The sequence below is a fragment of the Kogia breviceps genome, chromosome 4, assembly GCF_026419965.1.
Source record: "Kogia breviceps isolate mKogBre1 chromosome 4, mKogBre1 haplotype 1, whole genome shotgun sequence".
In the NCBI taxonomy this organism is placed as follows: Eukaryota; Metazoa; Chordata; class Mammalia; order Artiodactyla; family Physeteridae; genus Kogia; species Kogia breviceps.
Genome location: NC_081313.1, coordinates 180,286,243 through 180,833,169, shown reverse-complemented (window position 1 = coordinate 180,833,169; position 546,927 = coordinate 180,286,243). Strand labels below are relative to the sequence as shown.

Sequence of the window (546,927 nt, the reverse complement as noted above, 5' to 3'; positions counted from 1 at the left end):
GGTCTGACGTCAGTGCCCCCGCCCACCGGCTCCCCTCGCCGCCGCCTCCCGCCGCCTCCCGCCGCCTCGCTCTCCGCCCGACCCGGCCCCTTTCAGCGCCAGGCAGGCCGGAGTGGGCCAGACTCCGGGCTTCTGGGGTCCCCCGCCTCTGTCTCCGCCGTGCCCCCTGGGGACTGGTCGTACCCGGGGACAATGGGCGGGGGTCGAGGACAGACTCTGCCGAGGTGGGACTGGGGACCTCGTCTCTGGGTCTCTGATTCCCTGTCTCTCCCGAGGGTCGTGAAGGTTACTTTCCTACCTGGCACCCATGAGTCCGTCTTTAGGGAGTGCGCAGGAGTGTGGCTGAGCGGGGGTCTGTGACCGTGCTCCCCCCAACCCACACAGACCCCCCCGGAGGTGGGCCCTCTGCTCGCTCACCTCCCTCTATCTCAGCACAGGTAGGGAGTCACAGCCCCCCACAAAGGTCTCTCTGGAGCGAGTGTGCCGAAAGGGGGTCCTCAGGCTGGGTCACGGCCTGTGCCTCCCAAGTGTCTGGATCTGCCCCCACGTGTGGGCACCTGGGCCTCAGTTTCCCCAGCTGTACAATGGAGCGCCTGGCCTCAGGGGTGCCCAAGGCACCTCCCACTTCCAGGTCCTTCTAGTTTCCTTCATCTCCAGCGTGGGAGCAGCTTGGGGGTGACTCTTAAAGAACCCCTCTCCCCCTCCAGAGCAGGCAGGCGGAAGACATATCCTCCCAGCTTCCCACAAAGCCCCTGGTCCAGCTCCACGCTCTCCCTGGGGTTTCTCTTTTAGGGGGGGAGCAAGGGTGCTCCTTTTCCTCACCACGTGGAGACAGGTGAGGCCCAGGGATCCCTGGGAACTGGGATAAATGAGGGGGCCTCCCACACTGAGAGAGACCCGCCCCCAAGATGAGCCCTCCATTGGAATAAGATGCAGATCAGGGAGGGGAGTCTGGAGTGGCCAAGCCAGACCCCAAGGGGTGTCCCCATCTGAAGGCCAGAGTGTGGGGTGAGGAGGGACTCCGTAAAGCGGCCCCACCCCTTCTTCCTTCCCCATACATCTGCCCCAGGGGGTAACCTTTGCCTTTTCCAGAATGGGGAGGGGTTAGGGTAGAGCTAGTAAGCCCTCTGCTAGGGTACCCCAGGAACCCCCACCTCGAGGGGAGGACCAGGGCTCTAATCTGCGGGCGGAGGGAGGGGAAGACCCTATCAGCGAGCTATGTCCCCCCCCCACTGCAAACCATTGGGGCAGCCCCTCCCTCACCACCTTCAACAGTATTCCCGCCCCTGTAGACGCGGCTACGCATTGGAGGTTTGATTCTCTGAACTGCCACTGGGCTTGGACCCTGTGCCAGGGCCCTTTCTGTGTCTGTTTCCCCTTCTCTGACGGGGAGGAGGGTGCCTTCCTGCCTGCCCCAGCTGAGAGCCTGGCGCACATGTGTGTTTTCCATCATAGCGGGAGAGGGAGGTGGGGGGGTCTCTGAGTGCGAGGGAGTTGGGGAACCAGGGTGACCTGACCTCCAGCTTTGGAGGATCAGACAGTAGAAAGGCCTGAGCCAAGTCCTGGGGTGGGATAGGGCTAAAAGGGACCCCTCTTAGCGCCTTGCGCTCAGGACTCAGCATTTAGTGGCTGCCTAATCTTTACCAGGCACACGCACTCTTCACCGAGCCCCAAGGGGAAGTTGCGTCGCTGCTTTGCTTCTGCCTCAGGCCCAAGGTAGATTGTGGCAGCGATCATTCTGATATTCTTCCCAAGGGCCAACGCTGCCCCCAGGTCCGGGTCCATGAACTTTTCAATTCAGGATTTATATATGATTTCAGTTTATATATCAGTACCCCCATCTTCCAGGTAGGAAAACAGAGGTGGCAGAGATGGGCAGGTCTGGACAAGTGAATATCCCCCTCCCCATGCAGATTCCAAGTCTGGGAGGTTGGGTTCTGGCTGTGCGGGGCTCCAGCCCCCCGCCCCCGCATCTCACTAGCCAACAATCACAGATAATTAAAAATAATCGTGGGATCTAAAAATCAATCAGCCTTCATAAAATGATCGCATCCCAGGCCCAACAGGCGCAGATCGGGCGGGTGCGGGGAGTCTCTATGGGTGGGAAAGCTAAGGTGGAAGGAAGTACCCCCAAAGTCAGCCAAGGGGTGCTCTGTGGGGGTCAGGACCATGCAGCCTTTTACCTCCATCTTTATATAAATAGTTCCTTCAGCTTGATTATCACTTGCATTTTTATAACAAGCATGTGTGCCTTTTCTAACGGGGAAAGCGTCCATTTTGAAAGAGCTTTGAGATGAAGGGGGCCCCTCCCCTCTGCCGCCTCAGGACACCCTGAGCACCTCCACTCGGCAGGGGATGCCTGGCCGGGGAACCAGGCTCATCCAGGTGCGTGCAGCCCTGCACCCCTTTTAGGCTGGACATTCAGACACCCACAGGGACAGGGATCCCGCTCCCGCAGAGGCTATGGTCCCCCTGGGAGACTGAGCGAAAATTTGCCACCCTCCAGAGAGTGAGTGGAGAGCCCCCGGAGCTCCAGAACCGGCTTCCCCCACCAGTGGCCTTTTAGTAATTAGTAAAATAGAATTGAGCTGACCACGGACGGGCCGGTGGCTCAGGCCCTGATCGATCTTGGGTCATTAGGCAAATTGCGGCAGGGGGAAGGGTGGACTGGAGGGGGGCAGGGCGACCCGCATCCTCGCCCCTGCCCCGACCTTGGCCACGTGGCGGAAGCTCTCTGGCCTCAGTATCCCGTCCAGAAAAATCGGAGTTTGACGCTTGGCGCCTGCGTCTGCGCCCGGGGGTGCCTCGGCCCATGCTGGGCTGCCTCTGTCAATGCCCACCCTCTCTGTGCACAGCCGGGCCTGGGACAAGCCGGGAAGCGCAAACCCGCATCCCCCTAACCCGGAGGCTTGCAGCGTCCAGCAAGCGGCAGGGAGGCTTGGCCGGAGCTCGGGCCTACTCCCCGCTCCGGGGGGCCCAGCCATCGCCTCTGGTTCAACACCCCCAATCCGCCCCAACTCGAATCAGTGCCGTCCACCTACTGTCTTCTTGGACAGGCAGCATTCCTTGTTGTTTTGGCTCCAGATCGCAGCCAAAAATATGGGGTGGTGGTGGTGGTGGTGGTGTTATTCTCAAAGTTTTCCCTTTCCGGGCCTCCGTTAGGCCCCTGCACGGTTCGCGGCTGATTCTGTGATTCGATTTGTCGCCCACGGAAATGAAACTCACCAGCCGCTGCGCACCTTCCTTTTTTTTTTTTTTTAGAGCGAGGTTTTAATAAATAGTGGCGATTAATGTCCCCCTCCAGTCCCGCCCAGCCCGAGATGCGTGTCTGCCCCAGGTACAGTCCCCCAAACCTGCAGACGCCCCAACTCCTGGCCGGCTCGCACTTGGCTGGGCCCACGTGCTCCGCCCGACTCCTGCGCCTTCGTTCGGGCGGGGTCGGAGGACTTTATTTAGATTGGGGGTGTGGGGGGAGGGCGCTAGACTTTTCCTGCCTAGCCGGGGGTCCCGGCCCGGCTGCGCTCGCGGCGCCGGCAGGTTCCACTCTCGGACGTTGGGTGTGCGGACACCCCAGCGCCGAACCTGGGGCGCCACGACGTTGGGGTTTCGCCGCTGGCGGGCAGAACGTGCGAGCTTCCTGCCCGCGGTCGCGGGGCGCCCGGTCGCGCTGGCCCGCGGGGTGGAGGCTCCCGCGGGCGTGTCGGCGACAGCTGCGCCCGATCGATCCCCGCGCCCGCCCTGGCTCCGTTGCCCGCGCCACGCCGCGCGGCTCCATCGAATCCTCATCGCTCCTGGGCCGAGCCGCCCGCCGCGCTCTCCGCACACACAGCGCGCGTGTTGGCGCCCGGGCACCGGAAACCGGGAGCCCGCGGCCGGCGGGGGGGTTCCCTGGAGCCCCGCGTCCTCGTCCCCCTCCCCCAGCAGCTCGGCCTCCGCGGGCCCGGGAGTTCCAGGCGCAGATAGCGGAGAGAATTCCAGCCCCACCACTACGACTCCGGGTGGGTGGTCGCGGCCAGGCCCGGGCTGGAGCGCGGGGCGCCCGGATTGCGGAGCTTGGGCCCGCACCTCCTGCCAGGTCTGCAAAGTGACGCGCAGGGGCGAGGGGACCCCGGGGCTCCGGAGGTCTGCTCGCTCTCCTCCCGCCCCTCCGCCTGCCGCCGGGGATCGCGTGCTGGTCCCGGAGCCGGGCTGGGGGCCTGGAGCCTAGGACGCCGACCTTGTAAATACGGAGAGGCCGAGTTGGAGGCGCAGCCAGAAGGGGCCGGGGACACGAAGACGCCCCCCTGAGGCCCGAACCCCTGGTCTCTCGGCTCCTTCGCGATCACAACCCGTCGCCCCCCCCCCTCCACTCCCGCCCCCTGCTAGTGAGGAAACTTCGACCTTGTTCCGCGGTGTGCAGTCGGGGAAATTGAGGCCAGGCGGGGCGCGGGCTGCGGCCTCCCGGAGGATGGGAGCGGGGAGCGCCCCGCCACCCAACTCCGCTGACCGCGCGGCCCGGGCATCGCAGGCCGCTGACTTCCCCGGCGCAACGAAACCCGCTTCTGGCGCCCGCTCCGGAGGGGCCGGGCCACCCCCACGGCCGAGCTCCGGCCCCGACAGTGGAGCGAGTCCCCCCACCCCTGGGCGGTCCTGAGCGTCCTCTGGCCCTTCCCGGAAGGGACGTTCCTTGGACAAGTAAAGATGTAAATATATATATATATTTAATCCACAACGCTTTCTTCCTTGCAGAAAGGCGGCCCGCGGATCCTGGAGCTGGAGGTGGGACGGGGCGCGGTGGATGGGTTCGGGGAGGCCCCAGGCCGGGTGATCCCGGCCGGACCGCAGCGGGGCTGACCCTGGGGTACCTCCAGGAGCTACCTTGGCCCGCGTCGCAGCGCGGGCTCTGCTGAGCCCGCGCCCGCCAGCTTCGACCCCCGGGAGGGTCCTGCCCTGGATTCCCAGAGCCCAGGACGAGACGGCAGAGGCGGGGGAGGGCAGCACAGGCCTGGGAGAGCGCCCACTTTCCCGATACGGAGACGGAGGCCCAGCGGGGACGGAGGACTCCGCCCCTCCCACTCGGGGAGGGTCCGACGCCCCGCCCCGGTGGGTTACCCTCCGCGGCATCCGGCAGGGGAGCCTCGCCCTGGCCTGGCGCCCCATTAATGCGCCATTTATCTGAACACACCCATGCCCTTTCCGCTGGGCCAGGAAGGGGGAGGGGAGGCACAGGAGGCTTCCCGGCCCCGTCCCCAAGGCTGACCGCCCCCTACCTCCTAGCTGCCCTCTAGGTCTGTCTCTTTTGCTTGCACCCCTGGGGGCTGAGGGGATCTAGGAGACTTGTCTGAGGGACACTGAGAAGTTGAGAACGGGGTCTGGGTGTGAGCCCCGCCAGGCGGAATCTACACGTCAAGGACGGAGGAACGGAGCTGCACAGTTCAGCTGATTTAACAAACCCCTCTGCGCAGTCCCCACCCCAGAGCTGAGGCTGCAGCCTCCGCCCTCCAGGTGTAGCTCCTCTACTTGGGGAGGGGGAGACAAAGACTACACAGTCACTCATGCCCCTGAGGGCAGGACGTGGGGGGGGGGAGGGAGCAAACTTCCTGGAGGGGAGGACCTCTAGGCTGGGTTTTGTAGGACGTGCAGGAGTTTGAGTCGGTAGGTGAGTCCAGGGATGAAAAGACCCCGTCTAACTTGGGACAGAAGGGGATGGAGCAGGGGTAGGAGGCTGGCGTTAGCTCGCAGGCCTTCATCAAGGAAATATTTGTTAAATGAGTCAGTGAGATAAAACTGGGACCTGACAGGAGTGGGTGGGGGTCAAAGCCAGGCCTTGAATGCCAGGCTAAGTGGGGCTGGGTTTTCTCTCCTGGGCTGGGACGCCAGCAGGAGGGGCTCCCAGTGGCCTCTAGAACAACTCCCTCCAGCCCCAGTCTGTACAAAGAAGCGTCCTCATGGATGTGGTGGGGGCTGAATGACTCCACCTCCCCCCAGGGTGGTGACAGTGGAGGAGGGAGAGCTGTTTGTTCCCGAGCCCGGCAGGTGAGTCACCGAGGTGTGCGGGAAAGAAGCAGTTTTCTCCTTCCTTCTATCAGCTGCCGCCTTCTTCCTCCCTCCCCAGGTGTGAGCGTGAGGGGGTTCCCTGAACCCTGGTGGGTCATGTGCCCAGCAGAACCCGGTTCTACCTGCCTGCCCTCCCCCACCCCCAGCAATGCCTGCTGTGCACTTGGGGAGGTGAGACTCTTGGGGGAGCAACGTTAATCATTCCCATTTTTCAGATGAGGAAACTGAGGCACTGGGAGGTTCTGGGATTTGCCTCAGACCCCCAGCCGGTGAGCCTCCCGACCCCAGGCCTGAGTCCCAGTGTGCGCCCAGTTTGCATGTGTTGTGGACACATCGGTGTGTCCAGCTGGGGATAGAGTTGGTCTCGGCGGCAATGCTGAAGTCCCAGCCGAATCTGTGGGGCACGGGGTCCAGCTACACAGAATATCCCTGCCTGGGGTCCTTCCCTTCAACCCAGCGCTTCGGATAGTCCCAGGGATTGGGGGGGCGTGATGACGCGGAGACTGAGAGGGACACTCCAGCCTGCACTTTCGGGGCGTCCCCTATTCAGGGCCTGTGAACCAGCAGCCGAGCCATGGGGGCTAAAGTTTGGAGGGGCTCCTGCATCCTCCCCCATGACTCCCACCCAGCCAGATAATCATTAAAGGAACTGGGGAAAGGTAGGGTCAACTGGGCTCCTCCAGAAAAGTCCCCTGCAGTCCCGCTCGAACTCTCTCCAGCTTGACTTTTGGGGAGCCCCGGGAGTGGGGAGAGCAGAGCCTGGCCCAGACGCCCCAACACAGAGGGACTGAGAGGGTCTGCCAGGAAGGAGGGGGGGTCTTGATGCCCCCCTCCTTCCCTCCCCCACTTCTCTCCTCCCCTTCCCCACCCTTCCCTCTCTCCACTCCCCTCCCCTCTGGTGCTAACAGCTGTAACTGCTGGTTAACCCACTTCCTTAACCAGCACCCTGGCCCCCAGCAGTCCCTGCCTGCTCCCTGTGTAATTGCCTCTGTAATAAATCCCCTACTTTGGCTGGGTAGAGACCCAGCTTCCTCCTCTTCACTTAAGATACACACATACACACACACACACACACACACACACACACACACACACACACATGCACGCACACACAACATAACATTTCTATTATTATCGAACTCGACTCCCTGTGCATCGGGAGGGAAGAAGCCAGGCTTCCCCTGGCTGTGTCTCCCAGGGGAACTTGGGGGGAGAACCCCTCCCGCCCCCTCCTTCCCTGCCCTCCACATAGAGGGAAGGTAGACGGGAGGGCAAGGGCCCTGGTGGAGTGAGAAATCAGGATATGCTCCCATCAGGAGGGTCCCCGGGTGGGCTGCTAGGCCGGGGGTGGGGCGGGGGGTCCTCAGGACCATAGCAGTGGCAGGAGGCGGAGGGGTTGGGGAGGGCCGAGGGTCATCTGGTCGACCCTTTGCTTGTTTTCTGGGTGAGGAAACAGGCGGAACCCAGGCTCCTGCCTCCCAGAACGGTGGGCATCTCTCGGCTGCCCCGGCAAAGCCCTCTGAAGGTCCCAGAAGCATAGTGGGGGACAGGGTGCAGGAGGACGACCTATGTCCAGCCAGCTAAGTGCTGCCATGGCTGATTCGACCCCTCTAAGGGGCGGCCCATTTCACAGATAGGAAGACTGAGCCTTGTGCTGGCTGCTCGGTGGAGCCACTGACCCCAGCCCCCTGGGGCGCCAATCCCCTGTGGGTGCCTCTTTGGCTCAGGGTCCTTGGTACCAGGGCTTCATCCCCCCCCAAAGTCAAGGGTGAGTTCTGAATGGGAACCCCAGTGCCCCCTTACCCACCTCACGGACCCTCTCAGCACCCCAGCGTGCTCACCTGTGGAATGGACACGAGACATACACAGTGCAAACCCGAGGGCACCTGGGTGATGCCCAGGAGACGCTTGTGCAGGTGCAGCCACCGAGCTGTGTCTCTGAGGGAGAGCGAACCTGGTGGGGGTCACAGGGTCCCTGAAGCAGGGCCAGGAGGACAGAGCCTGGCATTGATCTGCACGTTGATCCTGGGAAGAGGCAGGAGAGAAGGGCGAGGGGCGGGCAGAGGCGAGGGAGGCTCCTCCTTTCCCCTGCAGGCCCCTAAGGAGCCCGGCCACACTTCACAGGAGGCTCCAGGGAGGCAGTGCCAGGCGCATGGTGGTGGATTCAGGCGCCTCTGGTTAGCCAGCCCTGGTTTTGTGTGTTGGTTCTGGAAGTCCCAGTGTGCCTCTGTGTACCAAGCCCCTGGTTTTCTGTTCCTTGTACCTTCCCAGGGCTATTTTTTCCCCCAGTTCCTCTGAATGGGGCAGAAATGACTGGGCAGGGGCAGGGCTGGGGCCCTGGATTCAGCATCCTTGGGCATCATTGAGGTGTGGGCCTCAGCTCGCCTCCTGCCCCCATCCCGGCAGGTGGGCAAGGCCCGGGGGGTCACTCCCCTTTTATGAGTGAGCAGACAGGCCCCAGCTCCCCACCTACCTTGACAATTACAGACTTGGGGTGTGAACTCAGGCCCCCAATGATGGACTCTGGGTAACACACCCAATTCATTGTGCCTTGGTTTCCGCATCTGTAAAATGGGGACCACGTTGAAATACTGTGAGTTGATTCAAGGGAAGTGCAGAGCCTTTGTTCTAATGAAAGTGGCTGGATGCATACTCAGGCCTGTGTTTAGAACCCGGGGCTGCACAAAATTGCACGGAGGCAGCTCTGGAAGAGGGGACTGGAGGGTCTGAGGACCACACCCTGAGAGACCCCACTGTGATCCCATCTTGTCCTGCTCTGTCTGCTCTCCGCCCAGTGTGTGGGCTGCCCTGCCTCTTACCTGCTGTCTCTCTCCCAGGCCTGGGCATCCCCTGAAGGCACAAACAGGATTTGGTGCCCTGGTGTCCCCATCGCCCCGCTCAGGCCAGGGGCGCTCAGGAGGGACGGACACCTGCCCAGAAGGTCCATTCAAGTGTGCTTCAGCAGCAGGCTGGGGCCCGTGCAGTCCCTGAGGACAGCTAAACACATGGTGTGAGCGAGCATCCTGCCTCAGCCCTGGGCCTCTCATCTTCCTTTTGCGGGGGGGCTCTGGGAGGGGCATGGGGCCGGGCCTTTGTCCGGGGGTTCGAGGGGGGGGGGGTCCCCAGCAGGCTGGTGCAGGGACTTCACGTTGCTTGCTGGAGCAACTGTTTCCCTGAAGCAGCGCTTTCCGTCCTGCCCACAGATCGATGTGTGGGTGGAGGCGCGTTTGCAGATTATTTATGCTGGGCAGCCCCGCAGTCCAGCTGTGAGTTCAGGATCGGGGAGGAGGTGATGGCTGGGCAGCCTTCCTGCTGGTTCAACCCTCTCGAGGTTGCTTTGCAGATCAGTCTCTGTACGTGTTTTCATTGAAGGTCCGTGATGGGTGCCTATAGCCCAAGATCTCAAACCCAATCTCCTGGAATTGAGCCCAGCTTCTCATCCGGATTCTCTATGCCGCTTCTTAGCTGGTGTCCTTGGGCCGGTTCTCACACCTGCTCTGAGCAATATTTCCCTCATCTGCAAGAGGGGGTTTTACTGAGGATGAAATGAGAGAACTGATGCAAAGCCCTTAGAACAGTGCTCATCTGCTGAGCAGATGGGAACTGCTGTCCTTATCAGCCTGTTTTGGGTCCAGAAAGTTGGGACGGAAGAGGTTGCAGAGAGATAAGGCAGCCAGAGAAAATAAATTAGAAATGAGGTCGAGAGAAGCTGTAGCTGGAAGAGAAGTTAGTCCATAAAACCCACAGCAGGTGGTTCTAAACCCAACAGGTGGGCCACAGTATTGGCTCTGAGCTCCCCAGCAGGCAATGCGAAAAGAGAAACACTGGCCGGTATGTTCATACTTATGGCCATGCATGCTTTTGTGGCCGTTGCTAAGCCTGATCCTGGATGTGTGCATGTGAGTGTGTGCCCGAGCAGGGTGTGCTCAGCAGAAATTTAATGGCCACGGGACCTGCACCCACAGGTGTTGCATCCTGTATAACCCCCTCCCCTTGAGTGTGGGCTTGCATACCACCAGTGGAATATGGCAAACGTGATGGGTGTCCACCCGTAATTACACTGTGTTATATAAGACCCTATCCCAGCAGAGAGTCTCCTGCCGGCCTTGAAGAGGTGAGAGGTACCATATTGTGAGGGGTCCCTGGAGGGGAGCACGTGTTGGGAAACAGCTGGCACACTCATTACTGAAAGCCAGACAAAAAAACCCAACAACCCAGACTTCAGTCCTACAACCACAAGGATTGAATTCTGTCAACATCCACGTGAGCCTGGAGAAGGAACTTGAACTCTAGAAAAGAACTCAGCCTGGCTGATACCTTGACTGTGGCCCGTGGGACCAGAGCAGAGGACCCAGTGCCCTGACTCCTGACCCACAGAGCCTGGCAGATCGTAGATGTGTGTTGTTCCAAGCTGGTAAATTTGCGATGCTTTGTTATGCAGCAGTAGCTAACTAATACATGGTGTGACGTGCTCTTGCTTTCCCCATTTTGATCGGGCATCAGCTCAGGGGAGGATTCCTGCTCCTTAATCAGTCACGCACCTGACCATCATTGGCACTCACATTTATTGAGCACCTACTGTGTTCCAGGCTCTGCACTGAGTATTTGATCTGGGTCATCTTGTTTCGTCCCTTCTCCTGTCACAGGAAATCGGGATGCTCACCGTGCTCGTTTTCCCTGCGGGGAAGCTGACACCTGAAGGTTGAGGTGAGCCCCCCCCCCCAGAGCACGCAGACTGTAAGCCGGACCTTGAGGGTGTCTGGCCCCAGGGCCCCCCCTTTGCCTGTCCCTGGAGGTATGGCCCTTGTCTGGATCTCACCAATCACTGGCGCTTCCCCTGGCGCGGTGGCCTTCAGAAAGAGGATCCCCTGCTGAATCAGTGCCCCAGAGGTGGGGGGCTGGCTGGCTGGGCATCAGGGAGCCTTCCATGGGACTGTGAAACATACTTATGTTTCAGAACCACTGAGAGCAGGTTCTGGTGCCTTGGGGTCCTGCACAGGCTGCTCCCTCTGGAGGACGTCTGAGCACCTCACTGCCCCTCTTCCCAGAGGCTGCTCCTCCTGGCTCATCAGGGCTCAGCTTGTGTCACCGCCCTAAGGAAGTCCCTGACCCCTCCCTGTTTTACAGTCTCACACACCTATGTGTCTCTCACAGCGGTCTTGTCACAAGTTGTAATGATATCGTTTTTCCTGGAACATTTGGGTTAGTACCTTTCTCTCCCACCAGACTGTGAACTCCAAAAGGGCAGGGGTCAGGGGCTGCCTGGTGATGGCTGTGGCTCCAGTACCCTGCCTGGTGCATAATAAGTGCCTAGTAACCAGCTGACGTACAAGTGAGTGAGTGAACGGAGGGATGGGTGGATGGATGGATGGATGAACAAATGAATGGACCTCCCTACCTTCCTGCTTCTTTTTTTTTTAAATTAATTAATTTATTTGTTTATTTTTGGCTGTGTTGGGTCTTCGTTGCTGTGCGAGGGCTCTCTCTAGCTGCGGCGAGCGGGGGCCACTCTCCATCGCGGTGCGCGGGCCTCTCACTATCGCGGCCTCTCTCGTTGCGGAGCACAGGCTCCGGACGCGCGGGCTCAGTAGTTGTGGCTCACGGGCTTGGTTGCTCCGCGGCACGTGGGATCCTCCCAGACCAGGGCTCCATCCCGCGTCCCCTGCTTTGGCAGGCGGACCCTCAACCACTGCGCCGCCAGGGAAGCCCCCTTCCTGCTTCTTGATCGTCATGAGAAGAAGGCAGGCATATTTCAAACAACCCGAAGATGTATCTCAGCCTGGAGCTGCTGGAAACACCAGCTCCCCTGGCAGGGCACATCGTCCCACCTTGGGGCGGGTGGGCATCTGGCTTTGTGCAGGCAGAGGTGGGGGGCTTGAGGCGGGTAGGGGGCTGCGATCTAAACCCACCTGGCAGCAATCAAAACACCCCTGCCCCACTCCCAGCCATCTCTGCAGACAGCCGGGCCTCCACAGCCAAACGCGGGTCTGCTAATGGGGTGCTGCAGCAGTGTGTGTGTGTGTAGGGGGGATTGCAGCCTCTGCAGCAACCAGGATGGAAAAGCCCTCTCAACACACAAAAGCAGGAAAGGTACATTAAAACCATTATCAATATTTTGCCTGGAAAAAATACAAAAAGCATTTTCTTCTCTGAAAAATTAATAACCTGCAAGACGGGGAGGCTGGGTTTGATGTCTGGCTAGTGGGGATAAGGTGAGGCTTTGGTCCCCGCAGTGGGTGCCTGGGCCCCTCTGAGCAGACCTCCTCAGCCCCCACCTGCTCCTAGTCCTGGTCGAGGCCCCAGAGGGTCCCTCAGTTCACCCCCATTCTCCCCTCTGGGGCGGGGGGCATCCTCCTCATCTGAGTTCCTCCCAACCCTCCCCAAGTGAGCCATGATCTCTCACCTGTGTTTCTGCTTGTTCCTCTGCTCACTCTAGGAAACTCCTACTCTACCTGCAGAGCCCAGTCCCAATGCCCCCACTCTATACAACTTCCCCACGCCTCCCAGATAGAACCTTCACTGCCCTTGCCCAGCTGCCTGACTCACTCCAGCACCCTCACTTCCCCCCTCCAGGGACTCCTGAACCCTGGGGCTCGCACTCTGGCCCACCCAGTGCCCCCTGCCCATCTCCCCATCAGCCTGGGGGCTTCCTGAGATCCAGACCAGAGCTGACCCTCCGGGACTTTGGCATCTCCCAGCGCAGTGGATCAGTGTCTGGACAATGAACAGGGCTCATTTGGGGAGGTGGCAGTTCTCCCACACCTCTTCCCTCCCTGCCTCCCCCTTCCCATTCACCCTTAGGCCCGGAGAGAAGATTCTGGAACCTGGCTGTGGAGGAGGGGCAGAGCCACACTCTCTTCAGGTCTCAGTTTCCCTGTTTTTGAACAAGGGGTTTGAGTCAGATTTGAAATTTTGGAATCATTTATTTACTCAGTCACTCTGGCGTTGACATCTGCTGCCTCCCATCCCCCCACCACCACCCCCCACCACCACCAGGGCGAGGCATTTTTCTCATCTTATTGGGGACACTGAGGCCCAAGGAGGTGCTGGGAGGTGTCTCTCAGAGGTCCTACGTTCTGACGAATGAGGTCCCCTCCCATCGAGAGAGGACTGGGGAGCTGTTCTTGGTGCTGAAGCTAGAACCGGAGGTCTTCAGTCTGGGGAGAGGGCTTCCCCCACCAACCTGGCCAGCTGAGTTCCCTCTCCTGCCACAGCGTTCAGACCCCATGTCCCCCCTCCCCAGGCAGGCTGGACGAGCCCAGTCCAGTCACATCGGGGTGTCCGCCCTCCAGTTTGCTGCCATCACATCCTGAGGGGGCTCCCTCTAGCCCTGCACCCTGTCTGGTCCCTCCCTGCTCTGTATCTCCGGCGCCCCACCCAATCTTACCCGGCCCCTCATGTTAGCCCCACAGGGCTGGGAGTACCAGAGTCCAGCTCTGCCTCCCTCTCTGTTGAGCAAATGGACAATTGAGGGTGGTGGCATCTGGACACTGCTGGGTGATCCCACTCAGTCCCCGGTCCCTCTAGGTACCCCCAGCCTCCCAGCTCCCAAAGCAGGGCTGCAGGAATCCAGAGCCTGACTCGGGTGGTCCTGGAGGACTTCCTGGGGGAGGTGACCCCACCAGAATCTGGACAGATGGGAAGTAGGAATGGTTCTCCTTCCACCACCACCCTCAACCCTTGAGCTGAGCTTGAAAGCCTGGGAGGGGGCAGCATCTCATCCTCCTGGAGGGGAGAGAACGGAGCTCATTAGGGGAGGGGATCAGACACGCAGCTTTGGCTGGGCGGGGGAGGCGCTGACAAGAGGGAATATTTTATCGAGGTGGCTGCAATCTCTCTTCCAAGGCCAGCGGCCCCTCAGATATTGAGTATCCCTGTCGATGCCGCTAGCTGTAAGTGGAGGAAAAAAATCGCTTAATGGGCTGCTTGAGCCTCATCAGGTGGGTGGGTGCCGGGTGGCGGTGGACCCTTAAAGGGGCCTCTGTCCCCCCCACCCTCGGGCTTGCGGGGGCTCATGGAGGAGGGCGCTCCTGATGGCTGCTAATAACCCTTCAAACAGTGATCCCATTTGCTGAGTTCCTGCTACAAGAGTCTGTGGAGTCTCCATTTATTTTAATCTTATAGTCGCTCAAAGGATCTTTACTGCACCTACTGTGCGCTAGGACTGGACGGGGCGCAGGGGGAGCAGGGGAGTTCAGTCTGGGGATGACAGACCTTAAAGCCTGACCCAGACTGAGGGGGGCTGAGAAGGGGGCCGGGGGCTGGACAGGCAGCGTGGGGGCTCCCCAAGAAAAGGACGTTTGCCTTGAGAGCTGTAAGTGGAGCAGGAGTTAATTAAGTGAAGTGGGAACAGCATATGCAAAGGCCTGGTGGCAGGAGGAGGGCGAGCTTGGCAGCCTCTGTGTCCTGTATCTGTATGAGCCCCACACATAGATGTGCCCCCGTTGCTCTGCTCAAATTTGAGCATCTCTTCTCACTGTTTAGTACCTAGCTTTTTTAAAAAAATTAATAATAGACTCTGCTTTTTAGAATAGTTTCAGATTCACAGGAAAAGTGAACAGTGTGTAGGAAATTCCTATATACACCCACACCCCCCACACACACACAGCGTCCTCTATTATTACCATCGGTGTGGTACAGGAGCTACAATTAATGAACTGACCTCAATACATTACAAGTGATTGTTATAGGTTGAATTTTGTCCCTTGCAAAAGGCACTGAAGTTCACCTGTGAATGTGACCTTATTTAATAATCGGGTCTTTGCAGAAGATCAAGTTAAGGTAGGCATTGGGGTGGGTCAAATCCAACGTGACTGGTGTCCTTATAAGAAGGGAACATTTGGACACAGAAACACACACACAGGGAAAAGGCCATGTGAAGATGAAGGCCGAGATCGGGGTGGTGCTTCTATAAGCCAAGGTCACCAAGGATCACCAGCGATCCCCAGAAACAGGAGAGAGGTCTGGGACAGATGCTTCCCCAAGCCCTCAGAAGGAACCGGCCCTGCCCATGCCCTGATCTTGGACTTCCGGCCTCTGGAGCTGGGAGGGAATCATTTCTGTTGTTTAAGCCACTCAGTCTGAGGTCCCTTGTTATGGGACATTAGGGTCCATAACTTACATTAAGGCTCACTCTTTGTGTTGTAAGTTCTATGGGCTTTCATGACATAATACTGTTCACCCAGCATTACAGCGTTATACAGAATGGTTTTGTAGCCCTAAAAACCCTCGGGGCCCCACCCATTCATCCCTCTCCCCCCAGTCTCCGCACCACTGATCCTACTCTCATCTCCAGAGTCCTGCCTTTTCTAGAATGTCCCAGAGTTGGAAGCACAGTGTGTAGCCTTTTCAGACTGGCTTCTTCCTCTCGGTCATGTGCATTTAAGTTCCTGCGTGTCTTTCTATGCGCGGCTTGTTAGCTTTCTTTTTTTTTTTTTTTTTTCTGCGGTACGCGGGCCTCTCAGTGCTGTGGCCTCTCCCGTTGCGGAGCACAGGCTCCGGACGCGCAGGCTCAGCGGCCACGGCTCACGGGCCCAGCCGCTCCGGACGCGCAGGCGCAGCGGCCACGGCTCACGGGCCCAGCCGCTCCGGGCGCGCAGGCGCAGCGGCCACGGCTCACGGGCCCAGCCGCTCCGGACGCGCAGGCGCAGCGGCCATGGCTCACGGGCCCAGCCGCTCCGCTGCATGTGGGATCCTCCCGGACCGGGGCACGAACCCGTGTCCCCTGCATCGGCAGGCGGACTCTCAACCACTGCGCCACCAGGGAAGCCCAGCTTTCTTCTTAGTGTGGAGTAACATTGCATCTTCTGGACTATCCGTCCACCTAGTAGAGGACATCTCGGTTACTTCCGGGTTTGGGCAGGTAGGAATAAAGCTGCCGTCAACACCCCTGTGCAGGTTTTTGTGCGGACGTAAGTTGCTGGCTCCTTTGGGGCCACTAGCCTTTGCACTGAATACATCTTAGGAATATTCAGTGCCGCTGCCTGGGTGGCACTCGCCTTTGGAACAGCCGTGCGGTGCTCGGAGCTGCTGGCGCTCCGTAACTGATTTCAAGAGCAGCTTATCCCTGGCTTTTAGGCTGTTTCCAGATTTCTGCTGGAACAATGAATGCCTCTAGGAACATACTCTTATGTAAATATTGCCCCACTGTGCATGCCCCCATGGGATGGGGTACATTTCTAGCAGCAAGAACACAGGCCAGGGGAATTCATTTACTATTTATGGAGGACCTACTGTGTGCTTGGTATGGTTTTAAGGGGCTCGGGACCCAGGGAGGAAGGGGACAGATAAAAGTTCTTGTCTTCACCAAACTCGCATTTTCAATTTGGCTTTTAATTTTTTGTTAGATGTTGGCACATCATCTTCTGGAAAGATCCACTCACATGGACCCAATCACCGCAAGCGTTTAATTGTGAGTAATTGTTTGTGCGTGTGAGGGGCCTGTGAGAGGGTCCTGGTGTCCCCTGTCCTCCTGGGCTGATGGAGATGGAGGTGGGGGGCTCCTAGTCCGGGTCCCTCAAGGGGCAGGAGTAGCCAATAAGCAAACACGCCAATCACTCAATCAGTCGAATCAGGTTAATAAAGCTGCCAGATGGAGAGATGGCGGAAATCCATGCACCCGGCCAGGTCCGATAGGGAAAGTGTTCCAGGACAGCTGACACCCAGCAGGGCCGGTGCTTGGGCGGAGTGGGGGGACCTCTTGTCTGGGCCTCAGTTTCCCCATCCATCAAGAGGGTTTCCACGGCCGCCCTTGGCACAGTGGGCCGGCACCTACAGTCCAGGCCGCTGTTCTTATCTCCGGGTGTCGTACTCTCGTCCGGTCGTCCTGTCCTGGGCTCTGGGGACTGAGGACCGAGCCATGCTTTGGACGCGGGCCCCTGCCCTCAGACAGCGCCCAGGGGAGGAGAACGTTTATGGAATGAATGCATCTCAGCGTATTGTCCCGAGTGGGGCATCTGAGGCTCGTGAGAGAATGAGCAGGTCAGCGGTGAAGAGGTAGGGACCCGTGTCCCTGAGGCAGGAACGGCAGGAGAGAAGGCAGGGAGGCCCGGCAGGGGCAGAGCGGTCTCGGGAAGCTGGGAGCTGAGTTTGCAGGAGTGAGGAAGGCAGGAGGGGCGGAGGCTCAGACACACAGCCTCACGCGCTCACGCATGTGCACCAACGAGGCACGTGGTCCCAAGCACACGCACGCCTATCTAACCTGTAACCACTCACACACGGGCACGCGCAGTTCTCACACACATCCTCCCACACACTCACAGGCACACACACAGATACACGCACGCATGCATCCACACCACACACACGTACCAACTCACCCTCGCACACCCGTGCACGCACACTAAGAATACACGGCCGGGTGCACAGACCAGCCTCTGCCCGCTCCCTCTCCCCGCCCCCTCACACAGGGCACACGCATACACACACTCACACCCGTTCCATCCACACGCTCACATGTACCCACATTTGCACACTCATGCACACGCATTCAGGACTGCCTTGGAACCACTCACACGTCACAGACCCAAGCAGCCATTGTCAAAATTGCTCAGCCTGTGATAAAATCCAGCTTTTTCATCTTGCACACGAATTGGCCAGCCTCTCCCTCCCCCGCCCCACTCAATAACCAGGTTAAAATAAAAATGGAATTCCAGCATCTGCTTTCAAAAATAACCCCCCACACTCCACCGGTCAATGCAAGCTTCCTCAGCTGCTAAGAATTAGAAACGCAAAGGCCAGGGAAGGAGACGGGGTGCAGTATAATGCGAAAAATAAAATAAAACAAATGCAAAACCCGGGGAGGCTGGCGGCTTTGGAAAGCGTGTCTGTACTGTGCACAGAAGCCAGGGAGGAGGCCTGAGCAGAATGGCTGCAGCTGATTTTAGGTGGGTGAGCCTGTGGCCAATGGTTGTGTCCTCTTCTGTTCCTTTTAAAGTGGTTATAGAACTGAATTTAGAGTTTCTACCTTTGCAAAACCACGCTGATCTATGGATGTGTGTGTGTGGGGGGATTAATTGAGATCATTTAAATAAATCTCTCAGCACTGGACTTGGTATAGGATGCATATTAAAACTATTCTGTAGGGCTTCCCTGGTGGCGCAGTGGTTGAGAGTCCGCCTGCCGATGCAGGGGACACGGGTTCGTGCCCCGGTCCGGGAAGATCCCACATGCCGCGGATCGGCTGAGCCTGCGCGTCCGGAGCCTGTGCTCCGCAACGGGAGAGGCCACAACAGTGAGAGGCCCGCGTACCGCAAAAAAAAAAAAAAAAACCAACAACAACTATTATGTACATTCAATTTTTTTAGCAATCACATATTTGCATCAAATAATTCATTCTTTTTCTCACCCTCAAAGAAATATTTTTTGCCCCATGCCAAGAACCCTACCATTTTATTATAAACAGCATCTTTAGTTTTACAAAACAGCTTCCTTTGACAAAATCCAATTGTTCATTTTAATAAACCCAATTGACTGTTGGGCGCTTTGGGATTTTTTTTTAACTGGAAGGTTTAGGGCAGCACACATACGCCCACCCCCTTCAAAATAACCAGTGTCTTTTCTGAAGTCTGTACCCTTGAATCTGGGCCTCCGTGAACTTCTGTGAAAGGGGGGTGCCCTTTAAACAGGAAGATCCTACAGCATCCCCGAGCCCTTAATTTCAACATTATATTATAGTTTAAATCATTGTCCTTCCTTACAGGGGCAGCCAGTGTGTAGGAGGACCCAGTGAGCACTGGATAAATGTTTCTATCTCCTTTGGTCGTGTGTGGGGGGGGTTGGTGACTAGTGGTTATACAGATGTGGCAGAAAGAATCCAAAGCCCCTGAGCCACACTTTCTGGGTGGCAGGCCCACCTTCATCCTATGACCTGTGAATCACGCAAGCCACTGTGCTCTTACGAGTCTTGTTTTTCCCAGCAAGGGAATGGGGCCAGCCGCCAGTCCAGGGAGATGGCCAGGTAGGGTTCGCAGATGCAGCCCCGTGCATGCTGGGGCCAGGGGAGAGCTGGGGAGGGGTCCTCGCCATGCCTCTTCACCCCCTACCCTGGCTATTCAGTCGCCCCCACCTCAGGAAGCCGTGCGTCCCCGAGATAAGACACGGGTCAATAAACTTTTTTCCAAGACGGGCCGGGTTGCTCCATCCTCCCCAGGCCCCTTTCCCGCCTGCATCTCCCTCCCCAGGCCGGGAAAGGTCAGACGGGAGGCGGCATCGACCCTCGCCCGGAGCCAGGCCCTTGGCCACGCCGCGGCCGCGCTGACCAACTGACCACGCGCAGCCGGGGAGCCCCGCGCGCCGCCGGCCAATGGGAGCGCGCCGAGCTGCTGTTGCTGGGCAACGCGGACCGGGAGGAGGGGCGGGCCGACGCGCGATGGATCCGAGGCGGCCACGATCAATCCGGCACCCGTGCGCATGCGCGGCCCGCGGCCGGGAGGGACGCTGCAGCCGGCGCCCAGTGGTCATCGATCGCCGTGGCCCGAGGCTCTTAATAAGCTCGGAAAAGGGCTTAAGGGGGGGTGGTGCCCCGCCATCCGCCACCTCCTCCCCTCCTGCTCCTTTCAATAATAATAACAACAACAACAACAGCAGCAGCAGCTCACGTTCATCCAGCGCTGGACCATCCACTTATAATCTCCCAGCGTCCCAGCCAAAGGGGCCAGTTGGTGCCCAGTTTCATCCCGGAGGTGCACGCAGGGGCAACCCCAGGGCAGCATCCTGTCCCCACCACCCACCGGCTGAGTGGCCTGGGGAAGGTGGGCTCCGGCCTCAGGGTTCTCACCTGTACCGTGGGGTAAAGTAGTACCTCCCCGGTTGGGGCCTGCGAGGTGTCCCATTAAGATCTTTGTTTCTAAGTTGGCATCAACCATGTTTTGTTCTCAGATGGGGACCCCGAGACCCAGAGAGGAAAAGTCACTGGCTGGGAGACTGCACCTGTTACAGATCCAGGGCGGTCCCCACTCCTCCCCCTCGCTTGTTTCTGCCTCAGATACATCTTTTTTTTTTTTTTTTTTTTTTTGCGGTACACGGGCCTCTCACTGTTGTGGCCTCTCCCGTTGCGGAGCACAGGCTCCGGACGCACAGGCTCAGCGGCCACGGCTCACGGGCCCGGCCGCTCCGCGGCACGTGGGATCTTCCCGGACCGGGGCACGAACCCGCGTCCCCTGCATCGGCAGGCGGACTCTCAACCACTGCGCCACCAGGGAAGACCCAGATTCATCTTTTTCACAATATTTATTGAGCATTGACCGAGAGCTAGACTTCACTAAGTGCTTTGCACGTGCAAGAGTACAGGTTCTTCAAAATCCTGTGCATTGGGTAATGTATCCCCATTTTACAGATGGGGAAACAAGAAAAATGAGGCAAGCATGTCTGGAGGATCGAGGTCCTTCCCTCCTTCTAAGATCAAGGTGTCACAGGGCCGTGCTCCCTCCTAAAGCTCTAGGGGAGGATCCTTCCTGCCTCTTCCAGCAGCTGGCGGTTGTCAGCCATCCTGACGTCCCTTGGCTGGTAGCCACATCACTGCAGACTCTGCCTCTGTTGTCACATGGCCATCTTCTCTCTGTGTCTCTGTGTGTCTCTCCTCTTTTCATGAGGACACCGGTCACTGGATTTAAGGGTCACCCTAATTCAGGATGACCTCATCTTAGCTAATTACAGCTGCAAAGATTGTATTTCCAAATTTCCAAATAAGTCCACATTCTGAGGTTGCGGGTGGACATGACTTCTGGAGGACATTATTTGATTCACTGGGTGGGCATGGAGGGAGGCAGATATGGTGGTGGCCTTCTGCATGGTCTCAGGACATTGTTCCATACAACTGGCTCTGGGCTAGGATTCCAGGGAAATGCTGACAGAGGCCCGAGGCTTTACCAAAATGGGCTCATGTGACCTCCGGCTGTCATGTGGCCGGTGTCTTTCACTTTATCACAAGGGTATCTTTCCATGTCATTAAAATCTCTCCTCCTCCATCACCTCTAATACCCACCCAGCATTATCCCCAAGGAGGAGACATCTCTTTATCGATCCCCTTCCCTTGGGAAGCAAGGCTAGTCCCAGCACATGTTCTTTTTTAAAAAAAAAAAAAAATTATTTATTTATTATTTTTGGCTGCATTGGGTCTTCGTTGCTGTGGACGGGCTTTCTCTAGTTGCGGCAAGAGGGGGGCTACTCTTCGTTGCGGCGCGTGGGCTTCTCATTGCGGTGGCTTTTCTTTGTTGTGGAGCACGGGCTCTAGGCGCGTGGACTTCAGTGGTTGTGGCTCGAGGGCTCTAGAGCGCAGGCTCAGTAGTTGTGGCGCACGGGCTTAGCTGCTCCGCGGCATGTGGGATCTTCCCGGACCTGGGTTCGAACCCGTGTCCCCTACACTGGCAGGCGGATGCTTAACCACTGCGCCACCAGGGAAGCCCCCCAGCACATGTTCTTTTGGCAAACAGCAAAATGGCACAGGGTGAGTAGAACTTGATGAAATCAGTTGGGGGTGAGAACATGGAAAATAAAGCCCCCCCCCCACTGTCGCATGTCTGAAACTGGATAAAAAGCATTTAAAGTTTGTTACCCCACCTCAGGGGTGGGGAGGGGAGGCAGTATCACCAAAACATAGACAGATGCCCAGAGATAGGAATGAGCAGCGCTCATGGTATATTTTTCTTTGTAGTTGAGGTGAAATTCATGTAACATAAAACTGACCCTTTTAAAGTGTACAATTCAGTGGTGATTAGTACATACACAGTGTTGTGCGATCATTACTACTCTGTAGCTCTGAAACATTTTCATCACCCCCAAATAAAACCCTGTCCCCAATAGCCATCACCCCCGCCACCATCCACTCCTCCATCACCCCTCCCCCAGCCCCTGGCAACCACTAATCCACTTTCTGCCTCTGAATTTCCCTATTGTGGACATTTCATGTACATGGAGTCACACACTATGTGGCCCTTTGTGTCTGGTTTCTTTCTCTGAGCTTCATGATTTCAGGGTTCATCCGTGTTATAGTGTGTGTCAGCGCTTTGTCCCTTTTCTTTAAGAAGGTTTAAAAATTGTGGTAAAATATACATAACAAAATTTACCACTTTAACCATTTTAAGTGCAGAGTTCAGTGGCATTAAGCACATTTACATTGTTGTTCAACCATCCCCACCATCCGTCTCCAGAAATCTTTTCGTCTTGTAAAACTGAAACCGGCCCCGTGAAACACGGACCCCCCAGCCCCTCCCCCAGCCCCCGGCCCCCACCATCTACTTCCTGTCTCTGTGGATCTGACTCTCCAGGGACCTCCTGTGAGCAGAATTAGACAGTATTTGTCTTTTTGTGTCTGGCTTACTTCATCGAGCAACATGTCCTCAAGGTTTATCCATGTTGTAGAGAGTGTCAGTGCTTCTCTCTTATTATGGCTGAGTGGTACATAACAATTCCATTGTATGGAGGGACCAGATTTTGTTTATCTGTCATCCGTTGATGAACAGCAAACCTTTGGGTTATGGTGAATAATGCCGCTGTGAACATGAGTGTACCTTGGTGACTTTTGACCTCATTAACTTCCATGTGGCAAGTCCTGGGGCAGCACACAGACCCCATATGGGGCCAAGCATCCTCCATCCAACCCCACATGGGCCTCAAGACCCCAATTGAAGGGAATATACCAGAAGGGGTCCTGGACAGAGCCCCAGGTACGGCACAGGACCCACCTGAGTTTGAATCCCAGCTGTGTGACTTTGGGCAAGACAGTTTCCTGATTTGGGCCTCAGTTTCCTTGTCTGTAAACTGGGGGCAGCGAGCTCATTTCTTTCAAAAGCACAGTGCCTCTGTATGCAGAGCAGATCTTCAGTGGACTTCAGTTGCTGTTATGATGATGATTTTGAAATGATTGTTGAGTATCCTCATGGCTGCTAGACCCTCAGAAGCTGACAGAGGCCCCCCTCTCCTGCCTCTTCCTCCCCCCGCCCCAGGCATCCCCAGCCCTTAAACAACATGTGAATGCTGGACTTATTTCTGATTTATTCTGGGCCCCCAAAGAAATACATTTTCGTCAATTATTAATCATCGAGGTGTGAGAGATACACAGGAATGAAATTAACTGCCTGACCTTTGAGGAGAAGGACGCAGGGGTGGGGAGAGGGCAGCCCCTGTTCCAGCAGAGGTCAGATGGGGGTCCTGGAGTGGGGCTGAGACTCCAGGGTGGTTGAGGGGGGAGTCATGGAAGAGACCAGAAAGGGGGGGGGGTCCGGTGAAAGGAGTGGGGGAAGGGAAGCCCCTTCACTTGTCTCTTCTCTTTTTTTCTCTTTTCTGTTTCCCTCTTGGGAACCGGTCAGGTGGGGTCACACTGGGGGTGGGTTGGGGACTGGGTTCAAAGGCAAGAGGGAGCTGAGGGGGGTAGGACCCCCCCCCCGGTGGGTCAGGTTCTTCCCTGACTTTGGGAGGAAGGTTCTGGCTTTGTGTCCCCAAAGCCCCCACGCCAGTGTCTGCTACAAATGCCCCCCAGCACCCCCTCAATCATGGCTGGGGGACACAGAATCAGACACCGCCCAAAGGAGGCCCCGGGGCGGGGCTTGGAGGACGAGGAGGGGTTTAGTAGGTGCACTGGGTGGGGACAGAACTCCTAGCAGGAGGACAAAGTCCGGGTGGATGAGAGCACGAGTGACAGCAGCTGGGCAGCTCTAGCACCGCTGGCTGGCTGGCTGGCGTGTGGCTAGACGTGCAGTGCGACATGTCACAGACTGCTGTCCAGCTAAGGTGCCTGGAGCAGCGTCGGGGAACTATGGGAGGGCTTAGAGCAGGGGAGGGCCCAGTTCAGAGCTGGCCTTGAAAGGTCTCTGGGGCAGCCAGTGTGAGGTTAGGGCAGGAAGTGATAAGCAGTATGCCCTGGGGGTGGGCCAGGACCGAGGCATAGCTTTGGGGGGAAAGTTGCTGAGCCACTTGTCACTCCATATCCTCCAGAGGCTCTCTTTTACCTCCGGGATTAAAAGCTAAAGCTGCCACAGACACCGTGCACCCTCCTTCCAAAGACAGGTCCCAGTCGCTTGTCCTGAACGCCCCATGTGGCGTCCAGCCTCCAAGCCTTTGCACATGCTGTTCCCTCTGCCTGAAACCCTTCCCCCCAGCTGAGAAGGAGAGGAGAAGCACCCCAAAGATGGGAGGAAATGCAGAAGCCATAGACAGCAAGTAAGTCAGGAATTCTCGTTGGGATACGGGTTACCACGCGCATTTTACAGAGGCAACAACTGAGGCCCAGAGAGGTTTAGAAACGCACTAAGGTCACACAGCCTGGCAGTGGACGAGCCAGGTTTTCTGTCTTAATTTCATGTCACCCACAACAGCCGGGGAAGGATTTGGGGGTCTGCACGTGCACCGGGGGATGCTCTCCCCAGGCCCGGGGTGGGTGGGGGCGGGCGCGTGGGGCGTCTGCGGTGGGAGACCGGTCTGCTGGCCCGGTCCCTGCCCCCAGCCCACTGCGGCGGCCGCGCCGATCAGCAGAGAGCGATCGATGGCGTATTGAGCACTTTTCAAGCTTCGGTGATTTTCGTGGATTCAGTGTAAACCACAGCCCGGGCCCCCGCTCCCATCGACCTCGGGCGGAGGCGCCCCTCCCCACGATCGGCCGCTGACAGCTCCCGCTGCACCCCAGCACCCCGCGCAGGGCCGCCCCCTCTCCTCCAGCCATCGGCCCGGAGAAGGTGGGGGCTGGAGGGCACAGACGGAGCAAGGGAAGGGGGGAGGTGCAGTGTGCACAGAGCCGGGGCCGGGGGGGTGGGGGGCGGCCTGGAAGGTGGGGGGCGGGGCGGGGCCAGCTCGGTGTCAGGGGGTCCCTCGGGAAGGAGGGCGGGCTGGAAGAGCAGAGGCTGGTCTCAGGCTTCCCACCTCTGCGAGCATCTCTCCTTGTCTGGAATCCTGCTCCTCCCCTCCCAGGCCTGGCCCTGCTGCCAGCTCCAAGTCCAGTGGCTACTTCTGCTTGCTGCGACACTTTGCCGGAAGCCTCCCCTTCCCCCCGACCCCCCATGCCATCCTGTTCTGAGAATCCCCTGCTGCTCCTGAGCCAGCAGGAGCTTTCCTCTCACGGCACCTGCACAGGGACAGTAAATACTTGGGAAGAGAGTAGCCGGTGCAGAATAGTCCCACGTAAGCACCTTTGTTCACCCACCCACGTGCCCACCCATCCACCCATTCAGCAGCATTGCCCATAGGGGTATTCATTCATCCAGCCGCCTGCCGGTCGGTTCACCCACCCCACCCACCCACCCGCCTTTTCACCAAGACACTCGTCCAGTATCCACCCACCCATTCATCCATCCACCCTCCAATCCACCCATCCATCCACTAGTGATCCACACATCTATCCCACCCATTCACCCATCCACTTTATTCTTCTATCCACCCATCCATCCATCTGTCCGCCAAGCCACTCACCTGCCTACCCCACCCTCCCACCCATCCACTGATTCATTCACCCTTCCATCCACCTGTCCATCCACCCACCCACCTATTTATCAATTCACCCATTCATTCATCCACCACAGGCGTTTACCGTGGTCCCTTCTGGGCCACGGTGATGCTGCCCTGTGGAGATAAAGGAGAGTCTGAGCTGGCCCCCGCCCCATGAGTTCCCAGACCAAGGACATTTTGCCCTCATGTAACAACCAGGTTCAGCCCAGACCAAGGCTGACACTCACTGCCCCCACCCTGGCTGCCCTCTCTCTTTGGACTCCGCCTGCAGGGTCACTCAGCGGGTCTTTATTGAAACACGGCAGGGAAAAAGCTGGTGAGGCCCCTCACGGAGCTTCTGTTCTAATGGGGGAGACCGGGGAGGGGGAAACAGCAACGAAGCCAAGAAACTAGAGTCATTTGCTGCAAGACTGATTTCCAAGCTCTCTGTTCCTGGCTGGATTGGCAGGTGAGGGCAGGTGCTTGCCTCCCTCCTCTTCACCCAGGCCTGGGGGATGCAGAGCCAGGGTACCACGGGCCCCGGACCCAGGGCGGCCTCAGGAGAGGGGAGCAGCCGCTGGAAGGAGGGATGGGGGGGCCGCCGTGTCACAGCAAAAGAAGGAGATGGCGACTCTGAAATCCCCCTTCATAATTAATAAATGAAGAATATGGTTGTTAATCGATGCAGCTGTGAAGAGGGAATCGATTCCAGCCTCTCGCTATTTTATGTGTGTGTGTGTGTGTGTGTGTGTGTGTGTGTGCGCCGCTTAGATTTTTACACCTCATTTAGAACAAGGCTTCCCTGGGGAACTCTTAAAACCAAAAGATATTTGCAAGACTCCAGTGGGGCAGTGGGCAAAGGGGGGCTGGGCTGGGAGAGCTGGGGGGCAGGGGGGCTAGGAGGCAAGTAGCAGCAGGCAGGGTGGGAGAGGAAGTCAAGGAAATACTCTTCATCAAAGTTGCCGAATCACTGTGTCTTCCCTCGAAGCACTCATTTGAATATCTGATTAAGGATCAATTACTGTGGGTATTGGGAAAGGTCATTGGGAGAATTCGCAGGAGGCCATGGGGGAAATTCGTAGGTAGAAAAATAAATCCCGTTATTATTTCTTATGACACAAACCCCGCATGTCTGTGGCGGCAAAAATGTATTAAAATGAGGGTCATCATCACCTACAACCAAAAATATCCATCCCACCGTTCCAGAGAGAGACCTTTCAAGATTTCTCCCATACAGACGTGTACATTTGTGGAAAATAATTGTACATAAATATTAAAGAAGGTTGCAAAAATGGCTTCATACATTGTCTGTGACCTGCACTAAAAGATTAGCAGCTCTTTCTGATTCAAAAAGTAATATGTCGCCAGGGTCAGAAATAATTAGAAAATATTGAAAAGAACGGAGAAAATCTAATCATTGGTAATTTCATGCCTTAGAACTGAAACAGCAGTTCTCTCCCTTAAAAAAAAAATTCTCAGGTTTCGGCACCAAAAAAAAAAAAAAAAAAAAAAGTTTTTTCGTATTTTGGAATAATTTTAGACATACAGAAAAGTTGCAAAGATAAGGCAGGGAACCCCACCCCAGCCCCTACCCTCATGGAAACATCTCGTCACTGATGTGTATGTGTTACGACCGAGAAATTAACACATTTATATCTTATAGACTTGATCTGGATTTCACCAGGGTTTTCGTAATATCCTTTTTCTGTTCCAGAATCCCATGCAGTATTTCATATCACATTTAGACCTCTCTTATTTTGATCCGTAGTAGTTCAGGCTTTTTTTCATGCAGATATGCTTAGGGATATGAATACACCCATTTTTATAAACAGGGAATCAAAATGTTGTTTTTCAGTCTTTCTTCCCGCTTAATGTGATATTGAGAATACTTTTAGGCCAGTAGATATCCATCTTTTCTACAATTTTTGCTAACAATATTGTGCTTGCTGGCATAACTGAGTTTCTTTCCTTTTCCTCTTTTTAAAGACTGAGATGAAATTCACATACCATAAAAGAAAGCATTTTAAAGTAGGCAATTCAATGGTTTCTAGCATATTCAGAGTCGTGCAACCAACTTCACTATCAAATTCCAGAAGGGAAACCCCATCCCTATGAGCAGTCACTCCCCCAGCCCCTGACAACCACGAACCCACCCTGTGTCTGTGCATCTGCCTGTTCTGGACGTTTCCCATCAGTGGAATCACACCCTGTGTGTCCTTCTGTGTCTGGCTTCTCTCGCTGAGCGTCGTGTTCTCAAGATCTGTCCACGCTGTAGCGAGTGTCAGGGCTTCACCCCTTTTCAGGGCGGAGTGATATTCCCGTGTGTGGAGGGACCACATTGTTTATCCCTCATCCACGGATGGGTATTTGGGCCGTTTCTACCTTTTAGCAGTTGTGAGTCATTCTGCTGAGAACACAGGTGGTCACATATTTGTTCGAACACCTGTTTTCAGTTCTTTGGGGTACATCCCGAGGAGTGGAATTGCTGAGTCATACGGTGATTCTATGGTTAAATTTTTTAAACTATTTATTTATTTAGGTTGTGCTGGGTCTTAGTTGCGGCAGGCGGGCTCCTTAGTTGTGGCATGCAAACCCTTAGTTGCGGCATGCATGTGGGATCTAGTTCCCTGACCAGGGATCGAACCCAGGCCCCCTGCATTGGGAGCGTGGAGTCTTAACCACTGTGCCACCAGGGAATTCCTTATGGTTAACCTACTGACTACCCAATTTTATTAAATCAGCCACCTCTCATTTGAGGCTTTATAATAATGTTCTCTTGTTAAGAGCGATCCTGTGATGAATATCTGTATCACATCTTCTCTGATGGTTTCACAAGTTAAAGGATAGTCATTTGAAAAGAAGTCTTCTCAGAATTGTCACCGAATTATCTCATTGAAAGGCTGCCCACATTTACTTTCACCAGAGGACAGGAGACACCCACATCTGTTCCAGTGGTGGGTATCATTATTTATTTTTAGTGTTGCTGCTCTAATATGGAGGACATAGCATCTTATTTAATCATCTTATCTCATTTTGGCCATTTGTCACTGCTTCTGTGAATTGCTTGTTCTGATGTTTTGCCCATTTTCCATTGGGGGCACCTAAGTTTTTTCTTAGGTTGTAAGATCTCTTTACAGATTGAAGACACGAACGTTGCCATTCATGTTTTCGTATTTTTCTAGGTTTGTTATCAGCTTTCTATTTTTGCTTCCGGTGTTTTATTTTTCACATAGCCCAATATCTCTCTTTATACTTTCTGCCTTTGGTTTCTTTTTTTTTTTTTTTTTGCGGTATGCGGGCCTCTCACTGCTGCGGCCTCTCCCGTTGCGGAGCACAGGCTCCGGGCGCACAAGCTCAGCGGCCATGGCTCACGGGCCCAGCCGCTCCGCGGCACATGGGATCTTCCCGGACCGGGGCACGAACCCGCGTCCCCTGAATCGGCAGGCGGACTCCCAACCACCGCGCCACCAGGGAAGCCCCTGCCTTTGGTTTCTTGCTAAGGAAGTCTTCCTCTCCCCCAAATGATATACATCTGACTATCCTCGGGCTGTTCTTTGTCCTTCCGCTACGTCTGTGCTTTCATTACTTATGTTTAGAAATTTATTCCACCTGGGATTTATTTATCTCCATTTTACTGTCTCCCACAGCTTGTCACCAAAGAATTCAAACAATACAGAAGTGCATTCAGTAAGAATTCAACCCATCCTTATTGGCTGCCTACTAGATGCCAAGTCCTCTTCTAAGTTCTCTTCTCATCATGCACCACATTTAATCCTCAGAGGAGCCCTGCGGGGGGTGGGTTCACCGTTTGACAGATGCGGAAACGGAGGACGGCGGGCTTGTGGTCAACTAGGTGGTCTGCGCGGGGCTGCCTATCAGTCCATGTGTCCCCCCACTCCTCAGATAACAGGTGGGGGGCACGTGTGTGACTTCACACAAACAGGAGCCTAGTACACACATTGCTTTCACATCTTGCCTTGTTCCCTTTGTAACAGAGGCCAGGCAGCTTTCCACGTTCATACACATGTACTGCAGTGGTTCCATACTGTTCCCCGTGTGCTTGTGTGCCCTGTTGAGAGTATACTCATTCTGTTTTCTTTAATTGAAGTATACTTGATTTACAATATTCTGTTAATTTATTTCTGCTGTGCAGCAAAGTGATTCAGTTATACACGTTCCTTTTTTTTTTGGCCGTGCTGCACAGCTTGTGGGATCTTACTTCCCCAACCAGGGATCGAACCAGGGCCCTCGGCAGTGAAAGCACTGAGTCCTCACCACTGAACCACCAGGGAATTCCCTCTATACATTCTTTTTCATATTCTTTCCATGATGGTTTATCACAGGATGTTGAATATAGTTCCCTGTGCTCTACAGTAGGACCTTGCTGTTTATCCAGCCTACATGTACTTGTTTGCATCTGCTAAGCCCAGCCTCCCACTCCACCCCTCCCCCCACCCCCCTCCCCCTTGGCAACCACAAGTCTGTTCTCCATGTCTGTGAGTCTGTTTCTGTTTCATGGATATGTTCATTTGTGTCATATTTTAGATTCCACATGTAAGTGATATCATATGGTATTTGTCTTTGTCTGACTTACTTCACTTAGTATGATTATCTCTAGTTGTATCTATGTTGCTGCAAATGGCATTATTTCATCCTTTTTTATGGCTGAGTAATATTCCATTGTATAGGACTTCCCTGGTGGTGCAGTGGTTAAGAATCTGCCTGCCAATCCAGGGGACACAGGTTCGATCCCTGGTCCAGGAAGATCCCACGTGCCACAGAGCAACAGAGCCGCGAGCCGCAACTACTGAAGCCCGCACGCCTAGAGCCCATGCTCTGCAACAAGAGAAGCCACCGCAGTGAGAAGCCCGCGCACGGCGACAAGGAGTAGCCCCTGCTCGCCGCAACTAGAGAAAGCCCGTGCACAGCAACGAAGACCCAACACAGCCAAAAATGAAAAATGAAAAAAAATCCCATTGTGTATATGTACCACATCTTCTTTATCCATTCATCAAACAACACTCTTTATTAGACTTGCCCCAATTTCTCAGTGTGCATGCTCCATGCCTGTCCTGAAGAGATGCTAATTAGTGCAGTCTGTATCAGTCATCATGTGCCATCATGATGCTCCATAACAAATACCTCCCTTACCTGGGTGGGACAGTATAGCGAAATATGTAACAGTGTATCACTCGTGAGATTGGGGTTGTCACCTGCTGATCCGGTCTGGGGCTGGCTGGCTGTTGGCTGATCCAGGTGGGATAGTCTGGACAGCCGGGGTGACCCCCCCCTCCTCTTCCCACTCCTGGGACCTGAATGTAGCCTGGTGTGGCAGACACACCCTAGTCGGCCCCCAGTGAGTTACGGCCTACTATAGTTCCCTCCCCTTGAATGCAGCCCTTACCCATCCCTTGCTTCTAACATACAGAATATGGTGAAGGCAGAAGGATTTTGCAGATGTAATGAAGGGTCCCACTCAGCTGGCTTGAGTTACTGAAAAGGGAATTCACCCTGGGTGGGCCTGACCTAATCAGGTGAGCTGGATGGAAAGAGGACCGAGATCTTCCCTCCATCAGAGGTTTCAAGCAGCTGAGATCCTCTCCCTGGGTTGCTGACTTTGGAGAAGCAAATTGCCGCGTATCCTACAGCTGCCACGTATCGTATTCTACCAACAAGCACATGAGCTTGGAAGGGGTCCCTGAGCTGCAGAAAGGAGCATAGCTCAGGTGACAGCTCAGCGGCAGCTTTGTGAGACCCGGTTGCCGTGCGCCCCAACTTCTAAGCCACAGAAATTGTGAGCTCAAAAATGGGTGTTGGGGGCTTCCCTGGTGGCGCAGTGGTTGAGAATCCGCCTGCTGATGCAGGGGACGCGGGTTCGGGCCCCGGTCCGGGAAGATCCCACATGCCGCGGAGCGGGGGTCATTGTTTACACACCAATGGGTAACATACGTCTGAGCACGGAGAAGACATCGTTAAGGTGATTTCAGATCTCTGCTTGGGTTGCAGTTGCTAACACCCCACTGGGCCACTGCAAGTCACAGGGCTGAACCCAGGGGCGGGATATTTCCCCTCCCCCACCCCTGCAAAGTTCTCACTCAAGAAGGACTGAAGATTTGGTGCCAGATTGCTGCAGACATTGAGATTATTTCCAATTTTAAAAGACAAGTCAAAGAATGCTGCAGCGAATATCTTACAACTGTCTCTACAGCTGTGAGAGATTGTATTTATTTATTTATTTTTGACTGCTCAAGTTTTCTCTAGTTGCGGCGAGCGGGGGCTGCTCTTCTTTGCAGTACGCGGGCTTCTCATTGCAGTGGCCTCCCCTGTTGCGGAGCACGGGCTCTAGGCTCACGGGCTTCAGTAGTTGTGGCACGCAGGCTCAGCAGCTGTGGCTTGCTGGCTCTAGAGCGCAGGCTCAGTAGTTGTGGCACACGGGCTTAGTTGCTCCGCGGCGTGTGGGATCCTCCCGGACCAGGGCTCGAACCCACTTCCCCTGCATTGCCTGGCGGATTCTTAACCACTGCGCCACCAGAGAAGTCCTGCCGTAACTTTCTAATTGTCGTCATTTCACAATACCTTTCAGTTTCTTTCAGAAACAAGTAGTTCCGTGCCCCCAGCTACTCTGCTCTTAAAATCCTGGCGACTCACAAATGTGTATTCTGCCATATGAACTTCAGAATAATTTTATTCAGTTCTCCTTCACCCCGTGGAAAGAAATCTGATTGGAATTTTGATTGGTATTGAAATAAAATTGTATGGATGAATATGGAGGAAACCGACATTTTTACATTCTTGGGTTTTTTCCCTCAGCAGCTGGAGCATCTCTTCCTTTATTCCATGTTGTTCGTCCTTCAATAGTTTTGTATTTTTTTTAAGTCTTATGTGTGTCTGAAGTAGCTGTGCTTTTTTTCCCCTAAAGCCTTTTGAGTTTTTGCTCTCTATCTTACCGTGAATGGATCCTTTTTTCCCAGTCTATGTTCTCACGGGTTGTTACCAGTCTGTGGAAAGCTACTGTTGGTTCTGCGTATTTACATTGTAATTATCGTTAACACCTCGATGGCTCCTTATAAACTCTCTTGGGGTTTCTGCAATCCAATGACACCATCCCAAAATAGCAATGAGTGATTTCGTTTCCTATTTCAGCTGTACCCTGATTTAACAGCCCCCGTGGGCATTGGTTCAAGTGTTACCACCCCTTCCATTATTAACGAGGGCTATTTTGTTATCCTGCCTTATGGAGCTGGCTAGCACTTCCACGGTGGAGTCAACCCACCCTGGCGATGTTGACGAATTATCTTCCATTGCAGGGATTTACTAGAAAGCTTTGTGGAAAACAGAAGGGGGCACGAGCCCATCAGAAGGACCTCGCCATCCCATTCAGCCCTCACTCTTTTTTTTTTTTTTTAAGTGGTATGTGGGCCTCTCACTGCTGTGGCCTCTCCCGTTGCGGGGCACAGGCTCCGGACGCGCAGGCGCAGCGGCCACGGCTCACGGGCCCAGCCGCTCCGGACGCGCAGGCGCAGCGGCCACGGCTCACGGGCCCAGCCGCTTGGCGGCATGTGGGATCTTCCCGGACCGGGGCACGAAGCCGTGCCCCGGGATCGTGGCACTCTCAACCACTGAGCCACCAGGGTAGCCCCAGCCCTCACTCTTGAGGTGCAGGCTTCTGAAATTTGGGGCTACCTAGTACAGGTCCCGGGCTTCAGAACGGACCTCATGCCCAGCTCCGTGTTCCCAAGACACATGTGGGTCCCCAGTGAAAAAACTAGAATGCGCTATTGGGAACCTCTCTCTCGGAGACTTCTGTGAAGATTTCATGTGGTTAACACCAATGCCAATGCCGGCAGACCTGTCCATTTCTTCATCACGTTAAAGGTAGCCTCCTTTTCCGGTTTTGCCTAGAACCTCTGGCAAATGTTTGTGGCATCTCCTGACGAGCCCTTGGTTCATTTCCTCCGATCTATTAAGACGGTGAAGTCTATTTTTATTTGAATAGATTTTCTAACACTGACTAGCTTCTGCCATCCTGGAATCAGCTTTAATTGATGACGGTGGGGTGTTTTTCTTCCAATATCTCTGGATTCACCTGGATGAGATGAATTTTTTTTTAATTTATTTTGTCCTTTTGCAGTTTTAATGGGTGGAGGTGGTCTGCAGATTTCTTTTTCATTTTATCTTTGGCAGGTTTAATATTGGGGTCTGCTGATATTGTTAAGATCATATGAATTTCCTGGGCAGCCGTAACAAAGTACCACAAATGGGGTGACTTAATATGACAGAAATGTATTCCCTCACTGCCTGGGGACCAGAAATCCGAGGTCAAAGTGTCGTCAGGGCTGGTTGCTTCTGGAAGTATCTGAGAGAGAGTCTGTTCCTTGTCCTTCTGCAAGCTTCTGGGGCCTCTGGTAATCCTTGGCATCCCTTGGGTTTGGTAGTGTAATTCAGCTCTCTGCCTTTGTCTTCACATGCACTTCTTATCAAATTGGATTTAGGGCCCATCCTACCCCCAGTATGACCTCATTTTCAACTAATTACATCTGCAAAGACCCTATTTCCAAATAAGGTGACATTCTGAGGTTCCGAGTGGACATGAACGGGGAGGGGACACGGGACACTAGCTCCCTCGCTGAGGGGTGTTTCTCATTTTCCCAGGCTTTGGGATAGTTAAATGGAATCACGTTTACTTCTCCTTTCTTTAACCCCGAGGGAAATTACCTGTGAAACCATCTCCGACAGGCACCATCTCTTTTTTTGTTTGTTTGTTTCATATGTTTACAAATTGAGGTGAAATCCACACAGCACAATTAGCCGTTGTACAGTGTACAGTTCGGTGGCATTTAGTGCATTCACGATGCGGGCAACCATTGGCTCTCTCTCGTTTCAAAACCAGTGTACTATGCTACTCACAGGCCAGTTCACTTTTTGCCAGCAAAGGTGTGGAGGTTTTTCCCTACACCAAGCAACTGTGAGACACCAGCTGAATGCCCTAAATTTAACTCAGTTCTTTTTTTTTTTTTTAATAGTTAAACTTTTTTTTTTTTTTTTTTTTTTTTGCGGTACGCGGGCCTCTCACTGCTGTGGCCTCTCCCATTGCGGAGCACAGGCTTCGGACGCGCAGGCGCAGCGGCCACGGCTCACGGGCCCAGCCGCTCCGGACGCGCAGGCGCAGCGGCCACGGCTCACGGGCCCAGCCGCTCCGGACGCGCAGGCGCAGCGGCCATGGCTCACGGGCCCAGGCGCTCCGCGGCACGTGGGATCCTCCCAGACCGGGGCACGAACCCGCGTCCCCTGCATCAGCAGGCGGACTCTCAACCACTGCGCCACCAGGGAAGCCCAATATCTGAACTTTTATTTTTATTTTTAAAAATTTTTTGACCACAGCTTGAGGCTTGTGGGATCTTAGTTTCCTGACCAGGGATTGAACCCCAGCCCTCGGCAGTGAGAGCACGGAGTCCTAACCACTGGACCGCCAGGGAAGTCTCTTAACTCAGTTCTGACACCATCTACCTGAAGACCGCGTCAGATCCTACAGGTAAGGGCTCAGTCCCACAGGACTGCCCCCACTTCAGATGGCAATGGAAAAATCCGGGCTGTCACCTGTGTTATAAACCCAAGGGTCCCATGACCCCCTCCTCAGCTTTGATTAGTTTCCTAGAGCAGCTTCCAGAACTCAGGAAGCCAGTTTACGTACTAGACCACCTGTTTCTTATAAAAGGATACGACTCAGGAACAGCCACATGAAAGAGATGCATAGAATAAGGTATGTCAGAAGGGCTCGGAGCTTCCATGCTCCAGGGACCATCCTCGTGGGAGCCCCCCCGCCGTGTGTTCAATAACCCGGAAATTGTCCAAACCCCGTTCTTTTGGGTTTTCCGGAGGCTTCATTGTTGCATGATTGATTAAATCATTGGCTGTTGGTGATGGTGAACTCACACTCCAGGCCCTGCCCCCTCTCCAGAGGTGGGGGGGGGGTGGAGCTGAAAGTTCCCATCCTTTAATCACTGGTTCCCTGTCCTTGGGGACAGTCCAAAAGCCACCTCATTAACATAAACTCAGGCTAGTGGAAAGGGGTTTACTGTGACTCACACAAGACCCCTCTATTTCTCTTGTCACTTAGGAAATTCCAGCATTTTACGAGCTCTGTATCAGGAACAGGGACAAAGACCAAATAAATATTTATTATTATTAATTTCAATATCACAGCACCGCAGTGGAAAACCCCTACCTCATTAGCATCGCCGCCGCCCCCTCCCCCAGCCCCTGACAACCAGGAACCCGCTCTCTGTGTCTGTGGATCGGCCTGTTCTGGACGTTTCCCATCAGTGGAATCACACCCTGTGTGGCCTTCTGCGTCTGGCTTCTCTCACTGAGCGTCGTGTTCTCGGGGTCCGTCCACATGTTATCGAGTGTCAGGGCTTCTCTCCTTTTCACGGCTGAGTGACGCTCCCGTGTGTGGAGGGACCGCGTGGTGTTTATCTGTCGTCTGTCCATGGGCACTCGGGCTGTTCCAGTTTGGGCTGCTGTAAACTTTCATGAACAAGTATTTGTTTGAACATCTTTTTTCAAGTATTTTGGGTAAAGACCCATGGCTTCACCTTAGGGCAAAGCTCTCTCATGTTTTTCTTTTTGTTCTGCTGCTTTTGGGGTCAATTTAGGTAATTTATGTTTTTCCAAGAAAAACATCCATTTCGTCTCAGTTTTCACATTAGCATAGAATCCTCTATCGTTTTATCTTTGTGCATCTAAACGTCCTCGGTATTTATGGTTTCATAGCCTGTCTTTCATTCCTAATTCTCATTTGTGTTTCTTCTCTCTCTCTTTTTTTTTTTTTGCGGTACGCGGGCCTCTCACTGTTGTGGCCTCTCCCGTTGCGGGGCACAGGCTCCGGACGCGCAGGCGCAGCGGCCACGGCCTACGGGCCCAGCTGCTCCGGACGCGCAGGCGCAGCGGCCACGGCCCACGGGCCCAGCCGCTCCGGACACGCAGGCGCAGCGGCCACGGCCTACGGGCCCAGCCGCTCCGCGGCATGTGGGATCCTCCCGGACCGGGACACGAACCCGTGTCCCCTGCATCGGCAGGCGGACTCTCAACCACTGCGCCACCAGGGAAGTCCCCCCAGGGAAGCCCCCCCCCCCTTTCTTGATTCCACCAGCAGGTTTATCTATTTGAGAGTGTTTTCCTTTTTTTCAGAGAAGCAGCCGTGGGATTTATTTATTAATTCTGCTGTGTTTCTCTTTTCTATCTTGTTAATTTTGGCTTTTATCTTTATTAATTTGTTCCTCCGCTTCCATTAGCTCTGTTCTGGGGTTGTTGTCTTCTTGAGATGCTGACTTTATTTATATTCACTGTTTTTTCCTTTAGCCGTAAAAGCGTTTAAGGCAATGCATTTGTGCCTGGCCATCACCCGTAGATTTTGGGGAGAAGAGTTTCGTTATCATAATTTTACACTGGAATTGTTTGGATCCGAGAATTAGTTCTTTTCAAGACTTTGGTATTTATTTCTAATTTTATTCATTGTGGTTGATAAACATTGCCAGCGTTCTCCCCACCCTTAGGAATGGATCGGGATTTCTCTGGGGCTCAGTAGGTGGCTGGCTTTTGATCCATGGGTCTTGGAAAGAATTCTGTCCTCTGTCCCAGGAGAGTTTGACGTGTCTTTTAGCTCGATCTCATTATGTAAGCCATACGGATCCTTGTCAGTCTTATTTTTCTGTGTATTCCTTTCGACAAGTACTAGGAGAGATGGGTTAAAACCTATTATGAGGCATCTACCCCCCCTTTTTTTTTTTTTTTTTTTTTTGCGGTATGCGGGCCTCTCACTGTTGTGGCCTCTCCCGCTGCGGAGCACAGGCTCCGGACGCGCAGGCCCAGCGGCCATGGCTCACGGGCTTAGTTGCTCCGCGGCATGTGGGATCTTCCCGGACCAGGGCACGAACCCGTGTCTCCTGCATCGGCAGGCGGATTCTCAACCACTGCGCCACCAGGGAAGCCCCCCCCCCTTTTTTTTAAACTGTATTTCTAACACTGTTTCCTTCATGTGACAGCTTTGTGTCTTTAGTATCCTTGGGCACATTTAAGTTCCTGACAGTTGTCTTTCCATGTTTCCTGTATTCTTTTTTTTTTTTTTTTTTTTTTTTGCGGTACGCGGGCCTCTCACTGTTGTGGCCTCTCCCGTTGCGGAGCACAGGCTCCGGACGCACAGGCTCAGCGGCCATGGCTCACGGGCTTAGTTGCTCCGCGGCACGTGGGATCTTCCCGGACCAGGGCACGAACCCGCGTCTCCTGCATGGGCAGGCGGATTCTCAACCACTGCGCCACCAGGGAAGCCCCCTGTATTCTTAACAATTGTGAACGGCCCTCCTTCCCCGGTCCAGTTTTTTATCGTGAAGTCACTTTTGTCTGATGTCTGAATCGTGGCCGCTTCTGCCTTTCTGGTCTTCATTTGCCGGGTGTAACTTTATCCCTACTTTTGCTTTTTTAAAAAATATACATTATTTTTTAGAGCAATTTTAGGTTCACTGCAAAATGAAACAGAAAATATGAGATTTGCTCTGTATCCCAGCCCTACAGACACACACACACACACAGCCTCCCTCCACATCAACATCCTACATGGACACATCATTATCACCCCAAGTCCTTAGACTGCATTAAGTTTCACTCTCGGGGTTGTATATTCTATGGTGTATATATATATATATATATATATATATATATATATATATATATATATATATATATATATATAAATGTACTTATTTATTTTTGGCTGCGTTGGGTCTTCGTTGCTTCGTGCGGGCTTTCTGTAGTTGCGGCGAGCAGGGGCTACTCTTCGCTGAGGTGCGCGGGCTTCTCATTGCGGTGGCTTCTCTTGTTGCGAAGCATGGGCTCTAGGCACGCGGGCTTCAGCAGTTGTGGCTCACAGGCTCTAGAGCGCCATCTCAGTAGTTGTGGCGCACGGACTTAGTTGCTCTGCGGCATGTGGGATCTTCCCGGACCAGGGCTCAAACCCGTGTCCCCTGTTGTTGAGAGGAGGATTCTTAACCACGGCGCCACCAAGGAAGTCCCGATTCCATGGTTTTTAATTGTTCCAACAATTACTGCTTGTGGTTTCTTTTATGATAGCCATCTTGATTCTTATCCGTATTTTTAATCATCCTTAGGTGAAGGCAGATCTGAGACGGCTACCATTTGCTAGAAAATAGTGTTCATGTCTTCTCGCTGAGTCTCCTGACTGCTGGTCCATCCTCCCTGTAGTAGAGGCGTGAGACCTCCCATCTCCTGCTGGTGGGGGTATAAGGTGGTCCCACCACATAGAAGTCCGGCCATATCTCTTTATCCCTTGTCTCAGCAATTCTTCTCTTGAGTGAATGCCCCAGACAGATGAGGGCTCATGTCCACAAAAACAGACTTGTTGGAGCTCATTCATAACAGATTTTGTTCATGAGAGCCCCAAACTGGACATAATCCAGATGTCCATCAAACCCAAATATCCACAGTAGAAGGGATAAATAAATGTGGGGCACTCATACAGTGGAAGGCCACGGAGCAAGGGAAAAGTGTACATGGATGCACCTCTCAGATGTGTTAAGTCAAAGAAGCCAGTCACGAAAGAACACACGTCTGCTTCCATTTATATGCATTTCGAGAACAGGTGAAACTGATTCTTGGTGATGGAGGCCAGGGTAGTGATGACTTCCAGGGGATCTAGACTGCCTGGGGGCACGACAGAGCGTCCTGGGGGTGGAGACGCTGTAGCTCTTCATTGGCATGAAGGTTACATAGGTGTATCTATATGTAAAGATGCATCTAGCTGTCAACAACAAAATCCTCTCTGGTGATTCTAAACCGAACGTCGGCATGGCTGCCATTCAGCCCCACGCTGGGGAAAGGAGGAGGAGACTGGGGGAGGGTGTCAGTAGTCACGTTGTTTTCTCTGGATATGTTAGTGAGCTCCTGTCTTGGCTTTCTGTTCAACCCAACAACTTAAACAGTCCCTTCAGGCATGGCTGTATCCAGCTTCTGACCAGATCTAGGGAACTGCTTTGTCTCTGCATGGGGACACCTGCCTGTGTTTAGCAGAATAACAGCCCTACAAAGACGTCCCCAGCCTGGTCCTGGGACCTGTGGACTTGTCACCTCACGGGGCAGAGGGGACTTTGCAGGCAGAGTTAAGTTAAGGCCCCCGAGACGGAGATGAGCCTGGATTCCCCGGGGGCCCCAGCGTCATCACAGGGTCCTTATAAGAGGGAGGCGGGAGGGTCAGAGGCAGAGAGAGACGGGAGAGGCTGCGCCGCTGGCTGTGAGGGTGCAGGAGGGGCCGTGAGCCAGGGACGCGGCGCCTCTAGAAGCTGGAAAAGGCGGGAACCTGATGCTGCCCTGGAGCCTCCGGAAGGACCCGCCCTGCCCACGCCTGCATTTAGCCCCGTGAGGCCTCTGACCTCCAGGGCTGTGTTGTTTTTAAGCCACTATCTTGGTGGCAATTTGTTATACCAGGAATGGGAAACTACAACCCCCTGATGGAGGGAGGTCTCCCACGCACGGGGGGAGGAGAGTCTGGCTGTCACTGGAAGCCAAGGCAGGGAGAAGCTTTGTTAGCTGCAAACACTGAGCCCATACGCTCTCCCATCGGGCAGCCCTCAGTGGCCGTGAACTGTATCCAGGCCCACTGAGGGGTCCCTGTCGGCCCTGGACGGTGCCTTCAGCTCCTCCCCAACTACCGTCACAGGGGAAACAGGCTCCTGGCTGTGCCTCCACCCTGTTCTGTAGGTCCAGGCGTGTCCTGGGCAGTGGGCTGGGTGCAGGAGGCCAGGGGAGGGGGCGTTTGACTTTGCAGACTAGACGGGGAAGGAGGGGCTGAGTGGCTACGGGGCGGGGAGCCAGGGGCTGCGGGGGCTACAGGCCGGCCGGCGGCATCCATCTCCCAGGCCAGTCAGCGCTGCCCAGCAGATCCATGCGGGTCAATGCAAAATTAATTAGAGTAATCAACTCGGCCGCGGCACCGAGAGCACCCGCACGGGTTTCGGCCACTAATTGGTGGGAGCTGACAGTGTGTCCCCTGTGTCTTCAAGGCATTAACACTCCTCTCCCCACCGTAGATTAATTACCTTTTTGCATCTTGCACCTTGTTCGTTGCTCCTGGACCGGCCCTTCCTGAGGAGGAGGAACGGGGGTGGTGTGAGAGGGGGCCGCGTAGCAGATTCTGGGCCCCCTCGTGTCCCCCCAAGAACGTGGACAGAGACTGAGACCCAGAGGGCAGCAGATGACTGCATCCAAGCCTGGAAGTGCAGCCCCCGTGAGCCAGCCAGGCCTTGGAAGGGGTGGCCTGCAGCCCTGTTGGGTGTGGGAATCACAGGGACAATTGTCCACATATCCGTCTGTCCAGCTGTCCATCCATCCATTCATCTATTAATCATCAATCACCCCTCATCCATCCGTAGACCCATAGATTTATCCATCATCCGTCATTCACCCGTCCTTCCATCTGTCCATGCCTCAATCCACCCAACCATTTGCTGACATATTGACGTGAGCACTTACTGACATACCTAGTCTGCCTATGTATTCACTTACCCATCGTGGCTTCATTCATTCATTCATTCATCCAGCCGTCCTCCTGTCACTTAGGCATTCATCCGTTCCACTGGCCACCCCTCAACTCCCTCCCCCATCCCATCAAAAGGTAACACTTAATTGCTTGCTTACCCTGTGCCAGGCCTTGTTCTTCTAAGACCTTCACCTGTTTGCTCTCATCTACCCTCCACCAGCCCTTCCATCCTTCGAGCCGTCTGTCCCTCCACCTGTGTCCCCGTCCATTTGTCTGTCTCCCCATCTTCCGGTCAACACTTACCTGGCCCCTCACGGCAGGGGTGACTCATAGCTGGGAAGGGACCCTCAGTCCTCCGCCAGGGGAAGGGACGAGCCTCAAAGGCTGCGGAGGCGGAATCTGAGTGACGGGAGGGGGGTGTGGGGAGAAAAGGCGGACATTGCAACCGGGAAGGAGTCCTCGGCCCTGGGCTGGGGAGGCAGCTCTGCTCTCAGGGGACAATGCTGCCAGCAGTGAATTTTAACTCACAAGCACGTTTACTGTATTATGTGCAGTGGCAAACAATATTTTCAGCCGCAGCAAACAGAACGGAGCAAAAAGACTGCTATCTCAGTCCCCCTCCCCAGGGACGTGCGTTATGTGGGGTCCGGGGTCTCCTTCCAGGCACAGGCTGGGCTTGTGCAAGCATGTGTGTCATCCACCCACGTCTCTTTTGACGCCCTCCGACCTCGCGACTGTCCCTGGACCACTGGTGCACGCGAGCACTTAGAGACGTGCAGAGTTCGAGGGCCAGTCGGGTTTAGTCTGGTGCTTGGCAACAGCCCACCGTGTTGCAGTGGGCAAAAACCACAGTGAGGAAATTCCCAGAAGAGGAAACACAAATAACCAATGACATGAAAAACCGGAGTTCGTGAATTAAAACCGCAACGTTCCGACCTGGTAGAATTCCTTTTACACAAGGAGCGGTGCGTTTGTTAAAACGCATCAAACTACAGACTAAGATCTGTGCATTTCACTGTGTGTAAATTTTACCCTGTTTTTATCCCATTTAGAAACGTTTTTTGTCTTGTGGTAAAATCTACATAACATAGACATTTACCGTCTACACCAGCTTAAGCGCACAGCGCAGTGGCTTTAAGCACAGTCACCCTGTCGTGCAGCCATCCCCACCGTCCATCTCCAGAACTTTCTCATCTTCCCGAACTGAAGCTCTGTCCCCTTGAAACCCTGACTCCCCAGCCCCCGGCCCCCACCATCTACTTCCTGTCTCTGTGGATCCAGCTCCTCTAGGGACCTCCTGTGAGTGGAGTCAGACAGTATTTGCCCTTCTGTGTCTGGCTTCTCTCACTGAGCATCGTGTCCTCAAGGTCCATCCACATTGCAGCCGGTGCCAGAATCTCCTTCCTTTTTAAGGCCGAATCATATTCCACCGTGTGGATGGATGGACCACGTGGTGTCTATCCGCCATCCGTCAGTGGACCCTTGGGTTGTTTCCACCTATGGTGGCTGTGAATCGTGCTGTTGTAAATATTCGTGCATGTGTACTTGTTTCAACACCTCTTTCTTTTTTCTTTTCCTTTTTTTTTTTTTTTTTTCAACACCTCTTTCCAATTCTTTTGGGTGCATATCTAGAAGTGGAATTGCTGGATTGTATACCTCGATGTTTCAAAGGTTAAAAAATGCCAACTTCCCTGGCTGGCATGGATGATAGCAGATGTACGTGCTGGTCCACGACTAAAGGGTGTGTACTTTGTAAAGGTGCTTTGGAGGTAATTTGAGAAAGTGTTATCATCAAAGCCTTAATATTTGTCTCACGGTCTCTGACAAGCAAGTCCTTGACGCTGAGGTTGTCCTGAAGGAAACTCCACGGAGGGTCCAAGTGCTCGTGTTCAGGGGTCCTCTCGGCTGTCCTGTCTCCAACAGAACGAAATTGGAAACGACCTAAGTGTCCAAAAGAAGACAGTCTGTTCAGTAAACGATGACGTATCTATGTCCGGGCGTTGAAAGTGATGACTTGCTGAGTATTTATTTGGGAAAGTGTTCACATTATACTCTTGTGAATTGACAAGAGTGGAGTGTTTTGGATAAACCTACAGACAGAAAGAAAAGATTCCCGTGGATAGGAAAAAGAGTGAAAGGCCACACACAAATGTTTCAGAGCAGATATTGCAATAGTAGTGGTCTGGGGCGCCTGAAACCAAGTAGCACAAAGTGGGTGGTTTAAAGCAACAGAATTTATTCTCTCCTAGCTCTGGAGGCCAGACTCTGAAATCCAGGTGTTGGCGGGCTCGTTCCTTTTGAAGGTTCCACGGGAGAAACCATCCCAGGCTTCTCTCCCCAGCTTCTGGCGTTGCCGGCAATCCTTGGGTTGTGGCCCCATCACTCCAACCTCTGCCCCCTTCTTCACATCACCTTATTCCTTGTGTGTTTCTCTGTCTTTTCCTTCCACCCTAAAACCAGAATGATTTCGCATCTCAAGACCCTTAACTCATTACATCTGCAAAGACCCTATTTCCAAAGAAGGCCCCATCCCGAGGTTCCGGTGGACATGAATTTGGCGGGGGGGATGCTATATTCAACCTATGACAGATGGACTGGGTAATTTTTCTTCGATTTTCTCTGCTTTTATCAGGATTTTTTAACTGTCTATAAGGTTAACAAATTACTTTTGTAATGTGAATAAAGCTCACATTATTTTAATATATGAAACTATATCACAGGGAGTTCCCTGGTGGTCTAGCGGTTAGGATTCGGCACTTTCACTGCCAAGACCCAGGTTCAATCCCTGGTCTGGAACTGAAACCCCGCAAGCCACACAACGCAGCCCGAAAAAGAAAAAACCAAAAAGGGAGGGAGGGAGGGAGGGAGAGAGAGAGAGAGGGAGGGGGAGGGGGAGAGAAGGAAAGAAGGAAAGGAAAGAAAAACTATATCACAGATTTGATCTTCTATTTAAACAGAGCTGAGGAATGGATTGTGACTTTTCTGGGCAAATTGAGATCCAGATGAAGATCGGTTTTCTGGCATGCAGCGATGGCTGGGGTTTGTAGTGTTTTTGGTCCCACCATTAAGTAGCCCCCAAGTATGGAACATAATTTGTTGACTTTGGGTCTACACTGTTTGCCTCTCCCCTCACTGTCACTTCTCAGCACATTCAGGTCCCTCTCCCCTTGAACTTGCAGCCTAGAAACAAGAACTTGAACTTTGTCACGTTTGTGTGTAGCCTAAGAGTCACTAGGACCTGAGTGAGTCTCTCTCCTTTGAATAAAGGCGCCTGTGTGTTCATGTTGGGATGTGCTGGGCCCTGAGTTTGTGTGTCTGGAGACTCTTAGCAGGTCCTTCCCCACTTTGGTCTCCTGTGTCACATCTGACCTCCGTCTCCTACCATTTCGGGCCTGGCCAGTGTGAAGCAATAAGGAGCCAGCGAGTGTCTTGGCAGGAGAGTGGTACCATCAAGTTGGCATTTCTGTCCCTCCAGCTGCTGTGACCAGAAGGGTGTCGGTAGGCAGGAACTGCTGGCCAGGGCACATGTGGGGCCTCCATCCACCAGTTGTGGAGAGATTGACACCCCCCCCCAACTCTGCTGGCCTGCATGCAGGCCAGGGCTTCTGAGGCAGGGAGAAAGCTCTGTCCTTCAGACCACCCCAGGAATGCATGCTACTGGAGGGCTTCTTTCTTTATTCCTGTGTCTATGTAAGGATGTGTTATCCTGCTGGCCTGGTGGAGTCCAAACTGACAGAGACAGACAGACAGACAGACAGGGAGGGAGACAGACAGACAGAAACAGAGACAGTGTGAGCTGCTGCTGTGTCTCTAGGTTCTTTTCTGTCCTCCACCCACTGCCCCTTCTCTCTCTCTGTTTCTGTCTCTCTGTCTCTGGATTCCCGCAGACCACTGCCCCTCCCGTACCGGGAGTTTACGAAATGGCTTCAGCGGGATGCTGGCCAAGTGTCCACCCAGAGGCCTGGGTGGTCTTGCTTCATCCTGTCCAGCTGGGAAGAGAAAGTGGACACCTGGGACCACCAGCCTGGTGTCCACACGTGGGCAGCCCAGCCGGGGAGCCCTGGGAGAGCCAGCTGCCCGGCACCCTCCACCCCTTTGACTCTGGCTTCCTGAGGGTCCCTGCTGTCCTGGAGGCACCACCAATGGCCCAGGGTGACCTCTCCAACACGGCCAGGCCGCCGGGCACAAAAGACAAGGCCAGAGGGTCCACCACACACACAAATGTTCACACAGGTCCACACACATCCGCACAGACCACACCGACGTCCACATTGGAGCACACGCTGCCCGGACATCTACACAGGCCGCTGGCAGACACACAGAGATACTGATGCAGAACATTGCTCTCACACGGCCGTGTGCACAGGTGCACAGCCAGACAGGCGTATGTCCGCGGGCACACATGCACATGCGCACCCGCGCCGTCCGTTCCCCGAGCCCAGCCCCTCGCGCCCCTCCCGCTTCGATCTGGGCTGCTCGAGGCTCCTGGAAACACTGAGAGGCCATCGATCCGCAGGCTCCAGCCTTGGGAGGGATGCACGGCCTGGCCAGGGTGGAGGCTCGCGGAGGTCCGGCCGCACTCTCCCCGGGGAGCTCCTTCGGGGGGCCTCTGTGTGACCCCAGGCGACCCCGCCCCCGCCCCCACCTCCGGGGTGGGGGTGTCTAGGTCCCACAGTAGGTGTTTAATAAATGCTCCATTTGGGCGGGGGTGGGGGTGGGGGAGAGTTCGGGAAGTCAGCCAGGCCCTGGGCCGTGAGAGGGGCTCCCGCAGGCTCCGGAGCAGAGCCTGCCTCCCCCTCCCCCTAGAGTCGCCGATAAAATCACGAGGCCCGGTTACACGTGAGTTCAGCAAAATAATGACTATTTAGTGCAAGTGGGTTCCGAGTGCGGGTGAGGTTGCTCGTCCTCTCGTACTGGTGGCGCCTGCGGGGGTCCAGCCCCCATCCACGTAAGCCCCGCCCCCACCCCAGTGAGTGGGGAGCTAGGCTTCCAAGCCCCTGTGGTCGCCTGCAGCCGGGACAGATGTGCAGACCGGAGGAAGTGCTAAAACTTGCGCTTGCACTAGAGATGTATGTGCTGCTTCTCTGAAATTCGAATCTCACCCGGCCTCCTGTGTTTTTCTTCCCTCTGGCTGAGATGCTGGCTGAGAGCACTTCCCAGATCAAGATACTTTTATAGGAGGAGAAACTGAGGCTGGGAGGCTGGGGGTGGGGCATACCCCAGGTCACAGCCTCAGCAGAGGGATGCTGGATTTATTTGAATGACATGGAGACAATGGTGGGGGGAGGGGCAGAGAGGCCTTGAGACCCACAGCCTAAGGGGCAGGGACGGAGCTGGATAAGCGCAGCCCTGTGGGGCCCGGGCCAGGCCAGAAGGAGGATTCCAATCTGGGAAATTCATGGGGAGGAGCAGTCAAGGAGGGCTGCCTGGAGGAGAAGGCATAGGAGCTGGGGATGGAAAGAAGTTGGAGTTGACCACCGGTGGGTAGGGCCTGCAGGCTTGGTCAGCCCCAGCTGCACAATGGAATGCAGACCAGGGCAGCCGCGGCAGCCCAGTGGCCAGCGTAGGATCTTCCCATTGGAAATCTCATGGCTTTCGTGATGGAAACTTGTTCAAACTTGAACACTCTGCTGACAAAGGACATTCAACCAGGGCCTGGGTGGGGGCCCCAGGTCCACAGGGAGGTGAGGCTGATGTGGTCCCATCCTGGGCTGGGGGCTTTTGGGGGAGATCTCAGGTCCTAGTTTGGATTCTGAGAGGGAGAAAGAGAGAGAGAGAGGTACAGAGGACAGAGATTGAGAGACAGGGACAGAGGGAGAGACAGAGAGACACTGAGAGGGACAGAGACAGAGAGAGACAGAGAAATGGAGATTAAAAGAGAGACAGAGACCCACAAAGACTGACTGGAGAAGCAGAGGCCAACAAGAAAGGAGAGAGAAAGAGATGCAAAGACACAGAAGACAAAGAAACACAGAGACGTGAAGACAGACAGAGACAGAGACCCGCAAACACGAGAGCTGCAGAGCAGGGCCCGAGACCCTGATGTCTGGCCGCAGAGGGGCCAATCGTGCCTGCACATCTGACCCCAGCCCGCCTCTCCCCCCACCAGCACCTCCCAATTAGAAGAGAGAAGTCCCCAGTCTGTCTGCCTCGCTGGTTATTGATCTGCCTTCGTGGCTGCAGCTGGGAGCAGGTGGGGCTCCGGGGGGCAGCCTGGATGCCAGCCTCCCTCCATATATCAGTATCGTTATGATTCACAAGGAGCACCCCCTAGACTGAGGGGCTCAGGCCAGACACCCCCAATACCAGTGGGCAGGCGGGCAGAGGGCCAAAGGGGAACCCACCTCCTCTCTGTCCCGTAGGAAGAAAGAACCCCAAGATCCATGGCCCCCCTACCCCGAGCCACTGGGCTGCTTCAGGTGGCCATTTCAGCCTCTCTGATCACCTGAGGGGGGTCCATAGGACCCCTTCCTGCCCAGATTCCAGGGACACAGGGACCCAGGACCTCCTGCAGATAGCCTCTTTGTTCTGGAAAGGGAGAGTCTCCTCCTTCTGGACCCTCCCCAGTGGTCTCCACGTGGCTCAGCGGATCCAAGCTCAGGCCTCGGAGCCAGGCACGACCAGATCTGACCCCGGGTCGCATGGGGCTGGGCCAGCCCGGGTGTCCACGCCGGTCCAGTGGGGCAGCGTCCTGGCCACGTGGGATGCAGCGACAGCAGCACCAGAATCCTACTGCAGCTACTGGCAGGCAAGGACCTTGGCCCAGGCTGGCTCCTGTGCCCGGTCTCCATTCCTGGGGGGCAGGGCTGAGGACGCTGGGGCCAGACCACAGCCCATGCTCTACGCCCTGCCTCGCTTGCTCCCCGAGGCCCGGGGCCCTCCGTCCACAGGCTCCAGTCTCCACCGGCACGGTGCCATCAACCACACGGCTCTCTGGAACTTTCTCCTGCTTCTTAAACGTGGTGCTGGGAGCAGGCAAGCTCCCCCAGTCTGCGAGTGGTGGGGCCTAACCTGGGGCTTTCGTGACCTCCTGGTGATGGGTGGCAGTCCCACCCGCCCCTCCCCGGCAGCCGGGTCCAGCCCATCTCTCCGGGGGTCCCTGGCTCCTAGCAAGCCCTGAGCGCCTCTGTGGACACCGCCCCACCCCTGTGGAAGGCAGGCTCTGCCAGCATCCAGCGGGAAGTTCATGCACTTGACACGGAAGGAGGGCGTCTAACACACGCAGGGGACGGGCCCGATCGGCAAGGAGGCGACCGACCCAGTGACCACCGAGCTTCCGTCAACCGATACTGCGTGTGGGGCCCACACCAAGAGGATGGCCGGCCACCGGCCCAAAAAGGGGTCAGGACCAGGGCCTCCCTGGCGGGGGTAGGGTTCGCGCCACCCAGGCAGCCCCGGGGTCACGGGACTCAGCTCCAAGCCATCCAAAAGGGCTTCTTAGACAGTCTCGTCGTCCTAGCCAACTCTCCTCTTCATTAATGTGTAAAAATCATTAGGCACGGGTCCCGAGACCCCGATCGATCGTAAACCGGCAGGTCCCTGGGGGCCTGCGCCCGGCCCGCGAATGGCACCCGTCCGGAGGCTCGCCCGCAGCCCCCCGCGCCCCCGCCCCGCCCGGCCCGGCCCTGCGCTCCGAGCCTCTTCGCGATCGATTTTATGAAAGCGGTTAGGGGTTCGCAGTGTTTCCGCCAGCGCTTTTATGCCCCTGTTTAAAAATTCTTAATTAAGCAGGTTTTTTCTGTTTACACTTGAACTAATTACACTTTTAAAACCAACAATAAAACATTAGGCCCAGGCTATTAAGGGCTTCGGCGGAGGCCTGCGATGTGGCCCTTCCGAGCAATTCAGGAACTGGGTCCTTCCGCGGCAGATAGGGGTGCCCGGCGGCAGGCGGGTGCCCGGCTTCGCTCAAGAGGGTCCCTGAGTCTTATCCGCCTTCCTGGAGGGTGGGGTGGGGGACAGCAGGCAGCCGCCCGGGCCTGGCTTCCGCCCGCCCCGGCGCTTGATGGAGCTATTGATCGCCCGGCCCTCCCCACGGCCCATCCTTCCGGGCATATCCCCGGAGCACCAGGGCCTGTGCCAGGCGGGGCCCGGGGAGCGCAGGAGGCCGCAGGGGCCCAGGCGGGGTGCTCGGGGCCGGGCCAGCGGGGGCCGTGGGGGCCAGCTCAGCACCCGAGCTGGGGGCCTGTACGGGGCACCATCGGGGACAATGGACATTTTCTGTAGGACCAGGGCTCCCTGTTCTGTGTGGGGTGAAGCCCCCATGCCTCTGGCCATCATCTGAAGTTCTGCCCGAGCTGCACCCAGCCCCCCGGGCCAGCCTTGCCCCCCCACCGCGTGGGCACCTCTCCCCGGGTCACTTGTACTGATGCCACATACTCCAGACAAGCCCTAGAGAGTGGCTCACGGGCTTCCTCGTAGGGGAACCTTTCTGGACTCTGCAGCTCCCCCTGGACCAGCCGGGTGGCCACCAGAAAAGCTTCCATACCTGATGTCTGCCTTGCCTGCAGTGCAGTTCCGGACCCTCGGGGTTCCCGGCTGTGGGACCTTCTTCTGTCCCCATGCGTCACCAGGTGACCTCCAGCAACACAGGGGCCACTCTGAAGATAGCCAGCAGGGCCCTGGGGGCCCACTGGGGGCCTTAGCCCAAGCCCACCAGGCCCCGTGGAAGGTTCCAGGCCCATGGGCCACTGCAGTCCTCTCCTGAGAGCCCCTCTCCATTGCCCCAGGCCCCCAACTTGGCCAACTTCACTGCCCTCAGGGCCCTTCCGCCTCCCCCATCGGTGAAGACCCTGCAAGCCACCTGTCTCCCAGCTAGAGACGCTGTCCACTGGCCCTCGTCCGGCCCCCACAGTCAGTCCTTCCAACAATCTCCATCCTGCGTTCTGAGTCTCCCTGGAAGGGGCTGCCTGTGCAGCCTCCCCGTGGCCTCAACTCCTCCTGGGCCTCCACCTCTGCTCTCACTCCTTTGGACCAGGCTGCACAGGGCCAGAGGGTAAATAAGTTCAGCTTTCTGGGCCAGATGGTCTTTGTGAGGACGGCTCAGCCCTACCCTTGTTGTGAAAGCACCGTAGGTGATGTAGAAGTCAGTGGGCGTAGCTGTGTGCCGATAAAACTTTATTGATAAAAACAGGCCAAGGGCCACATTTGGCCCTCAGGCCATAGTTTGCTAACTTTTGATCTAGACCACCCCCAACACTGACCTCAGGGGGCTCTTTCTCACTCCCAGACCCGGTGCATACCTCCCCTGAGCTAAATCTTTTCTCTGCCTCTTCATTGGTGGGGGACAAAAGTCCCACTCTCCTGGCTTGGCTTGGAAGGCTCTTCAGGGCTTTGGCCTAGCCTGCCATCACTGCTGCCTTTTACAGCCATGCTTTCTCTCTCACTGATGCTGTTTCCTCTGTCATCCACGTTTATCACCAGGCAAACTCCTACTCATCCCTCAAAGCCCCAGCTCCAATGCCCCCTCTTCTGTGAATCCTCACCTGGGTCCCAAGCATGGCTTTTGACCATACCTTCTCCCCTGCTCCACCCCCACCCCAGCCCTTGCCACCTGGGCTTAAAAATATCTGTGTCCATCCCTGTCTCCTCCCAATCCCAAGGATTCTTCCAAACCACATCTTGGCCATGGGAGTACTTTACCCAAGCCAGCCAATTGTGTAGTATCTCCTCCCGCTGGTTGTGCTAATTGGTCTAGAAATAGGCATGTGACCCCCACTGGCCAATAAAAGTCCTTCCCTGGGGTTTTTCAGTCGGTGGCAGCAAGGAGGAATCCTTCCCTCCCTTGCTGAGAAAACAGAAGGCTGTGTGCTTGGCACCATGGGGACCCTTGCAGAGCAGCTGGGCTGGGAGAATGAATTGGGCCCCTCTTTTATGCGGACGACTTGAAATCAATTACCATCACCACCAACACGTAGTAGGTGTTTCATAGACATAGCAAATGCATAACCACAGCTCCCCTTTCCTCCCCAATCTCCTACTAATTTCCTCCACAGCTCATATCACCATCTTGTCTACCTTACATTCAAAATATTCATTTATTCCTTGAGCGTCTCTCCCACTAGAATGCCTGTCTATTCACAGCTGTCTCCAGACCCCAGGGTGCAAGAACCCAGGCATAACGGGTGGGGCTTTGCTGCAAAATGAAAATGCAAGACCGTCTGTTCCGAGAGCAAGAAATGATGCATCGTTCAAGGTGCTAAAATGCAAAGCTTTTTCCTTTCTCCCTCGGTGTGTGTCTCTCCACTTGTCATGGTTTCTTAACACTTGCGAGTCCGTGTCTTTCTAAGTAAAGAAAAATGAAAAGTTTGAATGATCAGCAGGAACAGTACCACCTGTTTTGGGCAATTCAGGTCGTGCGTGCAGATACAAGATCGCGTACCTCGTATGTGCAGCATCACCAAAAACACAGTTTGGATTTTGTAGCTTGCGCCTGCATAAGTGTTTTGTTCTCATCAGAACAGATGAAACGCAGCCCCAAACCTGGGTGTTTTCATTTCGCTTCTGGACATGTGAACGTTCTGCCTGTGCCGTGGACGCTGGTGGTGCAAAGAGGGCAGCAGGAACGCGGGGGCTCTCATTTTGTGCGTGGGTCCTGAGCTCACATCCTGCTCTGTGGTCCCAGTGGCTGTCGCTTACCAAACACGAGGTCAGAGATCAAATGATCAAGAATCTCAAGAGGGCGGCAGCAGAGTGTTAAGCCAAGTGTAGAACCCTTGGCGACTACACAGGTCACCCGTCTGCAAAGCCAGCCCCGCTAGAGAGGCCTGGTGCACAGCAGGTGCTCAATAAACGCTTGTTGCGCGAGTGATGGAAGTTGGAGATCATCTAATCCCAAGGGCACAAACAGTTTCCGCAGCCTCAGAGACTATGAATGGTGTCCCGGCTGCAAGGTAGGATCGGGATGAAGGAGGTTGACTGGGGGGCGGGGGGCTGTGTCCTCTGTGATGATCTGAATAGTGGCCCCCAAAGGCATCCATCCCTAATCCCCGGGCCCTGAGGATGTGTCACCTCATGAGGCAGAAGGGACTTTGCAGGTGGGATTAAGTTGAGGCCCCTGAGACGGGGGTGACCCTGGATTCCCCGGGGGCCCCAGCGTCATCACAGGGTCCTTCTAAGAAGGAGGCGGGAGGGTCAGAGGCAGAGAGAGACGGGAGAGGCCGCGCTGCTGGCTGTGAGGATGCAGGAGGGGCCGCGAGCCAGGGATGCGGCGCCTCTAGAAGCTGGAAAAGGCGGTAACCGCTGCCCCCCTGGAGCCTCCGGAAGGACCCGCCGTGCCCACGCCTGCATTTAGCCCCGTGAGACCCACGTCCGAGTTCTGAACTTGAGGACTGAGAGAGAATGAACACGTGGTTTAAAGCCCTAAGTTTGTGGAGTTTGTTACAGCAGCAACAGGAAGCTCATACAGCCCCAACCTGCATTGTTTCATCGGTCTGAACCGCTAGTCTTCTGCAAATTGGTTCTTTGAAAAAAGCGGTTCTGCCACCGCAGATGCCACTTTGCCACTGCAAAGACTTGAAGCCCCGGTCTGACCCCATCCGTCAACCAGTCAGACAGGGAAACTGAGGCGCAGGGGGGAGCAGGGAGTCTGAACGATGGTCTGGCTGAGCTGGGCTGAGCATTCACCTCCTCAAACCTCTTGGTTTCACACCCCCACTTTCTCAGGTGCACATTCAAGAGCTTTAATGGGGCAGCCTCTGTGGAAAACAGTTTGGTGGCTCCTCAAAAAGATAAACATAGAATTATCACATGACCCAGCAATTCCACTCCCATGTGTGCACCCAGAAGAATTGAAAGCAGGGACTCAAATAGACATTTGCACACCCGTGCTCACAGCAGCGTGATTCAGAACAGCCAAAAGGTGGAAGCAACCCAAATGTCCACCAACAGATGACGGATACACAAATGTGGTCCCTCCACACACAGGAGCATCACTCAGCCATGAAAAGGAGAAAAGCCCTGACACTCGCTACCATGTGGACGGACCCTGAGAACACGACGCTCAGCGAGAGAAGCCAGACACAGAAGGACACACAATGTCTGACTCCATGGATGGGAAACGTCCAGAACAGGCAGATCCACAGACAGAGAGTCGGTTCCTGGTTATCAGGGGCTGGGGAGGGGGTGGGAGTAACTGCTGATGGGGATGGGGCCTCTTTTTGGGGTGATGGAATGTTCTGGAACTAGAGGTGATGTTTGCTCACAGTTGTGAATGTGCTGAAAATCGCTGAATTGTTCACTGTAAAATAGTTAGCTTTACATGAAGTCAATTTTACCTCTATTTTTAAAAATTCAGAGTTTGGGCTTCCCTGGTGGCGCAGCGGTTGAGAGTCCGCCTGCCGATGCAGGGGACACTGGTTTGTGCCCCGGTCCGGGAGGATCCCACGTGCCGCGGAGTGGCTGGGCCCGTGAGCCGTGGCCGCTGCGCCTGCGCGTCCGGAGCGGCTGGGCCCGTGAGCCGTGGCCGCTGCGCCTGCGCGTCCGGAGCGGCTGGGCCCGTGAGCCGTGGCCAATGAGCCTGCGCGTCCGGAGCCTGTGCTCCGCAACCGGAGAGGCCACAGCAGTGAGAGGCCCGCGTACCGCAAAAAACAAACAAACAAACAAACAATTCAGGGTTGCAACCTGAGGCTGCTGCTGCCCATGCCGATCGCTGCCCTGGGGGTGGGACCGCGAGGCCACAGGGCGACCGTGTAACTTCCGAGGCATCCAGGGAAGAGGCCCCGGCGGCTGCCCCACCCCACAGCCCCTCCCACGATGCCCTAGGACTCCAGTTCCTCCACCTCCAAAACTTCTCATTTTTTTTCCTGTCTGCGTTTTAAAGCCGTTCTGATGGATGTGAAACCTTTGCTATTTGTAGCAGAAATTGCAGGCTGGGGGCTTCGACCCTTCCAACTCCCACCCACCAGGCTCCAGCTCCTGGGAGAACTGGCTGGGTTTCAGGCAGGGGTGGGGTGGGGTGGGGAGACTGGGGGCGTGAGGTTCCGCTCTGGGTGCAGCCAGATGAGGGGATGTTCCTGCTGTTCTCCTCAGTGTCTCCTCCCCAGCACTGGGGCTGGGGGCCTCCCTGCATCTCAGCACCCCTGGGTGGGACCCCAGCGCGGCTGGTCAGCCTGAAGTGCGCGGCAGCCGTTCCCAGCCTGACACCAGGGTGGCCCCACCGCCCCAGTGCCGCCAATCACGACATGCCCTGGGCTGAGTCTACTTCCTGGGCGAGGGGACCCAGAGATGTCCCACTGTGGAGGGCTCCTTGTGTCCAGCATGGCCTTGGACCAGGGCGGCCGGGGAGCCGTCAGGGAGCCGTCAGGGAGGTGAGGCTGCAGGTCAGCGTGTCACCCCGTCCCCAGTGTGGGGAGGGGACAGTGGGCCGGCAGGGCTGAAGCAGCCCCCAAATCTATGCTGAGTGGGTGTGAATTCTGGGCTCAAGGGGTTGTCAGCCCAAAGCCGCAAGTGGACCCCAGTCAGGGCAGGGAAGGGAGGCCGTCAGCTCAGAACCAGGAGGGACGTGGGGGACGGGCCTGGTGGGCCCAGGGCCTGGAGGGGAAGGATGGGGGCCCCCGGGGGACAGGCAGGAGGTGGGAGACACTGGCCTGGGTGGGGGGCTGTAGCTGGAGGGGGAAGATGGGGGGCGGCCGGGGGCAGGGGTACTGTCAGGGGCTGGTGTCTGCGGTGGTCCAAGCCCCCTGCCCGCGGCTGCCACGTCGTCTCTTGCTCAGCCGTCTTCCTGCGGGCGGGGGGAGCGTTTCTGAGAAGGAGTCCCTCAGGGTCTTGGGGTTTCTCAGAACTGTCTCCACCTCTTCTCAGAACTACCTCCTCCAGACCCATCCCCGGGCCCCAGCCTGACGCACATCAAACTACCACCTGCGGGCTCTGGGGAGGGGGTGAGCTCCCTGTCCCTCAGGGGGGTGGAAGCGGTCAGAGAGGGGGGTGGGCTCAGACAAGGGCATGCCGGTCGGTGCAGCCATTTCAGAGCTGGGAAAACTGAGGCTCAAAGACACGCAGACCTACTGCAGGCTGTTCCCGGGAGTTTAGAGAGATGCCGGGGCCCCTAAGGGGAAGAGGCAGCCCCTCCCTCCTCACCCCTCCCTGCCTGCCTGCCTGCCTTCCCACGTCAAGGCTCTGGGGACACACTCAGGTCAGGGGGCCTCCCCTGCAGGAGGTGAAGTTCTAACGAGGGTGGAGCTCATTTTACGCGGGTAACCTCATCTCTGGCACCCAGTCTGCGGCTCCAAGATCAGAAGTCTTCCTCAAGGCACAAACCACCCCCATTTTACAGATGGAGAGACTGAGGCTCAGAGAGCCCAGTGGCTGGCCCAAGGCCCCCAGTGGGCCAGTGGGACTGGCTGCTCTGGGAGTCTGCACAGGACCCCACTCAGCTGCTCCCTGACCATCATTTTCTAAAGTCGTCGTTTTTCTCTAACCACCAGCATCCTTCCCGCCAGGTCCAGAGAGGAAGGTCAGTTGGCCCGGGCAGCCCCTCTCAGCCGCCCTGGGCAGATATGATTATTGTTGTCGTCGTTGTTATTCGCCTGGAGCTCAACCAGACCCAGGTGGGGAATCTGAAGCCTGGAGGAGGCTCCCTACCCTGACCTCTCAGGCTGGGGAGTTGTATACCGTCTCCCCATGGCAGAGCTCGTAGAGCTCTGTAGAGCTCAACACACAACTGCCCCTGCCTGCAGACCCCTATTAGCAACCTCTTTCCCGTCCACAGGAAGCCCCATTGCACAGATGGGTAAACTGAGGCCAGCCAGGTGGGGGAGCCGCCCGCCTGGGTGGCTGTTTGATGCTGGCCCAGGAGCAGTTTGCTTCCAGACCTGGCCGAGCTCACAACAGCAGCCAGATGCTGCCGGCACACATGCGGGGCTGGGACTCCAGCTCAGCGGCTGGGCCTGAAATATGTTTATGAATAATCATTCCAGGCAGCCCTGAGCCATCAGGATCGAAGCCTTCTGTCTGGGTTCAGGCAGCTGTGAAGGTGGGGGTGGGGACACATTACCACCTGTGCCTCTCCCCAGGCCGATGGAGGGGTCCTCCCTGATTTTCCAACCCCTTCCCCTTAAAATTGGACCCTAGGGACTTCCCTGGTGGTCCAGTGGTTAAGACTCCGAGCTTCCAATACAGGGGGTGTCTATTCGATCCCTGGTCAGGGAACTAAGATCCCACACGCCTGGCAGCAAGACCAAAAAAAAAAAAAAAAATTGAATCTGAATCTGGCCACTTCTCTCCACCTCTGTACCCCCCGTCCATGACGCCCCTGGTTTCCTGCCTGGACGTTGATCCCCCACCTCCTCTTTCCTTCCCTCCTGCCTGGGACAGCCTCCATCGGGAACCAGAAGGGATTTCCAAAAGACAATTGCATTGTTGCCTGCCCCCCACCTTCTGGAAGCCCCCCATGGCTCCCTCCCTTCTCAGTAAAATCCACATCCCCGACCACCCCACCCACTTTTCCAACCCCGGGTTTGGGGCTCTTCCACTCCCCGTCCTTCAGTCTGCCTGCCTCAGGGCCTTTGCATATGCAGATCAGATCCGGGTCTTCTTGTCACCTAGGCAGCTCCTTCTCCTTACTCAAAGTCCTCTCCTTGGGGAGACTTCCCTGCCCCCCAAGCAGAGCCTCCTATACCCCTTCGGCTCCACCCCCCACCCCCATCCCTCCCTCGCATCCCACTCTGCCCCACAGCCCTGGAAGCAGTCCGTGTCCAGTTCTGTCTGCCACCAGCCTCCGGGACCTCGAGACAGAGACCTCTCTGGTCTCAATTTAATCCAAATTCTTCCCGGGTGGCGGAATATTTGCTACCTGAGCCCTCAAAGAGGGGAGACCTTGCCTGACTCACCTAGGCCCGGGCCACGCCCCATATTGACCACGCCCACACATAAATTCAGCACACTGGCCACCACCCCCATGCAAGCCGCCCCTCCAGAGCTCTGCTCCTGACCAAATGCCCCATCCCATTTCCCTCCCCGCGACTCCAGAATGGTTCCAGGTTTGGGGGCTTTCGAGAGCCCCTTCATACCTCCCCCAGTCTCCACCCCTTCCTGGTGGCATCAATTTGCCCCCAGCCACCCCTCCCCCTCAGCCCTTTCTCCTCCAGGTCTCAGCCCAATGCCCCCACCTCCAGGAAGCCCTCCCTGAATCTTTCACGGTTTTCTAATTAGACCTTCATTTGTTTGTCTCTACCACAGAACAAGGTCACTTCCAATGTCCTCACTGCAGTGTTCCCCGTGCCCAGACCGGGGGGGTTAGTGCTTAGGAGGTATTCACAATATCTTTGTGTAAACATGCAGGAATGAGGGGTCTCAGTCCCCACTTGAAGGGCTCCTGAAGACCCCTGCCTGGCCCGTTGGCCTTGGGAGGGCAAAGGTCTGCCAGGCTGGGCTTGTCTGGAGAGGTGTCCTGGGAGCTGCCTGCACCCTTCTTGCCCTAGGATCCCCCCACCATGTTCGAGCCCGCTGACTCCTGAAGACTTGGGGTGCCCTCTTCCCTGGCAGAGTTTGGGGTGCAGGGCCTCCTGGGGGGTTCTCCACCCCTCCTGGCTCCTGCTCTGATACAGCAGGTGCAGAGTCAAAGCCACAGTGACCACCCCCAAAGTCCCAGCCCTCAGAGCAGGAGGCGCCTTGGGATGTGGTTAAACTACATCCTGGAGCTCGATACCCAGTTCACATGACCTCTTCTGCCCCCAGCTGACACATTCAGAAACGGGTGCTTTGTAGCCCTTTGCCAGGATTAAATGAAGTGATACTTTGGGACTTCCCTGGCAGTTCAGTCTTTAAGACTGTGCACTTCCACTGCAGGGGGCACACGGTTCCATCCCTGGTTGGGGAACTAAGATCCCGCATGCTGTGCGGTGCGGCCAAAAAATTAATAAAATAAAATAAAATATTAAGTAATACTTAGCTCCAGGCTGGTCCCATGACCCGCTGGGGGATTGTGATGTTATTACCTTACTCCTTCCTCAGAAGGCTCCTTGCCAACCTCCTTGCCAACCTGAGCAACGCCCCACTTCACAGATGTGGAAACTGAGGCCCAGAGAGGGGCTGCCCCTGCCCAGTCTCCGCTGGCCGCCGGGCCTGGTTGGAGAAGATAAAGCCGTGAGCCGTGATCAGCCAGAGCGACGTGACGGATGAGCCGGAGAAATCCTCACCGCCGTCCAGCTGCCCCTTGATCGGGCGCTCCAGCCTCCTTGGCCGGCCACGGTTAATTTATGTGGGACAGGAGAACACTAATTAAGTCTGTTTAAGAGGAAGTTAACTTTAATGCCCTGGCCACCCGCCTTGCGCACCGTGAGAGCTGCCGGGAGTTTCCGCAGGCGCCGGGGAGACCCCAGACGTGGACCAGCGGTGCCGAGTCTGGAAGGGAACCGGCACTGGCCTGCCACATACCACCCGGCCGCTGAGACCAGGCTCCCGGCCCTGAGAGATTCAGCTGTTCCAGCTGTGCACAAAGGCATGGGAGGCCCTCCTGGGTCGCACAGTAGAAGCCTCAGGCTGGCCTGGGAGGCTAGCCCTGCTGTCAGGATGTGATTTAAGCAAGACCGCCGCCACTGCCAGCCAACTCCAGCCTTGGTGTGCTGGCACCTCTGAGCATGAGGACGAAGGCTGGTACACAGTAGGTGCTCAATTAATCCTCCATTCTCAGTGGGGCTTCTCGCTGCCACTTGCACCCAGTGTTGAGTTATACATCTGGGAGGCACAGAAACTAACAACAGTTGTAAAGCAACTATACTCCAATAAGAATTAATTTTAAAAAATAAGAAAAAAAAATAAACAAATCTGGGAGGCAGATCGGGGCCCCAGCCCTCCCCTCCTTGAGCCCCCACCCCCGTGCCCTCCTGCAAGAGCACAGAGTCCTCAATGGACCCTGGAACCTTGGCCTCGGTCTGACCCTCCCCTTCTCGCTGCAGCCGGGCAGGATTTCTAAGGAAAGGACGCCCTTTCACACCTCTGAGCCTTTGCAAGCTCTGGTCCCTCTGCCAGGAATTCTCTTCCCTCTTCACTCAGAAAATACCCACTTTCGCATCCTTCAAGCCCTCCCCCAGGCCCGGCCCTCAGCCCCTCTCTGACCCCCTGCCGCATCCCTGGATCTCTCTCTCTCTGACCCCACCCTGAACTCCAGGGGGTTGGAAATGTCTGTGCCCAGCTCTGTCTCCACTCCATCTGGACTCACCAGCTGGGGTTCCAGGTCACCCAGGGAACAGAGAGGTGCACCTGGGGGCACGAGTGAATGAATGAACAACTGGCAAACTCTCACAACAACCCTGCAGCGAGAGATTATTGTTGTCACTGTTGTGATTCGTGCCTGCTGGGCAGACCTGCTGCATTTGTGGAGCCTCAGTTTCCCCATCTGTAAAATGGGCACTGCAGCACTCAGAGGCTGGACCAGAACCAGGACGAGAGGCCACAGCTGGGAGGGCTGAAGGCACTGCCAGCTGGCCTCCCCAGGGCCCCTTGGACGTGCCCACTGAGGGAACCAGCTGAAATTTCACACAGTCCCGGGCTGAGGGGGCCGGAGCTCAGCCTTCAGAGTGAACAGCAGACAGAGGGGGGACTGTGGGTACCAAGGCAAGGAGGGTGTGGGCCTCGAGACCCTGGGCCCGGGGCCGTGACCCTGTGGGCAGTGGGGAGCCCTGGCAGGTTGTAGAGCAGGAGAGGGCCCTGGTTGGATGACTTCCCTGGTGGTCCAGTGGTTCGGACTCGGCACTTTCACTGCCGAGGGCCCAGTTCGATCCCTGGTCAAACCTTGGGATCGAACAAGCCATGCGGCCAGAAAAAGAAAAGAAAAGAAAGAAGTGTCTTGGGTGGGAGAGATGGAGACCAGGAGTCTGAATCCTGGCTTTGACATTTGCCTGCGTGTAACCCAGCCACTCAGTGCCTGAGTGTCCCCTCTGGACAATGGGGACAATAATTGTGTCCATGACAGACTTGGGTCCTGCTGGCCAAAGAAGTCAGCAAGGGTCTTGGGAGAAGAGGAGGGAACAAAATTGGCCCCAGGCCAGCAGGGACCTAGACATTCCTCAGGGGAGAGGCGCCCACCTCCCTCCGTAGATGCTTTGCCTCCCTGAAGGAGAATAAAGCAGCAAACCCTGAAAATCTCAGAATCCTGACCTCCTGAAATGCCCAAATCTCCACGTCCCAGAACTCGGAGATCCCGGAATCCCAGCATATGGGATGAGCGGTACCACTGGTGCCCTGGAGTTTGTGTCCCTTTACACCTTCCAACCCTCATTCCTGTGTCTTTGTCATCTCCGTGCAGATTTCAATTTGTACCTTATATTTAGAATTTTTTAAAATAAAAACGTATTTCATTTATTTTACTTTGATGTACCTTTTTTTTTTTTTTTTTTTTTTTTTTTTTTTTTTTTGCGGTACGCGGGCCTCTCACTGCTGTGGCCTCTCCCGTTGCGGAGCACAGGCTCCGGACGCGCAGGCGCAGCGGCCATGGCTCACGGGCCCAGCCTCTCCGGATGCGCAGGCGCAGCGGCCACGGCGCACGGGCCCAGCCGCTCCAGATGCGCATGCGCAGCGGCCACGGCTCACGGGCCCAGCCACTCCGCGGCATGTGGGATCCTCCCGGACCGGGGCACGAACCCGTGTCCCCTGCATCGGCAGGCGGACTCTCAACCACTGCGCCACCAGGGAAGCCCTGGTGTACCTATTTTTGTTCATATTTTTAAAAAATTTATTAGTAACCCATTTCAGTGGAAATTTGATGGAAAAGAGCTTTCACTTATTTCAATAACAAACGGAGCAATGAAGAATTGCAGGTATAATATCTATGGGGACTTCCCTGGTGGCTCAGTGGTTAAGAATCTGCCTGCCGATGCAGGGGACACGGGTTCAATCCCTGGTCCGGGAAGATCCCACATGCCTCAGAGCAACGAAGCCCATGTGCCACTACTGCACCTGCGCTCTAGAGCCCATGAGCCACAGCTACTGAAGCCCGCGCACCTAGAGCCCGCGCTCCGCAACAAAAGAAGCCACCGCGATGAGAAGCCCGTGCACCACAGCAAAGAATAGCCCCCGCTCGCCGCAACTAGAGAAAGCCCGCGTGCAGCAACAAAGACCCAGCACAGCTAAAAAAGTAAATAAATTTATTTTTTAAAAATTTTAAAAATAACATCTATGGATAGTCAGTAGTAGTGAAAATATTAAAACAATGTATAAGCATTCAAGTCGTAACAAAGTTTAAGCTCAGATCCTCAGTAAACCACAGAAGCAGATGGGGCAGTGATGTGACTAGTTTAGTCTCTGTGGCGTCCATAGGCTCATTTATTAAATGAATGGTTTAAATCTATCTTGATTTAGATTTTTTTTTTTTTTAATGGCAGAATCTGGGGACTTCCCTGGCTGCCCAATGGTTAGGGCTCCACGCTCTCACTGCCGAGGGCCCGGGTTCGATCCCTGGTCGGGGAACTAAGATATCATAAGCTGCACGGCGCAGCCAGAAAAAAAAAAAAAAAAAAAAAAAAGGCAGAATCTGGAGCAAGGAGGTGGGGAGAGCTTCACGATGTGTATTTTCTGTTCCTGGACCTCAGAAACTCCAGTCATGGGTTCCCCAAAAGCTGAGCCGAAGACCAGGGCTGAGTGAGGGTGATTATCCAGGGGCCCACCCAGGAAGGATCTTGAAGGACACACCCCAGAATGGTCACTGTCAAGGACAAATGACAGGCACTCATCCATCAGGTCATGGAGGGATATTGCCCCTCCCCTCCAGTCCCTCCGGAAGCACATAGGAGGCCTCAGTCTCGCCGGGAACAGGCAGCTGCAGCTATGCTGAAATTACAGGGGCCATGGGGCCAAGACGCCAGCCCCCAAAGTGTCTGCTGTTGGGGGGGCATTTGCTGAGTGTCACCCACATTCTGGGACAGAAGGGGTCCCTTCCCTCAGTGAGGTGAGGCTGGCAGGGAAAACAGAGGACAAACAGGTTAAAAAAAAAATCACCGGGACAGAGTCCCAGGTGTCAGAGACGTGAAGGAGGCCCCTTGGGGTGGGGAAGGTCAGGGAGGTCAGCAGAGACAGATGAGTTTGGATTTTCTCCACAGGGCACTGGGGAGCCATAGATGGCTCTTGCACAGAGGAGGGATGTGATCTGATTTTTGTTCTTGAATGTTCCCCTGACAAGTCCAAGTCCGCCAGCAGGCAGGGAGTCTGGGAAGCATGCACCAGGCAGAGGGCACAGCGTGCATAAGGAGAAAACCAAGCTTGAGCGGTTTAGCCCGTGGCCAGCTGGCGGGGCTGGTGTCTGCCTTCCAGAAGCAAGGCAGCGGGAAGAGGGCTGCTGAGCGGTGGAGCGTCCAGAGGGGTCAGTCTGAGTTCTCCCCACCCTCCCCGATCGCTCCGGGGCCTCCAGGCAGCTCACCTCCTGCTCCAGCCTCAGTCTCCCCGTAGGCCCAAGAGCGTTGGTGTAACCCCGACCTGCTGGGTTGTTTCACCCGGACGTTGGCTCCTGGTGCCCTGGGGACCCCCAGACCTGGGCCTGAGCCCCTTGTCTGCAACCTTGGCCCTGCCGCCCACTGGCGTCCCCTCTCAGGCAACGTCTTCATTACGGAGCCGAGTTGTTTAAATAAATGAATTAATATTGACGAACCATCAGTGACCTAATAAATGATTAGTTAAGGCACACATACATCACGCCGCGGGGACGCCGGGAGCCCTTAATTACTGCTTCGGAGGGACCTGCAGGGCCACGGCCGCTGCCCTGCACCCCTTCCCGGCCCTGGGCCCCTCCCCGGTCACCCTGCTCCTCTCCGGGTCTCGGGGGCTGGGCAGGAAGGCAAACCTGGCCCGTCGCTCCATCCCTGCCCTAGCTCAGGTGTCCACGTGGCCTTGGAGCAGCCTCGACCCAGCCTCCCCGCCCGCCCCCAACGTCCCTTCCCTCCCAGCGGCCAGGAGGCCTGGTTAAAAGCACGACTCCTTCCTCATCCACCCATCACTCTAATGCCTCCTGTGGCTCCTCAGCGGGCTCAGAAAAAGACCCCACACCTCACCATGGCCCACAGAACCTCCTGCATCTCGCTCTTCCCTCCGCCTGGAAGGCTGTCTCCCCTCTGGGCCCAGGCCATCCTGCTCGCCTCAGCCTGCAGCCCCTCGGGGTGGATCTAGACGGAACTATGGGGTGGGTATGCTCCAAAACCAGGCCTGGAGGCAGCAAAGGGGACGGAGGCCCAGCACTCGGGGCATCGGCCCTCCTCTGGCACCCTTGTCCTGGCCGCTGCCTCAGTTTCCCTAGCAGGATGTGAGGGGAGGTCCCTGCGGGAGGGGGTCAGATCTGAAAGGCTGCTGGGTTCATTCCTTCTCTCCTCTCCCTCCACCCAGTGTCCGCTCACCACGGGCGCCCGGCCCTTGGGGGGCCCCAGGCTCAGGGACAGAGCCCAAAACAGACTCTCCCATCCTGCGTGAAGGTGAGGGCTGAGCCGGGGGGAACGGATGGGGCCCTGCGTGTCTCCTCTCAACTGCCTGGAGACCCAGCCCTTTGGGGGTCTACAGTGCGGTAACATTGTCCAGAGAGGGCGGGGGCCCTGCCAAGGCCACACAGCCCAGTGGCCTCGGACTCTGCTCTGGGAGGGGCGGGGGCATCCGTGGAGCTTCTCAAGTTTTCGTGGCCCTGAGCTCCTGGGCCAGCCTCTCCCGCCTCCCCCACGAGGCTCTTGATGGCTGGGGGCTCGGGGCTGGGGCACCCAGCAAGGCCACGGCCAGTGGCTTCTGCGAGGAGGTGAGCCAGAGCTAAGAGGTGGGGAGACATGTGACTGCAGCAGAGCCCAGAGACAGAGATGGAGAGAGAGGGGTGGAGAGAGACAGAGAGATAGGGAGAGACAGAGGGACAGGGAGAGACAGAGGGTTGCAGAGAGACGGAGGGCTATGAAAGGGCACCCGGCGGGCCCCTGGGGGAGCCCTGTGCTGGGGTGTGCAGGGGAGACTCTGGGAGGACATGGGTGGATCCTTCCTCCCCAGCCCTCCCCGTTGCCCGGCCCCCAGACAGCCCCTCCCACGGTCACCTCTGGGCCTTCACGGTGCATCTATTAAGCTCCTGCTGGGTGTAGGGCCCTTCTGGCTGGCTGGTCTGGGATCGCCTGTGGGCGTGCTCCCCTCCCGGGACCTCCCTCTACTCAGACCCCTCCTCCAATGGCCAGGCCCCTTCCCTGTGTGCCTTCCCTGGTGAAGCTCTCAAGGTCACACTGTGTGGTTTTGGCCCAAACCTGGCTTGTCCCCACTTTTGTCTAAACTGCCTCCCTGGCTCTGGGCCTCAGTTTCCCCACATTCAGAACCTCAGAAATACACCATCAAGCCCCTTTCCTCAGAGATCGCCTGAGGGTCAGGCAGAGATGCATCTGGGTTTAGAACTCATCTTCTGGGCTCTGCAATAAAGCCCCTCCACCTCCCTGACCCTGTTTCCTCCTTTGTAGACCAGATGGGTCATATTTCCTGCCTCACAGGGCTGTTGAGGGGATGAAGGCGGTAGCTGGAGCGTACAGTCTGCACTCAGTAAATGTTGGGAATGATCGGATGATAGAGGTTTGCAGGATGATGAGGCTGGGAGGGTAAACAAGAGGCGACATCCAGCCTAAGCCTTTTGGATTTAATTTACTGCTATTACCACTACTGCTAAGTACTATTGTTTAGCCAATCAACAAACGTTCACTGTAGGAGCATTTGGAACTGGGCTTCAGAGCGCCTCCGGGGAGAGCGTGGGGGGATGTAGGAATCAGCTCGCGCTGCACACCCTGCAGGTGTGCTCACTTGAGGGCCGGCAGGGTCGCGCATGCGCACACGGTAGGTGGTCAAGGAAGTCCGCCTGTGCTCTGGCGTGCCCTTGCCACCCACTCCCCAACCCGAGGAGGAGTGTGAGCCAAGCGGGTCCTGCACGCTGCCTGCGCGGCCCCGTCCACGCGCGTGGGCAGGCCTCGAGTGGGTGAAGTTTTCTCCCCAAGCTTCAGAAGTTGGTGGAGGGGGCGCCCCAGCCCCACACAGGCGCGGAGGCCCGTGAGTCCTCCCCACTCGACACCTCCTCCGCCCACAATGGGGGGTAAGTCTGCCTTCAGTGCCGCCCACCAAGCTCAAGCACCAACCAGAGGCCTTTGCTGGTGCAGGACGGGGTAGGGTTGGTGGAAGGGCTTGTCCCCCAAACCGGTCCCTTCCCGACCCTTTCCAAGTGACCCACCGGGGAGGCGCCCCAGGAATGAGGCGGGGCCTGCGCGTTCTGGCTCAGCCCCTCGGGCTTGCGAGAGCTCAGGCCTCGGTTTCTCCACGTGTAAAATGCGATCATGGGCTCCCCCAACCCACACCAAATGTTGCAGTGATCAGAGAGGACGCGTATAAAGCCTTCGCAGTGGATGGTAATAATACCATTTGATTATGTTTTTGTATATAGTGACTATTGAATTCACTCTCCCCGCACATGAGGCGCTCAATATATGTGGCTGGACAACGGCCCACCCCTCTGTGCGCCCCAGTTTCCAAACTCACAAGATGGGGGCACCGGCTATCCACCCCTTCATCCCTCCCGAGAGGACAGGGCCTCCCGCACCCGGGAAGCGCCCAGCGTCCGGGCCCCGAGACCCAGCCCCAGTGCCCTTCGGGGAGCCGTTTACAAGAAGCCTGCAGTCCCGGCACGGACCCCGCCAGGCTGCTGTTCCCAGCCCATATAATCTAATCGTGTTTCCAAGGTTGCGATCGATAACCCGAGGCCGCGCCAAAACGAGGCTCTTAAAGGGCCAGCGGCCCCGCCCGGCAAGCAGGGAGGGGGTCCCCAGCTGCCCCCCAGTATCTGCCGCAGGGTGGGAAGGCCCTGGGTAAAGAAAGGCTTTTGCGTCAGCACAGCGCGTTGCGGGCCCCCACCCCCAGGCTGTGTGTTCCTGGGCCAGCAACCTGACCTCTCTGAGCTGGAGGTGCATCCTCTGGAAAAGGGGGCCCGGCAGGCCCACTGCAAACCGCCTCCACATCTGTACCTCCCCGATGGGGAAAGTGAGGCTGAGGTATCTTCTGTACTCTGCTGCGCCCCCAGCCACAGTGTCCCCACTCAGCGCCCCCCAAGGTCCCCCAAGGCTCCCTTGGCCCTCCCCCCCCCCCCGCGGGCCAGGGTTACCTGTCTCAGGATCTATACAAACGCACTTAGCGATCAATGTCCTCACAGGCCGGGCTCATCGACCTGCCACCGGGCCCCCTGTGGCCCCAACCCCTCTGCACTGCTCTGCGGAGCTGTGCCCCCCCACAGCTGAGGAAGGGAGAGAGCCAATTCCTCCTGGTGTGTTTGGGGACCTTCCCCTGACCGGAAAGGGAAAAACCTAAAGGCCCCTGGGGGTAAACTCTTCCGAAGCAGTGATGGAAGGATATTCTAGAAGCAGTGATTATGGAATAGTCTAGCAGCGGTGACAGTGGAATCTTCTAGAAGTGGTGATAGGGAATATTCTAGAAGCAGTAATGGTGGCCTGCGGCAGCAGTAATGGAATATTCTAGAAGCAGTGATGGTGGAATAATATAGAAGCGGTGACAGTGGAATCTTCTAGAAGTGGTGATAGGGAATATTCTAGAAGCAGTAATGGTGGCCTGCGGCAGCAGTAATGGAATATTCTAGAAGCAGTGATGGTGGAATAATATAGAAGCGGTGACAGTGGAATCTTCCAGAAGTGGTGATGGCAGCCGGCTCAGGAGCTGGAATGTGGACTTGCCTGGCGTGCTGTGGACACAGCCCAGGTTTCCAGGGCCAGCTCTGACCAACGCCCGGCCAGGCGGCCTTGTTGTCAGCCGTAAATTGGGATGAGGAGCAGGCTGTCCTCCTGGTCCTCACATGTCGTGAGTGCTCGGAAGAACAGGCCTGGACCTGACTTGGAGTCAGTGTGCACCCAGGGCTTGCTTCATCTCTGATCCTGCTGATCCTACCCCCAGGGACCCTCCCTCCCCCTCCACACCTTGCCACCCCCATCCTGGCTGAGGGACCCCTGTCCTAACCCTGCAGCATCCCCCCACCCCGCACTCCAGGCCTGACCCCACTTCCTTGTCACCGTCCAGGTCCAGGATCGGGGCTGCCGGGGTGAGAGGAGATTGATGGAGCCCCTGACCCCACGGCCACCGTTGCCAAGGAGATGGCCCCTGGGGGCTGGGCGGGGGTGGCCAGGCCGGGGGTGACAGAGGGACAGAGAGAGGGAGGAGAGGGAGGTGGGGATAGAGGGAGGGGACAGACAGACAGAGGGAAGGACAGAGGCACGGAGGGAGGGGCGCACATCAGAGCCTCCCGGGGAGCATGTCAGCTCTACCAACAGCTGAGGGGTGGCCCGGGAACCGGCATTCACCCTCCCTGTAGCCCACCTTTGATGCACCACTGATGGCCTTCTGTGTGCACACTGGGCTTAGACCACCCGGGGTCAGCCTGCCTCCATGGTGGCCTCTCATCCGTGCACGCCCAGGAGACCAGGTGAGGCATCCTAGAAGAGGGGCCACTGGCACAGGGCCCCACAGGATGAATAGGAGTTTGAGGGGTGGAGAGGGAACAGTAAGGAAGAGTGGTGTGAGTGGAGAGGAAGGGGTGGGAGGCTGCGGTATCAGGCAGGCTCCATGATGGCGGCACTTCTCCGAGGCTCGCGGAATGTGGCTGGTTGTCAGAGCCGGGCATAGATTTCCCATAATCATGGGGACTGCTGGGCGTGTCCTTCAGACAGTCGGGCCTCTGAGCTGTTTCTCAGGTAGGTGCCCATGGGGTGCCGGACATGAGGGGCGACTTCACAGAGCACAGGTCATCATGGGGGAGAGGCAACAGCCGACACCGAGACCTGGGCAACAAAGGAAAGAAATGGGGTGGGGGACCTTGTGGGGGCCAGTGCTGGCCAGAGGTGACGCCAAGCAGGGGACATGCCAGCAGAGTCCTGGGGAGGTCTGGGCCAAAGGCCACAGCAAAGGCCCAGATGTCCGCTCGGCCAGAAGCTCCCTGTGCAGGAGCTGGGAGTTTGGAGCAGGTGACATGGAGCCTGTGGCCACCGATGGGAGGAGATTGAGGGTAGGCCATAGAGAGAGCAGGCACGGAGCAGCATGGGCGCCAGGACCCCAGGGAGGACGGGCCCACGGTGGTCAGGCAGCTGAATTGGTAGGAGGGGGTCCTGCTGGAACCGGGGTCTCCGAGGGGGGAGCCCGAGTGTGGGCTGTGGCTTTGAGTGAGCACAGGTGTGTACACAGATATACACATGAGCATGCCGGAGCACACATGCGTGTGCCCCATCACAGTGCACATGTGTGAACACGCAATAAACATGCCAGAATATGTGGACTTGTGTTTGCCAGGACATGCGCATCTGCGGATATGCCAGGCAGCACGTGGAGACTTACACGTGTGACCATGCAGGAGGGCGGGCAGACAGATCATGGCACAAAGGAAACGTGGACGTCTGGGCACGGCCAGCACGTGTGCACACGCATGAACAAACATAAACACGCCTCACGAGTGCAAACACAAATGTGCGTGCATGTGCACGGACACGCCAGGGCACACGTACACATGTGAACACAACTGAGCACTCTATACCCAAACGAGCTGTTGCAGCCCGTGTGGGCACACACGTCAACGCAGACACGCCAGCGTGCAAGCAGGACCGAGCGCCTGAGCACAGCTGAGAGCTGCGTACACGCGAGCACAGCGTACTCACACGTGCGAGGACCCGCCCGGGCACAAGTGGACTTACCCGCGCGAGTCGCAGCGCCGCGAGCACTCATAACCCAGGGGCACAGGGCACACTCGTGCGCAGATGGTGGCCGCTCACAGCAGGCGCCCCGCGGGTTTCTGGGCGGCGGGCGCCCCCTAGTGGACAACGGCCGCGGCCTGGGCCCGGCAGCGCGTTTGTCCCGGGTAGCGCAGAGGAGGGTCCGGACCGGGAGACCCCAGCGCCACCGGGTCAGGCCGGGAGTCAGCGTGGGCGTAAAGTGGTCAGATTAGGGTGAGAATGGGACGGGAAGGTTTGGAGAGGCAGGGCGGGAGGGGTCTGGACAGGGTCAGGACGGGGCAGCCGGGTCGGGCCCCCATTTCTTTTCTCACCAATGAAGCCTCTCCATCCCGCGCATTGGCGCCCGCGCGCCCGGGGCCGGGGAGTCTGGCCCGGCTCGGTATCCCCGCACCCGGGGGCTTCCCGGGGTCCCCCAGCGCGCGGTGGTCTCCATAGGGTGAGGGTTCCGAAGACGGAGGAAAACCGACAGCCTCACCTCGGGGCGCCACCAGGTGGCAGCACGCGCCTAAGTGCTCACCTCGGGCCTGAACCCCAGGACCCCGAGTCCCCAGGGTCCAGCCCCCGCCCCCGCGGCCCCTGGGAGGGGAGCGGTCTGGGAGGACCCTGTGTGACCCCGAGCACGCGGCCTCGCCGCTCTGTGCCTCGGTTTCCCAGCTTCGCGTTGGGGACCTGGAGGTGACAGGGCTGGACACATGCATGGGCAGGGTGGCTCAGAGGACCGCTGAAGAGGTGACCTTGCAGGGAAAGGAGGAGCACACCCGGCGCGGGGAGTGGGGGACTGCATGTGCTAAGACCCCGAGGTGGGCAGGTGGGAGCTGGAAGGCGTCCTGAGCCTGGTTTCAGAGAGCCTGGGGCCAACCGTGGGGCGCACCGCACCCACCACGGGGGCTGCGGAGAGTGGGGGTGGGGGCGGGGCTTCTGGCCTGACCGCAGGAAGTGGGGATGACTGTTGGATCCAGGGTCTATGAGAGAATCCACGGGTTTTAAGGCAGTCTGATCCTAAATTCTTAACTTTCCCATTATGGGATGCTCAGGATGGACCCCTGGGGGACATGGTCCCTATGACCCGAGGGTCAGGGATCCTGTCCCCAAAGACCCAGGCCCCAAGGCCCAGTGAGGAATGCCCCTTCCTCAACCCTCAGCAGTTCCAGAGTTTCTGCACCTTTAACATAATGCGGCAAAATTAGCAGCTCTGCCTGCATTAATATGCAAAAATGCAAATCAGGGGTGATTAAGCCACAGCCCCCAGAGGATATTTCTGCCTTGATGGATTCTATTGTCAGGGAGGTGCTGCTGGCAGAGGTGGGGTGATGTGGCCTGGGTGGTAAGGGTCCTAGGGTGGAGGGTCACCCAGCTCCCTGCCCCCACAGTGTCCTCCTTGCTGCTTGTACACCCTGGGGGGCCGGGAGGAGGGTACGGACACAGTGGGCAGGGGCACCCAGCTCAGCTTGCTGTGTGACCTGGGGGTTGGGACCCAGGAACTTGGCTGAGGGTGGCCCCAGGCCTCAGGGCTTTTGCACAGGCTGGGGCCCCCCACCAGGATCACTCCTGGCCTCTGTATCCTCTCCCCGGGGCCCTCTCGGGCCACCCAGCTTGGACCCCCGGCAGGTTCAGTTGCCTATAAAGTGGCTCCTTGGTGACTGTTTCTTCCCAGGCTGGCTGTGACCCACCCCCACCACCACCCCGTGCCCTGGCCCAGAGAGGGTGCCCACAAACACTCTACAGGTGGGAGACTTGCTCAGGGCCCCCCCAGCCCATGAGAGGCGTGTCCCAGGCTCCCCATCTGGGGAGGGATAGAGACCACAGTGAGGGTACAGAGGCCCGGGGTGTCCTTCAGTTCATGGAGTCATGCAGGCGGGTCGAAGTGAAGGGGGGATTCTAATGCCCTGAAAGGGGGCCAGCCCCGCCCCCAGCCCCGACGGAGGAGGCAGAGAGCGAGAGAGGAGAGACAGAGACAGAGATAAAGAAACAGAGACCCAGAGAGACAGAGGGGGACAGGCAGAGAGAGTGATAAAGAGAAACAGAGACCAAAAGAGAGAGAGAGACACCGAGAGACAGTCCCCGTGCAGCCCCTCCCTGCAGAGCCCCAAGTTGGCGTAGGGCCAGCCGCCAGCTGCTGCCTTCCCCTCCCCCTCCCGCCCTCCCTCCTGCACTCTGGGTGGGGGTTGGGCTCCAGGAGCCCCAGCTGCCACCGCCACACAAGCAGGCCCGTTAGGCGCCCCACCAGCTGCCTCAGGACCCCGCAGCCCCCTGAGCCGGAGGAAATGCCTTTGCCTGGGCGGGGGCTTCTAAGTTCCTCTCTCTGCCTGACCTCAGGCCTCTCCCTCTGAGCCTTAGTTTTGTCACCTGTGAAATGGGGACCACCGTCCTCCCCGGCCTCTCCACTCAGTGGGTGCCCACCCTGTGCCAGGCCCAGGCCTGGGGGCTGCCCTGCAGGAACTGGGGTGGGGGCACTAAGCAAGCAAATCAGACAGTCCTGGGCATTGGTGGGGCGAGGGGCGAGGGGCGAGGGAACAAGCCAGCATAATAGGCTGGAGAGTGAGGGAGAGAGGTGTTCCCGGCCAAGGAGCCAGCCGTGCAAGGGCCCTGAGGTCAGAATGAGGTGTGGTGTCCAAGGAACAGGGAGGAGGAAGCCAGTGTCCCTGCAGGAGCTGGAGGGAGGCCAGGTCAGAGCGCACACAGTCGGTGCTTCTGCCCCCAGTTTGCTCCTTCTCCGGATCCCCCCCACCACACTCAGGCCTGCCGGTACCCCAGCCCTGGCTGGGCGGTATCTTTGTCCCACCTGACACAGTCAGGCCCCAGGCGGGGAAGGAATTAGGAGCTGGTGGGCGAATTTCTCGTTCTTCTCTGCGCCCATTCTGCAGAGCTTATAAGTGAGGCACAGAGAAGTCACGGGCCGCCTGGGGCCAGCTGGGGGTGGGAGGAAGCCAAGGAGCAGTGAGGGGCCAGGCTCCACCCAGACAGCAGGGTGATGGGGAGGCCAAGCCAGAGAAACCAAGAACTGGATGGTTCCGTGGGTTTGAGGGAGGACCTCCACTCTCCAGGCTCCGTGCAACGGGGTAAACTGAGACAGGGACCTTCAGAGGGGATGCTCCGTCGCCCCGCATTACCCAGTTCCTCTGGGCAGTGCTTGGGGCCGTCCCTGCCCTCGGGGAAGGGGCCCCCCCTCCGCACTCCCCTAGCACCTGCCCGGAGACCAGGCAGCCCAGCCTCGCCCCTGATGGGTGGCATGCTCACCAGTCTGCTTTACCTGGTGAGAACTCGGGCCCCAAGTAGGGAAGTACCCCACGCTGGACTCTCTCCTCAGTGCTCCCTGTACTTGACTCAGTCTCAGTGTCACCCTTTGTGGGGGGGCCTCCCCGGGGCACCTCCCCAGGTTTCCCCTCCAAGGATCCCGGGGCAGCTGGAAGCCTGCTCCTTCCAGGGAATGCCCAGTGAGCCTGGTCTCCGAGGGGGTCAGGGATCCCCCAAGTGGAAACCCACCCCACCCCATCCCATGGCTCTTCAGAGAACCAACTTCAGCCATGAGTTGAAAATTAAACTTTCTTTTAAGTTAAAAACTACCAGAACACACACACTCACGCAGAAGTACAATCCAACCTCTCAGCTCATCCCACCTCTTGAATATAAATATAAAGTAAGAACTGAAAGTCACCCCTCCACCCCGCACCCAGAGGAACCGCGGAACCCTTGGGGCATTTCCTCCGCCTGTATTTCTTCAATACACACTTTTTTGCGTTGCAAAAAACTTTACTCTCAAAATGGCACCATGGGTCTTGAACTTGTATTTTGTCTGAACAGTCCACCTCGGGTGTCCTTCTGGCTCAGGACAGGTGTGCACACCCCCTCTGCTGTCAGGCAGGATGGTTTTCCTTGTTCAGTCACGTTGGAATTTTCTCACGCTCTAATGAACACCCTCATTTTTATTAGATTCCTGAGTGTTAGGGCTGGAATTGGAAGGGGAGGGAGATCAAAGGGATTCAGAGCTTCTGTGTTTTAATAAGCACTCCCCAGGGCGCCCCCACAACTACCTTCACCATTGCAGGATGTGACCAATCTTTTACTGTTCTGCCAACTATCAGGACAAAAGGTGGTTTCTTCTTTGCGTATTTGTTTACACTTTTTTCAGTCATGAGTGACTAAGCTTCTTTTTCTCTGTCTCTCCAGTGGCTATTTGTGTGTCTTCATGTGTGAACGAATTGTTCCTTTCTTTGCCCAGTTTTCTGTTTGGTTGTTTTCTTATTGATTTGTAGGAACTCTTTGTTTATGAAGGACCCAAATCCTTATTCTGTTACCGTGTGGAAAATATTTTCTCCCCAGATGTCCCACCTCATCTAACCTCATCTGTCGGTCTGTTACAACTCAGAAGCCTATTTATGGAGTCATATTTGAAGATGTTTGTCCCTTTATAGCTCTGGCTTTTGTAACGTTTCCACACCCAAAGAAGGCAAGGAGGTGTGGGGAGATGGGAGGCCAGCCTTTTCAGAGTTTCCTCCAATCCTGGGAGCACAGGGAGCTCAGCTGAGTCAACAGATCCCGCCCCACACATGCTCCCTGCTGGCTGCACAGGACAAGTAGGGGCCAGGTGGAAAGGTTGCAGGAGATGCTGGGCAGAAAAACTGCATCATGTTGATGGGTGACCCCATTGACTTGCCCCTTGTAAACACCTACCCAGGGACCCTGCCCTCAGATGGTCCTGAGCATGGAGCCCTGCTAAGTTCACTGCCTGGTCAGGTGGCTTTGGTCACGTGGCTGCATTCCTCTGGGCCTCAGTTTTACCACGTACAACACGGGCGCCGTACGGTCACTGCCTCACAGGGCTGAGGTGAGATTCAGTGAGATGATACCTGCAGGGAAAGTGCCACTGAGCAGTTCCTGGGGCCCAGAGATGACCCAGTCCAGCCCTACCCAGGGTCATACAGCCAAGACTTGGGGTGGGGTGGGGGTGGGACTTGAACCTGAACCTGTTGGCGAGCAGGGCTGAGGGGCTGGGAGGAGTCCTCACACTCTGGGTCCTCCCCTGGACACCCACCTGTCTGGCCCCAAACCCGTCCCTAGGAACCAGGAGCCCTGCTGGACCTCGGCTGCCTCACTGCCACCCTCCAGGCCTCCGCAGCACCTGGGATGCCCCATGCCTCGTGGAGTGACAGTGAGCAAGGAAGCTTAGGCCCCCACGTGGGGGCCCTTAATCTGGCACGAGTGACGGGGTGACAGAAACGGCAAAAAGACGGACGAATGTTGACAGGAGTTAAAAGACAGGCAGGGCCTGCCTGGCCTGCCCTGAGGGCCGGGGAGGCTTCCTGGAGGAGGTGGCATCCAAGCTGAGGGCCGAAGGATGAGGAGGAGAGAGCCAGGCACAGCGAGAGGAAGGGTGACCCGGGAGGAGGGCACAGCCAGGACAAAGGCCTGGAAACTCACGGGGGTGCTGGGGAGGGGCAGGCAAGGGGTCCCAGCTCCAGACAGGGTGGCCGGGACCGGGGTTGGTGCCAGGGCTCTCCAGGGCCCTCCATGCACACCAGGGAACAGCTTTGATCCCCCAGGCCACACCCGGCCCTGGCCCCAGCTGTGCCCTCTTCCTGATCACCCTTCCTCAACCTTTCAGGCTCAGCTCCCGTGTCCCCAAGGGAAACCACGTTGCCCTCCCGGCTTTCCCCAGCTCCTTTGAGTAAAACCCACACCCCTTAGCGTGGCAAGGTGCTGGCGGCCAGGACGCCCCCCTGTCCCTGGAAGGCACCAGGGAACAGGTGAAGGAGCTTGGGCAGACAGGTGAACCAGGTGTAGGAGGCTGGCCTACCTTAGGCGGGGGCCAGAGCCTTAGTTTGCCCATCTGAACAATGGGTGGTTCCTGCCACATGAAGCTCAGGGGAGCTGCGGGTCTCTGGGGAGAAGGATGTCGCCCCAGGGTGCCCTGGGTATCCAGGAGCACCCCCATGCCGCTGCAGGCAGAAGTCAGTGGGGCCACCCTGTGTGTAGGGGGACGCGGGTAGCAGAAATCAGGCCGGGCTCCCCGTCCCCTGCCCCTGTCGCACCCCCCCAAGCCCCGCCCCGCCCCAGAACTGGGCCGAACAATGCCTGGGGGCCCGGTCCAGGGGGAGGCACCCAGTGTTGACACAGGCCGCCCCGGAATGTGGTGGGACAGGCCCCCAGGGCCCCTGAGTCGGGAGCTGTGGGCACCGGGCCAGGAGGAAGCAGGGCAGCCCTCGACAGGTGGCACCAGCCCCCCGGGGCGGATGGACACAGGGCACGGGGAGGGGGCAGGTCGGGGGCCCGGGTGGGAGAGGCTCAGTGCTCTCGGGCCTGGGCCAGGGCCAGGGGCTCAGCTCGGTCTCAGGGTCTGGTCCAGGGTAGGGGCTCAGAGCAGAATTGGGGCTCAGCTTGGGACGGCGCTCATTCATTCATTCATTCAGCCCCTCGTGGCCAAGCCCGGGCTCTGTCCCCTGGGGCTCTGTCCCCTGGGGCCTTGGCAGGACCGGGACGTGGGCTTCCTGTGCCCCGTTCATCTCTGTCTCCGGCCCTGAGACGGCCCTGCTCGGAGGAGGGCACCACTATTAAGGCACTGAATTCCCAGGCCTCACACCCAGCGCCCACAGGCGGCTGCCTCCTCACCCCCACCCCAGGCAAGCCTTCTGTTACCCCTCAAGCGTACCCCCAGCCCACCCAGCTCACCACCCCACGGCCAGTCCCTCTCTCCCCTAAGGATCATCCCTCCTCCTCCCCTTTGGACCTGCAGCCTCCAAATGGCGCCACTGGGACCACTTCTCTCTCCTGCTCAGACCCCACGGGGCTCCATAGGGACCCCACCCTGGAGACCCAGCGCCCCTGACTTTCACCCCTCTTCCCTCCAATTGTCTGGGCTCCAGCCTCATGGGTTCCTGAAGTCACCTGTGCAGCCCCCCCACCTCCAGTGCGCCCTATTCTTCACCACTGATATCACTCATCCTTCTGGCCACATCCAAGTGTCGCTGCCCCAGGGAACCCACCGCCGCGGAGAAGGGCAAGTTTAGAGCCCCTCCTCATGCCCCAACAATGGGGGAGACGAGGCTGGGGGCTCCAGGCACCCACCCCGCCCAGCCCTCCTGGCCCTCTGGCTCCCTAGGACAAGCTCGGGTGAAAGGACGGGGTCCCCTCCTTATGCCCACGGCTGTGAGCGTCAGGAAAGGCAGGCTTGGGGACTGGCCAGCGGTGCTGCTTCATTGCCCACTTTATGCCCGCCACGGCCGGCACCTCCTCCCTCCTCTGCAGAGGGTAAGAAGCCCCCCACCCTGTATCCAGCGAGAGCCCATGGCCCCAGACCCGAGCAGCAGGCCCTGCAGAGACCTCCCTCCCAGAAGCCAGGGAGAATGAATGAATGAATGAATGAATGAGCCCCGATGATGTCTGGGGTGGGGGTCATGGGGAGCACGGACAAATCGGGGCCAGGCCCCTCCACGGGGGTAGCCCACCAGGCCCCCAGCTCCAGAGGCAGTGCCGCCCCCTGCTTCCCTCAGGACCATGAACCTAGGTTTGTATGTGGGGTCTGGCTTGACTGATAAGGGCCCCTCCCTTCCTCCCGGGCTTCAGAAAAGCAGGGAGGGGCTGGGTGGGGGTGGGCTTGTTCACAGCCCAGGAGAAGGCGCCCACCCTGGAGACAAATAAGCACAATGTCAGGAGGGTGGTCCCCAAGTCCTAAGTCCAACAGATTTCTCTCCGTGGTCAACCGTGGCCTGCACAACTACTGTCTTCTGGAAGTTTCCACCACCATCCCCATGTTCTGTCCCCAGCTGCCCCACTCACTGGTGGGAATCTGTCCTTGGCATGAGTTTGCTCAACCAGGAATGGGGTCCTCCTCCTCTGGGTCCCCAACCCGGGGCAGCACACAGTAGGTTTGGCTTGGGGGGAGGGAAGGCAGCCCCAGGTGGGGAGGCAGGTCCCTGGCTCCAGCCTGCCTGCCCGGCTGGCACCCAAAGGAGAACAAAGGCCGCAGTCAGGAGGGGGGGGGGCGGGCTGTGGCTGGCCTCGAGGGGCCCCTGGCACCAGCTGCTGGCTGCCTGTCCCCGTGCCAGGGCCCTGTAGGGCGCACCCAGGCCTCGGGGCTGGGCAGAGCTTGTGGCCGAGTGGGGCCCCCAAGGGCTGCTCCTCCCGGTGACTCAGCCCCAAGCCGGGTCTCCCCAGGGAAGACAGTGGTGGCCTGTGGGTGCCGGGAGGGCCTTCTGGCAGGTGTGAGCCCCAGCGGGTGGACTGGGCCCCGGGGAGGAGATCTCTGAACCTCATTTTCCTCATCTGTACAATGGGTTTAATCACTCAGGCGTGAGGACCTGACGGCCAAACATATGGATGGAAAGAGCACATTTGGGACTAAAGCGGGGAGCCTTTTAAAAAATTTTATTTATTTATTTATTTGTTTTTGGCTGTGCTGGGAATTTGTTGCTGCGCACGGGCTTTCTCTAATTGCGGCGAGCGGGGGCTACTCTTTGTTGCGGTGCACGGGCTCTAGGCGCGTGGGCTTCAGTAGTTGTGGCACGCGGGCTCAGTAGTTGTGGCTCTCGGGGTCTAGAGCGCAGGCTCGGTAGTTGTGGCGCACAGGCTTAGTTGCTCCGCGGCATGTGGGATCTTCCTGGCCCAGGGATCGAACCCGTGTCCCCTGCATTGGCAGGCGGATTCTTAACCACTGCATCACCAGGGAAGCCCTGGTGGGGAAGCCCTGGTGGGGAAGCCCTGGGGGGGAAGCCTTTGATGGCTCAGCTTGCCTTGGAGGATAGGGACTGGACAGGTCACAGTCACCAGTGTGCGCCAATGTCGAGCCCCAAGCCTGGCACACCATCAGTGCTCAGTATTTGCATGGCCTATGAATGGATCATTCCCCTGCTTCAGTGGGTGTGTCAACTCCAGGAACACTGGCCCCATGCAGGTTAGAACCTTAGCATCGTCGGAGGAGAGGGTGCTGGCCAGACCTGAGTGAGGCTGGGGTCCCGGAGGGGCCTCAGCCCCAGCCTGGTCCTTGAGAAACCCCTCAGGCTAGGAGGAAGCCAGAGCAGACCATGGATTTGTGCGGTCATGGTTGGTCCAGGGAAAGGCTGTGGGCTGAGGGGACCCTCACTTTGGAGACCTAGGTCTTAGAGTGGGGAGAGGCCGCAGGATGAAGGCACATGTCCTCAGCACCTACTCTGTGCCCATCAGTACACGCTTCCATTTTCCTGATGGGGAAACTGAGGCCCAGAGAGTGGCAAGAACTTGGCTGAGGTCACAGTGATGCTGGGAGGGATGAGGGATTTGAACCCCGACCCCAAGACCCTCAGTCCCCTCCCCAGACCTGTGGCACATGGCAGCACTCTGGCCCAGAAGGGGTCAGGGTGAAGGTCAGCCCAGTTCGGATGTAGCAGGAAGAGACTTTATTAGGAGCCCCCTGAGCTCCCCACCTGCCCCTGGGGTCTTCTCCACCCCAGAGGACCCCCACTTTTCTTCCTTCCTTTCAGCCCTGCTCCCTGGACCGAGGGCTGCCCTGCACTGTGGGAACTCAGGGCTCCAGATGGGGTGGAAGAGCCTTCCAGGCAGAGGGCACAGCCAGGGCAACGGCCTGGAGATGAGAATGAGCATGGCAGGTTCTGGAAGGAACAGTGAGGAGGAGGAGGCCGCTGAGGCCAGAGCCCAGTGGGCCAGGGGTACCGTGGCCTCTTCCCAGCCTGGAAGGGAGTGTAGCTTTCTCTCTGTGGACACGGGGGGCCACGAAAGATTGTGTTATTTTTCATTTATGCTGATTATTATTTTTATTCTGTAGGGTCTACATTTTCCAAAAGCTGAAGAGCCCCTGGCTGTGTGTGGGGTGGGGGGGGGCCTTGGGATCTAAGTGGACTCTCAGACCACTGAGAGTGAGAAGGCCTGGTCCGGCCTTAGTACAGCCCAAACTCGGGTCCAAACCCCATTTTACAGATGAGTAAACTGAGTCTCAGGCAGGCAAAGGCAACCAGCAAGTCAGAAGCACAGAGCGGGTTACACGCGGGGCTCTCTGACCCTAAAACTGAGCTGGCATCGGTGGCCCTGCAGGTAAGATTAGTCTGATTCGTTCCCGGGGGTGTGTGTGGGGGTTCTGGAACGCTCACCACACCCAGCACCGGGGTTCAGCATTAGGAACTCAGATACGACCGAGCCAAAACGGCCGTGCGGGCGGCCACGCAAACCTGAGAATAAAACTGCAAGCCCCACCTCCTACCGCTTCTCGCGGCCTCTAGCTCAGAGAGTCCTGCCTCTTCCTTCGCTGGGACGAGCGAAGGGGGCGGGGAGGAGGCGGGGCCTAGTTACGAAAGGCCTAGGGCCCCCGCCAATCAGGCTTTCGCACTCTCCGATTGGCCCCGGTCGCTCTGCCTTATCTTTCCATCTCACGGTCCCACTCGCTTGCGTCAGGCTGTGCACTGAGACCACGTGCGCCTCCGCGCTGGAAGATAGTCCTTGCCCTCGACCCCCGCCGTTGGCCGACGGACCCCCGGCGCGCCCGCTCCAGGCTCCGGACTCCGTTGGACCTCAGCCGCGTTCAGCGGAAGAGTGGGGGCGAGCGGCGACGGCCGGGCGAGCGGGCAACGGCGGAGGGATCCGCGGACGGCGGCGGGGCGGGGCGCGCGCGGGGCGGGGCCTGGCAGGGGCGGGAGGCGGGGCGCGGCGCGGGGTTGGGGGCGGAACATGTCTCCCGCCGCAGGAAGATGAGGCAGCGGCGGCGGCCGCGGGCGTAGCGGGCCGAACCGAGCCCAACGACGCGGCCGGCGGGCACCGCGGGCTCCTGGCACGCCGCCTCCGCCAGCGCCCCGGCCACGTAGGGCCCGCGGGGCGGACACGCGGGGACCCGGGCCACGCGCCGCCGCCCACGCGCGCCCTTCGGGGCCGCGACGCCCCTTTGTCCGGGGGGGCCGTTCATGCCGCCGACCCCCGCGCGCTGCGGGCTGGGCCACGCCGAGCAGGTGAGCGCGCCGGGACCGTCCGCCGCTTGGTGCCCGGTAGGCCGGGCCTCCCCGCGCGGCGCCGGGACGCGGGGACCCGGGGACGCGGGGCGGGGGCGGGCCGGGCGGGGGGCGGCGCGGCCGGAGTCATTGTTCTCCAACTTTGCGCGCTGGAGGGGGCCGGCGACGTGGAGGGCGCGCTCGGGCCCGCGCGCCCCCGCTGGCCGGCACTTCGGGAAAGTTTGCGGAGCCGGGCGGGGGCGCGGGGGGCGCCGCGGGGCCGCCCAACTTCTCGGCGGGGCAGCGGTGCGGAGGCCGCGAGCGCTTCTTCCCCCGGGGGCCCGGCCGGCGGCGGAGTTTGGAGGGGAGCGAGTGAGGGAGAGGGAGCGTCCTTTTGTCTGCGGGGAAGGTGCGCCGCGCGCCTGCGGGGTCGGGCCGGGGGCCGGGCCGGGGGCCACATCTGTTCCGCGCTCCGCAGGCACGGGCGGCGGCTTCGGGGCTAGCAGCGCGGTGGCGGCGGCTGCGCCCCGAGCTTCAAAGGGTTCCCGGGCCGCGCCGCCCGCACCGGCTGCGGGGGGGTGGGGTGGGGATTGGTTTCTCGGGCCTCCTCCCACCCCTCCCCCCCAGAGGAAGACGTTCCTGCTTCTCTTCTCCCAGAGTGGCTTCACACATCCTTCGAGTCCGCTTTGAGCCCCCAAAAGTTCTCGTGACACCCTAGAAGTGTTTCAGCTCTTTTAGAGAAGCTTGTTTAGCCCCCCCGGGTTTGCCTTAAAATCGGTTTCAGTCACCCCACAAAAAAGTGCGGTTTCGTACTCTTCAAAAAAAAGTCAGTTTCGCACGCTTTCCAAAAAAGAAAAAAGCTTCGCGGGGGAGGGGGTGCGCTGGGGCATCCGTTTCACACTCGTTTCCAGTTGGCAAACAAAGCGGGGGTTTCTCCGCTTCTGAGATCGGGTCTCCCTCGATCTCGGAACCCCCTTCCCCTCGCGGACCCCGCCCGCACCTGGGGCCCGGGGAAGAGAAGCTGGAGGGACTTCACTGTCTGACTGTGGGACGGAGACCTGCCTTCCTCTCTTTTCTGGGTGTGGGATGGGGCCCGGCAGGTGGAACCCCCCCCCATGCTAGAATGGAGCTCCTCGGGACCATGCGGGGTGGGGGGAAACCTTGGTCTTGGGACACCCCCCCCTCCCCCCAGGGCAAGGGATGTTTTCAAAGTTGCTTAAGAATAATTCCCGGATACATCGTGACAATAAAACAATCTAGGGTGGTTGTTTTTTTTTTTTTTTTTTTTCCAGAATTTGGTTGTTTTTTATGGGGGGAGGAGGAGGTTCAGTGTAGTGGGAAGCTTTGTGGGTAGGTCCCTGCGCGGGGCGTCCCCCCTATTTAGTTGTGGAGCAGGAAGGGGGTTTCGCAGTCTTGTGGATTTCTTTTGCTTTGAATTTGGGGGTGATCGGGCCCTTCAACTTGCTCTGACAGCTGCTGGTGGGGGGGGGTCACCAAATTTCCCTTGGGGCGGGGCCGCGTCGCCCCTCCGCCTTCCCGGGGGTGGGGCCAGTGGAAAGCCTGAGGGTGGGTGGAAATGGGAGAGGTGGTGGGGAGAGGGAGGGGCGGGTTCTGGCCAAGCTGGGAAGGGACCACTCCACCCCGCATCCAGTTTAAAATTTGCAACTTGATTCCTTGGTGGTCGCAGAGGGAGTTCAGAGAATGTACTTTGCGCTCCCCCCACCATTGTTCAAACTCCCTGAGGACTCTGGGTAGGGGTCTCTAGGGGCCCCAGTCCCTGAATTCTGGCTGCCCCACCCCCATGCCTCAGGGTCTGGAAGGGACGCAGCCTGGGAAGACCCAGATCCAGAGCAGTTAGAGGGGCTCTTAAACAGCTCTCCCTCATCTGCTCACCTCGGCCACTGTCACTCATATCTCTTCTCCTCTCCACCCCTCACCTCTCCTTGCACCCGTTGCGGGCACCCTGCAGCGCTGTCCCTAGGCCTGAGGAGCCCACCCCGGCCCCTGGCTCCCCAGTTGCTGCTGGAGAATGAACCAGCCACAGAGGATGGCGCCCGTGGGCACGGACAAGGAGCTCAGTGACCTCCTGGACTTCAGCATGGTGAGTGGCCCTCCCCGTCCCCCCCGCATGCCCAGCTGTCCACACGCCTGCGCCCCCCGGACGACGGGAAAGAAGCTTGTGCCAAGAACTGCCAGCATCTGGATCTCAAGCTCCTATGGGTTAAAGAGCCCCAGGTGGGGCTGGGGGAATTGGGGCGCCCTCGGATGGATGGGTTGACGCCCCCGCGGCAGGGTGCAGCTTTGGGGCCCTTGTCGGCTTCCAGAGGCACCCGTTGTCACCCAGCTGTTTCCCCAGGCACAGAGTGGGTCCAACCCACCACTTTGCAGATGGGGAAGCTGAGGTCCAGAGTGAGGGAGGGACTGCACAGGGCCTTCAGCTTTTCCTTGGGGGAGGCTCGGCCGTGAGGCCCCAGCTTGGCTCTGGGCATGCAGTGACCTTGCCTTGGGACCTGTGAAACTGTGTGATCGGGGTTATTCATGCCATCGTGGGTGCAAAAGATGGGGGGTGCCCAAAGTCTAGGTGCTCTCTGTGGGGACCTTCTGTGAATGATGAGAGGCCACAGGCAGTGGACGTGTGATTTCACAGTTGTTTACTGACACGAGAGCCAGTGCCGTGGGTCTACGGGGTGGGGGGACGGGGATGTCCTCACACTTCCCAGGCGGTGTGCTCTACCCGACACAGCCCGTTCCCCGGCCAGGCCGATAGAGGTTCAGAGAGGGTACTGCCTTCCAGAGGTCACACGGCTCAGACGGGCCCAGGGAGGCTGGGAGCTGGACCGTCACTTGGAGGACGGGGGGCCTTGGTTTGCCCGTCTGTGCAATGGGCCACCTGTGTCGGGGGGAGGGAGGGTGGTCTGCGTTTCCTCACAAACCCAGGAGCTGTGTGTGGACTCCATAAATCCTGCCCCCACCCCTCCCCCAAGGAGCACTATTTTGGTTTGAAATGGGTTCAGGGAGGATGCTTTCGGTCTTGAATTTAATCCTCTGCCGGTATGAGGCCCAGGCCACTGAAGACTGTAGAAACAGAAGTCCCCAAACTGAAACGACATCAGCCGCCTTGCGGAAAAACACAGCCCACGGGACAGAGCGGCCGCGGCTCCGGAAGGGCCATGCCGGTATTTTTAAGCCCCGTTTTATTTTTGCGTCCCAGCTGAGGAATCAGGGGTGCTGTTCAGTTGTTTTTTTGTTAAACTGACAAGTCACAGACCACTGGGCTGGAACAGGCCAGCTTGGGGGTCAGGGGAGGGGGTGGCACAGGTTCTGATCTCACCCCCCGCGCCCCCCCCCACAGCCTCAACCACTTGCCCACCACCCCCTGCTGCCCAGGGGGTCCAGACTCCCCCACCCCCCAGCTCAGACCCATTTCACAGATGAGGAAAGGGAAGCTGAGCGTGTGAGGTGCCCAGTGTGTGTCCTCTGGGAAAACCCACAACTGGGTTTTGGTCGAACTCCTTGTTCCCGTGAGGAGAGAGGCCCCAAGGCAGCCCCCATCGCAGGAGGCTCACACCCTTTTCTTCCCACCTGCCCTGGAGACACTGAGTTAATTTGTTTTTTTGAAACAGATTTTATTCGACTGAAAAGATTTTGAAGGGAAAGCGCTTCCTTGGGGCAGGTCCGTGTAAAGTAAATGAGGCAACTGTCAGTTCAATGCCAGGAAAAAGGGCTCATTTTAGCTGTTAAAATTGCACCTCTGCCCCAGCCCTGAGCTTCGCCTGTTAGTCTGGTGGCTCTGAGGGTGTGTGGGTCTGAGGTGGTCCCTGGGTCTGAAGACAGCCCTGAAGGGCGAGGGGCCAGGGAGGGTGCTGTGGGCTTGCCTGGTGGCCCGACCGTGCTCCTCTGAGCTGTGTGCGTGCAGAGGCCCCTACATGCCCACGATGCCCACGTGCGTTTGGGTTTCACAACAGCCCACACGGTGCGAGCCCTGCTTCGTTTCACAGAAGGGAATACTGAGGCTCCGAGGGGGTGCGGGGGCCTGGCTGGGCTGAACACAAACCCTCAGTGCCCGCAGGACACAGCCCAGGCCCCCTCCCCCTCCCCGCCCCCCTCCTGCGGCAAGTGCCACGTCAGCGGCCTCTGGCACCCTGGAGGGCGAAACAGAAACAGAATTGAGCACCACCCCCCTCTCTCTCCTTAGGCTCCTGATCCCCAGGCCTGCCCCTCCCCAAGCGCAAGCCTCAGTGTTCCCAGCAGGAAAGGGGCCCGCCTTGAGGCCAGGGCCCTGGGTGCAGTGAGCGCAGCCCCGCCCCCGGAGGGGACAGCAGACCCCGTGAGAACCTGAGTCCAGCCTGGGTGCACACTTGCCCCGAGTCTCGCCCTGTCAGCTCAGCCCGTGGCCTCAGTTTCCCCTTCTGGAGAACAGGGTGTGGGGGCAGGACCCCGTTTCCCGGGTTGCTCCCAGGGCTTGTGATGCTTCCCCGAGTCACGCCCGAACGCACACGCCCACGTCCTGCTTGTCAGCCCTCAGCCGCTCCCCACAGAGCTTTAATGCTGTTTGCAGCCTCTCCGAATTGCTTGGTCCCCAAAAGAACCTCGGAAACTCAGACCGCCGGGGCAGGGCCGGGCCATGGTTTGTTTCTTCTGCAGCACGAGGGTTTGTTGATGTTGGGTTTTCCCAGTTAATGCTGCTAAGCTGTTTAATCTTGAGGGACTTAACGCTGTGGGTTTGGGTGAGCGAGTGGGGGGGGGGGGGGCGTGGCAATGCACCCGCACTCGGTGCCCGCCCACCCGGGAGAACTGCCCTGTCCTTGGCCGGGAAGGCTGCAGCTCTGAGCACGGAGCCCGGCTCGTGGGGGCCCCCCACTCCCCATCCTGGTGGCGGAGCCTGGCTGTCTTCCCTACACTCCCACCACTCGGGGTCAGGGGCCCGTGGGGAGGTGGATGCCGGGCCCCTAGGGTGAAGGTCAGGGGTCCTCGCCTGGGACACGGGTGGGACACGCGATCCATCTGGGAGTGTAAATGATCTCATTTTCTAAAAACTGGAAAGTGAAGCAAACTTTGTGTCACTTCTAAGCAGATACATTGTATCGAGTGCCTTTGTGTTATTTCATCCCCAGTAAAACAAATACAGAGGTATGCCCTGGAGGGGCACCAGGGAGCGGCTTCTGGCTGGGGGGGGGGTGCCTTGGGGCGCCTCGGGCCTCCTAGGGGACAGGACCCGGGCAGAGCTGTGACCCTGGGCTGTGCCCCCCACTCACCCCCACTTTCTCCCCACAGATGTTCCCCCTGCCGGTGGCCAATGGGAAGAGCCGGCCCACCTCCCTGGCGGGGGCCCAGTTCGGAAGCTCAGGTAGGGCCCTGCTGGCTGCTTGGGGGCTTCTCGTTTGCTTGAGGAGGTCACCGGTGTGGGGGGCGGGCGACCGCGGGGCGGGGCTGGCTCCCGGGCGCAGCCTCTGCAGCGGGCACTAAGGGGAGAGGTGTTTGGGGCAGCGCTCAGGCCCGCCAGGTGGAGCGGGGTGGGGGGCCTGAGGCGGAGGTCCAGGCGCCCGTGTGGGCGTCCGGTGGGGCGATGGTGAGCCTGAGGGAACCCCAGGAAGCGGCTGCCGGTCGTGGCTGTGTGACTTGCCTTGGGGCTAAGGGCGGGAGCCCCGTGGTCAGCGCGGTGTCACCGTCCACCCTGCCCCGAGAGCCTGGCCCGTGGTTCGGGTGTGGGGGACTCTGTGTGACTCACCAGGGCCCGCGTGAGCTGGGTGCTTGAGCCTCCAGGGTCTCCTTGGCCCTAGCGGGGTTCTGGGTCTCCAGTCCATCTCCAGGGAGGGAACCTGAGGCCCAGGAGGGGTGTGATATGGAACCCCAGCTTTCTCCACATCCTGCTAGGCTCCTGGCTCTTTTCATTCAAGTATGTATTAGGTGCTTGTCGTTGACAAGACCTGGCACTAGTGTGATCACCTGGCCTGGTTTGTTCGAGGTCTGGGGGCGGGGGTGTTCCTGGGATCTGGGACGTTGAACGTTCCAACTGGGGTCATCGCAGGCACACCTGGATGAGCTGGTCACCCTGCGTGGTACTGAGTGCAGAGGACATGGCCCAGGGAGGACGGATGGCATGGCCTCAAGGAGCACAGAGCAGGGGTCAGGCTGCAGAGTGGCGGGCAGGGCAGTAGGGGCCGTCTCCATGGAGACGTTTGGACGTTTGAGTAGAGGCCCGGGGGCACAAAGGCCCTGGGGCAGCACCACGCCTGGCGAGTTGGAGGAATGGTGAGGAGGCCTGTGTGGATGGAGGAGAGTGAGGGAGGAGGGGAGGGCAGGCCGTGCAGGGCCTTGTGGACTCGGGCTTTTGAGAGGAGCCATGTGCACCGGGGGGAGCCCGCTCTGGCTGTCGGGAGGATGTGGGACCTCCTGGGAAGGCCAGAGCTCTGCACGGACTTCCGTGTCTTTTGGGGTTCTTGGCATGGGGGCCGTGTTCCCCCACGTCTCTGGGGTCCAGGACGGAAGGGTCTGTCTCCTCCAGATTCCATCAGGGTGTCCGGAGGGTTCTGGCTGGAGGAGGAGGGCGTTTCAAGGGTGGTTTGTACCCCCCCCCCCCGCAAAAGGGGGGACATGGCGCTGCTGACCCCACTGCCCCTCGCTGGCCTTCCTCTCCGCCTGGGGAAGTGGCCTCAGGACTGGCCGGAGTCCTCCCTGAAGTGTGGAAACCCCCACAGGCCACCCTGCCTCCCCATTCCCACAACAGCCCTGGGGGCGGTGCTGCTCCCCTGCCTCCGGCAGAGGGTCAGGCCCCGGCGGGCTTTGTGGGGGTGGTGGCACAGTCCCTCCCTCATCTTCCCCCAGGTCCCGCCCTGCTCTCTTCTGTTGTCCAGTGTCCACTTGGGGCCAGGAGCCCCCAAGGAAGGGGCCCCTCCAGGACACCCCATGCCTGGCCCAGTCTGAGTGAGACAGACCCCTGTGAATTTTGCAGGTTTATTTTGTGTGGTTTCGGCAGCTGTAGCCCGCTCAAGGGCCCTGCCCTGGCCACTTCAGGTGGGGAGGGTCTGGCCTTGTCCCACTGCACATTGGGCTGAGTTTTCTTCCCCACGAGGGTTGTGGTGGGGTTGGTCCAGCCCAGGAGGCCTCCAGTTCTGGACACAGAGCTGGGGACCCCTTTTCCCAATTCATTTGAGCAGGTAGTGCTGTCTGGGGCAGGGGAGGGGGCCTGGGCCCGGGAGCCCCAAGACCTGAGCTTAGGGGTCCCTTCCTTGCTGCCACTTCAGGCACAAGGCAGGCCGTGTCACCTGACACAGGTGGTGTGACTGCAAGCCTGTTTCCTAGTCTGTAAAACAGGAGTCTCCCCAGGGCAGACGGTTCAGTGAGGCCTCGGGCGTGAAAGCGCCTTTTCAACTGAGGCGTGGGGCCCGTCTCGGTGTCTGCCTTGGGGGGGTGCAGGGGGTCACGGCTCCAGACCCTGGAGCCACAGGAACTGAGACTGGTCCCTTTGGGGGCCTCTCCCAGCTCTGAGCACATTTCCCTACTCCCTCCCTGGTGGAGCTGCAGACTCCAGAGCTGGAGACTCCAGGAGAAGGTGGGGGGGGGGGGGGTGGAAAGGTTGGTGGTCCAACAGCGGGATAGGGCCTGGGGAAGTCAGCCCCTTTCTGAGCCTCAGCTTTTTTCATCCGCAAGATGGGGCACCGAGCTCCAGACAGGCAGTGTCGCTTTAAGGGGACAAGAGTTTCTGAATGCTAGTAGGTCACGCCAGCCACATTCTCCCCTTCACCCTCCTCGCGTGTCTTGGCTTAGTGTCTCTCTACTTAGAATTCCTTTGAGTCAGCTTGCTTCTTTTAGATTCACTTCGAAAGGGCATTTCACGTTAGAAGAGGAGCAGCCCGGGCCAGTGGGGACGGGTCTCCGAGGAGGGGTCTTCGAAGGTCTCGGGAAGAGGAGCTGAGCATGTGCGGGCTGCTTGCGCCATCTCTGTTTAAAGACTCTGTCAGGGAGGCGCTGAGGCCAGAGGATTTCTCCTCGTCATCTAGATAGAGCAGAAGACTGCGGGATGGGGGTAATGTTTCCACGCTCTCCTTTTGGGAAACCCCAAGGCACAGATCTCTCAGTGGCAGCACGTCCTCTGCCACAACCTACAGGGTCCGAGGCCCCACGCGTTACGGGGAAACGCCTGCTGACACCGGAGGAGACGTCTTCCCTGTTTTCCTGTCTCGCAACTTTCCTGGTCTGTGTGACTCTAAAGGTGACGTGCCCTTGGGTACAAACCTAACAGGTAGGCAAGGCGGCATCTACGCTGGCTCAGCACAGGTGTGCAGTTACGGCCTCAGAGTAAGTTCCCGGCTAGAACTGCCCGCCGCGGACATGCGTCCACGGTAAGAATGTCCCTCTGGCATCCCGGCGCTGGCTCTTTCCAGCCTCCTCCAGATGCACCGTTTCGATGGGCATTTGCACGTCCATCGTGGGCAATTATCTTTCCAAAAGCAGATTGGCCAGATGAGTTATTTTCTGATGAATTTCTGATCACTTTTCTTGGATTTAGTGAACTTTTTATTTTGAAATAGTGATATATTCACAGAAGTTGCAAAGAAATGTGCTGGGCGGCCCCGCACGCCCCTCCCCAGCCTCCCCAGCTGTCAGTCCTGCAAGTCCCTCACATGACACCAAATCGGGAGGCTGACCTTGGTACGATCTGCAAGAGTTTGTGTGGCTATTGTCGTTTATTCACGAGCTCTGCATGCACACGTTTGTGTGCGTGTAGTTCTGCTTGGTTTCTACCCCGTGTGTAGTGCCGTGAAGCCACCACCGTGGTCTGTTCAGAACCTCCCGCCTGCTGCCACTCGTCACCCACCACCCCTCACCCTGGCGACCCCTGATTTACTCTTCTCCGTCTTCACAACTTTGTCGTGTCGAGAATGTTACATACCTGGAACCATACAGCGTGGAATCTTCTGAGATTGGCTTTCTCTACTGAGCACGGTTCCTTGGAAACCCCTCCAAGTTGTTGTCTGGATCAATAGCTTGTTCCTTTTTATTGCTGCCTGGTGAACTTTTCAATAACGGCAACAGTAACACTTATCGACGAAAACTTATGTCGACATTTGTTAAGCGCTGTACGCCAGGCACTGAGCCTGGATTGTTTATTCTGAGTCCTCAGTCCTCACAGGTTGGCGAAATAAGTGCGATTGTCATCCCCATTTTACTTAAGATGAAGCTGAAATTCAGAGTTTATTAACCATCCCAGCTAGCCACCCAGTGTTGTCTCCCTATAGTGTCTTGTACTCCTGCACTATGCTGCACTTACTGATTTGTAAGAGCTTTACATAGAGGAAGGATGTCAGTCTTTTGTGATCTGCAGCCTTTTTCCCAAGTTTTCATTCATAACTGTTGACGATGGAGAATCTTCATCTGCCTCCGTGCTTTACAGGATTCAGTTTTATGTTGTCAGGTCTTCTATGTTGTTCTAGCTTTGGTGCCATTTCTGCAGAATCCTTGAGAATTAGATGACACAGTCCACTGTGCATTGCAGATACGACAGTCATGAATGTGCCTGTTCCTCATTCCATCAAGTTGAGGAATATACGGGAAAAGATGCTGGAGGGCAGAAAAGCATGCCTTTGCACTTCTTGACAGAGCAAAAAAGTGAAAAATAAGTGGGAGGTAGAGAACCTCAACAGTGAAGTGATCAAGGTTGAGCTTATGCAGCAGTTCCTGGCCAAGGGCACACATCCAGCTCACCCGTGGGACTGCTCAGAACACACACCCCTGGGCCCTGGACTCAGAGACACTGATAAAAAGCCTGGGGTAGGGCCTGTAAGAGCTTCCAGGCAACTCTGAGGGGCACCTCCAGTTAGAAGCACTTCCCTTTAAAGACCATGCCTTGTAAAAGAGATCATACCGTTCTTATAAAAATTAATTACATACTGTGCAAAGAAAAACGCTGTAACGTAAAAAAAGTGACCAAAGTATAAACCATATTCTTTGAGAACAATGTGGTAAAATTGGAAATGAAAGACCAGAACCCGTAGAAATAAGTAAAAAGCTTAATGACTTGGAAATAACAAAACTCCTTTTTGTTTACTTCTTGGGTTAAAGAGGAAATTAAAACAGGCTAGACAGAAATCAATAATCTAAACACACTGAAACTACAAGGTGCCGCTAAAGCTGTATTTAGGGAAGAATCATAGCCTTTGACAGTCTTCAGGGACAATGAAAAGAAATGGAGTAAGCATTTAATTTAGGAAGTTCTAGGACAACGGAATAAACTCAAGAAAACCTTTCTTGGTGGTTTGAAATGCCCTAAAGCATTTCCTAAATTGCCATTTACCCGTGAGTTTTTGTCTCATCTTTTTACCTTCCTGTTACTACTTTAGTACTACCCGGTGTCAGTTACTGTAGCTTTTTAGAATTATTATTAAATTTTTCTTTCTCTTTTCTTTTATTTATTTGGCTGCGCGGGGTCTTAGTTGCAGCGTGTGGGATCTTTGTTGCCACATGTGGGATCTTTAGTTGTGGTGTGCGGGATCTTCAGTTGTGGCATGTGGGATCTTTAGTTGCAGCATGCAGAATCTTTAGTTGTGGCATGTGGGATATAGTTCCCTCACCAGAGATCAGACCCCGGGCCCCCTGAATTGGGAGTGTGGAGTCTTAGCCACTGGACCACCAGGGAAGTCCCTAGTTACTTTAGCTTTGTGGTGTTTTTATAATCTTCAATTGTTGTTTTTCAGGCCCCCCCCCCACCTACCCCATATTCAGACATGCTGATTCTTTTTCATGATCTTTAGAATAACTGTTATGTCTCTACCTACATCCTTCTAAAACAAACAAACCTACCTGTTGGGATTTTGATGTTATGTTAAATTCATAGGTAAGTTTTGGAAGAACTGTTTGTGTTTATAGTATTGCATTTTCAGTTTGTAAGAACTTGGTGTCTTCTCTCTTAAGTTCTGACCTTTAATATTAAGTTTTTAAGATAAACTTTGAAAATGAAAGCATAAGGCACATAGCCATTTTATAGCTTGCTTTCTTAATTTGCTCACATACTTTTGCAGTGAGGGTTGTTTCTAGGTGTTTTAGGATTTTCCATGCTGTGGTTTGGGGACCTTTTTTACCATATTTTCTACCTGGTTGCCTCCTGACATCCCCTAATTATTTGCATTCTTCCCTTGGCTTGGTTTTCCAGGTAAATCATCCTCAGGCCTCTTCCATCCTGGTGTGGAGGCCATGTGCCTTTTCACATCAGCAAGTGTTTCTAGAACCACATTGGGTGTGTGCTGTTTGGCTTGTTGTCAGCAGGACTGGGCCTGATCCTGGCTGTCAATTCGAGATAGATCTCTCTGACCGTCTGTGTTTATCATGTTCAGGGCGTTTCCTTCTGGTCCTATGTGACCACCCACGCAAGTGATTGGCATCACTGTGGTGTGTTGGGTGTCTCAGGACAGCCCCTGGTGTCCTCCTTCCCCACGTCCTGACGCTGTCCATTAATGGTTTTTCTCACCCTGATGCTCCCTGAATTTTGGGTTTGGTCCATATCCTTGTTTAGCTGCCAGACCAGACCTGCCAGCATCCGTTTTGCATTTTGCCTGTGTTCCCATGTCGTGTGGCACTGAGGCTTCTTGTGGCTCCCTGCCATGTTTCTGCCCCAGTTTCTCTGGAACAGTCTCCAGCAAACGGGGCCCCCCCCCATTCTCTGGGCACTGGGGAGCAGACCCGCCACCCTGTTTGCATGTGACACTTTCCCCAACTGCTTTACTTCTGCTGCGGCGATTGGCCTGTTGCGATTTTGTCCACTCCTCTTGTCGGCTCTAGCATTTTGTTAGGGGGAAGAAAATCATCCATTTTCAGGCACGTTTAAAAATGATTTATGTTGCATTCTTTTTTTTTTTTTTTTAAATTATTTATTTATTATTTTTGGCTGTGTCGGGTCTTCGTTTCTGTGCGAGGGCTTTCTCTGGTTGTGGCGAGCGGGGGCCACTCTTCATCGCGGTGCGCGGGCCTCTCACTGTTGTGGCCTCTCTTGTTGCGGAGCACAGGCTCCAGACGCGCAGGCTCAGTAGCTGTGGCTCACGGGCCTAGTTGCTCCGCGGCATGTGGGACCTTCCCAGACCAGGGCTCGAACTCGTGTACCCTGCATTAGCAGGCAGATTCTCAACCACTGTGCCACCAGGGAAGCCCTATGTTGCATTCTTTAATAACATATGAATCCATGTCTCAGTCCTGAATCTACTTATTCTTTTTGTTCTCTTGTCCTGGACCCCGCTGTCTCATGTCTGTATTATTGACTCTTTTCCCAAGGAATCTGCTTCATTGACGAATCGATGTTTATCAAGTAACTGCTTTTCTCTTCACTACTTTTATTTAATTTAATTAATTTATCCATTTTTTTGCTGTGCCGTGTGGCTGTGGTATCCTAGTTCTCCAGCCAGGGATCGAACCCGGGCCCCGGCAGTGAGAGCGTGGAGTCCTAACCGCTGGATTGCCAGGGAATTCCCCACTACTGTTTTAATTCCTCCCGTTTTTTTAGTTTTTCTCTTCTTTTTTCTCTTTTGACTTTTGAGTAGAAAAGGCCCATTTGTTTATCTCTGTTCTCTTGCTCAGTAATCATGTTTGAGGGTTATAAATTTCCCTCCGAGGACCACTTTGGCCATACCCCGTTGGTTTCAATAATGTGTATTTTCGTTATTATTTTTTTTTTAATAGATTCTTGGTAATAACTTTTAAAGCACGTTTCTCTTTGAGTCAGGTTCTTCAGAGATTTCCAGTCTCCAGGTTGGCCGTGGAGTGTTTATTCCTCGATTGGCTAATTTCTAGGTCGCCGATGCAGAAGTCACCGTGGCTTGGGCTGTGCTGCTGTTGGGGAGATGCAGGGCGTTCCTACTTCTGAAACGGTGGGGTGGGGGGCTGCGTTTGTCCTTATTCCTGAGGGCTTGAGGGATTCTTTGACACGGAGCTGTGAGGTCTTTGTCTCCTGCCCATTGCGTTTAGACTTGTAATTTGTTCAATGTCAAGGATCCAGGGCGGTGGAATGTTCTCTGTGGGTCCAGCCCACTGTTGACAAAAACCCACCCTCTATTCCAAGTGAGAGCTTGCGCCTTGAATTCAGACATTTTTGTGAATGTGACGGCCCCTCCTTTTCACTTCATTGCTGGTATAGCTGTGTGCATCGGATTGTCTTCCTGAGTCACTCGTTCCAGAACTGTTTTCTGTAGGTGCTGTGTTCTCAGCTTTCAAAAAAATTGAGTCTGCATCTGTCTTATACTTTCCATGCTCTTATTTTGGGTTTTCCCGTCTTTATCCGTTTTCCTTGCAGTCATGTCTGGTGTCTTTTCTTGGGTTGGGTTTGGAAGGCTGTGCTGCTCGTGGTTCTGATGGTTTTAGGGAATGTGCTGAAGCCTCCCGTGTCTGGCTCCTTCCGCCCCCAGAAGTGAGGTCACATCTTGTTGTACTGCAGGAACGGGTTCTTCCCCAACCCTCCCGTTGGGTATAAATACGGTGCCACACTTTAGAAATGTTGTTTCTCTTTGTTCGCAATGCTTGTATCCAGCGGAGAAACGCGCGTCTTTATTGTATTCATTCTCCCACTTAGGAGGCTTCAGCCTCCTCATCTGGGAAGTGAGGTTGGTGGCTGCAGTTGAAGGGTTCAGTGGGATAAACCGCAGGAAGCGCCTGGAGCAGCGCGGCACCTGCAGGCTCTGGTGCCCGTGCTCGGCATGGCGTGGAAATTCCGCTTAGTTTAACTTAAACGCGTGGCCCAGATGTGCACAGCCTCCCTGCACCATCGCGTCCTCCAGACTCATGGGGTGTGCGCTGGGACTCCCCTCCCTTGGGGATGTTCTCCAGGGAGGGGTGCGGCTCTGGACGTACACCTGGCGCCTGCCTCTTGTGAGGGGCCGTGGGTGGGGGGTGGACTTCCCGGGCACTCGCCGTCCTTCCCTCAGCTCCAGCCCTGTGGGTTGTGTCATCGTGCGCGTGTTTTTCCGGGTTTTTCTCCAACTCCAGGTTTGGCTGTTTTTCCTGTTCCTCCCGGGATGCCGTCTCAGGTGTCTGGGCTCGTGTTAGGCCCTCGTGTCCGTGGTCTCAGAATCCCCCCTTCCCCGGTGTTTGGGGGCGTCTCCAGAACCCACCCTTCTGTTTCGATCACCTCTTCTGCATTGTCACTTCTGTCTCGTCGCCTCTGATGCTGCTTTTAAAATCTCTTGTGAACTGGCAGCAAAAACTTCTTAGTTTTTCCTGCTTTCGCTCTCCCTCTCTCCCCGAAGCCTCATCTTCCTTTTATCTGCCTCCTGTTCCAGGGCGCCCACAAGCTCTGCAGTTTCCTGGAGGGTGCCTGGTGGTGGTCTTAGATATGCTCCCCTTTCCTGGGATAAACCCTAAATCTGTGAATGTCCGTCTTCGGTGTTCCTCGTGTGTTTTGCCCTGGGCCTGTTTCTTGCAGGGAGGTCCCAGCTGGGGCTCTGAGCTCATACTTGGCTGAGCGGTGGGGTGGGCGAGATCCTCCCATCCTCGCCTCGAGACCGAGACCGAAGCAGGATGGGGTCTTTCTGCTGTTGCTTTGGTCACGAATCTGAAATTCACAGGAGGGAGGGGGCAGGACAGGTTCTGCAGCTGGGGGACCCCGTTTCTCTGAATTACCATGCATCTGTGGGCCCCCCACCTGAGGACCAGCTCCACCCACTGGGGAAGCCTCTGGGGTTGGGGGGCTGCTGCTCCAGGGGTTCGGGAGAGGTTGGGTTGGAGCCAAGCCCTCGTTTGGGGGACCAGCTGCTCTTGGAAATGGTGGGCTGTGCCCTCCACTCACTTCCTCTCCAGCCTCAGATCCGCTTGCTTGGGCGCAGCTCCAGGTCCCGTCTCCCCACCCCCACCGGCAAGGCCTGTGAGCCGCTCCGGCACTTTCCTCCAGCCCCTTGGAACCTGCTCCCTCTGGCGGGAGCTCCCTGGCACCCTGGAGTTCCTACCAACTTTTGAAATTCTGAAGGCCAGAAACAAGCGTTGTGGCTTGTGAACAGGGAGGGGCAAATGAAAAGGAGGGCGCATATAAGCGATGAGAGGGTCTGGGTCTGGGTTTCGGGCGTATCGTGCATCTCCCCGCAGCTTTCCTTCAAGTCTGAAGTGATGTAAGAGTTCAGAAGTTGCCCCAAACATCACAGAAGGAGAGGCGAGGGCCCCACTGGCCCATGCAGGGAGGCCCCGCCCCACTTGAGGAAGGACTTTCTCTTGACTCACACCTGTGTTGGTCTTGCCCCTCGTGAGACCTCAGGTGCTGCTGAACAGGCCACCATCCCGTTTGTTTCTCGGGGATTTTAATTCTAAGGGTAAAAAACCAGAAGGGGGAGCTGACAGCGGCAGGAAGGAAACACTTACGTGAGGACCGGCAGGCGGCTGCCCTTAGGTGCTGTTAATTTTTTTTTCAGATGTGATCACGGTGCATGGTGGTTCTTTTTATTGTTGTTGCTATTTTCAGTCTTTACTTGGGGGGCCGCACGTCCAGCACAGCAGCCGCTTAGCCACACAGAGTCATGTAATCGTGCGTTAATTAACATCTCGCCGAGTGGGGAGCTCTCTCCGCCAGTCCCGGAGTAGCTGCGTGTGACCGCAGGGGGATGGCACCGCCAGAGGACGTTGTGATTGGTTAGATAGGCATCAGAGCAGTGAAGAGGCCAAAACCAGATATTTGTCGAGGTTGTTTGGGGGCCAGCCGCGTCCAGGCAACGCCGGGGACGGGGCCAGCAAGGCGGCCTCCCTGACGGGGCATGAAGGATCAGCGGGTGTGGGGACCAGTGGGGCAGAGCTTGGGTCGGGGTTGGGGGTCTGCTCACTTGTTGGGGGGCAGGGAGGAGTGAGCTGGGGGCGAGGGGCGGTCAGGGAGGGGTCTGGTCTTTACCCTGAGAGCAGTGGGGAGCCATGGGAGAGGCTAGAGGGGGGGAAGAGAGGCAGGTTTTGCTTCCGGAAGCTCCATCAGGCTGCTTGGGGTGGAGTGTGGGCAGGGGACCTGGGTTGTGGGGGACACTGCTGTATGGATGGGGCTTGACCCAGGGGACACAGGGCCGAGGCAGGCCCTGATCTGAGGCCACGGGGTGGGGGTGGGGAGTGGAGTGAGGGAAGGGGAGAGGACGGCTCACGGGATTTAGCCCGGGCACCCGGGTGAGGGGGTGCTTACAGAGCTGGGGCTGCAGGACGAAGCCCCCGCCGACCGTGTCTGTGCGACAGGTGTGCGGTGGGGACGGTGCAGGGCCCTGCCTAGGCCCCGTGACGGCGTCCTCCCCACACTCCAGGTACCGAAGTCTGCTAGTCTGGCTGCTTGATACGGAGGGACTGGCTCATGGAACCTTCACCGTGCCTGGGTCAGCAGACCTTCCCTGTAAAGGGCCAGACGGTTTCTATCGCAACCGATCTCTGCGTTGTAACCAACGCTGCTGTACACAGGGAACAAACGTCCGTGGCCATGCGCCAATAAAACTTTACTGACAAGAGCAGGCAAGGGCCACACAGTTGGCACACCTGCCCTGGAGGAATCAGCCGGGACGGAGGCCACTCAGAGGGGCCCCTGCCCCCCCCGTGTCATCCAGCCAAGGGGGTGTCTGGCTGGGGCCTGGGCTGGGCGGGTCCAGCTGTGCCACACTGGTCATTCTGGTGGCAGCCCTCACGGTGGGCGGTTCTGTCACCCGGGCTGACTCGGATCAGATCTGAGACTCCGAGGGGCGCGCGGCGCCCCTGGGCACGCCCGGCCCTCTGCGGGGTCCGTCTCCACCTCTTCCTGGGGACGGGGCCAGGTCTGAGCAGAGAGATGACCTTTCCGGGGGCTGCCCTGCCACCGCTTCACCTCAAGCACTTTAAAAAGGAAAAATTATACTGGGGCAGCAGCGTCTTATTCTATTAGTACATTTTAGTTAGAACGCGAACGAGAGGTGTTGTGAATATTCATGATTATTGGGTTATTTAAAATGCATAATTAACCAGCGGGGGGTTAATAACTATTACTGGCAGCGGCGGGGAGGCTGGGTGAGGGGGTTTTACCAGAAAGGGCAGAGCAGGGCCGAAGCTTGCGGGGCCCAAGTTGGAGGGCTCCCTGGGTGTTGGCCCCAGGAGCGCCTGTCACCCTGCCAGCCCTCGGGGGGTGGGAAGGCCTGGCTTTGGCCTTGGACCTGGCCTCCTGCTCTTGCTCAAGGGTCCTGGCGACTCCGGGGCCTGTGGTGGATGCCCACGGGGGTGGGGGACCCAGAGCTGGACGAGCTCGCGGGCGGGCCCCGGAGCGCGAGGGAATGACGCGTAAGTGGCTGTGGAGGGAAACTGGGGCTCGGGCGCCGGCCCTTCGCCCAGGGCCACCCCCCTTCACCAGCTGCTCTTGTCCCCAGAGCCCAAGTGGGGACTCGGGGCCTTGGGGTGCAGACACCCCAAACCTGGCAGCAAATGTTAGGTGGATTTGTGGAGACTGTGGGAGCTCCGTCTGACCCCCTACCCGCCAAGGCAGCCCCCAGCTCCCCATTGTAATCTCGTTGGAAATTTTTGATTGGAAAACAGAATCTCACCGAGGTATATGAATATTTATCAGACTGGGAGATTAATATGCATAGTTATGCAAATCAGACAGCAATTAAACACCAACTCTCCAGGGGAATGATTAACTCAAAGGCACCAAAAGAGAAGGATGCAATTTGAAAGAAGTTTCTGGTACAGATGTGCAGAGGAGGGCGGGGTGAAGGACTCCGGCTGGGGTGTTCGGGATGTCCGGCACGTGGGGTCGGGGGTGGGGTGTGGGGTGCGTCCCCTGGCACTGGTGGCAGGGCTGGGCACGGCCTCTCCGGCCCAGCCTGGTCTGGGCAGCTTTGACTCAGACTCGTACGTAGACACCCCCAGCCCTGCAGAGTAAGGCGTGTTTGTGGCCACATCTGCAGAGGAGGGAGACGGAGGCACAGGTGGGAGGGGCCCGGGGACAGCTCCCGTTCTGCTTGTCCAGGCCCTGAGCCCCGTGGCCCCCATGGGCTCCGATGGATGGTGTTGGAGCCCACCCGCCAGGGAAGGGTGCAGGCCCGTGTGCCTGCCTGCCTGCTGGGAAGATCTGGGTCCTGGGCTGGGCCGCTGGGCGAGTGTTGAGGGAGATAAGGGCCCTGCCCTGCCCACCCTCCATCCAAGGTCCTTGTCCCCACGGTGGCTAACCCTGCCACACCTCGGGCCCCGCCTGTCTTACGGGATTGGATTTCGCCTTCCCTGCCCGCCAGCCTGCGTCTGGCAGCTGCCACTGTTACTTCAACAAAGGGACGGCCCCGCCTCTCAAACTGGCAGAGATGGGAAGGGAGAGGCTCCCACTCTCGGGAAGAGAGACCATCCCTCGTCCCCATTCCCTGACGCCTTCGTGAGCCTGGGCCAGAGAGAGGCGCTTGGGCCTGGGGAGGGAAGCCCAGAGTGCGAGTGAAGGCTCTGTCCAGGGTGGGCTGGGGGCTGGACGGGTGGGAAGAAGTTTGCCAGCAGCTGGTGGAATCGTTTCTTGCGCCGTGGACCCGGAGTTCTGCTTGGTGCCGGTGTGTCCGGGGCGCTTGCCGCTGGCAGTGGTGTCACCGCGCGCAGTGCTAGGGTGGGTGCACCTGGGACGGGCTCCAGCGCCAGGCTGGGTCGGGAGGGGCATGGAAAGCTTCCCAGGTCGAGTGAGGGCTCCCTGAGGCAATGTGGCTGGCGTGGAGCGGCCGGGGGCCGGGCCCCTAACCCTGCGTTCCTGCCCTGCAGGTCTCGAGGACCGGCCCAGTTCGGGCTCGTGGGGCGCCGGCGAGCAGAACAGTTCCTCCTTCGACCCCAGCCGGGTGAGGAGCCTGTGGAGGCCTGAGACCCTGGGGTGGAGGTGGGGGGGCGGAGGAGAACCCCGCCTGGCCTGCAGGGGCTCTGGGCTCGGGCACGGGGTCGTGCCTCCTGACCCGGAGGCATCCCCGAGCCCCCCTCATCCCTGCCCGTCCCCCCCCACAGACCTACGGTGACGGCGCCCACTTCAGTGAGTCCCACGGCACCCTCGCTTCGTCCACATTCCTGGGACCCGGGCTCGGAGGTGAGTGTCCGCGTGGTCCCCGCCCCCACCCCTGTGCCCGTTCGGTCCTCGAGCACCCGGGCTTCCGGACGGCCACGCAGAGCGGAGGACACAGGTGGGGACCAGCCAGGTGCCCGCCGGGAAGTGAACTCCGGAGTCCCGACAACCTGGGGAGGCCGAGTCCGAGGCCGGCCCCCTCGCCTGCTCTCCCCTGAGCACCGGCCTCCTGACCGTGAGAACCAGGCTCGGGACCCGGACGCGGGCCCCCTCCCCAGCCCGTTACCCGACCTGCAGGGATGGGGGCTCTCACAGAGCCTTCTGCGTAGCCAGTGGTGAGGACTCGGCCGGCTCCCCAGGCCTGAAGGCCCACCCCCGTCTCGTGGGTGAGCAGGCTGAGGCTCAGCGAGAAGGGACCCGGCCTCTGGGAGCCTCAGGCCCTGGCTGGGTGTCCGAGCGCCGGCCTTGCTGAGCCTGGGCCCTCCCTGTTCTGAGGGAATGTCGGCATGACTGCAAAGCTGGCATCTCTGGGGGCTGAAGGGGGCTAAGGGGTGGGTCAGCTCCTGCCTCAGGGCCTGGGCTGCGCACTCCCTGTGTTCCTGAGACCCGAGGCCCTTGCACTCGACGGCCAGGTGAGGTAGCCTCCTTTGGCGCCGTCCCCAGTGGTTCCCAGGCCAAGGGGCGTGGCGGCGGGGTCGGTGGCTGCTGGGGAAGGTGGGTGGACTCTGGTTGCCAGGCCTAACCAACCAGTGGGGCAGCCAAGGCCGGAGGGCCTGGGGTCCAGCCCTTGTGGGCTGGCGCGTGGAAGGAGTCGGACGGGCGAGCGTGGCCCGGGCGCGGTCCTAGGCAGGGCGGGGGGAGCACAGCGTCCGGCACCCACTGTGTCTGGCGGGGGGGGGGTCTCTGTGCATCTCCCAGACCGGGCGGTGAGGGCTGGCCGGGTGCCCCGGGGTGGCCTCTGCACCTGCCGTGACACCGGTTCCCCTCTGCTGTCCCTTCCTCCGGCTTCTTCCCAGCACGGGCGGTTTCCACGGCCGGGCCTGGTCAGCAGGGCCCAGAGCCCGGCTGTGTCACACACCCACCACACGCCTCAGTGGCCGAGGAGCTCAGAGGAGGGAGCAGGGAGCCCAGGCCAGGCCAGCAAGACAGCGAGGAGGCGCAGTTTCGGCCTCCCTGGTCCCTGGTTTTCTTGCCCGTGGACCAGGGCTGGCGATAGCCGTGGTGGGGCAGTGGGCGGAGAGTGCCAGGCCCAGGGGGCGAGGGTCACTCTGTTCCCGTGCGGCCCCCAACCTGGTCCAGCTCCTCAATGAGACCTGGTGATTCTGTTCTTGGTGTCTGTCCTCCTCCCCACTCTCGTACCCTGATGCCTGGGCCCGGTGCATGGCTTGGGCACCTGCTGTACCCCCACAGGGCTCGTGGTCCTCGCAGGTCCCCTCCCAGAACCTCTGCTTTCTCTCCTTGCCTCCCTCGGCCTTCCTTTCAGGACGCCCCTGCTTGGTGCCTGCCGTGCGCAGGGTCAAACCACAGCAGCCCCACCCTGCAGTGGGGAGCCCAGAGCCCTGGCTGGGCCGGCCAGCTTTGCTTCCCACGGCCACCCTGGGAAGGGAGGGAGGAGTGCACCCTCTGGACTGGGGGCGAGTCCCCTCTGGTCTCCAGGCTGCGGTTTGTTCATCCCTAAATGGGCCCCGTGTCGCCTGCCCTGAGCTTGAGCTGGTGGGCGTGGCCTGTGGGGCATTTGCTGTGTTGGTAGGAGCGTGGTCCTTCTCCCTGCCCCCTAAACAGCGTTTGCTCCAAGAGTCCACTTGAAGTTGTCCTTTTAAAATCAAGGGGAGGGCTTCCCTGGTGGCGCAGTGGTTGCGAGTCCGCCTGCCGATGCAGGGGACACTGGTTCGTGCCCCGGGAAGATCCCACGTGCCGCGGAGCGGCTGGGCCCGTGAGCCATGGCCGCTGAGCCTGCGCGTCCAGAGCCTGTGCTCCGCAACGGGAGAGGCCGCGACGGTGAGAGGCCCTCAAAAAAAATAAAAATAATAAAATAAAATAAAATAAAATCAAGGGGAGAGCGAATTCCCCGGTGGTCCAGTGGTTAGGACTCGGCACTTTCACGGCCGAGGGCACAGGCCTGATCCCTAGTTGAGGAACTGAGGTCCCACAAGCTGCGCAGCATGGCCAAAAAATAAGTAAAAATATTCAAAAAGTAAATGGATAAAGGGGAGACTTCCTCCCCCTCCCGGTTTGAGAATAAATCAAATGAGTCAGTCAAGCGTTCTGACTCCTTGTTCACAGTAAGGCTGGTCAAGGTCCACGCTCAGCCAGGATAGGTGCCCAGCTGAAGCCAGGAACAAACTGCAGTTGTTCAGGTAGTGATGGATCCAGGGACCTGCTTCAGGCGAGGCTGGATCCAGGTGTTTGTGTAGCTGCAGGAGTCTGTTCACACCAGCTGCTCTCTCTGTGCAGGCTGTCCCCCCACAGCTCAGTCTTGCCCACCCACACAGAGGAAGGGCTCCTTCGCACCAAGTGGCTTGAATCGGCGTCCCCAGGGCTGTCACATGCTTGTCCGTGAGCTGACCCTGTCCAGGAGCTGGGGAAGGAGCCCAGGGCCTGGGTGCTGAAACTTGCCAGATAGCAGGGACCTCGACCTGTCCCCTGGGAACCCAGTACCCTGGGGAGTTGACACCCCACGACCTTGAGCAGAGGAAACCAAAGCTCGAGAAGGGTGGGGGTGGGGAGCCAGGCCGCTGCTGTCCCACTTTGGGGATGGGGCAGGTGGGGGCCCTGGCGGGTTTGCAGGATCCTCTGCAGGTCATCCGGGGATAGCGTCTGGCTAGAACCCCACTTGTCCCTCGGCTCCTCGGCCCTCCATGGGGAGACCAGTGTCCCGCCACGGTTTTCAGTGTGGTGCGCTCGTGGAGCACCTGCTGTTGCTGTACGCAGGCATGTGCCGGCCTCTGGGTGATCCTCCTTCCTTTTCCCCAGGCAAGGGCAGCGAGCGGGGCGCATACACCCCCTTCGGGAGAGACGCGGGGGTCGGCAGCCTGACTCAGGTGAGGCTGCGTCTGCAGGGTGGGCGGGGGAGCGCGTGGGTCCCGTCAGCCCCCAGGGGCCCTTGGAGCTTGGAGAGCCCCTGCCTCCAGACTAGGGGGCAGCACAGGTGGTTAGGGGCTGGGGGGTACCCAGTGGGGGCCACAGTCACCGCTTGACTTCTCTCCCCACCTTGTATTCCCTAGTTTTAATTTGAAACAAATTCGTCCCAATTGCCTCCTGATCTGTGAAGGCTCAGCCAAGTGCTGGTCGCTCTCCAGCCGCTGCTGAAACAGGACCGGGCCCTGGGCCAGGCCGGGTGGGTTGTCGATGGGGAAAGGGGAGGCTGGGGTCCAGCCTGTGGGGCCCTGTGCACAGGTGAAGGGGTTCCAGGAGAGACCTGCACCCCCACCTGCCCCCAGTGGCAGACAGGGAGAACGAGGCCAGCCAGGCAGACGAGGCCTGACCCTCTCTCTGTGCCCCCGGCCTTGTGGTCCAGCCTCGGCACAGTCCCCGGCCCAGGTGAGATCGTCACCTGTGGCCACCCCACTGGGACGCTGACGGGCCGGTTGCCTGGCACAGTGGTCCCTTGTGGCCTCCTGTCCTGGTCCCCGCTTGGCTCTCTCTCCCACCCCATGCCCGAGGGCTTTATTCCCTGCCCCTGCCTGCAGTCCTGGGACCTCAGGGTGCGTGCAGCTAGGCCCCGCTGCGGGCAGCGCCACCTGTGTGCACACTGGGCCTCAGCCAGGTCGCAGCCACTGAGTGCCCGCGGGGCCCCAGGTCGTCGGCCAGGGGCAGAGCTTGCATGGCCCCATCTGTCCCTGCGACGCCCCTGAGCCATGGAACGTCTGACTTGCCCATTTCACGGACAGGAAAGCCGAGGCTGCAGCACTGCACCTCGAACCCCAGTCACCGTCCATTTCCTGGGAAGAGAGTCTATTTCAAACTCATGTCTGCGAGATTAAACCGTTTACCTTAGGCGGGGCATACGTACGAAGTAAAACACACAGATTTCCTTGACACCTGAAACATAGTTGTGCCCGTTTAGTGCTCAGGCAGCGACACATTTTCAAGCTTGACAGTGTTTCTCTCCCCGTCTTTTTCCTTCATGAAAATGACAGTCGGTAGTGTCTTAGAGAAACGCCACCAGTGTCAGCAGGGAGCAGGGAGGGACCTATGCCCCAGGTCACTGTCACCCCAGGACCCTGCCATTGGCCTGGGCCCTTGCTCTTGCCTTTGTTGTTTTAAGCCAGAATGGCCTGGGGGCTGGGCAGGGGACCGCCTGCTGACCCTCCCCCTCCCTCAGGCCAGCTTCCTGCCCAGTGAGCTGGCCCTCAGCAGCCCGGGGCCGCTGTCCCCCTCGGGCGTCAAAGGCGGGCCCCACTATTACTCCTACTCCAGTCACCCTCGGCGGAGAGCGGCGGATGGCGGCCTGGGTGAGTGGGGCGGTGGCGGGGCGGCGGGGACAGCGGTCCCCGGGGGTCCTGGCGGTCGGTGGCGGTCGCGTCCTTTGAGGTCGGGCAGCGCTGAATTGGCGCAGCGAGGGTCCCACAGCCCTCGGTCGCTTCTCTGGCCATACACACCCTGCGCACCGTGCGGTTCTGTCGAAAGACGCTTCGTTTAGCGAGGTTGCTTTGATTCAGTGATGGTAAAGTCGCCCGCGCAGAAGTACACAGGTGCCAACGCGGGCCCACAGCGAGCGGGACCAGGACCCCGGCTTCCCATCAGGGCCGCGCTGGAGCCAGAAGGCTGGCGGCACCCGGCAACCGTGGAGGCACCCAAGCCAGGGTTGGGGCTTAGCAGTTCGGCGAGGGGGGAGCCTGCAGGTCCGGGACTCGGCGACCGGGCGGCTGCCGGGAGCCGGGGCTCGCAGAGCAGGCACCGACTCCTGTGTCCATGAACCCTGCGACCCGGCTCCCGGCACCCACCCGCCCCCTGAGTTCTCCACATGGGCCCGAGGCTGGTTTAGGTCATTCTCTTAGTAGGGGAGCTTGGGGGTCTCTTCTCTGAGCTGCAGGGTGGGGCCGTCTCCCACCCCCTAGTGACAGGAATGTCCAAGCGGGAAGGGCCCCCTGCACCCCTCCCGGTGGTGAGGGTGGGAACGTGGCCGGGGTGCTCACTCCTCTTGTCCCAACAGACACGCAGCCCAAGAAAGTCCGGAAGGTGCCACCGGGTCTCCCATCCTCGGTGAGTTGTGGGACAAACGGGCCCCCACAGGCCGAGCGCCTCTCGTGACCCCCTCCCGAGGGTGGGCTGGCCCTGCGTGGGGTCTGATGAAAGCCCCGTGGGCTCAGCTGGACTTCTCCCCTGAGGCCCCAGCCCTGACGTAGTTGGGAAATCCTTCCTTGGGTCTAGCCTGGGTCCCTCCTGCCTTAAGAGAAGGTGGTTTCCTCTGGCCGAGGCGCCTCAGAAAGGGTGTGAACGGGGTCCTGGAAGCGGGAGCAGGCGGGTGTCCTGGTGGCCAGTTAGAGGGTTTCCCGCCCCGTCCACCCTGCTTGGAGCTGCCCTCTGCCCCTGCCCCGATGCCTGGTGGCTGGCGGGCTGCCAGGCCCAGCAGATGGGGCCGAGCCGTCAGCGGCTCCCAGCACCGTGCTCCCGAGACTTAATCACGTTGGGAGAGAAAAGGCAATTTGCTGGACCCTGGCTCGGCCACCACCCTCTCTGCTTGCCTTCTGTGCTGAGCCCCGGAGGCTGAATCTGGCCCGTACCAGGCCGCAGGCCCAGAGGCTGTTTTAAGACTCAGCTCGAGATGTCACATCCTGGAACATCAGAGCTGAGAGGCCCCTGAGCCCATTTTGTCCTACCGTCTCTGGGCACTTGCACCCCGCTTTCTGCTCCAGTGCCGGGGCAGACGTGGCCAGTTGACCCCAGCGCTTTCCTGCAGTGCCCGGTCCATCAGGGTCAGCGCTGATCCTTGAAAGCCTTTGTTGTCTCGCTGCTCTGGGGCAGAATATTCCCCCGGGGCCCTGCCTCTGAGGCCCCCAGGTCTTGTGTGATCAAGGTTGGAGTTAAGGCAGGTTCCAGTGCTGGGGGTGGCGCAGCTGGGCTCTGCTGGGTCAATAGGAGTTTACTGGATTAAGGAGGGAAAAGGCCGTCCGGGCTGGGGGTCCGGTCTGCAGAGGCCTCAGGCGCAAGGCTGGGACTATGGGGAGGGCAGGAGGTGGGGGTGGAGAAGGGACAGCAGAGAGGTGCGGTTTTAGAGGGAAGGTTTGGAAAAGCACAGGGAAGTGGGGCTGTGGGGGTGGACCACCATCCAGGTGGAGGGGGAGCTGCGGTGGGGGCTGGCCGGTCCCCACCCCGCCCGGCCCCTCCTGCCTGACTACGCCCGCTGGCCCAGCACAGGTGTACCCACCCGGCTCAGGTGATGACTACAGCAGGGACACGGCCACCTACCCGCCCACCAAGATGCCCAGCGGCACCTACCCCGCCTCCTTCTACGTGGCAGGTACTTGAGGGCTCGCCCCGCGTTGCCGGGGGTGGGACCCGGGCTTCCTCTGCCTGCACACCTCACCGTTCCCCTCTCCGCAGACGGCAGCCTGCACCCCTCGGCTGAGCTCTGGAGCCCCCCAGGCCAGGTGGGCTTCGGGCCCATGCTGGGCGGGGGCTCATCCCCCCTGCCCCTCCCAGCAGGTGGCGGCAGCTCCGTGGGCGGCAGTGGCAGCGGTGGGTTTGGCGGCCTGCACCAGCACGAGCGCATGGTAGGCCCCGCGGGGTGGCCCTGGCCAGGGCGGGGGGGAGGTGTGTGGGCGGTGCCCGTCTGACCCCTCCTGCCCCATCCCCCGCACGCAGGGCTACCAGCTGCACGGAGCAGAGGTGAACGGCGGGCTCCCGGCTGTGTCCACCTTTTCCTCGGCCCCCACGGGCGCCTACAGCAGCGTCTCCAGCCACACGCCCCCTGTCAGCGGGGCTGACAGCCTCCTGGGTACGGCCCCCTCTGCCCACACCCCCAGTGGGCTCAGGATCCAGCCCTGGGTATCATAACTGACTGCATGCCCCTCGCCTGGCTCGGGCTCCTCGGGCCCAAGTAGGTCCCACCGTTCATTTGGGGAAACTGAGGTGCAGCGAGGGGGCTGCTCACCCTGAGCCCCGCAGCCTGCCTGTCCCCGGAGCACTGTGGAGGCACGTGGTGAGGCGTCAGGAGACGCCCGACTGAGACCGGGGCTGCCCACGGCCAGGCTGCGGCATCCGTGCAGGCAGCTGCGTGCAGAAGGGAGCTCCCCGTCGGCCGGGGCGAGTAAGCCCGGCCCAGGTACTGGGGCTGCTGCATCCCAGACGCTGGGCCTCACCTCTCTCCACTCATAGGCTCCCGTGGAACCACGGCCGGCAGCTCTGGGGACGCCCTTGGGAAGGCGCTGGCCTCGGTGAGACTCGGCACGTGGTGGGTGGCTGGGTCGGTGACCAGGGAGGCTGACTCCTGACCGGCCACGTGGTGGCCCTTTTTCTCTCCCTGTCCCCGTCACAGATCTACTCCCCAGACCAGTCAAGCAATAACTTCTCATCCAGCCCCTCCACCCCCGTGGGTTCCCCACAGGGCCTGGCAGGTCTGTGCAGCGCGCTGGGGGAGGGGAGCTGACTGTCGCCCTGGGTGGGCGGGGTGCTGGACAGACCACATGCCTCACAGCTCACGCTCCCATGGCCGTCGAGGAGGGCTCCCTAGAGGATGGGGGGGGGGGGGCTTCCAAGCCAATGCTCCTAGGTCACAACAGAGGCAAAGGTCGGGAGGCGTGACGTGGCAGGCCGTGCATTGTGAGCATGAGGGGCAGGTGGGATCCGGCGGAGGTCTGGGATGCCCAAGAGGCAGAGCAGCCGGCCCGAGACCCCTGCCTGGGCTCCGGGACGTGGGCATGTTGGCGTCTATTCACCCCAGAAGCTGTTAGGCACCTACTGTATGCCTCATGTTCAGCTTTGCCAAGGGGGCCGGGTCCCGTCCCTAAGAGGGTGCACCCGGGGCTCAGCCAGGGGCCGTGGAGAAGTAAGGGCCACAGGTCTCCGGAGGGCGCACAGGCCCGCACGGTGCCTCTGGGGCTCCAGTGGGGCAGGACTGGGAGGAGCCATCTGCCCCGTGGGTTGCAGTTGGAGAAACTGAGGCTTAAAGATGTGACCTGCCCACTGGGTTTACACCCCAGCCTGGCAGAGCTGTCGGGCCAGCTGGGCTGAGATTCAGATGTGGGGCCCTTCTTAGACTGCCCTGTGGGCGTGGGAGCCCCTGTGTGGCCAGTCTGGGCATCACAGCCGCAGACTCCCAGCCCAGCCTTTCTTCTTCCCTGGGTCAGGCGGCACAGACACACCCCCCACCCCCCACCCCCTCACACGCATCTGCCCCTTCCAGGGACGTCACAGTGGCCTCGAGCAGGAGCCCCCGGTGCCTTATCGCCCAGCTATGATGGGGGTCTCCACGGCCTGGTGAGTGTCCTGGGGGCCGCGGAGGGTGCACCCTCATGGGAGCGCGGGGAGCAGAGCTGCTTGTGAACACACAGGGACACCCGTTTGGAGTAGGGGGCAGCTTCGCATGTCTGCCACGGCCACAAAGCCACATCCTGTAAGAGGTCTCAGGTGTTGTGGAAACAGCAGAATGTGTGACAGGACAGGTGCCCCTTGACCAAGTTAAACTTCTCAGCTAATTTGTTGGGAACAGGGTCCAAAGCTGGCGGGTGGCCATGGCCTGAGGCCCGCAACGGGCAACTAGGCTGTCGGTAGCTAGCTGTATGGGGTCCCGGCGGCCCAGGCCCCTCACCCCTGTCCACCCCACAGCAGAGCAAGATGGAGGACCACCTGGACGAGGCCATCCACGTTCTCCGCAGCCATGCCGTGGGCACAGCGGGGGACGCGCACGGGCTGCTGCCCGGCCACGGGGCGCTGGCCTCGGGCTTTGCTGGCGCTGTCGTGCCATTGGGAGGGCGGCACGCTGGCCTGGTGAGTGCTGGGCGAGGGCAGTCTGGGGGGTGGGCCGGGGCCAGGCCAGCACTGATGAGCCCCCTCGTCCATAGGTGGGCGGCAGCCACTCGGAGGACGGCCTCTCCAGTAGCGGCGGCCTCGTGCACAACCACGTGGCCCTCCCCGACCTCTCCCGGCCACCTGACTCCTACAGCGGTAAGTCCCCATGACATCTCCTGTGCAGGGGTGGCTGCACCCCAGGGTGGCCGGTGCCGTGGGCCCACCAGTGGGCGTCACTCCTTCTTGGAGCCACATTCCTCCTCTGGAAAATGGGGACTGAGAACCACCCACCGTCCTTCCTGGCGGCCTGTGGGCTATCCTTGCTGGCGGCCTGTGGGCTAGGCGCTGTCCACCCCCATCTCCAGTTGAGGAAACTGAGGTCCAAGGTAACCTAACTGGGCCCTGCTGCTTCTGGGGTGGGTTGCTACCTCCCTCTCTGTTCACCCGATCAATTGGGAGAGTCCCAAAGGGCATATGTTTTGCGTCCATCGTGCGTCTGGCACTTTTCTCGGCACCAGGGAACAAAACAGATCGGGCAGAGAAAGGGGGTGACTTGTGTGGAAACTGGAAGGTGAAGGGAGCGTGTCAGGATGAATGCTGGGGAGAAAGGGGTGTGGGGCGGCTGCGCGCGTGCAAAGGCCCTGGGGCAGAGCTGTTCCTTGTGTGTTGGAGGAACATCGAGGAGGCCCATGTGTCTGGAGCAGAGTAAGCGAGGAGGAGAGAGGGAGGAGGGCAGGGACAGGAAGGGACGGGGGAGGGGACGGGGCAGGTCGTGCAGGGCCTGGGGGAGGACTTAAGCTTTTACCCTAGGGAGGTGAGGGCCCTGGAGGGCTGTGGGTAGAAGAGGGGCGGGGCCTTGCTCGGGTGCTCATAGATGCCCTCTAGTGGCTGCTGCCGGAAGGACAGACTTCGGTTGGAAGTGGGAAACAGGGCAGAGGGGACTGCTGGTCCAGGAGGAGTGGTGTGGGTGGATGCTGTGGACCGGCCTGTGAGGGGCCAAAGAGGGGCAGTGGTGGGCAATTTCCAGGTGCTTTGAAGGATTTGCAGATGTGGGGGAGGAGGTACAGTTCCGGTCTGTAGGTGATGTCTCAGGGTCCTTGGCACACGGTGGAGTTGATGGTGGGGAACCTGGGCAGGCCCCCGGTCCTGGGCAGATGAGGGGGGGCAGGCACGGAGGGGCCTGGGGGAGGGTGCACTATGCTGGATGGATGCTGGTTGAGGGCCCCGTCAGGGCAAGTGGGGCGGCGTTGGTGGAGTTCTGGGTTGTTAACTGTCCAGTGTAGAGGGGGGCGAAGTCACTTGGCATGAGGTTATCCACAGAAGGGGTAACGGTGGCAGGCTTGCACATGCCCACTGGGGTTTGGGGCCCTGGGTCTCACAGGGACCTGTCCCAGCGTCGCTTAATGCTGACCCTGCAACAGCCGGTGAGACGAAGGCCTAAAGAGGATCCAGGACTCCACCCACCCTGCCCCCACAACCTGGTGAACACTACGGTGTACCGCGTGCTGTGCGCATTAGACAGCAAGGCCCCCTGAACCCGCCACACCACCCTCACGCCTGCCTCGGGACCTGCAGCCCCAGAACCAGCCTGGCTCTTGACTTGCGCCTCCCGGTGTCTAGATGTCATCACTCCACACCCGGGTGGCGTCTGGGGACATCTGTGGCTGTTGTTACAGGCAGCAGTGCCGAGGGAGCCCCTGAGCAGGTCTCTTAAGCACTGTCCCCGTCCTGCGGTTCAGCTGCGGGAGAGCCCGGGCCGGTCCCTCGGCCACGTGGCGGTTTCAAGCAGCTGTGTGCCCTTGGCCGCGGGTCTCTTTATGTGGCCTCTGGGGGTTTGGTGAGTCGTCGTTGTCCTGAATGACTTTACCGCCGCCCGACTGCTCGCTCAGCCGCCACACAAGGACCAGCCCTGGCCTCACGGGACACTAGGTCCCGCCCCACCCTGGGCCCAGGCGTGGGCGCTTTCCCGAACCTTCCGCGAGCATCGTGTCTCCTGGCGGCGGGTGTGATTCTGGGTTGGAGGGTTGCTGGGCACACACATGCCCGCCTTTTCCAGATAAGGTGGGAAGTGTTTTCCAAAGCAGTCACACCCAGAAACGATACTCAAGACCCGCAGCGTTTCCGCATTTCCTGATGTCGCAGATTGCAGGCTCCCGGGGGCCCTCCCTGCTCCCCTCGGGCCTCTCCATCCCGTCTGCACTGACTTGTAGCAGTTCTTTGGGATCGTGGGGACCTGCCCTTTGTTGGCTTGTACGTGACAGCGTCTTCTGTCCGGTGGCGCAGCCGCTTATTTTCTTGGTGATGAGAAGTTCTCAATTTTGATATATTCAGGTGTATCGATTTCTATTTCTTTTGAGGGCAGCTCCTTAACGTTTTAGGGAACAGTTTTTCGCCCCTGAGTGGCCACGACATTTCGGTGCACTTTCTCCCGAAGGCCTTTCGGTCTGTGGGGTCTGGAACGGGTGCCCGCGTGTGGCGTGAGGCCGGTGTCCCGCTCTCGGTGGGCTTCTGGGTGGCTTGCCGTTGCGAACGGAGGCCCCTGACTCCGGCCCGTTGCAGATCTTGGGCGCGGCGCCGCCCCGGGGCCCGGTGACATCAAGCGGGAGGAGCAGGAGGACGAAGAGAACGTGGCGGCCGACACCGCTGAGGACGAGAAGAAGGACCTCAAGGCCCCGCGCGCCCGGACCAGGTGCCGCCCTCCCCCACCCCCACAGGCCGGCTGCGCATGCTTGCGGGGGCCCCTCAAGGTACCCGTGCACAGGCACGGGGCGCCGGCTCCCGTTGCCCGGCCCCGCCTCACTGTCTCCCTCTGGCCCCTGGCCCCGTAGCCCGGACGAGGACGAGGACGACCTTCTCCCCCCAGAGCAGAAGGCTGAGCGGGAGAAGGAGCGCCGGGTGGCCAATAACGCGCGGGAGCGGCTGCGGGTCCGAGACATCAATGAGGCTTTTAAGGAGCTGGGGCGCATGTGCCAGCTGCACCTCAACAGTGAGAAGCCCCAGACCAAACTGCTCATCCTGCACCAGGCCGTGTCGGTCATCCTGAACCTGGAGCAGCAGGTGCGAGGTCAGTGGGGGCGCCGCTCCCCTCCCCCACTGCTGCCCTCGCTCTCCCCTGCTCCCTTCCTGGAGCCCACCTCCCCTGCGTGACATCCCCTGCTGCGACCTTCCTTCCTCCCCCTGTGACCTTTTCCCTGCAGTGACCTCCCCCTGCTGACTTTCCGCCTCCTACAGTGACCAGCCTCCCTTCAGTGACTGTTCCCATTTCCCTGCTGTGACTGTCCACCCCCCCACCCCCCATGACCATCCTCCTCTGCAGTGACCGTTCCCTCCTCACCGTGGGCCCTCTGCCTGGCCAGGCCCCATTGCTGCCTCTAGTGGGGTTTTTGGCTGTGCTGCGTTAGCAGGCGGGATCCTAGTTCCCCAACCAGGGGTTGAACCCGCACCCCTTGTAGTAGAAGCGGGGGGAGTCTTAACCACTGAACCGCCAGGGAAGTCCCATCCCCTTGTCCCCTCTGAAGTGAGAGGAACACACTCTGGACTCCTAGCCCCATAGCCCTGGGCACTTGGGCACAGAACTGTGTCCTCAGACCCGAAAGACCCCACCTGCCCAGCCCTTCTTTCTGAGGAGGCCCAGAGCCCGGCTGGCAGGGACTCGTGCCCCCTGGCTCCCAGAGACTGTCACTGTCACTCTTTCTGAGCAGACACTGTGTGGGGTGCCTGAGCCCATCGGTCTCCACCTGCAGGTGGGGTTCACTCTCCATCCCCAAGGCTGAGTGAGGGTCAGGGAGGCTGTGTGACTCCCTCCAGCTGATTCCTTAACGACCCCCACCCCACCCCACCCGCCCCGTTAACCCTTTCTCTCCTGCAGCGCTGTCGCTTGGACTGGAGCTAGGGCCCTGGCCTGCCGCCCACTGTCCCCTGAGCTCTGGGGTTTCCGCGTCCCCACGGCGGCGTGGGCATCACGCCGCGTCCGCCCGCCTTTCTGCTCTCTGCCCCCCGTGCTCCCCTACCCTGGCCGCCCACCTCCTCACTCCCACCGGCTGCCCTCCTTACCTCGCACTTGCGCCCGAGCGCTGAAACGGCAGGGCTGCGACCCGGGCCTTTCCTCCCCCACGGCCCCCGTCGGGACTTGAGGGAAGAAAGGGGCCCCGAGGCCTGTCAGTTTGGTCTGCACGCTTGTCCTGAGCTCCACAAGCTCCGGCCGCCGCCGCCCGCGAGGGTCGCTCAGGCCCGAGGGCAGGGTGGGGGGGCAGGACGGGCTCCCAGGGAAACAGGCAGATGGAGAGGTTGCTCGTGCAGAGCCCCGCAGTGCTCCACTGGCGGGCCTGAGCTGGGGTGTGGACCCCATGGTCAGCTCTCTGAGCTCCTATTCCAGACTCGTTGGGGGGACTCAACACTGTGCCCGCTGCCCAGCGGTTACAGCACAAATGCCAGGCCTCGGGCCTGCGGGCAGGGCTCAGGGTGGCCACTCCAGGCCCAGCTCTAAGGAAGCCAGGGTCCAACGTGGGGCAGGTGCAGTCTTGTGGCGCCCAGGCATGAGGGGTCTCCAGGCTGTGAGCTGGTTTGCTTCTGTGGACTCAGTGTCCTGAGCTCTGGGAGCCCCGGAGGCCCAGCTCTCCTTCACCCAGCAAGCAGCTGCTCTGAACGGGGAAGGTCGTCATCCCGCGGGGGGCGGAGGGGGGGCGCGGGGGCCTCCCTGCTTCCTGGGCACAGCGAGCGGGCGGGGTCAAGGGCCCGGCTCCTGGCAGATGCGCGGGTGGGGGTCAAGGCCCCGCCTCCTGCCAGGCCCACGGCATGCGCACTCGCAGCCAGCGGGTGCCCTCCCGCTCGGGACTAACGGGGCCCCGGTGCTGTGACCCAGCAGTACGGAGGAGGTGCTGTCCCTGGAGGAGAAAGACCTGAGGGACCGGGAGAGGCGCATGGCCAATAACGCGCGGGAGCGGGTGCGCGTGCGGGACATTAACGAGGCCTTCCGGGAGCTGGGGCGCATGTGCCAGCTGCACCTCAAGTCGGACAAGGCGCAGACCAAGCTGCTCATCCTGCAGCAGGCCGTGCAGGTCATCCTGGGCCTGGAGCAGCAGGTGCGAGGTAGGCGCCCGGGCCGGCCCCGCCCCGCCCTCCTGCCCACCGGGGACCTGAGCCGCCGGCGCCCTCCGACGCTCTGGCCTTCTCCGGGACGGGGACAGGTCGAGAGACGGAGCAGCCCTGCGGGGCCCCCCCCGCCGTGTTCTTCCTCCCCTGGGGACCCTCTCCCACAGTGCTCTCCCCCTCCCCCCAGAGCGTAACCTGAACCCCAAAGCGGCCTGCTTGAAGCGGCGAGAAGAGGAGAAGGTGTCGGGCGCGGTCGGAGACGCTCATCAGATGGTGCTGCCGGCCGCGCACCCCGGCCTGGGCGACGCCCACAACCCCGCCGGGCACATGTAACGGCAGCGCCGCCCAGACGGGCGAGCCCACCTTGCTCCAACCTGGGACGGTCACGCCAGGCGCCTGGTCCCCACCCCACGCAGCGCAGCCCGTGGTCAGTCTCTAGCCAACAGCGCCCCGGGGGCTCCGGAGGCCAACATCACCGCCAGGTCTCTGCCCTGATGGATCCTGAAACTGCGTCTCAGCCCTGCTGCCCAGGCCTGGGCGGCAAGGAGCATTGTTTTTGTTTTTGGTTATATACACGTTGTCAGACAAGAAAGAAAATGAATGCCTTAAGTATAAAACGTGAAGACTCAAACACACCGTTCACAGGAGGGAAATGCTGTGCGGAGCCAGCTTGGTCGGCAGCCACCAACCAGCAACTTGTGCCTACGCCTGGGAGGGTTTTTTGTTTTTTGTTTTTTTTTTTTTAAGAAAATAAAAGGAACCTTAGTTATGAGAAGATTTTTTTTTTTTTTAAATAATGTAGAAGAAAATTAGTAAGACTGATGCCTTTGGTCTTTTTTTTTTTTTTAGCTTTTTTTGCGTATGTTTTATAAGCAACAAATTTTTTTGTATCAAAGTTCTCGTGTCTCTTGCTATTTTTGCTGCTGTTTCTAGAAGTGAGCATTGCATTTCATGATCAACAAGGTTATTAAAAATTGTATTAAGAAGACCCCAGGACTTCCCTGGTGGTCCGGTGGTTAAGACTCCAAGCTCCCAATGCAGGGGGCACGGGTTCAATCCCTAGTTGGGGAGCTAAGATCCCGCGTGCCACGTGGCGTGGCCAAAAGACTTTAAAAAGACCCCGTGTAAACTTGAGGTTCCCCCCCCCAGCCCTGGGAGCCACTGGACCAGGGGTGGCAGGTGCTGCCCAGTTCAGGTTCTAGCGTGGGGGGCTTGCTCTTGTGGTTTGCTCCCTGTGAGGTAGTGGGTGGGCCCTTGCCTGGTGGGGGCCTCCCCTGCCCGGCCTGCTCCCCTCCCTGAGGAAGGGGGGGACACCCTGCTGGGGCACCTCCAAGGAGGCAGGGACGCTCCCCTGTCACACAGCCGAGGTTCCTCCCTGCAAGCAGCTCTGGTCCCCCAGGCCCCTGCCAGCCCCACATCCCTCCAGGCCCTGGGACCTCTCTCAGATGGGACTTTGTGAGGACCAGCATTCCTGGGTCCGGGACCTGCATTGTTGAGCATGGTGCTGGGGGGCCTCCCTGAACACCCCATCCTTCATTCTCTGAACTCTGGCACAGAGGCCCCCTGCTCCCCAAGTGGCCGTCCTCGTGTGGACTGGGGAAGTTACAGGATCGCCCTGCCCAGAAAGGGCCCCAGGCTGTGTGTCAGGGTTGACGCCCCACTGCAAACCAGAAGGGTGAGCCGCCCTCAGGCCCTGGGCGCCAGCTCCCAGGCCTCCCCAAATAGCCCTCTCTCCCGTGTGGTCAGGGGAACCCACTTGGCCTGTGCCGTCCCAGGTTTAAACGAAGTCCAGGGTGGTTGGTCACCTTACGTGTCACCTGGGCACGGGCTTATGCCGGCTGGGGTTTCACCTGCCCTCCCTTTACCCCCTGCAGAGAGGCCTTACATACCCCCAGGCTGGCTGCATGCACCCCACCCTACCAGCACCGCAGCTGTCTCCCCCAAAACCCCATCCTCGCTCCCCGGAGCACCGGGGCAGCCTGACGCCTCAAGACTGGAACTCCCCACGGCTGGGGGCCGGGTGCCCCACGGGAAGCTTGAGGGAACCCCAAGGCCAGCACGAGCGGGACATCCCAGCTTGGGCCCGGGGCCACCTCCAGGTCCCTGGGGTCTGCCCCTGAGACCGATCATGGGACTCTCCTTGGTGACTCCCCTGGTCTGTGGGTCTTGTCTCTCTTTGGGGAACCTGCCTCAGTTTCCCTCTGCCTCGGGCCTAACCCACAGACCCAGATGGGCAGGGGCCGAGGACCCTCTGTGGCCCCCCGAGGCCCGCAAACTTCTGAACTGTGTATTACATATATAATTTAAGTTTTATATATTTTATATATATATAATGAGATTAACCCAGCACGGGAAAAAGTAGCCTTGGGGGAGGGGAAGAACCACAATTACGGGGAAAATTGTGCTCTGAGTGCCTCAGGATAACTGATTTTTTTAAAAACAAAAATTTTTTAAGTAGAATAATTTTATATAAGTGTCAACACAGCTGGCTGAATTCTTTGGGATTCTTGATAACGATCCTCTTTAAAGTCGATTTGGAGACCTGTACATAACAGCACTGTAGCAATAAATGTGACATTTTATGACAATGCTCTGCTGTCCCTGGATCTTTCAGCTGCTGTGTGCTTACAGATGAAAAGAGGGTTTGGGAGGGTGGTGCCCCTGGCGTCGGTGTCAGCGTAGGCGCTCACTAGATGGCCTGAGTACATTCCACCAAGGATGGCCCAGGGGATTGTGGGCTCACCTGCACCGCACGTCTCCTGGACAGCTAAAACAACAGCTAAAACAGCTCGGCGGGCGGGCGGCTTGGGAACCACAGGAATCTTTCTCACACATTCCAGAGGCCAGATGTCCCAGGTCCAGGTGTGGTAGGGCCGCGTTCCCTCCTGACAACCCCCACCCCACGAGAGTCCTTCCTGCCTCTTCCAGCTTCTGGGGGCCCCAGGTGTGCCTCGGGTTGCAGCCGCATCACCCTGATCTCCACCTCCATCTTCAGGTGGCCTCTCCCCGTGTCTTGTGTCCAGGCGTCCCTCCTACACACACACCTGTCATTGCCCTAGGGCCGCAAAATCTCTAGCATGACCTCATCTTAACCAATCACATCTGCAAAGACCTTATTTCCAAATAAGGTCCCGTTCACAGGCTGTAGCAGGGGTGGGGGGCGGTCAAGACTTGAACATGTCCTCTTGGGAGGACACAGTTCAGCCCTCAACACGGGTTCGATGGGATGGTGGTGAGCAAGGCCGCAGACACTGGGAAAGGTGGCCACAGTGATTCCTTGTTCTAGAAGCAAAGTTCCTCGGGCAAAGCCAGGGGCCTGCACTTGGAATAAGGGCTCCCGGGATGTGGAAGCTGACTGGCTCCTGGTGGAAGGCCACTCCCTGAGTTTGTATGTATGTATGTATGTATGTATGTATATATTTATTTATTTTAACACCTTTATTGGATCCCAATGCAGGGGGCCCAGGTTCTATCCCTGGTTAGGGAACTAGATCCCTCATGCCGCAACCAAGACCTGGCGCGGCCAAATAAATAAATATTTTTTAAAAAAACATAAATATTAAAAAATAAATAATGTAATACACCAAAACCCACTGAATGATGCACATTGAATGGGTGAGTTGTATGGTGTGTGGATTATATCTCAATAAAGGTGTCTAAAAATACCTTAAAGGTGCCAAAATCCTTATCCGGGGAGACGTTGCCTCTCTGTCCCAGCAGGGGTCGGCTCCATGGAAATTTCTGGGAGGAGCATCTGCTTGACTCAGGTCAGAGAAATCTGGTGGCAGGGGGTTGGGCACAGGGAACCTGGGGTGGTGGATGTGTGTGTGGCTTGACAGCGCCAGTGGTGTCGCAGGTGTGTTCCTGAGTCCAAGCCTTTCAAAGCCTGCGGCTCCCCATCTGCTGGATGCCCACCGGGCCCTCCAGGGCTGACAGAGAACCCGCAGAGCCTGGTCCTGGAGCAGCCCTGATACCTGCAGGCCAGGGAGGGAAGGGACATGCCTGACTGAGACAGACGGTGCCGGGCTGCAGCAGGGTGATGGGAGCCACAAAAGAAAGGCCCACGTCCTGACCTGTGAAGGACACCCTATTTTGAAAAAGGGTCTTTGCAGATGTAATCAAGTTAAGGATCTCAAGATCATCCTGGATTAGGGTGACCCCAAATCAATGACAAGTGTCCTTACAAGAGACAGAACACAAGAGACACAGAGGAGAAGCCACGTGACAACAGAGGCATGCAGCAACAAGCCAAGGGATGCGGGGGGGTGGGGGTGGCAGGGGCCAGAAGCTGGAAGAGGCAGAAAGGACCCTCCCTGGAGCCTCTGGGGGGACCACAGCCCTGTGACACCTTGATGTCAGACATATGGTCTCCAGAACTGGAAGAGGATAAACCCCTGTTGCTTTAAGCCACCCAGCTTGTGGTCATTTGTCACGCAGCCACGGGAAATTAATAGCATCTGTGCCCTTTTTTAAAACGGCAAAACATCCAAATGCAACAGGGACTCCTCATACCTTGCTGCTGGGAACACAAACGGATACAAGGACTTTGGAAAAGACTTCGGCGGTGCACCTGAAACTAACATGTTACACGTCAATTACACCTCAACAATAATAAAAGCGTTTGGCAGTTTCTTCTACAGTTAAACATAAGCCTCCCCTACAAGTCAGCCAGCAGCCAGTCCACCCCAGTCATCCACCCACGAGACCCAAACACACACGTCCACACAAAGACCTGGATGCAACTGCTCACTGCAGATTCCTTTCCCATCGCCAAAACGTGGAAACAACCCAAATGTCCTTCAGCAGGTCAGTGGGTAAACACAAGCGTCCACCCACTCCATGGACCACGACTCAGCAGTAAAAAGACTGAACCGCTGACAGAAACAATGGCTTGTTTGATTCAAAACAGCTACGCTGCGTGGACAAAGCCAGACACCAAAGAGAACATACTCTATGATTCTTGGTAGAAAAGTCTAGAAAATGCAGACTAATTCACAGTAGCGTGGTTGTAGGGGCTGGAGGGGGAAGTGGGTGGGGTCCCAAAGGGGCAGGAGGAAACTTCCAGGGGACGAGGGGGAGGTGTTCATTATCTCCACAGTGTGATGGTTTCATGGGTGTGCACATACGTTGAAATACCAAGTTGTATGTTTTAAAATGCGTGCATTTTTGTAGGTCAAGTATACATCAGTAAAGTTGTAAAAACTGTAAAAGAAAAGAATCCAACAGATGAACGGATAAACACCATGTGGTCCCTCCGCACACGGGAGCATCACTCCGCCCTGAAAAGGGGTGAAGCCCTGACACTCGCTGCCACGTGGACGGACCCTGAGAACACGATGCTCAGTGAGAGAAGCCAGACACAGAAGGACACACAGTGTGGGACTCCATTGATGGGAAACGTCCAGAACAAGCAGATGCACAGACAGAGAGTGAATTCCTGGTTGTCAAGGGCTGGGAAGGGGGTGGGGGGTGGGGTGACTGCTGATGAGGACGGGGCTTCTATTGGGGTGATGGAATGTTCTGGAATTAGATGGAGGTGGTGGTCGCACAACCTTGGGAATGTACTAAAGACCACTGAGTTCTACACTTTACAAAGGTTAATTGTATGTTATGTGAATTTCACATTGACGGAAACAAGAAAAATCGTTCCGTTTCCTGAGGGCCAGATAGGCATCCTGCATGGAACCCAGGAGGCCAGGGCAGAGGGCCAGCAGGGTGCGAGGGAGGCCAACCGTTCTTGCTTATTCACCATCTCTTCTGGTCACAGAATCCTGGTATTCTCTTTTGGGGATCCTCCTCCAATCTCAGCCCACATCCTCAAATGAGAGCGGCCAACGCTGCCCTGTTTCCACAGCACGTGAATGAGAACCAGCTTAGGGGCATTTTCTGTGATTATTGGGAAAGAGGTGCCATCTTCCTGCAAGGGTTGCTGGAATGTCAATCAAGAGTTTCTGGGTGCCTCTGCTCAGAGTTCACCACAGAGTAAGGGCAACACAGAGGAAAGAAGAGCCGAGAGATAGAACGTTCATAATGACATTGCTAGACTCCTGGATGCAGCAGTGCCTGAAGCCATCTAACATGCCACATAACTTCCTTCTGTTCTCTTAAGCCAGTTTTTGTTCTTCGTTTATCACTTGAAACGAAAAGCATTCTGCCTCGTGAGCTGAAGTGCATTAAGCAGAAGAAGCGATGCGGCAGAGCTTCAGAAACTGCTGGATCCAGGACCTGCAGCCCCAAGGCCTCTATGCCCACCTCTGCTCATCTTTTCACGCAGGTCTATTCTCTGTCTCATGATTTCTAATCTCTATCTCAGATTCTACAATCTCCAGGGTGGCCCCTACATCCCACTTTTTTTTTTTTTTTTTTTTTTTTTTGCGGTACGCGGGCCTCTCACTGTTGTGGCCTCTCCCGGTGCGGAGCACAGGCTCCGGACGCGCAGGCGCAGCGGCCATGGCTCACGGGCCCAGCCGCTCCGCGGCATGTGGGATCCTCCCAGACCGGGGCACGAACGTGTCTCCTGCATCGGCAGGCGGACTCTCAACCACTGCGCCACCAGGGAAGCCCAATCCCACTTTTTAAGTTTCCATCGAGGACAGAGACTTAATTCAGGTCCTCTCTGATCCCAAGCTCAAAAATCCCAGGGCAACTGGAAAGGCGGAGAAGCAATGTCCAACTCAACAGCAACGAGCACCCCTCCTGCCCAGACCGTGGTCTCCAACCAACCCCCTGGTTGGAGGCCAGAGCTAGGTGAGAACTTGCAGCCCTCTGGGAACCGCAGTCTTGGAGGGTGCCGAGGGGCCGACCCCAGCAGGATAGGCTGGGCTGGGCAGACAAACCCCACGGTGTCCAGTCCGCATCTCCAAGCCTGCATTCGACGCTGGGACCCCGGAGGCGGTGAAAGGAAAAGGCGAGCCCGAGCGAGCCTGGGGCGGCGGAAAGAAGAGGGAAGAGGACCCACCTGTCCTGGGTCCATCAGCTAACAGGTGTCATCCTTAATGTTGACAGCGAGAGGAACCAGGCCTCCCTCTGCTGCCGGAATGAGGAATCACTCCCAATCGAAACGTGCAAACCATTTCCCACCGAGCCTCCGAGCAACAGACAACAAAATGCCAGCAAACCGAGTCTCGGGGAAGCGCTGTCATCTGGCCAAGGTCCCACACACAGCGAGTCCAGTGACAACGCCTAATTCCTCCAAAAGGGAGTTCAAATCCCACCCTTCCCCTCTGTGCGACTCTGGGCTTAATGCTACCCCGTCTGGCCTATTTCTTTAACTGTAAATAAAGTTCAGGCACGTAATAAGGTCACAAACTCACCAGTTAAATGTCGCGGGCCACACTTAGTCGCTGGACGTTGCGCAGCTTGGGGCCACTCTGACCGCCAGAGCGGAGAAACAGACCCCGCGTCCCCACGTCACGTGGTCATAAAGCCCCGCCTCCCGGGCCCTCCCACTCTAGTCAGTTTTCTTCAGACCCTCCCCGGAAGTGAGTGCAAATATCTTCCGAGTCTGCGCGCGCAGCGGCGGCGGTCCCCGATCTCGCGCGGTCAGCCCACCCGGGATTGGCCGGGCAGGGCGGGGCCTCCCTGCGGGCCTGCGCGCTGCGGCGGCCGCGCCTGCGCAGTGCGCCCGAGCCGGCGGGGCCAGGGTCACCCTGAGCTGGGACGGCGCCGCTATGTTGGAAAGGTTCGTGGGCCCGCGCTACCGCCAGCTGGCCAGAAACTGGTGAGGATGCGGCTACCGCCCCCGGACCCCTTGTCCTCCCAGGTCCCAAATGGGGAAACTGAGGCACAGAGCGGCAGCGCGGTCTGCCCCGCGCGTGGCTGGCTCCCGACCCTGAGGCGCTCTGCCTGGGGGCCGCGATGGTGCCCACCCAGTCTGCGCCCAGCACCCCCGGCTTAGCTCCTGGGGCCTGGAAACTGACCCTGTGCGCTCCTGGCTTTGCTTTTGTTTGACGTTGTGAAGCCGAGGGCTGCGCCTGTCCTTGACTGACCCCTGTGGGAGGCGGGTGGGATGGGGATGACCCCACGTGCTAGCCGGGATTGGGGAGCCCACGACGTGAGGCGCTGAGAAACAGGGGGCCTGTACTCCGCAGTCGTGCCCCTGAGCCCCGGCAGGGAGAGGTGACGGGTGGGAACTGTCCCTGGACAGTGGCGCCGGCAGGGACCTTCGGGTGGACAGTGACAGTGGCGCTTTACAGCTGGGGCGACCCAGGCTCAGGACGAAAGGCCGTCCCTGGCATCGGGTGGGACCGCCAGCGGCCCCTGCAGCCCCTACCGCGGGCGGCTCGAGCCCCCGGGCGCTGTCGGTCCATCCCCATCTGCGCGTGGTCAGAGCAGCGACCCCCTCATCCAGGCTTTCGTTCAGTCGGCGGCAGCACCCACTGAGCACCTAGTGTGTGCTTGCACCTACCACTGAGTCGGGTGCCAGAGACACAGCGATAAACGGAACCTTCCTGGCTGACGCTCTAGGTCGTGGACCAGAAAAAAACTAAACCGATGTGATCCATAGCATGAGGTTGATGTAAAGTAATAAACGGGGTGGGTGCAGCCAAGTCCCACCCGCACTGGCTTCCGGAGGCCAGGAAGCGGGACTCACCTCCAGGAGGCACTATGCAGTTGTGGGGTCTCAGGCTCGGAGCATCCGGGCTCACCAGCTGGGTACTCTGCACTCGGCTCCTCCCCGAACCCTGGGCGTTTTCCTGTGAGCAGGGGGAGGAGACGTGGTGAGGGTCGAGGGACTGTCAGCAACAGCATCACCTTCGGTGCCCCGTGGAGGTCAGGTGTGTGGCCACCTCCCTCTCTGTGAGCTCCACGGGGCCCCAAGGGGAGTAGCCAGAATGATTGCGGGGGGGGGGGGCGGTGGAGGCCTCCCTGAGGGCAGGCTCCTCTGACATCAGCACCCCTCAAAGCTGTTGGGCTGTGAGAGGAAAGATTCCCTCTCTGTTCGTGACACCTGCCCCAGAGCCTGTTCCAAAAGCAGCAGTAACCCAGGACCCCAACAAGGAGCAAAGTTGAGTTGTATGGGCCTCTCCCCAGGGAGCAGGGTGTGTCGTTGGCGAGGCAGGTTGGGCAGGGGGTGTTGCTGCTTCCATCTCTCCACCCCAGGCCCATGGGTTACGGCGATCCGGTGAAGTGGGCACCCATGCACAAATTCTGCCCCTGCACAGACCAGCGATGGAGCCTGTGAGAGTTCTCTGTTGCTGCATAACAAAGAGCCCACCAAATGTAGGAGCTTTGCAGACATTCATTATCATTTACTGTGGGTCAGGAATTGGAACACAGCTGAGTGCCCTGCTCAGTGTCTCATCTGAAGGCTTTACTGGAGGATGTGTTTCCAGGTCACACCTGTGGTTGCAGCAGGGGGCCACCCTCAGTCCTCTGCCACAGGGGCCCCTCTACAGGGCAGCTCACAAACTAGCAGCTGGCTCCCCGCAGAGAGGGTAAGAGCAAATGGAGCCAGTCTCAAAGCCCATCTCAGAAATGACATTCCCTCGCGGACCAGTGGTTAGGACTCGGCGCCTTCACTGCCGGGGCCTGGGTTCAATCCCTGGTCGGGTAACTAAGATCCCGCAAGCCGTGTGGCGCGGCCAAAGAAAACCAAACCAAAACAAAAGAAGTGACAGCCCATCATCTCTGGTATTTGATTTCATCAGAGGCGAGTGACTGGATCCTGCCGACCTCAAGGGGAGGGGCTGTACAGGGGTGTGAACACCAGGAGGTGGGACTGTTGGGGCCATCCTGGGCCCTGCCCATCACTGGACGTAAATGTGGAGTGTGGTGGTCTTGGAGTCCCTGCCTCGGCTCTGCACCCGGTGGGCTGTGTCCGGGGCATGGCTTGCCCTCTCTGTGCCTTGGTCTCATCTGTGAGACAGGGACCCTGATAAATCACACCTCCCTCAGTCCATCAGCTGTGTCTCAGGGATCGAGCTGCTGCAAACCACGTTAACGTGCCTACCTGCTAAGTTTAGATATCCTTATGCTTTACAAGCTTGGGCTTTTTCTTTCTTTCTTTCTTTCTTTTTTTTTTTTTTTTTTTGGTGGTACGCGGGCCTCTCACTGCTGTGGCCTCTCCCATTGCAGAGCACAGGCTCCGGACGTGCAGTCTCAGCGGCCATGGCTCACGGGCCCAGCCGCTCCTCGGCATGTGGGATCTTCCCGGACCGGGGCACGAACCTGCGTCCCCCGCATCGGCAGGCGGACTCTCAACCACTGCGCCACCAGGGAAGCCCAAGGCTTTTTATTTTTCTAGTGGAATTCCTCAAATAAAACCTTAAGCAGGGACTTCCCTGGTGGCGCAGTGGTTAAGAGTCTGCCTGCCAGCGCAGGGGACCACGGGTTCGAGCCCTGGTCCGGGAAGATTCCACATGCCACGGAGCTACGAAGCCTGTGCGCCACAACTACTGAGCCTACGCTCTAGAGCCCGCGAGCCACAACTACCGAGCCCGCGTGATACAACTACTGAAGCCCACACGCTCACAGCCTGTGCTCCACAACAAGAGAAGCCACCACAATGAGAAGCCCGTGCACCGCTCCTAGAGGAAGCCCGCGTGCAGCACCGAAGACCCAGTGCTGCCAAAAATAAATAAATATACTAAAAAAACAAAACAAAAAACTCATGCATATCCTAATATGAAAGCAGATGGGAATGGAGTTGCCTCAGGGCCATCTGCCTGGTGCCTGCCCTCGGGGTCATCAGCAGGATGTGTCCACAAGCTGGGCAGGGCCAGGTGCGTGGGGTGGGGGGCGCCTGATAAACGGCAGCTTGGGATGGGGGGGGATCCAGCCACGCTACCGGGAGGGTGAGGCCTGACCCCCATTCTTGCAGGTTACCCACAGTGGGCATGTGGGGCACCGTGGGAGCCTTGGGGCTGGTGTGGGCCACTGACTGGCGGCTGATTCTGGACTGGGTGCCCTACATCAACGGCAAGTTCAAGAAGGACGATTAATTAAACCCATCCCCCTCTGGTAAGTTTCAGCAGCTGTCGGCTGATGTAGCCCGGGATTCCTGAGCAGCAGAGGAGCAGTGTTCCCCGCAGTTCCAGGGCTGGGCCGGCAGGTGTTAGGGGCTCACCTGGAGAACCCTGCCTGAGGGCGGAGCCCTGCACTAGCCTCCTGCCTGGTGGCGCAGAGCTGCCAGCCAGCAGCCTCGGTTTGTGGGGCTGGGGAGTGGGCGCTGCCCCTCGGGGCTCAGTCCTAGAGGCTGAGCCTGCACCCTGGGTGGGGCGGAGGGATGCCCCGTTTTACAGACAGGAAAGTGGAGGCTTCCCTCCCTGGGCGGGCTGCTGTGAGCACTGACGAGCCCGGCGCCGTGCTGCCCGCCTGACAGCCCAGAGTGCACGCGCATCCCCATTTCACAGACTCCTAAGTGGCACAGCCAGCTCTGGTGTGAGAACCTGTCTGTGGCGCCTGCTCTTAGCATCTGCTGCTCACCCTGCTTCGTTCCCCCTCCAGGTGTCTGGTGGTGCTGTCCCCTTCCATCTGCATCTGGAACGGCCCCGGCTCTTGGGATTGACCTCGAGGAAATACACGGCGCGAGTTAGGTTTCCTATTTTGGTGGAAGCAGCTTTGGTGTGTGAACACACACGGCATTAAAGCTCACTCTGAAACCTGCTGGCCTGCATGTGCTCATGCTGGGGCTTGGTTATCTTGACTGCAGGCCCAGGGGCCCAGATGACCCGGGGAGCCTTTCAACTCCAAAACTGCAAATCTGCAGTTTCCCAGTGGCTGGCAGACATGGTTTGATTACTGCAGATGTTTAGTGGATAACACCTGCACGGGGTTTTTAATCTATCGCTGCCTTAACAAGTTACCCTTGACCTAATAGCTCAAGACAAACATTCATTATCTCTCAGTGAGAATTTGGGAGTGATCTGTCTGGGGGTTCCTGGCAGAGGGTCCCTCATGAGGTTGCAGTAGAGGCATCGGCTGCATGATGAAGGGTGGCACCGGGGTGGGGTGGGGAGTCGGGGTTTCCAGGAGGCCCCCTCACGTGGCTCCTCCCCATGTGGGCCTCCCAAACGCTGCTTGAGCTTCTCTACTACACAGCGGCCCAGGAGCAGGCAGGGAGAGCCTCTGTGCCTTTTATGGCCTACTCAGGACTCTCAGGCCATCTGCTCCACATCTTATTCGGCAGAAGTAGGCTCTGTGTCTTGAAGGAGGAACATCAGAACCTGCAGACATGTTAAACCATCACCGGGGATACAAAAATGAGCAGGTACACGAGGATATACTGCATACAGGCAGTTCCCTCCAACTCCTGCCAAGTTCTGGAAAATTCTAGAAACGTTCTATTTGTGAAGAAGAGCTGTTTAATTAGTCTGTTTGGGCTGCCACAACAAAACACAGGCCAGGCAGCTTAAGCTCCAGAATGAATGGAGGCTGGAAGTCTGAGCTCAGTTCTGGCAGGGTTGGTTCCTGGCGAGGGCCCGCCTCCTGGCCTGCAGACAGCCTCCTTCTCACTGCATCCTCACGTGGCCTCTCCTTGACATGAGCAAGTGAGCTCTCCAGGGATTCTTAGGACATGCTAATTCTAGGGGACCAGGGCCACACCCTTCTGACCTCATTTAACCTTGTTTGCGGGGGCATCTCCACATGCAGCCACACTGGGGGTTAGGGTGTCAACACATACATTTCAGGGAGACACTTTCAGTCCACAGCAGCTTTGTATATTTTAACACAAGTAGTGGCATGTTCTACACATTTTCTGCACAAACATTTTCCACCTATGGCTTATTTCCTGGAAGCCATGCCACTGGAAAGCACAACGCATCATGAAAAAGTATACAAATAAGGGATTTCCCTGGTGGTCCAGTGGTTAAGAATCCACCTTCCAACACAGGGGTTGCAGGTTCGATCTTAGTTCGGGGAACTAAGATCCCACATGCTGCGGGACAACTAAGCCTGTGTGCCCCAACCAGAAGTCCGCAACGAAAGATCCTGCGTGCCACAACGAAGACCCAAAGCAGCCCAATAAATATTTTTTAAAAGTCTGCAGGGCTTCCCTGGTGGCGCAGTGGTTGAGAGCCCGCCTGCCAATGCAGGGGACACGGGTTCGTGCCCCGGTCCGGGAGGATCCCACGTGCTGCAGAGCGGCCGGGCCTATGAGCCATGGCTGCTGAGCCTGCGCGTCCAGAGCCTGTGCTCCGCAACGGGAGAGGCCACAACAGTGAGAGGCCCGCGTACCACAAAAAAAAAAAAAAAAGTCTGCAAACAAATGCTGGAGAGGGTGTGGAGAAAAGGGAACCCTCCTACACTGTTGGTAGGAATGTAAACTGGTGCAGCCACTATGGAGAACAGTTTGGAGGTTCCTTAAAAAACTAAAAATAGAATTACCGTATGATCCAGTGATTCCACTCTTAGGCATATATCTGGAAAAGATGAAAACTCTAATTCGAAAAGATACATGGAGGGCTTCCCTGTTGGCGGAGTGGTTAAGAATCTGCCTGCCAACGCATGGGACACGGGTTTGAGCCCTGGTCCGGGAAGATCCCACATGTCTCGAAGCAACTAAGCCCGTGCGCCACGACTACTGAGCCTGCGCTGTAGAGCCCGTGCGCCACAACAACTGAAGCCCGCGTGCCTAGAGCCCGTGCTCCGCAACAAGAGAAGCCACCGCAATGCGAAGCCCACGCACCGCAACAAAGAGTAGCTCCCACTCACCGCAACTAGAGAAAGCCCGCACGAAGCAACAAAGACCCAATGCAGCCATAAATAAGTAATAAATAAACTTATTTAAAAGAAAAAAACTACATAAAAACATATTGTATAAAGGGGGACTTCCCTGGTGGTCCAATGGTTAAGACTCTGTGCTTCTAATGCAGGGGGTGTGGGTTCAATCCCTGGTCGGGGAACTAAGATCCCACATGCTGCGCTGAGCAGCTAAAAAATAAAATAAATTTAAATGTAAAATAACTAAATAAATAAAAATATCTTCCTATAATGTCTTGTACTAGGTTGGTGTTCAGTAAATATTGCTTTAAAAAATGTATAAAGGGCATATCTTGCTCATTTTGTCTCACTTTAAAATGGCACAGTACTGTTCAATCTGTATTTAAATTTTTTACATTTTGTATACAAATAGCTCCTACAATTCAATAACAAAAAACACAATCCAATCGAAAAATGGGCAGAAGACCTAAATAGATACTTCTCCAAAGATGGCCAACAGGCACACGAAAAGATGCTTAACATTGCTAATTATTAGAGAAATGCAAATCAAAACCACAGTGAGTTACCACCTCACACCAGTCAGAATGGCCATCATTAAAGAGTCTACAAATAATAAATGCTGGAGAGGGTGTGGAGAAAAGGGAACCCTCCTACACTGTTGGTGGGAATGTAAATTGGTGCAGCCACTATGGAGAACAGTATCGAGGTTCCTTAAAAAACTAAACATAGGGACTTTCCTGGCAGTCCAGTGGTTAGGACTCCGTGCTTTCACTGCGGAGGGCCCTGGATCAATCCCTGGTTGGGGACCTAAGATCCCACAAGCCGCATGGCGTGGCCAAACAAAAACAAAAAATAGAACTGCCATATGATCCAGCAATCCACTCCTGGGCATATACCAGACAAAATGATCATTTGAAAAGTTACAAGCACCCCAATGTTCATAGCAGCATTATGTACAATTGCCAGGACATGGAAGCAACATAAATGTCCATCGACAGATGAATGGATAAAGAAGTTGTGGTACATATACAATGGAATACTACTCAGCCATCAAAAAGAATAATGCCATTTGCAGCAACAGGGATGCAACTAGAGATTGTCACACTAAGTAAGTCAGAAAGAGAAAGACAAATACCATATGATACCACTTACGTGGAATCTAACATATCTACAAAACAAAAACAGACACAGAGGAACAAACTTGTGGTTGCCAAGGGTGGGGAGGGATGGAGTGGGAGTTTGGGATTAGCAGGCAAACTATTGTATATAGAATGGATAAATAGCAAGGTCCTACTGTAGAGCACAGGGAAATACATTCAATATCCTGTGATAAACCATAATGGAAAAGAATATGAAAAAGAATATATGTATGACTGAGTCACTTTGCTGTATTGCAGAAATTAAACACAACATTGTAAATCAACTATACTTATACTTCAATAAAATTTAAAAATTTTTTGAAATTCTGTTCATCATGGATTTTTTGCATTCATTTCGGATTGTTAAAATATTGCATTAACTGCCATTAATCTTCAAGTTTTTGGCACCCACTAAATTTTCTGCTCAAGGTAAGTGCCATGAATGCCTCATATTAGCTTGCAGGAATGCTTGGCTGGGGACATCTGTGGTTGTCACGACTCAGGGGGTTCTCCTGGAATGAGTGGGAGGGGCCAGGGATGCTGCTTCACACCCCACAGTGCCCAGGATGACCCCACAGAGAATGCACTGGCCCTGATGGCAGCAGTTGCAGGGGAGAGAGACCCTGCCTCCGAAAGTCTTTTCAAGGTCCTCACATGGCATCTCCTAGTTTAATTTCTATCTTTCACCTTGTGGAGACAGGCAGGAGAAGGCATCTGCTTGGGGACTGGGCCAGCAGGCCTAGGCAAAGAGTTTAGTTCAAAGGAGCAGCGCCCAGCCCAACGGGAGAGGAGCTGGGCAACCCCCATCCCTCCCATCCAGGCCTCCTGGCTTCTTGTCTCTGTGTCTGCCGCCAGCACCCTGGGTCACGGCCACCCTCCCAGTCAGGCCTCTGGACCAGTCCCTTGGGGACAGTCCTTGGCTTGGGCCAAGTAACACCCAGAAACCCACTGTCTATGCTCTGGGGTCAGCCTGGACCCGAGGGGGTCAGATTCCCTGAGAAGCAAGTGAGACCAGCGGGGCTGGTTCTTGAGGTGGAGGTGTTGCATTTCCATCATCCAACCATGAGGTCAAATCCAACACCACATGTCCATGGGTATACGACTGTCAAAACCCAGAAAAGAACAATGGAGGATGTGGAGAAATCAGAGTCTTTGTTCGCTGCTGGTGGGAATGGGAAATGGGGCAGCCACAGTGGACAGCAGTCTGGCAGTTCCTCAAAAAATTAAACATAGGGCAACAGGCACATGAAAAGATGCTCAGCATCACTAATCATCAGAAAAATGCCAATCAAAATCACAATAAGGCGTCACCTCACACCTGTCAGAATGACTATTATCTAAAAGTCTACAAATAAAAATGTTGGTGAGAATGTTGTGGAGAAAAGGGAACCCTCCTACACTGTTGGTGGGACTGTAAATTGGTGCAGCCATTATGGAGAACAATAAGGATGGTTCTGCAAAAACTAAAAATAGAAGTACCATATGACCCAGCAATTCCACTCCTGGGTATATATCCAAAAGAAACAAAAACACAAATTCAAAAAGATACATGCACCCCAGTGTTCAGATCAAAATTATTTACAATAGCCAAGACACGGAAATAACCTAAGTGTCCAGCAACAGATAAGTGGATAAAGATGTGGTACATATATATAATAGAATATTACTCACCTATCGAAAAGGAAATTTTTGCCATTTGCATCAACATGGATAGATTTGGAAGGTATTACACTAAGTGAAATAAGTCGAACAAAAATAAATACTGTATGAAACTGGTCATCTATGGAATCGAAAAAATACAGCAAACTAATGAATATAACAAAAAAGAAGCAGACTCACAGATATAGAGAACAAACTAGTGGTTACCAGTGGAGGGGGAGAGGGGCAAGATAGGGCTCGGGGGTGGGAGGTACAAACTGCTGGGTATAAGATTGGCTCCGGGATGTACTGTAGGACATGAGCAATATTGCCAATATTTGGTAATAACTAAATGGAAAGCACACTTTGAAAACAGTATAAAAGTTACAAAGAAAATAATGTTTTGCCCTTCTCAAAAAATGAACAAAAACAAAAAATTAAAATATAGGATCGCCACGTGATCCAGTAATTCCAGCTCTGGGTGTGCACCCAAGAGAAGTCAAAGCAGGGCTGGGGTGGTGCTGGGGTCTCCTGTCACAGGAAGGCTGACAACATTTTCCTTTAAGCAGCTTCACGTGCTTTCACTGATTACAATGCACGCGTCTATCTTTGCAACTTTGATTTTTAAATGAAAACGAAGTCGCACACGCTGAGAGAAAACACAACAGCGACCAGCACTGCTCTCTCTGGAAGGCCAGGTCCTACAGCCCTGGGTTTGGGCCTGACCTGCACACAGGCATCCAGTGCCTCGAACCAGCTTTGTAACGGGGTGACCGCTCGCCGATCAGGATGCCTCCCAGGCCACTATGCCCTTTGTCTGTGGGAAAGCAGCCCAGCTACCCCTTGGGGAACCCAGGAGGGAAAGGGACGTAAGGAATTGAGAAGTTGCACTTACCCGGGGACTTAATATAAATAAACAAGTGACACCTGCGGGCCATGGTCTTCGGTGTCCCGCCCAAGCCCCGCCTCCAACTAGAACAGGGACCTGGGGGGCCCCAAGGCTGCGAAGACACCTGCAAGGAGCTCCAGGTGCGCGGCCCAGGCCTGTTGACCTCGGGGGAGCCCAGAACCTTCCCACCCGCAGCCTCCCCCTCTCCCTCCCCCAGGGACCCGACGCCAGGACAGGCCCGTCGGGAGGCCCAGCCGCTCCTGGCATTGCCCACAGCTCCGGCCACTCACTCAGCAGTCTTTTCTGAAGTACCTGCCCTGGCCAGCCAGGCTCTGCCCTGGGGGAGCAGGGCAGGCAGGAGAGGGCCTGGGGGAGGGGAAGGGGACACAAGGGGGGGGCGGGAGATTCCCAAGTAAGGGCCTGGAGCCCCAGGAGACAGAAAGCGGCTGGACTAAGGAGGAGGCAGGAAGAGGGGGCCAGATTCTGAGATGTCATTAAAGCGTCGGGTGGGCCTTGGGGTGTGGAGGTGGGTGGTCACCGACAATGACCCTAAACGCGGATGCCAATGACGAGACGAGGGAGGCGGCGGGAGGACGGTCCGGCACTGCACGGGCATCCCGGGACACAGACAGGGCCTCTGAGGAGACGCGGGAGAGAGACCAAGTCGGACGGCGCAGCGGCAAGCAGGCGCCACCAGCCACTTGCGGGCGGGCCAGGGCGCAGGCGCGGAGCGGACGAGCCGCGCGCCGCCGCAGGCCCCGCCTTCAGGCCGCGCACTGATTGGCGCCGCCGCCGAGGAGCGGGGCCTGAGGCCACGGGCGGGGCGGGACCTGCGCGGCGCCTGCGCAGCACGGGGCCCCGCGCGCGGGCGGGTGGGCGGAGCGGGCCCCCCGAGCGGGGGCTGGCGAGCGCGGGGAGGGGGCCGAAAGGGCGGCAAAGCCGGCGCGCGCCCGGCTGGGGGCGGAGGGCGGAGGCCCACGGGGCGGAACAGCCGCGGCAAGTGGCGGCGGCAGCGGCGGAGGCAGCTGAGGCGGCGGCGGCGGCGAGCGGGGGTCCGGGCGGCAGCGGCGGCGGCGGCGGGCCGAGGAGCCGGGCGCGATGGAGCGGAAGAGGTGGGAGTGCCCGGCGCTCCCGCAGGGCTGGGAGAGGGAAGAAGTGCCCAGAAGGTCGGGGCTGTCGGCCGGCCACAGGGATGTCTTTTACTATAGGTGAATGAACGTGCCGGCCGGGCAGGGCCCCAACGGGCGCCTCCCAGCGGCCTCTGCGGCGGCCTGGGCGCCCCGACCCGGGCCGCGGCCTGGGCCCCGCGCGTGCGTTATGCGTGCATGCGTGCGTGCGTGCCGGCGCGCGGCGGGCGCTCGGCCCAGTGCGCGTGCGTGCCCGGCGGGCCCGAGCCCAGTGCGCGTGCGTGCCCGGCGAAGCCCTCGCTCAGTGTGCTTGCGTTGCCCCCGCTGCCGCATGGCCCTGGGACCGGCCCCGGTTTGGCGGCGGCCTTTGTTCGGCGGCCGCGGCGAAGCGGCCGGCTGGGCAAGGGGCACCCCGGCGCGGGCCAGACGCCGCTGGGAGGCGGGGGTGGGGGCTGGGCTGTCCCTTTGGTCCTCGTGGGGCGCTCCTGGGGCGCGCGCAGCCTGGGTCGGGTGGGGATCCCGGGTTTCAGGGACCAGGGTTCGCTCTGGGGGACCAGGGAGGGCTGCCTAGGGATGCAGGTTCCTGGGCCTTTCACAGGGTGGCTTGGTCTTGGAGCTGCGTGTCTCTTAAGAGCCGCCCCTCCCCCATCCTTGGGCACCTTGGGTAGTGACCTCTCCAGTCGCCAGACCGGGGATGCGGCCTTTGTGAGCTTCCCTCACCCAAACTGGAGGGAGGGCTGCCCTTGGCCTGAGAGAGGTGGCAGGGACCCCTCTTCCAGTGAAACAGAATCAGTAGGCGGCTGGAAGCCCAGCCCCAGACCGTCAACCACCTGCTGTTTGCCTTTTCCTTCCTTTTTTTTTTTTTTTTCTCCTGACTGGTGGAAGATGCTTTTGTTTCTGAGCCAGGCTTGATGGCTCCCTCCCCTTTGCTTTAGGACCCTGACAAAAGAAAGGCGGGCGGGACACCTGCCACGTGTTGAATGCATGCCAGGTGTTGGGGGTGTGCAGCAGGTCCTGGGCCTTTGCTGTCCCCGTTTTGGGAGGAGTGAAGGAAGTGAGCAGGGTTAGGATGGCTCATCCAGGACAAGCTCAGGTTCTAGTGTCCAAAGAGTGCTGGTGGCCCTCCAGTGTGTACTGTAATTGGCTGGGGTCCCGTAATGTCAAGCATGAAATAGTGGGGTTACAATCAGCATCTCTTAGGGAAACGTGTGTATTCCCCCTCACTGCGGCTGTCTGTGACGTCACTCCCTCCCCTCGCTGGCTGTTTAGAAAAGCTTCCTTCTGGGTGCGTGAAGAGGCCTCTCACCACCTCCCCTCATTTAATTCTGAGCACACTTGTGTTTTCACTTCTTCCTTTTAGGTCTGAAGACTGAGGCAAGTCTCTGTTCCTCTAGTCCTTTGTTAATTTAACAGACTCCTCTGCAGCACATGCTGGGTGTCTGTCCTGGCCATTCAGCTGGGAGTGAGACCTGGGCCCTCACCTCCTGGGTGACAGCTGGTGCCCCAGCCATCACCCCGTTGCTTTCATAGTTAACAGGTGATGATATATGCAGAGAGATGTGGGGGTCTGTGAGGGGCAGATGATGGGAGTGCCTGGTTGAGATGGGGGGCGGGTCAATGAGGGCTTGTCTGGAGGGGCAGCACAGAGCTGAGCCCTGGCAGTGGAGCCAAGAGGAGGTAGTGCCAGCAGCCTGTGAGGAGGGTCAGGAGCTGAACCGGGGCCGGCGTGGCTAGAGGGCCTCAGCCCGTCATCGCCTCACCTCTTGTCCCCACCTGCCTGGGAACCTCTCCGGGCTTCCGTCAAGTGGGACCCCGCTCCAAGGCCCCGCCCCCAAGCATAGGGGTCTGGTGGTAGGGAAGAGCTCCAAACTGGGGCTGGACAGATGGAATTTCAGGTTTCCCATGGCTTCAATGAGAGGTGAGAGCCTGAGGCAGGATGCAGGGTGCAGGGTCCGATGCCACTCCCAGGTCTCTGGTGTGGGTGACCTACCCTGTCCCAGCAGGTTGGAGCTCTGGGGGGGATGTGATACGTTTTCTGGACTGTGAGCCCTTGGCCTTCTCACCACCGGATGCGGAACCAGGTGACTAGGCAGGAAGCACAGATTTCCCTGGTTCTCTCTCTTTTTTTTTTTAATATTTATTTATTTGGCTGCGCCAGGTCTTAGTTGCGGCACATGGAATCTTCGTTGCCGCTTGCGGAATCTGTAGTTGTGGCATGGGGGGATCTTTTAGTTGCGGGATAAGGATCTAGTTCCCTGACCAGGGATTGAACCTGGACCCCCTGCATTGGGAGCACGGAGTCTTAACCGCTGGACCACCAGGGAAGTCCCTTCCTGGTTCCTTAATGCAGAGAGAAAGCAGATCTCCGGTGCTGTTGAGTCGGACAGACCTGTCCTTGGATCTTAGCCGTGCCCCTAGGGATGTGGAACCTTGGTTTGCTAGTCCAGAGAGTGGGAGAGAACCAGTGTGTTCTTTGCAGGAGAGGCAGAGCGACCTCACAGACCGTTCTGTAGGACTCACCCACACGCCCCTCCAGCTTGGCAACCTGGCCCTCAGGACTGGGAGGTGGGGGCGGAGCATCTGGTTACAGCCGAGCATTTTCTTTGGAGAAATCATCTCCCTGTCTGAGATTTACAATCCAGGCAAGAAGTTGAGGACTTGGAAGTTAGCGTCATTCTTTAGGGTGCGTGGAATAGAGAGGTCTTTCCAGACTTTTTTTTTTTGGCCACATCATTGCAGCATGCAGGATCCTAGTTCGCTGACAAGGGATAGAAGTCACGCCCCCTGCCTTGTGAGCGTGGAGGCTTAAACCACTGGACCACCAGGAAAGTCCCAGAGCTCTTTTTCTTTTCTTTTCTTAATAAATAAATAAATAAATAAATTTTATTTATTTATTTCTGGCTGCATTGGGTCTTCGTTGCTGCACGCAGGCTTTCTTTAGTTGTGTCAAGCGGGGCTACTCTTCGTTGCTGTGTGTGGGCTTCTCATTGCGTTGGCTTCTCTTGTTGTGGAGCGTGGGCTCTAGGTGTGTGGGCTTCAGTAGTTGTGGCGCACGGGCTCAGTAGTTGTGGCTTGTGGGCTCTACAGCGCAGGCTCCGTAGTTGTGGCACATGGGCTTAATTGCTCCGCGGCATGTGGGATCTTCCCAGACCAGGGCTTGAGCCCGTGTTCCCTGCATTGGCAGGCGGATTCTTAATCACTGCACCACCAGGGAAGACCCCAGAGGTCATATAAAGGTGCAAATACTCAGGAAAGCAGGAGGTGCTCAGCAGGTTGACCCCCCTTCCTTGGCCAGCGGGCTCAGCTTGGCCAGAACCAGCTTCATCTTGCTGTTTGGGCCTCACTGGGCATCTTGGGTTACAAGCCTTCTTATAGGCCTGGGGTCAACACCCACTCATCACCCCTTGTACAGCCCTGCATCCGGCCCAGGCCCTGGGCTCCGCGCTTGGCGCTGCCTCCATCCCCATGACGGCCCCAGTGCTTCAGGGTCCCACCGATGCAGCCGAGGGCTGCCCTCTTCCCGGCTTCTGGCTACCTGTCTACTCCACCGGGTAGGCCTGTTGCCATAGAAAGACCGCAGTGCTCATTTTTGTTCTACACCTGTGGTTTTACTACAGAAGTTTTTTTCTTTCATTGGATAAAACAACTCAGACATTTTGCTGTCCCAATACAGATCTGCAAAACCTGTTTTTAAAGTTGAGATCCCACATGCCGCGGAGCGGCTGGGCCCGTGAGCCATGGCCGCTGAGCCTGCGCGTCCGGAGCCTGTGCTCCGCAACGGGAGAGGCCGCAACAGTGAGAGGCCCGCGTACTGCAAAAAAATAAAAAACAAAAACAGAAGTTGAGATATAGTTTACATTTCATGCGATTCAGTCTTTAAAAGTGTCCAATTCAGCAGTTTTCATGTACCCATCACCACCCTCTAGTTCCGGAACGTTCTCATCACCCCAAAATGAGCCCTGTGTCCATTAGCTCTCCAGCTCCTCGTAGCCCCTATCCACTCTGTCTTGTGTTCACTTTTGTGACAGCTTTATCGAGGTAGGAGTCACGTGCCATACTGTTCACTCACGTAAAGCATACAATTCACAGGTAGCTGCAGCCGCCACCACGGTCAAAGTTAGAACCTTTTCCTCCCCCCCAGAAGAGCCCTAGACCTTTAACTATCTCTGCCCTTACCCCTGCTCCCCAGCCCCTAATCTACTGTTCTGTGTTTCTGTTTCCCTGTTCTCATGCATTTTTTAAAGCAGAACAGCGGCAGCTGGGGTGACTAGAGGCCAAGAAGTGCTGGCGAGTGCTTGTCAGGGTCCTGGCCCTGTTTGTGGCCATAGTTGGAGCCAGAGTCGGGACTCAGGGTCTTTTCCGCTGCTCCAGGCACGTGGACTCCGTTCACGTCAGCCAGCACAGAGCATGACGGAAAAATGGATCTTCCAGAAGGGTCCACGGGGGTCTCAGAACCCAAGGTGGTGGGGCTGGCCCTGACCCAGGTGAGGCCCTGGTGGGCCTGGAACGGGTTCCACTCTTCCCGCTTTTGCCACTTGTCTGCAGTGCCCAGGGACACCTGGAGGGGGCGGGTGTGTGCTGGCTTGAATTCTGGCTCAGCCTAGAGGCTCTCGGGAGATCGGCAAAGTGCAGGCCCTCATTAGCCTCAGATGGAGAGTGACGGGGACATCCTAGATGGGTGCCAGGCCTGCTGGAGGCTTCACGTGTGCCGCTCACTGGTTTCTAGTACATTCAGGGCTGTGCAACCATCACCACTAATTCCACAACGTTCCATAACCCCAAAGAGAAGCCCCAGTCCCTGACAACCAGGAACCCACTCTCTGTCTCTGGATCTGCCTGTTCTGGGTGTTTCCCATCAGTGGAATCACACACTGTGTGTCCTTCTGTGTCTGGCTTCTCTCACTGAGCATCGTGTTCTCAAGGTCTGTCCACGTTGTAGCGAGTGTCAGGGCTGCTCTCCTTTGCATAGCTGAGAGATGCTCCCGTGTGTGGAGGGACATCTGGGCTGTTTTCACTCTGCCCAGTGAGTCATGCTGCTGTGAGTAATTAGATGTAAGTTATTATGTCGCCATGTGTTTTGATTTCTCTTGGATACTTAGGAGTGGAATTGCTGTTTAACCATTAGCGGAACTGCCAGACTGTTTGTCCCACAGTGGCTGCAGGAGTCCCCGTGGCCGGGGACGTGTCGTTATTAGTGCTCACTGGGTCCCATTCTGGTCGCCTGTAGCATGAGCTCTGAGTCTGCACTGCAACTGGAGGTTGGCATTGGCTTTTCCTAGAAAGACGAGTCCCCTGCGATGGTCCATGCGGTAAGCAGGGTCGCAGAGCTTCACAGCCAGGTTTCAGGCTTTCCCAGCAGGTCCCGCCTGGGCAGCTCTTTGGTGTCCTGGCCCCAAAACTGAGGTTGTACAGCCCAGCCCCCCCAGGACAGGTCCATAATGCTGTAATAGACCTGCTATCCTTGGGTCTTTTCTCGAGATCACGGCCAGATTCTGCTTCTGGAATGTTCCAGAAACTCCAGCCAGGCTCCCAGGGCTGGGCCCCATCCTTCCGAAGGTCAGGGCGTCCATCCCTGCTCTCGGCCTCGGCATCTGCTGCGCTGGGGAGAGGGTGGACCGGCCTGGCCTGGCCCCCTCTCCGCTGACCGCGCTGTGTCCGCAGCCCGAGCGGGAAGAAGTTCCGGAGCAAGCCCCAGCTGGCGCGCTACCTGGGCGGCTCCATGGACCTGAGCACCTTCGACTTCCGCACGGGCAAGATGCTGATGGGCAAGATGAACAAGAGCCGGCAGCGGGTACGCTACGACTCCCCGAGCCAGGTCAAGGTGAGCCCGCGCCGACCGCTGCTGGGTAGGGCTCACCCTCCGTCGTGGAGTTAGAGGCCTAGCTACTCACTGGGGGAAGCTCAGCAGCTGTGGAAAAGCAGAAAGAAGACAGGAAACCGCCTGTCATCTGTCCCCAGGAGAGGCTCGGGCACGGGGCCTGGGAGGTGGCTCGGCTCTGGTCCACACTTGGGCGCCTGGTGACCAGTGTGTCTGCGGGTCTCTGATAGACACGTGTTCTGGGGACTTTGTTCCCTGGCCCGGCTGCAGGACAGAGGTGGCCAGGGCACCCCCAGGCCCGTGCTCTGCGGAGAACGAGGTGCGGGAGGTGAGAGGGGAAGGGGGCAGGTGTGTGTCCGGAGCCCCCGCTGCTGCCGCACCGAGGGCAACGAAGCGGCTGGGCCTGGGCTTGGCGTTGCCTCTGGATCCGTGGGTGCCACGGGGTGTGCTGGTGACCGGGGCCTGTTCCCCGAAGCCCCTTGCGGGGCACGGCTTTCTCACTGACGGGGAAAGCCCGCTGAGGACCCCGCCCGACCCTGCAGGGCAAGCCCGACCTGAACACGGCCCTCCCGGTCAGGCAGACGGCGTCCATCTTCAAGCAGCCAGTGACCAAGATCACCAACCACCCCAGCAACAAGGTGAAGAGCGACCCCCAGAAGGCCGTGGAGCAGCCCCGGCAGGTGAGCTCTGGCACTTGGTCCACTCTTCAGAGCTGAGTCTGCGGGCCCGGGGCCCCAGTGCCGCAGTTAGGAGCCGTCACCCCGGGGCATGGTCCTGTGGGCACCAGCGCCCGACACGCCTATGCAGGGCCTCCTCTGGCAGGCTGCTGTCTTGAACTGATTGGTAAGATCCCACAAATGCAGTTTTGTGATCTGTTTTTCAAAAACTGAGCCTTAGCCGCGTTTTCACACATCTTTACAAATGGCCGGTGGATAGCGGGGTGTGGAGGTGCTAGGCCAGAGCAGGGGGCCGTGGCCGTCAGAGGGGGAGACGCTCAGGGACCCTGCAGGGCATGGGCCCCGCCATGGGCAGCCGCCCAGGGTGCTGTGCCGTTTGGGTTAGAGCCCTCTAGGTAACAGGTCAGAAACCTCTGGGGCTGCCTGTCGCCCCCCTCCCCAGAGTCTGGAGGTGCAGTCGAGGGTGTGAGCTTGTTGCCCGTCCGGGGGCTCCTAGGTCCCCTGTCTGCACCGGGCGGTGCCCACGGACAGCGCTTGCTCGGGCTGTGGCAGGGGTCGGCCGGCCCTGGGCCCGTGGCTTGGCCCGGGGTGGAGGTTGGACCTCCCAACCCCCAACTCCAGGGTGAAGGGGAGCCACAGACTGTCCGATGGCGCATTTGACGTCCTGGGTCTTCATCCTGCCAGAAACGGGGCTTGGGGTTTCTCTGCCCTGCGAGGACCCTGGGGTGTGAGGAGCCCCAGCAAGTGTGGGGGTCAGAGGTCACACTGAGACCCCCATCCCGGCCGCCTAGGGTCGCCTGCTGTGGGAGCAGGTGGCCTGGCCATCCCGTCGGCCTGACGTCTGTCTGTGTGGCGGTAGCTCTTCTGGGAGAAGAAGCTGAGCGGCCTGAATGCCTTTGACATCGCGGAGGAGCTCGTGAAGACCATGGACCTCCCCAAGGGCTTGCAAGGTGACCCCCTGCGGGGGGCAGGCGGGAGATGGAAGAGGGATGAGGCCTGTGCTCCCCCAGCCTGGGGCCAGCTGGGCTGCACCTGACGCTGGGGCTGCGTCTGGTCACGGGGTCCTGAAAACGCTCGGGGGTCCGGTTTCCCTGCCGCGCCACGAAAGCACCCCTGCTGTCCCTGAGCCGGGTAGCTGTCTGCCTGTACGCCGTGGGAGTGACGTGGAAATGGTCGGCGAGGGCTTGATTCAGACAGCGAGAGTCCGGGGGGGGCAGGGCTCCCGGCCCTGCGACGGCTCCCCTGAGCGGGGCTGCCCGTGGGCTGTGAGGCCCTGGCGCACACAGGACCGGGCAGGGCCAGCTGTAAAGGGTGGTTCAGGGTGAAATCGGGGCTGAGAGGGCGAGGCTGGTGCCTGCAGCGACCACCCTCCCTTGCCCGGCAGGCGTGGGTCCCGGCTGCACAGATGAGACGCTGCTCTCGGCCATCGCCAGCGCCCTACACACCAGCACCATGCCCATCACCGGGCAGCTCTCAGCCGCCGTGGAGAAGAACCCCGGAGTGTGGCTCAACACAGCCCAGCCGCTCTGCAAGGCCTTCATGGTGACCGACGAGGACATCAGGTAGTCTGTCCCGTCCCGTCCCCCCACCCCCGCCAGTGTCCAGGTGTGATGTGGAAGTGACCGGGGAGGGCTCGATTCAGACAGGTGGGTGCCTGGGGTGTGGGGCCGTCTGCGAGGGCAGAAGAGGACGGGGCTCTTGGCCCTGCGACGGCTCCCCTGAGCGGGGCTGCACGTGGGCTGTGAGGCCCTGGGTCAGGGGGCGCTGGCACACACAGGACCGGGCAGGGTGGGCTGAGGGGAAGTGGGACGCGTCCCAGACCCTGGGTGCTGGGCATGTGCTTGGACAGTACCCCGTGGGTGGTGTCCAGGTGCGGGTAGAGCTGTCTGGGAGGGCCTCCTGGAAGGTGGTTGGACGTGGCTTCTGGGCAGGAAACATCTAGAGGTGCTGAGAGGGTAGAACATGCGTCGTGTTCAGCTTTGAAACATCAGTGCACAGCTGAGATTGGGAGAAGGCGGGGGGGTGGGTTGCTTAGGAACCCGCAGGAGGGGCTGCAAGGCAGAACAGCTGCACCTGCAGTACTGTGGGGGGCAGTCTCAGGACTGCAGGTAAAAGCCAGGGGGGTGCGAGAGGGCAGCCCTGTGCCCTGAGAGAGGCGAGGACACAGCGGTGAGACCACACACACGTGTGCACATGCACACACGCATGCACTGCACATACAAACACGTACACATACATGTGTGAACGTTCACATACATATATGCACAGGGCTCGTCCCTAGGGAAGGGGCAGGAAAAGAACACGACTCTCTGAAAAGTCCAGGCAGATCTTTAAAGCACAACTTGCAGAAATAGAAAGTCAGCGAGGTGGGAACTGCAGGTGTCAGGTCCAGCAGTGGCAGTGGCTGTGGTGCAGTGGCTGTGGTCCTGCCGGGGGGAGGGACTCGTGGCCAGTGGAGGGGAGCGACAGGCACAGAGTCAGGTCCACGTGCTGAGGGGGGCACTGTAGAGGCGGCAGGGAGGGGACAGGGGTCCTTGGCCCAGGCTGGCAGCAGCCCCCTCAGCGGTGCTGATTTGGGGAGGGCCTGCGGGCTGTGCTGGGGCCAGCGGCGGGGGCGTCTGTCTGGACAGGGCGCTCGCAGCACCTCCGTCTCTCCAGAGACGGGACGTGCCCTGGCCAGCGGGTCTTCCTGTGTCCCCAGGAGGCAGGAGGAACTGGTACAGCAGGTCCGCAAGCGGCTGGAGGAGGCGCTGATGGCCGACATGCTGGCCCACGTGGAGGAGCTGGCCCGCGACGGCGAGGCGCCGCTGGACAGGGTGGGCGCCGACGAGGATGAGGACGATGAGGACCAGGAGGAGGGGCCCGACCAGGACCAGGAGATGGAGCACGTCTAGAGCAGGCACTGGCCGGGTCCCAGGCCCCAGCTCGCGCGGGTAGTGACCACGGGTGAGGGGTGGTCCGGGTCCCTGGGACCTGCCTTGTGCCAGTGGCAGCAGTGCTGGGCCGGGCGCCTCCCGAGAGCACCTGTCTTCAAGGAGGACGGCCTGCCAGGCACGGATGGCGCCCTCTCTGTCCCTGCACGGGCCCCACCCGCCTGCCCTCCCGCACGGGGCCGCCTGCAGACTCGGCCCTCACCCTGCCCAGGCGTGTCCCCTCCCCTGGGCCACGGGGACATGGCTGAAGCACGGCCTCTCGCCCGACAGACCCCCGATGTCTGCTCCTCCTCGGGGTCATGGCTCTACACTGAACTTGGGCCGGCCTGGTCCCCGTGGCTGCTGCCCTGGACCTCTTGCACAGGACAGCTGCCACTGGACTGCCTGCGAGGCTCCCCGCGGGGCTGGAGAAACATTTGCAGAACAGTCTCCCCTCCCTACCTGCACACGTGAGGGACGGTATCCCGGACCGCCCTTCAGCCCTTCCAGAAGGGGATGCAGGATGGCTCCCCGGGGCCCACCCGGCGGGCACAGTGCTCCCAAGAGCAAATGGCACAACCCGGACATTTTCCTTCAGTAAAACCCATGGTAGAGGCGAGGCCGATGTCCACGTAGCTGCTTAACCTTCTGTCTGTTGCATACAGACGGGAACTCAGGCCTCAGCGCCTGAAGACCTCGCTGGCTGCAGCCCGGCCCAGCCTGATGGTGGGCACCGCAGACAGAGAACTACCTGCTCACGGCCGGGCTCGGGCCAGGCTCCAGGCCAGCACCGCCATCGGCTGACCTCCAGGCCTCGGTCTCGCCTCACAGAACAGGGACAGTGGCGCTGATCCGGCAGGTGTGGGGCCTCCCACCACCTGGGGCCTCTGCATCCCTGTCCCAGGCACGTTTCCTGGCCGGGTCTGGGCCGTGGCCTCCGTGGAGCATGGGGTTTGGAGGTGGTCAGAGTCGTGCTGTCCCTCCTTGCAGCGAGTGCCCCGGGCCAGGGGAGCTTCTACCCTGAGTGGACCCCGGGCCGGCTCCTTTTCCTCAGCCCCAGGAATGCCTTTGGGGTGGCCCCCAGCCCATCGCATCAGCCTGGAGACACGAACCCCGGGCCGGTGTGGCGCCAGGGACTGCCAGCCCTGTCCTAGCCCCGCCACACGTGCGGCCGTGACTTGTTGGGAGGGGCCCGGGTTGCTGCCTCGTCGGGCCAGACACCCTGGGCTGACGTGGCCTGCCCAGCAGGGCGACAAGAGGCGGTGGGAGCCCCTCGGGGCTGGACTCGCTGCCTGCTCCCTCCAAGGACTCTGGCCCAGGAGGTCAGGCTGACTGCATCCTTCCTAGTCCAGTCAAAGCACAAAGCCTTGAGGACCCTGGATGCTGCACTGCGGAGGCTGCAGTGACACTGCCTGGGGCCAGGCCATCACGGGCCCCAGGAAGGCCCCTCCACAGAGGCTGTGGCCCCGAGGGAGGCTCCTGTGGGTGGTGTTGAATAAAGCGTGTCGGGTGAGCGTGGTCTGGGGCCTTGGTTTATCGGAATCCCAGGTTTTGTGTCACAGCGCTGGGAGCCTGCCTGTCCCGAAGTTCATCATCCTGCCCTGGGCTGGGGGATGGGAGAGGATGGCAGACAGGCTTCCCATGGCCCCAAGTGGGGCCTCCTGACACTCGGGCCCCGGCAGTGTTGTCGTGAGAGCTGGGTGTGGAGGCTTCCAGAAAGCTGGCACACTTGGGCGCCTCCAACGCAGTCCGCGCAGCTCCCTCGGAGGCCCCTGCCTGCTCTGTGGGTGGGGGCGGGGCTGATTCCAGGTGCGCCCACGCCCTTCCTGGGAGAGAGGAGGACCTGTCAGTGGGGTCCGTGCTGGTAGCTCAGCGGGGGCTCCTCGCAGCCCGGCGCAGGGGCAGTGGAGAGGGTGCGGCTGAGCTGACCCTGCAGGCCTGGGCCAGTGCTGACAGGTGGCTGGGGAGGGCGGTACTAGGATATCGGCCACACTGGCCCCCCTTCCAGCCGCCCCGCCACCCCTGGTCGTGTGGTCATTGCTGGCTTTTCTCCTGACCCAAAGCCAGGGCGTGGGGGCTGGGAGAACCCTGGCCCCTCACCTGCCCGGGCACCCCAGCCTGTTTCTTTTGCAGGCATCAGAGAGTCTGCCTTGCCCAGGGGGAGCAGGATCCCTCCCCAGCTGCCTGGACCCCCTCCTCACCCCTACTGTGTGGGTCTCACAGGCGTGGGCAGGGCGGAAGCTTCCGGAGGCTCCAGGGGAGCAGCGGTTCCCGCCTTTCCCAGCTTCTAGAGGCGCCGCCTCCCTGGCACGCGGCCCCTCCTGCATCCCCACAGCCACCAGCGCAGCGTCTCCCGTCTCTCTCTGCCTCTGACCCTCCCGCCTCCCTCTTTAAGGACCCTGTGATGACACTTAGCCCCCGTTCCCCGGGGAATCCAGGGTCCTCATCTCAGGGGCCTTAACTTAATGTCTCCTGCAAAGTCCCCTCTGCCCCATGAGGTGACAAGTCCCAGGGTGATTTGGGGGCATATTAGCCTGAAGACAAGTTTTCCTGTCTTGTCGAGGCCGCCCCTGGCCACATGGCCTCAGCTTCCACCATCTCTTCTTTCACCCCCAGCTCATTCCAGCCTCTTGGGTTTTGTCCCCACTGTCCCCTCAAGGGGAATGAACAGCTGCTACAGAAGCCCTAGAACTGGCCAAACTCAGGATGCATCGGGTTTGCAGAGCGAGGGAGCTGGAGGTGACTGGAGGCAACAATGCCCGGTGACAAGTTGGGAGTTTCCCGGTCAGAGAAGAGGCAGCAAGACCGGCTTTAGCAGAGGGGCCAGCTGGGATTTCTGGAACAGTCCAGTGGGACCCCCCGCCAGCCACATGTGGCTGGGAAGTTCAAACTGGTGACAACAAGTTACACGTTGCGCTCAGCTGTCCTGGCCACGTGGGACTGGGGGCCGTGACTGGACAGAGCAACAGGTAACATCTCCGTCCACACCATCTAGAACATGGGTTCTGAGCCTTGGCGGGGGCAGGGTGGGCGACACCTGTAAGATCAGGTAAGTCTTGTCAAAAATTGACCACACAGGGCTTCCCTGGTGACGTGCGCACCCCTTCGGCTGCTTCCTGCCTCCCCACACGACCATTCATCTGCTTCTGTCACTGGACATTCACTTGAGTTTCCTAAGGTTTTATGGAAATGAAACCACGCAGGATGTCTTCTTTATTAGGTTTTGTCTGGTTCCTTACACCGAGGACAATTATTTTGAGAGGCATCCAGGCGGACCCCCTTTTCTCGGTGAGCCCTATTCCGTAGTAGGGGATACACGTCTGTTTATTCTTTCCTCTGGTCTGCTCTGAGGTTGCTTCCAGTTTGGGACGATTATGAATTAAACTGCTGTGGACATTTGTGCACCTGACCTACACCTTCATCTTTCTTGGGTAAATACCTGTGTACGGGTTTTAGCCGTTCTCAGGTGTGACACGGCATCTCGCTGTGGGTTTGCTCTGCTTCCCCCTCTTGACACGTGGTGCTGAGCGTCTTCCCATGTGCTCCTTTGCCATCTGTGCATCCACACACATATCACCCCTGAACCTATGACATAGTCACTCACGCATTTACCTGTATTCTGTGAACCTCCAGCCCCACCTGCCTCACCTCATATGTGGTCTTAGTGGGTTCAGTGCTGCATCCCCCCGGCACTGAGCCTGTTGTCAATGCGTGGGTGTTACTCAAGGAATATCTGCAAAATCAGTGAACTGAGGAGGCAGGCTGTGGTCCTGGATGTGTCCAGCAGGTGGCAAGGCCTCACCACAGGTCGCCCTTCTAGGCTCATCCAGAAGGTACCTGGATGAAAGCCATCCTAAGATGTAGGACAGGTGTCTTGATCTCCTGGACCAGTGCCAGGGAAATACAACATGCGCTATGTGTCAGTCTAAATCTAGTAGCCAAGTGGATGGAAACAGGTGACGTCAACGTTAACTATATTTTATTGAACCCAACGTATCCCAAATATCATCTCAAAGTGTCATCACTATAAAAAGCTATTGGGGGCTTCCCTGGTGGCACAGTGGTTAAAGAACCCACCTGCCAAGGCAGGGGACACGGGTTCGAGACCTGATCCAGGAAGATCCCACGTGCCGCGGAGCAACTAAGCCCGTGCGCCACAACTACTGAGCCTGCTCTCTAGAGCCCACGAGCCACAACTACTGAGCCCGCACGCCTAGAGCCCGTGCTCCGCCAACAAGAGAAGCCACTGCAGTGAGAAGCCTGCGCACAGCAACGAAGACCCAACCCAGCCAAAAATAAATTAAAAATTAATTAATTTTAAAAACTCATATTAAAAAGCTATTAATGAGATTTTAAAAACATTTATTTAGTTAGTTAGTTGTGCTGGGTCTTAGTTGCCGCAGGTGGGCTCCTTAGTTGTGGTAATGGGATATTCTGTATTCTTTTTTGTTCCCGAACAGAGGCCTCAATCTGGTATCTATTTTATAACACTCACAGCATAGCTCAGCACGGAATAGCCACGTTGTTTTTCTTTGGCTGCGCCGTGCGTCATGCGGGGACCTTAGTTCCCCAACCAGGGATCGAACCCACACCTCCTGCGTCGGGAGCGCAGCATCTTAACCACCAGACTGCCAAGGAAGTCCCTGGAATAGCCACATTTCAAGACTCAGTAGCGCCAGCTGTAGCGGACAGCGCATTACTGGAAGAAAAGATGGCAGATGAAACCGCAGGCTTGAAGGCTGTCTCTGCTGATACTGGGCCGAGCCAGGGCTCGGAGGGAAAGCTGCTGTCTCTCCCTGTGCCCTGCTTCCCCTGTGTGGTAATGTGGATCTGCCTGTAATGCCTGTGTCTCAAACCCAATGTGAAGAGGTCCCTGATGATATGACCCGCTTTGGTGGATGGTGGGTTCCCCATGGGTGACCTCCCCAAGTCACTGAAATGGACGATAGGATGAACTTGTCTCATGGATGATGATTAAGAGCACTTAATTTTTTTTTTTTTTGGCCGCGCTGAGTGTCTTATGGGATCTTAGTTCCCTGACCAGGGATCAAACCCTCGCCCCCTGAAGTGGAAGGGCGGAGTCCTAACCACTGGACAGCCAGGGAAGTCCCGATGAGCGCTTGAAATAATTAACCCCAGGACCATGGCTCTCTCCGTGTCCTGTCAAGGGATATAACGACTTTCCTCCTTAAAAGGGTAGTTTGAGTTGGCCGTTGTGTTTCTCGTGGCTGCAAACTACAACGCAACGCTATTGAACATTTTATCGGTCACCGAAAGGAATTGACCCAGAATGATGCATGCGGAGAGGGTTAGAAGAAATCAGGTTTGATAAAAGCTGCTGGGGGGCCTCCCTGGTGGCGCAGTGGTTGAGAGTCCGCCTGCCGATGCAGGGGACGCGGGTTCATACCCGGTCCGGGAGGATCCCACATGTCGCGGGGCCAGTACAACTTCAGTTTTTACCTAGAGCCATGGGGAACCATGGGAGGCTTGGGACGATCCGCCTGCCCAGAACAGGCCACCAGCGAGGGCAGGTGTGTTGTAATCCGCCTGGCAGAGTCCTCCTAAGAGGATGAGGGCCCTCATCTTCCTGGAACCAGGCAGAATTAGCCTCGGGGACCCTGCCCTGCCTGACCCATCCAGCTCTGGAGGAGCCTGGAGGGCGAGAGGGCCCTGGTCCAGCCCCACAAGCAGTGTGGTCCTGGCACTGTATGTGTGTGTCCTCCAGCTTCCTTCAATCTGGTGGGCACCAGTGGGGGTGGATGGACAGGAGAATGATGAGTAGGCCCAGGTCCCTCGGCTCAAGTGACTGGCCAATGAAGATAACCCCTGTGACCCTGGCAGAAAGGATTGAGAAGTCCCTTCCTTCTGGCTGGGCTTGCTGAAGTGGATAGGGGGGTGTCAGCTAGAAGCCCTGGAGCCACCCCTGCCCGAGGGAACTACCCAGTGGAGTTAAAAGGACCCAGAGACGGAGAGCCACATAGCTGAATACTGAAGCACCTGGAGCCAGCTGTGCCTGAAGTCAGACCGTACCCCTGGACATTTCAGTTCCTGAAGCTCACAGACTTTCTTCTGCTCCAGATGACTCGATTCAGGCTTGAAAACCCTCCCCTTCGAGGATAGAGATTGAGGCCTCTTGGGCAACGCTAGGAATTCCAGGAATGAGGGAGAGCAGCTCAGTGAGGCCACGAGAAGATGGACCTGCAGACGCCTAGCAATCATTGAGGGTGGAGGCTGGGCCATGGGACCACTGGGTCTGAAGTGCCCACCTCCCCAATGCCTGCCCCAAGTCCCTCCTGGCCCCGACATGTGACAACACCCAGAGGCATCGGAGCCTGCCAACAACTGCCCCAAGAAGTCTTTATTGGCCCCCAGGGCCCTGATTCAGCCTCAATGCAGGGGCTACCCAGTAACCCCAGTGAGGGGGTAGTCTCCTCTGTTCTCGGAGAAGTCTGTTTTTCCAGAAAATAAAAAGTCCAGGGGGTGGGCTGGGGGAGGTACCCCCAACCCACCGCATCTCCTCCAGGTCACTGGAGGGTCAGGGTGCTCTGGTCCCTCCCCCGCTAGAACTTCTGGTTCTTGCTCAGCCGGTTGTGGCGCCAGATGTTGTGTTTCCGCAGCAGCCGCCAGTACTCCCGGGTCTCGGGGTCCAGCTCCTCCAGACTTTTTGGGGGACCCATGTTCATCTGGAACAGCCTGATGGGGAGTGGGCGGAGTCGGGGTTGCAGAGCAGCCCCCTTCCCCACGGCTCCCCCACCGCAGACCCCCTTGGCATGGGCAGCAGCAGGACTGGGCCCCACCAGGGCCTCCTGACCTCAGGGCAGTCCCTCCCCACCCTGAGGACATGGAACCACCCTGAGGACATGGAACAAGGGGGCGCCCCCATCCCAAGGGCGCTGGGATCTGAGGTGGGCGCACGCCAAACCTTCTGCCTCCTGGCCTTTGTCCGTGTCCCCTGCCCACCTGTAAGGCCTCCCCACCCACTCGCTCAACGTTTCTAAACTTCCCCCAGCTTGAAGGACTGACTGGCACGTGGCATCGGCTTCCACATCCTACCACTGCTCTCAGGGCCAAGAGCAAAATTCCCCCTGCAGCCCCTTGAAAGCTGGGCTCCATCAAGTTCCTGCCCTGTCTCCCCCTACTCTCCACCTTGCCTCCTGGGCTCCACTAACAAACCAGGTGCAGTTCTGCCTGGAGCCTTTGCACTGGCTGTTCCCGCCCACCTCTAAAGTTCTGTCCACGCACTCAGGTCTTGACTCACACACCACCTCCCCAGGGAAGCCCTCCTAGGTCCCCAGATTTGGTTAGCCAGGCCCTCCTTACCCAGTCCTGGCCCACTCACCACTCTGGGTACTCGGAATCCGGCTTCAGGACCACATCCTGGCCCTCCTTGTAGATGTTGACACCCATGGCGTGCGTGGTGAGCCGGATGGGGTCTGTACACACCTCTGGGCCCTTCAGGGCCTCACCGACCACAGCGCCTTTGCCCCCCTTAATGACTACGGTGGGGGAGAATCATTTCAGCCCAGCTCCACCCTCGGGAGGCCAGCTGTCCCTTTCTGCCCTGGCTGGACCCTGTCTGCTGCATTCAAAATGATTTTAACTGGGACACGGATACTGCATTAAATGACACTGATATTCAGAGTAACCAAGTCATTCCTCTTCAATCCCATTTTCATTCCGTTTATTTCACGAAGAAAGAGCCTCCGTTGGCTGCTCTGTGTCTTTAAAACCTCACTTCTGCCAAATCCCTCCTTTCAACAAAGGAGATCGGGCAAGGCTGTATCCAGAGAAAATTTAAATAACCTTGTTTTGGTTTTAATACTTAGATGGGTCCCAATTTCTGGTGATAACTTGCCAAAGGTGACTGATTTGGAGGCAGAAACGACATAGGGACCCAAGTTCACGACCTACTCCTACCCCCGCCCGCACATTAAAAAAACAAAAAACCAACTTGGGCCTGCGCGCCGAGTCCAATCGCGCCCTAGATACCTCAAACTGCGCCTGCGCATACAGCTTAGCCTCTATGCTTGCGCGCTGACTCTAGGACGTGCCTCGCCAACCAGCGCTTGCGCACTACCAACTCCCCAGTGTCCCTACCATTCCCATCTTGGTCCCTCCTAACCCAGCTCACCCGGTCTCTTGGCATAATCTCGTACGTGGAGTCTTACAGAAGCGGCGGGGTCCGGGAGCTCCCGAACCAGCCAGCCGGCCGAGCTCCACGTAGCACCGAAGAGGCGCCTGGTCGCCATGACGTATGCCGGCCGCCTGCACGTGCACGTTTCCGGAGGACGTCTGCTGCCGAGGGGTGCTTGGGAGTTGTAGGCTCCTAGAGATTGATGGGAAATGTAGTACTCCAGCCGTAAGCATACGTTAATTGTGAGTTCTTTAAACTGTTGTAGATATCCCCAGGTACTGCAAGAGGCGACTTCCAAAGGATGTCCGACTTCTTGCCCTTCAGTTACTTATCACTTACTTTAAGTATCACAACTTATACATCCTTGATTCTAGTCAATGAGCAATTACTGAAACCTAAAACTAATAAAAGTTAACACTATTATTGCGTTCATTATTTTCTAAATCTATTGCTAAATCTGTAACCAGCTCGATTTCGTTTAATTAGGAGGTAGGTACTATTATTATCCCTAGTTTACAATTGAGGAAGCCGGAAGTTTAGGGAGGTAAAGGTAAGCCAGGCGAGCCATTCGGCCGCCCTACTGAGTGCCACACAGGAAGTCTGTCTACAATATGGTCCTCGCGTCGCTTCCGGTGTCCCTGGACTCGAAAGGGTCCGCCTCTCACGCTCCTTTAGTATTTTCCAGTCCCATTTCTTCCCATTTGCCATCCCTTGGAATAATGAGCAAAGCCGTAGCAGTCAAGCAGTGGCTTCAAACCGCACTTTGCAGTTCAGGAAACAGGCTCAGAAGCCAGCCCGAGCTTTCACTGTGCGTAAATGAAGGTTCGGGATTCGAACTCACGGTTCCAACGTCTAGCGCCCCCGCGCGGCCAGGCTGGCTGAGAGAACTACATTTCCCAGTAAGCCCCGCGGGCGTGCGCGTGCCCAGTGGTCCAGGAGCGCTGCGCGGACAGATCTGCCAGCGCCCAGTCCGGGAATTGGCGAGCTGCGGTGACTGGCAGGACCGGACCAGCCAGGGAGCGGGGTCCTGGGGGCCGCGAGGGTTGAGGCCACCTCGGTTCGGGAAGTGACTGTGCCGGCGGAGCAGAGCGAGGTCTGGAGCCAGCGCCTGAGGTCACGGGTCTGAAGTGTTGAGTCTGGGGTCTGCTAGAGGACTGGGGTCTTAATTCAGCTTTAGGCTCGAGTTGTGTCTTCAGGCTGGGTCTGAGGGCCAGGTCTGAGTCTGGCGTCGATCTTGAGGGTGGCATTGGAGGTTTTGAGATGAGAGTCCGCTTTCTGGCATCTTGGAACTCTTAGTATTAAGTCTGAAATTCTGAGTCTAAAGTCTTGGACTGAGGTCTTGAGTCCTGGGTCTCGGCGACCTACACCGGTCGGGTCTATATAGTCAGAGTATGTCTCCAGCCTCCACATCCCCGGGGAGGAAGACTTGGAAGAACCAGGGCTGGGGTGAACAGGGTCCACGGATGGGGAGAGGTCTGGGGCAACGGGTACAGGGGAATCCCCCGGGGTTTGGAACCTGGGAAGCCACAGCCTTACAGCTGCTCATTCTGCACCTCAGTCTTCTCGTCTGTAAAATGAGGATCATAGCAGAACCTTCCTTGCAGGGTATGATGGGGATTAAATTATGTGTCCTGTATGAACACATACCAGGTGAGAGCCTGGTACCAAATTGGCAGCCAGGAAATCTCATCTTTTTTTTTTTTTTTTTTTTTTTAACAGTACGCGGGCCTCTCACTGTTGTGGCCTCTCCCGTTGCGGAGCACAGGCTCCGGACGTGCAGGCTCAGCGGCCATGGCTCACGGGCCCAGCCACTCCGCGGCACGCGGGATCCTCCCGGACCGGGGCACAAACCCACGCCCCCTGCATCGGCAGGCTGACCCTCAACCACTGCGCCACCAGGGAAGCCCTCGGAAATCTCATCTTTGATTCTCTCTTTCAGATGCTGGCTTGAGCCCAGGGTCCAGGCATGGAATTCCTGACAACCTCCCAACCCCCTCCAGGACCTCCAGCCATGGACTTGGAGGAGCCCAGGGACACACTTTCACCCTCTCAGGACCTCACCCCTGATTGCCAGTGGGACCCGGCACCAAGAGGCCCCGGCAGCCTGAGTCAGATGGAACTTGACGGGCTAAATATCCAGGACCTGCTTCAACAGTTTGAAGCTCTGCCAGGTGATCTGGTGGGCCTGTCCCCAGACGGACCCCCGTGCCCCTTGCACATTGCCACTGGCCATGGCCTGGCCCCTCAGGACATCACCGATGCCCATGGGCTCTTGTCCGCCGAGGCTGGCCGGGAAGACTTGCTGAGCCTTTTGCAGCAAGACGAGCGCCCTCCTTCCCAGTCAGGTCCACAGGAACCTCCAGACCCTACTCCTCGCCTGTTGCAGCCCCCTGATGACCCAGAGGGGGATATGGGCCCACAGGAGTGGGAAGAAGGAGACTCTGTCGAGCAGGACGAGGGCAGGAGCTCAAGCAGCTCCCCAGAACCCTGGCTGGAGACGGTACCTCTGGTCACTTCTGAAGAGCCGCCTGCCAGTGCCCAGGTAGAGCCCGCCCTGCCCTCCAGACCGCTTCACTGCTGGGAGCCAAGCAGGAGGACTCAGGCCTACCCCTCTTCTGTCTTCTTCCAGAGCCCCAAGACCCTGGCTTCCTACCCTGCCCTCCAGGAGGGTGAGTGTCCCACCCACCCTGGCCCCAGGGACTTCGGGGTTTCAGAACAGCCCGACTCAAGCTCCCAAAACCTGGCACAAAGTTTGCCAGTAACGAGTTGCTTCTAGAGAGGCTCTGGGGTTGCTTTTGAGTAGATTCCAGACACCTGAAAGAGAGACAGTCCTGAGAATGTTCTAGAATGAATAGGGAGCATTAGGGCAGACTTGGGAAATTGTAGCACTTGATTCTAGAGCAAGGGTTGGTAAATTACCATCCATGGACTTTCTGGTATGTTTTGTGAGCTAAGACGGCTTCTGCATTTTTATTTATTTATTAATTTTAAAAAGAATTTTTTTTTTTTTTTGGCCATGCCGCACAGCATGTGGGATCTTAGTTCCCCAACCAGGGATTGAACCTGCACCCCGCTGCAGTGGAAGCGCGAGTCCTAACCACTGGACCGCCAGGGAAGTCCCATGCATTTTTATTTTTATTTTATTTTATTATTATTTTAAAATTTATTTTTGGTTGTGTTGGGTGTTCATTGCTGCTCATGGGCTTTCTCTAGTTGCGGTGAGCAGGGGCTGCTCTTCGTTGCGATGTGCGGGCTTCTCATTGCGGTGGCTTCTCTTGTTGCAGAGCACGGGCTCTAGGTGCGCAGGCTTCAGTAGTTGTGGTGCACGCGCTTAGTTGCTCCATGGCATGTGGGATCTTCCCAGACCAGGGCTCGAACCCATGTCCCCTGCATTGCCAGGCAGATTCTTAACCATTGGGCCACCAGGGAAGCCCCCATGCATTTTTAAATGGTTGAAAAAACTTGAACGAAGAACATTTCTTGACAGGTGAAAACGATAGGCAATTCAAATTTCAGCGTCTGCAAATAAAGTTTTATCGACACAGACTCATGCCCATTCATTAGCATGTTGTCTGTGTCAGCTTTCATGTTACAACGGACAGACTGAGTAGTTGCAATGGAGACCACCTGGCCCACAAAATAAAAAATATTTACTCGTTGGGCCTTTGCAGAAAACCTTGCCAGTCTGCTCTCAAGGCATGAGAAGTACCTGTTCTGGACACCTGGAATGTTCTAGAACATTCTCCCACACACTATCTGAGGCGCTAGGTCAAAGAACAAGTTCTGTGGTTGTGGGAAAGGAAGCTGGTTTGAACTTGTAATTCCAAGAAGGTTCTAGAGTCATAGGTGGAGCTGTGATTCACCTAGAGAGTTTCAGAACCTAGCATTTTGCCTGTGGTTCTAGATTAAAGTGACCTCAGCTGATGAGGGTGTTCTGGAATGATGAACAGAGCTGTCAGGTTCTACCCAGACTGGGGAGTTCTAGAATCATGGAGTGAATAGAATTTATCTCTGGTTCTAGACCTTTAGGAGCTGTACTAGAACTGGGCAGAACTGTCCAATTCTAGAAAGTTCTACAGCTATGCAACAGAAATAGAATTTGAGCCCCATGTAACTTGAAATTTTTTAGTTATCCACATAAAAAAAGCAAACACTTAAAATTAACTTTAATAACATTTAAATTAAGTCCGTATATTTAAAATATTATTTCAACATGCAATCAACATTTTATAATTTTACATTTTTTTTAATGAGAGCTTCTAAATCCGGCGTGCATTTTACACTTACAGCACATCTAAGTCCAGACCAGCCACATTTCAAGGGCACAATACCCACATGTGCCTGGTGGCTACCATATTGGATGGTGCAGTTCTAGAACCCAGAGCAGAGTTATTTGTTGTTCTGGAATGCTTAGATCATGAAGGACAGTGGGCAGAACTGGCTATCCTTTAAGTTCATGGGAATGTGGTTTCACTCCCTGTGGCCTGTGGTTCTCCAAAAGCAATAGCTATTGGTTAGAATATTCTAGAATCACTGGCACTGCTGTCTGGCTCTAGGTTGCTCAGAGAATTCTAGAGCCATGGGGGCGAAGCTTTTTGTGGTTCTGGGCTGGGTTGGGGGGATTCTAGAACCATGAGCAGAGTCATTCGTTTCTGGATTGTTCAGATAATTCTTAGAATTGCCCAGTGCATCTGCAGTTGTGAGTTTGTGAGGGGACTCTAGAACCACAGGAGGAGCTTCCCAATGCTGTCTTGATCAAGACGTCCTGGAATCACGTAGTGGAAAAGCGTGATTCTGGAGCAGTGTAGGTTTCTAAAATCCCAGGCAGAATTCTGTGGTTTGAGACGTGTCAGGAAGTTCTAGAATCACAGATCAGGAACCACCTGGGTTTCTGGACAGTATGAGAGTCTGAGGTATGTGGACAGTTGCCTCTTTCTACTCTGTTTGGGCAGTTCTATGACCATGGAGTAGAGTTGTCTGTGGTCCTGGGCCGATAGAGAATTCTAAGGCAGTGGGCAGAGCTGACTGGCTCTAGATTGATTGGGATTCCAGAACCATCCAGCAGAGTTGACTATGGTTCTATAATGTCAAGGGTTTTAGAAATAGGAGTGGGACTGTCTGGTTCTAGCCTGATTCCTGGAATTCTAGCAACACAGGGAGGCGCTGTCTGTGGGCACTAGAGCTGTTTCTGGCCGTGGTTCTGGATGCAGAGCCTGCCCCTGAAACCGCGTCCTCTGCCTGGGAGTCCTTGAGCTGTGGGCAGAGACGGCTCTAGACTGATGGAGGGCTCTACATCCGTGAGGGCTGAACCACCGATCTGTGGCTCCGGCTGATGGGGTGGCTCCGGGACCGTGGGCAGACATGGTGTGGCTCCAAGTGCCAACCTGCAGGGCAGAACTCTCTGCGCTTCCAGACCATTCAGGGCTCTGGGCAGAGCCCGCAGGGGTGGGCGAGCCTGGCAGAGGTTCAAGGGGGCTGACCCGCCTCTGCTGTCACCCGCAGCGTCCGGCCCCTGTGACCACGAAGACCTCCTAGATGGTGTCATATTCGGGGTCAAATACCTGGGCTCCACCCAGCTGGTGTCCGAGCGAAACCCGCCCCCCAGCACGCGCATGGCGCAGGCCCAGGAGGCCATGGACCGCGTCAAGGTGAAGCCAGGGGCCAGCAGGTGGGTGGGCGGGTAGGTGGGCTGCAGGCCGGGTCCCCCGAGGCCCTCTGAGCCTGGCGGGTCAGAGTCTGGGATTTTTGGGGCCTCCACGTCCCACCCCGCCCCCCGCAGGCCCCCGATGGGGAGACCCAGCCCATGACAGAGGTAGACCTCTTCGTCTCCACCAAGAGGGTCAAGGTTCTGACGGCTGACTCCCAGGTACAGGGCCCAGGCCTGGCCTCTGGGGCGTGGGCGCCTCCGCTGAGGGTGAGGCCGAGCGAGGCCCCCGCAGCCCACCCAGCCTGGTCTCCCCGCCCCCTCCAGGAGGCCCTGATGGAGCATGCCCTGCAGACCATCTCCTACATCGCCGACATCGGTAGCGCCCTGGTGCTCATGGCCCGGCGGCGGCTGGCCCAGCGGCCGGCGCCCCAGCCCCGCAGCCGCCGGCTCTACAAGATGATCTGCCACGTTTTCCACTCAGAGGACGTGAGCAGCGGGCTCCGGGTGTCCTGAGGGCGAGGGGGGCTCACAGCGGCCCCTGCTCTCCGCCAAAGCCCCACCCGGCCACACTGCCACCCCGGCGTCCTTCCATCCTCACCCTCCTGAAGGCCCTGAGCCATATATTCCAGGCCTTCCTGTAAGAGCCTGAGACTGACAGCGATCTCCCCAAACCCTCCCTGCCCCAGGCCTGTCTCCTTTCTCCCCCACCTAGATTCTCGGCCAGCGGCTGGCGGGCCAGTCCCACTTGGGGGTGGATGGGCTGGTGGTAGGGATGTCAGTGGCTGGGGGGGGGCGGACCTGAAGGAGGTGGGTGGGACCCCCAGAGAGGTGCCGCCCACCCCACAGGCCCAGCTCATCGCCCAGGCCATCGGCCAGGCCTTCGCCGTGGCCTACAGCCAGTTCCTGCGGGAAAGTGGAATCAACCCCAGCCAGGTGGGCTCCCAGCAGAGCCAGGGGGCCACGGGCCCCGGCCACCTCCACAACGGGGACCTCGACCACTTCTCCAACAGCGAGAACTGCAGGGAGGTGAGCAAGCGGGTCCCCCACCCCGGCCCACCGAGTGGCCCTGAAGCCCTCCCGCGCCCACCACCCCATCTCCTACCTCCTCCAAGCAGCCCTCAAGCACCACCTGTGACCCCCCAGGTGTGCATCGAGAAACGCCGGGGTGAGGGTCTGGGCGTGGCCCTAGTGGAGTCGGGCTGGGGCTCCTTGCTGCCCACGGCCGTCATCGCCAACCTGCTGCACGGGGGCCCCGCCGAGCGCTCAGGGGCCCTCAGCATCGGAGACCGCATCACCGCCATCAACGGGACCAGCCTGGTGGGGCTGCCTCTGGCCGCCTGCCAGGCTGCCGTCCGCGTGAGTCCTCTGGGGTGGCCGGGGCAGAGGGCCTGCGAGGGCCCCGTAGGTGGCAGGCCCCCCCTCCCCACGTGCCTGGGAAAGTGAGCCCGAGGCCAGGTCTCTGTGTCTCAGTCCCGAAGGGGCAAGTAGAGCTTCAAGTCCTACCCGCTCCCGTGCACTTTGGGAAACTGAGGCTCAGAGAGGGTAAGTCCAGGGACACCGCTCTGCTGCGGGAGCAGGACTGGAACACAAGGCCTTTCCTCTCTGCCACGAGGCAGCAAGCGTATTCTTGAGTCTTGACCCTCATTGCCCAGATGGGGAGACTGAGGTCCAGAGATGGGGAGGGGCCTGGCCAGGCCAGAAGGGCAAGTCTGACACGGTTCACGCAGTGTGTTACTGAGTGCTTGTAACCCTGCCTTGTGGGCACTGCTAGAACCTTGCTTTTGACCGTGAGGAAACTGAGGCGCAGTGAGGTGAGAGGTGGCACAGCTCTGACTCCAAGGCCGCCAAGCTCTGGTCTGCATTCTTTTTTTTTTTTTTTTTTTAATTTATTTATATTTTTGGCTGTGTTGGGTCTTCGTTGCTGTGCGAGGGCTTTCTCTAGTTGCGGCGAGCGGGGGCCACTCTTCATCGCGGTGCGTGGGCCTCTCACTATCTCGGCCTCTCGTTGCGGAGCACGGGCTCCAGACGCGCAGGCTCAGTAGTGGTGGCTCACGGGCCCAGTCGCTCCGCGGCATGTGGGATCTTCCCGGGCCGGGGCACGATCCGTGTCCCCTGCATCGGCAAGGCAGATTCTCAACCACTGCGCCACCAGGGAAGCCCCTGGTCTGCATTCTTAACCGCTTCTCAGCGGGTCTTGTAGAATCTATAGGTTCCATTTCATGAGTGGGTAAACAGGCCCAGGAGGAGCTGCAGCTCCACAGGAAGTCTGGCAGCCCCCTGGAGGCCCAGCCAGGCCAACAGCCCCCATCCTGCACAGGAAGTGAAGTCTCAGACACTGGTGACCCTCAGCATCGTCCACTGCCCGCCGGTCACCACGGCCATCATCCGCCGGCCCCACGTCCGCGAGCAGCTGGGCTTCTGCGTGGAGGATGGCATAGTGAGTCCCCAGCCCAGGCACCGGGTGTGGGGTGGGCGGCCCCAGGCATGGCCCCCTGAGCAGCGTGGCCCTTCCTGTCCCCCCAGATCTGCAGCCTCCTCCGGGGTGGCATTGCCGAGCGCGGGGGCGTCCGCGTGGGGCACCGCATCATTGAGATCAACGGGCAGAGTGTGGTGGCCACGCCCCACGCCCGCATCATTGAGCTGCTCACGGAGGCCCACATTGAGGTGCGCTAGCGGGGGTGGTGGGCGGGGCCTGAGTGGGAGGAGGCCGCCTCCAGCTGCCGCCTCCTCTCCGCCCCCAGGTCCACATCAAGACGATGCCTGCTGCCACCTACCGCCTGCTCACAGGCCAGGAGCAGCCGGTGTACCTGTGACCGGCCACCTTCCCCCCACCACTGTGCCTTAGCCCCCGCCGGCCCTGGAACTCTGTCCGCGGACCCTCCTCGGCTGGCCAGGGCCCCAAAAGTTTCTTGGTTCTATATTATTTTCTTATGTAAAAAAATTAAAAGCTTATTGAATGGGCAAAGTCTCAGATCTGGGTCTGTGGGTTTGAGGGAGGAAAGGCATGCACCCTACTCTGGCCTCTTGTCCCTGGAAGTCACTAGAAGCCAGTGCTGTGAAAATACTCCATTTATTAAAGACCGGGCAGAGGGAGGCAGGTTTCCAGGTTCTGTGTGGGAAGCTGAGTCTCAGCTCCAGGGAGAAAAAGGTAGGATAGGCCAACTGGCCACCTGGGAGGGGTCACAGGTCAGTGGCCGGTCCCCAGTCATAGCCATCTTCGTCAGAGGACTCCACATCTCGGGCTCGTGTAAACTTTTTCCTCAGAGCATCCCGCTCATATGTCCTGGGGATCAGAAAATAGAACAGAGGCTGTGGGTGGGAAGGGTGTGGACTTACCTACCATTATCTGAGTTGACTCTGGGCTAGGCACAGTGAGTGCAGTCAGAGATGAGCAAGACTGACAGACTCCTACACATCCTTCAAAGCCCACTCCAAATTCCCCTCCTTCGGGGAGCCCTCCCAATCCTCCCAGGAAGAGGATTCCTACTCCCATGACCCTGACTACATGGGGCTTGGAGTGGCTCTGCCTGGCTCTGTCTCACTCAGTAGGCTCCCAGCACCACGAAGGCATAGCTTAGTTCTAGGTCTCTTCTCCACCCCACACCCTGAGTCCCAGGGGGAGGGTTGAGGTCCCCCAATGTGGAGTACAGGGGCTCTTACCGCATGCTGTCCTGTCGCCGTTGACCCTGTGGGTGGCGGCCATCCACCTTGCAGAGGGAGAAAGGAAGTTAACACTTATCCCCCAAGTATGATAAACTGGGATGAGTAACCACCCCATCCCACCTCTCCATCTTTGCCCCTGGCAGTGCTACCCACAGGCTTTCTCCTTGACCCCACAGAAGTCTGGAGCCCCTCCCCAGTTTTAAATGAGAAAACAGCCTGGGACAGGGGAAGGCCTTGGCTGTGATCTCCCAGCCTGTCAGCAAAGGGGGAGTGGGGTTTCCCATCTGTGACTTTCCTCAGAGGGCTGTTGTCAGGAGTTCATAAATGAGTTTGTATATGTCAAGTGCTTAGAGGAGAGCCTGCCCCATAATCAGGATGCCACAGACAGTTGAGGAGGTCGGGTACCACACAACCCCACAGAGCACCATTCTACCAGAGACGACATAGATTCGTACATTTTTTACATTTCCCTAGAGAGGGTCTGGAGGAAATCTGTCGAATTCACAGAAAGGCACCTTGGAGGCTGAGGCAGCAGCACAGAGAATAAGTGCTAAGTCAATATTTGCTATTGTTAAACACCCGACTCCCGTGGGCTGGGACTTGGACTAAAGTGTATTCTATTTAAACAACAAGCTTGTGGGGCTTCCCGGGCGGTCCAGTGGTTAGGACTCTGAGCTTCCACTGCAGGGAGCCCGGGTTCGATCCCTGGTCAGGGAACTAAGATCCCACAAGCTGCGGGGCCAAAAAACAAAACAACAACAGCAACAAAATAACAAGCTCGTGATGTCAAGACTTCACCATCAACCCCTGTAACTCAGATAAGGAAACTCATGCAGAGGTTAAATATTTGCTTTAAGTGACTCAGTGGTTCAGATACCCTAGATCCAGGTCCCAGCTACTGATCTGGTCGGGGACGTATCTGTTCCTCGAGATCCTGGCGGAAAATAGGCTCCCTACCTCTCTCAGCCCCATCCCGAGACCCTTGCTGGGGCCAGCCTGGTGCTCTGGCTCACCTGGGTCTCCTGGTGACCCAAGGGTCTCCCGTGATCTTGCAGGATCCGAGGCTCATCCTCCAGCACGGGCTCCGAGGACCGGGCCAGGGCTGGCACCAGGGGCCCCTCGCCCACGTCCGTGTGGGGCCCACCCTCGCCGTCCGTGTAGGCGCCGCCGTCCGTGTAGACGCCGCCCTCACCGTCTGTCTCATAGTCGCTGTTGAGCCGGCTGTCACAGCTCAGATCCGCGGAGCTGTCAGCCAGGCTGCGATGAGGGAGGTCCAGGTTGTCCTCTGAGGAGCTGTCCAGCTGCGGGTGCACATGGCCTGGCTGAGCCGAGCCCCGGCCCTCCCTGATCTTAGAGAAAACCCCAGACCCGGGACACCACCTTTCAAACTCCAGTCCTCAACCTCAAATTGAGCCTTAACCCTTGACCCCAAGGTGAGTTCTGACCATGGACCTTGGTCCAGACTGAGCCCCCAAATCTGAGCTGAGCCCCAACCCTGACTCCAGCGTCAGGAGAAGACCCCAATCCCATCTCACCCCAGGAACCAGGTCCAGACCCTAGCCTCAGGTCAAATCTGGGCCTTGGCCATGGCCCCTAACCCAGCCCTAACTGCGACTGTTCCCAAACCCTGACGGGTACCTGGTCCTCGGCCGTCCAGATGGGCCGCGTCTGCTGCTCGCGGATGACAGCCTTGAGCTCTTGGTACCAGGAGTCGCTTGTGCCCTGCAGGGGGATGGTGGCTGCAGGCGGGGGGGAGGGGCATCGGCATGGCTGGGAGACTCAGGCCAGGACCCACCGCCGACCCCAGACCCTCAGCTTCCGCCCCACCTGTGAAGAGGTGGTCACTGTGCTTCCTCAGCTTCTGGGCCTGAGCGTAGAGGCGGCGGGAGCTGCGGCGGGAGGCGGGGGCCAGCCATTGGCGCAGTGCCTTGAGGGCTGTCCGGCTCTCGGGGACACAGAAGACCACGATTGGGTAGTACTGCACGTAGTTAAGGCGCTCAATGGCTGAGGGTGTCACGTCCAGGAGTGCGTGTTTGTCCTGGGCCGGGCCAATGTTGGGGGCCGTGGGAGAGGAAGACAGAGAGACAGTGGAGGGAGAAACACCCAGAGACAGAGCATGAGAGACAGGTGAAGAATCAGAGAGACAGAGATGAAGAGCCTGAGGTCAGAGTGGACCCCAGCCTCTCACATCTGCAGGCCAGCATGTTGGGATGGGGCTCGGTGACAGCCCAGGCCACAGTGTCTTGAGCACCAGAGCCCCAGTTTGAGTCTCCGCCTCTTCCCAGGACTTGCTGCTGTGTGACTCTGGGCAGGATCCATCTCCCTCAAGTCCCCCACATCACAAAGCCTCCAAGAGGGGTAACACCACACTTGCGGGGTGTGGGGCCAGAACAGGTTGGAGGCCTGGGCCTCGGTTTCCCCATCCGTGAAATGGGACCCACAGCAGAGCCTTGCTTACTTTCTCTGCAATCACCCGCACGGTGTCCAGTTTGATGATCTTGGAGGGGCTGTCGGTCCTTGACATGCTCTCTGTGGAGGGGAGAGGCGACTGGCAGCTTCGGGAGGGCAGTCCACTGGCCCTTCAAATTCATGTCTCCCTGCCCCTCCCCTGCTCAAGAACCCACCATGGCTCCCCATGGCCCTTGAGAGAAATCCTAATGCCAGCAGCAGCAGCAGCAGCAGCAGCAGCTCCTGCTGGCGCCACTCCTGACACCACACTGGGTCCCCTCCTGACCACGACCCTCACCTCCTCCTCCTGAACAGGAGTGGCTGTTACTGGCAGATGGGGAAACTGAGCCAGGGACATACGGTCACCAGCTCAGAGGCACTGAGCCAGCGACTGGCATGATGGGGAGACGGATGCATAGTCTGTGCTCTACACACTCACTTTCCCAGGCTCGGTCCCAACTCTGGGCCTTTGCTTGGGCTGTGACCCCAGAGAAGCTACTCTCCCATCCCCTACTTGTCCTCTAGGACCTGAGATGGAGTACTGCTTCCTCTAGGAAGCCCTCCTAGATTGCATGGCAGCTGAGGGAGAAGGCACGCTGGGGCCTAAAAGGAGGGGGATGCATACTTGCGTTTTTTCTCTTTGTTGTGGTAAAATGTGTGTAACGTAACATGTACCACCTTTACCATTTTTAAGTGCACAGCTCAGTGGCATTGAGTACAGTCACACTGTGGTGCAACCATCCCCACCGTCCACCTCCAGAACTTTCTCATCTTCCCAAACTGAAGCTCCGTCCCCAGGAAACACTGACTCCCCATCCCCCTCCCCCAGCCCCTGGCCCCCACCATCTACTTCCTGTCTCTGTGGATGTGACTCCTCTGGGGACCTCCTGTGAGTGGAATCAGACAGTGTTTGTCTTTTTGTATCTGACTCATTTCACTGAGCATCATGTCTCCAATGTTAATCCATGTTGTAGTGAGTGTCAGAATTTCCTTCCTTTTTAAAGGCTGAATAATATTCCGTGGTGTGCATGGAGCATGTTTTATTTATCCATCACCTGTCGATGGACACTTGGGTTGTGTCCATCTTTTGGCTGCTGTGAATCATGATGAATCTTCATGTACAAGTATCTGTTCAAGTTGCAGCTTTCAGTTCTTTTCACATGTCACAAAAAAATTGTTTTAACTTCTTTTCAACCATTTAAAATATATCAATACCATTCTTGGGCTTCCCTGGTGGTGCAGTGGTTAAGAATCCGCCTGCCAATGCAGGAGACATGGGTTTGAGCCCTGGACCAGGAAGATCCCACATGCCATGGAGCAACTAAGCCCGTGTGCCACAGCTACTGAGCCCGTGTGCCACAACTACTGAAGCCCGTGCACCTAGAGCCCATGCTCCACAACAAGAGAAGCCACTGCACTGAGAAGCCCGCGCACCTCAGCAAAGAGTAGCCCCCACTCGCCGCAACTAGAGAAAAGCCCACGTGCAGCAACGAAGATCCAATGCAGCCAAAAATAAATAAATAAAAGAGCCACACCTATTTCAAAAATAAAATAAAATAAAATATATCAATACCATTCTTTTTTTAAAAAATTTATTTATTGTTGGCTGCCATTGGGTCTTTGTTGTGGCACGCGGGCTTTCTCTACTTGCTGTGAGCGGGGGCTACTCTTCGTTGTGGTGTGCTTCTCTCATTGCAGTGGCTTCTCTTGTTGTGGAGCACGGGCTCTAGGTGCACGGGCTTCAGTAGTTGTGGCTCGCAGGCACTAGAGCACAGGCTCAGTAGTTGTGGCGCATGGGCTTAGTTGCTCTGCAGCATGTGGGATCTTCCCAGACCAGGGCTTGAAACCCTGTCCCCTGCATTGGCAGGTGGATTCTTAACCACTGAACCACCAGGGAAGTCTCTGAATACCATTCTTAATCAGCAGGCTGAATAAAAACAGCCATATTTGGCCCAGGAGCTGTAATTTGTTGATTCCCTACTCTGGCTTAATTGTTCCTGCAGTTGTTCATTTTTGGTCTCCTCAGGAGACCCTGTGTATTCGTTCGATGCTGTGTCTATAGCTCAATAGACAAATCTCTTGAACAAATAGACAACTGGCAATTGTCCAATTGGCTCCATTGGCAATGGCTGCTTGGTGAACTGTGTTAAGAAGGATTCTGAGGCTCTATCCAGGTAAAGGGTGGCAAGATTGATTGAGGATGTCTGGCCCAGGGGTTGGAGGGGGTGCTGGCGGCTGATCTGCCTCATGTTTGGCATGGTTGTTCTAACTCTTTCCTCCAAACAGCATCATTAGCAGCCCCCTTATCAAGCTGCCTCAACCCCAGGCTGGGAAAGGGTTATGAAATGATTCACCAATGAGGTTGCTATGGGACCTGGTTTCTCACCTGCAATTTCAAACTCGTCAGGCATCTCAGCAGTCAACTTCTGCATAGCAATGTCAGCCACAGGTCCCAGGATCACCACCGGCCGCTTGAAACTGGCTGCGGGGCAGAGAATCAATGACAAGAATCAGGATCCCATGCAGGGCAAAGGCTGCTAGCCTCTTGTGCAACTGCCTCTCCACTTTCTCCATAGTAGATCTAGCCAGGCCCATAGCTGCCCAGCTAAAGACTACAACTCCCAGTCTCCCTTGAAGCTAAGGATGGCCATGTGACTACATCCCGGCCAATGGGATGCAAGCAGAATGATGTGGGAAATCTGGGTTGTATCCTTCAAGGGAAGGTGTGAGACCTCTTGGCCTTCTTATACTGAGACTGTTACTTGAAAAGGAAACTTCTTGTTTATACAATTTGGGGTCTGTCAGAGCAGCTGAACCCAGCTAACTCAGTGATTCGCAACTACCATTACAACCCTCAGGCCACATCCGGTTCACTGCCTGTTTTTGTAAATAAAGTTTTATTGGCACAAAGCCACATCCGGCATGTCCCCTCTCTCCGGCCTTCCTGCAGAGTTGAGTCATTTGGACAGAAACCATCTGGCCTGCAAAGCCTAAAATACTGTCTGGTCCCTTGCAGGAAGAGCTTGTTTGACCCCTGGCCTCACCAATACTCCCTTTTACCAGTGAGGAAGTGGGTGCAGAAGGCATCTTGGCCGGAGAAAAGCAGGTAAGCAGACTGCTCGTTACACCTGACCCTTTTCTCTTTTTCTCCTCTCCTTCCAGGCCTCTCTCTTGCTCTTAAAAACTAGATACATTCAGATTTCTAAACTTTCGTTGGCTGGGGGTAGAAATTAAGTACGTAAACTTTTAATTTATTTTTTATTTATTTTTGCGGTACGCGGGCCTCTCTCACTGTTGTGGGCTCTCCCGTTGCGGAGCACAGGCTCCGGACGCGCAGGCTCAGCGGCCATGGCTCACGGGCCCAGCCGCTCCGTGGCATGTGGGATCTTCCCGGACCGGGGCACGAACCCGCGTCCCCTGCATCGGCAGGCGGACTCTCAACCACTGCGCCACCAGGGAAGCCCAGTACGTAGCCTTTTATGTTTGAGTCTTTTTCGTCTGGACAACGGACCAGCAGCTGGAAAGCAGCTCAGCCATTTCCCGTCCTGGGTCACCTGCTATTCCAACCCTCCCGCCGTTTTCTTTAAAAAGCCTCAGCACCTGGTTTTAATCCTTCTGCCTTGAGGCTGTGGGCAAGAGTCTCTTCCCTTCCTGAAATCAGAATGAGGTGTATTTTTACCCCTGGTTCTCGGGTAGGGAAAGGATCTATGTGCTGGTTTTGTGCGTGTGTATTTTCATCCTAAAGTAACCCAAAGGGGGTATTTTGGGTGGAAGGAGAGAGGTAAGGATTGTGGCTTCTGAACACTCTTACTTGAGGCCCCCACCCCCGGCCCCTCCCACCCTGGCCCACCTTCTCGAAGCACCACGCGTTCATATGGCGGGTAATGACCCTGTCTGGTCAGAGCCGACAGATCCTCACGGCTCCGATGGGTCGTCTTCTTGGCTCCCCGACGAAGACCCCGCAGCCGCCAGAATTCAGCCCGTGTGCTGGAGCCCGCTGAGGCTCCAGGCCCAACCCCCACGGCCCGCTGGGCAGCCTCCAGACTGGCCAGCTGCTCTGCCCTGGAGAGAAGAGAGGAGATGAGTGAGCCCTGGGGTCCAGCATCACAGCCCCAAAGATGTCCAAGACCTAATCCCGGGACCTGTGAATATGTCACCTCTCACGGCAAAGGGGACTTTGCAGGTGGGGTTAAGGTCCCTGAGACGAGGAGGACCCTGGATTCCCCGGGGGGCCTAGTGTCCTCACAGGGTCCTTCTAAGAGGGAGGCGGGAGGGTCAGAGGCAGAGAGAGACGGGAGAGGCTGCGCCGCTGGCTGTGAGGATGCAGGGGGGAGCCGCGAGCCAGGGATGCGGCGCCTCTAGAAGCTGGGAAAGGCGGGAACCGCTGCTGCCCTGGAGCCTCCGGAAGGACCGGCCCTGCCCACACCTGCATTTAGCCCCGTGGGACTCCTTTCTGACCTCCGGAACATGAGAGGATAAAAGTGTGTTGCTCAAAGCCCCTAGGTTTGTGGTAATTTGTTACAGCGCCTGAAGGAAACTCACACAAGCACTGACTGGTCAGCCCTGAGTCTTCTGAGCTCCCCAGAGTGAATCACCAAGGATGCTAAGTAGTGATGCTGTGCCCTGTTGCAGTGGGCGGTCCCCACCTGCTCTGGTTGGGGATGATGCCCCGCTCTTTCTCCCGGAGGTCACGCCCCATGCGCACCGCCAGCCAGTGGCCTCCGCGGGCGTGGCTCTGCCCAGGCCCGGGGTACAGCGTGTCCAGCACGTGGAAGACGTCTCCGCGGGTGAAGCCCAGGCCAGATGGCGGGCTGGGCTCCATCTCAAAGTGCATGCGGATGTAGAAGGAGTCGCCCACGCGGGACTGCACCATCTTCTGGAAGACTGTGGACAGGGAGGCTCCGTGAGCTAGCAGGGCCACCGCCCAGACCCGACCCCTCCTCCCCAGGGCCTGGCCGTGGGTCCCAGCTGCACTGTCACATACACACACGCTCTCACACACTCACACACATACACTCACACACACTCACTGTCCTGCTTCCGCTGTGTCACCAGCTCCACCTCCTCGCCCGGGGGCAGCTGCAGCAGGAACTGCACGGCCTCCTCCCGGGTCAGGTTCTGGAATGGAGTATCGTTCACCTGCCGGGAAGTGGGTGCAGGGGTGGGACAAGGGCACAAGATCTCAGCTCTTCCTCCAGACAAAGCCCTCCACCCAACTCCTTCCAGAGCTGCTGTCAAGAGCCCCAGAGATTGGGGGACGGCTTTCCGAAAGGGGCGCTGCCCTGTGGCAGCCTGGGCATCACACACACACACACACACACACACACACACACACACGTGAAGGTCCGGCCCAGAAACCAGGATACAGGGAATGCAATCAGTACAGGCATAACCGAGGCTCTGTGGGTTGGGGTTGCCAACATCAAGACCTGGGAACGAGGGGTCACAGCTGTGACAGGACCCGGACACTGGGGAGAATTTTGTGATACTTGAAAGAGTCAAGACACACATGCGGTCGTGACAGGGACACAATATACAGATCCGGGCAGCAGGTCACAGACACTGATGATCATGGAGGTAAAGACACAGCAAGAAGGCGCGACCTGGATAAGGCCACGACCCGGACACGGGAGACGGGAGGTGGCACAGAAAGGGACTGTGGATGGAGGCAGGCATCGAGGGTGCGGCCCAGGCAACGTGGTCAGGACACGGTCAACTCAGTGACACAAACAAGGAGACTGTGACATCGATAACGAGGCAGCGACCTGGGACAGGTCGTGAGCTGCACATCGAGGTCATGACATTGACAACGAGGGTGCGACATGCGCAAGGTCATGACCCAACCATCAAGGTCATGCCCCAGGCTTGGGAAGCCCTTAAAATGTTTGAATGTCTCTGGGGGGGTCTTGTCAGTCCCCAGGGGGTCCCCGGGGGTGGACACACAAGCAGTAACAGACTCGGGTACCACCCAGCAGGCCCACCACCAGCCTCCCCCGCTCACCTGCAGAATCTCATCTCCCTCCTGGATGCCCTGCCCGTCAGCCGGGCTGCCCGCCTGCACCCCGGACACGAAGATGCCCACGTCATTGCCTCCGGCCAGCCGCAGCCCAATGTTTGCGCCCTTGAGGAAGCGGACCACTCGTGAGGCGGGGCTGTACCTGAGCAGTGAGGCAGACAGGGCTTCAGGCCGTGGATGGGAGAGCCCGACCCCCATGCTGGTGCGAGAAGGCAGGTGATGGGAACCGGGAGGCAGCCCCGGGTGTGCCCGGGCTCTGTCCTGGGGTCCGTACCCGTGGTCCTCCACGCTCTGACCGCCGGGCACGCTGTGCATGTCACAGCTCCTTTGCCTCGGGGAGTCTGAAAGGGAACAGCCAGTTTTTCCCCCGAGCACACGGACTGGTCCAGCCGCCAAACCTTTGCAGGGGGGTGTCCCTGCCCCTTGGAATGCAGCCCCCAGCCCCCCGCTTCTCCCCAGGGAACTGTCCCTGGCCTCTTAGGTCCGTGCCAGCCTTCCCCGCTCGGCTCGGTACAGCCTCATGGGCTGCGATCAGAAAAGTCAGAGGAGGGGTGTTCAGAGTCACCACCCTCTGCTCACCTGGGTCTGACGCAGTCCTAGAATCCACTGAGCTTTCTTGCCGAAGCTGGGGGCTCTCCCTGGTGGGGAACAGATTTGGGGTGAGGTGGGGGTGGTGGGGGGATGTTGAGCAGTAATTTTTAGAAGAATTTTAATTTATCGGCACTCGGGTTCTAATCCTGGTCCTGCCCCTCTGCAGCTGTGTGACCTCCGGCCCTCTGCTTCCCCTCTCCGAGCCCCAGTTTCCTCCTCCGAGCCCTGGGATGGCTGAGACGGGTCAAGGCCTCAAAATGAGGTAAGCCTGTGACAAACAGTCATGTTTATTGTTTTAATATTAGTGAAAAGTTATAGAAGGTGCTCTTGACCCAATGTCTGTGTCCCCCCAAATTCATATGCTGAAGTCCTAACCCCCAGTGGGATGGCTTAGGAGGCGGGCCTTTGGAAGTGACCAGGTTTAAATGAGGTCATGAGGGTGGGGCCCCCATGATGGGATTAGTGTCCTTATAAAAGATACCAGAGATCACTCTCTCCACCGTGGGAACACACAGCAGGAAGGCGGCCGTCCATGGGCCAGGAAGAGGCCTTCACCAGGAACCGGCCATGCCAGCACCCTGGCCATGGACTTCCGGCCTCCTGCCTATGGTATTTTGTTAAACAGCCTGAGCAGACTAACACAGAGTTAAACCACAGGACGGAAAGAAAGTTCCCTGCAAAATCAACCCACTGTTAGCACAGAAGAGTTACTTTCCAGATCCTTCAGATGCTTTCAAAGAAACAGTGAGGGGCTTCCCTGGTGGCGCAGTGGTTGAGAGTCCGCCTGCCGATGCAGGGGACGCGGGTTCGTGCCCCGGTCCGGGAAGATCCCACATGCCGCGGAGCGGCTGGGCCCGTGAGCCATGGCCGCTGAGCCTGCGCGTCCGGAGCCTGTGCTCCGCAATGGGAGAGGCCACAACAGTGAGGGGCCCGCTTACCGCAAAAAAAAAAAAAAAACTTCTGAAAGAAAATCAAGATCAGGCCATATGTTAGCGTTTCTGACATACAGCCTGTGAACCCCCAGTGCTGAGTGACTGTGGGTGGGGAAAGACACTTGAGAATGACGTACCCCCAGCCCAGGTCTCACGGGGCAGGTTCAAAGAGTACAGGGTCTGCATCGGAGAAACACATCAAGCTACTTGGAGATGTCTGTCCACAGATCCTTCTGTGTGCCCATGGAATCCCCGGGAAGATCACACAAGAGTCCCCCAAACCCTTTGAGATGCTGCCCTGTGTCATTCTGCAATCCAGTTCATTCACCATACACAGTGCCAAGTGCATTTTCCCAAGGCCTTTTCAGTATACTCTCAGAGACATCCTGTTTCATGGCTGTCTAATATTCCCAAGCAAGGATTATATTAGAACAAGAGCATTCACTACGGGCCAAGCACACACACACCATCTCCTTGTGTCACCGCTAGTCAGTGCCCTAATTAGTGGTGGAGTAAGATCTGGGGCCTTGGCGTGGGCCCTCCTCTGGCCTCTAAAATGGACCGCAATGACCCCCACCTCCTGGTCCTCCCGCCAACAGCCATGCGAGGGAGCTTAGAAGGGGATCATTCACTCCCAAAAGCCCACAGCCCTAGACCACGTCTTGACTGTAACCTCATGAGACCATGAACCAGAACCACCCAGCTAAGCGGTCCCCAATTCCTGAACTCTCAGCAACAGTGAGGTAATACATGTTTACCATTGTTTCAAGTGGCCAGGTTTGGGGGTCATTTGTTATGAGGCTGTAGATAACAGATACAACCCCCTACTTCACAGGGGACTGCAGGCTTAAATAAGGTGCCTGTTACCTAATTCCCAAGTGTTGCGCAGTCATGGTTTTTAAGGCGTTGAATTGTGTACCCTCAAAATTCTTCTGTTGGGGTCCTAACCCCCAGGATCTCAGAATGGGACCTCATTTGGGAACAGGAGCATCACGATGTGATTAGTGAACTTGAGGTCATACTGGGGGGGGGGTGGCTAATCCAGTCTGACTGGTGTCCTTATAAAAAGGGGACGCCTGGACACAGAGACACATACACGGGGGAAGATGTCATGAAGACACACAGCAGGGAGATGGCCACCTGGAAGCCAAGGAATGCTGGAGGCTCCCAGAAGCTAGGAGGAAGGCCTGGAACAGATTTTCCCCTAAGAGCCTTGAGAGGCAGCGTGGCCCTGACACCGTGACTTGGGTCTTCAGCCTCCAGGACTTTGACACCATACATTTCTGTGGTTCAAAGCCGACCAGTTTGTGGCACTTTGTTACTGCAGCCCCAGGAGACTAACAAAGTAACTGCCACTCTGTCCCTTTTATAAACATCATCATAACGAATAACATCATCATCATAATCCTCTAATCCCTGCACACAGCTGTGGCTATTTCGCCCCCAAGAGAACTCTCTAAAAGCCTGGCTCGGTGACAGGGCTTATGCATTTTGAAGCCTTCTAGGGCTTGTTGTAAAATTCTGTTTTCCCTTCTGCTTTAAGTCCGCCCATATCTGGTTCTCCCAGGACCAATAAGGAGGCAAGAAGGACTGTGTGCGGAAGGAGAGGCCTCTTCCAGGCAGGCCGCCATGACTGCATCCTCAAGCCTACCCCATGTTGGAAAAGATAGGCCCACGTTCCCGTCCCACTTGGCCATTCTAGCCGATGAGGTTACATACATGGGGGAGTTGGTTCGGCTGGCGTCCGGACTCCGCTGCCCATGCTGGGGTGGTGGTGGTACATGGGATGGTGGCGCCTGAGACAGTTCTGACCCGAGGTCTGAGATGTCTGCAGCGGAAAGCGTGTCTCAGCCACGGGCATGCCTTCCAGGCTGCCGTTTCACAGAGGGGCACATCAGACCCCTCTAAGCAAAGGGGCACAGACCAGAGAAAGGCTCAGCTGAGAGCCTCCAGCCCTAACTTGCTGTGTGGCCTTGGGCAAGTTTCTGTCCCTCTCTGAGCCTCTCAGGGCCAGGCTTCCCAACTCCTGCTTGGCCCTGCCTGGCACAGCCTGCCTCCCTGGCCCTCCATTTGAACCTCCCAGGGCCGGCTCTTGGCCCCTCACCCTCCAGAAGGGAGCTGTCGCTGTCGCTGACGGCCGGAGGGATATTCACCAGGAACTGGCCTCGGTCCCTGAGCACCAGCAGAGTCAGTTTCCCTTCTGACTTCTCGATCAGTTGCCGTGTGTCACTCAGTGACAGATTCTCACTGGACACCCCGTTGATCTAAAAGGGATCAGGAAGGAGGAAACAAGTTCATGAGAGATAGGGGATACTAGAAACAGATACCTTGGTGAGGGGGACTAGAAACACACAACCCTCAGGGGTTACTAAAAACAGACAGTCTCTTGGGCTTCCCTGGTGGCGCAGTGGTTGAGAGTCCGCCTGCCGATGCAGGAGACACGGGTTCGTGCCCTGGTCCGGGAAGATCCCACATGCCGCGGAGCAACTAAGCCCGTGAGCCATGGCCGCTGGGCCTGCGCGTCTGGAGCCTGTGCTCCGCAACGGGAGAGGCCACAACAGTGAGAGGCCCGCATACCGCAAAAAAAAAAAAAAAAAAACAGACAGTCTCAACAGAAAATGATAGAATTGCATTCCTGCTGTGAGAGGAGACTATGCCAATAACTGACCTCCAGAAGAATTCTAGAAACACAATTTTCTAAGAGGGGTGGGGGGGGGCACTAGGGAAAAATTAAATATGCATTGACTCTCATTTCCCCAGAGGGGGAAATTTCTCAGGAGGCACTGGGAACAGATATTAGAAACAACTCTAATTGGGGGAGATGGAGTAAGTACTTAGATACTAGAAACAGACAATCTCTAGGAGGTACTGGAAACAGACATCTAGAAGTGGATTAGAAACATACAATTCCTAGGAGGGATCTAGTGTCATCTCCGCTCACCAGGAATACATTGCTAACATTTTCTCTTGGGAATGTCTGTTTTCAGTAACCCTTCTAGCCCCCAGCCCCGCCTCCAAGCTCTGTTTCAACTGTCAGCCCCAAACTACTGGAAACAGACAATTCCTCAGGGTCACTAGAAACAGATAACTCTGAGGAAACTCTAGAAACAATCAACCAGAAACGATTCGGATATCAAACACTAGGAATCACTAGAAACAGATTTTCAGGGGAGGAGTCTAGAAGGAAAGCAAGTTCTTAAGGCAGAGCTGCTCCTCAAAGCTTGGTCTCTGGACCATTAGTATCCAGGCACCTAAGGCAGGCCCATGAATCAGTGCTGTAGCCAGCAGGTCATATGATTCTGGGGATACTAGAAACAGACAACCCAACGGGGGTGCTAGAAACCAACATTTGGCAATGGATTTGCAGCAGATTGGGGGAAGGAGGGAAAATCCTGCATAGCCATCTCCAACCTTTGTGGAACTGGCCACAATGCAGGAGGCAAGTGGTTCAGAACCAGCTTTGTTGACCGTGCCATATGCCTCGGTAACACTGTTACCCTCTGGGCCCGGTCTCCCTGACCCCTGACAGGAAGGCCTGGGCTCACCTGTAGGATGAGGTCTCCTTCCTGGAGCCTGCTGTTCCGGGCAGCCAGGCTCGATTCTGTGATGTGCCTGATGAAGATCTGACTGCCCAGTTTGACCCCGAAATCTGTGGGGGGAAGAGGAGGGAAACTGAGGCAGGGCCTGGGTTCCGGGCTGCCAGGGGCTCTCAGACCTCAGCCTTCTCGCCTGCCCTCAACCATCCCACCTTCCAGGCTGCCGTCGTGCAGGGAGGGGGCAGGCTGCAGCCTGCTGCCCCTTTCCAGCGGGCACTCTCCCCCTACAGGTGCCTGTCGGTGGGTGACAAAGCAGACCTGGTCCCCTGTAGTTGGGGGAGGTGGAACACACAAGCACCCGGTGATGCTGTGCACTGGGAAGAGAGAAAGCTGGGGGGCTTCCCTGGTGGTGCAGTAGTTAAGAATCCACCTGCCGATGCAGGGGACACCAGGGACATCTTCCCTGGTCTGCGAAGATCCCACATGCCGCGGAGCAACTAAGCCCGTGTGCCACAACTACTGAAGCCCACACTCCTACAGCCCGCGAGCCACAACTACTGAAGCCCATGCACCTAGAGCCTGTGCTCTGCAACCAGAGAAGCCACCTCAATGAGAAGCCTGCGCACAGCACTGAAGAGTAGCCCCTGCTCGCCGCAACTAGAGAAAGCCCACGTGCGGCAACGAAGACCCAACGCAGCCAAAACTAAATACATACATTTTTTAAATAAATAATTAAAAAAATAAAAAGTATTAAAAGAAAAAAAGAGAGAGAGAGAGTAAGCCAGGAGGTGGGGAGAGTGGCTGTGGAGGGGCAGTTTGGGGACAGGTGGTTGGGGGATGGCCTCTCTCAGGAGGTGACGTCTGAGCCGGGTCTTGGATGAAGCAAGGGAGCAAACCCTGCAGGGGTCGTGGGACGGTCATTTCAGGTGGTGGGAACAGCCAGTGCAAAGGCTCTGGGGCAGGGATTCTGATATCATTGCACAGCAGTCAGCAGCAGGCACCTGAGAAGGAGCAGAGCCCAGGCTGTCCCTTCCCAACACCCTGATGACATCACCAAAGCGGCTTAGGGGTCACAACCCCAATACTCAGTGACATCACGATGAGCGTTTTCAGGATTATTAAAATTACAACGTGGGGTAGATATCCCAGTGCCATTTGTCACATCATGACCAGAATTCCAAGGTCACAACACTGCCATTGACTCAAGACAGGGATGAGAGATCACGTCCCTACTGTTCTATACCTACTAATCCCTCGACAGTCTACTGATGTCACGATGTGTGAGTTTCCTGTTGCTGTACCAAACTGCCACAAACTTAGTGGCTATAATACAACACAAATTTATCGAATAGTCTGAAATGGGTCTCACGGGGCTAAATGCAGGCGTGGGCAGGGCCGGTCCTTCCAGAGGCTCCAGGGCAGCATCGGTTCCCGCCTTTTCCGGCTTCTAGAGGCGCCGCCTCCCTGGCTCACGGCCCCTCCTGCATCCTCACGGCCAGCAGCGCAGCCTCTCCCGTCTCTCTCTGCCTCTGACCCTCCCTCCTCCCTCTTATAAGGACCCTGGGATGATGCAGGGCCCCTCGGGGAATCCAGGGTCACCCCCGTCTCCGGGGCCTTAACTTAACCCCACCTGCAAAGTCCCCTCTGCCCTGTGAGGTGACACGTCCACAGGTCCTGGGAGCAGGATGTGGGTATCTTTGGAGGCCGTTATCCTGCTGACCACACACCATATGTGATCAGATTTGGGGGCAGCACGGCTGCCTGTTCCCGGGGATGCCCAGCCCCACTGCCGACAACGTGGCCCCCACGCTCACCGTCACTGTCTCTCCTCCGCACCAGCACGGACTTCACGGGCCGCATGTGCACGTCCTGCCGCGGCAGCCGCTTGAAGCCAGACACTAGGGCCAGCCCGTTGGCCTCGGAGCCGCCGCCCGGGCTCCTGCGCCCATGGCTGCCGGCCTGGCTCCTGCGACCTGTCCTTGGCCGGCGGGAGCGCTCGCCCCAGGAGTGGCCGGAGCCGCTGGACGTGTCACCCTCGTAGCCCTGGCCGTGGTCAGCCTCGTCCAGCCGCCGCGGCCCATCTTCCTCGTCCGAGTCCTGGTGTCCCAGGCCAGAGGTGGCCTTGGGGGCGGGTAGCTGGACTTTCCGGGGACGCTTGACTGTCTGTTAGGGCAGGCAGAGATGGTCGGGGTGGCAGGGGGCAGCTCAAGGCTTTGCGCCATCCCATGGGGGACTCTGGTCCCTCTGGGCCTTAACATCCAAGCTGTGAATGGCAACAAGATTCCACTTGCTTGGGGAAGCTTATATTCATACTGCCCAGGGGCAGCAGGACCAGGAGGACTGGGGTTCAGCCAGGGGCAGAAGTGCCACCTGAACCAGGGGCTGCCTCTCCCACCAAGACCCCACTCACAATGTTGGCCACTTTTGTGCAGGTCTTGAGTATCTGAATGGCGAAGGTGGAGGTGACACTCTCCATGGAGACCCCATTCACCATGACGATGTGGTCCCCTGTCCTGAGGGAGGAGGCCAGGTCTCAGGGAGGAGACATCACCCAGGAGCCCCTCTCCCCAGGCCTGCCCTGAGGGCCCCTGGCAGGTACCCCTACGTGTACAAAGCCTGGTTCTGATTCACTGGTGTCCCCAGACTCGTGAAGACATTTATCCTTCTGGGCCTCAGTTTCCTCATCTGTAAAATGGGGCTGATCGCAGAACCCACATAATAGTGAAATGCAATCATAGAACATAAGCTGCAGTTACACCTGGTGTCCCTGTACCCCCTCACTTCTTCTTTCTCTCGGGCCCCCTCTTCCTGCTTTTCTCCCCTCCTCTCCCTGTCCATTTCATACTCTCTCTCTCTGAAGCTGGTCGCTGATTCTGAGCTGAGCCATATCACCCGTCAGCCTCTTGGGTCCCAGAACCATTTTCCCAACATAACTCCCAGGAGCCTCCTACCCCCAAGGGCTCAGGACACTGGGTCTCTCTCCCTCCAGCCAAAAAGGTTTCCAGGATATTCGCTCCGGGAGCATCCTGGGGCCACTATGACCCCCAGAACTCATCAGAGGACCAGTGCCTTGAGGAGAGTGGGGGCTAGTCACTGACTGTCCTGCTGCTGGCCCCAAGCCGTGTACTGACAGAGCTGGAAGGCGCCAGGCACTTTCCAGCCTCCGGGTTTTGGCCCGCATAGTTCCCTCCTCTTGATGTGTCCCCCTACCCCCACTCCCGCCGGAACCCGGCTGCCTTGACACTCACTGTAGCCGGCCCTCAGCTGGTCCTCCGGGCACCACGTCGGACACAACCACTGATCCACTGGGCCGGTCTCGGCCACCAGATATTGCAATGCCGAAGCCTCGGCGGGGGTCCTGAGGGGTGATGAGAGACAGAACGTGATTTTGCTTCTCACTGGGACGAAGGCTGTCCTGCAGGAACCAACCCACCATTCCCGTCAGCACCCACGCAGAGAGAGGGAGGCCCCACCTTGCTGATCGTGGCTGTGTGCTGTTCCCAGATGGTCAGCTCTTCCATGTCCAGCACCTGGTGGGAGGTGACAGGGAAGGTGGACATGAGGTCTATCAGAGCAATCAGGGGTCCCCATACCTGGGTGTGGAGCCTGGCTCTGACACTCCCATGGCCCAAGTCTGTGAGTTAGTTGCTACCACTCTTGAGATCTCAGCTTTCTCATCTGCAAAATGGACTTAAATCAGTGGTTTTCAATCCAGGACCATTCTACCCCCTCCCCCAGAGGGCACTGGGTGGTATCTGGGTACATCTGTGGTTGTCATGACTGGGGGGTGCTCCTGGCATCGAGGGGGTGGGGGCCAGGGGTGCTGCTCAAACCCCTAATGTAGTGCACAGTCAGACCCCACCACAGACAGTGATCCATCTCCAAATGTTAATAGTGCCATACTGTGGTGGGAGCAGAGGAAATGTTAGTCCCTGTCACTGTCCCTCTGGAGGGTCTGGCTCAGTCCCTGTGGTGGTGGTGGTGGTGGGGATCTAGCAAGGCCTGCAGACACAAGGGTCTAACTCTGCTCCAGACACTCAGGGCTCCTCGATGTTCCTCCCACACACCAAGCCCGGTCCTGCCCCAGGACCTTTGCACGAGCCATCTCCTCTGCCTGGATCTCTCTTCCCCCAGATCCGCACCTGGCCCGCTCCCTCACCTCCTTCTCCCAACCACCCTGTCTGGAACTGGAACGCTTGCCATCCCACAACAGACCAGTTTATCCTCCTTTCCCTGATTCCTGGTTCACAGAACTTGTGATCCCTTGACACTCTCTAGATTTTAAAAATCTGGTCACTGCCCTTCTCCCTCTAGAATATTGGCTTCAGAGGTCAGAGATTTTTATCTGCCTCTTTCAAAGTTGAGCCTGAGTGCCTGGATCATAGGAGAGATTCTAACTATCTAAGGATTGAATGAATGAATGAATGAATGAAGTGCTTCCTTTGAGCCAAGCACTTCACAGGTAAGATCTCATTTCATCGGCTCACTAAAGGGCATTCTATTATCTCCCATCATAGAAGAGGAAAGCCAGGCACAGAGAGGGGAAGTCACTTGCCAAGACAAGAGAGCAGTTGGACAGTGGGGTTGGAGGGTGGGGCTGCGGGGCGTGGATTCTGTTATTTTCAAGCCCAGGGTATAGATGAGATCACAGGCTCTGGGAGTAAAGGTCACTCAGCGGGGATGTGGAGCCCTTCGGGAAGCCAGCCCCCACCCATCCCTTACCTTCTACGGGGCTGTCCCACTACCCCGGGGGGGGGGGGGGGGGGCTTGTAGAAGTGACGCTCCCTCCCCAGCCTGGTTGCCCAGCCCAGCACTTGGAGGGCGGGGGATTCCCTGTGAGCTCTCCGTTGGTGTGATGTGTTCTGGTGCCTTTTCTTAGAGGTTCCCGGGAGAGCAGCATTCCAGGCTCCCCCGAGGTAGGAAGGGGGCGGAGAAGAGGGAAACAAAGCCAAGGGCAGGGCCTCACGGACACTCCTGGGAGCCAGGTCTGCTCTCTCAACTGAGCCTCAAATCCTGCAGTCTGCCCTTTGCTGGCTGTGGTGGTGCCTCTCCCAGCCTCATCTTCCCCATCTGTGAAATGGGTACCTCCCTCACCCCCACCGCCCCGTCTTTCAGCGCTGAGGTGTGGGAAGCGGCCATGGAGTCATGCACAAATAGCAGAAGGAACTTCTAGGAGAGATGACAGTGTTATTGTGAGAAGTAATAATAATGACCTTCTTCCTCTGCATAATACCAAGCAACACTATTCCGTGCGCTGCCAGAGAGTACATTGCACGTACCCCATTCATTTACTCCTGAGTGACCTCAGAAAGTGGCACTTCTCCTATTCCTGCCTTCCTGCCTTCCAGGGGAGGAAAAGGAAGCCCAGAGAGGTTCAGTAACTTGCTGGAGCTCACACAGCGCTCCGCAAACCTTGGCAGCCCATCCCATACCTTTAAATCTTAACCACCGGGCTACAGTATCCTTCTGCTTTTTTTTTTTTTTTTCTTTTCCTTTCTGAACTTATTTTTCAGAACAGAATCTTTTCACTTGCTTTGATTTTATGCTTAGTGTCATTAAACGGCCTCCCAGCATTTTGATTTCCTGGCCTTATTTTAAGAAACAGCCCACAGGGAGTCAGGGCCCCTAAGGGGGCAGGCGCAGGTGGCTGGGGCTTGTCCCAGCTTGTGTAGGTTTGCCTCCATGGCTACTGCAGGACACTCCATGACCCATGGGGTCACGCCTAACGCCACATCCCACCTCAACTTAGTTCACCTCCAAACATTTCCCTGGCAGTCCCCTGTGCCTGGTTATCCTCCCAGGATGCACACAGCTGCCCCGGACACTCAGGTCTCAGCTCAGATGCAGCCTCCCCAGGGGGCCCTACTAGACTAGCCAATCTTCCCTGGCACCCTACCACCCTCCCTACTTAATTTATGAGGTTTTATTCATGACATCCAAAACCATCATAAATTACCCTATTTAATCATCAATTAATAAGTTTCTGGTCTTTCCTCTTGGGCTGTGAAGGCTGGGCAGGGCTGTCTCTCTGGGTACGTTGGTGATGGCCCTCCAATCAGCACCTTTCCAGGCTTTTGCACATGCTGTGCTCCCTGGCAAACTCTTATTCATCCTTCACAGCCCCAGTACCACTGTCTCTTCCTCCAGGAAATGAGTCCTAAAGGCCCCCCGTCCACCCCCCCCACATTTTACGTCCCTGATTACTGGAGCCTGGGATGTTCCAGTCCACCTGTCTCCCCTACATCCCTCTAGTCAGCGGATTCCTAGTGGGCAGGGCTGGGGGCCCTGGGACCCCAGCATTGTCCCCACAAGACCAGGAACGCGGGAGTTTGAGGAATGCGTGAATGGTGGAATAAAAGGCAGATTCCGCCAGGAACTCAACCAGGTACATCCTGAGTTTCTAGCCTCCTCAGCCCCGCCCCCGTCAAGGTGCGCCCCGAGGGGGCGGGGCCGGGCCTTCGTCCTCGCCCCCTGCCACGCGAGGGACAGAAACACCGGAGAGGAGACGCCTCCAGAGGGACAGGTCTTACCAAGTCACTCCGCCCCGGGCATTTGGCTACCAGGCTGCTGTCCGCTCTCCCCCTCCCCACTCCAACCTCTGGGAACAACGGCGGAGGTGGGGAGGGGGAGGGGGAGGGGAAGGGGGGGGTGTCACAAATACTCGAGCTGGGGACTGGATTCTGGGAGCGGTTCCTTGCTGCCGGGAAGGAGGCGGCGGGAACCAGAAGTGCCCGGCCCTAGAGCCTCGGGCGGTCCAGCCTGGGGCGAGCCACGTAAACAGCCTAGGCCTGTTTACCCCCTCTGGGGCCCGACCTGAGACCCAGTGGGGTGGGTGTGACAAAGTCGATTCAAGCTTCAGCCCTGGAGAGCGAAGTTCCCCCCAGACAGAGCCACAGGGATTCCCTCTCGCAGCCCCGGTCGGCTTGCTCGGTGCAAAACGGGGCTCTCGACGCCCATGTCTACCAGGTCGCCCAGGTGAACGGCTCTGTATACAGTAGGTACTCAATAAACGGGGATCCCCTCGTCCGCAGCTTCGCCGCATTCGCCAAAGCCGCTCCCGCCCACAAATGAAGTCCCTGCCCACGGTTCCAACCTTAGTGCTCAAGCTTAACTCCGCTGATCTCCCGGGAAACCGGGCACCTACTACGTGCCAGGCGTTTCGCAACACATTTTTGTCCTGGAATCCTTCCTACGTCCTTCTATAAAGTGACCATCGTCCACTTTATAGATGAGGTTCGGAGACGCATGGATTCACCGAGCCAAAGTTACTTAGAAAAAATGGGATTTGAACCCAGGTCTACCTGCGAAGGCAGACCCAGGACAGAGGAAGCCCCCGGAGGCCGCATTGGAGGCCAGCGGGCGCGGACGCCTCTGCCCGTGCAGCCTCGGGCTAGCCACCACATTCCTTTGGGCCTCAGTTTCCCCATCTGTTACCTAGGCAGAGGGTGATCTGGGGTCCTGGATCCAGGTCCCAGCCCGGACCCCAGCTCGGTCCCCTCCCCCTCCCGCCCTCGGCGGGCTACTCGCCTGGAATCTCACCGCCATAGTCCACCCGGGGGCCGTCCAGTGCCTCTGCCCCAGGGGGGCCTAGAAACCATTGACCCCCACCTTGGCGTGAGGGAGGGGTCTGGGGAGGGTCGCGGCGAAGCGGGTGCCTGGCTCTCGCCCTCTTCCAGCCCGCTCCGCCGCCGGGGCTGCACCTGCACCTCTTCCTCCTCCTTGGCCCCTACCGGCCCCGCCCCCGCCCCGACACGCCTTCGGGACGCCTCCGAGGCAGCCTTCTTCTCCCCTTCGCCTCCCAACACAGGATCCAGGCCCAGGGGTGGGCCAGGCCGGGTTTTCGGCCCAGCTGAGCACTAGCCTGCGGCAGGGCTGGAGACCAGCCAGGCAAGGCTGCAAGGAAGACCCGGCAGGGATTACAGCCGCGTTCGGAACGGAGCCTGCGCTTCGGAAAGTTTAACATCCGCGAAAAACTCTACGTGTTGAAATTCAGTAGGGAGACCTGTTGGATTAGGAGCTAGACAAGGGTCAGAGACCTCAGGAGCATAGGGCTGGTCTTTCTCGGGTCACCTCCATCTTCGGGAGGTTTACCCTATTTTAGAGAGAGAAAACGGAGGCCCAGGGAGGCCAGGGGCATGAACTCTCCGAAGGCGCAAAGCGGCCGCCTCTGGGTCTGCCCCGAATCCAGTGGTACCCGCCCGTCTTCACATCTAGCACCTGGCTGGGTCCCCAGCTGCGGAGGGCGGGGCGGCGAGGGCGGAGGAAATTCTTTAGGCTCCTCTGAGTTAAGGTCAGGCTTCCTTCTCCTCACCCAGCCCCACCCTCAGGAGCCCGGTCAAGGAACTACAAGACGAGAGCAGGAAACCCTCTACCTGGGGGTGAGGGAGGGAGGAAGTCACCTGGATGGGTGGAGCCACCATCGGCCCCACCCGCACATTCCTTTGTGCTTAAAAAAAAATAGACTCTGAGGCCCAGCTGTTCCTGTGCCCCATCTCAGGCCAAGGTTGAAGGGGCAAATCTGGGCATAGACGCCCCTTCCCAGCCTTATCCAGTCAAGACTGGGCAGAGAGGAACTCCAGACTGTGGGAAGGGGGGAGGCAGAGGGGAAAATGGAGGATCAGGGAAGTGTTCCTGGAGGAGGGGGTATTGCCACTAGGGTTTTTAGGGTTGGATAAGAGTTTGCCAAGTGCACAAGGCAGAGAATATAATAAAAATCTTTGAGGCCCCCAAAGTTGATTTCTCACCACTCCGCATTGCAGTTACCCCCGCAAACCTAGTCTGGAGACCCCAGTTAGCCAGAATCAACACCTCAAGGGTCCCCAAAGGCCCCCAAGGCAATAAACATTTGCAGAAGCCCCCTTCTAAGGACCTGGTTGGAACCTCATGGCTAAAGGGGAAAGCCCAGCCTTTCCCGACATGACCTTGGGTCACCAGCAGGTGGCACACGACATGATTTTAGGTAGAAGAAAGTCAAATATTTTCTAAATAGATGTGTATTTGCTTTAATGACTCATAGGACAAAACATAAATAAGTTCCCCACTGCCACGTGCATGCAGGGGTTCGTGGCTGCGATCACTGGGGAGGACTGGGGAGGAGTTACTGATTGGATGTAGGTCTGGCAAAATCAGACAAGTAAGCTGGCTCATGCTTATTGAGTGTTTGCTTTGCTCCAGCCACTGTTACACAGATATCCACGGGACCATTTTGCAGCTGAGAAAACTGAGGCCAGATGGGTCGGGTGGCAAGCCCAACTAGAAGAGCTGGATTTGGCCCTGGATTTGGCTCTGTTTGACCTCACACCGCTCAGTCTATACCAGTGCTTCTCACTGTAGGGTAATTTGCCCCCCATCTCCCAGCCTGACACCCCAGGGAACGGTTGGGCCCCCAAAGCCAATAGTGCTGAGGTAGAGAAACCCTACTTTAAACCCCTCTAAGAAGGGGGGCAACCACCACAAGACACTTGGTCTTCCTTCAGCCACCTCACATATTCATGCCCTGCTCAAGAACACTCACTGCAACTTCCCTGGTGGCGCAGTGGTTAAGAATCCTCCTGCTAATTCAGGGGACATGGGTTTGATCTCTGGACCAGGAAGATCCCACATGCCTCGGAGCAACTAAGCCCGAGTGCCACAACTACTGAGCTTGCGCTCTAGAGCCAGGGAGCCACAACTACGGAAGCCTGCGTGTTTCAACTACTGAAGCCTGCACGCCTAGAGTGCGTGCTCCACAGCAAGAGAAGCCCCCGCTCACCGCAACTAGAGAAAGCCCGCGGGCAGCAACGAAGACCCAACGCAGCCAAAAATAAGTAAATAAATAAATTTCAAAAAAAGAACACTCAGTGTCTCCCTAGTACCCATCGGATGAAACTGTACTCAAATGCAGGGCTTTGGAGAAGGGTTCGTCCAGCGCTGCCTCACAGGCCAGAGGCGGAGTCATTCATGCATTCATTTCCCCACCTACTATTCAGTCATTCACTCAACAAAAATATTGCAAGCCCCTGCTATGCGCCAAGTACAGAAAGGAGAAGTAATGGGGGGACAGAATTCCTGTCTGAAATTGCAGTGCCAACTACAACCAGGAGGGGGCAGTGTGCGCATGGCCGGAAGGGGTGGGGGAAGGGAGGATTCAGAGAAACCTGTGGGATGATCCTCCTCTGCCCCCTCTGAGCGCCTACAGGGAAACTGAGGCCCAAAGGAGGTAGGGACTGGGTTGAGGTCTCCCAGTGCGTCGTGGCTGCCAGGAGGGGTGGGAGCCTGGGGGGTTCGTTTACGCTGGGAGCTTGGGGTCTCGCTGGTGTAGGCTGCTTTGCGGGGCTGCAGGAGGCTGAGGTCTTATCTGTGGCCTAACAGGTCTGACCAGAGCCCAAGAATGAAGCAGCTCTGCAGTCTGGCTGGGCGCTGGCTCATTCACTCGGGGTTTACTGATCACCCACTGCGTATACCAGCACTGACGCAGACACAGTCCCTGCCCTAAAGGAAGCCAAAGGTCCTCAGGGGAGATAGACAATAATCAGATCATCACGTAACAGAAATAGCAAGTCCGACCTAGATTTCTGAGAGCATAGGTACAGAGGCACAACCTGGGCTGGGGGCTCTGGGAGGGCTTCTCTGAGGAGGTGGTACTGAGATTAATAGGAGTGACCTAAGGGAGAGGTATCTGGGCAGAAGTAACAGCTAGACCTGAAGGAGGTGAGGGAGGCGCCATGGGAGAGCTGGTGCAAAGGTCCTGGGGCAGGACCATGCCTGGAGTGTTGGAGGAACAGCGAGGAGGCCCGTGTGGATGGAGTAGAGCGAGTGAGGGGGAGAGAGGGAGGAGGGGAGGGCAGAGAGGGGACGGGGCAGGTCGTGCAGGTCCCTGTGGGCCGCGGGGAGGACTTGGGTTTTGACCTCCAGGAAGGTGGGACCCTGTAGGGCTGTGGGCAGAGGAGGGGCGGGGCCTGACTCGGTGCTCACAGGCGCCCTCTGGTGGCCACTGCCGAGAGGACAGACTGGGGGCCGTAGGCGGTAGCTGGGGGAGCAGTGAGTCCAAACCCAGAGGCCGTGAAAAAAAAATGTTTTTTTTTTTTTTTTTTTTTTTTTTGCGGTACACGGGCCTCTCACTGTTGTGGCCCCTCCCGTGGCGGAGCACAGGCTCCGGACGCGCAGGCTCAGCGGCCATGGCTCATGGGCCCAGCCGCTCCGCGGCATGTGGGATCTTCCCGGACCGGGGCACGAACCCGGGTCCCCTGCATCGGCAGGCGGACTCTCAACCACTGCGCCACCAGGGGAGCCCCAAAAAAAATGTTTTAAATAAACATTTTATTTTGAGGACTTTCCTGGAGGTCCAGTGGTTAGGACTCGGCACTTTCACTGCCGAGGGCCCGGGTTCAATCCCTGATCGGGGAACTTAGATCCCACAAGCCACACAGAGTGGCCAAAAAACAAAAGACACATTTTATTTTGGACTCGTTTTAAATTGACAGAAAAGTTGTAGATATAATTCAGAGTCCCTCTATGCTCCTCACCCAGTTTCTCTCAACATTAACATTTTACAGAACCACCACGGTATATTTGCCAAAACTAAGAAACCACATCCTCATCACCATTAACCAAACTCCACGCTGTATTCGGGTTTTACTAATGTGAAATCTGCACCAGGAGCCCATCCAGTATCCCACAGTGTGTTCACGGCTGTGGGATCACGTCTTCTCAGGCTCCGCACCCCTCGTTCCTTGACCTTTTCCGTCTGGAAGAGACGGGTCAGGGATTTTGTACGATGCCCCTCATTTGGGGTTTGTCTGATGCTTTCCTCATGCCTGGACTTGGGTTATGGGTTCAGCCAGAGGGCGCAGGAGGAAGGGTAGTTTCTGGGTGGGGTGGGCTTGCTGATGAGCACGGCACTGAGGAATGTCCCAGCGGTTGGCACCATGCGGGTCCCGGGGCACCTTAGGGCCAGTACTTTGATGTTGGAGGGAGGGGAAAGTGAGGAGGGGTGCAGAGCCTTCTGGGGGCGGCTGGAGGGGGCTCACAGAGGGTGTCACCCACCCCCCACCCCCTAGGGGGGAGGAAGCCCTAGAAGGAAGCTCCACGGCGGGGGGGCAGAGCAGTGCCTGGCGAGAATCCAGCCCCTCTGCTTCCTGCCTCAGTTTCCTCATCTGTATAATGGGACCTGGTACCGACTTTGAGTGCTATGATCGGGAAGGTTCACAAATTAAAGCAGCTGGCACGTAGCAGGTGCCCAGAAAGGTTTGCCTGGGTGCTCCTTGTAGTTCCCCCACTCAGGCCAGAAGGAGGGAGACAAGCCCCCGCTGGGAAAAAAATGAAAGGGAGTTATGGTGTTCTCCAGAGATGGGTGGGGACCACATGCAAAATTGTCTATTTCAAGCTTCCACCGTTGTGTGCAATGGCTGGGGAAAGAACCCAGGCCCCTGACACCTTCCTCACCCTCCCTGGTTTCAATCTGGCCTCTGCACCTGTACCCACACCAGCTCCCCCCACCACACCCCATGAAAGGTCCCCTGAGACCCCACCCCTCATGTTGCTGACGCTTATCTGCCTTGAGGCTGAGCCTGCCACAGCTGGAATCTGTCCTGCTAAAGCACACAGCACTGGTCTTTCTATTCTGTTCAGAATCTTAGGTGGTTCCCCATGAGCTATTCATTCATTTATGGAGCGCCTACTGCATACCAGGCACTGTTCTGGGAGCCTAGGACACTGCAGAGGTAGAGCTCACAGACCAGCACGGAGAGCAGACATTCAACAAGTAAGTCGGGACTTCCCTGGCGGTCCAGTGGTTAAGACTCCACGCTTCCACTGCAGGGGGCGTGGGTTCCATTCCTGGTCAGGGAACTAAGATCCCAAAACCAAAAAATAAACAAACAGTCTCAGCAATGAGCGTACAGTTAACAAGCTGTGGCTTTAGCTCAAGAATATTCTATAGCTCCCTAGCATTCGGTCAAGGATATTTATTGAGCATCTGATCAATGCCAGGCTCTGGGTACCCTCTTTAGTTATCTGTGCTTCTTATGGTCTTCAAACTATTTTACAACTCTGTAAATTATAAGAAACTGGTGTTATCTCAAAGGATTCTTGTCCATAGAAATACAAATGAATTTTGTCCCGTGGAGACCACTGATTATTTCCCTGTGGCTATTGACCAGCTTTACAACTATTTGTAAATTCGTTTCAGCATCGATTGCCTGTGTGTGTGTTCTTTCTTAATATTCTCTCCTTTAAAAAAAAAAATTTATTTATTTTTGGCTGCGTTGGGTCCTCGTTGCTGAGCGCGGGCTTTCTCTAGTTGCGGCGAGCAGGGGCTACTCTTTGTTGCGGTGTGAGGGCTTCTCATTGCGGTGGCTTTTCTTGCTGTGGAGCACGGGCTCTAGGGGTGCGGGCTTCAGTAGTTGTGGCACGTGGGCTCAGTAGTTGTGGCGCACGGGCTTAGTTGCTCCGCGGCATGTGGGCCAGGGACCAGGTCTCGGACCCATGTCCCCTGCATTGGCAGGCGGATTCTTAACTGCTGCGCCACCAGGGAAACCCCAATATTCTCTCCTTTAAACAATCTGTAAAATCTTGCTGGTTCTCATATTAATTAATGAGTTAAACTCATAAAGCACCTGTTTGTTTTATATTAGTATAGTCATGCTTTACTTTTTTTTTTTTTGTGGTACACAGGCCTCTCACTGTTGTGGCCTCTCCCGTTGTGGAGCACAGGCTCCGGACGCGCAGGCTCAGCAGCCGTGGCTCACGGGCCCAGCTGCTCCATGCCATGTGGGATCTTCCCGGACCGGGGCACGAACCCGTGTCCCCTGCATCGGCAGGCGGACTCTCAACCACTGCGCCACCAGGGAAGCCCCATGCTTTACATTTTTGAAAAAAAAAAAAAAAAGATCCCTTAACTCCATTACACCGAAAGCCTTCACACTAGTATCCAAGGCTCCTCCTCCCTGAGGAGATTCCCATCTACTCTGTCTTACCTGTTACCATCTTCAAGTCCCAGAGCATTCTTCCCACTTTTCTTCCTAATCATCCTGAAATCTGTCTTTTGTAGTCAGCAAATGCTGTTGGTTCTCCCCAAATCTGTCCAGAATCCGCCTTCTCCTCACTTCTGAGCCCCACCTGGTCCACCGCATCCTCTCCCACCTGGACCAGCTCAGTCCCCTCCATCCAGGTCCCTGGTTACGCCCTCATCGCCCACAGTCTGTCCTCCCCGCATCAGCCACCAGAGGGCGCCTGTGAGCACCTGAGTCAGGCCCCGCCCCCTCTGCCCACAGCCCTCCAGCCTGCTCGACCTGCCCCGTCCCTCCCTGCCCTCGCCTCCTCCCTCTCTCCCCCTCACTCACTCTGTTCCAGACACACAGCTCGCCAGGCATGGTACTGCCCCAGGGCCTTTGCACGGGCTGTGCTCTGCCTGCAATGCCCCTCTCCCAACTACTCACTTCTTTCAAGTCTTTGTTCAAATGTTGCCTTCTCAATGAATTCTCCCCTAATCTTTCTACTTAAGACTATAAAACACCCCCCTGCCTGTTTTACTCCTATCCCTGTACGTCTTTCACTTTTTTTTTTTCCTGTAAGACTGACCATTCTCTAACCCAGGATACAATTTAGGATACAATTTACTTCCTTATTGTGTCTCTTGTTTCTTGCCTGTCTTCCTCCACCAAAACACAAGCCCCACAAGAGCAGGGATCTTTGTTTCTCTTGATCACCCCTGAACCCTCAAGCCCCAGAACAGCATTCGGCACACAGTAGGTGCTCCATAAATGCAGGTTCATTCCCTGGGCACCCCCGCCCCCCCCAGTCTCATGTTCCCTGCTAACCTCAGCCCATTCCAAAGGGTGTCAGGCTCCACCCTGAGCAAACACAGCTCCCCTGGCGCCAGGCCAGACCCGAGGTTGAAGAACAGGAACCCAAACTCCTGCGGTGGACTTTCCCCAGGACTGGGGCCACATAGAAGCCCTGAGCCAGGGAGGCAGAACTCTTACTGATGCTAAAACTGGGGTATTCGCTGGGGGCATAGGCAGCCCCCAGACCTCCCCAGTCTCTGCAATTTGACTCCTATCAGGCTGACAGCCCTACTTTACTCTGCAGCCCAGGGCAAGTGGCTGCCCCTCTCTGAGCCCGGGTTCAACCTCGGCCAAACAGCAAGGCGATTGGACGTTGCCACTGGCTTGGCATTCTGAGTTCTGATTTGGGGTGAGACAGTTTACCTTGACCCCTGCATGACTGGGAATCTATTACTTGCTCTATCATATGCTGTTCTCAGCAGCCCTGCGACGTGGTGACTCTTATTATACCCAGTTTACAGAGTGGAAAACTGAAGCCAGCTCTATTTGACTCCATGGGTTTTTCTCTCCAAACCCAGGCAGGGTGGGATCTGACAGTTGAGATGTCCCCCCTCCCGACCCCACAGACCCCAGATCTGAAGCAGCTCTGCTTCCCGGGAGTGACCGCAAATGCCAGGCTGGCTCTATACCCTGCAACTGGGACGCTCATGCCTCCCCAGCCCCAGAGGGCCTTCTTGGGCCCAGACAAAGAGGCTTGAGGCCTTGAGTGCAATCAGACACTTGGCTGGCTGGGAATTTCTCTTTGTCCTGCACTTTTTGGTAGCAAATGACCCAGAAAAAGCTCTTGCCACTGGATCCCTGTCTTCTCCTGGGTCTAAGATTCCTTTGCCCGGAGACCAGCCTGGCTCCTTGCCTACAGTCAGCTCTGCAGACTCTTATGACAACCATCCATCCGCCCCTTCCTGCACTTCTCTGCTGGGAGATTTCACCCAGAGAAGAAATCAAGATAAGCAAGATAAACCTCCCCAGAAGCCCCCCGTTCCCCCGGCTCCAGCACCTGGAGAGGGGACAGAGATGAGATGCAATTGTCTGAAAACTTGGGGGCCTCTTAAGAAGTACCAGGAGGCCCAGATACCAAGCAGGTGCCAGGCTGCCTCACCTGCCATCTCCCCGCCAGCCTCCCCTCTTCAGTTCGGGGGATCAGAGGCCAGTCTGTGCCCCCTCAGCCCCCCTGCAACAGCCGGGGTCAACAATGAGCCTCTGAAGTCTGTGGCTATGACATCCTGGGCAGGCTGCCAGGGGCAGTAACTGCCGGTCAGATAATCCCTTAGAAACTATGTCAAATGCCCGTACAGCAGTGTCAGTTTCCTGCTTTCCGGGGAGCCTGGTGGTGGTGGGAGGTGACAGGGGGCCCAGGACCCCAGAGTGGGGAACCCAGTTTGGGCAGTGCCTTCAGGATGGTGGGCGACTCACCTGTCTAGGAGGCTGGGTGGCCTCTGGGCAGGCGACAGGAGCTAGGGCCTGGGCTTCCGCCTGGCATCGGGGCGGGGAGGGGACCCGAGGCTTGAGCTCTGGTCTCCCCACCTGTTTGCCCAACTTTGCCTCCCTGTGGTGGCCACAGGCTAGCCGGTCCCCTGCCAGGTGGAACCAGCAGGGCGACAGGCACAGGCAAACCAGCGAGAGTGAGAGAGACCTGGTTGGGTGTGTGGCTCTGTCGCAAGGTGCTCTCACGTGGGAGCAGCTGACCTTAACCCCTGCCGGCCCAGAGGCCAGGGACGCCCAGTGCCGCCCTGCTTGCACTGGCCACCGCTGAGCCCTTGGCATCAGCAAGGCACTGGCTCATGTGGCAGGTCCTTGGGAGACATTTGTGGAAAATTCAAGGATGAATGAATGAATGGCGCATCCCTGCCCACCCCCCCCCACCCCCTCACCGCTCTCCTTACCTTCCAGCAGGCACAGCATCCCAACCTTCCCTCCCCACTGATCTGAGCGCAAATTCTGCTCCTGTGCCACCAAGGGACCGGCCGGATTCCTACACTGAGAATTTTCTATCACTTCCCAGCTGGGCAGCTTTGGGCAAGTCACCGGCCCCCCAGTTTCCTTATCTAAAAAAATGGGAACAACGGGGACGTCCCTGGCGGTCCGGTGGTTAAGACTCCACGCTTCCAGTGTTGGGGTCACAGGTTCGATCCCCGGTTGGGGAAGTAAGATTCCACATGCCGCGTGGCGTGGCCAAAAAAATATATGAAAATAATAATAATAATAATAAAATGAAAACTAAAATAAAATTTAAAAATGGGTACAACACTGGCGTCTGCTCCTAAGGTTGTTTCCTACAGTAAAGTTGCACCTTCCAGCTGCAACCCACAGGTGGCTGGTCTGAATGAATGACATGCAGCTAAAATACACATTGGATTTGGAAGAGCAGCTGTGCAGAAAAGCATGTAAAATAGCTCATTGGTTTTACCTATCGATTCCCTGTAGAAATGATAATCGTTTTGAATGTATTGTGTTCAATGAAATATAGTGTTAAAAGTTATCTCACCTGCTTTTGGCTTTTTAATTTTTTTTTTTTAATGTGGTTGCTAGAAAATTTTAAATGACATTTAAAAAGTTAAACTGAAATGGGCTTGCCTTGTAGTTCTATCAGAAACACTGGAATAGGAGCTTAATACGTATTGGCTGTGGAGCCTTTTGCAATCACATTCTGTTGCCATTGTATCACATCTGTATTAGTTTCAAAGTATTTATGAGCAGCTGAAACGCCTGTGTCTTGTTTGCTTGTTTGTTTGTCTTCTAGATGTCTCTCTCTCTCTCTCTTTTTTTCTGGCCGCGCCATGCAGCTTGTGGGATTTTAGTTCCCAACCAGGGATCGGGCCCTCGGCAGTGAGAACGTGGAGTCCTAACCACAGGACCACCAGGGAATTCCCTAGATGTCTCTTCACTGAGGTCAGGGATTTGGTCCTGCTTATTCGTGTATCCTCCTGGCCTAGAACAGTGCCTGGTATACAGTTGGTGCTCAATAAATATTTGTGGAATGAATGAATGGAATATGGGGAGGGGGGTGGAAGACTCATATAAAGTCCCTCTTACCTGCAGGACCCAGTGCTGACAGAAATAGCCACGATAGCCACGAGGGGGCGCCCGAAACCAGGCAACCAGCCCCAGCTGGGCAGCCTCAGTTTTCCATCCTGCAAAATGGGAATATCGAGCGGGCACTTGTGGGGATGAAGCAAGAGGAGCAAAAGCCGCTGCCCCACGGGATCCCGGCCCCTCCTCTCCATTCCCAGTTGTCTGAGCCAGTGGTTCTCAAACTCTATCAGGCATCCGAATTGCCTTGGGAGGCTCATTGAAAGACAGACTGTGGGTCCCTGCCCCCGGAGTTTCTGATGCAGGAGGCCTGGGCTGGGGCCCGAGAACCTACATTTCTAACGAGCTCCTGGTTGATGCTGATGGGGGCAGGTCCAGGCACCTCGCTCTGAGCATCACTGATGTAGATCTTCTCTGCAGATAGATTCAAAATGAATCAGGAGTTCTATCCATGGCGCGTGTCCAGAGAACTTCTGGAGCCTTTTTAAAAAATGGTGGCAAAATACACATCACACAAAATTTACCGTCTTGACCGTTTTTAAGTGCACAGCTCAGTGGCATTAAGCACATTCTCATTGTCGTGCATCCATCCCCTCCACCCATCTCCAGAACTTTCTCATCTTCCCAAACTGAAGCTCCGTCCCCGGGAAACACTGACTCCCCAGCCCCTCCCCCAGCCCCCGGCCCCCACCATCTACTTCCTGTCTCTGTGGATGTGACTCCTCTAGGGACCTCCTGTGAGCGGAATCAGACCGTACTTGTCCTTCTGTGTCTGGAGTCTCTCACTGAGCATCACATCCTCCAGGTTCACGTACGTTGTAGCGCATGTCAGAATTCCCTTCTTTTTAAAGGCGGGATCATATCCCATTGTATGAATGGAGCACACTGCGTTTATCCATCATCTGTTGATTCCCTGGAGCTGTTGGACTCCTCCTCTCTGGGTAGGCTCAATTCTAACAGGACACAGCTAACCTAGGGGATCCCTCCACCTCATCCTGGGTCCTGGTCTCTGCGTCTTCCTTTTTCTTGATTTGTCTCCTTGTTTTGATGGACAGCATTTCAGGAGCATCTTTCTAAGCCCTGGGTCGGACCAAGGCCTGCTCCATCTTGCTGATTCCCCCTTATCCCATCACCAAGCACCCCTAAGCCCAGCCTTGTTGGCCTCCGGCCTCCCGCTGACCTCGCCAGCACCCTGACAATGAAGAGGGATCACGTGTCTGGAGTCGGACAGGCCTGGGTGAAAACAGCCCAGCTTCACCCACACCAGCTGAGCGTCTGGACTCCCCCACCTACCTCCCAGCAGAAATCATTAATAATGAACAAAACTACTAATAGCAACATTTATTACTCCCCAAACCATGACCTCAGAATGAATGACTGCCTAACCATATCGTTGGTGAGCTCACCATTAGACTTAAATACTATTATTACTCTTAATACAATAAGTAAAGGGGATGCTTCACAGCACGGTCCTTTGTGTGATTCCAAACACGTGGCTTCAGCTCTCTGCGCTCCTGTTTTCTCACGTGTAAAATGGGGATGATAATAGTTCCTATCCGGTTGATCAATATTATCAAATATTTATTGTCTTCTAGGTGTAATGCTCTGTCTTAGGTATTGGGAATATGGTAGTAGTTAAAAAAAAGAAAACAAAAAGCAGGTCCCTAACTTATGGAGATATTGCATATAAAGGCTTTAGCACTAAGCTTGGCATTTAAGGATATTATTGTTACATATAACTAATTCTTACTATGTTATATATCATAAATAATATTTTCATGTTACACATTAATATCACTTATTATAATACCATATTACTGTTTGTTTAATAGTCACGTTAATGTATCATGACAATATCACATATAATTTGTATATTGTGCATAATGATAAAAATTTGTTTCTTATTATTACGTAACTATTATTTATATCAAACATAAGCATATGTAATATAATTTTTATTTTTAGCATGATGATCATTTTTAACTGTAATTATTATTTATGCTCGCTATGTATAATAAGGCTCTTACGTACTACAGTAATATTGACCGGAATGGCGCTGCCCTTCCACTCCTGGGCACGTGAGGGCGCTCGCGGCGCTCCTGGGGCCCAGGACGCACGCAGGCCCCGCCCCCCGAGCCCCGATTGGCGGTGCGTGCGGTGCGCGATGGCGCGGCGCCTGGCCCCGCCCCGGACCCGCCCCTCACTCCCTGGGCCCGGCCCCTTCCCTCAGCTCTCCAGCCGGTGGCGGTTGTTGTTCAGCGGCGGCGGCGGCGGCCGCAGCTCGGGTCGCAGCCTCCGGCCGCCCGCCCGCCCGCCGGCAGGTCCGCGCGTGGCCATGGAGCTGGAGGTGCCGGACGAGGCGGAGAGCGCCGAGGCGGGGGCCGTGACCTCGGAGGCGGCCTGGGCGGCAGAGAGCAGTGCGGCAGCAGGTAACGGACCTTCCTCCTTCTCTCCCCGCTCCCCGAATGGACCCGCCTGCCCCCCCTGCCGGGGCCCAGTGGACCCGTCCGAGCGCCGGAGGGGCGTCGGGACCCGCAGCGGGGAGGCCGGAACGTTCCACTCGGGGGCGCTCGCGGGGGGATGGAACGCCCCACTCCGGGGCTGGGGGACGCGCCGCGGGGCCCGAGTCGCCCCGCCCTGGGGGTCGGGGGGGCGCCGCCCATTCCCGGGGTTCTTGCGGGAGCCGCCTGTCTGGGAGCGGGGGTTGTCGCAGGGCCCCATTCTGAGAGGCTGTGGGTGGAGCAGACCCTGTTGGAGGCATGCGGGGAAGATGGGTCCTCATCTCTGGGAGGGGTGCGACCCCTATTTAGGACGCGCGGTAGGTGGGTGCACTGCCTCCTGCTGAGGGCGCTTGGGGACGACGTCCCACCCAGTCTTGTTGTCAGAGGGCTGCTCTACATGTGGGATAGTGGAGTACCCTCGTTCCGATGGGGGGGCCCTGCCTCCAAGGGGTGACGTTGTCCCACGTGTTCCTCCCCCCCGACCGTCTGGACCCACTGCTTGGGGCCGCCCACTTTGCTGGTATTAGCTTCCGGGCCTCACCCTTTCCCCTGCAAGCCGTCACCCTGTGGGCACATCTTACTGGTCGTTAAGGGCAGGGACTACTGTGGTGGAAGTGGGGAGTCTCGGAGGCCAGCTGGGTCAGCCTCCTGACTACCTCATTTTTGTGGAATTCACCAGACCTGGTTTCTAGTCCACTGACCATTTCTTCCCTTTCTGGGTCTCAGTTTACCTCCTGTAACCGGAGGTAGGTAGGGGGATGACATCTCCAGGCACCTTCAGTGCCAGGGCTTGGCAAGCAGGTGGGGGAGGAGAAGGCCCCCTGCAGCCTTTTTCCTGGATGTTGGGGGGCTGCTGTAGCTCTGTAGGGGCACTGCTTTCTTGAGCCCCTCTCCTTGGCATGCCTCACTGGCCCTCTAGCAGAGCAGGTTTGGGGAAGGAGGCAGCCTTGCTCAGCCCTGTGGGTCCGCCGTCTGTCTTTCCCTGGGGCGGTGTGCAGAGCCCAGCCACTGCCTGGTTCCTTCTTGGTCAAGGTTGCAGGCTCCCAAATAGGAAGTTTCTGGATCTGCAGAGTTCTATGTTCCAGGCAGCCCTCTCTGGCGAGTCCCCGGTAGACCCCCACAGAGGCATCCATCCTCCTTCTTCCCTGGGCCTCCCGAAGCTTCCTTGGCAGGCAGGGAGATGCTGTGCTGCCTGAGAGTTGGGAGAAATGTCTGGAGAAAGAGCCAGAGCGAGCGAGCTCCCCCGGGCTCCACAGGACTCCCACCGCTTCCTTTCCTGCTGCCATCTGGAGCTGCTTGGTGGGTTACCCTGGTTCAGCTCCAACCATCCGGCCCTCTGGCTCCCGTTCTTTGCTGGCGGCGATGCCCTGCCTGGCCAGCCCCAGACATGGCAGAGGGACCCGGCTGAAGTCCTTTCTCAGCCCCCTGACCTCCGCCAGCAGCCCTCTGCCCTGTGTTGGGCAGAGACACAATAGCCTAGGATGCAGTGCCCACAGGAAAGCCACACAGCATACATTTGTCTTATCAGGGGCTAGGTGATCTGATGGGGGCGGATAAAGTCCCAGGCCCTGGCTGTGGTTGGGTGTGAGCACAGGGACCTGGCCCATAAGGGGCCGTCCCCGTTCCTGTCCCCAAACCCACAGAAATCCGGTTCCCACAGCTGATCACTTATTTCACTCACTTTAGGGTTAATAGCTGTCTCTCCTCTGCCGAACCCATTTCTCTTAAGTTTGGGGAACAACTGTCCATGCCTTTCCTGCTGCTCGAACAGATGCGTAAACACAGACGGGTCTGCTTGCTCACCAGGGGGATCGTACGATGCCAGAGTCTCCATGCCTCCGGTCTAGTTTGGGGCTGGAAAGTTCTTTGTTGTGGGCGCCGTCCTGGGCACTGTGGGGTCCAGCGGCATCCCTGCCCCCACCCACTTGATGCCAGGAGCCCCCCAGTCCAGACAACCACAAATGTCCCTGGACATCGCCCATTGTCCCCTGAAGACACGGTCACCCGGGGTGAGGGCTGCCGTACTTCATCCATCATTCTGTAACTTGGTTGCTTTTTATCCATAATACGGCTTTTCTTTCGCACGTTGGTATCAATTCTTTTCTTCAGAGAGAGAGAATATGGTGCTGTGATTGAGAAGGTGGAAACCCCTTATCCTGCCTGGGTTCCACTCAATTTCTGTGTGACCTCACAGGCAAATGCCTTGATCTCTCTGAGCCCCAGTGTCCCCATCTGTAAAATGGGGCCACACTGCCAGCTTTACCTGAGTTAGTGCGTCAGCAGGTGGAGGGCGCTTGGTGAACTTTAGTGACAGCCCACCCCCTTTAGGCATGAGCTTCCTGCTGAGGGACGATCCAGTGGTTTCTGGAGCCGTCTTTTGCTGTCACAAGCGATGCTGCAGTAAACATCTTTGAACGTGGGCCTGTAGCCATGGTGCTTTCAGTTCTAGCGGTTGGAGTCCCCGCCTTGGAACGGCTGGGTCAGGCGCAACCAGATTGATGCCCGCTGGCTTGCTGGAAAGGTCCGGCAGGAGCCAAGAGAGACTGTCTGTCTCCTCGCAGCGTTGCCAGCTCCGGATGTTATCGGCCTCGGTCATTTTGGCCAATCTGATGGGAGGTGAAATGTATCGGTGGTGTTTTAGAATCCGGTTACTTTAAACTCCCGGGCTCCCAAGGCCTGGTCCAGGGAAGGCCCGATGGTGTTCTCTGCTGGCTTTTGGGGACTCTTTGAAGTGCCTGGTTCTGTGGAGGATCTCAGGAAGGCTGGGCTCTTGGGCATATTCACAGGGCCCCTGTGGGTGTCCACAAGCTGCCTGTGGGCTTTGGCCTGTGCTGTGGCCTCATGTTTCTGAGCAGTTTCCCTCCTGTCCTTCCTGTTTCCGTGATCTCTCAGAATAGTCAGCTGCGTTCCCCACTGACCCCTGGCCCATCACACATCTAACCTGGTGGCAAATGATGTCGGCTTTGTCTTCAAAGTGGACCGAAAATCCACCCATTTGCTCCCCACTCCTCTGCCACCACCTGGTTCAGTCCCATCATCCATGGCTGGCCTGGCCCCCCGTCTCTTCTTGTGCTCCCTCCCGCTCACTCCAGAAGGCTCCCACTAAAAGCTGACTCAGGCCCCGCCCCTCCTCTGCCCACAGCCCTCCAGGGTCCCACCTCCCTCTCTCCCCCTCACTCACTCTGCTCCAGCCACACGGGCCTCCTTGTGGTTCCTCCAGCTCGCCAGGCCTGATGCTGCCCCACTGTGCCCTCTGCCTGGGACGCTCATCCTCCATATCCCTGTCATTTGCTTCCTTAGTCCTTTCAAGTTTTTGCTCTACTGTGTCCTCTCAACGAGGCTTCCCGTGACATTTGAGGGAGACCTGAAGGAGGCGCAGGAAGCCAGCAGGGCCCAAGCAAAAGGCCTCATGTGCTCGAAAAGCAGCGTTGGGCCAGCATGGCTGGGGGTGGGGCCTTATCACCAGGGGCTCCTCTGTAGCCGTGGGTGGATTGTAACCGCGGGCAGCAGCGTCCCTCGTCTGCTCATTGGGAGTCAGCAATGGCCTTTGGAGGCAGAAGGCTCCCGGTTCTAATCCCGCCCTGGCCACTTTCTACTGAGGCCATGTCTGGCGCTTGGGCCGGCAGCCTGGTCCTCTCCATGGAGAGGCCTTGGGAGCCGGACTGCCTTTGCCAGCCAGGGGGTCCTCTGCCTCGGTGTCTCCATCTGTGAAATGGGCGTGATGACTGTGCCTTTCTCATGGAGCTGGATCAGGTCGATTGGCTTGTAGACCCCTGGAAGGGTGCTGCCCTGGCCGGCCCCACATGGGTGCCAGCTGGAGGGACCGCTTCCCCGAGAGCCTGGGTGGGTGGGGCCGCCGTCTGACTCGGCTCACGGGAACGTGCGGTCACCTCTTGCTTTGCCCTTGGGCAGGGCCTGTTGGACATTATGGAGCACCTGCTGGGGGGGCAGAGGTCTGGCTCCTGGGCTCCCTCACCTTCAGATTGGTGGGGGTCAGGGTGCGATGGTGAGCTAGTAAACAGGTGAGGCCAGCGGTTGCAGACTGGGGCCCCGGGTCCATCTCGCACGCTGGTTTTTGTCTGTCACGTCTTCCTAACGCTTTGCCATGCCCTGTCATTTGCCTGTGGTCCACGGGGCTGTCTAGCTACAGTGGCAGAGCTGAGAGTTGAGACAGAGACCCGTGGCCTGCAAAGTCGGAGACACTCACTGGCTGGTCCTCTATGGAGAACGCTTGCCGACCCCTGAGTCAGACCACGCCAGCCCGTGGGGAGCTGCCAGGGCAGTGAAATGGGCGCCGTGGCCCCAGAGGCTGACCAGGGCCTGCTGTTGCCAGGTGGTCAGAGGAGCAGGTGACCCAAGTGAGAAACAGCAGCCACGGTTGAGCATTCAGGCAGAGGGACCAGTAGTGCAAAGGCCCTGAGGCAGGAATGAGCGCGATTTGTTCCTCAGAAGGGAAGGGGTGGGGGGCCTGGCCCTGCTCGGTTCTGGTCTGGTCCAGTCGGTGCTGGTGGGTTTAAGCAGGGCAGAGTCACGTTTTACAGAGTGAGAGCCCTCTGCCTGCCTGGTGGGGAAGGGCTGCAGGGGTGGGCATCCAGGTGCGTGGGGCTTGGGGCCTGGATGGTGGTCTCGTGGCGGGGGAGGGAGGGGAGGAGGCCTGCACCCTGGAGTTGGTGGGGGGAGGGCGGTTGGTGAGGGCCCAAGGAGGAGCAGGTCTGGGGGTCCATGCTCTGGCTGGCTTGTGCTGATGGATGAGGAGCAGGTCTGGGGGGCTGCTCGGGGCCCCCAAGGCTGGTGGATTCCCACGGGATCCTGGGCAGGGCGGCCTGGGGCTTGACCGGGCTCAGCCGTGACTGGGCTGAGGACACTGTGCCGGCCTCCGCCTCTCAGAATGAGGGCAGGGGTCCCAGGGATTCGGCGGGGCCTGGAGGGGTGAGACCCACACCCCAGGCGGTGCTTGTTAAGCCCGGGCACTTACCAGCCTGGTGACCAGGCCCTGGGCCCTCCTGTTCCCGCTGCCCCCACCGAGCCGCGTGGCACCCCGCGTGGCAGAGCAGGTTGGGACCCCGCTGGGGATCTCCTGGCTGCTGCCAGCGGGGACTGCCCGCGTAGGGGGATTACTGACCTGGGGATTAGCCTCGGGGCCCCGTGCTAGGTGCCACCAGGCCCCATGGAGGGGTTAGGGTTCCAGCCTGAGGGGCCCCAAGTGCCTGAGGCAGTGGGAAGGCATTTGGAGACCTGGCCTCTGGCTCTGACCGAGGAAAGGGACCCCAGCATCTGCCCCAGTTGCTCTTCTCTCTCGATCATGCGCGTGTCGTGCACACGTATGGGCCGTTATCCTAGGGGCACGGGGTTGCCATTGAAGGTTTGGGGCTGTGGGGTGCAGGTTAGGTGTTCGTGAGCAAATGCCGCTGAAGACTGCTCGGGCTTGGTGCTGGGGAGGCCCGAATGAGATGGGCACGGTCCTTGTGTGCATGCCGGGGGTGCGGGTGGGGTGTGTGCAAACAGTAAGTGACGAAAGGAGAGAGAGGTATAACATGGCAGGGGAGGCGAGTGCCACGGGGAAGAGCAGAGCGGAGAAGGGGAGAGAAGAACGGTCGTGGGGGGGGGGGCTGATGGAGGGCAGGTACTCAGGAGGGGCGACGGGCAACATCTGAGCAGGGATCTACAGGAAGGAGGGGATGTGCACTGAGGGGATGTGGGGAGAGGCTCCCAGGCAGAGAGCACAGCCCATGCAAAGGCCCTGGGGCAGGACTGTGCCTGGGTTGTCTCAGGAACAGTAAGGAGGCCCATGTGGCTGGAGCAGAGTGAGCGAGGCGGGGAGAGGGAGGAGGGGAGGGCAGGAAGGGGACGGGGCAGGTCGGGCAGGACCTTGTGGGCGGCAGGGAGGACTTGGGCTTTTACCGCGAGGGAGGTGAAACCCTGGAGGACTGTGGGCAGAGGAGGGGCGGGGCCTGACTCAGGTGCTCACGGGCTACTTCTGGCCACTGTGGGGGAAAAACTGTGGGAGGGAGGGTGGGAGCCGGGGACCGTGGTGGAGGGGACTGTGCTGGTCCAGGTGGTGATGCTGGGACTTGGGCTCGGGTGGAGGCAGGAGAAAGGAGTGATGCAGAGTAGATTTTAGAAGCCGAGCTGACCGAACTTACTGAAGGGTTGAGTGTGGCAGGGGAGGGGAGAGGAGTAGAGGGTGACTCGCAGGTTGGGGCCTGAGCCCCTGGAAGGGCAAGCTGCCTCGGCTGAAATGGGGGACGGTCAGGCGCAGTGTGAGTATGAGACGTGGAGACGTGGGGGGCAGAGGACTGAGTCTGGAGCCCAGGGGGTGGTTGGGCAGACAGCCATGGGGCGAGGAGGTGGCACCGAGGCAGGGAAAGGGCCTCCTCGTGCAGAGTGATGACCGGGCAGCCGATGTGTCCGTGGGGGGACATGTCTTAGCGCCCCTGGCAGGACATGGCCTTTACAGCATGTGACGAGGGGAGGTGACCAAGGGGGTGGGCGCAGGTGGAGAAGAGGCAGGATGCAGGGTCCCAGCAGCCACGGGAAGCTCATTGGTGAAGCGGCATCCAGGCACGCCTTCCTCTCGGGGATCCCAGGAGGATTAGATGAGCCAGCGCATGCGAACCATCCAGGACGGGGCCCAGCTTGTGGGGAGTGGAGGCCCCATCTCTGCAAGCCAGGTTGGACGCAGAGAAAGCATGGGTCTTTACTGGGGTTTCTGCAGGACGGGAGGGACGGGCAGCGTTGGCAACCTGAGCCAGCTTGGGATCGGCTCGTTCGATGGTGGTGGCTGTGGGGTGGCGTGGGCTCTGGCCGGGGGCGGTGGAGGCGGTGCCCCTGGGCTTGCGTGTGAGCAGGATGAGGAGTGCTGAGGGTGTGGCCCGTAGTGGCTTGGTTGGCACAGCAGAGATGTGCTCACAGGCAGGTGGTTTGTGATCTAGGGGTTGGCTCACTCCAGGAGGAACAGTCCCCAGGTCTGCAAGGCCCCCGAGATGTCAGAGCATCATAAGGTGCACGTGATGAACCCAAGGTGAGCCGTTCCGAGTTCCTTCCAGCAAGGGTGAGAGCGCGTGCCTCGCCCATTTCTTCCACCTTGGCCAAACTTATGGCACAAAGGGAGGTCTGGGCATAGTTGCAGCTTGCATTTATCATAACGTGAATCAGAGGGAAACGTGAATCAGAGGGAAATGTCTTCACGTATTTTTTCCTTTTAATGTTTCATCTTTGTTTTATTAAAAATGTATCCCAGCAAAGGGAGCAGAGACTTGCCCGCCCAGGTCACACGGCAGTCCAGTGGCACTGGACTGCCTCACCTTGACAGCATCCTGCACTTTGTCAGAGCTGGAAAATGGAGCATCGGCCACCAGGATGTCCTTGGTGCCTTTGCCCCCACAAACATTCATTTCTCCACTCTGTCTTGTCTTGATTCCACACTCACAGACCCTTTTTCACCACTCACCCCATTCCTGAATTTAATCCTACACATCTCAGGACTCTTACTCATTTTCTGGGAGCTGTATACTGATTGTATCTTTCCCATTTTCAAATTACTTACCGGTCTTTTTCTTATTGATCTGTGGGAGCTCTTTATATATTATGGAAGATTTTTTTTTTTTAATCCATGATACAAGTAAGTTTAAGTAGCTTTTCCCCATCTTCTCTTAAGATGATTATCAATGCCAGGCAGGTGTTTTTGTTTTCATGTGGTCCCATTTATCAGCCTCTCTTTCTTTTTTTTTTTAGATAGTATCTTCTATTTATTTATTTATTTTATTTATTTTGGGCTGTGTTAGGTCTTCATTGCTACGTGTGGGCTTTCTCTAGTTGTAGCGAGCGGGGGCTACTCTTCGTTGTGGTGTGCAGGCTTCTCATTGTAGTGGCATCTCGTTGCAGAGCACGGGCTCTAGGCACGTGGGCTTCAGTAGTTGTGGCACGTGGGCTCAGTAGTTGTGGCTCTCAGGCTCTAGAGCACTGGCTCAGTAGTTACGGCACATGGGCTTAGCTGCTCCACGGCATGTGAGATCTTCCTGGACCAGGGCTCGAACTTGGGTCCCCTGCATCGGCAGGTGGATTCTTAACCACTGCGCCACCAGGGAAGTCCCTATCAGTCTCTTTTTATGGATTCCCAGTTTGGTGTTATGATGGAAATGTGTCCTCTGTTCCGAGGTTACAGTTAAATTCTTCTAGTACTTCTATAATTTTACTTATTTTTTTCTTTACATTTTTTTTCTGTAAATTTAAATTGTCATATTTGGCATTTATCCTGGCATAAGATGTACAAGGGTTTAATGGAGCCAAGTCTTCTCAGGTGGCTCAGGGTCAGCCCAGCCCCACTTCCTGGATAATCTGCTTTCCTCACGGATTTCAGATACCACCCTGATTACAGACCAGATTCTTGCGTGTAGCTGGCCTATTTCTGGGCTTTCTGTTCGGTTCCCCTCGTCTGCCTCTGTCTTAGTGCAAAAGGCATGCCTTCAGCTACAAATAATAACATGCTTACTGGAAAAAAACAGCAGCCCAGACCTGCAGTCAGTGGAAAGTGAGCATTTATTTGTCTCGACCCTCCGTTTCTTACGAGGTAATGACTATTATTCCGGATGTTTACCTGTCTCCGTATATATTATTATTTTTTTAACGTTTTATTTTGAAACCTTTGAAGCCTGCGGAAAGTTGCAGGGACACTCTGGCGACACCCACACGCCCTCTGCCAAGGGAGGGAGGACATGCGGGGCCAGGCCCTGCCTCTGTCACCCCATCATCACAACTGATCCCCATGCAGCAGCCTTGTGTGATATACGTTTCTGTTTAAAGACGCCTTGTCTGATACCAGTTGTTGAATCATTCACAGCAGGGCTGTAACCCTTGCCTGAACGAAGTTCATGTAACACACGTACTGTCCCCATGAGCATGTCACCGCCCTCCTGCGCTTGGGACACTGGCCAGCGAGCACTTCAGCTCTACGCTGGGGGGCTGTTTTAGATGCAGAATCACCAAAAACACAAAAATGCAGAAAACATGGCACTAAAGAGACCACGGAAAGTACACTTGTCTGTGGTCTGAGAGCTGAACCGAGCAGGCAGGGCGTCGCGTGGCTTGGGCTCGCTGGGCACATGTGTGGGGCACCCGAGACCTCGCTGCCCTGTGTGTGCCTGAGAACGAGCGTGGCAGCCCCGCGCATGGGGGTTACAGATAAATTCCAGCCGGTAGGTGGACTGGCAGACGTGGAATCTCTTAAGTAAGGAGGACGGAGGACGGGCTGTATGGCCGATAAACAAAGATGCTCTCTGAGCTGAGTGCAGGGGTCACGTGGAGGAAATGGAACATCGGCGTGGCCCGCAGTTGGGATTCACAGTTGTGTGAATTAACCGAAACCTTCCCGTATGGTAACTTTTTTTCCCCTCTCGTGGATTCAGTCCAGGATCACACATGGCATTTGGAGACGTGGGGTCGGCGGGGCCCTCCAAGGGCCCGAGACTGGACAAGCCTCCTTCCTGGGCTGACAGTCCCTCTGTGACCCTGACCCAGCCGCCTGAACCCTTCCACCTGTGAAGCCACTGAGAATGTGCCTGGTGACACCGGGAGCCACCCTCCTTGCCTCATTCCTCCTCCCCGCTGCACAGTCTGTCCTCTGCCTGCTCCTCCAGGAAGCCCACCCGATTTCCATGGCTGAGTCGGCCCTCTTTAGACCTTCCATGTGGTGATTGTCTGCTGACCTGAGGGCCGTCTCTGCCCAGAGCCCTGGGCCCTGAGCTTTGGTGGCAGGCTGGTGCTCAGCCCAGATGGGTGTTAGGCTGTGTCTGTGGCATGAATGGTGAAGGTTCTGGAACCTTCTTTTTCTTAGGGCCTGTGAGTTCTGGATTAACACCCTGCCCCCCACCCCCACCCCTGGCCCTGTCCTTTGCAAGGTTTCCTGTTTACCACTGTGGAAACACTTGCTCTGTGCAATGAAATGGGGGTGGGGGGCAGCATGGGCTGCTGGTCAGGGCTTGGCCCCCAGCTGCACCCTCCCCTCCAGCCACAGCAGACCCTTTCTTTGCTGTTCCTGGAGAGTGTCCTGTCACCACAGGGCCTTTGCATGTGCCCCCCCACCGGCCCCCATAATTCAGCTTTCTCCTGATTTTTCTTTTCCCTCCTTTGGAAAGCTGCCGTGTGTTTCTGGCACAAAATACAGGCCTGGCCCCACCCTCATACCCACCCCAGGAACCTCTGTTGCCAGCCCCTTGGGAGGCACTCACTGTGCACACCTGCCCTGGTCATACATCTCCTACTGTTGTGTTCGTAAAATGCAAGCAGACCTCGGAGACACTGCAGGTTTGGTTCCAGACCCCTGAACTAAAGCAGATACCACAGTAAAGCAAGTCACATGAAGTTTTGGTTTCCCAGCAGATATAAAAGTTATCTTTGGGAATTCCCTGGTGGCCCAGTGGTTAGGACTCTGCTCTTGCAGTGCCAGGGGCACAAGTTTGATCCCTGGTTGGGGAACGAAGATCCCACAAGCCACTTGCGGCCAGAAAAAGAAAAAAGTTATCTTTACACTATACTGTAGTATTATTAAGTGTACAGTAGCATTATGTCTAAGAAACAATGCACATACCTCAATTTAAAAATACTTTATTGCTAAAAAAACACTAACAGTCACCTGAGCCTTCAGAAAGTAGTAATCGTTTTTTGATAGTAACATAAAACATCACTGACCACAGATCAGCATAACAATATAATAATAGAGACAAAGTTTGAAACGTTGTGAGAAATAACACAGTGTGACTCAGAGACACGAAGGGAGCAAATGCCGTTGGGAAGATGGTGCCGATAGACTTCCACAAACCTTCATTTTGTCAAAAACTCAGTATCTGCTCAGTGCAGTAAAGCGAGGTTGGCCTGCAGACCTCATTCTGCACTTAGACTTTTTTCTAAACACTTTTTTGGGTAACAGCTTTGTTGAGATATAATTCACATGCCACATGGGTTTACCTATTTAAAGTGTGCAACTCAGTGGTTTTTACTATATTCACAGAGTTATGTGACCATCACCACAATCGATTTTCACCCCAAAAGGAAGCCCCGTCCCCATGAGCAGTCACCCCCCTCCCCCTCCCCATCCCCTGACAACCACGAATCTACTGTCTGTGGATCGGCCTGTTCTGGACGTTTCCCATCAATGGAGTCACACCCTGTGTGTCCTTCTGCGTCTGGCTTCTCTCACTGCGCGTCGTGTTCTCGGGGTCCGTCCGTGTTGTAGCGAGTGTTGGGGCTTCACCCCTTTTCATGGCTGAGTGATGCTCCCGTGTGTGGAGGGACACGTGTGTTTATCCATCATCCGTTGATGGACATTGGGGTGTTTGCACCTTTTGGCTGCTGTGACTTGTGCTGAGAAAATTCACGTACAGCCTTTGTGTGGACACGTGTCCTCATTTCTCTTGGGTGGACACCCAGCCGTGGTGATGCGTCAGATGGAAACTCCATTTGACCTTCTGAGGAGCTGCCGTGGCCGCGCCACTTCCCCTCCCCCATCCTCACCAGGGGGTGGGGGGCTCACTGTGGTCTTGGTGTGCATTTCCCTGATGGTTAGTGATGGTGAGCATCTCTTCGTGTGTGTGTTGGACGTTTGTGTGTCCTCTTTGGAGAAACGTCTATTCAAGTCCTTCGCTCGTTTTCCAGTTGGGTTAGTTTTCCTTTCATTACTGAATTGTAGGTGTTCTTTCTGTGTTCTAGACACGAGCCTCTCTTCCGATAGATGATCCACAGGATTCCCTTCCATTCTGTGGGTTGTCTTTTCATCTTCTTAGTGGGGTCAGTTTTTTTTTTTTTTTTGCGGTACGCGGGCCTCTCCCGTTGCGGAGCACAGGCTCTGGACGCGCAGGCTCAGCGGCCATGGCTCACGGGCCCAGCCGCTCCGCGGCACGTGGGATCCTCCCGGACCGGGGCACGAACCCGTGTCCCCTGCATCGGCAGGCGGACTCTCAACCACTGCGCCACCAGGGAAGCCCGTGGGGTCAATTTTGACCAGCTTCCGTTTCTCTCTTTTTTCTTCGGCTGCTGTGCCTTGGTTGTTGTAGCGAAGAGATCCCTACCTGACCCAAGGTCATGAGGATTTACTTGTTTTCTTCTAAGGGTTTAATGGTCTCAGCTCTTGCGTTCGTGTAGGTTTGTGATGCGTTTTGAGTTAATTGTGTTGCTGTGGGCGGGACCCCAGTGTTTCCCCTGTACAGTTGTCTGGGCGCCCTTGTGGCCTGGCCTCTGGTCGTAGCAGGACCCTGGCCCTGCCTCCAAGGAAGCCCCCAGTCTGGGAAGCGCTGGAGATGGACCCTAATCCCCAGCCACACGTGGGTCCAGTGGTGACAGTGGTGTCAGGGCCTGTCCCCTCCCTGCCCTCACCTCTTGTCACTGACTCTGCTCTGGCATCACAGCCTCTTGCCGACGGCCCCCCGCCCCTGCTCCAGCTCTGCAGGCACGGTCCTGCCCCAGGACCTTTGCACTGGCTCTTCCCACTGCCTGGGAGGCTGTGCTGCCTCTCAGCTGGGTCTTTCCTGTCTCCTTTCCTGGATGCAGTCGTTGCTCAGGCTGAAGCCTGCCGTCTGGAATCAAGTCCATCTATCCCCTCTCTATCCTGGGTGACCTCAGGTGAGTGACCTGGTCTCTCTGAGCCTCAACTTCCACATCTGTCATGTGGAGGTAATCATAATACCTGCCTTATGGGTCCGTTGGGCATATTAAACAAATTAACAGCCCTGGCCTCATGGTACAGACTCGGTCAGTGTTAACTCTTTGTCCCTGCTGCCCTGGCTGGTCCCTGGAGTGGCTGGAGGGTTGGAGCTGGTGGCTCACACAAAGCAGCCTGTGCCCTGGGGCTCCTGCCCCGTGTGCCCTCTGAGCCAAGCCCTGGCACCCTGGCCCCGGACCTCGTCATGACTCCTGGGGCCATCACCAGGGAGAAGGGGGTGGGTGCCGGTGCCCACGGTCCTGCCAGGTGCCAGGCACCTGCTCCCTGGGCTGTAGATGTGCAGGAGGGTGTGATTGCTGCCCACACGGGGCTCATGGCTACTAAGGGAGCAGCCACCGGAGGAGCAAAACTTTAAAAAAGAAGGTTTAAACCAAGCAGACTTATAAGTGGCAGAGAGTGGGGTGGGGAGCCAGCTGCAGCCGGTGGTCAGGGAGGGTCTCTCTGAGGGGGTGGCGTTTGATCCAGGCCTGAATGGTGAGCTGGGGAAGAGCGTTCAGGCAGAGGAGAAACACGTGCAAAGGCCCTGAGGCAGGACTGTGCCTAGCGTGTGTGAGGAGCAGTGAGGGGGCCACGAAGGGGGAACACGGTGAGTGGGGGGAGGAGGAGGAGGTGCGGGCCGGGAGAGCCCCCCATCTGGACAGCTCTCCCATCTCCATCCACTCTTCCCGTTTGTGCCTCAGGGGCCATGTTGAGACCCAGGAAGCATTGGTTAGTTATTACCGTGTAACAAATTACCCCAGAACTTTGTGGCTTAAAATAGTAATAAACATTTATCGTCTCACACTTTCTGTGGGTCAGGAATCTTAGGGTGGCTTAGCCCCAAACCTTGCGGCTCCATCTCTCACGAGGTTGCAGTGAGGCTGTGGGCCAGGCTGGAGGAGCTGCCCCCAGGGTGGGCCCCTGCTGTGGCTGTGGGATCAGGCAGCTTGTTTGGCCTTGGAGCCTCTGTTTTCTCATCTGTAAAATGGGGCGCCTGTAGCCCTTGTCTCACTGGGTGGAGCTGGGCAGTCAGCTCCACCATGCCTGGCTCAGAGGGGACTCGAAGTGCAGGAGCCCCTGTGACACCCTCAGGGCCCAGCCGGCCGTCAGGGGCCTGGCTCCTGGTCTGGCCTATAGGGTCCTGGGGCCCCTGGGAAATGGGGCCCAGAACTGCACTGTAAGAGCAGCACCCCCCAACGGGCAGTACCACCCCGTGAGCAACCAGGGGGCCTCTGGGCACGGCCCCACCTCCCTCAGTGCCCTCGGTCTGCTGGAATACAGTGCGGTGTGTGCTGCCCAGCCCGGGCTGCTGGAGAATAAAAATACATCTGGGAGGCAAACTGGGCCAAGAAACCTCGAGCATCAGTCCTGAGATAGCATGTGACCCTCCGCCAGGCGCCTTCAGGGTGGGGGGAGCATTGTCCCCACCGCTCTCTGGCCACTGTCCTCCGACCTGGCTCCGGTCTGCCGGCCCCTTCCCGAGCACTGACGCTGGCGACCTGGTTTCCTCTGGGGAGCCCCTGTCCAACCCGCAGGCAGGGCGCCTCGGCCCTGGGTGAGTGGGACCAGGCCTGGCTGTATCAGAGCCTCCCTGCTCTGGGACTTCATGTGGGGTAAGAGGATGGAGGGGCTGGTCCACCCCACATCCAGGTGCCTGCCAGGGGGGCAGCAGCAGAGCTGAAATGGGGAGACTGAGTCCTCAGGGCCCCCAGCCCAGCGAGGCTTGAAGCCCATCGCCCAGCCTCCTTGGTCTTGGTGGGTTGCAAGCTTTCTCTGTGAGGGGTTGGGTGGTCTCCATGGGAGCTGATGCTGCCATGATTGTGAAAGGGTGGGTGGGGCCACGTGCCAGTAAAACTTTATTTATAACAATTGCAGTGGGGGTTGAGTCCACAGGGCAGTTTGCTGGCCCTTGACTTACATTAACAAATATTCCTCCCCCCACACATCTTTTTTCTCCAAGCAGCATGAATTGGGTTTCTGTCTTGACTCAAAACACCCAAATACCCCTTCTCTGAGCCCAGTTTCCCCCACTGAATAGGAGAGACGAATAGGGCATCACTCAGGACAGGCTGGGCCGGAAGCACCACGGGCCGTGGCCGTTCTGGGCCTTCTGCCCTTTGTGTGATGTCCAGCTTGAGGGAACGTGTCTGAAACCCATGAGGGCTGCATCCCCACTGCTCTTCTCTGAGGCTCTTTTTTTTAAAAAAATTCATTTTAAAAAAATTTTATTTATTTATTTATGGCTGTGCTGGGTCTTCGTTTCTGTGCGAGGGCTTTCTCTAGTTGCGGCAGGCGGGGGCCACTCTTCATCACAGTGCGTGGGCCTCTCACTATCGCGGCCTCTCCCGTTGCGGAGCACAGGCTCCAGATGTGCAGGCTCAGTAGTTGTGGCTCTCGGGCCCAGTTGCTCCGCGGCATGTGGAATCTTCCCAGACCGGGGCTCGAACCCGTGTCTCCTGCATCGGCAGGCAGACTCTCAACCGCTGCGCCACCAGGGAAGCCCTCTCTGAGGCTCTTGGTGGTGCTTGTCCTCAGCCTCCTCCGTGCAGCCATCCAGCGTTTCTCGCTCAGCTGATACTCACTGAGGTCCACTCCACGCCCAGCCCTGGGCTGGTGTGGGGGCACTGAGGGGGCCGGAGAGGGGAAGCCTGCCCCGTGGAGCTCTCAGTGGAGTCAGGAGAGCACCAAAGGTGGGGTCGCAGTGTGTCGTGCCGGAGGGAGAGACCCAGGCCGCCAGGAGAGGGTAGAGCCAGGACTGCCGAGGTCCCAGGACGGGTATGGGGAAGGCGAGCTCCGCCTGGGTGTGCAGCGGATGCGGCTTCCCTCACCCCAGCACCCAAATCCGCAGAGGAGGAGGTGTGGTGATAGTGTGGGCGCGGCGGAAGGCTGCGCACCGCCGGGCACGTCTGTGCCCCGCGGCCGAGCAAAAGTCGGTCATCCAGCGTGAGGTGAGCCTGCACTCCGTGCCAGGCCGGTGCCAGCCCTGGCAGCCACTCTGTCCTTGAGCCCAGTGGAGGCGGGGACAGGTGACCAGATGGCCGCAGGGCCCCAGGCCAGGTGCAGGACACAGTCGGCAGCACAGCTCCACCTGGAGGGTCAGGGAAAGCCCCAGAAAGGGTTCGGGAGGAAGCTTCTGGTTGCTGTGCAAACGGGTCGGCCCAACTTGGCCTGGTGGCCTCAGCACCTCCGAGAGTTGCCCTCGGGGGCTCAGTGAGTCTGCAGGGATCCAGGTGCACACGGGGCCCTGCGGACCCCCTGGAGCTCCACCTAGCTCACACTTTGCACGGGAGGCATTAATCCACACACACCCCAGAACAGAAAGACTTTCTCCTTGATTTTCTTCTAAAGTTTTTTTATCTTTTGCTTTTAAGTCTTTCCCCGTCCAGAGTTGATTTCTGTGTACAGTGTGAGGCGGGGGTCCCCAGCGACCGCTTGTCTGGGTGTCAGGTGGATGTTCCCCAGCAGACCTGCAGCGCCCTGTCACATACCGTCTGGCGGGAGGCTGCTCTCGGCTCCCCTGATGCCTGCCCTGCCTGGGGATCAGGCTGCCCAGCTGGCTCCCCGCAACCGTCGCGTCTGCTGAGAAGGGGAGGTGGCCGTGGCCCTGGAGGGCAACCACAACTCCCCCCACACTCAGAGGACTCTGGAAAGGAGCCCAGGCACGCGGGGATGCTATTCCAACGGCGAGGGCTGTTGGGCTCCCTGGAGATGTCGGTGTGAAGGGACACGAGGCCAGGAACCAGATGGGAGGGTGTGAAGTGGGCCATATTCGCTGATGGGGCGCTCAGACCTCGCGTGGCTGCACACCTGGGTCAGCAGGGGAGCGTGTGCTGCCAGCTGTCCTGTGCTGCTTCCACCGTGTCCTGCCCGCGCCCCCATGACCGTCCCCACCAGACTCGCAGGCTGAGCATGCGTGATGAACGGAAGAAAGTGGGGGAGGGTGACGATGGGAAAACTAACAAGGTGCGTTTGGGGACGGCTTTCTATGTGCCTCAGACTCCTCTCCACACCCTGGGAGCTTAGCACTGTCCTTACCTGTTTGGCAGCTGGGTCAACTGAGGCTCAGGGAGGTTGGGACTTGCCCCTGAGCTGCCAGGCTAGGAGGGGAGCTCCCCGTGTCACCTTGCGAGCTGGCGCTGTCCTGCCTCTAAGGACAGGGAGCTGGGGGGCGCGGCTGCCAGTCTGACTCTGAGCTCCCTGGGAGCCAGAGTGAAGAGGGAAATGGGACTGGCAACTGCTTCATGGTGAGAAAAGAGGCCTTGTTTCCTGGTGCCAGGACTCGTGTGTCTTGACAGCTTGAGTTGATGAGATACCTTTGCCAAGAGGGGGCCCTTTCCATTTGTCCCCCTGCCCCAGCCCCGCGCTGTTGGGTGAATGGGCCCAGAGCTGTGTAGCAGCACAGCTGGCTCTCCGAAGGCCTGGCCTCCTGGGAGTGTGTTTCCACGCGGTGCACTTGTCCGGGTCTCTGCCTCTCTCCGCCAGCTGCTGGATGGGCAGCCGGAGGCGGGGAAGGGGCTTGCCCCGAGCCCGAGCCCGGTCGATCTCAGCGGCCGAGAACCCCACCCAGGCCCCGGGGCTTGCTGGCCATGCAGCCTTGGTCAAGCTCTGTGGCTCCAACCCCTGGTTTACCTGGGAACGGCACCAGAGCCTTCCTCCCCCTCAGGCCTGCGATGTGGCTCTTGGTGCAGCGAATGGTGACGTTGCAGCCTTTGAACTCGCGGGACCTCTGGGCCTCAGCCTCCCCGGCTATGAAGTGGGTCCAATGGTGATTACCTCCCAGGGGTGTCGAGAGGGTTGGAGACTCAGCTAATGGCTCGCCAGCCCAGCGCAGGGGGGGCTGTTTGTGTGCCATAGCCTTTTATTATGGGGCACCTCAAACAGAATGCAGGGCAGACAGGATAGTACGAGTCAGTATATTTTTATCATGAAATATTTTAAACACCCAGAGAATAGTATAATGAACCCCCATGTACAGGCTCTGCCCCCCCGTACCACACATCTTTATATTTGCTCCAGATCTCCCCCCGGCACTGCTGATGTCAGGCTGGGTCATTCCCTTGGGGTATCGTGGGAGCTGTGGGGTGTGGAGCAGCATCCCTGCCGCCACCCATTGGATGCCAGGAGCCCCCCAGTGGTGACGACCCCAGATGTCCCCAGACATTGTGCAGTGTCCCATGGGAGCAGGCCACCATGGGTGAGAACCACCTTTAGGTCACTCCCCTCACCAGGATGCCTGAGTGGCCTCTGCTGGGTCTCCTCTGACCCTGCACGGAAACTGCTTGCTGACCCCTGACTTTAAGGGGTCAATAAAAATAGATTTGTTTAACCTGCATAGTAACACATTGCTGTCTGTTATTTTATTCTGTGCTTTTCTGGGTGTTTAAACTCTCTTCTTTTTTTTTCTTTTAAATAAATAAATTTATTTATTTATTTTTGGCTGTGTTGGGTCTTTGTTTCTGTGCGAGGGCTTTCTCTAGTTATGGCAAACGGGGGCCACTCTTCATCGCGGTGCGCGGGCCTCTCACTGTCTCAGCCTCTCTTGTTGCGGAGCACAGGCTCCGGACGCGCAGGCTCAGTAGTTGTGGCCCACGGGCCCAGCCGCTCTGCGGCATGTGGGATCTTCCCGGACCGGGGCACGAACCCGTATCCCCTGCATCGGCAGGCAGATGCTCAACCACTGCGCCGCCAGGGAAGCCCATAAACTCTCTTCTTATTAAACATCAGGCAAGGAACCAGTTTCCTCTGGGGTATTTTATCCATAAAACAAGACCCTATACCTAAGGGATGCTCACTGGGTTTGTTACGAGTGAATGAATGAAGGAATGAATGAATGAGTGAGCAGACAGAATATCATCTGGGAAGTCGCTTACTGGGGAAAATTTTTCATTCCTCACCTGCTTCCATTCACCGTTCCGGGGTGCAAAGTGATAAATGCAAAATCATAAGAGAAAACATATGCAAGAGGAAGGAAATAGCTTGTATTAACCCCCACACATGTTTTGGAGACCTGCCATCTGTTCTGAAGTTCCAGACCATGGCCCGAGTCCTCCCGTGGAGAGGCCCCACTCGCTACGCTGCAGCCCCAGCTGGTTGGTGGCTGTGGACTCGGAGCCACCTGGCCATGACAGGGAATCAGATCTCAGGTGTGGATTCCTCCAGTGGGCCCAGCCAAGCCCTGCTGTGGGCCGGGCGGTGCTTCCCAGCGTCCGTGTCTTCATCCATTAATTTGCTGACTCAGCGAGTACCTGCTGTGCGCTGAGCGCTGCCCTAGGCATCAGCTGCCACCTCCACGGGCCGTCTCCCACGTGACCCCAGCCCTGCATGTCCAGCCACCTCCAGGATGTCCCTCCCGGGCCCCTGTCTCAGTGATAGGGGTCCCAGCCGCACTTCCTCCCATAATGGGGTCTCCTCATCCTGGCCATCCCCCTCTGAGATTGCTCCCTCATCCATCCATCCCCTTCTCTCCATCCCAGCCTCCCCTGCCCCAGCTCCATTGGACCTGTAGCTACTATGCTCCTACTGTGTGCCATTAGGCGGGCTAGGTCTGGGGAAGCGGCTGTGAACGAGACAGTCCGGTCTCTGCTCTCCCAGGAAGGAGCAAGGCGATCGAGTAGTTAGCTTCAGACAGTGATGTGTATCATGAAACAAACGGGCGTGGTAGAGAGTGCAAGGGGTTGGGGGTGAGAAGGGGCTGGCGTGGTTGGGGAAGGTCTCTAGGAGGAGACATTCACGCTGAGACCCGAGCACGGAGGACAGGAGCCAGCTATAAGGAGGTGTAGGGATAGTGCGTCCCAGACGGAGGGCACAGCAAGTGCAAAGGCCCTGAGGTCGGCACGTGCCTCCTCCAACGTGTGATGAGCAATGCCTGTTACGCCGTGCCTCGGGCCTGGCACGCTGGTGCTCCGTAGTGTCCACCACTGCCCCTGTGATCACTCACATTCTTTGGGCAGAATCTGCTCAAAAATGTGTTCCTCCAAAGTTCAAAAACACCCGACATCAAAGGTGAAAATTCACCTTTAATCTGGAGGAAAAAGATTTTATTAAGAAAATCTTCAACCGTACTGAAAAGTTGAAAGAATTGGACAGTGGACCCTGATGACCGCTTGGATCCTACAGCTCACATTTTGCTGTGTTTACTTCATCCCTCCGTGCACCTGCCCACCACTCATCCGTTCTCCTCTCCATCTCACGTGACGGGTGCATTTCAGAGTGGCCGACATCTCAGCACACTCCACCTGAAACACTTACATGTGTGTATCGTTAACTAGAGTTTGATATTTTTCAACATGTCCTTTGGGATCTTAACTACTCTGATCAGTTATTAACTCTGGACTTCTTAGCCTTCCGTGTCATTAATGCTGGCGCTAAAAGTCTGAGGTAATATAAAAATATGAAAGTGCTTTATTTCTGTCACTGTGTGGTGTTGACCCCAGATTCACATCTATTCAGTGTCACACCAGGTGTGACCCTGGTGAGGGAAGGATTAGCAGCTGCCCTGTAAATGTCTGTTACTCAGAGAGGTCGTCTACGTTTGACAGATTAACATTAACCCAAGTGTGAAACCGTGGACAGGCAGACATATAAGAGCAGATGGTGGGTGCAAAGGGCAGAAACTCCCAGATCCCACTTCTTCCCGACGTGTCTGCAGTATGACCTCAGGGGAGTCACTGGTATCTGTCTGGCCACCTTGCTCTGCTCCATTTAATTCAATGATTGGTCAGTTGGTTCTCTTAGATTTTCTAAAATGTTGTCTTTTTTCTTTTCAATATTCATTCCTTTTCTTTTTTCTTACTGCATTGGCCAGTGCCCCCACTGGAGTGGTAACCCTCACAGCTGCACTCCTTGTCTTGTGGTTGATATTAATGTTTACTGTGTTTGCTTTGTAGTTTGTTTTGTTTTGTTTTGTTTTTGTTTTTGTTTTGGCTACACTGCTCGGCATGCGGGATCTTAGTTCCCCGACCAGGGATCGAACCTGTGCCCCCTGCAGTGGGAGCGTGGAGTTCTAACCACTGGACTGCCAGGGAATTCTCCTACTTATTTATTATTTTTAAAAATAAATTTATTTATTTTATTTATTTATTTTTGGCTGCGCGTGGGCTTTCTCTAGTTGCGGCGAGCGGGGGCTACCCTTCGTTGTGGTATGTGGGCTTCTCGTCGTGGTGGCTTTTCTTGTTGCAGAGCACGGGCTCTAGGCTCGCGGGATCAGTAGTTGTGGTCCGCGGGCTCTAGGGAGCAGGCTCAGTAGTTGTGGCGCACGGACTTATTTGCTCCGCGGCATGTGGGATCTTCCCGGGCCAGGGCTCGAACCCGTGTCCCCTGCGTTGGCAGGTGGATTCTTAACCACTGCGCCCCCAGGGAAGGCCACCCTACTTATTTTTAAGTAAAGGTTGTTCCTGCCTCATGACCCACCCCCCATTTTTTTTTTTTTTTTCCCCTTTCCTGTAGTTTCTTTCTTTTTTTTTTTTTTGGTACGCGGGCCTCTCACTGCTGCGGCCTCCCCCACCGCGGAGCACAGGCTCCGGACGCGCAGGCCCAGCGGCCATGGCTCACGGGCCCAGCCGCTCCGCGGCACGTGGGATCCTCCCGGACCGGGGCTCGAACCCGTGTGCCCTGCATCGGCAGGCGGACTCCCAACCACTGCGCCACCAGGGAAGCCCTCCTGTAGTTTCTTAATGGTTTTTTGGACGTGACTTTCATGTTGAATTTTATGGGACACTTTTCTGGATTCTGAGATGTGATCGTAAGGTTTTTCACCTTTAACTTGGGATAACTTCCTAAATTTCTCCAAACACGTGCGTCCCCTTCTGTAAAATGGTGGTAATGAAATGTGGTCATTAAATCAGGTGGTGTCTGGCTCAGGTACTCACCGGCGTCCTCTGGCCACCGTGGGGGGAAACAGACCATGAAGGGCAAGAACATGGATCCAGGCAAGTGAGGATGTTGGCCTTGTCTATGTAGATCTGCTTGCTTTTCAAGAAACCCAGGTTCATCTCCAAAACATTGTGATTTTGAAAGTTGACTCAACTCACATCAACGCTGTGCGTCCAGAAAGAAAGTCCAGGGAGGGGGTTTCTGATGTTGTAACCGAGGGATATACTCGCCGAGCACGGGGCTGTGGAGTCAGGGGTGCCTGGGTTCACACCTCTGCCTGTTGCTTTCCCATGGGGACCATTGCCTCAGGTCCCCATGCAGACTGGGGAGGCCAGTACCCATGTCACCCGGTCAGTGTGGCGTTAGGGACGAGTGGCGGGGGAGGGCAGGTGGTCTGCGGGACAGGGCCCGCACAGTGGCAGGGCGTGATGCTGGCTGTCACTACCGTGGTAAATGTCTCGTCCGAGGGCTTTCGACCACAGGGACTAGGGCCGACGGTCTCACCTGGGCGACCCCGTCCCCTGGGACCCTGTCCCTGTAGTCACGACTGGGCGGCCCCTGGCGTCCAGTGGGGGGCCAGGGATGCAGCTCCACATCCCACAGCGCCCAGGACGGCTCCACAGAGAGTGACCTGGCCCTAGTGTCTGCAGTGCTGGGGGGCGGGCTGGGTCAGCAAGTGGGCTTTGGGGGTGCCCGGAGCCCCCCCCCCTCACTGTCCGCAGAGGGGAGAGGAGAGGCCGAGGCCGGGCTGCGCAGAGTGTCACAGCTGACACGACGGTGGGTCTTCCACAAGGTGAGAGCAGGAGGTGGGGCTCCGCGGCAGTGACTTCTGTCTGGTTTGACTGCAGTTGTGTGCGCGTGGAATCAAGAGCCAAACCTCGGGCCTGATCTTGCGTGTCTTCGCTTCACTTCTCTAGTAGCTGATTCTCACCGTGTCTTATGGATGTCTGGCCCCTGGATGGGTTGGAAATAGAAGGAAAAACTGGTCCTTCCCCACAGGAGGTTGGGGGAGCGGCAGCCTGGAGGGTTGGCTGCCCTCCCTGAGCTCAGACACCTCCATCTGGTTGCACGACCCTGTTCAGAGGTGGGGAGACTGAGGCCCGCATACTCTCGCTTTGCAGCATCACTGCCAGAGGGGCAGGGTCTGGAGAAGGCTCTGGTGCCATACATCACTGGGTGGTGGTTTTGCAACGAAAGGGATTCATTCCTTAAAAAAAAAAATTTTTTTTTTTTGAGATAGAGTTCATATACCATAAAATTCACCCTTTTAAAATACACAATTCAGGGGCTTCCCTGGTGGCACAGTGGTTGAGAGTCCGCCTGCCGATGCAGGGGACGCGGGTTCGTGCCCTGGTCCGGGAGGATCCCACGTGCCGCGGAGCGGCTGGGCCCGTGAGCCATGGCCGCTGAGCTTGCGCGTCCAGAGCCTGTGCTCCGCAACGGGAGAGGCCACAACAGTGAGAGGCCCGCGTACCGCACAAAAATATAAATAAATAAAAAATAAAATAAAATACACAATTCAGTCGTCTTTATTATGTTCGCTTTGTTGTGCCACCACCACCAAAATCTAATTCCAGAACATTCCATCCCCCAAAAAGAAACCAGTCCCCATGAGCAGTCAGTCCCCATCCCTCCCCCCAGCCCCTGACAGCCAGGAACCCACTCCCTGTGTCTGTGGATTTGCCTGTTCTGGACGTTTCCCATCAGTGGAATCACCCACTGTGTGTCCTTCTGCGTCTGGCTTCGCTCGTTGCGCATCGTGTTCTCAGGGTCCGTCCACGTTGCAGCGAGTATTAGTGCTTCATGCCTTTTTAAGGATGAGTGACCTGTCGTGTGGCACATTTAATGCTTTTGTGAGCGTGAGGAATGCAAGTTGGGCAGAGGAGGTAAAGTGCTCTCTCCTTTTATCCCTCTCCCAAAGGAGTCCCTGGAACTGGATCCTTATATTCCTCTCGGAAGTGCTCTCGATGTGGAGGTGTGGTACCTGCGTCAGTCAACTACTGCTGTGTAACAGCCACCTCGGAGCTGCGTGGCTGCAAACTGCACATGCTTGCCTGTGCTTCTGCCGTCTGGGTTGGGTTTGGTGGGCGGCATGAAGTCTAGGAGGCTCCCGCGCTCACAGGCCTCGGGGGAGGGGGCAGCCTGCCCCCACCAGGGTGTCTCCCCCAGGGCCCCAGCAGGGACCCTAAGGGTGGAACCAGAAGCTGCCCACCTTCCTCACGTCACACGGTCCCTTCCGTCGAATTCTGTAGCTCGGGGTGAGTCACACGGCTGCTGGCCACAGAGCCGACCGTCCTTATGGGTTACAGGCAGATTTCCTGGTGTGGCTTGTGGGCGGCCCGGCCTCACCGGGGACCCCAGCTTCCTGCCATGCCCCTGGGATGCCCGGCTTCCCCTCGGCCTCCCTGCAGGACTCTGCTTCTGTGGCCAGACCTTTCCAGCTAATAGGGGAAGTGAGTGAGCGCTGGCCCTGGCACCGCTTCCTGCTTTCTCGGGGTTGCAGGCCTGACGGCCTTGTGCTTTCTTGTTTGCTGAGTCATGGGGAGCCAGCCCTCTCCTGGGCACCAGGCGAGGCAGTGCTCGGGGCACAGCCTCTGCAGTGACCCCACAGGCCTCATGCCCCCTGCTGCCCCTGTCTAGCAGGACCTCTCCCCCTCAGCATTCAGAGAGCTCTGCAGGTGCCTGTTGGCAGGTGACAAAGCAGACCTGGTCCTCTGTAGTTGGGGGAAGATACAACGCACAAGCACCAGGTGGTGCCAAGTGGTGGGAAGAGAGAAAGCCGAGAGGTGGGGAGAGTGGCCTCAGAGGGGCAGTTTGGGGCGAGGTGGTCAGGGGACAGCTTTTCTGAGGGCGTGATGTCTGAGCCAGGTCTTGGATGAAGCAAGGGAGCAAACCCTGCAGGGGTCTTGGGAAGGTCATTTCAGGTGGTGGGAACAGCCTGTGCAAAGGCCCTGGGGCAGGACCAGGCCTGGCATGTTGGAGGAACAGCAAGGAGGCCTGTGTGTCTGGAGCAGAGTCAGTGAGGGGGAGAGAGGGAGGAGGGGAGGGCAGGGAGGGGATGGGGCAGGTTGTGCAGGTCCCTGTGGGTCACAGGGAGGACTTGGGCTTTTACCTCCAGGGAGGTGGGAGCCCTGGAGGGCTGTGGGCAGAGGAGGGGTGGGGCCTGACTCAGGTGCTCACAGGTGCCCCCTGGTGGCTGCTGCGGGGAGGGCAGACTGGAGGGAGGGTGGGAGCTGGAGACCAGAGGGGAGGGGACTGAGCTGGTCCAGGTGGGAGAGGATGGGGGCTGAGAGGAGCCGGGGACAGTGGTGAATTGTGGGTAGATGTCAAGGTAGAAAAAAACCTAGTGGTTTTGCTGAAGGACAGATGTTAAGGCCCCTCCCCGGGTCCTCGGGGAGCTTTCTCTGCCTCATTTGCCATATCAAATGTAGAGAAGCGGTCCTGTGTGTGCGGAGGAGGGGGTGGGTCCCTCATCAGCAGGCTTCAGGGGTGTCTGAGGGGAGCCCGGCCCGAGGCACAGCTGTGCCCCCAGATTCCCCCAGGTCTCAGCTCTACAGCGCCTCACACTCTCCTCCTCCCCCCGGCTATTTTTAAAACTTAATTTCCTTGAAAACAGGGTGGCTCATTCAAAAGATAATTGGTCACATCTTGGGCTGGGAGGAGTTCGACATCTTGGTGTGGTCCCTGCCGCCCCCGGCCCGGCTGGTGGAAGCGGGTGCAGGAACCGAGTGGACCCCGGCAACTAGGACTATCTGGTCACGGGGGCGACGGACAGACGAGGTTCCAACAGGGAATTGCAGAGAGTGAGTGAGAGTGTGTGGATGGCGGGACCCGGGGAGGCCATGAGGAGGCCCCTCCGAAGGGACGTCAGGGAGAGTGTCCGGGCAGAGGGCGCGGCGCCGTCCCCGGTGTGCCAACCATTTCCTGTCCGCCCCTCGCTCAGTCCCTGCCACCCCTGCCCTGTGACCTGGGCCAGCGTGGAGCCTGCCTGCTGCCCCTCCTGGCCTCATGCCTGCGGGTATTCCGGGTGGGGTGGGTCTCCCCCTCCACCATCCAGCGTGTGAGTTGGGCAGGAGAAGCAGGGGGGCCTTGGGGTGAGATCCCGGCACAAAGCGGGGAGACCCTGAGGTCAGTCCCTCAAGTGTCCCCAGGCAGGGCGGACCCGGCTGGGACCGCGTCCAGTGCTGGTGTTGGCCAGGCCACTCCCACAGGCCTGAGACTGCAGAGGCCTCGGTGGTGGGCTGGGGCTTGGGGGGGACTCGGGACCACCGTGTTGGACCAGCTGGACCCCGGGATGAGGGGCTGGGAGCTGCAGAGGACTCGAGTGGCACAGGGGTTGCGCTGTGGGCTCAGGTGCCCCAGGGGGGCCGAGAAGGGGCTGCCTAGGGCCCCCAGACGAAGTCTGGAGTGTTCTACATGGTCCACTGCCGCTTCCTGCCTTGTTCCCTCCTCCTTCCCCCACACCCCAGACACAAAACCATGCATTGTTCTGCTGTTGGACAGCCAATGAAAATATTATGTCGGCTTTCCAGCACCTTCCGCCACCCCCCGGGCCTTGGGATGGGCTGAGCCCAGGTTCGTCCCTGTGGCCGGGGAGCCCTGGCCGGGAGGCCCGCGTGATGCCGGCGGGCGTGGATGCTGTGACCCACACGTGGCTGGCGTTTCCCGTCCTGGTGGTGGTATGCGCCTTCCAGGGCCTGTGGGCTTTGTCCTCTGGGGGTGGGGGGGTCCCTTCTGTGGGCTGTGCTGCCACGAAGCGCCGAGCTGGCTGCCCACCTGGCCTCAGTTTCCTGTCTTCTGGGGATCGCGCTCAGGGGAGTCCCCACCCTGTCCAGCCTGGCTGCACCACGGCCGTGTTGTCTTGGGTTTATGTGTTCTTTATTTTTTTTTATTATTATCTTTTTAATTATTTTTCTTTGCGGTACGCGGGCCTCTCACTGTCGTGGCCTCTCCCGTTGCGGAGCACAGGCTCCGGACGCGCAGGCGCCGCGGCCACGGCTCACGGGCCCAGCCGCTCCGCAGCCTGTGGGATCCTCCCGGACCGGGACACGAACTCGTGTCCCCTGCATCGGCAAGCGGACTCCCAACCACTGCGCCACCAGGGAAGCCCTATGTTCTTTATTGAGAGATAATTCATAGATACCATAAAATTCCCTATTAAGTGTACAGTTCAGTGTTTCTTGCAGTGTTGTGCAGCCATTACCACCGATTCCAGAACATTCTCATCCTCCCAGAGGAAGCCGAATGCCCGTTCACTGTCAGTCCCCACCCCCCAGCCCTGGCCCAAGCCGGGTGGATAGAGTGGGTGTTCTAATCCCTGACCTGGGCCTGCTGCTCCCTGGCTGCCCTTGCTCCCCCTGCCCCGCCGTGGGCGTCTCTCCTCCCCGACCCCTACCTTCCCCCGACAGCCTTGTCCACTCTTGGGGCTCGAACCCCCTCTACCCCCGGACAGCTGCCTACAGTCCTGTCTCCAGCCCTGTCTCCAGCCTGGGCCTCCCCGAGCTCCTGATGCAGGGTCCAGCTGCCCCTTGACGTCTTCATGCTGGGGGTTCACGGGGCTTCCACACTCAGCACGGCCACCCTGCGCCCGACCGCCCCCCAAACCTGCTCCTGCTGGGTCCCCCATCTTGGTCGAGGCAGCTCTCTCCTGTGAGTCGCTCAAAGATCCTGAGTCATTCCTGACTCCTCACTTTTCTTCACTCCGCCCCCAGTGCGCACAGCCTGTCTATCCTGACTTCAGAGCTAACCAGAATCCGCCCACTTCTCACTCTCCCCTCCACGGCAGCCACCCTGGTCCACCCCATCATCGCCCATCTGGACCAGCACAGTCCCCTCCCCACTGGTCCCCGGCTCTTTCCTCAGCCTGTCTGTCCTTCCACGGCCACCAGAGGGCACCTGAGTCAGGTGCGGTGTGTTTCCCACCCCCGGTCCTGCAGGACTCCCGCCTCCCTGGGCTAAAAGCCCAAGTCCTCCCTTGCTGATCTGACCCCCCACCTGTCACCCCAAGTCCTCCTGCTGGCGCTCGCTGCACTGTCCAGGCCCTTTCCTGCTCCCCCTGGGCTGTGAGCCCTTGAAGGTGGGGGCCGGGACTGTCCTGGTCACCACTTGCCTCCTCTCCAGCTGACACCTGGTAGATAGTGGTGTCTGAGCTTCCCATTGCAGCTGCGACAAATCACCACAGACTTGATCTAAAGCCACACAGACTGATTCTCTACAGTCCTGGAGGTCAGGAGTCTAACTCGGGCCTCACGGGGCTAAATGCAGGCGTGGGCAGGGCGGGTCCTTCCGGAGGCTCCAGGGCAGCAGCGGTTCCCGCCTTTTCCAGCTTCTAGAGGCGCCGCACCCCTGGCTCGCGGCCCCCCCTACATCCTCACAGCCAGCAGCGCAGCGTCTCCCGTCTCTCTCTGCCCCTGACCCTCCCGCCTCCCTCTTGTAAGGACCCTGGGATGACGCTGGGCCCCCCGGGGAATCCAGGGTCGTCCCCGTCTCAGGGGCCTTAACTTAACACCACCTTTAAAGCCCATTCTGGGGTCAGAATGTGGACATCCTTGGGGCGACGGATATCTGCTGATCACACTCACTGAACAGATAATCCTCAGCAGAAGCCTGCTTTCTGGGTGAGGACACCGAGGTCAGAGGGGTGAGGGGTCAGTGGTTGGCCTGAGGCCTCCCCTCATGAGCCTCCTGGGCCCCCCAGACCCCAGCTGGGAGCCGTGCGGGTGGGAGCCAGGCAGCGTCCTTGGCTGGCCCGGCTGCCTCGGGAGCCGCGCCGTCACTCCAGCCTGGGTCCCCGCCGCTGACCGCTGCTGCCCCGTCCCTGCGATGACCGCCTGCCCTCGCCCGGGGCCCTCCTGGCAGTGGCCTGTGCCGTTTCTCCTCTCCTGCCCCTGCCCCCCGTCTGCGCGGCCACCTTGGGGTGGTCGCTCGCCCAGCTTCTCCCGCCTCGGGGCCCCTCGTCCAGCCCGCCTGCATCACGTCCCCAGGCCCATCGCCCACGTGGGGTCCTCACGGCCTTCCCAGGGGCGCAGGGTGCGTGTACGGGGGCGCCCCCGTGTCCAGACTGAGTCTCCCTTCTCTCCCTCAGGTTCGGCCCCGAAGAAGACGACCCCGGTGGAGGTGAGTGTCCCATGGGTCCCACCCTGGCCTGCCTCCTGAAGGTGGACCGGAAGTGCCCGGCCCAGCCCACGTCCTGCTCTGGGCCCTCGGGCATCTCCCTGCACCTCTCTGGGCCCCAGATGCTGGCCAAGTAAATAAGCAACTGTCGTCAGATGGTGAAAACCTGTCTGTCCCGCCAGCGTCTTGAGTTTCAGGGAGGGGTGGGGTGGGCCGGAGGGCCCCCTTGGATCCTACCCTGGGCTCTCCAGGGAGCGGGGAGGCGGAAGGGGCCTGGAGAGGGTGGTGCCACCGCCCGCCAGCCGCGCCTCCAGGACGGCGCCCCCGCAGCCCCCCACACCTGTCCGGGTCCCTCCAGTCCTGTCCGCTCGCCTGAGCCCCGGGTACCCAGTCTCTGGTCAGTTTCCGGTCACTCCCGGAGGCCACCTGCTAGGGGCGTCTGTGAGCCCTGTTGTCCAAGGAGCCGCGGACAGCGGGTTAGAGGCAGCCCAGGTGCACAGGAGCCCCCGACCCGCCCGGGGGTCTGCCTTCCCTCCCAGCCAGGCTCCTCTCCCAGGACGCCGCTGGGCACTCAGGTCCTTCTTAGGCAAGCTTTGTCCACCTGCTGGGGTCCCGGAGGGCGTCCAGGCCGCAGGCAGTGGGGAGCCAGAGAGGGGTGCAGAGCAGGGCTGGCAACTAATGTTACCTGAGCAGAGCCCGCCCCCTGGTGGCCAGCGTGCAGAACAGGCTGGTCTGAGCCCTTCAAGCGGCGGCAGGTGCTTCTTAAATGTCTGTGACTCGTGGAGCCCCGGCCCTGAGCTGGCATCTGTGTCCCTCCAGGCCCCACTGCCACATCCACCATCCTCCCCCTGTGATGTCACACACGGGGGTCAGTGGCTTCCACATGACTTTGCTGGGATGCCATATGTGCCCCCTGGAGCTGGCAGGAGTCAGCCTCCTCCCGGGCCGGAGGGACTTCCTCCCTCAGGGAGGAGATGCTGTTTGCAGTCGTTCAAGCCCAGAGGGTCTCACCTGGCCATGTCTGGGGGCGTCTGTGGTTGTCACAACTGGGGGGCTCCTGGCAGCAAGTGGGGGGGCGCCATGGGTGCCGCTCCACACCCCACAGCGCCCAGGACGCCCCCTTCACAGAGTGACCAGCCCCAAGTCAGCAGTGCCAGGCGGGGGGAGACCCTGAAATTGGGGTTCTTCTCCCCACACCTGCAGAGGGCCGGGGCTGCCGAACTTCCTGCTTTCTAGAGGAGCCAGCGGTCCTGGTCTGGGGGTGGCCCCCCCGGGCGTGGAGCCTGAGTGCCCTGCAGCCCACCCCCAGCAGCCCCTGCCCTGGGCTCCAGCTGGGCACGGCGACGAAGGCCCTTTCTTGGCAGGGTTTCCAGAGCACTCTGGCCCCTGCAGCGGTGCCTCGTTGCCAGCTTTGAAAACTTCCTGCTTCCTCTTCTCCAGGCCCCACTGATGACTGGACAGCCGGGCCCTGGCCACGGGAAGAAGCTGGGTCATCGGGGTGTGGACGCATCCGGCGAAACCACCTACAAGAAGGTTCCTGCTCCGCCCTCCGCCGGCGGGGGTGGGACGAGGGGTCCTTGTGGGTGCACTGGGCCCTGAAGGTCGGGTGTGGGCTGCGGCCGGAGGTGGCTGGAGACAGTTGCTCTCCGTTGCCGGCAGGTGCTCTGAGGCTGTACCACCTGCTGGGCTCCTTGAGTCACCTGTGGCCTTGGGCGTGACCTTGGGCAAGAGGAAATCACAGCTCCCTCCCTTCCCTCTGAAAGTGGGGCTGAGGAGAGGAGGGGTCGGGCCGGGGATATGAGAGGCAACCCTGGGCCCCGCTGCCTCTGGTCCCCCCCTCCCCCTGCCCTGCTGCACCTCCTAAAATACCAGCTTTGCTGGGAGCCAGTGCAGCCTATGAGTCACCCTGCTGAAGTGTTCAGTTAGGTGGTTTCTAGAGTATTCAGAGCTGTACAGCCATTGCCATAGTCAACTTTAAAACATTTCTCTTAATCTCCAAGAGAAACCCTGTACTCCTTAGCCTCCTCCACTCCCTCCCCAGCCCCTGACAGCGAGGAACCCGCTCTCTGTCCCTGTGGATCTGCCTGTTCTGGACGCTTCCCATCAGTGGAATCACACCCCGTGTGTCCTTCTGTGTCTGGCTTCTCTCACTGCGCGTCGCGTTCTCAGGGTCCGTCCACGTTGTTGTGAGTGTCAGGGCTTCACCCCTTTGCGGGGCTGCGTGATGCCCCCGTGTGTGGAGGGACCCATTTTGTGTATCCGTCATCTGTCGATGGACTCCGTCGATGGACACTTGGGTGGTTTCCACTTTTTGGTTGTTGAGAGTAGTGCTGCTGTGAAGGTTTGTGTACAGGTTTTTGTGTGGACCGTGCTTCTCTCTCTGGGTTGCACACCTAGGAGTGGAACCGCTGAGTCCCAGGAGAGCCAGGTGTAACCCAGTGGAGGAGCTGCCAGGCTCTGTCCACAGCAGCGGCCCTTTTTTCCATTCTCAGCAGCCAAGCACAAGGATTCCACTCTCTGGGCCTCCACGGCGCTTGTTGTCTGTCTGTCTGGTTCTGTCCCTCCCAGCACGTGGGAAGTGGGTCTCCCTGTGTCGAGATTTGCATCTTCCTGGTGGCTGCTGGTGTTCAGCACCCTCTCCTGTGCTTGTTGACTGTCTGCGTATCTTCTCTGGAGAACTGCGTTCAGTCAGTAGCATCTTGAGGGAGTGGCTCGCGGGGGGCTTCAGGAGGAGAGGCGGGTGCCGGGGAAGGGCTTGCTCCTGCAGTGGGGGTGCTGGGGACCAGAGCCAGTGACTTGGGGGCCGAGGTGTCTTTCCTCAGTGGTGGGCGCGTTGCTGAGGGCTCACAGTGACGGTAACATGAACGGCGGTGCTGACAGACGGACAGGCAGCTGGTGCTTCTCCAGTGTGGGCGGGCATGAGGGTGGCCCCGGGAGGGCTGACGCTGTCACCTCCATCCCCGACCGGGGTGGGGACCGAGGAGTAGAGAGGCAGGGCCCCTCGAAGGTGGACAGATGGAACCCTGGTCTCGGAAGTGCAGCCTGGGCACCTCTGTGTATTGTGCCCTCCCCCCAAAGGAAACCCTGGCAAAATCCCCCAAAGACCCTTGCTGTGTTGGGGCAGTTTTGAGATGTGGGAACCTTCTAGAAGCTGGATAGAAAACAGGCCTTGGGGCCGCCCCGGGTGGTGTTGGCATCTCAGCCAGGCCACTTCCCTGCTGTGTGGTTGTGCAGGCTGAGCGGCAGGCCAGATGCCGCCCCCCCATCCCCAGGGGGCCTCCCATCGTGCTTCTCACCCTGGCGGCCGAGGGGTGGGCCAGGGACCGGCCCCGGGGGTCTTGATGAGGCTGGGTTTCTCCGCAGACCACGTCCTCCACCCTGAAGGGGGCCATCCAGCTGGGCATTGGCTACACCGTGGGCAACCTGAGCTCCAAGCCGGAGCGCGACGTGCTCATGCAGGACTTCTACGTGGTGGAGAGCATTTTCTTCCCCAGGTACCAGGCCCGGCCCGCGGGGGCAGCTCCCGCGCCTTCAGCAGCTTGCCCTGCTCGCAGACAGCGGTGATAGGAAATAGTCTTCCCGTTCTCTCAGCTCCTTTCTCTGCCAAAAATAGCACTGGCCTCTCCTGGGGTCTCCTGGCTTTGAGGTCCAACCCTGTGTCAGGATGTTAGTTTGCTGCTGAATCACAGGGACGCAATATAATGGTGACTTTTAAAAATAGGGAAAGACAGAAGTTCCCTGTTTCTCATACGTGTGTGTGCCTGTGTGCACGCGTGCACGCTTGCGTGACACACACACACTGACAGTCAGTCTAGGGCTTGTCAGGTGGCTCCATGGTGTTGGGGGCCCGGATTCCTGCTGGTCTCTCTGGCATCTTCAATATGCAGCTTTACTTACCAGTGGCCCCTGGGGGCTGCCTAGGCTTCTACCATCGCATCTGCATCCCAACAGCAGGAAGGAAGAGAAGGAGAGCACACGTCCCTGCCCTTTAAGGGCATGACCAGGAAAGGACCCACACCATTTCTCCTCCACTCACAGGGGATTGACTGAGCACAGCCCCCTGACCACACCTGGCTGTGGGAGAGGCTGGCAGTGGTCTTATTCTAGGCAGCTATGTGTACACCCAACGCTGTGGGCTCTGTTGCTGATGAAGGGTGGGTGGTTGTTGGGGGACAGCCCGAGGCTGACCGTGGCCTTTTGTCCCATCGGGAGCCCTGTGTTGCTCTTTGGATTGGCTCTTTGGGGACCTTGGGGCTGAGCCTGGGCCTGGGCAGGCAGGCGGGCCGTCAGTGGGTGAGGGGAGAGCACACGAGCCGCCGTCCCTCACAGACCTCCCCCCTGCTTCCTCTGCAGTGAAGGCAGCAACCTCACCCCCGCCCATCACTTCCAGGACTTCAGGTTCAAGACCTACGCGCCCGTCGCCTTCCGCTACTTCCGGGAACTCTTTGGGATCCGGCCGGATGACTACTTGGTGAGTGTGTCCTTGGCTGCCGCTGCGCCCCCAGTCCCCCGGCTCCAGCCCGGCCTCGCCGGCTCAGATCACCACCCGCTTGTTGCCTCTTGGTCTCTGTGGGGCAGGAACGTGGGCGCAGCGTCGCCGGACTCCCTGCTCAGTTTGTAGTCGGGCTGGGCCGGACTCGGTCCTCGCCGGCTGTTGGCCGGGCCGTCTGTGCCTTCCAGACGTTACGGTCTCCTGTGCGCTCATCCCGGAGGGACTGTCCCGTCACTGGCCATGCTTGTGCTCCTGGCCACCAGCCTGGACTCTGTCCTCCCGGCTCCAGTGTGGTTTTAGTCTCTCAAGTTAGAAAAACCAAAACCTAGGCCAGACCCTCTGACCTCGCATCCATGGTCAGGACTCCTGAAGGTCACGTCCAGATGGGGCTTCACGGCAGCAGCGTCTGGATCAGCGGCCAGAGTCTCCACTTCAGAAGGTCCGGCTGGTCTGTTCCAGGCCCGCCTGGTCACATGTTGTGACTTTGCACGTGGAGGCCTCGGCGTCTGTGAAGACGCCCACGTCTGACCTCCCAGCACCTGCCTTCCCCGGGGAGGCCTGATCCGTGGCCTTGGGGGACCTTGACTGTGTTCCAGCTGCTCCCGTTCGGGTCTTAATCTGTGGGAAAGCTGTGCCCTCAGCCGGGGCCACGTCTTCTGGAGGCCCAGCGTTTGCTCCGGCCGGGGACACGTGTGACCTGGGGCTCCCCAGCTCTGCCTGGTCAGTGCCCAGAAGTCGCCGAGTCCCACGCGACCTCTCCCATCCCAGCCCTGGGAAGAGCTTCCCTCGTCTGTGAGCCCCGCGGCACGAGGCGGAGCATTTCGTGTGCAGCCTGGTGGTTCTCCAGCAGAAAGGACGCCGGTTACGCAGACTCTGTGTTATCGTGTTACCGGGAGGGGAAACCTACGGCCTTGTTCACAGCTGGGGAGAAATGGCCTCCGTGTCCTTTAGCAGGGAGTGGACAGTGGAACTGCCACGTCCACAGAGGTGGGCCACGGAGATGGCTGGGGCCTGATTTTGAACTTGATAAGCAAAGTGTAGGGACCTCAGACGTCTGAGGTCACCCGGCCTCACCTTGGCGACCTTCAACTTCATTCTCCCTGCTCTTCCCAGAGGGGGAGTGTTCTCGTTTCTCTCTAACCTCCACTCCCACCAACGCCGCCAGGGACAGGCAGGCAGCAGCCCTGCGGCCTCCAACATAGGCCACGGAGGGAGCGTGAGCCTGGAATGGCAGCAGGAGGGTGGAGATGGCCCGGGTGTTCCGGGCCACGGGGCCCTGGCGGGCTGGAAACTCGCTGGAAGGTTCAGACCAGAGGCGTGGCCATCCTAGGCCCGAGGGGTTGGGGGTGCTGCAGACAGGGCCTCAGGGAGCCTGCTGGGGTCGGCCGTGGGGGAGCGAGCTGGGAAACGCGGCAAGGAAACGGGTGCCGTGCGGAGGGTAAGCGGAGCCCCTCAGCCTGTGGGCCGGGTCACTCCAAGCTGCAGGAGGGAAGCCCACGCGGCGGGGCAGGGATGGACCGGGTGCCTGGACCGTCCCCAGCCTCCCTCACCGGCTCTGCCTCCCCCGGGGTTCCCCTCTCCTCCACGGTCACGGCCTCGGCCCCTGGCTGCCACCCCCGCCCCAGCGACAGGCACCAGGCCTGAGTTTCCTTGTGCATAGTCACTCTCACCAGTGAGGCCCAAGACCCACGGTCCCGACCAAGCTGCTTCCCAGGGCAGCTGCTGTCAGCCGTCTGGTTCCAGAACTTTTCTCCGCCCGTAGATTTATCCTGTACAGAACTGGACACGTCCCTTCTGCTGGGTTTTCCACTCGACGTCCCTGCTCTCCTGCAGGGTGCTTCTCTGTAGTCTGTGCCCAGAGGTGCCCGGCAGTGGCTGCGGGCCCATGCCTGGCAGAGCGCAAGGAGGACGGGGCCCCTGGGCAGGGCCTCTGTGCTGTGGATGTTTGTGGCTAGTGGCTACAGGCGGAGCGGGGATGGACCGTGGCTGTGGCCGCAGCTGCACGCCCCTCGCCCCCGTCCGAGCCTTCCCTGAGCTGCTCTTGCTCCCACGGGCAGCCCTGCTGTCGGGTGCATCGGAATCTGGCCACTCCTCACCCTCCGCCCCGCCCACCTGGCACCCCGTCAGGCTCGCACCCCCAAAGTCCATGGGCGCCTCTGAAGGCACAGATCACACCATGTCACTCCCTAGCTGTCCCCGCACTCGGAATGAAGGTCGGCCTCCTTGGTTCCCTTCCCAACCGAACTCCACTGCATCATCCCCTTGGCCACCTCCCCCCCCACTCCGGCCTCCTCCCTGTGCTGTCCTCCACCAGCTGCACGCGCTCAGGGCCTTTGCACGGGCTCGGTCGCGTTCTTTTGCTCGATGTTGCTTCTTCAGGGGAGACACCCTTCTTGGCCACCCGGCCACCGTAGCTGCCTCCAGCACGTCTGCCTTTCAACCACGGGATGTTTCTCTGTGCCCTTTGTCACCATCTGACACACTGTGTTTTACTTTATTTATCTGTCTGGCTTCAACTAGAATGTCAGCTCCAGGGCTTCCCTGGTGGCACAATGGTTAAGAACCCGCCTGCCAATGCAGGGGACACGGGTTAGAGCCCTGGGCCGGGAAGATCCCACATGCCACAGAGCAACTAAGCCCGTGCGCCACAACTATTGAGCCTGTGCTCTAGAGCCTGTGAGCCACAAGTACTGAAGCCCACGCACCACAACTACTGAGCCCGCGAGCCTAGAGCCCCTGCTCCACAACAAAAGAAGCCACCGCGATGAGAAGCCCGCACACCACAGTGAAGAGTGGCCCCCGCTCGCCACAACTAGAGAAAGCCCGTGCACAGCAACGAAGACCCAACACAGCCAAAACTAAAAATAAAATAAAATTTTTAAAAAAATGTCAGCTCCAGGATGTCCCCCCACCACTCCAGGAGAGATGCCCGAAGTGTTAGTGCCTCACTTGGGGTGGCCCCTGCCTGGGCCCCTGAGTGACAGCGAAGAACACAGCCCCAGCTGATCCACAGCAGACGTGTGAGTGCTGTCTGGGGGCTGCTTGTTAGTCGGCATATCCTGACTGTGCTGACTGCCGTATGAGCTGGCTTCTGCCTCCGTCACACCGAGTGGGGGCAATAAAACTGTCGGCTCCTACCTCTCAAGGCTGAGCTCAGGCACCAGCAGACCAGGGGGTACATGGAAATATGCTTGGGTGTCAGGTAGTACTGAGAAAGTGGCAGTTGGCTTTTGGTCAAGGGGCTGAGGAAGGCCCCTCTTCTCCCTTAGACCTGAGTCTGCCTCTGCAGGTGCTCCTGAGAGTCAGTAATACGTGAGAAACAGGAGCACTGGGAACAGCATGTATCAGTCAGCATGGAGCAGATTATGCTGGGTAAGAAACAGACCCCTGCATCGTTGTGGCCTAAAATGACAGTGATATGTTTCTTGCTCACACTCTCTGTCTGCCCTGGGTTGGCTAGGGGCTGTGCTCATCACTGGCACACCCAGGCTGACGAAGCAGCTCCCACCCCAAATGTCTGGTCTCCGTGGCAGAGGGAGCGTTCTGGAAGGCTCACAGCAGCATTTAAATCTTCCAACCTGGGGATGACCCACCACTTGTGCTCACAGTTCACTGGCCAGTGCTCGTCAGACAGCCTCACCCCACCCCAGAGAAGCCAGGCAGTGCAGTCCAGCTCCGTGCCCGAAAGGGGTGATGGCAGGTGGGATCCAGGGCTGGCCGTCAGTGGGCTCCTGGAAGTGGGCTCCAGGTCGTGAGCACCCCCACACCTAGTGCTTGTGGACACAGGGTAGCCTTTGGCTCAGGGGCCTGGACATCCAGGGGCAGCTGTGGCGTCAGGCATAGTTGGATCCAGGAGCTGGGCTGAGGGCAGTGGGGTCCTGTGTCTGTCTCCCTGCTTTTCTCTGTGGATAGGAAAGGGGGCCAGTCCTCCATGCTGTGTATACCAGCGGTACTCAATTCGGATTTGGGGGGTGCAAGGGACAGAAAACCTGACCCAGACAGCCTCAACCCCAAAATACTTCATTGACTCAGCTGAAAAGGCCTGCAGGCCTTGCTTTTCATTCATTTGCTTAACAATTGAGCATCTACTCTGTGCCAGGCACTGAAGTTTGTGCTGGGGACCCCTTTTGTTATATGAACAAAATCACGTAGATATCCCTGTCTCCCTAGAACTTACCATCTAATGGTGCGGAGGGGGTGTACAGGGATGACGGGCAGTGATCGCAGAGGTGGAACGTGGGTGTCAGGGACTAGGAGGTGGGGAAGAGAGATGGGAGGGGCCAGGGTGTCCGGGGGGCCGGGGTGGGGCTGCTCACCAGGCGCGCGGCTTCTGTTTTTGCCGTCCCTTCCCCGTTCCCCGGTGCCCGTCTTCCATCCCCAAGGCTACCGCGTGGTCCAGTGCGGCTGCGGGGTTCCAGGTGGGAAGGAGAGGGGTGCAGACAGGAGGTGCGCCGGCTCCTGCCACCCGTTGAGAGAGCCTCTCCCAAGTCCCACGCGGCAGCCTGTGCTTACGGCTCACAGGCCAGAGCGACCGTCGTGGCTGCAGGGAGGCTGGGAGACAAGTCGTGGCCGGGTGTGTCGGCCCCCCATATGGTCGGGCGTCTCGGCCCCCCATATGGTCGGGTGTCTGTCCCTCACAGGAGAGGGAACACTCTAGCGGGTCAGCACTGAGGCTGCAGGCTTAGCCCAGGCTCAAATCCTTGCTGTGTGGCCTTGGGCGAGACCGTCCCCCTCTCCAAGCCTCACTGACCTTGTCTGTCAAATGGAGCTGACGGTGACCGGTTCCGGGGTTGCCCGCCAGCCCCTGGGCCCCCGGGGGGTGGGGGTTGGTGAGCACCCCGCCCACTCGCTGCCCCCCTTTTCAGTACTCGTTGTGCAATGAGCCGCTCATCGAGCTGTCCAACCCCGGTGCCAGCGGCTCCCTGTTCTACGTCACCAGCGACGATGAGTTCATCATCAAGACGGTGATGCACAAGGAGGCCGAGTTCCTGCAGAAGCTGCTGCCCGGCTACTACATGGTGGGAGCGCCGTGCCCCTCCAGCCCCAGCACCCCCGACCCCACACCCTCTTCCTCCCTCTGCCTGAGGAGCCGTGGGCACTAGTCCGCCCACACCGGCACTACCTCCCCGGGCACTGGCACCTCCCTCCCCCCCCCCACACCCCGGCACCACCCACCCTGGGCACCATCCCCTCCAGGCAGGCCTCGGCATGCCGTCCTGGGTCCCTGAGCCTCACCCTCAGGACCCCCTCACGTGGCGAGCAGGAACAGCCATCTGGGCCCTGAGGGCCATCCCCCCAACCCACCGCCCTGAGTCACGGGTCCTAGAAATCATGGCTTCGCGCCTCGTGTCTCAACAGCCGGTGACTCACAGAGGCGCTGGGGAGGTGGGCCTGGCTGCCAGCTGGCATTTGGGCCGCTGGGGGGTGGGGTGGGAGCAGGAGCCTCAGGCTTCCTGGCCCGCAGTAGCCGGGGGTCCCGATACACCTACAGATGGGGGCGGGGGCAGAGGCCCCGGACAGCTCTGCACAGGTTGTGACCCATCTCTCCCTGCGGGGTGCACCACCCACCCCAGCCGTGTATGATCTTGGGTGAGACCCCCAGCTCCCCTAACTCGGGGTCAGCAAACTTCTTCTGTAAAGAGCCAGATAGTAAACATCTTCAGCTTTGTGAGTGACAGCCTCTGTCTCCACGGCTCAGCTCTGCTGTTGCAGTGAGAAAGCTGCCACAGACAAGGCGAGGGCAAGTAGCCATGGCCGAGTGCCAGTAAAACTTCTTTTCTGGACACTGACGTGAGCATTTCACGTAATCTTCACATGTCGCAGGACACTGGTTTTTTTTTTTTTTTTTTTTTTGGTTTTTTAACCATGTAAAACCATTCTTAGCTCCCGGCTGTACAAAGACAAGTGAACTGGATTTGGCCCTCGGGCTAGAGTTTGCTGATCCCTGCCCTGGACACGCCTGGAGGCCGTGCCCGCCATCCCCCCGGTTTGGGCTGGGGAGGTGGGACACCTGGGTCTGACCTGGTGGGAGGCCAGGCCCAGACACCTCAGGAGCCTCCCCTGGGGCCCTTTATGGAAAGGCCGTCTCTCGCTGGGCCTGGCTCTGTAGAAACAGATCCTCCTGGCTCTTCCAGGTGGGGTGATGGGGCACCCATCTGGCTGGCTGTACAGTCAGGGTGCTGGGGGTGCGGAGAGAGGGACGAGCCTGGTCGTCAGGGTGGGCTTCCTGAGGAGGTGACCTCTGGCCTGAGATCTGTGGGGCAGACAAGGTGCCGTGCAGGGTGCGGGCACAGCTCCCGGCGTCATCTCCACTGACCCTCTCCCCCCCAGAACCTCAACCAGAACCCACGGACGCTGCTGCCCAAGTTTTACGGGCTGTACTGCGTGCAGTCGGGCGGGAAGAACATCCGCGTGGTGGTGATGAACAACGTGCTGCCGCGCGTGGTCAAGATGCACCTCAAGTTCGACCTCAAGGGCTCCACGTACAAGCGGCGGGCCAGCAAGAAGGAGAAGGAAAAGAGCATCCCCACCTACAAAGACCTGGACTTCATCCAGGACATGCCCGAGGGGCTCATGCTCGATGCCGACACCTTCTCCGCGCTCGTCAAGACGCTGCAGCGTGACTGCCTGGTGAGGGGGGGCCGGGCCCGGGCCGTGGTTACGGGGGCCTCCGTCTCTGAGCCCCGGTTTTCCCACCTGTAAAGTGGGGACGCAGTGTGAGCCCGAGATACGCGCTCCCTCCCTGCCCCAGCCCCACCTCACGCTGCGTTCCTGCTGCCGAAACAAAGGCCCAGGAGCAGCCTGGTGTTTTCAGGGAGGGCCCTCACCTTACAGTGCACCTCAGATCAGGCTCGTGCGGGCTCCGAGCTGCCCTCCTCCACGGGCAGGCGCCTCTTGGGAAGAAAGAACGCCCGCCAGGCTCTTCGCAGGCCTTGCAACTGCAGTCCACCCGCGCCCCCCCTCGGCCTCAGAGGCGAGGGTACGGAGGCCTGGCGGGGCTCAGGCCAGGCCTGGGTCCTCCAGGGTCCCCTCTGCACCCCGGCTCCCAGACCCCTTTGGAAGCTCGACACAGACTCCCCAGAAAACCGCCAGACACCTCAGGGCCCCACGGCTTACAAGAGCCCACCCACCCCCCAGGGCCCGGGTGTCCGCGTCCTGGGCTGCGCCTCGGGGCCTGGGGCAGGAGTGGTGGCCGGTGAACCGGGCTCCTGAAGCAGGGCCAGGGCAGCCTGGCCTCGGGTCAGAAGCTGCGCCCCAGGCCCACCGCTGCGGTCCCCAGTGGGATGAGGACGGGGCCTCCCACCTGGCTGTGGGGACTGAGTGGACGCGGACCCAGATGGGGGCGGGGCATGGGGGTTGGGGGGCAGCTGGCGCCTCCCCCTGACCCCCGGCCCCGCAGGTGCTGGAGAGCTTCAAGATCATGGACTACAGCCTGCTCCTGGGCGTGCACAACATCGACCAGCAGGAGCGCGAGCGGCAGGCCGAGGGTGCCCAGAGCACCGCTGACGAGAAGCGGCCGCTGGGCCAGAAGGCGCTCTACTCCACGGCCATGGAGTCCATCCAGGGCGGGGCCGCGCGCGGGGAGGCCATCGAGACGGACGACACGTAGGTGGCGGGGCCCGGGGGCTTCCTGCTCTCGTCTCTGCCCCGGCCCCCTCGCCAGGCGAGAAGCGGGGTGGGGCCTACGACCGAGTCCAGGCTCTGGCCTGTTCCTGGTTCGTCAGCCGGACAGCAGCGCCCACCCAGCCCCCAGCCCCCCGCGCCCCGAGGGGTGGACGGCGGATGCACAGCCGCGGCCAGGTGTTCTGACCAGGGTGTCCAGATCAGTCAGTCGGTAGACAGAGGTCATTGGCCATCCCTGTGGGAAGCACAGATCCCCTTCCCTCCCGCTGGACCCCAGGGTGGGTTAAAGCGCCACCGTAGGCAGCAAAGCTGGAGAGGTGTTGAAAGACAGCCCCGGAGAAGGTGGAAACAGCTGTGGGTGAGGGACCCTTTCATAGCAAGATACCAAACCCGGGACCCACCAGGGGCGGGGCTGAGAACAGTCCTTCCCTGGCGATGCCAGGTGGCGGTGAGGGGTGACCGGGTCGGGAGAGGAGTGCGTCCCCCAACCCCACCCACCCGGCCGACCTGGTCCTGCCCTGGGGGCTTGGGCGCGGTCGCAGACATACGGGATATCCCTACCGCCCACCCTGTGCTTCTCACCTTCAGGGTCGGGTCACTTTCTCTGGGGCGTCCTGGGCACTGTGGTGGGTGGAGCAGCATCCCTACCCTCCAGTCGTGACAACCACACATGTCCCCAGGCGGCATCACTGTCCCCTGGGGACAGAGTCGCCCCAGATGGAAACCGCTGCTGTGGACAGGTGTCACGATTGTCCCCTCATCACCAGGCACTGACCGTGCCGGGAACCGGTGGCACCCTCCACTTCCGGACCCTGTTCAGTCCTTGGGGGGGTAGGGGGCCCTGGGGGAGGAGGGTGGCATCCCCCTGTCTTCAGTTGGGAAAAGGAGGCTCAGAGGTGGGGATAGCCGTCAGGGTGCGACAGCCGGCTGGTGGACGGGCCGAGGCTTGACCCCGGCCTGGCCACCACACAGGGCCCAGCTGAAGGGCCCTGACCCGGCTGAGGCTGGGGGGACATGAGCCGGCCCGGAGCTCAGCCGTCTGGCATTCGTAGGGTTGGTGCCAGGCCAGGCGAGATGGCAGGGCATGCAGGTGAGCTCAGGTTGGCTGGCAGAGCCTCTGGGGCCCTAATGACTGCAGGACAGCTGCTGCATGGTGCAACCTTACTAAGTGCGCCGGGCAGGCTCGGCCTGGGGCTGCATGAGGCCATTAACTCCCCAGGTCGCACCTGGAAGCCTGGTCCTGCCCGGGAGCCTGCGTGTGCACGTGCGGGCATGTGTGCGTGTGCCTGCGCGTGTGTGCAAGTTCTGCGTGTGCACGCGTGGGTGGGTGTGTGCCCATCTGGGTCTCATGGCCGGGACCCCTCTGCACCCTGTGGCCTCCAGCTTTGACTAGGTGAGCTGGCCGGGAGAGCTGCTCGACCCCTCACTAGGCTGGGGTTCCCAGGTGCCTGGGCCCCCTCTGAGGGTCCAGTCAGGCTGCCACCTACAGGGAGCGTGTGGATCCTCAAGCCCCAGGCCCCATCAGTCCTGCCTGCGTCTCCCTCCATCTCTGTCCCCGCAAGTCCCAGACCAGGCCCAGGGCCCCAGGCTCGGGGCTCCAGGCCACCTCCAGTCTGTGCCCCTGACAGGCAGGCCTGCCCCTGGGCCAGCTCTGCAGGTGCTGATACTCTCGACCCCTTTCCCCAGGATGGGTGGGATCCCCGCTGTGAACGGCCGTGGGGAGCGGCTTCTGCTACACATTGGCATCATCGACATCCTGCAGTCCTACAGGTGGGTGCCTGCCCCCCATCCTGTGGTCCTCCAGGTGGGAGCCCGCACCCCCTCCTGCCGCGGTCCTGCGGGTGGGTGCCTTCCCCCGCCCTGTCTCCCCACTCCCCAGTGAGAGCCTGGTCAGGGCCAGTGCAAGGCTGGGTGGTGGGTGGGGTGTCGCCAGCTGACTGACTGTGCGCCCTGCCGTGTGCCAAGCGCTGGGCTGAACAGAGCATGACGGAAACACCCGGTGGCTGGGAAGCGCAACATCTCTGGAAGGTTCCTACACTTCCAGAAATAAATGCTCACAGCCGGTGCCATGTGCTGTGTGGTCTTGAGTATGGACACGAGCGTGGTGTAGCCGAAGGAACAGACGCCCTTGGGTGGCGGGCAGCTCCGTTACCCGTGCCTTGTGCTTTGCACGCTTACAGCAGTGAGCGCCTCTTGTTAGTTTTTTTTTTTATCGAAGGAGTTACACACATGCATCACACACAGTCCAGGCATGACAGGCAGGTTGTGGCCGTGGCGTTCCCCCTTTCCCATCCACACCCCACCCCGTGCTGGGAACTCCACTTGGTGTTGGGTGACTTCTCTGCCTGCCGGTCACCTCTTGACCATCGGACTGCTGATGTTTGCAGCCTGTTTCCTCACCTGAGGGCTGACCCCATCCCCTGCAGGCATCTCCCTCCCGTTTGGAGCAGGAGCAGGCAGCTTTCCGAGTAGCAAGCCAGGGTTTCTGCAGAGGCCCCGGGTGGGGCGAGGGGAGCGGGACAGCACGGGGCAGGCAGCCACACGCTCACCCCGGGGCGGAGGTGTGTGCTAAAGGAGGGCCTCCTTCCCCCTGCAGCCTAGAGGTGTCCAGGAAGGCTGCCCGGAGGAGGCAACGTTCTCCCCAGCCCCGGTGTCGGGCGGGGCCTAGCTGGGGGTCACGGCGCAGGGCGCTCACTCCAGCAGCGAGGGGCCGGGCTCAGCCTGGCCCGTGGGAGAGAGGAAGGGTGGGCTCTGTCCCACACGGAGGGCTACTACGCACCACGACCTTTCCACTGCTGCCCCCAGAGAATGTGGTGGGAGCAGCCAGCAGGAAGGGGTGGGGGGGGTGGTCAAGGGGGCAGGAAAGGGGAGGTGGCCTCTGGCTGATGCAACAGGTGGCCTCGTTCCTCTAGACCAGGGCTCCTCCACCCTCTTGATGCCAGGAACAGTCCCACCCGTGCCAACCACAAACGTCCCTAGACACCACTAGTGTCCCCTGGGACGGGCTTGCCCAGAAGAGAACACCTGGACCTGAAGGTGTGGCTGACGTCCTAGGCGTTTTCTTCTCTGCAGGTTCATCAAGAAGCTGGAACACACCTGGAAGGCTCTCGTCCACGATGGGGTGAGCATCGTGTGTTCATTCATTCCGTCCATCTGTCCACAAGCGCACTGGCCGTCTCCCTGGGTCAGGCACAGGTGCTGAAGAGCTGAGAGATGCGTCCCCCTTTCTGGAGCCACAGTCATGGGCCAAGGGGTCAGGGCCGAGAGGAGGAAGCAAGGCGGCTGCAGGATCCTCAACGAGGGGTCCGAGCCATCCGCGAGGGGTACAGGAAGGCTTCCTGGAGCAGGTCCGGGGGCCCCGAGCTGAGTGGGAAGGGTTCCCAAGGACAGGCTGACCCGGAAAGTCAGGGGCCGGCCGGGCAGAGGGCATTCTGGAAGCGTGCGATGTGGAGGGCCTCTTGGGCCCCAGCTGCACCCCGGGGGCAATGCTGCACAACTCTGACCCCTGCTGCCCCATGGGGGTGGGGCCTGCTTAGACGGAGCGGCTCAGTTATTTGAAAAGAGCTTGAAATTCATGTTTTCCTGTGAGCGCAGCCAACCCGTGAACACTTGCAGTGAATTACTTCAAAATGTGAAAGACCGTGAGGGCCAACAGTTGGGGCTAAACAGAGCCCGCCTGTGGGCCCGAGGCAGCCCGCGCACCCCTGGTCCAGGTGTGGGCCCTCGGGCGGAGGCCTCTCCTCCCATGGGCCCCTTCGCCCCCGCAGGCCAGTTCTCACTCAAGTGCTAAGGGCTGCGTGTGTGCCTGCAGTCCGTAAAATCCAGGCTCCTAACAAGCCCGCCCACCACTAAGAGAGGGTTTGGAGGGTCTGGCGGAGCCTCCGGAATGAGCGCTGAGAAGGTCCAGGTTGCAGCCGGGTGGCCGCAACCCCCCCGTCAGAGGATCTGGGTCGACTCCCCAGGAGCCTCAAATATCGATGGGGAAGTAACCATCCAGGTGTGAGCGTCCTGGGGCCAGTAGGACGGCCCTCAGCGTTGGGGGCCAGGTTCTTCCTGTGTGTTGCCGCACACCCCCAGGCCTTGTCCTCGGCCGCTGGCCCCAGCCGGAGGGAGGGGCGCCCTTCCTCTCAGGGCGGAGAGACCCTTCCGTTATCTCAGCTCATCTCAGCTGCCGGGGCCGTCGGCCAGAACATGGTCACATGGCCATGTGGCCACGCCTCCGCACAGGCAAGGATAGAGTGCAGCGTTCCTTGTGGGAGGCCACGTGTCCAGATGGGTTCTGTTATGTTACAGCGGGGTGGGGGGGGGGACACTGGGCGATGTCTGGGGACATCTGTGGTGGTCACACTGGGGGGCTCCTGGCATCGAGCGGGTGGGGGCCAGGGATGATGCTCCACACCCCACAGCGCCCAGGACGGGCCCCCAGAGGACGACCTGCCTGCTGTCAGCAGTGCTGGGGAGACTGTGCCATAGCGGGCGAGGAGACTGCATCCCGGGGACAGCAAGGGTGTCCGTCCAGGGGCCCCGCCCGTGTCGCGCCCCGACCGTGTGCCGGGCTCTCTGCCTCACGGACATCCCGTCCCTACATCCTGGCGAAACAGTCTCCCCGTGGCACAGATGAGGAGCGGTGCGTGGCCAGGGCCGCCCCCACCTGAGTGCAGGACGCCAGGCCCGCCTGGCCCGAGGACACCAGCCTCCCTGAGTCGCAGGGACAGGCCTGCAACCCAGCTTTCGAAGCGGGCTCGGGCCGTGCTCTCCCCGACCCTTGCGTTAGAGATTCTCTCCGGTTTCTTGATTTTGATACTTAACCTGTTTACCTCTTTGAAACATGGTTCAAAAAGTTAAAATTACAGATGCGGTTATTAGGAAACCACCTCCCCGCTTCCCCGTCCCTACCTGCTCCTTGGGTCCCCTCCCCACAGAGGTTACATCCCACCCCCGACACGGGAGCCCCCATGGGGCCGCAGCGCTCACCCCTGCCCGCCCTCGGGCCCCTACTTCCCTTCTCAGGACACCATCTCTGTCCACCGGCCCAGCTTCTACGCCGAGCGCTTCTTCAAGTTCATGAGCAACACCGTCTTCCGGAAGAACTCCTGTGAGTGCCCAGGCCCTCTGGGTGGGGGCGTGGAGGGAGGAGGGTGGAAGGTCAAGGGCAGGGTCAACCCGGTGCACTGGTCCTGTGTTGGACCAGCCTCGGGCCTCAGGCGGGGACTTGGTCCAAGGAACAGGGCGGTTGGGGTGGCCCCTCCAGGACACGGCACAGCGCCTGGCGCCCGCCCAGTCCCAGTCCTGCTCTTCCTCATGCTTCCCGCGCAACCTCGAGCAAGTGACACCCCCTTGGCTCCTCAGTTTCCCCATCTGTACAGTCCGGAGGGGGAGGTGTGTTCACGCACGCGATCAGTGGGGAAGCACCGTTGCCAAGGAGACGGGACCTTGCCACACGGAAGCGGCCGGTCATCGGCCAAATGGGCGTCGTCGGGGAGGGCACAGGGCGAGCGTGGTGGCCCCGGCCCGTGGTGGCCTCTGGAGGTCCCATGTCCGTGCTGGGCCTCCGGAGTCACAGACCCTGGTGCGCCCCAGGCAGGACCCCACATGGGGCCTGAAGGGGTCTTTCTCCCTACGCGTCTGTCACTGCCCCCCCCAACCCCTCACCCACCCCCCAAAAGGCAGGGTGCTTGTTCACTCTGGTTGCTCTACATCCCCAGCGTCCAGCCCGGGGCCTGGCACACAGTCGGTGCTCAGTAAGCGTCTGTGGGCGTGGGGATGGTCTTGGTGTGCGCCTTACTGTCCAGGCCTTGCGCTCCATGGGGGCTCCACGCAGGCAGCGGGAAGGGGCAGGCCCAGTGTCTGGCTCTCAGCTGGGGGGCTGCTCTCCCTACCTGGGCCAGACGTGTGCGGGCCGCGAGCCAGTGCCTGTCACCTGCAGGTGGCTCTCGGCACAGCTCCACGTTCTGTGACATCTAGTTGTACGCTGAGGTTGACTGTGGAGGGAATGTTTACGCCATGGAAATTGGCAAATACCACAAACCCAGCATCTGTCCCGAGAGCCAGTTGTTAACCTTTACCAGCACACCTCTTCCTGGAACCTTCTCAGGGTGCTGTTCCCACTGTGGTCCAGGGAGTTCGCAGGCCTCCAAGGACTGGATGGCTGTGCCTAAGGCAAACCGAGCGCCTACTGTATGCGGGAGCTAAGCTCGCCATGCTGGGGGCAGAGGTCACAGGGCCCGCTGGGAGAGGGTGGTGACAGGTCCTGACGGGGCGCAGAGGGCGTCTTGGGGTTTACCCGCCTCCCCTGATCCTGATGTTGCAGGCGAGGACTTGGGGGCCCCGAGAGCTGAGCTGCGTTCCCCAGGCCGTGCAGCCTGCATGGGAGCTAGACCCTCGGTACTGAGCCCCACTGTCCCAGGCCCTTGACTTCCATGTCAGTGGCGGGGCCGTGGCCGGGTGGGCTGGGACACGGTGGGTGAGGCCCCAAAGTGCTTGGTAAATGTTGGCAGCTGCCGGTCTGCTGCTGTTTCCGGGGGCCGGGGTGGGAGTGCTGGGTCCCTAGGGGCTCATCCCATCTCTCTTGACAGGCAGGACAGGTACCTGGGGCTCCCGGCACCTCCCGAGGCAAAGCCGGGTGGAAAGCAGGGCAGGCTTTCTCCACCAAGAGTGAAGAGCACTGGGGGACAGGCTGGAGGCGGGGTGCGTGGGGGGCAACCAGGCTTTTGTACAACGGAGGCACCGGGGGCTGCAGGGCCCGGCCTTGGTGCTGCCACCCAAGCACCCACCGCCCTCCCTCTGCAGCCCTCAAGTCCTCGCCGTCCAAGAAGGGCCGCGGTGCCTTGCTGGCCGTCAAGCCCCTAGGGCCCACCGCCGCCTTCTCGGCCAGCCAGATCCCCAGCGAGCGGGAGGACGCGCAGTACGACCTGCGGGGGGCCCGCAGCTACCCCACGCTGGAGGACGAAGGTGAGCAGGCAGGCCGGGAGATAAGGGGGCCCCTGGGGCAAGGCGTCGTCCCTGGGGGGCTGAGAAGGGAGGGGCTCAGGGAGCAACGGCAGCAGTCCCAACGGGAGGAAGGGGCCCCTGCAGGTGGGCCCAGCCTGGATGGGAAGGGGCGGTGACTGTAACCCAGCTGGGAAGTGGGGAGCAACTGGGACGGGCCCCCCCCACCGGAAGAGCCACAGCGAACACTGAGCATAGAATTTGCCTCCCCGCCCATCCCCCCCCAACCCACGCCCCAGAGGTGACAGGCTCCCTTCACATCAGACGTGCACAGAGACCTGGAGGGATGAAGTGCTTGATGGGGTTGGGCCTGATGTTCTGGAAGGTCCCTCCCGTCCCCTGGGTCAGAGATTCCAGGCAGGGAGGGGCTGGTGGAAGAGCATCAAGGAAGGGAGAAGCTGCCTGTGCAAGAGGCCCTGGGGTGGGACCTGGCCTAGCCTGTTGTGTCAGAGGAACAGCGAGGAGCCTGTGTATCTGGAGCAGAGGGGGAGAGGGGGAGAGGGGGAGAGGGCAAGTGAGGCCTGTGGAGCAGGACCCCCTGTGGGCCGAAGGGAGGGGTTCGGATTTTAGTTTGAGAGCAGTGGGAAGCTACCGGAAGACCTTATGCCGGGGGAGACTGGAGCACATCTGCCTGCTTAAAGCTGGCAGGGACCACAGTGTGGGGCGGCAGGTGGGTGGCAGGTGGGAGTGGGGGCACGGGTGGTGGAGGGTGAGCCGAGTTGTAGGTGGAGGCCAGAGGCCTCCCAGGCCCCCACAAGTGCCCTCCCGCTCCTCGCCACAGGCCGGCCAGACCTCCTGCCCTGCACACCGCCTTCTTTTGAGGAGGCCACCACCGCCTCCATCGCCACGACCCTGTCCTCCACGTCCCTCTCCATCCCGGAGCGGTCCCCCTCGGAGACATCAGAGCAGCCGCGGTACAGGTGAGCAGACCGGCCGTGTCCCTCCGTGAGGGGCTGTGCGTGGGCGGGGCCTCACCCCGCTTCTCCCACCTGCTTGTGGTCTCTCTGCAGGCGGCGCACGCAGTCCTCCGGACAGGATGGCCGGTGAGCTGAGACCCCAGCCCGCCCCAGTCCCTCCTCCGCTTTCCCCACCCAGAGCCCTTCGTCTCTGACCACTCCTTTCTGGGCACAGATTCAAGTCAGGCTCTAGAACCGCATAGAATATCTCAGGTCATTTTGTGTCTGTCTCCCACCTGGGTGCCCAGAGGACCCGCTCCCACATCTGCCTGTTGGTTCTTCTTTCTCTTTTCATTAATATTTTTATTCTAAGAGATACAAAAAGGAAAATAGTTAAGATGTTTCCCCCTGCCCCATGCCTGCTCCCCTCTCTGGGAGCAACTCCCCGGACGGATTTTTTTTGTCTCTTTCCGGAGATATTTGTGAATATACAAGCAGACACACATTCGGGCCTGTCTCTCCTCGTGTTTTGACCAGCGCGCACTCTGGGCGGCACGCTGACGCTCACTCTGTCACCTGCCAGCGGAAGGTCACCTGTCGGAGCAGGTGCTGGTTGCCGTCCCTCTAACGGGCCATGGACACTTGGGTTGTTCCCGGTTGTTTGATCTTGTAACAGGACTGCAGTGAAGAGGGCATTTCTGTAATTAGTTTTTTGGGGATAATTCCTGCCAGTTGAAAAAAAGTCATGGTGCAAAGTGCATCCCCCTCTGTCCAGCTACCTGCTCTGACGTCAGCCACCATTTTGCTCCCTGGTGTTGCCATCCAGAGATTCTGCACGCCTGGATGCTGGAATGTTCTGACCCACCTACACCACGGGTCTCGGCCTGGAACCCCAGAACCACCTCACCCCCTAGTCCAGGCCCCAGGCAGGTGCCTAGCTGCCCCCAGGGGGTGGGCGGGATCCAGGCCACCATTCACTCATCATGCCTCTGCTGGTGCCAGAGTCACAGGATAGCCCCAGATGGACCCTGCAGCCCCCAGGCGGGCATGACGGCCAGAGGGACCAGGTGTGAGCTGGGCTGGCTCAGGGCCCTGGTCTGGTGGTGCGCAGAGACAGCACCTCGTGGAGGCTTCCAGCTTGTTACCGGGACTTGCAATTGGCACCGGCCTGGAGCTCGGCTAGTGCTCCTGGTGGTGGTGGTGGTGGTGGCGGCGGGGGGGCGGGGTGGTGAGGAGGGAAACTGAGGCGCGGCTTCCCGTTGCCTCCAGGCCCCAGGAGGAGGCGCATGCGGAGGAGGACCTGCAGCAGATCACGGTGCAGGTGGAGCCCGCGTGCAGCGTTGAAATCGTGGTCCCCAAAGAGGAGGATGCGGGGTGAGTGGCCCCCGAGTCCCGGCGGTCCGATACCTGTTTCCTGCTTTCCAGTTCTGCTCTGGCCCCATTGGTCGAGCGTGGTCACGTGGCCAGATGGCCGCGGGGCAGGCTGGGAAAAGTAGTCCGCAAGCTGGAGGCGGGAATGGGGCTTCAGGGGCGAGGGGCGTGGGGCATTGGGGGTGGGGGGGAAGGGGACACGTGATGCCGGGAGCAGCGGGGGTCTTGCACTCGGGGAAGGGTCGCCTCCTCCAGGGCTCAGAGCCGTCCTGTCATCTGAGGTCACTTTCCCTCCCACCCTTCCTCTCTTCTCCCTCTTAGCTTTGCCGGGGATTGCAAGACAGAGACAAGCTTTTCAAAGAACCGGTTCGGGACTTAGTTACCTTTTCCCCTGTTGTGTTTTGTTTTTATCTCATTCACTGTAACTTGCCAGTAATGACTTCCCTCTAGCTGCTTCTGGTTTGTTTTCTCACTTGTTTCTTTTTTCCAGTGCTTAAATTCCCTTTTTTCTTTAATAATGAGGCCCTTAAGGCTATGTAGTTTCTTCTGAGTACTGCTTTTGCCGTGTCCCATGGGTTTTGACGGGAAGCAGTTCTCTTATACTGACTCACATGTGCACGGTTAGCGATTTTTTTATTTGCTCTTTGAATTAAGCTTAGTCGCTTTCAACCACCTGAGGGTGATTTTGCTCTCGGGAGAGTGGGCAACGGCTGGGAACATCTTTGATGGCCACGACCGGGGGTGCTCTTGGCATCATGGTGGGAGCCAGGGACGCTGCTCCACAGCCCACAGCGCCCAGGATGGCCCCCAGCAGAGAATGACCTGCCCGATGTCAGCAGTGCTGAGGGGGAGACCCTGGACTAAGACTTTTTAGGGGTGTCTCTCAAGCGTTTAAGATATTTTTTTTAATCTTTTTGGTACCTACTTCTAACTTTATTAGGTTTTGAGCTGAAGAAAATGGCCTAAAAAAGTCTACACTTTGGGGAATTCCCCGGTTGTTAAGACTCCGTGCTTCCACTGCAGGGGGCAGGGGTTCGATCCCTGGTCGGGGAACTGAGATCCCACATGCCGCGCAACACAGCCAAAAAAATCTACGCTGTTTTTTTTTTTTGGCTAGTTTGGGTCTTTGTTGCTGAGCGCGGGCTTTCTCTAGTTGTGGCGAGGGGGGCTACTCTTCGTTGTGGTGTGTGGGCTTCTCATTGCGGTGGCTTCTCTTTGTTGCGGAGGAAGGGCTCCAGGCGTGTAGGCTTCAGTAGTTGTGGCAGGCGGGCTCAGTAGTTGTGGCTCTCGGGCTGTAGAGAGCAGGCTTAGTAGTTGTGGCGCACAGGCTTAGTTGCTCCGCGGCATGTGGGATGTTCCTGGACTAGGGTTCGAACCCGTGTGCCCTGCATTGGCAGGCAGATTCTTCACCACTGCACCACCAGGGAAGTCCCCAAAATTCACTTTTTAAGTGTCGGTGGACACTTGGGAGAAAAGTGTCTTCTCTGTGAAAGGATGGAAAGTTCTTTACAAGCCTTTTCTGTCCAGCGTCTTGATTGGTGTCATCGGTTCCTTTATGTCCTTTCTTGTCTCTTGTCTGTTTGGGCTGTTTAATTCTATAACTGCCTTATTCAGTTCTTCTTGCCTTTCCCATAATTTTTGCTTTATATACTTTTTAGAATTTCTGTTCTATTTCTAGAGACTTTACGTAGCACTCCCAGCACACATTCCCAGGTGCACTTTGCTGTTATTTCACACACACGCACCAGTTCCTGCCACTGTCAGCTTTTTGCCATTAACTGAAGTGTTGCGGTGAGAAATGTCATTCAGTCTTTGCCCCACAAAACAAGTTGCTCTCAAACGTGACTGGAGAACCAGTTCTGCACGGTTTCAGGTGCTCTTTCTTCTCAGAACTTGTCATTTTATCCAGGAGGTAAAATTTAGTCACCAGTCACATGGCCGCCAGCCGCGGCCCCGGGCATGTTCCTTACCTTCACTCTGAGCCTCAGTTTCCTCATCTGTAACACAGGACAGCAGCAGCATCCCCCCTTCCCGAGTGGAAGTTCGGTGGGTCTATTCACGCAAGGCCCTCAGACAGGCCTGGCACCTAGTAAGTGCTCAGAAAAGAGGAGAAAGAGGTTCTGGCCCCTCGGGTGTAGGTGCCATGTGTCCCCACTTTACCGACGAGGAAACTGAGGCTCCGAAAAAGAACGTGGTCCTCGTGGCTGCCCAGCAAGTGAGTGGTGAGGCAGGGCTCTGCGCACGGGCGTGGACCTGAACAAATAGAGGGGGAAGGGCCCGCCTGCTCGGGGGTGGGCACGTTGTTCCCTGGGCCGCAGCAGTGCTTGGGGGCGTTCTGTTTGTTCTGTGCGGGAACTAAAACATGTCAGACAGGGTGCATCCCCGCAGTTGGACTCCCTGCGTCGGTGGCCTCTGTGATGAAGGACGGTGCGGAGCGGAGAGGGTCCTGGCGTGTGGGCTGGAGAAGGCACGGGCTGTCCAGAGCACCCCCAGCCAGGACTCCCGTGTCTTCCCCGTGTCCCCAGGGAGGGGTCGTCCCCGGCCTGTGCCTCTGCTGCCGTCGAAGTGGAAACCGCCAGCCAGGCCTCCGAGCCTGCCAGCCAGGCCTCAGATGAGGAGGACGCGCCCGCCACAGACATCTACTTTGTAAGTCCTCCCGGGATCCCTCCCGTCGCCGGACCCTCCACCACCTGTGTGTGCTCACGCGTGCGCACACACACGCACGTGCCTGTATGAGCCCACGTGTGCTTACACCCACAGCCGTTCACACACGCGCACCCTGCTCCCTCATGGGCTCGGGCTGACACATCGCACACTTAAGGCGCCTGTGCACACCTGCACGTGCACTCACACGGAGGCACACGTGTGTGCTCACCTTGCAACACTCGGGGCCCCGTGCCCGCCCAGCACGCTCACACTCGGGTGTTGGGGAGCACCCCCGTCCCTCACCATCCAGCCCAGGCCTCATGACCACAGCTGGCCACGAGCCCAGGCCCTGTCTCCAGCGGTGCCCCGGGAAACATCTGGAGTCCTCAAGCGCTCGGCCCCGATGGCCTGAGGGGAGGCCCAGGCCCTGGGTCCCGGGGCAGCTCGGGCTGGCCGTGGTGGGCTGGCATGACGCGCACCTTCTCTCTCCGGGTGGTGGGTGCGGAGGGTGGGCTCCGTGCTCAGCGAGGCCAGGGCCCCGCCAAGAGGGGCAGGTGGGCTCCACTCTGCCGACTTCACAGGATGAGGATGCACACACAGCTGCTCCTGGACGAGGTGGCGTCCGTCAGAGCAGGAAGGGGCCCTGCCCCGGGGACCCGGGCCCTCTCTCCACAGCTGGGGGTCTCCTTCCCCACACACCTCCCATGGGCGGGCAGGGAGCTGAACCAGGAGCCTGGGTGAAGTGGGTGCCTGGGGGCCAGGGAGCCCCCGACAGTGGGTCCTGGAGCCATCTCCCTTGGGTGGCCCTGCTCAGGGATCACACGGTCCCAGTTACAACAGAGAGGGCCAGACACGCGCCCAGCCGCCCGTCCTCTTCCCAGGCCTTCATTCTCACCTCTGACCCCCGACCCTGCCGCAGGAAAATGAGCCGGGGCCTGCCCCCTGCCCGGCGCTGGGCCTCGGGGCCTGTTTGGGTGAGCCTGGCCCTCCCGCTGGCATCGCTGCTTCGTAACTAACACCGACCTCCCTGCTCTCGGTCGCTGAGCCGGTGCTGCCAGGGCGCGGCCCTGCCTGGCCTGGAGGGTACCAAGTGCAGCCTGTGTGTCGCCCCACCTGCCGTCCGCTCCCGCCGGGGCTGGTTGCTTCCCGCTCTCTGGATCTGTGTGGGAGGTGGCCCCTGGGGCCGTGTCCTGTCATGTGCGTCAGGGTCCCGAAACCCCCGAGTGGGCAGCAGAGAAGGAAGCCAGTGGGATCCCCGCCCACACCTGCTGCTTGGCCGTGGGCTCACCTGCCCCTCCCGGTGCCCTCCCTGCCTGACCGCCTGCCAGATCCCTGTGGCCTCATCCTGTCACTTCATCCTGTCCTCTGTTTGCTTCCTCCCCCGCCCACCCGGCCCGCCCAGTTCACCGATGGGAGGTACTGGATTTACTCTCCCCGGCATCGCCGACTGCGGGCCGTGACGCTGAGCTCCTCAGGGACTGTAAGTGACCGTGGCAGGCCTCCAGGGAGCCCAGCCCCGCCCCGTGCCATGGGCAGCAGGGAGCCACAGGTCCTGGCCGTTCCTCTTCCTCTGAGAAGGGACTCGGGGAGAATGTCACTGTGGCTGAGGTCCGCCGTGCTGGCCCATGTGGGGCTCCGTGCTGCAGGCATCCTATGGGGACGTTGCTTATTCCCCGCCGAGGTGGGCATCAGTGGGCCTGCGGGCACACAGCTGGCGCTCCGGGGGCCGGCCTGGCTGTGGCAGGGTCTGCATCTGACCCCCATCCCCTGGCCGCCCTTGCCCCTTGTCCCAATCCTCCCGGGTCAGGGACGTGACAGGTGCACTGCTCCCACCTGTTCAGACCTTGCTGCTGACGGCTCCCACGGGGTGCCTGTCCCGTGAAGGGGGTGGCGTCATGAATCAGCAGAGGGACTGCACATCCAAGCTCTTAATTGCAGGAGGAAGGAGCTGGTGTCTCCATACCCATTTCACAGATGGAGACACCGAGTCCCTGGCTCTCCGGGGAGCTCATGAGAGTGCAGGGTAGACACAATCTGGATCCCAAGCTTCAGGCTCCTGGGTGTCTAATAAACACTTATCCACTCAGTGTGCCTGGGATGCTGTGGGGATATTGTGTAGCGGCGGCATCGTTAGTGCTTGTTATTGTCATGGTGAGCAATAAATGGGGGCCCAGAGAGGCCAAGTAACCTCCCAGAGGCACACAGCACTCAAACGGGCAGGACAAGGCAAAGGCCGAAAGCGAGACTTTGTGTTCTCAAGATGAGGCCCCTCGGAGACCACACTCCAGCCCCGTCAGCAGCCCCTCTGAGCGTCACTGGGTGTCGGGCGCTGCCGGGCGAGCCTGAAAAAGGGAGACCGCTTCCACAGCCCTCCCGCCACTCTCGGTCCAGCCGGGGACGCCACTCCCCAGAGATGGTCCCAGAGTCGGGGACACGTGGCCCACAAGGGCCATAGGGTGGGGCGCTGTGGCAGAGGCTGCCTGGAGGGGGCTTGACCCGGACTTTGAGAAACGCGTGGGGTGTGGGGAGGCGGAAGAGGAAGGGTGGTCTTGGCTGGAGCACCGAAGAGGCAGGAGCCTGGAGGCCGATGGGAGGAGAGGGAGCGGCGAGAGGAAGGCCGGACCCCGAGGCCGGCGGTGCGGGGCAGGCGTGCTCTTGGCCCGACTTCCGTGGGTCACCCAGGGCTGGCTCGTCACGGGGCCCCTGCGGGACCTCTGTGTCATCCCCACTCTGAGCCCAGCAGGGCAGCCACCCCAGTGTCAGGAGCTGTTGTGGCCCCAGACGGGCCTGGCCCTGCCCTCCGGGCTCCCAGGTGGGCAGGGGGTCGGGGGGGTTATTGCTTTGTGACCCCCTGAAGCAATGGGCGGGGCCCGAGCTGGGGTCTCGCCCTGCTGCCCCAGACGCTTTGTGCAAACCCCTCCGTAGGTGGACACGGTTCTCGTGGGTGCGCGGCCTGGGCCCACACGGGTACCGGGATGGCCTGTGAGCTGCGGGGATAGTGGGGCGGAGCAGGCGCAGAGGCGGCCGGCGGGCCCCAAGGGCAGCAGGGCAGAGGCCAGTTGCTGGTGGTGCCCCAAGCCCGCCGAGGAGGGGGTGGGTCTTGGGGTGCCATGGTGGGCTTAGGGGCCGTGGGACGCCCAGGGGGACGTGGCCAGAACAGGTGTGTGCTCTGGCGGGGGTGGTGGAGGTCACAGGCTGTGGGGGACGTTGAAGGAAGAGAGAGGGGAAGGCGGCTGGGGGAGCCCCAAGAATGTTCTAGTGGTGAGAGCAGACCTGGGAGGGACGAGGGGGCTGGAGGAACGTATGTCCTCCCCGCAGTAGGATCCGCACTGGGACCCCTCCCCAGACGCAGCTGGAGGAAGTCCAGCCTGCGGCCCCTCGGCGGCCAGTCCCCGGGGCTCTGCCTGTCCCCAGGCTGGGACTTGGGCTCCGCTGCGCCCCCTCCCCAGGAAGGTGACCCCGGGCTCTTAGAGCGGGGCAGGGAGGCCTCTGCTGCTTGCTCTCTGGGTGGCGCCTGCCTGGGTCTCCCCTGATTAAACCTGTGTGTGCCGGTGCTGAAAGGCTTCCCGGGTCAGGAAATGGGCTCTCCCCGAGTCCCCACCGCTCAGGACCCCCAGCAGAGGGTCTCCAGGGTGCTGTGGGGATAGGCCGGAGGTCAGGGCGCCATGGGGGCGGTGTGGACAGCAGAGCAAACCAAGCCCCGCCCGCCCTCCCCGCCTCCCGCTGTGCCGGCCCCGCCTCGACCCCCCGCTCACCGCTTCCTGCTGCCCGCCCCACCGCGCTCTGGCCACTCAGCCCCAGAGACCCGGCCCCCGACCCCGCCGAGCCCGAGGGCCATCCGGGTTGGGGCAGGTCCCCGTCAGGGAGAGGGCAGCAGGGGCTGAGCCGCCCACCCGTGCCGCCTTGGGGGCCCCCTCTTTTATTTCTGTTTCTTCCTTCCTTCCTGTCGCCTCTGTCGTACCTCCTCGCACCCTGCTCTTCTTCTGCGCCCTTCCCGCACGTGCCGCCCGCCTGCCCTCCAGCCCACCGATGAGAGGAGCTGGGTGTACTCCCCACTTCACTATAGCACGCAGGCCCACCCCGCCTCCGACGGCGAGAGCGACACAGTAAGTGCGCCGCGGCTGGCCAGCCGGGCCCACTCGGGGCTCAGGCCCATGGCCTTGGCCAAGGAGGGCCTGAAAGCCTGGCCTCTGGGCACCCCGGGACCGACAGGGAAACTGAGGCCCAGGGCGGGAGGGGCAGCTGGGCTCTACCGTGTGGGGGCCTGTGTCCAGCCCTCATGGCTCCTGGGGTCCCTGGCCCTCGGCATCAGCTGTGGGGCCTGACCCGGCCAGGGGAGGCCCAGCAGCGGGTGTGGGTCCGGCCCCAGCCCACCATGGCCTCACCCGCCCCCCTGCCTCTTCAGTAATTCCTATGCAGGCACTGATGGAGCCGAGTGTCCGCTGCTGCCTCAGCTGCTCCCTGGAGGTGCTGCCCACCTGCTCAGCCCAGAGCTCGGGAGACGCCCGCCTGGCCGCCGGCCCTCGCCCTCGCCCTCCCCTCGACGGTGCCGACGCTCGGGCTGCGGCGATCCCAATCCGGGCGGCTCGCCTGGCCCCGGCTCCCCGTCAGCTCCCTATGCCTGATACTGTGAACCCTCCTGAGTTTCCAATCATGTATTTATTGGGGGCCCTTATTCTTTGCACAGACGTGGCAGCATACATGTGTGTTTTTTTAGAAAAAGAAAAAGGCCAAAAAAAAAAAAAAAACCACCACACAATGGAAAAGAAAAAACTCCTTTCCACTGCACTTCTGGTTCTTTGCTGTGCTTGCATGTGTCTTGCTGAGGGAACCAGGCCCTAGGCTCTGGGACCTGCACCCCAGTGGAATCCATTCCAAGTCCTGGCCGGGATGGACGGGCCCCTGGGACGGAAGGGCTGCCGGGTCCCCAGGGCGCCTCTGGAGGCCTCCCACCGTGCCTGCCAGGCGCTCTTGGCTCAGGGTTTTGGGCCAAGAGCCGGGCACTGTCCTCGAGGGTGGCCGGGCGGTGGCTGGGGGCGCTCTCCACCCTGTCACCCCTGCCATCTCTCAGCATCTGTTTCCCACCTCCGCGGTGACCTTGAGCGGGAATCACCAGGCATGAGTAGAACCTCCATGTGGACTCACGGCCGCCCCCTCTCAATGGAGCTCAGGGCCGTGGGCTTAACCTCTCCTCCAGAAGACGGGCCAAGCTGGGAGGAGGCGGCTGGGCCCTCAGCCCACGGGACTTCCCGAGAGCCATGTCCTGGAGCAGAGCCCCACAGTCAGGCGCCCGGCCTAGAGGACCAGACCCCCTTGAGTGAGAGGACTGAGGTGGGCGTCCTCTCTCTTTTTAATGGTGGGGGCACCTGTGCTGATTGAAGGACAGGAGAAGAAATTCTCGGAGAAAAACAAATTTTTTTTTTTTTTTGGATGGTCATCTTCAGCAGGACAACCACTGCTGGGCCCAGAGCCCCACAGAGCGCCACCAGGGGCCCCTGCTGTGTCCACAGCAGGCTGCTAGGGCCGGCAGCTTAGCATGGTCTCTCCCGCCTCTGGAGGAGGGACACATCAGGGATGGTTTCCCCTGGCCCGCCCCGCCCTGCGTGGGAGGAGCTGAGAGCTAGCGTGGAGTGGAAGTTGCACCTTCTGGGAAAATTTCTCCCCACCTTTGCCTCCCTGGTGGAGCCTGAGACGGCTGGAGAACCCACCGACCCAGGAATTTGATTTTTTGAGTCCATTGCAAACTGCGTACACTGCTGTCCTCCTGCTGGGTGGGCCCCACCTCGCCTCCCCCGCACAGCCCGCTTCGTGCGCCTGGCCGGAACCTGGTGTCTACCTGCGCCTCTCTTCCCTGGAGAACTGGTCTGCGCCCTGGGGGCTCTCCCCGCGCAGGGCCACCAGGGACACTTTAGCACGAAGCAGCTCTGGGAAGAGGACCTGTCCGAACAAGCCTGTGGGTGTCCTGCACTAGAAGCAAAACCGCGTCCTCCCCTCCTGTCCACGGAAGGTGTGTCCAAACTCCAGAACGTCCTCGCCTGGACTTCACATGGGCGCCCTCTGCAATGCCTGCCCCGTCCTGCCCTGGGGGAGGCGGGCTGAGTGGGCAGAGGTCTGAAGGGGACGAACAGGGACTGCCGAGCTGCCCAAAAGCCGACCGGAGTCCCCGCCCGGGCCCCCAGAGGCCACGCACAGAGACACTGTGTCCCGTGGGGACCAGCAGAGCATCAGGCCCCACGTCCAGGGCACCCTTAGCCACCTGGAGCTGCAGGAGCTGGGCCCCCCAGGCTTTCCTGAGTGAACCACGGAACAAATGCATCAGTCGGACGCTGACTCGGAGAAGTTTGCAAGCCTCCTGGTGATCAAGACGTTTCCATTTTTGTGCTAAGTCATGAACACCCCTTTGAAGACCCCCTTTGTGTTAGTTGCATTCTTTGTCCCTTTTTCAGAGAACTGTCACACGGATGCAAAGTGGTCTGCGGACAGGGCCGACGGGAGGCATGTGCTTATTTATGGTCAGGGCAAGGGTAGGAAGCCAGGACCTTATTTATCACGTGTAGTGAACTCGCGGCCTTCCCCAGACCCCCAGCAAGCAGGGCCCTGGATCCACCCAGCTGTCGCCCCCACCCCGCCCCAGAATGGAAGTCTGTCGACTCCTTTGTGGCGATGTCCTGGTTCTGTCGCAGCTCGTCCCTGACGGCTGCTCTAACTGCGAGCGTGGGCACGAATGTACAAATGGAAGGCGTGTTCTGAGACTGACAAGGTGGAACCTCCGGTGTGTCCCCTGCTGGCCTCTGGCCTCTGCCTCCTCTCGCCCTCTCCCCTCCACCACCTGGCTCAGTGCAATACTCCCGTCCCACTGGGGCCCCCTGCCATGGTACTGTCGCCGTAGCCCCTCGGTCCCCACCCCGGGACGAGCACCCTTGGCCACCTTCTCTGGTGGTTCAGTTGCATCGCCTATCCCCATCCCAACCCCGTTTTTATGGCCGAACTGATTTCCAAACACAACGAGAAACTGCAAACCTTGTGTGTCTTAATTCTCACCGGGGGTTCCGTGTGCTCACCCCCCATGGTCTGATGTGTGACAATCCGGGGCACAGCCTCCTCGGGCACAGGACGCCATCCCGCTCAAACCCAGAGCCGTGGGCGCCTCTGTAACCGCAGCCACTTCTGGCCCCGTAACACTCATATGCAGCCCCGGGACCCCAGCCCCGCCGTCCCCCCCCCCTTTTTACTTGGAAGAGATCTCTCTAATAAATCGGGTAATAAGCATCAGCCGCCTCTGTCTCTCTGTGCGTTCCGGTGGTCAGAGTGGGAGTTTAAAGGACTGACTTTGAAGGAGAGCACAAAGAAACCTTAGTAATAATCAAAATAATTAAATAACAACGGACCCGAATGCCTTAATAGTAGTGAGTTCCAGTTCAGCTCGGAAAAACTTAAAAGCTCACATCAGTGCAACCCAGCTGGAAGGAACGAACACTCCCCGGAGTTTATATTTGTTCTGCCAGAGTCTCTCAAATTGAGTAATGCATGGACCCCTTTTAAGGGGAAAATATTTCTCCCGGACTCCCAATTTGAGAAACACTGCATTGAAAATAAGATCCTGTCTGTAAGCAAGCCCTTGGAGAGAACCCAGTTTTAATCCCAGACGCAGACGGTTCGGCTTGTTTATACACAAGACTAGGCGATCGAGAATGTGCTCACCTTACATTCAGAGATGAGTATCCAGATACGCTCAAGGATGCAACTGCATCGGGAAAATCACCAGGACAACCCACATCCCATGACAGGCAGTCATCAAGGGTTCCCTTTGCGCCACCACCACCACCTCGGCACCAAGCAGAGAATACAAAGCTAGCATCTAGGGTGGTGTTAGGAAGTTGTATTACAGGATAAACATTTAAAGTATTAAGTGCCATTCTCTGGGGTGGGCTGGGAGAGCTCAGAGCAGGACTTCGGGGTCCTTCAGTTCTCCGGGCCTCCATTCTTGCCCCTTTATGGTTTTGCCCCTGCCTGCCTGCCTGCCTGCCCTGAAGGGACCCCACCTAAAGACCCCTTTCATCCCTCCTTGCTCAAAGCCCTCTTACGGTTCGCCAGCACCCAGAGGACAAAGCTGGACCACCAAGTTCAAATCCCTGCTCTGCACTGCCTCATTTGAGGGCGGGGGTGTTACAGTGACTTTCACTCTCTAAGCCTCAGTTTCCCTCCCTATAAAATGGGTTAATGGGGAACTTAAGGAGTTATCCAAGTTATGTTTTGGTTTTTTACCTTAACCCCTGAAACACTTAGGTATTATTGGCGGGTGGTGAAGCATGATGGTGACTCTCACAGAGGGTCAGCCCAGCATCTAAGGCTTTTCAGTCTCCGTCCCAGCTCCCACCCCTCGCCTTCTTGGGCAGCCTGAACTCTCCCCTACGGTCTTTGAGGCTTCCCCGCCTCCACAGGCCGCGAGACCTCGCTCCCGGGACACGCCTCCCTTGGCTACGCCCCGAGACCCCGCCTTCTCTTGATCCCGCCCACGCCGTCTCCAGTTCCTCTCTTCTCGGTCCCGCCTCCCCAGGCTCCGCCCACTCACCGTTCCTGGTTCAACCTTGCTCCGCCCACTGCTCCTCTCGAGCCCTAAGGCTCGAGGACCCACCTGGGCCTGCCCCCAGTACTGCCTAAAGAACGAATCCTCAGCCCTAGCAACAACAGTCCGGCAGGAGTTCATTACGCAGGCCATGTTTGAGGACGGTGGGGAGGTTATGGGAGGGTCGGAATCCCCGCCGGATGAGCCGTGAGATGGGTTCCTATTTCCCTGCTCAGGCGTGGGTGGGGCAGCCAGGCACGCGCCGCGATCGAGGAAGGCCCCCGGCGCACGTCCCGGATATTTGTGTCCGCGCCGCCGCCACCGTCCCAGCCGATGGGTCGCGACACACGCTCGCGCTCACGGTCGGCTGGTCGCAGGGGCCGAAGGCAGCGGAGCCGGAGTCAGAGTCGGAGTCGGAGCCGAAGTTGGAGCGGGGGCCATGGGCGGCGAAACCGACGTCGCCGGGACGACAAGGGGCGGGGCAGGCGGAGGAGCCGGGAGCGCAGGTAGGGTCGCTGTGTGAGCCGCGCTGGGGGTCCGGCTCCAGCCCTCGGGGAGCTGGGAAACCCCGAGTTAGTCAGGGAGGGCTTCCTGAAGAAGGGGACGTCTGAGCACGTCGGGGTTAACCAGGCAGCGAAAGGAAAAGCGAGAGGCGTTCCAGGCAGGGCGCCTGGTGGTTGGAAGTACAGCAGGAGGCGCCGTGAGCGAGGCGGAGGGGAGTCGATGAGGTAGGAGAGGAAGCGGGAGACCCGATCGTGCGGTGTTGTGTACCGTGGTGAAGGGTTTGACTGTTATTTGGAGGGGAGTAGGGAGCACCAGGGAGCGATGTGGTCTGGATTACTTTGCAGAACTTCTGCTGGTTTTCGCGTGGAGAAGGAACTGAGCGTGTCGGCAGGAGTGACATCAGGGAGGAGGAAGATAGTGCAGCTGTCCAAGCAACAGATGATGATGGCTTTCAGGAGAGGGAGGCTGTGGGGAGGTACAGTGGGAAATGGGTAGATTTGAGAGGGATTTCCGAAGTAGAGGTGACAGCGCTTGCCAATGGAGGTGGGGTGTGAGAGGGAAGAACTGTTGATGGCAGGAGGCAGGACTCAACTGACTCCTGAGACTTGGTGCTCAGCCTCCCCTCAGCCCACAGCCCTTTTCTTCTGGAGATGGGGCACCTGGCCAGACTTGGCTTGAGTCTGCTCCAGCACAAAGGAACCAGCACCGTGACAGGGACTGACTCTCAGATCTGCGTCCTAGTGCTGGCTCAGCCCATAACTGGCTGTGACACTCAGGCCAGTCCCTGTCCCACTGTCCCCCACGTTTCCTCATCTGTGCCCTCAGGATCTCCACGGGGCTTCTCCAGGCATGTGCTGTCTCTCATCCCTCCAGCCTGTTCTCCACACCATAGCCAGAGTGATTGTTGTCAGACATAGCTGATCACCCTCTAGGTTTGAGAAGGTGGCTTTTCCTTTTGAGTCTCATAAGATCATTGCCACCTAGGAATTCCAGGAAGATATAAGTAGAGGAAATAGTAAAGAGATGGTTTAAACCAGGGCTTGGCAAACTACAGCCTGTGTGGACCAAGCATAGTTTTTACATGTTTAAACGGTGAGGAGAAAAAAAAAAAAATCAAAAGAATAGTATTTCGTGACACGTGAAAATTATTTGGGTTGGCCGAAAAGTTCATTCGGGTTTTTCCGTAAGATGTTACGGAAAAACCCAAACAAACTTTTCGGCCAACCCAATATATGAAATTCAAGTTTTGGTGTCTAGAAATAAAATTTTATTGAACAAATTTATGCCTATTTGTTCATGTACTGTCCGTGGCTGCTTTTGCACTATGACAGCAGAGTTGAGTAGTTGCGCCATAGACGCTCTGCCTCTTAACAGAAAAAGTTTACTAACTCTGGTTTCAGCTCCTGGCCTTGATGTTTTAGCACTGGTTCACGTGTAGTTGTAAATCTTGTTATTACCATCCAATGGTTTCTAAGATTTTAGTTATTCACAAGAACCAGCTACCCTAGATATGTAATTAGAGTCAATGTCATTTATGAAGATTTGATCAGATTTTCAGTCTGTATTTACGTACTTGAAAATCAAATAATTGATCTTCATGGTGTAGATTCTTTGACGTGAGCTTAGAAAGTGGAGCATTTGACAAACTAAAGACAGATTTAGTTGCTCAGAGGCCCCCAACATTAAAGACTCTATTCCCAGGATTCGTACGTTGCCTTCCCTGCTCTCAGTGCCCTTCCAAGAGTCTGTATTCCCTACAGTCTTACTCCAGTTCACTCCTGCCCATCCTGTAGGACCAGTTAAACACCATCTTTTCCTGTAAGCCCTCCCTGGACACCTTGGACAGCGTGTATAGCTCCTGCACCATCTGGCCCCAAGCCCGCCTCCCTGCCTTCCCCTCCTCCCTCTATCCCCCTCACTCACTCTGCTCCAGCCACACAGGCCTGCCTGCTGCTTCTTGAATATGCCAAGTAAATTCCTGCCCCAGGGCCTTTGCTCTTGCTGTGCCCTCTGCCTGGCTCACTGTTTCCCCAGATCTCCCCCTAGCTCCCTCCCCCAGTTCCTCCAGCATTACTTCCTCAGAGAAATCCTCTCTGACCTCTCCACACCCTAACGCTGTATCACTACCTTGGTAGCTCATGGTACCACCCAGTGTCACACTGTGTGTTTGTTGATGTGAAGGCGGGGACCATCAATGTTTTGGTCACTGCCGTGTCCCCAGAACCTAGAACAGCTCGTGGCACCCAGCAGGCACCCAGTAAAGGGCAGTGGGATAGATGGCTGGCCAGCAGGCAGCGAGCAGAGCTTTGCGGGTTCCCTCCGCAGGCTGGATTCGGATGAGGAGCGGTGGCAGCAGCGGCGAGGCAGGCAGAGCCGGAGCCCCCCGCCAGCCCACCGGCGCTCCCAGGACCGCTCCTCTCCGTCCGACCCGGGAGACGAGCGGCAGCAGCAGCAGCGGGGCCGATGGGCCCGCCGGTGGCAGCAGCGGACACGCTCCTGGTCCCCCAGCTCCTCCGCGTCCGGCTCCGCGTCCCCGGACCACTCCCAGAGCCCTCGGGAGGCGGCGGCAGTCCTGAGCCGGCGGCAGAGCCTGCAGGAGCGGCTGCGCCTGCGCGAGGAGCGGAAGCAGCAGGAGGAGCTGATGAAGGCCTTCGAGACGCCCGAGGAGAAGCGGGCGCGGCGGCTGGCCAAGAAGGAGGCCAAGGAGAGGAAGAAGCGGGAGAAGATGGGCTGGGGCGAGGAGTACATGGGCTACACCAACACCGACAACCCCTTCGGCGACAACAACCTGCTGGGCGCCTTCATCTGGAACAAGGTGAGCCCGCGCCGCCCGCGGCCGCCGCCCTGACTGCTGCCTGCGGCGCTCGCCAGGCCTTCCTGCCCTTCTGCTGGGTTTTGCTTCGTGAGCTGCTTACAGCTCATTTTCAGAGACGCTGTTTAGCATTCCCAGCACACGTGCCCAGGTCGTACCTGGCCATCGAGAGTGTATTTTTACCCACACGTGCACACACACTGGCTCCGCCAGCTTTTCCCATGCCGTCTCTTGCGGTGTACAGTCTCAGGCCCTCTGCCCACAGAACCAGCCTAACCTCAAGATGGGTCCTCAGCGCCACATGCCCAGGGTGGGATTTCACCTCGGAGCTGTCACCTCATCCTCGAGATGAAAACCACACACCAGGACTTCCCTGGCGGAAGAGTCAATGTCTCTGAGCTTCCACTGCAGGGTGCGCAGGTTTGACCTCTGGTCTGGGAACTAAGATCCCGCATTCTGCGTGGTGCGGCCGAGATAGATAAATAAAAATCTAAAAAAAACACAGAACTACACACCAATCCCTGACCCACCAGCCGGGGCCTTGGGCACTTGGATTAAAGCAACACAGTTTCCCTCGCAGTTCTGGCGGCCAGAAGTACAAAGTCAAGGTGTCAGCAGAGCCACGTTCCCTCTAGAGGTTCTAGGGGAGAATCTTTTCTCGCCTCTTCCAGCTTCAGGTGGTTTTGCGCCACCCTTGGCTCATAGCTGCGTCACTCCAGTCTCTGCCTCTGTTGTCACATGGCTGTCTTCCCTCCGTGTCTGTGTCTTCACGTGGTGTTCTCCTCTCTGTGTCTCTGAGTCCAAAGTTCCCTCGTCTTGTAAGGACACCAGTCACTGGACCAAGGCCCAGCCTAGTCCGGTACGACATCAACTAATCACGTCCGCAGAGACCCTGTTTCCAAATAAGGTCATGTTCACGGGTTCCCGGGTTGGGACGTGGACATATCTATGTGGAGGACAAATTCGACCTGACACAGCTGTGGGGAGGGTGAGAGCCGGTAAACACAGGCGGAAGCTGCTGTATCTACCGCTGTCTACACGCGCTCTGAGCTCATGGCACCTCAGGGCCTTTGCACTCACCGTTCCTCCACCTGGAGCACTCCCGAGCCCTCCCCACGGCTGTTTCTTCCTCAACCTTCAGATCTCGGCTGACGTGTCCCTCTTCTGAGAGGCCTTCCTGGCCCCCTTGGTCCCCCAGGTCCCCTGCGTCCTTTATCAAGGCACTGCTTCTCCGTTCCTAGTGCCTTACTAACAGATGTGAATCATGCGCCTGCCGGGTGCTGGGTACCATGTGGGCCCTGCACGTGCGTCAGTGAGCGACAGAGAGAGAGATGCCTGTCCCTGTGCGGCCAGCAGTCTCAGGGGAGGCTGGCTGTAAGTAAGTCATTTAGCTGAGTCCACAGAGGAAGGAACGAAGGCAGGCGGGGGCGGGCGAGGACGCTGCAGTTTAAACACATGGGTCCAGACAGGTCTCGTTGCAAAGGTGACATCTAAACACACGTCCCACTTTATGGCGCGTAATTCCTGCAGACTGAGCTCCATGGGGCAGGCTCTGTCCCAGGCACTGGCACGCAGTCGGCCCTCAGTAAATGTCGAGTGGGTGAGCGGGCCTCGGGGCGTCTGAGTAGCCCCGGCCCGGCCTCTGTAGTCGGGGGAGGGCGCTAGGCGGCCCAACTGTGTGAGCGGTGTTGCGCATCTTGTCCCGGTGGCCTCGGGGCGCTGGGCCGGCAGAGTGCGCAGGCGTGGTGTTGGCCAGGCGTGGTGTTGGCCACGAACGTGCCTCTTCGGGCCGGGCGTCGGTCGAGGGCTCTGTGTCTGAGCGCGGGCTGTCCCCATCCAGGCCCCCCGCAGCTGTTCTGTGTGGCCGTAGAGACGAAGTGCGCTCATTGTCACTGTGTGGCGGTGGCCCCAGGCCAGGCCGCCCCGTGTCACCCTGGGGGCACGTTTTTCTGTGCACAGGGGCTCCTGGAACGACCCTCGGAGCCGGTGGAGGTGACAGGAGGCACGGGTCTTGGCACCTGCCACCCACAACAGTTGTGAGATGACTTGGGAGGGACGAGGGGTCTCCGGGGGCCTGTGTCCGGGCCCCTCCGTCAGGTGAGGACACAGGGAGGAGCCGCGCTCCGTGCTCGGGGTGCCCCGAGGGGTCTGTGAGCGGGGACCCCGGCGAGTGTGCTTTCAGGTCCCCCTGTCTCTCAGCTGCTCTTCTGCCCCTCCCCATGGCAGCTGGGCGTCTGACCTGCTGAGAGCCGGACACCAGCCAGCCGGTGCAGCCAGCCTTGTATGTAAAACAAGAGTCAGCAGCCCCAAGCAAGGCTCTCCCGTGTGTGACGTGGTCGAGTTCTGCAGGGGTGGGGCTGCCTCTCCCCTGTATCTCAGCACACGGCTCGGGGCAGAGGGTGCCGCACGATGCTGGAGTGTACTGAACCGATTCTGCAGGAGAACGGGGGGCCGCATCTTCCGGTGGAAGTCGGGGTGTGGCCGCGGGCAGGTCACTTCTCCCTCAGCCTCGTGCTCCTCACCGGCAGAGCGGGTGCTTTGGCCTGGTGGATCCCCGCCTCGTAGACCGGCACGTGGCCTGGGGAGGGCGGCCGCAGGAGGCATCTCTGCTCAGTGGGCGTGTCGTTGGCCCTTCCAGGCCCTGGAGAAGAAGGGGATCAGCCACCTGGAGGAGAAGGAGCTGAAGGAGCGGAACAAGAGGATCCAGGAGGACAACCGGCTGGAGCTGCAGAAGGTGGGGTGCCCCGGGCCACCCTCCCTCCCTCCTCAGGGCTCCCAGGCTGGCTCAGCCTGGCTGTGTCATGGGAGACCTGATTGGCTTACGTTTAGAGTCCAGGGGACATCGGCTTCAGACACGGCTGCATCCAGGGGCTCAGGCAGTGACTCCAGAGAGCTGTTTCCCTCCATCTCGGCCCTGCTGGCTCTGGGATTTATTCTGAGACACTCCCTGCCGGGTGGCCATAGCGGCCCTGGCTGCTGAAGGCTGCTGTGTCTCTAGCAGCAAGAGGGCTCTTTCTGCCACAGGGTGTGTCCAGCGTTTCAGGCATCCCCGGACCGATTCCTGTGTCCGGGGCCAGCCCGCTGGGGCCAGGCGTTGGGTGTGGTCCCACCCGACCCTAGGGAACCCCACAGCCTGACAGGCTGAAGGCAGAGCCACGAGACCCCCGTCGTCCCCTGGCCGCTCATCTTCTCGCACGCCCCCAGGTGAAGCAGCTGCGGCTGGAGCGGGAGCGGGAGAAGGCCATGCGGGAGCAGGAGCTGGAGATGCTGCAGCGGGAGAAGGAGGCGGAGCACTTCAAGACGTGGGAGGAGCAGGAGGACAACTTCCACCTCCAGCAGGCCAAGCTGCGGTGCGCACGGCTCGGGCTCCCACCACCCTGCGGCCGTCCTTCGGACCCTGGCACGGCGGGCCGGCCTTGCTGCCCACGTGGCCCCTGGGCCCTCGGGGTCCCTCCTGACTCTCTTTTGGGCCCTGCTTTCCGTTGCTTCCTTCATCGCGCTCGTCTCCCCAGGGGCCAGGTGCCAAGGGGATGCACGAACGTGCTGCTGAGTAGAGGGTGCCGGGTGCCCTGCCATCCCCAGGCCACGGGGTGGTTCACTCAGCAGCCTCGTCTACAGTCAAGAAAAGTGAGGCTCCTGGGGTGCCAAGAGTTGCCCGAGCTCACACGGGGTGTGTGAGCTCCAGGCCCGGCCCCCTTCTCACCTTGCTGCCCCCCAGCTGCGCCAGCCCCCAGGGGCTCAGACCTGCCTGGTCACAGGGCTCCCTGGGGTTGGACCAGGGTCAGCCTCTGATGCGTGTGTTCCCACACGCAGCACTGAGGCTCCAGATCTTTCATCCCGGGTGTACCTCTCTGGCCCTCTGTCCTTGCCCACCCACTGCTCTTCAGACCCCCTCGCTCCCGTCTCTGCCCCTTTCAGGGCCTGTGCCTTCCAGCTGACCTGTCTTGCTCCTCCGCCTGACGCCTCCTCTTCCAGGAAGCCTTCCCTGACCACCACCCACAGCAGGCCGGGCTACTCCCCTGGCTCCGGTCAACCCCCGAGGGCGAGGTCTTTAGGAGGGTGGAACCAGCCCCGGCTCTGACACTGCCCCCCGCTCCCCGGCAGCTCCAAGATCCGCATCCGGGACGGGCGGGCCAAGCCCATCGACTTGCTGGCCAAGTACATCAGCGCCGAGGACGACGACCTGGCTGTGGAGATGCACGAGCCCTACACCTTCCTCAACGGCCTCACGGTGGCCGACATGGAAGACCTGCTGGAGGACATCCAGGTACGGCCCTGCTGCGTGCCCGGCACCGCTGCTGCCACCCCAGCCCCGGGCGTGCCTTCACCTCCCGTCTGCAACTCCACCTCCAGGTGTACATGGAGCTTGAGCAGGGCAAGAACGCAGACTTCTGGAGGGACATGACCATCATCACGGAGGATGAGATCGCCAAGCTCCGCAAGCTGGAGGCTTCCGGCAAGGGGCCAGGTAATGCAGGCTGGGCCACCGGAGACACACCGGGCTGTGCCCTCGGGGAGGCACCTCTGGGTCTGGTGGGAGGCACTGTGGGCCGGGTGGCTCCACAGAAGAAGCCTCGGCTTCCTCTCTGGGGTCTCCCTGCCAGGGCCTGTCTGCCAGCCACCAGGGGGCAGCACTGGGCAGCGGGGGCAGCGGGTCCAGTGGCTTCCTTTAAACAACTGCTTAGCGCTGGGCTTCCCCAGGAGCGGCGTCCACGGGTTTTCTGTTTGGGGTTCAAGTTTTCGCCGGAGGCTCCGTCCGTTTGAGTGAGAACAGGACCTGCCCTGACTGCGCTTGGTGGGAACCCGTGCAGCGTGGCGTGCTTCTTTAATCAGCTTTTCTTTTCTTTAGAATGATTGCCTGCATATAATTGCAAGGGAGACAAGCTCTAAAGCAGGGTCTCTCCCGGCAACACTGCTGACATTTGGACCCAGACCGTTTTCTGTGGGGCCGTCCTGGGCCCTGTGGGGTGTGGAGCAGCCTCCCTGCCCCACCCTCTCGGTGGCAGGAGCCCCTGGTCGTGACGACCACAGATGTCCCTTGACATGGCCCAGTGTCCCCTGGCGGGAGGCAGATTCAACTCCGGTTGAGAGCCACTGTTCTAAAAGCTCGTTGGCAACCACTGCAGGCCCACCCCTCCCGCCCCCCTGAAGCCACCGGCTTTAACGACATCTAGCTCCTGGGGGCCTTGAGCCTGTGTCACTAAGCTCTCAGCTTCATGTCAGTGCCCACCCATGGTGGCTGAGGACGAATGCCCTCCCTTTCCTGAGCCCGTGTAAGTGCTGTTCTCTGCTCAGTTGGGGTGGTCGGGGAGGTTTCCTTCCACTTAGGAAAAGGAGGAGCATCCTTTATCTTTGTAAGTGGAGTTTGATTTCTCTCGACCCTTTGAGCGAGGCACATCCTGTAGTAACTTCCAGAGAAAGGAAAGGACTCTTTGCTATCAGAAATGGGTGTCCAGGGGAATTCCCTGGCAGTCCAGTGGTTAGGACTCTGTGTTTTCACCGCTGAGGGCCAGGTTTAGTCCCTGGTCAGGGAACTAAGATCCCGCAAGCCACGGGGCATGGCCAAAAAAAATCCAAAAACAACAACGATGACAAAAAATAAATGCATGTCCAGAAACATCTGCTTTGGTGGCAGTGGTGCTGGTTGGGAGGGTGCGGCAGGGCCTTTGGATAGAATGACAGTTACAGGTGTGGCTCTGGGTGCACACCCGGGCCGCCCAGAAGCTTGGCCACCTGGGGCCGATTGGTGACCTCCCCGGAGCTTGGTTGTTCCTTGCATCGCTGATGCCGACGCCTCAGTGCAAGGACCGCGGGCATCACCGACCCCACCTTCCCCAGGGGGTCAGACACCTGGGAAGCTCCCGTCAGGCCCCCTGCCCTATCCCTGGGCCATTTCTCCCCACTCCCTCTTCCACCGCGGGTGGGTTGTCCGCTGCCACCCTCCTGCAGCTTCCTGCACTCGCCCCAGAGGAGGAGCCCCTTTCTGGGACCCCACATCTCTCTTTCCTGTGGTTTGTGCCCTCGCATCCTCCAGTAACTTGTAGAGAGAGGCAGGAAATTGTTGGCGTCCCACGTGTCAGGAAATGTCTTCTTTCTCCTCGGCTGGCGGCCGCCGGGCAGGAGCCCTGCCCCATGGCTGCGGAAAAGTGTGAAGGGACGTTGTGCTGGGTCCCTGCCGTTTCCAGGGCTCCCCGCATGCATCGCCCACGGTCCCTCCCGTGGCACCTCCTTTCCCTCTCCCCCTCCCTGCCACGTCAGTCACCCCTCTGTCCCCTTTCCCTTCTCGCGTGTGATGGTCAGGGTCCCAGGTGTCCTCAAAGAGAGTGTTTGTGTTTGTCTTCTTTTGGCCTGATTTCCGAGAGAAGAGGGGGAGCCTCTTGTCTCCACCACTCCCGGAGCCCCTCAGAGGCGGCCTTCATCATTTTAAATTAAGTTGGCCCTTCCCTTTCCATTTCCTTTTCCCTTTTCTTCCCCCCTCCACTCTCCTTTTCTTCTCTTTGCAGTTGGGAAAAACAATAGAGCGTGCAGTAGGAAGTGGGTCCCCGGACACCCCTGTGGCCTCTCCAGTGCCCCGCCCCCCTTACAGTCCCCGTGGGTCCTCCCAGAGAGCATCTCTGAGGAGAAGCCTTCCCCCCACCCAAACAGTGCCACCCCCTCTCCTGAAACGGTGTCCCAGAGGGCACTCAGCCGGCACTCTCCAGCCAGGCCTGTTGGTGGACCCTTGGGTGGCATCCAAACCCAGGACCTGGCTTCCTTTAAGCAGTGGCTCAGCACCCGTGGCTTCTGTGGGAGCGGCGCCCACTGGGGCCGTCTGTTTGCGTTGTAAGTTATCACCGGTGGCTCCGTCTGTCTGAGCGAGCAGAGGCCTGGCTTCTGTTTGAGGTCAGTGCAGGATGCGGCTCTGCTTGGCCGGGTGTGAAGGGTGTCGCCGAATTGGGTTTTGGCCCCGTGATGTGTCTGCACCTGCTGCAGACTGAGGCCAGGCTGCCGGCCCTGTGGGTCTGCCGCTGAGGCCAGGGCTGCTTGGGAGCCCAGGTGCTGATTCCAGGGTCCCAGGTTGGTTGGCTGGAGGGGACTCGGGTTCTTCTTGACCCTGTCTGATCAGCTGGGCTTGGAGAAGCCGGCTTTGGAGCAGGGAGCACGAGCCAGTCGCCTGCCGCCACATTCACCCAGCAGCCGCGCACGGAGCTCCCTGCCCTTGGAAAGCCGAGAATCAGGCATCCAGGCCAAGGGGGCGGTCTGGTAGTCGGCGAAGGCTTCCCGGTAGAAGGGGTGCTCTCGCTGAGGACTGAGGATGGCGGGGATCTAGGAGGCGGGCCGCATGGGGAAGAACTTACTGCTGGTGGGAAGCACCCACCAAACGTGCCGAGGCCTTGCGGCAGGGCAGGGGTCGGAAGCGCGCTGGCTGATGAGCCGCGGACAAGGAAGCCGGCCGGTGTGAGGGAGAGCGGGGGTCAGGCAGCACTGGCCTCACCCTCGGGGGCCTCTCTGTCTAGAGCGTTAGGGCCTGGGCCCAGCCCCATGCCGAGCAGCCCTCACCCCACTGCAGGTGAGCGGCGAGAGGGGGTCAACGCTTCGGTCAGCTCCGACGTGCAGTCGGTCTTCAAGGGGAAGACGTACAGCCAGCTGCAGGTCATCTTCCAGGGCATCGAGGGCAAGATACGGGCCGGGGGCCCCAACCTCGACATGGGCTACTGGGAGAGCCTGCTGCAGCAGCTGCGTGCCCACATGGCCCGTGCCAGGTGAGCTGGCGGGGCCTCCCTGGGAGCCACAAGCCGTGGACCCAGCGGGAAGGCCCCCGCCCAGCCCCCAGCAGCCTGCCCGCCTTCCTTCCGGCCTCGACTTAGCACCTGGTCTTTGCTTTCCCCGGGTCAGCGGACATCACAGGAAGCCCTCAAGGCTGCTGTCCCCCCCCTTCCACAGCCCCCACACGCACTGTGTATGAATTCTCCTCGTGCTTGGCTGCTTGGCGCTGTCATGTAAACACGGCTCCTCTCTGCCGCTAAGTGCAGCCACTTCTAAATTTATCCTCTTCCTCACCTGTCCCCCGTCCTTTTCCATCCCAGCTTGGCCCTTAGGTCACGCCTGCATGTGAACACCCCAGTACCGGGACCTGCCCCCTCCCAGTGTCCTCCTACGCCGTGGCCACTTGCTGCCCTCTAACTCCGGATCCTTGCAGCAAAATGGGGGGGTCATGAGAAGTCCTTGGGGGGGGGCCTTCCCCTTGGAGTGTCAGGGTGACCACCCGGCCTGCGTTCCAGGCTCCGCGAGCGGCACCAGGACGTGCTGCGGCAGAAGCTGTACAAGCTGAAGCAGGAGCAGGGGGTGGAGAGCGAGCCCCTGTTCCCCATCCTCAAGCAGGAGCCGCAGTCTCCGGGCCACAGGTAGGCCTGGGTCTGGACGTCCCCTGCCGGGCGGCGGGACTGGAGGCCCCGCCCACTGCCCGCCCCGCTCAGTCCAGCCCTCTCTCGCAGCCTGGAGCATGAGGACCCGGCCCCCACCCCGCCCGGGCCCTCGGAGGGTGGCGCTGCTGAGCCCGAGGCGGAAGCGGCCGCACCGGCGGAGGGCGAGGCGGACGGGGAGGCGGTGCTCATGGAGGAGGATCTGATCCAACAGAGCCTGGACGATTACGACGCCGGCAAGTACAGCCCGCGGCTGCTCACGGCCCACGAGCTGCCGCTGGACGCCCATGTGCTGGAGCCGGACGAGGACCTGCAGCGCCTGCAGCTGTCCAGGCAGCAGCTCCAGGTCACAGGTGTGGGGCGGGGCCAGCAGGGGGCGGGGCCTCCCCTTGGGGAAGGGGGCTTGGTGGTGAACCCGCTCCCGATCCTCCTCTCCTCCGCCGTCTGCTCTCTTGAGTGTCCGTTCATTCACCTGCTCGCTCGTTCGTTCTGGGCGTGCCCGGCTTGGCGGGTCCCAAGGACGCAGGGGTGGTGGTCTTTACTTGCCGTGCCCAGCTCTGCGCTCCTTACACTCTGCCTGCTTGCCGGGGCCTTGGCCTTCCTGGGCAGCCATCGTCCCGGAACAGCGGAGAAACGGCCTCGGAAAGGCCCCGGTCCGGGGTCCCACTGCGGGCTTCTGACCACCAGGCTCTTCGGCCAACCCGGCAGGGGACACGTGGTGTTCGGTGCCCACCTGGGAGGGCGGGGAGCACCGGGCAGGCGGGCCCGGGTCGGGGCATGTGACCGGGAAAGGGAGGGAAAGGGAGGCTGCGGTGCCGGGGTCCCGGTTAACGCGCCCCGCCCGCAGGCGACGCCACCGAGAGCGCGGAGGACATCTTCTTCCGGCGCGCCAAGGAGGGCATGGGCCAGGACGAGGCGCAGTTCAGCGTGGAGATGCCGCTGACGGGCAAGGCCTACCTGTGGGCGGACAAGTACCGGCCGCGCAAGCCGCGCTTCTTCAACCGCGTGCACACAGGCTTCGAGTGGAACAAGTACAACCAGACGCATTACGACTTCGACAACCCGCCACCCAAGATCGTGCAGGGCTACAAGTTCAACATCTTCTACCCCGACCTCATCGATAAGCGCTCCACGCCCGAGTACTTCCTGGAGGCCTGCGCCGACAACAAGGACTTCGCCACGCTCCGCTTCCACGCCGGACCGCCCTACGAGGACATCGCCTTCAAGATCGTCAACCGCGAGTGGGAGTACTCGCACCGCCACGGCTTCCGCTGCCAGTTCGCCAACGGCATCTTCCAGCTCTGGTTCCACTTCAAGCGCTACCGCTACCGCCGGTGACCGGCGGGTCCCCCTCCCGGACCCCTGCGAACTGACCAGGGGTGTGGGGAGCCAGCAGCCTCCCCCGGCTGGGCCTCCTCCTCGTGGGGCCTCACTTCCTGGTGTGAACAGGGGTCGCTGCAGAGCCTGCCTCAGAGAGCTGAGGGGACCCACCACCAGGCGGGCCTGCGGCGTTGATGCACAGGAGGGGCTGCTGATGGGATTTTCAGAGCCCAGGGAACCAAGCAAGCGTCTCCAGACCTCAGTCCTTGGATTGACACTGAGCCCCACTCAAGAAACAGGCCCTGCACCGCCGGGGCTCTGGGGGGCTTGCAGGGCGTTGCTCAGCCCCTGGACATGGCCGGCGGCTGCAGGACCCAGGCTCCAGGCCCTTGAGTGCATGTTCCCGGAGGCCATCTGGGGACGTCTGTGGCCCCCCAGCTCGCCCCTGGTGCTGGCTGGGGTCAGCCTCCGCCCAGTGGGCACGGAGGACACGTCACCGCCCGCCATCGGGTCTGGGAACATCCTTCCACAGCCACCGAGTACAGGAGCCCCCAGGGTGCGGCTGTGGCGCCCCGTCGGGCCTCTGGGCCTTTGCACGTCCCTCAAGGCTGCGCTCCTAGAGCCACTTCCCAGCCACCACAGGGCCGCCCTCCTTGTCCCCGAGTCTGGGACAGGGGCAGTCAAGGGCCTGGCAGGTATGATCACTCACCCAGTCACAGACTGTCAACAGTGCCCCAGGCGGGCCCACCCCAGAAACAGATTGCTTTTAGCGTTTTCTTACGGAGACATTTCCAACCTCTCGTGGTCAGAAGCCTGAAGGGCCGCTGCCAGCTCCTCAGACAGCCTCGTCCAAACACCCTATTTCATCTGGAAACATTTCCATTTCAGGCTGTTTCTCTAAAACGATTTTTTTAGGTGGGGGGGGTGGGGGAAAATCTTGTTTATTTTCATTTAATTGGTCTACTTGTGAGACTGCATGTTTCTTTTCGATAAACATTTTATTTTGGAATAAGTTTAGGTTTTCAGAAATGCTGCAGAGATAGTCTAGTGTTCCCGCACCCCACACTCCGCCGTCCCCATGGTTATTTAGCACCTTAGGTAACCACAGCACATCTGTCACAACTAAGGCACTAAACAGCTAAGAAAACCTTTTGAAAACAACCACCACAAAACGACAGTTCTTTAGGGAGCCCCTCGTAGTCTGAGGGCTTCCTCCCTCTTTGCCGCCCACCCCCGGCCTCAGCTCCCAGAAGGAGGGTGTACTCCTGAACGGTCCAGGAGGTATGCAGCTGCTCACCTAGGCCAGGGGACGATGCTCAGCGTCCGGGACATCTGTGCTGGTCATGAGCTGGGGGGCTCCTGGCATCGTGGGGTGGGGGCCAGGGATGCTGTTCCACACCTCACAGGGCCCACGATGGCCCCCCACAGAGAGTAATCTGCCCCTGTGTCCCCAGCGCTGAGACGGACGCTCCCCAGGCCACTGGTCATCTACCAACCCCGACTTAACAATGTCCCAGGAGCCTCTGGCTCAGCTCTGGCCTCCACTGCCCTGCCCCACCCCACACATGCTCATACATCAGTAAACATGTTCTAGACAGCAGGGCTTGGGGACTCAGCAGGGAAGTGCATCTGGTCAAGGGGCGCCCAATCCCCACGACAGACCTTGTCCCACCCAGCCAGTCTGGTCCAGGATGAAGACCCTTTAGGGCAGCACACAGACCACACCCATCCCCTTTGGAACCCTCCACAGACATTAGTAATCAATTGCTGAGCAATGTTAGAATCCTCTGGGCAACCCCTACGCATTAATCCCTGGCCTGCTCCACTGTCATCGAGTGTGGGACAGGCCCCGGGAGCAGGGTTGAGTCAGGGGCAGAGCCGGGAGGTACTTTTGCACCTAGCAGGGTGCTTGGTCACCAGATGGGTCGAGCCTTGTTCTGTTCTCAGAGCACGAGCTCTTGTGTGGCTGCAATGGCCTGGCCTTTAGCCAGTGTTTTGTGGACCTCATGCCAGCCCTACATGACAGCACTTGTGTCCATTTGGGGAAGCAGGCTCACAGAGGCACATGTTTTCAAGCCTAGAAAGCAGCAGTCAGGGTTAGAACCCGGGTTTCTCCAACCTCCCATTCCCAGCCTCAGTTTCCCCATCTGCCCCCCGAGGAGTCCTCCCAGCCCCAGCATCCTGGTTCCTCCTCATGCCCCTCCTGCAATCCAGGCAGGGAGTCTACCCCAAGGGAGGAGGCAGCTCTGAGCAGGGGGTACAAGGTGGCTGTGACCCCGACTCGCTGGGCACACGTTTAGCCAGGAGCCCCCAGTCTGGAGGGAGGAGAGCTGGGCTCAAACGCCCTCCAGGCAAGGAGTCAGGGTAGGGCAGGGGAGGCACTGAGTCTGGGGGGGCCCCAGAATGGACACTGTAGGCTCCCGGGAGGAGGGGAGGGATGCAGGTGCTGGGCTTGGGAGGATGGTGCTGCCGGGCAGAGAAGGAGGGTGGGGCCTGCCTTGCAGAGGAAAAGGCAACAGGTGCGCCCAGGGCAGGTCTGAATGCAAGTCCAGCTGCTGGACTCTTTCCCAGGGCACTGGGGAGCCACAGAGGGTGAGTCAGCTGGGCAGGGCACAAGTTGCGCGTCAGGGAGACCCCTCAGGCAGACTGGAGGCACATCACCCCACCCAGCTGCTCCATGACACAGCCCCGGCCCAGCATCCACCCAGTGTCCCTCAGATTGTCCCCAACCCCCACCCCAGCCTCTTCCTGCCCTGGGCTGTGAGTGAGACTAAGAATAGATGCTCTCTGCCTGGCTCCCACCGGAAACCACAGCCATGGGGGGGGCACGTCCTGAACCTGGTCTCTGTTCCCACCATCTGGAGCCCCCAGGCCATCTCAACCCCTCCCATGCCTCCTGTGTGCCCTTTGAGCAAAGTGTGGGGGGGGTGGAAACAGAGGCCAGGAGACCCCCAGCCACCAGCCCAGGAGGTGGGGGAAGCCCAGTACTCATTCAGATCCCACCCACACGTGGCCTCTGACACATTCTATCTGCCCTCCAGGCCTCAGTTTCCCCATCTATAAAATGAGCATTTTTACCCCCTGCCTTGCAGAGTCGTGGTGAGACGCAGGCTAATTGCAAGTCAAGTGCGCTTCTCTGACCCCTGCCCTGGCTATTTCCCAGAAGGAGCACTGTCACTCTTATCTCGGGCCAGAGGAAGTGAGACCGGAACAGTCCCCTTTCATCTCACCCGCCACCCCATCTGAAGCCCCAGCCCCACATCCTCTTCCCACCAAGTCTGCCCTCCTTACAGTTCCCAAAGCCTCATGTTCTCTCTTGCCTCCAAAGTTTTGCACGTGTAATTTCTGCCACGTCTCTTGGACCTGTGGAACTCCTACGCATTCCACAAAGCCCCAGTTCTCAGTCCCTTCTCCCATACCCCCACCCCAGGATGCCTTCCCAGCTCACCTCCTGGGCTCCAGGGCTTAGGTAAGCCCTGTCACTTCCTTGGGCCCAGCCCTGAGTGCAGGAGACTGGGACTGCCTGTATCCAGCTTTCTCTCCAGCCTGGGGGATCTTTGAGGGCAGGTCAGGTTTAGTCTACCTGTTCTACCACACGGACTGCTACACAGAGTTGCCCTTAAGGAGGGGTTGGGGGAGGCAAGACTGCCTGGAACAACTAGGCTTTACAGAGGAGAGGGCCTCGGAGCCAGGGCTCTGCCAGATGCATAGGAGTTGGGGAGACTCCTTGTCAAGGACGAGAAGTTATGGTTAAGTGGAATGGAACAGAGGAGGTGCCATCTGGAGGGATGCAGAGGCCGGAAGGATAGTGTGTAGACCCAATGGAGGGGAGAGCAGGGCCAGGGCAGGAGTCCATCTTTCTCATTCAGAGCCTGTACTCTGTGCCCCTCCCAGGCCCCCGAGGACTGGGTGAGGTGAGGTCAAGGCCAAGCCAGAGAGTCCTGGCCCACTCCAGTCCTTAACTGAGGGCCAAGGAGGCCCAAGGCCACCCCTCCATGCCCAAGCCCTGCCCTCCACACATCTTCGAAGGCCAGCCCCAGGCCCGTGGACCCCCTTCACCCACCTGAGGCCCAAGGACTGTGGGCAAGAAGGACCTTTAAGGAGCGTCTCACTTTCCTACATCATGGTCCAGCCTCCATGCCTTTGCTCTGGCCGTACCCAGGTGGTCACCCTCTGCCTCCATGGCTTTGGGCTGATCAGACCCTGGCCCACAGCCCTGAGTGAGTCTGTGGGCTTTCAAGGAAGCCGATCCTGCCTGGGGAGTCATCCCCCAGCCCTGCTTCCAGCCCCCTCAAACACTCCTGCAGTGCCGGGCTCTGGGCATCCTTCCCCACCCTGCACTGGGGGAGGGGGCGGAGGGAAAGCACACCTCCCCACCCCGACGGCAGGCAGCTCTGCAAGGGGCTTTGCCTCCTATGGCCCCAATGCCAGCCTGTGTCCTCACAGGGCCCTGCCCCTATAATGCCACCACCCACAGCCCTCCCGGATCACCTGCTCGAGAAGCCTGTCTCAGCAGGCTGCCCACGAAGCTCCTGGGTGGAGAGTGTGGTCGCCTCTCCCCTCTAAACGTCCCTGCACCCCTACCCTTAGCCTGGGCAGGGGCCTCAGACAGACCCTACATTGATGAGGCACCTACTGTGTGCCAGGCCCCACTCCACCCGGTTCACCAGCTGTGAGCCCTGGGTCCCTGGGTCGGGGTCTGGGCGCCCTGGGGAGCGGGGCCCGCCGGGCCCGCCCCCGCCCCGCCCCCTCTCAGCCTCGGGTGCTGCCCGGACGGTGAATAACACTGAGCCTGGCGGCCGGAGCGCCGGGAGGGGACCTGGCTGGGGCGGGCTTGGGGGACGGAGCGGGCAGAGGCTCCCGAGAGGGCGCCGGCCACCCCGGCCACCAGCCCCTGTCCCTACGGCCCTAGGGTCCCATGGGCGCCCCCTCCCCCAGAAGGCCTCGCGGTCTCCCCGCAGGGCTGGGGGTCGCCCACCGACCCTCATCAGCCAGGCCCGGGCGGGAGGGGCGTGGCCAGCGCGGGGCAGGAGGGGCTGATGGGAGACAGACCGAAAGACAGAGAGACTGAGCCAGACACTGGGCCAGACGCGCGCCCGCCGCAAAACGGAGCCCCAGCCCCGGGCTATTTTTAGCCTCCCGCCCAACCCCCTCCAGGCCAGGAGGGGACCTCGCCGCCCCTCCCGCGGCCCGGGACCCCGCGCCGCCCCACTCTCCATCTGTGTTCCGCCGCGACGTGGCAGTGCCGGGGTCGTCGGCGTGGTCCTCCCGCCGTGACTCAGTTTCCCCAGGGGCCCCGGAAGCCGCCCTGCTTCCGCTTCCGCACGCCCCCTCCAGGCCGGCACCCGTAGGTCCGCCGGGACACGACTGCGCGGCTGGCTACCCCTGCACGCCCCATCGACCATCGCCTGCTGAGGACAATTGGCCTTCAGGTTAGGGGCGGGGCATGAGAGTGGGCAGGTGTGCCTTGGGTGTATCCTGCGGTGACCCGCCCTGCTGTGGGTGTTTCACCGTGGGCGGTGACAGTTGCCAGGTGCTGGGTGTTCCGGGGCATTGGTGAGCTTGGGTCCCGTGCCTGGAGTGCTACCGGCCCTGGGCACCTGCGTGTGCCTCTGTGGCCAGTGTGGCGGAGGATGTGCTTTGTGTGGGGGTTTCCCTGGGTCTGTGCCCGGCCACTCCGTGTCCTGTGGTGCCACCACAGCCGGGGAGGGAGCCAGGGTGCTGAGTGTGGCTGTGAGTGTGAGCACACGTCTGGTTGGTTGTGTGTCTGTGTGCGCACTCAAGAGTTTTGCCCGTTATTAACCACTGGCCGCCCGGCCTGGGTCCTGTCCCTTCATCACCCATCCGTCCCCCGCTGGTGCTGGGGGACACCCACTGGACAGATAAGGAAGCTGAGGCTCACAGGGAGGGACCGTGTGAGTCCGGGCCAAGGCTCAGCTCCCACCCTGGCAGGCTGACTGTGATGCCTCTGGGGTGGGGGCCTGGCTGCTGTCACGAACAGGAAAAGTTTCCAGAAATTGAGTCGTGTGGTGGGGGAAGGCAGGGGTGGGCCTGGGAACTGACAGTGGCCCTGCATGTATGCGTTTGTGTCTGTGTGGGCGTCTGTGGCTGCACAAGGGCATGGAGGGGTTCCACACCCTCAGGCGTGCAGGTCTGTATCGGGTAAGGGCAGGAACTGATGCGGAGATGGGCCTGGTCCCTGCACTTGCATGCCAGAGGACATCGTCGTTGGCCACCTGGGCAGCATTAAAGGACTTAGGAGACGTGGAAGTGGACCATGGTCACACAGAGAATCAGGGCTCCCACCTGGCTGCCCCATGCACACAGCCAGGGCATATGAGCTGTGAGCACAGCCAGGAAGCAGGAAGGGTGCACCAGGCGGGGTGGGGATGGGGGATAACAGCGGAGGCAAAGTCTCGGTGGCAGGAGCAGGTCAGGCCTGGAAAGACCAGCCAGAATGCCAGCAGGCGAGTTGGTGTCCTTGTTATCCCCATTTCACAGAGGGGGAAACTGAGACTCAGAGAGGTCAAGCCCCCAGCTGGGCAGCGGCAGATTGTGGGCTGCAGTCCGAGTTTGTCTGAGGTCACCGTCACCCTTGGGGGAGGCCGGGTGGGTCCATGTCGTGAGGACAGGGAGGCCGGGCAGGCCAGGTGGTGGCGTGTCAAGAGGAAGAGGGACTTCTTGAAAGACGGATGGATCACTGGAGCAGGAGGAGAAGAATGGGGCAGGTGATGACAGACCATCAGGCAGAGGAGGGGCCTGGCCCTTGGGAACCAAAGACCACATTCCATCGGGGCCACCATTTTGGGTGAAGGGAGGACCAGCCTGGTGCGCGAGCCCAGCCCAGCACACAGGCCTCTGGGATAGCGGTGGATGGACCCCTCCCAGCCTCACCGAGGGAGGCTGAGGGAGCACTGAAAGTCCATCCTCCAGAGAGGAACCAGGAACAAACCAAATTCCCATCAAAGTTCTGGAACCTCAGCCCCTTGAAATTCTAGATTCTTGGGGCCTTCAGCTTCCAGAACTGGGAACTCGTTCGAATTCCAGAACCCTGGACCTGCAAAGTCCAAACCTCCCCACTCTCGGGCCATGGAATCCTGGGTTTGTCCAGCAAATCTGGGGTCCATGTTTCTCTTGAGGCACAGAGAAGGAGAGCAATTCCCCCAAGGGCCACACAGTGGTGCTTATGGACCTCGGGCTGGGGAGAGCACGGTCCCCTGCAGCACGGGGGCCCTGCCAGCCCTCCTGGCCAATGTGGGAGGGGAAGGGAGGCCTCGCCAGGTGCCCCTCTGGCCCGCTTGCCTGGGGAACTTGAGCTGGCCGCTCTCACCTGAACCCCTCGGGGGGACTGGAAACCTCCGGCTGGGGCCAGAGGGAGTGGTGCCAGTTTCCAGCCTCCCCCAGGCCAAAGGCCCTGCCTGGGCCACAGGTTTGTTCCCAGATATGGGAGACGAGGCAGACACGGGGTGTGTGTCCCCGGGTGCATAAGCTCCCACGCAAGGGTGGGGAACCAGGGGACCGTGAGACCCGGGAGGAGCTGGCGGTCACTCAGGGCTGAGGCAGGGGTACTGACCGCAGGCACAGCCCCAGTCCCCAGGAATGTTTAGAAACAGCGCATACCAGCTCTCAAGGGAGGGAGGGAGCAAGTGCCCCGCCGCCCCAGGGGGAATCCAAGTGCAGGCCAAATCCGAGATGGCAAAGAGCACACCCCTGCCCGGGAGTGGAGGGCTCAGATGACCGAGCACCCGTGGAAAGCCCCCACCCCTCTGGGGTTCAGGTTTCCCTCTCCAGGCCCCGCCCCCATCGAAGTGGCGGTGGCCTTGGCTCTCAGCCTGGGAGGGAAGCTCTGTGGAGCTGGCCATCAGGAGCTGGATAATTTATGAGGCTCAATAAGGAGTTGCTGAGCTGAGTTAATGAGATGGGGAGTGGGGGTAGCGGAGCATGCTCACTGCTGAGGCCAGGTCACAGGCACGGGCCCAGGGCCAGCACGAATGGAGCGCCTACATGGGCTTAGCCCTGGGCACAGATGAAATCATTCTCATCATCCACCCCATTTTATAGAAAGGAGACTGAGACTCAGAGCGGGGATTTGACTCCCCTCAAGGTCCGTGAGACGGTTAGTGGCAAAGTCAGGATTCGAATCCAGTCTGACCAACTTTTTAGAAAAATTCTATCCCTTTTGTTTACTTGTTTGGTTGGTTGGTTGGTGTGGGTTTTTTTGTTTGTTTGGTTGGTTGGGGTTTTTGGCGGTACGCGGGCCTCTCACTGTTGTGGCCTCTCCCGTTGCGGAGCACAGGCTCCAGACGCGCAGGCTCGGCGGCCATGGCTCACGGGCCCAGCCGCTCCGCGGCACGTGGGATCCTCCCGGACCGGGGCACGAACCCGCGTCCCCTGCATCGGCAGGCGGACTCTCAACCACTGCGCCGCCAGGGAAGCCCGGTTGGTGTGTTTTTTGTTTGTCTTGTTTGGCTGAGCTGCACAGCTTGCAGGATCTTAGTTCCCTGACCAGGGACTGAACCCATGCCCTCGGCAGTGAAAGCTCGGAGTCTTAACCACTGGGCCGCCAGGGAATTCCCTAGAAAAATTCCAGCTGTTTTTCATCAAGGAAAATTCCAATGATGGTGACACTCCACACCCACCTCCCACCAGCCTCCACCTGACTGGCAGGCCTTTGACTCAATTACACACATTTGTATGTAATGAGGCCGAGTTTAAATCTCAGATCCACCCCGGCTAGGCTGTGTGACTTTGGATTAGTTATTTAACCTCTCTGTGCCTCAGGTTCCCTGCCTCTGCAAAATGGAGATCATAAGAGGACCTTTCTGAGCTTTAACTGCCTGGGCCATCTGTGCCTCCCATGGTGCTGCCTCCCCACCTTTGCTCACTCTGACCCTGCCACCCAGCACAAGGATGGCTCGTGGTGTGCGCCCAGGGTGGGTGACCTTATGCCCTCCCTGCTGTGTCCTTTTGGGGAATAGTTGCGGCATGCGGACTTCTCTGTTGCAGCACGCAGACTTCTTAGTTGTGGCATGTGAACTCTTAGTTGCGGCATGTAACTCTTTAGTTGCGGCATGCATGTGGGATCTAGTTCCCCGACCAGGGATTGAACCCAGGCCCCCTGCATTGGAAGCGCTGAGTCTTACCCACTGGACCACCAGGGAAGCCCCTGGAAGCTGGCTTTTGAATGGTCTCATTTTATTTCTACTCGATGTCCCCATATCTGGCTGATTCGTCCGCACCCGAGGCAGTCAGACCCATCTGTCTCTCCAGTTTTCTCCCCCTGCCCCACACAGGGTACTTTCTAGCCCATTACCCTCCTCCTATTGTTTGTAGCCCGTCCCTGGGGATCCTGTTGCTCCAAATGACCTGAGTTTTGCTCCCAGATGGAACTGGATTTCTGGGTTGATTTCTTATTAAACGAAAATGGGGGGGGGGGGAATCTACACGATTCCAACATGTGAGGAAGGCTCTCCCTAAAACACCAATGGGGCTGGGCCTCCCCCACAATTTCGTGAGAAATTGTGACCCACAAGGCTGACCTTGGAGCCCGCTCGAGAACCCACGACCTCTGGCCACCAGCCAGCCGCCCTCCCCACACTGGATGTGTCCTGTTTTACAATAGCTGAAATCTGTTCTGGATTCTGCAGTCCACCAAGGGCTCAGATGGATGACCAGCAGGGAAATGGAAGTTTAGAGAGAAGGAATCATTTGCCTGGGGTCACACAGTGGGTACCAGGGCTGGAGTTCAAACTGGGGCTTCTCAGTCCTTCTCTGAGACCTGGCAAATACTAACTGGTGTCTTTCAGGGTTCCCAGAGGAGACAGAACTGATCCTCACCCTTGAGGGTCACTGAGCCTGGGCAGGACAGGGCTGGAGCTAGTCATAGTAGTAATAGTAATATTTACTGTGTGGGGAGTGAGATAGGTCTGGAAAGGCTTCGTATAGGAGGGGATATTTGAGCTGGGGCATTGAAGGTTGTGTAGGAGTTCGCCAGGGCTGCTCAGACTAAAATGCAGAATGAATCACCAGCAAATCTTCTCTTCCACCACCCCCCTCCCCAGGTGTGCCTGAGCCAGTGCCAGTCCACCCCACCTGCAGCCTTGGCCTGATGGGGTGGTGACCCTCCCCACTCCACTCTGGCGCCATGTGGCCCAATGGTAGTTCTCTGGGGCCCTGTTTGCGGCCAACAAACATCACGCTGGAGGAGCGGCGCCTGATCGCCTCCCCCTGGTTCGCGGCCTCCTTCTGCCTGGTGGGCCTGGCCTCCAACCTGCTAGCGTTGAGCGTGCTGGTGAGTGCGCGGCAGGGCAGCTCCCACGCGCGATCCTCCTTCCTGACCTTCCTCTGCGGCCTGGTCGTCACCGACTTCATGGGGCTGCTGGTCACTGGCACCATCGTGGTGTCCCAGCATGCCGCCCTCTTTGACTGGCAGGTCGTGGACCCCGGTTGTAGCCTCTGCCACTTCATGGGCGTCATCATGGTCTTTTTTGGCCTGTGCCCACTGCTGCTGGGGGCCGCCATGGCCTCGGAGCGCTACCTGGGCATCACCCGGCCCTTCTCACGGCCCGCAGCCACCTCGCAGCGCCGGGCCTGGACCATGGTGGGGCTGGTGTGGGCCGCCGCGCTGGCGCTGGGCCTGCTGCCCCTGCTGGGTGTGGGTCGCTACACCGTGCAGTACCCGGGTTCCTGGTGCTTCCTCACGCTCGGTACCGAGCCAGGGGACGTGGCCTTTGGTTTGCTCTTCACCCTCCTTGGCAGCCTCTCAGTGGGGCTGTCCTTCCTGCTCAACACGATCAGCGTGGCCACCCTGTGCCACGTCTACCACGGGCAGGAGGCCGCCCAGCAGCGCCCACGGGACTGCGAGGTCGAGATGATGGCTCAGCTCACGGGCATCATGGTGGTGGCCAGCATCTGCTGGATGCCGCTGCTGGTGAGTGGTGGGGGCAGGGGCTGCCGGGGTCTCCCACCCACCCTTGGTGACCGGGCCTCGGTTCCTCCCGAATGAATTCATAACCCTCAGGTTCTTGTCCGCCCAAGAAAATGTGGGCACGACCCCAGTGTTCAAGGGTCCTTCCTTGAGGAACCCATGAGCAAGGCAGGACTGGGGCAGAGGCAGTGTCCTGGGACTGAGATGCCCAGGGAAGGGCTGCCAGGTTCCCCCTGGGATATGAGGGAAGGCTTTCTGGAAGAGGGGCATTGGAGCTGGGGTTTTGAAGGATGAATAGGAGTTTACCTGCCAGCGAAAAGCAGGGAGGACATTCCAGGTACAATTACTGAATCATTTCTACTTTGTGCCTAGTTCTGGGCTGGACCCTAGCCTTGCACAGATCTTCCCTGAGTCAGGGGAGCTTGCTGAAATCCTTCCACTGATTGATGTAATTGGCTGCTTGGAATGGTTATTTTTCCATTTCTGACTGGATGGGGACAAGTCTGGAGACTGGAATCAGATACTTGGTTTCCAGCCCACATCCAACAAGGACTTATCATGTGACTCTGGCTACAGGTTTCCCTCCTCCAGCCCCAATCTCCTCCTATTATGGGGATGACTAAAAAGGTGCCAGCCTCTCAGAGTGACTGTCGGGATGATGACATGAACTCATTTATTCATTTGTTCCTTCAACAAACATTTGCTGAGCCATGAGCGTGCTGCTGGCTCTGCACAGGGAACAAAACTGACAAAACTGTGTGACTTCCTGAAACTCTTAGATGGTGGGGAAGACAGAAAATAAACATAGTATATAAATAAGTGAAGTGGTAGATATTAGGAAGTGATAAGGGCTAAAACAAAAGCTGAACCTGTGGGATAGGAAGACTGCAAATTTGGTTTGCTTTGTTTTGCTAAGAATGTTTTTTCGTGTGTCAATGGTGGGAGAAAGAAAAGAAAGGAACATAGTTTTTTGTGTGATACGTGACGCTGCAGGCACTGATGGGTCCCAGGGGAGTGGCAGTTACAGGATAATGCTTCCAGCTGAGAAATGTGCTTCTGTTCTGTACCTGGGGTGTCCCTCCCAGGCCTGGTCTCACAGAGCTGAGGCCATTTCTTTTTTTTTTTTTTTGAATTTTATTTTATTTATTTTATACAGCAGATTCTTATTAGTTATCTATTTTATACATATTAGTGTTTATATGTCAATCCCAATCTCTCAATTCTTCCCACCACCACCACCACCCCACCCCGCCACTTTCCCCGTTTGGTGTCTATACGTTTATTCTCTACATCTGTGTCGAGCTGAGGCCATTTCTATATTCACTTGTAATTATTATCATTATTATTTATCGAGCAGCATTTAGAGGGTGCCTGTGAGCACCTGAGTCATGTCCCCCCTCTGCCCACAGCTGTCCAGGGCTCCCACCTCCCTCCGAGTAAAAATCCAAGTCCTCCCTGGCACCCACAGGGCCCTGCACGACCTGCCCCGTCCCCTCCCTGCCCTCCCCTCCTCCCTCTCTCCCCCTCGCTCACTCTCCTCCAGACGCATGGACCTCCTGGCTGTTCCTCCAACATGCCAGGCCAGGTCGTACCCCAGGGCCTTTGCACTGGGCTGCACCCTCTGCCTGGAATGCTTCCCCCCACCCCAGATCTCCACATGGATCACTCCTCCACTCCTCCATGTCTTTCCTCAAATGTCACCTTCACCAAGAGGTCCCTGACAAGGATGTGTCTCAGCCTCTTCTTTCTTCCTGCCCTCCAGCCTTGACTCTCTTGAAATACCCAGGATGAGCCCTGACCTGCTCTGAACCATTGGAACTGAGGCTTTGCAGGATAAATAGAAGTTGAACTGTTAGGGAAAAACCAGGAAAGCATCCTAGGTAGAATCATTGAATCATTAAACGATTCCTGGTCCCCTTTGGCAGCAAAGTTTTTCCTAAAAGGCCATATAGTAAACCCTTTAAACACAGTCTCTGTGACAACGACGCAGCTCTGCTGCTGTGGCATGAAAGCTACGTGGAAACAAGCGGGCGTGGCTGTGCTCCAATAGGACTTCATTTACGGACTCTGAAATTTGAATTTCATGTCATTGTCACATCACAAAATATGCTTTCTAGGCCACTACCCTGGTGGCCCAGTGGTTAAGACTCTGTGCTTCCACTGCAGGGGGCGTGGGTTCGATCCCTAGTTGAGCATGCTGCGTGGCACGGCCAAAAAATAAAAAATAAAAATAAAAATTTTTTTAAATTAAAAAACCCCCAGGGCTTCCCTGGTGGCGCAGTGGTTGGGAGTCCGCCTGCCGATGCAGGGGACGCGGGTTCGTGCCCCGGTCCGGGAAGATCCCACGTGCCGTGGAGCGGCTGGGCCCGTGAGCCATGGCCGCTGAGCCTGCGCGTCCGGAGCCTGTGCTCCGTGACGGGAGAGGCCACGACAGCGAGAGGCCCGCATACTGTAAAAAAAAAAAAAACAAACCCCAAAATATGCTTTCTATTTTTTTCTCTCACCATTGACACATGTAAAAACATTCTTAGCAAAACAACAAAACAAACTGAAAAGGCAAAAATAAAGCAAACAAAGCAAAACAAAAACAGGTGGCAGGCCAGGTTTGGCCCACGAGCCAACTCCTGCTCTCAGACCTCCCATAACTCCCTATTGTCCCAGAAGAAAGGCCCACAGACGCTTCCTTCAAACTCACCTGGGGAACTCCCGTTCGCCATCTGGTTACCTCTCCCAAGCCCGGCCAGGCTCCTACGCTGGGCTCCAACAGTGCCTCCATCACTGCTAGGTCACCCCCACTCCCACCGCCAAGCTGCAACCGCCTGGTCACATGTCCTAATGGGGCTGTAAGCCTGTGAGCCAAGTGGGACCTGGGTCTGTCTTGGCCACTGCAGTGTCCCCAGAATTGGCCAGCACACTGTAGGTGCTCAGGAAACAATTTTAAAATAATAATTTATGGGGAATTTCCTAGCGGTCCAGTGGTTAGGACTCTGCACTTTCACTGCTGAGGGCACGGGTTCAATCCCTGGTCAGGAAACTGAGATCCCGCAAGCTGTGTGGCGCAGCCAGAAAAAAAGAAAAGATTTATTTTAATATAATACATGCAGTACAATATGAATATAATTATATTAAATATGTATAAATTTGATTATAATTATGAAATATAATAGCTGTAATTAATTATATTATATTAGAATTAATACTTAATAATTATATCAATCGTATAATTGTTAAATACTGTATAACATATAACTAATTACATATTATTTAATATTTAACAATTATATCAATCATATATAGTTATATATTATATAATTGTTAAATACTGTATAACATGTAACCATAGTTATATATTATTCATTCATACTTAATAATATATCAATCATTATATAATATATATTATATAATTGTTAAATACTATATAACATATAGCTATAATTACATATTATTAATACTTAATAATTATATCAATCATGTAATATAGTCACATCCTTATAATTATGTTATATATTATATAATTACATATATAATTTTAAATACTATATAATATATAACATAACTATATATAATAGTTATAATTAACAATATATTAATTATTAGGCAACTAATTATATTCTATGATAATCTGTAAATACCTTATTACATTACATATTATATAATATTAAATATAAAATCCAATATTTAATAAAATATATTAAAGTGATTCAATATAAGAATTTAACAAAAATTATTTAACATAAAATTATTTGTCATAAAATTTTATAAACTATAAATTTTAATATAATATAAACTGACTTAAAATAAACAACATAAAATTTAATTATTTAATATACAATTTTATACCATAATTTGATATTATATTATAAAATGTGTATAAAATATAAATGTTTGATAGAATAACAAAGCTGGCAGTCACAGTGATTCCACCTGCTCGCACCTGCAAGTCCTCTCGTCCACCACGTTTAATTGTGCCCAGGAGAGGAGCAGGAAAAGTGTGCTATTTTTCGGCCACATCAGCTGAAGCTCAGAGAGGTCAGGCAGCTCTCCCGAGGTCACACAGCACCCCAGGGACAGAATCGGCACGGGATCTTGGTGGATGGCAGGTGGCCCGGGCAGGTGCTGGTGGAGGGCAGGGCTGGTGGCCGGCCTGGCCCCCGGCTGACCGCTCTGGCCACACACACACCCCTCCCCCCGCAGGTCTTTATTGCCCAGACGGTGCTGCGGAGCCCGCCTGCCATGAGCCCGACTGGGCAGCTGTCCCGAGCCACCGAGCAGCAGCTGCTTATCTACCTGCGCGTGGCCACCTGGAACCAGATCCTCGACCCCTGGGTGTACATCCTGTTTCGCCGGGCGGTGATCCGGCGCCTCCAGCCTCGCCTCAGTACCCGGCCCAGGTCGCTCTCCCTGCAACCCCAGCTCACCCGCAGGTCCACGATGCAGTAAGGCCAGGGCTGGACGTCGGGGGCAGCTCTGGAAGGACAGAGCACCCTGCCAGCATGTCCCCCCGTCTAAACTTCGTCCTCCCTGTCACTCGCATCTGCCTGTTCGCAAGTCCAGGAGGCAGGAGTGCAGGATGGACAGTTTGGGCGGCAGGATTGTGCGCTGTCTTCCATCATCCCTGGGGACCCTCCAACTCTTCCCTGACTCCCCTTTCCAAAGCCCCTCCCCTCTCTTCACCCCCTCCACACTCAGAGGCCCCTCCCAATCCCAGGAAGGGGGTGGGCAATGCTGAGACGGTGTCTGGAGGAAAGCAGACTTGTAAGCCTCCCCTTGCAGAAATCCTCCAGAAATGGGGGACTCTGACCCCCTCTGACCCCTGAATATGACCTGCTTACTGGGGTACAGTTGATTCCCTTTGACAGCCCAATATGAGAAGGTCCTGTCTAGAAAAGGTTGAATGAGAACGGGCAAGAGACTCCCTCTCTTGCCAAAATATAATCTCTTTGGCTCTGAAATAGTCAATTATTGAAGTTTCTTGTATCAACATTCCCATCCAACCGTGTGGCGGCCGAGCAGGACTGGGGGGCTGCGGAAGCCCCAAGAGGTTGGACTGGCTTCCAGCTCCTCTCCCCACTTCCTTTATTGAGTCTTTCCTAAGCACTTTACAGCTTGGATCTCCTGGAAGCCTCCCTACAGCCCCTCGGAGAGGGTTCTGGGATTAAACCCATTTTGCAGGTGAGGAAAAGAGAGGGCAAGACACACGGAGACTGGGGTACACGCCTGCTTCCTCCACGGCAGATGGGATGCACTCCCTCCTAAGCTAGTGGTTTAGCCATCTATTTGCTCAGCCCTTCAGACTCCCCATGCCTCGAACAAGCAGCTCCTGGCCCGTAGTAGGTGCTCAATAAAGGCAGACGGAATGGCCAAATGACTGAGTTTGTCTGGCGCACCGTGCGTCTGCAGGTCTTAGCACTTAACAACGTGCCTGGCACATCGTAGCTGCATAAGAAGCATCTAGTGTTGTCATGTCGGCCCCCCAGACCCCCACACCTGCCCGTCCCTCTGCTGTCCCCCAAACACCCCCCAAAAACGACACAACGGGCTGCAGGGGTGGGAGGTGCCTTTATTCCCCACGAGCCCTCGAGGTACATGAGGAGGAAACCGCCTCCTGCCCCAACTTCCCCCACCCCCACCCCACCTCCCCTCCACAGACCTGGGATCTGCTTACAGCTCCCAGAGCCAGGCCCAGGTGAAACCAAAGCCCCTGTGTCCACCCTCCCTCACCCCCCCACCCCGCCTCTGGGGGAATGAGGTCACCTGCTGCTTCTGGGGGACCCAGGCTGGGAGGGGCAGGAGAGGGGATGGGGGCCACAAGTATGTCACCCAAGCTATAGCCCCCCATGTTAGGGGAGGGTCTCTGACGCCTGCGGAGCCGGCCCTGGCTCCCTGAGCATGGGGGAGGGGGCAGGCCCCTGAGCTGAGGGTTCAGGGGACTGGGAATGCGGGAGGGCCGCCCTGGTGGCAGAACTAGGGATGACAGATTTGGTGGGTGGAGTGGACTTCTGGGGTCTCAGCTGGGGCTTGGGGGGAAGGGCTGGTTTCTGCGGGGCAGAGGGAGACCACGGCCGTGGGACCAGGGCAGAAATGGATAGGCTTCGGCCTGGGCCAGTATCGGCCTGGGCTCCTTGAACCTGATCATGGGGCTGAGGGTGAGAGACCCTCCTGAGACCTGGAGTTGGGGCTCTGGGTGGTGGGCCTGGGTGTTGAGGCCGGGCTGGGGGAGTGGGATCAGGCTGGGTTCTGGGGTCAAGGCCAGGGGTCTGTGGGCGGAGCCCATTTCTAGAGCTGAGCTGTATTCTTGAGCTGGTCTGGCTTCTGGAACTGGATTGGGTTTCAGAAACAGATTCGGCTCTGGAACTAAGGTGGATTCCAGAGCTGGGCTGGGTTCTTGAACTGGTCTGGGTTTCAGAGCTGTGGTGAGTCTCAGATCTGAACTGAGTTCCAGAGCTGAACTGGGTTCTGGAGCTGAGCTGGGCTCCAGAGCTGGGTTGAACTCTTGCACTGGTCTGGGTCCCAGAGCTGGGCTGGGTCTCAGAGTAGAGCTGGGTTCCAGAACTGGTCTGCGTTCTGGAGCTCGGTTGGGTTCCAGAACTGGCCTGGGTTCTGGAGCTGGTTTGGGTTCCAGAAATGAGGTGGACTCCAGAGAGCGGCTGCATTGTTGCACTGGGCTGGGTCTCAGAGGTGAGCTGGGTTCCAGAACTGGTCTGCGTTCTGGAGCTGGATTGGGTTCCAGAGCTGGGCTGTATTCTTGAACTGGTCTGGGTCCCAGAGCTGGGCTGGGCTCTAGAGATGAGCTGAGTTCCAGAGCTGGTCTGTCTCCCAGAGTCCGGCTCAATACCAGAGCTGCCTGGGGGTGTTGTCTGGAGTTGGTTTCTAGAGCTTGGCAGGGTTTCTGAGATGAGCTGGGTCCCAGAGGTTTTTTGAGCTCCCAGGCAGGGCTGGGTCCTGGAGCTGGGCCTGCTCTCAGAGCTCGACAGAGCTGTGGAGCTTAAGTCTGTTGCTGCATTGGTCTGGGTCCAAGGACCAGACTTTAGCTGGATTCTGGAACTCAGGTGGGTCTCAGCAATTGACTGTGTTTTAGAGCTGGATGGGATTTCAGAGCCAGCCTGTGCTGTAGAACTGAGCTGAGTTCTAGAGCTGGGTGGCGTGCCTGAGCTGGACTGAACTCTGGAAATAGGCCAAGCCTTGAAGTCTGTCTGGGTCCCAGAGCTGGATGACATTCTAGAGCTGCTCTGTGTTCTGCAGTGAGGGCGGGGCTTGGCATCAAGTGGAGTTCTGGAGGTGGGCCTTGCCCCAGAGATGGATGGGGGTCCAGAGCTTGTCTGAATTTTGGAGACAGGCCTGCTTGTTGCACTAGTCTGGGGTATAGAGCTGGGCTCAGTCTCTGAGCTGGACTCATCATTGGAGCTGGACTGGGCCCTAGTATGGGGGTGGGGTCTGGACCTGGATTGCTCTGCGGCATGCATCTGTGTTCCTGAGCTGGTCTGGGCATGAGAATAGGGTTGGGTTTGGGAACTGTCTTTGAATCCTGAGCTGATGTGGCTTCCGGAACTGGGCTGCTTCTTGAGTCTCACCTGGGTTCCAGAACTAACTGGTGTTTCTGAGCTAGACCAGGTGTCCAGGTACAGCTGGGTCATGGAGCTGTCTTGCGTTCCAGAGTTGGGTTGAGTTTTAAGAGAGGGTTGGGTCATAAAGCTGGCCTGGCTTTCAGAATTAGGATTGATTTCAGAGCCGGGGTGGCTCTTAAAACTTGTCTGCGTTCCCAAACTTGACTTTATATCAGAGCTCAGCTTAGCCTCAGAGCTGTCCTGGGTTGTAGAGGAGAGCTGGGTTCTGGAGCTGGCTTGCATCTCAGAACTGGGTTGAGTTCTAGTGATGAACTGGGCCTCAGAGCTGGCCTGGGTTGCAGAGCAGGGCTTGGTCTCAGAGCTGGGCTTGGTCTCAAAACTGGTATGGGCTCTAGAGGTGAACTTGGTCTCAGAGCTGGCCTTGGCTCTAGAGGGGAGCTTGGTCTCCGAGCTGAGCTGGGTTCTAGAGCAGGGCTGGGTCTCAGATCTGGGCTTGGTCTCTGAGCTGGGCTGGGGCTCAGGGCTGCGCTTGGTCTCAAAACTGGTATGGGTTCTAGAGGTGAATTTGGTCTCAGATCTGGACTTGGTCTCTGAGCTGGGCTGGGTTCTAGAGCATGGCCGAGTCTCAGGGCTGGGCTCAGTCTCAAAACTGGTGTGGGTTCTAGAGGTGATACCAGTCTCAGATCTGGGCTTGGTCTCCGAGCTGGGCTGGGTTCTAGAGCATGGCCGAGTCTCAGGGCTGGGCTCAGTCTCAAAACTGGTGTAGGTTCTAGAGGTGATACCAGTCTCAGATCTGGGCTTGGTCTCTGAGCTGGGCTGGGTTCTAGAGCAGGGCTGGGTCTCAGATCTGGGCTTCTGGACTCCAGAGCAGGGCTGGGCTTGGGAAACTGGCCGGGAGGGCTGGGGCAGGGGGCTGGGCTCCGGGCTGGGGCTGCGCTCAGCCCCGGGGCAGACTAGCCACAGGCCTCCCTGGCCTCGCCGATGGCGGCCCACACCTCCACCACAAACTCGTCCGGGAAGGCGAACTCGCCCAAAACGGAGTCTAAATGGCGTGCAAACTCCTGGACACTCACTGTCTTCTTGGATGTCTCCACCATGGTGGACGCTGCAGGCCGAGCCAAGGGGAAGTAGGTGAGGGCGCTCCCTGGGGGGACGCCAGCTTCCCCTGGGACCCTTGCCTCCTCCCCATGGGCTGTCCTCCCCCCAGGGTCCACCCAGCTTACCCTGGCCCCTTACCCAGCTCTGGGTCCCGAATGCCCATGTAGCTCTCCAGCAGGTCATCGACCCTCCGAGATGCCTCCTCCTCAAATTCACTGGGCTGGGGTCGTAGGGAGCAAAGCAGAGGGTCAGAAGCCTGGGATCCCTCTGGCCCCGCCCCCTCCCCAGTCCCCCACCCCTTAGGTGACAGCATACTGGGACCACCCATGAGTCAATGCTTCTGGTCCCACCATTATTGCCCTGACTGACAAGGGCCCACTTTGCAGGTAGGGAAACCGAGGCTGGGCAAAGGAGAGGGTCTTACCCAAGGTCATGCTGAGCCAGCGATAGAACTCTAGGTGCAAGAGACCCTGATGTCCACCCTTCTCCCCTCTACTCACCACTTCCTCCACGGTGGCGGCCCCCCCAGACCGAAGCCGCAGGGTCTCCCTCCCACTGCTGACTTTTGCCTCTGTGGGGCATTTGCTGCTCCGGCTCCTCTGGCCGATCATATCTGGAGGGGACAGAGTGGGGGAGGTGCATGTGTTCCGGGCAGATCCATATCTTCCTATACACTCAGAAGCCACCAGCTGAGAGAACCTTCTAGAACCTTTCTAGAACCTTCCTACCCTTCAAAGTCTTCCTTCTGTCCATGGGTGAATCCTCAGGGACGATGCTTGAGAATCCTTTCTTCCCTCAAATTTCCCTCCTCCTCTCAAAATGACTCTCTCTAGAAGAGACTGCTTAAGATTCTCCTTGTGCCCAGAGGGTCAATCTAGTAAAGCTCCTTGCTCTAGAATTGGCTCTTCCTAACCTGCTCACGGTTCTCGGAGTTCACTGTCCTGCTCCAGGGCAGATCTAGGACCCCATCCTGTCACACTGTCCTGGGACCTCCCTCCAGATGGGCCAGGGCCCCTTTAGAACCTCTTGTTCAGGGACAGGGCGACTCAAAGGGCCAGACCATGAGAAGATAAGAAGGCTGTGCCAGAATGGAAATTAGCATCCTTCTTCCTTCCTTGAGAAAGTCTACCTATGGAAAACAATTGTCTGCTGAACTAAACAAGGTGATCTACATTCTAGATCAAGGTTCTCAACCCAGCTGGCACGGAGGGGCGGGGTGGGAGGAGTGTGATTTTGCCTCCACCCCCGCCGGTGACATTGACAATACCTAGAGACGCTTTTGATTGTTATAACTCAGGGGAGACGCTGGCACCTGTTAGGTCGAACCTGACAGTGTCCAAGACCGCCCCACAACAATCATCCAGCCCCAAATGTCAATAGTGCTGAGGTTAAGAATCCTTCTTGGACAGGGACCTCCTTATCTCATCCATGGACCAGTCACAGACTCCTCTTTGAAAAGCTCCATTCTAGAGGTCCCTTTCAGAGTCACTCTCAAGAACTCGCCAGAGCCTCAGCAGTACTTTAAAAGCTCCCAGACCAGCTACAAAATAGATCCAGATACCTCCTCATCCTTTCCCAATCTTCCCAAGCCTCCCCTGACCCCCATGCCCAGACCAACTCTATAACAATCTAGCAGTGACCCTCCTTTGCCTCATACAGTGCCAGAAGCTCCCTGTCCTGTCACCAGAGGCATCTAGAAACTTCCATCCTGTCCCATCCCCCCACCCTTTGCTGCCCCATGCATCCAAGAGGACTAATTTCTTGAAGAGCTGCCCCGCCACCCCCCACCAGCCTGCCCCCTGGGCCCCAGGTGGCCCTCACCGAAGGCTCTCTTGGGCTGAACCAGGCGCAGGGTGAAAGGCTGTGACTTGGGCAGCTCCCGGAGCATCTTGGCCACCTCGTAGTGGCGGCAGCCAACGATCGAGTGGTCGTTGATGGCCTCAATGCTGTCGCCCACGCACACTGCTTCGATCCGGTTGATGATGCTGCCTTCCTTGATCCTCTGCAGGGACCCAGAGTCACTCACAGGGCCACCCCAACGGCCCCTCTCGGGTCCTGCTCACACCAGAGAGGGGCAGAGAGGGCCACCCGGGAAGCCACCCGCCCCCACGGGCACCTTGATGAAGGCATAGCCAGCCCCGTTGTCAGTGATGGTCAGTCCCAGGGCGTCCTCGGTCTTAGTGACCTCCACCTCTTTGGTCTCGCCGCGCACGTGGGCAAAGATAAAGTCCTCCAACCCTATCTGGCCGCCCAGGAGTTTCTGCATGTCCACTTTGTGGCTGTTTAGGGTGCAGAATAAGATCTGTCCCGAGGGGAGGGGGAGCCCAAAATTAACGACAGACCTCATTCCCCCACCGTCTGCGCAGAACAACCGGGGGTTGGGCTCAGGGGCCTGATAGGGAAACCGAGGCGCAAAGAGGCACGAAACTGACCCCAGTCACCCCCTACCAGGATCGCAGTCACGTGTAATGGCAGAGTATGGGATCCTCTCAGAATGGGGTGGGAGGCGAGGAGACTGGGACCCCCAGAATGGGGAACAGGGTGAGAAGGAGACTTCGGACAGGAGGACGCCCCCTCTCCCACCCCCCAGACTTCCCCTTTTAACCCTTCGGTGCTCTGTCACCCCCGATCTTTTAAAACTGTTCTAAATCTGCTGGCGCCCCCTCGGGGCTGCGAGGCGCACCTACAACCCAGCCCCTGAGCCCCCGGCGGCCTCTGACTTCTCACCTGAAAGGGGTCTGCCTGGAAACACAGCCCCGCAGCCGCGCCCAGGAGACATAGGCGCTTCCCTGAGAGCTGGGGTCCACTCCTAGCTGGGTCAGCCCAGTGTTTTCCTGGACGAACTAGGCATCCATTAACCCTAAGACGTGCTCATGTTTTGCGCAGGGGGTCCACCGGGTATGGGCACCCCAGGATCTGAGAGGTGCGTCTCTGAGATCCGGAGATCGGGTCCCTTCCATCCGAAGATGGGCGTTCTGGGGCCCCAGTCCCGGCGTCCAGGGTCCACCCCTACCCCCGGTCAGCCGGTGGGCCTCGGGTGCTGGGGGTCCGGGGGGCCTCACCTCGGTGGGCGCGATCCCGAAGGCCTCGGCGATCTTGGCGTAAAGCTCGCGGACGTTGGTGAAGCCCTCGATCTTGCCGGTGGGGCTGCCGTGAGCCAGCTGCGTGCGGAAGACGAGGCGCGGGCGGGCTCGGGGCGCGGCCGGGGTGGGGGACGCAGCCGGGGCCTCGGCGGGCGAGGGCGGGGGCGCGGGCAGGCGTGGGGCCTCGGCCCCCCGGGCCTCGCGGGCCGCTGTGGTCTCCATGGCAGGAGGAGGTCGGCCACCGGGGCCACGGCCACAGCCGCCGGATCCGACGCTTCCTGCAGCCTCCCCTCCCCCGGCCCAAGGAGCGACAGGCGAGCCGCCCGGGTAAGGGGATCCGGGAACCCGAAACTCCCGGGAAGGCGACACCGCGGAGTGCGGGGGCGTGGGGGGGGCGTGGGGGCGGGGGGCCGGGCCCCAGGTGTGCCGGCCTTGCCAGGGCCAGCTGTGAGCTCTCCGGGGAGCGGGAAAAATAAGGATCACAAATAAGGATGGGGCAGCTGCCGGTGCCCGGGCGCTTGCTCTCTGCTGTGCGCACTCGTGTAATCCTTGCGACAACCATAGGAGGTGGGGAGGACGCTTACCCTGGTATAAACTGAGCCACATCGTGTCCATCCTCTGCCCACAGCCCTCCAGGGCTCCCACCTCCCTCGGGGTAAAAACTCAAGTCCTCCCCTCTGCGTACAAGGCCCTGCACGACCTGCCCCGTCCCCTCCCTGCCCTCCCAGCCTCCCTCTCTCCCCCTCACTCACTCTGCTCCGGCCACACGGGCCTCCTTGCTGTTCATTCAACACACCAGGCACAATCCTGCCCCAGGGCCTTTGCACAGGCTGTGCCCCTACACTTGGAACATCTTCTCCCAGATCTCCAAGTGGTTCACTCCCTCACCTCCTTCAGCTCTTGGCTCAGCTGTCACCCCCTATCACCACCTCCCAATCTCTCTTTCTGGCTTTTTTCCTCCCTAGCACTGAGCGTGACCTGACGTAGCAGATAGTTTATGTATTCATCTTGTGTTTCCTCTGTCTCTTCAACTCTAATGTCAGCTCCAGGAGGGCAGGAGTTCTGGTCTCTTTTGTCCCCTGCTGTATCCTGGCACACAGTGGGCACACTGGGTTACAGATAAAGAAGGAGGTTCTGGGCACCAGGAGGCATCTCTCAGAATCCCCTGGGAACACAGCATCACCAAGAGGAACGTTGGTTGGCTCAATAAACAGCAGTGGAATGCCATATAGCAGCTCCAAAGAGAGGCCTTTCGCCTTAGATGAATCTCAGAAACAAAGCGTTGATGAAAACAGGCAAGTTGCAGAAGGCTTTGGACGATGTAAGAAAATTTGTGTAAATTTTAAAAACGTGCAAAATGGGATACACACTATAGCACAGATGAACCTTGGAAACATGATGCTCATTGAAAGAAGCCAGATTACAAAGGCCACATAGCGTGTGAGGCCGTTTAGATGAAGTGTCCAGAACACGCAAATCCATGGAGACAGAAAGTAAGATTCGTGGTTGCCTGGGGCTGGGGGAAGGGAGGGCGGGGAGTGATGGCTAACGGGAGGGGGGGTTTGTTTTGGGGGTGATGAAAATGTTCTGGGATTAAGTTGTGCAACTTTGTGATTAAACTAGACCACAAAGTCGTCTACTTTCGAACCTTTAGAAAACGACCCCCCCAAAAAATCCATCAGAATGGTACTCTGTGGGAAGACATCCTTTTGTGCTAAAAGTAGGTAAAGACCTGCCCAGGAATGGTAAACTCCGAATTTGGGATGAGGGTACGGAGCCAGGGAGGGGGTGAGATGAGGGAGCACACACTTGGAGGTGGGTGTGTGACAGTATCGTTTTTCGAGTCTCCTGGGACAAGTGTAACAAAGTATACCACCAACTGGCTGGCTTATGAACGACAGAAATTTACTCTCTCACAGTTCTGGAGGCTAGAAATCAGCAAGACCAAGCTCCTCTGACACCCTGGGTGGCACCCTTCCTGCCCCTCCTGGCTTCTGTTGGTGTCTGGTCATCCTTGGCATTCCTTGGAGGCGTGCTTTGCTTGTGTCTGCCTCTCTTGTCACATGGCTGTCTCCTCTGCGTCTGTGTACAAATCTTTATCTTCTTATAAGGACATCAGTCATGTTGGATTAGAGGCTGCCCCACTCCAAGATGACCTCATCTTAACTAATCATATCTGCAGTGACCCTATTGCCAAATACGGCCACATTTTGAGGTTCTGGGGGTTAGGGCTTCAAGATTTTCTTTGGAGGGGACAAAATTCAACCGGTAACATCAGTGCTTGTCAAATTACTCCCCAGAATTTTTAAGCTGCCCCAAACATTCCATTAAAGGCTGAAGTCTCTGAGAGGGTTCCCCAATAAGTTAAGCGTAGAATTGCCATCTGACCCAGCAAGTCTGCTTCTCAGGATCTACCCAGAAGTGAGGGCAGTCGTTCAAACAGAAATCTGTACCTGCATGTTCTCGGCAGCGCGATTCACAACAACCGAAAGGTAGGAACAACCCAAATGGCCATCAACAGATGCTGGATGAACAAAACGTGGCCCATCCACACAATGGAATATTATCCAGCCAGAAAAAGGAGTGAAGCACTGACACATACTACAATGTGGATGAGCTTTGAGAACACGACGCTCAGGGAAAGACTCCAGACACAAAAGGACACGCATCATGTGATGCCATTTATATGAAATGTCCAGAACAGGTAGATCCAGAGACAGAAAGTGGATTCGTGGGACTTCCCTAGTGGTCTAGTGGTTAAGGCTCCGGGCTTCCAAAGCAGGGGGCACGGGTTCCACCCCTGTTCGGGGAACTAAGATCCCACATGCCACGTGCTGTGGCAAAAAAAAAACCCCAAAGTGGATTCCTGGTTGCCAGGGGCTGGCGAGAGTAGGCTTAGGACCCCAACAGAGGGTCCTGGCCTCTTTCCCTCCAAAAGACACACACTCTGCAAGCTTGAAATTCAAATTCCATTTTTATTTAAAAAGTCCAATTGAGCAGTGGCAAAGGGGCCCCCTCCACGGGGGTCCCTCAGCTGGATGAGGGTGGGGTGGTCAGTACCAGCCCCCTGTTCTGGGGTGCAGGAATGTGAGGGCGACGGTAGAGGGCCCCGCCCGGAGTGTGAGAGTGTGTCCCTGCGGCGTGCCTGGCCGTGCGGGCACTTAGGGTGACACCTGCCAGGCAGGAGTCCCAGTGTGTCAGGTGTGGGTTTTCTCTGCCCTGTGTCCAGGGACTGGTCCTGGAGAACCGCTGTAGGGTGTGTAACTCTCCCCACACCGGGCGCGTGAGCGGCTGCGGGTCTCCTCCTGTCCCGGGTCACGCTGTCCACGCGTGGTGTTCCCACCTCTGCGTAGTGTGATGTGGCCTGTGGGTCGAGCAGGCCTCGCTGTGCCCTGGGGCCATGGGGTTCTATGTGTGCTGTGCGTGGTGGGTGATTTTTCTGGGTTGGGGCACTGGGGAGACTGAAAGCTAGAGGGATGCTGTAGAAATTTAATTTTAGGGGGGCTGGAGCCCCCAAGGTGCAGGATTGGGCCTGGCCCCAAAGGATGGACCCGCACCCCTCCTCCATGGGGTGGGGGCAGGGGAGGGGCCATGACCCTGCTTGGCTTGGTCTTCTCTGGATCATGGGGCAGCAGACATCCTCATAGATGCTCACTGTGACAGAAGGGAGGAGATCTGTGAGGGGGGACCCCCATCATCTCTCAGCCCCCCCCCCTTCCTGGGTACCCTAGAGGCCATCCCCCTCTGCTCCTTCAGATGCCACGGTGGGGGGCCTGGAGTTGATCCCACCTCTCCTGGGCAGCTGGGAGACACCCAGAAAAACCCACCCCGAAGCTTTGGGGAAGCTCAGGTCCCCTGGGCCAAGGGGGTTCTGGACGATTCCCCAGAATCATTATAGAGTGCCAGGCCGAATAAGCGCCCCCAGGGGCTAGGCCATTAGCCACCTGCATCAAACCAGCCCCACCTAGTAGATCCCGCATGGGCTGTGGCCTCCGAAAAACAGCCGGCAGCCAGATCCCACTGTGCAGCGCCCGGACTCCAGGAACCCCGCTGGAGGCCTAAAGCTAGTCTATTTCGCCGGGTCCCGCCAGCGAAGGTCTAGCCTGAGGCAGCCCCTACGCAAGGCAGCCCCAGCTGGGCTGAATAGGCCTGGGGGGCAGACCTGCCCAGGCACACACCTGGCAACTTGGGCCAGGATCTCCTTGATGCGGACGATGAGCTTCTCGTGCTGTGCGGGGTCTCGCTCGATGGCGCCGTGCAGCCGCGCCATGTAGAAATCCAAGGTGCTGAGCGTGGGCGTCTCTCCTGTGCCTGGTGGAGGGGGGGGACCCGTCAGCCGAGCCCAGCGGAGGAGTCACCGCAGTGGGGTCTCCACCGAAGCAGAGGTCAGAGGGTGGGGACCTGTAAGCGCGGGGTCCTGGGGAGGGGGTCAGGGGCGCACTTCAGTGGGGCCGGGCGGGCGCGGTCAGGGTGTCTGGACCCGGGGAAATCAAGATCAGCTGTGGCATGGGTCAGACAATGGATGTTGGAGAGGGCGGGGTCGTGATGGGGAGGGATGCAGGGGCTAGTGGGGGAGGGGAAGTTGGCTCAGGTCAGCTGAATTAAGAACGCGGAAGATTGGCATGAGGGGAGAGGTCAGGGGCGGGGCGCGAGGGCCAGCGTGGGCGGGGCTGGCGCAGCAGGGTCCGGCAGCGGAGCGGGAAGGGCTCGGGTAACCGGGAGCGGGGTCCGCAGGGGCGCGGCGGAGGGGAGAGGGAGGTAAGGGTTTGTGAAGAGACTGGTGAGGGGGTAGGGGTAGGGCTCGCGGAGCCGGGCCAGAGGGGGCGGGATTCGCTGTAGCCTGGGCGGAGCCCGAGGTAGTCGAGGGTGGAGTTAGCGGGGCGAGACTCGCGGGGTGGGAGGGGCGGGGCTAGGGTGGTTGGGGGCGGGACCTCCGCACCCGGCACCGGCAGCGAGGCGAAGCTGGCGGTGAGCGCCTGGCGCACCGCGTGGAGCTGCTGCTGCAACGCCAGTGTCCGCCGCTCCTCCAGCGCCAGCTCCTGCTCCAGGCGCTCGCGCGCGCTGCTCATGCTCTGCGTGTGCCTCTGCAGCACCGCGTTCTGCTCCTCGAAGGCCACGTTCATCTTCCGCAGGCGCCGCAGCTCCGCCTCCCGCGCTGTAGGCGGGGAGCCGGGTCAGATCCTGGCGCTTCCCGGCCTTCCCTCAGCCGCGCTTTGCCCCTAGCTGTGCCCCACGCCACGCCTTCCGTCACTGCTCTGCCTCCAGCCCCACACCTCAGCTCTCTGGTCTACGGGGGCAGGAGAGGAAGGCACCCACTGCCTACCCCCTTGGCGCCCTCTGGGCCCAATACTTGCTCCAAGAACCTGTGGTCAGCGCTCACCTTTGTTTTGGTCCAAGAACTCTTCCGTGAAGATGGGGACGTCGAAAGTGGAGAAGCCGTCACAGTCTCCACCCTGGGACGACAGGACAAGGTGGCAATATTTTTGGGAGGGGGTGGGAGGGCAGCCACACCCCCTCTGGGACATCCCCTAAGCTTGGGAGGGTCTCCTCAGGCCACCTGGGTCAGAGTCCATTTTACAGCCTCCCCGTTGTGTGGCTGTCCCGCCTCTGCTTGCACACATCTGCACCGGGCGCTCACTTCATCCCAGGAGCGATGGTCCTCACTCACCCAGAGCTCTAAATACCCCCAGACCCTTCTTGCCCAGGTGTCCTCCTTGGAGGAGGGAAGCTTACCTTGTGTCCATTCAAAAGGGTATTCATGAGCCCGGAGCTGGAGTCCTCTGGTGGGGGAGGGAGGAGGGCAGGGTGAGCCTCCCAGGTCTCCTCGGACCCCACGCTTTGCTCTGCACGTGCTGTTCCCCCTGCCTGGAACACCATCATTCCCCTCCCCTAGTCAGCCCTACTCATCTTGGGTCAAGATCCCCACCTGGCCCCCTCCCCCCGCCCCCGCATGTGTGTGTGCCCAATCTCAGCGCTGACCAGCCCTATTCACTCACAACTGTCAGGTTATGTGTGTCTCATTCCCACGGGACCGTGAGAGCCCTTTGGAGGGGGTAGGTTGGTCTGCCTGTGTCACCTATCTCAGAGCAGGCACTCAGCTGCCTGGGGGCTGGGGCCCTTCGCACCTTTCTTGATCTTCTTTTCCTGGATCTTCTCTGTGCACATCTTGTAGGCTTCCGACTGCTGGTATGCCCTCAGCTCCTTCATGTACTGCTGCTTCTCCCGCTCCGCCTCGTCCAGGTACCGCTGGCGGGGGCAGCATGAGAAGACTTGGCCCAGCCCAGGGGCAGAGTAGCCCTCGCAGGCCAAGACCCCATCTCCATCACTCAGCTCACTGTGCTGCACCTTCCAACAGCGCCCTGCTGCCCTCCAGACAAAACCCCACCCTTCAGGCTGCTGCTCAGGCCACCTCCCAACAACCTGACCTCACCGACCTCACCCCAGTTCCAGCCTTTATAAACCACTCCCTGGTGTCTGAATGTCTGCAGGCTCCCACCTCCAGGCTGGACTGCCCTCCCGAACGCACTTTGCTTGTTGAAATCCCAGGGTAGAGGGTGCAAGCTGGCGCTAACGTTTCCTTGATGTTTTTGCAATTTTAAAATTAATTACCAGAACTTAAAAACCGTAAAGTTTCTAACAGAAATCCAGTCCCCACCCCTACTTCTAGTCTAACGTTGTTTATGAAGTTTTATGTCTATTCCAGCCTGCTGCTACTCTCCCCTCCCTTCAACAAGCCGGAGACAGCTAATGGGTGGTCAACTCTCCAGGTCCTGGAGTCCAGGGGGAACGAAGGCCCCTCCACACCTGTTCCTTTGGGGTAAGTGGCTGCAGGTGGGTATTTGAGTGGGTGAGGGAAGGTCAGTTGTCCTGAGCCATCCCCACCTGCTTCTCCGCCGGTTGCAGCTTGCTCCACTCGGCGCCCAGCATCTTGGTGATCTCAGGAAAGGGCAGGTCCGGGTGGCGCGTCCGGATCTGCTCGCGCCGCTCGTTCAGGAAGCGCACGTAGCCGGTGACAGGTGCCTTGGGCCCATTCGGCAGGATTTTCTTCCGCTTCTTGCCTTTGGGCCAGCCGCGCTTCTTCACCGGCTGCAGAACCCAGCCGCGCCGTTGGGAGGGGCCTGGAGGGCTGGGGCTGGGCCCAGAGGGGAAGGGGCGGGGCCCTGAAAGACTTGGGCGGGGCCTAACCACGAGGTAGGAGCCAGAAGGCCTGGAAGTATGGCCTGGTCAGGGTTCAGGGTTGGGAGAGTGGGGTTAAGGGACCCCTGGCCAGGGGTGAAGGGATCCGAGAAGTACTGGGGACAGAGGATCAGCCCAGGGATGGGGCTGGCTTGTGTTGTGGGCGTGGCCTCGTTGTGGCCGTGGCTTCCTACTGGCTTCGATCCCTGGGCAGTGGGCGGGGCCTGGACTTAGAGTGGCAGTGGAGCTCTTGGGGCGTGGTATCTGGCACGGGGCGGGGCCTCAGCATCTGGAGGGAAATCTGGACTGTGGGCGGAGCCACAGCGAATTCAAATTGAGTTCGGGGCGGAGCTTCAAGACTAAGGGTCGCCGCCACCACAGTGCAGGGACTCTCACCTCCTCCTCGTGGGACCCCTTCTCTCCGGCCCTCGGGCCCTCGCCACGCTCTTGCTTGACAGCCACCACGAAGCCCCCATGCTGTCCTGGAGCCTTGCCGCTCGCCGGCCTGGAGCCGTAGGAAGCCAGGGTCACCCCCACTCCCCAACACCGACGGCGGAGTTGGCAGCGAGGGACCTGAGTCCTCCCTCAGTGGAGGGCTCTGAGAGGGTCAGGATCCGGGGGTTGAGGCAGAAGCACTAGGGGGGGGCCACAGGGGGCGTGGGAGAGACTATAGCCACGGGACGCCAGGGCCACCCACGCCCCCACGACGCTAGCGCTGGCAGCTAGGGGCCTGAGTTCTGGAGGCAGGGATCAGAGGAGGTCAGGATCCGGGGTTCGGGCAAGAGCACTAGGGGAGGCTAGTAGGGGACCCCTGAAAGGGACTGGAGCCTGGAGGTTTGGGGGAGAAGCCCGTGGGGGCCCAAGGGGGAGGGCCTGCCCCAAGTCGGGGAAGTCAAGAGCCTGGGGGGCGGGGGTCGAGGAGCTCCAACGGGACGAGGTGGGGGCTAGGCTGCAGCTCCGAGTGGGCTGGGGGGAGGGGATGTCGCACTCACGCGGCGGCCGCGCCGGGCTGCTTGGGACCGTGGGACATGGCCACTCCCGGCCGCACCTGGAACGTAGATGCGTGGCCGAGTGAGGGCCGCCCAAGCCGGTCACGGCGGGGCCGGGCTGGGGAGCCCCGGAAAGCCGGGTCCGGGGCGCCTGGGGGGGCCGGAACCGGGGGCGGGGAGGCCCTCGAGGGCGGGCGCCCCAAGGATCCTTTGTTGGGCAATCGCCCCCCCCAGGAGGCCCGGGTCCGCACCCCTCCGGCCCGGGAAGGGCCCCGCTCCGGCCCCTGGACCCCCGCGCCCCCGCCCCCTCGCAGGGCCCCGAGTTCCGCGGCTGTTTTCACCTCCAAAGAAACTTTCCCGGACCTCTCGGCTGCTACGACGCTCCAACCAACCGCCCCGAGCCCGCCCCTGCCTCCCACCCCTGCCGTCCGCCCCGCCCGGGCCCGCCCCCGGCATGCTAATGACGGTTCGGCGAGCTGTCGGATTGGGTATGCCCTTCCCCTGGGGCGTGACCATGCAGATGAGGGTCGGCGCGCCCGTTGCTGATTGGCTTGGACGGCCGCTGAGCCGCGTGGGAGGTAATAGGGAACGCTGCGGGCGGGTGCGTCAAGTTCGGCTGCGCTCGGCGGCTCTCGGGACCAATCAGGATGTTTTGAAGCATCGCAAGGCGGAGCCTCTTAAAGGGCCAGTAGGCGCGGCGCGGACTCCTCCTCCTCCTCTGTAGGCGAGACTCCCCGCCCCTGCAGGATCCGGGGACCTGAGACTCCCAGTTGAGCCCCGCCCTAGTTGCCCTGGGACGGCGGTAGGTTGCTAGGGGAGGGATTAAGGTCTTTCGGAGCAGCCCCTTACCGCACGGCAAGGTGGGGACCTGTTCTTAGCAAACCTGGCGGGGAAATTTCCCGTTCGTTGACAGGACTTGTAGCCCCCGACGCCCCCGCCGTGCCCCGCCTTGCTCTGAGCCGGGGGCCTTTGGATGGAGGGGCTACTCTCCTTCCTGTGAAGGGGCCTCTGCTTTATCTCCTGTGCAATGGGGATTTTGCACGGTGTTCAGGACCAGAAGGCTGGGATGCTGCGAGGATGAAACGGGGAGCTGGGCTGGAAGCATTTAGGAAAAGGTGGTGTGGACAGGAAAATTGCAAGGGCCTCGTGAAGATGGAGGACCAGGAGACTCTGCCCTGGGATCTTGGGGACCCCCAGGCAGCAGCCTGGTCTTCTTACAGCCTGGACTGGGGTTGCCTCTGACCCCAGGATGCTAGTTGTGGTTACTGGGTGCTCATGATGGCCCATTAGAACCTAAACAATCTGCCGACATCACCTTCCGGTTCTCACCTCCCTGCACTTTCCTCCTCACTCCGCACTGGCTACCTCGATGTTCTTCAGATACTTACATTTCATTCATTCCCACCTCTGGGCCTTTGCACTCGCTCTTTCTTCCACCTGGAGTGCCCTTCCCCCAGATTAGATGGCCCCCTTTTCAGTGAGACTTTCCCAGGCTTGTACCCCACCTTGTCTTATCTTTTCCCCATATGTTCGTTTGCTCCCTGTGAGCTGCCTGTTTGCTCATTGCTATATTCCCAGCACCCAGAACAGTGCCCACAAGCGCTCTCCATACATATATGTTGAATAAACAAATAAATGAATCATGTAAATTTCTAGCAGGCAGGTGCAGCAGCTTTGGCAAACAGTCTGGCAGTTCCTCAAAAGGGTAAAAAAACAAACCATGGAGTTACCATGTGATCCATCCATTGCACTCCTAGGGATATACCCAAGAGAATTTAAAACATACGTCCACAAAGACACTTGTACATCAATGTTCACAGCAGCAAGAGTCACACTAGTGCAAAAGTGGAAACAGGGACTTCCCTGGTGGCGCAGTGGTTAAGATCCTGTGCTCCCCATGCCGGGGGCCAGGGTTCAATCCCTGGTCAGGGAACTAGATCCCACATGCATGCCACAACTAAGGAGCAGGTGAGCCGCAACTAAGGAGCATGCCTACCGCAACCAAGACCCAGCACAACCAATTAAATAAAATTTTTTAAAAAATTTTTAGGGCTTCCCTGGTGGTGCAGTGGTTGAGAGTCCGCCTGCCGATGCAGGGAACACGGGTTCGTGCCCCGGTCCGGGAAGATCCCACATGCCGCGGAGCGGCTGGGCCCATGAGCCATGGCCGCTGAGCCTGGGCGTCCGGAGCCTGTGTTCCGCAACAGGAGAGGCCACAACAGTGAGAGGCCTGCATACCAAAAAAAAAAAACAAAAACTTTTTTTTAAAAGCGGAAACAACCCAAATGTCTATCAGTTGATGAACAGATAAATGCCGTGGTCCATCCATCCAATAGAATATCATTGGCCATAAAAAGGAATAAATTGCTGATTCATGCTACAACAAGGATAGGCCTTGAAAACATTAGGCTCAATGAAAGATGCCATCATAAAAGCCCACTCAGAGTATGATTCCGTTTATGTGAATTGTCCAGAACCAGCAACGCCAGAGAGACAGGAAGTGGGTTAGTGGTTGCCTGGGGCTAGAGAATCAGTGGGGAGGGGCAATGGAGAGTAATTGCTAATGGCCACGGGGTTTCTTTTGGGCTGCTCAAAATGTTCCAAAATTAGACTGGTGATGGTTGCATAACTCTTTAAATATACTAAAACCCACGCAACTGTACACTTTAAATGGGTGCATTATCTGGTGTGTGAATTAAATCGCAATGAACCTGTATTTCGAAGAGCCAGCCCAGGGCTGAGGAAGATGAGCAGTTCCCCGGAATCTTGACAGACCCAGATTGCACACCCTGCTCTGTTGTTTTAACCGATATGGCACTTCCCACTCTCACTTGCCTCTCTGCTGGGTTATGAACTATCAATATCTAGGTGAGAATTCAGGTACCACACAAGGAATTCAGGGGTCTTCCTGTGTATCAGAAATAAATGAAAGGTTTTGAGGTTGATTTTTTAAATTTTTATTGGAGTAGAGTTGATTTACAATGTTGTATTCGTTTCAGGTGTACAGCAAAGTGAATCTGTTATACATATACATATAGGCACTCTTTTTAGATTCTTTCCCCATATAGGCCATTACAGAGGATGGAGTAGAGTTCCCTGTGCTATATAGTAGGTTCTTATTAGTTATCTGTTTTATAAATAGTAGTGTATATGTGAATCCCAACATTCCAATTTATTGAGGTTGATTTTTAAAAATTTATTTTATTTATTTTTTGCTGCATTGGGGCTGTTGCTGCACGGGCTTTCTCTGGTTGCGGCGAGCAGGGGCTACTCTTCGTTGCAGTGTGCGGTCTTCTCATTGCGGTGGCTTCTCTTCAGTAGTTGTGGCACGCGGGCTCAGTAGCTGTGGCTCGCGGGCTCAGTAGCTGTGGCTCGCGGGCTTAGTTGCTCTGCGGCATGTGAGATCTTCCCGAACCAGGGCTCGAACCAGTGTCCCCTAGCATTGACAGGCGGATTCTTAACCACTGCACCACCAGGGAAGTCCCTATTGAGGTTGATTTTGAAAGAAGTTTGGAGTCTTTGGCATCAAGACAAATTCCTTGCTGTGAGGGTATTTTCTAGAAAAAACAAAAGTGTCTTGAGTCCAAGCTGCATTGCATTCAGTCCAATGCATGCAGTCCAGACACACACCATCCCCCAACAAACAACATGTAAGAAGTAGCATTTCTGCTGTTTGACTTTACATCCTTCATATGTTTACCTAAAAGCAGATCCTTTTGCCCCCAAATTATAAATAGGTTTTTCTTAGCAACAAAGTTCTCTCAAGTCCTAGCTCTCAGTAAAACCAGGAACTCTAGCTGTCTAATGTCATATAATTTCATGCTAGTTTCTTTGCATTCATTTCTGTGCTCCATTTGGAAATATTTATAGTATGAAATCAGGAAGAGTATCTTTTTTTTTTTTTTTTTTTTTTTTGTGGTACGCGGGCCTCTCACTGTTATGGCCTCTCCCGTTGCGAAGCACAGGCTCCGGACGCACAGGCCCAGCGGCCATGGCTCACGGGCCCAGCCGCTCCACAGCATGCGGGATCCTCCCGGACCGGGCCGCGAACCCGTATCCCCTGCATCGGCAGGCAGACTCTCAACCACTGCGCCACCAGGGAAGCCCAGGAAGAGTATCTTGATTTGTGGTCCTAGAAATATGAGATATGTTAAGGATGGCTTAAATGTCTCTGTTTACAAAATTAATTTTATTATGCAAATAACGTGCAAATTCATTTCATCTGTACAAAATTAGTGTATGAAGGCCACCATACCTCCACCATGCTCTCCATTTTTAGCTTGTTACACTTGTTAGCAAAACTTCTCCTAGACACACACACACACACATGCACGCACTCTATGAGTCTCCTAGGGCTACAGTTCTGGGGGCCGGAAGTCCAAGATCAAGGGCTTGGTCAGGACTGGTTCCTTTTTTTTTTTTTTTTTTTTTTTTGCGGTATGCGGGCCTCTCACTGTTGTGGCCTCTCCCGTTGCGGAGCACAGGCTCCGGACGCGCAGGCTCAGCGGCCATGGCTCACGGGCTTAGTTGCTCCGCGGCATGTGGGATCCTCCCGGACCGGGGCACGAACCCGTGTCCCCTGCATCGGCAGGCGGACTCTCAACCACTGCGCCACCAGGGAAGCCCGGGACTGGTTCCTTTTGAGGCCGTGAGTCTGCCCCATGCTCTGTGTGCTCTCCCAGCTTCCGGGGCTCCCTGGCAATCTGCCGCGTTCCTTGACTTGTAGAAGCATCACGGCATCTCTGCCTACACGCGCACATGACGTTCCCCGTGCGTATGTGTCTGTGTCCAAATTTCCCCTTTTGCTAAGGTCACTGGTCATGCTGTACTAGGGCCTGCTCTGCTTCAGCTGTGACTCATCATTACATCTGCAGTGACTCTATCTCCAAATAAGGTCACGTTCTGAGGTCCTGGGGGTTAGGACTTTCACCTAGGCATGTTGGGGGGACACAGTGCAAAACACAACACGCGCAGGACTTCCCTGGCGGTCCAGTGGTTAAGACTCCACGCTGGCAATGCAGGGGGCCCGGGTTCGATCCCTGGTCAGGGAACTAGATCCCACCCGCCCCAACCAAAGATCCCGTGTGTGGCAACGAAGATCCCGTGTGCCACAACTAAGACCCTGCACAGCCAAATAAATAAATTAATTAAAACAAAAACGACACGTGCAGGCGTGCACGCGTGCACATACACGCACACACACACACGAGTGTGAATGTATTCCTATAAGGAATGTGAGCTCACACCTTGCTTTCTGGGATCACATGGCCATCATGCTGTGAACATCCCCTGCAAACTGTGAGTCCATAGCCTTTCTCCCAGTAGTTTTATATGTGAGGTCCAGAGCAGTACCTCGTTCCCGCTGGCGCTGGGTAACATTCCACAGCAGGACCGCATCACCGCCTGCTTAACGAGCCTTGGCTGACGCAGGTTCTGGTCCTTCTCCATATGACTGTATTGCAGCCCCTGCTTCAAACGTTCCCAACCTGCTGTCTGAGGCCCCTGGTTGGCTTTTCCAGGGTAGGTAGGAAGACATGAAATTACTGGGGTGTGGTGCCTCCCGCTTATTTTTATTTTTTGGCCACGCCGTGCTCATGTGGGACCTTAGTTCCCCGACCAGGACCAGGGGTCGACCCTGTGCCTCCTGAATTGGGAGCACGGAGTCTTAACCACTGGACCGCCAGGGAAGTCCCCCGTTTATGTTTTGTTTTGTTTTGTTTTGTTTTCCTGTACGCGGGCCTCTCCCGTTGCGGAGCACAGGCTCCGGACGCGCAGGCGCAGCGGCCACGGCTCACGGGCCCAGCCGCTCTGGACGCGCAGGCGCAGCGGCCATGGCTCACGGGCCCAGCCGCTCCGCGGCACGTGGGATCTTCCCGGACCGGGACACGAACCCGTATGCCCTGCACGGCAGGAGGACTCTCAACCACTGCGCCACCAGGGAAGCCCCCCCGTTTATGTTTTTAATGCTTATTTGCCAACATAGGGTGGTTCAACTTTTCTCCCCGCCAGGAAGGATCAGGGTGTTGTCGGTGCTCCCAGGATATCCCAGCCCTGTTCAGGCTTTTGTACAGAGTGAATTTAATACAGGGGATGGCTTTCATTGGCATTGAAGGGCCGAGAAGGCAAAAGGGAAACACAGAGGTATCAGCTGCTGGAACGAAGGGGTGTGGAGACAGGGGTCTCAGACCTCTGAGGAGGGGGCACCCCCACTGCTGCTGGACCCTCAGGAGCTCAGGGAGGTGGCGCTGAGCCCCAGCTGTGTGACTTGGGCTATTTATCAAAACTCTCTGCACCTCAGTTTGCTCCCTCTGTGAAGTAGGATAATAACCATGTCTGCCTTTATGAGGTCGTTGGAAGGATATAATGAGTTTAACTCATGGCACAGTGCTCAGAAAGATCAGAGAGGGCCCTGCCTAGGGGTAGGGATGGTGACAGGAAGGAGAGATAAATGCCCAGCCCTCAGGGACTGGCTAGTCTTGTCCACGGAGACTGAAGCCCCTGTTACAGAGAATTTTCTACTGCAGTGGTTCCCACCTGGGGGCAATTCGCCCCCTCCCCTGCCCCCGCCCGATGTCTAGAGACCGGTGGGTGGGGACCAGAGATGCTGCAATGCCCAGGCCATCCTTCACCACAGAGAACAATCCAGTGCCAACTGGTCAATACTGGCCAGCTTGGGAAACCCTGTTCTAGGGCCCAAGAAGTTCTTTACCTGTCTGATCTCCCTAAGGCCTCCCAAGAACTCTATTCAGAGTTGCTACTCTCACCTCCATTTCACAGAAAGGGAAACTGAGGCCCGGTGGCTTGCATGAAACTGCCTGGGTTTGGTCTTGGCTGTGGGCTCTGCACAGCCATCCAGGGATCTAAGGAAATTTCTTCTGAGCCTCTGTCCGAACCCTCCCTCTCCGAGTGCCCCCCCACCCCCCATTTTGACCTGGGTCAGAAGAAGATCAAAACAAGCACCTCTCCTGAGGCTAGACAGCGGCCACCGGGACATCTGATCTCCAGCTGGGAGGAGGGGAGATGCGGGTCTGGCGCGTCTGAGGGGGCTGGGGATGCTCTGGGGGCATCAAAGGATGTCCAGATCTCTCCTGACCACAAGCCTGTCTGTCCTTCTGTCCTTCGCTGAGGGCTGGGCATTTATCTCTCCTGCCTGTCATTCCTTCCCCTAGGCAATGGCCTTCTCTGATTTTCCCAGCAAGTCTGCCCCCGCCTCTTATTCGGGTCATGTATGCCCTCCACTGGTGTCCCAGCCATGCAGCTGAGGCCTGCTTTGGAGTAAAGCGCCCTCACCCTCACCCCCACAGGCTTTTTATCTGACCCTCCCCGCTTCTAAAACCTCTACTGTGGCTTCAGTGACCTGGGGGTAACGTCCCAACTTTTCCTCTGTCACTCAATCACCCTTTTTGGTTTGATCCTTCCAGCCCCAGCACTGACCACGGGGGGCTCGGAGGGTGTGGCTCGGCCCCCCCCCCCACCTTAAGACCAGGGACTTCAGAAGCTTTGGGGGTCCAGCATTGCTCAGCCTGAGACCAGATCCACTGAATGAATGAGTTCATGAATGAGTTCATGAATGAATGAATGATGATGCTCGGGAGGCAGCTCCCTGGCTCCCCCAGGGTCAGAATCATCTCTGTTCCTGCCTTCCCCACAGAGTCAGGGCCAGGAAATACTAGCTGACTCTACCAGCACAAGGACCCAGAGATCAGAGATGTGCTGGTGCTTCTGCCAAACGTCCCCTCGTTCCCCTGCTGCATCTGCCCCAAGGGGCTGCGGGGATCATGTCTTGTGTTCCTGACCCACACAGGAGGCGGATAAGAGGGAAAACTGAGCCACCTTTCCCTCCAGGTGGGCTCTCTCCTGCCAGTGAATAAATAACTCAAAGATATTGGAAGTCACAGGGAGCTCAGTTGGAAACTTGAATCCGCTTCTTGTTACCTGCCTGCCCTCTGGCAAGGGACGTCTGTCTGAGCCTCAGTTTTCTCATCTGTAAAATGGGTGTGGGGACTTCCCTGGTGGCACAGGGGTTAAGCATCCACCTGCCAATGCAGGGGACACAGGTTCATGCCCTGGTCCGGGAAGATCCCACATGCCGTGGAGCAACTAAGCCCGTGCGCCACAACTACTGAGCCTGTGCTCTAGAGCCTGCGAGCCGCAACTACTGAGCCCATGTGCCGCAACTACTGAAGTCCGCGCGCCCAGAGCCCGTGCTCCACAACAAGAGAAGCCACTGCAAGGAGAAGCCCGCGCACTGCAACGAAGAGTAGCCCCCGCTCGCCGCAACTAGAGAAAGCCTGCGTGCAGCAACAAAGACCCAGTGCAGCCCAAAATAAATACGTTTATATATATTAAAAAAAAGAACAGAAGCAATATTGTAACAAGTTCAGTAAAGACTTAAAAAATGGGTGTGAAGTGCTGAGGGATGAAAGGAGAGGAGGAATGCAAATAAAAAGCTTAGCCTAGTATTTTTTTTAATACTTATTTATTTGGCTGCACTGAGTCTTAGTTGCAGCATGCAGGATCTTTTTTTAGTTGCAGCATGCGAACTTAGTTGCAGCATGTGGTATCTAGTTCCCTGACCAGGGATCGAACCCGGGCTCCCTGCACTGGGAACTCCACAGAGCCTCAGCCACTGGACTACCAGGGGAGTCCCTAGTCTAGTAATTTTAAAAGTCGTCTTCCATTTCCTTCGGAGAAATCAAAGGGGAGCATGCCCATCAGGAAGGAAAGACTTGTGGTTCTTATCTCTCCTAATCCATTTATCAAAGATCTGGGTCTACCCCTTATCTCCTTTCTTCCCCTGCCAGGCTATCTCTCTTGGAGCCACTATTCCCCATCCACACCAGTTTTTCAGGCTCCTTTTCATGAAAGAATTGTGGGTGGTCTGCGTCCGTGTGGGCGTCTGGGCCAGGCACCCCTTGGGCTGCCTGGGCTTCAAGTTTATAAGTGGGTTCCCCTCTGTTTCCCAATTTCTGTCTGCATTTCTGACTCTGCCTGTATGTCCACCATTCAATCGTTTGACAGATGTTTCTTGAGTTCCTACTATGTGCCAGGCATCGCTGGGGACAACGCAGTGACTAAGACGGACCCGGTTCCTGCCTTCACAGGGATCATGGTCCAGTGGGGGAGACAGTTACAATTGGGGCGGGGAGAGGAGGAGGCGTCAGGGTTGTGATGGCGGCACCCCAGGACACTGTGGAACCCGGAGTAATAACCGAGGTGGGAGGAGAGGGTGCTGGAAAGCCTTTTTGGCTGAGAATATTGAGAGAACGCTTAAAGGACTTCTCTGTTGGTCCAGTGGTTAAGACTCCTCGCTTCCGCTGCAGGGGGCGCGGGTTCCATACCTGATCAGGGAATTAAGATCCCACCTGCCGCGCGGTGAGGCCAAAAAAAAAAAAAAAAAAAAAAAGATAACGCTTATATCTTTTTAAACATACATTATACCCATTCTAGAGCTCGGGAGACTGAGGCCCCACGAAATGGACTCGTCCCAGCTGGAAGAGCTAGGAGGGGGTGGGGCTGGGTCTGGATCCCGTGACTCTGGCTCCAGAGTGCAGGTTTTAAACCACTGCTGGTGGAGACCCGGAGGCCGGGGGAGCTGCACCCTACGCTTGGAGGAACTTGAAATTGCTTGCGTGGTGACCCAGTCGTGGGAGGGCTGTTGGAAGGAGGATGGGGAGGGGTCCAGAGCACAGGCCTCAGAGTCGCATGCACTTGACTCACTGTGCGCCCCAGAGCACCTGCGTCCCCTCTCTGGGCGGGTTTATCGCCTGTGAAATCGGAGATTTGCCCCGCCTCCTACTCTGCTGGGATGAGAAAATCCACGTGGGGCGCTCGGCACAGTCAGCGCTCATTAAATGCCAGCTGGTGTTAAAATTCTAATTATCCCCATTATTATCGTTAATAACTAAATAATTAGAACTAATGCGTCCTCTCTGCGTCCGATTGGGTTTCTCCGCGTCGGGAAATCACCGGGCCCCAAGAAAGGCGAGGTCGGACTCAGACCTCTCTTCCACCCACCCACGCCCCGAACCCACCGCGTCTGCCCCGGCCTACAGCAGGCAGGCCTCGTAAATTTGCAGGCAGGCTGAGATGGTGTGGGCCTAGAGACGGGGGTGTGATTAGGGGTGCCCTTGGCGTCGCCCTCCACCTCCGTAGGAGGGGTCCGCAAACCACTGTGAGACCGTCGGGCGCTAGGACCCAGCAGCCGCGTCGGTGCCGGGCGTTGAGGCCGGGCTACCCCCGAGACCACGCCTCTCTTCGTGATGATTGGCTTTCCGTCCCTGGCCTGCGGCCCCGACTGGCGGACGCGGACGCCGCTCCCGGGATTCCCCGCCCCGCCCGAGCTAGTCTCGGGTTCACCGGCTTTGTCGCCGCAAAAGCGGTCGGCGGGGTGGGCGGGGCGGAAGAGGGTCGAGAAGCAGGAAGAGCGGGACGCGGGCAGCCCGGGCCGGGGAGCCCCTTTGCCGGCGTCGGACGGACGGGCCGAGCCCGGAGCGCCGCCATGGGCCCGGGGCCTCCGGCGGCCGGAGCGGGGGCGCCCCCGCGGCCGCTGTCCCTGGTCGCTCGGCTGAGCTACGCCGTGGGCCACTTCCTCAACGACCTCTGCGCGTCCATGTGGTTCACCTACCTGCTGCTCTACCTGCACTCGGTGCGTGCCTACAGCTCGCGCGGCGCCGGCCTGCTGCTGCTGCTCGGTCAGGTGGCCGACGGGCTGTGCACGCCCCTCGTAGGCTTCGAGGCTGACCGCGCCGCAGGCCGCTGCGCCCGCTTCGGCCCGCGCAAGGCCTGGCACCTGGTCGGTAAGCCCCGGCCCGGACTCCCCCATCCGACTGCCTGCCTCAGGGCCCGAACCTCCCCCCTCTGTCCCATTGCTCCGTCCTCTCTAATTGCCCAACCCATGAGCCTTCCCATCTGTCTGCTTAACTGCCCAGTACCCCTTCTGTGTGTCTGTCGCATGGCTGCCGTCTGACCCGCGGAGCCCCCTCCGTCTGACCGTGTGAACGTCCCGTATCACTTTTCTTTGTCTAATCCTCCGGGGCACCCTGAACCCTCTCTGGGTTGGGTCTACTGCCAGCGCCTCCTCTGTCAGTCTGTCTGGTCTGGCCTGACTTCATCTGTATCGGGGTGACCACCCAGGACAACTCTTGAGTCAGGCTGCCAAGCGTTCCCTCTGTCTGTTCCCCCAGTGCACTTTGTGCATCCATCCCCTCCCTCATCTCGGGCAACCTGGCACTTGGTGGCTTTGGGGAGCTGTCCTGGGAACTGGGTTGGGGACCGGGTGAGCCAGAAGGGTCGGGGTTCTGTGCTTGTCCGGCTGATGGGATGGGGGTCTGCAGAGCAGGTAACGGGGTCATCCTCTGTTCGTTATGAGGGAGTTAGTTACCTGGACTAAAGGGCTGTTGGTGAGGGGAGGAGGTGGGTCCCACGGAGACCGGGGCACCCTGCCCGGTGCACACCCATGATAAGGCCCGACTCCTGGCATCCCTTCTCTGCCCGCCCGGACCCTGGGCCCTGAGATTAGCCCTGGCCGCTTTGCCTGCTGTTCTTTCCCTGCCAGAAGTACCCGCCGCATCCTGGCGCTTGGGGCACGCCGGGCATTTCAGGAGGCAGAACCAGGAGTCTTGCCCGCTTCTGGGAATTCTGGGCGGCAGCTTTCCAGAAACCAGGAGGGCCGGCTGGTAACTCCTTGCCCTTGGGAACAATGACTGAGGAGGCAGTGATTTGCCCTGGCTCTCATGAGGGACATTTTTCCAAGGTACAGCAGATCTCCAAGTTGCCTGCAAGTGGCTGGCATTGATGTGGCCGCGGCTTAGGGGCTGGATTTCAGTTTCTTAGACACTGAGGATGCCCAGGCTGTTCTTGGGTCACATTAGGCTAGCAGCCCGGGTGCGGGGGCGCAGGGGGAGCGGGGAGCAGGGAGAGGTACGTGTCTCAGACCCCAGACAGAGGTATCCCTCTGCGGGCTGCGGTTGGGATTGCTTACAGAGCTGAGCCCAGAGTCTCAAATGCAGTTTTGTTCATAATAGTTGGGTAGACCCGTTGACACACAAAAAAGTTAGTTCTTGGGTCAGAGAGATGTGAGGGCTCTTTTCTCTGGGGCAGACAGGTGAGCCCCCTCTAAGGAGATGGGAGTCAGCCACAGGTAGGTTTGCCTGGCAGTGGACGTTGCATGTGCAAAGGCCCTGAGGTGGGACCTTGTAACAGCCTGTCTTCCCGTTTTGTAGGTGGGGGGCTGAGGTTCAGCGACGGTCCCACCTGACCCCAGAGGGAAACGCTGAGTCCCCTTGCAGAGGGGAGGTTAGGGTAGTGGAGGCACCTTTGTAAGTACACTGAAGGCTTTGTGTTTATGCCTTCAGCTTATGATGGGTGCCCCAGCCAGATACCAGGGCCTCCACCTGTGCCCTTTCCCTGCACGTGCAGAGATCCAGGAAGATCTGTGGAGAGAGGAAGCGAGGGTGGCCCCTTGTGATGCCTGATAAGGTGACTTGAGTGAAGGTCACCTCGGCCACAGTGAGAGTGCTCACTTCTCTTTTTTACCCGAGTCTGTGGGTCGTGGGGACGGACTCATTCTTTCCCTTAACAAGCCCTCGGGGCTCCCCGTCTAGCGCAGAGAGGACCCGGAAAGCCAGACATGGACACTCCTGTTGGGTCCAGGCTGGGGCAGGTGGGTAGACTGGGCTTCATAGGAAGGAGCAGAGCTCTGGAGGAGGGGACATTAGCTTTGGGGTTTTGAAGGACGAATAGGAGTGTGTGTGTGTGTAGGGGGAGCATTCCAAGTAGTTGAAACAGCTTTTGCAAAGGTGTGACATCTCATGGCTTTGAAGTTGCTGAGACAGGAAGTGGCCCAAAGTAGTAGTAGCTCCCAATTTCACACATTAACTCTTAATTCTCATGCCAATTTTGTGAGGTATTTTTATTAGCTCCCTTTCCTGGAAACGGAGGCCCAGAGAGGCAGTCACTCGCCCAAAGTCCCCCAGCCAGGCAGCCTGGCCCTGACAATGGTTAACATGGCCTGGGCAGCAGCAGGGTAGAGTCCGTTCTGCCAGGGCAGCACATTCTTCTGACCAGAGTCTACAGTTCCTGTCTGGCCCTGGTGGCCTCCAGGCCACCAAGAATCTGCCTGGGGTGCCTCTTCCAGGCACCAGTTCCAGAGAAATACCAAGCGTGGTTTTGGTTTCATTTCCCAGTTCTTGGACTGTTGGGGCTGGCCCAGGGTCTGGGGGATGAGGTCACCTCCGGGGCCTGGTGGGGAGGAAGGAAGTCTGGCTCAGGGCGCTCTGGAATGGGAGGAGAAAGGTGGAGGGCTGGAGGGAAGGAGCATGCCTCGGAGTCCAGCAGGCTGGCCTTGCAGCTCTGCAGCTCACTCAGTGGGCCTCAGTTTCCTCATCAGGAGACGGGGTTAATAATAACATTCACCTCTTTGGGCTGTTTTAAATTAGAGGCCACTATTATTATTATTCACTCATTCAAAAGATCTTGATGTGCCAGACTCTATATTGGGTGCCAGGGACACAGAAGTGACCTGGAGAGACCTGTTACCCGTCCCCCAGACAGAGAGACAAAAGAATTCCTGTGTGTGCAAAGGGGTATGAAGGAGAGAAAGCAGGGTTCAGACAGAGGGTGTCAGGGTGGGGAGGGGACTGCTGGTGACTGGGCTGGTCAGGGGGGCTTCTTTGAGGAGGTGGCATTTGAGTTGAGTCTGGGAGGGATGAAGAGGAGATGTCATGGGAAAAGCATTCCAGACAGAGGGGACAGCCTGTGCAAAGGCCCTGGGGCAGGAGGAACAGGGAGGAGGCCTGAGTGGCTGGAGCAGAGTGAGTGAGGGGGAGAGAGGGAGGAGGGGACGGGGCAGGGCAGGTGGTGCAGGCTCCTTTGGGACCTCGGGGAGAACTTGAGCTTGTTCTGAGGTATGAGTGTTTTCCAGGGAGAGGCCCCCTTGTGGGCTGACGGGGACACTAGGACTCGGGAGGGCAGGATCTGGCCCAGCCCCGCCCAGCATCACCTGGGCCTCCTGACTCCTGGCAGCCCCACAGGATGCCTGGTAGGAGCTGGGAGAAAAAGGCCCCCTTCGTGGGCGAGGCGGGAAGGGGAAGCGATGGGGGTAAGTGGCGCATCTGTGGTGGGCAGTTCCCCAGGGGACCTCCACAGCGCCCTTTCAACCTGCTGCGTGGCCTCGGGCTCGGCTTGTTTCCCCAGCTGTCACCAAGGGGGCAAACTTGGCGAGCCCCCATTCTTGCCCCCCGTCACCTGGCCCTGCCCCTGCATGGTTACAGCATGTGGCCGGCTCTGTGTCAGTTCCCCCATCACACACAAGGGGCGTAGGGCCTGGACTGGGAGGCCCAGCCCCTCTGTGCTGTTCGGCTGTGTGTCCTCAGTGGGGCCCCAGGTCTCTCGGCCTTAGTTCCCCATCTGTCACAGGGGCTGTAAGCCTGGGGAGCCCCGGGGTGCTGACGCCCACTCACTGTGTGACTTGGTTGTGTGTGTGTTTGTGGAGGGGGTCTCTCACCTTTTCCCTGTCTCGGTTTTGTCGCCACCCGCTCACCTGGGGAGCCCCGGGCCGGCGTGGGAAGGCCCTTCAGTGTGCCCTCCCCGCTCTGCTCCTCCACAGGCACCATCTGCGTCCTGCTGTCCTTCCCCTTCATCTTCAGCCCCTGCCTGGGCTGCAAGGCCGCCACGCCTGAGTGGGTGGCCCTCCTCTACTACGGGCCCTTCATCGTGATCTTCCAGTTCGGCTGGGCTGCTACACAGATTGCCCACCTCAGCCTCATCCCAGAGCTCGTCACCAACGACCATGAGAAGGTGGAGCTCACGGCTCTCAGGTGCCACCCGCGGGGCGGGGCGGGGCGGGCAGGCGTGCGTGCGAAGAGCGGGCACAGCCGGGGGCCCAGGGCCACCCTCCATGTCTGGGCTCTGCCTGGCTCTGCGGCTCTGGGACTCGGACCCAGCACGGGCACCTGTGAATTAGTGTATTAATCGGCCGGTGCTGCGTAACAGATGCGCACCAAGTGAGCGACTTCAAACAGCACACGTCGACCACCTCCTGGTTTCTGTGGGTCAGGAGTCTGGCTTAGCTTGGCTGGGTTCTCAGCGTTAGTCTTGAGGCTGCAGTCAAGGTGTCGGCTAGGGCTGGGGTGTCATCTGAGGCTTGGGGTCCCTCTACCCTGCTCATGTCATTGTTGGCAGTGTTTGTCTTCTTATAGATTTAGAAGTCTTGGGGGCTGGGACTTCCCTGGCGGTCCAGTGGTTAAGACTCTGAGCTTCCACTGCAGGGGGCATGGGTTCGATCCCTGGTCGGGGAACTAAGATCCTGCATGCCGCAGGCACAGCCAAAAAAAGAAGTCGTAGGGGCTTGTTGCTTCTTTGAGGCCAGCACGAGTCTCTCATCTCAGGGATGGTGTGAGCCCACTTTCTGAGGCTCGCCTGATTGGGTCAGGCCCACTCAGGATAATCTCCCTTACTTACATCTACAGAAGCCCTTTACCTTTGCCAACTGTTACCTAACACGGGCTTGACATCCCATCACATTCACACGTCCCGTTCCCCGAGGGGAGGGGGTTAGAGGGGGGCAGGGGAGCAGGCCATGGGAATGTCTGAGTCGTCTTAGAATCCCGCCTCCCACACGTGGGTACAGCTGGTGCCCAGCGCGTCTGCTGCCTTGCTTGAGGTGATGAAGGAGGTGATGCTGCATGTGATGGTAGCAGGAGCACTTATGGAACGCTTGCTGTGGGCTGGGCACAGTTCCGGGCCCGTCACGCAGAAGATCTTGAATTCTCACGACCAGCCCGAGAGGTTGTCATGTGCCCAGGGGCAGAGGTGGGGCCTGTGCAGTGGAAACAGGGATCAGGAGATGACAGTTCTCGGCAGGAGGGACGTCACACATGAAGGTGGCCGTGCGGGCGTAAGTGCTCGTCACGAGGGCCCTGCCTGTCCGAGCCCAGTTCCCCATTATGGCCGAGAGCTGCGGGCACTAACGGTGGGGGTTGCTCAATGCCTGGGGCCACCGAGGGCCTCAGTTGAGGGGGACAGGCTGGGCCCGGTAGAGGCCAAGCTCTGGGCGCTTTCTACCCGCGAGTGCTTTACCACCTGCCTCGTGTCGTCTTCGCCTTGACCTCTGCGGGTGTTCTTGTTCTCACTTTCAGAAAGGGAAATGGACTCCTGCTGAGAGCCAGAGGCTCCTCGAGCCCCGGCCGGCCGAGACCCTAGGCGGGACATGGCTCTGGGGCCGCAGGCAGGAGTGGACTCAGATGACTCTAGACCGTGGAGCCCTTGCCCAGCTGGAGCCCAGGATTTCTGGGTATCTTGGGTTCTCAGGCCTCTGGATTGCAGGCCTGACTTGGCCCTGCTTTGCTGAGTCTCTACATTCAGGCCCCAGGGCCAGAGAAATCAGATATGTGCAGGCTGGGGAAACTGAGGCCAGTAGAGGCTTTCCTGGGCTACCCGGGGTGTTGGTGGCTGAAATCACCAGGCCGGAGGTTCCCCAGATGTCACAAGCAGCTCTGACTGTACGCCCGCCTCGGGAGGAAGTGGTCGCGTGGCTCCCGGGCTGCCCTGTTGAGTCCTCGCCTGTGCCCCGGCAGGTACGCCTTCACCGTGGTGGCCAGCATCACCGTCTATGGGGCTGCCTGGCTTCTGCTCCACCTGCAGGGCTCTCCCCACATGGGATCCACCCAGGATATCTATGACCAGCTGGGGGTCCAAGATGTGCCGGTGTTCCGGGTGAGCTGGGGCCCGGGGTGGGCCAGGGCTGGCTGCTGCCCGGGTGGGACAACCCCAAGGCCCTGAACTCAGGGCTTGGGCCGAGAGTCGCCGCTGACCCCTCTCCTGCCCGGTCCCCAGAACCTCTCGCTGTTGGTGGTGGGCGTTGGAGCTGTCTTCTCACTGCTGTTCCACCTGGGCACCAGGGAGGGGCGCCGGCAGCAGGTGGAGGAGCCAGATGAACACAGCCCCCTGTTGGCCCCTGCAACTGCCCGGCCCTTGCTGCTCTGGAAACACTGGCTTCGGGAGCCGGCCTTTTATCAGGTACGTCATAGGGGCAGAGGGTGTTGGAGTTGATGCCCCTCTCCCACCAGGCCCGTACTCTGTGCGGCTGCAGGCAGGGATGGCAGACATGGGGGCAAACGTAGCCCCTTCTCCAGTCACACCCAGGGCAGACATTACTAATCAGTCACTGCTCTCTTCTCCACCTGACCAGCTAGGCATTCACTACTAATGGATCAGGCGCCAGCTGCAGGGTTGCTCACGTTGGCCCCCGGTGCTCCCCGCTTACGGGAGTAGAGGAGGGGCCCCCTCTGACCCGTCCCTCTGTTTACAGGTGGGCTTGCTGTACATGAGCACGAGGCTCATTGTGAACCTGTCCCAGACATACATGGCCATGTACCTCACCTACTCCCTCAACCTGCCTAAGGTGAGCCGGCTGGGTGGCGGGATGTGGGGCCCCGAGCCTGATGAGCCACACCTGACATGCCTGTGCCGGCTCTGCCCCCCACAGAAGTTCATCGCCACCATCCCACTGGTGATGTACCTCAGCGGCTTCCTCTCCTCCTTCCTCCTGAAGCCCGTCAACAAGTGCATCGGGAGGAATGTGAGTGGGCCGGGCGGAGGGGAGGAGGGTGCCTCGCAGAACCTGGGCGACTCCAGACCACGGCCCAGCGTGGGAGCCAGAGGGTGGCCGGCGTGACTGAGGAACTGAATGCTTCATTTTGTTTCCTTTTAATTGACTTGACTTGCGTTGAGACCCAAGTAGCCGCCCACCTCTAGTGGCAGGCGTAACAGACAGCATAGCCCTAGAACGTCTGCTCCGTGGAGCTTGGAGCACCTCTGAGGCTCAGAACCTCAGGATCCTCTGAGGTCAGAGCTGGGGGCCCCTTAGGGGTAACCCAACTCGAACCCGCGCTTTGCCGGGGTTGGGGGCCGACTGAAGATCAGAGAGGGCGAGTAGCAGGCTCAGGGCTGCCCAGCGAGGCGGGCCTGACAGCAGGCCGGGCTCTCTGCAGATGACCTACTTTGCGGGCCTCCTGGTGATCCTGGCCTTCGCAGCCTGGGTGGCACTGGCAGATGAGCTGGGTGTGGCTGTGTATGTGGTGGCTGTGCTGCTGGGCGTGGGCTGTGCCACCGTCCTCGTCACCTCGCTGGCCATGACGGCGGACCTCATCGGCCCCCACACGGTAGGGCTGCTGAGCCGGTCCGGGTTGGGGTTTGGGACCAGGGCCGAGGCCTGGGATGCTGATCCCCTGCCCGTGTTCCCCCAGCACAGCGGAGCCTTCGTGTACGGTGCCATGAGCTTCTCAGACAAGGTGGCCAATGGGCTGGCGGTCATGGCCATCCAGAGCCTGCACCCCTGCTCGTGAGTACCCCTATCCATTCGTTGTCGTGTTTAATGAGCTGTGCTGAGGCCGTGCTGTGTGCCAGGCGCTGCCCCAGGTCTGCTAATTCCATGAGAACAGAAGACCCCGCTCCCTGGTGGCCTCACAGCCAGGGCGACGGGGTTATTCCCCACCTCGAGCACCCATTTATTTACTGAGCTGACAAGTCTGTCCTGGGCCGGGTGCTGAGGACACACAGATGGATCGGGGGGGATGTGCGCAGACGGCAGCGGGAGAGCCTGGAATCCCTATAATTCAGACCCTCAGAACCTAGGGTTCCAGCCCCAGATGGTTCTAGACCTGAGTTTACACCCTGTAGAAGCCCAGGATTTGGGAATGAAAGCTGGCCTGGTCCTCTGTCCTCATGGAGCTGGGGACAACACGAACCACATGAATAATCTCATGAATAAATGTGTACAAAGGGTGTGAAGGACACCACGTGGGGAGGCCTGACTGGGGCGAGAAGTCAGGAAGGGCTGCCTTGAGGTGACGTGGGACCCGAGACATGGAGGATGTCAGGGAGTTCTAGGCATATGGGGAGGAACAGCCTGTGCAAAGGCCCCGGGGCAGGACTGTGCCTGGCATGGTGGAAAGACAGCAATGAGGCCCATGCGTCTGGAGCAGTGAGCAAGGGGGAGAGAGGGAGGAGGGGAGGGCAGGGAGCGGACGGGTCAGGGAGGGCAGGGCCTTGTGGGCTGCAGGGGAGGACTTGAGCTTTTACCCCCAAGGGAGGTGGGACCCCGGAGGGCTGTGAGCAGAGGGGGCGGGGCCTGACTCAGGTGCTCACAGGTGCCCTCTGGTGGCTCCTGCGGGGAGGACAGACAGGGAAGGGGGGGTGGGAACAGGGGAGGGGACTAGGATGGTGGGGGGCAGGTGGTGACGGGGCTGGATCCTGAGGGAGGAGAAATGGGCAGTCTGGGGTAGACTTGGAAGGCAGAGCTGACCTTACTGACTGAAGTATCAGTTGTTGGAGGGGAGGAGGGGGTTGAGGGCAACCACTTGGTCCTGGCCTGAGTGCTGGGAAAGATGGGATGCCCCGGCTGAGCTGGGAGGAGCAGGAAGTCCAGGCTGGGGCTGGAAGGTACCGACAGACGTCTGCTCACCCCCTTCTGCCTTTCCCCCGCCCCCAGCTCAGAGCTCTGCTGCAAAGCCTGCGTGGCCTTCTACCGCTGGGTGATGGTGGCTGTGACGGGTGGCGTGGCCGTGGCCGCCACCCTGGCTCTGTGCTGTCTCCTGGTCTGGCCCATCCGCCTTCGGAATTGTGAGTTGCAGGCCCCGCCACCCCACAGAAGCCCCAAACCAGCCACGGGTGTAGGTCTGGGCCAGGAGAGGCCCCGCACTCCCTAACCCCACTTCCACCCCCTTCTCTTGCAGGGGACCCTGGAGCCCAACCCTGACACTGCCCCATGGTCCCTTACCCTTTGTAAATTAACTGCGACTGTGAACACTCGCTGCTCAACGAGGCCTGGGGCGGCCCCTTTGCTGCTCGGATCCCACCCTGCGTCTGTCCCGTCCCTGCCTGGCTGTGGGGTCAGGGTCGGGGAGGGGGGGTGTGGGGCGGGGCTTGGTGGGCGCGGGCAGGATGGGTGAGATCCTAGCAGCTTATCCCCGCTACGGCGGGGACACCGAGCTGGGTCCTCTTGTATTCAGGGGCTGGTGGGGTCCTTGTGGGCCTGGTGTACCCCAATCCCAACTCTAACCCACCCCCCAGCTGTCTGGATGATTCAGGGTGCCCTGTGTCGTGTGGGGGCCGGATGTGAGGCTCCTGGGAGCAGGGTCTGCCCCGAGCTCAGCCCCGGCCAGCCTAGGGTCTCCTGGGTGCTGCCAGGCCCTGGAGGACAGAGCTGTTGCTGAGCCTGCCAGGAGCCCCAGCCTCGGGGTTAGGGGGCTGGGCCCAGCCCCTGGCCGTGGCGACGGTGAGGCTCAGGAGTGCGGCTCCCTGCGCCCATCCCTGCGCCCAGGCCACTGCTGACAGTGAATAAGGACCCGCCGAGGGCCAGGACTGTGCCTTGGCCTGGGGCCTGGGGTAGGGAGCCGAGGGCAGGAGAGCTTGTCTGACTCTGCCCTGGAGCTTGGTCACCAGCGTCCTGGTTCAGAGCTCCCTTCATCTGGCTGCCTGATGGCCACAGACCCCGGCTCCAGAGGTGGACAGACGCCTTGGGGGAGAGGCGCCGGGTCCCCGACCGGCAGCACGACTGGGCGCGTAGACGGGCGGGGCCTGCTGGTTGGTGGAGGGGCAACAGGGTTCCAGGTCCTACTGCCGGTAGTTCTGGGTGGTGTAGCGTGGGCCCTGGGGCGCTGACAGTTTTGGCACGTAGTCAGACGCTCGCCACAGCGGCTCGACCCCGAATTGGTGCCTGTGGATCACTGGGGGCCAGGACCCGGGTCACCGGCTGGCCCCGCCTCCTGGCCCCGCCTCCTGGCCCGGGGCGGTCTCACCGCCAGCCCCTGGGTCGCGCGCCCCTGGCCCAGGCTTACCATACTCCTCGCCCCGGAGGGGTCTGTCTTTCCACAGCACGCTCCCGTACTGCGTGCGGGGGCCCCTCTACTGCGCGGGGATGATGGATGATGGGGTCGTACCAGGCGGTCTCCTGGAGACGCTGGGTATAGGCTGCGGGGTGGGGGTCAGGCGTCATCTCTGCCCCTGTGGGCCTCACCCTCCCCTCGAGGCGGGCAGGGCTGGGCACTCACCTGGGGGGCTGTGGCATCCGTGCCTGCGGGCATAAGCCTCGAGGTGCAGGCTGTCCAGACCCCGAGGGAGCATGTTCCCGGCTTCTCAGGAGTCTGACTTGGTCAGGCCCGTGTACCACAGCGGGCCGGCTGCCTCGTGTCCCATGGGCAAGTACTTCCAGCGTGTTGCCTGCTTGATGGCCAGCGTCCGGCGGGGCCTCTCCTGGGACAGGTAGTCATAGCTGAGGGCGGGGGTGGGAGGAGAGAGACTGAGCTTTCGGCCCCCCTGCCCTCCCCGGGCCTCTTCATCCCCATCGCCAGCACTGAGGGTGCAGAATGCAGAAGCCTGGACTGAGGTGCGGGGGGGCCTTGTCTGTCCTTCAGTACTGGACACCCTCCCACCCAGGCTGGCAGAGGGTGGGAGGCTGACCCCTTGTAGCCCCTCTTCTCTGCCACATCCTCCCCAACCCCCAGAACCTCCTAAACATTTCATCTTCTGCCTCTACTAAGTCCTTTGTCCAACCTCCCAGACCTGCAGGCCCTTTCCTCCAGGAAGCCCCCACGGCCTGGAGGTGCACCAGGAGGACGTGGTCTCAGCTGTGGCTGAGTGAGTGGCGCAGGTTTCACCGTCACTGGTCTGGCCTGGGAGCCGTGGGTTGGGGACACTGGGAAAGTGTGTGGGCAGCCCAGGCTCCCAGGGAGACCTTCGGGGAACCCTTATGCCATCACCACCCGCCCAGCCATCGGGGCCAGCGGGGACTGAAGGCAAGCTCACATTTAAAGGAGAAACTATTGCAGCTACACAGGAGTGCCTGTTCCGGGGGCCTCTGTTGCCAGAGCCCGTCCCAGGCTGAGAGCATCAGGAGGGCTCCCCCAAGGAGGTGGCAGTGATGTGAGGAAGGGACCCACTTGTGCAAAGGCCCTGGGGCAGCAGGGATGGTGTAAGGAACAGAGGCTGGCAGAGCAAAGAGGCAAGTGGAAATATGCTAACGATGGCAAAAATCAAACCTCAACAAGGTACCATCAAAACTAAAGCTCTCCTTTGAGAACACCTCGCAGCACCACTGCCCAAGAGACAGATACGGGCACGTGCTTTGACCTGGCGAGCTCGCTCCAGGGAGATGCCCCAGGGAATGAGGCCGTGACCCCAAGATGGTCCAAGCAGGGCTGCTGATAAAACGTCCTCCCCTGTGCCTGCTTGGCGTTCCCACTCCACACGGAAAACCAGAAACCCACGTGTTTCATAAGAGGTGGGCTCGGCCTGGTCAGTTCCGGGAAGTGGCCACAGGCTGGGTTTGCCACTTGCAGGGAGGGGAGTTTCGGGTCCGTCTGGCGGTTCCCACTCCTTTGAACAACAAAATGAACCAAAACTACAAAATGCACCTGGCTTGTAAAAAGGAATTAAAACAGTCAAAAATATCGCACAATGAAAAGCGAGTCTCTGTGTCAATTATACCTCAAAAAAACCTAATAAAAGAACATCGCATTATGGCTGAAAAACATTTTTCTTCTCATAATAAATGAATGCCTTTTTGATCTAGAATCGAGAAATCTAATGGCATTTAAATAAATAAAAGTATTGGAAAAAGCAGCGGGTCTCCCTGGCCTAGCTGCCAGCCCCCTCCACTGGAGCTGCCCGTTTCTGCTTCACTCCGGAAGCAGTGTGTGCGCGCGAGCCATTCCATCCCATCACACACACCTGTGGGAACCTGCTTCTGTCGTGGTGGCACAGCTTTTTTTTTTTTTTTACTTTCTTGGAGACGGAGCAGCACCAAGGGCACTGACTCGCCTTTTCTGTAAAGCAGCATGGGGACCCATGACAGTATTAACGCTTACTAATAGATCCTCTAATGGGTTGAACGTGTCCCCCCAGTTCACGTCCACCCGGAATCTCAGAACATGACCTTACCTGGAAATAGGGTCTTAGCAGATGTAACTTAAGACAGGGTCATGCCGGGTCAGGGAGGCCCTGATGCAAGCGTAAGGCGGAGCCCTGGTGAGGCCGGGGTATCTGCATGGTCAAGGGAGAAGGTCATGAGATGAGGGACGCCACAGGCTGCCAGCACCCCCAGAAGCCAGCAGGGACACGGGGCAGATGTTCCCTCACGGCCTCAGAAGGCCCCAGCCCTGCTGACACCTTGGTCTTGGGACTCCTGGCCCCCAGAGCTGGGAGAGGTAAGTTCTGTGCTCGAGGCCGCCCCCTTGTGGGGGTGTTGCAGCAGCGCAGGGCTCCCGGGAACCTATCTGCTCTGCTGGCTGGCTGTGTGCGTGTCCTGCACGCGTGAACCGTCACGTGTGACCCGCGTGTACTCCTGCCAGGTCCCAAGCCTGGTGCAGGTGGGTGGGGAGGGTGCAGGGAGCAGGTGCAGCACCCACGTGCCTTTATGGAGAACGAATGACGCTGGTGGGAAGCAAGCCCAAAGAGGCAGTGCAGGGGCAGGACGTGCTCACCTGTAGAGAGATGCAGGGAGGTCCACTTCCAGGGTCCCTCCGGGGACGTAGGGCCGGGCAGCCTCCTGCCTCAGGGTCTGCATGTCTGCCTCTGGGTGCCTCGGGGCTCCTGCCTCCAAGGCCTGCGGCAGTCCGGCATCCTGGCAACAGCTGGCTCTGCTGGCCACCGTCCAGGCCACTGCCTCTCCCCCAGCTGAGGGGCCGAGCCGGGAGAGCAGAGGCTGGAGAAGGAGGCAGGCGCTCATCTGGGTAGGGTGGGCCTGGGGCTCAGCCCTCCCCCCTCTTCTCTGTCCCACAACACAGCCGCATGGGGGCCTCCACACTCAATGAAGCTTCTGAATTTCCCTTCCACAACCTTAGCCCTACCCTTCCAGCTGCTCAAGCCAGCAGCTCTGCAGCCCCCAGGGCCTCCCTTCTCACCCCACCCCCGTGCAGCCCTTCATGTTTCCAAAATACATCCAGCACAAGAATCTGCACATGCGTGTTCACAGCGGCACGATCCACAACAGCCAAAGAGCAGAAGCAACCCCAATGCCCACCGACCGCAGAACAGAAACCCAAAACAGGGTCCCTCCACACACTGGAATGTTAGCCATGAAAAGGGGTGACACGCCGACGCGACCTTGAGAACACGAAGCTCAGTGAGAGAAGCCAGACACAAAAGTGTCCGATTCCACTGACGGGAAGCGTCCAGAAAAGGCAAATCCACAGACAAAGAGGGTGGGTTCGTGGTTGTCAGGGGCTGGGAGGGGGATGGGGGTGACTGATAATGGGGATGGGGCCTCTTTTGGGGGTGATGGAATGTTCTGGAATTAGATGGTGGTGGCCAGCACAACATAGTAAAAATACTAAAAACCACAGGATTGTACACCTTAAAATGTTACACACATTTTACTACACGTTAAAAAATTCACAAGAAATCCAGAACCTGCCTGCCTTTCACCATTTCCAGCTGCTTGTGGCTGCAGTCCTGTCATTGCCTGCCTGGGCAGGGCGTCCTCCCTAGTCTCTGCGCCCCTGCCCACCTGTTTCCAGGTCTCCATACCGAGGGGAAGGGTCTCCCTTCCACTCTCTGCCCACAGCCCTCCAGGGTCCCACCCTCACTCCTGGGGTAAAAGCCCAACTCCTGGGCTTCCCTGGTGGCGCAGTGGTTGAGAATCTGCCTGCTAATGCAGGGCACACGGGTTCGAGCCCTGGTCTGGGAAGATCCCACGTGCCATGGAGCAACTAGGCCCGTGAGTCACAACTACTGAGCCTGCGCGTCTGGAGCCTGTGCTCTGCAACAAGAGAGGCCACGATAGTGAGAGGCCCGCGCACTGCGATGAAGAGTGGCCCCCACTTGCCACAACTAGAGGAAGCCCTCGCACAGAAACGAAGATCCAACACAGCAAAAATAAATAAATAAAATTAATAAACTCCTACCCCCAACATCTTAAAAAAAAAAAATTCCTCCCTTGCCTCATCAGCTACCACTCCCCTTTAAAAAAAAAAAAAAAAAAAAGCCCAACTCCTCCCCAAGGCCCTGCATGGCCTGCCCCGTCCCCTCCCTGCCCTCTCCTCCTCCCTCTCGCTCACCCTGCTCGAGACACAGGGGCCTCCTGGCTGTTCCTCCAGCTCACCAGGCACAGTCCTGCCCCAGGGCCTTTGCACGGGTCCACAGCGTGGAGCACCAGCTCTGCCCGGGTGTGTCCGTGCCCCCCCTCAGGCCCTTGCTGACACGTCAGTCAGCCCTGGGCTCAAGCTGCCCTCTCCCAAGGCCCACGCCACCCTTCACACCGTGACGGCCACATGCACTTACACTCTGTCGTCCACTCTCTGACACACAGAAGCTCCTCAAGGGCAGGTCTGGGCTCTGGCCTCTCTTGTCCCCAGCTGCCCAGTACAGGGATCTTCACCGGGCTTGGGGTGAGGGCCTGGGGTGCGCCACCAGTTGTGGGCAGCTGCTCACCACAGGGGGCCTCACCTCCCTTCCTTCTCAAGACCCCTGGGGCCCCTGGGCCCGCAGGCCCACCCAGTGTCACAATCCCTCTGGTCCAGGCAGCTTTCCTCTCTGAGGCCTCCTCACCCCCCCTCTTCTCTGCTCCCTCCTGGAAGCCGCTGTGTCTTCCCTGCCTCACCCTTGGCTGTCACTGTCACTAATTCCCTTCCCCTCTGCCAGTCCAGGAGCAATGGAAATGAATCCTGCCGCACCACACCTGGCCCTCCCCACGCACAGGGTGCTGGGCCGGCAGTGTCCCCACTGGCCCCGGAAGCCCATCTGTCAGGCAGAGGTGCTGCCCCCTCTACCCTGGGCCAGGCTTCGCTATGTGCTCAGACCACGACCCCAGGGCCCACCCTCCACCTCCCAACAGAACCAGCCTGGCTACAAGGACTGGCTTGGATCACGGTGCCACGAATTCAGGGACCCCGGCGCCCCCAGCTGACCGCCTCTGAGTGGCCCCCGCAGCCTCTCCCCCAGAGCCAGCCACTCCCCACCGGTTTGTGACATTCAGGCCGCTCTGGGGTCCCGGTGTGCGCAGACTCCAGACGGATCGAGAGACAGGCAGCCCCAGCTGGGCACGACCCACATGGTTTAATGACGGCGATGCTGAATTCCAGGAGGAGCGAGGCTCACCTGCGCCAGGCGCCTGCACCCAGCCCTGCCATGGCACAGGCTGACGACGCGCGTTTCATCGTTTCGTGCCCGTCTGCGCTCCCAGGCTCGGGGCCTACAAGCAGAGCCAGGGCAGGGTGCGGTAGACAAAGGACTGCTCTCTTATTAAAAAAAACAACAACAGAACTCAAACAAAAATAAGATCTGGACCATCGGAATACACACATCTATGTACACTGTCCCTGCTCGTCCCCGCCCATCCCCAGCAAGCAGCCGGGATGGGCTGGGAAGCGGGGCCCACCCTTCCCCGAGTTCATGCAGGCTCAGCCGCCTGCCCCTCCGAAGGAGAAGACCTTAAGAGCTGTGACCTCTGTCTCCCCCAGGGGTAGGGATGGGCCACTGCTCTCCCCCAGCAAGCCATAACATTTTGGGGACTGATTTACAAAAACACAGAAACAAATGCAAAGAAAAGTCACAGATACACGTACACACATGCACACGCGTGGCTGGCCGAGCGGAGCACAACCGGAGGAGCGGGGGCTCCGGCAGAGCCGCGGTGGCCGGTGGGGCTCTGCGGGGCCTTCCCTGGCCACGCTGGACCCCCGCCCCGCCCAGGCCACGTCCATCAATGTCCTCCGACCTGGGAAGGGGAGAAGGAGGGAGAGGAGGAGAGGCAGGGTGGCTGCTCAGGCCCCTGGCCACACACCGGCCCCACCTCCCTCCTCCGTCTTCTCCAGGTGCAGCCGAGAACAGGGCAGAGGAGGACATGGGCCCAGGGTCAGGGGGAGCTCAGGAAGCACCTGAGGGTTCCCCCTCCCCCAGCTGAAGGCGCAGATGGACAGGACCCACTAGGGTGGCCTGGAGGGGAAGGGGCTGGGGAGGAGGGCTGGCCGCCCACAGGACCTGACCCGCAGGCTCAATTCTGCCCTCAGGTTACCCTGACCGGCTGCCCAGCAAGCTGCAAGAACCACAGTCGGCTGTGACCCCGTGAGCGACAAGGACAGTCGGGGCGAGCCATGGTGGCGAACAGGTCCCACATCAGTCTCCCTCAGACAACAAGTCCTCCTCAAGGTGACCTCCTTTGGCGTGTGGCCTGCTCCCAACGCGTGCCCCTGAAAGAGCCACCGGTCGGCTGCTGGGGCAGGGAGAGCAGAGGTGGCTGCAAAGAAACCTCTCGAGTGGGGACGTCGTTTCAATCCATGGGCCAACCCGAGCTGCCATCCTGCCGGGCCCTCCCCCGGCCGACCGGCCTGGTGTCCAGCCGTCTGTCCCGTAGCAGGTGTGGGCAGCAGTGAGCACGAACTTCCGGGCAGAGCATGAAGCCCCAGCGAGGTGGTGACGGACACGGATGGAAAGAGGCGGCGTCCAGGAGGCGTCCATCCCGCTCTGGGCACAGCCGTCTAAGCCGGGGCCACCCAGGGTGCAGGGATCCAGACGCCCCACTCCTGCTGGTGCCCGAGCCTGGCCCCGCCCCAAACACCGGCTGACAGGGTTCACAATCAGGCTTTAATAGAACCTTCAGGGTCTCTCCAGGCCCGGCTCCCGCCCCACCCTGGCTGCCTGTCTTCCTCTGGGGCCCGTGTTCGGGGGAGGGGAGGGTCCATGCACGCTGAGAGGTGGCGCTCTGCGACCAGGACTGCGCGGCCACGGGTTTACCGGATCCTGGTGAAGAGGTTGAGGACGGACACGGATTCCTGCAGGGCACACAGGAGCGGCGCTGAGACCTCGGTCCGGTGACCTCCCGCAGGGGCCAGCTGCGGGGCTGGGGCGCTGGGCTGGGTGCCAGCCGCTCGCACGGGAAGGAAGTTCTGCCTGCAGGGATCCCGAGGCTCCGGGCCTGAGGAGGGGTCTGTGCGGGCAACTTGCGCGGCGAGTGCCCCAGGATGTGCAGGGACACCAGGTGATGCAGGAGGAGAGAGGGGGTGTGGGGATCCCGGGGAGGGCACCGCTGACGGGGTGACTGGGGCTGGCTGAGTGGCGGGGACGGGGGAGGAGGCCCCAGGGCAGGCTGAGGGCACAGGCGTGGGGGAACATCTGGCGCTGATACCGACCCACTTTACCTTTGTCGAACGGGTTTTGCTAAAGACATTCCAGAACCTCAGGGTTTCATCCCCAGCACCAGTGACTATGGCCTCTCCATCAGGGGACATGGCCTGCGGGAGAAGAGAGACCCCCGCTGTCCTTGTGGCCTATGGGCAAAGCCGTGAGAACACAAAGGACGCCATGCCCCGCTCTGTGCAACTGGGCAAAGGATTTGCTGGTTTAAGCACAAAACTTTTTTCTAGAAAAAAAAAAAAAAAATATTGAAGAGTGCCTGGATTTGGGGAGGGGCTCCTTTCTCCAGACATGTGCAAATGGCTATTTGGTGAAACATCAGAGTGATGATGCCACACCCTGCAGCTCAGTCCCAGAGCCCGAAGCTGGGCCAGATGGAGGAACTGGGCCTGGCTGGGGAGACTCACCAGGTAGAGGACCCGGTAGGAGTGCCCGGTCAGCTTGGCCACCTGTGTCAGGGATGGGTATTTCCAGACGAGGATCTGGTTCTGCGAGTAGCCGTGCGTGCTCACCTAGGGGACAGAGAGAACGCTGTCAGAGCCTGGGGCTCCCCCCTCCAGTGGCCCCAGGGCGCAGACCCCCCCAGACACACCCACCGAGGCACAAGGACACCAAGGCCCGCCTGCAGGGTGCAGAGACCACAGGTGTCAGCCCTCAGCCCCGCACCCTGGTCGATGACTGGCTCCAGACAGGGAACCACACTGCACATGAGAGCCCTCGGGCCTCTCCTGCCGTCACCGGGCACAGGTACCGGGTCAGCTTCTGCCAGACCTGGACGGCCGGGGCCTGGCCTCCTGCGCCCCGCACTCACCAGCTCATTGGCGTGCTTGGACCAGGCGAGGTTGCACACCTGGGAGCCGGTGTCGATGCACTGCAGCGGCTGCCCTGTGAGCGTGTTCCAGAAGCGAATGCAGCGATCGGCTGTGCCGCCGCCGGATGCCAGCAGCCCGTGCTGGTGCGGGGACCAGGCGATGGCCTTCACGGCCGCCAGGTGCTCCGTGTACTGCTGCACGGGGCTCAGGCTTGAGTGGTTCCAGACCAGCAGCTGTGGGGACGGGGCCGTGAGGCCTGGGCAGCTTGGCCCCCAAGGGAAGGCAGGGTCCATCTTGGCCTCCCTTGGGGTGCACCCGTCACCCCTGCTCCACGGCAGGGGTGCCGGCGGGGGGGGGGGAGGGAGGGCAGGGGCTGGGCCTACCTTGTTGTCGTTGCCCCCTGAGGCGAGCAGCTGGTGGTCTGTGGACCACTTGAGCCCACACACCTCCTGCCGGTGGCCCTGCAGCCGCCGCTCTGACTGTAAGGGCGGCGTGCGGATGTCCCTCTGCAGGATCATGCGGTCCCGGCTCCCAGACGAGAGCTGGTCAGCGTTCCAGGCCAGCGCCCCTGCGGCCGGGCAGAGGGTGGGATGAGGATGTGGCCCGGCCCCTCGGGACACACACCCCCCCGGGCCCCGAGCGGCTCCTCACCGACGCGCGCCGTGTGGCCTTCCAGCATGGACAGCTTCTTCCCTGCGGCCGCATCCCAGATCTGCACAAAGCCCTTGTGTGTGCCGACGGCCACCAGGTTCCCCTAGGACGACAACGTGGGCGAGAGCGGGCATCAGGCCCCTGTGTGGGGACCCCTTGCTCGGGCGGCCGGGGAGCGCCTCTCACCTCCCAGCGGCAGAGCCTTGGGCCCACTTCTTTCAAGGTCTCTAACGCGCGCCCCTTCGGACACCCCTCCTAGGAACTTTCTGGGCAGACGGTCGTACAGAGAGGGACTGTTAAAGTCCATGCAACGTGCTCCAAGATCCACATGCATAAACGTGTGGAGCGAGCCTGCCCCAGGGTCTCTGTCACTCCAATCATCTCTACCAGGCTGGGGATAGCTGGGGGCACAGGTATCACTGGGGCTTGGACAAGTGACCACAAGGCCAGATTCTGGCTCCTCTGGGTCTCCAAGGCTCCCAACACTGTGGAGGGCCCCTCCAGTGAGGTCCGGTCAACCTCCCTTGGCCCAACCCTGCCCAGCGGGGTGATGGGGCTAGTGTACTGACCCTCTCAGACCAGCCCACGGAGGTCACCGAGTCCCCTTCCACGGAGAGGTCACAGAGCCGGGTCACCTGGCGGGAGGGGGAGCAGTTGGTGCTCCTTCAAGGCCCGGACGGCCCATTCATCCACCTGTTTGCCCACCCATCCGTTCATTCCTTCACACCTCAGGCCTGGGGGCACTACTGTCAGTGCTGGGACCAACAGAAGGCGGCTGGGGGGTCGGGAAGCCACAGGCCAGGAGGGGACACACCCAAGCACAGGGATGCTGACTGCACAGAGCCTGGAGGGACGCGGTCATCACGCCCGGGGTGGGGGGTTGTCCCTGCAGCAGGTGTCGGCCACAGGCTGCCGGGTCAGGAGTCAGGTATGCGCGCGCGTGTGTGTGTGTCTGTGTGTGTGTGTGTGTGTGTATGTGTCTGTACGTGTGTGTCTGTGCGTCTGTGTGTGGATGTGTCTGTACGTGTGTGTCTGTGTGTGTGTCTGTGTGTGTGTCTGTGTGTGTGTGTGTATGTGTGTGTGTCTGTGTGTGTGCGCGCGCCGGTCTCCCTGTGCTGGTTTCGCTTGCCTTCTCTGAACCCACTTGCATCTGGTTTTGTCCCTCAAACACCCCACCTGCAAGGTCTTTGTGCCCTGCAGACCCTGAGCCCACATGTGTCCAGCAGCCACTCCGAGGCATTTACTGCTGGGTGGGGGACACTGCACTCAGCTGGGCCCGGACACAGCGCCTCTTCCGCTGGCACGGGCGGAGGCTGGAGCTCAGGCCGGGGAGCAAGGACACCTGACTCTCGGAAGCCAGCCCAGGGCAGGGACGGGCGTGGGCTTCCGCTCACCCCTGCTGACTGACCCCAGGAGAGTGCACACCGAGGAGACAGGCCTGGGAAGAGGGGGTGGCCGGGAGCTGCCCCAGGCTATGGAGGCCCCCAGCAACACCTCCACCTTTCACACAGGCCCCGGCCCGGCTCGGCTACTGTAGGAAGCCGCTCTGCTGCCCCCCCCTCCGCCACGCGCATGCGCACAGGCTCGGTGGCACCCACCTGGCTGGTGCAGGCACTCCACAGGTACACGCAGGTCCCCAGCCCCACGCTGAGTACATTGAGGGATGACCAGTCCACCAGGTTCAGGTAGAAGTCGTCCTGCAGCTCGGGCGCGTCCAGGACCTTGAAGGGAATCTTGGAGATCTTGCGGGTGGGTTTCCGTGGTGACCGCAGTAACTTCTGACTGCAGGGAGAGACCGAGGCAGAGACTTGGCAACAACTGCACAGAAGTGCAGAGACACCATCTCCTCCCGGTGGCCCTGGGAGGCTGCGTCATTTCCTGCTTGTCCTGACTCTGTCACTGTGTGATTCCAAACCCGTGGGCCACCGACCCCTCCACCGCTGGATGTTCAGCCGCCCTGAGCTCTGACAGCCCCGCCTTCCCCTCTGCCCGGCACCTCCTGCAGGACCCCTCCTGGGCTCCCAGCACCTGGTCTGCACCCGCAGCAAGTCCCCAATGAGGGGGGTCCTCTGGGCCACCCCGTATCCCATATACAGCTCTAGAACTGATGGCAGCTCCTGGGCCCTGCCGGCTGCCCCCCAGCCCCACCCCCGGCCAGTGCAGGTCTAGACTCACCTTTTGTTGCTGACGGGGGACAGGGAGTAGGGAGACACGTCATTGCCATCGTCGGGGCTGGAGCGCTTGGTGCTGAGGGAATACTGGGGGCAGGGGACACCCACTGAGTGGATGCTGCGTCCCCGAAGCCCTGGTGCCCTGTGCCCGGGTCCAGGGTGCGCTGAAACTGGGAGGGGCTCTGACTAGAGATGCGCGTTCTGGACAAACCAAGCCTCGCACCCAAGGCGTCCTCCTGCAGGGTTGCTGGCATCAGCCTGTCTCTCCAGCCCCCTTGTAGCCACCAGCCCCTCAGCCCTGAGTCTCCTGAGGGACCCAAGCCAGGCCTTCTGGCGCTGCCCCGGGGCCCAAACGGGGAGGTGGGCTGCAGGGCAGCTCAGGCTGAGGCCCCGCCCCTCCACCCTGCACGCGGCACCGGTCCCAGGTCTCTCCAACCCGCAGGCGCACAGGAAGATGACAGGCCTGGTGCGAGGCACGGGGTTAAGCAGGCCCCCGTGCCTCTGGTGTTCTGGACCTTCGGCAGGGCTGAGACAGGAGGAGAGGCCCGTGGAGGTTAAGACCGGAGGCCGGGACAGCCAGCGGGGCTCACCGTGAAAAGGCCTTTCCTCTCAGGCGTGGAGGGCTGCAGCCTGCGGTCCTCCGTCTGCGGGTCCTGCACCTTCTCGATGCCGGCACCGAGCAGTTCGTTCTTCAGTAGAGCCGAGTAGGCCAGGCCGTCTGTGGGCACCAAGCTCCGTGAGGCCAGGCTGAGGGGGGTAGGGTGGAGGGGGCAGGGCCGGGGGCCTGAGTCCCAACCTTTGCCGTTGTCCGAGGTGGCGTCCTTGGCTTTCCGATTTTGGCTGGGCGATTTCTCATTTTCCTGCGGGACAGGGAGGGGAAGGAGGTAGGGCTGAGTGGGAAGGACCCGGCCCGTGCCCCAAGGCTGCACGGTCAGGGTCCCTCTCCCGACCCCCTCACGTTGATCCTGTGAAAGTTCACGCTCCAGTTGGCGCCGGCTCTCGAGGGGATGAAGCGGTCCCCGTGCTTGCTGGGGGAGGACACGGGCGAGTTGGCGGGTGTCAGGGTTCGCCGCATCTCTGCGACCTGGAAAGACGGCAGGGCAGGCTGGGTGCCTCAGAGCCCCCAGAGCGCCCCAAGGCCAGCCTCTCCTCCCCGACTGAGGCCCCACCCACTGTGGCTCCTCGCCCTTGGCCTCTGGCCAGCCGCTGAATGAGGGTTTGATCTTGGTAGTGACCCACGTGCTGGAACCTGCTAGCGGCACCATGTCTGGGGCTCAGTTCGTCCGTCCGGCTCCGTGGGTGGGAAGAGGCCGGGGAACGAAAGCCCAACAGTGGACACTGCCACGTGCCGAGATCCGTTTCTCAGCGGTCACCAAAGGACGGGAACGTTGACAGCACAGAACAAAAAGCATCTGTCCCCCAACACTGAGAGCCTGTCATGCTGCCAACCCCATTCCCCGCACACAAGGCTATTCATACCCCATCAGACCACGGCCTAACCCCAGAACCAGGCAGTGGGGATGTCCCAGGAATGTCCCTTTTTCTACAAGGGATCTGCTATAGGTTGAACTGTGTCCCCCAAAAGGATATGCTGAAGTCCCGAACCCTGATACTTGGGATGTGACCTTAATTGGAAACAGGGGTTTTGCACGTGTCATCAAGTTGAGACGAGGTCATACTGGAGCAGGGTGGCCCTAAATCTAAGGCCTGGTGTTCTCAGAAGAGACAGAGACACCGGTACACAGAGGGAGGGGGGACGTGAAGATGAGGGTGGGTCTGTAAGCCTAGGACTGCCGGCAACACCAGAAGCTGGAAGAGGCAGGAAGGACCCCGCCCTGGACGGCCTAGTGCAGACGGAGCTGAGAGTGCTGAGAACCGGCGGGCGCAGCCTGCAATGTGTCAGGAGCCCACAACAGAGAAACACAACACGGCAGAGGGGGTGGGGACGCAGGGAAGAGCAAGACAGGGCCCTCCCGTGCCACCATCAATCCTCTGCCCTGGCCACTCACGAGGATGAGGGGCCTGTGGCCTTGGCAGTGGAGGGCAGCGCAGGGAGGTGCTGGGGGATCTCACACCCGGCGTGGCCGTGCCGCCGAGGGGGAGGACGTGTTTGCCGCCTGTCGGCACCTCTGTTCTCCGAGGGCCAAAGCCCAGCCGCTGCCCACCCCCCCGTGCCCCAGCTCTCCCCGGCTGCAGTGGGCCGGGACAGCGCTGGCGGGGCAGCCCTGGGACTCACGCAGGGCACCGCGTTCTCGTTCTGGATGACGATCTGCCGGAGGAGGCGCCGCTCGTAGTCCTGGTCCATGGCGGGCCGTCGGTCTGGGAGGGAAGGGCGGAGAGGTCAGCGCTGCGGGCAGCCGTCCCCACCGCGGCCTGGCGAGCACAGGGCACTCCGCGGAGATAGCCAAGTCCCCTGCCGGGTAGGGGCACTTCCCTCCCAGGAGCCCAGCGGGACATGACAGGGACAAATGGGCTCCTCTCTGGTTGTTCTGCAGGAACCTTCCACCGGGCCCGCACGCCTTTGTCCTGGTTCTGGCCAGTCGCCCGCTTACCCCGGGCCCCCACATCCCACGCAGGCACCCATCTCGTCACCTTCCTGCTTCAGACGCTCGAGGCCGTGAGCCGCCCCTGGGACCTCGTCCTCACCCCTTAGCTCTTCAGGCCCCGTGAGGGAGGCGGGCGGCCCGTCAGTTGGGGTCCACGGAGCTGACCGGGCGCCAAGCTTACCAGAGCGGGGGACGGCAGCCTCCAGTGGACACACGCCCCCGCCCAGCTCCCACCAGCTCTCCCGATCGCCTGGGGAGGCCTCTGAGGAAGAGGAGCAAGAGTGCCGCAGCGAGGGGGTGCCGAGGAGCATTCCGGAGAGGGAAGCGCGGGCCTGAGGCAGCAGGGATGTGTGCCTTCCAGGACAGGGCGGAGGGCAGCAGACGCCTCAGAGGGCAGGGCGCCCTTCCCGGGGGACGGCAGGCCAGAGTCCAGAGACGCCTGAGGCTCTGGGGCGGGGGGCAGCGCTGAGGGGGCCCCCGAGCACAGCCTCCCGCCCCTAGCCTGCTCTGCCCCCACCCCGTGGCCTCGCGCCATCACGGTCACCCTATGCTTCCGGCTGCAGCCCGAGGGCTGGACGCGGGCAGTGCTGGCTAGTTCCGGCCCCCGAGCCTCCAGGCCGGCGCCGCTCTGACAACAGACCAAGTATCAAGAATTCGAAAAGTGAAGGCTGGCCAGAAATTAAGTTTACGAACACAAATTCCTAGGTGTAGTACCCTGGGGAAGTCCACACTTGCCTTTAAAAAAAATTATGGTAAAATATATGTAACATAAAATTCACCATCTTCACCATTTTTAGGTGCACAGCTCAGCAGCATTCAGTGCATTCACGTTGTTGGGCAACCATCCCCACCATCCAACTCTAGAACTTTCTCGTCTTCCCAAACTGAAACCCTGTCCCCGTGAAACATTCCCTCCCCATCCCCTTGCCCCTGTTAGCTCCTCAAGAAATCAAATACACACAGCCACATGACCCAGCAACTCCACTTTGAGGTACACACCCCGGAGAAAGGAAACAGACCCACACAGAAGCTAACGTTCAAATGCTCTTACCAGTACTATGTACAAAAGCTAAGAAGAGAAACAACCCAAGTGTCACCCACAGTGAACGGATAAACAAGGCATGCTCCATCCCCACCCTGGAATATTACTCAGCCTTAAAAAGAAAGGAGATTCTGACACCTGCTACACCATGGATGAACCCTGAGAACATCATGCTCAGTGAAATAAGCCAGATGCAAAAGGCCACATACTGTGTGATTCCACTCACAAGAGGTCTCAGAGCTGTCAAGTCCATACAGACAGAAAGTAAACCAGAGAGAACGTTTGCCCTTAAAAAAAAAAAAGATACCTGAGGAAAGTCCAGCGCTCACTACGAGACACTCAGGCTGATCTGCTGAAGTGCTACTTTCGTGCCCCCAAATGGCCTCTCAGAGCTCCTGGGCCTAACCCTGGGCTGAAGCACTGGCATGAGCCTGTCAGGTCCTCGTCCCTCACCGGGATTATGTGATGCACAGGGCTGCCTTGGTGTGGCTTCGGCCCAAAGCCACATGCTCGGCCAAAGCGGAGCCAGTTGGCTTAGATCCCACGGGACAGTAATGCAGCCACTGGTCACCTCAGTGTGCCTATCTTATGCCGTGTCCCCTCCACACGGCCCCGAGAACTGGATGCCTGCACCCCCTTGCAAAGATGAGGCTGTCGAAGCTGGGCAAGGGGTCAGGTGCGGGAAGAGACAGGGCTCCTGCCTGGACGCCCACCCGCCCCAGTGTCCATGGCCCTCCCTCCACTCAGCCTGGGGCCCCTCTGAGCCCGTGGTGGCCCAGAGCCACCCATGCCCTGTCGTCGACAGACAGCGGGCTTCCTGCTTCGGTGAGAAGCGGGGCTGCAACGCCTCCGCCCCCTCCCCCTCATTTCAGGTAAACCTTTGGGAGCAGGCACCCCCCTGTTGGTCAACGGCTTCCTGCCTCAGCAGGGGTCCTGACACACATTTTGTCCATTCTGGCCCCAGAACATAGTCTCTGAAATGACAGGTGGCTGTCTCCATCTCTGGCCTTGACCTCCCCCTCCCCACGCGCCCACCCAGGGCCCCCCGCAAGCCCTCACCACACCCGACCACTCCTGGGCAGCAGGGACACAGCAGGACACAAAGGCGCCCATCTGACTAGCCTGGGGGGGAGACACCCATTCAGGGGACCGTTTCCCAAGGGCGGACCCGGCCGTCTCGCTGACCACAGTGCCAGGCCAAGCGCAAGCCAGAACCAAGCCCCAGCAGGGCCGGCGTCCACAGCACCTAAGTGCTCCGTGAATGGGCTTCGAGTGGGGCCGGACACCCGGAAGAGTCACCACGGCCCTGTTCTAGCAGCTCCAGAGTTGGGCCAGTTGGCTGCCCCTGCTCTGCAGACACGGAAATAAGGCTCAGAGAGCCTGGCTAACTTCCTGGCCCGACGTGTGCGGTCAACCGCGGTGGCCCTGACCAGGGCCTCGTGTGCCGCCCGCTGGGCAGTGAGCCCTCGGGAGAGCAGGTGCAGGCGCGCTTGGCCGTGCGCTCGGCGGCACCACCTCCAGGGCCCCCACTGCTAGGCTACAGCTCAGGGCCGGCGGGGCCCAGGGGAACGAGGGGCCTCATCATCAGCCGTCTAAGCCTCTCGGTCCACATGAGCTCACTTCCGACGGAAACCACGGCCCCTCTGTTCACAGACCAAAGTCACCGTGCCAATGCCCCCGGCAGCTCCCTGCGTGGTCAGACGGCAGGGCCCAGACAACAGCTCGGACGCCACCTGCACACCAGAACCTAAGCAGAGCCCAAAGCACCACGGTCATCTCAGAGCACACGGGGTGGGAGACTGGTTTCCTGAGATGCGCAAAGAAGCTGCTCCTAGGACGCCACGTGTCCTTGTGCCGGGGGTACGCTGAATCCGAGTCCAGCGAGTACGCCCAACGTGGCGCGCCCCCCTCCATCTGCTGGCGACGTCCCAGCGGGACAGTCTGCAGAAGAAGCTCGTGCAGCTGGTGGACGTCTCACTGCTGACAGATGTGTCTGCTGAGGGTCAGAGAGGTTTCTAGTCCCCAACCTCTGGATATGATCCTTTATACGGCAGAACAGGCTTTGCAGATGGGGTTAAGGCCCCTGGGATGGGGACGTCCCGGGGGACCCAGTGGAGGCAGAGGGTCAGAGGCAGAGAGAGATGGGAGATACTGCACTGCTGGATACGACAGAGATACGAGGATAGAGGACGGGGCTGCGAGCCAGGGAGGCGGCGCCTCTAGAAGCCAGAAAAGGCGTGAACAGATGCTTCCCTGGAGCCTCCGGAAGGACCAGCCCCTGCCCAGGCCTGGATTTTAGCCCCGTGAGGCCCGAGCCAGTCTCCTGACTTCCAGGCCCGTATGAATAAATTTCTGTTGTTTTAAAGCCACTGAGTTTGTAGTAATTTGTTACAACAACTGCAGGACACGCACACGCTAGGGGCAGGTGGAGGAAGGAAGAGCACGGAGACCGCCTTCGTTGATCTTGAGGGAGTGGTGGCTGCTGAGAGGGTGTCCTCAACGCGGGCCCTTAGAGGCCTGCTCCCTGCCCCAGCCCGTGCGGCTCATGTGTCTGTCGGAGAATCTTCATTCACCCCACCAATCCCATGTTTTCTGAGCACCCCCAGGCCTGGGGCGGGTGCTGGGCTGGAGCAGGCAGCGAGGACACAGTCCCACCGTGCTGAGCTCCCTGCCTAGCGGGGCGGCGAGCCAGAGACAAGTCACCAGGGGAAGAGAAGCCATGCCAGTGGCAGTGCACCCCAGCAGCCAGCTGTCTATGGAGGGGCAAGGCGGACACGAGGTCCAGATCGGGCGGTGGGGGAGCGTGTGGGGCCGTCAGATGCCAGCATCCAGTCCAGGATGGTGTCTCCGAGACCCGACTCTTCACAGAGGGACTCGCAGAGGTGCAGGCACGGGTGCAGGGGCTCCGGGACTAACGCCTTCTCAAGCTCTGCCCTTGTAGATGCAGATGACGCGCCCCACCGTGGATGCTGCTCTCTTCTCTAAAGTGACAAGCCGGTGCCCTCAGGGGTGCCCGCCCTGCACACCCAGGCTGTCTCGGTGAGGAGGCCTCAACCAAGATCTCTGGAGGAGAGCGGTAACTCGCAGCATTGGTCGGCCACAGTCACACCCAAACCACATGACACTGACAACCAAACCGGGCTGAGCCTCCGCTCCAGCCCATTCTCAGAGCCGAGGGCCTGCGGCTCCGCCAGGCTGCAAGCGGCCTATCCTAGAGAGTGGAGGTGGCATCCAAGAGAGTCCTTGGTCCCAGGACGTCGGGGACACCCGCCCACCTCCTCTAAGACTGCTGCTTGCCGCGCTGCAGAAGACCAGAAGAGCCCGAGGCCCTGAGAGAAAAGGCTGATAAATTCACGTGTGGAGAAATGAAAAGTGTCTGCAAGCAAGTACACCACAAACACAGTTTTCTAAAAAAAGAACGACGCAACCGGGAAAAGTACCTGCCACCCTCAGGACAGACCAAAGCGGCAGAGAATACAAACAAATGGTTCCCGGAAAAAGAGCCTCGGCTGCACACGCGGCCAGAGGGCTGCGAACCCAGCCCAGAGCCTGCTCCCTCCTATCCCCGCGCAACTCCAAGATCAGATGACGCACCCTTGCACCCACTCTTGGCAGGAGCCGGAATTTGGCAACTGCTTTCAGAATCTAAAAACGCACATCCTCTCTGACTTCTAAGAATTTACCCTTAGAAACTCTGGCGCGCGTGGGGAAAACCCTGTGTATGGAGATTTCTCCTCAGGCTGCTTAGGAAAGCAGGGGACGAGAGGCGTCTACAGACCAGACGTCTACCTGGAGGGTGTGGCCCGTCTCCCCACAGGAGGCACTGCAGTAAAAGGGGGGCGGGTCTTTGGGACCCAGTGCACGTGACAACATGCTGTGTAGAACAAGCTATTTCTGGAAGGTTTGGGAAGGTCGGCTGGGGAAGAGGAACTAGAGGACAGGGTCAGGAGAGGAAGGAAGCCCTGGTCCTCCTGCCTTGTCACTCTGTGCTTCTTGGATTCTGCATCATGGGAACTCGCTGGCCATTCACAGAAACGAACAGCCGGGGACAGCGGGGACCATGCATGCCCTGGCTTGAGACCGGAAGAGTCTGGGCAGCAGGGGCGCGGCTGGCTGTGCGGGGGACGCTCTGCCACCTTTGCCGTGTGTCTGCAACGTTTTCTAGTAAAAGGCAGAGAGAGAGTGGTGACTTTTCCGTTGAAAAGAAGTCCGGAGCACAGAGGATCTGCAAGGCGGCTGAGAAAGGCTCCCCCAGGCTGCAGGGGCTTTAGGGCTGCCTCGGGGGACAGAGCGGGGAAGGAAGCGATGAGAGCCTGCTCAGAGGGGGCAGAAGCCTGGCCCTAGGGACGCTCTGCCCAGGAGCCGGCACCTGCAGGCTGGTGTCCACGGTCTGTGAGGTGGGCTGGGGTCCTCAGTCGCTGGCTGCCACTGCCCCCTCTGCAGGGCACTGTCACTGGGAGGCTTGCCAAGCCAGCCCTTAAGGTGGATCTCCTCTTTACCCCTCGTGGCCCCCAGAATGAAGAGTCAGGCGGCCCACACCTTCTTTAATTGCTCCAGACTAGCCTTCAGTCTCCGAGCCTCAGCCGAGTCCTCTGGGAAATGGGCATGATCCTGGTCACCTGAAGGGACAGAACGAGGTCCCTACAAGGCTAGGAGTAGGGCCTGCACGTGTCACAGACCGCCTGATCCCTCAGGGCTGCCCTCCTGTGCGCTCCCCACTTTCACTCCCGGCCCCGGTCCTCTCCGAGAGTGAGGTCGACGGATGCTGGATGAAGAGGTCCCAGTGACAGAGCAGGGCCCTTGCTTTCAAGCCGGCTGCTCAACAGCTGGCTGCCCCTCCTCAGCAGGCCTTCCCTGCAGCTCCTTGCTACCCCTGACCTTGCTCGGCCCTACAGCGCGCCAGGGTTCCAGGCACCAGGTACTCAGCAGGATGGTTCACTGTCAGTACAACCCAGGGGTCCTCACCAGGCTGCTTCTGCCCCAGGGGACACCGGGCCAGGTCTGGGGATGCCTGTGGTTGTCATGACTGTGGGTGCCCGGGATGCTGCTCTACATCCCAGCGCCTGGGATGCGCCCCACCCCCGCCCCCTGAGAATGACCCGACCCCCATGTCCACAGTGCTGGGCAGAAGGCCCTGTAGGGCCGGGCCAGGGAGGCTCCCTGGTGAGTGAGATGATGGGGCACGGGCTGGCCCTGGGGTTAGCAAGGACCAAGGGGCCTGAAGATAAGCCAGTGCCCCAGCCCTGTGAGCCCTCCTTTCAGGTGGAGCCGGCGGCAGCTGGGGTCCCACATGAGGAGCAATACCAAGAGCAAGCTTTCACCTCAGGTCACTGCCAGCCCCCAGGTGCGGGCAGGAACCGGCCCTCCCTCCCCCAGCCCACAGAGGAGGAAAGGAGGTCAGACAGGGGCATGTGGGGCAAGAGCCATGACAGTGCAGCCCCTCTGACTGTCACTGTCGAGGCCTCCCCGGGGGGTGTGCGGTGCGGAGGGCAGCACGACGGCAGCATCCCGGGCACACCCTCCACTAGGTCACGCCAGGCCTGGAGGGGCCCAGCCAGCACTGCTTCCAGAAGTGCTCAAACTGCGAGTCCCTCAAGGCCTTGCTTATCTTTAAAACCAGTCCTGCTGTTTTCCTGCTGCGAGGCCAGAGGCCAAGGAGATACTGTGACGTGGTTCATGACTCAGTGCTCGAGGCTGAGCACGGTCTGCGTGTGGCATGTGGCCGCCTGCCTGCCTGCCTGCCTGCCTGCCTGCCCGCCCGCGGCACCGCTGACATCTGGGCCATCCTGGGCACTGCAGGGTGTGGAGCAGCCTCCCTGGCCCCCACCTGCTCAATGTCAGGGGAGACTCCCTCCAAGTTGTGTGGATCACAGGTGTCCCCATGCGTAGCCCGGTGTCCCCTTGGGGGCCGGGTGCAGGACCACCCCGAGTGAGGGTAACTGTGGCCTCTGCGGGGGCTGGTCGTGCCAGCTCCCCACACGGGGCACAGGGAAGGGAGGGGAAGAAAGCATGCCAGCAGGAGGCTGGGGACCCCACCCTGCCAGCTCGTGTGGGCAGTGCATCCCAGGCGAACGGGGCACTGCTCCTGGCCCTGTGGGGAGACCACCAGAACACATACGAGGACAGTGAGAGCAGTGACACGAAGCCCACCTGTGCCTCTCCAGGCAGTCCAGGTGCTTGACTCAACTTGGTCCCCAGGTGCCATCCTATCTCCATTCCACAAAAGAGGGGCTCGGGTGGCTGGGGGGTGGCCCAGTTCCATCCCGCCTGCCCCCACCTGCCCACGGCTGCTCGGGCTCCGCAGTGAGAGGCTCCCCAGGCCCAGCAGCAGCAGTCCAGCCGTCTAAAGCGCCAAGGCCCACTCAGGACTGGTCATCACGGCTACGTGTGCATCGCCACCGGCCTGCTCCAACAGGAGCCATCCAATTAGGGACCATGGTGACAAACGGCTGGGGCTCCCTGAGAACCGCCATCTCGGGGCACAGACTTTCAACAGGCCCAACACCTCGGGGAAGTGCCCTCCTTCCCGGAAGCGTGCAGGCGGAAGAACCTGGAGACTGGGGCTGGCTCTGATGCCCGTCCCCGGCGTCCTGACTACCAGCCCCCGAGAAAGGCGGGGGGGCTGGTCGTCTTCTTCCAGCCGGTCTCTGAGGGGTTGGGGGAGAAGTCCCACACGAGAGACCCAACCAGAAAATGGGGGTCGTCCACTCTTCCACTCCAGTCAGAGTCTGGCTCTGCCTCTTCCTCCTGGGCCCAGGCAGGCAGGCCGGCCCGGCGGCCCCCTCCTCACACAACCGTCAACCTGTCCCAGCAGGGTGGACGAGAAAGGGCGGGCTGCAGACAGGGACAGACCTGTTCTGAGTCCTGGCTTCAACCCTTACTGGCTGCATAGCTTTGGGCAAGCAACTTCTCTCTGAATCTCAGTCTCTTCGAAGATCTCAAAGTTGGGGATAATGGGATAACACCGCACGTGTTGTGGTGACCCGGGTGCAGCTTCTGTGAAGCAGCAGGTAGAGGGCCTGACCCAAAGGAGACACTAGGAAATGGGGGCTGGTCTCACGGGCTCAGGGACAGGCGCACAACACGTCCCAGACGCCCCTGCTTCCTGCTCCACCACGCAGTGATGTGGGCTGTGTGGCACGGGAGGTACCCTGGTGGCCACAGCTGCGGGCCAGGTGACCAGGCAGGGCCCCATCTTCTCCCATGCTGCCCCCGAAGGTGAAAAGGACTGGTCTCCCCTTGGAGGAGGGAGGACCGTCCTGAGGACATGGGAGGAGCAGGGTTGTGGGCTGGAGGGCTGGCTGTGGCTGTACAAGGCTAGGACCTGGGCTCCTTCACAGGAGGGAGTGGTCTCCCTCCACAGAGGGAACACAATGATCAAGCGGCCCCTTATGTCTAAGGACAGCAAAGGACAAGGCTGGGACTGGCCAGAGTCAGAAAGGACTGTGCCCGGCACTGGACGGGGACAGCACGCCTTCCTGAGTGGCCACAGGGAATCACTAGGAGAGGGAGGCCTGGTGGCAGGGCCCTGAGGAGCAGCTTCCTTTCATGCGTTTGCCCATTCATTCGTTCATTCAGCTGAGGCTACTGCCCTTCTGTGTGCAGGTGCAGGAGCTGCAAAGCAGGGAGCCAGAGTTATGGCCCACCCCCAGGCTCACAGCCTCAAGGAGAGGAGAATCCCGTCAACACCTCTTTTCTCCGTGACAACACCCCCAAGAGCACAATGCTGGCAGCAGGGCACCTCCACCCAACGTGAGATTGCCGCTCGAAACCTCAGAAATGATGCCTAGAGCGCAGTTTCTCATCCCCTCCCACCCAGCACACAAAGCACCCACTCCCGTCTGACTTGGTGAAACGTTCAGACCGTAAGGGCATCTGGGTCTGCAGCAACCCAGAGGATGCAAACCCCATGCAAAGGAAGAACAACTTGGGGGCCACACAACTGTGATTTATGTCGGAGGCCTGACTCTCAAGGCCGGATGTCCCATCAGGACCCCAGAGCCCTTACACATCTCTGCATCTGCTTGCATACCTGCAGGGACAGGGATCTCACCCCCTCACAGGCAGGCTTGAGCAGCAGAAAGTGCTTCCTCAATCTGCCTCACCACGGTTCCCGCCCGTGGATCCCAGGCGGCGGCGGCAGAAGGGAATGCCTAGTGTGTTTAGGGCAGCCCTGGCACTGCTGACACTCAGGTGGGTCCTCCTCTGTTGGGGGCCGTCCTGGGCACTGTGGGGGGTTGAGCAGCTTCCCTGGCCCCGCCCACTGGATGTCCCACCCCCAAGTCTGACAACCACCTAAACCAGTGGAGACCCTCTGGTTTAGGGAACTCCTTAGGGGGAATAGTTGCTTCCCCCACCTCCCCCGGCTTGAAAGACTAGCACTGACCTCTCAGCTGCTCAGCCCTTCTGTAAGTGCAGAGAGACAGACAGACAGACAGACATGGCCTAACCCTCATCTTTCCCTCCCTCTCCCCCCAACATCCTTCCACCCCTCCCCCCAGCAGCCCCTCCTCACTGTGGGACCCAGTGCAAATACAGCCTGACCCCCTTCCTGCGGTGGCTGTCATGCCTGTAGGGATGAGACCCTCCCTGATGGTCACAATGCAATGGTTCCTGGGCCCATTCTGATCTGGGGAAGGGCATGGGGGGTCTGGAAAGAATGGTTTGGGGAGACTGCGGTGTAAGGAGCACAATGGGGGCAGGAAGAGGAAAAGGTGACAAGGCCAGAATGGCAGTCTCCTGGGCTGTGCCCTAGGGCAGCTGGTGGCAGGGATGTGAGGAAGGGACGGGTGGAGGGGCTTGATGAGATGTGCATTTGCAGGCTGGCGGTGGTGCACTGGGCAGAGCGGCGGGGGGGCGGGTAGCAGGGAGATGGGGCCTGCTCGCCCAGGTGACAATGCAGATGGTCCTGAAAAGATGGACGGGACGGAAAGGAGGGGCCCAGCTGGGGGAAGTAAGGGAGGGGGGAAGGGCAGGTCTGTGGAAAGAGCAACCTTTTCTGGATGCACCACAGGACACCAGGAGAGGATCGACTGGCTGCTGGCCGCGTGGGCCTGCAGTCAGGAGCCAGCTTTGGACGTCAGCAGCAAATGAGGACAGGAAGCTAAGGGCGAGGGGCAGGCCACCAAGGAGTGCATGCAGAGGCATCTGAGTCCCGATTAAACAGGAGGGCCGCTCCACAAGAAACTGTGCCCGGCTGTTCCTGGCACCTCTATTCGCAATACGCAGAAGATGCCAATGGCCCAAGGGCCCCCCAACTGGTGGGAAGACAAACACAACATGGCCCATCCATGCGATGGAATACTATCAGCCGCAAAAAAGGGAGGACACGCTGCAAAGTGAACGAACGGTAAAGATGCGAGGCTCAGCGAGAAAAGCCAAACGTGAAAGCCCACAAAGGCTCTGGTTGCGCACCTGTCCCGACTTAAACACTCCCTGCCTGTACCGGGCAGGCTCCGAAGCGGCCAAAGCCTGGGGGAGGCCAGTGCAGGGTGGGCAGGGCTGTGATCGGTGGAGGTGATGAGCAAGAAGCCACTGGGGCCCGTGAGGGAGTGGACGTCAGACCACAGGGAGCTCTTGGGGCAGAAGAGAGGCAGCCAAATACTCCCCTCCCAGCTCTGCAGGCCACCGGCTCCCTGCGCCAACCCCCAGGACTGGCCAGGACCCCCGCACCCACTCGAGCCAGCATTCTACAGCCCCAGCCTCGCCGGACCCTGCACAGGGTCTGGGGACGGAGTTCCTGTACTCACAGGCCTCCCGGTCAGGGCTCTAGTCCAAGGTCTCCCCCTCAGCACTGTGGACATTCAGGGCCAGATAGATCATCCTCTGTGGGGGACTGTCCTGGGTGCTGTGGGGTGTGGAGCAGCACCCCTGGCCCCCACCCCCTCGATGCCAGGAGCGGCCCAGTCATGACAACCACAGATGTCCCCAGACATCACCAGTGTCCCCAGTTGAGAACCTCTACTCTAGAAGAGAAGGATTACAAGGGTGCTGCAAGTTAGCTGATTTCTTAAAGACCAAGTCCCTTGATGCTAGCCGGAAGTCCCCGGGATCGACCCTCCAGACTGAATGACTTTGGATCCTCATCCGTCTCAGTAACACTAAGAGAAAGGTCCCACAACCAACCCCACTCTGGGCCTCCCCAAACCCAGAAGTCCTGGGAATACAAAACCTGCCCCAGTCAGAGGCCCCCAAATCTACAAATGGCAGGAGACAGAGGACCTGGTGTGAAAATCAATGCAGACCCGCTTCTGAACACTCATCAGGCTCCGAGGTCCTCCTTGCCCAGCCCCAGACAGATAGCACCAGCCAGGGCACAGATTCTGAGATCATCTGGGAAATGCTCACGGTGGCACGCTGGCCAGCACAGTCACGTGAGACACCCCACCCCTACCCCAGCAAAGCAACTGTCCTTTGAACCAAGAGCTGTCCAAGGACCAGAGACCCGGCGTTTGGAGGGGGAGGAGCCTGCATCCTTAACACAACCCTCTTGGACCAATCCAACCTCACTCGCTATGCAAAGCACCGCTGGGCGCCCAGCACACCTGCTTCCACTCTCAGGTTTAGAAGAAAACCCGGCTCAGCATGGCCGAAACAGAAGGGGCCCTCGACATAACAGTCACGACGGCCCACGAGACATTCTGCCCATAAATGGGCCAGGGGGACAACGTGTACCCGCCGGCTGCATGAGGTCTGGGTGGATGGTTTTTCTTTAGGTAAACTGTCTTTGTTCCAAGTATGCTAAGTAGTGGCGGGGACCGGGGTGCGCGAGGAAAGTGGGGTGCAGCCTCACCAGCTAGAGGCGTGAGGTCATCGCTTAGTGGACTGGGGGTGGGGGGATCAAGTTCCCAGTCTGAGGCACCTTGAAACAACGGATGACTTGAGGGGAAAGAGAACAGGGAAAAACCAAACGGGTTTAGGCTGGACAGCTGCACAACAGTGGGACTCGGGCTTTGAACTGGGGGCAGGTCTGGACAGTGCAGGACCAATGGGAGGTGGGGGTCAGTTTTTAGCAGGGAAAAACGGCTGTGACGGCGAGACTGTGCCACATTTGCGGGATCCGGGGTGGCCGGGCTGGTGCTTGTTGGAAGACCCAGAATGGTCCGGGATTGGAGGGCAGTTGGGCACCACCAGGTGGTACATTTTGGGGAGGTCAGTAGTGGCGAGATGGGAGCGCTGGATTCTGGGTGGGTCATGGCCAGAATGGGTCTAGCCATAAGGGTGCGGGGAGCAGAAACCAAACGGGCTGGGAGCCAGTGGGGCACTTATGTATTCAAAACTCGTCGCCTGCTTCCGTGTGCCAGGAGCAGAGGGGTGCGGTGAGCACAATGGGGAGCCCATACAGGCAGGGTCTCCGCACCTCAGCCTGGCTGTTCCAGGGTCCACGAGCCTCAGACTATATTTTATCCGGGCGGGGGCTGGTCCGAGACTGGGGGAGCTGTGACAGCTCGGCGGGGGGGGAGTTTCAATTTGGGCAGGCCCCAGCTGGATGGTGTGAACTTGGGAGACCCGGGGTTGACAGGCCAATGATGAAGAGCACAGATTAGGGCGTGGGCCTGCCGTTCTGGGGGACGGAGTGGGGAGTCCCCCGGTTTGGGGCGGGGAGCGGTCAGAGCTCAACCTGCTAATTACAAAAGGATAGGGACGCTGACCGCGCGGGGAGGTGGCGGGCTGCAGGTGGTTCTGCTTAAGGAGATCACGCAGGGCCTGCTCTTAGGGGGAAACTCGGACGTGGGGGTTAGGACGGGAGATGGGATGCTGAGGTCACCCGGGCCTAGCTCGGCTTGCGGGGCGGCGCGCCGGCGTCCGGCCGACTCCCGAAGGGTGGGGGGGCCTGAGCTTGGGGGCGGCGGGCCGGGCCGCCGGCTCGGTTTCGGGGGCCGGGCAGGCCCGCGCCGCTGCCAGGCCCGCCCGACTCGGGGGTCGCGCTCGGGTCCAGGGGGCGGGTCCCCAGACCTCGGCCGCCTCACCTGGCTCGCTCCCGTCGCCCGCTGGCTCCGCCGGCCCCGCCTCTCCCGGCGCCGCGCCGCGCCCGCCTCCGCTGAGCGCAGCTACGCCGCGTCCGGCCGCGGCCGCCGCTGACGGGATCCCGGGCTCCCCGCTCCTTAATATGGCGTCGGTCGCGGCTCCGCGCCCTCCGGCACCCTCCTCCGGGCGCGCTCCCGCGGCCGGCCCCGCCCCCGCGCTGCGTGCCGCCGCCCCGCCCCCGCACGCCGGGGCCTCGGGCCCCTGTCCCGCCCCGCCCACCCCGCGCAGCTGTGCCTGCTCGCCGCCGCGTGCATCTCGGGAGGACGTGACGTAGCCCACGATTCGAATCAATACAGTAAGCGTGGCGCCACGGGTTGCCCGGGGCAACCGCGCGGGAACAGGATCCGCAACCCGCGAAGGCGGCTACGTGGGAACCCGGGGGAGTGGTTCCTCTCAGTTTAGGGCGTTGTTCTTAGCAGGGGACGCTCGCGGAAACAGGTACCCCTTGGCAGACCCACACCGCAGTAATGGTGTCACACCGCGTGATGAGCGCAGGTGAGACCCACAACAGGTGCATGTGAGGGTCGTGCAAACCCCACTGCCTACTGAAACACGTTCACTCATTCTACGGGTTGGAAAAGAATTTCCAGACACAAGGCAGAATGTAAAAAAGATAGTTTATTAAAGGGAAGGGTCGCTGCCAGAACAGCGGGCTGGCTTTCTGATAGGGAGAGCTGACCCCAAGCTTTTATAGCCAGGGAACAAAGGAACTTGCGAGTCATCTGCTGATTGGGTAGGATATGCATACTTCCACTGTGCAGAGCCGGGGAAGAACAGGACAAATACCCTTCCTTATATGGGACCGGAAAGGAGCAGGGCAGGACGCCTGGGAGGGCTAAAAGATGTAATGGTTGCTACGTGACAGAGTGATGGGTCCCGTAACTCTCTGTTCCGGCGAAGTTAGCCCTCTGAGTTTATCTTGTTCTTTCTCCTTGGAGCACCACATAAGCAAATAAAACAGCAATCCTCCTGTAACATTGCACCGGCTCCACCTTGGTTAGCTGTAAGTCTAAAGCTCTCCTATTCTGTACAACCACTACCGCTGGAGAATTTGTTCTCGTAGAGTGTTAATCTGAGCTGCTCGGTTGACAATCTGTTGTGTGAGTTCGAGAGCTGTCGGGCAGTGAAAATAAAGTTTAAAAGTCCAGCTAAGGGCTTCCCTCCCACCAGGGAAATGGTTGAGAATCCGCCTGCCAATGCAGGGGACACGGGTTCGTGCCCCGGTCCGGGAAGATCCCACGTGCCGCGGAGCGGCTGGGCCCGTGAGCCATGGCCGTTGAGCCTGCGCGTCCGGAGCCTGTGCTCCGCAACGGGAGAGGCCACAACAGTGAGAGGCCCGCGTTCTGCAAAAAAACAAAAACAAAAACAAAACAAAACAAAAAAGTCCAGCTAAGCCTGTTCCTATCCCAATGATAATCCCTAGGACTGGTATTACAGTGAGGGCTGCCTGCTTCTGTTTATGTGATTGAGAGTGTAACGGAAGCAGGATACGGTCACGGATAAGGGTAAGGTTAGGAATAATGTATGCAAGGGTACAGGTCCCCATTCAGTTGGCTGGAAGGCATAAATAAGCATTGGATCAGCAAAGGAAATAGGTGCTTATTTGTAGGGTCTAAGCAGATGTCTAAAGTGATGTTGAAGTAGGGTTTTCCTAAATGAGTCCGGGAATGTTCTATGCCCCCACAGGTGGTAGCTAAAGTCATTCCAGCTAAAGGGGAGAGGCAAGATATCTTTGAGGTACGGGAAAAAAGTTATAAGCCCAGTTAAAAGAAGGAATAGTACGGTTCCACCCTATGTCATAGTCCTCCGGTGTCTTGAGTTTTCTGTAGTCTTCTTGTTAATATTAGAGGGTTGGAACCAAAATTGTGGTTCTGATAGGGACAACTTGGGGATGGGGTGGGGCAGATGGAGGTCCCCAAATAGCTAGCCTGTGTCCAATCGGTGGTAACATTGGGAGGTTTTGGGAAGTAAATGCTGTAGAAAGGGGAATCAAAATAGTTCCATATGGGGATAGTTTGTTTTGTCGTCAGTTAGGAGGGAAACCCATGTTTGGGTAGGGGAAAGGGTGAACGTACGATTACAGACCTGGGAAACATTGAGGAATTTACCTACGGGGGGCCCTGGTCTCGAGAGATACACACAGAAGAGGCGGTTGTGCCACGGAGACTGAGGAGAATATGCGCCCTGGAAGGTTATAGTGAGGCCTCTGATGTATGTGGTTGAGAAGCATATGGTCCACTGTAGGTTTTACTCTAGAACTGACGGCCCATCCTGGTCTATCGAAACAGGAGGGGGCTAAATAGGATTCAAGTTGGTTCCATTCATCTGGCGGAATGGGAATTGCCTTTAGGCCATACTGACGGGAGACAGTGATACACATCCAACAGTTTCTGTGTGAACCTGGTGAAGACTGGTTGAGGAGTTTGAGGGCTTCCTGAACTGGCGGTAAGTATGGGTGGCAACTGTATGTATGCACAGGAATGGAAAAAGGGAGAAGAATCAGAACGGTTTTTCGGAGGCTATGTTTAAGTATTGATAAAGTTGGTCCGGGGTATAATCTTGAAAGTCTCCTTGGAGGGTTTTGTCCCAAGCTAACTGATATATGTACTGTCGTTGTTGGGTTGGGGTTAGATTCAATAGGTGGGGGTTTTGGAGGTTTATGTCTTATAATAAGGAGAAATAAAAGCAGAGTGCTGAGGCAGAAGTCTGAGACCAATTGGAGGGAGACGACGGAAAGGTTATACTGAGGAGTTGACTCATAGTGCACATTTAAATTCGGAGTGGATGGAGTGGGTGGAATTAGAGTTATACCACCTTTGGGATATTTGAGTTGACAAAAATACCAAGAAGCAGTTCCACAGGAGTAGAACAGAATAACCCATGGGAGGGAAAAAGCCCAGAAAAAGAAAAGGAGGGGGACAAGATTAAAAAATCAGGCTATCGAGGCTTAAGGGGCCATCACCTGTCTTTTGAAGAGAAAGCGGAGGCTGTCCAAAGGCTTGCAACTATAGGAGGCACATGGTGAGTCACTGGTGGATTGAGGATTCTTGTCCTCTGGAGGAGGGGCTGCCTTTAGTCATGACATATGGATCCAAGGAGTAAAGCCTTGTATTTTGGCAGCTGTAGGGATGGTCCTGTCCACACTGCTTCGAGTGGTCTCCGTTCCTGTGGAAGGGTCTTAACGTATACCCAGTCGCCTAGATATAAGTGGGGAGCGGTTTCTGAGAAATTGGGATCTGGCTTAGGACTATTTTGGTCCTGGTATTCCCAGATATTAAGAGTCAATCCTAACGTTGGGAGATACTGTACTAAATAGTGGGTCTCTGGATCGCCCAGGAGGTCTGTGCTTAAGAATGATCTTCCACAGATTTCATAAGGACTTATATGAGGCCTGGCCTTTGGAGTGATCTAGACTCTTAAGAGAGCAATAGCAAGAAGGGTGACCCATGTCTGGTGAGTCTCTATTGCTAACTTTGATATTTCTTGAGGGCTTGATTGGCTCTTTCTACCTTGCCTGATACCTGAGGGTGCCAAATGAAGATAATAACTGATTTGGAGGGCTTCGCTGATGCCTTGGGTCAGACCTGAAATAAATGCAGGGCCATTATCCGATTGTAATGAGCGTGGCATTCCGAACCGAGGTACGACATGTTCCACGAGGGTAGTGGTAACCTCGGATGCTCTCAGTCTTAGTAGGGAAGGCCTCTACCCATCCTATGAAGGTATCTACCATGACTAGGAGATACCTGAAGCCTTTACAAGGGGGCATGTGGGTGAAATACATCTGCCAATCTTCTCCTGGTTGGTTCCCCTGCCTTTGGATTGGATGGAACAGTGGTGGGGGTGTTTATAGCCCCTTCTCGGTTGGCCCGGTGACAGACCGGACAGGCCTGGGATATAGATTGGAGGGTTGAGAGGATTCTTTTTCCTGTGAATACTGTCCCCACCAGTCTGAAGAGGGATTTGGCTCCTAAATGGGTAGCCTGCTGAAGGTGGTTTAGAATCTTCCATTGGGGGGCTTCTAGTAAAAGAAGTTTGGTGTCTGAGCTCTGTAGCCACCCTTCAGGGGTTAGAGTGAACCCACCGTTTTGTCCCTCTTAAAGTTCTGATGGTGAGTACAGTGGTGGTGAAGGGTCTAAACTTCGTATCAGGGGAGCCTGTAGGACGTTTTGGGGGGCCCTTTGGTTTCCCTATCTGCTATATTATTTCCTTTGGTTATGTCCAACAGATCCTCTGGTGTGCCCTGCAGTGGATGATAGCTAAGTCCTTAGGGGATTTTATGGCTACTAATAGGTCCAGGATTTCTGGTCCATGTTTGATTGGGATGTTATGTGTGGTCAGTAGGCCCTTTCCTTCCAAATGGCCGCATGAGCATGGACTACATGGAAGGTATATGCTGAGTCTGTGTAAATGTTAATGCATAGTCCTCTTCCCAGTTGGAGCGCTCTAGTTAGTGCTACAAGCTCTGCTTTCTGGGCAGAGGTAGTTGCCCCATGGAGTGGGCCTGACTCTATCACCTCTGTTAAACTGACTATTGCATATCCCGAAACCTTTCGACCTTCTCAAATGAAACTACTGCTGTCTGTAAACCATTCTGCATCTGGGTTGGGTAAAAGAGTGTCCTGTAGATCTGGCCTAGCACTGTAGGCGTGATCAACAACTTCTAAACAGGAATGTAGTAGAGGGGTGTTGGGATTTAGGCTGGGCAAGAGAGTGGCATAGTTTAGAGTGGTACAAGGCTTGACTGATATTTCTGACCACTCTAAGAATAAAGATTGATTTTTTCTTCTTTTTTTAAATTTTTGGCTGCGTTGGGTCTTCGTTGCTGCACGTGGGCTTTCTCCAGTTGTGGTGAGCGGGTGCTACTCTTCGTTGTGATGCACGGGCTTCTCTTGCTGTGGAGCATGGGCTCTAGGCATGCAGGCTTCAGTAATTGTGGCACGTGGGCTCCACAGTTGTGGCTCGTGGGCTCTAGGGTGCAGGCTCAGTAGTTGTGGCACACGGGCTTAACTGCTCCATGGCATGTGGGATCTTCCCAGGCCAGGGCTCGAACCCGTGTCCCCTGCAATGGCAGGCGGATTTTTAACCACTGCGCCACCAGGGAAGCCCCAGCCTGACATTTTTGGATTCTACTATCTGAAATTCAACGGAATGCCTTGGAATTAAGAACATCCATGACATGACCTGGTGCGGAGTGTCAACAGTAAGCTTGTCGGTTTGGAGACTTCTTCTGTTAGTAGTGCCGCAGCAGCTAATGCCCTTAGACAGGGAGACCATCCCTGAAATGTCAAGTCTAGGTTTTTAGATAGGTAGGCCACTGGGCACTAAGATGGTCCCATGGATTGTGTCAACACTCCCAGAGCTACCCCCATTTTCTCATGAACAAAGAGAGAGAAGAGTTTTGTTAAGCCTGGTAAGCCTAGGGCCGGGGCATGACTAGGGTCTTCTTTATTTGTTTAAAGGCTGCTTCCATTTCAGGGATCCATTTAAGAGTGAGATCTTCTGGTCCTTTGAGAGCCTCATAAAGAAGCTTAACTAACAGGCCATAGGTAGGGATACAAATTCGGCAGAAGCCTGCCAACCTAAAAAGGTTCTAAGCTGTTGTTCAGTAGCTGCCATGGCAAATTAGGGCGTGGGCCTGCCGTTCTGGGAGACGGAGTGGGGAGTCCCCCGGTTTGGGGCGGGGAGCGATCAGAGGTCAACCTGCTAATTACAAAAGGATAGGGACGCTGACCGCGCGGGGAGGTGGCGGGCTGCAGGTGGCTCTGCTTGCGGAGGTCACGCAGGGCCTGCTCTAGGGGGAGGCTCAGACGTGGGGGTTAGGACGGGAGATGGGATGCTGAGGTCACCTGGGCCTAGCTCGGCTTGCGGGGCGGCGCGCCGGCGTCCGGCCGGCTCCCGAGAGGTGGGGGGGCCTGAGCTTGGGGGCGGCGGGCCACACAGGCCCGCCCGGCTCGGGGGTCGCGCTCGGGTCCAAGGGGCGGGTCCCCAGACCTCGTCCTCCTCACCTGGCTCGCTCCCGTCGCCCGCTGATTCCGCCGGCCCCGCCTCTCCTGGCGCGGCGCCGCGCCCGCCTCCGCTGCGAGCAGCTACGCCGCGTCCGGCCGCCGTCGCCGCTGACGGTATCCCGGGCTCCGCGCCCCTTAACATGGCGTCGGTCGCGACTCCTCGCCGTCCGGTGCCCTCCGGCGGGCGCGCTCCCGCGACCGGCCACGCCCCCGCGCCGGCGCGCTGCGTGTCCCGGCCCCGTCCCCACCTCCGTGCGGCTGCGCCTGCGCGCCTCAGGCGTCGCTGAAGGACGTGACGTAGCCCGAGATTCGAATCAATACAGGAAGCGTGGCGCCACTGGTTGCCCAGGGTAACCTCGCGGGAACAGGATCCGTGGCCCGCGGAGGCGGCTACGTGGGAATCTGGGGGGAGTGGCTTCTCTCAGTTTAGGGTGTCGTTCTTAGTAGGGGATGGTCTCAGAAACAGGTAACCCTGGGTAGACCCACATCGCAAGGATGTAGTCACACCGCGTGATAAGCGCAAGTGAGACCCACAGTAGGTGCAGGTGAGGGTGCAAACCCCACTGCCTACTGAAACACATTCACTCATTCATTCAACAAACACTTATTGCGTTCCTATGAGTGCTCCTCCAGGCCCTCCAAGCAGGGAACAAAACAGATAAAAATCTCTGCTCAAAAAATGGGCAGGGGTTCCCTGGTGGCGCAGTGGTTGGGAGTTCGCCTGCCGATGCAGGGGACGCGGGTTCGTGCCCCGGTACGGGAAGATCCCACATGCCGCGGAGCGGCTGGACCCGTGAGCCATGGCCGCTGAGCCTGCGCGTCCAGAGCCTGTGCTCTGCAGCGGGAGAGGCCACAACAGTGAGAGGCCCGCGTACCACAACAACAACAAAAAAAAAACACAAAAAAATGGGCAAAGGATCCAAACGGACATTTCTCCAAAGAAAATAATGGCCAATTCATGAGAAAATGGTCACCACCTTTAGTCCATGGAGAAATGTAAATCAAAACCACAGAGCTACCACTTTAGCCTACTGGATGGCTGTGATTTAAAAAATAATAATAAAAATAAACACCCCATCACCCCAACCCAGGAAAATAAGTGTTGACAAAGACGTGGAACCCTCATACATTGCTGTGGGATTGTAAAATAGGGAAGCGACTATGGGAACACTGGCTGTTACCCATAAAGTTATATTAAGAATTACCAGATGGCCCAGCTATTCCACTCCTACAATTGGAGATCTGTGTGAAAATTAGTAAACAGAAACCTCATTTAAAATGGAGTAAGGAGTTCCCTGGAGATCCAGGGGTTTAGACTCGGAGCTTTCACTGCTATGGCCTGGGTTTGATCCTTGGTCGGGGAACTAAAATCCTGCAAGACGCGCCTCACGGCCAAAAAAAAAAAAAAAAAAAAAAGTGGAGTCAGGGAGCCAGAATGGGGCCTTCTTAATTCCTACTGTAACTGAGCAGGACGCTATGGAGCCTTCCTGGAACAGACACACACTGCCCCCATCTCCATGTCCTCCGACTGCCTCCTTTTTTGTTGTTGTTTATAAATACTTATTTATTTGGCTGCGTCGGATCTTAGTTGTGACATGCGGTGTGCGGGCTTCTCCAGTTGCAGTGCGCAGGCTTCTCTCTAGTTGTGGTGCGTGGGCTCTCTAGTTGTGGCATGCAGGCTTAGTTGCCCCGTGGCATGTGGGAGCTTAGTTCCCCGACCAGGGATCGAACCCACGTCCCCTGAATTGGAAGGCAGATTCTTAACCACTGGACCACCAAGGAAGTCTCTGCCTGCCTCTGTCTGTAGAAGAACTTTAGCCTTCTAGGCCTTCCCCAAGTTCAAAAGGGTAAGTTTTATCAGAAGTGAGAAAATGCAGAAAGGAAGGAAAACAGTCAAGCAAGACAAAATAATAATATTTTAGCCATTAAACAAAGTCAAGGACTTTTAGTTCGTCCTCGAGGGCTATAGATGATATTCTGAGCTGTGTCCTTTGAGTTGTTTTGCAGATACTGAAAACACCACCAGGTGTAAGAAGTTAACTGCATGATGCCCACAAGGAAGTAGACCCCACACCGGTTGGAATCAGAAGGCTGATGATGTTGACTCCCAGTTACCTCACCATCAACCAATCAGAAGAATGTCCATGAGCTGATCACACACCCCACAAACCCTCTCCCTTACCCTGTCTTTAAAAACTTTTCCCTCCTACACAGTTGGTGGGAATGTAAGTTGGTATAGCTCCTATGGAAAACAGTATGGAGGGTCCTCAGAAAACTAAAAATAGAATTACCATGTGATCCAGCAATCCCACTCCTGGGAATATACCTGGACAAAACTATATTTCAAAAAGATACATGGGGCTTCCCTGGTGGCGCAGTGGTTGAGAATCCGCCTGCCGATGCAGGAAACACGGGTTCGTGCCCTGGTCCGGGAAGATCCCACATGCCGCGGAGCAACTAAGCCCGTGAGCCATGGCCGCTAGGCCTGTGCGTCCGGAGCCTGTGCTCCGCAACGGGAGAGGCCACAACAGTGAGAGGCCCGCATACCAAAAAAAAAAAAAAAAAAAAAAAAAAAAAGATACATGTACTTCTATGTTCATAGCAACACTGTTCACAATAACCAAAACGTGGAAACAACTTAAACTACAGTTTGAACCCCCAGTTTTCTCCAATGGACTTTTTGTTTATAACAACCCATCAACAGCTGAATGAACAAAAAAGATGTGGTACAGACATACAATGGAATACTACTCAACTGTAAAAAAGAATGAAATAAAGCCATCTGCAGCAACATGGATGGACCTAGAGATTCTCATACTAAGTGAAGTAAGTCAGAAAGAGAAAGACAAATACCATATGATATCACTTATATGTGGAATCTAAAATATGGCACAAATGAACCTATCTACAAAACAGAAACTGACTCATAGACATAGAAAACAGATTTGTGGTTGCCAAGGGGTGGGGGGGTTGGAAAGAGAGTGATGGACTGGGAGTTTGGGGCTGGTAAATGCAAACGATTACATTTATAATGGATAAACATCAAGGTCCTAATGTATAGCACAGGGAACTATATTCAACATCCTGTGATAAACCATAATGGAAAAGAATATAAAAAATGTATATATGTGTATAACTGAGTCACTTTGCTATACAGCAGAGATTGGCACAAGATTGTAAATCAACTATACTTCAACTAAACATCAAAACAAACAAACAAAAACCAAACCAAAACAAAAAAAACCTTTCCCTGAAAGGCTTTGGGGAGTTTGGGTCTTTTAAGTACTAGCTACCTGGACTCCTTGCTTGACCCTGCAATAAATGCTGCACTTTCTATACCACAACCTAGTGTCAATAGATTGGCTTTACTGCACACATATGAGTGGACAGACCCAGGTTTGGTTCTGCTACCAACTCTAAATCAACTGCATACTATGCAGGAATAGACATATCTCTGCATCTCTAGCAGGAAGGTTACTACTTCACTACTCAGCAGGGGGAGGAAGAATTTCTCCTTGCCTGACAACAGCCCAGCCAATGAGAGAGCATCAGCACTCAGCCAAGGAAAAACCACTACAGTCTGAACCCCCAGTTTTCTCCAATGGACTTTTTGTTTATAACAACCCTGCCCAACTCCCGCTTCGCTTCTATAAAAGAACCATCCTCTCCTTTGTTCTCTGGACTTGCCTGTGGCTCACCATATGTTGTTCCAAGTTGCAATTCTTTGCTGTTTCTGAATAAACGTACTTTGCTGTTAAAATAACTGGCTGTTTTATTGTTTTAGGTCTACACATGTGTCCACACAAAAATTTGTACACGAATGTTCATAGCAGCATTATTCATAATAGCCAAAAAGTGCAAACAACCCGAACGTCCATCAACTGATGAATGGATAAACAAAATATAGTATATATGCATATAATGGCATGTTGTCTGCCAGTAAAAAGGAATGACATGCTGGTACATGTTACAATGTGGATGAACCTTGAAAACATGATGCTCGGTGAGAGAAGCCAGACACAAGAGGCTATGTAGTGGTGATTCCATGGATATGAAACGTCCAGAACAGGCAAGTTCACAGAGACAGAAAGTAGATTACTGGTTGCCAGGGGCTGGGGGGAAGGAAAGAATGGTAGGCACTTTCTTACTGGGGTGATGGAGTGTTCTAAAATGGATGTGATGGGGAACTTCCCTCGTGGTCCAGTGGTAAAGATTCCACCTTCCAATGCAGGGGACGTGGATTCGATTCCTGGTTGGAGGACTTGACCTCACATGCCGCGGGGCAACTAAGCCCGCATGCCACAACTAGAGAGCCTGCGCACCACAACTAGAGAGAAGCCCACGCACCGCAATGAAAGATCCTGCATGCCTCAACGAAGATTCCGCGTGCCACAACTAAAGACCCGACATAGACCAAACAAAAAAAAAAAAAAAAAAAAAGAATTGTTTAAAAAACTCAATATTTAAAAGTAAAATAAAATAGATAAACAACAAGGACCTACTGTAGAGCACAGGGAACTATATTCGATATATTGTAATAACCTATAATGGAAAAGAATGTGAAAAGGAATATATATGCATAACTGAAAAAAAGAATATATATACATACACATAGATGTATAACTAAATCACTTTGCTGTTCACCTGAAACTAACACAACATTATAAATCAACTATACTTGAATTTAAAAAAAAAAAAAGCAGCGGAGCCTCAGAACCGAATGTGGGTGGTTTGGGGCTCGGCACAGACTGCTCTCTTGCTATCACTCCCCCGCAAGCCTGAAGGTTCAAGGTTCCAAGTTCTCGGACATACACAGGCCTGGCTTTTGGGTGTGGCTTCCCATATCTGCTTCCTGCACCCCTGGGTCTATCTCCACTCACTCCCAGAGCATCCTTGGGCCCGATGACACCTGGCACGCTGCCCCGAAGCCTTCCAGAGTCAACACAGCGCCCGGGGTAGTCCTGTGTGGACATTAGTCTGATCCACTAAACGTGGTTCAGATGGTGGCCCTGCGAGCCAGGCAGGTCCACTGTAAAGCCAGTTCTCTGGGATCAGCTTTCCAACACACAGGAAGACAATAGAAAAGTAACACACCACTATAAGATATAAGATAGATAACCATCAAGGACCTACTGTAAAGCACAGGGAACTCTACTCAATATACTTCAAAAAATATTTATTTATTTTATTATTTATTTATTTAGGCTGTGCCGGGTCTTACTTACAGCACGTGGGATCTTTAGTTGCGGCATGCAGGATCTATTCCCCGACCAGGGATCGAACCCAGGCCCCCTGCCTTGGGAGAGTGGAGTCTTACCCACTGGACCACTAGGAAAGTCCCTCTACTCAATATTCTGTGATAACCTACATGAGAAAATAACCTTAAAAAGAATGGAAATAGGTGTATGTATAACTGAACCTCTATGCGGAACACCTGAAACTAACATTGTAAACCAACTATACCTCAATAAAATTTAAAAAAAGAAAAGAAAGGAGGTCGGCTCCATGAGGCCAGAGACGGTCTGTTCATTTTCTGCCCTCTGTCCCAGGACAGCGCCTGCCACACAGCAGATAATAAATATTTGCAAAATGAATAACTGAGTGTTTAAACCAGCAGTTGGCCTATCAAAGTGACTTCTTTGCTGTGCGTGGCATGTTGATGTTTTTCATTAATCGCCCTCATGTTTTAAAGGAGAGATTGCATGTAAAATCAATTGCTGCCTGGCTTCCCTTAAAAATGGAACATCTAGGGAACTTCCCTGGTGGTCCAGGGGTTGGGACTCCACGTTCCCAATGCAGGGAGCTCGGGTTCAATCCCTGGTCAGGGAACTAGGATCCCACATGCCACGCGGTGCAACCAAAAAAATAAAGATGTAAAAAAAAAAAAAAAGGAACATCTGGCCACAAAGGGCAATGACTGGCTGGAGAGGGGCCACCCATAGAAGGAGCCTGGGTGCCCCAGGCCCCCGTTATGTTTGATTCACCCCCTTATGCTTCTTGCCTGACCCCGTTATGTTTGATTCACCCCCTTATGCTTCTTGCCTGACCCCGTTATGTTTGATTCACCCCCTTATGCTTCTTGCCTGACCCAGAAAGCAGGAGATGGCTGAGAACAGGACCCTGAGTAGCCAGGCGAATTCTGCCCCCTCATCAAAGTCACCACCTTGTGAAGGCTGCTAGCTCGCCCTGAAGGGGCTGCTGTCACATCCCTAACAAATATCAGAACAAAATAGTACAGTAAAAAGAATTCAAGCAGCACAAGGAGGTATAAGATTTAAAGTAAGTACTCTGGGGCTTCCCTGGTGGCGCAGTGGTTGAGAATCCGCCTGCCGATGCAGGAGACACGGGTTCGTGCCCTGGTTTGGGAGGATCCCACATGCCGCGGAGCGGCTGGGCCCGTGAGCCGTGGCCGCTGGGCCTGCGCGTCCGGAGCCTGTGCCCCGCAACGGGAGAGGCCACAGCAGTGAGAGGCCCGCATACCGCAAAAAATAAATAAATAAAAATAAAGTAAGTACTCTGGGTAAATTGTTGGCCATTTTTCAAAAATTTTACCCACATGTAATTTAAATATCTAAATCCATTTATGTAAATGAGATCACATCACTGATGCTGTGCCTTGCTCTCTTCACTTTTTGGAAGTACATCTTGGACCACTTTTCATACAACGTGGGTAGATCTTTTGTAGGTCTCAAACCCATGTCTCAAACCCGTGTCCCCTGCATTGGCAGGAAGATTCTTAACCACTGCGCCACCAGGGAAGCTCTTTTTTTTTGCCATTTTAAATAATGTTGCAATGAATACTTCTGTTTTCACTTTTTTTTACACTAGTGTCAGCGAAATTCCTCAAAATGGATTTGCAGACTCAAAGGTTCTGCATTTAAAAGTTAAGACAGGGCTTCCCTGGTGGCGCAGTGGTTGAGAGTCCGTCTGCCGATGCAGGGAACACGGGTTCGTGCCCCGGTCCGCGAGGATCCCACATGCTGTGGAGCGGCTGGGCCCGTGAGCCGTGGCCGCTGGGCTTGCACGTCCGGAGCCTGCGCTCCGCGGCGTGAGAGGCCCGCCTAGCACACACACACACACACAAAAGTGAAGACAATTTTCAAATGTTTAACTTCGAAATGTTTAAACACTGAGAATAAAAGTAGTCCTCCTTTTCCCTGCCACCTATTTTTCCAACAGTGTATTGAGGAAACTTTCAGATGTACAGAAAAGTTGAAAGAATTTTACAGTGAACTGTCATATGCCCACCGTCCACTTTCTCCAATGAACATTTTACTATATTTGCCCTGTTATGTATTTATCCAACCTTTTATCCATCCATCAATATATCTTACATTTTATGCATCTCCAAATAAGTCACACACTTCACATCCATTAGGATGGCTACTATCAAAACAGAAAAGAAAATAACAAGTGCTGGTGAGAATGTGGAGGAATTGGAATCCTTGAACGTTGCTGCTGGGAATGTAAAATGGTGCAGCTGCTGTGGACAAAGTTCAGCAGTTCCTCAAAAAGTTAAACATAAAACTACCATATGATCCAGAAATTCCACTCCTGGGTATATATGCTCAAAAGATTTGTAAATAGGGGATCAGAGAGGTACTTGTGCACCAATGTTCAGTGCAGCATCATTTACAATAGCCAAAAGGTGGAGACAATCCAAATGTCCATTGACGGATGAACAGATAAACAAAATGTGGTCCATTCATGCAATAGGAAGGAAATTTAAAAGGAAGGAAATTGTGATTCACGCTACAACGTGGATGAACCCTGAGGGTAACTATGCTCAGTGAAATAAGCCAGACACAAAAGGACAAATATTGTTTGATCCCACTTTCTAAGCTTCCTAGAGTAGTCAAAATCAGAGACAGAAAATATAATAGAGGTTACCAGGACCTGAGGCCACTGTGAATAACGCTTTGATGAACACGGATGTACAATTATCTGAGTCCCTGCTTTCATTTCTCTTGGGTGTAACTAGGAGTGGAATTACTGGATCATATGGTAGTTCTATGTTTAACTTTTTGAGGAACCGCTATATTCTTTTGACACAATCACAAGCTCTCTTTTCTCTGGCTGGTGGCAGCCAGTGGTGGCTTGGACCTTCATGGGGGCGGTAGATGAGCAAAGTGACTGAATTCCGACTCTATTTCAGAGGTAGAGTTAACAGGACCCTGGATGTCTAGGTTGGGGAGGCTAATGGTTCATGGTTGCTCCATCCTTCCTACGTGTCAAAAACCTTGTACTTAGCCTTAACAGAACTCTTTCTTCCAAATGCCATATCCAATCCAGCCACAAATCCTGTTTGCGCCACCTTCAGAATTAATCCAGAATCTGAATACTTCTCTCTCCCTTCACCGCCCCTCCTGTCCGTTTTCTACTCACCAGCCTGAATGATCCCGTTAACAGTCAGAGTATGCCATTTCCCTGATTACGACACTCCAGTGGTTTCTCATTTTGTCAGAGTAAAGCCAAGTCCTTCCTAAAACTGCCCACCCCATACACGTACCAACCTGACTATTTTTTCCTCCTTAGCCTGTCACCACCTAATATGTATTTTTATTTATCCTATTACTGTTTGTCTCCTTCAGACAACCAGACTGTGAGGTTGATAAGGGTAAGGGCTGCAGGCCGTCTTGTCCTCAGCGCCCACAAACTATTTGTTACATGAATGAATAAAATGAACGACTGGATCAAGTCCTTTTCTTCATCCCTCCCAATCTCGCGTCTAGCCACGCGAGTCCATTGGCCGCGCCCCTGAAACTTGACCACGCCGCAGATACATTACGCATGCTCTATCGCTAGCCGGCCCCACCTCCGGGCTGAATCGGCACAAACCATTTCCACTCGTCGTACCGGCTGGGGAGGCCGGAGAAAATCACTTGCAGGGAAAGGATGGAAGTTGCCCTTACCTTTCCCTGAGAAATGCCCTTAGACTCAGCCTGATGTGCGAGTGTGAGCTATGGCACCGGTGGTAACTCGCGCTTCCTGGCCTCCTCCCGCAGCGGAGCCTTTGACTAGATTTCCCCCTTGGTTCTGCGTTGGTACCGTCCGGCCTTGTCACGTGGGCTGCAAGATGGCGGCCCCCAGAGCGCTCTAGGAGCGTCGCGGTTGGTGGCAGCGGCGGGAGCAGGTCGGTCCGGTAGGTCCTCTGATCCGGGAGCTCTCTGGGGCGTTCCGGCGGCTGGGGGAACGTGGAGGACGCCTCGTTGGGGGTCCTGGCTCTGGGATTCTTTGGCTGGGGGGGTGTTGAAGGGTTTTCTTCTGACAGGTCCCGGCGAGCTCTTTCCCACGAATTCTGGAGACTCTGCCTCCGGGGATCTCTTCACTAAAGAGTCAGCACGTGGGGCGGGGGTCCCATGTTGGGCAACCCCTTTCTTGGGGTTCTGGGAGAACCAACCTGTGAGGGATCCAGTACTGGGGGATCCACATAAACAGAGCTAGAGACACCCAGTTCCTGGGAGTCTCTTCCAAGGAGCTTTGGGGAGCTGGTCGTCGCTGGGGGATCCTGCCAGCAGCCCAGAGGTATGCGGTGTCGGGGCGACCCCTCTCTGAGGGGCGCGTCTAGTTATCGGAGATCTTTTTGTTGGGAATTCTTGGTTTAAAGAATCCTCAAAGGGGCGGATTTCCAGCATCCAGAACGTCTCATACTCCATTCCTTACTAATTCTACGTGTCTGTCTCTAAGACACACCTTCGCAGGGGTGAGCGGATTCCCAGATTCTGCCTTGCTTGGGGGCTGATCCCCTCAACCCCATGTCCATACCCCTGTCCCCCTTCCCACTGGAAAATGGGCCTAATATGGGTACCGGGCTTCCAGGTGTACCCCCTTACTTGTCCTCCTGCGTATAGAGGTGGGTGTTGGGCTCCCTGTGGAGAATTTTTTTAAAAATAAATTTATTTATTTATGGCTGCATTGGGTCCTCGTTGCTGCGCGCAGGCTTTCTCTACTTGGCGGCGAGCCGGGGCTGCTCTTCGTTGCGGTGCGCAGGCTTCTCATTGCGGTGGCTTCTCTTGTTGAGGAGAAAAGGCTCTAGGCGTGCGGGCTTCAGTAGTTGTGGTCCGCGGGCTCTAGAGAGCAGGCTCAGTAGTTGTGGCGCACGGACTTAGTTGCTCCGCGGCAGGTGGGATCTTCCCCGGGCCAGGGCTCGATCCCGTGTCCCCTGCATTGGCAGGCGGATTCTTAACCACTGCACCACTAGGGAAGGCCCTCCCTGTGGAAATATTTAATACCAGCTCTGGTTTATCAAGTGCCTACTAAGTACCAGCAGTGGGTACTAAGTGCTCTATGAGGGTCATTCCATTCACAGTAACTCTGTGATGTCCATGTGCCCCCTACGCCCATTTTGCAGATGATACAGATTTATACTGTGTATAAACCACTCAGTACCATGCCTGGCAGGCAGTGGATGCCCAGTTCATTCAACAATACTTATTGAGTGCCTGCTGCCATAGCGACAGACACTGTGCTGGGCCGTGGGGCTACAACAGCGAACAAAATAGTGTGTGTCTCTCCTTTGTGTCTTGAGGGAGGCCCTGCACAGACCGGGATTCATGAGTCCTGGGCGCTGTCTGCAATTGACTTGCTGTGTGACCCCAGACAGGTCACAGCTCATCTGTCTGTGTAGAAGAAAGAGTTGGGTCTCGATGGTCCATAACGCCTTGCCAGCTTGCTCACCCCTGGCTTCTGTGGTTTCTGATGATCACTCTTTTGCACGTCACCTCCTTTGATGGTCACCTGTGTGCAGGCAGCTGCACTTCCCCCATTACACCTGCTCAGCCCTACTGACGCCTCTGGGAGCTACAGCCTGCTTGTCAGGTTCAGGAAGCATGTCATTGGTCTGGAGGATGGAGCCCAGCCTCAGCTGTGTCCTTTAATCTTTTTTTTTTTTTTTTTTTTTTTTGTCCTTTAATCTTAATCCATCTATTCAACATGGCGTTTGTGGTTTAGAGCTTGGCTCGGGAGCCCAGCTTCCTGGATTTATAACTCTTCAGTGGTCCCTAAGCAAGTGATTCACCTCTTTGTGCTTGTGTGTCCTCTCCAGTAAAACAGTGACAATCAAGGTGCTTGTCTCAAAGGGTTATGGCGAGGACGGAATGAGTTCAGGAATGTAAAGGGCTTAGAAGAGATGTGTGGCACATAGCACATCCTATGTAAATGTCAGATGCTGTCATTATTATGGTCATTGTTCTTGCTGAGGAGTTGTGGGCTGGGAGTACAGCGGTGACTAAGAGAGACTCAGTCCCTGCCTTCAGAGTTCTCAAACGAGGGTTAAGACCAACCACAGGCAGCTAAACCGAAATATCAAATATATCTCCTGGTGGTAATTGCTTCGAAGAAAGATAAAGCAGAACAAGACTGGGATCAGGGAAGGCTTCCCCGAGGAGGTGGCGTTTGCGACCCAAGGAAATGAGAGAGTGAGCATGGGGGCATTTGGGGAAGAGCGTTCCTGAGGGCGAGAATAGCCCGTGCAGAGACCCTGGCGCTGGACCAGGCCTGGTGTGTTGGAGGAACCGCTAGGAGGCCTGTGTGTCTGGAGCAGAGTGAGGGAGGGGGAGAGAGGGAGGAGGGGAGGGTGGGGAGGTGATGGGGGCAGGTCGTGCAGGGCCGTTGGGACAGTTAAGGAGTTTGGAGTCTTGAGGCCCATAGGAGGATTTTGTGAGGGAGTCACAGGGTCCAGTTTATATCCTGAAAGGATTCTTGTATCAGTTACCCGTGCTTTGTAACAAATTACCCCATACTTAGTAGCTTTAAAGAACAGTAAACACTACTTCCCACAGTTTCTGTGGGCCAGAGATCTGGGCCTGGTTTAGCCAGGTGGTTTTGGCTCTCATCTCTTGTGACGTTGCAGGGCAGACACCGGCTGGGGCTGCGTCATCCGAAGGCGGGCGAGGCTGCTCTCAACCCGCTGCTCTCACCTGGCTGTTGGTGGGAGGCCTCATTCCCTGCCACATGGGCCCCTACATACGGCTGGTTGAGCCTCCTCACAATATGGCTGCTGGCTTCCGCTAAAGCCAGCAAGGAGGAAGCCACAGTGTCTCTTATGACCCTCAGAAGTCACACTGCCATTTCTCCCATATCCTGTTATTCACCCAGGTCAGCCCTATTTGGTGTGGGAGGGGGCCACGCGGGGCACGGATACCAGGAGGTGGGGGTCATTGAGGGTCATCTTGGGGACCAGCTACAGAGTACTGTAACAGGTTTATAATACTTTTGTCTTAGCTGTGTTGTTGTATTGTGTTAGTTGGGTACCTAGGCTAACTTTGCTGGACTTACGAACAAATTGGACTTACAGAAGCGCTCTCGGAACGGGAACTTGTTTGTATGTAGGGGACTTACTGTGTAGGCCAGAGGCTCAGAGAGGGAAAGTACCTTCAGGAAGGCCACACAGCAAGTAGGCGGGGCCGGAGCCGGGCTTTGAACCCAGAAGCCCAGTCTGGTCAGCAGTTAGGAAACCACCCCCACCCAAGAGGTCCTAGCACTGAAACGAACAAGTCAGCGAGTGGCGAAGGGCGCCTCTCACCTGGCCTCTTGGTTTTCTGCCACAGGTTCTTGAGCCCACGAGTCCCCTGGTTTAGCCCAAGCCCAGCGGCAGCGCCATGGTGACGGAGCAGGAGGTAGAGGGGTTGGGGCAGATGCTGGTGGACCCCCAGAAGCCCCTGCAGGCCCGCTTCCGGGCGTTGTTCACACTGCGCGGGCTCGGGGGTCCAGCAGCCATCTCCTGGATCAGCCGGGCCTTCAGCGACGACTCGGCCCTGCTCAAGCACGAGCTGGCCTACTGCCTGGGTCAGATGCAGGACTCGCGGGCCATCCCCATGCTGGTGGACGTGCTTCGTGACACCCGCCAGGAGCCCATGGTGCGCCACGAGGCAGGTGAGTGGCGGGTGAGGGTGCGGGCTATACCAGGCTGGCTCTGGAAGGGGTGGGCGATAAATAACTTCCCACGATCTCTGTCCCTGGTCTCAACTCTGCCACTGCAGCGTAAGAGCCACCCTGAACCCCAGTCAACAGATGGGCATGTGGCCGCCAGCCAGTCCAACTTTATGGGCCCTGAGATTTGAATCTCACGTCACTTTTATGCGTCATAAAGTGTGATCCTTTTGATTTTGATTTTTCATTTTTTTCTTTCTTTCTTTCTTTTTTAAATGGCTCACGGGCTTAGTTGCTCCGCGGCATGTGGGCTCTTCCCAGACCAGGGATCGAACCCGTGTCCCCTGCATTGGCAGGCGGATTCTTAACCACTGCGCCGCCAGGGAAGTCCGCTTTTGATTTTTCAAAAACCATTTAAAAATGGAAAAACCGTTCTTCGCTCATACAGAGACATATGGTGTCTTTGGACGGTGGCCATGGATGGTCAACCCCTGAGGTCACTCATTCAGTTCATTCACCGGACATGTTTATGGACAGTCATGTTATGGTGGAAACACTTCCGTAAGTGCTAAGGAGGAAAATAAAGCAATGGACGGGATGGGGGTGCTGGAGGTGTTGCCTCTTTTTTTTTGGCCTCGCCACGGGGCACGTGGGATCCTGGTTCCCTGACCAGGGATCGAACCCACACCCCCTGCATTTGATGCGCAGAGTCCACAAGGGAAGTCCGGTGTTGCCATTTTTAATTGGTGGTTACCAGTTAAAAGACCCGAGTGAAGTAAGGGAGTTATCTAGGTAGATGTCTGGGGAAAGGTGCTCCAGGTAGCGGGCACAGCCTTTGCAAAGGCCCTGAGGCAGGATGGTGCTGGTTTGCTGACCCTCCTTGCCCACACTGCAGCTTAAAAACCTCCTCCAGGGCTTCCCTGGTGGCGCAGTGGTTGAGAGTCCGCCTGCCGATGCAGGGGACGCGGGTTCGTGCCCCGGCCCGGGGGGATCCCACATGGCGCGGAGCGGCTGGGTCCGTGAGCCATGGCCACTGGGCCTGCGCGTCCGGAGCCTGTGCTCCGCAACGGGAGAGGCCACAACAGTGAGAGGCCCGCGTACCACAAAAAAAAAAAAAAAAAAAAAAACCTCCTCCAGGTTTTCAGGGCTCCCCTTGATGGGCTCGACTCAGCCAACTGTTCTTGGCTCCTTGCCACCCGTGTCCCCAAGTTGTAATGACACGCTTGTCTGTGTCTCCCCTCTAGGCCATGAGCTCTGGGGGTGCGGGCCGGGGCGGGGTCTGAGTCTGGTTCCAGCAAAGCCTGATTTCTGGGGAAGGGACTCTAACTGGCACAGCTTCAGGGCTGGGCCGGCTCCAGCTCCAAACCTCAGTGGCTGGAGCGCCCGCAGGATACAGGCAGAGCCATGGGGAGGGGGATCCCGGAGGAGGCGTTGGTGCTGCTTAGCGCCTGTTTCACCCACCGAGGCATTCAGGGCGTTGCCCAGCCAACCAACATGAGCTCTCTGCCCCGTTCTTCTCAGGGGAGGCCCTCGGGGCCATTGGGAACCCAGAGGTGCTGGAGATCCTGAAGCAGTACTCCACTGACCCTGTCATCGAGGTAATGCAGCCCCTGCCCCAGCCCCCCTCCGCGCTACGGGTCCAGGAACCGGCCTCAGACCCTGTGCCTGGTTACCAGGGTAACCACCCAGCCCAGGGATGCCGAGAGAGAACCACTGCCCCACTGGGCAAACCTGAACTCTTGATTCACGTGTAACACCTGCCCTGGTCGGCCGGCCCCGTCCCCCTCTCCCCTCTCCCGGACTCCCACCGTCAGTCCCTGCACCTGTGGGAGGTCCCCCAGCCCACCCACTTCTCCACCTCTGCCGCCCGGGGCCACCCAGCCTCGTCCAGGCTCTCCCTGCTGCCTTCCTCTGTCCTTCTTTTTTCTTTAAATAACAGCTTTATTGAGATATGTCACACACCATAACATCCACCCTTTGAAAGTGTACACTTGGGTGGTTTTCAGTACATCCACAGACTTGCACAGCCATCACCACTATCTAATTCCAGAACATCCCATCCCCCTAAAAAGGAAACCCCACCCCCTACCCGGCCCCGGACAGCCACGAAGCCACTCTGTCTCTGTGGATCGGCCTGTCCTGGACGTTTCCCGTCAGTGGAGTCACACGCTGTGTGTCCTTCTGTGTCTGGCTTCTCTCGCTGAGCGTCGTGTTCTCGGGGTCCGTCCACGTTGGAGCGAGTGTCAGGGCGTCACCCCTTTTCGTGGCTGACTGATGCTCCCGTGTGCGGAGGGATCACATTTGTTTATCCATCATCTGTTAACCTACTCTGTGCCTAAAGGCTCACGGTTTGTCATCTGCTTTAGGACAAAGTCCCAAGCCCGCAGGCCCCAAGTAGTCTGGCCCAGCCACCTCAGGTCATCTCTGTTGTTGGCTCTTCCCTGACGGGTCCGGCACATCCTGCCTCCGGGCCTTTGCACCGGCTGATTCCACCTGACGCCTCTCTCACTGGTTCTCATGTCACCTTCGAGCGAGCCCCTCATGGCCCTCTGCCCCTGGTCACCCTCTAATCACAGCAGCCGCTGCTGGTTTGTCTCCAGTCTGGAAGGCTCGGTTGGTCCTTTGTCTGCTGGCTCCACCCCTGCTAAACCGGGAGCCCGGGGGGCTGGGGGAGGGCGCGGCACATCCACACACACACACCCCACCCCCCCCCGTCCCCGCAGGTGGCAGAGACGTGCCAGCTGGCCGTCCGGCGGCTGGAGTGGCTGCAGCAGCACGGCGGGGAGCCGGTGGCTCGGGGGCCCTACCTCTCCGTGGACCCGGCCCCATCCGCCGAGGAGCGCGACGTGGGGCGGCTGCGGGCGGCGCTGCTGGATGAGGCCCGGCCGCTCTTTGACCGATACCGAGCCATGTTCGCCCTGCGCGACGCTGGCGGGGAGGAGGCTGCCCTGGCGCTGGCCGAGGGTGAGGAGGGGCCCCGGGGGCAGGGTCGGGGCCCCCTGGGGAGGCCCAGTGGCCACATCTGTCTTACGGGGCAGCCCAGCGTCCCAGGGCACTTGCATCCTGAGGCAGGTAACTCCTCTTATTGCGCACTCTGTGGAGGAAGCCTAGGCCCAGAGAGGCGGAGACACTTGCCAAGATCACCAGTGGTCCGAGCGGCGTTGTTGGGATTTGATCCCCAGAGGCCCTGTTATTTTGTTTTTGTTTTTTAAATTGTTTTGGCTATGCTGCCGTGAGGCATGCGGGATCTTAGTTCCCCGACTAGGGATCGAACCTGCGCCCCCTGCATTGGAAGCGCAGAGTCTTAACCACTGGCCCACCAGGGAATTCCCCAGAGGCCCTGTCGTCATTTACTTGAGTCATTTTCACCCCAGCTCTGCAGGGAGCCCTGTGCAAGCCTGCGGGGCCGTGGTTCCCCCACCTGAAAAGGAGGGGGGGCGACTCAGGGAATCCTGGGGTCCCCTGGCACACACCCCCCCTCCACGCCTGAGGTGGTCTGCTTCTGGTCCACAGAGCACTCAGAGCCCCCCTCTGCCCTCCTGGAGCTTCCTGTCTGGCAGAGGAGATGCCCGGCCATCGCCATGACCCGGGACCCAGGGGATGCCGGGTGGGAGCACAGCGTGGGTGGCTGGTGGGTTTGTCCTGGGCGATGCTCGGAGCGGGGCCGCTCAGTCTGGAGGGCCTGCTTCAAACCAGCTCTGCCTGAAGAGTGGCGTCTGGTCGCAGGCAGGTCGCTCCCAGGTCCGCCTGCGGGTCCCCCTCAGGAGAAGCGTGGCCTGTCTGGCTGTGGTGGGGCGAAAGGCCCGGGGCCCCCAGTGTCACTAAGACTCTGTCGTGTGTGGAGTCGTGTGGGAAGCAACCCAGAAGCACAAATGCACAACATGCCTGCAAATAGCACTGGCTCGTGTGAGGACAACGCAGAGTACAGAAGTCCAGGGAGAGGCGGGAGGGACCCTGGGCCTGGGAAGGAGGAGGCCACGCCCGGTCCGCCCAGAGGGAGGGCGGAGTTCCCAGTGCCCGGCTGGACCCTCGCTGCCTCTCCTGCCCTGTGTCTCCAGGTCCTCCCTCTGAGCAGCGCTGAGCACCAGGGCGGGGTGTCCTCGAGACGGGAACCCTTTCCACCCCTCTTGGACACTTCTGCCCCCAGGCTGCCCCGCCCCAGGTCCCCTCCTGTCCCGATGGCGCCCCCAGCCCTCAACTCTCTCTCCCGCAGGCCTGCGCTGCGGCAGCGCCCTCTTCCGCCACGAGATCGGCTACGTCCTGGGCCAGCTGCAGCACGAGGCGGCCGTGCCCCAGCTGGCGGCGGCCCTGGCGCGACCCACCGAGAACCCCATGGTGCGGCACGAGTGCGCGGAGGCCCTGGGGGCCATCGCCCGGCCCGCCTGCCTGGCCGCCCTGCGGGCCCACGCGGCAGACCCCGAGCGCGTGGTGAGGGAGAGCTGCGAGGTGGCCCTGGACATGTACGAGTATGAGACGGGGCCGGCCTTCCAGTACGCGGACGGGCTGGAGCACCTGCGCCCACCCCCCTCCTAGAGCCGCGCCCGGCTGTCTCCCTCGAGGACTCTGCCCATAAACCGTGTTGGAATGAATTGCATCTCGCTTCCCTGTCTCCCAGCCGCTTTCGCATCTTGAACCCCCGAGTGGACTGCAGGCTCCCCGGGGCCAGGCTGAAGTCTCTTCTCTGCCCCTCTGAGTGCAGGGCTGCAGTGTTGGCGTGGGAGGGGTATCTAGGGGGTCCGGGGACAGGGCTGTGCTCTGGGGGGTTGGGGTGCTGTGGTCCAGCTTCTCTAGGAATGAGGGGGTGCAGGGAAAGGTGCTGTGGGCAAACCCGTCCCCGTCGGGCCTGGGCACGGTCTGGGGGGCGTCAGAGAGCTGTCCTTGGGGTGGGCAGGTGGTCCCTGGGTGGGATGGCCTGGGCTGGAGCTCAGGGAGGGACAAGCAGGTCCCAGGACATTCCCCAAGTGGACTATTAAATTATTTTTGCCAAGAGATGAGTCTCAGAGTGTGTTGGAGGGGCCTCTGGGGTGAGGGTCGGCTGCTCTAAAGGAACATATCCTAAGTTTGGGGGGCCAGGGCGTTTGGAGAGCTCAGCTCTGGCATCTGCCCTGCCCCAGACACTGTGTGACAGACACAAGCCTGTGGCCATTTCACATCAGTTCCCAGGGGTAAAATCTGCCCAGCCAGACCCCCCCAAAGGGGTTGAGGGGGAACAGCCCTGCATCCTGGCCCTCTCCAAACCTCATCCTCACCTACTCCTGTTGGGGGCATAGGGGAAGGGGTTTAGTGGTATGACTAAGAGTCCAGTCTATGAGTTCCCATCCTACCTACCTCCCTTACTTCCTCCTCAAGCAGTCTCAAGCAGCCCATTTACCGCTCTATAAAATGAGTGTTAACAAGAGAACCTAGTTTTACATGTGACGCATTTTCCACACCAAGCAATTCTCCGTTTCTCCATGGATGTCAGCTGGGCGTCCTTGCAATTCAATTCAGTTCTGACACTACCCTGAATCAGTGCAGACCCTCCAGGTTCGGGGTTCAGCCCTGCAGGACTGCCCCCACTTCAGATACAGGTCCCAAGTCCGGAACTCCCATACTTCTGACCGACTCGTTATGAATTGCGGTTCCCACCACACCCTCTCTTCACATTTGATGATTTGCAAGAATGGCTCACAGAATCAGGAAAGCACTTCACTTAACCTGTTTATCATAAACGAGGCAAATGAACAGCCAGATAAAGAGGCACAAGGTCTGAAGCGTCGGAAACACAGGTGCTTCTGTCCCCGTGGAGTTTGGGGTGGATGCTTTTAACCTGCTCGGACGCTCTCCACGCCCCTTCCTGTAGGGTTTTTAATGGAGGTTCCGTCACGTGGGCATGATTTGGCAAATCACTGGCCACTGGCAATAAACTCAGTCCCCAGCCCCTCTCCTCTCCCTGAGGGGTGGGGCTGAAATTTCCTCACCTCTAATCCCAGGGTCAGTTCCCCTGGCCACCAGCCCCCATCCCGAAGCTGCCACGCCCCTGCCCTCATTAGCATACACGCAGGCGTGGTGGAATGGGGCCGATTATGAACCACAAAGGAGGCTCCCCTCTCATCACTCAGGAAATTACACGGTCCTGGAAGTTCCAAGCCAGGAACCAGGACGAAGACCAAACAGCTCTCTAGTTATCTCACAGCGTCACCCTCGGGCGCTGGCTGCGGGGCCCCTCCCCCATTTATCCCCTGGCCCCCAGCCCCTCTCGCCAGCTCGGCCATCACTTCAGCCTTTCTACCTTCTCCAGTTTTCCCTCTTTGCCCGTCAGCATAGACAGGCTGTAATTTTTTTTAAATTCCATTTTATGTATTTTTTATACAGCAGGTTCTTATTAGTTATCTATTTTATACGTATTAGTGTATCTATGTCAATCGCAATCTCCCAATTCATCCCCCCACCACCCCCTCCGCCATTTTCGCTCCTTCAAGACGTAATTTCTTAAAAACATGAACCACCACCACCCACAGCCCTTCGTGACTCCATGACTTGCAACTCTCTCAAACCCGCGCCAACGAGGACCGCCCCTCCTGTCCCCAGAACCGTCCTTACCCACAGGTGACCTCCCAGTGTCCGGATATGGTGCTCACATCTCAATCTGCGCCCGCCTCCTCTCAGCAAGCCTCTGACCCGGCAGCCGCCCTGCTCCTGGGAAATTCTCAGGGACTCCGCCTCCGGGCCCGCCTCCATCTCCCGTTCCTCTCCCTCACTGGCCCAGGGCTGAGTCCTCCGGCCCCACCCACACCCCCGCCCGGGCGGTCTTATCCACTCTTGGGGCTCAAACCCCACCTATGTCCCAATGACGCCCACTGTCCTGACTCCAGCCCGGGGGCTCCTCTGAGCTCTTGACTCGGGGTCCAGTTTGGACATCTCCACTGGCATCTCAAACTTAGCATGTCCTTAGAATTCCTCATGTTACCTCCCAAAGTGGCTCCTCCCACAGGAAATGGAAACTCCATTTCAGGTGCTCAGCCTGAAATCATTGGGGTTTGATCAGTTTAAAATCTACCTCAGCTCTGCCCATTCCCCTCCCCCCACCCCCCGGCCAAGCCTCTGCCTCCACCTGGTCCAGCTCAATCTCTCCTCCCTATCCCTGGCTCCCATCCTCAGCCCACAGTCTGTCTTCCCCAGAGAAGCCACCTGAGGGCGCCCGTGAGCACATGAGTCGGGTCCACCGTCGCCCCCACAGTCTGTCTTCCCCGAAGCAGCCACCGGAGGGCGCCCGTGAGCACCTGAGTCAGGTCCCGTCCAACAAGCCCAGCAAGGTCCTGCCCCAGGGCCTTTGCACCGAATGTTTCCTCTGCCTGGAAAGCTTGGCCTTGGCTGCTCTATTGTGAACTTTACCTTCCCTCCTAGCTGTCCCACCCCTTAGACCATGGTCTCCCCCCACAGTACCGTCAAACCACTCTTTGCTTTCTAACACGATATATCATTTACTCTAAGGTTATGCATTTCTCAGTCTATCTCTCCATCTTGAACGTCAGCTCCACGAGAGCAGGGATTTTCCCAGAAGAGGGAGCATCCTGTGCAAAGGCCCTGGGGTGGGGATGGACGTGCAGGGTAGCACCTGGCGTGGCTGGAGCTGAGCGAGGGAGGGGGCCAGTGGGCGGAAGTGATTTGCAACGTGATCCATCCAGGCAGATGGAGGCCGTGGGGGAGCCCCAAATCCTCTTACCCAAAAGCTCCTTAATACTTCCGCCCGGCGGGTCACCACCGGGCCACTCCTGCTCCAGGTGGCTGCCATGCCAGTGCTGGCAGTCGAGGAGGGGATGGAGGGCTGGAGCCCGGCCTTGCCACTCTATGAGGAGTACCGCCCGCCGCCGCTGGACACCATCCGCCTCCCCAGGTACGCGCTGTACCTGCTTCTGGCTGCGTTCCTGGTGGTGGCCGTAGCCTATGCCATTGTCGGGCATCTCATCAAGGACCTCGCCCACGACCTGGCCGGTGAGCCACTACCCACTACGAGCCTGGCTTGGGCTAGTGCTGGGCCACTTGGTGGGGGGTGTCCGAGGGCCTCTCCTTGCCAGGGAGGGGGCAGAGGGTGGCCGGGCCCGGGGATGCTCCTCACCGGCCTCCTGCCTCAGACTGGGCATTCGGCCCGAAGCCAGACCAGGAGGATGGCCCCCGGGAGCTGCCTGCGAGCCCCGAGGGCGAGGATCTGGAGGAGCTGGACCTGCAGCTGGCGCTGGCGTGGCGGGTTGACGAGGACGCCGCTCGGGGCAGCGAGGGGGCCCCCGCAGAAGCCCCCACCCGGCCCTGCCGCCACCCCTCCATCACCTTCAAAGACTCACCAGCCCAAAGCTCCCTCTGGAAGCTGGGCTGAGCCGGGCCCTGCCCTCCAGCCCGGGAGCCGGTTCCAGCCCCTTTGGTGGTTGTATAAACCGGACTTGTGCCCACAGGAGCCCTTTCACCTTTGATCTGCGCTGTCTTGACAGAGTACGTTCTCTTTCTTGGCTGGTGGACTCCAGTGGTTGGACACTGATTTCTTTTTAAATTAATTAATTTTATTTTAAATTTATTTTTGGCTGTGTTGGGTCTTCATTGCTGTGCGGCGAGCGGGGGCTACTCTGCGTTGCGGTGCGTGGGCTTCTCCTCTTTGCGATGGCTTCTCCTGTTGTGGAACACGGGATCTAGGCATGTGGGTTCAGCAGTTGTGGCTCCCGGGCTCTAGAACGCAGGCTCAGTAGTTGTGGCGCACGGGCTTAGTTGCTCCGCGGCATGTGGGATCTTCCCCGACCAGGGCTCGAACCCATGTCCTCTGCATTGGCAGGCGGATTCTTGACCACTGCGCCACCAGGGAAGCCCTGGACACTGATTTATTTCCACACTCTGGTTTCCCCCATAGTCCCAGAGCCTAACTCCACCCGGCCTCCACCAAGCCCTTGGCAACCTGTAAACCAAAAAACACTAAGAAGATTAAAAATAATAATAACAATAATCATAGTGGCCAACCCTTAGCTAGAGCTTCGAATGTGCCTGCTATTGTATGCTAAGCAACCCCTTTCCTCGTATCAACATTATCTCGTTAAATCCTCCGAGGTACGATTTGTTGCACCCATTTATCAGATGGAAAAACAGAGGCACACAGCCCAGAAATGACTCGGTCGGAGTCGAGAGAACGTTTTGCGGAAAGCGGAAGCTGCTCCGCTGGGCTCCTCCACCTCCGAATCTTCTCGGCCCCCGCCTCTCACCTCATTCCTGGTTCGGCAGCTGGATGGGTCTGTCTCTGGGGGTCCTGACTTCCTAACTAGCCCGAGGGCTTCCTTTGCTCCTGAGTTTTGCACGGGCTGGGGCACACAGTAGGAGCTTCACCTGTGCCTGCCTGGCTGGTCAAACTGGGCTTGTCCTGGGCTCCACTGAGTGGCCCTCGTGCACAGCGATCGTGGTCAGACCTCAGGAAGGGAGGGGGCTCCAGGGATACACAGGCACTCCGTACGTGCGTGGGCAATGATGCTGGTGTTCCCCCAGCCCCCAGGCTCCCGACGGAGGTCTCAGGCCTGGAGAAGGGCCAGGCCTCCCCATCCCAGCCTTCCTGCCATGTGCTTGGGCTGCGGCTGTCCCGTGGCAGCTGGGGTGGGGTCCCCATTCGCCCGGGCAGGGCCTCCTATCTAATCAACCTGGGGACCAAGGTTGACATGCAGGAGAGCCAGGAGTGTGAGTCATCAGCTACCCCAGGGGCCCTGTTCTCCGGCCACACGGTAGCAACTGGGTTTGAAGGTGGATGGTGGCCCATCCCTTCTTGTCCCGTTTGCTCCCGCTGGAGCTGGCTGTGGGTCCCCAGGGGTCGGGGACCCGAGAGGAGCCAGTATAAGCTGGTGGTGGGAGAGACCCGCATTTACATCTAGTTCCGGCTGCTTCTGCACGGCCTGACGCTCCTGGCCTCCCCGGCTTCCCTGTAAAACACAGGTGGCAAAATTTCATGGTGCATGCAGAGAAAGAATCGTAATGATGTGTGAAAGCACTGAGCCGGGAAGGACGCTCAGGGCCGGCTCAGCCTGGCACCTGTGGCGGGGAGCCTGGGGGACACTGAGGCTGGCGGTCCTGGGTGGGGCGCAGGGCAGAGGGGCCGGACTCCCGTGTTAATCGTTACCCCAGGTCCAGAGTCTGCCCTCCTGGAAGGCGGGGGAGAGGGGGTGGATACCATCCAGGTGGGGCACAGGGAGGGGCCCTCTGGTCTGGGCCTGCCCCACCCCCAGACCTGCCTGCCCCCTTGTCAGGGGCTGGGCAGGGTCTCCCCTGACTCTGACCGGACTGTGCACTTCTGTACCTGGACTGCTGGATCCTCCATGCCATGGGGACCCTGGAGACCCTTCTCCTCCTCAGCGCCCTGCTCCTGTCGCCGGCTGAGGCCCAGCAGGGTAGGGCTCCGACCTTTGGGGAGGGGGTGGGAGGACGGGTCGGGTCGTGGGAATGGGCTTGGACACAGGCTCGCCGTCTCCCCATTTGATGAGAAACCGAGGCCTCCGAGGGGAGTGGGCAGGCAGAAGAGGAATGGGGTCAGGCCCCTCTTGGAGGCAGCCTCCCTAACTCTCCCACTGCCTCTGGGCCTCCCACCTCATCCCCGAGTACCCCCTCCTCTCAGAGCCCGTCCCCTTCTCTAAAACCCACCTCTGAGGGAATTCCCTGGCGGTCCAGTGGTTAGGACTTGGCGCTTTCACTGCCTGGGACCCGGGTTCCATCCCTGGTCGGGGAACTAAGATCCCCAAAGCTGCGGCGCAGCCAGAAAAAAGAAAGAAGAAAGAAAAATTTAAAAGGGCTTCCCCGGCGGTCCAGTGGTTAAGACTGAGCGCTTCCACTGCAGGGGGCACGGGTCACGGGTTTGATCCCTGGTCGGGGAACTAAGATCCTGCAGGCCGCAGGGTGCAGTCAAAAAACAAAAACAAGGGCTTCCCTGGTGGCGCAGTGGTTGAGAGTCCGCCTGCCGATGCAGGAGACGCGGGTTCGTGCCCTGGTCCGGGAGGATCCCACGTGCCGCGGAGCGGCTGGGCCCGTGAGCCATGGCCGCTGGGCCTGTGCGTCCGGAGCCTGTGCTCCGCGGCGGGAGAGGCCACAGCAGTGAGAGGCCCGCATACCGCAAAAAAAAAAAAAAAACAAAACAAAAACAAAACCACCTGCGAAACCCAGCCCCTTTCCAAGACCCCTCTGTCTGAGCATCCCCTGCACCCTTCGCCCCGTGTCCTTTCGGGGGCCCCCCACCTTTCCCATTTCTGAGTCTCCTCTGCCCCCACCTCCTAACAGCCTTACAGCGCCATCTGAAGCCATGGCTGGTGGGCCTGGCTGCTGTCGTGGGGTTCCTGTTCGTCATCTTCATCCTCATGCTGGCCAACCGTATCTGGTGCTCCAAAGAGAGGTGGGAGCCCCTTTCCCCACCCTCCATCTCCTCCTCACTCCCCAAAGAGCTGGGCACCCCCTCCTACCACATGACCCTCTCTGGTCCCTTTCTTGTCTCCCCATTTCCCTGCTCCCCCAGCTCAGGACAGCCATGCAGCCCCCCTCTCTTGCTTCCTGGAGTCCCCCCAGCCTGGGGGAGACTGAGGCTGAGGCAGCTCCCACTTCCCGCCCTTCATCTGCCCTCACCCCTCCATCTCCATCTCCTCTGCAGAGCTGAGGATGAAGAGGAGTCCGCATTCAGAATGGATCCCTACTTGAATGAGGAAGTGGACCTGAGGTACTGCCGTGTGAGCATGTGTAGATGTGTGTGGGGGTCAGGGGGTCTGCGTGAGGCCTCTCCTTGAGGAGAGGAGGGCTGGGTGTGCACGGATGACCTCTTTCTGTCCTTGAACACCTCAAGCACGTTCCTGCCCCAGGGCCTTTGCACTTACTGTTGGTTCTACTTTGTACACCTTTCCCCATATCTTCCGGCTGGCTCTGTCTCTCCTTCAGTCCCTGCTCAGATGTTTCTTCCTCACAGAAACCCACCTTGGCCACCAGCCTTCCTGACACTCTCTCCGCCACAGCCCTGCATCTGTCTTTGAATGTATCACCAGCTGAAATTATCTTAGTCAATTACCGGTTTCTCGACACTAGATAGTGGCTTCCAGTAAGTGAACAGAACTTAGCTTTGGTCCTGGCTCTGGCCCCAGGGCCCGGCACAGGGCCTGGCACACAGTAGGCACTTAATAAATACCTGTCGAACAAGACCGCGGTGTGGGATTGTGTAGGGACTGTGCACAAGTGTGTGATTTGGTGTAGGTGACTCTCCTGGGCTCAGCATCTCCCATGATCCTGGCTCAGGGCTGCGGGCAGGGCTGGGGGTTCTTTCAGGGCAAGACCCCAATTTGGGCAAAGGCTCATAAGACCTGGTACAGGTAAGTGTTCGTTAAATGGGACTGACTCTGTTTCTTATTGTGGTCTGGGGCCTTTGTGTCCCTACAGTAAAGAAGACAAGAAGGGGAAGAAAAAGAAGGAGAAAAAGGCTGAGAAGGAAGGAGAGAGCAACTTGGGGCTGGAGGTGGAGGAGAAAGAGGAGCGCAGAGACCAGGAGAAAGTCAAGAACGTGGCCATGTGAAGACTCCTCAGCCGCTGCCTCCAGGCAGCCCCCCAGAGGTGCCCCTTCCACACCCTAGAAGCAATGACCTGAACCTGAAGCCACTGCAGTGACTCCATCTGGGGTTGAGAGTACAGCGTCCTGAATGAAGAGGCTTGGGGCCACCCCTGCCCCCCTCAAGGAGGGATCTTTGTGCATTATGTGGTCTATATGTGTTATGATTTGTACCACCTGGTGATTCTTCTTGCATTTGGAGAGCACTCCTGGTTACTGAGAAAACCCGCACCCCTGAAATTTCATGGCTCCACCTGCTTCTACCCATTGCCTGATTTCTTTGCCCTCTTCCTGATATCTATCTGCCAGAGCCTCCTCCCTCCCACTCAGCTTCAGGACCAATACTGGCCAGGGACTGTCTCTTGGGGAAGAGGGCTTCAGAAGGGCTACTCTCATCCCGTGGGACTTAGTTTCCCCTTGAGGAGACAGCTTTTGGGGTTGGGGGTAACGCCCAGGCAAGGGTGGAAACCAAACTCCACGGTGCCAAGATAGCCCGGGCAGATTAAGCGCTCCCCCTGCGATCTCGATTCTGCTGTCCTGAGCCCCGAGGGCCGTCTCCTAGGAAAGCCTTGCTCCCCCGCCCAACCCAGGGTTTGGGGTCACGTGACTCCGTTTCTGGGAACTGGCTCTTGGAGGGTGCGGCGCCCCCGCGTGCGCGATTTTGGAAAGGGCCAGGGACTCTCTCCTCCCTGTTTCCAAACTCCCCCCTCTCCTCACTTTCTCCGGGCCCTGGACCTTGCCCTGGATGTTAACCATTTCCTAATGAGAACTTTGATAAAGGCTGGCATTTCGGGCTCCCTTGTGGAGCAGGTAGCTGCGGTTGGTAGGATCCAGTCCAGAAGGCGGGGGAGCTTCTGTCTGAGAACATGCCCGGATCGTCCACCAGGGGGCAGAAAAACCATAAATTAAAAAACGTAATAATCTCCCTAATAGCTGCTCCCACTGAACGCCTAGCATCCTTGTGGTCTCAGTCTCCGTCACTTTGCAATTAGTCTCATTTTCCGGCTGAAAATAATGAGACTTAGAAAGAAGGAAGCCACTGGCCCAGCTCTCCCTGGCTGTTGCTGGCAGAGCTCGGATGGAAGCCCAGGCTGCCCAAAGGATGGGGCATGTGCAGGCTCTGGCTAAGGTCAAATTTGGAGGTTCATGTCCCAGGATGGGACAGGGTTGGGGTGGGGGGTGTTCCTAGCTGGGAGAACTATGTTCTTTGGGGATGCTGTGTGGCCAAGGAGAAGTGGCCTGACCTCTCTGAGCCTCGAGTTGGCTCCTCTTCTGCAACGTGAGGACAAGAGTTCTGACCACCAGAGCGTGAGGCTTCAAGGAGGCGCCAGGGCTCAAGAGCCATTGCAAGACCTGGCACATAGCAGGCGCTCAGGAAATGAGTTCCCCATCTTTCCTGAGCCTCCCCTCCCATGTCCCTGGCCGTGGGGAGTGACAGGGTCAGGATGGGCCTCAGGGAGACGGAGACTGGGATGTATGGGACCCTGAGCCCCTCCCCATGGTGCCGGGAACCCAGGGAGGGGCCCCCGCCTCCGACTTCCTGCGGCACCGGCCACATCCTGCCCTGGGGTGCCCTGCGCAGGCCACTTCCCCCTCTGGCTGGGGCGGCAACCCCAGAACCTGCTGGACAGGGGCGAGGACAGACGGAGAAGGATGGATAGATTCTGGACGACCCCCCGCCAATTCTCCCTTCTCGCAGCTCTGGTCCCGCGGCTGGTTCAGGCCCAACCCTGTAAGGCCTTGGGAGGGAGTGGGAGTGGGGTGGGAAAGAGAGGCCCAAGCTGGCGGCCAGGCTGCTGACCCCGCCTTGCTCCTGCCCGCAGTGGCCCAGCGGAAGCCGTGGCTGGTGGGGCTGGGGGCTGTGCTGGCCTCCCTGTTCCTCATCTTTGTCCTCACCTTGGTCTATGCCATCTGGTGCAGCGAGCCCGGGGACAGGTGGGTCCTCATCTTTCTAAGCCCCTCCCTCCCGAAATCTCTAAATCTCTCCTCTCTAAGCCCCTCCCCTGAGTCCAGCCCCCTAAGCCCCTCCCCGTGTTGGGCCCCCTCTGAGCCCCTCCCCTCTCCGAACATCCTCCAAGGAGGCCGGGGAGGACCAGGGGGGTAATTCTTTGATTCAGAATCCATGGGGGCCTCACATAACCTCACTCTCTTCTCTCCTGACTACCGACCTGCAAAATGAGGGTGGCTTCCTCACAGAGAAGCCCATCCCTAATAGGTGTTTCAATTGGGGTCTGTAAAGTTTTTGTTGGGGGGAGGGGGTCTGTAAAGCCTTTATCACCCCCACGCGAACCCCATCCATTTATCCATCCACCTGTCCTTCCCTTCCTCCCTCCAGCTGTCAATCATCCATCAGCCCTCCCTCCCCGTCTCCCTCCGTTTCTCTCTCCCTCCTTCCCTCCCTCCGGCATCCAATCTGTCCATCCATCCAACCACCCACCTCCCCACCACCCATCCACCCATCCGTCGGTCCATCCCCCATCTCTCTGCCTGTCCGCTCACCCACGGTTTTGAAACCCCTTATCGCTTTTGGCAGCTCAACTATGGGCTCAAGCACTTCCTTCGTGTTCCAACGGGGGCAGGTGTCCTAAGCTGCCTGAGCCTCGTGGTCCCCTTCCGTACGTACCATGGAAACAACAAGGGTGCCTGCAGGACTCAGAGGTTCTGTGAGCATCGTAAGAAGCCTGGAACGCTGTCAGTCCTTATTAACTTGGGTTACCTGGGCCCTTCTTGTCTCCACAGCGATCAAGAGAAGGAAAAGGAGACTGTGAGAAATGAGGAGAAGGAGGGAGAGGGCGACTGGGGGTTGGAACTGGAGGAGAGAGGGGCCTCCGAACCATGAAGCAATGACAAGCTTCTCCTCGTGAAGGTTTCCCACTCATCTCCTCCAGGCAGCCACCCAAAGAGGCCCCAGTGCTTACTCCATACCCTATCAGCAAGGACCCGGCCCTGGGGCCAGTGAGACGATTTCATCGGGGATTCAGGGTAAAGTGGTCCTTGAGTGCAGAGGACTCAGGAGCTGCCCCAAGTCCCTCTTGGAGGGCTCTCTGCGTGTTACCTGGTTGCCCTGTACCCCTTCCCAAGCTTGGTCTCCACCTGATGATTCTTCTTGAGCTTGGAGGACACCCCTGGCACAAGGAGCAACCCACCTCCCCGAGACCCCCTACTATCTCATATCTCTACCCAGTCTGCATCGCTGGCAGCTTTTGGCCCTTTTGATTTCTTCTCCCACCTCCGACTTCTACTGCCCTTTGGATTCCATCGGAGAAGCCAGGTCCTCCTTTTGCCCACGTGCAAACTCTTCCAAGAGTTTTCCAGACCTGCTTCGATGATTCCATAGGAGTCACTCACTTGTCTCCCAGCCCCTCTCCTGGCCTCGGGTTTGCTGCTCCTGAACGTGAACTTTGAGCTGGCTCAGAGCAAGGCCGTTTCCTGGGAGATGAGGGCTCCTCCTACCTTGTGCTGATTTCGGGGCACTGTCCTGGAGGCTGGGACTCCCAGGGCCTGGGTGAGGGTGCAGGAGTGGGAGTGTGTGGGGGGGAAAGCAGCAGCATCACCCCTTCTTCCTGTCCTGCACTCCTTGTGGGGAGGCGCCATGGAGAAGAAGGAGTTGGAGTCCCCACTTCTTTGCTGTGTAGCCCCAAGGCAAGTAACTTAACCTCTCTGTGCCTAAGTGTCCTGTCCTGTAGAAGGGGAGGATAATAGATTCTTCACAAGTCGTCATGAGGTTTGAATGAAATACGGTCTACAGAAATCCTGAGCGCAGAACCCAGCACCCCAAAAGCGTCTAATAAATGTCCGCTTTTTGTTATGCTGAAATGGGAAAGATGGGGCCTGGCAAATGGGCCTCTCACCACAGACTCGGGGGCTCCTGAAGGTCAGAGGGTGTTTTCCGACGGCAGCTCTGGGAGGACGGGAGTTTTCTGCCCTCCAGTCTCCTCTGTGCGAGGTCTGGGGCTTCCGGGTGGGTGGCAGTGTTGAAGGGGTCGGGAAGGGAGAAGGGAGGGGCTATCGGGGCTCCTCCCCTTCCGCAGGGGGCGGGACTTCCCCACTAGCGGGCGTCGGGGGCGTTAGCGGGAGGCGTTATTTTGGTTGTCGCAAGCCTGCCGCTTTTATGGCGTTTAGTGGGGAGCCAGGGCTAGGACAGCCCCTCAAAGCCAAAAACTGCTTCACCCCAGGGGCCGATGGATGAAAAACACTGAGGCTTTCCTTGAGATGAAAGGACAGATTGAGCCCCCAGCCCGGCTGTGACGCGGCCCCAGGATGAATCTCCAGCCCCTGGCTGAACCCTCCATCCCAAATGAACGCCCACCCCCGGAATGAGCCCCCCACCCAAGATGAGATCCCCACCCCGCAAAGAAGCTCCTCCTAGAGCTCCCCTTCCACCCCTCCGCCCGGAGAGACGGGCTGTGGGGATGCGGGTCAGCTGACCCCTCCATCCGGGACCCGCTTTCAGGGTCCAGGTCCTAGGTCCTTCCACAAGGGGGCGCCAGAACCTCGCCGCTGAGCGCAGAAGAGCCCGCCCCGGTTGGGGGTGGGGCATGGGAAGGGTACGTGTCCATCTTGGGGGGGGGTCTCGGACTCCACCCCTGGCCCCCAACGATTGTGTCTTATGGCGCACCGCACCGCACCTGGGTCCCTCTCCGTGCGTCTTGCTTCGCTTCGTGCCTCGGTTTCCCCGCCAGTGAAAGGGGATATAAACGTCCTTCCCGGGGAGGCTTGTGGGTAGGATGGAAGGAGCCTGTGCAGCGGAGAGCTTTGACTGCACGTCTTGGGGGTCCCTGGGGGACTTGGAATGGGGGCCAGGATGGGGGACAAGGTTTCAGACCCCAGCCTCCAAGGAGGAGAAGTGACTGCCTCTCACATCCATGATGCTTCCCTGACCCCAGCCTTTGAGGAGCCCCTGTGGCTTCGGGGTAGGAGCTGGACATGGATACTGCCAGCTCTGGGTGGTCAGGGGTGGTGTGGAAGAGACTGGGGTGCTGGGGTGCTAAGATGGCTAGCAGGGGCTCTGCCCAGGCAGGTAGAGAGGGCTTTCTGGAGGAGAGGGTATTGGCACCAAGTTGCCCTGCCCTACCTCTACTCACTGCCCTCCAGAGCTCCGAGCTCCCACCTCCCTCCTGGGGTAAAAGCCCAAGTTTTCCCCGTGGCCCACAAGGCCGTGCACGGCCTGCCCTGCCCCCTCCCTGCCCTCCCCTCCTCCCTCTCTCCCCCTCGCTCACTCCACTCCAGACACACAGGCCTCCTTAGTGTTCCTCCAACACACCAGGCATGGTGCTGCCCCAGGGCCTTTGCATGGGCTGTGCCCTCTGCCTGGAAAACTCTTCTGCCAGATTTTCAGGGGGCTGTTTCTCTCCCTCTATTCAAATCTCTGTTTAAACATTACTTCCTCATGTAAGGGTGAATCCCCTATCCCTTATTCTGCTTCATTTGTCTCCTTGGCACTTACGTCCTCCGAAATTTACTTATTTTTATTGTTTACTGTCCATTTTCCCAATTTGGAACTGTAAGTGCCATGAAGACAGATCATCTGGGGTGTTTTTTTGTTTCCCACCGTGTCCCCAGTACTTGGTACCCAGCAGGTACTCAGGAAATCTTTGCTGAATGAATGGGAGTTTGCTAGGTGGAAAAGAAAAAAAAAGAGGGAAGGCATTCTGTGCATTTTTGGAGCACCAAGTGTGTGCCAGGCTCTGTCCTTGGAGCCAGGTAGGAGGTGGAGTTCCCTGTGCCTGGCACAGAGCAGGTGCTCCATAGATGCCCATGGAATTTGTTGATCAAAGGCTCTGGGAGAATCCCGGGACTGGTTTCCTGAGGCCGCCTGCCCTCCAGCCTCTTCCCTTCACTTTGGTACAGGACGCAGAACAGCCCGAATGGAACACAGAAAGGAGGACCCAAGACAGCTAGAAAGAGTCGAAGCATAGCTTGTTTAATTTTTATACATTTTTTCTTTTTTTTGCCTTTTATTGAATCTTTTATGGAACCCCCTTTTTCATTTTTTCTTTTCTTTTCTTTTCTTTTTTTTTTTTTTTTTGCATAGGGAAACAAACAAAATAATAACAGCCAGAGTCACTTTCTGTAAATGGTACTTAGGTAGGCGCGTCGGCGGAAACCAAAATGACTGCGTAATATACAAGGTTATGATCGGAGTATGATGTGAGGGCGCAGGGCAGGGGAGCCGGGCAAGGAGAAGGCTGGGCCTGGGTCTGCTCAGATGTCCCCTTGTCCCCCATCCTGTCCCCACCTTGGAGAGGAGGAGGAGGAGGGCAGTGAGCCCGGCCCGAACCTTCTCCCAACACTCCCAACATGGGTTCATGAGCATGGGGTGTGTGCGTGTGTGTGTGTGTGTGCGCGTGCGTGCGCGGGGTGTGTTGTATCCGGTGTGTGTGGCAGCAAGCGAGAAGCAGAGTAAACTATCCTGGTAATATCGGTAAAATACAAAATGGGGGAAAAAAAACCCTCAAAAAACATCTCAGAGGGAAAAGGAACTTAACAGCAACACCACCAAAAATTTTAGAAAGAAAGAAGAAAAGAGAGAAAGAAGGAAAGAAAATTCAGAGAGGAAAATGGGTCCTTCTCCCCTCTCTCTGTCGTCCCTCCCCCCCCACGACACGTGTTCTGTCCGTCAGACAGGGCTTGTCCCGCCCCCATGTGCGGCCCTGGGGGGTGGGAGGGCGACAGGTTGGGGGTAGGGGCCAGGACCCCTGGATGCGAAGGGGCTTTGGTTTCAGGGGACCTGGCTGGGGCCCAAGATTGGGAGGATGGGATGTTGATGCATTTTTGGGAATGGGCTTTGGGGGCTCACCACCAGAGGGGGGGGCTGAGGTAGCTCCTGTCCCTTTTCCAGTGGGTCCCCTTCTAGCCAGGTGGCACGAAGGCAGGGCTGTAGGGAGGGTGGGAGCTTGGGGGGTGTGGGACTTCCTTCCTCTCCTGGAGCCCTTATTCCTGTTGGATCCCACCTCCTTTCCTGAGGCCTAGGGGACCCCCAGGGACTGGGGGAGGAGAACCCCAAAGCCACACCAGCAGACATGTGAGGCACTGCTTGGAAAAGTCTGTTTTGGTATCGCTGGCAACAAGTCCTGCTGGGATTGCTCTGGGTCTGTCTCCCTGCCTTGCCCGGGGAAGGGGCCGGGGCGGGGGGTAGTGGGGGCCTCTGGGGCCAGCTCGGACCCCACGCACTCTGAAACGCTTAGGGATACGTGGATGGCGGAGAGGTGGTGTCAGTGTGGAGATGAGACCCTCAGGAAGTGTCCAAGGCGGCGGAAACAGGGAAAGATGGGAGGATGCAGGGGGTGCTGGATCTGAGGCTGGATCTCTGGAACCGCTTGCCTATCACCCTCCCTCCCCCCCCCCGCCCCACAGAAAAGTAAAAATCAGGGTCTCAGAGAAAGGATCCAGGACAAAATAAAAAGTAGCCACTGTATAATCCGTATTATGAGAAAAGAATTCCAAAATTATACACACATATATATATATAATGTATAGTATAGCCCTACGCTGGAGGTCAAAGTACCGTCAGAGAAGCCAGAAGAGGGGTGTGTGTGTGTGTGTGGGGGGGTCCTGTGTGCTGTCTCTTCCAGGGGGCTGGACGGTTGCTCCGGGGCCCCGGGATCCTGCCTCACTGGCCGCCGTGCAGCCAAATCTGCTTGCTCTTGAACACTGCTGTCTCTGGGGACAGAGAGAAAGTTCCGGAGCAGGGAGGGGGATGCTGAGGCTGAAACTGCTGCTTAGGGAGCCGCAGCAGCCCCCCCCACCCCGCCCCACGTCTCCTCTGAGGTTCCTTTCCGGTCTGATTGTCTAGCTCAGGGTGGGAATCTGGGCTCAGAACTCGGCCAGAACTGGGGTTCCAGACCTGGGCACGGGGCACCCCGGACCCCCGCCCCAGTCAGATAGGGCCAGGTCAGCTTGACGTCTCCACACCACCCTCTCCACCCAGGTTGGGGTCCGGTGCCCTCCCTCATCCAAAGAGAGGGATGGGGGCAATATGCATATAGCGGGGAGGTCTCCTTAGTCTCTTCCACAGCAAGGGCTGGACCCCAAGGTCAGGCTGGGGGACTCCGTCTGGAATGAACAATGGGCCAGCGGGCCGCAGGTTTGAGATGTCAGTTTCATCTATGTTCAAACAACAACAACACCACCCAACCCCCTGCCGGCCCCGCCTCACGGGGGCATCGACCCAAAGTGCAAAGGCAGGTGAGCCGGCGGGTTCCTAGTGTTTCTGCCTAATCCTGACGCACAGCTGGGGGCGAGGAAGGGTGGAGCTGTGGGGCCCGGGGTGCTGTGGAGTGCAGGCCGTGAGTGACAAGGTGGTCCCGGTGAAGCCCCTGGGGGAGGGGTCCTGCGGGGATGGGCCATCCACTCCCTGTACCACCGGCTGCTCCCAATTCCCTGGGGCGGACGGGCGACCAAAACCAGAAATCAGCCCCCGTGGAAACCCACAAGCATGGCCTTGGGCTCTCAGGCCAAAGGGCAGTTCTCAAGGGCAGTGTCAAGGCCCAGCTGAGGCCGCGGTCTGGGCTCTCCCTCTGGCCCCTGGGGCTTGCTGAGGTGACTTTTCGAAAGAAAACATGACATGAGCGTGTGGTGGTGGATGAAAGCCCGGGCCTGTCTGCAAGGCCCCGACCGGCTCTGGAGACAATTCTAAAGTCTGAGGTGGTGGCCGGGGAATGAATGGGGACCGTCTGCCCCGTGGATCCCCAGGGGAGATGTCTGAGGGGCCTGGGGACGGCCAGCCAGAGGTGGCGAGGTTGGAGGACCCGGCCCTTTGGTCCTCCTGCCTGAACACCCCACTAACTGCTACTGTCTCAGCTTTGGTTGAGTGAAAGGCAAAGGAAATTGGGGGAAAGAGAGAGAGAGAGAGAGAGAGAGAGAGAAGGAAGGAAGGAAAATACGAGAAAATAAAACCGAGGAGAAGACAACAGCACGGCCAGCCCCCTGCCCACCCCTGCCAAGGCCTGGGACGCTGTGCCCCCAGCTGCCCCTGCCCCCTGGCCCCTCGGCCGGGCCTCCGATGGCTGAACTAGACCTACAGGTACAGACAGACAAATATTGCATATATTGGGTTCGGTTTTTGTCTTTTTGTTTGTTTCACACCAGACCCCCCTCCACAGTTAACAGCTGGAAGACGTAGTAGAACTGGGTGGGAGAGCAGGAGGCTCTCTTGCCACCCAAGGCCAGTCTCCAGGGGTGGGGTGGGGTGGGTCCTTTGGCAAGAAGGCGGGGGGGCTGCACAGGGGGAGAAGGGGCTGGGGGCGGGACAGCGATTTGACCCTGAGCCGGGGAGGGGGGGACGCCAGCCTGCGGGAGAGGTGGGACGGGGGGGGGGAGTCTGGCTGTCGGCAGGGCGGCTGCCCCACGGGCGGACTGCGTGAGTCGCGAGTGCATGCGTGGCGTCTGGGGGGCTGGCCTGTGGCCCGGTGAGGGGAGAAGCCCTTGCCCGGTGTCAGGGGACACCCCTGAGGTCTGTCCGCCAGCCTCTGTGGGCAGGGGATTCAGAAACAACCCCTCTGGAGACCGAGGGTGGGGCTGGGGGGGGTCGCAGAGCACCAGGGGGCACCCCCAATGCAGCAGGAGACATGGAGACGCGGCCAAGGGTGGGCTGGGGGTAGGGCAAACCATGGGGCGATTGTTCCGTGGATTGCTTTTTTTTCAGCGATGTGATTTTTTTTTAAGCAATGTGATTTTTTTTTTAATTCTTAATTTTTTTTTTTTTACAAATAGAAATACATCCCTTTTCAATTTTTACTTTTTATTTCATGTCATTGCTTTGTCTTTTTTTTTTTTTTTAACTACACGAGCAGTGCATGCAGCTATCTGTGTGCGCTGATATTGTTTAAAGGTAATACTTATTTTTGGAAGGCAAGGCACATCATGTGATAGAAAATTTCGTGCAAATTAGGAAACATGGAATTTTTTTTAAGGTTTTTTTTTTTTTTTGTATCTTTTTTTTTTTTCTTTTAAAGAGGAGGAGGGGGGGGCTGGAGGAGGGCTGGGGGAGGGAGATAGAGCCAGTATCATTCGCCATGCAGTTTCAGCCGCCGCGAGCTGACGCCAGGAGCCAGGTCACAGGAATCCTCGACTAAGCACCATGCAAAGTTAGGTAGCTGGGGGCTGCCAGGTGCCCCCTCCCCTCCCCCACCTACCCGCACCCTAAGGTTCCCGGCTGAGAAGCTTCCGGATACCCCAACTACACAACCCCCTGCTCTCCTGGAGAGCGGCCCATGCTTTGGTCCCCAATAGCCACCCGGTGGAGGGGCCCTGGGGACAGAGGGACGGACCAAGGGTTCTTGAACCCCTCGGGACAGCGGGAGTGGGGCTGGTGGGGAAGGGTCAGGGGGGGAGGGGTCGTTTCTCTTTATGATCGAGTGGGTTCGCCAAGCCCCCTGGGCTGGTTTGGGAGAAGGAAAGTCTGGTGTCTGGGGAGGTGGGGGGAGGCTGGCCGGGCCCAGGGCACCGGGGTTTCACCGGGAGAGGGAGGGGGGGGCCAGGCTGGGAGCAGGTGAAGCGGAGGCCTGCCCAGGGCCATGGCTTTGGCCTGGGCCCAGGGATGGAGGTCAGGATTCCCCAGCGCCAGGCATGGAGGAGGCCAGTTGGGGCTCTGACAGATGGGCCAGGAGGGGTCCTTGTGTTTGGGCCCGGTGACCCTAGAACACCTAACACCCCCTCCCAGGCTCCCCACCTAAGACGGCCATCCCGGGGCGGAGGCATGGATGGGACCAGGCAGCTGGGGTGAGGGGCACCCGGTGGCCCCAGGTTTAGTGTTTTTGGAGCGGCTCAACGGAAAATGTTTAGCAGATGGGAGGCCCCCTACAAGGCTGAAGGGAGCCCGGAGGCGCTGACCCTCCCTGCTCCCAGCCAGAGCCCCCCGCCCTGTCCAGGCACACGTGGACTGCACCCGGCCTGGCCTTCTCTCCTTCTGGCGGCCCAGCTGCGATGCACCTCCCGGCTGTGCCCCACTTCGGCGGGGGGTGGGGGGATGAAAGTGCAAACCGTGGTCCCCCTTTGGGCCGGGAGGCACCAGGGAGGGGGTGTCGCTCCAGGATGTAAGGCACTGGCAGAGGAGGCGTTGGCGGGGGGCACACCGCCTTCCCCAGATCCCACCCCCGTGCCCCACTACGGCAGGACGCTGGGGGGATGCCCAGCTCTGCCCCTCGGGCCCACTGGGCGGGGTCCCATCGCTCTAGCTCTGAAGGGGGCATAGCAATGAGGGGTCAGCAACGGGAGGGGCCGGGTTGCGGGGGAGGAGGTTGGAGGATGCCCACGGCCACTCGCTTCCCAGCTGGACAAAGGGGAGGGGGGGCGGGCGGTAGGAATCAGGCACTTAAACCACTCGCTCTCACCTCCCACACCTCCATGGGCTAAGCGGGGTGCTGGGGCCCTCCCCATTCAGGGCTTGGGTGGATGGAGAGTCCAGAGCAGCCCAGGGCCCCTCCGCTCCACCGCCCCCAGCCCCTTCCTCGGAAAGTGCATTTCTTACAGTGTGTGCAACGCAGGGCCCTCCCCCGGGGGCTGGGGTGCGCTAGGGTGGCCTCCTATGCCTGGGGGTGGGGGTGGGGGGCGGGCTGGGGGTCATTTGCATAGAGATGTCTCCCAAACCGGGCCGGCGCGCGGGGCTTCACCAAAGACCGAGTCCCCGGCGCGCTCTGGGGTGGGTGGGGGGCGGCGGAGACGTCCACAACCGCGGGGCACTCCTGAGAGAGTATTGGCCATGCGTCCTTGTCCCCCGGCGATGCCCCGGGTCTCCCCACAACCCTCTTCTGCCCCCGTCGCACCCCTGCCCACCCCAGCCTCCGCGGTGGCCTCTGCTGCCTGCCGCCGGGGTCCTCGCCGGCCCCCCGGCGGCTGCCTCCCCACTTGGCAAACACTGTCCCGGTGGCAGTGGCGATGGGGGCGCGCGGGAGAGGTGGCCTCGCTGGGTGTCCTGCCCCGTCGGCCGGGCACGGGCACCAGGCTGCGCTCACCTGGTCCAGGGCGGAGGTGGGGGCAGCCAGCCCTCCCAGAGCAGCAGCGAGAGGAGATGAATAACTTACGACGCCCCGAGCGCCCGCTCCCAGGGGCGGTGGGGCCTGGCCCTCCGGTCCGGTCCGTCCGGCCGCGGCATCCCGAGAGTCCGAAGCGTTGCCATCTTTACCTTTTATCTTCTTGGTTGGGTGGGTTTATCTTTATGTGTGGTTTTCTTTTTTTTTTTTTTTTCCCCGTTTGTCTTTTTTTTTTTTTCTCCTTTTTTTTTTTTTTCTTTTTTCTTTTCCTCCTGTGTGTTATGTGTCTGTGTGTTTTGTCTTTCGGCCGGGCTGGGAGTCAGCGGGGTGTTCTTGCTTGCTCTAGCTTGCCACCGAAAACGTGGGCCGGGGGCCGGCTGTGTGGCTCCCCGCGATTCCCGGGACGAAGGAGCAGGGCGTGGGAAGAAATCTTTCTTATCCCAGATACCAGGACTGGGCGGCCCGAGGGGGACACAGAGAAAGAGAAAGAGAGAGAAGGAGAGAGATGGGGGTCAGGCTCCGCCAGCCACTACCCATACCCACTGAGGCCCCCCTACCCCCTGGGACCCGGGACTTCTGTCTCCCCTATCCCAGACCTGGCATAACGTGCTGGATGTTTAGGGGCAAGTGACTTTGCCCCTAAACAGGGCTGCTAGATAAACCTCAGGATGTGCAGTGAAATCTGAATTCTAGATAAACTATGGATAAACTCGTTAATATAAGTCCATCTCATGCAACTTTGGGGATATACTTATGCTAAAAAAAAATTTTTTTAATCCTTTATCTGGAATTGAAATCTACCCGAGCATTCTGTGGTTTTGTTTGCTAAATCCAGCAACCTCACCCCCGCACCTTATTGCCCTGAGTATAAAACAGGGGAGGGGATCTGCCCACCTTGTCCGCAGAGGGTGACATTTTCCCATTTAACGGTTGCCCCAGAACCCCCATGAAAGAGGGACTACTGCCCCCCCAACCCCGTTTTGCAGTGAAGAAAACTGGGGCTCAGAGAGGTAAAGTAACTTGCCCAAGTCCACCAGCGTGGGAGGGGAGAAGGCAGAATTCGAACTCAGGCCTGAGAGGCCTCAGTCCTTGCCTGTCCCCCTGCCTGGGGCTGACCCCTTAGCTTGGCCTTTGAGGGGGTCATGACTCCCACTTTCCAGAGGGGGAGACTGAGGCTCCGGGTCAGGTGGCCAGGTCTGCACGGACAGCTCTGGCCTGGGTCTCCACGGGGAAGCCGCTGTACAGACCCTTCCCCTAGAAATGCATCCAATTCCCCTGTGTAGGGCGGGCCTGGGGGTAGGTAACCCCCATCCCCACCACGCTGGGGTCACAGCAGCGCTGCTCCCCTGCCCCCTGCTGTAAATCAATCGCACCCCCTCCAACCAGGCCACCCTGCGGCCGCTGTGCCATCCCATCGAACTGGCGCCATAGCTCCCAGCCCCCCACCTCCAGCCAAGTTCAAGTTCATCTTGGCCATTACCTCATGTCTGGTTTCCGTTGGCAACCAGACAGATTCTGGGCGTGACCCTCCCTGGTGGTGGCCAGCCTCCCCTAGGCCCTTCCTCCCTGCCTCCTCCCCTCCTAGGCTCTCTGCCCATAGCAGTCGGGGCGGGGGCACCCTCAACTCAACATCGTCCCCCATCAGCTGAGGGGGAGACAGGCTGCGCGGTGCCAGCAGTGAGGTCTGGGCTCTTCTGGCATCCCCCTGGCCTGGCTGGAGCCACCAGTGTGGCTTTGGGCATGTGGCTTAAATTCCTCTGGCCCTCGGTTTGCTCATCTGCTGAATGGGCGTGATGGGCAAAGAGCTTCCGGTGTAAAATGCTCAGCCGGGTGGACCCCTTCACACAGCGGAGGGGGCGGGGGTGTCAGAGCCCACAAGAGCCCCACCCTGGGGGCCAAAGTGATGGATGGCTCAGGACTGGGGGGACTGATGGTGAGAGATGGGGGTGGAGGGGATGAGGAAGGTGGGCAATCGATCAGGGAGAGATCAACCGACACCGCCTGGGGGAGGGGCGCTGACTGGGGGAGAGGATACTGCTCAGGGGGCAAGGCACTGACCGCGGGGAAGGCAGGGGATGGAAGGGCAGGTGGTGCGGGGAGAGAAGCCGCTGCAGGCTGGGGGGCAGGGGCCGGGGGTGGGGGCAGAGGAGAGCCAAGCTGCTGGGAGTGATGAAGGCGGAGCAAGTGCTGACTGGGCCAGAAAGGAGAGGCCTCTGGGCTCTGAGCCCTTTGCACAGGGGCTCCAAGAAGGGGGAGCGGGTCTCACGGCCCCTTCCTCCCCGCCTTCCCTCCCTCTGGGGTCTGCCGGGGCGGGGGCCTGAACCCACTGGGGGACCTGGGCGCCCTTAGTCCAGGGACCCGTGGTCCTGCCTGCGTGGTGCTGGCGGGGTCCTCCACCAGGGCCAGTTGGGGGGCCTCGCCTTTCCCATAAGCCTTGAGGTCTCTCATCCTTCTGTCACCTTCCGTGCCACCCTCCCCCACCAGCCCCACAAAGTCCTTTCCAACTGCCAGGCCTGGCTGTGTTCCTCCCTCCCTCTCATCCCTTCAGTGGCTCCCTTTGGCCCCCAGGCCAAAGCCCACATTTGAGGTCTTCCACATTCAGGCTGTCTCCCCATCATTTCCAGCCTGGACACCCTACTCTACATGACACCAGGCTCTTACCCCTCCCCACCCAGGCAGGGCCCTGGATGCGCCCCCCGACCCCCAGGCTCCTCCACAGCCCCAGATCCACTCTCTCTGGGTCCCCAGCGGGGCCTGCTGGCCAAGGTGGGTGGTGACCAAAGGTGCCCCCCTCCCCGGCACCTTGCTTCCCCCGCCTTGCAGGCCATTGGCTCCGGGTGGTCCCCCGTCCCCCCACGCAGGGGTTGACAATGGGGTGGGGGGGAGGCTGGGGAAGGGTTAAGGGGCCAGGGCCCCCTCCCTGTCACTTTTATTAGCTTTGCTTTCTGCAGCAATTAGGACATTCCCAGCCTCCAGCGGGGAGGGCTGTCAGGTGGGGGTGGGAGAGGAAACGCCTGGCTCCCTGAGCACCGGGGGGCAGGGGTGTCTAGGCCGGGACAGAACCCAAAACCCGAGGCGGGGAATCCTGGGGCCACCCCAGCTCAGTGGGTGACCCTGACCAAGTGACCCCCCCTGTCTGGATCCTGGCTGGGGCTCTGTAAAGCAGGACGCTTATATTTTGGGTGTGCGAGGGTGTGTGGGGTGGTCTTGGCCTTTCAGTGCCCTTTCTGGATTAAACTGGTCCCCTAATGCTCCAGACCCTTCGAAGACTCCCAGGAGGTGCCCAAGGCCAGAAGAAGAGACTGAGGTTCAGAGCTCCCCCCAGGTAGCCCTGGTGCCCTGACCCCAGCACCCCCAGCTAAAGTCTGGGCAGGGAGGGAGGGGTATAGCCAGGTCCTGCCCACCCACTCTGTGCCCCTGAGCCGCCAGCAGCAACCCGGCCAGCCTCAGACGGTCGCCAGGGGTCCAGGCTGTGGTAGGAGGTTCCTTGGGCCTGGTCAGCGTGGCTGATTCTGGTCTCATCCTCATCTCTGGGGATGTGGCTACCAGGCCACCGACTCCCCCGCCCTCCCCATGAACTCCACTGCAGGGGATCCTCCCGAAGTGGCCTGAGGGTCCGAACCTGACCCCCGGGGACCCCACAAATCCTCATACTCTGTGGCTCTGGGGATTTGGAGATGCTGGGGAGCCCTGAAGAGGTTTCTCTGCGCGTCTGGGCCTCGGTGGGCCTGCACCAGCTGGTGCTGTCCTCTGGCTGTTTTATATCCCATGACCCCCTCCCCAACACGCACCAGGGAGCACGGCTCTGGGGTCCGGCCACCACCCTCGAACACCCCCTGCCAACGCACTCCCGGCTTGCACGCAACACAGATGTGGACCCCGGCCCAAAGGCGGGTGTCGGGGACACGTGGGCAGGGGCTGAGGCCACCTCCCACCCCGAGGGAAGCTGGGAGCCATGAGTCTCAGCTCCAGACCCATCAAGGCTCTGCGCTGCACTGCTGTGCAGCCTCAAGCAACTCACTCCTCCTCTCTGAGCCTCCGTGTCTCGTCCTCAGCCAGCCTCACGACCCCCACCCTGGTGCATACTCAGCTGCAGCGATGCTAACCCCGCCTCTGCCGCCCCACTCCCGCTTCGCAGGCTGGAGCCAGGGGTGGGGGCTTGCATGTCCTACCAGGAGGCCCCTCCCCCTGCCATGGGCTGCCTCACTTTCCCACCTGCCCCTGGTGTCCTGGGGTCCTCTGGCACCCCCTTCCTCCCTCTCCTGTGGTCCCTCCCTCTGGCCGGCGTGGGAGGGGATGAAGGCTGGGGGGTTGCAAGCCCGGGCTGACGCGCTGTGTGATCCTGGGCAAATCCCCTCGCCTCTGCAAGCCTCAGTCTTCCCATAGGTACAAACGGGGCCAGGGCGGTGAAAACCCCAGCCCCACAGCAGCTCTGCCAGGAGCGTCCCCTGGCAGGATTGGGGGCCATACCACGTCCCCGGGCGTGGGCTCGAGGCCCTGGAAGGGGCTGGGAGGCCGGCCTCTCCCTGCGCGCCCAGGCCGGCCCCTCTGCCCTGCCCCTCCCACCCCCCCACCAGCCGGCCTCTTGGCCCCTACCTGTGCCTGATAAATGCCCGTTGGATCCCTTGGTCCTAATCCCACAAAGGAACGGTTTGCAGGGGACGTGCCGGGCGTAGAGTAGGCTGCGGGGAGGAGAGAGACCGAAAGCCCGTTAGCGCGGGGGCGGCGCGGGAGCACCAGAGAGGGTGGCCGCTGCCCTGGGTCACACAGCCGGGCCTTCACACCCAGCACCCGGTGCCTCCGAGCTTGCCGCCCTCCCCCGATGGTCCAGGCACCCCGAAAAGCCCACGGTCTCGGGCCCCTGGGGTCACGCGGGCAGGCGTCTGCTGAGAGGGCAGGCGCAGGAGGAAAGTTTCATAATCCAGAAACCGCCTGTGAATTATTCAGAGTGTTCCACTGCCTGGTCCCTCCTGCTCCTGCGGCCTGCAACCCGCCGCGGGGGGGGCCATGAATTATTGAGGGCGTTTTATTTATTAATCTCCCTCCTGGAGAGGGCAGAGGGGAGGCTGCGTGTGTGCACATATATATATATATATATGATTATATTTTAATCGCACTGTGTTCTGCCAGTGAGTGAATGGTTCGCAACCCAGGCTGGGGAGGGGACGGGAGTGGCGGGAGGGTCCCCGTGTGGTCTCCACCAGAGCGCAGATAAGTGGGAGGTGGTGAGGCTTGGGGCGTTTGGGGGTGGGGGTGGGAAGCAGGCTGCACCTGCAGTTCAGAAGCCGGTGCAGGGGAAGGAGAAGAAATCCGCGTTTCTCCCTTGTCTATTAAGCGCCGCTGTAAGCCACGCACTGGGCACCATCCCATTTTAACCCTCGGCAGCCTCGACGCGGCGGACGTCATCGTTATGCCCATTTCGCAGATGAGAAAGCAGAGAGAGGAGGTGAAGACCGGCGCCGCGTGCCGACTCTGTCCTCTGCACCCGGCCTCCCGCTAAACGTCCTCCCTGACCTACTGCACTGACTCACTCGCCACCACCCTCTGGTGACTCTCCCATTTTGCGGCTGAGAAAACTGAGGCTCAGAGAGGGGAGGACATTTGCCTAAGGTTACACAGGGAGCGAGATGCAGGGGCAGGATTGCAACCCAGTGCCCTGCGCTCCGTCACGGTGTTTGGAGAAAGCCCGTCTGCACGTGAGGCTGCCCCGGGTCTCGGCAGGCAGTAGATGCCGGGGAAGAAATACTGGGGTGCTGCATGCGGGGAGGGGGTCCGATGGGGCCCGGATGGAAGGGCTGGCCCCTCCTGCTTGGGTGGGGTAAAGAATCTCATCTGGGGAGCAAGGGAGAGAGAGACACCCAAAGAGGAAGGGGGTTTAGGGAGAGGCCGGGGGCAGAGCCACCACTGATGGGGTAGATAGACCCCAGGATGGGGATTCTAGGAACCTCTTCCCAGCCTGGAGCAGCCCTGGACTGGGGTGGTAGGTGGCGGTGGGGGGGAGAGGTGCCCTGGGGGCTGGCAAGCCGTAATCTGGAGCCACATCCAGAGAGTGGAAAGTTCTAGAAGGTTAGGAGACCAAGCCAGGGCCTCCGACCAGGCTACCACCTGGACCCACATCCGGAGAGCAGAAAGTTGTAGAAGGCGAGGCAGCCAACCCAGGGCCTCCTGGGGTCAGGTGGGCAGGCAGGGTGCGTCCTGTCTAAAGATGTGGCCCAGCCCAGGTTACCAGCAGGAACAGGGCCCACTGGGGCCAGTTTCCCCGGAAAATCCGGAACTCTGGAATTTCTATGTGAGATGCCCTGATTTTAAAACCACCATCACCACAACAGATTCTCATTTTCCTCAGACAAAAGGCTTCTGGGGGCCGGGTCGGGCCCTCCCACCTCCAGTTTGAGATCTTCACCTACTGCCAGCTGCCTGTTGCACGGAAGAAGGTTTAGAGGCCCAGAGGGGGGACACGGGGGCCCCAGGCCACTCGGCCAACGGGGGCGGACCCCAGACTTGCCCCTGGCCATCCCCTCAGGCTGCCTTGGCCCTGTGTGGACCTGACCACGTGGGCCCCAGGCCTCCGTCTGGGGACCCACCAAACTCGCCGGTACCCACCGGGCTGGGCCTGAGACCCCGACCCCAGAGGCAGGGCCGGGGAGGGGAGGGGCCCCTCGGGGACACCTTCCCGGGTGCTTACAGGGCGAGGTCGGCGACGAGCTTCCTCCCTCGGAGGTGGGTTTGGTGGCGGGGGGGAGAGCCAGCCGCGGCAGCCCAGGGGGCGGGGGTGCCAGCATCTGAGCAGAAAGGCAGTGACTGGACATTTTGAGCTGGCCACTTCCATTTAACTGGGGGGAACAGAGAGACAGGTGGTTAAGGTGGCGGGTGCCCCCTCCGCCTCGGGCTGCCGTCCACCCCGGGGCTGTGGACCGGCCTGGTGGGCACGGCCAGGACGAGTTTGGTGGGTGCCCGGTGCTCGCCTGACCCCGCAGGCTTCCAGCATCCTGGGGTCGCCGTGCCTTCCCTGCCTCCGCAGCCGACTGTGTACCCACTTGCTTTCCTTCCACGCCTCCTAAACAGCACCGCTGGACCTCACGGGCGGCCTACACGCATCTCCCCGCATCTGCCGCGAGTACGCATTCATTCATCCACCACCTCGCCCGCGGTTCCCAGATCTGAGAGGCTCCGAACACCAAAAGCTTTGGTGGAAGTCCGGCCAAAGGCGGCCTGAGCTCAGCCGCAACCGTGTTTGATTTGGAGGCTTCCTAGAATACCGTCTGCTCAGACAGCTGAAAAAGCCTGAATTCCCACCCGGTCTGGCTCCAGGGGCTGTGGACCCCGCCGTTTGTAAAACAGAAGCTGCCCTGGCGGAGGAAGGGTTGCCTGACACTCGCGCCAGGGCCCCAGGGAGGTCGTGCCCCCCAGACTCACCGGTCCGGGTTGCTGACTGGCCGGATCGCAGGCCAGCGACACAAGATCTTTGAGCGGGTCCTGGGGGTTGAGGTGAGGTGGGTAGCGGATGGCCGTGTGCGGGAAGTAGGTGGAGGCCGTCTGGGGCAGGATGGACGTAGTGGGAAAGTGCAGGGCCGAGGACGGGTGAGGGCTCCGGGCGATCCCTGCGGAGAGGAGCGGGCAGTGGTCACCAGGGGCTCCCGCCAGGCCGCCCTGTCTCCGAGTGACTGTGCTTGTGGGTGTGCGTCACGCCCACGCTGCGGCACCTTTAATACTACGAACGTGTGGAGACCCAGTGGCATCTGCCGTGATCAGGCCCTGCTGTCACTTACACGCCCAGATTCGACGACTGTACTGTGACCCCCCAGAGCTCTGGCGTCACCCCTTTGAGCACTTTTTAAATTTATTTAAATTTATTTATTTTTGGCTTGTAGGATCTCAGTTCCCCAACCAGGGATTGAACCTGGGCCCTCGGCAGTGAAACCGCTGAGTCCTAACCACTGCACCACCAGGGAATTCCCATCATGTCTTTTTTTTTTTTTTTTTTTTTTTTTGCGGCACGCGGGCCTCTCACCACTGCGGAGCACAGGCTCCGGACGTGCAGGCGCAGCGGCCATGGCTCACAGCCCCAGCCGCTCCGCGGCACGTGGGATCCTCCCGGATCGGGGCACGAACCCGCGTCCCCTGCATCGGCAGGCGGACTCTCAACCACTGCGCCACCAGGGAAGCCCTCGATATTTTTTAAAAATTGAGATATTATTTGCACACTATAAAATCCAGTCTTCTAAGAAGTGTACAATTCACTGTGTGGAGCTGTGTGACCATCACTACAATCTCTTTTAGAACATTCTCATCCCCCTGAAAGGAAATCCCGTCCCCATTAGCACCACCCCCATCCCCTCCCCCAGCCCCTGACAACCGGGAGGCCACTCTCTGTCTGTGGATTTCCCATCAGTGGAGTCACCCACTGTGTGTCCTTCTGTGTCTGGCTTCTCTCACTGAGCATCGTGCTCTCAAGGTCCATGCACGGTGTAGCGAGTGTCCATACTTCACCCCTTTTCATGGCTGAGTAATATTCCAGTGTGGTGTTTGCTTTTTTCTTTTTCTTTTTCTAAACAAGTCAGTGACTTTTAGTATATTCACTTCATAATTCCAGAACCACTTCACTGCCCCACATAGAAGCCCTGTGTCCACTAGTGGTCACTCCCCCTTCCTCTCTCTCTAGCCCCTGGCCAGACAGTAAATACTTTTGGCTTTCCAGGTCATAGGGTCTCTGATGCAGCTACTCAATTCTGCCCTTGTTGCCTGAAAGCCACCACAGATGACATGTAAACAGATGGGTGTGGCCCTCCGCCAATAAAACTTTATGTACAAGAACGGTGGCAATCGGGGGGCCTGCCTGGCTGGCTCCTTGTCTAAACTGTTGTGCTATTTTGATGTTTGCCTCTGCCCTGTATGTGTATTTGCCCTTGTAGGGAACTAAATCATCACTATCACAACTAAGGGGCAACAGGTGACATTCAAGCTCTTATTTAACTCATTCTGATTTAATTCATTTGGTCCTACGGACAGCCCTGGGAGGGGGACGTTTATGAGCCCAGTGGACGGGCTCAGCTCGCACCCCACGCTGTGAGCGTGGTGCTTCCTGTCTGTGTGGCTGAGATGAGAGCTCCCGTGTGTGTGAGGAGCGGGCAGTGGTCACCAGGGGCTGTGTGGCCTGTGTGTGTCCTTCTGGGTGTCTGCCTCCTATTGCGGCCATTCCGCCCCGGGGTCTGTCAGTGGGTCGCTCGAGTGTGACCCACGGGGAGCAGGTTGAGGGGTGAGTCCCTGGCCGCACCTCCATGTACAGAAGGGGAAACTGAGGCCCCAAAAGAGTCAGGCCCAGGTGCTCTCCACCATGGCACCCGCAGGCTTTCCTGCCCGGGTGGGAGGCTACAGCAATAGGACCCGTGGTCAGACGGCCGGTGGGACTTCCCCGGCCATAAGGGGCCTGGTTAGAGGGCTCAGCCGCCCCTCCCCACCCGGGGCCCGCGGTGCTCACCACTGTGCACGGCGATGACGGGCCGGTGGTGCTGGGTGAAGCTGGAGAGGCGGGGCGAGTCCTGGGGAGACGGACTGTTGAAAGGGGACTTGTCCATCTCTGTTTTCTTCACCGGGGATGAGATGCCTGCGGGGAGGGCCAGAGGGTCAAGGGCCGGCAGGCAGTGTTCCACTCCCAGGACCCCCGCACCTCCCCGCAGAGCCCCTGCCCCCCCCCTTCTCCCAGCAACCCATGGGCGAGGGGCTGGGAGCCCATTGTAAGGAGGGGCAAACCAAGGCTGAGAGCTGGAAAGGGGGCCGCCCAGGGTCACACGGCCCACGGGAGGAGGAGTCAGACGCCACACGGCCCCCTGGAAGATAGAGTCCAGCCCCCGCCTTCTCTCCTTCCGGACATAAGTCGGCTCAGGGCTGCCCCCTGCCCCCCCAGGGACACCAGAGCCCCGGAGAAGGCGGCAGGGTGGGCAAAGGATTGGTCCAAAGCCCCAAAGCCCACGTGGCTCTGTGCTTGTGCCCCCCCCACCGATCCTTACCCGGGGGGACAGAACCTTCCCTGCAGGGTCATTGCGAGTATTACATGCGATACAACATGTAAAGCCGTTAGATCAGGGCCTGGCACACACCCATGCACTGGAATTACTTGCTGCCATTCCTCTGCAGACGGGGGTCTCACTACCTCACCCGGTGGCCCTGGGGAACCCAGATGGTCTCCAGCTCGGCCTCAATGAATAAAAGGTGTAAAATAGGCACATACAGACTCCGTGGAGGCCGTGGCACAGAACGGACGCTGGTTCAGGAGGAGCCTTGTCATGACATGGAAGGCTGACCCCAGAGGTGCGGGGCACGCGTCCGCCCTGAAGAACCATGAATGCCCCCCGCCTGCCTCCCTGCACACCCCCACCCCCCCCTCTGCAGAGGCTTTTTCTAGTGACAGCAAAGGATGACGACGTGTCTGAAAAACGGTAGAGTCCCTGGCCTGGCCCCTTCTCTGGAATTGGGCTCTGGGGGAAGTGGGGATCTGGAGACAGACATGTTTAGGAATTGTTTTTAAATTCATTTTACAGTGAAACACACCCACTGAGGCCCACAGTGGATTCACACCTGGTGAGGGTTGGTTTTTTTTTTTTTTTTTTTTTAAATAGTTTTTATTGGAGTAGAGTTGATTTACAATGCTGTGTTAGCTTCAGGTGCACAGCAAAGTGAATCAGTTATCCATATACATATATCCCCTCTTTTTCAGATTCCTTTCCCACACAGGTCACCACAGAGTACTAAGTAGAGTTCCCTGTGCTACACGGCATGTCCCTATTAGCCAGGTATTTTATATAGAGTAGTGTGTATAGGTTGATCCCAGTCTCGCAATTTATCCCTCCCCCTCCCTCGCCCTCTGGCAACCGTAAGATTGTTTCCTACATCTGTGACTCTACTTCTGTTTTGTAAATACGTTCGTTTGTACCATTTTTTTTTTTTTTTTTTAGATTCCACACATAAGCGATATCATGTGATACTTGTCTTTCTCTGACTTACTTCACCCAGTATGACAGTCTCTAGGGACACACTGCCTGCCACCCCGCAAAAGGCGGCCTCTCGGGCTGCACGCGTCAGGGCCGGGGTCATCCTCTGTGGGTCGTCCTCGGCGCCGTGGGGTGTGGTGCAGCCTCCCTGGCTCCACCCACTCGACGCCGGGAGCACCCCCCAGTCATGACAACCACAGATGTCCCCAGACACGGCTCAGCGTCCCCTGGGGCAGAGCCGCCCCAGTCAGGACCCCCGCTCTCCTCCGAGGCCCGCCACCGCTGTTTCTGGGGTCTCGGGTTGATGGTTCTCTGAGTGGGCATCTGCGTGGGTCCCCAGGGCTGGCCCACCTGGGATGCTGCTGCATTCCCCCCACCCCTACTATGGCGTTTCCACGTGGGGTGCTTTCATCCTCTGCGATGGCACGGCCAGGGGTGAGCCAGATCTGGGAACTAGCCCCCCGACGCCCGTCGGTGGCACTCAGGCCACCATCTGCTTTTGCTGTTACAGACGCTGCTGCCCTGGTCGGCTCGGGTGCGCGTGAGTGTGTGAGCGGGGGAGCGTGTCCTGGGATGCGGTCGGCGGCCCAGAGGGACCTGGCGGCCAAGCGGGGCCTTGGGTGCAGGCCCGGGCTTTCCCAGGGACAGGAGGAGCTGGTGGCATCCAGGGCGGCCGGCAGGGAGGCGGCTGGCCCTGCTGTGCGTGCGTGCGTGCGTGCGTGCGTGCGTGCTGGGCTCCCGGTTGGCTCAGGGCTGCAGGGGGAATGAGGTTACGGCTGTCAGACGCTCACTTAGGAGGATTTCCTAGAACAGCCTGTCCTGGATGGAAACAGCCCGGCGTGGACCCCGCCCCCAGCTGCACCTCCGCAGGCCCTTCTAGAGCTTCCTGAGATGGGGCCTTCGGGAGCCAGGGTCCAGGAGGGGGCCGGGGACGCCCGGCGCTGCAAGAAAGAGTCACCCTCCTGCCTGCGTTCCTACATCTGAACAAACATGCTGGGACCGGCCCCATGTGAGCAACCGGTGTTGGTTAACGCAGTGCACGTATATGCCCCATCAAAGCACGCGTCTCTCCATTTAACAGGAGTGCCCTTGACCTCCCTGATCCGAGTGGCCATCTTTCTGCTTAACATACATATCTCCACGTAAGCGTCAAGCATCCCTACGTCCCCCGTCGAAGATACAAACCTTAACGGACGCACGTGCCTGTAGGTGCCCACCCCCAAGTATCTTTCCACTTGCCTGTCACACGTGCCTGTCTGTCCTCCGTTTAAGCACATACGCTTCATCTAACAGGTGGGCCTGTACACCCCCCATCTGAGCACCTACCCGTCTGCTTGACAAACTAGCCTGTCCCCGTGCAGTGCCAGCTCCCCTGGGGGGCCCACTGCAGCCAACCACTGGGTCTCCAGGGCCCGGAACACAGGGTGGGCAGAGAGTGTGCGGAGCGTCCAGGTGGGTGGATGGAGCGCAGCTCTGCTGGGATCGGCCACCACTCACTGGGCACTTACCACGTGGGATGGCCTCCCCCGCTACCTCCAGCACCGCTGACACCGGTCATCCTCAGCGGGCCCATCCTGGGCGCTGTGGGGTGTGGAGCAGCGTCCCTGGTCCCACCCACTGGATGCCAGGAGCCCCCCAGTCAGGATGGCCAGAGATGTCCCGGGCACCTCCTAGTGTCCTCTGGGGGCAGAACTGACCCCCTGTGAGGTCCTGGGGAGCCAAGAAGTGGTGGAGCTGGGATTCAAAGGCAACTCTGTAACTCCTCAGGCCACGCTCTGCCACCCCCTCCTGCCCCCCAAGTTCAAAAAGAGTTGGGGGAAAAGGAGAGAGATGGAAGTTCCCTGCTTCACTCCGTATAATGACTGCCTGTGGGAGGCCCATATACCCTGGGGGAGGGCCACAGAAGCAGCAAGAGCAAAGCACTCTGGGACCCCCTTTCTGCCCCGCTTGGCTGGGTGATCAGGGAAGGCCTCGGGAGGAGGTGGCCAGGAGGAGAAAGGGCACTCCTGGTCCTCCTGGCCTGGGCACGGAAGGGGCAAAGGGCTGGAAGCTGGTGTATGGGGTCTGAGAGATGTGGCTGCAGGGGTCTTGCCTGGGCGGAGCTGGCAAGATTTCCCCCAGGCCTCTGCCCCCGCCAGGGCACCGGAGTGAGGAGGCTGGGGCTGGGGGGTTAGCTGGGAGCTGCCCACGGTAGCCACAGCAAAGGAAGGGAGAGGGTACTCTAATCAGCTTAACCCCCTTAATGAACAACTAATTGGGGGCTGTCTAGACAGGAAGCCAGAGGAAACTAGGAAGAGGAGAAAAAGGAGGAGGAGGAGGGGCAGGAAGGAAAGAGGAGGGTGGGAGAAGAGGAGGGGGAGGAAAAGATAGAATTCATCTCCCCACAAGCCTGTGAGCACCCGGAAGGCAGGGGCAGGCACACACTAGAGGTTTGTACTGAGATACCCACAGGAGGGAGTGAGTCTGCCATCACCTGAGGCAACCAATGGGAGCTATAGGAGGACTGACCCCCTCTGGTATTCCCTTCCAGCTCTGTGATTTCCCCATCACATACCAGAAGATGGTATGGGCTTCCTCCTTGTCCTCCCCCATCATGGCCACTTTATTCTCAGTGTAGGAAGGTTGGATCAAGCCCCAGTGACTCTCTCTAGCATTTCCTTCCTTTTAAAATTTTGTTTTTCTTTTTTGAGCATCTGAATTGAATGCTGGGTTCTTTATTTCCAGCCTTTCTCTTTTTCCAATTAAAGCTATAATTTCTCCTCTCAGGGCTGCTGTGGCTACATCAGCACAGGCTGTCTTTCAGCTCTAAATAGTACGCACTTTATATGTAGCCAACCTCTTCAATCACAGTGTTAGTGAGAAGTGCTTTTGAGTTCCCAATCAGTAAATGATAGGGCAGAAGTTAACTGTCTCCCAATATCTGCGTTATCCTTCTTCCTTAGTAACAGAACCCTTGATTTGAGATGGGCCCATAATTGACCCAAATAAGATTACATTTCCCAGCATCCTTTGCAGCAGAGTATGGCCTTAGGACTAACTCAGGGGCCCAGAGATAAGCAGAAGGGGTAAGTGCATCTTCTGAAAATTAAACTTAAAGGGAGATGACATGCCCAGACTTGACCCTTTTTTCCTGCTGGCTGGAAAGCAGACATGATGGCTGGAGCTCTAGCAGTTATCTGGGACCATGAGGTAGGAATGAAAACCACATTCAGTGGTGCATAAGGCAGAAGACTGAGTCCCTCACATCACACTTGCCCAGGGCAGCTGATGGCTGGACATTTATTTGTGAGAGAAATGCACTTCCTTTTGTATTTTCTGTTATCTACAATCAGACTTAAAGCTTATTGAATACAGGTCTTTATAGAGACAAACTTTAGAAAGATAGGGAACCCACAGAGACAGAACCGTAGAGACACTCTGACCCATAAATTAAAGCCTAATAAATAGAGAGGTCCTCCCAGCATTAGATACCTGGGAGCCCACACTGAGGAAGAGGGAGGAGGCTTGGGACCTCAAATGTCACAACTAGCTGTGTTAGAGACCAATTCCAAGAGATGGGAATTTTCTAAAGACATGAACATCAAAGAAACTCTCCTGTTTCCTGGTCACTTATGTGCCAGATGGTTGCTTAAGTCACATTCTACCATGTCCTCCTTCCAATTCTCCAAAAGAATGATGGTTCTCATCACTCCCTCTTTGAAGATGAGGCAACCGAGGCTCAGAGATGTTAAGTCACCTGCCCAAGGTTACACAGCCCACACAGTGAGCCAGACAGAGCTGGGATTTGAACCCTGGTCTCTCTGATGCCCGAGCCTGCCCTCTCTCTCTCTCTCTCTCTCTCTCTCTCTTTTATTGAAGAAGAGTTGATTTACAATAATTCAGGTAGACAGCAAAATGTTTCAATTCCATATATATAAATATATATATGTGTGTGTGTATATATATATATATCAGATTCTTTTCTGTTATAGTGAACCTGCCCTGTTAATTGTAATGTTATATTGCTTTTCAAAAATCCTACGGGTATGGTACTTTGTATAGACAGATCTTTATAAGAAATCAGACTCTACAGGGAAGAGGGAAAGAGGAGGAAGGGGAGAGAAGAAAACAAATCCTAAGGTATACTGGGTACATATTATGTGCCAGGCCTGTTTTAGGGACATCAAATGCATTAATTCACTTAATCCCCACAATAAACCTATGGAGTGGGTACTGCAGGTATTAACACTCCCATTTTACAGATGAAGAAACTGAGGCCCAGAGAGGTGGGGTCACCAGGAAGCTGTAAGGGCTGGGGGACTCGAGTGTCCACGTTCATAACCACTAGGTTATGAACATGCTTCTAAAACTGGGGGGCACAGACCCCGCTGAGAATCCGAGGAATGCCAGGGGCGTCCTCCCCACAGGCTACTCTGCAAACCATTTCCTTTAAGTGCAACACTGGCCCGCTGGAGAGCAGAATCTTAAGGTGAAAGGGATTTTTTTTTTTTTTTTTTTTTTTGGCCGCGCGGCGCGTCTTGCGTGATCTTAGTTCCCCTACCAGGGATTGAACCCGGGCCACAGCAGTGGTGAAAGCACCAAGTCCTAACCACTGGACCACCAGGGACTTCCCAGAAAGGGATTCTTTAGATAAGAACCGTGATGGAGATGGAAACTCCAAAGAAGGGAAATCTTTGCAGAATGCCCTTAGGGAGACAGTAAGTAAACAAAGAATCAGGAAGAGCCAGCGCTCAACAGAAAAAAGCTTCTACGGAACTGCTGACCCTACAGAACAGGAGCCCCATGAGATAGACACTCTGGAGAGGACCCTATGAAGACAGAGGAGCAACAAGAAAATCTACCAGGAAAAGGATGCTATAAGAAAAGAGGCGGGGCTCCTATGTAACTGGACTCAAAGACAGCAAGATCCCATGGAGATGGGAATCTTGCAAAAAAAAAAAAAAAAAAAAGGACTCCAGGGAGGACCCCAGTGGAAAGGGAACCCACGTATCAGGACGCTCTAGTTGAGGGTCTACGGCAGACGCGAGGATGAAGCACCCTGTTGATCAGAATCGCTACTGAGTCAATTCTGTATAGCAGGAACCCCGCAGAGATGGGCCGTTAACAGGCAGAGGGCAGGAAAGTCGGGCAAGGGATAATCTCCATCCTGCCCAGCCAGAGCGGAACCAAAGAGCTCCGGGAACGCGAACCCGGACTTTACTTCCAACCGCGCGCAGCCTGCGAGACTACAACTCCCAGGAGGCCCCGCGGCTCCCAGGCCGACTCTCCGCCCCGGGGCGCCCGCGCAGTGCCTGCCGGAACACGTAGTCGCTGCCGCGGTAACCCAGACCGGAAGGTCGGTCAGCCCCCGCCACCAGCCCCACCTCCTTCCATGTCCTCCGTCCAGTTGCGGCTGCTACTCGTGGGAGAGCTGGGCGAAGTGTAGTAATCGCCGCCGGGGCTCGTGTCCACGTCTTCCTCCATCGAGCCCGATTTGTGCCGCTTGCTCCTAAGGGGCGAGGAAGGAAGCCAGCAGACTGGTTACCACAGAGACGGGCCCGGAGGGCTTCGCTACTTCCGGCTCTTAGGGGGCAGGGCGAGGAGTGTGCTATCGCGAGATGTCACGCGAGCCGCGGACTTTCGGCTGCTTCTCAGATGACATCCGCTTTAACGTGCCCATCACTTGGGTGGGACACCTGGGGCCAGAGGCAGGGAGGGACTCAGCAGAGGGCCAAACTAGCAAGCTAGCAGAGTGGAGACTAAAAGCCCTGAAAGCCTGGCTGATCGCTTGACCTACTGTAATCCTCAGAACAACCTGGTAGGATTATGATCCCACTTGGCAGGTGAGGAAACCGACAGAATGTGACCGGCTCACGATCACACAGCATATCTCAGCATGAACCCGTGTCTGTGTTCTCATGGAGTCTCAGGGGCTAGACCTGTAAGACTCGAGGCTGTGGGAGCCCAGCGTGGGATGTCAGGGCTGGGGAAAGAGTCACTTGGGGGCTGGGTTTTGAAAGATGAATAAGAGTTTCCCAGGTGGAACGTGAAAACAGGGAGAGGAATGAACCAGCTGGGGCCAGATGGAGGTGGGGGGGGCGTGAAGTGCCCAGAGGTGGGGCCCCGGGGACATACCCGCTGGAGGATGTGCTGGGTAGCGTTCTTCTCATGCCGGTGCTGGCTGGATTTAGGTCATATGCCAGGTGTCCCTGCAGCTCCCCCAGGGAGAAGTTGGGTCCTGTTCCAGTCACCACAGGTGCTGCGGAGGGCGACAGAGAGGAGGATGAGGGAGGAACAAGGTCCAGGGCTTCACTTTGCCCAGGAGGGGTGGGGAGAGCCATCTGGGAGCTGGCAGAATGAAAAGGAACCACTTCCCAAATTGGCCTGATTCCTAATTTGGCTGAAACTGGCTTTATACTATGGGTCAGAAGAGCAAGGCCATTGAGAGAGGCCAAGGTCACACTGTGAGGCAGAAGCATAGCCAGAGCTGGAGGCCAAGCTTCCCAGAACTCTCATAGGCCAGGCTCTGCTGATCTGGATGGGGAGGGCAAGGGTTAGGGTTAAGGTGGGATAGTACCCAGAGGTCCCTGGGGTAGGCTTCAAATGGCGGTGTCTGGGGATGGGGGTGGGTCCCCAGCAGGTCCATAGGTAAGGCAAGAGGACGAGAGGCAAAATAGTTGGGGGGGGGCCCTCTGGGGTCTCCTGGGGGTGTGTGAGGGAGGTCCCAGGAATTGGGGATACTGGGGCAGAAGGTTTTTTAGCCCTTCCACCCAGCATCTGGAGTCTTTTCTGGGGAAGAGCATGGATTCTGGGAAAGGCCTGGATACCGCCCTTCCTAGGGACTTAGGCTTGGTGACAAGGGTGGCTGGAGAGGACGTGGGGGAGTGGGACAGGGTGATGGGCTCCTTCCTCCTCCCTCCCCGAGTCCCTTTCCCTCTTAGAGCCCCCATCCCGAAGCCACTTCTCCTTTCCGACAGTCCTCCCCTGTGTGAGCCCACCCCCCCACCTCGGGTCCCAGCACAGGGTGGGCGGGGACACTTACTCCGGGACACTTGGATGAGCTCAGTGACGCTGAACACACCGGAGGTGACGAAGCTCTCCTGGAAGTCAGTGGTGTCTGGAAAAGAGAGGAAGGATGGGGGTCAGCAGGCGGCCAGCTGAGCTGGGTCTGTTCCCCCGCCTGACACCTCCAGGCTGCCCAGACTCCGGGGGTTGGACCCGGCCTGGCCAGTCACCCTGTCTACCCCCCTGCCCAACCACCACAGCCCTGCAGCAGGAGGATGGCCAGCTCAGCCCCTCCAAGCCGACGGGGACTCCTCCGCCCTAACACAGCTGGAGCGGATATCCTTTCCTGAGTCTCTGCTCAGTCCTCACTGCAGCCTCAGCCAGCCTCCCCTTCTCCAGCCTGGGCCTTCACACCGCCTCCCAGCCCTCCTTGGGAGCCCCCATGCTGTGGCAGGCTGCACACACAAGTGGAAGCCAGACCTGGGTTCACATCTCAGCTCAGCTGCCTACTCGGCGTGTGATCTTGGATAAGTCACTTTACCTCCCTGAGCTTTGATGCTCCCTGATCTCAAAAGTGGGGACCATACACCCTGTCATCTTGGGTGGTTGCGAGCTATGAATGCTACTACCTAGGAGGGATCAGCTTGCTTCCTTTGCCTCACTCATCACCCCATGCAATGCTGCAGTCTCTTAGCCTTCTGCCTCCAGGCTGTGAGCTCTGTGGTGTCCCCAGTGCCCAGACCAGAGCCTGGCAAACGGCAGGGGCTCAGAACCATGGGGTGAATGGAGGGTCCACAGGCAGCAGTTAAAATCCCCAGTGTGGCCGGACCCATTCCCGCCTAATGTCAAAGGAAGAGGGACCCTCCTCTCTGGGCTGGAGTGGTTTAGACCCATTTCGTGGATTTGGAAACTGAGGCTGGCCTCGAGGGGGCGGGAGCACTGGCCAACCCAAGACAGCTGGGAGCAGGCCTGTCCCACCTGGAGACCCTCACAGGCAGGACCCATTACCAGGCACCTCCAGTGTCCGCCCCCTGAGCTGGGCACTGGGGACACAGTGGGGAACAACGTACAGGAGCAGCTGCCCTCTTGGGACTCACAGCCCAGGGTGGGCAAAGGACACCACATAAAAGCAGCAAGTCAAGACCACTTGTACATGAATGTTCACAGCAGCATGATTTACAGTAGCTGAAATTGGAGACAACCCAAATGTCCATCAACCATGATGGATACACAAAATGTGGTCCCTCCACACACGGGAACGTCACTCAGCTGTGAAAAGAGGTGAAGCCCTGACACTCGCTACAATGTGGATGGACCCTGAGAACACGATGCTCAGTGAGAGAAGCCAGACACAGAAGGACACACAGTGTGTGATTCCATTGATGGGAAACGTCCAGAACAGGCAAATCCACTGAGACAGAGTGGGTTCATGGTCACTCGGGGAGTGGGAGTGACTAATGGAGATGGGGTTGCTTTGTGGGTTGATGAGAATGTTCTGGAACTAGACAGAGGTGATGGGTGCACAGCTCTGTGAATGTACTTAATGTCACTGAATGGTACATTTTAATAGGGTTAAAATTCTACATTTTATGTGTGTTGTACCACAATTTAAAAAGAAAGTTATTAAAGGTGATTCAGTTAAATGTGAGATGTGTCAGGCAGTGGTGAGGCAGTCAAGGTCGGGAGAGCCTGCTGGGGACGGGACCTATTTTACACGAAGGGCTCAGAGAAGGCTTCCCTGGGAGGGTGACATTCAACCAAGATCTCAAGGTAGGGGTGGATAAGGCGAACACGTGAGTTAAAATTTGGGTACTGCCCAGACAGCGCCTGGCACAGGGAAACTGCCTTGTGAGAACTGGCTGCCCCGATGAGGATGATCTTGAACTCGACATTTTGCCACCTCCCTGTGGGTTACGATGTTCCTGGCAGCGGGCATGGCTTGTGCAAAGGGCCTGGGGTTGGGATGCACTTGGCAAATCGGAGGCCAACAGGGCTGGAGTTGAAGGAGCCAGAGAGAGTGGTCAGAGTGGAGGTGGGACCCACAGAATGGCAGCTCCTGGCTTTGGGGAGTGGTGGGAGCAGTTCTTGTCCAGGACCCCAGGGGGCAGCAGTGGCCGCAGGGAGCTCAGAGCAGTGCCCAGCTCCCCAGCTCTCAGCCACCCAAGCCCCCAGCTTATGAGCCTTGTGTCTACCATTCATTGAGCAATTACTACCTGCCCAGGCCCATGATGGGAGGCTCGGGACCACAACATCCTGAGGAGGACAGGGCGGCGGCTCCCAGTGTCCAGGGGGAAGTGGCCGTGGCCACTTCCTGCTGACCCAGCTGGCCGACTGCTGTCAGCACACCCCTCCGCCCCACCCCCACCGGGGTTTCCTGTTTGTGCAGTGCTCGCCCAGCTCCATCTCCAGGGGACTCCCTGGCGGGCGGGGAGGAAGTGATTTCCTCTACCAGACGCTGGAGCTCCCCACGGGACCAGGCCAAGCGCCATGGCCCCCGCCGTCTGCCTTGAACATCTGGCTTGGAGGGAGGCGCCTGGGGATCACAGGAGGTCAAGGAGGACTCGGGTCACAGATGGCCAGCGAGGTGTGGCCTGGGGGCCTGTGAACCTCCTGGAACCATCCAGCCTCCCTGTGCATGCCTGTGACGGACCTTCCAACGGGGATGCCCTCACCCACTGGCTCTTTCTTCCTTTCTTCCTTTTCATTTCTCCTCCTTCCCTGCCCCTGATATACTATCCCTCTAGTTTCTCTTTTTCCCTCTGCTTCATCCTTCCTTCTCTCCTTCTTTGCTTTCTAGAAATGTCTTTTGAGCACCTAGTGTGTACCAGGTCCTGTTCTAGGTACTGAGGACACAGTAGTGATCAAAACAAACACCTCTACCCTTGGGGAGGTGATGCTCCACTAGGTGAGATAAGCAAACACATTTGCAATCACTAAGCAACTAAGCAAATACATACGCAATCACTAACTTCCTCGAAAGGAAATAAAACAGAGGGCTGAGATTGAGAGTGACTGAGGCTGCTAGAGCTGAGGGTCTCAGGGAAGATCTTTCTGAGAGGGAGGCATCTGAGCTGAGACCTGGGTGATCTGGAGAGAGAGAAAGCAGTTAGCTGTCCAGATAGCGGGCACAGCACGTGCAGAGGCTCTGGGACAGGATGGTGCCTGGCGTGCTGGAGGAACAGCGAGGAGGCCTGTGTGTCTGGAACAGAGTGAGCGATGGGGGGGAGAGAGGGAGGAGGGGAGGAGGGGAGGGCAGGGAGGACTTGGGCTTTTACCCCGGGGGAGGTGGGTGCCCTGGAGGGCTGTGGGCAGGGGATGGGCGGGGCCTGACTCAGGTGCTCACAGGCACCCTCTGACCACTTCAGGGAGGACAGACTGTGGGAGGGAGTAGTCAGGGCACCTCAGAGCCCAGACGCTGGAGCTCAGGGTTGTGGGTTCCAACCCCAGCTCCCTGGATGCCCCTGGGAAGGCCCATACTCCTCTCTGGACCTCAGTCCCCGCCTCTGCAAAATGGAACAACGGCAGCACCTACTCCACAGCATGGCTGGGAGGAGTGACCCAGATGCTCACACGGGACCACACAGAACCCACAGGGGGTGCTCCGGAAACGATTCCTAAATAAAGGATGGGGATGGGCCCGTGCCCTCCACCCCCGCCACCTCCAGACTCACCCAGTGTGATGGGCTTGCTGTCCTCCTGGTCGGAGCCCATCCCCGCCCGGGGACTGCCCCTTTGCTCTGCATCTGCAAAGAGAGGGAGGGGGAGTTGGTGACGTCGCGGGGATCCCCACTCAGGAGGGAGGAGACATCAGCCCAGTGCTAGGCTGGGCCAGCGCCGTGGTCTGGAGCATGGCATGGCCCCCTCCCGGGCTGCTGCCCCAGGGGGTCATGGACGTCTGAGGTCACTAAGCGCCAGCCTGCCTGTGTCCTGAACCATGGCGAGAACCCGAGTGGAGGGGCTGGCTCAGTCGTGGGGAAGTGCTCTCTGAGCCTCAGTTTCCTCACCTGTCAAGTGAGGATAACTCATTTAATCCTGCCTCTGCCGTATGAGGTGGAAACTCTCATGCCCATTTCACAGACAGGAAAACAGAGGGCCAGAGAGGTGAGTCCCTGGCCCCTCAGGCCCCCTCCCCACCGCCTCTGTCTTCCGAGTCCCGGGGGCCCAGCCTGTGGTCTTGGGTTGCCACTCAGAATCCCCGGAGAGGGGGCCGAGGGGCATATTTCTGCAGCTGTGACATTTCCGGCCCCACCCGCTGGGCTTGGGGGCTCCCTCCCACCCCGGCGCCCGCCCCTCCATCTTATCTAAAAATAATCAGGCTCCTTGGCAGCCGGGTGAAGCAGACAGACGCTGAGCTCAGCGTTATTGGCTCCGGAGGCCTAGATGGAGGGCGAGTAGAGCCAGCCCCCTCTGCAGCCCTCACACCCTCCACCCCAGACTGCGGGGGGGGGGGAGGAAATGGACAAGCCCAGCCAGACAAGACCCCTAGCCCCCCCCCCCACATTTGCCTCTCAGGTCAAGGACAAAGGTGGCGGGAATCACCATCAAATGCCAGAGAAAGAGAATCAGGCCCCTCCCACCTGCCACACTCCAAGGCCCAGAGCTAATTGCTGTGTGACCTTAGGCAAGTCGCTTAACTTCCCTGAGCCTCAGAGTTTTCTCATTTCAAATGTGCGAAAGCACCTCACAGGTCTGACTGGGTTGCCAGGAGGTGGCAAAGAGCTGATAACATATGAAGCGCTTAGGGCATACTGAGCTCTAGATCCATGGTAACATCCACCCTGTTATTATTATTACTGTTATTTTTAAGTCCCTAACATGACCACAGATGTGTTTTCTTGTTCTCATTTCATACTTTCCCTTAAATCACGAAGAGAGCCACAAATCTGGCATTGTTAGTGTACCCGTTTTGTACACAAGGAGAAGGGAGGGTTAGAATGACAAAAACAGTGCCCCGCCCCACACCCCTTGCTGTTGTTTTTTTACACAGTTGTGTATCATTTTATTTTATTTATTTTTTTTTTTGTCCGCACCGCCTGCGGGAATCTTAGTTCCCTGACCAGGGATCAAACCCGTGCTCGCTGCGGTGGAAGGGGCGGAGTCTTAACTCCTGGACCGCCAGGGAATTCCCCCGCCCCTTGTTTTTTTTTTTTTTTTGCGGTACGCGGGCCTCTCCTGTTGCGGAGCACAGGCTCCGGACGCGCAGGCTCAGCGGCCATGGCTCACGGGCTTAGTTGCTCCGCGGCATGTGGGATCTTCCCGGACCAGGGCACGAACCCGTGTCCTCTGCATCGGCAGGCGGATTCTCAACCACTGCGCCACCAGGGAAGCCCACCCCTTGTTGTTTTAATTCGGTGGCTAGTGCTTACTTCCCGACACCCAGCACGGGGCTTTGCTGAGCCGCCTGGGTTCTGCGATGAGACGCGCGCGCGTTCCCATCCCAGCCCTGGGAGCCTCCAAGGACACGTGGTCCCGGGGGGCGGGGATCACTTCCCCTGCTGGGGCCTCGGTGCACCCAGGGTTGCTTTGGCGATGATGATAATGATGACACTTCGCACAACAGTCGCTGGGCCCTCGCCGTCTCCCTGGCATCGCGCTTTTGCCTTTGCACGTGCTGTGCGCTGAGCACCGACTGGCGGGCAAGACCCAGAGACGCTGTAAACAGCCCAGGAGCGGCCCCACCTGCCTCCGTTTCCCCATCCACGATAGGAGCGGACGCAGGCAGCCCTCCCTGGCTGGGCTGAGCGGCCCCCGCGTGGCCGACTAGGCCGGGCAGGCTTGGCAGTGGTGAGAGGGCTGTGCCCGGCTCGGCCCCGCGCCCTGTGGCCGCTCCCGGGCTCGGGCAGCCAGCGGCCCCTTGGAGCCGGCCCGTCCTGCTTGGACGGCCGCATGTCTGGGCACGGGTGGCCACTGGGTTGGGAGGGGCCCAGCCCGGGCAGCCAGCCGTCGGGCTCCAGGCCTTGGGCACAGACCCTCTTCCGGAACCGGCACCCACATGGACTCAGCGGGCAACAGTACCCGGCTGGCACTCAGGGGCCTACCCGAGAAGGGGGATGTTTCCCGAGCGCCGCCTGTGTACTTAGGCTTTGGAGTCAGGCAGCCCAGGCTGTGGGCCTCAGCCGCCACCCCTCATCTCTCTGTGCCTCAGTCCCCGCATCTGTGAAACGGGCACAATTACTGAATCTCCCTCAGAGGCTGTTCGGGAGGGAAAAGGTGATAATGAATGCGATCAAGGGCCCCAAACAGTGGCTGACATGTAGTAAGCACTTCACCAACTTGAGGGAGGGTTTTACTACTATTATTGCTATCTCCTTGCTGTTTCTGTCTTGGGTGCTATTACTTTGTACCTTGAAAGCCATGGCCCTAGGCTACGGCTGGCTCTAGTCTGGAGCCCTTATTCACTGCTCTTGACCTCAGGCCAGCCGTATCACCTGTCTGAGCCTCAGTTTCCTCATCTGTAAAATGGGACTATAATAAAAACCCACCTCCCAGGGTTTGCTGGGTCTCCAAGTCAGCTAATAACAAGTGTAAAAGGGTTGGTGCCAAGCTGACATTCAATACATGGTAGGTTTGGGCAGCAATTGTAAATGAGAGCGTGTTTTTAATTTTGGTTTCTAATCGAAAATTGCTAGCATTTAGAAATGCGATTGGTTTGGGGGTGTTAATCTCGTATTCTGCAACCTTGCTGAACTCACATATTAGTTCTAAGAGTCTTTTTCTTTTTCTGGTAGATTCTTTGGGATTTTCTATGAAAACCATCATGTCACCTGTAAAAAAGGGCAAGTTTTATTTCTTTCTTCCTAATCTGTATGCCTCTGATTTCTTTTTCTTGGCTTATCGCACTGGCTAGGACTTCCGGAACCCTGTTGACTGGAAGTGGTGAGAGAAGGTGTCCTCGTCCTGCTTCTGATCTTAGGGGGAACCCATTTGGTCTCTCACCACTAAGAATAATGTTAGCTGTGGTTTCTGCAGATCCCTTTATTGGGCTGAAGAAGCTCTCTCTCTTTTTTTCTCCTATACTCCTAACTCCTGGTAGTTCTTTTTAAATTTAAATAAATGTAGTTGCTAAATAATATGATGCTGTAAGTATATGCCATCTCACTAACAATTGTTTTAATTTGATTTTTAGATTGTGTTGAAATATACATAACATAAATGTTACCATTTAACCGTTTCTAAGTGTACAGTTTAGTGGCGTTAAGTACATTCATAGTATCTTGTGATACTATGATACCCAGATGTGATAGTATCCCCGCCATCATCTCCACAACTTTCTCATCTTCCCAAACTGAAACTCTGTCCCCAGGAAACACTGACTCCCCCTCCCCCTCCCCCAGCCCCCGGCCCCCACCATCTCCTTCCTGTCTCTGTGGATGTGACTCCTCTGGGGACCCCCTGTGAGTGGAATCACACAGTATCTGTCCTTCTGTGTCTGGCTTCTCTCACTGAGTATCGTGTCCTCAAGGTTCATCCCTGTTGTAGCAGGTGTCAGAATCTCCTTCCTTTTTATTGTGCCATCTTACTTTTTTTTTTTTTTTTTTTTTTTGGCCATGCCGCAGGCCATGTGGGATCTTAGTTCCCCGACCAGGGACTGAACCCCACCCTCTGCAGTGGAAGCACAGGGTCTTAATGCTGGACCGCCAGGGAAGTCCCCGCCATCTTATCTTGAATCACCTCTAAAACCTCGAACTATTTCTCACCCACCTGCTGACCATCTACCTGTCATTTGGCTCCTGGAAACCCTGTCTCCTGGAGCTGTCCAGTATGGGAGCCCCGAGTCACATGCAACTTGAAATTTAAATTGGCCAAATTGAAATTAAATTTTCAGGACTTCAGCCGCACCAGTCACCTTTCAGTACCCAACAGGCACACGTGGTTGGTGGAGACCGAATTGGACGGCACCGAATACGCCCACCATCACCACACAAAGTTCTATCGGGCTGAGCTGCTCTGGATGTTTCCATGAAAAATCAAGGAAAAAAAAGAAAAAGGAAAAGAGGACACCGATAATTCTTCCTCCTCCCATCTAGAGGCCCAGTCCTAAAATGGACCTTCCTCCGGTCTGAACGGATGGACCCAGAGTGTATAAAGCTGAAGGACAGCTAATGTCCAATGCCCCAAGATGCCCCAGACCCCAAGTGGGCAGCTTTCATTTGCTGAGTTTTTACTGTGTTAGGAGCTCCATAGCACCATCTGATTTGATTTACCCAACTGATGAGGTTGGTAAACCGAGGACCAGCTCAGGGAGTCTATATCCCAAAGCTGATGTCCATTCAAAGAAATTGTCTGCCTAGCACAGAGGTTCCTAACTGGGGTGATCCTGCAGCCCAAGGCGATGTCTGGGGACATGTGTGTTTGTCACGACTGGGGGGCTCCTGGCATCGAGGGGGTGGGGACAGGGAGGCTGGTCTGGGATAGCCCCACAAGTCATCCGGCCCCTAGTGTCAGGCGGAGGGACTCTGTTCCAGATCCATCCATTCTCAGTAGGGGCAAAAATTGGTTCTTGGGGCGATGGAGGGGGCTAAACATTTTGCTCTTTTTACTTATAAAACATAGATGGATAGATATAGATGCAGTATATAGATAGATATATAATAGACCTGTGCCATTAAAATTTCATGAGGCGCGGTGATTAGGGAAAAAAGCTGTCTAAAAGGGCTCTTTAGGGGGAGGCAATAATGAAAGAGAAAAGGGTCTTGTATGATTTTAAAGGGCTGTCAAAAGAGAAAGAAGAGTATGCAACAGAAACTGTAGGTGACCTACCAGGTCTAAAGCATTCACTTCACTGAAAGTCTGCCAACCTCTGCTGTGTGTCCTTGTGCAAGTACTTTGACATCTCTGAGCCTCCATTTCCTCATCCATAAAGTAGAGCTGAACTGCACTACCGTTTACTTCTCTCCTTCGATCACTTGGCAAACTGATTGCTGAGCACCTCCAGGGTGCCATGTGTCTCACACACAGCAGCAACCAAGATGGACACAATGCCCTGCCTTCGTGGCACTGACGTCCTGATGGTAGAGTGACAGGCAATGAACGAGTAAGCACATAAACCAGGAGTAAAATTCCAGGCTGTGCCGGGTGCAAGGGAGGCCACCCAACCCAGAGATGTGACTGGCAGCCCCGGGTGAGTAAGGGGCTGTGCCTGGAGCTCCTGGGAGGCTCGTCAAGGTCACACCATGTGAAATGGTACATTCCAATAGCTAATAGGTGGTGAGTGACTCCTCTGACTTATGTGGAGCCACAAGCTTCCCCTCCACTGACTCATCTAATCTTCGCAACTCCCCCAAGAGGGATATGCGATTATCATCCCCATTTTCCAGATGGGGAAACTGAGGCACAAAGAGAGGCAGGCGACATATTCAAACTCAGGCAGCACCAGGTGGCACCGACGGGCCTGGGATCAACCCCCAGACACCCCAAAGCCTCACAACTGGGTCCCGTGCTTTTGACTAGGAGGCGTCCAGTGGGGCCTTGGAGGGGGGGGCTCAGTCGGTCCTGCCCCAACTCCAGGACCCCTTTCTTATCAGTGGTTTGGAGTGACCCCCTGTGTTTGGACCCTGTTGTCTGACCAGTCAGATAAAGGCCCCAGCTGGGGGTCCCCTGCTGCTCTGCTTTTGCCAAAGGTCCCTTCTGCCACTAATTGTGGTGTTGGGGACAGCTGGGGGGCAGATAAGTTGTTTGCATATCTCTGTTCCACTTAGGCTGAAAAGCACCCCACGGAAGCAGAGCCTCCAGACCCTACTGTCCATGGGAGCAGAGGCCCCAGAGCCTGATGCACAGGCCAGGGAAATTTCAGAGCACCTCCACCTCACTGAGGTGGGAGCTGAGGTGTAGAGTGAGACGATATGGGATTGATGATGATGATAATAATAATAACAAAAACAACAATGATAATGGCAACTGCTAAGCACAGACAGCTTACCGGACACCAGATGTCAGGCTACGTATTTAACAGTTTTGTCTAGCACCCTCCAGCAAGCCTTGATCAAGGCTGAGAACCACGGGTCACCCAGAGAGGGTGAGTAAGTTACCCAAGGCTATACAGCAAGGAAAGCTGACGGGCCGACCAGGTTTTATCTGCTCCTCTCAAAAATATATCCATGAAAACCATAATTCAAAAAGATACGTGCACCCCAGTGTTCACTGCAACACTCTTCACAGTAGCCAGGACGTGGAAGCAACCTAAATGTCCATCAATGGAGGAATGGATAAAGAAGATGTGGTACGCATATACAATGGAATACTACGCAGCCATCAAAAAGAATGAAATCATGCCATTTGTAGCAACATGGATGGAGATGATCATACTGAGTGAAGTCAGTCACACAAAGACAAATATCATACGCTATCACTCACATGTGGAATCTAATTTTAAAAATGATATAAATGCACTTATTTACAAAACAGAAACAGACTCAAAGATTTCAAAAACGAACTTATGGCTACCAAAGGGGAAAGGTGGGGAGGAGGGATAAATCAGGAGGTTGGGATTAACATAGACACACTACTACATATAAAATAGATAAGCAACAAGGACCTACTACTGCACAGCACAGGAAACTGTACTCAATATTCTGTAATAATCTATATATGGGTAAAGAATCTGAAAAAGAATGAATATATGTACATGTCTAACTGAATCACTTTGCTGTACACCTGAAACTAATGCAACACTGTAAATCAACTATACTCCAATGAGATTTACTTTTTTTTTTTTTTTTTTTGCGGTTCACGGGCCTCTCACTGCTGTGGCCTCTCCCGTTGCAGAGCACAGGCTCCGGACGGGCAGGCTCAGCGGCCATGGCTCACGGGACCAGCCGCTCCGCGGCACGTGGGATCCTCCCGGACCGGGGCACGAACCCGCGTCCCCTGCATCGGCAGGCGGACTCTCAACCACTGCGATTTTCTACGGGTGTGCCTTGGGGGGTGTCTGCAGACTCCACCAGAGCATGGGGTTCACGGTCAAAAAGCATGAGCATCGCTGCGGGTTTCTCAGGGCAGCTGTTGGACTCCTCAAAGTCTTTCAGATGCACTGGGGTCGTGAAGAAGAGGCTCCAGGTTCCAAACTCGTATGACCTTGGGGCATCTTTTAGAAGCTGGAGTCATACCCTGAAACCTGGGTTGAAGCCCAAGCCCTGGCACAACCCGGCGTGTGACCTGGGACTAGTCAGGCCTCTCTCCCCTCTGAGCCTCAGTTTTCCCCGTCTGTAAAGTGGGCTTTCTCCATTGTTGTCTTACTTTATATGGGTGTGAGGTTGAAATCAAAGGAGCCCCGGGAGGGGAGGGGCCAATCACAAAGGGATAAATACTGTTTGGGCGACAGCATTTTTCCAAACCCAGAAGTGAAACGAACTTTGTCCCCCCTCTGCCCACAGCCCTCCAGGGCTCCCACTTCCCTGGGGGTAAGGGCCCAAGTCTTCCCCGTGGCCCACAGGGACCTGCACGACCTGCCCCGTCCCCTCCCTGCCCTCCCCTCCTCCCTCTCTCCCCCTCGCTCACTCTGCTCCAGCCACATGGGCGTCCTCACTGTTCCTCCAAAACACCAGGCCTGGTCCCTGCCCCAGGACCTTTGCACACGCTGTTCCCTCTGCCCACAACACAGTTCCTTCTGTATCTATGTGGCTCACATTCTCCTCTCACCCCAGGACCTTCCTGAAAGGTCTTTCTTTTTTTTCCGAGACACACACAAGGCTCTCCAGCGCGATGCATGAAGCACAGCTAACCACACTCATGCTAGTATAAGTGAGACTGGCCCCAGACAGCGGCTGTATTTCAAGTGACACCCTGGTTTGGCCTGGGACCAGTTTTCTCGACTTCCCAGGTCCGCCGGGTGTTCACAGGCAGCCGGAACGTCACCACCGCCTGTGGCCTTTCCCTCAAACAAACACATGACCATACCGACAACAGAAATGTAAACTAGATCCCACTGACGGAGTGTACAAACTGTTCTTTCCTGTCCGTGGCCACGAGCCCAAATTTGGTCTGTCCCAGCCCATGACAAAGGCGCCGCCGTGGCCTCCGGTCCAGCCCTTCCCGCCCCAGAGCACACGCCCCCTTTGCACCAGACAACTCCCTCCATCCTGGTTGCTGAGGCTCCCGCAGTTCCTAACTGGGAGATACAGGCACCGCCCCGGCATTCATGTCCCAGATGTTTACCGACCACCTACCACTTGCCAGGCACTGGGGAAATGGCAGAGAGCCAAGGCGGGGGAGACAGACAGGAAACGAGCCGACAGAAGGAGCCCGAGATAATTTCGGTGGTTCTAAGTTCCACCGAGGCAATGAAACTGGGTGAGAGGACAGACAGTGGCTGGGGGTGGGGGAGGTGACTTTTGACGGAAAAGTCAGGCGAAACCTCTCTAAGGGCCTAGGGATGGGACGGAGCCAGCCATGGGGAGAGCTGAGGGCAGATGGCACAGCAAGTGCAAAGGCCCCGGGGCAGGAACAAACATGGGACATTTGGGGAACAGAGAGAGCGCGTGGCCCCAACATATACACAAAGCGGGGAGACATGAGACCACTCATGAGAGCACCATGGGCCGCATGGGAAGCTTGGGTTTTAGTCTCGAGGGCAATGATCTACGTTACATTTTAAAACGTCTCTGGTGATGAGGGTGTGGAGAAATTGGAACCTTCGTGCACAGCTGACAGGAATGTAAAATGGTGCAGCCATAGCGGAAAATGGCTTGGCGGTCCCTCCAAAAGTTAAACATAGAATCACCAATGTGACCCACGCCTACGATACGCCCAAAAGAATTGAAAACAGATACTTGCCCACCCATGTTCGCAGCAGCATGATTCATAGTAGCCATAAGGTGGAAACACCCCAAATGTCCATCAGCAGGTGACGGATACACAAAATGTGGTCCATCCCTGTGGTGGAATATTACTCAGCCCTAAAAAGGAAGGAAATTCGGACACTCGCTACAGCATGGATGAACCTTGAAGACATCATGCTCAGTGCAATAAACCTGACACAGAAGGACACATATTGACTGATTCCACTCACAGGAGGTCCCTAGAGGACTCAATTCCATAGAGACAGGAAGTAGATGGTGGGGGCCGGGGGCTGGGGGAGGGGATGGGGAGTGTTTCGTGGGGACAGAGTTTCAGTTTGGGAGGATGAGAAAGTTCTAGAGATGGATGGTGGGGATGGCTGCACGACAGGGTGACTGTGCTTAATGCCACCGAGCTGTGTGCTTAAAAATGGTTAAGATGGTGAATTTTATATTTTACCACAATAAAGTGCACACGCGCGCGCACACACACACACACACACACACATTAAAAAAGTCTGGCTGCTGAGTGAGTTCTGGACTCTCAGAGGCTGGAAGTCCGGGGGGAGGGGTGGGCATACATCCTCGCGGGCATAACAGCCTGACCCAGGGTGATGGCCTGGGGTGTACAGAGGGGTCATATTTAATTTATCTTTGGGATTTACAAAGGACAGGACTTGCTGATACCATAATCGCACTTGTTTAAACCTGGCGGGATCCGGGAGAGCCTAGGGTTCCCACTGGGGCCCAGCGGTGCATCCGCTGGACCTGCCTCGGCTGCCACGGTGAGCTCGCCCGCAGGATTTCTCTTCCAACCTTAGCGGGCTTCCAAATGTAGCTGGCTCTGCCTTGCTGCCACGTCCGCCTCCCGACACCAGCCAGCTAGAGAGAGAACCAAAGCCAGGCCCTGGAATTCCCAGCTCCCCTGTGTCACCGGCCACTTTTAAACATCGCCGGCTGAGGTTCAACTTTCTCTGTCCTGGAAGGCCATGCCGTACACGCGACCCTGGCCTCCATCCTTCTCGCTCTTGCCATGAACCTTCCCTGCCCCTCTCACTCTCAGGCAAACTCCAACCATCTCTCCAAGCCCGGTTCTAACGTCTCCTTCTCTGAAACACCCTCCCCTGGCCCCTTGTGCAAACCTTGTCCTAGTTCTCATCACACTGGATTGAGTCTGGGTCTTTAAACGTATGAAAGTCGCAAGTCCCCCCCAAGGCCCTGCACGACCTGCCCTGTCCTCTCCCTGCCCTCCCCTCCTCCCTCTCTCGCCCTCACTCACTCTGTTCCAGCCACACAGGCTTCTCACTATTCCTCCAACACGCCAGGCAGAGTCCTGCCCCAGGGCCTTTGCACATGCTGTTCCCTGCCTGGAATGCCTTTCCTGCAAATGCCTGCCTGGTCTAGCTCCCTCTCTTGCCCAAGAGACCAAGGGGGGGATTATGTGTCCACAGGACCTAAGCCTGATGCTCTGGAAGTCTGGGTTTCATGTCCTCGTATCCCTTCTAAGAAGTGTGACAAGGGATTCCCATGTATGTCCAGCTACGTTACAACCTGTTTTGTGTCCTGAGTCTCTACCCCCATCCCATATGAGTATCTGTGCAAACCCAAGCATAAGGGGAAACGGTGTTTTTTCACTCAGCACATGTATTGAGCACCTACTGTGTACCAGGCCCTGTCCTAGGATCCAGGGACACAGCAACGAACAAAACAGACACAAAGTTCTGCCGCATGAGGTTCATTCATGGTCAAGGCTTCCTCCTGGTCATCTTGAGGAGGGCCAGGAGTTGAGTCACAGCACGAAGGCTTCAGGCTAGACTGAACTTGGACTTCCCTGGTAGTGTAGCAGGAGGACCAGAACCGAAATTGCCCTGGGCTTCAAGCAATTCCAGTACAAACCCTGACTCTCCCTGGAGACATCCCATCCTGCCCCCTGCAGGCTCAAGACCACAGGTCCCCAAGGCCAGCAATCATGAGAACTGGATGTCAGTCTCACCAATGCTGTGTGACCTCCGCGAAAGTACGTTCCTTCTCTGAGCCTCCACATCCTGGTACACAGGATCTAAAACCCCCAGGCGACACTTCTTCCGGGGGCTGTTTGGACAAATCCAAGGGAAAAAACCAAGATGCTAGACGTTCACGGCCTTCATCCACCCCCGGGGGAAATCTGGATAAGGCATCAGGGCCGAGAGGCAGAAGGCCACGGCCAGGGTGACCTCCCGGACGCCGGCCCCCGCCCGGGCCTCCCCCGCCTGGTCCTTCCTGACCCGCCGCGTTCCTAGAGTCTGGACCACACTTTCCATCTCCCTCTGCCCTGCCGCCGGCCGCCTGGGCCCCAGCCAACCTGCTTCGGAATCACTTTCAAAGAAAAGTTTCTTTTTTCTTCCCACCCGGCCTGGCTCTCGCCCCCGCCTGCTCCGCGGCCTGGCTGCGGGCCCTGCCGGGCAGTGGTGGACACCTCGGGCCAGCGGGTCAGGGCAGCGGCCGTCCACCGCCCCCCGCCGGCCCCAGTGCAGGCCCGGGCGGTGAACGCGCGGCCTTGGGCTGAACTTGGGGCGTCCGGCGGGCTCCAGGGGGGCTTTGGCACAGGTGGTTTGGGGGCGTCTGGGCCGAAAAGCCGTCCGGGAGGCCCCCGTAGGCCGCAGGGCCCACTTTGAGGCCTGCAGGCCGGGACTCGTCCCACCCCGGCCGCTCTTGGCGGCCACGCCACCGATGACATCAGCGCTCTGGCGGCCATTTTCTCAATGCTCCCTCCCGGCTTCCAGATGCTTCTCTGGACTTGGCGGCCATTTTGTAGGCGCGGGAGGAGCGGGCTGGCGGGGCCTGGAGCCCGGGCTCCCCTCCCGGGGTGGGGTGAGTGGGGGGGCGGCCGTAGTTGGGGGGGGGGGCGGCTGGGGCGGCCTGCGCGGGTTAAAGGCACTTGTGCCAGGAGGGCGGCAGCCGTGCCAGGCGGGGGGAGGCGCCCGCCTGCTGCCACCCGAGCCCCGTGCGCCCCACCACCGCCGCCGCTCGGCACAAACCAGACTCCGGGTGGCACCAAGGATGTGAAAAACAAGGTTAAAAATACCCACACGCGCAACCTCGTCCCCCCCTCCCCCCTCCCGGTCCCCTCCAATGTCAAATGTGTCAGCGCCACCCGGGGAGGGGGGCAGACTTAAAATAACTCGCTGTTTACATTTGGAGCAAATTCTTGGCTTTGCCAGCAGCCAAGCCAAGGCCTCGGCCTGCCTCCCTGGCAGCCCGGTGGGGGGGGGGGGGTTGGGGGGGGGAGCCGGGGAGCCACATGTGCCCACGGGCTGAGTGCTCACGTGTGGCCGCAGGAGGGGACGCGGCCCCGGAAGCCGTCTGCGGCCACGCGGTGGATGGAGGCTGTGGAAGCCTGCAGCATCCCCCGTGCCAGGGACGGGGTGGGGGCACCCGGCCGGCCAGCCAGGGTCTGCCGAGGAGCCCCTCCCAGCTTCCCTTCCTTCAGAAGTTTCTCCGGCTGCGTCACCAACGCGGCAGCCCCGCGGGAGTCGGGGGTGGGGTGGGGGGAAGGCCGGAGGCTGGCAGCCAGGCCAGGGAGGCGGGCACCAAGGGGAGGGCTCCAGAGCAGGGCAGGGTCCCAACCGGAGCTGTGTGCCCTCGGGCCAGCCCTGCCCCTCTCTGGGCTAAGATGGGTTCCCGCCCGGTGTTGCCCGGAGGGTTTTCTGGGGAGCCTGCCTGCTCAGTACCTCAGTTTCCTTCTCTGCAGAAAGTAGGTTTTGAGCAGCAAGCAGATTGCTGAGCGCTCCGTTTTACAGAGGGGGTCAGAGATGGGAAGGGGCTCGCCCCAGGTCTCACGCCAGTGAGTGGACAAGCGGATGTGAACTCAGTTAACTCTGGTTCCAGCGCCCACATTTTTAACCCGCTGCCTGGAATGCAGGAGGAGGGTGGAGACTAGAGGGCCCAAGCCTGGAGGGAGGGTTAGTGGGAGACTTTTCTCCTCCCCTGGGCTTCCTCTCTTCCCAGAGCCTGGCATGCAGTCGGTGCTCAAGCAGTGCTTACACATAGCTGGCAGTCGACAGATGTTTGCAGACAAGTGAGTGCGATTATTCCAGCAGAGCCTGGCACACAGTACCCAATACATGCCTGTTGCATGAATAATTGGGATGATCCTGATAGGGCCTGGCATACAACAGGTGCAAAATAAATGCTTGTCAGACAAAGGAATCTGAGGAATGTTGGGAAAACTGGGGGATATTCAGAGGGAAAGACCAGGTTTAAGGGCATGGACTCCAACCAGTGGTGATACAAGGGATTTCTACAACAGGCCGAGGGTGGGGTATAGAATATCACCTAAGCATTGCCTATCTCGGGCCCCCTTCATTCAATGAGGATCAGCAGAAATTCTCTTTTGGGAAGCCCACCCAACTGCTTCAGGTCCTGGATATCACAGGGCAGGACCTCTGGGCAGGAGGAACCCAAGAAAATAACAGAAACCTGGCCTGGGGGCCCAGGAGGACTTCCTGGAGGAGGGGACATTGGAGCTGGGGCCTTGATGTCTGAGTAGGAGTTTGCCAGGCACAGAAGGGGCTTGTAGGGAGGGAGAGAGAACAGTGTATGAAAATGATAATAATCATAACTTCCATTTAGTGAGTGCTTATATTGCCAAGAGCTACATATAATCCTAGGAGCTACATACAGATTTACAGAGGGGCAGAGCTTCAGGGAGGTTAGGCAGTTGGGCCAAGTGCACAAAGCTGGGACTCGACCCACGCAGAGAGACTTGGCTGCACCACCTGCTGCCTCACTGAACGTGTCTGGGTCTGGCAGAGGCTAGGCAGGCACATGGTAGGTATGCAGCAAAGACAGACAGCCCTGTCTGTCTGGGATGGGCCAGACTGTCCAGCTCCAGCCCTTCTACAGGGCAGAGGACAGGCCTGCTCCAGCCAGACAGGGCTGCAGTTTCCAGGCAGAGGGGCCTTGGCTCCTACTGCCCCCTCCTTGGCCAGAAGGGCCCCAGCTAACCCAGGAGCCTCCAGGAATCTCCTCCTCTGCCAGCACCTAAGGGGAACTGGGTGAGGGGGATGGGGAGAAACCAAAGACACCCCCCCATAGTTCATGCCAGTACCCCAGGAAGAAGGTGTCTAGACTGGCCAGATAAATCCTTGCAGCCTCTTCCTGGGTGTCCAGTAATTCCTACTGACCCCCACAGTGTGCCTATTTCATGGATTTGGAAACTGAGGCCCTCTGAATGGCTTGAAGCCAGGCCATCTGTTCCAGGGGCATCTCCTTGCCCGATTGGCAGTGTGACTCCAGGCTAAGCACCCCCATTCTCTCTGGATCTCAGTTTCCCCAGGTGTCACATGGGGCTGGGACAGTGTGATAGCAGCCTACATGCCTTTCTGTGCTGGCCTTTGACCAGGTGTCACAGGGGTTCTGTGACTGTGGTCCCATTTTGCAGGGACAAAACAGGGGCTCAGTCGCGGGGACTCGGTTAGTTGCCCAGTGGCCCATCTCAGTGAGTATCGTGGGTTTCCACATGCCTGCCTCCCATGCCGGGGGGCTCCCCCACTCCCAAGCCTCCTGCACAATTGCTGCTGATCACTGAATGGGCACCTACTGTGTGCCAGTGCTCCTGGAACCCACCGAGCAGTTACGGATGATCATTCCCATTTCACAGATGAGGAAACTGAGGTGCAGGGCGGGGCAGATGCCAGCCCAAGCTCACCTGGCGAGATGGGGAATAAAAACGGGAACAATGCAGCCACGCAGGTGGAACACCCAGCTTGGGGCTGGGCACCGGGCAGTTGCCCGCACAGCCCGCGCAGAGCCCCGCAGGCCACCCAGGCACCAGAGCCCTTCTCCAGCTTGCCCGCAAACAATGTCCTGACTCCAGGAGGGGCCCTGGGTATGACTGAGGGGCCTGCACTTGCCCGCCCCTCCTTTCCCTGCCTAGGTCCAAGCAGGAGGCAAGGGGGCCAGCGCCAGCCTCCAAAGGGGCTCCATAATCCAGGTGACCAACGTGCACTGTCCTGCTCCACCCATGCTGACCACTGCCACTGAACTCTCACACTTCTGGAAGCAGCCTCTGCCTGGCTGGCCCCCACTGTCGCCCGCCTAAGCCTGAACCAGCGCGGTGGCCTCAGCCCTGGTCTCTCAACTCCCACCCTCACGCCCCACAGTCAGTCCTCCCCACGGTGGCCAGGGGGCGCCTGTGAGCACCTGAGTCAGGCCCCGCCCCTCCTCTGCCCACAGCCCTCCAGGGCTCCCAGGTCCCTAGGTGTAAAAGCCCAAGTCCCCTCCCTGCCCTCCCCTCCTCCCTCTATCCCCCTCCCTCACTCTGCTCCATCCGCTAGGGCCACCTGGCTGTTCCTCCAACACACCAGGTCCTGCCCCAGGGCCTTTGCATAGGCTGTGCCCTCTGCCTAAGGTGCCCTTCCCCACTTCTTCACACAACTGCTTCCTCTTCACCCTCAGATCTCAGCTCAAATGTTAAGTCCTCAGACAGTCCCTCCCCAAATAGCCCACCACTCTATTCCTTGCCTTTCTTTATTTTTCTCAATAGCCCTTATCGCGAACTTGTTCTTTGTCCATCTCCTCCACCAGACTGTGAGCCCCGCAAGGCCTGGATTTTTGTCTGTCTTGTTCGCAGTACAGGGCTCGGCACACAGTAAGCGCTTAATAAATATCTATTGACTACCACGAAGTTGTGCTGGCTGTGTGCTCGATGCCATCTTAACCCTTCGCATGTCTGAATTCATTTCCCCCTCAGTAACCCTAGAGAGGCAAGCATATTTTACAGATGGGGAAACCGAGGCCCAGAGAGGCTCGCCATTTGCCTGAGGTCACACAGCGAGCAGGTGGCGGGGCCAGCACCCCCGTTACGCCCCACTGCCTTCCTTCACTGACACCACTCCCCTTGCCCAGATGGGGAAACTAAGGCTCAGGGAGAGAAGGGACTAGCCGAGGGTCAGAAGCAGAGTGGGCTTTGTGCCTCCTGGGAAAGAACAGAGTGACGATAACATCAACAGCAATAATAATAGTGATGGCAAGGATGGCGCTGATGAGTACAGAATCGGCCAGAGTTTATAAGGCTCCCCTCCGTGGGTTGGCACAGGGCCCTGGAGGGAAGACACGGGAGACACCAGCCCCTTTAAGAGCTTCCCCCTCCCCAGCTGGGGCTGGCCCGGCCTCCCCTTATGTAAGCAGGCCAGCTGCCCTTGCATAACCTGGTTACATAAGGAAGCAGGGAACAGGCTTGTCCATCCGGCAGCAACCTGTCCCGGGCTGTCTGTGGGGCCGGCCTGGGGCACAGGAGCGCCGAGGCCGCCCAGAGTGGCTACCGGGCGCAGCTCCGTTCGAGGCCCTCTGGGTTGGCTCCGATCTGGGGGATGCCCTGAACTGCCAGCCACAGCATCCTCGGGGCGGGAGAAGTGAAAGGCTTCTAGCCTGAAAGCGGGCAGGGGCGGTTCCCATTGCTCTGAAGGGGAAACTGAGGCCCGGAGACGGCCAGCGAGCAACCTGAAGCTTCACAGCCCCGAGCGGAGGGTGGAGGTGGCGGAGCTGGGTGAAATCTGGGCTGCGTAGCCTCAGCCAGAGCCTCGTGGCTCGGCTCCTCCGTAAAACGGGGCTACATAATTGCACGATGGGCACAGCAGAGTGCCGACTGTGTACCAAACCTGGCCCAGATACTACTTCCATCTGCCCAACGACCCCCACGGGTGGGAACACGGAGCTGCAGATACAGATGGAGAAAACGGCGGCCGAGACAGGAGAAGGAATTTGTCCCAGATGAAACCCAAGCCCCACCGTGCACACACAGCCTCAGGGCCACCGTCTGATCACATGGGGCTGGGAGGTCCGGGTTCGGTGCTCCCCCCGCATGTATATGCACTTCAGTTCCTCCATCCTTGGGAGGCTTGGGGGTGGGGCTTGGGAGCGAAGCGGCCCCCCCCCTTTTCCCCTCTCTCTGGGCGCTGGCTCTTTAAGACAGCGGGCTGCCTAAGCGAATGAAGCTCGTCCTGGGGTGACCCTAAGGGGAGGGTGTGGTCAGGAACAAGGGGCCCATTCAGCTGTTGCTGCCGCCTCCGGGCAGCCCACAGGGCAGCTCCCAAACCTTTTCCCACAACAGGGCCCCCATCCACCTTGCTGCCCCCGAGCACGCAGCCCCTGACTCAGCCAGTCTGGAAAAAGCCTCAGAAAAATGAAAATCGACCTCCTTCTCCCTCTGCAGGCATCTTTTCTGTAATGCTCTGCTCGCTCAGTCACCCGGGGTCTGAGGACAGGCGTACTCGACTCTGACCTGAACTTTCTGGATCCCTGCCTCAGAGAATTCTAGAACCTGCCCTGGATGTTCTAGAACCCAGCTCGAGAACATTCTAGAGCTTGTCCTTGGCCGTGTGAAAACCCAACGAGTGGAAGTCTGGAAACTGTCGTCCATGGTCACGAATACACTTAAGGGCTTCTTGGATATCGACGAAACCGATACTTGATTGGATAATTGATGATTGATTTGGGAGTTTTAGAATCTGTCCTCACATTCTCAAGAACCCCAACTTGGGAGATTTGAGATCTGCCTTGGAACTCTCTGGAACGCAGATGCTCTAGTGCTGACGCGGCATCCACTGGCCACGTGTGGCGTTGAGCGCCTGAAATGTGGCGGGTCCAAAACACACAGTGACTCTCAAAGACTTAGGACAAAAAAGAAGGTGAAACATCTCAATAATTTTTTCATGTTGATTATGTGTCGAAATGACAATATTTTGGATGTCCTGGGTTAAACAGAATAGGCTGTTAAAATTAATTTCCCCTGTAGGTTTATACCTTTAAGTGTGGATACCAGAAAAATTATCTGTATGGCTCGAGTTGTACTTCTACTGAATTGTGCTGCTCTGAACCCACCCAGGAGAATTCTAGAATTGTCAGATGGTAAAGATCCCAGCTCTGAAGCGTCTAGAACTCAGGCCTTGGAAATTCCAGAACTTGTCCCTTGGAGGATCTAGAGCAGACCTCAGCTCTAGCAATCTAGAGCACCACCAGCCACCCGCGCCCCCACCCCACCCCGCCCCGGGCCTTGAAACCCCTCTCCCATTTGCAAGCCATTTACCCTGAAGTACCCGGGTCCCCCATCTTGGCACCCATCCAAGTCAGCCTGGGACAGAAGATGGGACAGAATGGACCAGAGGAAAGGCCCTTACTGGGCCACCCTGGGCAAGGCCCCGCCCCTCTCTGGGCCTCAGTTTCCTGATCTGGACAAGACGTCCAGTGTTCCCACGTGCCCCCTCCCTTGTCCCTCACCGACTCTGACCATCTGTGACTTCCTGCCCACACCCAGCTGGAGGGAGAGGGGCCGGCCTGGCAGCTGTCTGTGGAAGCGGGGGGGAGGGGGCCCCGGAGATGTCCCTAGCTGCCCTCAGCCTCCCCTTGGCTCGCTGGGCACAGGGCCAGGGTGGCAACTGCAGCCCCGCCACGCCGGGATGGCCGCCACAGGTGCACCGAGATGCCTCCCGTTTTCTGAGGGCTCCGCACCTCTCGGGTCCTCAGGAGCCTCTGCGGCCCTGCCTTGGCAGGTGCAGGCATGCAAGCTGGGCGCCCATGCAGGGGTGTCCCTGGGGGAGGGAGGACCTACTCAGGCTACTCAGGAAAGAACTCCAAATATTTCTGAGCACTCCTCGTGCTAAGAGGTTCCTTTCTCATAGATAGGATCTGAACTCCAATCGCTGGACCCTCCCTATGCTCAATTTGCAGATGAAGAGACAAAGGCACAGAGATGGGTACTAACTTGCCTAAGGTTGCCCAGCTGGCCAGAGGGCAGAGCTGGGGCTAGAAACAAAGGAATGAAGATGATAATAAAGGCGGTGATAATAATAACTAGGATTATATCACCATCCCTGATGTTATTTTTATCATTTATCATTGCAATATAATAGACGAGTACTATTAGTATTATTATCATTTTTTGGGAAGTTTTAAATTGAAGCCTAGTTGATTTACAAATTATTATCAACAACAAATAATTTTTAAAATTGTGGTAAAATATCAGTAGCATAAACTTTACCATTTTAATCATTTTTCAGTGTGCACTTCAGTGGCATTAAGTACATTCACAATGTCCAGCGACCATCCCCGCCGTGCATCTCCAGAACTTTCTCATCTTCCCAAACTGAAACTCTGTCCCCGTGAAACGCGGACTCCCCGGCCCCTCCCCCAGCCCCCGGCCCCCACCATCTACTTCCTGTCTCTGTGGCTGTGACTCTCTAGGGACCTCCTGTGAGTGGAATTAAACAGTATTTGTCCTTTTGTGTCTGGCTTCTCTCACTGAGCATCATGTCCCCCGGGCCCATCCATGGTGTAGCAGGTGTCAGAATCGCCTTCCTTTTTAAGGCACCAAGTCATGTTTGAGCACTTGCTTTGTGCCAGGCCCTGTTCCTAGCACTCTTCATGCATTAACTCATTTAACCCTACCCAGCCCGGTGAAGCAGGCACCATCTGTATCATGCCCATTTCCGAGGCAAGGAAACTGAGGCCCAGAGCAGTGACGTCACCTGCCCAAGGTCACACAGCTCCCGAGCAGCGTGATTTGAACCGGGGCCATCCGGCTACAGATCGTGCCCCTACCTCTTCCGGACACTGGGCTCCCACCTGCTGGGTTAGCGGCTCCCTCAGCACCGCTAACCAGGAGCCCAGAGGACTCCTGCTGCCGCTATAAATACATCGTCAGCTGGTGTCTGGACCTCACCGCTGGGCTGCCACCTCCTCTGCACAGACAGACGGCTGGTCCACCTGCCTGCTCAGCCCCGGGGGGAATCCAGGCTGCCAAGAGCCCCTCACCCCTCCGCCACCCAGACACCTGGAGAGGCGACTTCCAGTGCGGGGGGGGGGGGGGGCCCATCCTGGGTCACAGGTGCCCCTGCTGGTTCACTAGATGCACTGAGGTTCCTCCCCTTTGCCACCTGGGGCTGGGAAGAGGATCCGGGAAGGGACTGAGCGTTTATCCAGGGCCTCCTGTATGCTGTCCAGGGATCACTCCAATCACCAATGCAGTGGACATAGTTCTTATTTTCTCCACTCTCCAGATGGGAAAACTAAGGCACAGAGAGGGGGATGCACCGGTGTGAGGTCACACAGCCCGGAGCACGTGTGGACACAAACTGCATCCATTACACAAGCCAACGGGTGCCCTCACACGCTCTCCCGTCCACATCGGCCCTCTGTCTCCCCAGCACAGAGCCAGTGCTGGGATAAAGATTAACAGGGCTTGGAGGAGACGGCAGGACCCTCAGTCAGGGTCTGGCTTGTTTCTCTCTGTGGCCCCACAAGGCCCTACCTTCCTGGCCTCAGCTCTCCCCCAGCCCCAGACCAGAGAGGGCAAGCCGGGAGCAGAGCTGAGACTGATCCAGGCCCCCTTGCTCCAGGCCCTTTCTCCTGCCATCCGAGCCCAGGGTGTGCTTTATGGAGACCCCAGCCCGCAGGCTTGGGCACGGCAGGCACTTCGGGAACGTTCACTGATAACTGATTCATTTGTTCACTGTGTATTCCGGGCCAGCTCTTTTCATGATCTGTACAACTAGGAAGGTGTGCGTTCCATCTGATAACCTCAAAAGCGGTTTTTAGGTTTTTTTCCTTTAATGGTTTCAAGGAGTCAGGATCTGTGGGCTCTCATTTCGCCCTACCTCTTAGGAGCTGTGTGACCTTGGGCAAGCGGCTGACCATCTCTGGGACTGTGTCCTTATCTGAAATAAGGGAGAAGGTAATAGTCCTTCCTTCCCAGAGTGGTGGAGAGAATGAAACCAGATGTAGGATGGGCTCAGCACCGGGCACACGATATGTGTTTGCTGTTACCATTATCTCTGTTGTTATTATTGTTTCCCAGGTCCATCCAGGAGGCGACGGGGACCCCTGCCCCCAGTTCCTCCTGACCCCTCCCTGGGCACCCTGGGCAGCTCCTCTAGCAGCTGCGAGCTTCCCAAGCCAGCCCCTGCCCGCAGCGCCCTTCCGGGAGGTTGGCACCGAACGAGGCGGGAACAGGAGGCGGGAACGGGAGGCCAGCCCACGGCAGCGTCAGCAGATGGGCACCATCTGGGCTGGCGGGGCTCGGGGAGGGCTGGCAGCTGCCGGAGCGGGCGGGCCTGGCAGCCCCTCCCCCTCCCGCCCTGGCACGGTGCCCGCCCGCGCCTCAGGTTTCTCAGGCCGCCGGAGGGGGCGGGGAGGCCTGGCTGGGCTTCGGGGCTGGGCAGGCGGCTTCCCTCTCTGGGCTCTGCTTTCTCCAGACTCCTTCTCAAACGGGAGGCAGGAGAGAGGAGAGCCCGCTCACCTGCTCCCGGCCTCCCCGTTGCCAGGCGCGTCCCCCACTAGCACCTGTGCTCGGGGCCATTCCGGCCCCAGGGACTTTGCACTGACTGCAGCCCCCACTGCCCCACACACCCTCACTCAAATTCCTCTGCAGCTCCCTCACTTCTTTCAGGCCCTCCCTGGCCAGAGCGCCTGCCCCGCCATCCCTCTCCACACCCCTCCCTGTCATTAGGTGTTTATTAATTTAACCGAGAATTGTCAGGTTGCCCAAGCCCTGCTTAACTGCACACATCCCTCCCCCTAAAATGCACGCATTGAGCGGGCAGCTCCAATGTCCTAAGGTGGAGCTCATGTCTCCCCCTCACCGTGGCCCCCCAGCTGTCTGCTAGCCCACCCCCAGGGCACACACGGAGTCCACCCCTGGAATCAGGCCCCTGTGTCCACAACGGCGCCAGATGGATGCCTGGAGCAGCCAAATTCGGCCCCAGGCGGTGCCCTGGGCTCTGATGAGCCTGGCAGCCCCAGAGCTAAAGGGACCTCCTCACGGCTCGTCCCCAACCTTCTCTCCTCCAAAATAAACCCAAGGATGGAGGCCTGGGATTCTCCTTTGGGGTGCGGCTCCAGCAGTCCGCCTGACACCCCCTGGGAGAGATACGGACCGAAGCCGTGGGGGGAGCTGGACTTCGTCCCCTTGTCTTGGGACAGGGAAGGGCCGAGTGTATGATGCGTCTGTGGGTCTCTCTGTGTCTCCCCATGTCTCTGGGCCTCTCTCTCTGTCATTCCGTCGGCTCCAAGGCCCTGCTTCTGACGCTAGAGGTGGTACCTCCTTTCAGCCGAATGGCGGATGCCTGTCCCACCATCCACCCTGTGACACCGTCCCCCAGAAGCCAACCGAGGGCCATTCTCCCCACTCCCCATCAATCCCGTGGCCTCCTAGCAGGGCTGATTTGAGTGGGCACCGCACTCTGGCCTTGGCCTGGACCCCCTGCAGCCCTGGGACCCACAAGGTGAGAACAGGGAGGTGACCAGTTGTCTCTGAGGTCAGGTGACTGCCTGGCCGAGAAGAGAGACATAACTCTGGCCCAGATGAAGACGGGGGTCCTGCGGTGGAAGCTGGGGACCTGAAGCTCAGCAGGGGGTTTCTGGGGGCCAGCCTCGGCCTGGGAACCCCGGATGAGGCCCTAGCTGGTAGGAGCCTAGAACACAGACCCAGCCCGGGGGTGGTCAAGCCACGTTGACTGGATACCCACATCCTACGCTGTGATTTACTTCCATCCCCTTCCGCCACCGAGCTGAGAAGGACAGCAGCAGTGTCAGCAACAGAACCTGCCCATGTCCGAACCCTAACTCTGCCCTTTCCTAGCTGTGTGACCTTGGGCCGGGCAGTTATCTTCTTTCGGTTTTGGTTTCCTCATCTGTAAAATGGGTACAATGATCCCTGCCTTGCAGGGTTGCCATGAGAATGGAAAAGAATTGCTAAGTCCTCAGGAAAAAAAATGCCTGACGGAGAGAAAGTGGAGCTGGGAGTTGGGGTTTTGAAGCATAAGTAGGAGTCTTCCAGACGGGAAAGGCATTCCAAGCAGAGGGAACAGCATGGGTAAAGGCGGGAAATCATGATCCTGATGAGGATGATAACATTGATAAGAACGGTCCACAAAGCCCAAGCCCTGTGCCTGGTACCCGTGTTCATTGACCGCATGGGGGTTATTTGTTGAACGCTCACCATGAGGACACAGTATTCCTACCGGCCAGCTATTTTTGAGCGTTCCATTTTAAAAACAAAGAAAGCAGGCACAGAGAGATTAAGTGACTTGTTGAGGATCACCCAGCCGTCAGGCAGGAAGCTGAGCCGGGCGTGGGTTCCTGGCCCAGCCCTCACGCCCGACCCTCACTCCCAGCCAGCTGAAGCTGGGTCCGCTGGGGCCTGTCTGAGCAGCAGTGGTCCCCTGGGATGACGGAGCCTGCACCGGAGGGCACGGCAGCCTCGACCTTCCCCGGCCCTCACGTGAGGATGCTGACCAGACCGGCCAGCAAAGGCACGGCAGTCAGACACGAAGGTGTCTGGGGAGGCCCGGAGGCCTGGCCTGCCTGCTGAGCTAAGGGGGGAGGGGGGCGGTGGGGGAGGGGAGGCGCCTGGAGATTGTGCTGACGCTGGCAGAAAACTCGCTTCAAAATTTTATCAGCTCAGCGCGGAGGAGGAGGATGGATGTGGTGAGAGAGACCAGGACCTGCATGGTAATGGGCACTGCAGCCCCCAAGGCTGCCCCTGCCCACACCCCCAATCCCGCCCGCAGCGAAACAGTCACCTTGTCTACCCCTCTGCCTCTGGCCCCCTGCGTTTAGTGCTAATTGGTGGGGGCGGGGGGAGGGGCAGATGGGGTCAAGGTCAAGGAATCAAGGTCAAGACCGGGAAACTCTGCCCCAGCTCTCCCTCCCACACACAGTGGAGACCAGGAGACTTCGTGGAATCCTCACAGCATCGCTAAGAGTTGGCATGGATGTCACCCCCGCTGTACGGAGGAGGAAACTGAGGCACAGGACAGGGACTGAGGCAAAGTCACAGAGCCAGCACACCACACGGCAGGGCTGCGTTCTGAATCTGGGCAGTCCAGCTCCAGAGTTGCCTCTCTTCTCACCACCCCTCCCCCAGCCTTCCTCTATCATTTCTGGTTGTGATCACATGGGCTCCCGTGGGGTCTACGGGGGCTTGGGGCTGGGTCTGCAACCCGAGTGCACCCACCTGACACGCTCAGGCAGCCCCGGGTTCGCACCCACGTGTGTACCAGCCTGGGTGGGCACGGTGGCGCGTGGGACACGTGCCTGTTAGGGTCTCCGGGCACACCTGATTCCATCCTCATGAAGACAGTCACAGCTGCCACCCGCCACGTGGCAGGCCAGAGTCCAACGCGCTACACACACACACACACACACACACACACACGCACACACACATGATCTCAGCGAGTCTCCCCAGGCCCAATCCGGGTAAGGATGCTAATACCCTCCTTTTGACAGCTCCACTGGCCACACCACCAGGAACAGCAGGGCAACAGACCCCACTGCCCTCCCAGCCAGGGCCTGCCCTTGGCCACCAAGACTTGCTGACAGTCAGCCGCCACGTCTCCGTCTAGGCGGCTGACCTCCTGGGATATCGCCACACTCATCACTACCCAGTCGTTCTGCAGAGCTCAGCTCAGTGGAGCCCCCTCCTCTGGGAAGCTGCCGTGGATTTCCCCATCTTCGCAAACCCTGCTAGTCTCCATGTGGGCCATCTGACCACAGAGCCAGCAAACACCCAGCTCCAAGGGCCAGAGTGGAGGCAGCTGGAGACCAGAGAGACTGGTGACCTAGCCAAAGTCACACAGCGCCCCAGCTTCCCACTCGGCCTAAATATGGGACCTGTCAGGTCTCTGGGGGAAGTCCAAGAGTCGATCAACCATCAGTCACAAAGCGCAACCCCAGCTCTCCTCCAGCTTTCCCAGGAGGGATAAGATTGTCCCCCGCGCATCCGTCACTGGCCTATCCTCACCCCTGTTGCCAACAGACCTCCTGGGACAGGGTCTCACCTCCTGAGACCTGCCACCCCCCTTGGACCCCTGACCCCCCAAGGTCAGGGCCTGCCTCTACCTTCAGAGCCCCAGGACGCACCTGCCCCCCACCCCAGACTCTCCCTGAACCGTACCTCTTCCCCTTGGCCCTTCACAGGGCTCAGATCCTCCCACCGCACCTGTCCCCGCCCTCGGACTTTAAGGCCCGCCTCCTGGCTCCTACCTTTGCGTGCGCCCACCTCCCCCGTTCGGGTAGACCGCTGGCGCGTGGGCCCGCCTCCCCCCCTCGACGACCTTCCAACACACCCCCTTCCGGCCTCCAGATCCGCGTGCACGCGCAAGCCCCGCCTCACCTCGCTCGCGCACGAAGTAGGCCAGGTAGAGGTCGAGCTCCTTGACCGCCACGCCGATGTGATGCGGCTGCACGCAGAGCACCGGGTGGCCGCACTGCGCCGCCTTGACCAGGCGCTCGCCGTCGGTGCTCTCCAGCGGGATGCCCTTGAAGAGGATGACCATGACCAGGTCCAGCCGCCACACCTTGTCGGCCTGGCGCAGGCAGTCGATGCGGCGCATCTTGCCCTTCTGGTCGGGGTTGGAGAGCACGCAGCCCGGCGCCTTCTTGCCGGTGATGGCCAGCACGAAGTCCTCGCGGCACTCGGGCCGGATGTCCTTGCGCAGCTTGGCCAGCAGCCGCGACGCCCATTTCTGCTTGACCTCGGCCTTCTCGCCCAGCAGCTCGTCCTTCACCGCGCGCTCCTCGTCCTTCGACATCCGCTTCTCGTGCTTCTTGAAGTACTTGCGCTTCCGCGCCTGCAGGTTGAACCAGGTGTAGGCGAAGGCGCGGACGTGAGGCAACAGCGCCTCGATGAACGGGTGGAACTCATCCTGCGGGGCGGGAGAGACCAGAGGTTAGGAGGCGCTGGGGCCTGTGGACCCACTGCCCCGCCCGGAAGAATGAGGCCCCAGGCAGACCCGCTAGAAGGAGGGCCAGGCAGAGGTGTGCGGGGGCTGCTGCAGATCCTTCCACGTCCTGGGTAAAAAAGTGGAGGCCAGTGGGGACCCAGCAGAGGTTCACTGGGTCGTCTGAGAACCCATTGCCCAGATGGGGAAACTGAGGCTTGGACCACGTGGTAGGCACAGGCGAAGGCAGCCGTTCATGGAGGACTGTCTTGAACCCCAATGTACAGGCAGGACAAGCTGGGGGTCCCAGGTGGAGGCTGATGGGGACCCTTCGTACAGATGGGGAAAACTGAGGCTGGTGGAATGCTGGTGGCACGGATCCATTCTCTGCCTTCTAGAACTGTGGTCAGCAAACTTTAAAAGTACCATAAAGAACCAGACAGTGGGTATTTTCGTGTCTGTTTCAACTGCTCCACTCTGCACTGTAGTGCAAGACTGGCCACAGAGGAGATGTAAGGGATGGGCATGGCAGTGTTCCAATAAAACTTTATTTATAAAGACAGACGGTGGGCACTGGGCCCTGTGACTGTAGTTTGCAAACCACTGAACTAGAGTGTGAGCTCAAATGTCCAGGGCAGGGCTGAGCACACACTGGATGCTCACGATTCCAGGAGCAACCAGGCTCAGAGGGTCACTTGGGGCTTGTCTGTCAGACCTACTGCTCAGCAGAGGAAGCTGACACCAGACAGGGGTCCAAGGGCTGCCTCAACGGGCTCTTGGCAGTGATGATAAAAATGAGGACAAGACGTCATTCCTATAGCCCAGATGTACAGACAGGACTGGCTGAGGTCCACAGGCCAAGATGGGCCACCTGGATGTCAGGGGCTGACGGAAGTGGGGGGGGGGGGGCGGTTCCTGCATAGAGGGCGTGGTTCCTGCATAGACCCATTACAGGGGCGGGGAAAGCTGAGGCCCAAGGAGGCAAGAGAGCAGAATGCACCAGAGAAAGGGGAGCTCAGCCACGGAGATTTAGAGCTGGAGAGAGAGGCCCCTGGGGGCCAGTTCACCCTACCCTGTCCCCCACAGACCTATTCCACAGATGGAAAAAACGAGGCCTGGGAGGCTCAGCGACCTGGCCAGAGCTGTGACTTCAACATCCCCGCCTCTGCCTGAGTGGTGCTGCTGGGTGGCCACAACACCCATTTTATGGATGAAGGAACAGATCCAAGAGGGGACCCAATCATGAGGGGCAGAGCTGAGACAGGAACCCACACCCATCTGACTTCGCCACGAAAACAACGGCAGCCCCCATCGGGCCCCCTCAGAGAATAACGTGGGGCCATGGGAGGCCCCCGTCCCCTTCTACAGGGGTGGGAGGGGGCTGTCTCATTCTCGCCATTTTTCAGCAAGGGAAACTGAGTCTGCATAACATCCAGGACCTGGTTTCTCAGCCTCAAGGGATGAGAAATTCAAGGAGAAAGGAAGACAGAGAAGAGAAACTTCCGTCCCCCCCCCCTTCCCCGCTCTTGCCTGGGGGCTGTGCTGGGCTTCTTGAATGCGAGTGATGTCTTTTCCTAGCATGTGAATCTCATTATCCGCCCAGCTCTCAAAAGCCTGCGTTATGCTATGATTATTATTATTATTAGACATTGTTGTTGCTCTAAAGATTATACTGGTTGCTTACAATCTCCCAGGGGCAGGAAAAGGCCCGAGGCTCCACTACGCCTTCTGTGATGGAGAAACTAAGCTCAGAGAGGGGCAGAGACCTGGCCAAGGTCCTGGAGGGTCTCAGAGTCGGCATAAGGACAAGAACCCAGGACCCCATCGGCCCCTTTCTCAGAGCAGCCTGCTCTCTGTGAGGCCGCGGTCTCTCGGGGAGACAGGGAAACCGCTCCTCTGGGCCACGAATTGGTTTTTCTAAAGGGATGCGGCCAGGCTTGCTCCCACCTCCTGGCCTGGGTGCCCGCGGTACCGCCCGCCCAGCGCCCCTCCCGGCCCTGAGCTCCATTTCCCCTGGGCCACCTCTGGCCATGGGGTGCTGGGGCTGGGGGATGACCTCAGATCTCCCCTATCACTGAGGCTCTGAAAATAGCCTCCTGCCCTTGCGGGGTGGGGCGGAACGGGGCCCCGTTTGTGCCAGCCCAGCTCCCCCATGCCAAGGGCTCCCAACTTGTGAGTCACGGTAACAGCTGTGGTTCGGACCGGACCTCGGGGCCCTTTTCCGCCTCTCCCCCATCCCGTCCCCACCCCAGCTGACCTGCTGAGGCAGAGGGAGGAGAGAGGGGGGCCGGTCCCCTGTCAGGTCCTATCCAACCTCAGAGGTGCTTTTTCTATGTCACCATGTCACTTGACATGCCAGCCCCAGGGGTGGGGAGCGATTCGCCCAGGGTCACACAGCCGGTCAGCAGAGCCGGGACCGGAGCCCAGGTCCTCTGGCCAGAGAAGCTGGGGTGGGAAATCGATGGAGGGGCGGGACACTGTCCCCTGTGGAGGGGACGCCAGGGTGGCAGGAGGCCTGGGCAATGGCCGTGGCTGCCACCCGAGGCCTGGAGCTTATTGGGGCGGTAATAAGAGACAGCTGGGAAGGGGCAGCTGGAGTGTCAGCCGGCAGGCCTTCCTGAACGGGGTGCCATCTCTTCCTAGCATATGAACCCCATTATCTGCCCGGCTCTCAAAAGCCTGCGTTACGCTATTATCATCATGGATGTTGTTGTTACGATTATTTGGGGCCCAGACTCTTCCTCCCCTTGAACCTCTTTGTCTCTGAGCCGCCTCCCCCTTTTCTGAGCTCCTCTCCTCTTCTGGCTCCTCCCCTCTCCAAGCCCCCATGCCCCTGCCTTATCCCTACCCTCTCCTCCCCGGGCCCTCTCTGGGGAAAGATGCCAGGGAGGCGGGCAGGGGCGGGAGCCCACGTCACTGGTGACCCCAGCTGGTCCTGGAGGAAGACAAACAACCTTTAACTGGGTCATGGACCTGCTGCCCTAGCCTTCCACATCCTGCTGGGGAGGTCAACCCAGGTGAGAGGCAGGCCTGTCACTCTCTTTGTCCCATAAGACCTGTGACAACCAATGCCTCTTCCCCACGCACTTCCCAATGCCCTCACTGGCTGACAGGGCAAGGGAGACAGCCAGGGCAAGCTAGATGCCAAGAATCCTCCTGAACTCCTAGACGTCCCTCAAAGCCCTCTCTCCAGTGTTCCTTCCTTCAGGCAGCCTTTCCTGCTCTCCTCAGGGTTCTCCCAGACCCAGCCTGGACCACACAACTTGAGGTCTCTGAGTCCAGCTCAGTTGCTCTCCCCCAACCCTGAGGCCCAGGGCTGAAGCACTCGCTGCCAGGCAGACTTGTTGAGGGCACGAGCTTGGGTGACAACAGCCTCCATTTTCACCTTCTGTATGATCCAGGGAACAAATCACTGTTCCACCTTGGGCCTGTTTCTCATTCTGTACAAAGGGCAGAAAAGGATATTGCACCCTTTTGGGGGTTGGTTGGGGGGCTTATCCACTGCCCTGGTGATCAGAGCCGCAAGGTGAGGGGAGGCAGCAGGACCAGGTCTTTCCCAGAAACCCCACTTGGCCAAGGCAAGTTAGATGCCAAGAATCCTCTAGAACTCCTACACATCCCTCAAAACCCTGTCTTCAGTGTTCTTTCCTTCAGGCAGCCTTTCCTGCTCTCCCTGCTGGGACTTCCTGGCCAAAGAGGACAGCAGCATCTGGGAGGTAGACACCTGGGTCCAAGCCCCTGCTGGGCGCTATGGACTGGTCAACTGCGCACTGGATTGTGCCCCACTCTGGGCCTCCCTGTAGCCCTCCCATCCTGACAGTCCAGGGCAGCAAACCAGGACGTGAAACTCCAATTCCCAAAAAAAGTTTTCCACGAAGGATTCTCTCTCCTTCATTCACTCAGTGATTCAACAAACATTACTGAGAATCTCTTATCCATCCCTAAGCTTTTATCCCAAACCCCTATGCACCCTTCAAAGCCCTGGTTCCAATGTCCCCTCCTCCAGGTTAAGTGTCAAACAGCAGAGCTCATATTCGAATGCAGGCCCATCTGGTGCCAGAGTAAGTGTTCCTAACCTAGAGTGGTTCCTCCCCTCAAGCTCAGAGCATCGTAGCTTATGAACAGCTCTTATCCAATGAGGGAGAGATTCATTTGGTTGTTCAACAAACATTTACTGAGTATGTACTTTGTGTCAGCTCCATGCATGATGCTGGGGACCCAGCAGTGTCCTCGGCTCGGCCCTCACCCAGATCCTGACGTGGGCAGGGCTGGATATTAAACAAGCTAATAAACATGGAATAAAATGCCAGGTTGAACAAAATGCTCTGGAGAAATTTAAAGGAGTTTGAGGAGGGGGCCGGGGTGTGTTTTTTTTTCAGCTAGGGGAGGGTCAACGAGGGTCTCTCATAGGAGAGGACACTTGAACAAAGACCTAAAAGATGACACTCCACGGTAGGAGCTTTGCAGGTGGAGATCACAGTACATGCAAAGGTCCTGAGGCAGGGCCAAGCCTGATGTTTGGGGAGAACAGCGAGGAGGCCGGTGAGGCTGGAGCAGAGTGAACAATAGGGAAAGGGGAGGTGGTGAGGGCAGGAAGGTAAGGACCCCTGGAAAGACTCTGGGTAAACTAAGTCCAGGGAGTAGAAAGTCCCCGCCAAAGTGACGAGTGAGTCCGAGCCCTGGGTCTCCTGACTTCCCTCTCTGTGCCGTGGTGTCCTGGGTGGATGCTGCGGGCTGAGCCAGAAGGCCATGGTGTGGGGGAGACAGACAGGGAGCGAGGCGGAGCATGTACTGAACTGTCAACTCTACGAAATGGGAACAATTGTTGTGCCCACTGTCCAGAGGGAGAGACTGAGGCTCTGAGCACTGAAGCCACCGGCCCAAAGTCACGCAGCCAGGAAGGAGCCGAGCTGGGACTTGGACCTGGGTGCCTCCTGACTCTCTGGCCCCACTTGCCAGCTCCCTGAGTACAGGGTCTGGCCCCATCCTCGGGACTTCCCAGCAACGCCCATTCTGCACCCCACTTGCTCTCTCTGAATCCCGTGTGGCCCGCTTCCCCGCTAAGCCCTGGGTCACGTGCCAAAGCGGCAGCACGGTCCTGACAGCCCCTCACCTATACTGTAGCCCCTCGAGGGCATGGCTTTGATCTGTTTCATCTACTGCTGCGTCCTCAGCTTCCAGATCAGCAAAGGAGCAATCTCATCCTTTGCCTGTTACCTATATGCACACACCCGGACGGACAAAGGATGCTGATACCCACGTGGGTCTGGCCAAACTCAGGGAGACCCTGGACAGGGCTGGGAGGGCGGGGAGGAAAGACCAAGAGAAAGACCCTGGCTGGGGGGTCAGGGCTCAAGGCGACAGAAGGAAAGGAGGGCAAGTTGGAAAATGCCTATGGGATGTTTCATACAGTTATTACTTTAGAGATAACCACAATCACAGCCAAGCTTATTTGGCACCTACTGTATTCCAGGCCCTGTGCTAAGGGTGAAACATCTGAAGAAGGGCTGGGTCACCTGCCCAGAGACACACAGCCACCTGGGCGAGATCTGCATGCAGATCCAAGGCCGACCTGGGTCTCTGCCCAGTGACCCGTCAGGGCACGTACGTGTGCACGTCTGCATGCTCACACGTGTGGGAGCGTGGGCTGCGGGCTCTATGTGCCGGGGGTCTACACACGCCTAGGTGAGGAGGCAGTGTACACGCATGCGGGTCGCTGTGAACACGTGCTTTCGTGGGGCAGGAGGTCCCAGGACATTAGGCGTGTCCCATCCATTTGGTGTGAGGGAGGTAGGAGGTTCAGGCAGAGAAAGAGACATTGGAGAGAGAGAGAGAAAGAGAGATATTGGAAGGAAGGGAGGGAGGGAGGGAGGGAGAGGGAGAGAGGGAGGGAGGGAGAGAGAGAGAGAGAGAGAGAGAGAGAGAGGGAGAGAGAGGGAGAGGGAGGGAGGGAGAGAGGGAGGGAGAGAACGCTGACTCGGCCAGAATCCCAGCGTCGTGATTTACAAGGCGCCGGACCCTGACGCGGAGGCACCTCCGCCGCAGAGAAAAGATGGGAGAGAGACACAGACACGGAGAGAGACAGAAAGAGGGAGAGAGACGTGGGGCGAGCTTGTGCGTATGGGAGCCAATCAGAGGCCACCAGACCACGGGTGGGGGGGGCCACAGGGAGCACCCACCTGCCCAGCCTGGCCAAACAGCCAGGTGGGCAATGGCCCCGAATCCCCAGCCCCACCAGCCATGCTGTGCCACCCCAGGCAGGCCCTAGCCCTCTCTGGTCTTGGCCCCTGTCCCAGCCCTGAGGTGCTGGGGGACCCTCAACCCCAGCAGAGCCTCCCAGAACCCACCCCAGGCTGGCCCCTCGTGCCTTCCCCCCCCAAACCCGCAACAGACACCTGGCCCATAGGAGGTGCTTAACGAAGATCTATTATATTCAATCAAGCCAAAGTCGGGGACCCTCTCGCAGCCTCAGTCTCCCCACTGGAGAAATGGGGTAAAAAGAGTGCTGCCCAGCAAGGCAACGAGGTGAAGGAATGCAGGAAAGAATGAATGAATGAGGAAGGGGGCCCTGGCGGCCTCCCTGCCGTGGCTGCAGCCCAGGCCCAGCCTGCGGCCCCGGGGAATCCTGGGCACTGCAGCCAAGAGGGATTTGGCCCCAAACCCGGAATAACTAACGTGGCGGTGGAGGCGGGTGGGAGGGAGGCCCAGAGCGGGGCAAGCGCGGGAGGCCGGCCTTCCCGCCGGCAGGATTTATGGAAGTAACGGCTGCTGCACACAGTTCCTCTTCAGAGTAAAAGTGAAAAGCACTTGAGTCACCACTGAAACAGGGACGGGGCTCCCAGAATCCTCCAGGGCCACCCGGGCCACGGCTGCCACCCCCTCGGTGGGCAGGACCCCGGGGGCACAGGGTGGGCTGGCACAGGAGCAGCCCACCGCCCCCACCCCCCACCCCGCTTCACACGCCCCGAGCCGGGATCCGGGTCGGATCGGCTAAAAGGGAGCTATTTTAGGATGGGCTCAGGTTGTAAAATTAGTCAAGGGGGGGAGACGGAGGCCCAGAGATGGAGAGACAGGCAGAGACAGAGAGGGAGAGACGCAGGCAGAGAGAAATGGGTAGGGCGCGATGAGGTGGCCAGGAGTGGGGTCCAGCATGGGTAGTCTGGGTCCTTCCGGGCTCCCCAGCTGGAGACCGCAGACCAGGCTGGGCCTGCAAGCAGCTGCGAGGATTACTCTGAGGGGGGTCCTGGGAGGGGGAACCTGGGTTCCCCTCCAGGGTGGGGGCACCCATGGGAGAAAAAGCAGAGGAGGGGGAGCCCCCTGCGCTTGGACCAGCCCATCCCCATCCTAGCCTGGGAGCTCCCTGGTCCTCTCTCTGCCTGTCTCTGACTCCTGGTCGCCCTGTCCCTCGCACACAGCAACCTCAGGTATTTTTTATTGTCACGTTTCCACCAAGAGCCCGCCCGGCTGACCCCTGCCCTGCGCCCCAGGGAAAGCCAGGCCCGGGGGGCACAACACCAGCTCTGGTTCTCACTGCCACCCGCTCTGGGCAACGTGGACGGAGGCCTGTCCCCCGAGGAGCCCTGACGGGGGAATTCCAGGGCCTAGTGACAATAGGCTGCCGTCCAACCTTCTCGCCTGGAATAGCCTCCCTGGGCTCGGCCCGCTTGGGCGGCTCTGGGAGCAAGCAGGAGGAAAGGGTGGAGGAGGCGGGGGCACCCCGGGGCCACCCAGGCCACCCCCCGAGCCCAGAGACTGGGAGGCCCAAGGTCACCAGGCAACGCTGACTGGGACCCTCGTGGTTTTGGGGGAGCTTCGGGCAACAAGAGGCAGAGGGGGGCCGGTGATGACTGCGTCGGGGGACCCCCGAAGTTGCTCTGGAGGGGAAGGAAGGTCTGGAGAGGGGCAGGGACGTGCTCAAGGTCACCCCGGGGACGATGGGTAGGACAGGCCCTGAGACCCCCCTAAGCACCGGCCCTCACATTCCCCCACGGGGAGCCAGAAACCGGAGGAGCTGGAGGGGGCGGGTGAGAGGGAGCCTGCCCTGAGTGAGGGACACCCTAGGATCATGAATGGGGGGACCCCTATTGGAGACTGGCATCCACGTGCTCTCTGTACAGTGGTCCTCAGGACACTCAGACACCCGCTTGACTCCCACCTCCCTGTGCCCCGCACTTTACAGCTTGGAGGCCTCACTGCCCCTCTCCGGAACCTGCCTTAGCTCCGTGTCACTTCAGGGGAAACTGAGGCCAGGACCCCGATGGCCTGAGGACACACAAGGACCCGGGGTGGGGTCAGAGCTGGAGGGTGGAAGCAGTAGACCTGGGAGGGTGCCCCCCTCCCTGCCATGGAGCTGGGGGAGGGAAGGGGTCCCCCAGGGGCAACCCGGGACAGGGGCAGCCGCCCCCTTCCCACACATCCCCTGGGTCATTGCACAAGGGCCGAGCCCCGGGCAGTCTGGGAGCTCGGCCAGGGGTGAGAGGCAGCGGGCGGGGGCAGGGGCAGGTGCCGGGCTGGCGAGGGCGTCCGCAGCGCCGCAGTGCCCGGGCCAGACCCCGGAACGCCAGGCCTCCCGGCTCCTCCCGGCGGCGGCGGCTCAATAACTCACAATCGATGCGGCGAAAATATGGGGATGGGGTTGAGGGACGGGGGGGGGGGGGGGGGGAGGGGGGGGGGAGAGGGAGACCGAGCCGGGACGTCGGGGGCCCCCCTCCCCCCACTGCTGGCGCCTCCAACTTTGCGGGCCCCCTCCCCCTCCGCGCACACGTGGGCCAATAATGGGGGGAAAGGCTGCCCAGGGCCGGGGTGGCGGCGCACAAGCTTGCGGGGTGGGGGGGATCGGGGAACGCATCAGAGGGGTCCTCGTCTCAAGAGTCCCCGGGCGTCCAGGGTCCAACCAGGACTCCCTCGATTCCTCCTAGGAGCAGGCCTGGGTCCAGGCCGGGGGTTCGCGCAGAGCCCCACCTTTGGCCTTCTCCCGGGCGCCCCCCGACCTTCCTGGCTGGGGTGGGGGAGCGCGTCCTGCGTCCGGGGAGGGCGAGGCTGTAGGGCGAGCCAGGGGGAGAGGTCGCGGGGGGCGGGGCGGGAGTCCCCGGTGAGGGTCCCGGGTGCGGGGGAGGTGTCCCCGGCCCAGCCCAACCCCCCACCGGACCCCGGCCGGCAGCGGGGGCATCCCGGCCGCGGCGGCGGGAGGGACGCGCGCCTTTTTCGTCCCGCCTCCTCGGGCTTCCAAACTCCGGGGCCGGGCTGCGGGGGACGCGGGGCCGGGGCGCAGTGGGGCGCGGGCCGGGGGCCGGGCGGGGGGCGTACCTGGGTCAGGCAGAGCGGGGACGAATACATCCCGGGCGCGGCGGGAGGCGCAGGGCCGGCCGGAGCGGGCGCGCTGAACTTACTGAGTCATTTTTCCAACCCCCCCCCACCCCGCGGCCGCGGCCGGCGCGCTCCTCGCCGCCTCCTCCCTCGGTCTCCCTCCCTCCTCCCTCCCGCGCTCTCCCTCCCTCCTGCGCCCGACTCCCTCTCTCTATCTCCCTCTCTCTGTCTCTCTCTCCTCCTTTCCTGTCCCCCCCCCACCTCCTCCTCTGTCTCTGTCTCTCTCTGTGTCTCTGTCTCTCCTCCCTCTGGCAACCTCCTCTCTCCCTCCCCCAATTTCTCTCCCCTCCCACCCCGAACCTCCCACTTCTCAACATCCAACTTTCAAAGAAACGAGGGAAAAAAGAGCGCGAGCGAGGAACGAAAGCCGCTCCCCCTCTCCATGCCTCCTGAACCCCCATCGTGGCTTATTATTACGAATTTCCAGCCGCCCTGGGCCGGGCCACCGGACCGGGGACCCACGGGCCCGCGCACACCCCGACCACAGCGGGTCCCCCTGAACCGCCAGCCCGAGTCGAGTGGGCAGGGGGTGGGCTGCTTGCAGGACATTTGGGGGCCATAGGTGGATTCTGAAGACACCCCCCCACCAACCCGCCCCGAGCGAGCCGGGAAGTTGGAGAAAGGAGCGGGGTGGGGGTGGGGGGGTTGGGAAAGAACGAAGAAGTGACGTGTGCAGAGGCCCGGCGCGAGCGCGCCTCTTTCCCCTTAAAGATGTACAACCCGGGGTGCTTGGCGGGAGAAGGGGTCCCACGGCATCCTCTCCCCCTGCTTCTCCCGAGAGCCAGACAGGGGCTGCAGTTCCCAGGCAGAGGAGCTTGGCTGTAACTGCCCTTCCGTGGCCAGAAGGGCCTCAACCAACAGGGGAGCCACCAGAAATCTGCTCTCTCCTCCTCAGCCAGCATCAAAGGGGAACTGGGAGTTGGGGGGGCTTCGGCCTCCCCCATATGTCGCCCCCATACCCCAGGAGGAAAGTGTCCAGGCAGTACCTCAGGCTAGCCAGATAAAACCTCACAGCCTCTTCCCAGGTGTCTGGTAATTCCTACTGACCCCTGCATGTGCCCATTTCATGGATCCAGAAACTGAGGCATGCGGAGTGGCTTGGAGCCCAGCTACCTGGCCCCAGGGCCCACACTCTGCAAGCTTGGTTGTTCTCCCTCTGGAATAGATGGGCACAGACCTGCCGCTGATGAACTAGCCTCACCCCTCCCCCAGTTCACTCAGAGAATTCTCCCAGGCTCGCTCAGAGCCCTCGGCTACCTAGCAGACCAGGATGCTCCCCCATTGGTGTCCTCCCCTGTGAAGTGGACGAACAGTGCCTACCCCATGGGGTTGATCAGCATAAGAATACTGGCACTTAGCAGCGCCTTGACCTTCCGTCAAATATGCACAGAGACATTCTTAGAAAGCTTGGCCATTTTGCCCCGTGTGTCCCGAGTACAAATGATAACCTCTCGCCAACTTCGGGCAGCTGCCCCATGCCCAGGGGCATGGAAGACGCCAGCAACTCTGTTATTCTCCCGTGTTACAGGGGAGGAAACCGATGCCCCAGGAACGGATGCTACTGACCTGGGGCCCTGGAGCTGGACCAGAAGTGAGCAGGATTCATACAGGACACATATGCCCTCCGTCCTGCCAGCTCCCCCTGCACGTGGATGACGGTCATTCAAATAGCACTTCACAAATGGTTTTTTTTTTTTAAAAAAAAAAAAAACCCACTGTGCAGCCATGGGGGGCATTTAAACCCCAGAAAGAGAGAGGCAGGTGTCTAGGAATCCAAATGCCAACGTAACATAAAGCAATATTTTATTATTTAAAAAAACGCCATGAACACCTGGAGGGCAGAATCCCCAATTCACAGACATTTCCAAGTTCAAGTTGGCTTCAGAGCATTCTCCCAGGTGGCAGTGACCCCCAGACTGCCCCTGACGCCCGCCCCACGGGCAGCCTTCCCAAGGCAGTTTAGGTTACTCTGGAAGGCACAGTTTGGAGACCACAGACTCTCTCTCTCTCTCTCTCTCTCTCTCTCTCTGGACCTCAGTTTCCACATCTGTAAAATGACAACAATAGACGCATCTCACATTTTGGAAGTCTGGGCGGATGGGAATCCTTAAGATAACGTGTGGGAAGACTTTGTTAATATATTAGTGGTGGCAGGTGCCAGTTCACAAACATCAGTGAAGAGTTACATCCAGTTCAGCAGGAGCGGTCCCTACAGTGTACACAGTAGGGCCAAAGCAGGCCAGGTGCAGTGCAGGGCTGCAGCCTGGGTCTATGTCTTCTCCATCCAGGAGCTAAAATGCCCTGTGCCTCAGCTTCCTGCTCTGTGAAATGGGACGATAATAGTTTCTACCCCTCTGGGTTGTTGTGGGTAAACCAGCCAGTGTTTGGACCGCACCTAGTGTTTTCTAAACAAAGCAATTGCTGGATTGGACCTGTGTGTATAACATCCCAGAAAGGGGCCTCATGATTTAGCTCCAGGCACTTTGGCGCACAGCTTAGCTCATTTTAGTCTAAAAATGCACTCTCCCCCTCACTCAACTCTTAGGCTCACATACGGACTGTATCTGTGACTGTCCCAGATGCGGACGCATGAGGGTGTTGACTGTCACCCTATAACACTAATGCCAACAATTTGGAGCCAGCCACCGTGTCCATCTGTGGGGACCAGTTCAGCAATGCCACCCGGGGGCACAGGCTGGAATACTATGGGGCTCCACAGAAGAACAAGGGACCCCCACATGGAGATGCCTCCAAGAAATGCGCAGGGGAAAGCATGCTGCAGCGCGGGGCTCCTCCCCCCTCAGCATTATGGACCATCCCTGGTGGGGCCGTCTTGGGCGCTGTGGGGTGGAGCAGCATCGCTGGCTCCAGGAGCCAGGAGCCCCCCAGTGTGACAACCACAGGTGTCCCCGGTCATCACTCAGTATCCCCTGGGACAGAACCACCCCAGTTAAGAACCCTTGCTGTAGACTCAGCAAGTAGACTCAAGATCTCATTTGGGATTTTTTAAAAAAGAATATACATATATGCTTTATAAGGATATATGTGTATCCTTTATAAGAACGTGTGTCTGTTACATGTGGAGTCGCTCAGACAAAGCTGGATGAAACGGGGCTTTTCTGGAGTAGGGGGGTCCCAGCGGGGTGGGGGTGACGAGGAAGGTTTGATTTTTACTCTGGGTACTTTTGCATCCTCTTTAGATGTTCGTGAGTCGCTCATGTTATTAAAAAGCAAACTTAAAACATGTGAGTGGAATTCACAGCAGCATTTTCAAAAGTGAGAGCAGCTCAGGGAGGGATGATCAAAGCCTGAGACCACCAGGGAACTCCACAGCGGCCGTACCCAGCGAACAGAGGACACAGCCAGGGGGCCAGGACCTGTGAACGCACGACTGACATTGCCACCCCTCCTGCAACCTTGTGGGGCATCCTGTGTGTTCCCATTTTACAGATGAGAAATTGAGCCTCCAGAAGGGGACGTTAAGGTCCTCAGCCTTGAGAAGTAAGGGGGTATGACATAGGGGCTGGTACACGCACAACATGCCACGAGGAGGCACAAAGACACACAGAAACACACCACATGGACACACACAGATTCTCACACGTCACACAGACTCCAGCAGATACAGACATCCAGACCCGAGGGGACACACACAGACTCATGCAGACTCCCACAGAGACACACAGACCCACACGAGGTCATGCACGGCTCAAACACAACACACGTGCAACCAGCCACAATAACGCACACATGCCAGAACATACGTATACACTTACAAGCACACGAACCCATGGACAGAACCCCTCCCACTATTTATACACTGGCACACACAGACACACACACACACACACACAATACACACACACGGTGACACACAGCACCCACATTCCTGCTTTCCTTCATGGTTGCCCTCCCCCCAAATGCGCCCACAGCTGGGGTCTTTGCTCTCCAGACCCTGCAGGGGCCTGGCTCAGACGTGGAGGTGGGGGGAGGGCGCGATGGGCTTGGCTCCTCCCCCTCCCACAAACGCAGGTGCCTGTTTACGAGTGTCTGCTGCCTCTGTGTGTGGCTGTGTGTGCACCTGTGTGGGGCCAGAATTCTGTACACGTGTGGCTGTGAACAGAAAGCTGTAAGAGTGTGTCAAGAGCGTGGGCTGCTGACTGTGCACCAGGTGACAGGTGGGCATGGAGGCCAGTGTGGTGGAGGGCAGCGCCCAGGCGTGAGGTGGGGGGAGCGCTGCGTCTGAGCACCGGTAGTGGGTGCAGGGCAGGGTGAGCACGGAGAACGGAGGGGCGCGAGGATGGGTGATCTTACCTGAGCTAGGATCCCTGAGTGCTGCGTATGGATGCATCCCTGTGTCAACGTGGGACCCCTTCTCTCCTCTTCCCAAACAGCCCCCCAAAAGGGAATGCAGGTTGAAAGTCGAAAGCAGAGACTCCCACCTGGCCTTGGGGCTTTTATATTTAGAAAATTAGGTAAAGCGCCCTGGGGTGGGGATGGGGGCGCGACGGGGATTCCCCTGGAGGGGAGAAAACAATCCTGTGTGCCCGCCCGCCCCGGTCTGGCCCGGTCCCGGGCAAGCGCTGGGAGGTAGGGCTGGGGGCGCGTCTCCCTGCCCACCCCCCTGGTCCAGACCTGACCCACGCGCTTCGGTAACCACCCATCCCTCGAGACCTCCTCTGGGGGGGAGGGGGGACCCCCCCGCCGCCCCGCCCCCCTCCGGGCCACGCGCACGCGCAGCCCCTGGCGGGAGACATCGGCGCCGAGTGATCGCGTCCCGGCGCCACCTCGCGCCCGAACCTCAAGCTGGGACCACCTGGGGCCGTGCAGCTAGGGAACCCCGAGGCAGGGGTAATTGGAGCGGACGGCGTAGGGAGTGAGAGGAGAGGACAGAGCTTTGGCGAGGTGGAGGAAGCACCCGTTCCCCATCCGGCAGCCCGGGTTACAGGAAAAAGGGAAATGGGCGGGGGGCGGGGGGGGGGAAGAGTGTAGACCCATCCCCAGGAATAGTCACTCAGCGCGTCAAACGCACACAGCGACACCCAACTGTCCCGAGACGCAGCCACGCGACACAGTTCCCCACTCACTGGCAACCCCCTAACCTCCACACACTCATACGTGGACACCCCCGTGGTCATCCAGGGACATCACGTCCCCCGGGACATCCAACTCAGCCACACAGCTTTACAACACCGCCCCACGGGGACCCGTGGCACAGTCGCCCAGTTACCCTAACACACAAACACATACACTGTCCCATAGCCGCACAATGCTATGCTCTAACAACACGCAACACAACACACACACAGCCACGTGGATGTGCAGACACACAGATACATAAAGGAGAGGACCCCACGCCCGGGGACTCACGGACCCATGGACAGGCATGGGACCACGTAGCTGCACAGACCCGCGAATGCACCCCCGGATTCCCGTGCGGACTCTTTTGAGAGCACAGGGGCCCCCAAACGCACCCCTCGAGTGAAGATGCCACTGACACCGGCGGACCGGACACCGGAACCCTCAAGCGCAGCTACCGGCGCTCGCGGGCCTGGGGCGCGCCCGGCCTGGACCCAGTGACCCCTCCCGGCTGGGACCGCGGCGGGGCTGGGGTCGGCCGGGGGCGGGGCTCAGGCGGCGCTAGGGCCGGCCGGGTGGCTGCCCCTGCGCGGCGCCGAGAGCGGCCGCCCGCCCGGCTCCAAGTTCAAGGCGCCCGGCGGCGGCCGCTGCGCGCTCTCCGCCCCTCTCCGCAGCGGCCATTTTCCGCTAGCTGGCGCGCCGCGCTCGCCCGGGCCGGGGCAGCCCGCGGGGGCCGCCGCGACCCCCACCCCGCACGGCCCCGTCGAGCGCCCCCTCCCTGGGCCCGGCTTCCCAGCCGGCTGCGCGCTTGGGGGTCTTGCGCCCGGAGCCGCGCCCTCCCGCCTACCTTCTCCCGCCGGGCCAGGGAGGGGGCGGAGGCCTGGCCTGGGGGGGGACCCTCTCCCGGGAGCCCCGCCCTCCCCTCCAACTCCGTGGTGCCCGCGAGGGGCCCCCCACTTGGGGTCCCCCGCTGCGCCCCGCGCGCCAGCTCCGCCCCCAGCCGCGGGGGGGGGTTGGATTGGAGGGCGGGGGTCCCGGGGCGGCGGGTGTGTGGGGGGTCCCCGCATCGAGCCCCTCCCCCGGGCGGCCCCCGCCCCCTGCCCCCCCAGACCTCTCAACTTTCGCCCGGAGCCCACGCACCACCCCAAAAACTCCCCGGGCGAAAACGAAAGTGGGGGCGGCGACGTACCATGGCGCTGCTGCGAGGAGGCGAGGCCGGCGCCGGAGCGAGCGCGCTCGGTCCCCGGCGAGGGGGGGCCGGAGGCGGCGGGAGGAGGCGGCGAGGGAGGGCGCGCGGGGGAGGGAGCGAGCGCGCGAGGGAGGGGGCGCGCCGTGCCCGCCCCCCCGGCCCAGGACCCTCCCCTCGGCCCGCCCTCCCCCCGGTCCCGCGCGCCGCCCGCGCCTCAGGCCGCTCCGCGCCCCGGCCCCGGCTCCGGCGGCTCCGGCTGCGGCTCCATCCCCGGCCCGGCCCGCGCGAGGGGAGGCCAGGCGAACGGCCGCGGCGGCGGGTCGTGGGGCCCGGGTCGGGCTCGCTGCGGAGGGAGCGGATCCACCTTCACGGCGCGCGCGCGCTCACACACACACAGACACACACACACACACACACACACAGAGATACACACACACGCAGACAGCTGGGGACACTCGCGGCCCGGGCCTCCTCGACTCCAACACCGACACAGAACGCACACCGACGCGCCTGCGGCGTGTTACAGACACACACAGTCTGCGGGTGTCACCTAGATACATCGGGGCCCACGCTCACAGCCGATGCGGTTCTTGGACGCACACCTCCTGCAGGATGCCACGAACACAGACTCACACTCACAACCTGCGGTGTCACCCAGACAGACACACGGGGGACCCACATGCTCACAGCCTTTGGGGTGTCACCCAGACACCCACAGCCTCCACGCTGTCACATACACAGACTCACAGCCAGCAGGGTGGCACTCAGACACGCACACAGATTGACAATTGTGGAAAGACATTTCAGACCGCGGACTGAGCCACACGCCGACCCCCCCCCAGGACCCCTCCCCCAGGCCATCGCAGCAGCCACCCTTGCCCCTGAGTGCAGGTGTCCCGGATACACAGACACAAACATGCACAGCGGGGAGAAGGGACAGATGGGGACACAGACAGAGACTAGGACACTGAGGGTGACAGACCTGGGGGGCAGGGGTTCCCTGGGGGTCCCGCAGGGGCTCCAGGCGGGGCGTGGGGGCGGGGAGCGCTCGCGGCGCCTCGGTAGGTGTGGGGGGGAGCGGGCGCCCCCTCCCCGGGTCGGGATTAAGGGAGAGGCCTCCGCAGCGGGGGGAGGGGCCGGGCCGTGGAGGGTCAGCGCCCCCGCCCCTGCTGCGCGGGCTGCTGCGGGCTGGCAAGCCGTGCCGCAGCGCCCCCGCCCCCCACCACGCGCTCTCCCGCAGTCCCCCCTCCTCCGGCAGCCGCAGAGTAGGCACCGCCCCCTTCTCCCCGCCCCCTCTCAGGCTCTGCGTCTGGCGCAACTAGGGGACGACGGGAGGGGGGCTTGCCGCGACCTGGTGGGGTGGAGGAGGTTCTGCTGCCGTCCTTCTGTCTGGGTTTCCCCCTGCCTGCGACCTCACTTCCCCCCAACTGGGGATCCAGGATTCAGGGACCCCTTTGGGGAGGTGGTTCTCAGCTTCCCCAGGGAGGACGCCAGGGTTTCGGGCGGGGGCAGGCAGCATCCCGGGAGCAGAATCAGGCCCTGGGCCACCCTTCTGGAGCCATGGCTGACTCTGGGGTCTTCTGGAAGTTCATCCTGTGCGTTGTTGGGCACCCCAGGGCCCAGAAAATCTCAGGCAAACGGTGGTTAACAGCAGCTCTGCCTACATAGTAGGTGTTCAGTATGTAGCCAATATCTCAGGCGTCCAGGGAGCGTTCGCTCTGGGACGCTGAGGTTTTCCGGCTTCATCTGCACATTCCTTTCCCCATTTTTAAGAAGAGAAAAGTGAGGCCCAGAGAGGGGGAGCTCCTCGACCAGCACGTCAGAAGCCCAAGGGTCCTAATCCTAAACCTAACGGCTCTTCCAGGGTGCTTTGCAGGTGAGGGGGGGAGGTTCTGGAGGTGGCCTCCCCTCTCACAGACTTGAAGCCCAAAGGAGCCAGGGTGGATACACCGGCTCTGGCTCCGGAGAAGAAAGGGTCAAGAGGATAGGGACCCCCTGCTCTCAGCTCGACTCTAATCGGCCTCTGTTAATCCTCAGCTTGAACCCTCAGCTCCTCCCCTGCCTCAGGGAATTAGGTACCTGGGAGGAGAGGCGAGGCGGGGGGTGGATTGATGTCAGCCAGGCAGGGATTCGGGTCCAGATGGCAGTAGTGGGGGCACAGAAGCTGCCCCCCACCCATCATTTTCCCCACAAGGCCACCCCTGGGCCTGCAGGCATAGAGTTAAATGCTTTACACGAGGCTACGCATTTACCCTCATAGCAGCCCCATGAGGTGGGTGGTGCTATTACCTTTAATTTTTAAAATTTTTATTGGCACGTGGTTGATCGCTATTACCTTTGTATCCCCATTTCACAGATGAGGAAACTGAGGCTCAGACTGGTTTAGACTCTTAGCCCAATTTTACCCAGTCAGTAAGTGATGATTGATGGTCCGGAGGACGCTTTCCGGGACAGTGAATCTCCTGATTTGGGCTTGTTTTGTGAGAATCTCCCAAATTATCAAGTCCTGGTTCCTGTTTGCTTAACAGTTCTTCCCTTTATCTATCTCTTTCCTCGCACATTTTGCTATAAGCAGCGAGAAGAAACGGGGCTGCACCTTCGACACTTGACTGGAAAGTCCCCTCTGCTAAATATCCAAGTGCATCACTTAAAGTTCTGCTTTCTGTATAACTGTAGGACACAGCTCTGCTAAGTTACTGCCACTGTATATAAAAGATCCCCTTCCTTCCAGATGTGTTGGCTTACATTTCTTCCACCCTAGAACATTCCCCAAAGACAGGCTGATTAGTAAACGTATAAAAAATGTCCAGGCTTACAGAGACCAAAGAAAGGATAATGAACAATAAGAATCTACCATGCTTTGGCACCCATCAAAATCAGTAAAGATTTCTAAATGGATAAAACCCAGTGCTGGTGAGGATGTGGTAAAACAGGCATTTTCATAAATTGCCTGGAGGTAAATGTGTATATAAACTGGGAAAGCAGTTTGGCAGGCATGGCAGAGGTCTAAGCCAAGCTCAGACCTTATGGTCCAATTTCCAGGAGTCTATCCTGAACTTGGGAAAAGTATGTATGCCCCTAATCACCATAGACTTGTGAAAATTGCTATAAATCAGTGTTTCTCAGCCTTTTTTTCATTATCCCCCCAGTTGTTTTAGACATTTTTTCCCTAATCACCCCTTATGAAATTTTAATACCCAGATATACTGAATATTTGTTTATATACTGTATGTATATCTGCGTTTTGTACACTAAAAGAGTAAGATTTTTTTTCACCCCCAAGAACTGATTTTTGTCCTTGCTGAGAATGCATGCTATAAATAATGGTATAGCCTTCTGATGGGATGATACAATCCTTTAAAAAGAAGTTTCAGTGTGAAAACGGCAGCTACCCCGAAAGAAAATGTGCAAAAAGCACGCAAACAATGAAACATGGGTGGCCAGTAAGTGCATGAAGAGATGTCCAACCTCTTTAAGGATCAAAGAAATGCATGACAAAGCCACACCAAGGCCCCATTATCATTGCCCCAAATTGAAAACATCCAACAATACCAAATGATGGAGAGGCTGTGGGTACACAGGGCTCTTCCACACTGCAACCACTTTGGAAAACAGACTGATATTAATGACAACACCGAACATTCATGTGCCACATAACATAGCCTTTCCTCGCCTAGATACATATCCACAAGAAACCCTGGCCTTTTGCCCCAGGAAACATGCCACAAAATCATCATTACTGCACTGTGAAGAAGGCAGACACCCAGAAACAACCCAAATGTGCTCATCGCTGAGGGAATGGAGAAATGCATTGTGGGAAATTCATCCAGTGGCATATTAGTCAGCAGCCACAGTGGTGTTCAGCCACAGGCAAACCGTAAGGATAGACTTAGCAACAGTACATGGAGTGGAAGAAAAAACTCACAAATATTAGACACAGCACGAGTCCCTCTTTATGAATTCCGTGTAACTAAAATGAGACAATATTTTGGGGGAATATATATTTGAGATACAATTATTTTCAAGAAGAGAGGATTCAGGACTATGGTTAACTTTGGGGAGCGGAGTCCAGAAAGTAGGATGGGGAAGAAGCACTTTGAGGTGTCAGTTATTGTGAAAGTTCTGTTTACCCCGGTGGTATTTATTTTGAGGATTTGGGTATTTATTCTATTAGCAAACATTTAAATTTACTAATAAATGGAACAATGATTAAGTGCAAGTCGTGAGTCAGACTGAGATTAAACTCGTTTCAGCATTGAAAGCCCAAATAAACAGCTAAATCACGAACTCAGAATTAGGATGTGCTGGGAACACTGTCAACTCCATGTCAGGGGAGGGGAGGCTGTCTGTATGGTTCACAGCTGTGTCCCTGATACTGAGAACAGTGCCTGGTACATAGTAGGTGCTCAATACATACTTGTTGAATAAGTGAAAGTCTCAGAGGGACAACGCCTGTTTAAAATCCCATTTTTAAAAAGAATCATATGTGTGTGTATCTTAAGTCTTTATATACATATAAAAATGAATCATATAAAATTTATGTGTACTAAGCATGTATTATGTGGTATACATTATGAACACATGTATAATGATTAAATATTATATAATTTATATTTGTACATTATATAATGTGTATATGTTAAATGTATATTTTAAAGAATCACACACACACACACATGCACCAGCGTTCCCCAGCCACAACACTGATATGAGCTAATCTCCAAGATCCTTTATTTTGCAGAGGAAAAAAAAAGAAAACCCAAATCGCTGAATGATAAAGACACGCGTCCAACATTTACATGAGAACGTGAAGAAAGCCACACAGATACCCACACCTGTGCTAGGTGATATGCTTAGCCCCATTTTTACAGATGTGGGAACTGAGGCCCAGAGAGTTACTTGCTGACTACCCAAAGTCACTTACTACTCAGCTCCGTCCGTCTCTAGCACAAAAGCAGACACAGACAGTAAGTAAACCAATGGGCGTGGTCAAGTGTCAATAACATTCTTTTGTGTCTGGCTTCTTTCACTCAGCATAATTATTTTACAGTTCATCCACATTTTTCCATATACGAATAGCTTATGCCTTTTTATAACTGGCTGGTGTTCCCTTGTCTGAGTGTGTTAATCTTGTATCCGCTCACCTGCTGAGGGACATATGAGTTGTTTCCAGTTCCGGACTATTACAAATAACGCTGCTATGAACCTCCGTGCACAAGCCTTCCTATGAACATTTGCTTTTGTTCCTCGTGGTGGTAACTGTCTGCCAGCGGAATAAGTCATAGGCTAAGTGCATTTATGTCAAAGTCTTTCACGGCCATAGGCTTTCCTTTCTCTTGGACAAAGACTTAGGAGGAAAAGTTGGATCTCACGGTGGAAGGTGTGTGTTTAACTTTTTAAGAACCTGCCAAACTATTTTCCCAAGTGGTTGCACCATCTGCCACGCCCTCCAGAGGGATGGGGAATTTCAGTGGCCCCACGTCCGGTGGCCAAGACTGAACGAACAGAGGAGCAGAGCATCGTTGCAGACCTGGTGGGTGACGGGGAGAGTGACGATCAGAGGGCAGCAGGGGTGGGGGAGCCGGGAAGGTGAAGAGGAAATCCAAAGCTTGCTGGATTCTGCAGAGCCCTGCTGGCCCTGCCCCCCTTCCCAGGCCCAAGCGAAAAGCAGCTACTGGTTTGGGGCGGGGCCCCCCAATCCACACCTGGATTCTCCCCAAGGGTTGTCCCTTCCCTGTCTCGGCAGCAATGGCCAGTTCTCCCGGCTAATCTCAGAGTCGAGGGCCTGCCTTCGGGAGGCCTTAGGTGGGGCTCAAGCATCAAACGCCACGTTGGCCCTAAGGGATCTTCAAATATATCCAGTGAGGACGGTTTGCCAGCGAACCAATGGAGCCTTTGAATCCTTGTCCCCTCTGCTGCAAGGACTGGGCTTCTGGGTCTCTACCTCAAGGAACGAGGAGAGCGGCCCAAGGCACGGACAGGCGTCACCCAGCCTGGGTTCAAATCCCAGCAGCGTGACCCTGGGCAAGTCACCTCAGTTTGCTGAGCCTCAGTTTGCCCATCTGTAACATGGGGGAGGGGAACACAGCAGTCATACCGAGGATGAAATAAGTTGATATCTGCCAAGTGCCTAGAACAGGACGTAGCACCCACTGGACGATGGAGGGCGTGTGTTACGTCAAAACAAACGAGCTTGAGTCACGAGGCTGTCCGCTGCAGCTCTGCCTTAGCAAATAGGAACAACCTAAGTGCCCAGCCGCAGGGGATTGTGGCTGAGATGGCACAGGATGGGGCAGTAAGGCAGACTTTCAGGAGTCCTCAGTGGTGGGGGGAAAAAGCTGGAGATTAGATGTTGACAGGGGAAAAATATCCCAGATTTAATTACAGTAGTGGACACACCTGGACCAAGCTCATTTTGTACCCACTGAAGTTCAAAGGAAGCCAGGGCTTGCAAACTTTTTCAGCAGAGAGCCAGAGGATGACTCTTTTCAGCCTTGCAGGCCAGAAGGTCTCTGTTGCACCCACTCAGCTCTGCCCTTGTAGCTCAAAAGCTGCGTTGGACAACATGTCAACGGATGGGCGTGGCTGGATGCCAATAAAACTTTATTGACAAACACCAGAATGAGAATCTCACAAAATTGTCACAAAAAATTATTCTTTGTGATTTCTTTCAACCATTTAAACATTCTTAGCTCGATGGCTGAACAGAAAAATCTAGCCCCTGGGATGTGGTTTGCTGATCTCTGCAGCTCCGAGTGGAAGGTACTGTCATCATTCCCATAGTATAGATGAGGATGCTGAGGCCCAGAGAGGTTGAGGGAGTTGCCCAAGGTCACACAGCCAGTACACCTTTTCAATGTTTCTGCGGGAGGTGTTATTCTAATGGAGGGGTGACGGGTCCAGACTTCCCAACAGAAGCGATTGTCCCCACTTTCTCAGCCTTCACAAGGTCCCTCTGCAAAGCATCATTATTCCCCTTTGAGTCCTCCAGGGCCCTGGAAGGTTAGCCATAGCAGGTATCATTACGCCCATTTTATGGATGAGGAAACTGAGGCCCAAGGGTGGCCCTGAAGCCCTAATACCAGCTTACATTTTGTAGGCAACCATCTCCAGCTATTATGCCATTTCATGCACAAACAGCCCTCGGGGCCGGCAGGGAAACCCTTATTAGATTGTGTGATAGAAGAAGCATCATTCAGGCCCAGGGGAGGAAATGACTTACCCAGGGTGACACAGCGGGTAAGCTGAGTGGCCAGTGGGCCTCTCAGCGCTGGCGCTTTTCCATTAGCGCTAGCGCCCGTGTGGCTCTCTCCCGTTCAGTGTGTGTCTCCAGTGATGGGGGCCAGACGCCTGACCTTTGTATTCTTTGCCTTGTCTCCATCCCCAGGCTTTGGTTTCAGCCTGGCACAGACTAGATCCCCAGGGCTGAAACTTGGGTGAGGCCAGTAGAGGCACTTATAGAGGGGCGCAATATTTAAAGGGGCACCAAAAGCTCAGTCATCAAGACAACGAATCTGCAGAAAATCTGTGACAAACAAAATGTCATGTTTAAATAAAGTCAGGATTGGTATCACTGATCCTCCCACTGTTGTGGCCTCTCCCGTTGCGGAGCACAGGCTCCGGACGCGCAGGCTCAGCGGCCATGGCTCACGGGCCCAGCCGCTCCGCGGCACGTGGGATCCTCCCAGACCAGGGCACGAACCCGCGTCCCCTGCATCGGCAGGCGGACCCTCAACCACTGCGCCACCAGGGAAGCCCCGGTATTACTGATTTTTAAATTTCTTTTGGCCTCAGGCCTCTAAGCCCAGGGGGACGGAAGACCAGATCCGAGGTGGCCTGGGGAGACCCTGAGATGGATGGGAAGGGTATCCAGGCAGAAGGAACAGCCTAAGTAAAGGTGTGGAAGCAGCAAAGCCTGTTGAGCAGTTAGTGGGAGATGGGACAGCAGCCGGGGTTGGGGCTGGTCGAAGGCCAGGTCTGCTGTCCTTCGAGGAGGCCACCCCCTTTTCTGAGAAGGTGGAGCAGGCAGAGGATAAGTGCCATTGTCCCTTCCCGCCAGCCCCCTCCAGCTGCCGAGCGCAAGGCCAAGAGCGTGATTCAGAGCGAGCCGGGCCCAGGCTTAGCTCCAATCCCTTCCTCCTGCCAAAAGCTCTCTCCCCTCCTTTGGATTCTGTTGGAAAAAAAACAAAAAACACAAAAACCTCTCCCTCCCCCCACCCCCCAACTGCTGCCGGGAGGAATTTGACATGGCAGCGGGCCCAGGCCTCCGCCCTCCTCACAAGGCTGTCTTCTGTCAACCATTACGTGGCCAAACCGGGGGACCCTCCGAGGATGGCACCCCCCGCCCCAAACCCCGGACGCAGAGGCACTCCCTGCCCCAGTGATCCCTCCAGGGGGGCCGCGGTGCCCCTCCAAGGCTCAGCCCGGCACCCCACTCCCCGCCAGGCCTCAGATCATCTGTTCATCATGGAAAACCTCAGCATGGGGTTTGGTTGGCAGAGATTCTGGAGCTGCGGGGCAGGGACCCTGGGCCCAAATACAGGAGCAGAGGGCTCGCCCAGGCCTCAGCGCCCCCCAAGATGAGCCAAGCTGGGCTTCTGGGCCGGATGGGGGGTCGAGACCCCTACACACGTCTGCACACACCCACATGGACCCGCTTCCTCGGTTCCCTCCCGGGAATCGGGCCAGAACTGAGTCCCAGCCAGCCGCCTAGCAAGGCCGCGCCAGGCCGCCAGGCCACGAAGGCTTCCCACAAACACAAACACGGCCCGCCCCGATTACTCCCCCTCCTCTAATTCAAAAAGCAAATCCTGTGGACAGCGGAAGTGGCTGCCGGCTGCCGGAGGGGGCTGCCCTGCTGCCAGCGCATGGGGGGCCCTGTCCCGACTCTGGAGCACTGGGGGGGCCCCTGCCTGGTTCTTCTCGCCACACCTGCTGTTCCCTCTCTCGGGCCCGGTGAACCCCGGGGGCGCCCCCAGGGCTGGGGGTGGTGGGGAAGGGGTGGGTTGGAGGGGATACAGGAAGCGGGACAGGGGCTGAGCTGGAACAGTTCAGGGAGGGGGGGGTAAAGAGAATTAAAGTCTTCTTTCATTAATTCATCCATTAACATTTATAGAGCACCTTCTTCTGCCAGGCGCTGTTCTGGGCACTGAGGTTGCCATAGGGAACAAAAAAGGCAAAATTCCTGCCCTCATGGAGCTGATGGTGCAGTGGGGAAGACAGACGGGGAGCAAGATGTGGAAGGAGATGTCTGGCGGTGATGAGCAACACGGAGAAAAATAGAGAAACGGAGAGAGAGGGAGGGGAAGTGGGGGGTCAAGCTTGGGGGTGCAATACAATAAGCTGAGACCTAAAGGAGGTGGAGGGGGAGCCATGTAGGTGTCTGCGGGGAGAGTGTTCCAAAGGGCACAGCACGTGCAAAGGCCCCGGGCAGGGCCCTGCCTTGTGCAATGGAGGAACAGCGGGGAGGCCTGTGTGTCTGGAGCTGAGTGAGCGAGGGGGAGAGAGGGAGGAGGGGAGGGCAGGGAGGGGACGGGGCAGGTCGTGCAGGGCCTTGTGTGTCCCAGGAGGACTTGGATCTTTACTGGGAGGGAGGTGGGAGCCCTGGAGGGCTGTGGGCAGAGGAGGGGCAGGGCCTGACTCAGGTACTCACAGGGGCCCTCTGGCTACTGCGCGGAGGACAGACTGAGGGCGTGGGTGGGAGCTGGGGACCAGGATGAGGGGATGTGCTGGTCCAGGTGGGTGGTAATGGGGGCTGGGCTGGATCACGTGAAGGCTGTGTACCCACCATGTACCAGCTACCTTGCCGGAACCTTCCTTTACCGTCACATCAGCTCCCTAGGTAAGTATTATCACTCCTCAGTTTGATGAATGAGGAAGATTATGGCCCAGAGAAAGGAAGGACCGTACCCCAAATCCCAGTCCTTCGGTGGCACAACACAACTTCCCACTGTCTAAAGACCTCCAGGGCTCCGTTGCCCTCGGGATGACTAAAGTCCTCCCCGTGGCCCACAAGGCCCTGCATGGCCTGCCCCGTCCCCTCCCTGCCCTCCCCTCCTCCCTCTCTCCCCCTCGCTCACTCCGCTCCAGACACACGGGCCTCCCGGCTGTTCCACGCCAGGCCCGGTCCTGCCCCAGGGCCTTTGCACGGGCTATTCCTCTTCCCAGACTCCTCTCCTTCCAGTGTGGCTTTTCCTCCACATCTGCCTTGCTCATCTTCACCTGCTCACTGCCCAGCACGTGGCAATTGATCAATAAGTGTTTAGTGAATGACTTACTGAACTTTTACGTATAATTCTGGCTTTGATAAGGTGATAACAGCCCTGGGGCATATATCTGAGCAAGGAGCTCCCTCAAACCAACCCTGAGGCCCCCAAATTAAGAAGCACCAGCCAAGGGATGTCTGTGAGGGACCCAGAATGCTAGATTTGGGGGACCAAATGGACCCACCCCGCACCCCTTCATTGGGCCAATGGGCTTCGCTTGAAGACGGGGCCTGACTCTTTGTGGCATTCTCATTGGTCAGCACGTACCCAGCTGTGTCCCGATAGGCCACACAGCAAGGCGCAGTCGCTCGCTGATTGGGTCCTTCCTCTCCCCCCACCCCCATCCCCATGACTGGGTTTCCACCGTTTGTGCTGGTGCCCAGTTCTGAGTTGCTGTTTCTTTCCTGGTGGTGCCCACGCGGCCGAGGCAGTGGCACTGCCTAGGCATGCCGGCATGCCGCCCTTAGATTTTGCAACTGTGGCATGTCTTGGGTTCCTTCTGCCGGTTCCTGGAACCCTGGCACGGCCGGTGGCATTGACTGCCCACCTCTCCCCAGGTGGGACCAGAGTCCTGCGCAGCGTGGGCGCCTGGGGCAGCAGCAGGCGCCGGCTCCAGCCTGATGTGCTGGGCGCCCTCTCTGAGCCTGAATTCTCTCTTCTGCTAAAGGAGATCTCTGAGCGTGAGGGTGCTAATGAGGCCATGGAGGTTCTCAAGGGGGCGGTTTTGCCCCCCAGGGGACACTGGACCATGTCTGAGGACATTTACGGTTGTCATGATGGGTCAGGGGGGAGGGATGCGGCTTATCACCCACAGCGCCCGGGACAGCCCCACAGAGAATGACGCGACCCCAAATATCCACAGGGTCCACGGGGGTAGAGTCTCTGCAGGAGAGGCCTAGGCGTTTTGGAAACTGGAAAACATTGTGGCAACAAAGAGGCTGCCCGAACGTCACGATTTACTCAACAAGCATGTATTTGCCTGCTGCCACAGGCCAGGCCCTCACAGGGTGGACTTCACTGATCCTCCTGAGAGCTATGGGACGCATGGACAACGAAAGCACGACAGGTTTATCGAGCACCTACTCTGTGCCAGGTACCGCCCATGCCTCTTCTACATGTGACTCCATCTTGTACACACACATCCCCCATCGACGGGCCCATTTCTCCTCAACCCATTTCACAGGAGTGCAAACCGAGGCACCGACCCACAATCACACACAGGGAGCCCGAGACCAGCTCGGGCTCGCTCCGCCTCACTGCCCTGGTCCTGTCCTGGGCTCTCTGTCCTCTGCCCTGTGACCACTGTGTCTGCTTCTCCAGGCTGCCCTGGGCTCCACAAGAGCGCACAACTCGTGGGCCTGTGGTCCAGCTCACAATGGTCACTTCCCTGGGACACAGAGCCTCCTCTTCCCCTATCCAGAGGTCGGTTCCCAGCGTCCCTAGCTGAAATCTATTCTTATTAGTCAGCCTGGGCTCTGCTACTCGTTAAATGCTTTGAGTAGCACCGCTGCCTGCAGTGTAGACGGACTTGCTCACTTGCATCATAATAGGAACATCAATAGCCGATATCGACCAGCGCCTGCTGGGGGCCCGACCCTGTGCTAAATCTTTTACACACTCAATGCAGGGATTCTCAAAGCCGCCCTATGAGGGGGTGTAGTACTATTGCCCCCACTTTACAGATGGGGAAATTGAGTCCCAGAGAAGAGCAGGTCTGTTCCAGGGCTCTGTGAGCCCATGTGACATACAAGTTCCCAGGTCACTTCAGACTTGCACCCCTGTTTCTGCCGACCTGGGGCCTCCCTAGCCCTTCACCCCAACCCTCCCAGAATGTGGGAGGTGCTGCTGTCGACCCGCTCAGGGTGCAGCACACCCCCTGCCCCCGGCTTCTCTGGGCTCATCTCTGCAGCCCTCCAAACAGCAGGGAAGGGAAGCAAAGCAGCAAGAGAGACTGGGGCTAGACACCTGGTAGCACTTCCTGGGTTTGGAGACCCGGGGAACAGGAAATTTACCCCAAATTTCTCTCCCTCTGGACACATTTCACGCCCTTGAAAGTGGAGCAGAGCAAAGAGCAGGTGAATGATGACCTTTCTGGACGAGACAGGGAAACTGTGGCTCCAGAAGACGTGAGTCCTTGCCTGTGGGCAGAAGAACTGCTGGCTGGCCGGCGAGCTGTATCCCTGAACGCTTTGAAATTCTCCAGACGCCTTGGCTCTGGAGTCGGGCTGAGCTGGGTTGGAATCCCGCTTTTGCCACATGCTTGCCCAGTGACTTGGAGGGGCAGCTTGCCATGTTTGGGGACAGCGAGAAGACCATGGAATGTGGCGGCCAGAGTCAAGCCCAGCCCTCCACGGAGGCGATCAGGGAAGGCCTCCACCCAGCGCCTATGCCGGAGGGCCTGGCGCGGGCACCTGGGTGTAGGCTCGGGCACCGCCTGGAACTCCGAAGCCTGCCCACACACGCCGGCCCTGGGCCCAGCCTCCGAGGTCCTGCTCATGTCTCTCTGGCATCTCTCCTTCAGTTGGAGAAACTGAGGCCGGGGATCTCACGGGGTGGGAGTTGCTGAGCCATCCAGGGCAGGCGTGGGGACACTGCCCACCTGGCCCCCAGTACCGTCCAGCTTAGGCGTCTCCTACTGTCGCGTGGGAATTCGGACAAGTTGCTTCCGGTTTCTGGGCCTCAGTTTCCCCATCTGTCCCAGAGGAACTCACTGACGTGCCTGGCAGGGGCCACTGCGGGGAAGAGACCATCCAGTTCCATGCAACAACGGGAGCGGAAGTGCACTGCAGTCTCCAGTCCCAGAGAGCCCAGGAGACCTCCTCCCCTCACCCCCACCTGCCAGGCCCCAGCAGGCAGGCCTTTGGAGACTCAGACCCTAGCACTGCTGCTCACAGATGGCGTGGCCTCAGGCAGGAGGCATCCTTGCCTCAGTTTGCCCATCTGTAAAATGGGCACAGTCATATGACAGCCACGGTTGCCATTATTTACAGGCTGCCCTGCTGGCTGGAGGAGTGTCCCCACAGATGCCCCCTCATGTCCCTTGAGCAGGGCTGGGGTCTCCTCTTCCCACCGTGGGGGCTCCCTCCCTCCCTTCCTGCCAGCAGCTCGGAAAAGTCCTGCCAAATGGGAGGTTTCTTTCCCTTCCAGAAATCAGGAGGCAACTCCTGCTCCTCTAGATCTGAAAAGGGAGCTCCTTGGCCTTTGCCCTTTGCCCTCTGACCCCCAGCTGTGGGTTAGGAGGCAGCCAGTAAGGGATTTCCCAGGCTAGCAGCAGAAGGAGCCTGGTGATGGCCCCTGGCAGCCACGGTCACCCAGGTAGACATGCCACTTGAGGGGGTTGGCTTCCTGGGAGTGGGAGCCTTGGAAAAGGACGGGACTCCCTGGCTCTGCGGCCCGGGGTGGGGGGGCGGTGGGGAGAGGGCGGCTGGCACCCAAGGTGGGCCATAACCGCAGGAAGTCGGTTACAGAGGGAGAGAGTCGTTGGCACGGTGATTTCCGGCTGTGCTGCTGGGTTACGTAAAGGGGCAGAGAGGCAGGGTGGGGAGGGCAGGCACCCTGACATCGCCGCCCACGCGGCCCATCTGCTGGAGGAGGGAAACAGAGGTGCAGAGCAGGGGTGGCCATGACTTGGAATCAGGCCATGGGGACTGATGCCCTCAGCTCAGTACTCCATCTTAGCCTCCTCTCCACTGGGCGCCAACTCCCAGCCCTGTCCCGGACGCACAGGGGAACCCAGCCTCAGTTTGCCCATCTGTGCAATGGGCCCGGCTTACGTATGTATTTCTTTACTTATTTTTAGTTAGGTTCTTTCTTCTTTCTCAGGATAAGAGGCTTTTTCATTTATTTTAATTTTTCAGATGACCACCATACATTTACCCATCACTCCACGTAGATACAAAATTAAAGACATAGAAACGATTTTTTTCCTTATGATGAGAACTCTTAGGATTTACTCTCTCGACAGGCTTAGCTGAGGGGAGGTGGCCTCCCCACTTCACAGAGGGATGTACCGAGTCTTGGCGAGGGCCACCAGGGTCATGGGGTCCCAGGGCCAGTCCCGGGCTGTCCTGTACCCCCTGCCCCATGGTGGGGGTGGGCACCCCACCTCTTGGTTCATCAGAATGGTGAACGGCCCACGTTAACTGACCACCTACTATGTGCTCGCTCCTTTCGTGGCCTTCTCCGCAACCTGGAGGTAGGGACCCCTACTTTCTGGAGGAGGAAACTGAGAGTGGAGTCAGAGCCTGACTTGGGTGCCCTGGCTCTGGGCCCTATGCTCCCGTCTCTCAGACACGCTGCACCAGCCATGCCCGCCCCTCCCACCACCTCGACCTGGCCTTGGGGGGCGGCAGAGGCCCCCACTTGGATCTTCACGGAGAGAGACAGGAGTGGCTGGGGTCGGGCTGCAGAGAGAGGCCTGGCCGGGAGCTCCGTTAACAGGGCGATTAAAGAATGACAGATGAGGGGGAAAAGCCTGAAAGAATTAAGCCAACGAATGGAGAGGTTGGTTTATATAATCTCTAGTACAACGTGTCCTCTGGAGCCAGGATGAGGCGTTGGCGTTTCCCAGGCAGCCCTGGGGGTCAGCGGCGGCACCCTGCTCCCTCTGTGCCCTGCCCCGGTGTTCGCCCTGGCCACACCCCTCCCTAGTGCAGCCCTCCGGGACCCCCGCTGGGGGAAGCGCGGGGCTGGTGGGGCCGCTGCAGCTGGGAGGGTGCCAGCTCTGCCCAAGGAGGGGAGGCAGGTCCAGGAAGTGTGCCTCCCGGCAGCTCCGCTCCCAGGCCCTGCCTGCACAACTGGCTCGTGACCCTGGACAAACCCGAGACCTCACACGCTCTTCTGGGAAATGGGTTTTGCAGGGTTAAGCCGCGATTGGAGCATGGGACACAGTGGGCACTAAATAATCCCAGGCCTTGGGAGGCCTTGTGTGGAGCATGGGCTATCCACACTATCCATTGGCTATCAACAACGCCAGCTGAAACAACAGCAAAGTCTAACGATCATTTCAGTTTTCCTTATGGCACTCAGTGTCCCCCAACACTGTGATCTTTTTCCTTTGTGGTCTGTCTCTCTCCCTGGAATTCCAGCTCCACAGGGACCCAGCACCCGGGAAGCACCCTGCACCCATTTGGGGAGCTCTTCGTGTGTACTGCATAGCCGCTCAGGACCATGCTCTGTTCTGGGATGCTCACGTGGGCATCCCTCGGGAGCCTCACAAAACCAGGAAGGGCTGTTTTATTGTTCCCATTTCCCGGAGGTGGAAACTGAGGCTCAGAAAGGGAGGGCCAACTGCTCAAGCTCATTCGCTCAAGGTCACCCTGCAAAGAAATGACAGAGCTTGAGGTTCAAATCCAGCTCCCTTTGATGTCCAAGACTCCCAGCCAAGTTGCTGCCCTGCTCCTCCTGGACCCAGGCGTCTGCGGGACCAAGGCTGGAGGATGCTTGGGGCAGCCAGGGATGCCTGGGCCTTTTTCTGCACCCACTTGTCAGACCTCGCAGGGAGCTGTGAGAGGGGTGGGCAGCGTGTCACTTCGGGGTGGTGGGGAACCTGTGTTGGGGGCAGTGTGGGCACAGGAGGGGGTAGAGAGTGCAGGGGGAGGGGAGGGGGAACCTTGACCCCATACACATCATGGCCGTGGTACCCTGGTCTCCAGCAACCAGACTGGGGACCCAGAGTGACCCCAACCCCAGGAGGATGCTCCGCAGCCACTCAGCTGCCTGACTTATTTTTCCGGTAACGATTACTCAGCTCCGGGATCTGGGAGAAAGGTCAGGGCCTCGGCTGGCAGCAGTAACTGGACTGGATGAGGGAGAGGTTGGAATTCCCACTCCTCCCAACTCCCGGGCTGGCTGCCCGCTGCCCCCTTGCAGGTGTCTGATGTCTCCGGAGGCAGGGAGGGGGCAGTAGAGGCTCCTTATATGGCCCAGGCCTTCCCACGGGTGGTCCCCGTGCTGGTTCACCCCATGATCCACTCCCTCCCATCCCGACCAACAGTCCCCAGCCTTCTCAGGAACCACACCCATCATAGTAACTGAACCTACCAGGAAGTTCTGGGGAACCCCCCCGCCCCGTGACTGGCACAGACCCAGGGAGAGTGAAATGGGCGAGGACAAGAGGGGTTCTGCCCCCGAGGACTTGCCAAGCAGGGCACGGCTTCAACCCTTCACCCTCTGCTCTGCACCCCCATCCCGTGCCTCTGCCTTCCTGAAATTGGGCATTTACCCAGCTTCCTCCGCTGCTCACACCCTGTAGCATCCCTGCGGGCCTACTGTGTGGGGGGCACTGACCGGGCCTAGGTGGTTTCCAGCAGCTCGAGTTAGACCTCGGATCTTAATCCGACTCTGAGACCTGCGCGTGTGAACATACCGTGGGCTCTTGCTTTGCTGTGGAGTAAGTGGGTTTCATGGGTCCCATTTTACAGATGGGGAAACTGAGAATCTGAAAGGTGAAGCCATTTGCCCAACGGGGGCTGCTGCAGCTCCTTTCTGGTTTCCTGGATTTCACTCCTGCCCCTACCCCATCCCATCTGTAAAAAGGCCCTCCATCTCTCCATGGTTATCGTCACCCTAAGAATAAAATCCCACTGTCCTCCCCGCAGCCCATAAGGCCCTGCACGACCTGCCCCGTCCCCTCCCTGCTCTCCCCTCCTGCCTCTCTCCCCCTCGCTCACTCTGTTCCAGCCACACGGGCCTCCTCGCTGTTCCTCCAACACTCCAGGCCCAGTCCTGCCCCAGGACCTTTGCATGAGCTGTGCTCTCAGCCAGGGACATCTTTCCCCAATTTCTTCAAGGCTGGCTTCTCATCTTTCAGGACACTTTCTTTATGAGGCCTTCCCTCCCTTCTCCCCTCCCACTTGCCATCCACCTGTCATCCTGTCTTTTTGTTTCATAGCCTCCTCATTGTTAGAAGTTATTCATTTCTGTGTTTGTGCACATCTGTCTTGGTCACTGCTGTATCTCCAGTGCCCAGAACAGACTTTGACACCCAGCAGGGTTTGCTAAACATTTAAGCCAGTTGGTCAGCAGACTACAGCCCAGGGGCCAAGTTCGGCCCACCACTTGTTTTTATAAATAAAGTTTTATTGGCACACAGCCATCCCATTTAGTTACATGTCATCTATGGCTGCTTTTATGCTGGAACTGCAGTGTTGAATAGTCATGACAGAGGCTGACTGGCCCACAAAGCTAAAAATATTGATTATCTACCCCTTTATAGAAAAAACTTGTGACCCCCTGCTTTACACTAATGGATATAAACAGAACCAATTAAAACACTCAACCTGCCCCAGCTTCCGGTCCTGACTCTACCCTCATCCTCCCACAATATGACTTTGGGAGCTCTCTTCCCTTCCCCGAGCCTCAGTTTCCCCAACTGTCAAATAGAGTAAGTGTCCACACCTCACCAACGGCATCCAATGGGGCAAGATGTTTAAAATAATCAAATGAGCCCATCCGAGAGATTTGAGAGCCCAGAGGTGCATCCTCGGATATCTGCAGAGGTAATGCCTCAAGCCAAAGAGGAAAAGACGGGTGGCTGGACCAACGGCATTGGGGAAACCTGGCTTGCTCCATGAGAAAACTCAAACTGGTTCCCTGGCTGATGTCACCAGCAGATGGATGCCCCCCAGATTAAAGACCTAAATGTGAAAGAAAAAACAGGAACATTGATAGAAGAAGATGTAGGAAAAGAACTTTAGGACCTGGGGGTGAGAAAGAACTTCTCAAACAAAGCCTCGGAAGCACAAGCCAGAAGGCAAAGGATGTGTGAATTCCATGACATTAAAATTAAAGTTTCTGTCCAGTCAAGGACACTAGGAACACAGTGAATTAGAGAGATGATGGGACAGGAGGAGAAATGGCAGGGCCAATAGCTGGAGTATCCAAGGAGCTCCTACCCAGGGCTGCTGTATTGCATATTGCAGGGGAAGTCATTCTCACTCTAGTCTAATTGAGTTCTAAGACATCCCAGTGGGAATGTTTGCCCTGGAGGTGTGCAACACAGTGGCCCTGCTCCTCAAAACCATTACAAAAAGATGGCACCCCTAGAGCAAAGTGGACAACGTGTGTGAACAGGTGACTTTCAGAGGAAAGCAGAAATGGTCAACCCAGGAGCAATGCAGAGTAGCACAGCTGTATCACTTTACACCTGTCTGAGGGGCAAAATGAGAAAGATGGATAATGCTGAGGGTTGCTGGGAGCCCACGTGTGTGTGTGTGTGTGTGTGTGTGTGTGTGTGTGTGTGTGTGTGGACTGTGGCAGCCCCCTGGGAAGCAGCCTGTCACTATCAGTTGACACAGGTAAGTACACACCTAACAGCAATGCTGCGTCTATCCACCAGAAGGCACATATAGGAACGGCCATAGCAGCTTCACTCATAAAAACTCCAAAATGGAAACAACTAGAGTGCCCATCCTTACTAGGACAGATGAAAAAAGTGAGGTATATTCATACAATGGAATATTATACAGTAAGGAGAAAGAACCATCCACATTTATAACAGGGTATTACGAGTCAAACTGTATCCTCCCCAAATGCGTACACGGGAGTCCTAAACCCCAGGACCTCAGAATGTGATGGTATTTGGAGATGGGGGCCTTTACAGAGGTGATCAAGCTAAAAATGAGGTCATTAGGGTGGGCCTTAATCCAGTATGCCTGGTGTCCTTCTAAAAAGGGGAAATTTGGGCAGAGATGTGCACCCAGGGAGAGGCCGTGTGAACATGAAGACAGATGTCTACAAGCCACGGAGGGGGATGTGGAACAGATTCTTCGACGCGGCCTCAGAAAGAACCAGCCCTACGGACACCGTGATTTTGGACTTCTAGCCTCTAGAGCTGTGAGACAGCAAATTTCTGTGGCTCGAGACACCTGATTTGTGACATTTTGTTATAACAGCCCCAGGAAATTAAGACACGGGTGTTGGCACACTGTGGCCTACGGATCAAATTCAGCCTGGGATGGTTACATTTTGTGAGACCTCGTCTAAATGTTGCTGTGCAAAGACTGTGTAGATGCCGTTCACGTTTGCATCAGTTGACTCTAAGTGAAGGACGTGGCCCTCCAGGATGTGGGTGGGCTGCGTCAAATCAGTCGAAGGACCTAACTGCAAACACTGAGGTTTCCTGGTGAAAGACGAAATTCTGCCTCAAAACTGTAACACAGAAGTCCTGCCTGAGTCTCCAGTCTGCCCGGCCTACAGATTTCAGGCTCAAGGCTGCAACACCGCCTCATAACTGAATTTCCAGCATGCTGGCCTACCCTACAAATTTCAGACTTGCCAGCTCCCACATGGCAGGAGACAACTCCTTAAAATAATTATCTTTATTTCTACATCTATCTGTCTATGTCTACACACACACACACACACACACACACACACACACACACACACATCCTATCGGTTCTGCTTCTCTGGAGAACCCTGACCGATACACAGCCCATCCCTGGCTATTATAAATAAAGTTTTATTGGCACACAGCCACACAGCCACTCATGCATAGTCTTTCCAGGCATATCACCTATGCATACAACCTAACAAAATACATTTTCAATGACACATAGATGTAGAAAAGACACACGTTGAACACTTGAGACGTTTGCCTATGAAGGGACAGTAATAGGAAAAAAGGATAGAAATACAGAGGTAAATAAAACAAAACAAAAAAGGTGGGAAACAGACAGGAAGCCTTCAGTAACGTGCGAACGTGGATCTAAGCGTTAAGGCGGGTCTCCCGGTCATGTGCTGCCCTCTCGCGGGACCCATAAGCATTGCAGCCTTTATCCCTTGGTTTGTCCTAAATGTTGGCTGCCCAACAGCCGAAGCAGCTTGTTAGGGACTGAAGTCAACTGAATGGATGCACACTTAAAAAAAAAAAAAAAATTGTGGTAAAATATATATAACATAAAGTTTACCGTGTTAACCATTTGTAAGTGCACAGCTCAGTAGCATTAAGTACATTCACACTGTGGTGCAACCATCCCCACCATCCGTCTCCAGAACTTTCTCATCCTCCCAAACGGAAACTCCGTTGCCTTTAAACACTGACGTCCCATCCTTCCCCCCGGCCCCTGGCCCCCACCATCTACTTCCTGTCTCTATGGATTTGACTCCGCTAGGGACCTCACGTGAGTGGAATCAGACACTTTGTCCTTTTGCGCCTGGCTTTTTTCATTCACTACGATGTCTGCAAGGTTCAGCCATGTTGGAGAGCATGTCAGAATTTCCTTCCTTTTTAAGGCTGAATAATATATTTCATTGTACGGATGGACCACATTTTGTTCATCCATCATCTGTCGACGGACGCTTGGGTTGCTTCCACCTTTTTGGCTGTTGTGAATAATGCTGCTGTGAACGTGTGTGCAAATAGTTCTTTGTGACTCTGCTTTCGATTCAGTTGGGGAATGCACCCAGGAGTGGAATTGCTGGGTCATATGATGATTCTATGTTTAATTTTTTGAGGAAGCACCATTCTGTTTTCTGCTGACCACGGTTTCTATAAATTAGTCTTCTCTTGAGGCTAATTTTGGTTGTTGCCAGCGTTTGTTACCACAAACAATATGGTGCCAAATACCTTTACACACGTATCTCTGCAGACATGGAGGATATATTGCAAGAATTGGAAATGTGGTGTTAAAAGGCGTTTGCCGGGTTGGGGGGAAAGGTAAATTGTGAGTTTGTGATTAACATATACACACTACAGGGGCTTCCCTGGTGGTGCAGTGGTTAAGACTCGGTGCTCCCAATGCAGGGGGCCCGGGTTTGATCCCTGGCCAGGAAACTAGATTCCACATGTGTGCCGCAACTAAGAGTTCACATGCTGCAACTGAGGAGTTGGCGAGCCGCAACTAAGGAGTCCGCCTGCTGCAACTAAGGAGTCCGCCTGCTGCAACTAAGACCTGGTGCAACCAAATAAATAAATATTTTTTAAAAACCATATACACACTACTATGTATAAAATAGATAACCAACAAGGACCTACGGGATAGCACAGGGAACTAGACTCAATATTTTGTAATAACTTACAAGGAAAATAATCCGCAAAAGCCGCGGAGCAGCTAAGCCCGTGCACCACAACCACTGAGCCTGTGCTCTAGAGCCGGCGAGCCACAACTACTGAGCCGGCGAGCCACAACTACTGAGCCTGGGCGCCTAGAGCCCGTGCTCCACAGTAAGATAGGCCCACCGCAAGGAGAAGCCCAAGCACCACAACTAGAGAAAGCCTTTGCACAGCAATGAAGACCCAACGCAGCCAAAAATAAATAAGTAAAATAAATTAAAAGAAAAAAGAATCTGCAAAATATATACATAACTGAATCACTTTGCTGTACAGCTGAAATGAACACGACATTGTAAATCAACTACACTTCAATTAAAAAGAAATTCTTTTAAAGACGTTTGCACTTTAAACTTTGGCAGAGCTATAATACCAAATTGCCTCTAAAAAATGTATGTTCGTGCTTCCCTGGTGGCGCAGTGGTTGAGAGTCCGCCTGCCGATGCAGGGGGCACAGGTGCGTGCCCCGGCCTGGGAAGATCCCACATGCGGCTGAGCGGCTGGGCCTGTGAGCCATGGCCGCTGAGCCTGCGCTCCACAACGGGAGGGGCCACAGCAGTGAGAGGCCCGCGTACCGCAAAAGAAAAAAGAAAAAAAAAGAAAACAAACTTATGGTTACCAAAGGGGAAAGGCAGGGGGAGGGATAAATTACAGGTATGGGATTAGCAGATACACACTACTATATATGAAATAGATAAACAACAAGGATTTACTGTATAGCACAGGGAACTCTATTCAATATCCTGTAATAACCTATAATGAAAGAGAATCTGAAAAAGAATATATGAATATATATGTAACTGAATCACTTTGCTGTACACCTGAAACTAACACAATATTGTAAATCAACTACTGTTCAATTTATTTTAAAAAGGTCACCCTCAGGGTGACGTCGTGTGCACGTCACGGACCCCTGATGGGGTGGTAATGAGAAGGGCATTTCACTTCTGTGTCTTCCTCCCCAAAACCCCGGTCTAATCATGAGAAAATATGCAAGAAACCCGGATCAGGGAATGTTCTCAGGACGCCAGCCAGTCCTCCTCGACACAGTCAAGGTCATGATAAACAAGAAAGGATGGAGAAATTATCATAGCCCAGGGGGCCTAAGGAGGCATCATGAGTAAATGCTATGTGTGATCCTGGAGCAAAAAGAGGGCGTTAATAGAAAAAATGGTAAAGCTTAGGCAGTGATGTTAAAAGACGGAGTTTAGTTAATAGTACTATCCTGATGTTAATTTCTTAGTTGTGACAAATGCGCAGCTGTTAAGAAAGATTTTCCCATCAGTGCAGTCAGGTGAGGGTATATGGGAATTCTCTGTGTTACCTTTGTGACTTTTCTCTAAAACGATACCAAAATAAAATGTTGGAGTTTTTGTTCCTTAAAGCTGTCCTTCGATCAAAATTTATTGAAGAAACCGTCATTTCTCCACCAATTGGAAAAGTCCCCAAATATATTGAGGTCTATTTCTGCCCTCTGGATTTGTCTTATCCCGTACGGAAAGTAAAAAGAAAAGAGTGGCATCTATGAACTACTAGTTTAAAATTATCATCAAGTCAGCCAGAGCGGGGCGAATAAAGGTGCTGAGCTTGGAGAGATGGGGGTTTGTGACTGCTCTGTCATGCACATTATTTGTGTGATGTTTATCTACTCCTTTGTTCATCTTTCAATAAACATTTATTCAGTGCCTCCTGTGCGCCATGACCTATGTGGAGCGCTGGGGACCCAGAGAAGGCCAGGGCAGAAATCCCTGCTCTCATTTGTGGTCCAGTGGGAGATACAGAATTACACAGAATATAATTGCAACTTGCGTTTGTTGCATTCAGGAGAAGAATGGGGGAAGGGTAAGGACAGAACAGCAGAAAGACCTGCTTTAGTTGGGAAGGGGGGCTGTCCAAGGGCCATTTGAGCTGAGAACTGAGGAATGAGACAAAGCCAGTTTGGCCAAAGGATATGGAACAGCATCTCGGGTGGAAGGCACAGCTCGTGCAAAGGCCCTGGGGCAGGACCGGGCCTGGTTCCTTTGGAGGAATAGCGAGGAGGCCCATGCGTCTGGAGCAGAGTGAGCGAGGAGGAGAGAGGGAGGAGGGGAGGGCAGGGAGGGGACGCGGCAGGCCGTGCAGGGCCTTGTGGGTGGTGGGGAGGACTTGGGCTTTTACCCCAGGGACGTGGGAGCCCTGGAGGGCTGTGGGCAGAGGAGGGAGGAGGACCTGCCTCCGGTGCTCACCTGCACCCTCTGGTGGTCATTATGGGGAGGACAGACTGTGGAAACCAGGGTGGGAGCTGGGGAATCAGGGCAGAAGGGATTGTCCTGGTCGAGGCACACAACACAATGACGGTATCAGGTTAGTTTATCTCACTGTGGGCCTCAGTGACCCCATCCCTAAAATGGGATTGCCCAGCACACAGTAAGTGTTCAGTAATTACCAGTTTGCCCTGAATAGCTCACTGAATCCTCCCAACAGTTCTATGAGGAAGGGGTTATAATCATCCCTGTTTTACAGATGAGGAAGATGAGGCATAGAGAGGGAGAGTGACTTACCCAAGGACACACAGCTGGCGAGCGGCAAAGTGAAGTTCTTGCTCTTAACACCCGTGTATCCATGAGGATAACATTATACATACAGGTGAGCAGGGCAGAGAGTAAATGACTGGAGGAGTTGATCTGGTCTGGGGAAGGCTTCCGGGAGGTGGTGCCATTGGGCCTGAGACTTAAAAGATGAGCTGAAACTACCAGGCATCCCTGCAGGAGGGATTGCAGGGCACAGGCCCGGAGGGAGGACCCACCAGAATGCAGGGCCCAGGCTGGTCCATACCTAGGGCCCAGCACCATCTTTCTCCTGGATTCCCATCACGACCACCGTATGGCCCTTCCCCTCTCCCGGCAGCACTGTTTCCAGGTACCACCCCCTCCCTCTCCCTTTCAGATTGGGTGGCTCTGCGCCGATGCCCACCCCCAGCCACCTCCAGCTGGTAACAATCCCCAGAACGGGGTCATTAAGCGGCCCAGCTGAGACCGCCGATAACCAGCACACAGGCACTATTTTAATTTTCCACTGATTTGTCTGCGGTGGGCCCCCCAGAGCTGAGCCATGTGTGCGTGGAGAGGAATATCTAGCCCCACAGCTGTCGATGGAGAGTGAGGACGGAGGAGAGGACTTGGGGGTGCCTCACTGCGAGAGAGTTATGGGGCAACCGACATGGTTTCTGGGACCCCCCACCACCACCAAATCTCACCGGCCTGGCCCTCACCAGGCTGTGCTGGGCCCTTTTTCCTTCACACTCAGGGTAGCCACTTCTGTCTTCAGCCTCCACCCACCCATCCATCCATCCACAATCCATCCACCCACCCACCCATCCATCCATCCACCCATCCATCCATCCATCCATCCATCCATCCACCCATCCATCCATCCAACCACCTACCCATCCATCCATCCATCCATCCATCCACAATCCATCCATCCACCCACCCACCCATCCATCCATCCACCCATCCATCCACCCATCCATCCATCCAACCACCTACCCATCCATCCATCCACAATCCATCCATCCATCCAACCACCTACCCATCCATCCATCCATCCATCCATCCATCCATCCACCCACCCATCCATCCATCCATCCATCCATCCACCCATCCACCCACCCATCCATCTACCCACCCATCCATCTATCCATCCATCCACCCATCTATCCATCCACCCACCCATCCATCCATCCATCCATCCACCCATCCACCCACCCATCCATCTACCCACCCATCCATCCATCCACAATCCATCCATCCATCTATCCACCCACCCACCCATCCATCCATCCACAATCCATCCATCCATCCATCCATCCACCCACCCATCCATCCATCCACAATCCATCCACCCATCCATCCACAATCCATCCACCCATCCATCCACAATCCATCCATCCATCCATCCAACCACCTACGCATCCATCCATCCACCCATCCATCCACCCACCCATCCATCCATCCACCCACCCACCCATCCATCCATCCACAATCCATCCATCCATCCATCCACCCACCTACCCATCCATCCATCCATCCATCCATCCACAATCCATCCACCTATCCATCCACCCATCCATCCACAATCCACCCATCCATCCACCCACCCATCCATCCATCCACAATCCATACATCCATCCATCCACCCATCCATCCATCCACCCATCCATCCACAATCCATCCACCTATCCATCCACAATCCACCCATCCATTCACCCATCCATCCACAGTCCATCCACCCATCTACCCACCCACTCATCCATCCCTCTATCCTTCTATCTCTCCCTCCCTGACCCTCTGTCCCTCCCTCCCATGGATAAGCAGTTACTGATCACGTAAGATGTACCGTGCACTACTTTAGGCCCCAGTGGTTTTCTCCACACCTTACTCAGCCTCCCCGCTAGGACATCCCCTAGGATCCTTAGACTCAGAATCTTCCTGCCCCTCCTCCACCCCATGTCCCCACCTCAGGGACAATTCCACTGTTGCTCACCGCCCCTGAGGCTGGGATCGCAGCATCGGCCTCACCTCCTCCCCCTTCCCTCTCCGCAGCCTGTGGGCGCTCACGCTCTGCCCATTCTCCCCCTCGGGCCTCTCCCCCATCCACGCTCAGGTCCGCTTTTCCACCATCTGGATCACCGTTTCACTCTCCTCCCAGCCCCCATTCCCAATCCTACAGCTGCCTGAGATCTGGCCGTGTCCCTCCCCACTCATTCACCCCGCACGGCTCCCTGCTGCCCGGGAGGGGAGGCCCAGCTCCGCAGCCCTGCATGCAAGGCCCACCAGGGTCTGGCTTCACACTTCTCTCTCGCCTTCCTCTGCTACCTCACTCACCTCCTCTGGCCTCTAGCTCTGTCACACCCAGCACATTCCCACCGCCACACCTGTGTCTGCACAGTTCCTTCTGCCAGGAATGCCCTCACCACCATCTCTCTGAGCTGAAAGCCTTAGCATCCCCCCGCCCAGGCTTGGCTGAAATATCACTTCCTCCAGGGAGCCCCACCCCTCCGCCCCCGGCCAGGGCCCTCTCCCTGCTCCCTGAGTTTCCATCCAAAGACCAGGCACCGCCACCCTGTCTTGGGCTCTAGGCCTCGGGCTCTCGGAGCCTCTCAAGGCCACCAGGGGCAAAGGGGGGCCAAAGCACTGTGTCATCAGCTTGTGTGGGGCTGGGGTGTGACACCTACTACCTGGGTGAAGTGACCTCCCAAAATAGCAGCCTCTCATGGATGACAGACAGAGGCTGATCCTGAGGGTAAGCTCTGAACCACCACATTATCTTGTCACATCCCTTCCTCCTCATACAGTGACCGTCCCTCTCCGAGCCTGTATCCCCATCTGTAAGATGGTGATCATGGCAGTTCCTTCTTCATAGGCTTGTTGGGAGGACTCCAATGGCTATTATCTTGAGCTCTTGGCTCAGGGCTGCAAATTTACAGTAGTTTGCTGTGTGACCTTGGGGAAAGTACTGTCCCTCTCTGAGCCATGGCTTTTCCTTCTCTTGACTTCTAGAATGAGCAGCAGCCCAGCTCTACCCTGCTCTTGGAGGGGCAGCCTCAGGAGCCGCCAGAGGAGGCTTTGAACACCCCATGTTTGCCTGCCCAGGAGAAGAAAGATTGGAAGAGAGGAAGGACTTCCAGAAGGTAGGAAAGTGCTGGGACCTGGAGCTGGGGTGGGGTGGGGAGCTGATGGGTGTGGTCAGGTACTGGTTGTCTCAGGCTCAAGTGAGAGGCGGGGCCGGCAGTGTTGGCTGCCTTCATTCACTCAGTTGCAGAGACCATTCATTCATTCATTCATTCTTTCTTTCTTTCTTTCTTTCTTTCATGCATTCACTGAAAGAATTGCACTGACTCTTTCAGGGGTTAAGCCCACAAGCTCTGCAGCCCGGGTTCGAATCCTTGTGCTGCTTCACCCCAGCTCTGTGGACAAGTCCATTCACCGCCCTGTGCCTCCGTTTCCCCGTCTGTAAAGTGGGGGAGCATGATGGTGACCCCTTCAGCCCTCTGTGCTGCCTGGGTCCGCCCCCCTCCCTGGCCCTGCTTTCTGTGTCTCCCCAACTCTCTTCTCCGGGGCTCCCCGCCCTTCCCCTCCTCACCGCTGACATTCCCAGCCCAGGCGCTCCGGGAAACATTCCGTGGTTTGCAGCAGACTGTCCGGCTCCTCGGTCCCTCAGATGTGGGCAGAGTGGGTGGCGGCCGGGCGGGCGCGGGCCGGGGGCTGGGGAGACTACGTGCCCCCCGAATCCCACCCCAGCGCCGGGCACACGGCGGGGGAGGCAGCGGGCGGCACTCACAGACGGACAGAGGGACCCCCTCGGCAGATGGGGGAGGCCCTCTCCTGCTCACAGCCCTCCCAGGGCTCCCTAGTGCCCCTGGAATAAAACCCCAAGTCCTCCCCACAAACCCACAAGGCCCTGCACGACCTGCCCCGTCCCCTGCCTGCCCTCCCCTCCTCCCTCTCTCCCCTTCCCTCACTCTGCCCCATCCACAAGGGCCTCCTGTCTGTTCCTCCAACACGCCAGGCCCAGTCCTGCCCCAGGGCCTTTGCACGGGCTGTGCCTCCTGTTGGGAATGCTCTCCCCCCTTCTCTTCTAATGAATTCTGTCATCTGCCAGGTCTCAGATGAGATGTCACTTCCTCAATGAAGCCCTCCTAAATTTCCCAGCCTAACTCAAAGCCCCCAGTTCCTCAGAACCCCTTCCACAATCATAATTTCACCTCCTCCCTCTCTCCCCCTCTCTCACTCTGCTCCATCCACACGGGCCTCCCAGCGTTCCTCCAACACACCAGGCCCGGTCCTGCCCCAGGACCTTTTCACAGGCTGTGCTCACTACCTCCAGCCCTTTGGTCCCTGAGATCACTCAGGCTGCAACTCAGAGAGGTCTCCCCTGCCCACCCGCCTTCCTCCTCAGGCCCATTACCCACCCCTTTAATGTCTTTGCAGACTTCCTCCCAATTTGGAATTCTCTCGTGCATTTATTCATTTTCTCTCTAACTCCCTGACCCCCAACTGGACCATGAGCCCAAGAAGGGCAGGGCTGGGTCAGCCTAGCTCACAGCTGACACATAATAGGCACTTGCTGAATACATGGAGCAGCCACGGAAGTCCTCCTGGAATCTAACCACAATCTCTCCTGCTTTAGCTGTGTGAGTATCACACAGTTCCTGACCTGGGCACCGCCCTTAACAGTTTGCCAGACACCTCCATGGTCATTGGCTCACTGGATTATCCCACAAGGACCCTGTAGGAGAGAGGCTTTATTCTTCACGCACCCCCCCCCCCACTTTACAGATGAGGAAACTGAGGCACCAAGAAGTGAGATAATTTGCTCTTTGCACGAATGAACAGAGACTGAATGAATGTAGCTGCATTATGACTTTGGAGGGCCCGACGCATTTGGCCTTCCTCCCTAAAAAATAAAATTATTAAAAATTATGTTTTCTGGTTGCGTTGGTATACACGTAAACATAATTCAGGCTAGATGCATTGCTATATATTCATTATTATCATATTTTGCGTTCTTCTGGTTGTAAAATAAATAAATAAATAAATTTAAATATTTCTGAGGGCACTGAAAGTCCCATGGACCCTGGGCGCCGTGCCTCCAATGGCTGCAGGAGATGGGAGTCTGCCTGGGATTTGGGGGCTGAGGCTGGAATCTTTGACTCCTACTCACACTTCCCTGTCCAGCCCCACATTTTGAATGCTGCCTGGGGGTCCCTCACCCACCTAGGGATCTTTGCTCTTCTGAGCATAAAGAGACCTTTTTAGAATGGCCTGGTCCTCTCTACTTAAAAGGATGGAATTCCCAGCAAGTGGGGCTTGGATGCCTCCTGTGACGGATGCCTCATTACCTTTCAGCCAGAGGGGTGATAGTTCTTACCAATGTTGAACTGACCCCTGCAGAGGCTGAGCTCTGCCCTCTGGGGTTGCACAGACCACCTTCCCAGCTCCCGCATCAGCTTCCTGTGCCCAAAGGCAGCCCTACCTGGGGACATTTGAGAACTGTCTTGGGTCTGGCTGTTTCAGCTCTTGTGTTGGGGGCTCCATGTGGGTGGGGCTGGGGCTGATCTTCTGTGGGGGGCCCAGATGACCCAGCTTGGGACTGAGCCCAGAGCAAGGTGGTGAATTTAACCAAATTTGCCCAGGCATCTTTTTAGGGCTGAAGTCCTGAATCTCTCAATCTTTCTCCACAGGCTGCTGAACCCCATCCTCTTTCCTCTTCTGGATATACCGCAGTTTGACACCTGTCCTTAGCTGATTAGTGGGTCCATAACCTCCTCTGTACTGGGGCTTCTATCTCTATTCATAAGACCTCAAGTTTGCACAGAACAATTCTCCTTGTCGCAGACTGCTTGACATTCCCAGGACTTTGGAGAAAGGTGATGCGGAATCACTCTCTCACCTCTGACCTCTAGCCCCAGGCCTCTTCTCCAGTTCTCAGCTCTGCCCTCCACTTGCCAGTGTGACTTTAAGCAAATCACGCCATTATCTGAGCTTCCAAGTTAATCATCAGGTTCTTGCCTTTCTTCATCAGAAACCCACCCACTTCCCTCCATCCCCAGGCCCCCATCATGGCTGGCCTGGGTGCTGCCCTGGCCTCCCCTTGGTACCAGCTGCCACGTCAGCCTCAGACTATCCCTTCTCCCCACAGAAGCCCAAGGGAGCTTTAAAGAATGTAAAACAGGCTCCGCCCCTCCTCTGCCCACAGCCCTCCAGTGTTCCCACCTCCCTCAGGGTAAAAGCCTGAGTCCTCCCCGTGGCCCACATGGGCCTGCCCGACCTGCCCCGTCCCCTCCCTGCCCTCCCCTCCTCCCTCTCCCCCCCTCACTCACTCTGCTCCAGACCCACGGGCCTCCTGGCTGTTCCTCGAACATACCAGGCCCCATCCTGCCCCAGGACCTTTGCATGGGCTGTGCCTGCTGGGGATGCTCTTCCCCCTTCTCTTCTAATGAATTCTGTCATCCATCTGCCAGGTCTCAGATGAGATGTCACCTTGTCAGTGAAGCCCTCCTAGATCCCCCAGCCTAACTCAAAGCCCCCAGCTCCTTAGAACCCCTTCCACAATCATAATTAAGTCCGATTTTGTGCACTGATACTTTTATTTTCTGTCTCCCTCACTGCAACATCAGCCCCAAGAGGACAGTGGTCTTTGTCTGGGTCACTGCTGTGTCCTCAGCAGGAGAACAGGACTGGAGACACAGCAGGTGCTTAATCAATGTTGGCTAAATGAGGAATGAAAAATGAAACCAACGCGTGATGCTACTCAGGGATGTGGGAACATCTCTGTCCTCATGGACCCCAAAACCTTGATACTCTATAACACCCGCTTCACCCAAACCACCTGAGTCACCTGAACCCCAGGGGCAGCAGTAATGAGGGGTCGTGGGAGGTCTTCCACCCAAGGCCCAGATCTCCTTGGAGAACACTTGCTGAGAAGCCTGAGACGTGTAGGCCCCAAACCCATTTCCCTGATAGGGGAACCAGAGGAACAGAGAGGGCAAGCCACTGGCCCAAGGTCACACAGCACACCCAGGTTCAGACCTAGAACTGTATAGGTAGGTAGAAGATTTCAGAGTTCCACTTTGGGTGGCAGGCCAGCTCCTGGCGGGACAGAGGGGTGGACGGACGGCGGGGCAGACAATGGTGCACAGGCCTGTGGCTTCATGCTGGCTGCAGAGCCTCAAACAGCAAACACCCAGCTCCCAGGTGCCACATCCTGCCTTGCCCAAGAATGTCTTCTCTCCCATCAGTTGGGTCCCGACTCAGGGAACATGGCCATCCCCCTCGAAGTTTCCAGAAGGGTGTCCAGTCTTAAGGGCGGATGCTACAGGGCGCCCATTCCCTCCCCAGGGTCTGGGGGCACAGAAACGGGCAGAGGTGTGGCCAGAGTCCCACAGCAGCTCAGACCATGAGTCTCCCGTCTCCTGTCTGTTAACCTGAGCCTCCCACCCAGCGCCCCTAGCCCCCAGACCTCGCTCTACTCAGAACCTCCCAGCGTAGGCCCTGGGGCAATGGAGTCATGGCTACTGCAAGGTTTCAGATCCAGCTAACATACTGCAGACCTCCCCAAAGGACGGCACCCTCCTGGCCACAGACACCGGCACATGCGGACTCTCAACCGCCTCTGGGCAGCCCTGGCCACGCTGCCAGGTGGAAGACTCCGGAATGGCTTTCTCTCCATCGTCTGGCCTTGGTTTCCCCCCTTCTGACCACCTCTCCTCCTTTTCCAAACGCCCAGGGAGGGGTCACTGCCGCTGCCAACCACATCTGACCCCCCTTCACCAATGTCCGAGCGTCCCCGAATCCGAGAGGCCAGAGAACGGGGCGAAAAGCCCTTTGGCTCCCCACTGTCCCCTCCTGTCCCCCAAGACCTCCACCCGAGCCCCACCCGGCACTGGTGGGTGCCTCCCCACTCACCATCCACCACATCTTGGCCGTCATGTCGTAGCAGAGCTGCCATTTGACCGAGGTCTCGCCCGGCTTGCTGGACACCACGGGCCCGGGCACCTCCATGCTTGGAAGGAGGCAAGGGCAGCCAGAGCTGCCTCACTCGGTCAGAAGCGCAGGCTGGGCCGGCCGCCTGGGGCGCAGGTCCGGGGTCCGGACTTCCATAGGCCCGAGCGAGGGGCTTTCTCTGGGGGAGTCAGAAGAAGGTGCCGGGGACTCTCAGAGCTGGAGATCACAGGCTTGAGAGAGGAGGGGGAGAGATGCAGATGCATTGGTCTGAAACACACCAGGCCAGTCTCTTGCAAGTGGCCACCCACAGCCCAAGGAGGCCGTCGCAGGCCGTGAGTGTGTGTGTGTGTGTGTGTGTGACAGAGAGAGAGAGAGAGAGAGAGAGAGAGAGAGAGAGAGAGAGAGAGGTTGGTACGTGGATTTGTGAATGAGCCTCTGATTGGGAATACCCCCCTCCCAGCCCCGGAAGGCGTGTGGCTTGTCCTTTTCCCCCAACCCTGCTGATTCTCCTTCCCATCAACTCCATCAGGGAAGAAAGCTCGGGGGCCAGAGGGAGTTGAGGTGTGTGTGCAGCGGGGGGCCTCAACCCTCCCTCCCTCCCTCCCTCCCACCCACCCCTGTCTTGGATGCTGGCTGGGGAGGTGCCCAGGCCCCGAGGTCTCATTAACTCCAGGCGGGGCCCTGAAGCCAAGGCACAGCAGATGGTACGTTTTGAGAGGTGGGGAGAGAGAGGTACCCTCGGTGCACAAAGAGGGTGGCATCCGAGGGCCCTGGATTGTTGAGTCCCGGCTGTGTGATCTCGAACCAGTCCCTGGGCCTCTCTGGGCTTCACTCTCCCTGTCTTTCCGGCACACCCTTCCTCCTGTCGTTACCTGGGGACCCCTGTGCAACCTTCAAAAGCAGCCCAATATTCCCCACCTGTCCCTGAGAGTGAGAGATAGAGTCAGACAGAGAAAAAGAGAAACAGAGACACTAAGAGAGAGAGACAGAGATGGAGAGACAGAGTGAGTGATAGAGACAGAGAGACACCCAGCCACGCCCTGTCCACTGTCTGGGCTACACGTACGTGCTCTTACCTCCCACCCTGAGAGGCTTGGATTATCAGCCACCTTTCTCTTGTTTTAATATTTATTTATCTATTTGGCTGAGCTGGGTCTTAGCTGCTGCACGCGGGATCTTTGTTGCAACGTGCGGGACCTTTAGTTGCGGCATGCGAGATCTAGTTCCCTGACCGGGGATCAAACCCGGGGCCCCCTGCATTGGGAGGGTGGAGTCTTAACCACTGGACCACCAGGGAAGTCCCCCATCCACCTTCTTCTTGTTGGAGAGACATTGTGCAACGCACACCCTCTGGCCCTAGGTTCCAACCCTGAGCACACGGGACTGAGAGTTTCTGCATCTGGCTTGGGGACTCCCAGGGAACAGGACCTGGGTCTGAGCCCTAGCTGGGACTCCCACACACAACAGGCTCCAAGGATCCCTGACCAAGCGCAAGGGTGTGGATCAGATTTGATTATTCGGATCACTGTTTCTTGACCACCTACTACACGCCAGAAGCCGTGTGAGGTCGGTACAGACAGGAAGACTGAGGCTCCGAGAAGTTTAGTCACGAACCGAGGGACACACAGCAAGTAGAACTCAGTTCTGTGATTTGGGGGGGGCGGGGGGGCCGATGCTGAACACCTACCCAGCTTCCACCCTCGCCTCCTCCGGGTCCCAGCTCAGATGACACCTCCTGAGGAAGGCGCCCGCCCAGCCCCCTGCTTAATAGCGCTTGCCACCGCACACATGCAGCCCCCTCCCAGCTTTATTTCCCTTAATCACTTTATTTATTGACTGTCTGTGGCCCGCAGCTGGGGGGGGGGGGGAAATGTCAGCTTTTGTCTGTCTTCTTCACGGCTTTGGCCTCAGTGTCTGTAACAGTGCCTGGCACAGAGTAGACGCTCGGTAATCTATTTGTTGAAATGAATGAATGAAGAGCTGGTCAGGGTTTTGCAAACATTGGCATTTCCTGTTGACTCTCCCCAAAGGCATTTTCCTCTTGGCACAAAAGCTGCAGGTCTGGCAAGGGGGGTGGGGAGGGGCAAGGGCCCAGGCACGGCTCTCGTGGCCCGAGCGGGGCCACGCCTCAGCCAGCTTGCCCAGCTGAGGCCGGCAGGGCCCGGCCCAGCGGACGCGGTTCGCCCGCATGGAGGCCCCCGCCCCGTAACTATAATTTGCCTCAGTACCTTGTGATCGTAGGAGACCGTCACCCCACAGATGTGCAGTGGGGGTCAGCCATTCAGACAGCGGGTCAGAGCCCCGTGGCGGAAGGCAGATGTAGGAGGAGGCTTTCAAACGGGAAGGGCGAGAGAAGGAGACTTCACAGGGACAGCCAGAGGGTCTGAGACAAAGAGAGACACAGAGAGACAGAACAAGAAAGGCCTAGAGAGCCAGCCATGCCCTGTGTGACAGGGGAGCTGGTGAGGCTGCTGGGCACCCCCCCCCCCAACACACAGATCCGGTCGAGGGGCCTGGCTCATCAGCTACATCTCCATTCAAGGAAACCGAGACCCCTGCGGGCCAGCTGGATGCCCAAACCCCCAGTGGCAGCTGAGCTGGACCAGGGCCCAGTGAGGGTCCCTCCAGCACCTCCTCCACTTCCCACCCCCCAATCCCAAGGACAGAGGGCCCAGGGCCGCTCTGAGCCTCAGCTTCCCCAGCTGCCAAAAGACGAGGTTAGGTAGGGAAGTCCCCCTCAACCTCCTGCTACCCACGGACCACCCGCCCCCTTTTGTCTGTGTCCGAGTATTACTGAACATTTTTCTTCCCATCCGCCCATTTCTAGAAAAAGACTTGGATGTGTTTAAAGAGAAAAGTACAACTCACCACCGCAGGCTGCCACCAGTCAAGGTCAGCTGAAAAGATAAATACAATAAAAATCCTCCCCAGTCCTATCCAACTCTAACCAGAATACAAGCCTGAAGCCTGCTCTGTCTTTCCTAAAAAGATGATCAAGGGCTTCCCTGGTGGCGCAGTGGTTGAGGGTCCGCCTGCCGAGGCAGGGGACGCGGGTTCGTGCCCCGGTCCGGGAAGATCCCACGTGCCGCGGAGCGGCTGGGCCCGTGAGCCGTGGCCGCTGCGCCTGCGCGTCCGGAGCGGCTGGGCCCGTGAGCCACGGCCGCTGAGCCTGCGCGTCCGGAGCGGCTGGGCCCGTGAGCCGTGGCCGCTGAGCCTGCGCGTCCGGAGCCTGTGCTCCGCAACGGGAGAGGCCGCGACAGTGAGAGGCCTGCGTACCGCGAAAAAAAAAAACAAAAAAAAGATGATCAAGCATTAAAGAGGTGTTGTAGACAGGTTGGGAGCCCCCAAAGGCCATAGGACAAGATCAAATGATCTAACAGATGTGCAACTGGAATCTCAGAGGACATGGAAAAGTGGGCAGAAGAATATTTTGAGAGAGAATGGCCCAGCATTGGAAGCTCAGAGTCCTAACCACTGGACCACCAGGGGATTCCCTCAATTGACTTAAAAAAAGAGAGAAAGAGAGAGAGAGAGAAAATAGCCCAATAATTTTCCAAAATGTAAGACACCAAATCACAGTTCCAAGAAGCTCAGAAAATACCAAACGGAATAAATATTCCCACAAATACATACCCAGACATGTCATACTCAAAACGCATAAATTTAAAAACGAAGAGAAAATTCTGGAAGGCAGCTGAGCAGAAAAAGACACATGGCTTACAGAGGGGCAAAGACAAGAATGATCACAGACTTACTGTGAAAAAAAAAAAAAAAGGATGTCTTTAAAGTGCTGATAGGAAAAGACTGTCCACCCAGAAGCTTATACCCAGTGAAAATATCCTTTGAATATGGAGGAGAAATAAAGGCTTTTCCAGCAAACAAAAGCTGAGGAAATTCATGATTAGCAAGACACCCATTTAAAATATAAAGACATAGATAAAAGTAAAAGGACGATGGAAATATACCAAGAAAATAGTCATTTAAAATATACTGGGGGGCTTCCCTGCTGGCACAGTGGTTAAGAACCCACCTGCCACTGCAGGGGACATGAGTTCGAGCCCTGGTCCGGGAAGATCCCACATGCTGCAGAGCAACTAAGCCCGTGTGCCACAACTACTGAGCCTGCGCTATAGAGCCCGCGAGCCACAACTACTGGGCCCATGTGCCACAACTACTGAAGCCTGCGAGCCTAGAGCCCATGCTCCACAACAAGAGGAGCCACTGTAATGAGAAGCCCGTGCACTGCAACGGAGAGTAGCCCTCGCTCGCCGCAACTAGAGAAAGCACGCGTGCAGCCAAAAATTAAATAAATAAATAAATAAAATTTTAAAAGCAGACAAAGCAGTCATCATAGCAAGGGACATATAATGATAAAAGGGCCAATTTACCCATCTTGAATGTGTATGCATCTCACCACATACAACCAGCAAACAATTCAACAATATACAGTCAAGACGCACAAAACAAAAACTGATAAAGAAGAAAGGAAAAGTGACAGATCTACAATTATACTTGGAGACTTCAAACTATGCTCCCAGCAGTTGGTGGAAAAAGTAGACAGAAAATCTGCAAAGAACTAGAAGACCTTGATAACACTATCAACCAACTTGAAATGGCATTTCTAGAACACTCCACCCAACAACAGCAGAATATACATCCTTTTCAAGTTAATATGGGACATTCAACAAGATAGACCATATTCTCTAATCATACGCACCAAGGTAGGTCATAAAACGAACCTTAAATTTAGGAAAAGTCAAATCATCCAAAGTATGTAACAAAATTAAACTAGATATCAGTAACTATGTGGAAAAAAATCAGAAAGCTATGTGAAAAAAATCTCCAAAGATTTGGAGATTAAACCATAAACTTCTTGCTAACCTAGATGGAAGAGCCATGAGAAAATACTTTTAAATCAATGAAAATGCAAATCAAAATTTGTGAGATGTAGCTAAAACAGCGCTTAGGAGAAAAATCATAGCATTAAATGCTTATATTATAAATTATATGAATGTACTTAATGTCATTGAGCTGTACTCCTAAAATGGTTAAAATGGTAAATTTTATGTTACATGTATTTAACGACAATTGGAAAAACCACAAGGGAGGAAAAAGTAACCTAACCATGGGAGTGACGCCATCACCTTCTCATATTCCATTGGTTAGAGCAAGTCGCAGGCCCCTCCCACACTCAAGGCGGGGGGAGGGGAGTGACCCCCATTCTGGGCGCGGGGCAGATACGGAAGCTCTTTTCTCTGCACCTGACAGACCTTCCCAGCTCAGGACCTTTTTCCCCCGACCTCCAGCCCTGCACAATCTCTCCATCAGGTTTCCAGCTGGATTTCATCCTCCTACCATCACACAACGTGACGCGCTCGCTCATGCCTTTCCTGTAGCCAAGAGTGCCCTCCTCTGGCCCTTGACCTTCATCTCTGTCTTTCCAGGCTCCACTCAAATGCCACCTCCCCCTGGAAACCTTCCATTACCACCAGAGGCCTTGACCCTTGAGTCAGCCTAGGTTTACTCAGGCATATTCCTTTCTTTGACTCTCAATTTCCCCATCCGTACAATGGATCCAATGATGTCCTCTTCGCGGGCTTTGCTGTGAGGTCCTAATGCAACGTCAGATGTCTCCAAGCCAAGGTTCTGGGCATGGGACATTCCTTCCTTCTTTCCTTCCTTCCTCAGACTTTTATTGAGCACCTGCTGTATGCCAGGTGCTGTACTGAGCTCTGGGGGACAAAGCACAATCAAGGCAGACCCCAGATTCTCCCAAGGGGAATTCTGGGGGGCCCTGGCCTCATCTAAGCCACACCATTGCCTGCCTGGGAGCCGGCACAAGCCTCCTCTATTTACATAGTCTCCTGGGCAGTTTGTTCTTCACACAACAGCCAGAAGGAAACTAAAAGATGCAGATGTGATTGTCTCACCTCTCCCTCCTATAAAACACTCCATGGCTCCCTATTGCCTTTGGGATAGAGACCAACATCTCCACCAGGTCTCCAGGGCCTATGATGCCTGAAAGTTAGCCCCCTGGTAACTTATCCCACCCCCACTCGCTGTGAGTGGAAAGGAGGTGATATCCAGGGAAAAGAGGGTTCTAGGCAAAGGGCGCAGCCAGTGCAAAGACTCTGAGGCAGAGCCATGCCTGGCATGTTGGAAGATCAGCGAAGAGGCCCGTGTGTCTGGAGCAGAGTGAGTGAGGGGGAGAGAAGGAGGAGGGGAGGGCAGGGAGGGGGCGGGGCAGGCCGTGCAGGGCCTTGTGGGCCGCGGGGAGGACTTGGGCTTTTACCCCCAGGGAGGTGGGACCCTGGAGGGCTGTGGGCAGAGGAGGGGCGGGGCCTGACTCAGGTGCTCACAGGCGCCCCCTGGTGGCTGCTTCGGGGAGGACAGACGGGGGGGCCGGTGAGGACTGGAGCCGAGGGCCTGGATGGAGGGGACTGAGCTGGTCCGGGTGGGAGATCCTAGGCTTGCGTCAAGGGGAGGCAGAGGTGGCGGGAGAAGTGCGCAGATTTAATATAGACTTTTGAAAGCAGAGGCGACAGTACTTCCTAATAGATTGGTTATGGAGTGAGCAAGCAAGAAGTCAAGGATAACATCAAGATATCTGTCCCCAGCACCCGGAAGGATGGAACTTCCATCTGCAGACATGGAGACGACGTGGGAACAGCAGGACTGGGGACCAGGAACAGTTTCGGCCTAATGAACATCCGCCTGGAGATGTCAGGTGGATTCATAGACTTTGAGGCTTGGATAGGGGGGCAGACAGGCAGAGAGAGTAGGCCCTTGTTCCCGTGGGCTGCCTGAGGGCCTGGGGCTCTTTTTGGACCCTGTCCCCAGAGCCCTCTACACACCCGCACACCCACCCACTCAGGGCCCTCTGTCTGGGCCCTGGAGCTGTCCGCGACCCCCGGTGCTGAAGCTCCAGCTCCGGGCAAGAACCCGGAGCTGGACAAGTGACTGGCAGGGAGTGCGCGCGCCAAACGTATCCCTGACTTCACCCACGAAAGCAACACTCTTTCGGTGCTATTAGTCTGAGTTGGTTTCTATGCCTCGCACATCCCAACCTGTATTGTACAGACCCCCAAAGAGAGGCAGGTGTGTGTCGCTCTAAATCTGTCCCAACCTCCCTACTCTACCGGAGGTTACTGCGTCTTTAAGTATCACTGACTGCGTCACTCCTGACGTCACAATCACCCGGGCTCCAAAGACAGGCCTGAGTTCAGGCTGTGGATTGGCTGATGGACTCATGAATATGTAGATAACCTCCACCTCTACCTCGTTCTGGTAGGCTCAGGAAAGAGGGGGCGGAGGGGAGGCGGGTCTTGGGCGGGGCGATGCGCTGGGGGCGTGGCCAGGGGGGTGTTTCTGTGCATTTTGTTCCCAGCTGTGTCTCCAGTAACTACCTACAGCAGCGCCTGGCATACCGCAGGCGCTCAGTAAACCCCTGTTGACGTTCGAATCCAGTAGGAGTGATGTCCGAGAGTTCACGTTTCTGATTCGGGAGATCCTGTGTTGCCTTCTCTCAATGTTATATTATAATGACAACGGCTGTTATTCGTGTGCATTAATCTTCTTGATCGTATCAACAATCCTGAATGGTGCATAGTATTTTACAGATGAAGAAACTGAGGCTTGGAAAGAGAATGAGGTTGTTCAAGGGCATGCACACCTTGAATAGCTCAGCAAAAACTGAGGACCCAGATGTGAGCATGCCGGTCTCTGTCCTCGTGGCCCTCACGTCCGTCCAATGACACCCTGTTTGACCACCACGTGTCCTGCTTGCATCCTCTGTGTAGCTTTGAGGCCAACCAGGCTGAAGGGCTCCTTGTTCTGTCACTAGGGTCCGGGTCATTCCCAACTCTACACCTTGGCCAGTACCGTTCCCTGTGCTCGGAAGATTACCTGTGCCTCCACCCCAACCCAGCGCCTCAGAACTCCAGGGTAGGAGGGTTTCCCGGCGTGGGAAACCGCACGTGCAATGGCCTGGCAGCTGGACCACATTCAATCTGGAGAGAGGAGGGGGCAGAAGGGAGGTGGGGCTGATTCCACAGGCTTTAAGGGACGGCCTAAGAAATTTGGGCAAGGTAGCCTTTATGTCCCAGGAGAGAGCCCAGGGATCTCCTCACCACCTCATCCAGCCCCCAGCGCGCGCGCGGCACATGTTGGGTGCTCAATACATGCTTGTGGCATTTCAAGTGAAGGCTCCAGTACTACTGAACGAAGGCGTGAGTCTCTGCTGCCCCCTGCTGGTGGCCAGCAGCGAAGCCTCTGGAAAGTGAATTTTCCGCGGGATTGATTAATTTGGACACTTCTGTAGTGCTTACTCTGGGCTTTGTAAATACTAACTCGTTCATTCCCACAACAGCCCTCAGAAGCGTGCCCGATTAGACTCATTTTCCAGAGGTGGGGGGGGACTGAGCTGAAGAGAGATCGGGCACTGACTGGTCTCATAAATGTCATAACTGGGATTCAAACCCTGGGCAGTCTCCAGACTTAAGCTCAAGCCTCCAGACTTAAGCACTATGATTTTAGGACATTTAGCGAGCAGATACTATGTGCTGGGCTCTAGGGAATAGAAGAGTAAATAAAACAGGACAGGCACCGATGACCTGCTATTTTAGTTACTGTAGCTTTATAATGTGTCTTACTGTTGTATAGAGTAGTGTGGCATAGAGGTCCAGTGGGCAGGCTCTGCAGCCAGCCACCCAACCTCTCTGTATTTCCATTATCTGTGAACTAGATCCGACCACCTGGGGTTGCTGCGGTGATTAAATGAGTTAATCCTAATAACTAAAGCACTGGGAACAGTGCCTGGCACATAGTATATGCTCAATAAACAGTCATTCATTTCGGGACATTCCAGCCTTGCTTCACTTACAATTCAATTATGCACATGAATTTGAGAATCAGTTTATCCACTTCCAAGGAAACTATTGCAAGGATCTGAACTGTGATGATGTTCAAGGTTCATCTGGGAGATAACTGATCCTTTAAGATCGTGAGTTGCCCTGGGTGCCTCCGTCATCCACTTCACCACTTGTCTGGTTTTTGGTTTGTTGGTTGGTTTTTTTTTAAAGTGTATATCAGTAAAATGTTACCGTTTTCTCTCTGCAGATTTTTCTGAGATTTATTCCAGGTACTTTGTAGTTTCTTTCGTTGTAGTTGATGAGGTTTTGCTGATGTGTTAGTTACCATTGCTGCATGATGAACTTTGTGGCTTAAAACATTTATTATCTCAGTTTCAGAAATCTGGGGTGCTTAGCTGGGTCCTCTGCTTCAGGGTCTCCCACAGGCTGCAATCAAGGTGTTGTGCTGGGCTGGGGTCTCATCTGAAGGCTCGGCTGAGGCAGGATCTGCTTCCAAGCCTATGTGGTTGCTGGTAGACTTCAGTTCCTCCCTGGCTGTTGGCTGGAGGCTACTCCACCCCTTTCCTTGCTCTGAGGGTCTCTCCGAAGGGCAGTGGAGCAGTTGAGTTACATGTAGGTACTTTCCTCCAAATAATTCCCACACCTGTCTTTCCCATTCTTTCATCTTAAAAAAGAAGTATTTAAACCTAATTATTAATTTCCTGAATAATAAGTAAATATATTCACCTTGTAAAGATTGCAGCTGAGGTTCAACTCTGCTTAATCTTGGCCTCTAATTCTTCACTCCCCCCAAAGCCACCCCGCCGTCATTTTGGTGAATACACTTCTAGCTTTTTCTTTTTTTAAAATAAATTTATTTATTTACTTATTTATTTTTGGCTGCGTTAGGTCTTCATTGCTGTGTGCGGGCTTTCTCTAGTAGAGGCGAGCACGGGCTACTCTTTGTTGTGGTGCGTGGGCTTCTCATTGCAGTGGCTTCTCTTGTTGTGGAGCACAGGTTCTAGGTGCACGGGCTTCAGTAGCTGTGGCACACAGGCTTATTTGCTCTGTGGCATGTGAGATCTTCCCGGACCACGGCTTGAACCCGCGTCTCCTGCATTGGCACATGGATTCTTAACAACTGCGACACCAGGGAAGTCCACGTCTAGCCTTTCCTTCTCGTTCTTTATTTTTTTTTAAGATTTTTTTTATGTGGACCTTTTTTTTTTTTTTTTTTTTTTGTGGTACGCGGGCTTCTCACCACTGTGGCCTCTCCCGCTGCGGAGCACAGGCTCCGGACGCGCAGGCCCAGCGCCCACGGCCCACGGGCCCAGCCGCTCCGCGGCACGCGGGATCCCCCCGGACCAGGGCACGAACCCGCGTCTCCTGCATCGGAAGGCGGACTCTCAACCACTGCACCACCAGGGAAGCCCTATGTGGACCATTTTTAAAGTCTTTATTGAACTGGCTACAATATTGCTTCTGTTTTATGCTTTGTCTCCCTGCCCATGAGGGATGTGGGATCTCAGCTCCCTAACCAGGGATCAAACCCGCACCCCCTGCATTGGAAGGAGAAGTCTTAACCACTGGACCACCAGGGAAGTCCCATCTTATTCTTACAATCATATACACGTCCTCAGAGAGAATGTTTTAAATATATATATATTCTTCTTTCCCTCTCTCCAGCTCTCTCACCCCCACCCCCACATTGGATCACACTCTCTCTGGAGGAAGCCAGCTGCCAGGTCATGAGCAGCCCTATGGCGAGGTCCATGTGGTGAGGAACTGAGGCCTCCAGCCAACAGCCATGGGAGGGAACCAGCTTGGAAGCAGCTCCTCCAGCCCCAGTCGAGCCTTCAGATGAGGTAGCCCTGGCTGATGTCTTGACTGTGACCTCCTGAGGGACCCTGAGCCAGAATCCCTCAGCTAATTTACTCCTGGATTCCTGACCCATAGAAACTGGGCGAGATAACAGATCTGTAGTGTTTTAAGCAGCTAAATTGTGGGGTGGGGGTTAATTTGTTATGCAGCAACAGCTAACTGATATGCCCTGAGTGCCACTTAGTCTATTCCCCCTGGATGAACACCTACATGACAGCCAGGGCTCAGCCATCCCAAGCACAACCCTATTCTTCTCGGGTAGAATCTCTGTTTTGCACGGGTGCACATTCTAAATGTTTAATGACTTTGAGTTAAATTTATTTATGTACTTTTTTTTTTTTTCCATGCACTGCAAGGCTTGAGGGATCTTAGTTCCCCAGCCAGGGATCAAACCCGGGCCCCAGAAGTGACAGCACTGAGTCCTAACCCCTGGACCGCCAGGGAATTCCCTGACTTTGAGTTACATTTAAAAGCTTAAATTGGACTATCGCAAATAACAACCTGAATTACAATTTAATACATTCAAATTGAAGCCACCACACAGAACAGGGAATTGGGATGGCACGGTGGTTAAGAGACCAGACTGAGAGCCTGGGTTCAATTACTGCTGTGCAGCCTCAAGGAGGTCACTTAACCTCCCTGGGCTTCAGTTTACTGGCTCATAAAGTGGGGCCATTAATAGGACATACCTCACAAGGCTGTGGCAGGTTGAGTTATGTCGTGTAAATGTTGAGGCCAGTGTTGTCCGAGAGAACTTCACAAGTGACGGATGTGTGACTCGAGCCCTTGAAATGTGGCTTAGTGTGACTGAGGAAGTAAAGTAATAATCTGATAAATGGATTGAAATGTAAATAGCCACAGGTGGCTAGTGGCTACTATATTGGATGACACAGGCTTGAAACAATGCTTGGCAAATAGTAAGTGCTTAATAAATGCTTGGTAGGAGTATTATTCTGCCCAGTTGTTCTCCAGAGTGCCAATTTACACCCCACCAGCAGCATAGAGGTCACCCAGGTATCCTCCTAACACTCCAACCTGATCACACCCCTCCCTTGCTCAAAATCCCATGTAGCTCCCAACTGACATCAAGATAATGTCCCAGGGAATTCCCTGGCGGTCCAGTGGTTAGGACTCCACGCTTCCACTGCAGGGGGCATGGGTTCGATCCTTGGCCAGGGAACTAAGATCCCGCATGCCACGTGGCACGGCCAAATAAAATAAAAAATCTCCCAGATTTGCTGGTCTCATTGTGATTACAACTTTTAGCATACTTGAGAATTTACTTTTTCTTGTGGGGATGGGGTACTTTTGATTTTTTTTTTCCCAAAGTACTTTCTCCTTGGGTGGGTGGGGACAAGGCCCGGCACACAGAAGGTGCTCAGTCGCAAAGAACCTCTGTAACCCAGCCCCTGTCATCTCTGCATCCATCTCTTCACCCAGTGCTGTGGTTTTGGCCAATGATCCAATGACCACAACACCCCCAAGCCTCTGAGCCTTCGCTCAGGCTGTTCCTTCCACCTGGAAAACCCTTCCAGGTGGACTCAGACTCACCTTTCCAGCTCCCACTCCAGATGGGCCTCGTTCTCTCTGCTGGAGCTGGAGCAAAGCACTTCCTGTCTCTGAGCCTCAGTCTCCTCAACTGTAAAATGGGATGAGTCCTTGGTAAGATTAAAAGACATCGTTTCTGGAAAGCCCCTGGCAGGAATATTAAGTAGCTCATTAAATCGAGCGGTTAGTACCCCTCCCATGAATTTGGAAAGGCTCAGCTTGGGGTGTGGCCATCCCCCTCTACTCACACCCCTACTCCAGGATTTTACCCGGGAGCCTACTGTCCCCCATCCCAGGTCTCAGGATTTTTTTCCTTTAGGACCTTTGAGGCTTTCACTGGGGTGGGGCAGGGGCCTCAGACTGCTTTGTTTTTTCAGCCAAAGCCATATCATCTCTTAGATCTTATCTCCTCCAGGTCTCACCTCTTGGCTACATTTCTGGGTCCTTGACTGTGTCAGGTCCAATAGGGGGGATTTCTCCCTCAACATTCCAACTCAAATCTATTGTGTAACAAGTATTGGTGAGGATGCGGAGAAACAGGAATTCTCATGTGTTGCTGGTGGGAACACAGAGTTACCAGGACCCAGCAATTCCACTCCTAGGTATGTACCCGAGAGAACTGTAACGGACGTTCAGACAGAAACATGCACAGGAGTAATTACAGCAGCACGATTCACAATGGCCAAAAGGTGGAACCAAGGGCCCACACACAGGAACATCACTCAGCCATGAAAAGGAGAGAAGCCCTGACACTCGCTACCACGTGGACGGACCCTGAGGACGCGACGCTCAGTGAGAGAAGCCAGACCCAGAAGGACACACAGTGTGTGATTCCATTGATAGGAAACATCCAGAACAGGCCAATCTGCAGAGACAGAGAGTGGATTCCTGGTCGTCAGGGGCTGGGGGAGGGGAACGGGGCGGGGGTGACTGCTCATGGGGACGGGGCTTCTTTTTGAGGTGGTGAGAACCTTCTGGAACTAGATAGGGGCTATGGTTGCACGACCTTGTGAATGTACTTAATACACTGAATTGTACACTTCGAAATGGTAAAAATGGTGAAATTTATGTTGCGTGAATTTTACCCCAACTGCAAAAATGTGTATCGAATAGTGAGTGTCTCCCCCGTGCGCCCCTCTGGCTGCTTCCTTGAGGGCAGAGCCCAGAACCATCTGGTCACTGCTGCGTCCCTGGTGGCCAGCACAGGGTCATGCACTCAGTAGCCGTTCAATAAACGTTTGTTGAATGAATGAATGAACGTGTGAATCAACACACACAGGCACCGGCTCTTCTTGAGAAAGAACACTCCATTTCTTCAATGCATGGATGAATCCATCCGAATCCCGGCCATGGGAATGTCAGACCCTTTTCCTCCCGCACCCCTTCACTCTAAATCCGATTTATCTGTGGCCCAGGCACCCGATCCGGCCAGATGTACTTCGTCTTTTTCGACAAGAGAGGGCAAATGAGGGAGGACCCAGTCGTTTAGCAAGTAAAACTTTTATTAAATAAACTTTCAGTTTCTCCAGACCAAAGAGAGGCGTTTTGGACATGAAGATGAAGTCTGCAGCTTCTCACCTGAAACACGCCACAGTGACAGGGACCTCGAGATTCAAACCAAGTCAACCCAAAGTTCCTTCCAAGTCTTTTTCTCCTCTTTCTCTCTCTCTGTGTGCGTGTGTGGCGCGGTTTGTCTCCAAAAGTCGGTTTGCAAGTTGAAACTTCATGAAATTACTTGTAGCAGAAATAAAGTACATCGTACAAATCACGTAGGTCTTTGATGTGGAGTATAAAAATGGTATTTACAGCCAGTAAACATGGACCAGAGGACACACGCCACTGCACGCCAGCACGCACTCCCAAGCAGGCCTGGCGGGGGTTGGGCGGGACGGACACGGCCGAGGCCCCGCCACCCCTGAGCACACGCGCACGCACACGCAGACGCACAGGACACAGGCGCACTAGACAGGGTCTCGGAACAATTATCAAACTCTGGAATATCGAAACAGGTTGGTCAGAAGATATTTTTTCTTTTTTTTTTTCTTTTTTCTTTTTTTTTTCTTTTTTTGCTATTTCTTTTTTCTTTTTTTTTTTTTTCTGGGTCGGTCAACACATTTTGGTAGAAACAAAAGGGAATGCTTTGTTTTTCTTTTCAAAAAAATTTTTTTTTCTTGAGCTTATGAAGTTCTCTGGTGCCTCGTCTGGCGCGAGGCCCCACCGGACGTCCAAAAAACAACAAAAAAACAAAAACAAAAAAAACCCGAACTTGACTCTGTGCTTCAAGGGGGGTTTTCACGGTTTGGGTAGCTATACAGAGGCACCCCACAGGATTTCCCTCCCCACCCCAACTAGGAAACAAAAATCCACTGTCGTTTGATTTTTTTTTCCCCCCCATTTCTTTTCTTCTTTGTACCTGCTCAGAAAGATTAAAAGAAAAAAAAAAAAAAAAAAAAACTTTGTAGAGGTATCTCCGGTGAAGGGATGCTGGGCCCGTGCAAGCTGGGCTTGTCCAGTGCACGTGGCGATCTTGGTCATGAGATTGTGAATTCCAGGCTGGTGATCCAAAGGCAGGGAGGGTGGCCGCCTACCCTTGGGAGGGGGCTCCAGGGGTGGGGGGGCTCCCCCGACCCTGTCTGTCCCCGACGGAAAGCTAAGGGCTATTGGTCACATGAGTAAGGCTATGACTGGGGAGGGGAGAGGGGGGGAGAGGCCAAGGGGTCTGTTTTGTGCCTACAACCGGGGAAGGCAGGGCCCTGGAACGAAGGGGATGGGGGTTCTGGAAGCTGCAGCTAGGACCAGGGACACTGAAGCCGGCTGAGCCCACAGGCTCGCGAGAATCGTCGATGGCAGGGGAGGGGGGGGGTCAAAAGTCCTGGAGGTATATCGCGTTGGCTGATGATTCCCAGTGCTTGGCCGGCGCCCTGGTCTGACATGACAGCGGGAGGTGGGGGACACTGGGCTGCCCCGCCAGCCTCAGCCCTTCTGAGCGTCCCTGCTGAGTGACCAGCCCAGGGTCACCTTCTCTTGGATGGAAGGAAGTCGGAAAAGTTTGGTCCCTTGATCTATACTCAAAAATATATATATACTGTCTATAGCTCTATATATATATGCATATATATATATAGGAAAAGTTGCAATTTCATTTGGGGAAGCCACAAAGGTTGTGTGTGGGGGAGGAACGTGGGAGCGAGGAAATCTCCCAGGAGGGGGCAGTGAACCCCTTGGCCCCCAACTCAGGAGTCCCCCTCAGACCATGAAGCCCCCTCCCCATTCCATGTGGCCTTGGGCAGCGTTTCACATTACGGGGAGGGGGTCAGGGGAGAAGTGGGGGCTGGTGTCCAAACTCAGTTGTAATTTACGTAAAAGTCCTGGATCGGTTGGAAGTGGGAAGGTCCCTCACCTGGCGGAGAAGGGAGGGGCGTTAGGGCGCGGCGCTGGGGGCGGGAGGGTCACGTCGGCCGACGACATCGCCTCCCACCCACCCCCCTGCCCTGGCCAGGTTGGGGTCTGGGAACCCAAGGGCCCCCACCTTTGCAGAAAGAGTCCATTTCGGGGTTTGGGGGCTGACACACCCGGCTTGGAAGGGACCGAGGGTCGCCAAGCCCGTGTCCTCATCTGGCCACTGGGGACAAACATTTCTGTTTCTTCCTGCCTCCTCTTCCCAGCTCCCTGCCCCTGAAGCTCCTCCACGAAGCAGTTCCCCGCCCCCATTTCTGTTCATTCGTGGTGCTGGAGACAGTGCCTGGCGCACAGTAGGTGCTTAGTGAGGATTTGCTGTCAGCATGTTCAAAGCACGCCGATATCCTGTTGTTGGCTTCTGGTGGCGGATCTCCGCGCGAGCGCGCCCCCGACGACCCGCGACCCGGTGACTGAACACCCTCGAATCTGTGGGTGCTGCCCCGGCAGGGTCTGGGAGCAGCCCCTCACTGAGCACCTGCTTCGCACCAGACCCCAGAGGAGCTTCTGTGATGACGATGGCGACGGTGGTTAAGAGGAAAAAATCAAAACGACTTATCCAGAGCTTTCCAGGTGGCTTGGTCCCGGGCTCAGCCGGGAAAACGCCGAGTGCCCTGTGAATCCGCCCCCACGACCCCTGGAGGAGGCCACAGGCACGGGCCCATTTCACAGATGAGGCTTGTCAAGGCTTGGGCTCACTTATACGTTTCCCCATTGGCCCCTGAGGCTCACGGCTCATTCCCCAAAGAAGCGATGAGTTGACAGAGGTGTTCACTCTGGTGGCACAAACGCTCTTGGGGATTTGTTCATTTGTTCGAGGGGATGTCCGACGCCCCCCCACCGCCGCCGCATGCTGTCGGGTGGGGCAAATATTCCACTCTCCCATCAACCCACTGGGTATGAATTATGCCAAATGAAGAGCTCCCAGAGGGGCCCAGCTGAGATAACAGATTCTTAGGACAGGACAGAAGCACCTCCCCACAGCCCGCCCCCACCCCAGACCAAGCCCCGCCTCTCAGGTGAACTTTTTTTCCTCCTTCAAAGCCTTCTCCAGGAAGGATTCCCTAACTACCCTCCCCTACCCCATATCCTGCTCCGGTTCCAGCCCTGACCACGGAGGCGGGGGGGGGGGGTTAGGGGGGGATTGGGAGTGTCTTCGTCCAGCTCTGTCCCCGTCAACCAAACCTGGGGGCTCCTTGTAGCCTCTTGCAGCATCCCCCCAGCCTCGGGAGGGTTTGGAGAATGAGGAGGGGGTGCGGACAAGACCGGGGTGGGGGCGGGAGCGGGGGCGGGGCCGCCTGGCGGCTCACCTGGGCCAAGCCCGCAGCCTCAGGGCGCTGTGGGCCGGTCAGTAGGGGTGTCCCGGATCTTTGGGCCGCTTCAGCTGCACTTTGAGCCTCTTCATGCCGATCTGAAAGCCGTTCATGGCCTGGATGGCGGTCTGCGCGCTGGCCGGGTTGTCAAAGCTCACGAAGCCTGCGGAGACCGGGGTGGACCCACGATGGAGGGCAACGCGGGCGTCCTCTGCTCGCTCCAGTGCTGCAGCCCTGGCTGCCCGGCTCGCGGGGTCCTGGGGGCGGGGGTGTGCGCTCGCAGGGGCAGACGGCCCAGGGAGGTGGGAGGGCTTCCCAGAGCACACACAGCAGCCCTGGCCTGGTTCTGACACGCGCTGGGCTTGCGCGCCTGGGGGACAGGCTGGGTCTCTGGGGGCCCCGGGAGGGCCATGTTCTCTCCCTCCCCAGATCCCATGGCTGCCTCCTTCTAGGCTCTGGATGCCCACCCTTTGCCTCCTCTGAGATCTCTATCCATCTGGGGTCTTGTCTGCCCATGTGACTGTCTCTGTCTGTCTGTCCTTGTCTCTCTGTTTCTCTTTTTCTCTCTGTCTTTGTGTGTGCGTGTGTGTCTTTGTGTTTCTTCTCTCTGTCCCTCCCTTTCTGTCTCTTCTCTTCTGGTCTCTGTCTCTCTCTTTGTCACCATCAGTCTTTCCAGTCCCAGACTCCCCCTCACCCCGGGCCATCAGAAACACTCCAGCATCCCCCCACCCCCCTTAAGCTTCCACCAGCATAACACCCTCCACATGACCCTCACCTGTTGGTCCTCACAGACTTCCCGGGGCACTGCGCAGAGACCACAGGGGCTGGGGAGGTCCTCCAGGGGGAGAGGAGTGCATGTGTGGGCATTTGGGGGCAGGATACCTGAGCTCCATGGGAAAGGCTGGGTAGGAGGTCAGGCAGAGATGGTGGGGTCAGGGCTGAGGGGTCTGGCTGAGGCTCATGGGGAGCCATAGGGGAATCTGGAGCTGGGGTGGGTGGATGTCTTCACATCACCCACACCTCCCATTACACAGAGGAGGAAACTGAGGCTCAGAGAAGGCATGTGACCCCCTGACTGCTGAATGCGACAGAGTAGGTTTTCCTCCAGAAATTTCCTTCTTCTTTCTGGAAGCAGGATGTAGAGGAGGGAGCCTGGGCACTTGGAGGGGGTGTGCACTGGAGCGGGGGTGTCCCTAACTTGCTGTGTGACCTCAAGCATGTCGCTTGACCATGCTGTGCCTCTCTTTCCTCTCCATGTAAACTGGGACAATTCTTCCCTTTTATGGTTGGAGAATGAGTATATACAGGAGGTGCTTAATAAATAGTCAAAAGTCGACGCTTCCAAGAGGACAGGGTGGCTTCAGAGCCCAGATTTTGGAGTCAAACAGACTGATTCTAACCTAGGTTCTGCCTCTTTGCTGCCGTGTGACTTTGGAAAAGTTACGTGCCTCTCTGAGCCTTAATGTCCTCTGTTTCTGGGGACAAGGAAGTTCTCCCCACAGCCCACAAGTCTCTGCACGACCTGCCCTCCCCTCCTCCCTCTCTCCCCCTCACTCACTCTGCTCCAGCCACACGGGCCTCCTCGCTGTTGCTCCAACATGCCAGGCACTGTCCTGCCCCAGGGCCTTTGCACATGTGGTTCCCTCTGCCTAGAACACTCTTCTCCAAGAGGCCCCACGGCTGGCTCCTCATCATTCAGGTCTCAGTTGAAATGTTGCCTCCTCCTTATCAGTCTGTATTTTCTTACCAGTTTTATTTTTGTCTGTACCATTTATAACTCCCTGGCCTATATCCTATATTTGTTTATTTCCATCTCCTCCCCCTGGACCTGTGCTTTCCAATTTGGTCGACAGCCACTGGCCACGGTGGTTATTTCAACTGAAATTCATTAAAATTAAGTAAAATAAAAAATTCAGTCCTTTGGTCACACTGGCCACATTTCAAGGGCTCAGCAGCCACATGGGGTGGTTGGCTCAGACAGCACAGATGTAGAGCATTTCTATCATTGGAGAAAGTTCTGCAGGCAGAGTGGCAAGACTGTGAGCTTTCAGAGGGCAGGGATTTTTGTTGGCTTCTTTCACTGCTGTGCGCCAGGCACAATGCTGAACGTTAGCACACAGTAGGTGTACCATATGTCTATTTGTTGATGAATAAATGAACAAGGGAGTCTTAGAAATGCTACATGGTGACATGGTGAGTGCTTGGCACACAGTAGGCGCTTAATAAGTGTTTACTTTGATTATAAATGTGATTTTTTTCTTTTCTTTTTTTTTTTTTTGCCACACCGCTCGGCTTATGGGATCTTAGTTCCCCCACTAGGGATTGAATCCGGCCCTTGGCAGTCAGAGTACAGAGTCCTAACCACTGGGCCTCCAGGGATTCTTTTGGAGCAGACCTGTCTCATGCCTGACCACACCCTCCCAACCCCCATTCCAGGGCGAGGGGCGCGTGGGGTGGGGCTGACAAGCAGGAGGGGGCACCCGCAGCAGGCACTCACCAAAACATTTGCTCTGGTTGGTGGCCCGATCCATAAACACCTTGGAGGAGATAATATTGCCGAAGGGCAGGAACATCTGTGTCAGCTCCGTGTCTCCAAACTCCTGGGGGAGGTGGTAGATAAACAGGTTACAGCCTTCGGGACCTGCAGGTGGGGGAGAGAAAGACATAAAGCCCCCAAGGAGAGGAGGCGGACCCCCGGGGGAGGGGCACGGGTCCAGAGCCCACATCTGGCATCTCCAGCTGTTGGGAGAGGGGTGCCCCGTGACACTCAGAAAGAAGAGGCATGGAAGTGGCAGGAAGGTGAGGCCGGGAGCCCTAATCCCTTGTCTATAAAATCCTACACTCAGACACTCCAAACCTCTAATGATCCTCAGGCCCCAGAGAACTTATAAAATTCATATGATCCCTACCCTCCACAACTGAGATAAATTCTTCCAGCCCAGACCCCAGATAATCCCCAAATCCCATACAACCCCAAACCCTGGAAAATCCCTAAGCCTCAAACTCCTGGTCATTTATAGAAATCAGATGAACTGGGCGTAGGGTATACAGACACTCTGTACTGTCTTTGCAATAACTTCATAAGTCTAAAACTGGTTTTAAAATGAAACATGCCTTTTTGAAAGCCTGATGATCACAGAATAAAATAAGACTAGTAATTGCCTGTTCCTAAACCCCAAATATCCAGATATTTTTTAAAACCTTGGATAACCCTCCAAACCTTGGATAACTTTCAAAACCTTGGATAATTTCCAAAATGATGCAAAAATAAAATCAAGTAAAATAAAAAGATTATTCTCTAGTCTCGAACCCCAGATATCCTGAAACCACCGATAATTTTTAAATGACATGCTATACCAACCAGAGATAATTTTTTAAAGCACAGCTAACCCTCAGAATCATCCCCTCCCCCAGTAACCTCCAGTCATGGCTCATATAAGAACCATAAATAGTAACAGCATTTTATTTTTTTTTAATTATTTATTTATTTTTGCAGTATGCGGGCCTCTCACTGTTGTGGCCTCTCCCGTTGCGGAGCACAGGCTCCGGACGCGCAGGCCTAGCGGCCATGGCTCACGGGCTTAGTTGCTCCGCGGCATGTGGGATCTTCCCGGACCGGGGCACGAACCCGTGTCCCCTGCATCGGCAGGCGGACTCCCAACCACTGCGCCACCAGGGAAGCCCAGTAACAGCATTTTAAATCCTTGATTAACCAAAGTCATCAAACCTGCCTCTAATCCCAAACCTACAGACAACCTTCTCCCAGGTCCCCCCCTCAAAAAGGTAGCCCTCAAACCACCGGGAATCCCCCACCCTCACAATGAATATTCCCCACCCCAGATCCAAGATTACACATTCACATCCACATCCACCCTTCTCTTCCAGATGAGGGCCACAGTTCTGCTAACATGCTTGTTGCTGTCGTTGTTGTTGTTTGTTTTTGTTTGTTTGGCTGTGCCCCGAGATTTGTGGGCTCTTAGTTCTTCGACTAGGGATTGAACCTAGGACCACGGCGGTGTAAGCGCCGAATCCTAACCACTGGACCTCCACGGAATTCCCTAACATGCTTGTTTTTAAAATGCAAGTGCGTTCCCACACAACTGATATGTTACGGAACAATTTTGAGCAAACACGAATTTTGTGTTTGTGTGCTATCTCATCTCCAAGAAACACTAGGTGAATGCAGAAAACCACACGCAGCTGCACCGAACCTCATAAGAAAGCAAAATGCGCACACGCACACACGCGCACACACGCACACACACACGCACACACAGCTTCAACATCCATCAACTTTCTCAGTTCTCCAAGTATGTTATGAGCAGGACCCATCCCCGTCTGGGGTTCCAACTCTCCGTCTGATTTCAGACAAGCCTTTCCATCACTTCAGGGTAACACATGCTGCAACCCCTCCGAAGCCACTTCCCCCTGCAAACTTGCCGTCTTTTCCAAGATAAAGTACCAAATGTATTGTACTATTCGAGTATCTCTAAACCATCTAACACGCATAAAACTGTGCTGTTTTCATTAGGATCTTATCGTTTTTCTTTTTTGGCACCTCACAGCCAACGTTTCTGAATCGTGTATCACGACCCCATTTCCCCCACGAGCCTTGCAGTTGGCATTGTGAGGTTCTGCAAACTCAGGTGACTTTCCAGAAAGCATACATCCTGTTACAGCAGCACGGACTGCATCGGGACCAGTTTTTATCCACTGTACCCTGCCAATGTTCCCCTTCCTGCAGGCCCAGGGCAAGGGAGAAATTGAACAGAGCCTCACAGAAATCAGTCTGTGGGCCAGGCCACCCGCAAGCTTCCCAGGTCGTGGGGTGATTTGGGGCTTTTCTGGTTGGTTGCCTCTCCCCAGCCCCCCACCCCACCCCCACTAGATGGATTAAGGAGAGGAAGGGCCTCCCTGGCTGAGTGCCCACCATGTGACAGGAACCGCCGCTGCTTACTCCCCAGCAAGGGGAGTAAGGTGGTCGCCTGAGTGGCAGATGAGGAAACCGAGGCTCGGAGCAGTGAGGTGCCTTCCTTATGACGCTCACAAGTCAGAACTGGGTGGATTTGAATCCCGGTTCTCCGACTCCATAATCTAACTCCTCGCCCCCTTGACTTTACTGAGGAAGCCTCATGAGGTATCTCATGGTGAGATACCTCACCATTCCGCCCCCTAAATTCTCTCAAAAAATGTTCAGAGAATCATCCGTGACCCGTTCTGGGTCACTGCTGTCCCTACCGTGCCAGGACTAGCCCCATTCCCACTTTTTGGAGGAGGAGACTGAGGCTCAGAGAGGAAGAGTCAGTCGCGCCCCCAAACACCCATGGGCTACGCCGGGGCTTGAACCCAGGTCTGTCCGGACCACAGGCCAAGCGGTTCCCCGAGACCAGGCCGAGCCAGGGGTCCTGGAGGTGGAGGGGGGCGGTCAAAGGGCGGGTCTGGCGCCCAGGGGAGGTCGCGGCCCCCTCACCTTCTCGCTGCTGCTGCTGCAGGAGGGGCGGCGGCTGGGGGACGCTGTGCGCGATGGGCGTGATGGCCGCGGTGGGGTACATGGCTGCAGAGACCGGGAGCGAGACACAGGGCGGAGCGGGCGTGAGGCCTGTGGGCAGCCGGTGCGCGTGGGGGCAGGGCTAAGACGTGAGGGGCGGGGTCACAGCTGAGGGTGGGGCCAAGACCGAGTCTAGGGAAGGCGGAGGGGTGTGGTCACATGGGAGAGAAGGTCTGAGGGCAAGGCCAAGGACCCGTCTCGGGAAGAGGAGGGGGCGTGGTCATATTCGAGGACAGGTCTGTGAGGGGCGTGATCACATTGGAGGGAGGGGCCAAGGCAACAGGGAAGAGCAGAGTGGGCGTGGCCCTGGCTGAGGGCGGGCCCAAGGTAGCCTTTAGGAAGACAAGCTAGACATCCGAGCGAGGCCCTGGCAGAGGCGGAGTCAGTCTGGGCAGGACATGAGGGGCGGTACCAAAGGCAGGTTATGAGGGGCAGGGCCAAATGTTGAAGAAAGGTGGGGCGGGGGGGAGGCCAAGAACTGGGATTGGGCCCAAAGTAGGAGGCACAGGCAGAAGTGGGAAGGTAGGATGAGAGGGCGGATCTGAGGGCAGGGACCATATCTAGGTGTGGCTAGGGGCGTGGCGTGGCTAGCTCGTGTAGGACGCCGGGGGCTGAGGGGCGGGGTCACGCACGGGGCGGGGCCGCGCTGCCTCCCTACCTGTGTACTGCTGGACTCCGGAGAAGGCAGGATGAAGGGTCTCGGCCACCGTCGGGCTCTGAGCTGCGGGGCAGACGGAGGGGCTGAGTGGGGCGGGGGCAGCAGAAGTCGTCCATCCACCCCGCAACACCCACCCCCAGCTTCACTTCTGCATAAACGTTTTACAGGTATGACCCTCATTTTACAGGTGGGGAAACAGCAGCTGGCACAGGGCCGCTCAGGTAGGAAATGACAGAAGTCAAACTCGAATCCAGGTTTCTCAGACTCCAGAGAGGTTTAACAACCCCGACTCTCTGTCCCCATCCTGACCCCCCCTTGCTTCTCTCTTTTATTCTCTGGATTCTCCAGAACTCCAGGTCTCTGCTTTTGATCACCTCCCATCTCCATCCCTTCCCTTTATCCCTCCCCACACCTTGATCATCAGACACCCTATGGATCCCCTACATGGCTGTGACCTTCCGACGGTCCCTAGGGGAGGACACAAGGGTAGGGGAGAGCTTGTCTAGGCAACGAGAGCTGGAAAGTCTGGGGAAAATTGAGCAAAAAAATCTTGAATGGAGAGAGGTTGCTAGAAGATGGGGTGGTGATGGGGGAGAGGTAAAACAGTAAAGAGGTCGCATGAATGAATTACTTTATAGTGACGGAACAGTTCTGTATGTAGATTGTGGTGGTGGTTACATGAAACTATACCCGTGATAAAATGACACAGAACCATGCACACACAAACACACACACACACACACACACACACACACACAAGTGCCTGTAAATAGTGAAGTCTGAGTAGGCTCTTCAACTACCGTTGAGTTCATTGTACTGTACCAATGTCAGTTTCCTAGTTTTGACAATGTACTGTGGTTATGTAAGACGTTAGCATCCAGGGACGCTGGGTTAGGGGTACCAGGACCTCTCTGTATTATTTTTGAAACTCCCCGTGAGCGCCAATCATTGCAAGACAAGAATAAACAAATTCTCAGCGGTGGAAACGCAGATGACATACTTCACCTAAGCAAGGTGTGGGAAGACGTTTGCCTTGAAATTATGGTACAGGGTAGAGAAAAGTGAGACCTCTGCTTCAGGAGGGCAGAGCCCAGCCCAACAAATCAGTGCATGGCCAATACTGAATGAATGAATTAATGAGTGAATGAATGAATATGGGCACTGATATTTTCCCAAATGGTAATGATTACTAATGAAGATGATGGTGCCGTTCTTGGTACCAGGTGACGCGTTAGCATTTTACAGAACGATTGCCTCGGTCAGTGCAATCTCATGAGATGACTGATGTTATCCGTCCCATTTCCCAGATGAGCAAACTGAGGCTCAGAGACTTTAAAGAAACCCCCCAGGGCCACCGAAGTGGAATTCGAACCCAGAAAGGTCTGGATGCAAAGTTTCTATGTTTAACCTCTTTCTCTGTGCCCACAGCTAGCATCTGTTCCCCTGAGACTCCCTGTGTCCTGCCCCTTTGTTCCCTGGACACCAAGGCATAGGGACTCATGCTTGTCCCGGGGACACCCTCCCTGCCTCCTGCCACTCTCCTCGGCCCCCGGGGACCACCCGAGTTACCTGGGTAGGGCACAAGGCCATTGGCATATACGGTTTCTAGGGCGGGGTGCCCGCCAGGGAAGGGCACAACACCTGCGAAGCCGTTGGTGATCGGAGCCACGAGGCCGGGCACGGCGGTGGTGCCGAGCAGCGGGGGCGAGTGCAGTCCTGGGGAGCGGAAGAGCGTCACGGGGAACCTGATCCTGGCCCCGGCCCTGCCCACCCATCCGTGGGTCCCTGGCAGACTCTCACCAGAGGCAGGGGCGATGGGTGTGGCGGGCAGCCCGTTAAGGCTGACGGCGCCGATCTGCTGGATGTGGCAGGGTGAGAAGGCCACGCCGGGGCTCAGGTAGCTGCCTGAGGTGGACAGGACCGTTGTCTGCTGCTGCATGAGCTGGGGGTGGAGAGGGAGTCAACGTGCACAGTCAAGGTGGCACCTGGCCTGAGATCACAGCTCATGAGGTGGGGGGGGGGGCGGGTCCTCCAGGAACTAGCGGGTCAGGCTGGGTATCTTGGCTCAGGTCGGGGTCAGGGATCAGTTTGGAACTGGGGCTCAGCCTGGCATCAAGTCTCAGTGTAGGATCAGGGCCTAGACTAGGTTCCAGGCTCATTTAGGAACGAGAGCTCAGCCAGGGATTAGGGCTCAGTCTAAGATCAGGACTCAGTCTGGGACCAGGGCTCAGCCAATGTTGAACTCACTCAGGGTTGGGTCTCAGCCTGGAGTCAGCCAGGAGGTTTAGCTAGAATTCAGGCTAATCTAGATTTGGGGAACAGCTAGGATCTGGGGGTCAGCTCAAGGCTGGATCTTCGTTTGAGGTTCACGCAGGGTGAGGGCTCAGGCTGGATGTAGGGGTTGAGTCTGGGGTCCTGTCAGTCCAGAGCTGGGGCTCAGCTTGGGCTCAGAGCATAGTCCATGGTTGGGGGCTCAGCGGGGGTTGGGGTCAGTAAGCAGCCTGGATCTGGGGACTCAGCCATAGCCAGAATAAGGCCCTGAGTCAGAAAGATTGGGCCAGAGAAACAGAAAGATGGGCAAAGAGGCAGAAGCCCTAGACTGAGAATAGATGGAGAAAGAGAGCGAGACGGCCTGAGCCAGATCCCCGGAGAAGTCTCAGAAGCCCTGCTGGAGACAGAGGTGTGTCTTCTGGGGTCACTCACAGCCTGGGCGTAGGCACTGTAGGGGCTGAAGGGCAGGGTGAGGGACGGCGTCAGGATGCCCAGCTGGCCCACCATCTGCTGCATGCGCCGCAGCGTCCGCTCCTTGTCCGTGTCAGCAAACTTGACCACCAGGCTGGAGGAAGCACCCTGCAGGGGCAGCCGCAAGCAGGGAGGGAAAGAAGGGGGGGACGTAGCCAGGACTCTGGGGTCCCTTACAAGGGGTGTAGGGGTGTGGATAGCAGCAGCTGTCGGCCCCACCCTCGAGGTCCCAGGTGCCACAGTGAGGACAGTCTGGAGATCAGCATCCCAGGTCTTGCACTTGACCCTGCAGCCCCCTCGTGCGCACAGGTGGGGCATCCGGGCGCGGGGAGCTGCATCTGGGGCACAGTGAGGACCCTGACTGTCCACCACACTCTCAAAATGGGTGGAGAATCCAACTGCTGGAGAGGAACAATGGGGGCCCACATGGAGGACCCTATAGCTGCCACCCACACCTGAGAACAGGTAAGGCTCCAACCATCAGAGAGGTTGAATACCTCCTCTGAAGGAGAGCTCACTCCCTACGCCGCCCACCAGCTCCATCACTGGACAGCTCGGAGCAGGAGAAAGCCTGACCCTCGGATGAGCTAACTCCTGCCCCTCTGGGGACTAAAACTGATGCCTGAGGACCCAGAGAGCAATAGAACAAAGGATCTGAGACTGCCCTGCTCTTCACACCCATTTTCCAGAACAACAGAGAGTGAGTCCCCAAGGCCCGTCTTCCCCGTGGCAGATTTCGACATTTATGTACAGTGATGGTGGCTCCCAGGGCCACTTTCCTGGGAGGCAGGGCCACCCCCAACACCTGTGTGGTCCCCTCCAGCCTCTCACTGCTACAGGCCCACAGGCTCCCGGCTCCAGACTTGCCCATTCCCCACTCTGGCCCCACGGGGACATTTCCAAATGACCCGGTCCCTTCCCTCTGGGGCTCCCCATCACCCTAGGCGGAACCCCATGCTTCTCAGCCTTGAACTGCAGGCCCCTCCAGCCCCATCTCTTCCTGCCTCTCTGGGGCTCACACACATTTGCACACACTTACACATGCATTCCGTCCACACAGACTCACACTCACCATTGACACTCACACACACACGCATACACTCCCAAACACGTGCACGTATACTCACACACTCACGTGCACACAGCCACACATGTACACACGTGACTGCCTACATTCACACGCATGCTCACCCCTCCACACACAGACATTTGCCTTCACACACTCCTACCGATGTACACACGTGCACTCGCTCCCCCCACGTCACCCGGACACACACTCACACATAAACATACATGTGCACCCAGCTACACACTTGCACACGTGTGCTCCCACAAACACACTCACTTAACACACTTATGCCTATGCCGTCACACGTGTACCCATGTGCGTATGCACCAGCACACAGTGCACACGTATCCATACCCATTACACACACCTCGTGTGCACACCGACACCCACCTAGTCACAACCACAGGCTCACACACAGACACACACACGTGCACACACACATTGGCCTGCGCATACTCGCGTATGGGCAGCCACGTGCTGGCAGGACATCCATACACAATTCCACACTTACTTGCAGGCTCACACACACAATCACACGCATACACCCATCCATACAACCATCAGGGACCGCACCTCTTCTCCCCACCACGACCTCTCTGAAGAAGGGCCAGGGGCTGCCGGATGGCTGGGACGGTAAGGCCGGGCCCCCTTGCTCCTTTCCCACCCCTACCCCCATCGCCCAGAGCAACTCTGACTCACCGGCATGGTCTGGCTGCCATGCAGGGCGTGGATGGCCGCCTGAGCCTCCGTATGGGAGGAGAACTTCACGAAGGCACAGCCTGCTCCGAGAGAAAGGGAACGGGTGAGGGGCCACAGGAGAGGGGCTGACAGCCCTGCACGGCCGGTCAGCGTGGACACAGGCAGCCCGAAAGTCGGACATCCGAGAGACAACGAGCCGTTTGTTCAGACAGACGGCTGGACAAGGCAGGATCAGAGAGTAAGACAAGCACACAGCCCGCCAGCCAGATCGCGGTTTGTCCAAGACCTCATCAGAGGGTGTGAGGAGGTGCACAGGTGGAGAGGCAGGCCCTGCCCGTTAGAACAAGTGAAGGGGATGGGCTTAGAGAACGCCTGCCAGCCACCGATGCCACGAGATCCAGAGCTGTAATCAGATACGCAGAATTAGAGTGACGAACCATCAGACACAGACACGGAGAGATGCAGTCCTGTAAGCACACTCAGGCAGAGGTACACTCGGCCCCAGACAGATACGCCCATGTGGCCAGAGTTGGATGGATGGGGATGAAAAGTCACCAGGCAAGGGCAGAATCGGGTGGACAGACAACCAGAGACCACCAGACACAGGCAAATCCACACAGACGGTCATAGTCTACAGTTCCAGACAGAGAGAGGGCTATGGAAGAGCCAGGCAGATTTGGGGGAAGGGGGGTGAAAATGTTCCGGAACTAGATAGTGGTGACAGTTGCACAGTTTTGTGAATTTTGTGAAGCACTTCACTGTACACTTTAAAAGGGTGAATTTTACAGTATGTGATCATATCTCAATTACGAGAAAAGAACCAGGCAAATAAACAGTCAGGGACCATCAGATACATTCAGTCCCAGTAAGATAAAGTCGCCAGGGCAGAGACAGGCAAACTGAGAGTCAGTCCCAGACAGATGAACCTGAACACGTAGAATCAGGTAGACGGAGACCACCAGGCACATGGATACCCAAACAGAAAGAGCCATTTGGACACTCAGAAAGAGTGTCAGAGACTAAGAGACACAGGCGGAGTGATACTCAACCCTACGTACATGCAGTCACTTGAGAAGACCGGAAAACAAGTTCTGGAGATCATTAAACAATCATTCCTGCATGGTACAACCATACAGGAACGGTGGAGCGAGCAGGATCAGGCAGAGGACATAGGCAAATCCAGACGGCAACAGCCCCATGGACAGAGTCAGGTGGAGACAGGCAGCCACAGACGGACACGAGCACACGGGTAGGACCACGTGGCACTGGACAGTCTCTGCTCGCCCCGCCCCCCGGAGCCGTCCCCGCCCTCCCATGTGCCGCTTCCGCCTCCTGAGCGAGCCCCACCCTCTTGTGTACCTAGCGGGGCCCCATCCCTCCAGCCTGCTCTCCACGTGCTAAGCCCCGCCCACTGTGGGCCAGCCCCGGCCCCGCCCCCTGGATCCCGCCGCGCTCTCCTGTGCCCGCTCCGCCCCATCCCTCCAGCCCCGCCCTCCCATAGCCCCGCCCCCGGCAGCCAGCCCCGCCCGCGGCCCATCACCTTTGCTGCTGCCGTCGGGCCCCCGGAGCACGGTGCACTCGTCTATGACCCCGAAGGGCTGGAACAGCCGCAGCACGTCCTCCTCTGACTGCTGCTTGTTCAGCATCCCCACAAACAGCTTCCGGTCCCCTGTGGGCGGAGACACCACCTCAGCCGAGTCCTAGTCTCCGGGAATTTCTCCGTCCCTCCAGCAGAGAGTGAAGGTAGCAGGGCGAGGAGCAGGGCGCCTGGACCCCCCTGGGCCCTCTTCTGCGCGTGTGAGGGAGGACACAGCCACGCGCTTTCCCTGCCTGGGTCTCTCCAACTTTCCACGTGCCTGGGAGGTCCCACCTCATGCAGTGCCCCCTGCGTGGAATGCCTCTCTGTCCAACTGCTTCCACCCTCTGGGCAAAACGGCCTCTCCCTCCTATGCACTCAGAGTCCACACATAGTACCAGGGTTAGGAACTGCCTTGCCTGGCCTGGGTCCATGTCTGTCTGTCTGTCTGTCTGCCATCTAGATTTCCCAGGCAGGGGTGAGCGCTGAGGGCCCCAACAGAGTGCCCAGCAGAGCTCCCCACCCAACCTTGCCAGGGCTCAGGAGGCGCCAAGCAATCAACGTCTGTTGAATGAATGAACAGTGTGTGGGCACTAGACCAGGTGCCTGGGGAGCCTGGGATTGGCTTGGGGCCTGGCTGCAGGCCTGGCTGGGACCTGCCCAACGCTAAGGCCAGGGGCCAGTCTGGACCAGCCTCTACCATGTGAGGTACCAGAGCTCTGTCCCCCCTCCCCCCGGGGGAATTGCACTGCTCCCCTGTAATCAGGAACGCTGCAGCTTCCTCTTCCAGGAAGGGTGAGCTTGGTTACTATGGAAACCCGTTCTCTGGCAGCTGTCACTCATAGGGGTGGGAGGGAGGGAGAGACATATGAGGGAGAGAGAGAGGGACAGGGAGAGACTGAGAGACAGAGACAGGCAAAGAGAGAGACAGTAAGAGGCAAAAAGATACACAGAGAAGCACAAAGAGAACCAGAGAGATAGGAGGAGAGAAAAAGATTAGGAGAGAGAAACAGAGATGGAGGGAGAGGGAGAGAAGGAGAGAGAGAAGAAGAGACAGAGAGACAGAGAGATAGAGATGAAAACATGCAGATCCCCCCTCTCTAGTCCCTGATCCACAGTGGAAGCCAGGTTGGAGAGTGTGAAAACAGGCTCCCAGTCCCGATGGGCTTTACCAGGATCCTACACATACACAGAGGTCCTAACGCCCCTACCCCCTACAGCACCTCCAAGGCTGGCTGCTCTCCCTCAGCCTCCAATCCACCTGAGATGGGGAGAGGGGTCAAAAATATCCAAGAATGACTAGCCTTGGATCCCACTGGGGACAGCCAAGCATCTCCCCATGGGCACACAGCCACCCAGAGGCCCAGCCTAACGCAGACACAGGGTCCAGCCTGCACACCCACGCACCCAGCCGGGAACAGTCAAGCACACACGCTTGAACATATACACCCACGCACAGACCAGGCACGCAGATGTGCACACAGACAGGCAGGCACCCCCACTGCACCTGCCAGAAACACATATGCACTTGTGCACACACTCGCATACATCTGCGCACAGCCGTGCCCAGGAAGGCATGCTCACATACACACACCTGCACTTGCTCAGACATGCAAACATGCACACACACGCAGAGCCCAGAAACCAATCCATAGTCCTTCAGGGACCCCATCCCCTCTGCGTCTGAAGGTCCCCGTTATTGCACCCTGAGATGAGTGGGGTATTTCAAGTTCTAGGGGAAAGCAGCAGGACCTGGCCCCACCTCCCACTGCCGGGCCTGTGGCCCTGTGGTTAAGAGGAGGGGACGCAGCCTCCCTACTCTCCCACCCCATCCCAGCCTGGGCCTCTGCCTCTCCCACCACCTTTGGGCAAGGATTTCCCTCCTCCCATTCCTCTGCCAACCCATAGCCTGGTGGCCACGGAGAGGTGACAACTACCTCCTCGGCTTTCGCTGTCCGCAGGCTTCACCTGGATTGGCCGTGCCATCTGTGGAGAGAGGGGGGAGGGAGGTCAAGTTGGGCAGTGGGGGTAGCATGGGTGGGAGCTTCACCTGAGCTCTGCTGGGCACTCCTGTCCACCTCCCCAGCCTCAGCATCCCACCAACCTCTGGCAGCAACCAGCACCTCAGTCACACCAAATGACACATGGTCCCACCTACAGGGCTTTGCTCTTGCTGCCTGGAAAACTCCCACTTTGCCTTCAAAGCCCAGTAACAATAACCCTTCATCCAGGAAGTCTTCTTGCCTCCCCAAGTGTGACAGATTGTTTGCAAAGATGGCTCAACTCCTGCAGTCCCTGTATGTGATGTGACTTTGTGGTTCCTCTCATCAAGAACTGGAGTCTATTTCCCCACCTTCTCCTTTTGGACTTGGCCATGCGACTTGCTCTGACCAAGGGAATGTGGTGGAAGTGAAGCTGTGAGAGTTCCAGGCCTTGCCCTCAAGAGAACGTGCCTTTTTGAACCATGGAGGTTGCCAGGTGGACAAATCCAGGCGAATCACTGGAAGACGGGAGATCTCATGCACAGAGATGCCCTGCTGACACACAACGCATGGGAGTCCTGGCTCAGCTAGTCTCAGTCGAGCCCCAGTTGACTGCAACTGCATGAATGACTCAGAACAAACCAGTAGAACTGCCCAGCTAAGCCCAGCCTGAGCTTGTTAGCCAACAGAATCATGAACAAATAAAATGGTTGGGGCAGTTTATTACTCAGCAGTAGCTGACTGATACACCAAGGCAGCTACTTTTGGCCAGCTCCCTGAGCCTCGTGGGGGGGGGGAACTGTCATACTTCAGTGCACTGGCCTGCAAGCTGGACTTATTGTTCTGGACACTGTCCCCCACTCCCAGCACTGAAAATGGAAGAAACCAGTGAACTGTTCAGTGGAAGAAGTCCTTCTCTAACCCCCACTCCTGCAACTTACCCAGCCAGGTGTATGAGCTAATGCGAATATTTCAGAACAGATTTGAGGGCTGTGGGGTTGGGTGGCATTTACTTCTCTACTGATTCTAGGACAGAATCTTCCTCCCAACCCAGTGTGTCTCTGGTGAACTCCTACTCATCCTTCAAAACCTAGCTCAAAAGCCCCCATGCAGGCAATCCTTCCACCTTTTTGGGTCCCTTCCTCCCTCTACCTCAGGGCAGGAAGTGTCTATGTGTTGCTCTGTTTCCCTCCAGACTGAGACCATAACATCACAACCCCGCCCCTCAGGGCAGGGTACAGGAGAGAATCAGAGGAGTTTGCTGAACTGGACTGACCAGAAGGAAGTGGCCAACACCCACTAGCATAGAAAGGCACCTGGTCCCTCTGCACCAGGCCTCGGGTTGCAACGAGTGCTGGTCCCAGCCCCCCTCCCAGGTCAGACAATCTCGGAGTAGATCCCCACAGCCATTCAGAGGTGCTTGATAAACATGTTTTTAAATCACAGTGCAGCTGCCCAGCAAGCTTTCAGAAAGATGCACAATTTTTACGGTGTTTTACAGATGTCAAAATCAAGGCCTGGAGAGGTTATTTTTCTGCTTCCCCTCCCCTCGGTGAGCCCCTCCCGCTCTGATACTCTCCCTCTTTCTGAGTGTGTGTCTGCGGCACATACGGGCCTCCTCAATGTGAACACAGCCTTGGGAGCCCCAGACCAGAGAGGCTTCTGTTTTCCCCACTTGGCCCCCACTTCCCCAAGCCCAATCTTCCTGCCACCCAGCCACACCCTCAGAGGAATGCTGACCACCTGGGAAAGGCCGAACCACATCCCCCTTCTCCCACCACACACACACACACACACACACACACACACACCCTGGGTCCTCTTCACCTGGGTGCCACACCCCTCTAGCCGGAGGGGAGATTATTTCAACCGATGGGACCAGTTTCTGGGCTGAGGGCAGACTGAGGTGGTGAAGGGAGGTGGGGGGGAGGGGGCACCTGGGCTCCAGCCTCGCGTTCCCCAACCCCTCTCACCCGCCTCCGCTGGCCCTCACCTCCTCCCCCCCCACCCCCAGCACCTTGGACAGATGAGGATGGGGTTGCCATGGCAACGCTGATTCACCACACGGAAGCTGGCAATTGTTGTTGCCATGGAAACCGCCTCTTAGGGGCGAGCCCAGCTCCTGCCTTGCACAAAAGAGATATTTAAATATAATCTTCTGGAGATGGATGAGCCGAGGGAGGGAGCGAGGGAGGGGGACCACAGGGAGGGAACCTGCCCCCATCACGGCATCCTCCACCCCCACCCCATTCTCGCGGCCTGGCTACCTGCTTCCCATCTCCCCCACCCGCTGCAGAGCCTGGGACCTTCCGCCTCCGACTGGGAGGCCCCTTCCCCCTCCTGGGTCAGGTCGGCGGGGGTGGGGGGGTGGGGGGGTGGTCCTGGTCTGGCTCTGAGAAGCCAGGTGGGCAGCCCCTTCATCTCTAGTCACCCACTCGAAAGCCAAGGCTGCGAGGCCCGGCCATCCACGCCCCGCGGACCCGCGCCTCGCCTTACCCACCGGCCTGCAGACGCGCGCCAGGCTGGCATCCATGTGCCGCCTCCCGCCCGGCTGGCCCTGGGCGCACGGGCGCGCACACGCCGCACGCACACTCGGGCTCCGGGCTCCGCGCCTCGTTCTCCGCGCCCAACGCCCAGGCGATCCGCCCGCCAGAGGCCGGGCCCTGCGTGCGCTGCCCGCCCAAGCCGGGAGGAGGCGTGCCAGGGGAGAGCTGGGTCTCCCCCCCACCCCAACCCGCCCATCTGGCTCTGCCCACCTCCTTCCGGCTCCCTCTCTCCATCTGTCCCACTGAGGTCTCTTCCGAGTGCCCTTCCTCCCTCCTCCACCTTCTCTGGCTCCCCATCACCACACCCGTTCCCTGCCCCCTCCCTTCCTCTTTTCACTTATTCAACAACATTCCCCTGTGCCTCATGCTGAGTAATTCTGCAGCCTCAGGGAGCACCCCACTAGTCTGGCAGAGTTGGGGAAACAGAGGCATATGCAGCCACTTCCAGACTCATGGGGTCAGGGTTGGGGCAAAGGGAAGGATCAAGTGCTGGGAGAGCCTAGAGCCGAGAACAATGAAGAGCCAAAGGCTATCATCCTGGGGGTGCACTGAAGATGGAAAATCTGCAGTGGGTTTTGAAGTATGAATAGGAGTTGGTGATGGGGCGGGGAGAGCATGTTGGAGCAATACCTACGTCCACTGATTCATTTAATCTCCAAACAACTTTATGAGATGACAACATGCCCCTTTTACAGATAGCAAATCAGAAAGAGAGAGGAGAACATCAGAAACAGGGGTCAGACCTACTGCCAGTTTCCTCAGGGGTCTCTGAGGACCCAGCCATTCCTCCAGTCAAGGATCAGGTGGGATAGGGTTCTGGGTGGGCATACATTATGTGGCTGGAATCTAGTTCTTGCTCTGCCACCAAGCTTTTGCTGAGTGACTTCAATCAAGCCATACACCACTGCGAAAACAGCGTCCTGTATGTCTGACCTATTACAGATGGGGAGACTGAGGCTACTGTGGGGAGGGGCTGCAGGAAGGATTTTCGGTAGACAGGCTGGGGCCCAAAATATTCTCCTGGATTTGCAAAGCTATGCCTGTCGATGTGGGGGCCCAGGGAAAACCTCAACTGGGTAGTTTCTGGATGGTGTGGAGGGGAAGGAAGCAAAGTGGACCCCTATCTGGGCCGCCTGGGCTACCATTCCAGCCTCTTCCTCTCCCACTCAAGCCCCAGCCCAACCTCTCAGACCAAGCCCCTCTCCTGGTCTAGATTCTGCCTTGGCTCCCTATTGCCCTTGGGGTAGAGTGCCAGCTCCTCATCCTGGCATTCGAGGCACCTTTACTGCTCAGTCTCAGCCATTCCTGCCCCCTCCTCCTCCCACACCCCGAGGACCCAGGGCTGGAATGCGCCCCTGTACACCCCATCCTCACCCCACAAGCCCCTTGGATGCCACCTACCCCCCAAAGCCTTCCCCTCCATCCCCATCTGCTTTGGTGCTTTGCCCAGGCATTGCCTTGATGGTGACACATCCCCCAGCACACACACCACCCCTCTTTGGGATGAACTCCCGAAGTCAGGGCTGAGGGGCTCTGGGAACTCCTCCCAAGAAAGACCCAGCATAGGGTCCACAAATGACAACTGAGATGAAATGAGATGAGACCTATGGTTTCCAGACTCCTGTCCTGTGGGCAAGAGTGAGGCAGGCGTGCTGGGCACGGTGCCCTGCACGGGAAGTAACCCAAGAGCTCGTGCCAGGAATGTCTGCACTGTCCCCATTTCACGGGAGAAAACAGGCTCGGGAAGAGACGTGACTGGCCAGAGTCCCACAGCTCGACTTGCCTGGGACCCTGCGTTCATTCACTCAGCATCTATTTGCCAAGTGTGTGATCAGCATCTGGCCTGTGTCACCTCACAGGACCCTCAAAACCCTCCGCAAAACCACTTTACAGACGAGGAGACTGAGGTCTGGGGAAGCCAAATCATGAGACATTCAGAGCTTTGGGGGCCCCCCCCGCCCATTCTCAGAGTTGGCTTGACTCTGAGCCAAGTCATGGGATATGGGGGTGGATCGTGCAAAGGGACCATCTCAGAGACCCTTGTGTGCACAGAAGGTGCTGCAGGAGGGGCCTGTGGGGGGACTCATAGCTGGACAAACTCATCCTTTTCTAGGGTGCTCCGACGAGCAGCAGGGCGGCCGCCAGGTCTGGGGCATCCCTCACCCCCCCCTCCCAAGGGCTACACAAAGGAAGAGATGGCATTGCCTCGCGTGGGCCAGCCCCTCACCGTCCAAGAGGTGGGAGCTGGACCTGTTGCCTGTTGTCGATGGGGGTGGGGGTGTGAGGAGGGGAGGGGGGATCCCTTCCATCCGCAGGAACCCCGTCCTGGGGTTTGACAGCCAGCAGAGAACCCCTGCGGGAATCGGAGACATCCTCCCAGCGTGGATTCCAGGGTCCTGCGGTCCATTCTGGGTTCTATTCTGGGATTCTGTTATTCAATGTAGGATCCTATTCCAGAGTGCTGAGATTTGATTAAACTGTGTCCCCCACGGACGCCGCTGTCATACTCAAGGAGGGAACTGAAAGTAGGAGTGGGTGGGTCACTCGCTTCAGAAAGCAGCATTATGGGGGGTGGGGGCCTGGGTTCCGCCAGGGCAGGGGGAGATGCTACGAGCCGGCAAACGACGGGGACCACTCCCCCCCGGGTCATCAAGAGATAGAAAAACAGAAGCGGCCGCTTTATACGTCTCCTCCAACACACACACACGCACACACACGGGGACAGGAGAGATGGTGGCTGTCTGTCTCTAGCGCAACCCAGCCCCCGCCCCCCCCGAATGCCCAGCGGTGCGCGCGGGCGTGCGCGGAGACGTGAGCCCGCGGGGTGGGCTTTCTCTTGCGGCCGGCCGAGGCTCCATCCTCTGGCGGAGACGCCTGGGAGGGCGCTCGGACACCTGTGCTCAGCTGCCGCTGACAGGCAAGGGGGTCTCCTGCGCCAACAGCCCCCATGCCTCCTCGTGCGATCAGCAACCAAGCCTCCAGCGCTTGTTCTGAAAGGCTGATTCCATTTCTGCGGGTGTTCTCAGGCAGGGAGAATCACCCCCCCCAAATCAGCTTCTTCGCTCATCAGAATCGGAAGATACGCGTACTCAGGGATCGGAACTCCTGGGTATGCACCTGACCCAAACGTGGCACGTGTCCACCAAAGACAAAACACCAGCAAGGATCTCTATGCCTTAACAGCAAAACTAGAAACAACCCAGATGTCCACCAGCAGGAGAGAGTGGACGAATAAATGGTGTGTCGCAGCCATGGAATACCACACAGCGATGACAAAGTGCAAAGCGCTCAGGCGTGACATTGAATCTCCCGGGCGCGGTACCAGAAGAAAAGCAGAGGTTGGTTACCATAAAAGTCAGGGCAGCAACTCCTCCAGAAGAGAGGGGCTTGGGCTTGGGGACATGGGACGGGGTGGTGTCCAGGGTGCCAACTGTGTAGTGGTAACAGGGTACTTGCTTTGTAATCAGCTGAGTTGCATGCACTTTTCTCTGAGTGTGCACTGTTATTCACATTTTAAGAAAAAAAATTTTAAGCCAGGCTCTACTCCCACGGAATGCTGCCCCAGTCAGGAGGTGGCCCCCAGGGGCCCCTCCATCCCCAGGGTCCAGCCCCGAGCCACCTCCTTCTTTATCAAACATCAGCCCTCACCTCCAGGGAGGAAGGGGGCCAGCTTGCAGGAGCTGATCCAGAGAGGCCAGAGGTTCAAGGTCTGTGGAACTGGGTGGGTGGAGCTGCAGTCCTCACTCTGCTGGGTGACCTCAAACAAGTCCCTTCCTCTCTCTTACCACAGTCTCCCCACCCGTCAAACGGGGTGAGCAGCAGCCCTGGTGCCCCCCTGACATGGCAGATGGATGAGGTGCCCCAGCAGGGCTGGGAAACAGTGATAATCCTGGGGAAACTGAGGCCCAAGAAGAGAAGGGCATCGCTTGAGACTCCTCACCCGCTCCCCAACTGTGAGCAGGTGTCAAAGAGAGACCGAGAACTCCCTAACCTAGATGTATGATGACACTGCACCATGCTCCTGGTTCTAGAACATTCTAACCTGCACAGTCTAACATGGTAGCTGACCCCAAGTCTAGAACATTCTAGGTTTGCACTGTCTAACATGGTAGCTGACCCACTGCCTAGAACATTCTAGGTCTGCACTGTCTAACATGGTAGCTGACCCCCTGCCTAGAACATTCTAGGTCTGCACTGTCTAACATGGTAGCTGACCCCCAGCCTAGAACATTCCAGGTCTGCACTGTCTAACATGGTAGCTGACCTCCTGCCTAGAACATTCCAGGTCTGCACTGTCTAATATGGTGGCTGAGTCCTGGTCTGGAACATTCTGGGTCTGGGCTGTCCAAAACAGTAGTTGATCCCTGATCTAGAACATTCTACATTTGTACTGTCCAGTACGGTAGCCCTTAGCCACACGTAGACATTGGAAGTTTAAATTTACATCTATTAAAATTAAATAACATTAAAACTTCAGTTCCTGTGTCACTCTTGCCCCTTTTCAAGGGCTCCATAGCCACACGGAGCTAGTGTCCACCCTATTGGACAGCACAGAGAGAACACTTCCACCTTCAAGTTCTATTGGACAGCAATGGCCTATAATGGAGATTGGCAAACTACAGCGCTATTCAGACCCCCAATCTGTTGTTGTCAATAAAGTTTTACTGGCACACAGCCACGCCCATTTGTTCACTTGTCATCTGTTACTGTTTTACACTTTGAGTAGATGTGACAGAGGCTGTATGGCCGGCAAAGCAATACATTTCTGCTTTACAGAAAAAGCTAGCTGACCCTTGGCCTGGAACATTTTAGAACTATGCCATCCAGTACAGCAGCCGACAGCCACATGTGGCTAATGAGCACTTGAAATGTGGCTTGTGTGACCGAGAAACGGAACTGTGTTTAATTGTGTTTAGTTACAATTAATATAGGACTTCCCTGGTGGCGCAGTGGTTAAGAATCCGCCTGCCAGTGCAGGGGACACGGGTTCCATCCCTGGTCCGGGAAGATCCCACATGCCTCGGAGCAACTAAGCCCACGTGCCAGAACTACAGAGCCTGCGCTCTAGAGCCCGTGAGCCACAACTACTGAAACCCCCGTGCCTAGAGCCCGCGCTCCGCAACGAGAGAAGCCACCACGATGAGAAGCCCGCGCACCGCAACGAAGAGCAGCCCCCGCTCGCCGCAGCTAGAGAAAGCTCACACGCAGCAACAAAGACCCAACACAGCCAAAAATAAATAAATCTATTTTTAAAAAAATTAACATAAAGGTAAACCTAAGTCTAAAAACTGATACCAGCCGACTTCATTCTTGGAAAACGTTTACGTATGTTTAGGACAATTGGGGCAAGTGAATTTACTTTTTCAATTGTCAATTTTATAAAATGCAAATCCAGATCGAGCATCTCTGATAACCACTGAGTGTCCCACTTGAGATGGACCAGAAGTGTGCAGTCCACACACCGGATTTTGGAACACTTAGGACGAAAAAAAGGAATGTGAACTGTCTCATTAGTAAGTTTTACATGGGCTCTACTGACTGCCTCTTGATAGGATTTTGGAGAGAGTGGGTTAAAATAAAAGGTAGCATTAACATGTATTTCAACTGTTTCTTTTTACTCTTTAAATGATGCTCCTAGAAAAATCTAAATGCTATACAGGGCTTGCATTCTATTTCCATTAGCACCGTTCTAGAACATTAACCAGCTCCTTATTCTCCTAAACAGGGTTTCTCAGCCTCAGCACTGTTGATTTGGGGCTGGATAATTCTCCATCGTGGCGGGCCGTCATGTGCACCGTCGGGTTTGGAGCAGTATCCCTGGGGGCAGTAAACTCGTCCGTCAGGCTCTCACATGTCCTTGCACTCAGCAGGCCAGGCATGTTCCTGCTTCCAAGTCTTGGTACACCCTGTGCTCACACCAGCCCCATCTGCCACAATCCTCCCCATTGCTCAAGACTCAGCTCAAATGCATCCCCCTCCAGGAAGCCACCGTGTTTGCCCTCCACGAGGTCATCAACGCAGGTCACCTGGTTCTCCCTCGAGATGCTGCCCACAGTGACCCTTATATCTGGCTCTTCATTTTGTGGTCACCCCTTGTAGTGAGTTGAATGGCTGTCCTCCCTAAAAATATGTCCAAGTCCTAACCCCTGGAATCTGTGAATGGGAACTTATTGGAAAAGGCATCTTTAGAGATGTAATTAAGTGATAGATCTGGACATGAGATCATCCTGGATTTAGGTGAGCCCTAAATCCAATGAATGGTGTCCTCATAAGAGAAAGGCAGAGGGGCTTCCCTGGTGGCACAGTGGTTAAGAATCCGCCTGCCAATGCAGGGGACATGGGTTCGAGCCCTGGTCCGGGAAGATCCCACATACCGCGGAGCAACTAAGCCCGTGCGCCACAACTACTGAACCTGTGCTCTAGAGCCCGCGAGCCACAACTACTGTAGCCCATGTGCCTAGAGCCCATGCTCCGCAACAAGAGAAGCCAACGCAATGAGAAGCCCACTCACTGCAACGAAGAGTAGCCCTCGCTCGCCGCAACTAGAGAAAGCTCACATGCAGCAACAAAGACCCAACACAGCCAAAAATAAATAAATTTATTCTTTAAAAAAGGGGAGAGAGAGAAAGGCAGAGACTTCCGTGATGGCGCAGTGGTTAAGAATCTTCCTGCTAATGCAGGGGACATGGGTTCGAGCTCTGGTCCGGGAAGATCTCACATGTCGAGGAGCAACTAAGCCCGTGCGCCACAATTAACTGAGCCTGCGCCCTAGAGCCCGCAAGTCACAGCTACTGAAGCCTGCATGCCACAACTACTGAAGCCCGCGTGCCTAGAGCCCATGCTCTGCAACAAGAGAAGCCACCACAATGAGCTCACGCACCGCAACGAAGTGTAGCCCCCGCTCACCGCAACAAGAGAAAGCCCGCACGCAGCAACAAAGACCCAAGGCAGCCAAAAATAATAAAAATTAAATTAATTAATTAAAAAAAAAAAACCTCCTCGCTCCCAGTGCAGGGGGCCTGGCTCCGATCCCTGGTCAGGGAACTAAATCTCACATGCATGCCGCAACTAAGAGTTTGCATGCCACAACTAAGGAGCCAGCGAGCCACAACTAAGACCCGGCACAACCAAATGAATAAATACATAAATAAATATTTTTTAAAAAGAGAGAGAGAGAGAGAGAGAAAGCCAGAGGGAGATGGGAGAGCTGAAGCCACAGAGAAGAAGGCCACGTGATGAGGAAGAGGAAGGGACTGGAGGCACGCGTCTATAAGCCAAGGATTGCCAGCGACCACCAGAAGCTGGGAGACAGCCTGGGATAGAATCTCCCTGAGAGCCTGCAGAGGGAGGGCGGCCCTGCTGACAACTGGATCTTGGACTCTGGCTCCTGGAACTGGGAGACTGTAAGTTTCTGTTGCTTTAAGACACCCAGTTTGTGGTGCCCTGTTAGAGTGGCCCTAGGAGACGTCTACATCCCCGGATTTACTCCCATCCTGAAAGTCAGGGTCTGCCCTCAAGGGACCCCTAATCTAGGGGGAGACATAGGCAGATGCAGACACCCCTGGCCCTGAGGGGTCAGGGATGAGAGGAGGGTGGAGATAACAGGGGTCGCCTTGAAAGCAGCGTAGATTCTCCAGGTAGGAAGGCAGTTTCCCACACATTCTTGGCACGACCTAGAGGTTGGTGTCCTTTCCGGGTCCTTAGTATCTGGGGAGTGAGGAATTTCTAGGAACTGGGGGCAGCCGGAGACCAAAATATAAGAGCTTAACATCTCCAAAAATGGAATCTACTTTGTACCCACATTTTTTTAACAACCCTCTCTCCAGCCTGGTCAGATGGACCTGGTGATGCCCATTTTGGAGACAAGGATGACTGAACCTCTGAAGGAAAGACACTGATCAAGGTCACACAGGTTGGGAGGGGTGGAGCTGGGATGTGAACCCACAGGATCACAGAAGTGGGGGGAGGGGTGACACATGGAGGAGAGGCTCTGGAGAGCCGGATGTGGGGATGGCAGGGCTGGGGGGGTATGGGGGAGGGAGCAGGAGAAATTTGTTCAAAGGGGATGCTGTGGCCAGTTTGAGATCTGCTGGGTCTGGGGTGCCTGGGAGAGTCACCAGGGGGTGGTTTCTGCACACAGAGCTGGCGAGAGAAGTGCAGCATAGGTGTTCAATGAAAGTCTGCTGGTGGCTGGATAGATGGATGAAAGGACTGGATCCATGGGCTGGGAGAGTGAGCAGAGAGAGGAGGACAGAGAGCCCTGAGTCTGACACAGAGAAGGAACCCCTGGCAGCTGGCATCTTTACACCCTGAAGAGGCCTCGGACCAGAGACCAGCCTGGAAAGAGGGGCGGGGCATACAGGGAGGGATGGCTCCTTGACTCCTGGCTCTTCCACCGTCTGCCAGAGCCTAGTTTTAGCCCCCAACACAGAGGGAACAGGCCCCTGAGGCCTCAGGCAGCCAAAGGCACTGGCTTTGGATCTCAGTGATCCCATCAGGAAAATGGGCGCAGGAGAATAAGGAAGAGGGACTTAGCTGATGGGGGCGGAGGGGAAATGCTAGGAACGTTGGCAAATCTCCATGTGGGCATTGATTTCTCTGAACAGAGAGTCAGAGCTTCCAGTCAGGCCCTGATGCCACAAAAAAAAAAAAAAAAAAAAAAAAGTCCACTGGATATGGAAGGATTGGGAAACGGCACTGGGGCTGTTGCTAGCATGGGGTCTGCAGTCAGACCATGAAGGTCATATCCCTGCTCTGCTGCTTGCTGGCTGCCAGAACTTGGACAAATCCACTACCAAACTTTGTCCCTCCCAGGTGTCCCTCCCCAAGGCCCCCTGGCTCCTGGCAAATTGCCAGGACAGAATATGGCAGAAATGAGAGTGTGTCATTCTGAAAGGAAGCCATAAAAGGCACCGTGGCTTCCTCCTGGCTCACGCTTGCTCCGATCACGTGCCCTGGGGGAAGCCAGCAGCCCTGTTGTGAGGCCCCTCCCTCAAGCAGCAAGCACGAGGGACATACCCACGGGGAGAGACGCTGAGGCCTCCAGCCAACAGTCGAGCTCTGGCTGACGACTCCACTGCAGCCTCAGGAGAGACCCCAAAGCCAGGACCATGCAGCAAACTCACGCCCCAATTCCCGACCCCTGGCAACTGTGAGATAACGGATGCTGATTTTTTGAAGCCACTGAGTTGGGCAGTAATTTGTGATGCATCAGGAGATAGCTAATACAGTCCGTAGAACTCCGCTGTGCCTCTTGACGCTAACCTGTATGGACGGACCTGCCCTCCAGTTTCCAGTTGGTTTGGGGAGGTATTGGCAGAAGGTCCAAGGAAGGGAGAAGAGTGAATTCCGGAGGGTGTTTATTCCACAGGCTCTAAGTCACCTTTGCATGTCCTGTTCCTTCTCCTGGCATGCCCTGCCTTCTCATCTTTCAAGTCGCTTCTCAAATGCCACCTACTCTGTGAATCCCTCCACGACCTTCTCTACAGTTTCACCCCATTATACTCTTTCGATGCTGAAGACCAGAGAGGTTGAGTTACTGGCTCACTGTCACACAGCAAAAACAGGTGGGAGCTAAATGAGGAGCCCACTGATGTGGCCACCAAAGCGTATGCCCTTGCCTCTGCCACTTCACCTTCCAAAGAGGGGCTCTTTGTTCTGCAAGATAAGGTTGAGGCCACCCCCTCCCAAACATTTTGATGCTTGTTCAGAGTTGAGTCAAACCCATGCCACCCACAGCTTCATGTCCCTGGCAGGCGAACCCCAGATTGTCCACTGTCAGCCGTGCTGTGCCCATGCTCCCAGCAGTGATGCCACCAAAGCATCCGCTGAATCCCCTTGAGGCTGAAGGGTCCCTGAGATTTCCAGAGGGGAGGGGCGACCCCCCACCCCCGAACTCATGGTGGGGGGGGTAACCACAGTTCTCACTGGCTTGGAGACCTGGCTTGGCTGGCTCAGGGGGACCATCCATCCTTTACTGGGGGCAGGGACCTCCTGCCCAACCCAAAGAGGACAGGGCTGATAAGAGAGACCAGCAGGGACAGAGCCTGGGCCAGCCTTCCCTTGGGAGGAACTATTACATTAAGGGGCCAGAGCTTCATTTGCTCCATAAGGACAAGGGGAAAGAGAACCCCTTCCGTTTTTATGGTGAGAAACAGGTAGGGTCTAGGCTCCTCCCTGAGGCCCACAGGCCCTGCACATCTGCCTCTCTCACCTCCCTGTCCTCCCCTCCTCCCTCTCCCCCCCTCGCTCACTCTGCTCCAGACACACGGGCCTCCTGGCTGTTCCTCCAGCACACCAGGCCCGGTCCTGCCCCAGGGCCTTTGCACGGGCTGTTCCTCTGCCCTGCGAATATTTCCTCATCCTTCAGGCTTCAGGCCAATGACACTCGCATGTGAAGTCAGGTGCCCTTGCGCAGTATGCAGCCTGCACGGCACACAACCACCCTGATGTGACGTATACAGCATGGGATGCAGCAGGCACACAAGAAATGCTCATTCTGGTGATGATTTCTGTCTCCCTGTTCCTTATGCCTCTTTCTGAGTCCAGAAGCACGTGGGCTTCACAGCTGATCCCAGGAAGGGCCTTAGCCTTCCCCAGGCCGAAAGCATCTCCTCCATGTGTCCCCTCCCTTCTCAGACAGCACGAAGGACTCACCCCGGGCAAGGTCTTCTGTTCGTGCAGGGCAGTCTGAGCTTTGATGGCAGAGTCCCTGGCACAGTAGGTGAGAAAGGCACAGCCTGGAGGGGAGAGAAAAATGGGTGTTAGGAGAAGAGGATGCTCTATACCCATGTTCACAGCAGTATTATTCACAATAGCCAAGAGGCAGAAACAACCCAAGCGTCCACTGACCGATGAATGGATAAACTAAACGTGGTCCACCTGTACAATGGAATATTACTCAGCTTTATAAAGGAAGGAAATGGAACTTCTCTAGCGGTCCAGTGGTTAAAACTCCGCGCTCCCACTGCAGGGGCGCAGGTTCGATCCCTGGTTGGGGAATTAGGATCCCACATGCCGCACGGCACAGCCAAATAAATAAATTAAAAGCAAGGAGATTCTGACACCTGCTACAACATACATGAACCCTGAGGACGTGATGCTCAGTGAGAGAAACCAGACACAGGACAAACACTGTCTGATTCCACTCACAGGAGGTCCCCAGAGGAGTCAGATCCACAGAGACAGGAAGTAGATGGTGGGGGCCAGGGGCCGGGGGAGGGGGTGGGGAGTTAAGTGTTTCATGGGGACAGAGCTTCAGTTTGAGAGGATGAGAAAATTCTGGAGATGGACGGTGGGGATGGTTCCACAACAGCGGGAGTGTACTTAATGCCACTGAATTGCACACTTAAAAATGGTTAAAATGGTCAACTTTATGTGTATTTAACCACAATAAAAAAAAATGAAGTAAAAATGATTAAGGTGGTAAATTTAATGTTATGTGTATTTTACTACAATTTAAAAAACAAAAAGAGAAAAGGCGGCTGGAGCCCCCTTTGGGCGTGGGGCAGTAGCAGTAGCTCAGCTCTCCCCTCCCACACGTACACTTCCCAAAGGGTGAGACGGGGAAAGGCAGAGAGGAGAATCCGCTGTTAATTAAATCCGTGGCTGATGCTAAAAAGCGGGGCGAGGTGGGGGAGGGGAGGGGGGCAGAGCTGCTGCCCCAGGGAGGAGGGTGGGGAGGGCACCAGCAGCCCCAAGGAGTCAGAAGAGGCCTCAACACTGGAATGAGGAGCACAGTGACTCTGCCACTAACCAGCTTTGTGGCCTCGGATGGGACGCTGCCCCTGTGTGGGCCTCAGTTTCCCCCGTCGGAGAGGACGGCCCGAGGGTGCGGTGGGACGGACCCACCAAGGGGCGGGGAGCGGAGCTACACGGGTGGGGTGTGGCGTCAAGGGGAAGGGCCAATCAGGAGAGGTAAGGGGCGGGGCCTGCCCTAAAGTGGTCCAGAGAGAGGGTGTGATTGGAGGAAGTTCTAAGTGGGGGCGGGGGGTGAGAAGCGTGAGAGCCACCGAGACAAGAAAGGTTGAGAGACAGACACAGAAGAGGAGCGAGCAGAGGGCGGCGCCCAGAGAAAGGCCAATGAGATCAAAGATATTTTGAAAGATGTTTGCCCGAGGCGGGCTACAGGATGCAGGCAAGTTCCCTGGGATGCACATAGGGATCCGGACCCCAGCGCTGGGTTTGCCTCTCTAACCCCTATGGACCTCAGTTTCACTGTCTGTGAAATGAGACCATCGCTGGCTGCTCTGATGCTGTCGAGTCCTGTGTCCTCCATGCCCAGCTCCCTCCCCATGGTCTCTCTGCCTCCCCCGAAGAGGACCCCCTGTGCAGAGCCCCTAGGAACAGCTCCGTGGGCACCACTTCCGCCCCAGGCTGGAGCTAATTAAAGCCGCATCCTGCTGGGCTGCGCTCACTACGCGGCTGCTCCCACCAGCTGGGCCTGGTGATGGGGAGGGGTCCCAGCCCCAGGCCTGAGAGGTGCCCTGCAGCCCTGGGGAAGGGGCACCAGGCAGAGCTGAGGACAGCTTCTAGCATTTAAAAAACATTTAAATGTGTTGGGAATGTAAAATGGTGCGGCCGCTGTGGAGAACACTTTGGCAGCTCCTAAAAAAAGTTAAACATAGAATTACCATATGATCCAGCAATTCCACTTCTGGGTATATATCCCCAAAGAATTGAAAGCAGGGACTCGAAGAGACATTTGCACACCCGTGTGTTCATAGCGGCATTATTCACAACAGCCCAAAGGTGGAAACAACCCAAATATCCATCAACAGATAAATGGATAAGCAAAATGTGGTCCATCTATAAAATAACCACAAAGGAAAGAAATTCTGACACCTGCTACAACATGGAAGAACCCTGAAGACCTGATGCTCAGTGAAATAAGTCAGACACAGAAGGACAAATACACTATGATTCCACTCACAGGACCCAGAGGAGTCACATCCATAGAGACAGGAAGGAGATGGTGGGGGCTGGGGGAGGGGGAGGGGGAATCAGTGTTTCATGGGGACAGAGCTTCAGTTTGGGAAGATGAGAAAGTTCTGGAGATGGACGGTGGGGATGGTTGCACAACCATGTGACTGTGCCAAATGCCACTCAGCTGTGCGCTTAAAAATGGTTAAGTTGGTAAATTTTGCTATGCAATTTTACCAGAATAAAAACTTGTAATTGAGATATATTACAAACATCCCCTCTTTATAAATTGCGTGTGCTTATCCTTTTTTGATTATATTTGATGCCCATGTCTTCTTCCAATACATGCCTCGTCTTTCGACTTTGTTTTTTTTTTTTTTTGGTGTTTCTATTTTCTGAATAGAATCTCCCAAGGTCTTCAGGGAAAGGAGAAGCACTACGAAAATCAGCCATAAAGACTGAGAGAAATAGGCATGCTTGGCAAGAAACTGGACCGCAGGGAGATGTAAAATAGGGGCAAAGCCCTTCCTCCTTAGGTCCTTTCTTGCCTGGGGAGCCCTATATGCAGAAGATGGAGTGTGCTGGCCCTAGGAGGGTAGGTGAGACCCCTGAATAACCTTCCACCAGCCTCTGGGTCTGGAAGGTTTGCAGCGAGAGAAAAAAACCAAAACAAGCACGCGAGCCGCTGTCCCTGGTCCTGAAATGTTTCCCTGTTTTCTCGGCCCTATCTCTTCTCGGCCTCCTAGCTTCTCTTTTCTAATTGGTGAAAACGTGTCATGTTCACCAGTTTCTGGATAATAGAGCCTCGAATTTCAGGTTCTATTACGGTTGAATTGTTCCCCTCCTCCCCCAAGCTCATATGTTGTTCTCCTAACCAACAGGACCTCAGAATGTGAACTTATTTGGAAATAGCGTCGTTGCAGATGCAATTAGTTAAGGTGAGGTCATAGTAGAGTAGGGTGGACCCTAATCCAATGTGAGACTGGTACCCTTATAAAACGGGGAAAACTTGAACACAGAGACATGCACGCAGGGAGAACGCCATGTGAACATGAAGGCAGAAATCTGGGGGATGTATGACAAGCCAAAGAACATAAGGACTGCCAGCATCCCCTTCAGAAGCTGGAAGACCGGGATCAGATTCTCCCTAATGGTCTCAGAAGGAGCCAGCCCCTGGGACTTCCCTGGCGGTCCAGTGGTTAAGAATCCACGCTTCCAATGCCGGGAGCACAGGTTTGATCCCTGGTCGGGGAACTAAGATCCCACATGCCGCACAGTGCGGCCAAAAAAAGAAAAAAAAAGAAAAAGAAAAAAAAGGAAGAAGCCAGCCCTGCCAACACCTTGATCTCAGACTTCTGGCCTGTTGGACTAGGAGAGACTACGTTTCTGTTTTTTTAAGCCACCTGGTTTGCAACACATTATTTCAGCAGCCTTAACAAACGAATACAGTTCCCAACACAGACTTTTAGTGATGATGTTAATAAAGCTCCTTAGTTTTTATTGCTAATAAGCTTATAGTCAATACGGACTCATTTAATCCTCACAACAACCCCACAAAGGAGCTGTTGGCATTGTCCTCGTTCTACAGATGAGGGGTTGAGGTACAGAGAGGGAAGTGACTTGCCCAAGGTCACACAGTGGAACATCCCAGGCCGTCAGGAGCCTCGAACTGTGTGCTAACCACTGGGATACACTGCCTGCAGTTTGCATCTTTTCTAAAAATTTCCCCCAGGGCCTACGAGGGAAATAGGCCCCCCGGGCCTATGTGGAGGGTCACAGGCCCCTGCCTTAACCTTCCCTGTAAGGAACCTTAAAATAGTCCCACCCTTCTGAGAGAATGTGCTGCTAGAGCAAATGTTGAAGAGGCCGTGGACCCCATTTCAATTGAGGGGGTCTGGTTTGCTGCATCCTAGTCCTAGAGGGACCCTCCCAGGGAAATCTCAGCCCAGCCAGTGCCCACAATGGGTGAGCCTCTCAGCAGATTCCAGCCCTGGCTACCCTCACCCTGTACACCAGCCTCGTCAATGACAAGAGGGTGGGACCAGGTGTTCAGCAACACACACTCCAAGCCCCGCACTGGCCGAGCCCTGGGGTTCTGTAGAGGTGGGGCAGGTCAAGAGGGCAGCCCCACCTCCAAGAACCAACAACCCAGAATGCTCAGTACTTGACAAACCTATGGTTCCCTTCACACCCACCCCCATTTTTCAAAGCCTGGGCAAGAGCTGACCTCTCGACACCCCAGGTGGAGTAGGGACCAATGGGGCATCCTTGGGAAACAAGAGATTTCCTCAATATATGAAAATTGTCTAACAACTAGATCCACCTCATCATGGCTCTCTTTGGAGGGAGGGAGTGCCCTGTCCCTGGAGGCAAGCAAGCAGCAGACCCCCAGAGAGGAAACTTCTTTACTGGGAAATCCTGAGGGTCCCTCCTCTTGACGAGATCCTCTGCTCTCTGCTCCAAGATCACGGCTTTTGGAATTTCATGACTTGAAGTTGTAATAATGATAGTAATGGTGGAAGTTCACTGACTGCCAAGCATCTTACAGAGACATCACCCATATGAACCCTTCAAACCCTCAGCCTAGCCCAAGAGAATGGCACTATTGTATCTATTTTTCTCCCCATTTTAAGAGGGGGAACGGAGACACCAGACATTGAGGTGTCACACAGCGACGGGTCCCAGAGGTGGAATTTGAATCCTGGAGGTCTAACTCCAGTCCCAGCCCTTCTGCACCACAATATTTCCCCTCTTATAAGACAACAGTAGTAGCAATAACAGCCAATTCACCGAACACTGAGGGCGTTCGCTGTCCTGGGTGCCTGGCTCCACGGCCCTCTCTTCTCTGCAGGGATCCTATGAGGTAGGTGTTATGCATGGTACGGAGGAATTGAGGTTCAGAGAGGCAAAGTGACTTGCCTATGATTGCACAGCAGGTAAGGGGAGGAGCTGGAATTTGAAGCCAGGGGTACCTGATGCCACGGGCTTCACTCCCATCTACTGCACCTTTGGGGCTCTGGTCCCTGGGGTGTGGAGTGGCAGAATTCTGCCATCTTCCCTGAACTCACTCCGCACCTTTAATATTTTAAGACAAAGGTGGCCTTAAGAGTATCCATGCAAAGACCATTGTGGGCCACCTACAATCTAGTCTAGACACCAACTGTTTGATGCACAGATACACTGAACCATTAATACAGGCCTCCCAAACATGGAGACCCAGGCCGACCCCACAGAGCCTACGAAGGTAGGGAGAAGAGTGCCCACCTTTCAAGTGAGGAGACTGAGGTTCCCAGTGGCCCAGGTCACCCACAGATAGGACAGGGCTAGGACTTAAGCCCACACCTGCATGACACACAACACAGGGCTCTTCCCCCAGCCCACAGGATGCTCCTCTCTGAGGAAGGGGGCAGAGGTGGCCATTGTCCCTCCATGGCAACAGGCCTCTGCTCAGCCGGGGTTCTGGGGACCGTGCTTTGACTAATGGGTGATGCTAAGGCTCCAGGCTGGGTAGAGGCAGAGATAGACACACCCCTGTGTGTTGTCAGCCTGGGGCAGAGGTGGAGACACAGGGCTAGGGAAGCCCCGAAGCTGAGAAGCATCTCTGGGCACTGAACGGTGGTCCTCCCAGAAAAGATCCACCCACTCCAGGAAGCTGGGAAGGGGACCTTATTTGGAAAAAGGGTCTTTGCAGGTGTAAGTACGGATCTTGACATGAGATCATCCTGGACAGCTTCCCCAGAAGCTGGAAGAGGCAGGAGGGACCCTCCCCTGGAGCCTCCAGAGGGAGCACAGCCTTGATCTCAGACTTCTGGCCTCCAGGACTGAGAGAGGATCTGTGATCGTTTGTTAACGGCTACCCCAGGAAACTAGTACAGATGGGGACCCAAGAGGAGAAGCAGCTTGGAAGGAAGAGGTGGAACCCGGTTTGGGCCCTGCTGGATCTGAGGGTTTGGGGGTCTTCGTGGGAAGGACCCCCGCAGGGCTGACGAAAAAACCCCCAAGTGGTACCAGCCATGTGCACGGAGCCAAGCCCTCATGCAGCTGCTCTCCCCGCCATCCCTGGATTCTCACACTATTTTTACCCCCACGTTCCAGATGAGTTAACCCAGGCTCAGAGATGCTGAGCAGCTTTCCTGAGGTCATACAGCAAGTCAGAAACAACCCCTGGTGCTAAACCCAAACTAGGGGTGGGTAAAGGGCTTCTGAGTTCCAGAAAATTCCAGAGCACTGGGGACGACCTCAGTCGCTGGAGCTTGTTACATTGATCTAATGAACTAAAAAAACTGTTTTAAAAATGAAAAGGAAAACAATTTTTTTTTTTTCCTATTCATAGGCCTTATGTTCATGCCTAAGGCTGGGCTTTTTGTCACTTCCCAGGCAGCTTGGTAGGTCTGGGGACTGACCCTGATGGACACTGGTGGTGTCCCCGGCTGCACCCTGACTCTGGACACACCCCACGCCTGGCCTCTCAATGACTGCCTTTATTTTTGTTTCTTTTGATATTTATTTATTTGGCTGTGCCGGGTCTGAGTTGCGGCATGCGGGATCTTTTAGTTGCGGCATGCCGGATCTAGTTCCCTGACCAGGGATCGAACCTGGTCCCCCTGCATTGGGATTGCGGAGTCTTAACCATTGGACCGCCAGGGAAGTCCCTCACTGACTACCTTTGAACTTGCCATTTCCTTGGTTCACACACCCTCACCCTCATCTTTGCCTGGCTCATTTCTCCTCAACCTAAAGGTCCCAACTGAGCCACTGCTCCTCAGGGAAACCTCCCCATCCCCAACTGATGCTGGGTCAGAGGGGTGCAGACAGGTAGTGTCCCAGTCACTTATGTGTTCCCAGTGTCCAGCATTGGGCCCAGCACACAGCACGTGCTCAGTAAGAATCTGGCCACTGTTCCTGGTCTCCATCCTGGTCCAGCCCCACCTGGACCAACTCAGTCCCCTCCCCCCTGGTCCCCAGCTACGCCCTGGCGCCCACAGTCTGTCCTCCCCAGAGCAGCCACAAGGGGGCGGCTGTGAGCACCTGAGCCAGGCCCCGTCCCTCCTCTGCCCACAACCCTCCAGAGCTCCCACCTCCCTGGGGTAAAAGCCCAAGTCCTCCCCGTGGCCCACAAGGCCCTGAACGACCTCCCCTTTCCCCTCCCTGCCTTCCCCCCTCCTTCTCACCCCCTCACTCACTCTGCTCCAGACACACGGGCCTCCCGGCTGTTCTTCCAACACTCCAGGCCCCGTCCTGCCCCAGGGCCTTTGCACAAGCTGTTCTGGGATGTATTTCCCCCAGATCTCTTCACGGTTCACCCTCTCACTTCCTTCAGGTCTTGGCTCAAATGTCACCCCCTCAGTGAAACCTCCATGGAGCACCCTGTTTAAAACGACAGTCCTGGGACTTCCCTGGTGGCGCAGTGGTTAAGAATCTGCCTGCCAGTGCAGGGGACATGCGTTCGATGCCCTGGTGTGGGAAGATCCCACATGCCGCGGAGCAACTAAGCCCATACACCACGACTACCGAGCTTGTGCTCTAGAGCCCGCGAGCCACAACTACTGAGCCCACGCGCCTAGAACCCATGCTCTGCAACAAGAGAAGCCACCGCAATGAGTAGCCCTGGCTGGACTAGAGAAAGCCCGCGTGCAGCAACGAAGACCCAATGCAACCAAAAGAAAAAAAAAAAATTCCTTTCCTCAACCACCCCCCACCCTGTTCTATTTTTTTCCCGTGCCGTGCCTTTGTCACCATCTCAAATGGCACATAATTTTTTTTTCTGTCTCCCCCACTGAAATGTCACTTCCAAGAGGATGGGGGGAGGTTTGTGTTTTGTTCAGTTTGGGGTCCCCCGAACTTAAATAGCGCCAGGAACAGAGTAGGTGCTCAATAAATACTGACTGAACGAATGACTTTGTTTCCAAACTGACCTGCTAACATCAAGACCACCTCCTGGAGGGCGGCGACTACATTTGATTCATTTTTCTCCCTCCCCCCACCCCACCCCCATGCCCAGCATCAGGTCAGTCAATATTTCCTGAGCACCTGTCATGGGCCAGCTGTGCTGGGGAAACAAAAGCAGGAGAGATAGCCTTTTTCATTTTTCTCTGATCTCCAACATCTCCTCCCCTCCCCAGCCAGGACTCCAACCATGACCGACTGTGCAAAGTCCTTGTCTCAAACCCCTCTGATCCCCACCCACCGCACACTGGCACCCCAGGCTCAAGGTCTTTCGATTCAGTGCTAATCTAGGGACTAAAGATGGGGAATTAACTCTGCCCGATGCCCTTCTGCTGTGTGATCTAGGGCCAGCCACTCAACCTCTCTGAGCCTCCACTTTCTCATCCATAAAATAATAATACCGTCCACTAAGGATTACAGGAGACATTCCCCTCTGCCGTGGCGCCACCTCTCCACCAGCCCCCGTCTCTGGTCACCCTCTCCACCTCCTCGTCCAACCTCTCATCCTGAAGCCGTCCCCCACTTTGCTGAGAATAGTGGGGCTGATGGGCCCCTCCCTCTGCTTATAAACTCATTGCTTCCTGTCCAAGAGGGCAAGACCTAGGACCCAGGGATCACACTCCATCGGGCACACCATCTCTGGGCTGACCTACCTCTGGGCTGCTGCTCCTTAGCCTCTGTTTCTCCCTCCTCCTCTGCCCCCACCTTACACACTGGGGCTTCTCAGGGCTCACCTAGACCCCCAGCTTCCTGCCTGCGGCCATGTTGACTCCTCCCGCGGATTTAGTCACCATCGCTGCACCAGTGATTCTCCCATCCGTGCACTCACCCATCCATCCACCCATCCACCCATCCATCCATCCATCCATCCATCCATCCATCCATCCACCCATCCACCCGTCCATCCATCCATCACCCATCCGTTATCCATTTATTTATCATCCATTACTTTATTCATCCATCCATCATTCATTCATTTATCCATTCATCCATCCACACATCAAGTTATCTATCCATCCATCCATACATCCGTGCATCCACCCACCCACCTGCTGGGTTTCAGGTACTTTTCTAGGCACTCGAGACCTATCAGTGAACACAAAAGGCAGAAATATGCCATCTTAATAGGGCTTCTAGTCTTTTGGGAGGAGAGGAAAACCAATAAAATAAAAAGTAAAATTTATGGTACATCAGAAGTTCTCATTTTCACAGAAAAAAAAAGGGGGGGAAAGCAGGGAAGAGGCGTTTGGAGTGCTGGAGAGTGGCTGAGATTATAAATCATGTCTGCAGGATGGCTTCACTGAGAAGGTGAAGTTGGCAGAGGATGAAGGAGGAGGCATGTGATTATTTGGGGGAAGTGTGGTCCAGGCAGAGGGCACAGACCGTGCAAAGGCCCTGGGGCAGGACCATGCCTGGTGTGTTGGAGGAACAGCCAGGAGGCCCGTGTATCTGGAGCAGAGTGAGCGAGGGGGGGAGAGGGAGGAAGGGAGGGCAGGGAGGGGACTTGGGCTTTTATCCCCAGGGAGGTGGGACCCTGGAGGGCTGTGGGCAGAGGAGGGGGTGGGGTCTGGCTCAGGTGCTCACAGGCACCTTCAGCTTGCTGTGGGGAGGACAGACAGTGGGTGGTGAGTATGGGAGACGAGGGACCAGGGTGGAGGAGACGAAGCCAGTCCAGGTGGGCAGTGATGGGGTGGACAGAGTTGGGGGGAGGAGTGAGTGGATGTGGAGGTTAGAAGGCAGAGCCATCAGGAGGGAGGGACGGGGCGCAGAGGTGTGAGGCAGGGGAGTGAGGGTGACTCCACGGTTCTATCCTGAGCACCCGAGGGCTTGTCTACATGACACCACCCTTACCACCAAACGCTCAGGCCAGAATGTTGGTGTGATCCTAGATCGGGGTCCCACCCTCGGCACTGCTGCCATCAGGGCCAGGTCACCCTCTGTGGGGGTCATCCTGGGTGCTGTAGGGTGTGGAGCAGCCTCCCTGGTCCCCAGCCAAAGCCCGGACACCCCCACTCATGACAATCACAGATGTCCCCAGACAACGCCCAGTGTCCCCCAGGGGGCAGGATCGCTGTGGGTGAGACCCACCTCACTGGACCCCTTCCTCCTCCTCATCTCCCCCGACCAAGAGATGACGATTTGACTTTTTAAATCACCACTCTTAGGACCACTCAGCTGTCCTGACAACTTTCTCACAGCACACTGTGCTCCTCGTGGGCACAGTAGGTCTGGTTCACTCAAAGGTGGCACATAGGGCTTCCCTGGTGGCGCAGTGGTTGAGAATCCGCCTGCCGATGCAGGGGACGCGGGTTCGTGCCCCGGTCCGGGGAGATCCCACATGCCACGGAGCAGCCAGGCCCGTGAGCCATGGCCGCTGAGCCTGCGCGTCCGGAGCCTGTGCTCCGCAACGGGAGAGGCCATAACAGTGAGAGGCCCGCATACCGCAAGAAAAAAAAAAAAAAGTGGCACATAATATGGACAAAAAAAAAAGAACAGTTGAGAGAGGGGGTGGGTAGGTACGTGAAGAAATGACCTTGCAGCCCTGCCCACCCACTCGGAGTAGCTCTAGATGACACCAAAACCCTTCCAACGTAGACACTGCTATGATGAACATGCTGTGTGCCCTTGGGGAGGTGCCCTCGCCTCTCTGAGCCTGCCTTTCCCCATAAGTTTGCTCGGGAGTCCCCTAGTTGTGGTGAGAATGCCTCCTGGGGTCCCTCCTCCTAGCAGAGGGTCAGGGACAAGGACATAATGAGTGCCCCCTCCCCACCTCTCAGAAGTGAAGACGCCACCCTTAAAGGCTGCTGGGAGAAGTAGGAGGACAGTTAGGGGAGGTCACAATCTACTCTACATGACATCTGCAGGCAAACCGCCATCTCTCAGGAGCCCCTCAGAGGAGCTGGGCTCAACCGTGGTGGCAGAAATCTCCACTGTTCCTCCGATACACCAGGCCCCATCCTGCCCCAGGGCCTTTGCACATGCTGTGCTCTGTACCTCCAGATTTTTGGGCCCTGAGACACACAGGCCACTATTCTCCCAACACAGCAAACGAATTCTGACCTCAGGGGCTTTGCACATGCCATGTCCGCTTCCTGGAATGACTTTCCCTTGGCTTTAGAACAACAGCTTTCTCATCTGTAATGCCGGTCTCATCCCAAATGTCACCTCCTGACATCTTCAGTCACCCAAGTTCAGCTGTCACCCTCCAACACACATCTCATTTTACTTCCTCCAGAGCGACTCTCTCCTACCCAAATCATATTCATCTGTTTGCTCATTTATTGTCAATCTCTCTTCCCCCCAGATTGCTTTGTGTCCCCCAGAGCCCAGCTCTGGCACATCCCAGAGACTTGACAAACAGTTGTTGACTATCTGGCTACCCAACCATTTACTGACACCAAGTATACGCAAGACACTACTGACAGTGATTGCACTAACCACGTTCTATAAATTAATTCTAATTTTTACAACTACTCTGTAAGACAACTATTGATATTCTTTCTCTTTTACAAATGAGGACACTAAGGCTCAGAAAAAAGATAAGGTGGTTTGTCCAAGATCACACAGAAATAAAAAGCAGAGCCAGGAATAGGAACCAAGGCTGTCTGGCTGCAAAGCTGATGGTCATTCCCATTTAGGTGGTGAGGGAGGTGGTAAATGTTGGAGGGGTGTCCACCAACCCATCCAGCCAGCCATCCAGCCATCCAGCCATCCGTCCCTCTATCCATCCACTTACCCATCCATCCACCCCTCTACCCATGTATTCCTCCATCCATCCAACCATCCATCCATCCCCCCAACCATCCATCCATCCATCCAACCATCCATCCATCCATCCACCCAACCATCCATCCACCCATCCATCCAATCGCCCACCCATCCATCCATCCACAATCCATCCACCCATCTATCCAACCATCCATCCACAATCCATCCATCCATCCAACCACCTACCCATCCATCCATCCACCCATCCATCCACAATCCATCCACCCATCCATCCATCCATCCAACCAACCATCCACAATCCACCCATCCATCCATCCATCCATCCACCCAACCATCCATCCATCCATCCAACCATCCATCCATTCAACCATCCATCCATCCATCCATTCATCCATCCATTTACCCACCCACCCACCCACCCATCCATCAATCCATTCAGCCTTTCATCTCTCTACCCACTCTTTCATCCAGCAATGCGCTCATACAGCCACCAAGTCACTGTCACCCATCCGTCCATTCATACCTAGAGCCATCTACTCATGTATCCATCTATCCACCTGTTGACCAGCCCCCGCCCCACATCCAACCACTCCCTCACCTTCCCATCCTCTCATTTCCTTAGGCCCTGGTTCATCCACAAGATCCACTTCAAAACAGTGAACAAGACACAGTCCCTGCCCTCGCAGAGCTTACATGTCAGTGATGATGACCATGACCCCAGACCAACACAGCTATTGCTATAGGCCAGTGTCTTCCAAACCTAGCAGCCCCTCCCTCTGGCCCTGGACAAGGACAGCCAGCATCCCTGGATGGCTGTCATCCTGAGTCTATGTCTCCACAATCACATCTCTTTCTCTGACTCCTTTATTTATCTTCCAAAGTGGGTCAAGTCTCAGGTTGGGAGGTGTGACACCTAGCTCTACTGCTGTGTGACTTGAGTCTGGGTGTTGCCCGTCTCTGAGCCCCAATTCCTCACCTATCCATGTGGGGGAGGGGAACCCAGGTTCACTGCGACCTGAGCACATGTCTGCTTCTTTGTGACCCTCTTGTCCCACACTGTGAGCCTCGCCCCAAGGGGAAGCTTCTGTTGTACCCATCCAGGTATGTAGGAAATGTGTGTATGCTGAACAAGGCTGGGAGGCTGGAAAGAGGCCAGTGGTGGCCATGACAGTTAACAGGACATGAAGCTCCCTTTTCATGCAGGTCTGAGATCCTCCTCTGCTCCATATTCTTCCATGGCTCCCCAGTGTCCTCAGGAAAGAGTCCAAGCTCAGTCCAGCATAAGAGGCTCTTCAGGGCCCAGCCCATGCCAACTCTCTGGCCTCACCTGCCATGCCTCACCTAATTCCTCCTCTACTCCATCTGTGCCCCTTCACTCCTCCAGGCCTTTGCAAACCCAGTTCCCTCTGTCTACATCCATGAGGACAGAGACATCCACCTAGCTGACTCACTGCTTTTTTTCACACCCATAAAAGGGTCCAGAACAACAACAAAAAGTGCTCTGTGAATAAATACATGAAATGCTTTCTCCACCTGGCAAGCTCCTATTCATCCTTCAAAACCCCACTTCTAATGCCCATCTGCTATGCAGCCAGAGTCCCCAGGCAGAGCCTTCAACTTCCTATCCAGTTCCCTCAACCCTGCATCCCTTCCCTTTCATACAACCCTGACCATTCCAGCTATAGGTGCCAATGTCTAGCTCTGTCTACCAATCAGAGGGGTCTCAGATCTCTCTTGCCTAGTACAAGGCAAGGCCCCAACACTTTCAGGAAGTGCTGGCTAAGTTAGTGAGTGTGGTCCAACTGAGTGCTCCTAATGGCGAGGGTCTCGTCTGCCAACATCAGGGGTGAGAGAGAGAGTCACCGACCTATTTCAGAGATACCTCGTGGGTCCACCCCCCCATGCCAGAACTTCTCAGAGGAGCCCTGCCAGATACGCCTCACATCAGAAGGGGCCCCTGGGGCTCCCAGGACTCTTTGCTGTTTTCCCACCAGGGAAAAAACTCTGTCTTTCCCCTGCTTGAACTTCCCCAGAGTCAGCATCGGCACTGCCCTGGCCCTTTGCACATACTCTACCAGGAACACGCTTCCCCGTCAACAGATCTTTCCCGCACTTCAGGTCTCATCTTACTTGCGTAATAAGCATGGCTCTGTGCCAAGCCCTGTGTCAAGAACTTTAACCACCATTCCAGTCCTCACATCCCCCAACCCTCTCTGAGATGGGAGGCCCCGCCGGCCTCCCAACTCTATAGATAACAGCGCTGCGGAGGCTGGGGCCTCCTCTGGGTTGTCCCCGCTGGTGTGTTTCCCCCATCGCAGCCCTGACGTCAGTGCCTTGTAACCTCCTGGTTCCTCACCGTGTCCCCCACCATATGGGATCTGGGGGGTGGGAGGAGTCTGGGAGAGGATTTTTATCTGTTTGCCCAGCACTGTATCCCGGCTCCAGGATGGGGCCTGGGACACAGCAGGTGCTCAATAAATGTTGGTCATAGGGGTAGATGGATTTACGGCTTGTTGACTCCATCGTACCACACAGGGGTTCCTGTTTGCTCGGAATCTCAGCCCCGCACCAACGCCGGCACACAGTAGGCGCTCAATCAATGCCCTCAGCCTGAAGGAAGGCAGAAACGATGTCAGTCACCCTCAGAAAAGCCTGGTAAACCCATCAGCATGGGAAACTGAGGCACTGAGGGGGGTGTGCCTGGCTCGAAGCCACACAGCCAGCCCTGGTGGCTCTCCCCAGCCCCCCCCGCCCCCGCCGCTGCTGTCCCCTCCCTCCGTCCCCCGCCCCCCGCCAGGCAGCGCCTGCCGGCCGCCCAGCCCGCCGTCTCCCTGGGGCTGGCACGTCACACCCGGAATCTCACGCCTCAATCGCGGCGTGCTCCAGCCTCCCCCCTGCCGCCAGCCGAGCAGCTGGTGCTCCCATGGAAACCGTAGGCCCCCGACCCGCCCCCTCCACCTGCACCGGCCCCCCTCACAACCTCCGCTTTAAGACAAATATTGTCATTAACATGCAAATATATATGTGATTACCATAAATGGGGGCCCGCGCGGCAGCGGACGAGCCCTCTGGCAGGCGCCTGCCCCGGGCAGGTTGGGTATTAATATTCAGCCCGATCGGGAGAGGGACGACCCGAGCCACACCAGGCACCTCGGGGGACCCCACGTGCACCCAGCGCCTTCGGAGGGAGGGTCCCAGAGGGGGCCTGTCCCCCAGCAGGTGACTGGAGGGGGTGATGACTGGACACTGGCCGGTGGGAGCCCCCCCAGTGCCTGGCCTGAGCCCCGGGCTGGGCTGGGAGCCCCCGGGGAGGCCTCCTTTCTCTGGATGGGGCGCCGATCTGGGCGGGGGGGGGGAAGGTCTCGTGGCCTCCCTGCCCCCCCTTCTCCAGCTCTGCCCCACTCCCGCCCTCTCTCTGCCTCTTCCTGTGTTGGGGGGGGGGGTCTCGGGGAGGCTCCCTGGGTCTCTCCCTCCCTCCGGCTCTGTGCATCTCTCTCCTTCTCTGCTCTTGCTGTGTCTCTCCACCTCGGTCTCCATCTCTCTCTCTTAAAAACAAAAAAAGCCAGCACCCAGGGGCCTGCCGTGTTCCTGAGGAATCTTCACTTCCCGCCCTGCCTTCTCCCCGCAACACTGCCCCAACCCCAGAGCCCAAGGACCCGGCTGGACTCCCTGCCTTTCTCCTGGTCCCAGCACAGGCCCGTAGGAAATGGAGTGCCCCCACCCCCCACCCTTGGCCACGGCTGTCAGATGTCACAGCCCCGCCCCCTCCCCTCCCCCCCCCCAACACCACCGCGGTGGGGGGGGTCCTCGTCCTCAGCTTGGGGGACACTGTCGCCCCTTCACCGCACAGATATACTTCTGCTTCTTCTGGCCTGGGAGAGAGACAGGTGGGTGACAGCTGGGGGGCAGCTCTGGCCGGTCCTTGGGACCCAGTATTTGCCCCTCCAGCCTCAGTTTCCCTTTCTGCATGAAATGCACAGGCGCTCACAAGCCCACGGCAGTAATGATCCCTTCACTGGGCATCAAACAGGCCCCCAAATGTGAAAATTAAAGGTGCGACGGTGATCATAAGAATACTGCGATACCGGATGGTCCTTCTCCCACTGGGTGCTGGGGTCACGGGGACCCCACGGGGTGTTTTCACTTCACCTCACTCTGGCCCTTTCAGCTCGCCTGGTGCCCAGCCTCCGGCAGCCCAGAAAGCTCTCAGGGGATTTCTCTCCACAACCCGGGGGTCCACACTCCCACCCCACGGCTCTCAGCCAGCACCCCCGGCAGGCACCCTGCACCCTGTAGGCTCCCCAGAAACGAAACCAGAGACGCGTTGGCAGGAGGGGCCTGGAGCTCATCCCCACACCACAACCTCCCAGTTCTCCTTCCACTTCCCTTTGGCTGAGGCCCAGAGAGGGGCAGCCACTGGCCAGAGGTCACACAGCTGAGCCCCACAAACAGGCCTCGATCCCAGCTGCTGGCCTTCAGCTCCCCCCAGCTCCCATCCACAGGTAAGGTCCTGCCAGGCCCAGCCTAAGTAGGATCAGGAGGGGGAACCATTCGGGTCCTGATGGTATTGGGGTGGGGGGGATAGAAGGGGAAGACCCCCACCCCCCATATCCCCAGGCCCTGCATCCCGGGCTCAGCCCGACCTAAGTCTCCTGCAAAGTGGAGGCTGAGGGCCAGGTGTCATGGACACCCAACTTCCTAATTTTCACCCTCCAAGGAAAGATTGCAAATGGGAAACACCCTGAGATGCCCCCATCCCAACGTTCTCCAGCCAGAAAAAAATAACCCCACCCACATTCATGAGACCCTGCTCTGTTAACAGCAGGTAAACTGAGGCTCCGGCCAGGTGAAAATCCAGCCACAGTTTCTCCCTCACCTTCCCACGCTGCGGGGGGCGGCAGGGGTCTCCAGGGGAGATTTAAAAATGAGAAATGAGGGGAGGGCCACCGGGTGTCTCCTTCTCCCCGTACCCCATCTGTCTCCCTGACCCAGAGCTCACCGACAGCCTTTCAATTCAACGTTTGCAGGGGGGCCACGTGGACACTCCCCCACCCCGCCAGAATCTTTCTAGAAAAGGGCCCTTCGGACACAGCAGGGCGTGAGGGCTGTGGAAACAGCCCTCCGTACAGCCGTGGACCCCTTAGTCTGGATGACAGCAAGCCCTCTGCCCTCCTAGTCCACAGGGAGAAGTTAGATTTTCCAGGCCCTTTTTTTTTTTTTTTTTTTTTTTGGTGATGGTTGGATTTGAAAAGAGGTGGGGGATGGGAAGAGTTGCTTTCCTCCCCCAGGGTACCGGCTGGAGGGTCTAGCTGAAGTGGCAGGCCTGGGCTCCAACCCACCAGACCCTCCCTGTGGCCTGCCCCGACCCATCATTCATTGATTCATTCACTCGTTCATTCATCCATTCATTCAACAAACACGTATTCATGCTTACCATGCCTGCCACACTGAAGGGAGGATAGGCATGAATGGGGCCTGAAATAGGTCATGGGACCTGATCCACCCCCAAGACCCCTCCAGGGTCTCGCCTGGGGTGTCAGCACAAAGCCTCTACCGTCCCCAGCCGCAGTCCCCAGCCCCTGCCGGAAGAACTATCAGGGCCACCCCCATTCGGATACTGGGCCGTGATCAGAGCCCAGGGCTGGGGCCACAGTCCCTGGCACCCCCTCCCAGCATGCCATCAGAGAATCAGGTGGCAGGGAGGCGGGCAGGCCTCCCCACCCCACCTGCCTCCCCCGCTGGGCTCACAGGTCGCCCACGCCTTCTCATCCACCCCAGGATCTGGGCTCTGCCAGATGGACGGTCCAGGCTCATCGTCTTTGGCCTCAGCCTTCAACACACTGCTAACAGGCTTGGCCAGTTTTAACTTGAGCCAAAGGTGGAGGCGGCATTCAGGGTGGGGGGGCCATAGAGAAATGGAGGGGGGATGCTGCTCCAGACAGAGAGGGTGGGCAGCGGGGAGGGCAAACGGTAGCCTTTTAACCACCCGAGGCTGGGGCTCCCCCTGACTGGCTTAGCTGCCTGCACCCCAGCCCCCCACCCCGCTTTCTTTGTAGTTACCGATTAGCCCGGGATCCTGGGCATCCGTGTCCCCCGTGGCCGGCTGGACCTGCCCCACCGGCCTGGCTTTGTGAAAATGACCAAAGCAATGGAGTCCAGAGGTGCAAACTTCCCCGACGGGGCCTGGAGAGGCCGAATGAATGGATAGGGGGGGTCGTCAGGGAGGGGTGGCAGTGTTCAGGCAGCTCCCCGAGCAAAGGGGCAGGAAAGAGTGGTGAGGGAGGGAGGAAGGGGTGGGGGTCTAGAGGGAATGAGAGGGAGAGGGAGAGAGAGAGAGAGAGAGAGAGAGAGAGAAGAAGGATGCTGGGGGGGGAGGATGGGAGGTAGAGGGAGATGGGAGAGGAGAGAAAAGGAAAGAGAAGAGAGAGAGGGAGAGAGAGAGATTGAGAGGGAGAGGGAGAGAGAATGCCGGAAGGTGGGGAGGGAGGGAGAGGGGGCGGAGGAGGGGAGGGGGCCAGCTCAGATCTGTCAGCTGCACCCCCAGAGGGGGGAGGAGGGGGTGGGTGGAACAGGGTTTGCGGGGGGGGGGGGGGAATGATGCCGTGGCAGAGGGAGGAGGTGAGGAGAGGAGGGTTGGGGGGGGGGGGGGAAGATGCCGGAAGGTGGGGTGGGGAGGCCGAGGGAGGAGAGGGGAGGGGAGGGAGGGGGCCGAGTGCCCACCTTTGTGCATGCCCGTGTAGGGGTCTTTGAGCACCGTGAGCTCATAGATGCGGCCGAACTGCTCGAAGAGCGGCTTGAGGTCCTTCTCGTCCAGGTTGCGCGGGATCTGGCCCACGAAGAGCTTGATGGCGTCCAGGTCCTTCATGCCGTCGGGCTGCCCCCCGGGGGGCTCGGGCCCACTGCTGCCCACTGGCGAGGGCCGCGGCTGCAGGAGCTGCTGCTGCTGCCGGCGCGCCTCGCTCTCCGTTAGGCGGGCCATGGCGGGCGAAGGCGGGCGGCGGGCGCGGAACCGAGCCGGCGGCGGCGGCGGCGGCGGCGGCGGCGGGCGGCGGGCGGACTCGCAGCTGGAGCGACGGACGCCGCCTCCCGCCTCTCTCCCGCCCCGTCCCCGCGCCCTCCTCCCTCCTCCGCGCGCCCGCTCGCTCCAGCATCAGGACCACAAAAGGGCGGCTCCGCAGCGGCCCCTGGCGGCCGGAGTGCGCCTCGCCGAGGCAGCGCCCCCCGCGCGCATCACCCATCCCGCATCCCGCATCCGCTCTCATCGCGCACCCCGAATCGCGCATCCCACATCGCACTTGGAACATCCTGAATCCCACATCCCGCATCCCGGCGCCCAGTCCGGGCCGGTAAACTGAGTCCACCGGGCCCGTAGCCCCTGCTTTCTGGGTAGGTGACGGTGAAGCTTTAGGCAGGACAGACCAGGCCCCCAGGTGGCACGGTCTCCTCCCACTGATAACAGCAGGAAAAGCACTAAAAGTAACGCACAGCTCTATTCGGTGCTTACTTGGCATTTACAGGGCTGTCCTTGGAATACTTAAGTATACAATCATGAATAATAATAATAACAGCAACAAGAAAGAACACTTTGATAATACTATGTGCTAGGCACTGCGCTCAGCACAGCTTTAAGTTTGTAACTTATGAATTAGAAATAGCAATCACTGCGTTATAGCAACAGCGACACTTTCTGTCACACTTGCCATGTGCACATACTGTCCAAAATATTTCGAAGGATATGGACACATTTGGGCCAAGTGCTCTATGGGCATCATGTCAACCCTGCTTCAAACTCTCCATCAAAACCACAAGGAGGTATCACCTCACACAGGTCGGAATGGCCATCATCAAA

The 546,927-nt window shown here is 57.5% G+C and overlaps 20 protein-coding genes and 2 long non-coding RNA genes across 90 annotated transcripts; 12 read left to right on the top strand and 10 right to left on the bottom strand.

Annotated features, from left to right (window-relative positions):
* The first annotated feature begins 79,508 nt into the window (after positions 1–79,508).
* Positions 79,509–115,199, top strand: TCF3 (transcription factor 3). 15 transcript variants are annotated; one of them, XR_010840480.1, is made up of 19 exons: positions 79,509–79,616; positions 81,565–81,696; positions 84,870–84,942; positions 98,280–98,353; positions 98,514–98,592; positions 101,542–101,609; positions 102,893–103,022; positions 103,724–103,773; positions 104,929–105,031; positions 105,115–105,284; positions 105,376–105,508; positions 105,889–105,947; positions 106,049–106,127; positions 106,916–106,989; positions 107,338–107,499; positions 107,574–107,676; positions 110,080–110,209; positions 110,384–110,584; positions 112,799–115,199. XR_010840480.1 is itself a non-coding variant. In XM_059060180.2 (19 exons), the coding sequence occupies exons 2-19, from the start codon at positions 81,625–81,627 to the stop codon at positions 112,942–112,944; spliced, it is 1,938 nt and encodes a 645-aa protein (XP_058916163.1). In that variant the 5' UTR covers positions 79,509–79,616; positions 81,565–81,624; the 3' UTR covers positions 112,945–115,199. The 15 variants fall into 15 exon arrangements, 14 of the variants coding, with proteins under 14 accessions (XP_058916163.1, XP_058916165.1, XP_058916164.1 ...); XM_059060180.2 differs by having other exon boundaries at positions 107,341–107,499; positions 110,349–110,584; XM_059060182.2 differs by lacking the exon at positions 110,384–110,584 and adding an exon at positions 112,385–112,608.
* On the bottom strand, positions 102,539–120,045 carry LOC131754510 (uncharacterized). The gene is made up of 3 exons (XR_010840481.1): positions 119,925–120,045; positions 108,326–110,163; positions 102,539–104,634 (listed from the first exon to the last, which is right to left on the bottom strand). It is a non-coding gene; the product is annotated as an uncharacterized lncRNA (long non-coding RNA).
* A 68-nt stretch (positions 120,046–120,113) lies between these two features.
* On the top strand, positions 120,114–124,214 carry UQCR11 (ubiquinol-cytochrome c reductase, complex III subunit XI). Its single transcript, XM_059060207.2, has 3 exons — positions 120,114–120,331; positions 123,434–123,573; positions 124,060–124,214. The coding sequence occupies exons 1-2, from the start codon at positions 120,282–120,284 to the stop codon at positions 123,552–123,554; spliced, it is 171 nt and encodes a 56-aa protein (XP_058916190.1). The 5' UTR covers positions 120,114–120,281; the 3' UTR covers positions 123,555–123,573; positions 124,060–124,214.
* Positions 124,215–130,944: 6,730 nt separating this feature from the next.
* On the top strand, positions 130,945–141,989 carry MBD3 (methyl-CpG binding domain protein 3). 5 transcript variants are annotated; one of them, XM_067033161.1, is made up of 6 exons: positions 130,945–131,054; positions 136,731–136,890; positions 137,469–137,567; positions 138,424–138,514; positions 138,949–139,126; positions 140,266–141,989. In XM_067033161.1, exons 1-6 carry the CDS (start codon positions 131,041–131,043, stop codon positions 140,456–140,458), a joined length of 735 nt encoding a protein of 244 aa, XP_066889262.1. In that variant the 5' UTR covers positions 130,945–131,040; the 3' UTR covers positions 140,459–141,989. The 5 variants fall into 5 exon arrangements, with proteins under 5 accessions (XP_066889262.1, XP_058916181.1, XP_058916178.1 ...); XM_059060198.2 differs by having other exon boundaries at positions 137,430–137,567; XM_059060195.2 differs by having other exon boundaries at positions 131,010–131,150; positions 137,430–137,567.
* A 4,827-nt stretch (positions 141,990–146,816) lies between these two features.
* On the bottom strand, positions 146,817–149,216 carry MRPL54 (mitochondrial ribosomal protein L54). Its single transcript, XM_059060206.2, has 3 exons — positions 148,608–149,216; positions 147,816–147,972; positions 146,817–147,169 (listed from the first exon to the last, which is right to left on the bottom strand). The coding sequence occupies exons 1-3, from the start codon at positions 148,723–148,725 to the stop codon at positions 147,037–147,039; spliced, it is 408 nt and encodes a 135-aa protein (XP_058916189.1). The 5' UTR covers positions 148,726–149,216; the 3' UTR covers positions 146,817–147,036.
* A 304-nt stretch (positions 149,217–149,520) lies between these two features.
* APBA3 (amyloid beta precursor protein binding family A member 3) lies at positions 149,521–157,222 on the top strand. Of its 2 annotated transcripts, XM_059060189.2 has the most exons (11): positions 149,521–149,703; positions 150,550–151,152; positions 151,240–151,279; positions 154,113–154,258; positions 154,390–154,476; positions 154,582–154,743; positions 155,104–155,283; positions 155,401–155,613; positions 156,575–156,694; positions 156,781–156,921; positions 156,999–157,222. In XM_059060189.2, exons 2-11 carry the CDS (start codon positions 150,577–150,579, stop codon positions 157,068–157,070), a joined length of 1,737 nt encoding a protein of 578 aa, XP_058916172.1. In that variant the 5' UTR covers positions 149,521–149,703; positions 150,550–150,576; the 3' UTR covers positions 157,071–157,222. The 2 variants fall into 2 exon arrangements, with proteins under 2 accessions (XP_058916172.1, XP_058916174.1); XM_059060191.2 differs by lacking the exon at positions 154,390–154,476 and having other exon boundaries at positions 149,531–149,703.
* Positions 157,223–157,309: 87 nt separating this feature from the next.
* Positions 157,310–187,890, bottom strand: TJP3 (tight junction protein 3). 3 transcript variants are annotated; one of them, XM_059060177.2, is made up of 21 exons: positions 187,682–187,890; positions 174,917–174,973; positions 174,692–174,801; positions 173,854–173,956; positions 173,258–173,606; positions 171,453–171,556; positions 170,012–170,171; positions 169,627–169,735; positions 166,964–167,022; positions 166,659–166,725; positions 166,370–166,526; positions 165,399–165,507; positions 165,015–165,252; positions 164,219–164,430; positions 162,755–162,850; positions 160,379–160,449; positions 159,748–159,958; positions 159,559–159,659; positions 158,934–159,221; positions 157,918–157,964; positions 157,310–157,540 (listed from the first exon to the last, which is right to left on the bottom strand). In XM_059060177.2, exons 2-21 carry the CDS (start codon positions 174,962–174,964, stop codon positions 157,438–157,440), a joined length of 2,742 nt encoding a protein of 913 aa, XP_058916160.1. In that variant the 5' UTR covers positions 174,965–174,973; positions 187,682–187,890; the 3' UTR covers positions 157,310–157,437. The 3 variants fall into 3 exon arrangements, with proteins under 3 accessions (XP_058916160.1, XP_066889259.1, XP_066889260.1); XM_067033158.1 differs by lacking the exon at positions 187,682–187,890 and adding an exon at positions 178,971–179,245; XM_067033159.1 differs by lacking the exon at positions 187,682–187,890 and adding an exon at positions 179,052–179,168.
* Positions 187,891–191,522: 3,632 nt separating this feature from the next.
* Positions 191,523–251,761, top strand: PIP5K1C (phosphatidylinositol-4-phosphate 5-kinase type 1 gamma). Of its 5 annotated transcripts, none has more exons than XM_059061153.2 (19): positions 191,533–191,727; positions 220,446–220,477; positions 221,915–222,007; positions 223,838–223,968; positions 224,828–224,945; positions 229,832–229,984; positions 231,297–231,596; positions 232,366–232,571; positions 234,276–234,359; positions 235,662–235,710; positions 237,600–237,684; positions 239,379–239,540; positions 240,358–240,496; positions 240,587–240,619; positions 241,742–241,846; positions 244,369–244,489; positions 245,892–245,969; positions 248,512–248,595; positions 248,895–251,761. In XM_059061153.2, exons 1-19 carry the CDS (start codon positions 191,634–191,636, stop codon positions 248,895–248,897), a joined length of 2,070 nt encoding a protein of 689 aa, XP_058917136.1. In that variant the 5' UTR covers positions 191,533–191,633; the 3' UTR covers positions 248,898–251,761. The 5 variants fall into 5 exon arrangements, with proteins under 5 accessions (XP_058917137.1, XP_058917136.1, XP_058917138.1 ...); XM_067033156.1 differs by lacking the exon at positions 191,533–191,727 and adding an exon at positions 217,081–217,164; XM_059061154.2 differs by lacking the exon at positions 245,892–245,969 and having other exon boundaries at positions 191,523–191,727; positions 248,895–249,276.
* A 1,332-nt stretch (positions 251,762–253,093) lies between these two features.
* CACTIN (cactin, spliceosome C complex subunit) lies at positions 253,094–267,105 on the top strand. The gene is made up of 10 exons (XM_059061749.2): positions 253,094–253,561; positions 255,885–256,374; positions 259,010–259,105; positions 259,576–259,721; positions 260,476–260,638; positions 260,725–260,839; positions 263,921–264,113; positions 264,633–264,755; positions 264,846–265,126; positions 265,621–267,105. The coding sequence occupies exons 1-10, from the start codon at positions 253,389–253,391 to the stop codon at positions 266,109–266,111; spliced, it is 2,271 nt and encodes a 756-aa protein (XP_058917732.1). The 5' UTR covers positions 253,094–253,388; the 3' UTR covers positions 266,112–267,105.
* Positions 267,106–270,902: 3,797 nt separating this feature from the next.
* TBXA2R (thromboxane A2 receptor) lies at positions 270,903–281,972 on the top strand. Of its 3 annotated transcripts, none has more exons than XM_067033463.1 (4): positions 270,903–271,525; positions 274,390–274,532; positions 276,155–277,023; positions 281,215–281,972. In XM_067033463.1, exons 3-4 carry the CDS (start codon positions 276,238–276,240, stop codon positions 281,458–281,460), a joined length of 1,032 nt encoding a protein of 343 aa, XP_066889564.1. In that variant the 5' UTR covers positions 270,903–271,525; positions 274,390–274,532; positions 276,155–276,237; the 3' UTR covers positions 281,461–281,972. The 3 variants fall into 3 exon arrangements, with proteins under 3 accessions (XP_066889564.1, XP_066889565.1, XP_058917896.1); XM_067033464.1 differs by lacking the exon at positions 274,390–274,532 and having other exon boundaries at positions 270,957–271,525; positions 276,155–276,384; positions 276,891–277,023; XM_059061913.2 differs by lacking the exon at positions 274,390–274,532 and having other exon boundaries at positions 270,957–271,525.
* A 589-nt stretch (positions 281,973–282,561) lies between these two features.
* GIPC3 (GIPC PDZ domain containing family member 3) lies at positions 282,562–289,077 on the bottom strand. 2 transcript variants are annotated; one of them, XM_059061842.2, is made up of 6 exons: positions 288,746–289,053; positions 287,800–287,985; positions 287,505–287,685; positions 286,184–286,296; positions 285,822–285,903; positions 282,562–285,690 (listed from the first exon to the last, which is right to left on the bottom strand). In XM_059061842.2, exons 1-6 carry the CDS (start codon positions 288,986–288,988, stop codon positions 285,539–285,541), a joined length of 957 nt encoding a protein of 318 aa, XP_058917825.1. In that variant the 5' UTR covers positions 288,989–289,053; the 3' UTR covers positions 282,562–285,538. The 2 variants fall into 2 exon arrangements, with proteins under 2 accessions (XP_058917825.1, XP_058917824.1); XM_059061841.2 differs by having other exon boundaries at positions 282,568–285,690; positions 285,809–285,903; positions 288,746–289,077.
* A 2,644-nt stretch (positions 289,078–291,721) lies between these two features.
* HMG20B (high mobility group 20B) lies at positions 291,722–297,360 on the bottom strand. The gene is made up of 10 exons (XM_059061798.2): positions 297,273–297,360; positions 296,935–296,990; positions 296,339–296,447; positions 295,649–295,852; positions 294,892–295,012; positions 294,500–294,546; positions 294,147–294,219; positions 293,706–293,921; positions 292,945–293,077; positions 291,722–292,420 (listed from the first exon to the last, which is right to left on the bottom strand). The coding sequence occupies exons 2-10, from the start codon at positions 296,970–296,972 to the stop codon at positions 292,408–292,410; spliced, it is 954 nt and encodes a 317-aa protein (XP_058917781.1). The 5' UTR covers positions 296,973–296,990; positions 297,273–297,360; the 3' UTR covers positions 291,722–292,407.
* On the top strand, positions 293,679–324,077 carry MFSD12 (major facilitator superfamily domain containing 12). Of its 8 annotated transcripts, XM_067033153.1 has the most exons (11): positions 293,679–294,237; positions 295,470–295,583; positions 311,540–311,750; positions 313,509–313,647; positions 313,768–313,950; positions 314,243–314,335; positions 314,420–314,512; positions 314,925–315,095; positions 315,180–315,274; positions 316,424–316,554; positions 316,668–319,396. In XM_067033153.1, the coding sequence occupies exons 2-11, from the start codon at positions 295,514–295,516 to the stop codon at positions 316,688–316,690; spliced, it is 1,209 nt and encodes a 402-aa protein (XP_066889254.1). In that variant the 5' UTR covers positions 293,679–294,237; positions 295,470–295,513; the 3' UTR covers positions 316,691–319,396. The 8 variants fall into 8 exon arrangements, with proteins under 8 accessions (XP_066889254.1, XP_066889253.1, XP_058916022.2 ...); XM_067033152.1 differs by lacking the exon at positions 316,668–319,396 and adding an exon at positions 323,940–324,077 and having other exon boundaries at positions 314,925–315,274; XM_059060039.2 differs by lacking the exons at positions 293,679–294,237; positions 295,470–295,583; positions 316,668–319,396 and adding exons at positions 307,345–307,730; positions 323,940–324,074.
* TEKTIP1 (tektin bundle interacting protein 1) lies at positions 317,317–320,759 on the bottom strand. The gene is given in 5 exon segments (XM_059062455.2): positions 317,317–317,660; positions 317,772–317,862; positions 317,864–317,931; positions 317,985–318,205; positions 320,415–320,759. Coding segments are annotated over 5 exon segments (888 nt in total). The 5' UTR covers positions 320,660–320,759; the 3' UTR covers positions 317,317–317,397.
* A 422-nt stretch (positions 324,078–324,499) lies between the features above and the next one.
* Positions 324,500–369,877, bottom strand: FZR1 (fizzy and cell division cycle 20 related 1). 10 transcript variants are annotated; one of them, XM_067033146.1, is made up of 14 exons: positions 369,772–369,877; positions 330,933–331,015; positions 329,655–329,780; positions 329,493–329,556; positions 329,287–329,414; positions 328,701–328,783; positions 328,124–328,307; positions 327,095–327,160; positions 326,526–326,628; positions 326,258–326,442; positions 325,874–326,107; positions 325,470–325,574; positions 325,068–325,160; positions 324,500–324,701 (listed from the first exon to the last, which is right to left on the bottom strand). In XM_067033146.1, exons 2-14 carry the CDS (start codon positions 330,999–331,001, stop codon positions 324,660–324,662), a joined length of 1,482 nt encoding a protein of 493 aa, XP_066889247.1. In that variant the 5' UTR covers positions 331,002–331,015; positions 369,772–369,877; the 3' UTR covers positions 324,500–324,659. The 10 variants fall into 10 exon arrangements, with proteins under 10 accessions (XP_066889247.1, XP_066889246.1, XP_066889241.1 ...); XM_067033145.1 differs by having other exon boundaries at positions 325,059–325,160; positions 369,772–369,857; XM_067033140.1 differs by lacking the exon at positions 369,772–369,877 and adding an exon at positions 350,320–350,474.
* DOHH (deoxyhypusine hydroxylase) lies at positions 359,144–368,178 on the top strand. 2 transcript variants are annotated; one of them, XM_059060094.2, is made up of 5 exons: positions 359,144–359,461; positions 362,868–363,192; positions 364,711–364,787; positions 365,913–366,153; positions 367,403–368,178. In XM_059060094.2, exons 2-5 carry the CDS (start codon positions 362,919–362,921, stop codon positions 367,720–367,722), a joined length of 912 nt encoding a protein of 303 aa, XP_058916077.1. In that variant the 5' UTR covers positions 359,144–359,461; positions 362,868–362,918; the 3' UTR covers positions 367,723–368,178. The 2 variants fall into 2 exon arrangements, with proteins under 2 accessions (XP_058916077.1, XP_066889255.1); XM_067033154.1 differs by having other exon boundaries at positions 359,425–359,844.
* Positions 369,878–370,856: 979 nt separating the features above from the next.
* SMIM44 (small integral membrane protein 44) lies at positions 370,857–371,542 on the top strand. Its single transcript, XM_059060111.2, has 2 exons — positions 370,857–371,163; positions 371,304–371,542. Exons 1-2 carry the CDS (start codon positions 370,962–370,964, stop codon positions 371,540–371,542), a joined length of 441 nt encoding a protein of 146 aa, XP_058916094.1. The 5' UTR covers positions 370,857–370,961.
* A 159-nt stretch (positions 371,543–371,701) lies between these two features.
* On the bottom strand, positions 371,702–379,743 carry LOC136794118 (uncharacterized). 4 transcript variants are annotated; one of them, XR_010840475.1, is made up of 5 exons: positions 378,384–379,743; positions 373,828–373,927; positions 373,487–373,590; positions 373,059–373,112; positions 371,702–372,109 (listed from the first exon to the last, which is right to left on the bottom strand). It is a non-coding gene; the product is annotated as an uncharacterized lncRNA (long non-coding RNA). The 4 variants fall into 4 exon arrangements; XR_010840476.1 differs by having other exon boundaries at positions 371,702–371,830; XR_010840477.1 differs by lacking the exon at positions 371,702–372,109 and having other exon boundaries at positions 372,116–373,112; positions 378,384–379,440; positions 379,612–379,733.
* SMIM24 (small integral membrane protein 24) lies at positions 377,328–379,583 on the top strand. The gene is made up of 3 exons (XM_059060108.2): positions 377,328–377,492; positions 377,584–377,695; positions 378,500–379,583. Exons 1-3 carry the CDS (start codon positions 377,414–377,416, stop codon positions 378,597–378,599), a joined length of 291 nt encoding a protein of 96 aa, XP_058916091.1. The 5' UTR covers positions 377,328–377,413; the 3' UTR covers positions 378,600–379,583.
* Positions 379,744–387,922: 8,179 nt separating the features above from the next.
* On the bottom strand, positions 387,923–450,911 carry NFIC (nuclear factor I C). Of its 8 annotated transcripts, none has more exons than XM_067033137.1 (11): positions 450,812–450,911; positions 434,631–435,162; positions 409,376–409,447; positions 405,742–405,816; positions 404,835–404,958; positions 404,084–404,208; positions 397,211–397,336; positions 395,149–395,333; positions 394,418–394,565; positions 392,329–392,414; positions 387,923–388,185 (listed from the first exon to the last, which is right to left on the bottom strand). In XM_067033137.1, exons 1-11 carry the CDS (start codon positions 450,812–450,814, stop codon positions 388,168–388,170), a joined length of 1,494 nt encoding a protein of 497 aa, XP_066889238.1. In that variant the 5' UTR covers positions 450,815–450,911; the 3' UTR covers positions 387,923–388,167. The 8 variants fall into 8 exon arrangements, with proteins under 8 accessions (XP_066889238.1, XP_058916026.1, XP_066889239.1 ...); XM_059060043.2 differs by lacking the exon at positions 450,812–450,911 and adding an exon at positions 444,484–444,640; XM_067033138.1 differs by lacking the exon at positions 394,418–394,565 and having other exon boundaries at positions 450,812–450,897.
* A 24,617-nt stretch (positions 450,912–475,528) lies between these two features.
* On the top strand, positions 475,529–476,194 carry LOC131754460 (guanine nucleotide exchange factor subunit RIC1-like; the record flags this gene model as incomplete). The annotated part of the gene is made up of 1 exon (XM_059060110.1): positions 475,529–476,194. A coding segment is annotated over one exon (666 nt), but the record flags the coding sequence as incomplete, so codon positions are not given.
* Positions 476,195–496,377: 20,183 nt separating this feature from the next.
* On the bottom strand, positions 496,378–546,109 carry CELF5 (CUGBP Elav-like family member 5). Of its 14 annotated transcripts, XM_067033122.1 has the most exons (13): positions 545,799–546,088; positions 527,139–527,221; positions 513,889–513,940; positions 511,919–512,047; positions 510,379–510,458; positions 508,572–508,718; positions 507,669–507,810; positions 507,438–507,584; positions 505,869–505,931; positions 505,133–505,216; positions 502,160–502,303; positions 499,660–499,825; positions 496,991–498,293 (listed from the first exon to the last, which is right to left on the bottom strand). In XM_067033122.1, the coding sequence occupies exons 1-12, from the start codon at positions 546,055–546,057 to the stop codon at positions 499,698–499,700; spliced, it is 1,458 nt and encodes a 485-aa protein (XP_066889223.1). In that variant the 5' UTR covers positions 546,058–546,088; the 3' UTR covers positions 496,991–498,293; positions 499,660–499,697. The 14 variants fall into 14 exon arrangements, with proteins under 14 accessions (XP_066889229.1, XP_066889223.1, XP_066889231.1 ...); XM_067033130.1 differs by lacking the exons at positions 527,139–527,221; positions 545,799–546,088 and adding an exon at positions 516,433–516,547 and having other exon boundaries at positions 513,892–513,940; XM_067033123.1 differs by lacking the exon at positions 496,991–498,293 and having other exon boundaries at positions 499,120–499,825; positions 513,892–513,940; positions 545,799–546,109.
* Positions 546,110–546,927: the final 818 nt, after the last annotated feature.

Bases quoted from the DNA above. Each gene is read 5' to 3' on its own strand.
- MBD3 (XM_059060195.2), top strand. From the start codon at position 131,041: ATGGAGCGGAAGAGGTGGGAGTGCCCGGCGCTCCCGCAGGGCTGGGAG. The intron at 131,151-136,730 runs GTGAATGAACGT...CTGTGTCCGCAG, and splicing joins AGGGATGTCTTTTACTATAG to CCCGAGCGGGAAGAAGTTCC. The intron at 137,568-138,423 runs GTGAGCTCTGGC...GTGTGGCGGTAG, and splicing joins CCGTGGAGCAGCCCCGGCAG to CTCTTCTGGGAGAAGAAGCT.
- PIP5K1C (XM_059061153.2), top strand. From the start codon at position 191,634: ATGGAGCTGGAGGTGCCGGACGAGGCGGAGAGCGCCGAGGCGGGGGCC. The intron at 220,478-221,914 runs GTGAGTGTCCCA...CCTCTTCTCCAG, and splicing joins AGAAGACGACCCCGGTGGAG to GCCCCACTGATGACTGGACA. The intron at 223,969-224,827 runs GTACCAGGCCCG...CTTCCTCTGCAG, and splicing joins GAGAGCATTTTCTTCCCCAG to TGAAGGCAGCAACCTCACCC.
- TBXA2R (XM_067033463.1), top strand. From the start codon at position 276,238: ATGTGGCCCAATGGTAGTTCTCTGGGGCCCTGTTTGCGGCCAACAAAC. The intron at 277,024-281,214 runs GTGAGTGGTGGG...CTCCCCCCGCAG, and splicing joins TCTGCTGGATGCCGCTGCTG to GTCTTTATTGCCCAGACGGT.
- TCF3 (XM_067033164.1), top strand. From the start codon at position 81,625: ATGAACCAGCCACAGAGGATGGCGCCCGTGGGCACGGACAAGGAGCTC. The intron at 105,509-105,888 runs GTACGGCCCCCT...CTCCACTCATAG, and splicing joins CGGGGCTGACAGCCTCCTGG to GCTCCCGTGGAACCACGGCC. The intron at 107,677-110,079 runs GTAAGTCCCCAT...GGCCCGTTGCAG, and splicing joins GCCACCTGACTCCTACAGCG to ATCTTGGGCGCGGCGCCGCC.
- MRPL54 (XM_059060206.2), bottom strand. From the start codon at position 148,725: ATGGCGACCAGGCGCCTCTTCGGTGCTACGTGGAGCTCGGCCGGCTGG. The intron at 147,973-148,607 runs GTGAGCTGGGTT...CCCCCACCGTAG, and splicing joins AGATTATGCCAAGAGACCGG to TCATTAAGGGGGGCAAAGGC. The intron at 147,170-147,815 runs GTGAGTGGGCCA...ACTCCCCATCAG, and splicing joins GATTCCGAGTACCCAGAGTG to GCTGTTCCAGATGAACATGG.
- SMIM24 (XM_059060108.2), top strand. From the start codon at position 377,414: ATGGATAGATTCTGGACGACCCCCCGCCAATTCTCCCTTCTCGCAGCT. The intron at 377,493-377,583 runs GTAAGGCCTTGG...TCCTGCCCGCAG, and splicing joins GCTGGTTCAGGCCCAACCCT to TGGCCCAGCGGAAGCCGTGG. The intron at 377,696-378,499 runs GTGGGTCCTCAT...TTGTCTCCACAG, and splicing joins TGCAGCGAGCCCGGGGACAG to CGATCAAGAGAAGGAAAAGG.
- CELF5 (XM_067033122.1), bottom strand. From the start codon at position 546,057: ATGGCCCGCCTAACGGAGAGCGAGGCGCGCCGGCAGCAGCAGCAGCTC. The intron at 527,222-545,798 runs GTGGGCACTCGG...TCTCCCCTCCAG, and splicing joins CTACACGGGCATGCACAAAG to GCTGTGCCTTTCTCACCTAC. The intron at 502,304-505,132 runs GTGAGGGGGCCG...CCCCACCTGCAG, and splicing joins GCAGCAGCAGCAGCGAGAAG to GTCCCGAAGGCTGTAACCTG.
- DOHH (XM_059060094.2), top strand. From the start codon at position 362,919: ATGGTGACGGAGCAGGAGGTAGAGGGGTTGGGGCAGATGCTGGTGGAC. The intron at 364,788-365,912 runs GTAATGCAGCCC...CCGTCCCCGCAG, and splicing joins CCACTGACCCTGTCATCGAG to GTGGCAGAGACGTGCCAGCT. The intron at 366,154-367,402 runs GTGAGGAGGGGC...TCTCTCCCGCAG, and splicing joins TGCCCTGGCGCTGGCCGAGG to GCCTGCGCTGCGGCAGCGCC.
- NFIC (XM_059060040.2), bottom strand. From the start codon at position 444,513: ATGTATTCGTCCCCGCTCTGCCTGACCCAG. The intron at 409,448-434,630 runs GTGAGGCGGGGC...CTCTCTTTGCAG, and splicing joins CTACTTCGTGCGCGAGCGAG to ATGCAGAGCAAAGGGGCAGT. The intron at 397,337-404,083 runs GTGGGGCTGGTG...CCCTCCCCGCAG, and splicing joins GACGGAGGACATGGAAGGAG to GCATCTCATCCCCGGTGAAG.
- SMIM44 (XM_059060111.2), top strand. From the start codon at position 370,962: ATGCCAGTGCTGGCAGTCGAGGAGGGGATGGAGGGCTGGAGCCCGGCC. The intron at 371,164-371,303 runs GTGAGCCACTAC...CTCCTGCCTCAG, and splicing joins CCTCGCCCACGACCTGGCCG to ACTGGGCATTCGGCCCGAAG.
- UQCR11 (XM_059060207.2), top strand. From the start codon at position 120,282: ATGTTGGAAAGGTTCGTGGGCCCGCGCTACCGCCAGCTGGCCAGAAAC. The intron at 120,332-123,433 runs GTGAGGATGCGG...CCATTCTTGCAG, and splicing joins CGCCAGCTGGCCAGAAACTG to GTTACCCACAGTGGGCATGT.
- MFSD12 (XM_059060037.2), top strand. From the start codon at position 307,433: ATGGGCCCGGGGCCTCCGGCGGCCGGAGCGGGGGCGCCCCCGCGGCCG. The intron at 313,951-314,242 runs GTACGTCATAGG...CTCTGTTTACAG, and splicing joins GGGAGCCGGCCTTTTATCAG to GTGGGCTTGCTGTACATGAG. The intron at 314,513-314,924 runs GTGAGTGGGCCG...GGCTCTCTGCAG, and splicing joins ACAAGTGCATCGGGAGGAAT to ATGACCTACTTTGCGGGCCT.
- FZR1 (XM_067033140.1), bottom strand. From the start codon at position 350,461: ATGTTAAGGGGCGCGGAGCCCGGGATACCGTCAGCGGCGACGGCGGCC. The intron at 327,161-328,123 runs GTGGGTGCCACC...CCCTCCCGCCAG, and splicing joins GGAGTGCCTGCACCAGCCAG to GTGACCCGGCTCTGTGACCT. The intron at 325,161-325,469 runs GTGAGTCTCCCC...CTTCTCCCGCAG, and splicing joins CCTACCGGGTCCTCTACCTG to GCCATGTCCCCTGATGGAGA.
- CACTIN (XM_059061749.2), top strand. From the start codon at position 253,389: ATGGGTCGCGACACACGCTCGCGCTCACGGTCGGCTGGTCGCAGGGGC. The intron at 259,722-260,475 runs GTGCGCACGGCT...GCTCCCCGGCAG, and splicing joins CTCCAGCAGGCCAAGCTGCG to CTCCAAGATCCGCATCCGGG. The intron at 264,756-264,845 runs GTAGGCCTGGGT...CCTCTCTCGCAG, and splicing joins CCGCAGTCTCCGGGCCACAG to CCTGGAGCATGAGGACCCGG.
- TJP3 (XM_067033158.1), bottom strand. The intron at 166,527-166,658 runs GTACGGACCCCA...CTCACTGCTCAG, and splicing joins CAGAGCGTGGAGGACCACGG to GTACAGCCCCGCCTCACGAG. The intron at 159,959-160,378 runs GTAAGCAAGGCT...GGCCCGGCCCAG, and splicing joins TGCGGGTGATTGCAGAGAAA to GACAAACACGCACTCCTGGA.
- HMG20B (XM_059061798.2), bottom strand. From the start codon at position 296,972: ATGTCCCACGGTCCCAAGCAGCCCGGCGCGGCCGCCGC. The intron at 296,448-296,934 runs GTGAGTGCGACA...CTACGGCTCCAG, and splicing joins CAGCCCGGCGCGGCCGCCGC to GCCGGCGAGCGGCAAGGCTC. The intron at 293,922-294,146 runs GTGAGCGCTGAC...CCCCGCCTACAG, and splicing joins GTTCTTGGACCAAAACAAAG to CGCGGGAGGCGGAGCTGCGG.
- GIPC3 (XM_059061841.2), bottom strand. From the start codon at position 288,988: ATGGAGACCACAGCGGCCCGCGAGGCCCGGGGGGCCGAGGCCCCACGC. The intron at 287,986-288,745 runs GTGAGGCCCCCC...CCCTCGGGACAG, and splicing joins TCGGGATCGCGCCCACCGAG to ATCTTATTCTGCACCCTAAA. The intron at 285,904-286,183 runs GTGAGTAGAGGG...CTACGACCCCAG, and splicing joins CCGCCACCGTGGAGGAAGTG to CCCAGTGAATTTGAGGAGGA.
- APBA3 (XM_059060189.2), top strand. From the start codon at position 150,577: ATGGAATTCCTGACAACCTCCCAACCCCCTCCAGGACCTCCAGCCATG. The intron at 154,477-154,581 runs GTACAGGGCCCA...CGCCCCCTCCAG, and splicing joins TTCTGACGGCTGACTCCCAG to GAGGCCCTGATGGAGCATGC. The intron at 155,284-155,400 runs GTGAGCAAGCGG...GTGACCCCCCAG, and splicing joins ACAGCGAGAACTGCAGGGAG to GTGTGCATCGAGAAACGCCG.